Source organism: Cimex lectularius, unplaced genomic scaffold (genome assembly GCF_000648675.2).
Source record: "Cimex lectularius strain Harlan isolate CLEC.00 unplaced genomic scaffold, Clec_2.1 scaffold37, whole genome shotgun sequence".
Classification (NCBI taxonomy): Eukaryota; Metazoa; Arthropoda; class Insecta; order Hemiptera; family Cimicidae; genus Cimex; species Cimex lectularius.
This window is the reverse complement of record NW_019392682.1, coordinates 1,945,461-2,425,658: the sequence shown is the minus strand read 5'-3', so window position 1 is coordinate 2,425,658 and position 480,198 is coordinate 1,945,461. Positions and strand designations below refer to the sequence as shown.

At 34.1% G+C, this 480,198-nt stretch overlaps 7 protein-coding genes and 2 non-coding genes across 11 annotated transcripts; 5 read left to right on the top strand and 4 right to left on the bottom strand.

Annotated features, from left to right (window-relative positions):
• Positions 1-18,369: 18,369 nt before the first annotated feature.
• Positions 18,370-357,604, top strand: LOC106665554 (potassium voltage-gated channel protein Shaw). Of its 2 annotated transcripts, XM_024225679.1 has the most exons (9): positions 18,370-18,598; positions 68,618-68,668; positions 202,855-202,936; positions 232,358-232,573; positions 232,635-232,752; positions 281,309-281,503; positions 302,802-302,852; positions 322,920-323,880; positions 356,609-357,604. In XM_024225679.1, the coding sequence occupies exons 4-9, from the start codon at positions 232,365-232,367 to the stop codon at positions 356,698-356,700; spliced, it is 1,626 nt and encodes a 541-aa protein (XP_024081447.1). In that variant the 5' UTR covers positions 18,370-18,598; positions 68,618-68,668; positions 202,855-202,936; positions 232,358-232,364; the 3' UTR covers positions 356,701-357,604. The 2 variants fall into 2 exon arrangements, with proteins under 2 accessions (XP_024081447.1, XP_014247530.1); XM_014392044.2 differs by lacking the exon at positions 302,802-302,852 and having other exon boundaries at positions 18,371-18,598.
• Trnah-aug lies at positions 224,984-225,056 on the bottom strand. Its single transcript has one exon. It is a non-coding gene; the product is annotated as a tRNA-His (tRNA).
• On the top strand, positions 234,232-234,304 carry Trnad-guc. Its single transcript has one exon. It is a non-coding gene; the product is annotated as a tRNA-Asp (tRNA).
• LOC112126489 lies at positions 324,757-326,526 on the bottom strand. Its single transcript, XM_024225680.1, has 2 exons — positions 325,232-326,526; positions 324,757-325,174 (listed from the first exon to the last, which is right to left on the bottom strand). The coding sequence occupies exons 1-2, from the start codon at positions 325,515-325,517 to the stop codon at positions 324,945-324,947; spliced, it is 516 nt and encodes a 171-aa protein (XP_024081448.1). The 5' UTR covers positions 325,518-326,526; the 3' UTR covers positions 324,757-324,944.
• A 4,695-nt stretch (positions 357,605-362,299) lies between the features above and the next one.
• Positions 362,300-375,158, bottom strand: LOC106665445. Its single transcript, XM_024225678.1, has 11 exons — positions 375,025-375,158; positions 370,341-370,403; positions 370,182-370,268; positions 363,658-363,818; positions 363,487-363,592; positions 363,270-363,425; positions 363,099-363,182; positions 362,962-363,033; positions 362,800-362,906; positions 362,657-362,741; positions 362,300-362,585 (listed from the first exon to the last, which is right to left on the bottom strand). Exons 1-11 carry the CDS (start codon positions 375,122-375,124, stop codon positions 362,473-362,475), a joined length of 1,134 nt encoding a protein of 377 aa, XP_024081446.1. The 5' UTR covers positions 375,125-375,158; the 3' UTR covers positions 362,300-362,472.
• Positions 375,159-377,541: 2,383 nt separating this feature from the next.
• LOC106665579 (malate dehydrogenase, mitochondrial-like) lies at positions 377,542-379,169 on the top strand. 2 transcript variants are annotated; one of them, XM_024225677.1, is made up of 6 exons: positions 377,542-377,647; positions 377,713-377,998; positions 378,104-378,289; positions 378,347-378,547; positions 378,606-378,732; positions 378,797-379,169. In XM_024225677.1, exons 1-6 carry the CDS (start codon positions 377,628-377,630, stop codon positions 379,087-379,089), a joined length of 1,113 nt encoding a protein of 370 aa, XP_024081445.1. In that variant the 5' UTR covers positions 377,542-377,627; the 3' UTR covers positions 379,090-379,169. The 2 variants fall into 2 exon arrangements, with proteins under 2 accessions (XP_024081445.1, XP_014247563.1); XM_014392077.2 differs by having other exon boundaries at positions 377,542-377,638; positions 378,797-379,128.
• A 1,917-nt stretch (positions 379,170-381,086) lies between these two features.
• LOC106665519 (cylicin-1) lies at positions 381,087-462,887 on the bottom strand. Its single transcript, XM_014391981.2, has 7 exons — positions 462,861-462,887; positions 451,427-451,592; positions 391,819-391,881; positions 388,434-388,749; positions 384,802-384,926; positions 384,546-384,694; positions 381,087-383,410 (listed from the first exon to the last, which is right to left on the bottom strand). The coding sequence occupies exons 2-7, from the start codon at positions 451,589-451,591 to the stop codon at positions 383,014-383,016; spliced, it is 1,215 nt and encodes a 404-aa protein (XP_014247467.1). The 5' UTR covers position 451,592; positions 462,861-462,887; the 3' UTR covers positions 381,087-383,013.
• LOC106665521 (lipase member H) lies at positions 397,607-407,251 on the top strand. The gene is made up of 7 exons (XM_014391984.2): positions 397,607-397,728; positions 397,908-398,004; positions 400,365-400,504; positions 402,515-402,763; positions 402,882-403,100; positions 406,829-406,991; positions 407,072-407,251. Exons 1-7 carry the CDS (start codon positions 397,665-397,667, stop codon positions 407,160-407,162), a joined length of 1,023 nt encoding a protein of 340 aa, XP_014247470.1. The 5' UTR covers positions 397,607-397,664; the 3' UTR covers positions 407,163-407,251.
• Positions 420,045-438,703, top strand: LOC106665520 (malate dehydrogenase, mitochondrial-like). Its single transcript, XM_014391982.2, has 6 exons — positions 420,045-420,218; positions 422,691-422,991; positions 430,616-430,801; positions 430,867-431,070; positions 436,711-436,840; positions 438,339-438,703. Exons 1-6 carry the CDS (start codon positions 420,208-420,210, stop codon positions 438,650-438,652), a joined length of 1,146 nt encoding a protein of 381 aa, XP_014247468.1. The 5' UTR covers positions 420,045-420,207; the 3' UTR covers positions 438,653-438,703.
• Positions 462,888-480,198: the final 17,311 nt, after the last annotated feature.

Here is a 480,198-nt window from a genome sequence, read left to right as displayed (position 1 = left end):
AAGATCGAAACGTTGGCACGATAAAGAAAATGTTTTTCTGAAACCTACATCACACCAGACCGCATCTCACGATTTCTAAATAAATATCTGGTCATATTTTCCTAAGAATCCTTAGTTGATCAATCACTGGGGTTGACAAAAAATTATGTAGTTATGAACAAAGCTCATTAAGTACTCGGACAGCCACTACCAAATCTATTGGGATCAAGTGTAGTCTATGCCATAACCAATTAGCTGCATTAAGACCATTTAAACTAACAAATAAAAAAACCTGCTGTTGCCAACAGGAAGTCAGTACAAAGCCAGACCGTAATAGCTATGAATAAAAAGTACGTTAAAGTTACATCATTGAGAAATATTCACTCGCCCTTCTTATTTCCAAACATTGCACCATGTGATTACTATTTGTTTTGATCCGTTAGAAATCCTTTATAAAAGAAGCTTTTAACTAATTTGTTGAAGTCGTGAGGAGCGGTCAATAATGAGGCAGATTAGAAAAACACATTTTTTATTTTTTGGCCGACGTTTCGACCTTTATTCGGGTCATATTCAGGGCCTAGGTAAATTACCAAACATATGTTGATCTGAAAAAATACAATTTAAGTTTTAAATTTTGAACCAAATATATAGTATTATTATTATTAATGTTATTATTTTATTATGTTTATAAAACTAAATTTATTACTAATATATGTACATATATAAGCTTAAAGCCCTATTTGTTACTTTAAAATAAATAAACAAATAAAAATAAATAAACTTTATTTTCGGACATGCTATTTTAGTAATAATTAGTTAATTTATTTAAAAAAATACACGTTTTTAAACACAGTATCCTCCCTCACAGATTCATAAAAAACAAAAGAGAAGTGGATGAACTCTAAAGGTGCTTGACACAGTAAGTTTATGTTAAAACAACTCTCTCAAACAACCAAGACTGGCAAACTAACTACAACAGTTAGAGAGATCTAAACTTAGAAGAGTAATAGGACTACGTACTGGTCACTGGCGTCTGAGAAAACATCTGCACAACACGGGTATATACACGATGACCCCATTTGTAGGTTATGCAATGAGGGGGAAGAAACAGCCACCAAACACCCCTAATCATATCATCAGAGCGGGAAGTAAACACTCAATGGAGACATAACCTTGGATACAATGAAATCCCAGGGAAAGGAATTGTTGCGACGACAGCCAATGACCTAATACTGCTTAGAAGGATCGAGTCGATTGCACTGAACTAAGGCACTAGTAAGGCACAATTAGCAAGGAGGTTACAGTCCTTGATGAACAAGAACCCACACTTCTAGAATCCATCATCATCATCGGCCCATCAAAACTCTAACTTGTACAGACACTTAAAACAATTAAAGTCAGTAATTGACCGGCATTGGCTATTAGCAAGGATATTGGTTTCCACCGTATCACTCGCCCGCAAGCGACTTTGAAAACGCGCTAGAAATTGTTGAAGCTCGGCTGGGATGTGCTACTCCACCTGTACTCGTCTAACATTACCCATCAAGATTTTTTCTTCCGGGCTCTTCCAAACTCTATTAATTGTAAAGCTTTACTTAGCTTAAGGACTACAGAAGAACATCTAGCCCAAAAACTGAAAATTACAAGGACTATGGCATCAGTGAAACAAATGGTTCTTACATTGTTGATTAAACTTGCTAACAAGAACCTGAAATTTTTCTATGCACACCATTTGATATTGTTTCTTAATAATATTTGTGTGTTTTTTTCTGTTATTTTGTGGCTTTTTTCATTCTCTGTTATTGTTTTTGCTATTATGTGGAATTATTTCAGTCTTTGGTTCAAGCTTAGCGATGGACTGATGACTGTCTATGGATGATCTTATTGCTGCAATTCTGTGTGTTTTGTGTTGTTGTTTGATTGTGCATTTATAATAGTAAATTCATTAGATTTCGTGGTCCGATTGACCAAATAACTTCTTTCAATTAATTAATCTTTATGTAAGGTATTGGTTGAGATAAAAAAAGTCAGTGTCACGAGCAGGATTCGAACCCACGACCTTCGGCCAAATACGACGCTACTCTACCACTGAGCTATCGTGACTTCGACTAACTCGGACACTAACTTCCCATCTCTACCCAACCTTTCAAATTTTTCCTCATTTTTTTAGCATCCGAGTGTATCGAAATCACGACAGCTCAAGTGCTAGAGCAGCGGCATATTTAGCCGAAGGTCCTGGGTTCGAATCCCGCTCGTGACACTGACTTTTTTATCTCAACTAATACCTTACATAAATTCACTAATTTCGTGGTCCGCTTGACAAGCTGAAGGAGGGAAAATTCAAAAGGTGGGGTTGAGATGGGAAGTTAGTATCCGAGTGGATCGAGGTCATGATAGCTCAAGTGGTAGAGCAGCGGCGTATCAAGCCGAAGGTCGTGGGTTCGAATCCCGCTCGTGCCATTGACTTTTTTATCTCATCTAAAAACCTCAATCAATTATAATACCTAATTAATTAATTGAAAGAATTTATACTATTGTTGATAACCACGAGCCTAGCGACAACCGTGTACGAGACATCCAGTTCCTCACTGAATATGACGCAAAACATAAAAACCCGCCAGTGTAAACGGCTATCAAGTGATCCAGTTCCTGTTCAACAAGTGCTTTAACCACTTAATTATAAAATCTTAATAAAACCATATATGCAATTATTTTCCTGTCCTGGAAGTGAAAAACACAAGAAATGTCAAGATTATATTTACAATTTTTGCGTAGTCGAGTAATTGAATAAGTCAGAGCGATTGAAATTTCATCTATGGTTCCAGACTTTCTTGATAGCTTTACTTCTATTCTAAAAATATAGCGTTCGTTATTATTTTTGTTTCTTAATCATGATTGTTATTTTTTTTGTCTTTTAGTGCGAAAAAGCAGTCAGATTTGAATCATCAAGAGGATTTTTACCGTTTTAGATTTTTTTAATAAGCCATTTGCCGTAAAAAGGTAGATAGGGCGGCCGTGTCAAGCGAGAGTAACCGGACAGAGAAACTGCATTAGTAGCAGAACGGCAACTTCCTTTCCTTGTTGAATAAAAAATTCTGAACGGGAGCGACTTGAATTCCACCGAGGTACACACATTTCAAGATTTATTATTTACCGTCTCCTTTGGTTTTTTTTCCACGTGAAATTGCGGAATCCCGAATAAGACGTCGGTGTTGACAATGCTCTTTTAATTAACACAGATATCAGACGGTTGGAAAAATCGTGTTATAAGGTAGTTTGCTTTTTCGCATTGAAGATGTTTTTTACAAAATTGTTTTTTTTTTTTTTAATTTATTGCTAGATCTGAAAATTATGCAGAGGTATGGGCCAAAGAAACCGTTCATTACTGATTATATTTTCAATAATGGTATGTATTCTACAAACAGGATTTCATTTTTTCAAAAGCCAAGTATGCAGATGGAAAGGATTTGTAAGTAACCATGTGTACTGGGTTATTTGATTTTATAAGTTGGGGTGAATACACAATACAGGGTGAGTCAGTTTTGGACGGAAAAATAATTAGTTGCGTTCAAATTTGACTCAGTTGTGCTTTCCATGAGCATTCCATAAGAACAGATGTGAGTGATATTTCAATGAGCACACCGAAAAATGCATATAATTTGTATTAATCGCATAAATTTGAGTGATCATTCTTTTAAATGCTTTGCAGGAAAAAAAGATGGACAACATTCTCGTGATTTATTTAATTCTAATAAAAATCAGTTTTTACAAGAAACTAAATTAAATTTTCAAAACATTGATACATAAAAATAAGACATTAAAAATGATGTAAAATTATTATCTGGAGATCGTGAGGTGTGGTCTGGTGTGACGTAGGTTTTAGAAAAACATTTCCTTTATCATGCCAACGTTTCGATCTTTATTGAGATCATCTTCAGGGCGTGGGATTTATAAATATTGTTTAAATAAAAAAAATGAATTTATACAATACTAGAAAATTTTAGATTCAATCAAAGTATAACAATAACAATACAATACATTTACTGAATTTAAATTTTTTTAGCATTGTATAAATTCATTCCTTTTTTTAATCTAAAATTTTCTAGCATTGTATAAATTCATTCTTTTTTAAATTTAAATTTTCTAGGATTGTATAAAATCATTCTTTCTTAATCTAAAATTTTCTAGCATTGTATAAATTCATTTTTTTATCTAAAACTTTCTAGCATTGTATAAATTCATTCTTTTTTTAAATCTAAAATTTTCTAGCATTGTATAAATTCATTCTTTTTTTAATCTAAAATTTTCGTTTTCTAAAGTGAGAGAATATTGATTTTGGCATGGGTTTGACATCTATTTAGTCCCAGATGTCATTATAAGTAAGACTTGCGCGGGAGCAAAACAGAAGTTTCTAATCGTATTAGTATTTAACCGGTCGCCCCGGGGCCCCTCATCGTCGACGGTGGAGTAATTCGAGAGGACTAATACTTCACCTTAATTACACTAATGTTCTAATTTAATTACATATTGTAACAACGGAACAAAAACTGACCTTGCGCAAAACACATCGAGTTTTGATTGTTATCTATGTTAATTCTTGACACTGATTTAATACCAAATTTCTATAAGTTGTCAAGTTTTTCTCGAAATGCTAGATACAAATAAATAAATTTATTGTAACACTAAGATTATTTTGAAACGACGAAATAAAAACATGCTCTAAACTACACTGGAAGTAAAAAAAGTTGACACACTTAAGATTTTTAATTATCTCTTAGACAACTCTCCATTGATTATCTTACAACAATAATTGGTCCGTTTTAAAGTATTAAAGGTAAATAAAACAGAGATAAAATTTTCCATTTGTGTTTAAAATTGGATTATGTAAATAAATCTTTTGATAGTCAATTTCTGCTTTGTTGGTTTTTCTGTGAAGGTTCTTTCTAACTCATTTAATGGATAAAGGTTTTAAGTTGAGATAAAAAAGTCAATGTCACGAGCGGGATTCGAACCCACGACCTTCGGCTTGATTCGCCGCTACTCTACCACTTGACCTCGATCCTCTCTGACCCTAACTATCCATCTCAACTCAACCCCACCTTTTGAATTTTCCCTCCTTTTTGCCATTTTTCAAATGTCGTGTGATCTATTTGATTCTTGGCTACATTTGAAATGGCCACGGAGAGCTTTAGTGAAGTATACTTCATTTTAATTCATTAAATTCACTATTTTTCGTGGTCCGCTTGACCAATTAATATCATTCAATTGATTAAGGTTGTAAGTTGAAATAAAAAATCAGTGTCACGAGCGGAATTCGAACCCACGACCTTCGGCTTGATACGCCGCTACTCTACCACTTGAGCTATCGTGACCGCTCGTGACACTGACTTTTTTATCTCAACTTAAAACCTTAATCAACTGAATGATATTAATTGGTAAAGCGGACCACGAAAAATAGTGAATTTAATTGAGTTCTTTCTAACGTTCTGGTAGTTCGATTGTTTTAAGCTGTAACATTTTTAAGTTTCAAATTTGTTTGAGAGATGGTTTTACGTGATGTAAATTTGGCTTGAATCGTCGGAAGACAGAAGAAGTTAAGCGTATATGGCCAGAATGGTTAACATTCCCAGAACAACTGTCCGAAGTGTCTTCCATCGCTACCGAGATACTGGAGGTTACTCAAGAAGGAATGGATCAGGTCGCCATCGTGTCTCAGAGAGATGTTCGTTTTTTTGTTTCGGTTGTACTCTGTATCAAGTATTGAGATCAAGCAACGTCTTCAAAAAGTTAGAAACGTTAATGTCAATTTATGCACTGAAAGACGAAGACTTTTAGACTGGATTACATGCGAGAAGGCCCACAACTTCCGACACGGCAGAACAGCTCGATTAAGTTTCGCAAGAAATCACATCAATTGGACTAAAATCTTGTTTTCAGATGAGTGAAGGTTTTGTTTGAGGCCTTCTGGCAGCCGAGAGAGGATATGGAGAAGAACCAAAGAGCGATTTATCCTCGGAACATTTTCACAGCTATGGAGGTGGTGTTATGGTTTGGGCAGGCGTTTTTATTGAAGGTCGCACAACCTTGATCTTCACCGGGTGTTCCCTAACCCCGCGATACATAGATGTGTTATCAGAAGAAGCTGTTCCTTATATGCCACTAATTGGCGACGGTTTTATTTTTATGCATGACAATTCAAAGTCCCACACAACTAGGATCATTGGTGACTATTTGCAACTGGCTTTAATTTAATAATGTTTGGAGTAGCCAGCATGTAGTCCCGACTTAAAACCTATCAAACACTTTCAGATGAGTTGTCAAAGACGATAAAAAGTTGCCCAATGATGCCAGAGAATTTCCAGGAATTAGTAATGGCGATGTTGGCGGAGCATGAAAATATTCCACAGCAGTACATTCAGAAAACTATCTCACTAGTAATTTATCTATTTCGACTCGAACGTCGTCTTTCACGTTGTGATAATGTTAACACGTACGACTTTTCAATTTGAAACGGTTTTGACGGTTGTCAATGATTGAATGGGTTACTGGGAATGTCACCACATTTAGGGAGTTAAACGCCACGGTAAGGCGCGATCCGAGAAGACTTGGTGTTTGTTCAAATCCGGGCGAGATCCTCTGGATTTGCCAGAGGTTTAAGCCAAAGAGGAATGTTGCAAACTCACGCCGTTTTAGTTTGGGCTTGTTCTTTATGTCAGGGCTATTGACTGAATTTAAGCTTAGACTTAATGGTATTAAGTCTTGAAAGCAAAATAAACCGATTTGATCAACCGGAATTCAAAATTAAGACGTCCTGCGTATTCCCGCTTATAACCCAGAAACGTGCAATCTGATGACGGTTATTTTTGGTAAATTTCACCCCGGTGCTTTGTGATTTAAATGTTAAAAAAGAAACGACATGGCAACGTCCAAAACAGAGTTCTAATAACATTCGGGTCGACACAACCAACAAATACAAAATTTTATTTTGAAATTTATTTAGAGAATTTTTCGTTAGCAAGGCAAACAATTATGAAGTATAGAAGGAAGCAGTCTTGCCACTACATGATTATAATACTGACGAGACCGCAATCTAACGTTTTCCAATCAATGACAATTTTAAAAGTACGATACTAAGGCATCGACACATAAAACGAGAATAAGCGGACCAGATTAATTGAAAACTTTTTATTTTGTTAAATTGTCTTATGCTCTTTAGAGGATTTTTCGTTCCAAGACAAAAATGATCAGATATGGAACACATTGGGTTAAACATAGGGCACGTTTAAGCCCTCTGCTATTTGCTGAATATCTAAACGATACAGGAAATTATATTGATGGGGTGGTATTCAGATTATATAACAGATTGGTATATAACATATAACATACAACATACAACATATAACATATAACATATAACATATAACATGCAACATACAACATACAACATATAACATATAACATATAACATATAACATACAACATACAACATATAACATATAACATACAACATATAACATATAACATATAACATCAAAGAAACAAGATCCTGGAATATGCATAAACTATAAGATACGGTAGAAGCCAGCGCTTTGCTTTCCTCTGCTTACAACCTTTACGAATTTACAACCTGACTGGTCCTTTCCCATCACTGACACACTTCTTCAAAGGACGGTACTTTTCATGTACAGGAAAAGATGTAAGAAAGAAACGACAAACGATCCTAGCCACCCAAAACATAGAGTAATAACGAAATTTATCTAGTCGACACAAAAAGCGGGAATAGACGGACCAGGTTTAAAGAATAAGGTCCAGTCAATAACACACGTGTTGAAAGTTTTGATGAAAATTCTTTAAAATAATAAAAGAAGATTTATCAATTGTAATGCAATCTCTGTGTTTTTTCTATGACACATTTTTTGAAAGGACGGCATTTTTGTTGCAAATGGTAAAAAAAAAAATAATCGAAGGGATTTATCTGATCGAAACATTAATCAAGACTAGGTGAACCAGGATTTTCTGTCTTAGTAAAATGCGAGATTTTTTTCATATTGTAGTGTGATTAATAGATCTTAGATTCGACCCATCGAGGATAGGCAGACCAAATTACAGAAAATCAGTTGTTTAACCAAATGGAAAGGTTTTACACAATTACACAGAACCCAAATGTCATTTTTTTTGTTCAAAGTACAAATATTCGCCGACTATTTTCAAACTTGTCTAACGTTTCAATCCACTCTTTTATTCCATTCTCCACCCTCGAAAGATCTCTTATATATTAATAAAAGTTGTTCGTCCAGTTTATATAATTTATACGAGGGGGAGGAAAGAAGGCAAGAATTCATGAGGACCGACCTCAGAGGAGGTAGAGGATGAAACAATAATCTAACAGTTTCCAACAACACCTCAACACTCGCTACAACATATTATTACACAACTTGAATCAAATTTTGAGAAGAATCTTAGTTAAACCCACGTATCTTTAAAAATGGAGTACGTATAAACTAAAGTGAATAGACAGTAAACGATTTGTTGTAACAAACTTCTAATTTAGACATTACAAGTTTATTCAGGTTATCATTTCAATCAACTTCAGTGAATTAGATACTGTTATAAAGCCGTCGGTTTATTTGCGTTAGCTCTCTTTACACACTGAATTCCACCAAGTTAATTTACTTTGATAAAGTCTGATAAGTAACGAGGATTGTTCACGTCGAAAATTAAGCTTTTCTCTCTAATTATAGAAATTCAAGCCACAGATGTATTTTTGAATGTGTACATATCAGATTATAAATAAACTTATTAAAATTTATACAATATTATTTAATTCGCGGTTAATTGTCATATATATATATTTTTTTTTTTTCAACGTGGCAGTAGTAAATGTTGTTTATTAAAGAAAAATATCAAAACAATAAATTAGAAATAGTATGATAAGACTAACATGCAAAGTATGTGCGTGCACGAGAGTGTGATCTACGCTATCTATTTCACGGGGCAGAGTCATCAGTTTTGCAAGGACTACCAATCACGATGGTTTAGCATAATCGCCGCCCCGTGAAAGTAAGTGACGTGTTTGTTTTTTCAAAAGTTTTATAACATTACTTTTAATCGATAGAGAGGGAGAAACAGTGGATAGATGGATAGATAGAAAGATAAATCGATTAGTAAATGGATAGATACGTACATGAAGATAAGTCGATGAATAAACTGCGATAGCGACAATTGAATTGAGAATTGAACATTTTATCTATGAAAGCTCTCAAAATTAGTTCTCATAAACATTTCTTACATTTAACGAGCATTCGTGCATAAATAAAATTTACATAATTCAAAATACAAAACACGTGTAATACAAATATACTTTTTTACTGTCTACATATATTTTTAAATATTGTTGATGTTGTGCAGAATAAGATTGAACATAATGTAAGGAGAGAAAAGCTTTTAGAAGCTTCTTATAAATATGTATAGGTTTACGTGATTTTATAACATCGGGTGATTTTCAATTAATTATTTTTTTAATCGAATCCACGACCGTCGGCTGAATACGCCGCTGCACTAACCACTTGAGTTATTATTATATCGTGGGTTCGAATCTCGCTCGTGACACCAACTTTTTCATATCAACCAAGACCATAAATAAAAAAGCAATTTAAATGCAGTTTGAGAACGTGTAAAAGTAGTTTTTTAAGTTTAAAATGAGAAACAATATGAAATATTTGCAATGGTTTTTGTATTGTGATTATGTCATGGAAAATAGTGAAAATTTTGTATTTTAACAAATCATCAGTTTTTAAAATGGACAAATTATAGTATTCATAAATTCTAGTATGATAGTGTAGATTACAGATATGGGGAATACACATAATTATAGTAACATGTAACTTATGCAGATTTTTCCTAGAAATTACTATACGGAAAGTTATATTTGGAAGCAATAAAGCATTAAAATGCTTTAGATTCATATAGAAGAAGAGGAGTAGGAAGAGGAGAAGAAAGGGGTGGAGAGGAGAGGAGTGAAGAAGAGAGGGGAGAGGGAGAGGGATAGGGGGTGATAGGGAGTGATAGAGAGAGAGAGAGAGAGAGAGAGAGAGAGAGAGAGAGAGAGCGTGAGCGAGAGAGAGACAGAGAGAAAGAGAGAGAGAGAGAGAGCGAGAGAGAGAGAGAGCGCGAAAGAGAGAGCGAATAGGTAGAGAGAGAGGGGGAAACGGGAGAGGGAGAGAGAGAGGGGGAGATAAGGAGTGAGAGAGAGTGGAGAGAGAAGGGGAGATAGGGAGTGAGAGAGAGAGATAGACCGAGAGAGAAGGGGATAGCGAGAGAGGAAGAGAGAGATATATAGAGAGATAGAGAGATAGATCGATAGATATATAGATAGATAGATAGATAGATAGATAGATAGATAGATAGAGAGATAGATAGATAGATAGATAGATAGATAGATAGAGAGAGAGAGAGGGGGGGGAAACGAGAGAGGGAGAGAGAGTGGAGAGAGAGGGTGAGATAGGGAGTGAGAGAGAGAGTGGAGAGAGAGGGTGAGATAGGGAGTGAGAGAGAGAGAGAGAGAGAATAGGTAGAGAGAGAGAGAAAGGTTCACAAAAGGGCAAAAAAGTTTGAAGGACGCAGAAAATAGGAATAGACTGAATGTATGAGACAAGAAGTGAGAGAGAGATAGGGAGAGAGAAGGGGGTGAGCGAGAGAGGGAGAGAGAGATAGATAAAGAGAGTGAGAGACAGATAGAGAGATAGATAGATNAGAGAGAGAGAGAGAGAGAGAGAGATAGATAGAGTGGGGAGATAGGGAGTGAGAGAGAGGGAGGAGAGAGTGGAGAGAGAGGAGGAGATAGGGAGTGAGAGAGAGATAGGGAGAGAGAAGGGGGTGAGCGAGAGAGGGAGAGAGAGATAGATAAAGAGAGTGAGAGACAGATAGAGAGATAGATAGATAGATAGATAGATAGATAGAGAGAGAGAGAGAGAGAGAGAGAGAGAGAGAGAGAGAGAGAGCGAATAGGTAGAGAGTGAGAGGGGGGAAGCGAGAGAGGGTGATTGAGAGGGGGGAGATAGGGAGTGAGAGAGAGGGGGAGATGGGGAGTGAGAGAGATAGGGGGAGTGAGAAGGGGGAGAGCCAGAGAGGGAGATAGAGAGGGGGAGAGAGAGTGTGAGAGAGAGAGATCGTTTTATTTATCACGCGAAGTTAGGACTCTGGGACTTTTCTTACATTTAACGTGGGAAGGTTTAATCGTATTTTTTTTACTGGGGCCATTTTGGAAAAAAATTGAGACACGCAAACCTTCACCCTTTGTCCAGTCCAGTTTCCCTTAAGTCACGAGCCAACTCCTCAGGACAGCGAGACACGAATAGGAGGCCGCTGTTTCAAATGGCAACACATTAATCAATGTGCATGCTTTAAATTGCTTTTGCCTTTAAAGTTGCTTTTAATTTGATTTTATCTGATGAAACGTATTGTTAGATGTGATGAAAATTGTCTCAATGTAAATATGAAAAGAACCGAAGAAAAAAAGAACATACAGATCATCTTCTGGCAAGGCAAGATAAAGAAGGATAAGTAAAGAAAAAGCCTGCTAAGAAAAAAAAGAATATATTTTTAAAAATAAATTATAGATTGTTTTCAAATGTGCAAACAATAAAGCTATTCACTGACCACATTTTCCGTAGAAAAGATAGACTCTGGTGTAAGCAGGAAGCCTGACAAACGGACAGTTTCATTAGTAATTCCCATGGGATTGAGAGCCTAGAATTACAAAATTTATAAGTAAAAAAAGTTAATGAATTCGTGCACAAATTGGTTTACAACTTTTTGAATAAATTGTAAAAACTTAAAAGTCATAATATTAGCTCATCTTGGAATCCTAATTACGCGACCATCACTTGCAAGTAGTTTTACATCTGCCATTTATATAATTAACACTGGAGTCTCTCAAGGCACTATACTGGCGCCAGTCTGTTTACTCTATACACTGTTGCACAACTATCCGTTCTCTCTCAACATGACGTCACGGAACCATAAGAATCAGAACACCATAGCTCACCTTACAAAGAAAAATTCTTCCTTGAATCTACCTCAATCATATTCAAGACAAACCACACTCTTTAGAATTGTTTCATGGCAGATGGTTAAACTGGAACCCTCACACAAGTAAAATCTGTAGACTGTTGACTGATGACCCAACGTCTATTTTGTCAGTCCTTCTAAACCAACGTTACTTAGGCTTTTACTACTTGCACCATTTTTATGTGCTAGATCTTGAGGTTCCCGGATACTCGGTCATCCTAAAATGGACTGAGGATCTTTAACGTTCACACCTAGTCTATTCGGCCTTATCGGACGTTTTGATTCTCAAGATGAGAGCTGACGCACCTCCGCATACGAAAGAAGTATGCTACTGCCGCAGCATTGGTGTAGAGGCAGCTCAGCCCCGAAGGGCCAAGACAACCTCGCTCCCCGCTTGTCCATTCCCAGTGGCCGGGCCTGCATTGAGCATCAGACCGTATCCCTCGCGCAGGTTTTATGGTAACTAAGCTGAAATACATCAGCCGGGTCCCCTAGATAGAGGAGGCGACTCTATCTCCCAGAGTATTGAGGTTTCTCAAGCGTCGAAACTTCTGGATCTTCTCCGGCCGCGGTTTCGTTTAAAGTGGAATTTCTAACCACCCCGGAGAGGAGTACCGCCTACAGTAAAGCCTCCTATCGAGCTCAGCCTTCACCTGCCATGCGCATTCGAGGGACGCCATAGGCTTCAGGTAGTCTGATCCTTCGCTGTCCCACAAGGCAACAACGACGGCCATAAGCACAGCCGTGCAAAGCATACTCGAGTAGGAGCGACCGACGAGCAACCGCCACTACTCACGCATTCGAGGGACTTTCCAGCACAATCATCGCGTCCTCAACGCCTATGTGCTGCCATCCGATCCACCGTATCCCGTGAGGCCGGGTGTATAACGGTGGTCATACGCAAGTTTCGTGCGAAGGTCACAGTTAAAAAACAGCCTCTTCTCTAAGTTCCCGCCAGGGGAGTCACCACAAGCCACCACGAATCCATTCCCAATGTAACATGGGCTAAATTTTGGAACATTTTGTTACCCCGTGGTACAGATGGTCATGCACCCTCCCCCGTGTATTCAGACAGGATCTGGTATACTGACCCTCGTGTGCCTATGATAAGGCACCCGCCGTCCATGCCGACCCGAGTACAGCTTGTGTTTTAGAGAGGTTGCCACGCCCTCTGGGCTGCACCATTATTTTGCGCCCGGACACCCCCCTTGTAACCAAGGGTTGGGAGGAGGGGGTCATAGGATAGAATGAAGGAACCTGGATTGAGAAAGGGCCGTGGATGAGGGCTCAAGGTGAGCCGTTTCGGGGCATTGAGCCTCAAACCACACTATACCACCCGTTGTTGCCGTAGTTCCACATGATAGGGCTATAGCTCCTAGGGTGGATGTATGTGCTAGATCTTTATGACACTGCAAAGATAACTTCTATGACTTCTTCTTCTCAAAAATCTAGATAAGTGCTTTCTCTTCTCACCTCGAGTCAACCCGCTGAGCTGTTCAACACGAAGTAGTTTGAACCTCTTGTTTGGACACCCAACAGCACGTATAGAAATCGATAGATTTTAGAATCAACATACTCCAACATATTCTTCTTTATGACAGAAAAAACAAAATATTTGGTACTAGTTTAAAGAAAACACGTTTTGTATTAATTACGTGTTGAAAATTTAACAGAGTTTTTTCATTCCCCATTAAAGGATGGCTTCAGGGTCAATGGCGAAGCGATAGTGATAAACTCTAAGCGATCTCCTCTTCCCCCTTAAAAACCTCCGCACGGTCCATTAAACATACAACGATGAAATTGACCACTATTCCAGAAAGTGTAAACATTCCCATAACTATTTACAACCAGAGAATATCACGACGTCTTTTTCACAGTCGACCATCCCCTTCAATCTCTAAGTTTGCCGAAATAATTGCTTTTTTTAATAGGAAACGTAAACTGTTACTGATGCAGTGGACGCTTAAAATGTAAATGTATAACGCGCAATGACAAAGGGTTGTTTTAAGCCGAAGTTATGTTGGGAATGTCATATAAATGATTACATTTGGGAGAAGAGTTCGTCAATTTCCTCTACAGTGAGGCTGGGGTTAGTAGCGAGGTGTTTCGATTTATATATAGAGGTTCTTTTCTACCTTTTACTCTATAAATTGCTTTAAAGTTAATAAGAAGAATGATGATTGATGAACTGATTCAGAACTAGTTCTTGACGTAACCATTTTTTAAATTATTTTCTTGTGATCGAAGGAGTTTGGTTAAGGAGTCTATTTCAAACCTATTATAATAAATAAAATGTTATACAATAAGAAATTTATAAGTATAATCTTTCATTTAAAATTGAATTTATTTTATTTGTTGCTATCGATACAAAATATACATTGAGCAAATAATTAAGGTTTTAAGTTGAGATAAAAAAGTCAGTGTCACGAGCGGGATTCAAACCCACGATCTTCGGCTAGATACGCTGCTCTACCACTTGATCGGTAGAGCAGCGGCGTATCTAGCCGAGGGTCGTGGTTTCGAATCCCGCTCGTGACACTGACTTTTTATCTCAACTAATACCTTAATTAATTGAAGGTGATATTTAAGATTAGAAGTTATTTTTTATGGTGTATTGTTAGTTATTTGTTTATTGATCAGATTTAAAAATTGTTGTATTTAAATGTTTATTTAATTTATATAACAGTTTTCTTTCTCATAGTATTTAGCAAAGATTCTTCTTTTTAACTTGCGTTTATAGTTTTGTGAAAAAAACCTTGTTTAATTAAATTACAAAAATTGAAAATTGTTGTCTTAATATATTTTTAATTAAATTAAGTGACAAGTCAAGTCACTTTACATTTGTAAATTTTAATCTTTTCTGCATTATATTAATTAGTTACTTTGTATATGATTATAGCTAATAAGTTTTTTAATATATTAATTGACAACTAGAGATAGAGTCTCACTTAATTTACTAAGTCATCTTTGGCAGGTACTTTTGATTAAAGTTCAAAAGGATTTCTTCGAGAATACTTGCCCTAGAGAAAAATGTAGTTAATAAAGAAAAAAAATCGACGAATTCCTTTACACATCAATCCCGGATATCCTTGTCAGAAGCGGCATTGGAAAAATTATTCCGGGACTCTACCTTATTCATCCACTTATTGCCCAGACCTATCACTGGCAGATGTTCACCAATTGGGCCAACTCGCAGAAAAACTCAAACGAAATAGTCGACCGATGGAAATTCTTCAAATTTTGCAATGCGGCTTTATTTCGGAGGATTGAAAAACGAAGTAACCCTTCCTCCGAACGGAGATGGGATGGAAAATTTATTTTGAGTTGGTGCTGAAACAGCACTGGATGAAGAGTTTGAACTATCTTTCAATTATTATTCTTTGTATGGAGGTTCTGGTTGAATTGAAAAGAAAAAAAATAGCATCACGAGCGGGATTCGAACCCACGACGTTCGGCTCAGTACGCAGCTGCTCTAACCACTTGAGCTATCGTGACTTCAATCCACTAGGACACCAACTCCCCATCCCACCCTACAACATTTCGAATTTTCAGTCCTTTTTGTCATTTGGTGGCGTCCGAGTGGATCGAAGTCACGATAGCTCAAGTGATTACAGCAGCGGCGTACTAAGCCGAAAGTCGTGGGTTCGAATTCCGCTCGTGACGCTAACTTTTTTATTTTAATCAAGACTTTACATATAAAAAATAATTAATTGAAAGATGTAATTTGGTTAATCAGACCATTAAATATAATGAGTTTAAGCTATGATTATTAGAGATCGTGATATGCGGTCTGGTGTGATGTAAGTTTAGAAAAACATTTTCGTTATCGTGCCAACGTTTCGATCTTTACTGAGATCATCTTCAGGGCCTGGGATTTATAAACATTGTTTAAATTATACAAATACATGTAAGATGTGAAAAAATGCATTTATACAAGGATGTGCACAATATATAAATTTTTAGGTTTGCACTCACTGAAAGTGTGTTTTCTGTGTAGATGTGTAATTATTGTGTGTCGTGTTGAGAGTGTTAGAGAGATATTAATATTTTTTGTTTATATATGTTTGATTGAAGGAAGTCGGGATAGAAATTCATTTGTCTACGAAGCCGGCTTCTGGTTAGCTTTTCCGGATTATTATAGACGGGGATTATTACGGAAAGGAGAAATAAATTGTTGAAGAATTAAGCTATGTAAAATTGTTTGGTGTATGGAGTGTAATGATTGTTTTATATGTTTTTTGTGTTATATGTATGCTGTTGAAATCGAATGTGATTTATGATATTAGCATAGCTGCGAATGAGTTTACATGTGTCCGTTCAGTAATTGTTGCTGCGTTTATCTCTGTTGATGTAAACCATTTATAAATAGTCACGTTTATGTTTTTGTTCTGTTTTATATTTTTGGATTGTCGAAATCAAAATTGTGTTGGTGTTCAAAATGCTCTAAGATTTTTTTATTTTTAATTAATTATTTTTTTAAAAATATTTTTAATTTTTTTTACGAGAGTTCCCAACAGGCCATATCAACCCTCAGGGTGCCGGTGTTTTTGAATAAAAGCCCATTTCTAAGTTTGTCGGAATTCAGGGCCGCTGGATTCGAACCCGGGACCTTTACCTTACAGTGATGAGCGCCGTGTCAACGCCTAAACCGCGGCCACCGACGCCCCCTTTTAGGTTTTTTCCAATCATAGATATGTCGTTTACCTTCTTATCCAGCTATCGGGATGTAATTCCGACGTAAGTTGCAAAGACAATTTAAACAATTTGATTTTGTAAGTTACATTAGACTTATTTGTTACTGGTGTGGGATCTTTAAGTTTGGAAAAAAGTGTGATAGTTTTGTAGTTTTTGAAGGATTTTTTAAAGTTATCAGAAGAGAGAAATTTGTTTAATTTGTCTGATAGGCCGTGAACGAATGACATGGATATGTAAGTTGGTTTGTCTTGTGTTCGATCGAATTGTTGTAGTGTTTTTAGTAATAATTGATGGTGTTAGTTGTAGTGGTACTATGTTTTTATTTTTTTAATTACATTTAGTTGATATTTTATTAAGTAAATATGTTCATATATGATGAATTTGTAATTTGAGTCTCTTGTAGGAGAAGTTGCCCAGTGACAACACTCCTTCACACTTTAAATCTTTTCAATCTTCACTCAATGAGGAGGTCTCGGGGCCACTTTCGCTTCAAGCTTCATGGAGGATTTTCAGGTAGGGTTGGAAGTGATAAATGTGTAATATATTGTGTGTTCAGTGATCGATGAAATTTTTTATAGCGGGTTTTGATGAGTTCATGTACAAACGGGATGTGTAGTTCCTTAAGAATACTGTAAAAAGGAGCATTTATAATTTGACGGAGAATTTTAAATTGGAATTGGAGATGTTGCGAAGTGGAAACCTTGGTTGAGCACCACACTTCACAACCGTACCCCCAGAGAGGTCTAATAATTGTCTTGTAGATTAAAAGTTTGTTTTCAATGTCTAATTTTGATCGTGAGTCAAGTAGTGTTTTTAATAATATATAAAGTCGGTTTGTTTGTCTTTTCAGTCTTCTGTTGGGAGTCCAAGTCAGTCGTTTATCCATGAAAAGATAACGCACAATGGGATTCTATTTATACTCACTGCAGGACAGATATTTTTACGTAAGGTAAAATTTATACGCTTTTTCATAAGTTTATTTTTATTCTCCACTTTGTGAACCATACCGTTAATTCATTCAAGTATTGCTGTAAGTGTTGAGTGGTCTGAATTACATGTAAGGATAGCGTATCATCAGAGAATGTTGAAGTGTTAACATGTGTAGGAATATCTTCAATGTATATTGAAAACAGAAATGGCCCAAGTATGCTTCCCTGAGGAACACCCGCTTTAATGCGTCTATAAGGTGAGAATTCAGTTCCCTGACGGACTCGGCAAAATCGGTCCGTCAGATCTCAGTATGAGATAGTACGTTAACTAGAATTTTCAATTAATGGCAATAATCGTCTGAGAAGTAAGTACTATGTTTAATAACATTTATTTAAAAGGGGTAATTTTTGAAATTTTAATCGTTGAAATTTTTGTTTGTTGTTTTTTATAACACGAGTTTTCTTTTAGAGTTTAATATTTGATCGTTAAATGTCAATTAATGGGCCGATTCGGTTAAAATTGTCCAAAGTTCGTCCGGACACGTTCAACTTTGGACGTCGGCCTCCAGAGCTTGACCCGACTTATTTTATTCACTATATACTTCAAGTTTCAATAGAACTACTGGTTGTAAAAAAAAGAGGATAAATTTCCTCCTCGGTAATCCGATATTATAATTGGGGTGGTGTAACGGGGAGGGGTTGGGTGTCGGGCTTGCGCCCTTCAAGTTTATCCGGTCGCCAGTGTGCCGTGAGTCTTTGGCCGCGAGTGGATCCACGCCCGGAAACTCCAGGACACAGGACAAATCAGCAAACAGGTGGACCAAGAAAAAGCCAAAGGAGCTCAGCAGAGAGCATGGTGCCGAGATTAACACCGCGAGTGCTTGTGCCTAAATTCTCCTGGATCCGCTAGTATGAAAAAGAGAAAGGTCAGTCAAAATTACTTCCACGCCTTTTTTTTATTAGTTTACTTCTAAATTCGATTAAAATTTTACATACACGACATAAAAAAACCCTATATAAAGATTATTTTAAAATATTTAAATCATTTGTGCCAGTCAATCCTAGGGTTCACAGCTTTATACAACGGTTTGAAAACTTCATTAAAAAAATTGTTTAAACCTCTTCAGATTGACGCGAAACCTGAATACATTGTTAGTCCATAGTTAATAATTTATTAACCAAATAAGAAAAATCATAATTTGCAAAAAGATTAAATCGGATTTCAAAGTTGAAGTGGACCGTCGTAAAAATACGCCCTCTCAGACTTGATATATGCATTCTGTGCGAACGTTTTGATTATTGACTTTTCGAACCGGTTCTGGACATTTACGTGCCAAAAGAAACAACCGATCTAGGTCAACTGAGCCACGGTTAAAGGCTCTTTAACGAGAATGCATTTTGATTTTGCAGGTCGTCCAAAGCGTATCTGACTTTTATTTATAAATCTCTAGTATATGGTATTAGAAAAAGCCTCTTTGCTATTTCCTTCTCTCTCTGTCTCTCTGTTGAGTCGGGCGTATCTGGCTTTTTTTTCTAAATCGATAAACCCCTCTGAACGTTTTAAATTGTTAACTTGCACTGATTCGCGTTATTAATTATTATTACAGTTTTGAAACGGTGCCCCTTATTCATCGGACCGGCGTAAAGTCTGCTATCCAAGTCCAAGCTGCTTTCTCACTTTGGCATTCACATACGGTAAATTTTTTCACAATTTCATTACCACTTGGCCCCTCACGGATAATCACTTTAACAACGAAGTTAAATTTTACACCAACTTTCTAATATTTTTTAAGTTTTTTTTATTATTTACAACGGAATATTAATAAAAATTGATTTTGGACCATAAATTAAACGATTCAGGTTTTTTTGAATTACGCCCATCACGTGATCGCGAAGGAAAGAAAGTGCTATCATTATTGCTTCTATTTTAGTTTGAAATAAGTTTTAGTTCTTAAAAATTATAAATTATTTTAAAGCTACTTTATAATTTGTCGGTATTTTTTCACCTTGCTGATCACCCGTTATCCTGATCTGCTTATTTTCACTGTTTGTTTAGGTCCAATATATTGTTTTCTAACATATTTTTTGTATGTAACATAAATATTCTCATGCTAACCTAAGCAGGGGTAGAAAATGATAGAACAAACTGTGAAATGTCTGATAACAATATTTGAAAAAAAAAATAAATAAACCAAAGTGAAAAATTATGCTCAAAACATAGACAAAAAGTTTAATGAAAGTTATAGTGTACAAAATAACACGCCTTTTGTTTTATTACAATTAAATAAATTTGAATTGGGCATTTAATTAAATAACCTTTTACAATAATCAATTGAGTTTTTCTTTCTTGAACAATTCGAGAAAAGCAAAAGTCTTCACGTTGAATTTTTAAATCTTTAGATAAAGCCTATGTCTGTGAAAGCCTCAAAGATTAAAGGATTTGAGTGTGCGAGGTATAAATACCAAAATCAATCTCAAAATCAGCCGGGCTTTTATGGTTTACATTGATATACACCAGCTGTAAAAGGCGGCGGGTTTGGGGATCTCTTTTCGAAACGTTTGTAGCTGTAATGACGTAGAAATGAAGTAGGTATAAAAAAATTCTCGACGGATTACATCTGCCGGAATAAGTGCAACTTTGTGACGACTTTGTTTGGTCTTCGCTGATTACACTTTCAACCGAGTGAGGAGGAAAAGAATCAAAAATAATTCCAACTTAGAACATTCAGTAAAAGCCTTTATTTTTTATTATTATAAAAAAGTAAGTTTTAAGTAAGTTAATTGGGTTTTATTTGATGAAAGTTTGATGGGAGCTTTGGCCCTTATAAAATTAAAGAACCTTTAAGGTTCTTTGAACATTTAATTAATAAACTTATTGTAATTAGTTATTTTATTTCTTTTCAAGAAACTTTGATGGTATTCTGATCTGGTAATATGGACTTCTAAGTGAAAACTATTTGGGTTATTAGTGTTATTACAGATAATCTGAGACGATTAGATAATCCGGCCCGGAGGACCATAAACTTAGATTTTTTTTCTAAATTTGCAACTGAGAACAAATAATAAATGAAATTAATACCAATAAATTCGAGGGTTATCAGCTAGCTCATTTAAGCTCCTAAGTGTTTCCCACCGCGGTGCCTACGCCCCACAGCGGGGAAATTTGAGTTTTAAGGGGGGGGGGGCAATTTTGAAAATAACTAGTTTAGATTTTTAGTAACTGTTATAGTTGACAAATCATGTAATATAGTAGCTTAATTATTATTTTGCTATTCCGGACTAATATAAAGATTTATCAGCAGAAGGAAAATAAATGAGATTTGATCTTTTTGATGATTTTTGAAAAATGATTGATATTTGATGATGAATAAATAAACGATGAAATACATTCCAAAAATCATTTTACTGTCTAAGATTACAATTTACACGAAGAAAACTGCTTTACTTAATATTTTGTTAAATTTGAAAATTTAAACCAAAAAATATGTGAGTTTTTTCTCTTCTGGAGAAAATAACGTTTTATCAGACCTACGAATTTCATTTAAATTTATTATTTTTTATTTTAGATTATTAATTAATATCCGGCAAATATTTTTCAACTCTGGATCTAATGCGAAAGTAACTTTTGCGACGAAGTATTATTTGGATCTACCAGATGCCTTTTTTAAAGGTTTTGAATTTCCTGTGTCGTGTTCCAACGACCACAAACGAACGCTATTTAAAAAAAATTGATTCTTTCTGATGCGATCTTATATCGATCACCGTCTCTTTTTTTCGGTGATTAAACTTATTTTAAAAATTGAAGAGCATCACAAGTTGAGTTCCAGATCAAATAATTTATTAACTATTATTTATAGATCGTGGGGTGCTGTCTGGTGTGATGTAGGTTTAGAAATACGTTTTATTTATTGTACCAACGTTTCGATCTTTATTGAGATCATCTTCAGCATCTGGGATTTATAAACATGTTTTCTAAACCTACATAACACCAGAACGCATCTCACTATCCCCTAATTAACGGTCACTAAACACTACCCGTAATTTATTAACTTTCATATTCGTTCCAACGTTAAAAAAATAGCTTACTGTTTTATCAATTTTATAGTGATTTTGACAATAATTTTTAAATTTATTCAGTGAGCGTTTTAATTTTATAGAGGGGTGGGGTAGGAATGATTTGAAAAGTCAAACTGGGACTTGGCAGAGAAAAGGTCGGGAAATACTGTCCTAACTTATTCTTAAATAATTTTTTTTTATGTACCATTCACTTAAGTAGGGTGATGAAGTTCTCAATATTCTAACAATTATTCTCTTATTTTATAAATATTATATAATTAATCTAATTGGGACTCGATTAGGCATACAGTATTCTATCACCGACCCTAAACTAAAGATTCACTCTAATAAATACATTCAACATCAATATACAACGAAAGTATACTCAAAACAAAATATCTATTAAATATAAACAATAAAGCAACTCTCTTTTATAAAAAAAAATTCGAAGAAAAGATCTAATATTTGCTGCTGCAAGAACAATTCTCACATAATAGAACATATCGAATAAATTTCAAAAAAGTTTGTGTACTAAAATAATATCAAATACTAGCAAATACTAATTGGTGAATTATGTTTTTTTGAAATAGTACTTTCCATAAAATGTGGCCAGGAGAATCTCTAGTTAAATCTCTATACTGGACTAGGAACGTTATTTTTAGACGATAGGTTTCTTCAGTGTTCTAATCAGAAAATTTGAAGAAAAAATGAAAGTTGTAAAGGTACGCTTTACTCCGCTCTTTCTTTTTTAAAATAATAATTTTATTTATGTAAATATTCTTGTTTTGATTATGAGAAGTGGAGGCCACAAATAAGGCTCAAGAATCTTGCAGTCATAGCAAACTTTGAAGCGGAAATTTCAGGATGCTCCGAGGACGTCGACGAAGCCCAAACAAACCAAATAAGTATCACGCAAAACATTAATTAAATGCAAATTGAAAAAAAAAATCAATTTTTACAATTAACTGATTATCAAAATAGGTTAATGCAAAAAAAAGAAAGAAATGTGTTGAAGGGAACTTTCAGGTTTATGCAGTACCGAGTCTGTTCCCTTTGTTAAGTAATGTCTGTGTATTTTTAAGTCATGCGTTTTTCTTTGTTGGGCCATTTACCAGTTAATCGGAGTTATTTTTCCGCTTGTTTATTCGATCAGTCGATATATCGATTTTCCTTTGGCAGAAGAGCACGCACGTTGCAATCCAATAGAACAAAATATAACTCCAAGCATGTTATGAGTGGGGGTCGCTCACTGCCACATGAGACCGCGTTTCTTTCAGGTTTACTGTCGGTGACTGTCCAAAAAAAAAAAATTATTTACGAGACGTGTTTTGACTGAATCGAAGGTCGAAAGGACTTGACGGGAAATATCGTATTTACGACACGGTGAAAACGTTTACCTCGATTAATATTTCGACTGGCGTTTTTGGAAAATATATCAGAAATAGTACACCGTCTCGACCCCAAGTCTGGAAATTATTCGAAAAGAGGCCCATATCATATTCTTATTGATCTCGGAGAAGGTGGGTTGAGGAATTTCTATTTGGGCACTTTAGCGAGCTAGTAATTATGAAGAAAGTCATATAGGAAAGATCAAACGCTTAATCAATCTCTCATTTAAAGTCAGTTTAAATTACAAATTAAAAGTATTAACTCATCAGTAAACTTCAACAATCAATTTTTAATAATATATTTGTATTTTTATGAAACAATTAGGCTAAGATAAAACAATTATCATTAACTCTTTAAAAGTTATTTTATAAACAAATATTTACAAGCATTACGACTTTTAATGCAAAACGAACTCTGTACTCTCAAAGGGTTTTACACATTGTGCCTAAAGATCGTCACGGCCTGATCAGTAAACCTGCAGGACTTTCAATACTTTTTTAAGTCACCCGGGCTCCAGATTTTCACCGTAGTGATTATCCGAAATGAATTAAATTTATTATTTACAATTTAAAATATGGTTTCACAGATTTCAGTGAATTGCTTGAAAAGAACAATATTTAAAAAAAAGTAAGTTCAAAACTTTTCGACATAAAAAAAAGGAATAATTGTATCAGCCAATAAGTGCAGGCTTAGTTTTCTTTCAATTGATCATTGCATTTAATAATGCACGGAAAATCAAAGCAGCGTATCAGAGTCAATTTTGCAAAGTAAACGAACAGATCGTCGCTAATAATTTATACTACCTGAGTCGAGTTCGCTCGGACTTCCATTTTCTTGGTTGTTCAGGAATAAATTATGACACCGGCCAACCTGGTACTGGTTTCGATTCGGTCAAAAAGCTATAGATTCTAGATTTTGCACTAAAACTATTGGAAATTTGTTGCGCCTTTCGAATGGAACGACCAGATTGGGGTGACACGGATTTGGGCTAAACTTTTTTCGGTTATTCTAAACTATAAAACATGGGACACGTATTCGCCACTTCTTTTAAATAGGTCCTGGTTTCGCCAAAATAAATTTCTGAAATTTTCCGTTTTTTTGATATTTTTATTACGCCGTTGTAAGTGCTCAAATCAACTATGTAAATACATCGTTTTATAGCATTTTTTATGTACATTGCAATAAAAATATAGTAAAAGCTTAAAAGCTATCAAAGTTAATACCTAGCAAAAAATTCTAAAAACTAAATATATTTAAAGAAAACTAGGTCATGATTTTTGTTGTGAAATTAATATGAAGTTCCATCTTTAAAGACTCCTAAGTATAAATTTTTGTTGGAATTTAAATTTATCGATTTTATTTAAGCCTAAAATTTGTCCGTTATTTAAGAAACCGTTACCGGAATTTCTGATTGAAACGGCTATAATTAAAAAATGGCTGAAAGGATTTTAACGTCAAACATACCATTTGAAGAAGAAAAACGTAGCTTTTTAACGACATATGTACCATTAAAATATATAAAAGATTTCTTTAAGTAAATATATAAAATAGAAAATTATTTGTCAGAAATTAACCTCGTTTTTTAAATTGAAATAATATTCGGATTTTAATGTTTGAGTTATAAAATGCACTTGACAATTAATTTAAAATTGATTATCAACCATGAAGATAGGTTTCTTAGGTTTTGAGAAAAATCATGTTAAAGACGTCGAAATTATCAGTCAAAATATTAATATACACCGTTTTCCGTGAAAGTCAGTTTTTCAGGGTTTTATAGCTCTACAATTACTAAAATGAGGGCAAATTCTAGTTTTCTTCTTTGTTAAGAAATTGAAGTTCTACTTTGCTTACAAAATATTTGTTAAAATATGCCAAAATCCAGATTTTTTTAAACTTTTTTCAAATCATACCAAATCGAGTTGGCTAGTTGAGTTTTGATCCAACTGTCCAAGATAACGGATCTATCATAACACATCCTTGTACATTTTTGTATCAAAAAAATCAAATGCGAAAAAAAATGTTTTTTGCAAAAACTTGATAACGGTTGTTTTCTAAATTAAAAAAGTTTGCACTTTGTATTCAGAAAAAATAGACTTTGATGGGTATCTTGCCACTTAAAATAGTTAAGTTTCTACCCATATGTATTTTTTCGTAAAACTAGGCAAAAATTAAAAATTTTATCTCGAGATTTTTCACCAATAATAAAATTAATTAATTAATTAAAAAATAGGGGGGGACAGAAGTTAAAGTCATCCTGTAGTACTCTTTGTAAGGTCTGGAAAATAAAAAGTGTACAAAAGAGATTGAATATGATGGAAAGAAGGATAATAAAGAAAGAAAAACTTAATTACAAAAAATCATTTGTATAATTTAAAAATTTGTATATTTTTGTAGTGTTATTTTTGAATGTTGGGATTAGTTAAATTTTGTAATAAATTGTACTTTTTCTGTAATTTTGTTGGCTTTATTAAATATTAATGACAAGGCTTTAAATAAGAAAGTGGAGGGTAGAATGAAGAATTGAAGCAGAGATCTGAGTAAACAGACCTGTTGGTTTTAATACGCTTGCCTTGTTTCATTGTTCACAGAGATAAGCGCTTAGAAATGTCTTATGTTAATGTTGGTACTTCGTTTTTACATTATGCCTTTCCAGCAAGTGTAAATAGTGTAAATGAACAAAACGCCGGCCTGAATTTCTGACTAACGACGAGCCTTAAGCCGTGTTCAAAAGAGACGGGAAAAGAGGCCGAGAATAGGGTTAGGCGAGTAAGGACATGAACCCCGGGATTGGCTCCGATCCTCTTCCCAATTTGCATTTCTCCCCATGATTCAACGGGGTTGTACAAATCTCGGGGAGATTGGCCGAGGCTTAGCCCCTAGGACAAATGATTGCTCAAAACAAGAGAATTCTTTAAGGGAAAAGCCTTTGGAAGGGTCCGGTATAAAGTGAAGACCCCCTTCAGAAGGTTGACACATCTACCTTGGAATGCCAACCTTGTTGACAATGCCATACCGCCACCAGGGCTCGAATAAACGCTTTTGTTTTTAAAAATAAAAGTATACTCAGGAATTTTTCTTATTCGAAACGATAATCATGCAATAACTTTCGATTCAAAATATTGATTTTAAATTTGTGCTATTTTGAAATATACAATAAACAATTTACACTTCGATTAAAAAAAAATCATTTGTTTTGGAAAACCCTCTTTTTTTATTTGATATGATGATAAAAGTGAATTTATGAACCTTAAAATAAATAAGTTCAAATAATATTAAAACGTTAGCATATACCTCATCATTTTTGTATCTTATTGTTCAAAACGTTCTCAAATTTTGAATAGTAACTTAAACCAGTTGAAATACCAAGAAAAAGAAATAGCATTTTTTTCTTTTTATTTAGAGAAAAGGCTGTAGTTAATAAAAGGAATTTTTATTGATCGAAACGATCATCATGCAATAACTTTCGATTCAAAAGATTGATTTTAAATTTGTTCTATTTTGAAATATACAATAACCAATTTACACTTCGATTAAAAAAAATCAATTGTTTTGGAAAACCCTGTTTTTTAAAATTTGATATGATGATAAAAGTGAATTTATCAACCTTAAAATAAATAAGATCAAATAATATTAAAACGTTAGCATATAACTTACCAGTTTTGTATCTTATCTGTCCAAAACGTTCTCAAATTTTGAATAGTAACTTAAACCAATTGAAATACCAAGAAGAAGAAATATTAGTTTTTTCTTTTTCATTTAGGGAAAAGGCTGCCATCTTATTTTCACCTTTTTATAGTTGGGTGATAAGATAGGATGGATGCAAGGAAATAAATGAGAAAATATCGTTGGAGGTGGATATAAACTCAGGTTACGGCCGATTCTTGTACAACACGACGACTATAAACATGTTTTGTGTTTCATTAATTCCAAGTCACGGTTAGAAGATAAACTGCTGGGAGAAGTGCAGAATAGCTGTGTTTTATAGGCGGGCAGGGTTTTTTTTCTTTCTAAAACAAACAAACAAAACAAATATTAAAGTTATAATTGTTTATAATGTTAATCTGAGGCCAAGGGACCCGAGGAACTTTGTTAATTTAACTTACATTGCACTTTATAGTAAAGTGGGACAAACCTAAAATTTTAAAAACTCATTCCTTTTAACAATAAAAATAAGATTGTTTAATTATAAACAATATGGGGTTTTTATGATCCAATTGATATAACTCTCACAATTCGTTATGATTGTTCTGTTAAACCCGATCATCAAAATTTTCCAAAGCTTTTGTACAATTCTACGAATGTGTTGGTTACATAACATGACGGTGGTTGAAAAACAAAAGAATACAAAACAAATGATATAAAACGGATTTCAAACCTATGTCAGTGGGAAAGGGGAATTAGAGAACAAGAACGGTGTTCAGTAATGATCAAACTGCTGAAGCATGCTAAATTAATCTTCAGAAAATGCAGCAAAACTTAAGGAAAAATGACACTACTTCATTAAGTTTTACGATTAATTATTAAATGAATACATTTTTTTATACGACTCTTAACAACATAAAACAATCCCTGGATCATGGTACGATTTTGACGAAAAAGCAAATTCATTTGTTACTACGACGCTTTTGGCCTATTTTAAAATCATCATCAGGGTAAACCAACCTTAAATATGTCTAAAAATTGATTATTATTTTTGAAATAAACAGATCAGGGATGAAGCCCATGTAGGTGAAAAAACCATTTCTTTTTCTGCTGTCGAGCTTTTGACTGTATTTAACGCCTGGCTCAGGAAATTGAAAAACTATTTAAAAAACTTAACAATCAATTCGGACCGGACCAATCCGGCTCCTTTAATTTGGACCATGTCCGAATTGATTGTTAAGTTTTTAAATAGTTTTTCAATGTCCTGGAGGAAGGCGTTAAATACATCCGAAAGTTCGCCAGCAGAAAAAGAAGTGATTTTTTTCACCTACTTACTTCATCCTTGATCTCTTCATTTCAATATTTACCATGAAGGCCGATACTACACTCAACGATATTATTGTTTTTCACAGATGATTTCAAATTTATTTGAAGACCGACTCAACTCCAACATTGTCAAGAAATGTGTCCGAGAGGATCGAAGTCACGATAGTTCAAGTGGTAGAGTAGCGTCGAAGGTCGTGGGTTCGAATCCTGCTCGTGACACTGAATTTTTTGTCTCAACCAAGACGTTATATAAAAAGAATAATTAATTGAAAGAAGTAACCACTAAAACGTAAAATAAATTGTCAAGAAATTTGACGTAACAACCGAATTTTTTTTTCATCAAGACCAAATCGATATCCAGAGTATTCATGAGTAGAAAAGTGGTCGAACTTTTAAAACTTAAAACATGAAACAGTAGTAATGACTTGAGATTATAAAAAAGATTAATGTTTTAATGTGTAAAGTAATTACAATTAGTAAAAAAACGGTACTAAGAACCCAGTGAGCCTGCACTACCAAAGAACGTAGAAATTAATGATGAAGCACTTCAGACAACGAAAAATTGATGGGAATTGTGTCACGAAGCTACATGAATTGACGGTATACAAATCGATATGGGACATCTGGACGCAAGAAACTATGCCGGAGGATTAGAAAATTATCGCGTTATTGCATCTATATGGAAGGTCAGTAAAGTTAATCCGAGGTTGGCAAAGAGGGCTGAGAAAGCGATTGGGGATTTATATGTCTTCAGGCCGAAGATTCACACTGAGAATCTTGTTGGAAAAAGGAACGAGCATAATATGAGCATGCACCTGTTTATAGATTTTAGACATCTAAGATTCTGAAAATAAGGTCGAAGGTGAAAAGTTTCTGTTAAAGCTTCCTGAAAATGATCTGGTATAGGAGATCGCAGGGGGCTAGAAAATAAAGGGAATATTAACAAGTTAAGGTCATTTCAAAGACTAGGCTGTTTGATGATGACGGGAGCAATTTCCACTACACCCACCCTAGCACTTGAGATTATAACCAACACTACACCTCTACACATAGAGGTTAAGGTTAGAGCACTAACCAGCTGCTATAGATGAATTAGTGAAGGCAGTTGGAACCATAGGTCACTCGAAAATTCTACAATTATTGAGTAAAGTCAACAGCCAACTACTAAGCGTTAGCGATAAAAAGGTTAAAACCCTTTCAGGGAAAAAGTACTTTCAGGTAGTTACTCCATGTGAGTAACTATATTGCGGATGATGACCATCGTAGCCTAGACTGTTTTACCGATGGCTCACTCATTAAAGGCAAGAGAAGTGGTGCTGGAATACATATACCTAAATTAGGGATCAGCATCTCCTCCCCTCTTGGTTATAACACCTCCGTTTTTCAGGCGGAAATATCGGCCATTAATGTTTGCTGCAGAACACTTAAAGATAACAAGATCAAGGGAAAAGACATTAGAATTTTTTCCGACAGTCAGGCCAGTCTTAAGTCATTACAAAAAGAGCTATCAACATCTAGGCTGGTGGAGGAAACTGTTGAACTTATTAATGGGATTACTACCACGTACGAGAATAGGGTAACCCTCATTTGGATACCAGCTCATAAGGGACACTATGGCAATAAAGAGGCGGGTAGCCTGGCCAAAGAAGGCTCAAATACTGCGTTAGTCGGGCCACAACCGGTATTACCCCACTCTATAAGCACAGCGAAAGAGAGTATTAATTCCTGGGGCATGAAACAGTTCCTTATAGAATGGAATCTGTCCCCCGGACATAGGCAATCGAAAGAGTTTGTGAAGGAAATCGAACCAAAAGAATCGAAATGGCTATTCTCTAAGTCAAGGAGGGGAATTAGAAGGCTGATAGGTATCCTGACGGGACATTGCCCCTTGAGAAGACATCTCTTCATAATAGGTATTCTACCAACCACTTTTGCCGCTTCTGCGAAATAAAAGAGAAACGGCACGGCATTACCTCGCAGAGTGTGATAGGTATGCCAGGCATAGATTTGAAACTTTTGAAGGCATATCACTCCCCAAGATAAAATGGTCCAAAATCTTGGGGTTTGTGAACAAGTCCAAGAGGTTTATGCAGGACACGTGAGCCGACCAAGTCCCGGATCTTTTAGGGATGGGGTACGAGTCTACCCAGGCATTTAACGCCTCGGGTCTTGGTCGCCCACTCCCCCATATACATATATAGGAGATTGCAGGTAGGGTTTGGTAACGTCTTATCTGAGAAGTTTCATGTCGCAGATCGGTTGAGACAAGGGCATACATTGTCACCCATTCTATTTAATTTGGCCATTGAAATAAAAGCCCTGGCCCAGGGGATGAACTCTGGTAGAATAATTAGAAACACTTTACCCGCCCTAGAACAATCTGAAACGTGTCTTGTGTATCAGTCTGAATAAAACAAAGTTTATGAAAAGGACGAAAGGAAGTAGGAAAAGGAGTAAAGATAAACGCATATCGGACACTGCAAAGTTTTAAGTACCTGGGTCCACAGGAGGACAACCATATAAATGCCGAGATTACAAGCAGGAATACTGGCGAGTGGTCCCCTTGCTTTAAGTAAGTTTTGAAATTTAAAGATCAAATTTTATGCCTACAAATAATTAGTTGACCAGTTGTTACGTATGGAAGCAAGAACACGGTAATATCAAAGAGGAGCAAAAAGCTATCTCAAGAAATGAGAGGGAGAGATAAAAAAACATAGATAAATCGAGGAGAGAAGTGAGAAAGAAAGATTGATAGGTAGAGTGTTTTGTCTTTCTTTCTTTTCAGACTATAACTTTCTTTTTTTTTCTCTCTCTATCTTTTTCTCACTGTCTGCCTCTCGCTCTCTCTCATTCTTTCTCTTTCTTGCTCAGACTCAACTATCCAACTCGTCTGTTCCACCATACTTGACCTATTGTATTGCCCTATGTGTTTTTAGATATTCCAAGCCTTTCACTAATCCTAAGATACTATCATACCTAAGGTAACTTCTAAATATCTGGCAAACTTCAGAATCCTATCTATAATATCCTAGCAGGTGTATCACAAGGCAACGTCCTTGGTCCTCTGCTTTACTCCCTTTATAAACACTTTCCCTTACAATCTAACCCTATTACTCTATACTTTATGAACTTTAAAAGTGCTTTCCCTGCTTTATTAAAAATTTACTTTTAAAAAGACAACAAATTCGGTTCCAAATTCAAAATTATTTGTACATCAATATCGATTGTTAATTGAAAACTTTTTGTTATTTTGAACTTTTAAGATTGATAATTTGTTCAGTCAGTAGTGTTTTTATCAAGAAATGAGAGGTAAAATAAAGCTATATAGATAAATAGATAGATAAAGAGGGGAGAGAGAAAGATTGATAGATAAATAGATAGAGAGTGTTTTTTCTTTCTGTCTTTTCAGCCTAAAACTTTCTCTCTCTCTCTCTCTCTCTCTCTTTCTCTTTCGTATTTTATTTTATTATATCGCCTTTCCCAGTAAAGCCATAGGAGTATTAATGTATCAAGTAATGAAGATTATTGACTTAAAAAAGTAGAAACTTCAAATCAGTTCGTACTTCCACGGTTCAATAATTATGCTAAACCATCATGACATGTAGGCTTTGGAAAACTGATTAACTGTTAGCCGTGAAGATTGCGAGGACCACTTTTGTTAGAATCCTTTTCTTTCTCCCTCCTCATTTCTCAATATTTCATTCTTTTTTTTACGATTACGACGCACAAGTTTACAAACTTTTATAAGGGTCACTAGTGACAAAATAAGACTACCCGAGGTGTACAGAACAAGAGGATTTTTTAAAAAATTTATTGCCATCAGCTAAAGGCAAGAGCAATTTGAAACAAGAAAAGATCTGGAACGATCAAATTACAAGTATTTCTACCAGTTCCTATCTTTTATCTATTCTCAGTTTCTTTTAGCTGCCAGGGTTTGTTTACGTAACCAATTTTCTAAAGGTTAAAGGTTAAAAGGAGTCGGCATTATTCCGACCGCGGCTAGTATTGGTCTATTTTTCATAAAAAATATTGTAACAATGTAAAAGAAAGAAAAGGAAGACCAGAAAAAATACATAGATGGACGTAATATGTAATTATTGATTACAAAAAAATCCTTAAGCTGAAAAAATATTTCGAACGTCTCTGTATGAGGCGTTCTAAGTTCCTTTGAAATGTTTGCATTTAATATTTACATAAAAAAGCCCGACTTTCAAAGCCAGAATTTCCCCTATTAAGAGATGGTGGGGTAGAGCTTGTTTTTGCCTCGGGCAATGGAGTAAAAAGGGAGGAGTGTTTGTGCATAAGTCCTTTTTTTCAACCCCTTCTTTTAACCCCTTTCACTTGAAGAAAACACAAGGTTGTCTAAACTGCAAAACTACTATGGGATCAGTTTACTTCGTAATAACCCAAAATAAGTAGCAAAAAAATGTGTTAATAAATACCGTTGTATTTTGGATTTACCGAAGATTGAAAATGCTAGTTTTTAAAATGTTTTGTTTAATTTATTATTTAGTTTTAACCATTCTAAGTGGCATATAATCAAAAATTACCCCCAGCTTTCGTAGGATTTTGCAGACTGTGATTTTATATGAACCACTCCTAAGTATAGAACGGTCAATTCCATCTCGGCCGACTAAATGCAGCTATTAGAGAAAAGCGGCCGGCGTTAGTGAATAGAAATGGAGTCGTTTTCCTCTATGAAAACCGCAAGACCACTCTTTATTTTTGCGACGCAGTGAAATCTGTTCTACTAGTCCAGACAGTCATCATATTTCGACGAAATGGCGTCTTTATTTTTCCTTTATATCCCATCGATGCAAAATGAATTAAAATATATATCAGCCCATCGACATACATATATATAAAAAGACTTATTTTTTACGTTTTTTAGCTTTATTTTATAGATTGTCACCATGAAATTTACTAATATAGGGTGACTGGCAATAAGTGTCGAAAATTTCAGGAGGTGTTTCTACTCAAAAAACTTCCTACAAACCCCTGTCCAAATCGCAATGGTAAAGAAGTAATTTCAGGTTTTGGGTTTTTGCTAAAGAAGCTTCTTGAATGGAGAATTTTTAAGGGAATTTGCAAACCTCCATGAGTTTGTATTGTTAACAGTTACCAATCCAACATTTTCAGAAAATTCCAAATTTCACCATTTTTGTTTTTAAATTCACTAGTTTCGAGGTTCGCTTGACCAATTAATATCTTACAATTAATTAAGGTTTTCAGATGAGATAAAAAAGTCAATGGCACGAGCGGGATTCGAACCCACGATCTTCGGCTAGGTACGCCGCTACTCTACCACTTGAGCTATCGTGACTTCGATCCACTCGGACACTAACTTCCCATCTCAACCGCACCTTTTGAATTTTCCCTCCTTTTTGCCATTTTTCAAATGTCGTGAAATCTATTTGATTCTCGGCGACAAATGAAATGGTCACGGAGAGCTTTAGTGAAGGTATACTTCATTTTAAACTTATTAATTCACTAGTTTCGTGGTCCGCTTGACCAATTAATATCTTACAATTAATTAAGGTTTTCAGTTCAGATAAAAAAGTAGCTCAAGTGGTAGAGCAGCGGCGTATCAAGCCGAAGATTGTGGGTTCGAATCCCGCTCGTACCATTGACTTTTTTTATCTCAACTGAAAATCTTAATTAATTTTTGTTTTTTATGATTTTTTCGTGCAGAATTTTTTCAGCAATTCTGCAATGTAAATGGGCTTTCTTGCAGAAAATTTAAAGTTCTTTCAGGTGGCACAAACCAGATTTTTCTACAGTCAAAACGTCTAAAGTTTACAAGTAATTTTGTGGACCTAAGTCGAAAAATAATAAAAACCCAAGACCTGAAATTACTTCTTTACCGTTGAGATTTCGACAGGGGTTTATAGGATTTTTTTTATTGCATATGGCAGAGAAACACCTCCTGAAATTTTCGACATTTCTCTCCAGTCACCTTACATTATATTATATAATAATACGAAAACTTGATTTTTTTACATCACTCCTTGTTCACCTAAAAGTTGCATTTCAGTACTGAGAAAATTTTTCTCCGACTCCTGTGTACCCACGGAAGTTCAAAAGGTCCGGAAAGTCCTCGTCAGCGTCTGGGATGCCCGGGGAGGACCATCTTTCATTCCTCTTCCTCGCCGGTGCGGGGGTAATCTGAAGTAGGAATTTCTCGCCGACAACCCTTGCATAGTACTGGAGCGCCACCGGACCTACGTGTCTAAGCGAGGTGTATTATTGCCACGAAGCTCGGAATTCCTCCTCTCCCTGTTTTTGGCGCCATACTCTCTTCGATCCTGCCTGTTTCCTGACTGCCTGACATGTCGAATTAGTACATCTAACTCCGCTTCGTGTACTTCGCACTTGGGTGACCACGATGAAATATCCGATTGTTCTCTCAACAATCAAAGCCCACAAAGACCTAGCTCAAAACCTCCTTACAGTTTGTGGTGTTTACTGACCGTTAGTTAATAATTATTTGGATATCGCGAGATGCGGTCTGGTGTGAGTGCCATTCTCAACACAACCCACAATAATGACATATCTACACGGAAAACAAACACTTTGAGCTCAGAAGATGATCTCAATAAAGATCGAAACGTTGGCACGATAAAGAAAATGTTTTTCTAAAACCTGCGTCATACTAGATAGCATCTCACGATCTCAAAATAACCTCTTTACAGTTTTCATTCCTCACCCAGACATCCTGGACCTTTACGTCTGGAAAAATCGTTAATAAGATTGATTTGACTCGTTCCCTTTTTCTCTTGTAAGAAAAGCTCAGATAAGTTAGAAATCTTTATCTTCATGACTATTCACTTCCTTTTACACTCAACTTATTTCTCCATCTTTAGAAAATGTTCTTCTACAATGATGATCAGTTTTTTGCCCATTATTGGCTCATATTATCCAGCTCAATGAACCTTTAATACCATCCTTATTACCACATTGATTTTCAGAGCTATGACTCAACTATCCAACTCCTCTGTTCCACCATACTTGACCTATTGTATTGCCCTGTGTTTTCTTAGATATTCCAAGCCTTTGACTAATCTTCTAAGATGTTATCATACGGATGGTAACTTCTAAATATCTGGCAAACTTCAGTATCCTATCTATACTATTTTAGCAGGTGTATCACAAGGCAGCATCCTTGATCCCCTGCTTTACTCCCTTTATAAACTCTTTCCCTTACAATCTAACCCTATTACTCTATATTTTTTGAACTTTAAAAATGCTTTCCAGGTTTTATTAAAAATTTACTTTTAGAAAGAGAACAAATTCAGTTCAAAATTGTTTGTATATCAATATCGATTGTTAATCGAAATCTTTTTGTAATCTTGAACTTTTAAAATTGATACTTTGCTCAGTCAGTAGAATTTTTCTTTAGTTTCTCTTTCCTGAAGCACATTAAAATTGCTTTTAAGACTTATAAAGAATTTAAGTTAAAACAAAATACAAGCATATAATTTTTTTCTTTTTCTCTGAATAAAAAGGATGAACTTGATGAATTATAATTATATTAATTATAATGAGTTATTTAAAGACGGAGAAGTGAAACGAATGAGCAGCTGGGAAAGTTATAGAATCGTTAATGGTTTACAAAGTTGATGGTTTGAAATAAGGGAGGAAGGAGAACGAGTATGGAATCGAAGTGGGCAACTTTCTTATTACCTCGTAGCCACTTCATTTCCTTATCGTCCCCTTCCAATCCCACTTCCTACCTCCGCCTTTTTCTTTCTCCTCAACGTAGATGACGACGTTTTTTCTCTAAATATTAGATTAACGTTGAAATTACTAAAGGGCTAAAATTCGGAAAGGGGCTTCCGTTTTTCCCCTTTATAACAAACCCCACAGGATTGCTTATGTAGAAGAGGACTTCAACTGGATGAATGTTCAAAACATTGTTTTTAGAAGAGAAATAATTTTTTTAGACAACTATAATTTTATTAACGCAAGAGCTGCATCCGGAAGATACATGTCAAGAGAAATGCTGGCAATCATGACAGTGTCAGGCCATAGTCAATTAAGTCGCCGTGGCGGGTTCTCGGGATGGGTATGGTGTGGTGATAAGGATACAAGGAAGCGGGGTTTGTGCTCCCCAGGCACTGCAGCCTTCTGGATTATTGTACCTTCCTAGTTCCTTAGTTCAGTGCAATAGACTCAATCCTTCTCCTTAGAAGTATCAGATCATTGACTGTCGCTGCTGCAATTTGATTCCCTAAATGTTTTCCGTACGTTAGGTTAAATCTCCAGCTGTTGCTTCGCATTCGAAGATGATATGGGAGGCTGTTTCATCCTATCATTACATAATCTGCCGATGGGATCATCGTTGTGTAGATGTTTTCTCAGATGGCAGGGACCGGTTACCTACCACTCCTCTGAGTTTATCCCTCTCCAATTGCAGCAGTGATTTTGCCAGTCTTAGCGAGGGTTGTTTCATCATAAGTTTACTAAGTCTAGCACCGCTAGAGTTTATCCTCTTCTCCTTTTGTTTTCTTTAGATCCATTCTGCGATGGATGATTCTATATTTGTTTTTGTTATCCCAAGGTTTGTGGCCTATGTATGGTCTTGCGGATCCTCCTCTGGCCAGTTTGTCTGTTTTCTCCTACTCAAAATTCCCCCCTGCCCTGGCGCAGGATGTTGTGTTTTCCCAGGTTTTGGAGATTTTGGATACATTCACTGACTAATTTTGATGTGATTCTTTTACATGCTAATGCTTGGCTATCAGATCTTATGAGGATTTTTTGCTAGTATAACCTCTTTTAAGATTTTCCTTAGCACAAGCATTGATGGCATGTATTTCAGCTTGAAAGACCAAAGTGTACTTCCCTAATGAGTTCGGTTGCTCATGTTTTGGGCTTGTACAGAAAATGCCCGATCCAGTTCTTTCATTTGTTTTGGGCTTGTACAGAAAATGCCCGATCCAGTTCCTTCATTTGTTTTGGGCTTGTACAGAAAATGCCCGATCCGGTTCCTTCATTTGTTTTGGAGCTGCTCTCCTGAGTTCTTCCTCTCCTTTATAGTCCGTTGAGACTTATTAGGATGTTGTGACTAATGTTTCCGGGTTCATATTTCTAAGAATGGGTGTCTGATTTCGTTAATTATAGTTGTATGCCTAAATTGTTTAGTTTCTATCCAATTTAGTTGTTTTAGGAGCCTAAATGAGCTCTTCCTTGCTTCTCCTTGTATAAATATTTCCAATAGAGATAGGTTTAGCAGAGATTCTAGTGTACTTGTAGGGTTTGTTCTCATTGCCCCTGTGATACAGGTTTGCTAGTCTTTGTGTGCTGCCTAATGTTTGAGTAGCTGGTTTTTGTTGAGCTTTGGTCCACCAGATTAATGATCCATAGGTTATTTTGGGTCTTATTACTGCCGTGTTTGGCCAATAGGCAATTTCCGGTTTTAATCCCCCAAGATTTGTCTCGGGATGGGAATGTAAACTGAAAGCTCGAGCAGTAAGGTTGAGATGGATTGAGAGGTTAGTGTAAAACTTTCGGAACCAGGAACGAATCAGTTCGTTGACAGAAGAATATGAATGAATAAACATTTATTAAAAAAAATTATACATTGAGTTACATAACATTCATTAAGCAGGGGAAGTGGCGGGGCACTTTTACGTCCTATTTCAAAACTTTTTCCTAGTCCTAGTTTGTTATTATTTTTAATTAATCAAACAAGAAAATAGTAGGAAAAATCTTCTTAAAAACCCACTAGGTATCAAATAGGATAATAATTAAAAAATGAATTAACAAAAATGTGTTAACAAAAATATAAATAAATGAGAATAACAAGAACAATGCTACACGGGTAATTGAATTATCACAAATTGTCTTGTAGTATCACAGCTCTAGAGAAAACAATAAATATATCACAGATCCTAATTGTGTATTGTGTCTAATCCTTCTATGTTTCCATGGAAAGTTTACATCATACACTCCTATATCCCTACAAGTAGTGTTCTTGCTGGAGGAGAGACCCATAAAGAAATTCCTGGACAGACGTTTTAATTCGGAATTAATATACTCCACTCCCGCTTGGGTGTGCAGGCAGATCGGCAGAGTAGATGATATACAGAATGGGACCAAGAATGCTCCCTTGTGGGACGCCGGCTTGTATTTTTCTAACTTTGAGAACTCGTTGCCGCATCTCATACTGAAGTAGCGGTCTGTTAGGTAGGATTTCATAATAAGACAGTAAGGAGTGGGTAAGAAACATTTAAGTTTATAAAGCATGCCTGAGTGCCAGACCCTATGGCCTCTGCTAAATCCAGAATCCAAGCATCCTCATTTTCTAGATCACAATAATAAAGAAAAAAGAAATACACTATTTTTTGTCGTTTAGGGTCATTTTAAGCGGACAACAAGCTGTAAAAGGTTTATTAAATATATAAAACGACTAATTAATTTGATGAATAAATAATATCGTAATCTACACAGCTAATTGTTACTGTCGAGTGGAAACGCTGGATTAATTTAATTAGTATTTTGTTGCTCTTGATAATCCGGGGGCTTAACTAAACTGCAACGTTCAATTCTGAAGATGACAAATACTGATTTTCTCATCACCCATCGACTAATTAATATTCACAAACGGATTTTGTTGAAATTTACAAGTCGGAAAATAATTTCAGGTTGAACACTCCCGTGGGATTATAACGCTTATCGCTCAGGGGATTGTGGGATGTGGGTCTTGTTTCGGAATTTAATATAGTTGTGATGTTCCCCACTTAGCAGAGGGAAGAATTTCTCAGATCGTTCTGGCTCTTACCTTTCGACAAAGACTGTGGTGATTCAATTGTCGCTACAAATCAAACCGGGGAGTCGACACTTTAAACATTTTCGAATATCGGCTTTTATACCTCGGTGTTTGAAGGACAAACGGATGAAAATCTGAGTAAATATTTACAAAACTTCAGAACAAAGTTAATTTTAAAGAGTTATTTTTAAACATGAAATCCAAGCTGTATTTTTGTTATTGACTACTTTAACTATTATTTTAGTTTCATTTTTACTTTTAGAGATTCTATCTATTTTAAATATGAAAAATCATACACTATATATACCACAAATTAACTTTTTTTCGATAAAATAAAATACTGCCCTTTATTTGTCTTATTGTTTTATCAATAAATATTTTTCTACGCTATATTTTAACACTTAAACCTTAATCCAAAACAAGGATAATGAATTTTTCTATGATTTTTTTTACAGAATTTAACGTGTTTATTCAGTTTCATTTGAATTCTGAAGCAATAAACTGTTTAATTTTCATCTTTGTTTTCTTAATTTCAATTTTTAAACTTAAAAATGCCGCTTAGTGCTGAGGATGTTGCGCGTGGTTTGATGATGGATGTTCCATGAGGTATGGGGTATTGTCATTGGAGATCGCTATGAAACACTGCGAGACGCCGTAAGACGTTTTCGAGAAACTGGGTCCTACCATGGAAGGCACCGGTTCTGTACGCCCTAGGGTAACAGAACCAGAGGATGACCATTTTTTTGGCTTTAAATTTGCATTCTAAAGAAGCGTTCTACTCGATCCCAAGAAGTTAATTGATCTACAAGTTAGCTGAGTAGGAATTTGAAATAAATTATAAATACACTGAAAGGCAAAAAATTCCATCCGATTGATTTTCTTCATTTTCTCTATAAAAGAAATTTTTGCCATTAATTTGTCACATTGTTTTTATTAGTAAATATTTGTTTGCTAATGTATTGCTGTTTTAAATTCGGAATATCAATTAGAGATAAACGCTTAATCCAAAACAAGGATAAAGGATTTTTCAACGTTTAATTTTTACAGATTTTAAAATGTTTATTCAGTCTGATTTGCATTCTGAAGTAATAAACGGTTTAGTTTTCATCTTTCTTTTCTGAATTTTAATTTTTAAACTTAAAAATGCCCCTTAGTTCTGAGGATGTTGCGCGTGGTGTGGCACTCATTGATGATGGACGTTCCAGGTGTGCGGCCATTGCCATCGGAGTTCCCGAAACACTGCGAGACGCCGTTGGTCCTACTATAGAAGGCCCAGGATGCCCTAGGGTAACAGAACCACAGGATATTTTTTGACTTTGAGAATTTTGCGAAACCGGCACCTTGCTGTTGTTCAAGCGATTCATTAGCTCCAGAAAGTTCGAGGTATCCACATTTCTAAACGCACTGCTTGAAGAAGATTAAGTCAGTACAGACTGATCGCTTTTCACCCCGTAAGAAGAGCAGAACTGACCAGAACACAGAGTTGCACGGCTCGCATTTATTCGAGAACAGAGCCACTGTTTGGACGATCGGTCTACTGTACTTTTTACAGATGAGTGAATATTTGCTCTAAGATTTTCAGATGGGAGTGAAAGAGTGTGGAGAAAGCGAAATGAAAGGTACGAAGCATGTAATTTTTCCCAGCGTCAGTTTTTTCAACGTAGCTCAGTGATGATGTAGGCGGGCTCATTGGAGAGTCGCACAAAGTTGGTTGATGTTCGTGGAGGGTCTTTGACGAAGAAATATTAAAAAGCTAGAGGAGTATTGCGATCAATGGAGCCTTACGGTGAACCTTGACAAGTCAAAGATTGTGGTTTTCGTGCGGGTGGAAGGTTAGGGAAAAATGAGAGATGGGTGTTGCGGAATAAGAGAATTAAAGTGGTGAGCGAGTATTGTTATCCGGGAGTAACGCTTACCCCAAAACTGTCGATGGTCAAACATGTAAAGAAAAAAATTGGCAAAAATTTCATCACTTGAAGTTATTAAGAGTAACATATCCTGGTTCAGATCCTGGAATTCTCTTGGAGAGGTATAATGTGGCTCGGTTCTCTTTGGATAATTTTGCAGCGTGGTCTGAAATGTTTTCCAATCTTCTTCATATTATGGGGGCTCGTCATCGAGAGAGTTGTATTTCTCGTGCCGTGGACTCAAATAGATTCCAACTCTACAAGGAGTTGAATCATTCCCTAACTCCTTGCAATGTTTTTTCTGCTCCAGCAAATGATGCTCCGCTCTCTTTTTTTTGCTGGTGGTTTAAAATTAGAGGGGAGTTGTTCCTGAATTTCAGGGGGTACTCCTGCCACTGCAGTGTGCTCTCTATGCAACTCAGGTGATCATGACGATGCATTTCATTTTCTCGCATGCTCGGTCCTTAACGAATTGAGGTATCTGTATGTGGGTAAGGGTTTTCTGACGAGGGAAGAGCTCATAGCCCTTCTGAACGGCTCCGATTGCCGGGGTCTTGTTGATTTTGCTAGGAAAGCCTGGTTTTACAGATATGAATACATTGGAATGTAGGGAATTAATATTCTGTTCGTCTTATTTTGTTTCTTTTTTGTTTGTCTTTTGTTTTTTTATTTTGTTCTGTTTGTCTTAATACATGTATCTTCTAGTTTGTGGGCTTCTAAATGCGAATTCTGTTTGCCTGTGGGGGACCCTTTGTAAGTTAGAATCCTCTTGTTCTTTGAAGTGTCATTTTTATTATTTTCAAAGTTTATCGCAATTCAACCTTGTAATTTAAAAATCCTGTAAATAATTGTAACCTCTGAAGTTGATATTTTAAATTCTCCTTTTCTTATAATTATATAATTATGCATATTCGTGGGATAGGAATGCACTCCGAACTCTGGCTGACGGTTTTAATACCATGCCATAATAATACCGTGTTTTTTATTTTTAACTCTAAATTTTTTCATTTTGTAAATAAAGTATATCTATCTATCTATCTTTGACGGCCACTCGCTGTGTGGATGAAATGTTGCAACGTCATGCGTTGCCCATCCTTGAATCAGCGACAATCCTATTCTACTGCACGATAGTGCCCATCCACATGTCGCTAGCATAGTACAAACGTACCTGCAACAACAAATCAGGGTCTTAGCTTGGCTGGCCCGTTTTCCAGACTTGAACCCCATCGAACATTTATGGGATAACCTCAAAAGACGAATAAGAGCACGTCCGTCACTTCCTGATAAACTTCATGATCTTGAAAGCACTCTTCGTGAAGAATGGGCTAAACTCCAGCGAAGAGACATTTCCAGACTGGTAGAAAGTATGTCGTCTTCGAGATGTAATTAAGGCCAGAGGAGGAAATAAGCGATATTGAAATGTTAATTAAAAATCTAAAACAACATTGATTTTACTTTTTTTTTCACTTTTTTAGACAAAGACTCAATTATTAAACGTCAAAAAACTTTAAACTTTGATTAATATATAAAAATATTTACAAATCAAGTTATATTACAAGAGGATGGAATTTTTGCCTGTCAGTGTAGATTGATTGTACGAGTACATGGTTAAAATTTTCGATACGTTTAGCAGATATGGTCTCGATTCGGTTGAATCTTAGTTCCCCCTGGGCTTTGTACGATGCTGGGGGATCAATGTCGCATAACTAATCATCAGCCGGATAAGGCCGCGGCATTAATCCGAGTTTTGTCCTCGGTTGGGAATTAATTACAGACGGTCATATTGACTGTCGGTCTCAAATGGTGTAATCACACCAATAAATTCGCAAACTGGAAATATTCCAGAGCCATGTTCAAAGAGTCCATGATTGAAATTACAGCTACGTGTGTAACTGGGCCGTTTTCATTCTACCTCGGCAAATCAAAACTTCAAGAAGAGCTCAAAAATAATGACCGGCTAATCAATCACGTTTTAGATGACTCCTGTTATGCCTTCCCATCGCATTTTTTATTTAAAACAATGAATAAGTACGTAGATCTCTAACAAATATACACGCGCGCGCGCTCACCCACACAAACATAAACACCCACGCGCACAAAAACTTATGTATATTTTGTTTCTGTTAAATAAGGCTTGCCATTTGAACTACGTCAATATGTTAAACCATTGATCCATTTTTATACATATAAATATGTGAGGAATGTTAACAAATCGGTACAATATTTATTTATTGAAAGAACATAAACGTACGATTAAGGCGTTCTTTCACATACTTCTTTATCACAGAAAAATACAGACAATTTTTGTTAAAAACTGATTAATTTTTTTAGAAAGATTTTGTTTTGGTTTATTTTGAAATTAAAAATACTTATTCTTTTTATGTAAGGTTTTTGGTTGAAAGGAAAAATTAGTGTCTCGAACGGAATTCGAACCCACGACCGCTCGAAACGCCGCTTCTCTAACCACTTGAGCTATCGTGACTTCGATCCACTCGGACAAAAGGAGGGAAAATTCTAAAGGTGTGGTTGAGATGGGAAGTTGGTGTCCGAGTGGATCGAAATCACGATAGCTCAAGTGGTTAGAGGAGCGGCGTACTGAGCCGAAGGTCGTGGGTTCGAATCCGCTCGTGACGCTAACATTGTCATTTCAACCAAGACTTTGCATACAGAGAATAATTAATTCAAAAAAGTAATTTGGCCAATCAGACCACTGAATATAATGAGTTTGAAATTTTAAAGAAAATTTTATATTTAAAAAAAAATTGAATTGACACAATGCTAGAAAATTTTATGTTAAAACAATGAATTTATACAATGCTAGAAATTTAGATTTAAAAAATGAATTTATACAACGCTAGAAATTTTAGATAAAAAATGAATTTATACAATGCTAGAAAATTGTATATTAAAAAAATTGAAGAAATTTTAAATAAAAAATGAATTTATACAATGCTAGAAAATTGTATATTAAAAAAATGNTAAAATTTTTTGTTAATTAAAAATTTTGTAGCATTGTATAAATTCATTTTTTTAATCTAAAATTTCTAGCATTGTATAAATTCATTTTTTCACATCCTAATTGTATTGGTAATTATTTTTGTTAATTTAAAATTTTTTAGCATTGTATAAATTCAAGTTTTCATATCCTACATGTATTTATATTTTTTTTTTGTTAATTTAAAATTTTGTAGCACTGTATAAATTCATTTTTTTTTAATCTAAAATTTCTAGCATTGTATAAATTCATTTTTTTTAATCTAAAATTTCTAGGATTGTATAAATTCCTTTGCTCTTGTGTTAAACAATATTAAAAAATCGATATAATTAATATGGTCAATTATGACCACTAATAAAATATGGATTAATTTATTTTAAAGTTTGTACATATCAACAGTTTTATTTCTAGTATAAAAAAATAAGTGAATACTGTTTTATAAACAAAAACCCTTTAAAATTCAACATCCAGTACATAATACAAAGAAAAGTTTTTAGCAATTACTAGAATGGTTTAGATTTGTTTCGGATACAACTTAAATTCAACTTTGGAGTGCATAGATACTTACAATAAACGACGGATTAAACTTCTTTTATTTTCGAATATTTCTTCAATGTTCAATAAATTGCACTCTCAAGACGACACGCAAGAATGACACGATTGCACAGAAGACAAACACTTTGAGCCATGAAGATGATCTCAATAAAGATCGAAACGTGGCATGATAAAGAAAATGTTTTTAATTTTGTAGTATTGAAACCTACATCACATCAGACCGCATCTCACGATTTCTGAATAATGTTCAATAAATTTGATATTTAAAAAATATTGATTTTGGCAATTGTTATTCTACCGTTATTTTTCCTTAGTCAGCATTCAATTATATCGAAGTTTCTTTTCTGTAATGCAAATCATTGGAGGTAATAAATATTTTAACGATAAAAAGAAGTTTGGCTATCAATATCGGAGAAGGTTTTCGGTTCGTCGTTTAAAGGAAGTATTGATAAGTATTGATTCCTTCATGCGGAAGCTTATTTTAAGCAAATAACAATTAACGATTGCGGTTGGTTGTAATATGAATAAAATTACGCTTAGAGGCAAAGGAGGAAAATTAGATCAAGAATAAACGTGTCACTTTGTTAATACCACATAGTTGTCGATTTTAATACCAAAACCGATATTTATAGCTTTCAAACTTAATCACAAAATCAAATACATTTGTTTAAAACATTTACGCACCGAGGGAAATGTCGAATGAATGAAATATTAGCAAGAACAGTTCAATCAACTTCTAAACTTAGCGGTAAAATAATTCAAGGGAACGTTTGTCCGGCCTAGTGTATGAAAGGACAGTAATTATCGCTTACAATTTTTTTAAGGGAATTATTTATTACCAATTCTATTTTTATGTATAGCATTAAAGTAAAACCACATGATGAAATTGAAAGGTCGGTTAAAACAAAAAATCTCTTGTCAACAGGTATTTTTGGAGTGATGTAAAATATTTAGTAAACGAAATATGTTTAGCGGTCATAATTGACCGTAGTAATTATTACAATTAATTATACTTTTGATCTAAGGAGATGGTTGAGATGAAAAGTTTAGACGACCACAATTTACATACAAATTATAAATCAATTGTACATGTAACTATGTAACTTCAGTTTTGCAGGATAGCTTCTATCAATGTGAATGTATTTATTAGCGTAAAATGTGTGGCGTTTAATGACCGATAGTTAATGATTATTTTGAGATCGTGAGATGCTCTCTGATGTGACATGGGTTTTAGAAAAACATTTTCTTATCGTGCCAACGTTTCGATCTTTATTGAGATCCTCTTCAGGGCCTGGGATTTATAAACATTGTTTACATTTTACAAATACTTGTAGGATGTGAAAAAGAATTTCTTCTCCTTTCTTTCTTTTTTTGCCTTTTTTTCTTTCTTTTTTCTTTTTCACAGCCTACATGTAGGATGTGAAAAAGAAAAAAGATGTCTTCTCCTTTCTTTCTTTTTTTTTTGCCTTTTTTCTTTCTTTCTTTTTTTCTTTTTCACATCCTACATGTATTTGTAAACTCTGATGATTTTACAAATACATGTAGGATGTGAAAAAGAAAAAAGATTTCTTCTGCTTTCTTTCTTTCTTTTTTTGCCTTTTTTTCTTTCTTTTTTTCTTTTTGTACTACATGTATTTGTAAAATCTGAACAATATGTACAAATCCCAGGCCCTGAAGATGATCTCAATAATGATCGAAACGTTGGCACGATAAAGAAAATATTTTTCTAAAACCCACGTCACACCAGACCGCATCTCACGATCTCCAAATAAGTATTTATTAGCGTGAATGATAACGGGTCCTCAGTGGATTATTAAGTATCCTCAGCCCCGCTAAACGTAGATTAGGCCATAACATGTATTTCTGTGATAACAAATCATGTGAAAATGATTTAACCCCAGAAATTTTATTTAAAAAAAATAAAATCGCCAGGGCATCATACTGGAGAGCCAAATTTTAGCAATAAAATATATGAGTTGGAGATAACGACAGGTGCCGACAATACCTTGGCGGCTAGCCTTAATTGTTATTATTTAGTCATTAAATTAATCCATATTAAGTGTCGATAGTAGCTAATAGTTATAGCAACGAAGCATCAACAATTAGAAAAAAATATAAGTAATTGGTATTTTAAAATAAACTAAAAAGAAAGAAGTAGAATAAACTAAAACTAAAATAAAAAGAATAATTAATTGTATTATTTAATAATAATCAAATATAAAGAGGAAACCAGCAAGGAGTAACTCAAGGAAAATAAGCTTAAACAATCCACCCTTGTCTACTTTACACCCCCAGTTTTTAGTTTGGCTTGGTCCGCCGGTATAGGGTCTCCCTAAAGTACGAGGGTGTGGTGGATGCGGGAAAGAAAAAGTAATTAATAATAATTATTAATATTTTTTTAGGTGTTTTTCAGGACCTTATCACCATTTCAAAATATCTTTTTATTATATCGATATCGATTTTCGGGGGTACCAGCCTCCCCTCTTCAATCTACATAATAAAAATTTACAAAGTTACATATTACCAACAATTTTTTCCATATAATTAGAATTGAAACAATACGTCATAACTCACATAATAAGGATAATGGGGGGGGGACGTCGGTGGCCGCAACGGTTTAGGCGTTGACACGGCGCTCGTCACTGTAAGGTAAAGGTCCCGCGTTCGAATCCAGCGGCCCTGCATTCGAACCCGGCATACTTACAAATGGGCTTTTTTCAAAAACACCGGCACCCCGAGGGTTCATATAACCTCTGCTGTTGCGTACCCTCGAAAAAAAGGGTGAGAGGAAAAAAAAAGGATAACGGGGTATAATGGTATAACACACAGAACCCTTCGTTTTTATGCGGTTCTAAAATCGAAACCAGGTAGGTGTCTATTTAAGCATTTTAACAATTAATATATGTTTCATTTAAAATTTATTAAAACAAGAGCACAACCAAAAAGAAAGAAGATAAGAATAAATAATTATTAATATTTTTGTACAAAACAAACACATTCACATATAAAGCGTGGATAATGGAGAATAATCTAATCCTAAATACGTCCTAATAGTATATCCTATAGTTCACGAAAATGGCAGTTACAGCATCATAATCAAATCGTAATGTATAATAAAAACATCAAGCTTTAATGTAATTTCAGTTTAAATATAACTGTACAAAAATATAACTTAAACAATGTCTCTTTTAGTTTGCATCCTGTAAAGTCTGTCTGATCCACAGTCTTTAATGGTTTTATCCCTAAGATCCACACAAATTCGATTGTTCGGAGGAAACTTTTTTTAAAGTTCTACAAAGGATAATAGTAAAGAAGAATTAGAATAAGCAAGCCTCGTGGCTATTCCTTGATTAAAAATGATCAATACACAAATCCTGCCAAAGCAGAAAACAAATTTCATGAAAAAAAGTGTGTTTGAAACGTACTGGACCCATTGCGAGCAGTATGTTTGTAAAATATTACACCATAATATAAATTTCTCTAATAAACAAATGCTTATGCCTGCATCGTAATAATTTTGATTAATAAATAAAGATTTATTATTTTAAATTAATTTTTTAATTGTTAATTTAATAAAGGTTTTTTTACGTAACTTAGGAAAAAATGTGTTCCTGGCTTTGTATTGATATTTAACAAAGTTAGATAACTTTTCTTCGTTTTTTTCCCTCTGTGTCCTCTTTGTTGTCGCATTATTTTCGATTGAATAGGTTCAAATGGACCACCATTCATTCCAGAAAACATTCGCCCTCTAAATAATTATTTCAATAAAATATTTCGAATTTTTCGCCACGCTTCCGTACCTAACCATATTGGGTTTCATCACAGATATGCTGTTCTTTAAAAAACGAAATTTTATTTTTATAAACCAGTTCCTGAAATACAAATAATTGTATTTTTTGCGAACGTATCCTTAAAGATTTTAGATTTTATTGAAACTTTTTTGACTATACTTGGTTGCAAAATATTATACACGTCTGGAACTTATACTGAAGAAACTCATATGGAGGATTGTATTAAATTATATTAGATATCTATGTAAAAAGTTAAATGAACATGACTTTGATTTTTTACAGGGAGCTTAAAATAAATTTGAAATGCTTTTTTTAAAGGTTTTTTGCCTACTTGCATATGTGTCTTTTCGTTTTTGTTACTTTGTTACACTATCTGATCTCATTTAATACAGTACAGTTTAAATATTTTTGATTTGATAATAATAACGTATAAATAAATGCCAAAAAAGATTGAAAATGTTTTCGGTGCCAATTGGCAAAATCGTTCAGAAACGTATATTTTTCGATCTAGTATCACCAAAACAATTTTCGTTGTAATTGGAGATCCCACGTCCGTAGACTCTTTGTTTGTATAATTAATTAATTAATTTATTGTTAACTCTTTACTCTATGGCTAGTAGACATGGTTCCGTTTCTTAGATAGGCTAAACCTGCAAGACTCCGAAGTATCGCGAACTGTTGCTGTTTTGCGCCGTTAAGCAGACAATATTAAAAAAATACGAGTGAAACTTGCATTCTTGACTAAATTTTTTCCAATTTAAAAAAATAAATAAGAATCAAATAATTAAATGTACTGCTTTAAAGGCAGGTGTGATGGAAGTAAAAACGATTATATAGGTTAATAGCGATAATTTCAACAAACTCATTAAATTATTTAATAATGAGTGTAAGGCGGCCAGATCGAGCATAAGGTTTTCTAAATTATTAGACCAGAAAATATCCCGTCCTAATCTTCAGATAACAGTTGTTTGATGCGCCTTTCAGTATGCTGCGGCCGGGTGGTTATCAATGGACCTACGCCGAGTTTGAAGAGGTCGTTTACTCGCCTGAAGAATCGTTTTCATCTTTAATTGCCTCTCTCATCCAAACCGGATATGACATCAGACGCAAGGTCCGTGAGTTTGCCTTAACTGAGAGAATCCTGTAGTAAAGACCAGGGATTTTTGACAAAAGTTCGCCAACCGCGAAGTAAGAGAAAAGTTTTTTTTCTAAGTAGTGGAACTAGCCTCATTGACTCCGTTTGCCACATGTTCTAATAAACTTCATTTCGGCCCAGATATCTTCTTTTATATTAGAAAATAAAACACAAAGGAAATTCACTTTTACAAAAATATGGTTCATTTGATTTTAACCATTAATTTCACAAAATGATTTACGGTATTGTTATGAATAACTAATATATTTTTTTATTACTGAATCCAAACCGCAAAGGTGACGTTTCATGTTTGTTACTACTACAGTATTTGACAAGGGACTCCTTTCACGAAACGTACATCTGCGGTAAATCAATCTATCTATATGCAAACCCATTCCGCTAGAAGGTAGTTTTATTTCTTTTATATAAACTTTCCAATATGTACCGAACCTGCTTTGGGCAGGAAAAAACCTGTCATATGGGAAATTCAACCCGTTCAAATAAAAGAGGTATTACAAAGTTAGAGAAATTTAAGTTTTTTATAGCATGGAGAGAGAAAAAAAAGGTTGGACAACTGCCGTTTCGAAATTTATTGAATTTTTACTATTTTATTTTGTGATACAATACAACATTTTTTATCATCTAAGATTTATTTATTCCTAGTTACAGAGAAACTATAGAGATGTGTGATCATTCGATTTTAATGTAAATTTTTGTAGATAATAGGTCAAAAAATATTAGAAGCTTTATCGAACTTTCTTGCGTTAGCTTTAGGGACCGAGAAAAGCTATTGTACGTGGTAATTAGTTTTAAGAATTTTTTATTTAATTTTATATAGCTTTTTAAAACATGTTTTTTTTGTTTTGTTGTTTATTTACTTTAAGGTTATTATATTTTATATTATTATATATAATTTAATTTGTTTTTGATTTTATCAAACATTAAAATTAATATGCAAGATTGTATTGAAAAATAGTTGATATTTGAAAAGTTACAAAAACACAATAATGCTTCCTTCTTGTAAGTTAAGTTTTAAAATTTTTGAAAGAACTCATTTAAGTTCTGTTTTGAGCACCATTTAATGTTCATAAATACAGATGTTTTTTCCAGGTGAATTTATGTGAAAATTAATAAATCCAAAACTTGACTCTGACTTTTTTATCTCAACTAACAAAAACCTTAATTAATTGTAATATACTAATTGGTCAAGCGGACCACGAAATTAGTGAATTTAATGGAAATAAATAAAAAAAATTAAGATTATGGCAACCGTCGGAAAGCTGGACTGTTCTTTTTTCAGCCTACGTGAATAACGTATAGGTCGAGAGAATATAAGGATGAAATCGATAAAAATACATAAAATTTGGTGGAATATTTTATATTTTCGATTCTATCTGTTTTAGGGAAAGTTGTGCCTTGGAGTTTTTAGACTTTTATACGACTGTAAACATTGTTGTGGATCGGTTTCAAAGTTATAAAAAATTAATTAAGGTTTTTAGTTCAGATAAAAAAGTCAGTGTCGCGAGCCCCCGAATTTGAAAAAATGGCAAAAAAGAGGGAAAATTCAAAAGGTGGGGTTGAGATGGGAAGTTAGTGTGCGAATGGATCGAAGCCAATAGCTCAAGTGGTAGAGTAGCGGCGTTTCAAACCGAAGGTCGTGGGTTCGAATCCCGCTCGTGCCATTGATTTTTTTATCTCAACTAAAAGCCTTAATTAATTATAGTAGTCATAGTGTTAACAAGATATCACATAGATAACTAAAAACGTTTTAAATCTTAAATCTCTTTTATTCCGGAGAATAATAATACAATAATTCTTTAATCAAAGTTGCAGTCGTGTTGGTAAATAAGTAAACACTTAAACTATTTAGCTTTTGAACTCAAATTAAAAAAACGTTTAATAAAATCATTCAAAATTTTCTTAAATTTTTTATTTTTATTTTCCGCCTTACCAATCCGTCAGCCACGGTTTTTTACGACGCTAACTTTTTTATCTCAACCAAAACCTTAATTAATTGAAGATATTCATTGGTCAAGGGGACCACGAAAACTAGTGAAGTTCTAAAAAATATCCACAGGCATTTGAAAGGCCTGCAATTTGAAATAATTTTTTTCAAAAATTTTTGACGGGTTTGTTTGAGAATTCGAAAAACGAACATCCACTTTTATTGTAGCTACAAAAATATATTAACCCATTTTGATAAATTGATTGGTCATTGAAATGCATAATTTGCAAATGTGCAAGTTTTGCAAAGTTGATATTCATTTTGTTATCTCCACCCCCCCTAAAATAAACACACCTAAATGATAATTTTTCAAAAAATAAAAAATAAAAAATTTGAAATTTTAAATTAAAATTTTGCGACATTTTGGCGACATACGATGAAAGTAGATAGAATTGGCTTCTAAACCGTTGTAGCATATGCCACAATATTGTGGGCACAGGAAAAAAACCAGAGGAGTTATAAATTGTCCAAATGGAGTTTAGAACTTAGCTGTAGTTTTTTTCTGGGATCTTAGGGCCGGCTAGAACGATCGTACACTTGTCTACTTTTCGACTCACAGAAAAAAACTCATTAAAATATAAAAATCGGTGATCTCATGACCGAAGTGTATCCCTTGTATGTTATACAGGGTGTTTGGCTACTCGTATTAGAAACTTTACTCGTTGATTCTACATTCAAAATGGAAGCAAAAAGTCCTAATTAACTATGGTCCGAAATTCAGCAGTTTCGGAGTTATTCCACTTTTTCAATTTCAATTTTTTTAGATTTCACGACTGTGCTTCAAATAAACATTGATAATGCCAAAACTGAAATGTTTTGGACCAATCCACCAATGACCATTGAAAACTACCTACATTTCCTATAAGATGTGATCAATACTAAATTTGTAAACCTTCGTGAAATAAGCGTTTTAGTAGCGAGAACTGTAAAAATTTTTTTTTTTTCAAAGTTGAAAAACTTTCTACGTTTATTCTAAACTACTATTTCCAAACCTAAAGACCAACAAATTTAAAAAACGTCCTCCATTTAATGTAGTTTTTAGTGGTGCTATTGCTTTTTTAAGCCAAATTAAAAAAAAGATTAATAAATTTATTCAAAATTTCCTTAAATTTTTTTTTTAATTTTCTACCTTATCAATCCGTCAGCCACGGTTTTTTCCTTTCTTCCATCAATTTCTTCATGTTTGAAAAAATTAATTAAAAAAGCAATTACACCATTCAAAAGGATATAAAATGGAGTATGTTTGCTCAAATTTGCTGGTATCTAGATTTGGAAAAAATAGTTTAAAATCACCATAGTAAGTTTTTCAACTTTGAAAAAAAATTTTTTTTTCAATGTTCTACTAAAACACTATGATGAGAAAATTTTTCAACTTTGAAATTTTTTTTTTCAAAGTTCTACTAAAACGCTTACTATGATGATTCTAAACTACTTTTTTCAAATCTAGATACCAGCAAATTTTAGCAAACGTACTCCATTTTATATCCTTTTTAGTGGTGTAATTACTTTTTCCAAAGGTGAAGAAATTAACGGAGAAAAGGAAAAACCGTGGCTGACAGATGATTGCGGAGGGTGGAGAGCATTTCGAATCAAAGTTAAAAAACGTTTAATAAATTCATTTGAATTTGTTTTATTTTTATTATTATTAATCTTTCCACCTTACCAATCCCTAAACCACGGTTTTCCTTTAGTTTTGGAGTTATCATTGTTTATTTGAAGCAAGATCGTTAAATCTTAAAAAAGTTAGAAAAAATGGAATAACTCCGATTCGGACCCTAGTTAATTAGGACTTTTTGGTTACATTTTGAATGTAGAATCTACTGGCAAAGTTTGTAACACGAATAGCCAAACACCCTGTACATATATATCTAGTCCGGTCCAAAAATAACGGAAAAACGTTGTAAATAAGAAAATTGAACAAGCCGTCCACGAGATATAAGAGGAAAAGCGGAGGAAAACTCGGACAATTTATTTGACTTGTTTCCCATCTGGTACAGTCCAAAACTAACCAAAACACGTTGGAAGTAAGAAAATCCATCGAGCCGTCTACGAGATATAAGAGGAAAAGCGGAGTGAAACTCGGGAAATTTTTTTCACTTGTTTCCCATCTGGTACGGTCCAAAACTAACAAAACAACGTTGGAATTAAGAAAATCCATCAAGCTGTCGGAGATATAAGAGGAAAATCGGAGGATAATGAGGAAAATTTTGTTGCTAGTGCTGGATGCCTAGGGGTAGTTAAACGGAGAAAACTGTACAACAGAAAATATCTCTGAAATCGTCAGTATATATCGGACTGAATACTGCACAGCAAACCTGAATATTGCACACTGTGTGCGGTATTCAGGAGAAAACGAGCTGAATACTGCACATCGTGTGCGCTATTCAGGTGTTTAAAATATTTTTGTGCAGTATTCAGGCGTTTGACATACCTGTATATGGACAGGGTGTCCCAGTTCCTTCTGATGAAACTCAGGGAATCGATTCTACTCTTCGTCTGGAGCAAAAAATGCCAGGGAGAAAATTTTCGGAAAGTTCTCTTTTTTGAAGATATTCGTCAATTTAGGTTTTCTCAACCACATAAAAACGCTTGCAACTTCCAAAATGTTGAGACTACAACAAATCCAATTACACCATTTGAAAGAACGCTAAATTTGCTGTAAGATATTTCTATTTGCAATAATCTGAATGACATAAAATGTTAGCCAATATCAGTTGGAACATGTCAAAATTACAAAATGCGAGCTATGAATATTCGTGACAAAATGACAAAAGCTTTCGTGGTATATTTATAATTCGAAACGTAAATAATAAAATTTTGTTTCATATACATATATCATTGTTCATCAGAGCTAACTTGTTTACATTGTCTCTTGAGGATTCAGTGTTTTATGTAAATGTAAACATGGCAGGAAGTATTTAGAGGGAAAAGTGATTTTTTTTATAGAACTAAATTGGATTTCTATTAGGAACGAAGGGTCGTGGAAGGAGTGTAATTGTAGTAAAGGAAGAGGCTTATTAAAGCAAAAGGCATTAGGAAAACTTCGAGTAAATTCAGAGTGTTCTGAATCTAGCGGAGAACGGAGTTCTTCCCCTTGAAATGCTTAAAGTAGTTTTCCTTGAATTAGATTGAAACTTTTCTTCTCAATGCATGGCGGATAACAAAGATACAAAACCTTGTTAGGCCTTTGCCTACAAAAGGGTGAGAAAACCAGACGGGATGAAGGTTTTTGTTGCTTAACGTTCAAGTAAAATGGCGAATAAATCTAAGCTTTAAAGGAAGTTATGGCTTCTTTGAATACTTTCGTTACTATCCGACTATATGGCATATCTAATAAAATTGATGCGATATATGCACATTGAATATACTAAGTTTCATTCGTTCAATTTACAATTGCACTTTTTTATTGCTGATTTTAACAATTTTTTTAACAAATGTTTTTTTCACGTTTCAAAGCACAGGCAGGAAAGGAAGCCTAGAATAGACTTCCATTTGAATTTAAAAAAATTGAAAAAGTAGAAATTTGTCATGACAAAACATTATCGATGAAGACAAAATGATAGCAGGGCAGAAGTTTGATTTCCCAAAATCTTGTTATCTTTGCATAAATATAAATATGTCTGGTGTAATTTTCTCGTTCTCCGGGATTTATTTAAAGAAGCATTTTCTGACAAGGCGAACTGCGTTTGTTGTGGTTTAATTTACAATTACACTTTTTAATTGCTCATTTTCACAATTTCACGTTTCAAAGTACAGGCATGTTAATTAAGCGGCGTGTCGTTTGCACACTTAGGTCAAAGTTCATCAAATGTAGTGTGCAAAGGTTAACAATTGCAATTATTTTTGATAAACATGCCAGTAGATTGAAACGTGTCACAAGCTCATAGGGTGGTTGACACAAAGGCGACGCGTACTGAAGAAAATAAACTGAGAGAACTTCGTAATAATATTTGAACAAAGACTGAATTCGAATAAGTCAGTCAAAAATGATTGCAGGAAAACAAAATAATTGATACATAACAAGAGCAGGTCATAGCAGCAAAAAAAGCCCATGGCATCTACTCAGTCTAGTTTGTGCTTGAGCTATTATGCAATTTTATGATCCTCCGGGCCAGAAGAAAGTCAAATTTTCAACATGGCTTTTATAGTTCCACCTATTTCTAATATTTGACAGATTTATTGCATGATTTGTGTCTATAAATGTCTTATAAAATATTTGCTCTTGATGGTAACATCATGTTCTATTCAAGTCATTTTTATTAAAAGAAACCGTTTCTCGGATCAAAAAATGAACTGTGATGAATATTAAAAAAATGAAACCACCTTTTTTTCCGAATTACACTATTTCCATGAGATTCCGAGATTCAGAAGTGCTTTTAACAATTTTTCGAACCAATTAATTAAGGTTTTTAGTTGAGATAAAAAGTCAGTGTCACGGGCGGGATTCGAACCCACGATCTTCGGTGGGGTTGAGATGGGAAATTAGTGTCCGAGTGGATCGAAGTTAAGATTGCTCAAATGGTAGAGTAGCGTCGTATCAAGCCGAAGGTCGTGTAATTAAAATTTAACATTTCTATGGAACTGCTTGTTATTTGAACGAACAATTTGCTAAAAAAAAGAAACATAAAACAATTTTGTGAGAAGAAAGTGAATGGGAATGAGACTCCCACTCACCTCGAATAGTTACTCCCTTCAAAATGTAACAAGAACCGAGAAAATCGGCGGTATATCCTTGTTCTTATCTCAGATTTCATCACATCTTACGACTTGTATTAAAGCTTCAAAACAGAAAATTAGAGAAAGAGAAAAAAAGGTCTCTCGTACTAATGACTTCCCTGAGGGGTGCCTTCGTGCAGGCTACATAAAATTTCAATTTTCAACAGACATTATAACGCCTTTTAGGATTATCTGACATTTTCCTACGCCAAAATGGAAACAATAGCGAATTTAACAAAAAATCTAAACTATTTAAACGTGTTAAAGTGAAATGTAATGTAATTACAGAACAGCCCACTTCGATTTCTAACCTGTTCTTGACGTGAATACATCCCAGAACCCACCAAGTTTCCTACAAAGGTGTGTATCATTAAGGAAGTGAATTAGGGAGGCAGGTGGGAAACAACGGATTCTGAAAGAGGTAATAGATTTGATTAATAACCCAAGCATCAGCCGTCCGACTCATTACCTTACTGTCATTAATAACGCCGGTTCTTTTACCTTTATCAATAAACCTTAACACCCGAGGCTTGGCGGTTGGTAAAGATTACTTCACAGCCATTTAATTTGTGATTTAATCTTTAATACTATATATAAAATGAACGTTGTCTTATTTAATTAAAAGTGTCAACAAGATAAATCTTTTTATATAAGGTTTTGGTTGAAATGAAAAATTAGTGTCACGAGCGGGATTCGAACGCACGACCTTCGGCTCAATAAGCCGCTGATCTAACCACTCAAGCTATCGTGACTTCATTGTCTTGACTTCAGAAGTCACAATAAGTGGTTAGAGCGATGGCGTATTGAGCCGAAGGTCGTGCGTTCGAATCCCGCTCGTGACACTAACTTTTTCATTTCAACCAAAACCTTACATAAAAGGATTAATTAATTGAAAGACGTAATTTGGTCAATCATACCACATATAATGGATTAAGTAAGGTTTTGGAGTTTATTTATTAGATACTTTTACATACATTTTGTAAAAAGTGAATACAAGGGGAAATGTCATTGTACATCCTTGTCGCAGAGGGCTTAAGTATATTTACAATATTTGCTGATTTGGCCTAGAGAAATAAGAACAGTGGTGAAAATTATTATAAAAACCACTTGCAGAAAAAATACATTAATAAATAGGGAAGTTACAAATAATTACATATAATATAAATTATAAATCATTGACTACATATGTACAATAGATAAGTTTGATAAACAACACATTTACTTTAAGAATAGCTAATTTCATAAATAAATTAATAAATAAACAAGTTAATAAATAATTACTAATGATTATAAATTAAATTAGTAATTTTTTTAAATTAAGTATGGTGTTTTGTAACCGTTAACCGATGATCATTTGAAGATCGTGATGTGCTGTGTGGTGTGACATTTTTTCACATCCCACAGGTATTTGTATAATGTAAACAATGTTTATAAATCCCAGGCCCTGAAGATGATCTCAATAAAGATCGAAACGTTGGCAAGATAAAGAAAATGTTTTTTCTAAAACCCACGTCACACCAGACCGCACCTCACGAGTTCCAAATAATAATGGATTAAAATAACATCTGTCTGTTTAGAATAGAGCATAGAAAATTGGTAGTTACATTCAAGCTGGATACTTACCTCAATAAAATCACCCAATTACATATTTAAATTTAATTTTAAAATTAAATAATAATTCGTTTTAAAGGATAGTGACTGTTTTTTCAACGAACATTGGATGAACACAGCACACATTTTAGTTTAACCCTACTTCTACTCGAAAGATTTTAATTAACATAATCATTCCTCTTCTAGGAAAATCTGTACTTTCTGTGTAAGCTTCAAACTCTGAAATTTTACTTTGCTTCATAAGTTTATGTGGTTGTTTTAAGAGAGTCCAAAAAGCTGCCATTTTGTCAAAATATTTGAACTATTACAATTAATCATTTTTTGTTTCATTTTTCTTAGTATAGTTCAAACTTCTAGCAAAAGATTTTTTTTACATATTATTTCTTCGAACCTAGAAGTTTCTTTTTAATGGTTGCTCTCAACAATTGTTTTCCTTTCATAGCTCTACCAAACAAAAGAAAGATTGGTTTCAGTATGACGAAGGTTTTTTATAAATAAATTACAATTAATTAAGGTTTTTAGTTGAGATAAAAAAGTCAATGGCACGAGCGGGATTCGAACCCACGATTTTCGGTTTGATACGCCGCTGCTCTACCACTTGAGCTATCGCGACCTCGATCCACTCGGACACCAACCTCCCATCTCAACCACACCTTTTGAATTTTTGAAAAAAGGCAAAAAGGAGGGAAAATTCAAAAGGTGTGGTTGAGATGGGAAGTTGGTGTCCGAGTGGATCGAGGTCACGATAGCTCAAGTGGTAGAGCAGCGGCGTATCTAGCCGAAGATCGTGAAGGGGAATTTTAATATATTAATTGGTCAAGCGGACCACGAAATTAGTGAATTTAATGAAGTTAAATTTTAATATTACCAGTTAATGGGAAATGTTTGAATAAAATACTTTTAAATTTACAAAGGTTGAAAAGCTAAAAGAACCATTGTTAATGCAAAGCTGCTCATGATTTATTGATTTTCGTTGGATTTTATAAGAAAATTAAAATACTTGACGTACTTCGAGAAGCCAAACTACACAGGATTTAAAAGGAAAAAATTGATTTATCGTTCTTTTTTAGGTTGCTAAAGAAAGCGGTGGTATTATTATTTAAAAAGTTCTCTTGAAAATCTATATATCGATTGGTAACCTAAGCAATTGTTAACGTGTCAGTTTGAAACGTTATAAAAATCACTAATTTCGTGGTCCGCTTGACCAATTAATATATTACAATTAATTAAGGTTTTTAGTTGAGATAATAAAAAGGTCAATGGCACGAGCGGGATTCGAACCCACGATCTTCGGCTAGATACGCCGCTGCTCTACCACTTGAGCTATCGTGACCTCGATCCACTTGGACACCAACTTCCCATCTCAACCGCACCTTTTGAATTTTCCCTCCTTTTTGCCATTTTTCAATTATAAACACACAATTATTAGTTATAAAAATCGTTCGCTGCAATTAAAAAACCCCAAAACAAAACAAGAACTTGGTTAAAATATTTTGCACAGCAATTAACAATTTAAAAGTAGTAATAATAAAGTGGGGAGTTTATGGGCTGACAACAGCTGAGGTCATCGCCGGCCCTCTGCGTGTTTTCCTTCTTTTTCTCTTCTTTCGCTCGTGTTTTGCTTTAAACCGCAGTCATTTGAGCGCCTCGATCTGATTTTTGCTTCCTGCTTTTAAATGTGTACCATGTTCATATGTTATACTCTCGTTTGTACGTCAGGTTGTCAAATACAGAATAGAAACAAAACATACAATACATCATCATGAACATAGATATCGGGTCACATTCACTCCCCCAGAGTACTCGATATTCCTCGGGGCGGGGTTGACCCCAGCCCACTCTCGCTAATAACTAACTTTTACTCTCCAGACGTCACATACGCACCCGTGAGTACTCGTTATTCCCCGAGGCGGGGTTAAATAACCTTTTTTTCGGCCGGATGACGACTGGGTCATTGGGGTCACCTAACGTTTGTAGATCCTTCTCGCATTTCTTTAGTCTTCGACACATTTCTATTGACGTCACAATGCGTTTCATCTATTGATCGAATTAAAAAAGTTCTTGGCGATGTTCTAAATATTCCCTCCTTCATGAAATGAATTTATTAAAAGTTTTTTAATTTTGATTCGAAATGCTCTCCACCCTCCCCAATTGTATTTTCGACGCGCTGTCGTCGCATTAAACCCGCAAAACCCGTACATAAGACGTATATCAGGGTATTCTTAATTAGAAAAAGTAGTCATAGTTCACTAATTTAAGGCAAAAAGGAGGGAAAATTCAAAAGGTGTGGTTGAGATGGGAAGTTGGTGCCCGAGTGGATCGAGGTCACGATAGCTCAAGTGGTAGAAAAGCGGCGTATCAAGCCGAAAATCGTGGGTTCGAATCCCGCTCGTGTCATTGACTTTTTTATCTCAACTAAAAACCTTAATTAATTATAGTAGTCATAGCGTTAACAAGATATCACATAGATAACTAAAAACATTTTAAGTCTTAAATCTCTTTTATTCCGGAGAATAATAATACAATAATTCTTTAATAAAAGTTGCAGTCGTGTTGGTAAATAAGTAAACACTTAAACTATTTAGATTTTGAGCTCAAATTAAGAAAACGTTTAATAAATTCATTCAAAATTTCTTGGTTTTTTTTGTTTTAATTTTCCATCTTATCAATCCGTCAGCCACGGTTTTTTCCTCCATCAATTTCTTCATCTTTGAAAAAAATAATTAAAAAAGAAATTACACCACTGGAAAGGATATTAAATGAAGTATGTTTTCTGAAATTTTCTGGTCCCTAGGTTTGAAAATAGTTAGTTTAGAATCATCATAGTAAGTTTTTGAACTTTGAAATTTTTTTTTTAAGTTCTCGCTACTAAAACGCTTATTTGTCGAACGTTTACAATTTTAGTATAGGTCACATTTTAGTAGAAATCTAATGTAGTTTTCAATGGTATCAACGGATTTATCCAAAACCTTTTGGCTTTTGAGTTATTATTGTTTATTTGAAGCAAAGTCGTGAAATTTTAAAAATTCAGAAAAATTTGAATAACTCCGAAACTGTTGAGATTCGGACTATAGTTAATTAGTACTTTTCGGTTCCATTTTGAATGTAGAATCTACGGGCAAAGTTTTTAACACGAGTAGCCAAACACCCTGTATCCTGTATAGAGCCAAAAAGTAGCACTCTTCAATTAGGTGAACAAACTAGAAGATTTCGGAGTAAATAGTATCTTTCTCCTTAGAAATGTGATGAGAATACAAAAATACTTTTTTATGTGATCTTACACGTTTGAAACCACATGTGTTGCAATTCAGTTATTAATAATAAATATTTTTTTTACGAGGTTCGCAACAGCAGAGGTCATATAAACCCTCAAGGTGCCGGTGTTTTTGAAAAAAAGCCCATTTGTAAGTATGTCTGGTTCGAATGCAGAGCCGCTGGATTCGAACCAGGGACCTTTACCTTACAGTGATGAGCGCCTTGTCAAAGACCAAACCAGGCCACCGACGCCCCCAAATATAATTATTAAAAATTAAGTACAAATATGGGAAGGGATAAAAGAAGTTGAAGGTTTTCCAAGAAGTTCAATTAAGTCTTTTTAAATTTAATTAAATGTTACTCTATTTACAAGAGACTTGAGCTTTTAGGCCGCCGCAGAATGTGAGGGCGGGAACATCAATTCTAAGGTTGTTGAAGTGTTCACTTTGTATTAGCAGCAACATCATGTTTTCTTGTCAACTTAAAGCCATGGATGGATTAGAAAGGACATCAATATATCAAACACTGATTTCAAAAAAGTTTCGTATATCAGCTCGTTCATTATTCAACCAATTTGCCCGGTTATTAATGTAACTGTATTAACTTTTTAATGAAAAAAAGTTATTTGCTTTCAATTTTTGTTATTCATAAAGCTTATAATCTTTACACCGAGCGTTATAATTTTAAATCAAACGTTTCAACTTGAAAAAAGTAGAGAAAATATCCAATCCCTTTTCGTTAGTTTGAACCGGGGGAAAAAAACAATTTTCTCCGGAGAGAGAATATTAAGAAGAATTCAGCGAATGAAAAGGGGGCAGATGTGGGCGCCTTAGTAACACTTTTATAAGAAGAATAATTAGTTAGTTTTTTCGATTTTACTCCCTTTTATTATTATTCTTTTCTGATATTGTTTCAATAATGCAAGGCGAAAGAAAAAAAATAGTCTATCTTGTGTGTTGAACTTTAACTATAGTTCACTAGTTTTCGAGGTCCGCTTGAACAATTATTATCTTTCAATTAATTAATGTTTTTAGTTGAGATAAAAAAGTCAATGTCACGAGCGGGATTCGAACCCACGACCTACGGCTAGATACGCCGCTACTAATCGAAGTCACGTTAGCTCAAGTGGTAGAGTAGCGGCATATCTAGCCGAAGGTCGTGGGTTCGAATCCCGCTCGTGACATTGACTTTTTTATCTCAACTAAAAACCTTAATTAATTGTAAGATATTTATAGGTCAAACGGATCACGAAACTAGTGAATTTAACAGGTTTAAAATGAAGATACCTTCACTAAAGCTCTCCGTGGCTATTTCATTTGTCGCCGAGAATCAAATAGATGTCACGACATTTGAAAAAATGGCAAAAAGGTGGGAAAATTCAAAAGGTGGGGTTGAGATGGGAAGTTGTTGTCCGAGTGGATCGAAGTCACTATAGATCAAGTGGTAGAGTAGCGGCGTATCAAGCCGAAGGTCGTGTGTTCGAATCCCGCTCGTGACATTGACTTTTTATCTCAACTAAAAACATTAATTAATTTAAATATAGTCACAACTTTTACAAAAGTCATTGTTAGATTTTTATGAAAATAAATTTACCCCTGGATATTAAAAATGTTGAAACGAGTCTGACCATCCAAACTAGCAAAAATAGACGGGCTACAAAGATCAGAGGCGAAAACCATTTGCAATAAGTCACATTCTTCACATGAATAATATAACAGTTCATCAAATGGAGAATCAAGTGACGTATCTTCTAAACCATTGTTTAATCACAATCAATCAAAATCTGTGAGCTGGTTGCACTTGAAACACTGCTAAAAATACTTCCATTGGAAATATTTATACAAAGAAAAGCATCAGGGAACTACACCTTGGTCTTTAAAGTTGAAACACATGCCTTAAACAATTGTGTTTTGGAATAAAAAAAATCTTCATTAGTTCGGATAGTCAAGCAGGTATAATAGCATTAGCATGTAAAAAAAAAATCACGTCAAAATTATTCAGTGAATGCATCCAAAAACTACAAAACATGAGAGTCCCAGGAGGAGGTGAACCTCTTTTAGTTTGAGAATTGCCTTAGCGAACCGGCAAAACCATCTTCGACATACAGGAAGACACCGAGAAAGATTTTTTGTAATTTGATGTAGATCAAAGTGAATTAATTTAGAAAACTCGTTTAATGCACAAGTAATGTAAGAAATTAACAAATTTTGTTTTACTGAGTTTAGCATTGAAAAAATTGAAGTTTTTTTAATCAAGTTTCGTAGGTCGAATAAGGATTTTAGAAAAATCCTTTCCTCCATCGTGATTTCCTCCAAGGAAAATGGATGAAAGAGGTGGCTACAAGACCTACAGCACCTCGACCTGAATGGATCTATTGTGCTCCCCTGTTATTTATAACTCACTGGCCTGCTCAGGCTTATTAATCAGCCTTGACAGCTTTGCCTCCTTAGTATACGATCTTGCTTGCGGCTTTTCTTGTCCTCGTTGTAAGAACCTGCACCTACATAGACCTTCACAGAAATAAAGCGTGTGTTCTGCGGTCCCCTACTCTTCCTGGCAGTATATGCACAATGTATCTTCTGTCACTCCATCCGGTGTGTTCGCCAGCAGCCAAGTTCAAAATGGCGCCGACGAACACCACCGGGAGAGAGGAATTGAAATTATTAAGAAGATTGTTTCGGCACCAACAGGAATGGAAGATTCCCGATTTTAAGAGGGATGTTAGTTTAGGAATGGTTAAATGAAGGAATAAATAATGAACGAAAGGGTAGTTGAAGACTCACTGTTTAATGAAGTTTCTATGGCTTACAAAGTGGCAGATGATCGTATTGGAGATTGAAGGCGATGACGGTCTGAAGGCGATGAAGACCGGGAAGCGGTGAAGGTCTCCTGAATGCGATATCGTGCGTTGTTTGGCGATGATTAGGCCGGTATACCGACCCGGGTCCTGCAGCGTCGCTGGATGACGCAATCCAGTAGCGGTGAGGATGAGACGATGCAATCCAGGTAGTAGCCAGTGAGATGATGGAGTCTTCGCGGGATAATGAAAGGATGTTTCGTTCGCGGGATTATAATGATGGTAGATGGAAGAAGGAGATGATATATTAAGGGAAAATGGCGATGATAGGTTTGTTGACCATGCGGTCATGAGATGAGACGCAAGCGGAGGTGAAGAGCTTATGGCGATTTGCGGAGGAATCCGTGAGGATTCGCGTGGCAAGGAAAACTTTAAGAAGCGGCCATCTTACACGGAGGTGAATTACTATGTTGCAACACTTTAGCGGGATAGGGCGATAGGACGTGTGCTCGCTCCGAGAGCTGGCGGAGAAGAGGAGCCCGAGAGGGCTGGAAGGGATGAGTTTTTTAAGGAAAAAGGAGGGAAATGTATTACGATTGGGGGATTTCTAGAAGATAGGGGTTGTAGATAGAGGGGTACAATCTACGTCGCAAATCGGGCGCTTCGGTGACGTAGACGCGCCCGAACACGGTACATGTGCTTTCTTAAGTGGCAGTGCCCTGTCAGGAGTCCAACCAGAATCCTGGTTCGGTTGCGGTTGCCTTCCAGTAATTCTTTTATAAGTTTTGCGGATGGTCCTTCTATGAATCTCATCGTGGCCTCATACCTGCGGTATTGTTCCACCAGGTTTTAGACACATTAAGGATCCATTTTAAAATGTATCCTCTTTTTTGGCAGGCTGCTAGGCCGCAGTAGAGTTCTCAGCCTAGAGAGTCCATATTGGCTCCATTTTTGGCCCGCATGTCAACCTTTTCGTTGCCTCTATGCCCCGAATATCCATGGACCCATGCCACGATCACGTCATTCAGGGCCTCCATACAGTTCCATACACTCTTTGCCTTCGTCGGGCCCTGTGCTCCTTGACAGATAAAATGGTTATGGTAATGTATTCCTAGCCTTTTTATTTCTCTGGAGAATTGTTCAATCGCTATGATTTCAGTCTGGAAAACAGTAGTATATTTCCCTAGGTTTACCGTCAGTTTGGTCGTTGGGATCACCCCGAAGACTCCAGTCCGATACCCTTGTCGGTTTTGGAGCCGTCAGAACGTGAACTATATAGAGCTATTGTGACACCTCTTTAAATTGTAGCAATATCTTGAAAAGTTAACTTTTTCCCATGAGACCATGAACTTTTTTCGCTGCTTCTTGGTGCACTCCCTTTGGTATAAAAATTTCCTTACGAAGTACCGTAACTGGGCTAATGCTTCACATTCACAAAGGACATGTGCCGATGTCTATGGTTCCTCCGGCCAGAGTCGGCATGTTTCTATCTCGATTTTTCTCGCCTTGTTTAGGGGATAATTAAGAAAGTATTGTCCTGGAAAAAAAGCTTGTTTTTTAAATCCTGCCTGCTAAGAGAGAAGAGTTCTTTCATTTTCTTTTCTGGTTCCTTTTTAATTTGATATTTTATTCATATTATACGTTCTTTTCGTCTAGACTAGGCTAAATAAACAGTTTATAACATAAGAAATTGTTAAAAAATGTACAAAGTCATGAAATTAGAAAATGAGGAAAAGCCAAATCTGGGCGCATTGCCCCATTTTTCCATTTTTCCAAATTATCACTAGAGATTTATAAATCTCTTTGCCTCATACCCCGTCCTTTTGTCCAGTGCTGGGTTTTTCCTCAGTTCAATTTTTCCAGTTCCAACTTAAGCAATTATTTCGGTGCAACTAGTTGTGATTCTTCGTCTGCTAGTAGTGATTCTGCTCCCATGGGTTGCCTCTTTTGGCTAGTTGGTCAGCCTGTTCATTTCCTCTTATACCTTCATGTCCAGGAATCCAATTTATTGTAATATTGTTGTGTTTTCCTAGAGCCATTAGGCAATTAGGCAATCCCAGACAATTAAATTTAGTTTCTGTCAGCTGCCTGACTGTCTGAGATCTAATCTGTGCATGTTCCGTATTTTTTTTTATAAACTTTTGTATGCAGGGTTGTATTTTATTGCAAGGACTTCAGTTTGGAAAATTGTTGAGATTAGTCCACGGGGCTTTGCTAGGGTATAGTTCGTCCCTTTTACCTCTATACCTACTCTTGCTTCATCTTCAACCATTAAATCAAGATAATATTCTTTTTTTAATACTTTCTCATCAAATTAGCTATAGTATTTAAAACAATACTATTTCCGAAAAATTACTAGGAATATCGCAATATTTTTAGTAGAATTTGTAAAATCTACATGCAGGATGGAATTCACAAATTGAGTGTTTTTAAAATCGTTGGCTCGTCGTCGTTAAGTGTTTTTAAATTTACAAATACCGGATGGTTCAGTCATTCCCCCCCCCCCCACGAAACTCTTACAAATGGACTGTGCTTTCGGCAAGATAAATAAATCGCCGACGTATTAATAGCACACCACCGGCCGGGAGCGGGCCGTTACATTTTTCAGGAATGACTTTCAAAGATTTTCCTCTGAATTCTTTAAAACGGGCTAATCTCTATGCAAATGGCGTCACAAGCCCTATAACGCCTGCCTTTGATGTTAATGAGTTGGCGTTTTTTTTAAGCAATCGCGAGGAATGATTTATAAAGAAAATAAAACATCTTCAACAGGCTTTTTATTTTACAAGCTGCTATGTAGTACAGTTTTTTTAAAACTTGGATTACCTTTAAATCAAAAAATTAATTTTGGTAAAGATCCAACTACGTTAGCCATAATCGATGTAGATTGAGCGTGAAACTATCCCATGGCTTTACATATTTATTTTTGGATTTCAGGAAATAGAAATTTTACATAAACAAGTCCTTAGCAATTGAAATATTGATCGGCTTCCAACTGGAAAGCTATGATACGAATACAGTGTGCAACAATGGTCAGGGATAAAATAAAATACACTTCACTTGATACAAGAAGAGGTCATGAGAGGGTCAATAAATTGAATTTGACTCGTTTCCCCCTGAATTACTTACCCCATATTGAAAAAGAATTCTTTTCGTTTTTCTTTAAGGGTTTCTTGTTTCAAGAACAAATCCGATAAATTTGACTTGTTTGTTTTCTCTCTCTTTCCTCATGTACCCGAGTGACTTTTTTATTATTCTATAAATGATAACTTCAAGTGTGTTTTGGCGTCTTTTCTGACTAGTTATTTTTCATTCAATGGTCATGTTGATCTATTGAAGAAACTCTAGTACTTTATTTTTTTATTTTGATATTATATTATGCATAATTTTTTTTTCGAGGGTTCGCAACAGCAGATGTCATATAAACCCTCAGGGTGCCGGTGTTTTTGAAAAAAAAGCCCATTGGTATGTCGGGTTCGAATGCAAGGCCACTGGATTCGAACCCGGGACCTTTACCTTACAGTGATGAGCGCCGTGTCAAAGACTAAAGCCAGGAACACACTTACCCGATGCTACGCCATGCGACGCTACCCGACGCCTTGCCACGTTTTGGTGTGGTGTGCACATCTATCCGACGCAAGCACACGTCGCGTACAGTCCACAGCGTTTATCACAATAATCACTATCACAATCGCAACGCATCTTTTGTTCTTAATGCACNCCTTTTGCTTCATGTAAATATCATACCTCACAAAATTATAAGAATTATCAATTAAATCCGTGTTGGTTCTTCAACGTTTAGTCGTAAATACGGTTTGAAATATTTTACCCTTTATGAGTGTATTTATTAGCGCGAATGGTGGGATGACCTCGAGGTTACCAGCCAACTCCCCAACCAATAATCCACAACAAAGGAATCTAACACGTCAGATAATAAATAAAAAAGTTTTTTAGCTACTCAGTAAAGTGTTGAAATCAGGGGAATCAACGTTCTAAAGAAAGTTAGTTTTTATATTTTAAAATAAATTTTCTCTTTTACCTTTTGGTTCATCTTACCTCACAAAATTATAAGAATTATCAATTAAATCCGTGTTGGTTCTTCGACGTTTAGTCGTAAATATGGTTTGAAATATTTTACCCTTTATGACTGTATTTATTAGAGCGAATGGTGGAATGACCTCGAGGTTTCGAACCTGCCGGCCTCTCAGCTGTTGGTAGACTGAATAATTGAACAATATCCCATCATAACCAAGTTTTATCTTACCATACCATTTGTAAATTTTATAGTATTTTGAGTACCATGAGTCCAACTAAAGTTAAATTAAGTTATTCTTTCTTTTAGGGTGAATGTGGAAATATAATTATTTAGGACCATATAATCATGCACCTTCACATCGTCGGTAGGCCAATTTTAAAATTTCTATGCACATATTTAAATCCAATTTTGGCTAATTAAAACCTATTTATGATAAAAGCTTTAATCTTGCTTTATTGAATTTAAATTAGAATTTTTAGACTTTCATTCGTAAACTTTTATATACAAAGTATGAAATTGTGTATTCTCTTTATACACACTATTTTTAAAAACGGCTATTTATTATTTAATGTGTAAAGAAGTCTGGTTTTAAATAAGACAGAGACGTCTGGATTGATAGTTTTGGGTTTAGCAGAGATAAACTTATCCTGTTTTATCTGTTTATCAGTGTTATTCTAGCGAGTAGAGGCAACTTAACATTCGGGCCTTATAAACACTTTATTTAACGAGGAGCTTGTTGGTTAATGTCAAGTCGAGTCTTGTGAATGCAAAGGAGAGAGTGTAATTGCCATTTTGTAGATGCTTCCTCTCGTAAAGTTCAATTTTCCACCCAAATCAACACATCTGAACTGTACGAGGAATCCGCTTTAATTTTATTTCGCAGGTTAAATTTGATTTTTTCTATTATGTAAAAGATTGTATTTATAGATCTTTTTTATTGATAGACAAATGTCTTTTTCAGGGGAGAGTTCTCCAGGATTCAGAATTTGAGGATGAAGAAAAAAAATTTCAGGTAACGACTAGAAAATAATAATTTTTTAAAACTTTAACTATAGCCCACCAGTCTTCAGTTTATTTAAAAATGATAAACTGCTTTGGCACAGTACTAAGTTTATAAAAATAATTCTCCAGTCTGTATGCTAAATGGCGCCAAGTTGTTATGTGTTTTGTGTAAAATAACAGCTTCCAAATGTTTCAAGATAGAGTTGCCTTTCTTGTTTGTATTGACTAACACAACTAAGAATAATATTGAGTCTGAAGATGAAAAATAAAGTTATGCCTCTGGAGATATATCGGAGTTTAACTTAGGGTAAACGGAAAACGGGTTAGTTTATTTATTTACAAAGAAAGATATACGTTCGCTGGGACCCGGTTGGTTTAAAACCACGTGAAGGGCATTTTCCAGGCTTAAATTAGACAGCAGGTCTCACCTTGTTCTGAAAATCTAAAATTATTTTTTTTCGTAAAAAATTACAACGAATGGAATTCCGATTTGAGCTATTTTCCGAAAGCTAGTTAGTATACCAAATAGAAAGTGGGTCCTATCCGGTATACCTACAGTCTATATATGGCAAGACTATTTGAATTGTCCAGAAAAATATTTGCATAATTACAAGTTTTATTTTAGAGGGCATCGGTGGCCGCAACGGTTTACGCGTTGACACGGCGCTCATCACTGTAAGGTAAAGGTCCCGGGTTCGAATCCAGCGGCCCTGCATTCGAACCCGACATACTTACAAATGGGCTTTTTTTCAAAAACACCGGCACTCCGAGGGTTGATATAACCTCTGCTGTTGCGAACCCTCGTAAAAAAAAAAAAAAAAAAAAATACAAGTTTCATTTGACTGATATTATTTTTTTGATCTACCTTCCGCAGAGGTTCATAAANGGCCCTGCATTCGAACCCGACATACTTACAAATGGGCTTTTTTTTCAAAAACACCGGCACTCCGAGGGTTGATATAACCTCTGCTGTTGCGAACCCTCGTAACAAAAAAAAAAAAAAAAAATACAAGTTTCATTTGACTGATATTATTTTTTTGATCTACCTTCCGCAGAGGTTCATAAATCAAATTCAGGAATATAATGCAAAAAAGGTATTTTAACTAAAAATCCTGGTGGAGAAAAAGACCATAAAGTAGAATTAGGATGTCGGTCTGATTTTTAATTTTTTTAAAATAATTTTGTTTGACCAATACATTGTTCCTTAACATTCACAACAGGATAGTAAAAAGACGCTTTCCTATCAGAAAAGTTAATTAATATATTGATAACACTTATACTCAACTCTGTGAGTTTTAGGCTCTAAATTAACTTTGCGGTTTGTCAAATAATTCTACTTAGTACGAGGCGATTCCCTGACCTGGATCAGAGGAAAACATGAATCGTTTGCAAAGGATGCCAGTGGCAAAGGGGGTGTGAAAGGGGAATTACCTCCCCCCCCCCGGAGCGAAGTTATATGTTATATGTAATATGTCTTAGTTTAGCTTTAATTAAGCAAAGAGGCTTATATTTCAGGATTATATAAACCTTGATCTGTTACCTCTGATAAACCTTCTCAATATTACAACAGTTTCCTCTTAACTTGCCACGCTTTGGCTTTTTGTCTCGCGGTTCGATACTTCGATCACTCGATTTGATATCAGAAAATCTATATGTTGATGTAAAATTTTAGGCAGATTTTTTCAAAAATCTAGCGCTCTCTAACGGTCGCATTTTTCATCGCATATCAGGGCAGGGTGGTAAATAATCAAAGAAAGACGGTTGGGATTGCTTTTCAGCCAAGACTGGGCGAGAGAGGGCCAAGAGTTATAGGCGATTAAAAAAAAAAAAATCAAATTTTTTTGCCATTTTTGCGTTTTTTTCCGCTCAACAGCTCGGTTTGTTCATCTTCACTACTAGCTCCACCCCTCACTATTGGATTTTGGCATTTTTGGCACAGTTTTTTAAGTTGAATTCTTTCTGTAACTTTTAAGCCCGGTTTGGCTCAAATCCAAACAGTATTTTAAAAGTTATTAGAATTTGAAAAAATCCCGTTTTTAATCACGATTTTTCTCAAATACTGTACTTTCAAACCTAATTTCTTTCGTTTAAAAGCTCAAATTAATTTTTTTTTTTAAATAAAATGAAAACGTAGGCGTTTCTTATTTTTTTTATTACCAAATAAGCCAAGATTTCTTTTAAATTAACGGAGAAATCACGGTAAAAAGAAAAGTTTTTAAAATTGTGTACATTATTAAAAAAATTAATTAAGGTTTTAAGTTGAGATAAAAAAATCAGTGTCACGAGCGGGATTCGAACCCACGACCTTCGGCTTGATACGCCGCTACAATACCACTTGAGCTATCGTGACCTCACGACCTCACGAGGTCACGATAGCTCAAGTGGTAGAGTAGCGGCGTATCAAGCCGAAGGTCGTGGGTTCGAATCCCGCTCGTGACCCTGACTTTTTTTATCCCCCCTTAAAACCTTAATTAATTAAATGATATTAATTGGTCAAGCGGACCACGAAAAATAGTGAATTATTAAAAAATATGGTGTGGCCATCACACGTCTTTTTCCGTGAATCTCACATTTTTACCAAAAAGTAATAGTGAAGTTACACGGGAAAATAATTAATTAAATTGCTTAAATAAAATTTTTATAAAATGAGGTAGTTAACTAGGAAACCATTATTTTATTTTCATTATTTTCAGCGGTCTAGGGAATTTAACGCCAGCAGTTAATAATAAACAAAAACATTGGACTAACTTTTTTATCACATTGCAATATGTTTATGATGTTACGTTTTGTATAAAATAAATAATAATATATACACATTGTTTTCAAATTATTCTATAATTTTAAAAGTAGCAGATTTTTAGCACCGCTGGATCGATTCCGCAAAAGAATGAAGTCAACCTCTCACTTACTTAAGTTACTGCCTTGACTGTTTTTTTTCGTTCGATTATGTTTTGTGCTAAAAAATTACATTGCAGATTTGTTTTCATGATTAGACATGTTGTTCTAAAGCTTTTTGCATCTAATGTTCTTATTTGATCTCTCGATGTGATAACCTGTAAGTTAGCGATAATTTTTTTATATTCGTTAATGCTGGTGTCTAAAAACTTTTACATTGCAGACCATGACGGAAAAACATTTTGTAAACATATTCAAACAGTTAAATTAAGTGATTTCATTTGTGGTTTTTTCACTTTGAAGGGGGAGAAAGTATTGCGTTCGGATGAAAGACGATGTGTAGAGTTTGCACGTTTTTAGGTCTCGTGTGCAAAAAAAAAATCGAAATTTTTACACCCCCCTCGATGACCAACCTGGATTCGCCCTTCTCCCTTAGAGGATGCGAGGTTATAGGGTGTAGTTGAGATGTCTGAGGTGTAAATTGGTCCGAGCACATTGCCCTGTGGCGCTCCCGCGTGGATAGTAGTCAGAGTAGTCCAATCCTTGGCGAACTTCTTCCAACTAGGAGAGGAAAAGCCGCAAGCAAGATCCTACACTTGTAAGGCTGTAAGACTGATTTGACTAATAAACTGAAGGTGGTCAATGAGTTATAAAACAGAAGAGCACAATAGATTTACTCAGGTCGCGGTGCAGATGCCTTTTATCCCTATCCCCTAGACATATGCCTTTATTGTTGGACCTTGGCCAGGGGCTTTAATGACAGACCGACTCGTATTTCCATCCCAGAAGAATTATCATTACATTCATCTCCATTTAACAAATTTCACGTGATTTTTAATTGTGACTCCGTTGCCAAAATGGACTCGAGTATTCTCTACATCAAGAAAAACGGTGGTAATTATTTTTTTCCGGGACAATGAATCTGTTAATTTGTCACAGTGTCAACGCCCGCCCGAATAAATAACGGAGTTTTGAGTTAGGAAACTCGTCCTTTGGCTAATATAATTTAAAGTTGGGAGTTTCAGCTATATATTTATATATAATTAATATTATTACACAATGTACTTTTGATTAAAACATCTTTTGATTTCCATATCAAAATATATTTAACAAACCTAGGAACTTAGGAAAATTAGTAATTAAACAGGTCTTTTATCTTAAAACGGTAATTATTGTTCACCAGACCATAGGATTTGTTATAATGCTTAATAAAATGAAAGAATCGTTAAGAAAATCAGCTCATACTTATTACAACGTACAATTGAGCTATTTCAATCTGTTTTCATTGTTCGTTCGTTCGTTATTGCGTGAGAGATAAGATCGCTGGTCGCTTGGCTACGCTGGGTTATATGGGAAAGGATACAATTTATAACTAGGCCTGTGTTTGTTCTCGGTTCAATATCTCAGAAAATGATTTTGCCAAGCTCATACACGAAAAGGTTTAGAAAGCCAATTATTTTTTTCATAACGAAAAGATTATTACGGAAAATATTAAAAAGCGTGTTATTTTTTATTGGGAGTTGTAATTTAGGGATTTGGCTGAATAACAGTCTACGCTGGTTTTTATGTACAATCAGAAACTAGACAACTGAACTAGTATTTTTGCTAGTTTGGATGGTCAGCTCGTTTCAACATTTTTAATATCCAGGGTAAATTTATTTTCATGAAAATCTAACAATGACTTTTGTAAAAGATGTGTCTATATTTAAATTAATAAGGTTTTTAGTTGAGATAAAAAAGTTAATGTCACGAACTGGATTCGAACCCACGACCTTTAGTGAAGTATACTTCAGTTTAATTCATTAATTCTCTATTTTCGTGGTCCGCTCGACCAATTAATCCAAGACAATTTTTTCATCTCAACTAAAAACCTTAATTAATTGTCTTTAATTAATTAAATTCACTAATTTCGTAGTCCGCTTGACCAATTAATATATTACAATTAATTAAGGTTTTAGTTGAGATAAAAAAGTCAATGGCACGAGCGGGATTCGAACCCACCGTGAAGCGGAGCACGAAATTTGGCCACGGAGAGCTTTAGCGAAGTATACTTCAGTTTAATTCATTAAGTTCACTAATTTCGTGACCACTGACTTTTTTATCTCAATCAAAAATCTTAATTAATTGTGTGATATTAATTGGTCAAGCGGACCACGAATTTAGTGAATTTAATGAATTAAACTGAAGTATACTTCACTAAAGCTCTCCGTGGCCATTTCATTTATCGCCGAGAATCCAATCCGATTACACGAAATTTGAAAAATAGCAAAAAGGAGGGAAAATTCAAATGGGTTGTAATGGGGTTGAGATGGGAAGTTAGTGTCCAAGTGGATCGAAGTCACGATAGCTCAAGTGGTAGAGCAGCAGCGTATCTAGCTGAAGATCGTGGGTTCGAATCCCGCTCGTGCCATTGACTTTTTTATCTAAACTAAAAATCTTAATTAATTGTAATATATTAATTGGTCAAGCGGACCACGAAATTAGTGAATTTAATTCATATAAACATTTAAATTGATGATTTTACTATTAATACGAGATTTTTTTAAAATAACAAAATGATAATTAACAATTATTGGTCTCTTAAAACCATATGAACAATATATATATAAGAAACAAATGATTTGTTTGTATTTTTTTAGTGATTTAAAAAAATAATTATTTCATATTTTAAATTACCTTGAATTATTAGAATTTTTTAAAAATTCAATATTATATAGCTTTTGATTTTACTTGTAATTGTGGTATTTTGGATAAAAAACATTGTATAGTTTAAACAATTCTTTAATTAAAGAATCATATTTTATGTTTATATTTAATTTTTTATAATTTTATTTTTAATTGTAATTCATTTTCACGTAATTTGCTAATAGTCTAATTGTTTTGAGTTTAAAAAATTGTAAATATGCGGGAAAGCTTATATTTCATCCCATCTTCTAATTTTGTAGTTATTAAAGAAAATGAAAATAAGTTTAATTTCAAGTAAAAAAGGATATTTTCAAGTAAAAAAGGTTAATAATAATAAAAAAAATAATAAAAAGGTAAATCTGAAGTTAGAAAGGGTTAATTTGAAATTTTGACAGTTAATTTGAAGTTTAAAAGGAATAATTTTATGGAAAAATGTTATAAACTTGTTATTGGGTTAAATTCTTCAGCCGTACATATAAAGGGTAAATTTAATTTTTTAAATCACACACAGTCTCGATTAGGTGTTATTGTGAATTTATGACTTTTCAAAAGATGCTTTAAACCTTTGGAGTTCTTTCTTGAGGTCTTCGACGAAAAAATTGCTGCTTTTGGAATTTCAATCTGACCAAATGTGAAGGCTCAAGTTCGTTTCTTTAGGCCTGTCTAATCCTGTTTAAATACTAACGCCATCATCTTTCATAAAGCTGATGAACTCCTCTTATTCCTCCTTTTTAAAATGCAATTTATTCATTTCAAAACAACCCAGTTCAACTAAGGAGGAAGCTAATTAATGACAGAGGGTTCATGAAGCAACCTCTTTAAAAATTTTCTCACGATATCCGAGAAGTAATTTATTACAAGTGACTTTATTTTTTATTTTCCTTTAAAAAAATTGTAATTTGATATTATTTATGATTGTAACACTTATCGGTTTGTTTTTGGTGTGTTTGTATCATTGTATGGGCAAGAAAGCAGAACAATAATGGATATATTTTAGAAAAAAATATTTTTATCTCCATTCCAAAATTAATTTTTAAAATCCAAGAAAATTAATACTATTTTACACATGACTGAACTCTCAATCCTGCTTTTGGTTTTTGGTTTTGTTAAAGATCCCCCTAGATTTGCGGTCCATGTAGTTCCTGCTATATCATGTCAACGTTGCCCACTGTACACGGCCACAAATTGGTATTAGGCAGATTTCCGCGGTTGAAAACATAACCCTAATTAATTGTGCACGTGTTTGCAAAAGGTCTTTCAAAAGAGGATCATTAAGGGTCGCTTTAGTTCAGATTTAGCCGACTGAGGCAGACGTGGTAAAGGTACAATGCCTAGTTGAGTTTAAAGTCATGAATAGCATACGTTATTGGGTTTATGAGTTTTTCCAAGCTCACCGCTGAATGCACATTAGACTTACTGTTTCATATTCCTTTGTTACCCCCTTGCTACAAAGCTGTACAACGTATAACTCAATCTTATCGTAATAATATAATAATAGTAATCTTTAGCCATTTTACAACGCATAGAAATACATAAAATGCAATACATCGTTTATGCTGGAGCAACACTCAAAGCGGATGTAATTTTAAAGTTTTGTAAGCTGTTACAGAATAGATCTACCTCTAGTGAATTCATGAGTCTAAATGCTCTGATAATAGGTGCTGAGAATAAATAGTATTACAGAAAGGGATAGAAAATGGAATTTTATGTCTAGTTAATTTCAAAGGCACATTTAAATAAACTCGTTGCAGAAACTTTTCTATAATAAAATTTAACAATTTATATACAAATGTAACATCATAAATATCTCTTCTTATTTTAAGGGGAATAATTTCCATCACAACTCTTAGTTCAACATAATTTATATAATTCACTAATTTCGTGGTCCGCTTGACCAATTAATATATTACAATTAATTAAGGTTTTTAGTTGAGATAAAAAAGTCAATGGCACGAGAGGGATTCGAACCCACGATCTTCGGCTAAATACGCCGCTGCTCTACCACTTGAGCTATCGTGACCTCGATCCACTCGGACACTAACTTCCCATCTCAACCTCACCTTTTGAATTTTCCCTCCTTTTTGCCATTTTTCAATTTTTCAATCCCGCTCGTGCACTTAAATGTGCACTTCGACTTTGAGATACGATTAAATAAATTAAATATTTTTGCATTCGTCCAACATGGTAATTTCTATCTCCAGTTGGATCTCCACTAACCACTCAAGGTATCGTGACTTCTGAAGTCAAGACGATGAAGTCACGATAGCTAGAGTGATTAGAGTAGCGGCATATTTAGCCGAAGGTCGTGGGTTCGAATCCCGCTTGTGACACTGACCTTTTTATCAACCACAACGTTAATTAATCGAAAATAATTTATATAGTCTAAGTTTAAGTGTAATTTATAGGTTAATAATCTTAAAAACCTATTTTGAATTTTTTCAAGTTTATTAATGCATTTGAGATAACGTGGAGACCAAACTGGAGAGTCGAACTCAAGAATAGAGCGAATGATTGAAAAGTATAGATTTTTATACAATTTATATGTTTGAACTCCTTGGAGTTTCTTTTTAAGAATACTAGCAGTTTGGTCAGCAGGCTTTATTTACAATTGCAACTATATGATCAGTAAAAGGTAGAATTGTGTCAAAGATGACTCCTAAATCTTTTATTGATTTTTGCTCATTTAAATTTATATCATAAATATTATAACTAAATATAATTGGCTTAGGGCTAAAAAAGCGTATAATTTGGCATTTGTTAATGTTCAGGTAGAAGTTATTTTTATCACACCAATTAAATAGGTTGTTCAGTTCAAATTGAACACTATAACAGTCTCCTTTCACTTAATTACTCTATAGATCTTAAAATCATCTGCGAACAGGTTAAATTTACACATTGAAAAACAATTGACAATGCTGTCGATGAAAATGTTGAAGAGAACAGGTGAAAGATGCCACCCTGAGATACCCCAGAGGTTACATTGATGGCCCTTGACTGAATACCATTCAAAGATACCATCTGTATTCTGCCGGATAAATAGTCAGTGAACCAATGTAACAAATTGCCACCTATATTCAGCTAGTCTATGAAAAAGTAGACCATGGTCTACCTTATCAAAGGCCTTCGCGAAATCAGTGTAGATCGCATCTGGTTTTTATTTTGAGAGTCATCGAGTATATCCTGTTGAAACGATAAGGGATTTGTTAGAGCTGCACCATCCCTAACCATCCCTACTCGCAGAGCAAAAATTCTAGCTTTGTAATTGACAATAAATTACCGGCAGGCCTTGACAATCACCAGCTTCGGGTGTTGGAGTCCGGTGTCCTCGGTCTTATCGGTCCAGCCACCGAAGTTGGGCTCTGGGGACAACCAACAGCTAGGTCATTTCAGTCCCAAACGCAATCGGTTCCTAAATCCGTTCACACTTTCACTTGTCCTCAGGATAGTGGAGTGCTCGATATTCCTCCGTCACCTATTACACATCTATAAATAACTTTGCCGTACTCAATATTACGCTATAGACCCTTTCATATTACACATTCACGCTAATAAATACATTCACCCTCATTGCACAGGTACACAAAACTGTCATTATTGTATTCAATAAAACAACACTTTTTTTCTTCAATAATCGGAAGAGGGGACCAAGAAACTCGCTGCCGTGCTAAAGCACAATTCTCATAACGGGTTGCAATCATACGCGCTCACTATATGGAGCCAAAGAACCCTTCAATTCGAGTAACCTGTCTTTGCATACCGGACACAACCTCTGGCCGAAAACTAAGTGTCCTGTGTCAACCTCGCATGGGGTTTGCTTAATCGGGTGAGGATGTCGAGTCAGGTTCACAGAGGACCACCAAATCATATGCTATTTCCTTTTAAAATGTTTTTTTAAATTGTAGTTTTAGCAGTAGTAGTCAGAACGCGGTGGTTAAGTCCATTAGGATGAGCTCGTTTAGCCCAACAAAGCACTTTATTTTTGATAAAAACTTACTTTAATAAATGGTTTGTCTTAAACGTAAAAAAATTAACTAGACTTACTAAAATAGACGAAAAAGCTTTTTTTAAATGTAAACTTGCTAATGTTGCAAAAGTAACACCATTAGCTTGTTTTCTAAGTTTAGCAAACACAGTCCTTTTTCCTCATTAAATAATTTTTATTTAGGAAGAAAATATAAAATTCGTTAGACAGTGGAGGTAGAAAGATAGTTGAACTATTGCCGGTGGCAACAAGTGATATTTATTTGTCTCACTTGTCTGCCCTAATCACTGTTTCCCCGTTCGCCGGGGCGCGTTGATTTTTATTTTCTCCTCGTTGTTAGCGAGGAAGGAGAGAGAATAATTTATCCCTCATTCCGTATTCATACATGCAAAACTATACATCAGCCGCGGACTTTGAGTTTAAAGGAAGAAGAAGAAAAGTGTAATTTTTTCCTCACCCTCTTTCGAAACCGTGAGAAGAAAGGAAAATGGATTGGGAGAAATAAAGATTAACAAGGGTATAGTAGTAAGCTTAAGAAATGCATTAGTGAAATTTATTCCGACCTTAATATTTTTTAACCTTATACAATAATTGATTATTCTGAAAATAAATATGCAAAATAAATCATAGAAAGATGAACTTACTTTATTTACAAAACAATAAATAAAGTAATTAATAAATCAATAAAAATAAATGAGATTTTAAAATCGTATGAAGTTAGGTTGATTTAAAAGTATAAGTTTGGTGGTCCTCAGTGGCCAAGCAGCAAGCGCTTCCGACTATTCGCCATGTTAACGGTTCAGGGTTCGATTCCCAGAATAGACCTGGGAATTTTATTTGAGAATAATATTAAAAAATGTATTGTACTGGATTTCTAAATGGGTTTGCCACCCCGACTATGGCACTCAACGGGTAGTGGAATATAAACCCGTTATGACATGTATTACTTTATATTAAATATTTTTGGAGAAAATAGAATTTGTTCGAAATAAAGAAATGTAATAATAAAACATTTATGCTTGAAATTTCAAATTTTCTCTCTCTTTCTTTTTACCACACTCATCCACTCTCGGCTTCGCTTTCTCACTCACTCTCTCTTTTTTTGTCATGACGTTGAATATTAGAGTGATCAGTATTTGGCCAAATTCTACGACATTGAACAAAACCGCATTCTTTGATGCATTCATTTTTTAATTCTATCTCTGCCTCCCTCTCTCACTCCCTCTCTCTCTCCGTCGCTCTCTCTCTTTCTCTCATGACGTTGAATATTAGAGTGACCAGCAATTGGCCAAATTCTACGACACTAAATAAAACCGCATTTTTTCATGCATTCATTTTTTAATTCTATCTCTGCCTCCCTCTTTCTCTCTCGCTCAATCTCTCTCACTCTCTCTCCCTCTCTCTCTCGCTCTCCCCCCTCTCTCTCTCTTTCTCTCATGACGTTGAATATTAGAGTGATCAGTATTTGGCCAAATTCTACGACACTAAAGAAAACCGCATTCTTTCATGCATTCATTTTTTAATTCTATCTCTGCCTCCCTCTCTCAATCTCTCTCTCTCTCCCTCGGAATAAAAGTAATTTTTAGGAAGAAAAACTTTATAATTTCTAATTCCATTAATGGCTCCGAGTAAAGATCCACTGCCAGAATGCGAGTCCTGCCATGTCATGAGCAGACTAAAAAAAAAAAAAAAAAAAAAACAGGCAAAATAATTTATTTTAAAAGATTTGTCAATTAGAAAAACGAAACCTAAACATATGATTTTTATTGTTATTGTATTTTTTTTTCGAGGGTTCGCAACAATTCAGTTATTCATAAACGTCGTGATAGTCGTCTATTTTTTGTATAGCTAATTATTATTGTAACTTAATTTGGAAATTAATTGTGTAAACATTGTTGTATTAACTATATTATAAAATTAAATTAGAATGAGTTTTTTGAAAAAAAAAGGAAAGAAATCCTGGTCTGCAATATATAGAACTCACCCATCACCCCGATGGTCTCGCCCAATCCTTGACAATCATACTCATACCTTCAATCTCATATGATGTCTCAAGAGGAAATGACCCCTCGTCTTTTTTCTGACGAGTAGATACTGAAGTTTCATTAGTGAAGTGAAGTGGGAGAATAATATTGATATTTGTTTCCCTCAATGTAAATATGTAAACATAAATTCATCTGACAATTACATGTTCTAATTAGGTTGTGATAAAATGAATATAAAAAAACTTGAAAGGATTCGAATAAATCAAAACTCGGTATCTCCAAACCTGAAAAGCGTAGCGCATCATGGAACGAAATTAATTTTTTAAGAAATGTATTCAGTGGTTTGTATAAATAAAGAAAACTAATAATAAGCTTGAAAATTAATCAAAATGGTCTAGGTTTTGTTTTATATCGTGAAATTACAAAAAAAAGTAGAGAATCACGGAGTCATTGGAGAGGGAAAAGGTTTATTTGATATTATTATTTGACTTAGAACCCAAGGCAAACATATAAGAGGCTTTCTTTCCTCTTCCAAGCTTTTTTTAATTGTATATCCAAATAAAAAAAAAATTCCGGGCTTACCATTTATTTTTTCGTTCCTAGAAGAGATTTTTATTGCTTTTTTTCATGGATTAGCGGTAAATAGATTTCTTAATAACAATGAAATGAATAATCCTTCTCTAAGAATAATTACACCTTTTATGTTTACGGACATAGGGATGTTATACGGGCCCATAAAATGGGCTTTATGGGCTCAATAATTGTGTGGGTGTATCATCCGGAAACCTACGGTGTATATGGGTACTTAATAAAAGTAAACGTATCGAGTCAAGTGTTAGTGTTATTATAACTTTAAAAAACCTCTTTCAATAGCGATTTACCTACATGATTTTGTTAAAAAAGATTAAATAAGTTTCATAAGGAAAAATTCACATGTTTATAACTATCACTCTTAAATTTTTAATGTTCGTAAGCATTAGATAAAAAAGTTTACTAGAATCCTATGGCGTTTTATAATTCGAAGTTATTCTTTTTCAATTGTGATTTAACTTTTATTTAAAAATATTTTATTCGACATGTTTCACACAAAATATTACATGTAATATACATATATGCATATATACGTATATACATATATACGTAACTACATATATGTACATACATACGTATACGTACATACATATATACATGTATACGTAAATACATATATGTACATACATACGTATACGTACATATATCCATACATACGTATAGTACATACATACATACGTATACGTACATACATACATACATACGTATAAGTACATATCTACATACATACGTATACGTAAATACATACATACATACGTATACGTACATATCTNATATATGTGGAATTAATAGGTGCTCAAATTGATAAGGCAGTCGTGGAGTGAAACATTGTAATTAACACAACGACATAAAGATTACAATGGACGTGTTAATACAATACAATAAAATTCGGTCGAAGACGTCATTTCTGTACATGCGTCTTCCCACATATATACATAAACATTCAGCGATATCAGATTCATATTAACGCGAAAAGACAATTACTGATAACTGTTAAATAATAATGAATAACGTTAATAAATAGAAAACTAATTAAAAATTAAATAAGCAAATAACCTAACATTTAACTAAGTCACATTAAAAATTAATTGTTTTGATGAATGTGTCAAAATGTTCATAATATCCTTTCTTCATGAGCTCTTTCTCATCAGGTGGCCAGTTCTTGTCTTGCAGTGGACACTTTCTTATCCAAACACCACACAGTTGTTTTATTAGTGGGCACTCATATTTTATATGTTTTATGCTTTGTTCTACTGAGAAATTTGGCAAGCAGGAGCATGATGAGGATTCCTTTAGAAGAAAGCAGAAAAAATAGCTGTTGTTTGGGCCGTGTTCAGTTAAGAAGTGGTATAGTGGTGCGGATTGTTGGATATGAAGCTGGAATCTATCGGCAGCATTGGGAAAGAACTTTTTTTCCCGCCTTCCCATTATTCGTACTTGACCAAATATTTTCCATTCTTTTAGACTATCTTCAAAAAGCTTATTTATAATTGATGACTTTGGAAGTTTGGTGGCCAAATTTAAACTCTCGTCAGTAGATGCTAATTTTGCCAGTCAGCTTCCTAACGCAGCCTAGTAGTTCATTAACATTCTGTTTCACTAGAGTTGGATACTTTTCCTTATTTGCTCAGGTAAAAAACCATGATTATCATAATTCATAACTGATTCGAAAGACACTTGACTGTCATTTAAAATGATAAATTTGGCAATATTCCCTTCTGCTTTTTTATTCATAACCCTTTGCAAGCTCTTTAGAATGGCCAAAAGTTCAGCTTGATTATTAGAAAATGACTGATGCAGACTGTATTTTGCTTCATAAATTTTCGAACCATTCTGGAAACAGACAAAAGCACTACCTACACCTTTCTCTTCCTTCCATCAGCATGTATAGACATAAAATCACCATCGGGCATTTCGGTAGTATTTAGACACAGGATGTCAGTAGCATCTGCCGGGTGTTTCCAATCTTTATATTGCAGTGATTCCAGTTGTTGTGCCTTGAAGTTCATCATTACCATTATTCACTATTTTACGTAATTTTTTAAGTTGAGCTATCTTTATTCGTATAGGCATTATGTTTTGCAACAACACAAGCCGCTTCATATGAAATAGTATATCTTTTAATTATCTTTATAGCTATGATTCTTCGAACTCACTGCAGTTTTGCCATTATTTTCTTATTATTTATAACTGAATCCGCCCATACAGGCGAAGCATATGTAATCTTACCGTAAATTACTGCACCATTAATTTAAAGTTTTCGGAGTTTAGTCCACAGCTTACTTTTGCTGATTTTGAGAGAGCATTGACTCATTAACATCATCGTCAGTTTTCTCTTGTATATGAAAATCCCAAGTTAGTTTACTATTAAAAACAACTCCTAAATATTTCAGCTGTTTAACTATCTCAAGTTTCTACTATTTAAATAGATATTAATCTTACCTGGGCTTCTTTTTTTAGGTATTAGGAGAGCTTTTGATTTAGACTCATTAAACTTTATTTGATTTGATTTAGCCCATAAGTTTATCATGTTCGACGCCTTGTTGGCTGTCAGCTGAATATCACAAGGGTCCCTCGCATGCACTATCAATAAATTATCGCCTGCAAATGCAAACGCGTCACAGTTATCAGGCAACTCTTCCCTTAATAATGAGTTGTAGAGCACAATCCAGAAACCAGGTCTACATGCTGATCCCTGTGGGCAACCCTGACACTAATAATACTTTTCCCGTTAATTGTCACCATAACGAGAACGAACCATGTTTGGGAAATAACTTTTCGACAATTCGAACTGATTTTTGGACAATTTTGATTTAGTTCACTAGTTTCGTGTGTGCACTTGACCAATTAATATCTTTCAATTAATTAAGGTTTTTAGTTGAGGTAAAAACGTCAGTGTCACGAACGGGATTCGAACCCACGATCTTAATTTATATCTTATCTTTAGGGGGCAGCGGGTAGCCGAGTGGTTAGCGCGAGAGACTCTCGGCTCGTAGACCCCGCGGGCGTGGGTTCAATTCCCGCCGTCGCCCCTGGCCTTTTTTTTGCGATACCCTTCCCCCCAAAAAATATTGCTTAAATCTCAATGTGTTCTAAATAGTTAATATAATAGTTCTGCCCCACTGAAGATCAACTGATCTACTGGATTATATCTAGGCAAGGATAGAAAACGTAGACACGGGCACTCTCAACACGACAGACAAGAATAACTACACGTAAAACAAACACTTTGAGCCCTGAAGATGATTTCAATAAAGGTCGAAACGTAGCACGATAAAAAATTTTTTTTTCTAAAAACCTACGTCACACCAGACCGCATCTCACGATCTCCGAATAATCATTGACTAACGGTCACTAAACACCACCAATTTATTACTTTAAAATTCAATTATTATCGTAATAACAAATAAGCTTGAATTTGATATGTTTATTTTATTTTTAGAATTTTTTTAAAATATAAATACTCATATGTTTGCCAGTGAAACAAATTTTCTTCAAACGTTTAAACTTTTGTTCATTTTTTTAATAAGAAACAATTAATTAAGGTTTTTAGTTGAGATAAAAAAGTCAATGGCACGAACGGGATTCGAACCCACGATCTTCGGCTAGATACGCCGCTGCTCTACCACTTGAGCTATCGTGACCTCGATCCACTCGGACACCAACTTCCGGACCCCAAAAGGTGGGGTTGAGATGGGAAGTTAGTGTCCGAGTGGATCGAGGTCACGATAGCTCAAGTGGTAGAGCAGCGGCGTATCTAGCCGAAGGTGGTGGGTTCGAATCCCACTCGTGACACTGACTTTTTATCTCAACTAAAAACCTTAATTAATTTTGATTTAGCTTGAAAATTTAAACATAAACTGTTTAATATTGCTTAAAATCATTAATCCATATATGTTTAGCGGGCATAATTGACCATATGAAATATTTTAATTAATTATTGTTTTTGTACTTGTATTATTCTTTTTACCTAAGACCATGAGCTCATAACACTAACCAAGACCTTAAATAAAATGAGTAATTGAAAATGTTTATATCTTTGACTAAAACTGAAATTGAACTATGCCATTTATTCCATAATTTTCGTGGTCCGCTTGACCAATTAATATCTTTCAATTATGCCATTTATGTTGAATTAAGAGACCTTTAATAACAATAAAATTTGGAAATGACCTCATTCTTGTAATAATATTTGCGTTTACAAATTGCACATGGTCCAGCAGGTTGTTTCTATTAAAGCCCGTCAGCAATAACAATTGTGCTTAAACGAAAACAGTATCACCTGATATTGTTCAGCGGTTATAGCAGGATGGAGATTAGATACGATTTTGCCTTAGCGTGGTTTTTCGAAATTTCCTCAGCGAGGGAGGCTTGGATAGTGGTGAAGTGCAATTAGGTCTAATGAGTTTGTGGAGTTTCCTCTGAGGCGGGATCATTGCCCCAACTTCCGCGGAAATAGGATCCGTAAAAGGGTTTTTTAATCCTCGAAACCTTCGAACCCCCTGCGATTACTAAAAATTGGGCAAAATTGGCGTAATACATTTTTTTTAAACAACTTCATTGACGGTATGACTCTATTTTGACTAGTTTTATTTTTTTATTTCAGTAAAACGTATATATTTTGCTCGCTTTGCGGACTAATTAAATCATTATCTAACTACACTCTAAGTAAAAATTAAATCCTTTGATAATATTACAGATTTATTTATAAATTCAACGTTATGAGTCTGTCGTTTCACTGCTTCATCTCCAAACCACCTTCTCCTTGCTGGTGTATCACAGGGCAGTGTTATGGCGCCCGTACTGTACCAAGTGTACACACCAGACCTCCCATCCCATCCTCAAACTACCACCCTAACCTTTGCAGACGTTACAGCGATCCTGTCAAGCAATTCTGATCCAGTATTTTTCACTCGAAACCGTCAAGAACACCTCACACTACTGGAATCATGTGGTAAAAAAATGATTAAAATTCAACTCAGAAAAATCCATCCACATAAACTTCACCCTCCGCCAAAAGATCCTTTTTGCAGTCTACGTCAATCAAATACCCCTCCCAACTGCGGTATCTTGGACTATATATTGACAAACGTTTGATGTTGAATCATCACACACGACGGAAACGATAAGAAGTTATGAAAAGTTACAGAGCACTTTCACGACTTTTTGACAGACGTTCTAACCTACCACCCTTAAACAAAAGACTAATTTATAACACCCTAGTGAAGCCGAAATGGACTTATAGACTGGAAGTGTGAGGAAACAATATCCTACCCATCCAAAGAGCCCAATCCATAATCCTCAGAATAATCCTTAATACTCCCTTTTATGTGTCCAACGAAACTACCCATATAGAACTAAATATTCCTTTTATCCAAGATGTAATCCACTCCCNAGCTCACGGCTTTCTAGCTACACAACACTCACTGGCAGCACACGTTACTAAGCTACACAGTACCCACTGGCATATCTGCGTTCCCCAGCCACACAGCACTTCCTGTAAGCTCAACGTTCCCTGGCTACCCACCCAATACTTGGCAGCTCACCTAACCACTACCAGTCTTTGGCAGCTAACGGCTTCCCGGACCTTCACCACTTCTTGGCAGGACAGTTCCCTAGCCACTACCACCTCTTGCCAGCTCATCGGGCTCAACGATTCTTTTTTCTAACCTTTCACCAACCCCAAAAACTCCGTTATTCCTGACCTTCTTGATTTATACTATACAGTATCTAGCACTGTGAAGTTTTAAAACTTATTTAAAATAATTTCTTTGATTTATGATTAATAGAAATATTTATCCCCAATCTTTACAACCATTCTGAGTTAGCGGGTTAGATCCGATCCCTCGATTTTGTCGCTCTGAAATTTGTATTCGAAGAAACTCGATGACTATACAGTTTTTGAAAGGTTCTATTTCAATGTCCAAAATATAAAACATTAAATAGTTATGAATTTTATATGGAAATTTAACATAAATCTTTTAACACTTACCGTCAGTCAAATCCTCTGAGAAACATTTTCGTTTGTGAAAAGTACTGTTGAAAAGATTTTGTTTTTACTACTATATGAAAATCTACAAGAACTTTGAATTAGTACGAAATTATGGCAGTTAGGAAATAAAAGAGAAAGAATTGTTATATTAGCTGGTTTTCTCTCATGAGTTTACCTATAACTTTATGGATTAATAAAATAAATATATGTAAAGTATTTCAATACAAAATTATATAGAATCCATTAGATTTCGTGATCCGATTGACCAAATATAACGTTTCAATTTATGCAAGGTATTGGTTTAGATAAAAATTTCAGTGTCACGAGCGGGATTCGAACCCACGACCTTCGTCTTGATACGCCGCTACTCTACTACTTGAGCTATCGTGACTTCGATACATTCGGGCCCTAACTTCCCATCTCAACCCCACCTTTTGAATTTTCCCTCCTTTTTGCCATTTTTCATGGCTTCATTTTGTATCTCCACTAAAAACCTTAAAAAAATTACCATGTTGGATGATTGTAAAAATTAATTTATTTAATAGTATCTAAAAGTCGAAAGGCATATTTAAAATAGCCAAAAGAACAAATCTTAAAATAAAAAGACGAATTCGGCAAAGAAATGTAAGGAAATTAATAACATTAGATTTCGTGGTCCGATTGACCAAATAACTTTTTTCAATTATATGAAAGGTATTGGTTGAGAAAAAAATCCAGTGTCCCGAGCGGGATTCGAACCTACGACCTTTGGCTAAATACGCCGCTGCTCTACCTCTTGAACTATCGTGACTTCGACTCGAACAAATTCAACCCACCTTTTGAATTTTCACTCAAAATGGCGTATTTAGCCGAAGGTCGTGTGTTCGAATCCCGCTCGTGACACTGAATTTTTATCTAAACCAATACCTTATATAAAGATTAATAATATAGAATGTCGAATGCATTTTTTACAGAACAACAGCAATACAACAGTTAAATTAACACAACAGTGTTTTTAAAGAGGAATTGAATTAATTGAAAATTTCGTTTGAGAAAAGACGCCGGATTATTCAACAAGCCTATTTCTTTCCTTTTTTCCGCCCTTTAATGAACAAGGAAACGCAATTATACTTAAAGGGAAAACACAACATAAGAAATCAAAAATTAAATTAGTCAGTGTTCTCGTCACTCGGCCCTATGAAGATTTATGGGAGGGAAATAATTCGTTTTGCTCCGAGGGATCCAACTCCGTGGAGACTTCGCGAAATGAACAGGGTAAAAAAAGCTTTCGTACCCGCGGCTTATCAAACATGAAAATTGCCTGGCATAAATGGAAAATTGTTTTTTCCAAGATATTAGATTATGAGGAAAAGCAATAAATAAACTAAATCAACAATTAAATATTTGTGATGGCAAATTATTAGTGTTTTCTCAAAAGGACTAATCTAAAAACTAAGTTTTGCAGCATAAACTATAGTAATGTGTGGTGTTTAGTGACCTTAGTTACTTGATGATTATTGGGAGGTCGTGAGATGCGGTCTGGTGTGACGTAGGTGTTAGAAAAACTTTTCTTTTTCATGCCAACGTTTCGATCTTTATTGAGATCATCTTCAGGGCTTGGGATTTATAAACTTTGGTTAAATTTTACAGATACATGTAGGATGTGAAAAAAGATTATACAATACTAGAAAATAATTTATACAATATATAGAAAAATAATTTATACAATGCTAGAAAATAAAAAAATTAATTTATACAATGATAGAAAATGTTAGATAAAAAAAATGAATTTATACAACGCTAGAAAATTTTAGATTAAAAAAAGGATGACTTTATACAATGCTAGAAAATTTTAGACAACAAAAATGAATGAATTTATACAATGCTAGAAAATTTTAGATTAAAAAAAAGAATGAATTTATTCAATGCTAGAAAATTGTAGATAGCAAAAAGAATTTATACAATGCTAGAAAATTTTAAATAAAAAAAGTGAATTTATACAATGCTAGAAAATTTTAGATTAAAAAAAAGAATGCATTTATACAATGCTAGAAAATTTTACGTTAAAAAAATGGATTTATACAATGGTAGCAAATTTTAGATAAAAAAATGAATTTATACAATGCTAGAAAATTTTAGATTAAAAAAATGAATTTATACAATGCTAGAAAACTTTAGATTAAAAAATGAATTTATACAATGCTAGAAAATTTTAGATTAAAAAAAAGAATGAATTTATTCAATGCTAGAAAATTGTAGATAACAAAACGAATTTGTACAATGCTAGAAAATTTTAAATAAAAAAAAGTGAATTTATACAATGCTAGAAAATTTTAGATTAAAAAAAAAAGAATGCATTCATAAATGCTAGAAAATATGAAATTAAAAAAGTGAATTTATACAATCCTAGAAAATTTTAGATTAAAAAAGAATAAGTTTATACAATGCTAGACAATTTTAGATAACAAAAAGAATTTATACAATGCTAGAAAATTTTATATTTAAAAAAGAATTTGTACAATGCTAAAAAATTGTAGATTAAAAAAATGAATGAATTTATACAATGCTAGAAAATTTTAGAATAAAAAAATGAATTTATACAATGGTAGAAAATTTTAGATTTCAAAAAAGAATGAATTCATACAATGCTAGAAAATTTTAGGTTAAAAAAATGGATTTATACAATGGTAGCAATTTTAGATAAAAAATTGAATTTATACAATGCTAGAAAATTTTAGGTTTAAAAAAATGAATTTCAATTCAAAGTATTTGTACTCACTCAAAGTGTTTGTTTTTAGATGATATATATGTATATATATGTATATATATATATAAAACAGCAGGATATCGATAACATACATCTATCATCTAAAAAAGCGCCTTGAGTGAGTACAAATACCTTGATTGAATCTAAAATTTGTTAGCATTGTATAATTTCATTTTTTTTAATCTAAAATTTTCTAGCATTGTATAAATTGTTTTTTCACATCCTACATGTACTTGTAAAATTTAAACAATGTTTATAAATCCCAGGCCATGAAGATGATCTCAATAAAGTTCGAAACGTTGGCACGATAAAGAAAGTTTTTTCAAAACCTACGTCACACCAGACCGCATATCACGACCTCCCAACAATCATAAATTATAGTTTTAAACAGTGATATTAGAGTTCTTTAATTTAAAAAAGTTACAAAATGAACTTTGTGTTTTTTAAGTAGTACATTCCATTTGCAGTTTTTATTAAGTTTATTCTGTCAAAAGTCCCTTAGAAAAATAAGACAATTGCAAATGAGTTGTAAACTTTATTAGTTTGTTTTAATTTAACTCGAATGCTACTATATCACCCAAAATGCCTTTACCGATTGTTCTTCTTTTGAAAGGTAAATATAATTCCATCAGTTTCCCTGATCTTTTCATCTTATCCAAACTTTATCCATTTACCTTTTTTCTCCTCGAGTCCTGTAATCTGCGGGACACCTTCTTTTTTTTCTCTGTAAAAGACAAAAAGTACTTGAGAACTTTGTAGGACATCCGTCCACCCCTATCTATGGAAAATAGCCGGCTATCTCCGAATGCGTTTCACCGCCTATACAGGCTCCATGAATTTAATGCCCAACTTTCTCCTCCGGGAAACAAATCATGTTCGGACCTCATTATGATACTTTATGCCCGTTCGTCCCTTCCATGAATATTTCATTCCCATATTTTCACGGTTGTCGTTGCGTAAGAGTGCTATTCCTTTATTAATTTGACAACATTGAAAATATTCTAATAAATAAGATATTTAAAAAAGTTCAACTGAAGTTCAAAGCTTGGAAAAAGTGTTGTTTTTATTGAATATTTAAGATAGACCAAGACAAAATACCAATTAGTCTAAATTGGTTGGAGACAATCTCCCTCGAGTTCCTTAATTGAATTTCAATCTCGTTTATTAGGAGATGCACGGATTATCTCAATAGGATCTGAAGAGCATGTTGAGCGAAGGGCTTCAACATAACAGGAGATAACAGCTGATGTCTGATTGACATATCCATTAAAGAATTTCACAGCTAAAATTGTTGTTATTTCTGCTTATTTAATATAACCCCTGTTTACAATTAATCTTAACTTAACAGGAAGAAAATTTTAATGCGGGATTTCACTAAGAATTATTAATTAGCTTATTTAATGAAGACTGTCAAACTGACATATGAAACCACAGACAGCTGAAATCACGCTTCATAATAACCAGACTTTTCACTTCCATCTGAAATATTAAATCGTGAAATCATTAAGCAGTATTATTCAAATGTGATGCGGTATTTCTATTTGAACGTTAGAATTGTTTCGAAGCGAATGGGAGGAAGTGTGCGATATCATCGTTAAGTTACCCTCGGTTGCGACCATGTCCGCAAAGTTTGTCAAGATGTCTAATGTCTGGCATAGTTCCTCGTTACTGTTCCGCTTGGAGCTATTTCTCGGCAAACTGTTATTTAGCATTACCACGTTTAATTAAAATAACATAACTGACGTTTATATTTAATTTTAAAAAATGCATTGGGCTTTTTTTTATATAAAAAATAGAATATGACGGAAATTCTCCTTTATAAAAAAATTGTCTGTTGTTAAAAATGTTCAGTATTTGTGGAAAATAGTCTTTCTGCACTGAGAACCTTGGATTTGATGATCAGTATTATTGTCAAGGAGTAGATCTTAAAGCCCGGTTCGAAAACTTGGAAAAATTCGAATTTTGTTTTTATTCTACCCCTTGATCATAATACTGATCATGCATCAAATTAAACTTCAAGTGGTTGATAACTTCTCTTCATTCTAAGCATTCTAAGATTTGACTTATTTATTTTTTTAGATTTTAAAGAAGCGTTCGACTCGATCCCAAGAAGTCAATTGATCTACAAGTTATCTGAGTAGGAATTTCAAATAAATTGTAAATGCACTGACAGGCAAAAAATTCCATCCGATTGATTTTCTTCATTTCCTCGTATAAAATGCAATATATATTTAAAACAAAAATAAAAATTAAAAAATCCTATAAAATTGTGTTGGCAGGATCAGGACAGTTGTTTCAGGCTTTTTGAGATGAAATAAAAATAACCACAGGAATTAAATACAAATGAACACCTTTTTTTTCTATTTTTTGAAAAAATAAAAATGAACAAAACAGAATAAATTTCCTTTTTTTAAATTAAAATAAAATAATACAAAATAAGTATCTTTTCTATATTTAAAAATGAACAATACTGATTAAGGCATTTTTTTTAAAAAATTAAGAAAACAAAAAAACATTGTGCCGGCAATAATAAAGAAAATCAATTGACAAAAGTGAACAAATGAAAATAAAATGTTCTCTGGACAAGTGATTACCCTGCAGCTCGTTGAAAGTCCAAGGCAAATAGTTGTCGGACTCGTATGAAGCCAGTTGTGCAGTCCGACGTCCAGAAAGATCTCTTCCCGCCGTAAAAAAGGCCGCTGAATCCAGAAAACGTCCACTTGTCGTCCCCGGGGAAAAAAACGAGAGCGCAAACCACAAAAAAAAACAAAAAAAAAAAACACAAGCCACCTCTCTCGTCGCCACGCGTTCCTCGTCTGCCGGAGCCACCGCGCATCAAGCGAACTCTCGTGCACTAGCGCTCCAATTTGAAAGTGGTTATACTCGATAAAAGAAAATTTTGCCATTAATTTGTCCCATTGTTTTTATTATTCGGAAATCGTGAAATGCGGTCTGGTGTGATGTAGGTTTCAGAAAAACATTTTTTTTTATCGTGCCAATGTTTCGACCTTTATTGAGATCATCTTCAGGGCTTAAAGTGTTTGTTTTCTGCGTAATTTTGCCATTCCCTGAAGATGATCTGCATAAAGATCGAAACGTTGGCACGATAAAGAAAATGTTTTTCTGAAACCTTCTCAAAGTGTTTGTCTTCTGTGTAATTGTGCCATTCTTGCGTGTCGTGTTGAGAATGCCCACACGATACGCAAGAATGTTTATTTTGTCTCATTTGCATTCTGAAGCAATAAACTGTTTAGTTTTCATCTTTGTTTTCTGAATTTTAATTTTTAAACTTAAAAATGCCCTTTAGTGCTGAGGATGTTGCGCGTGGTGTGGCACTCACTGATGATGGACGTTCCAGGTGTGCGGCTATTGCTATCGGAATTCCCGAAACAATGCGAGACGCCGTTGGTCCTACTATAGATGGCCCGTTTCTGGACGCCCTAGGGTAACAGAACCACAGGATATTTTTTGCCTTTGAGAATTTTGCGAAATCTTGCTTTTGTCCATGCGATTCATGAGCTTCAGGAAGTTCAAGGCGTCCAAATTTCTGACTGCACAGCTCGGAGAAGATTGAATCAGTATGGACTGATGGCTTTTCGTCTCATAAGAGGACCAGGATTGACCAGAATACCCAGAGTTGCACGGCTCGCATTTGCTGGAGAACACAGCCATTGGTCTTTGGACGATTGGTCTACTGTACTTTTTACAGATGAGCGTAGATTTGCTCTACGATCTCCAGGTTAGAGTGAAAGAGTGTGGAGGAGGCGAAATGAAAGTTACGAAGTCTGTAATTTTTCCCAGAGCCGACCTTTTCAACTTAGCTCAGTGATGGTGTGGGCGGGAATTTCGATGGAAAGTTGCACAGAGTTGGTTGTTATTCGTGGAGGGTCTTTCACGGCCGCTCGCTATGTGGATGAAATTTTGGAACATCTTGCGTTCTCTACCATCGATGGAATCAGCGACAATCTTATTCTAATGCAAGATAATGACCGTCCACATGTCGGTCGCATAGTACAAACCTTCAACAGCATAACATCCGGGTCTTAGCCTGGCCAGCCCGTTTTCCAGACTTGACCCCCACGGAACATTTATGGGATAACTTCAAAAGACGAATAAGAGCACGTCCATTACTTCCTGACACACTCCACGATCTTTAAAGGACTCTTCGTGAAGAATGGGCTAACCTCCAGCAAAGAGACATTTCCCGACTGGTAGAAACTATGCCGAGGCGTCTTCGAGATGTAATTAAGGCAAGAGGAGGAAATACGCGATATTGAAATGTTAATTAAAAATCTGAAACAAAATTAAAATAAATTTGATCGTGAAATTAAATTAAAAATTCATTTTCCTTAGTAATTTAATTTGTTAAAACTTTTTTAGACAGACTCAATTATTTAGCGTTAAACTTTGATGAATTATGTTATTTTACAAGTGGATGAAATTTTTTACATGTCAGTGTATATTAAGGAATTTATATCACGGTACACAAGAGGTAGTTTGTAGTACTAAGGATGAAATTCTTTAATTCATTGAATGGTGTCAAACAAGGCGGCCTTCTGTGTCCGATACTGTTCTCTTCGTAATTATTTGCTAATAGAGGAATTTGGAGGAGGTGGGAGGTAGGAGATATAAAAGTCGCGAACAATTCTGTCACTTTGCAATTAATGAACAATTTTCTACTGTCAGCTTTGGGGTTTCGTGGTTAATTAGAAAAAGCCGAAAGTAATAGGACGGGGAGTTGAAATAAAAAATGAAAAAATGTTCTTTGAAGGCAAGGAAATAGAAGCAGTAATAATTTATAAATATTTAGGTGTACTCTTCACTCATATATTGAATTTTGACGCTCATTTTCGTGACAAAATAAACAAAGCCCTGGAACAGTTCTACTTGGCAGAATGTTTTAATAAATCAACAAATACTTGTTACTTTGTAATGAGGTCAAATTTGGAGTTTCCAAGGTGAAAAGTTATATAAATATGATGTGAAGAAGCTGTCCAAACTTCTTATATTATATATTATATTTTATTTCATACTATATTTTATATATTTATTATATATTATATTTTAAATTTAAAAATAGGAATGAATAGTACATATATACTTTACAAAAAACGTATTACATATTTTAGGATTGCAATTAAAATACATTTTAAAACTGCCTGATTGTAGACTCATAAAAATTAAACTAAACAAATGATAAATAAACATATTTTTAGGTTTAACTCATGGATAAAATTATGTAATTAGTACAATGTTAGCAATTATACGAACGAAAATTGAGAATGCAAAACGTAAATAGATTAATTATCAATATAAGGTCAGAAGAAAATCTTAATTCAGAAATAATATCTAGAAATGGGATTTTTTTATGGAATTTACTCCCAGTTGAATTATAATGTTAAATAATTACATACTGAAGTTGACCTTATAATGAAAGCAAGGAATGAACAACTGAATTTAAATATTTGACCTTTTAGGCCAGATTTTTGCCATCTTTGATCATTGTGCAACCTAAAAGAAATCGATGTAAAATATATGATTGCAGTCTACCCTGTTTTACAGCCATAAAATTAAAATATTTCAAAGAAAATAATTTCAGAGATTCTAAACTTGATAATTATCTAAATACAGACTTGGATTTACTATGTAATTATTTAAACGATGAATTATATTACAGAAATTTACTTGATGGAGAATTTAATTATAAGTTAAAGTTAATTTTATTCATTTTCATTTGTCTTTTCCCTCTGTTTTCTTTTATTTTAATTTAAAATGACAATTGTATTCCAACTGTGATGACGTTTTAGCATCCAAACAAGAAATGTTTTCGTAGAGATAGTTTGTTTATTTTATTAATATCTTTATTAATAAACTTTATTATTATTTAGTAGTAAGATTTTACGTACGGCCTTTCAAGACATAAACAAATAGTTGAAATGATAGTAGGTCGGTAATGAGAGTATTGATCCAAGTATCATGGCACTTCAGACACGCTAGAAAGCGGCCTGACCGTCAATAATCTGCGCCAGTTATCGCCGATCTTATCAATCCGCCAGTTTTGCGCTTAACAAATTTAATTAAAGACAAAACACTGCACATTAAACCGTGAAATTATTTGTAGAATCTTCATTATTTTCAAAAATTGCACAATACAATTCCGTCTATTAGGGAAATTTTGAATATCGCTTGAGTAACTTCAAAGTACGGAAAGACTCGAAATACGTCTGTGACAGTTCAACGTTTGTGAAATTACTCGGCTTTACGAATTTACAAACATTTATCTTTTGGCCATTTATTGTTGTGGATACTGAGGTATTTTCCCACCCTGTTCACGAGGAATTCTAGACATTGCAATTAACTAGAAACTCGAGTTTATTCAAATTAAGGTGTGGACTCCAGTTTATTCAACGAGAATAGACAACTGTAAAAAATTACCATGTTAGATGATTCTAAAAATTAATTAATTTAATAGTATCTAAAAGTCGAAATGCACATTTAAAATTGCCAAAAGTACACATATTTGCTGTAAAAATAAGAGAAATCCGGCAAAGAAAATGTAAGTAAATTAATACTATTAGATTTCGTGGTCCGATTGGCCAAATAATTTTTTTCAATTAATTAATCTTTATGAAAGATATTGGTCGAGATAAAAAAGCCAGTGTCACAAGCAGGTTTCGAACCCCGGTAAATACGCCGCTGCTCTACCCCTTGAGCTTCGATCCACTCGGACACCAACTTCTCATCTCCCTCACTTTTTTTTTTTTTTTAAATGTCGTGTAATCTATTTGATTCTCGGCGACAGATGGAATGGCCACGGAGAGCATTCGTGAAGATATACTTCATTTAACTTATTAAATTCATTAGATTTCGTGGACCAAGTGACCAAATAAGATGTTTCAATTAATTAATCTTTATGTAAGGTATTGGTTGATAAAAAAAGGAAAAAAGTAGGGAAAATTCGAAAGGTTGCGTTGAGATGGGAAGTTAGTGTTCGATTGGGTTCGAATCCCACTCGTGACACTAACTTTTTCATTTCGATCAATACATTACATAAAAAGATCAATTAATTGAAAGAATTTATTTAGTCAATCGGACCACAAAATATAATGGAAATAATAATAATAATAAAAACACTATAAAGGCAACACAAGTTATTAATGTTGTTTTTTCGTTTGAACTCAATTACTAATCTTCATAGTTATTATGGACAATGAACAAATAAATATGTTTTTTATCCTTAAGTTTATTTTATTACTATAAAACTAGCACATTTTTGTTGCTCTGAGTAATGATGTTTGTTAAAAAGTTCGCTACCGACGTCTGGTTACACATTTTTTTTTATAGAAGTCACGATAGCTTAAGTGGTTAGAACAGCGGCGTATTGAGCCGAAGGTCGTGGGTTCGAATCCCGCTCGCGACACTGACTTTTTTTATCTCAACCAAAACCTTAATTAATTGAAAGATATTCATTGGTCAAGGGGACCACGAAACGTGAATTTAAGCTAAAATGAAGTATATCTTCACTAATGCTCTCCGTGACCATTTCATTTGTCGCTGAGCATCAAATAGATTACACGACAATTGAAAAATGGCAAAAAGGAGGGAAAATTCAAAAGGTGAGGTTGAGTGGGAAGTTAGTGTTGGATTGGATCGAAGTCACGATAGCTCAAGTGGTAGAGCAGCGGCGTATCAAGCCGAAGGTCGTGGGTTCGAAACCCGCTTGTGACACTGGCTTTTTTATCTCAACCAATACATTTCATAAAGATTAATTAATTGAATAAATTAACACCATTGAAGTCAAGAAAATAAAAAGAGCTTATTGTCTTGGATGACCTGCAGCAAATTAAGTTTGGGTCATAATATCATCTTTAGAGGTCATATGGTGCAAAAACAACTTTTTGGGTGCCCAGCTTTCGGTGGTTTATTCTACCATCATTAGGGCCTGTTTATTACAAAACCAAATTAACACAATTACAAATTAACATAATATTAAGTTGTTATATTTACTTGACCTATATTCATGAAACGAAAAGAATAACAAGGTACATGTGAACAATTCTGAATATTTATAACCACACTACAAGAGCTTAATTAAAAAATTCAAAAGAATCAAAAATTCTAAACGTTTCGAACTAAACGAATAAAAAAACCTAACTACAGGCTTATTTTAAACTTCTCAAAAATATCTAAAAATTACCTGGTTAGGTTGTAAAATGCCGACCGATTGGTCGGCAAAGTTAAGCTGAAAAATATAAACAAATTCATGATTCAAGTATGGTATTTATTTTTTTAATAGTTCATGGAACAAGAGCAAACAGATGTTCATTGATAATGGCGTGAAGCCAAAAAATCAACAGACCGGTAAGAACAAGGATAATGGGGCGTACATACAAAATGCCCAAACCGTCAACAATAGACAAAAGCAATAACATAAATTCTATTATAAAAACGTTGAAAAATAAATAAACTTAATATTGTGGAACTGGGATATATTTTAAAATGTTAATACAGATATATCTGGGGATCGATATTAAGTGAAATAAAGCTTGTCAAAAGTTAAATTCCATTCTCAACTTTTGTCATCGGTGCTAAGCGTGTCTCGCATATTTTAATATATTTGTAAAATAATTATTTAGAAAATCGATCTATGAAAGCAGGCCGTGATATCCAGAATAGATAAAAAGAAACTTTAATTAAACATATCAGTTAGTCAATTAATGTCAAATTAAATATTCTACAGTAACGATAAACGAAATTATATTTTATTATTTTATTTAAATAATGAAAGTAGGACTAACAGATATAAAAATTAATAGGTGTTCAGTGTTAAATTCGATTTCAACTTTCATCGACAAAGCGTTTTGAATATTTGAACTTAATACTAAGTCGTGACAAAAATTTAATCATATATAAAAAATAAAAGCAGCTTGTTCCCTTGCCAAACCACATACCCTGGCTTATCGTTCCCGGTTTATCCTAGGTCCTACTACCACTCCTGTTTCTAGAACTGGGAAGTATTACATACTATGTAAAATAATTTTTTCGATTTTATGACATATAATAATATTTATTCCCCAATTTTTTGTTATAGTGTAATTCGAAGTTAGCAATGGTACGAAAATGACCAGTTCATTCCACTGAGAGAGAGGGCTTGACCCGATCCTTGAAAGGACGGTTTCGTCAATCTTTAATTTGTAGTCAAGGAAACTCGACTAACAATATTATTTGGGAAAGATTACAAGAAAAAAGATCCCTAGAAACGTGAAATAGTACTAAATAGTGTTAGTTAGGAAGAAGAAAGAAAAGAAAAAGCCAAGTTAACCCTGCCAGTTTTTTTTCTTGTAAGCTTACCTACAATTGTATGGATTAATAAGACAAATATCTGCAAAATATTTCAGTACAAAATTATGTAGAACCCATTAAATTTCATCGTCCAATTGACCAAATAACTTCTCTCAATTAAATTACTCCGCTCGTGACAATAACTTTTTCATTTCAACCAATGCCTTACGGAAAAAGATGAATTAATTGAAATTATTTGGAATGTCGAGTGTATTTTTATTATAGAACAAGCTTTAGAGGAATATTTAGAATCCATTATGTTTATTGGCCTAATTGACCAAATAGCTTCTTTCAATTAATAATTCTTTTTATGTAAGGTCTTGGTTGAGATGAAAAAGTCAGTGTCACGAGCGGGATTCGAACCCACGACCTTCGGCTCAATACGCCGCTGTTCTAACCACTTGAGCTATCGTGGCTTCTATCCACTCTGACACCAACTCCTCATCTAAAAAAAAAAAGAAAAAAAAGTGTAACCTGCCGTCGGTAACGAACTTTTTAACAAACATCATTACTCAGAGCAACGAAATTGTGGTCGTTTTATTGTAATAAAATAAACTTAAGGATAAAAAGCCAGACACTTGTATTTATTTGTTTATTGTCCATAATAACTATAAAGATTAATAATTGACTTAAAAGGTAACATTAATAAATTGTTGTTGCCTTTATAGAGTGTTTTTATAATTATTATTTCCATTATATTTCGTGGTCCGATTGACCAAATAAATTCTTTGAATTAATTGAATTAATCTTTTTATGTAAAGTATTGGTCGAAATGAAAAAAGTTAATGTCACGAGTGGGATTCGAACACACGAACTCTGGCTGTCACGAACTGGCTCAAAAGGAGGGAAAATTCGAAAGGTTGTGGGTTGAGATGGGGAGATGGTGTCTGAGTGGATCGAAGTCACGATATCTCAAGTGGTTAGAGCAGCGGCGTATTGAGCCGAGGGTTGTGGGTTCGAATCCCACTCATGTCACTAACTTCTCATCTCAACCCAGACCTTAGATAAAACTAGAATTAATTGAAATAATTAATACGGTCAAATATAACCATACATATATGGATTTAGAATATAATACGACAGATAAATATTAGAAAGAAAACATAAGATTTTCGAGTATTGTTTTTGTAGTTTTTGGCATTTCAGGAAATTAGTAGAGAAAAGGACCAAAATGGTCTCCATACTTGAACAGAGAATATGCTCGGTTATGATCCAATTACAGCTTCACCCAGGAGATCTCACGAAAAAAAGATCACACTATCCGATCCTATTATTATTTTTTAATTATTATAATAATGTAATTTAAATTATTATTATAATTATAAATTATTATGATCTGAAACATCTAAATCGTTTTATAAAACCTTTAGACACCATAGGACGGAAATGTTGCTTTATCAACTGATCAAGATATTCCAAATAATAATGATATAATTTGTTTGACCAAAATATTATCCACATTTCCACCGATGTTCTTGTGAACTTTTTTCGTTATCATAAAGACAAATGACCACTGTTTAAAGTTTTAGACTTAATGTTTTCCATAAATATTTTGATACAATTGGCCCAATTTTATTTAAAAAGTAAACCTTAAATATTTACAATCTACGTGATGGATTGTTTTTAGAAGCAGGGTTCAAATTGATTAATGAGCCCAATTTACACACTGTATCCATCTTTTTGGACTCTACGGTTTACTTTTCCAACTGGCAGGTCATCCGGGCGAAAGTAAACCGTCAACTTAGGTGCTTTGACTTTTTCGTAATTAAAGCTCGGACATCGAGCCGAAATGAATTTATCGCGGATGTGTGAGTCGGTTTAAATATTAAAACACTTTCAGAAGGCGTAGGTAAAGTTGAACTCCATAACTTCACAAATTCATGACGGGGTATAAGACTTTTACTTAACGTCCCAATTTGTTTCGATGTATACTATAAAACCAGGAAAGAAAAGCGAAAGAAAAAATTTGTAACTGTTCTATTATGAAAATTGTTTAACTTTTGGCATATATGAAGTTTAAAGTTTAAGGCAAAATTTTAAATCAAATGTCAATCAAATAAATAACTAAATTCACTAATTTCGTGGTCCGCTTGACCAATTAATATATTACAATTAATTAAGGTTTTTAGTTGAGATAAAAAAGTCAATAGCACGAGCGGGATTCGAACCCACGATCTTCTGCTCGATACGCCGCTGCTGTACCACTTGAGCTATCGTGACCTCGATCCACTCGGACACTAATTTCCCATCTCAACCCCACCTTTTGAATTTTCCCTCCTTTTTGCCATTTTTCAAATTTCTTAATTGGTCAAGCGGACCACGAAATTAGTGAATTTAATGATTTAAAATGAAGTGTACTTCACTAAAGCTCTCCGTGGCTATTTCATTTGTCGTCGAGAATCCAATCCGATTACACGACATTTGGAAAATGGCAAAAAGGAGGGAAAATTCAAAAGATGGGGTAGGCCATTGAATTTTTTATCTCAACTAAAAACCTTAATTAATTGTAACAAATAAATAACATTACTATAGATTATTTTTGACGAGTTAAAAAAAAAACTTTTAGAGTGCTTTTTATACGACGATGTAGTGTCGAGATGTAATCATTTGATCATTATTGATCCTTTCTAAGATGAGCTTTGGCTTGAAGCCAAATTCAGAAGTCCTTATGTCAGGATATATTTATCAAAAGGAAAACTGTTTTCGTATGATTTCCGTCTTCACTTTTCAAAAGTTTTTTGATAACTTTTTTACATAAATTAAATATTCAATGAAGTGTTTCATTGTTATACCTTCACTAACTTTATAAGACATAAAATTATAAAACTTTTTTCATTATAGAATTTAAAAAAGTGTACAGAATGTATCCACTAAACGAGACAGCCCACTGATACGAAATCCAATCTTGAAATCATCTTTCTCGTTTTTTTCCATTTCTTTTGAAAAGGGGAGAATTTAATTTGAAGAAGCCTTGGCTCCAGTAGATTGTCGGCTCGCAGAATTAGAATACAGCGTAATTTATAATGGGCATTCTCGTCAGGGATATTATTAATGTGTGATGCTAATCCGTGACAAACCCAGTGGCACGTCGATAATAGGGAGGACACGTAACTGGGCCACGGACTTAGCAAGAATCTCTAGACTTTTAATATGTTTGCTCCTTGTAGTTACCTTATGGATTGGGGCTTAAATGAATGAATTCTTTCCTGCAATTTGTTTTAAATATTGGGGTTATTCTTTTGATTAAAATTCCACACCAAGGATTACGGTGAACGAGACCGACTGACCGACTTAAATGAACTTTTTCGATAAAGATGCTTGTTCTTAGAAATGTGTGGTGATTAGTGACCGTTAGTCGATAATTATTCAGATATCGTGAGATGCGGTCTGGTGTGATGTAGGTTTCAGAAAAATATTTTCTTTATCGTGCCAACGTTGGGCGCTCTCAGCACGACACGCAAGAATGGCACACTTACGCAGAAAACAAACACTTTGAGCCCTGGAGAGGATCTCAATAAAGATCGAATCGTTGGCACGATAAAGAAAATGTTTTTCTGTAACCTACATCACACCAGACCGCATCTCACGATATCTGAATACTTATTTTTAGACCAAATATTTTTTTACTATTAGTGATAAGAGAAATATGTAAAACCTAAAACTATTTTAGATTTTGAGAACGCGCCCTTCGAAGGTTTCAGGTATTCTCACAACTTGGTGGATAGTTTAGTGATTTTTTTAATGGCAATTTCGGAATGTTATTATGTTATGTTAAAAAACGGGTCACATGCATTTATTTTTTATTTTTTTATGATGTCTAGGTATTAACAATTAATAATTAACATAAAACGAGATCATAACATTAATAAGATGTTTTTATGAAAGGTTTTCGTTGAAATGAAAATGTTAGTGCTTTGACTCGAGCTATCGTGCAGCAGTTATAATTGAAAGAAGTAATTTGGTCAATAGACCACTTAATATAATGGATTTAATAAGTAAAACGAAGTATAACTTCTCTAACAACTCACCGTACTTCATATGTCGCCGAGAATCGAATCTTGATTACACGACATTTGAAAAAATGGCAAAAAGGAGGGAAAATTCGAAAGGTTGTAGCTTGAGATGAGGAGTTGGTGTCCGAGTGGATCGAAGTCAGGATAGCTCAAGTGGTTAGAGGAGCGGCGTATTGAGCGGAAGGTCGTGGGTTCGAATCCCACTCATGCCACTAACTTTTTCATCTCAACCAAGACCTTATATAAAAAGATTAATTAATTGAAAGAAGTAATTTGGTCAATAGACCCCTAAATGTAATGGATTAATAACATTTTTACTTTTATAGATGAACAAGAAAGAAAATCAGTCTAATTTCTTCCTTTTGGAGTGAGTTAATTGGTTACATATCCCAAGTCTTTGGTGTGCCGTATTCTACCACTGAGGATGGTCTACAGCGGTTTAGGGCGTTGGCTAGAGACGATCGTTTTATTGCTCTTATCGTAATGTAATAACGAGCTGGAAATAGTCATCAGTGGGCTTGGTGATAATAGTCTAGTCTCTAGAGACATCTCGCCTCCGTTTTCTACTCCTGGAGAGGCATCGAGTATAGAGACGATTATAGGCAAATCAGAATCTTAATTGGACAGTTGATAAATAGGGGGGGGGGGTCTGTTCTCTTCAGAAATTTGGCTTGTGACAATCAGATGATCTCTGAAGAAGACGTGGAGAACGCTTTGTTTCATGTGATATGCCTGGGCCACAGCTTTTGCAACATCCATGCATGCTGTACTAGGCTACATTAAGTTATTCTGGAAGGTGTGATCCCATTCACTTCATTTATTTGGGACAACTTCGTATTAATTCAAGATCGCACATGGCCCAGTACTTGGAGGATGTAGGGATTATCTAAATTAATTGGCTATCACGTTCTCCTGACATGAATCCCATAGAAAATTTATGGCACATGAAAAAGTGGCGGGTTATCGCCACCTCTAACATTCATGGAACAGTTTAAAACCGTTCTTGTTGAAGAATGGGATTCTATTTCACAAGAAGAAATTCGTTAGTTATTTACTTGATGACTAGAAGACCTAAGAACCTCGATGAGGCCAGAGGAGGTAATACGGCTTATTAAACAAACAACTTAATAAATTAATAAAATTTTAATCTATCACTAATTACAAGAGCATCCAAAACATTTTCCAGTGTTTTGGTGATTTTTTTCAGAACATTATCATTTCATATTTTTTATTAAAATTCATGAAGTTCTGATCACGTTTAATTTGGTTTAATTTAAAATAAGTATGTTGAAATTAAAATGACGATAAAATATATATACATATCGTTCGAAATAATAATAATAGGAGTGTCAAAATACACAATAGTTTAATTCACTGATCACTAACTAATAAAATTCTATTCTTCTCAGTGTTTTTTTACCGGTTCTTTCTAGATTGACAAGCCGTCTAGATCTCACGGCACATTCTAGCCATCATAGATTTTATTTTACGCAAATTATAAATTGACTCTAGTTAAACTAATTTCCCTAGCTGATTAGATTTTAAAATTATAAAAGCACACAATAATGATTTATTATATTTTAAATCACTGATCACTAAAAAATTAAATTATTTTCAGAACAGTGCCTTCTAGATCGAGCTACATTCTTGCCATCATTGATTTTACTTAACACAATTTACTCTATTATAAGTTGACTCTAGTTAAACTAATTTCCCTCGCTGTTTAGATTTTAAAAATATAAAACTACATAATAATAAATTATTATATTTTAATTCACCGGTCATTAACTAACAAATTACATACTTCTCAGTGTTTTTTTACGTGTCACCTAGATCGTAAAGCACTTAGACACACTCTAGCCATTATAGATTTTTACTTTACACAATTTACCCCATTGCAAGTGGAGTCTAATTAAACTAATTTCTCGTGCTGATTAGATTTAAAAAATATACAATAATAATTTATTGTATATTAATTCACTGGTGACTAACTAACAAATTACATTGTTGTCAGTGTTATTTTATCAATGCCACCTAGATCGCACAGCACATTCTTGCCACTAATTAATAAAATTCTATTCTTCTCAGTGTTTTTTACCGGTGCTTTCTTGATTGATAAGCTGTCTAAATCTCACAGCACATTCTAACCATTATAAATTTTAGTTTACGCAATTATAAATTGACTCTAGTTAAACTAATTTCCCTCGCTGATTAGATTTTAAAAATATGAAAATACATAATAATAAATTATTATATTTTAATTGACTGGTCATTAACTAACAAATTACATACTTCTCAGTGTTTTTTTTACCAGTGTCACCTAGATCGCACAGCACATTCTAGCCATTATAGATTTTTACTTTACACAATTTACTCAATTGCAAATGAAGTGTAATTAAACTAATTTCTCGTGCTGATTAGATTTAAAAAATATACAGTAATAATTTATTGTTTATTAATTCACTGGTCCCTAACTAACAAATTACATTGTTCTCAGTGTTTTTTTTTACCAATGCCACCTAGATCGCACAGCACATTCTAGCCATCATAGTTTTTACTTTGCTCCATTATAAGTTGACCCAGGTTAAACAAGTTTGCCATGCCGATAAGATTTTAAAAATATAAAAATACATTTGGGAAATTTCAACCCTTCTAGGAACCGGCCTAATTAAAGTTTTTAAGACAAGAGTCCAAAGTTGGCTGAAGGGGCATTTCGGGGCAACTCCTTCCAACTTTAACATCTGTAAACTAATTTAACATTAAAAATATCCTCTCATAGTAATATCAAAATTGTTCTACGATAACCTGCTGTTTGTAGTTTTCTTAAGAAAACGTGCAAAGTTTAAGCAAAATGTAATTTTTAAGGTGTCTCTTTTGAGAAAGTTGTAATTGTAGGTTTGTCTAGAACGTGAGATCAAGAGATTTCATATTTGAATAAAATATGAGCTATTAAATTGATTGTATGTTTTTCATAGTTCGACACGAAGAATAATAATATGAAAATTACAATACAGCGTAACGTAATAACACGTTAGAATTTTTTTTAAACCAAACGTTTCCAACTTTTTTGACTGTTTCCGTTCGTGTGATAGTAATATCAAATTTGCAAATACGTTCATGACTAGATATAATAACGCTTAGAGGAGCGGCTCGATACAAAAGCCTATTTTATCCTTTTACCCAGGCGGATTCACGTGCTCTCACTCCATGACGGCCAGTATTTTATCACATTTGTTTCTATTGTTTAGAAACATCGGATATCTGTTTAATTGACTGTTTCATTTCACACAAATGAAGAGAGCAACCACGATACGACAGAAAATCGCTTATCACGCCACGTCTTTGAGTGGTTTCGCTGAATTTATCCTCCCGGGCATAATCGTCTGAAGAGGAAAGATTCCCATAGTATTACCACCATTATTGAAAATAAAAAAGATATCACCTTTTAAATGACAGTTACAATGATGAAAACACAATTTTAGAAATTATTTATAATAAAGATTCATTGTTATAATTGTCGTTTGTTCCCCTCAAAGTTACATAGTTCACCACTATTATGTTATTAAAATGCAACTGTTATTGTCTGCGGGTGCTGGAAATAATGAGAAAGTCCCATTGGCACTATTTAAACGTCATGGTGACGCAACAGGAATAAATTGATTATCGGCGTTTTCTCAGACATAGAATTGGTAACACAAATTCATTCTAATGTTGGATTTGCATTAAAATAGATTTCTCACAAGGAAGTTTGGAAGGTGTGTGTGTGGTGATTAGTGACCGTTAATCGATATTTATTTAGAAATCGTGAGATGCGGTCTGGTGTGATGTAGGTTTCAGAAAAACATTTTTTTTATCGTGCCAACGTTTCGATCTTTATTGAGATCATCTTCAGGGCCTGGGATTTACAAACATTGTTTACATATAACAATTACATTTTGTGTGTGGAAAAGTGAATTTATACAATGCAAAATATATTTTTTTATATATTCAATCAAAGTATTTCTACTCACTCAAAGTAAGTACTCTTACTTAAAGTAACACACTTAAAGTAAGTTACTCTTCTGTGTAATTGTACCATTCTTGCGTGCCAGTGAGATTTTGCTGTTTACATACGTTGGATTTTGAAGGGGTGGGGAAGGATGTCGGTGTAGAAAAGAAATTTTTGTATAAGGCGTCGGCTTCTTTGAGGTGAAAAAAAAGAAGTTTGGAAGTTTGAAAAACCCGCTGGAATAGTTCAGCTCCCGTTTTTTGTTTAGTAACGGAAGAGAAGTACAAAGTGTTTCCACAGCACTTTCACTCCATCCACCTTGCCTCCTTGTAGTTCAAGGTCACAATTTCAGGCCTTTATGCGAAAGCAAGTGCATCGCACGTACAATAAGTGAATTTCCTTAATTCTTAAACCGTCGGACTGTGCAAATGAGGTAAAACAGTAATTTTTGGTCCTCCGGGCAGGACTTACAAAATTATAGCACTACTTCTCTATTTGGTTTATTAAATTTTACGAAATGTATTCATAATATTTCTAACTGGTTCTTATTCACTGATATGGATCAAATGTTAGTCTCGGTTGGTCTTCTGGGCTGGATATTTCTGGGTCGACAACAATACTCTGACTTGATTATTCGGTGATCGAGAGATGCGGTCTGGTGTGACGTAAGTTTTAGAAAAACATTTTCTTTATCGTGCGAACGTTTCGATCTTTATTGAGATCATCTTCAGGGTCTGGGATTTATAAACATTGTTTCAATTATACAAATACATGTAGGATGTGACAATTTATAAAATGCTAGAAATTTTAGACTCAAAGTATTTGTACTGACTCAAAGTATATGTTTTCTGTGTAGATGTGTCATTGGGTGTGTCGTGTTGAGAGTTCCGGTTAGATATTGATGTTTTATGTTTATATACTTTGGACTTCGAAGGAGTGGGGAAGGAAGTCGGGACAGAAAACATTTTTATATGACGAGTCGGCTTCTTTGAGATAAAAAGAACCGATAATGAGAAAAAATCGGTAATGATCCTTTCAGATTATATAGGCAGGGATAATTAGGGAAAAGAAGGTAAATTGTTGAAAAATTAGTACAAATGTTTGATGTGAGGAATGTAATGATTCTGTTATATGTTTTGTGTGATTTGATGATGATATATGTACGTTATTGATATTGATATTATTTATATCACTAATAAATTGTTAACATTACGATTCTCCTGTAAGTGCTTTGATAAAACATTTTTTAATTTAATTTATTTAAGCGTGGCGGGTTCTTGTGATGGGAATTTGCTGAGAGGATTCCAACACTAGGGTTAGTATGGATCGAGACATTTAGAATGGTGAACGGATCAGTTTGTTGACAAAAGGAAGGATTAGATAGTTGTGAATAGTGAAGTTAGTGAAGTGGCAAATAACGATTTATCCGAGGGCTTTTGGTTGGAAAGATTGGATGCACCGGATTTTAATTGGCTTGGAAGAACCCAATAGTTTAAGTCCGTATGTAGTAAAGTGTTAACGATCAAGACGGATTTCGATACTAGAAGTCTTCGTACTTGTCCAAGTATTCTGTCAACTTGTTTTCTCTTAAGTTATGTGTGAAGATTTCAAATCAGGCTGATGTATATGCTAAGTACTTGAAAGAAAGTCGGTATATGTTTGCTGTTTTTTTTAAGAGAACGAACACCGCATTTTTCTTCATTCATACTTGTCATTTTTAGCACCAGTCTTCCATCTTTTGGTACACAGATGGATCTAGAACACAAGAAGGTACAGGGCAGGAGTATTCGGTCCTGGAACCAAATGGACCCATGGAAAAATACACCAGTATCTTCCAAGCTGAGATTCACGCAATCGGGAGATATACTCAATTCAATTTGACTAAAGGGTACAAAACAAGAACATAGCTATTATGTCAGATAGCCAAGCAGCCATCAAAACTTAAGATCAAATATTATTTCAAAGATGGTGTTGAACTGCAAAACCAAATTAAACATATTGGGTACGCACAACAAAGTCAGCCTGGTGGGTCCCAGGACACATGGGAGTGGAAGGCAACGAGAAAGCGGACACCGTTGCAAGGAAAGGAACTGCTGCACCGCTGATAGGACCCGAACCCTTCTGTGGCATAGGAAGTTACACTATCAATTAGTATCTCAGACAAAAGGACAAAAGAAAATGAAGGAACAATGGAATTCACCCATTGGACACAGGCAATCCAAGAATCTAACTGCGAATCCTGATAGGATTCTTAACAGGACACTGCAAGCTAAATGGACACCTAAAGAAGATTGTAATAATCCAAGAGGGCACATGCAGATTCTGCAAAGAGGCAGAGGAGACACCAACACACCTATTAACAAACTGCGGTGCTACACTTGTCCGCAGGAAGAAGTGTTTTGGGATGTACACTGTGACAATAGAAGCGATTCAACCATTGATCTCAATCAAATATCTTACACTTCGATAGAGAACGGGGATACAATAGCTCGTAAAGGGCGCAGTACTTTACACCCGACCATTACATTACATATATACCAAGTACAGTATCTCTTTGCTGTTTTTTTTTTAATGTGAACGAACACCGACTACTTCTTCATTCAACCTTGTCCTCCATTTTTTGCACCAGCAACCTGTTATTTGATATTGAACGTAGCTTGGATATGATTCGCGTTAGAGGACAAAACAATTGGTGTTAGGGTATTGGCCGCGTAGGTGGTGGTGATGATTATATTAGGGTGTATAGGTAGATCAGCAGTATAAATGATAAAAAGGATGGGACCAGGAACGCTCCCTTGTCGGACTCCGGCTTGAATCTGACTCCTGCCGCACCTTACTGTTGTCGGTTAGATAGGATTTCACGATAAGGAATGGGGTTAAATTTATAAAGCATGCCTGGGTGCCAGTCCCTATTAAATCTAAGGAACGCACCAAAGCAATATTCTTTATTCTCTATCGACAAAACTGTAACCTTATTGGACCGTGAATTGATGAAAACGAAAGACTGATTTTATGTTTATCTAGGTATCTTTGCAATATCTGCTTATATTATATGGGCATTAAGCGCTTAAATGTCTTTCAAGGCTTTTGGACATTGAATGATGAAGGATGATTGGTCTAAAAGAAGATGGCAGAATTGTGAGCATTAAATACGTGGTTCGTAGGATGTCATTGTTCATAGTGGCTAAGAAAACAATGGCCTTTTGTGGTATGGTTTGAATTATGATGGAGGTAATTTTGATCATGTCAGAGGGATTTTCTACTTATGGATTTGTGAATTGTGGTACTTTATTGCAGATCGAAGGAAAGGTTGAGCCAGAGATGAAGAGGAAGTGTACTAGGGTTATTTCTGATATTTTGTGTTTTATTTATGTCTGATGAAGATTAAAGGTGGATTCTAATTGCAAATTGGCATGATTTATCTTTGTTGCTCTACCAGGATCGATTAGATCCATATTGATAAAGCTATGTTTATTTTCCAAATGAGAACTTTTTAACTGGAACAGTAGAACTATTTACCCACAACTAACTAAACCATATTAAAATGTGTTTTTAGAAATAATTCCCTCTATGAAAAAATTCCGGGAATGAATGGAATAGTCCTAAAAATCAGTCCAATTATTTTCCCTTCTGATTTCCATTATGAAAAAGCCTAAACGGTATTTATTCCCACCACCGCTGTAATTTATTATCGTTTAATTTTCCATGGCATATTTCATTGAATTTTTATGTGCGGCGTTATTTGTATCGGAGTTAGTTGAGATGAGAATAACACCATTAGATTGGAGACGGGTCCTCCAGTGGCATGTCTCCTGGGACAAACAAGTAATATATTGGATGTCATTTTCATTTTCTCTCCATCTATATTGATTGTGTACGTCGTTTTTAATTTTCATGCAAATATGTTATTACGACGACGACTGGCTTTGGAATGAGGCTTCTGGCTCGATGAAAACAACACTTAAAAAAAAGCTTTTTTAAGACAGTAAAATTTTTCAGCACATTTTGTTTAAATGTGTAGTAAAGGAAATTCTTATTATTTTGGACCTCAGTATCTAGATGAACAAAATTCACTTGTGACCAATCAAGGAAATTCTTACAACCACCAATCGTACAACGAGCATATCGCATAGTAGACATTAGTTCTACACCCCTTGAACTAAAACAATATTGCCCGTTTAAGCGTACAGTACGTATTTGTTTGTCAGTGAGAGTTTAGATTGTCGAATAATCGGTTTCGCATAATAAATCGTATGTTGCAGATACGATTTATTATGCGAAACCGATTATTCGACAATCTAAACTCTCACTGACAAACAAATTAAATAATTACATTGCCCTCCTGGCCCCCATATGGACATACCGACTTAAACATTACGTGACTGTAAAGTGTTCCAACCCCAATCGAAACCAATCCCTTCAATCTCAAATCCTCAGAACAATATTCAATCCCCATTTCTGTATTGATCACACCATCCATACCGAAATGCTCCTCTTGTGACTCAACTGACCCAATCTCCCTACAAGTGGTTCCATTCCGAATTATCCCACCATATGAACCCTTTCGTCAAAAATCTGTCATACATCACGCTAACTAATAACAGAAGAGAGAAACCTTTACGATTTGACCCCTCCTATGATGAAGTCCAATGATCCAATAATGGCTTCCATCCACTGGGTGCTTGCAGTTCATATTTCCATGCTATTGTTTATATTTGTACACTCCAACTTTTGAATTTTCCCTCCTTTTTGCCATTTTCCCTTTTTTATCTCAACTTAAAACCTTAATTAATTGAATGATATTAATTGGTCAAGCTGACCACGAAAAATAGTGAATCTAATGAATTAAAATGAAGTTTACCTTCACTAAAGCTCTCCATGGCCATTTCACTTGTCGCCGAGAATCAAATAGATTACACGACATTTGAAAACTGTCAAAAAGGAGGGAAAATTCAAAAGGTGGGGTTGAGATAGGAAGTTGGTGCCCGTGGGGATCGAAGTCACGGTAGCTAAAGTGGTAGAGTAGCGGCGTATCAAGCCGAAGGTCATGGGTTCGAATCCCGCTCGTGACACTGACTTTTTTATCTCAACTTAAAACTTTAATTAATTGATTAATATTAAGATACCGATTATTCATGAGTAAAAAATTGGTCGATACATCTAACATCTTAAAACAGAAACTTCGTAAACACAGTCCTTGGCAATAAGTAAAGTGATCAGGGATGAAGCCAGTAGGTGAGAAAAAGAACAACTTGTTTTTTTGCTGTCATGTTTTAATAATAATAATCAGTCCGTTTCCTTTACAAAATGTTTAATTGTTAATTCCAAACTGACGACATTAATTTCAAAGTTTGTTAATATCTCAATGTAAAATTGTTTCTTTTTTAATGAACTTTTGTTTATTATCCATTTATTTATTCAAACAAGGAAAAGATCCATTCCCTCGGGGAAGAACCAAATAGTAAAGTAATAAGGATTCGATTCTCGGCGATAAATGAAATGGCCACGGAGAGCTTTAGTGAAGATATACTTCGTTAATTAATCTTTATGTAAGGTATTGGTTGAAATGAAAAAGCTAGTGTCACTAGCGGGATTCGAACCCACGATCTTCGGCTAAATACGCCGCTCTAACCACTTGAGCTATCGTGACTTAGATCCACTCGTACACCAACTTCCCACTTCAACCTACCTTTCGAATTTTCCATCCTTTTTGCCATTTTTCAATCCAGGTTCGAATGCCGCTCGTGACGCTAGCTTTTTTATCACAACCAATACCTTACATAAAGATTAATTAATTGAAAGTTTTTTTGATGTATTGTCACCATTCCTATAAGGTACATTTATATTGCAGTTAAACATTATAATTCTATCAAATAATAATTTTTTGACTAATGGTACAGGATAATCGTTATTGACTAGAATATTGATCACAGTCTTTTTACAAGCAGGGGGGACTGAGGAGAGCTCGGTTTGATCACTGTCAATTAAATTATAAGCTACATTAATTTATAACGCAAACGAATTTTGGACATGCCCGAACTGATTGTAAAGTTTTTTAAAATAGTTTAGGAAAATTCGAAAGGTGAGGTTGAGATGGGAAGTTGGTGTCCGAGTTGATCGAAGTCACGATAGCTCAAGAGCAGCGGCGTATTGAGCCGAAGGTCGTGGGTTCGAATCCCACTCGTGACACTGACTTTTTCATTTCAATCAATACCTTATATAAAGATTAATGAAATTAAATAAATAGTAAAGGGCATTTGTTAACTTTATTAAATGTCAAGCTACAATTTTTTCACAAAATGAAATCCAATGAGATTCAGAGCTTTAGAAGAGCTCGAAATAATTTTTTAGAGGTTGCGGTTCAAGTGTTTTTGTGTATTTCGCCTTGGTGAACTTTAAGCTCGCACCTCTTGGAAAACTATCTTTTATTTGTCTGTGTTAAACGACTTTGACCTTCAATTTTCCACTGCAATAGCATCAGGGTGAAACGTTATCATGGCGTGAATTGGGCCGGGAAAAAATCCTAATTTGATCAGAAAAACGTTCTTTCACCTTTCTTTTTATTTTTTTTCACCTCTTCATCAGGGGGGGAACTGAGGAGAACTCGATTTGAACACTCTGTCAATTAAATTATAAGCTACATTAATTTTTAACTTAAGCGAATTTTGGACATGTCCGAACTGATTGTAATGTTTTTTAAAATAGTTTTACAAGTGAGTTGTTGATTTGTCATTATAATTTTATATATGTAATCTTTAACGAAACACTGATTGGAATTAAATAGAGTCTTGAGGTTAAAAAATACAATCTCATCAACTTCAGAGAAGTCTTCAAATGACACCAACATCACCATCATCATTACATACATTCAAATTTTACAAATAAATTACAAAAAATGTAAAAAAAAATTGTATGTAAAATTCAATAAGGTTCAAAAATGTAAGAATATAGTATCTAATTTTGTCAAAAAAAAGAAAAACAACATATTATTTGAACTTTGTCAAATCAATATGTACATAAAAAATTATGTTAGGGCACTTGCCATGTAAACCTACACCCTCAAAACTGTAACATGTCACAACAACCATCTACCGTCTACCTTACACTTGCCTAAATTTTATTATTAAACACTCCGCAACCCTCCTCCCAAAAAAAAAAAAAAAAAAAAACACTCAACTTGGCACTGTAAGTGTTTTTTCTAAGGTTGAAGAGCTATTGTAAGGTTGCAAAATTAATGCATAAATTTTGCTTGTTTGGTATACAAACAACCCTGGTGGGGACCTCCTTCCCCGAGGAGTGGTAAGAAAAGCGGGAAGAAAAGGATTGTGTGGCTGGAGACGCTGGAGTCAACAACGGTGAGCCAATTCCTTATTTTGTTAATTCCTGGATCCTTGTTCCTTTTGGGACTGTGCCCGCTCCTCGGTCAATTAAGTGTATTTGCAAATAGTATTTTTATTGAATTGATTTATCTAAGTTGAAATTGTGTTGTTTTTCCGTAAAGAGGAAGTGGTAGAGCAGCTGCGTATCTAGCCGAAGGTCGTGGGTTCGAATCCCGCTCGTGCCATTGACTTTTTTATCTCAACTAAAAACCTAAATTAATTGTAATATATTAATTGGTCAAGCAAATAGTGAATATAATAACTAAATTTGTTTTTTAATTCAGAGATACCGATTAAAGTGAGTAAAAAATTGGTCGATACATCTAACATCTTAAAACATAAACTTCGTAAACACAGTCCTTGGCAATAAGTAAAGTGATCAGGGATGAAGCCAGTAGGTGAGAAAAAGAACAACTTGTTTTTTTGCTGTCATGTTTTAATAATAATAATCAGTCTGTTTCCTTTACAAAATGTTTAATTGTTAATTCCAAACTGAAGACATTAATTTCAAAGTTTGTTAATATCTCAAAGTAAAATTGTTTCTTTTTTAATAGTCTTTTGTTTATTATTCATTTATTTATTCAAACAAGGAAAAGATCCATTCCCTCGGGGAAGAACCAAATAGTAAGGTAATAAGGATTGGATTCTCGGCGACAAATGAAATGGCCACGGAGAGCTTTAGTGAAGATATACTTCGTTAATTAATCTTTATGTAAGGTATTGGTTGAAATGAAAAAGCGAGTGTCACGAGCGGGATTCGAACCCACGATCTTCGGCTAAATACGCCGCTCTAACCACTTGAGCTATCGTGACTTAGATCCACTCGGACACCAACTTCCTACTTCAACCTACCTTTCGAATTTTTCGTGGGGTTGAGATGGGAAGTTAGTGTCCTAGTGGATCGAGGTCACGATAGCTCAAGTGGTAGAGTAGCGGCGTATCTAGCCGATGATTGTGGGTTCGAATCCCGCTCGTGCCATTGACTTTCTTATCTTAACTAAGAACCTTAATTAATTGTATTACATTTGTACTTTACGAGTGTTGTTTTATATTTCTTTTCCCCATTCTTGTTTCCTTTTGGATAATCTCAGAATTATTTGGTCGAGACCGACGGGTCATTCAGAAGTCTAACAACATAATTGGTCGTATAATCAATATAAGCGTCAAATACGGCCGAAAACATGACAGTAGAAAAGCAAGTTGGTTTTTGTTTCACCTACATGGATGATCACTATACTTCAATATTTACCATGAAGTCCGATACTATACACAACGATATTTAACAGAGGGGTCCTTGGCCATGTTGTTTGTTGTGCTAAGCTAAAAGGTTCTATTAAAATAAAGAGTTTTAATTTAAACCTCTTAAAAAGACAAGACACTAAAGTGTCTTTGAGATCCAAATGCGGTTATAAATCCACCTGTTGTGACTAACGTGACTATAATTTCCTTTGGGGAGGTTGTTTTTGTAGAGATTCCTTTCGAGAAAATTTATTATCCTTTACACCATCAACTTTTTCACATTCTAAACACTTTTAAATTTTTTAAATTATCACACCAGATCACTTTTACCTGCTGGAATATTCGACTCCGCGCTTATTTTCAATTTGTCGCATTCGTGTGAAAAAAGGGCACAGAAGTGAGATTGCACTCCCTGATTCTGCCCTTTCTCAAATATGGCCGAGTCAACGGAGTGCTTTCAGTTTAATTGGGTCTGTAAACGTTGGAAAGGACAAACCGCTGGATCTTATTTTCCCGGCGTTGCCAGCTAAAGGTTAAACCTTATTTCAGTAAAACTCTAAGCAAAAATTTCAAGTAGGTAATCTATTCGGACATAAATAGTAAATACATTATATTTCGTGGTCCAATTGACCAAATAATTTCTTTTTAATTAATTAATCTTTATGTAAGGTATTGATTGAAATGAAAAAGCTAGTGTCACGAGCGGGATTCGAACCTGGATTGAAAAATGGCAAAAAAGAGGGAAAATTCGAAAGGTAGGTTGAAGTGGGAAGTTGGTGTTCGAGTGGATCACGATAACTCAAGTGGTAGAGCAACTTTTTCATTTCAACCAATACCTTACATAAAGATTAATTAGCGCTTTAGTAATCTTCAAAGGATTGCCACTATAATGTAATTTTTTAATTGATTCTTTTCTAATGTGTTTGCCTATCATACCAGTCTAATAATAAAATGATGAGGTTGTGGGCTATTTTGGAATTTACAAGTCATGTTTTTACACTTTTTATAGCTAAGAAAAATATATAGATTTTAGCAAAATGGATTGGAAAATGCTGACCATCGCTTTTAGCAACTTAGCAGCCTTGAAAATTTCCTGTAATAAGTAAAATTTATAGTTTGATCCCTAAAGAGAACATACTGCCTCTTTTGAAAAACTTCCTATCAAAATTACATTACATTAAGTAGAAACGAAGTTAAACAAAAAAAAACCCAGTTCGTCCGAAAAAAGGTCACTGCCGCCACAAAGCTTTAGTTTTGATTAGAAAACCCAAATGCCGCGTCAATTTCGAAAAGCCTGTTAAGTTAATCCAACATACTTTTATTAAAATATAATTTACTTTTTAACTATTCAGAAATCGTGAGATGCGGTCTGGTGTGATGTAGGTTTCAGAAAAACATTTTCTTTATCGTGCCAACGTATCGATCTTTATTGAGATCATCTTCACGGCTCAAAGTGTTTGTCTTCTGTGTAATTGTGCCATTCTTGCGTGTCGTGTTGAGAGTGCCACCTCACACCTAACCTACATCACACCAGACCGTATCTCACGATTTCTGAATAATTATCGATTAACGGTCACTAATCACCCCACATTACTTTTTAACGTTTGAAAAATTAATTACACGTTTGGCTTTAATCCTGAGCAATAATAAATTGAATGGGGCGTATTAACTTTTTTACACTTTTTTAAATATCTAAAGGGTGTTGTTTTCATATATTTCCTTTAAAAAATCTCGTCATTGTACATTTTGCCAAGAAATCTAATAATTCTGAAAATAAGATAAATAAATGCTTTTTCTTGATTGTTATTTAAGGTAAATGAAAAGATAATATTTATATATAATACATTTAAAAGCTACATCAATACACTTTAACATACTTCTATACAGGTAGGCGTTAAACAAAGTTTAAGTCAAATAAACGTTGACAATTTTACCGAAATTAACCTTCCTGTATAAGAAAGATATCAGACTAATGCTCGCTTCAATGATAACATGAGGAATTTCAAAGGATTTCCTCCCACCATCCGTAATAAGGGAAACGTAGCAGCTTACACACCGTTTTAATGGAATTTATTTTTGATTATTTTTTAAATTCTAGAATAAGAGAATTTGATCGTTTGATAAAGTTTGAATGAATTGTTGAATTCTCCTCCTCGAAAAGCTGGAGGAAATAGGAGTTTAGTCCGTCGCTTTTGTGGATGACCTTGTCACCGTCATAGAGGCCGATACGAAGAAAGAGCTAGAAGAAAAATCAAAAGCAATGGTGACGGCAATCAGAACATGGTACCAAGAGGCCAAATTAAAAATTGCTTCTGACAAATACCAATCGCTAATGCTAAAAGGCAAATTAAGTACAAGCCTCGTGATTAAGATCGAAGGGAAAATATTGAAGCTAAGCGAAAAGGTAAAGTACCTAGGATAGGTTTGGGAGAAAGGCTAAATCTTACAAACCATGCCATCGAGATCAGAGAAATAACGAGATGCGTCTTCTCGAAACTAAGCTCGATCGCGAAATCAAAATGGGGGCTGAGTCCAAGGGCGCTCTCTATCACTTACCAAAGCGTAAATGTGCCCATTGCCACGTACGGAGGAGCACTTGGGGAACAAAATTGCAAAGCAGGAGTAGAAGCATTCTCAAGCAGAGTCAAAGAATAGCGCTCCTGAGAACAAACAACGCTTATAGGACAGCCCCTGCTCACGTCCTCCAAGTCCTTGCTTCCGCTGCACCAATAGACATTGTCATCCACCAGCAGCTAAAAGATGGAAAGGAGCCAACAATGGTAAATTTGGATGCGTCAGCGGGAGAGGCTAAGAACTGCACCTAGAAAGCAGATCCGGCAGATCCTTACAGTTTGGATAGACAACTCGTGGCAGGAAAGATGGGACAGAAGCACCAAGGAAAGGTTAACCCACGAGTTTCTACCCAGTATTGAGGACCAAGCAAGAGCAAAGTAGTTTCAAACAGATTTCTGGATCACACAAATAATGACAGGTCACGGAAATTTCAACGCTTACCTGCATCGATTCCATAGAGCTAACAGTCCACTGTGTCCCGACTTCGGAGTTGATGACAGTGTCCAACACAAACTATTCAACTGCCCCCTCCTTGAGAGTGCGAGGGAACCTCTAAAGCTCCTCTTCCGCCACACTTGGCCACCGACCCCTCAACGAACTGGTTAAAGAAAAGAGGACGTTTGAGGTCCTCAAGCCTGTTAGCCGTCCTGTAGTCAATAAAGTACCTGACTAGTTTTTTCTTTCTTTCTTTTTTCTTGTTTTTCTTCTTATGATAACTAAGTTACTTGTTAGATCTTAGCGTTTCCCTGAACTTTTAATTCCGGGCTGGTTACTCCTAGTACCCATAATTGTTAGTTATTTATTAAAATATTGTATATATATCTTTATTAGAAAGTGTATTCAAAAGGATTAATCAGCAAGGGGGACCTATTAGATTAGGTAAATTAATATTAAGAAAAATATTTCCCTGCTTCCTTGAGTCTTCCCTTTCAGGGCAAGGTCGAAGGAAGCCGTTAAGCACAATAAGATCTCCTAAACTTGCACCCCATTTTAATTAGTTTAGTGGCCGTGGTCCGCCGGTATGGGGTCTCCCTTAGGTACAGCGGGGAGGTGGATGGGAGAAAAAAAAAGTTTGAATGATTAATCTAATATGTTTTTTTAATCGGTCTGGCCAAAGGTTTCTGTTAAACATATAATAACACCTTAACACACAAATACGTAAATACTTAACACGCAATATATTTTTTCTCTCGGTCACAACACCGAAATTCTTGCTATTACACCTTATATATAATTTATATTGGACCCGGACAAAGTGTTGCGGGTCAATCTAACTAAATTTTTTTGTTGACTTAGAAAATTTTTATTAAGCCGGGAACACACTTACCATATGCTACGCCATGCGACGCTACCCGCCGCCTTGCCACGTTCTGGTGGGGTGTGCACATCTATCCGACGCAAGCACACGTCGCGTACAGTCCACAACGTTTATCACAATAATCACTATCACAATCTTTTGTTCTTAATGCACTATTTTGAGCAAAACCTTGTAATAAATTGTTAGTTAAATTTTNACACGACACGCAAGAATGGCACAATTACACAAAAGACAAACACTTTGAGCCCTGAAGATGATCTCAATAAAGATCGAAACGTTGGCACGATAGAGAAAATGTTTTTCTGAAACGTATCACACCAGACCGCATCTCACGATTTTTGAATAATTAAATTCTTAAATATTAGAAAAATGTGTTCGAAAGTTTTCTTGGTGTAGGTTTTTTCAGAGGAAAAGTTTCAAAAAAGATCGTGTTAAACATGGGGTAATAATAGAGAAACATAGGGGGGCGTCGGTGGCCGCAACGGTTTAGGCGTTGACACGGCGTTCATTACTGTAAGGTAAAGGTCCCGGGTTCGGAAAAAAAACAAAAAAACATGTGTACCGAATTTCATCAAAAATGGCTCAGTAGTTACTGAAAAAATGCCCCTTTTTGGCTACCCCTTCCACCCCCTCTAATCTTTTTCTTGGTCCCCTTAAGAGGCGAGTTGGTCATGTGGACCATAGGAACACATAAGTACGCAGACCTTTCAGTTCAGTTTTTATTACCAGTATGGATAAACTGATTAAGCTTAATCCTGACGTTCGGTAATAAATGAAAACTTTGCCCTCATGCTGTATTATGTGTTGCTCAATGGAGACGGGAGTGGGGGAAAAATGTACCTGTTGCACATTAATAAAGAAATAAATGATAAAGGCCGATGAAAATAAAGAAAAAAACACATAAAACTACCTAGCAGCAGAAGAGAGGAAAACCAAAACTTTTTGAAGCAGGATGATGCGCCTGAGAGAGTCCTGTTTGTCAGCAAAAGGAATTCTCTAGCCTTTGGGATAGTAAGTTTAGTGACGTCGTTCTAAGTGTTGTCAGTATTTCGGATAGATTTTGATTGGAAGGATGCGATAGGCTGGATATCGGACGAATTTGATTAGTGCAAATCGGACGATCCGACGGTCTGTGCTATTAGTCTGCGGTCATCCCTTAGAATGATTAAAACCTCGTGATATTGTCTCTGTTTAATTAAATCGAGCAAGGGTGGGTTTTAATAAATCATTTCGTGTGACAATTTAGTTTAAACAGGAGCCGATCCGACACGAACGATTTGTTATTCAGACGAATAATTTAAATTAATGAACTTTGAGATTATAAATTGGATGGTAATGCATTGTTTTCACAGATATGCTCTTCGGATAACTATCCATAACTCAGAGGAGGAAGGATCGTATAATTAATACCCTCAAGAAGCGAGAGAGGCAAATAATTTTAACCAACTGAATCACTGCAAATCTTCCAATTGTATTTTATTGTTTTATACTCAAATTTAAAACAGTCTGTTGACCTGTAAAGCTTTCATCGATTGAGGAGTTAAACTCACAAGGAATTTAAATTTCCTTGTAATTTCAAGAGAAAAATAACAAACAGTTTCAACTGATTTCAACTTAATTTCCTTTAGTTTAGCTCATAATGAAAACATCTCTTGTTTATTCATGATACAATTTTTTATCGTGTACTTAAAGTATTTGTACAAAGAAATGACATTTCGTTTAAAATAAACGTCAGAAAAAAATCTTATCATAAAAACCGATCTGTCTATATACAAAAAAAACCTCATCCTTCAAANTCTCTGTAAGGAGCCACGGCTTGAAAAGCTTAGGTCGTGCATAAGCTGGATTAATGGGAAGAAACCGATTAGATTTCCTATTTAAAATAATTTAAAGTCCAGAAATGTTTAAATATTCAGTATCTTTTAGTTAAGATTCTCAATTATTACAGTCACAAAACCAGACAATTTATCCACTCTTTAGGGCTCTGGACTGGGAAAAAGTGATTTTTTTCTTTTTAAAGACCCTTTGGTTGGAAGCTTTGCAGATGTGGCCTGTTTACTTTGTGGGGGAGAATTTCCCATTTGTGTTAATCGTAGAAAGTCACGTAAACCCTTTATCGTTAGACAAGAAAAGAGTAGTTACAACCTCAATTAACAATGCAATTAAATAAAGCCTTTTTAATGACGGAAAATCGAGATTAACTGGTTCAATGTTGAAAATTACTCCATTAATCGATTTTCTATTAGGGCAATTTGTTCTTCACTAAATTGTTTATTAAGCTCATAATTGGCTAATTTTATAATTCAACGGTAGTGGCAAAATATAGTTGCTTTTTTGGATTAGAATGAAACTTACGGAAATTAAAAATAATATATTTTTAATTTCTACGCGCGTTCTTAGATGATATTCAACTACTTAAGAAGCGATCTCTTTTCAAAGGTTTGCGATCCACATCGCTCTTAACTTTTAAAATTGACATTCGAAACAGGTCAACTGATGAGCTGTATCTTCTTAAATCCTTCATCCACGAGTCGACGACCAATCGGTATTTTTCCTTCAATTAACTGTTTTAAAACCGGCCTGTCACGGTCGCTCTGGATCTCCTATAGCCGCAAAATCCTCTAAAACCTTTTTTTTATTTACTTAACTTTCTTCCCGGCCCTTTAACTACTAAGGCAATCGCCGTCTCCTCAAATGTATATTTCACATTATTTTTTTATGAATTTTTGTCATAGGAATAAAAGAGTCGGCCACAAGACCTGCTGCAACTCGACCTGTATAGATCTATTGTGCTCCCCTGTTATTTATAACTCACTGGCCGGCTTCAGGTTATTAACCAGCCACCACAGCTTTTCCATCGGGTCCTTGGTGTAGGATCTTGCTTGTGGTTTTATTTGTCCTAGTTACAAGAACCTGCACCTACAAAGAACTTCACAGAAACATAGAATGTGTTCTGCTGTCTCCTCCTCTCCTGGAAGTATTTGTACAGTGTTTCTTCTGTCACTCCTATCCGGTGCATGTGCCTCTTAAGTGGCAGCACCCTGCCAGGAGTCCAACAGAATCCTGGTTCGACTGCGGTTATCTTTCAGTAATTCTTTTGTAAGTTTTGCGGATGGTCCTTCTTTGAATCTCTTCGCGTACCTCATACCTGTGGTATGGTTCCACCAGGTTTTGGACTCATTAACGATCCATTTTAACATGTATCCTCTCTTGTGGCACGATGCTTGGGCGCAGTAGAGTTCTGTATCTCAACTCCTATTTTGGCCAACATGTCAACCTTTTCGTTGCCTCTATGCCCCGAATGTCCAGGGAACCATGTTAGGGTCAGGTCATTAGTTGTCCGTCAGGGCCTCCATGCAGTTCCAAACGCTCTTTGCCTGCACCTCGTTAGAGGCTAAGGTCCTGAGTGCTGTCTGGCTGTCAGAGAAAATGGCTATCTTCCGGGAATGCATTCCTAGCCTTTTTATTTCTCTTTCACATTGTTCAATCGCTATGATTTCAGACTGGAAAACAGTAGCATACTTACCTAGGTTTACCGTCAGTTTGGTCTTGGGGTTCATTCCGAAGACCCCAGCTCCCGTACCCTTGTCGGTTTTGAAGACGTCCGTACCAGAAGGAGTTTGCATTTAGCGGTGCTCCTTTGGCCCATTCTTCCCGTTCTAGTATCAGTACTTTGTACTTCTTTGTAAAGTTGTGTACTTTGGAGTAATGGCATCAATTGGCATACCTAGAATTGCATCTGCCTGTATCTCCTCCCTCAGTTTTGATTGTTTATTTTCATGGCCTATCCTAGCAGATGGTTGTCTGTGAGCCTGTGGGCTGCTGCTCTGCTTTCTCCTTGGATTAAAATGTGAAGTTGGTTTAACAAAATTTCCAAGGCCGCAGTTGGCATTGTGCTCAGTTGGCACCAGTTACACTGAGACAAGCTTGTCTTTACTTTTAGTCATAGATACTTCCTCCAAGAATCGTAACAGAGGACACAAGTTAAGCACAATTTTAATATCGGGTGACAAGCGGTCTCTACATGGAGCCGAGGAGTTTCACCGTTCAAATAAATGAGGCACATCGAACCAACTTTTTCTACATACGCGGCCTTTGATCCAAAAGTACCCGTGTTGAAGTCGAATGACCTATCCTTAATCGAAAGATCCTCTTCTACGAGTCAAATCCTTCGATGGTCATCTATCAACAATGTTCTCGTTATGCGATCTTATCTGCTGAACCGGCCCACCGACGCAGCCATGTACTTATAAACGTTTTTTAGCATCAGGGGTAGGATCGTGATGGTTAAGTCCGGAGGTTGGGACGTCCATATAGCAATATTCTACTCCAGTTTTCTTTAAGACATTAATAATTAAATAACAACGTCAGTCAGGCACTAATTGAGTACAATTAACCGACGTGCATCATATGATGAGATTATGGTATAAATGTTATTACTGAGAATGGATTTATTCATTATTCGAAAAATGAGTTAAATTTTATCTTTCAAATGAGCCAAATATATATTATAATACAAGTGGTACTAATGGGTGTACTAATTATCTTTAGAACTTGAATTCCTTTTTAAGCTGGTGGAAGTGGATTTAAAGCAGTGCAACGGCTGGTTAGAAAATGACGTCGTTAAAGCAGTAAATATGAGGAAATTTTTCAAGTATATTCGTGAACTTTATAAATACAAGGTTTTAGACTAAATATTTTAAAATTTAAATTTGGTATAAGATTCCTACTTCAAACAAATATTCTCGTAATGGTAAGGTAGCTGTTCAGTTCTGTACTTTTAATAATAGTACAGCAGAAATGTTGTTTTTAAGCGTTATTATTTAATTATATATGCTACAGTTTACAAAACGACTGAAAACAAAGGAAAGGTGTTCCTTTGCGGGAAGTTGGTTGTCAAAGGGCTGTCGGGGCTTTGCTAAAAGTTAGTTATTTACTATTAAAAAAATTATTACATTAACTCAACTGCTTCGTCTAGCCGTTTGATTTACAATATTCTCCGTAAGATTGTTTCAACTGAGATATTTTGCTATACACATTTTTTTAGGACAGAAAAAATGGGGTAATGTCCGCTTGCAAACTTTGTGTAACTGTTGACCTAAAGGTGCAAACGTGTATCGATTTCCGCTGAATTATTCAAACCCGTTGAGGATTCTTTGGTTTCAATTTTTTAAAAACAGGCGCCGGCGATTGGCATTTATTGAACCACTAATGATCGATAATAACATGGCAAATATATTCTAAAATTACGCGGCTTCATCTCCCTATCAGGTGTTAAGGACTTTTTAAAAATTTTCTATATCAATAAATACATCATTAGATAGAAAAAAAATCAGGTAAATATTCCATAAAATGAACATTTACACGATTTATTTTATCAAAGCCACCTTGATAGAGAAAGATTATCTTTCAGCTTACAAATTACGAACCATACTAAATAAAAAGTAACAAAAATATCTAATTAAAATATACATTCTTTTTGACATGGTTTTCATCAGTCAACCTAGGAAAAACAAAACACATTATTAGAGTTATTACTTTCATATTTTCAAGGCTGTGTGAAATTATAAATAACAAGGGCGCGATGTTCCTTAAGAAAACAAATCTCTGTGCTATAATTTCTGACAAATTAAAAAAACAAAAACATAATTATTCAGCCTGCAATAGGACGGAATTAAATGAATTATGTATATCGTCAAATTTAGGCTTCACGTTAAAACAGGAAGAAATTAATAATCCACTGATGGGTATATATAATATGTGCAAATAATAGGTTCCAATAATATTAATAAATTTATTATTTTTGAAAATGCCTTAAAAATTAACCTTTTTAGTAGACTCCTGCGAATGTTCACGTACGGTTTATGACTTTTTCAACTCGAAATTTAATTATTAAACGATTTATCCGATATTTCTATTAGTTTCAGGCTAATATTAAGGTGTGTATAACTTTTAATGATGATTATTTTTTAAATTATGATCATATATGATGATGGTAGATGTTCCGGATGTTTTACCAAGAAAACCCTATGGCAATTTTGAAAATCGCTTTATGCGTAATTGTGCCATTCTTATGTGTCGTGTTGAGAGTGCACACTTTGAGCCCTGAAGATGATCTCAATAAAGACCGAAACGTTGGCACGATAAAGAAAATGTTTTTCTAAAACCTACGTCACACTAGACCGAATAATCATCGACTAACGGTCACTAATCACCACACATTTGAAAATTGAGTTGATTTTCTGTTTTAAAATGAACAACTGTCCAACGAATCATATTAACAGTGTAGCATAATTTCAAAATTTACTAAATAATGAAAAGTGAAAAAAAAAAACAGGCCGGAGAAATTTAAAATGATTTGTTTATTTGTTTAAAAGTTTATTTAAACGATTATGTAAATCGAGTATTTTAATTGATTCATAATTTTTATGTAAAGTGTGGAGATGGGAGTTAGTATAACTAGCGGGACTTGAACCCACGACCTCCGGGTCCAACCACTTGAGCTATCGTGACTTCGATCCCCCGGGACACCAACTCATCTCACCTACAACTTTTTTCAATTTACCTGGTTTTGCCATAGATTCAGAAATGACTGTTTGAAAAACATTTTTTAACCTTAAAAAAAAAAAAGGCTGTATTTACAGCCCTAATCATTTATATATTTCTACTCAAATTGATTCGAAAATTTACTGCAATTATTTTTGACCGAGTTTGACCAACACCAATGCAGGAAAAAGTGATGTTTTTCTTAAGAAAATCAAATAAATATTTTACATAATTATTCAGATATCGCGAGATGCGGTCTGGTGTGATGTAGGTTTTAGAAAAACAGTTTCTTTATCGTGCCAACGCTTCGATCTTTATTGAGATCATCATCAGGGCCTGGGATTTACAAATATTGTTTAAATTTAATTAATACATGTAGGATGTGGAAAAGAGTGAATTTATACAATGCAAAAAATATATTTTTTATATTCAATCAAAGCATTTCTACTCACTCAAAGTGTTTGTTTTCTGCGTAATACATTGATTGAATATACAAAATATATTTTTTTGCATTGTATAAATTCATTTTTTTCCACATCCTACATGTATTTGTTAAATATAAACAATGTTTGTAAATCCCAGACCCTGAAGATGATCTCAACAAAGATCGAAACATTGGCACGATAAAGAAAACGTTTTTCTAAAACCTACATCACACCAGACCGCATCTCACGATTTAAGAATAATCATCGACTAACGGTCACTAATCACCACACACTTTACATAATTTATAATTTAATTTTCGGGTGTTACAACTATATTTTATTTTATCATTAATTACTTTATCGTTGGGACCATTTATCTTCGAATGTGCGCGATAAATAAAAAAAAAGGAATTTTTTTCCGTCTTAGCTACTATATATTTTTTAATGGTTCGAATCCTCATGATCTTATAAAAAGAAAAAGTAACATCCACTATGAATGAAGAAACCATTTTTTACTATCTCTATCATCATGGATCAGTAGAGTAAAAGTTATATCGTATGATGTCTATAATTGAAATTATTGGTGTATATAGCGGTTATAAATTTAAAATTAGGATTAAGTGCATAGTTCAATTATGATTGGTATTGTACACTTTGTTGGGATAAGTTGTGACGGTATCGTCTGAGTAATTGATGGCCAATTTGAATAAATTAAGAGCCTAAGATGGCGTCCTATACCTCTAACCCCGATAGGTCTAACTGTGTTATGAATGTGGGCTGTACATAACGCTCATAATTCATTCAGGCCTTGGCACTGTCTCTGGGCTTAGGGTATAGACGACTTAAACCATTTAGTCACTTGATAACTGAAGCTTTCATTCTCTTGGGTAAAACCGGGCCAAAATGAGTTAGTATGTGTAAATTTACAACGGGAGGATTTGTTATTTTCATGATTTTGCATATGCAAAATTTTTATCGAATTGATTTATGTTCAATGGATAACAATTTTTGTAATATGTGTGTGGTGATTAGTGACCGTTAATCGATAATTATTCAGAAATCGTGAGATGCGGTCTGGTGTGATGTAGGTTTCAGAAAAACATTTTCTTTATCGTGCGACGTTTCGAGCTTTATTGAGATCATCTTCAGGCCTGGGATTTACAAACATTGTTTACATTTAAAAAATACATGTAGGATGTGGAAAAAAGTGAGTTTATACAATGCAAAATAAAATTATATTTTTTATATTCGATCAAAGTATTTCTAGTTACGCAGCAAACAAATACTTTGAGTGAGTAGAAATACTTTGATCGAATATAAAAAATATATTTTTTTGCATTGTATAAATTCACTTTTTTCCACATCCTATATGTATTTGCTAAATTTAAAGTATTTTTATGAAGAACATGAACAAGAACAAACAACAATATTTATTTATATGTGCAAAAATTAACATATTCTTTCCATTTTTTATATGTCTTTTTTTTACTGCAAATACTTTACTAAATCACTTTGTTTCTGAATGGTCAATAGTAGCAGAATTCGATATTGGTTTTTGATTGCCGTCTAGACGGAAATTTATTGCAATCCTTTTTTTTTTACGAGGGTTCGCAACAACAGAGTTATATCCCCTCGGGGTGCCGGTGTATTTGAAAAAAAAGCCCATTTGTATGTCGAGTTCGAAAGCAGAACCGCTGGATTCGAACCCGGGACCTTTACCTTACGGTGATGAGCGCCGTGTCAACGCCTAAACCGTTGCGGCCACCGACCCACCCCCCCACAATATTGCAATCCTTTACACCCCTGATTGGAAAGTTTTAGCCTTCTATGCTTGCCAAGTTTAAAATGATATTGTAAAAGTGTGTTACAGAATTTACTGGTTTAAATTTTTTTTTGATATTTGTGCTTCGGAGTATTTCTTAAGCCTGAACTATGATACACATTGGCTACCCGGATCTCCCTCAACTTTTTAAACGTTTTAATATACTTCTCAAAAATAAAAGATTTACAACACCATAGTTAACCCGGTATGGACTTACGAACTGGAATGTAGTGTTCAGACAAACATTCGATCCACCGCATTCAAACTGCCCAGTCCTTAATACAACGAAAAATATTATATGTTCCATTTTATGTATGGAACCTAACTACACATACGGACTTACATAAATCCGTTATCGTTACCGAAAATTTCATAAAACCTCCCAACTACCATAAATCAGCACATCAGAAACCTCACATCCCGATGAATCCCAATGGCCGTGAGATCTCTTAGGAAATGATAGTGATGATAGTGGAAATGTTAATGACACAAGTATCAATTAAACAGACAATATTTTAGTAACATTAGAGTAATACCAATGGGTATTTTCTCCACTCTTGTTTTTACTTTTGTATATATTACCTTGCTCATTGTTACTTGTTACCTACTTGAAGGTAGTTGTAATGTACTAAAAAAAAATTAATTAGCTTATTATTATTAGAAACACATTCTTCTTCCTTCATGTTGCAAAACCAACAAATATTTGAAATCACACTCAATGAATATTTATTTAGCTACATAAGCTTACATATGATTTTGAATATCCACATTATTTGGACTAATCCTTAATTACAATATATGTATTATTTTGGATTTGGATTTATGCCCAAATCCGCATGGGCCTATTTGCTTCTTAGTCCACCGGCAGTTCCAGCTTTTGCGATTTACAGTAAATAAGTCGGCAGAGTTGAGAATCATCTGCCCCTGGTTTTGGCAGTCTGGGGTGACCTCGGTCATCCGTCCAGCCACCGCGCTTCAGGTGGTATCAACAGCTAGGTCAATTCAGCACCCAATGCATGCAATTTCAAACCCATTCATAAATACATTCAATTTACATACCATTCTTTCAATTGGTGTGATGTACAGCTAGCCTAATTAAGTTTCGATGGGTACTTTATATTCAGTCATCGATGCTCTCACATCACATATTCACTCTAATAAATAGATTCACTCTCAACATAAACTAGGTATGTGGTATAGGTCTGATGTGACGTAGGTTTAGAAAGACATTTTCTTTATCGTGTCAACGTTTCAATCTTTGTTGAGACCATCTTCAGAACCCGGAGTTTATAAAAATTGTTTAAATTATACAAATACATATAGGATGTGAAAAAATGAATTTATACAATGCTAGAAATTTTAACAATGTTTATAAATCCTAGGCTCTGAAGATGATCTCATTAAAGATCGAAACGTTGGCACGATATAGAATGTTTTCCTAAAATTTACCTTACACCAGACCGCATCTCACCAAATAATCATATCCTTTTAATGTTTATTTAACAGAGTATTTATCGTAAATAAAATTACAAAAACGCTTTGGAGCTTGATGGATTAGCAAGGACATCGTTAAACAATAACGTCAGAGTTAAGTAAGACTAAGCTAACCAAGTATGATCAAACAGCATAAATTCAAGAAAAATTGAATCTTTTTTTAATGTTGTCTCATGAAAAATTAGCAACGATTTGCAGTTTTGAGGTCGATGGTACATTTCAAAAGGACCGACAAGCCGTTATGTGACCAGGATTCTATAGTTCATTTAAAAAATACATCTCGAGGTTTTTAAGATTCGACCGATTTACGAATTTTCGATCATACAAAAAATTTTAGCACCATCGCTGATATGTCCTGTTCACACTATCAATGAGTACCTTTCCCGAAAGTAAGTGTCCTTGTGTCAACCTCGAAGTATGTATTTTAGTTAATATTTGGTTATTTTTAAATTACAGATTAAATATTATATACTTTATAGTAAATTTTAGATATTAAATTTATGTAAAGGACATAAGCTGAAAATTATCACTAGGAAATGGTCAGTTTTAGAACTTTTTGAAAAATAATTATATTGAATATACAACAATAAAACGGTAATGGCGAGGGGAAAAGAGTTGTTGAGGCGGTGTTCATTATAAAATAACGGCGCGGCTCTCACCCGTTTTAGGCGAGGGTGGAGTTTAAAATTTCACAGAGGCGAAGGAGTAAATTCCGGTGAAATGAAAACGGGTTTGCGTATGTATATTGGGTTTCTAATTGTCTTTGGCAAATATGAATATGAAAATTAGTGCGTTTCTAGGAGGTACGGAATGAAACGGAGGGGCTTTAAAAGGCGAGTGTTTTCTGGTTTTTCTTTGTGCCCTGATGAAAAGTCCCGATTCGATTCCGAGCCGGTCTTTCAAGAGGAATAACTCTTCAAAACGACAATGACACTTAAAGTTGATTATACAAGATGAAACGAAGTCTAGTGTTTTTATATTTCAGATACACTTTTACCTGTAGAATAAAAAATCCTTTGATATTTTTTTACTCATAAAGGTAAAAATAAAACATGCTAAGTAATTGTAAATATCTTATTAAGGAGATTTTGCATATCGTTAGGAAGAGCGGTAACGCTAAATTGATTGAAATGCGAAAATTTAACGGAAGGCTATCTGAAAGACTATGTCCTTAGCTTGTGGGGCGTCGGTGGCCGCAACGGTTTAGGCGTTGAACGGCGCTCATCTCTGTAAGGTAAAGGTCCCGGGTTCGAATCCAGCGACCCCGACATACTTACAATGGGCTTTAGGGGCTTTTTTTCAAAAACACCGGCACCCTGAGGGTTGATATGACCTCTTCTGTTGCGAAACCTCGTTAAAAAAAAGAAAAGAGAAAAAAAGACTGAGAAGCTAAAAAAAATTGTGGCCTTCCTCGTTTTTTAGTAAATAATTGCAATCATTATAATTTTTTTACTGGATATTAAAAAAAAAGATTTAGCTGAATAGATAAACTTGAATAAAAATGTAAACTGGGTAAAAGTATTTTACCAAAAAAAGCCCCTAACTTTTTTTCAAAAACACCGGCAGCCTGAGGGTTGATATGATCTCTTCTGTTGTGAAACCTCGTTAAAAAAAAGAAAAGAGAAAAAAAGACTGAGAAGCTAAAAAAATTGTGGCCTTCCTCGTTTTTTAGTAAATAATTGCAATCATTATAATTTTTTTACTGGATATTAAAAAAAAAGATTTAGCTGAATAGATAAACTTGAATAAAAATTTTAACTGGGTGAAAGTATTTTACCAAAAAAAGCCCCTAACTTTTTTCAAAAACACCGGCACCCTGAGGGTTGGTATGACCTATTCTGTTGCGAACCCTAGTTAAAAAAAAAAGAAAAAAAAAGTGCTTAGAAATGATGAATGATGGAGTGAGTGCGATGTTCAATCCTTTTTTAAAAAAGGATAAAAAATGGATGCTTGTTAACCAGATAATGGCAAAGTGAACAAAGCAGTTTTTTCTGGAAGATATTGTCCACTTTAACAAAATAATATTATGTACGTAGAAATATAATAAAGTAGTTTAGAATACAAAAACTCTTCATTTTTACGTGTACGTATTCCTCGATGATGATCAAGTTTTTACGACTTCCATAGAAATGACTGCTCAAAGCATAACACAACCACCTTCATAGCTTATCTCGTGTCAAGATATTGTGGGGATAGATCACTTTCTTAGTCTTCTCCAAACCCTCTCTCAGCTGCCAAAAGACCTCAAACAAAACCCTGATCCATCCGAAAACAACAGCGGCAACGTCTTTGAAAGAGGTTAAATGTAGGTGTTCGGCTACTCGTATTACGAACTTTGTCCATAAATTTTACCTTCAAAATAGAACCAAAAAGCCTTAATTAACTATGGTCGAATCTCAGCAGTTTCGGAGTTATTCCACTTTTTCGGATTTTTTAAGATTTCATGACCGTGCTTCAAATTAACATTGATAACTCCAAAACTAAATGGTTTTGGACAAATCTGTTGATACTATTGAAAATTACGTTAAATTCCCATTCAGATGCGATCAATACTAAACTTCTAAATCTTCGTGAAATAAGCGTTTTAGTAGCGAGTACTTCAAAAAAAATTTTTTCAAGTTGAAAAATTTCCAATGATAATTCTAAAGGACATTAAATGGAGGATGTTTTTTGAATTTGTTGGACTTTAGTTTTGGAATTAGTAGTTTAGAATCATCGTAGAAAGTTTTTCAACTTTGAAAAAAAAATTCTTCTCGCTACTAAAACGCTTATTTCATGAAGGTTTACAATTTTAGTATTAATCACATCTGAATGGAAATTGAACGTAATTTTCAATGGTATCAACGGATTTGTCCAAAACCTTTTAGTTTTGGAGTTATCATTGTTTATTTGAAGCAAGGTCATGAAATCTTAAAAAATCAGAAAAAGTGAAATAACTCCGAAAGTGTTGAGATTCGGACCAAAGTTAATTAGAACATTTTGGTTCCTTTTTGAATGTAGAATCGAATGGCAAAGTTTATAACGCCCTGTATGACAGTGATTTTGAGATATCGGAAAATATGCAAAATCTATCTCTTATCTAAGTTAACGGCGCTTTAAAAGTTGTTATTAGTACCTGATAATTAACCTTTTTTTACATTCTTATATTACAGTCGTGTTTAATCAGGTTGATTTTTTCCCACAAATTAGCTTATCTTATTTTAGGGCTAAGTACTTTTTCCAAGTGGTCTTGGCCCGTATGAACAAATTACTAGGGGCTCGACAACTTTCGTAATTATAACTTTCTCTCACTCCAACTTTCTCTCATGAAGTAACGGTTCAGGGGGATGTGTCGGATAATATATAGGTGGTGATCCGCACTGTCCGTATTAATATTCCCTTCTAATTTTGACGTTTCAATCATTCAAAGTTCCCGTGCCAAGTGACGACACGGTTTAGAAATAACCCCAGGCCCTGAAGATGACCCGAATAAAGGTCGAAACGTCGTCAAAAAGATGAAAAAGTGGTTTTCTAACTACCACATTCTTGACCGCTCCTCATGAATCCTACATAATTTCAAATATAACAATGGGGTGACAGAGTTTATCCTCTGCCTGACGTTTCTTCCATTCCATCGCTTTCGAAAACTTGTGGATGTTCTTTGACTCCAGGGAAAGTTTTTCATTGAGAATAATTGAGTCTGGCAAAATGGAGGAATTTTTGACTCTTCGACATCTCGGGGGACCAAGGTTTGTCTGGATTTCTCTTATTGCGTTTTCGAAGAAACATTTACACAGAATATGTCGGTGGCTATAAAGACTTCGAAACGTAACCATTAATCTTTTTATGTAAGGACTTGGTTGACATAAAAAAGTTAGTATCACGAGCGTGATTCCAACCCACGACCTTTGGCTGAGGTGGGTTCGAATCCCGCTCGTGACACTAACTTTTCCACTTCAACCAAGACCTTACATAAAAAGAATAATTAATTGAAAGAAGTTATTTTGCCAATCTGACCACTAAACATAATGGATTTAGTAACCAATAATATTTCTAATCCCGTTAATAAAATTTTCTACGATTTTTTCTTTCAAACTTTTGAATATTGTCGAGCTTTTTCCTTTTGTCTATTTTTTTTCGTCTACATTTATATATTGCTTTGTTATCAATATATTTTTTGACTTTTTCCCTGACCTAGCGATCATAGACCAAAATAAACGGCACCAGTCAAATTAAAGATATCATCCCGCAGAAAACATTTGAAAATCTCCCAATTTATCATCAAGTAGTTATGTAATTATTAATGTGTAGTATTAACAATATTAATAATAATAAATACTGATCAGTATTTAGTGGACGTTAATTAATTAGCAGAGAGTTGTTAGTAAAGATGGTGAGAAGTGGTCTGGAGTGATTTAGGTTTAGAAAAAAAAATTCTTTGTCGTCCCACGTTTCGAGCTTTATTGAGACCATCTTCAGGGCCTGGGATTTATAAACATTGTTTAAATTGTACAAATACGTATAAAATATGACTATGAATTTAAACAACGATGTAAATAATATAGAAATTTTAGGCTTGTACTAGCTCAAAGTGTGATTTTCTGTGAGGATGTGTCACTGTTGAGTGACGTGAGCGGATATCAATGTTTTATGTTTATACAGGGCGTCCCAGTTCTTTATTTTACAAAGCGAGTTCTAATTGATTTATTTCTACCCCCCTTCAAATTTACCTTAGCTCATGTTTTCGAACATTCAATTGTTATTTTTCAACTCTACTAGAACGTTATTTAAAAACCTGGATAGATCAACGTAAAGCATATTCGATGAAAAAATTTTTGTGAAATTCGACAAGTCGAAGGAATTTTTTTGTAACCTCAGTAGAACGTGCAATCATGACTAAAATTTTATAATTTTGATATGTTCCAACTGATATTGGCTAACATTTTATATCATGCAGATTATTGCAAATAAAAGTATCTTACAGCAAATTTAGCGTTCTTTCAAATGGTGTAATTGGATTTGTTTTAGTCTCAACATTTTGGACGTTGTATGCGTTTTTATGTGGTAAGGTAGTGAAAAGTTGAAAAAACCTAAATTGACGAATATCTTCAAAATAGAGAACTTTCCGAAAATTTTCTCCTGGGCATTTTTGTTCCAAACGAAGAGTAGAATCGATTCCCTGAGTTTCGTCAGAAGGAACTGGGACACCTTGTATATGTTTGATTTTGAAGAAGTGGGGAAGGAAGTAGAGATAAATTTATTTTCCTATATCTTTTAATTATTTTATATTCATTTATAAAATCAATCGTATAAATTGCCCCGTAACTTAAATCGGAAATAAATGATTATTACCCGTATTTTGGGTGATAAGTGATAAAAACGAATTTCTAATTTCTGTATGTGTATAAATTGTAAGATGACTTATTATTTATTATTATTGTTAATCTTTATGTAAAGCCTTGGTTGAAATGAAAAAGTTGGTGTCATGAGCGGGATTCGCACCCACGACCTTCGGCTCAACACGCCGCTGCTTTAACCACTTCATCTCAATTTGTCGAATATTCCCTCCTTTTTTGCCATTTTTTCAGATGTCGTGTAATCAGGACTTTCAATTAATTATTCTTTTTATGTAAGGTCTTGGTTGAGATGAAAACGTTGTCACGAACGGGATTCGAACCCACGACCTTCGGCTTGGAGTTGGAGTTGGTGTCCGAGTGGATCGAAGTCACGATACCTCAAGTGGTTAGAGCAGCGGCGTACTGAGCCGAAGGTCGTGGATTCGAATTCGCTCGTGACGCTAACTTTTTCATTTCAACCAAGACTTTGCATACAAAAAATAATTAATTCAAAAAAGTAATTTGGCCAATCAGACCATTGAATATAATGAGTTTGAAATTTTATAGAAAATTTTATATTAAAAAAATTGAATTTACACAATGCTAGAAGATTTTATATTAAAAACAATAATTTATACAATGCTAGAAATTTTAGATTTAAAAAATGAATTTATACAATGATAGAAATTTTAGATAAAAAATGAATTTATACAATGCCAGAAAATTTTATATTAAAAAAAATTCTAGCATTGTATAAATTCATTTTTTCACATCCTACGTGTATTTGTAATTTTTTTGTTATTTTAAAATTTTGTAGCATTGTATAAATTCATTTTTTTAATGTAAAATTTCTAGTATTGTATAAATTCATTTTTTTAAATCTAAAATTTCTAGGATTGTATAAATACATTTTTTAATCTAAAATTTCTAGCATCGTATAAATTCATTTTTTCACATCCTACAAGTATTTGTAAAATTTAAACTATGTGTTTAAATCGATATAATTAATATGGTCAATTATGACCACTAAGAAAATATGGATTAATTTATTTTAAAATTTGTACATATCAACAGTTTTACTTCTAGTATAAAAAAATAAGTAAATAAATATTAAAAAAAGTAAAAAGAATTGGTGTCACGAACGGGATTCGAACCAACGAACGTTCAAAACGCCGCTACTGTAACCACTTGAGCTATCGTGACTTCAATCCACTAGGACATCAACTACCTTTGGAATTTGGTGGAGTTGGTGTCCGTGTGGATCGAAATCACGATAGCTCAAGTGGTTAGAGGAGCGGCGTACTGAGCCGAAGGTCGTGGGTTCGAATCCCGCTCGTGACGCTAATTTTTTCATTTCAACCAAGACCTTGCTTAAAACGAATAATTAATTGAAAGAACTAATTTTTTCAGACTACTGAACATAATGGATTATTGTAAATAGTCCATAGAGTATGAAAGTATTGTTTTTAAGTCCGATCAATTTTTGTCGACCTGGTTGAATATTTCTTAAAATGTTAGGAAAAAATCTCCTTAAATAATTTTATAAGGAAAAAAATGAACATTTACAAAGAATATCATTGTTAAAACATATTAACGGTTCAACGAAGCCATGTAAATTTTAATTTAAAAAAGGGCCAGGATTATACGGGATAAAAGAAGAGACTGCGACGATACTGCTGGCAACTTAAAAGAAACCTGAGATTTGGTAGATTGCTTTGAGCGGCGGCTACCTCTTGTCGAGTGGAAAACTAATTCCTCTCTTTAGAACCGCACATTCCTGTTCGAAAGGGTAGAAAAAGAGAGGAGAGTCGGTTTCCAAGGAAAAGTAAACGGAGAAAAATTTTTTCATAACGAGTTAACGAGCACACAATTCGATTCAATTGTGCTTCTCTTTCAATTGATTACAACACTCTCATTTCCGCCATTGGAAACGGATTTTCCCGTGTTTTCCGTGAGTAACCATCTCAGAAAATCAATCACCAATTATTGTACTGATTGCTGTTACATTTGTCCCTGAACTGCTCTAATCTGATTATTTTTTATGATATATTTTTTTGTCCAGTGTTAAAATCAATGGAGAGCAAACGATCAATAAGATAATAGAATTATACTATAAACTTACTTATAGTTATAAACTTTTCTTAACGACCCAATCGCAAATAACTGGTGTGGAACGAATATATTTAAAAAAATTAAATAAATAAAAACCAAACAAAAATCAAATAGATTTCACGACATTTGAAAAATGGCAAAAAGGATGGAAAATTCAAAAGGTGCGGTTGAGATGGGAAGTTAGTGTCCGAGTGGATCGAAGTCACGATAGCTCAAGTGGTAGAGAAGCGGCGTATCTAGCCGAAGATCGTGGGTTCGAATCCCGCTCGTGCCATTGACTTTTTTATCTCCACTAAAAACCTTAATTAATTAACATTTATGCTGAATTGTTTTCTTTGTGTAGGCCCTAAGTGGTTCCTTTTGGTCCCTAATGAGATCAACAATGAAGTAAACCGCAAAACAGTTTCCTAAAAGGTCAAGTTTGGCTCTCTGAGTATATGGTTAAAAACAGTAACAAAAAACAGTACCTATTATTTAAAAGAAAATATTATTTTTTAATTTTTTTTATATATTCTTTCAAGTTGTAACTATTTTTTTCCACGTTTAGTAATGTTATGCACCCCATTATTTTAAAATTGTATTGCTGACAGCATATAAAATCGATCTATCTCAAGGGTCCCTCGCATCAAATTTAATTATACAAATGTAATAGTTTTCTTTTGTACTAGGAAATTTGTAAGAATCTCTTTTTTTCTGTACTATGTCTTAGAGTAATAAAATTGTTGAAAAAATGAAAAGTAATTTGTTGATTCATCATTAGTATCTCCATATTTGATAGATGAAAATATGTGGTATTAAACATTATACACAGTTAAATCGTTATTTCGTGGCCTGATTGGCCAAATAACTTCCTTCAATTAATTATCTTTTTATGTAAGGTATTGGTTGAAATGAAAAAGTTGGTGTCACGAGCGGAAAGAAAAATGGCAAGAAGGAAGGAAAATTCGAAGGTAGGTTGAGATGGGAGTAGGTGTCCGAGTGGATCGCGATGGCTCAAGTGGTCAGAGGGCTTATTGAGCCGAAGGTCGTGGGTTCGAATCCCGCTCGTGACACTAACTTTTTTATTTCAACCATTTCACAGTGTCTATTGACTTGTGTAACATAACATAACATATAACAATTACATTTTGGATGTCGAAAAGTGAATTTATACAATGCAAAATATATTTTTTTTATGTATTCAATCAAAGTATTTCTACTCACTCAAAGTGTTTGTCTTCTATGTAATTGTGCAATTCTTGCCATTATATGTAAACAATGTTTGTAAATCCCAGGCCCTGAAGATGATCTCAATAAAGATCGAAACGTTGGCACGATAAAGGAAATGTTTTTCTGTAACCTACATCACACCAGACCGCATGTCACGATTTCTAAATAAATTTCAGAAGATTTATTTTATTAATTCATTTATGTTTAGTGGTTTAATTGACCAAATTACTTATATCAATCAATAAATAAATATCGATTAACGGTCACTAATCACCACACACTTCTGTAATTTGCATAATGTGTTTTAAAATTAATATTTCAAAGTATAATGTCAGCCCGATTGTTTTTTGAGAGTTGGGTATGGAAATAATATGCCAGCACACTAATCTCATGACATTCAGACACTTCTCGACCTACTATCATCAAAAACAGTTTTATTAATATATTTCAATTAATTAATCTTTTTGTAAGTTATTGGTTGAGACAAAAAAAGTCTGTGTCACGAGCGGGATTCGAACCCACTATACCTTCGGCTTAATACGCCGCTGCTCTAACCATTTGACCTATCGTGTCTTCGATCCACTCGGACACCAACTTCCCACCTCAACCCAACCTCTCGAATTTTTCCTGCTTTTTGCTATTTTTCAACACATGACACTAACTTTTTCATCTCAACCAATGCCTTACATAAAGATTAATTAATTGGAATAATAATTAATTGAAATAAGTAATTTGGCCAATTAAACCGCTAAACATAAATGAATTAATAAAATAAATTTTCTGTAATTTGGTATAATGTGTTTTAAAACTAATATTTCAAAGTATAATGTCAGCCCAATTTTTTTTTTTGAGAGTAGGGTCTGAAAATAATATTCCAGCGCAATAACCTCATGAACATTCAGACACTTCTCACTTAGTATCTCCTAAAGTAGTTTTATTAATATATGAAATTTCACGTCCATAACTTCCACTGGTCAGTTATTGACAATAAAATGAATAGAAAGCCATTAGATAGCTCATAAAACTGCGGAGAGTTTGACGCTTTCAAAGCACGTCTGAACACACAATCAGAAAATGCAGAATTAACTCAGCGGCGTAAATGAAGGTCGGTAGTTCGGCAAGCAGTCTATTCGTGAGATTTGATCATCAAATGTAAAAGTTGTTCGTTGCGAGAGTCTTCCGGGAAAAACTCCCTTGCAGATCCTATCTCAGTAGAGATCCCCATCTGCAGTAATATCCCCTCCGTCTTTTATCCCAGTTCGTATGAGACACGGTTAAAGGGAGAAACGTGACCGGTTCATTCTCGATAATGAAAGGAACCGGGTTTAAGAATTTGTCCCAGTTCTAATACGAGCGTTTCTGTTTATTTTATAATCTTGATGGGCTCTGACCCTTCCAAACCGTTACGGCTAACCCGGCAGTAAAAGTTATTCGGGCACTTTTCCCATAACGCTGAAATTAAAGGCTGTATGATAACATTTCCCTAAATAACGTTTAATTTAATAATGACGCCAATAAAAAAAAAGTTCTCAATGCTTGTAAATAGTTACATTTATTTGTTTTATTTTTGTTGTGCCGCTGTAGTTTGCTGTCTAGGTACAGTTCTAAGTTTTTACTTGAATAGAAGTCTGTGTGTGACGTCTGGAGAGTACAAGTAAGTTATTAGCGAGAGTTGAGAGGTTCAACCCCGTCACGAGGAGTATCGAGTACTCTGGGGTGAGTGTATGACGTCTGGAAAGTAAACGTAATTTATTAGCGTGAAAGGAAAGGGTTGCTTATAGCCCCGCCTCGAGGAATATCGAGTACTCTGGGTTGAGTGTATGACGTCTGGAGAGTAAACGTAATTTATTAGCGTGAAAGGAAAGGGTTGCTTATAACCCCGCTTGACGGCTAGGTGCGCACGCTGAACAACCTCAATGTTAATAAGACATGTGACCCCAATGGGAAACAAATTTTAACTGTTTTTAGAGTATTTGTTAGAGAATTTCGCCCTGTAATTACTTTATAGTAATTATTACACTTGTAAGTGCATATGTTAGGTCTGTTCGATTCTGGTGACATATCATTGCTGATTTGGTATGTCAGATCATCTTCAGTCATAGGATAGTGGTAAAAAGGAACGATTGGAAAAATCCCTCAACACGCAGAACAACCAACAAAGAAAGCGAAATGTCTTTTGAATATAACACCTAAATAATCGATACTAGCTAACTTTTAAATCTACTAACGATCTACATCAACTAGTAATTGATAGTTTAGCACGGTTAGAGAGGCCAGGCTGATCGGAACTACCAACTTTAGCAACATCAAACGGCAGGCTATAACAAGAAATTTATATTTTTAGATTTATTTTTCTTAAATGGCCTTATGGTTTGCCACATTAGCCGAGTGCAGTTGATTGATGATTCATGAAAAGCGTTTTTTTTTGGAGGGGAAAGGGATTGGATAGAAAACTCTGAGGACGATGGTGGGAATCGAACCCATGATCTCTTCGAGGTGTGAGTCTGATACGCTATTGAGCTACTCTGTCCTCGATTTTTACGAATTCTATGATAACTGAATGATAAACTAAACGCAATGTTTAATTTTTCCGGACCTTTCCTTTTTTTATTAATTTAAATGACCTAATGCTATATTAATTTATGAGGGATCCTTTATTTTTCATTACAAAACCCTGTTGCTGATTTTAAATTGGCTTTTTTGTCATTATTGAAGCAGCCCATCGCTTGGTCGACGAATCTTGAAAACAAAGGGCTTAAATGAGCTTAGAAAAATGCTTAAGGAGGAAAACCGACAAGAAAGGCCCAGATTATGGTAGGGGCTGCCAGTGGCAGGGAGTGATGTATGACCATCTGTTTTTATTTCTCTTCCTGTTTCCAATCAGAGCAAATGTACTTCACGTTCTGGCCTGTGGACATCGGCCATTAAGTAATCAATTTTTTTTTCTTTACTTGCCGATGCTTGCTCTTTAGTTGATGGTTTTCTTTATTTGATTGGCATTTAATTTATTTAACCACTATTTTCAGTTTTTGTATGGCCTGTAATGATTGATGTGGCTAATTAAAAATTAAAATTAAAATTATTTTCTGAACAAATCGTATCGGTTTCGTACGATAATTTCACAGTATAGAAAATCCGTCATAAATAGTAAAAGGAGAGTCGGTGGCCGCAACGGTTTAGGCGTTGACACGGCGCTCATCACTGTAAGGTAAAGGTCCCGGGTTCGAATCCAGCGGCCCTGCATTCGAACCCGATATACTTACAAACGGGCTTTTTTTCAAAAATATCGGCACCCTGAGGGTTTCTATGACCTCTGCTGTTGCGAACCCTCGTAAAAAAAGTAATAAAAAAAACTAAGCCATCCTGAATTCGAGGTTTTTTTATGAAATACACAGGGAAAACCATTCCCCAGGAATGTACCCTCAGGAAATCTCACCTGGATCTTATATACAATGAAACAATCTATAAAATCATTGACTTAATCGAAAATTGACCGATCTGGGTCTCGATGGATGAGACGGCGGATTTTTTAAATTTAAATTTTTTTAAATGCGTTTTTCTTTTTTAATATTAGCCATGTGATGCTCCTCCTGCCACCGTTTCTCTTTTCAGTACAATTATGTGCTTTAATTTGAGGTTTCCTTATTTTTTCTCATAGTAATTTTCGCATATTTTCAGTTTCAAATTGCAGTTTTTATTGCTGCATTCGAACCCGACATATTTAAAAATGTTTTTTTTTTTTTTTTTTCAAAAACACCAGCACCCTGAGGGTTTATATGACCTTTGCTGAGAAAAAAAATTTGCTTTCCGTAAGCTTTAATGTAAGAAGTTTAAAATTAAATATGTAATAAACCAAATAGCCAATAGAACCAAAATTTATTGAAAAAAAATTGTATATGTGTATCCACTAGCAGGTTTGTCACTGTATATTCATTGAAAATTTTGGGTTGTAATATTGACTACTGCTTTAATAAAAAGCCGTCTGTTGTAATATGGTGAAGAGTAATAAATTATAAAAGTCAATTATCCTATTATCTTGGAAGTGATTATTACCTGCAGGATGATATAAATTGATTTATAGTTGTGAATATGCATTCAAGACGCCTATTTATTCATAGTATTTGAAGCATAAATCTTCCGCATTAATAACCATTCACGGTTTGACGGGTAAATATTCCATTAACAAGGAAAGAATGCATATCAATTTTGAAGTCGTTTCAATTAAGACTGTGACAAACGATTTCCACTTTGGCGACTCTTCTAAAGTTTTAAGCCCGGTCTAGGATATTGAATGACGTCTTTAAGGGGACAGTGAAGAAACCAAAGTTTGCCCTTAAATTGGGAGGAACTGCCTTCACCGAGGGCAAAGTATTTCTTGATTACTGAGAGAGGATAAGTGGTTTAGCCAGGGCGGAGTGGACTCTAATGATGTTGCCCCCTGTCGACTAGATTTCGCCCCTACTCGACACAACGTTGAACTTACTAATAAAACTAGAAACGTTCTAACGTGGGGAAGTGGAAGAGGCGAAAAGTTATTTAAAAGTTACAAGCCGAGCAGGTAAATTTAATCCACTCCGCGCCAATGTAAAATGCAAATCAGACGTCGACAGGTAATGATCCAGATGTTTTTAATCAAGTAAATCCAGCGAGTATACTAGAATCCAGATTCGATAATCAGCAACCAATTTTCTAATTAAAAAAGCCAAAACGTTTTGAAAATCGAGTAGATAATTTAAAAAATAATTTTGGAACATGAAAGTATAAAAGAAAAAGGATAGGCTGACCAACTAGAAAGGGGCAGTCTACTCATCCATATTCCTCGATGGATTTTTTAACTGTTTATTACTGACAATCACTTTTGTTGTCCTACATAGTTCTTGAAATTTCAAAGCCTCATTTAGGGCGAAGAGACATCTCCCAGCGGAATTTGAACATATGCTCGTTGTGCACTTTTTCCCTACTTCTTTGAGTACTTGCAGTTTTATTCACACTGTCACTCAACCGTGAACTCTGCTGCCGATTCAAACTAACGCCGCGCTGTTATGTTCATCATACACTACATACTAAGTCTACCTGTTACAGATTGATCCACCGAGGTTTGTCTGGATCTCTCTTATTGCGTTTTCGAAGAAGAATTTACGTAGAATATGTCGGTGGCTATAAAGAACTCGAAACGTAAACATTAATTTTTTTATGTAAGGTCTTGGTTGAAATGAAAAGTATCACGTGTGTGATTCGAGCCCACGACCGTTGGCTGAGTGGGTTCGAATCCCGCTCGTGACACTAACTTTTTCATTTCAACCAAGACCTTACATAAAAAGATTAATTAATTGAAAGAAGTAATTTGGTCAATCTGACCACTAAATATAATGGATTTAGTAACCATTAATATTTCTAATCCAGTTTATAAAATTTTCTACCATTTTTTCTTTCAAACTTTTGAATATTGTCGAGCTTTTTCCTTTTGTCTTCCAATTTTCTTTCGTCTACATCTATATATTGCTTTGTTATGAATTTTTTTACTTTTTCCCTCACCTAGCGATCATAGACCAAAATAAACGGCAACGGTCAAATTAAAGATATCATCCCGCAGAAAACATTTGAAAATCTCCCAATTTATAATCTAGTTGTTAAATAAATATTAATGTGTAGTGTTTAGTGACTGTTAATTAATTACCATGTAGAGATTGTGAGAAGTGGTCTGGTGTGATGTAGGTTTAGAAAAAAAATTTTCTTTATCGTGCCAACGTTTCGAGCTTTATTGAGACCATCTTCAGGCCTAGGATTTATAAACATTGTTTAAATTGTACAAATACATATAAGTTATGACTATGAATTTAAACAATGATGTAAATAATATAGAAATTTTAGGTTTGTACTCACTCAAAATGTGTTTTCTGTGAAGATGTGTCACTGTTGTGTGTCGTGAGCAGATATTAATGTTTTTTCTTATAAAAGTTTGATTTTGAAGATTTGGGAAGGAAGTAGAGATAGAAATTTATTTTTCTATGTATTGTATACATTATTCAGAAATCTGCGGTCTGGTGTGATGTAGGTTTCAGAAAAACATTTTATTTATCGTGCCCACGTTCGATCTTTATTCGGAACATCTTCAGAGCTCAAAATGTTTTTTTCTGAGTAAGAGTGCCATTTTTGCGTGTCGTGTTGAGAGTGCCCATTGCATACAATTATTTTATATTCATTTACAAAATTAATTGAATAAATTTTCCGGCAATCGGAATTTCGTGATTGTAAGAAACATTAAACAAAAATCCTAAAGCACTGGCGTTTTGACCACCAACACAATTTCGATTTCAACAATTCAAAAATATTAAACGCAGAACGAAACAAACTAAACACAACTTTTTAGAAATGGTTTACATCAACAAAGATAAACATAAGATCAGTCGCAGCTATGCTAATATCAAAAATTCAGATCAACAACACACAAAACATATAATACAACATACTAAACAATCATTACAATCCACAGATCAAACAATTCTCCATATTCTAAATCTTAAACAATTTATCTCTCTAAAAAAATATATTTTTTTGCATTGTATAAATTCCCTTTTTTCCACATCCTATTTGTTAAATTTAAACAATGTTTGTAAATCCCAGGCCCTGAAGATGATCTCAATAAAGCTCGAAACGTGGCACGTTAAAGAAAATGTTTTTCTGAAACCCACATCACACCAGACCGCATCTCAAGATTTATGAATAATTGTGTAAAATGTACTCAATGTTTACTATGGTTCAAACCAAGCCCTATCTCTCGGAGCGTATTAGGCAGCATCAGTATGACTGTAATGATGTTGAGAGACCAGGATCTGCATTATCAAAACGTAAGCATAGTAAGTATTATAACTTCGATTTGGGCAAAGTTGGGATTATGACTACTGAGCATAACACAGGCCGGAGGGTAAAAGAAATGATACACATTCATCCACATAGTAAGTAATGTAATCTAAAAACGGACCTGAATAATCTAGAGGAAATTTATAGTGGGATTTTGGAACGAAACATACCCTCCCTCTTTAAATTTGAACAGTACGCATTAGTAAAAAATATAGGAATAAAGTAGAAATAAAAACAGGTTGGGATAGAACATTAGTATTTAATGATTATTTAGAGATCGTGAGATGCAGTCTGATGTGATGTAGTTTTAGAAAAATATTTTCTTAATATAGTCAAAATCCACAACAATTTATCTCTGCTTTACCTAATAATCCCGTCAATAATACTGAAAGGCTAAGTAGGCCCAAACGACAAACCATTACTCTTTCTTACCATTGTCAGCCCTTTTCACTTCAAAGAAGCAGACCCCTCATAGAAAAATGAATTTCTACCCATACTTCCTTCCTCACTCATTCAAAATCAAACATTTATAAACAAAAAAACATTCATATCTGCTCACGACACACAACAGTGACACATCTTCACAGAAAACCCACTTTGAGTAAGTACAAACCTAAAATTTCTATATTGTGTACATCATTGTTTAAATTCATAGTCATATCTTATATGTATTTGTATAAATTAACAATGTTTATAATCCTAGGCCTGATGATGGTATGAATAAAGCTCGAAACATTGATACGATAAAGAAATTTTTTTTCTGAAACCTACATCACACCAAACCGCATCTCACGATTTCTGAATAATGTATACAATAATACGATAAATAAATTTCTATCTCTACTTCCTTCCCAACTCCCTCACAATCAAACTTTTATAAACAAAAAACATTAATATCTGCACATCTTCACAGAAAACACACTTTGAGTGAGTACAAACCTAAAACTTCTATTTTGTGTACATCAAATTCACTGTTTTTCGTGGTCCGCTTGATCAAATAATATCAAGCCGAAGGTCGTGGTTCGAATCCCGCTCGTGACACTGATTTTTTTATCTCAACATAAAACCTTAATTAAATTATTGTGTACATCATTGTTTAAATTCATAGTCATATCTTATATGTATTTGTATCAATTAATAATGTTTATAAATCCTAGGCCTGAAGATGGTATCAATAAAGCTCGAAACGGTACGACAAAGAATTTTTTCTAAACTTAAATCACTCCAGACCACTTCTCACGATCTCTACATGATAATTAATTAACGGTCACTAAATACTACACATTAATATTTACTTAATAACTAGATTATAAATTGGAAGATATTTTGTTATCACTAGGTGAGGGAACAAGTAAAAAAAAATATATTGATAACAACGCAATATATCTAGAGAGAAAAGACAATTTTGTTGAGTACAAAAACATTTATTGAACTTAAAATTTCTATATTGTGTCTGTCATTGTATAATTTCATATTCATGCACAATTTAAACAATGTTTATAAAACTCGGACTTTGAAGATGATCTTTATAAAGATGGAAACATTGGCATGATAAAGAAAATGTTTTTCTAAACCTACATCTTGCCAGACCGCATCTCACGATCTGTAAGTAATCGAAAATATTAATAGTAATGTATATATGTAACTTTTTGATATATACATATATTATGCATTACATCAAAGTGTGTCTTTCTGTTCAAAACATTAAAAAAATCAATATATGCTGATTTTTAAAGACGAATCGTTGGAGCGAATTTATTCGTTTGGGGTTAAAATGTCCCACTCGACTACGCCTCGATAATCAATAGAAACAATTTTTGGAAAAGTAGGCTGGTTTTGAAGACTCGTTGATAAATTATCATCGTAAACCAACTGATTCAATCGATGTGCTAGTTCACCGGCAAACATGGGGTAGTTAGCGTGTTACTCGAACATTTCCTCCCCAGTCGATTCACCGGGTGCCATTGAGCCCGATTATTGTTTATTGATTGTAGCCACTTAACGCAGTACACGTTGTGTCCGTTTGAAGTGGTTTCATTAAGCCCGTGATAATTCTCCCGTAAGTGGAATATCATCATTAATCAGTGTGCTTAATAGTGTGGCCTTGCGGTAGAATTGCCAAGACCTGATTTAATAGATGTTTAAAGAATGCGTTGAAATGCATCATGTCCAATCCTTGCAAAGGAAAAAAACGTCATGATTTTTCTAGAGCAAGGTATGTTTAAAATATGATTGAATCTTCCCAATAAAGTTTTTCTAGCTCGATAGCTGTTCGAGACAAAAGATGGCATCTGGTTCTTGATATGCACATTCTGAAACAGCAGTTGGTAAATGTAGCTTCTCTAAACTTTTTTTGCTGAAATGCAAACAACACAAGGCCCTGAAGATGATCTCAATACAGATCGAAACGTTGGCACGATAAAGAAAATGTTTTTCTGAAACCTACATCACACCAGACCGCATCTCACGATTTAATTTGACCGTTGCCGTTTATTTTGGTCTATGACCGCTAGGTGGGGGAAAAGTAGAAAATGTATAGATATACACGAAAGAAAAATAGAAAACAAAAGGAAAAAGCTCGACAATATTCAAAAGTTTGAATGAAAAAATGGTAGAACATTTTATTAACGGGATTAGAAATATTATTGGTTACTAAATCCATTATGTTTAGTGGTCATATTGACCAAATTACTTCTTTCAATTAAGTAATCCTTTTATGTAAGGTCTTGGTTGAAATGAAAAAGTTAGTGTGGCAAGCGGGATACGAACCCACGACCTACGGCTGAAGGCCCTGAAGATGGTATCAATAAAGCTCGAAATATTGATACGATAAAGAAACTTTTTTCTAAACCTAAATAGCTCTCAATCAGAGAACTTTTTTGCTGAAATGCAGACAACACAAGGCTCTGAAGATGATCTCAATAAAGATCGAAACGTTGGCACGATAAAGAAAATGTTTTTCTGAAACCTACATCACACCAGACTGCATCTCACTATTTCTAAATAAACTTCTCTAAATTTTTTTTCAGAAAGTAATATATAGACAACTTTAACTGTTTACATTTATCAATTATACACCGAAAGATAAAAAACGGAATTGTATTTATTTATTTACTTTTTTATAATAACTACGAACAAAGATTAATAGTTGACTTAAAATGTAAAAAACTTGTTGTTTTTGTTTAGTGTTACTAATTTTTTACACTCTTTGGATTAAAAATAAAGAAATTCAGTTCAATTTCTACCTTTCCATAGCTTACTTGTTCAGATAATTAATTGATTTTTTTTTAAAGTAAAACAATAATTATAGAATTAATTTTTTTGTAAGGTATTGGTCGAAATGAAAAAGTCAGTGTCACGTGCGGGATTCGAACCTACGACCTTCGGCTCAATACGCCGCTGCTCGAACACTTGATCTATCGTGACTTCAAATCCCGCTCATGATGGTTGCTTTTTCATTTCAACCAATACCTTACGCGTTATTAAAAGCAAAATCAAATAATAAAATCTTAATTAATTTTAATCGCTCACTAAATGATTTTCCGGTGTTTTGGTGAATTTTCCTTCAAACAGTCATAATTAAATATTTTTGATTAAAATTCATGAATTATTGATCTTGCTTGGTATATTTTAAATGAAAATAAGTGCTGTAATTAATATAACGATAAAAATGCATATAGTTTAAAATAAACAAAAAATATGAGTATTAAGTTATTGTCTTTTACTTTAGAACCAAATATTATAATTGATTTTTTTTTACTAAACTTGTATATTTTTTTAAAAAGAGTATTCATAATTCAACAATCATTAATGTTCCATTACTCACGTTTTAACTGTTTTACTTGACAGTGCATTTAATGTTGGATTGAGGTTTTAGTTATCGTAATTGGATCTTACGAAACGGCTTTAGCAAATACACCCTGGCACTATCTAACACATTCGTTTCTTCTCTTTGTGCAAATTCTATTTTCATATCTTGAGAAAGTGGGTTTTATCTTGTAAACGTTTTTTGCTATTAGTGTTTCAACATAAAAAAAAACAATATGAAATCATTATTTAAAAAAAAATGTTTTCTTGTATTCAGACGAATATTTAATATATAAGATATCAAATAAATGTGATGATGTGTGTTTGTTGACTTTTATAAAACTATTTTAAGCAGAATATTCTAGCTATGTTATACACATTAATTTAGATTTGGATTTATATGAGCACAATACTGTACATGTAGGTACGTAAATACATGCACAGATATGAGCCAGCTTTCCTCCAGCTTTTAAAATAATTTAAAAAAAAAATAACGGCAATACCTACCCGTGGGGATGGCAGTAGAGGTCAGACCTCGGTCTTGTCCGTCAGCAACCGAGGTTAGGCTGCGGGCGCTGTCAACAGCTTGTATTGAAAAGAGAAACGGTGGCAGGAGGAACATCACATGACTAATGTAAAAAAAGAAAAACGCATTTAAAAAAAGTTAAATTTAAAAAATCCGCCGTCTCCTCCATCGAGGCCCAGATCGGTCCGTTTTCGATGAAGTCTCTGATTTTATAGATTGTTTCATTGTATATAAGATCCAGGTGAGATTTCCCGAGGGTACATTCGTGGGAAATTTCTCTGTGTATTTCACAAAAAAACCCCTTGAATTCAGGATAGCTTAGTTTTTTTATTACTTTTTTTACGAGGGGATTCGAACCCGGGACCTTTACCTTTCAGGGTTGAGCACCGTGTCAACGCCTAAACCCTTGCGGCTACCGACGCCACCTTACTAACTATAGATTTATTTAATGGTAATCTTGCATATTTAAAAAAATAGTACAAACAAATTAAGTTAACTTAAAATGTAAAAAAAAAATTTAAAAAAACAAACAAAAAACCAGTTTTATAATGTCGTAATTAATTAATAATTAATAAATTAATTTGTTTCCTTTATATATTTTATGTCATATTATGTACAAATATTTTATGCGTATTTAATATTTTTAATTATGCATAGTAGTAAATTAAGCTATTGGCTTGTACATAAAAATAAATAAACAAATATCACGTAGTGGTCTTATCAGAGATAGTGGAACCCCACTGCACTTTTACAACGATTGTTTACACCCACCTCACATTATGCTAGAAGGTATATTTCGCGTTAAAATAAATCGCAACACCCACTGATTATTGTATTTTAACAAAACATTCAACAAAAATCAAAAAGGCTCAGTTTATGTTAACTAGAAAAATTATTATTCTTATTAATTATTTATTAGTTATCTAAACTAATTTTAATTGTCTGTAGAGCGCCACGAGCGAAAATTGGCGTCAAACTAGAAAACTTTTAGTAGTAGGGAACATGAGGTGTTGGTGTCTCGCGGATCGAAGTCACGTTAGCTCAAGTGGTAGAAGCGCCAGTGAACTGAGAGGTTGTGGGTTCGAGTCCCGCTCATTACACTAATTTTTAATCCAAACCTTCTCTATATTAAATTATTTTTAACTTTCAAATAAATCTTTACGTCATTGTGTTAAAACATTGCAAATACGTAAAAAAGACAGGAATTAGTAATCTGTTATTTAGTTTTTTTTACTGGTGTTTTTCAGCTTTACATCCTATTAATTCACAAGTTCTCAAATGGATTGTAATTAATTTAAAGGGCCTGACTAATGAAACGTTGTTGGAGGAAAGGCGGAGATAAGGGGCACGATTTGGTAAAAAACTAGTTAACAGAATGTTCTCCGGGGGCGAGGGAAAACAAGAGTTTTACCTACTTGTCAGTGGGAAATTAACGACAGCCAATCCAAGAGGTTTTTCCCCTAACTCCGCTTCTTTATAACACCAAGCAATATATCAACAGAACTGTAATGATGATCGACAAGTGACATCGTCTAAATACTCTTTTTTTCCTTGAGTAATATTGACGTTCAACACGAAGCCTGTTAGAAACCGTGTTATTCTACTTGTTTCTAATCAAAAGTTTAATAATTATTTTTTCTCTTTGAAATAGTTGAAAGCAGATAAAAGTTGAATTATGTGGGAGCAACAGTTTACCTTGACCTGTGAGCGGGCGTCTACTTAGATTAAACCCAGCCATCCGGTACTTGTTGCCGGTCGAAACTAACCCTTCGCCTAATTGAAAAATCCAGTCGGCCTTTAAATGCTAAAAAGACAAAACAAGTTCAATCAAAGGGATTAATTCTGGCAAATAAGTGGGAAAAACTGGGAGCGGAAGTGTGTAAAACATCTATTAAAATGCTTTAGTAAAACTTCCGTTGATCCCTGAAACAAAACATCGACTTGTGCATTCACTTTAACTTTAATCGTGTTAAAGTGGAAAAGTTTTGAGGAATAATTGTGCTGATTCCAAACTTGACACAATGCTAGTGTTTGGTTTACGTACCACGTTAGTCCCTTTTAATGGAACATTTCACAAAATAGTGGAAAATTTACGCTCTTGCAGTTTCCGGTTATTTTGGTTTACATATTTCACTGATTTGATCTTGATTTCGGCATTTCACATTTTTTATTTGATTTGTTTTAGTAAAAATTATTGACCGTGTTACTCAACCACTGAAAAAAGAGAAAAATACAAATATATGGAAAAACAGCTAGGGAAGACCGACCAAAATGACCAAAAACGAACAAAAACACATTCCACAGATGTCAAAAGGGCCAACAAACCAATTAGTTATGATAATTGTTCAAAAGTGTAATTTCTCTTCTTTTAGTTTATTTCAACAAGGTATACTTGCATGTTGGTGGCTGATAATTAAAAAAATTCGGTTTTATTTTTTCAGTTCAAGATGGTTACAACTCGCAACATGAAGTAAATTTATTCTAAAATCGGTGCGATAAGGATAATCTTCCATTTCAAAATCAATGTAAAATTATTATAATAACAGTTAATAGATGATTGATGATTATTACTCCTTTATATAAGTAGATAACAAAGCCATGTCGTGGACCGGCCTTCGTCTCATATTTACGTCACTCCACGTCAATCCCTCACTACCATACTCGACCACACATAGCCTCCACCACTCACCACCACTACCACTACCACACACGGCCTTAATCACATACCACCACCACTCACAGCCTTCATCACACACTACTTCCACCACACACCACCTCCACCAAACACAGCCAGATCCCGTCCTAAATCATCTCCACCATACACCACCTCAACCACACGCCACCACTACCACCGTCACACACAGCCTTCATCACACACTACTTCCACCACACACCACCTCCACTAAACACACCCATGTTCCGTCCCACATCATCTCCACCACACACAGCTTTCATCACACACCACCTCCACCAAACACCACCTTCACCACACCCCACACACCACCACCACACACCACCACCACACACCACCACTACTACCACACACACAGCCTTCATTACACACTTCTTCCACCACACACACCTCCACCACATACCACCACTGCTACCACTACCACCACCACACACAGTCTCCATCACATACAATCATCACTCACAGCCTTCATAGCACACTACTTCCACCACACACCACCTCCACCACACACCACCACTACCACCACCACACACAGCCTCCATCACATACCATCACCACTCACAGCCTTCATAACACACTACTTCCACCACACACCACCTCCACCAAACACACCCAGGTTCCGTCCCACATCATCTCCACCACACACAGCTTTCATCACACACCACCTCCACCAAACACCACCTTCACCACACCCCACCACCACACCCTACCACCACCACCACACTACCACTACCACCACCACACACAACCTCCATCACACACCACCACTACTCATAGCCTTCATCACACACTACTTCCACCACACATCATCTCTACCACACACAGCCAGGTTCCGCCTCACATCATCTCCACCACTCTCCACTTCCACCACATACTCCCTACTCAACATCCCCCTCCCTATCACTTCTTATTACAAAAAATACAAAAATATTTAAAAAAAATATATTAATAGGACGACGGAGAAGTTTAGAAATGTATTTCATGTAAAAAAAAATTGTATCAGACAGTCAAAAGTATTTTCCAGAATGCATGCAAGTTTGGTCTCCTTTTCGTGGTAAACAAATTTAATCAATATCTTTCAAAGAAAGTTTCTAAAATAATGGTGTATAGGGTTGGGTATGCTGGTCTAAGTACAAGAATATTGGAAAGTAATTCAGATATCGTGAGATGCAGTCGGGTGTGATGTAGGTTTCTGAATATTGGAAAGGTAGAATCTTGTCTCTTTGGTATCCCGTCGCATTTGGATAGATATTTTTCTGCGTTGGAAGATCTGCAATTGCTGTTCTGGACAAAAGTTGACTAGTGCTTTTTTACAGATACATTCTCGTGTTTGTTCCATTTAAGCCTATCCATCAACATATTGAAACATATTGTTCGACTTCCTGAATTTTTTCACCACAAATGTACATTTTAAGTTTTGGAGTTCTTTTTATTCTTGTTACATATTCTTGTTACTTTTGGTATAAGTATTACCAGAGGTGGACCAGAAATGGTGCCGCTTTTAGGAAATTTGTCGACGACCTCATTGTATTTAAAGCCGGTCTTTTTACTACTTCTGCTTCATTACCTCTTTTTTCCTTATTTCTTCATTTAGTCTTAAATGTTATACTAGTACATAATTTCGTACAAACAAATAAATATGTTAAGAACAATTAAGAACGCAATAATACTTTTAAAAAATATTTGTGCAAAATTTGAACCTGCATCTAGAGATGCAACAAACAAATGATATATATTATTTCAATTAATTTTTTTCTATGTAAGGTCTTAGTTGGGATTACAAATTTAGTGTCACGAGCTGAATTCGAACCCACGACCTTCAGCTAATACGCCGCCCACTTGAGCAATCGTGACCTTGATCTACTCGGGCACCAACTCTCATCTCAACCTACAACCTTTGAATTTTCCCTCCTTTTTGCCATTTTTCAAATGTGTATTCAGGATATCACAGAGAAATTTATAAGGGCCGCCCAAAGCCGTTAGTGAAGTTTTTCTTCTGCTTATTAAATATTAATCAATTTATGTTTAGTGGGTAAATTCACCAGATTTCTTCTTACAATTAGTGTTTGTTTTTATGTAAGCCGACAGTCGTTGGTTCCAATCCCCTCGTGACATTTAACTTTTTCATCTCAACCAAGATCTTGCATAAAAAGAAAAATTGATTGAAAGAAGTAATCTGGTTAATTAGACCACTAAACATAATGGGATATATATTATGTTGTTTCACAAAATTAACAGTGAAAAATAATCATATAATTCAAAATTCAAATTCATATAATTCAAAATTCAAATAACGTCCTTTGGCCACTTTCGTCTTTAGCGATGGGATTTTATAGGGAGCATATTTGTTGGACGTGTAGGTCAGTGTGTATATTTACAGAGTTATGAAATTTTGGGTAACGGGAAACAATGAGTTCTTTGACAAAAGGAATTAATAACACATAAAAGACGATAAAACGGTTTCGTCAATATCCAATTTGAGTAATCGTCAGACCAATAAAAGTATTCTTTGCTAAAGCGATTTCACAGGAATTACACATTTGACGTTTGTTTTAGTTGATTTAAACCTCCCAAAATGTGAAATTATTGAAACGGAAGGGTACAAACAAACTAAGTTTGTTTACGTTGTTAATTGATTATTAAATTACCAGAATTGCTGGGATTGAAATTACAAATTCAAAGTTCAACATAGAATCCTTCTACATTGAGAACATTATTCACAACTATTTAACTTAAATTTGACCAAATACGGAACGCAAAGTTAATACACTCTAGAATTAACACTTTAATGCCCCGGTTTTTTAAAAGTGAGTAATTTAATTACCGTTTAGTACTTTTTTATAATTAAATTTCAATTTTATTTCTTGTTTGGGTGCTTTCTTCTTACCAAGGAAAAGCATTTAACCTTTTCAAGTTAGTTTTAAGTTTAAACAATTAGTTATGAATTAATTAATTGAATTGAAAATAAATACAAACATAACGTCATTAGGGAATATTTAATTATACCAGTATGCAAACATAAATAGTTGACTTTAATTAAGCCATGCTCGGCTTTTGGGATATCAACAAGAAGTTAAGACAGAAGGATCAGCCTGTAATTTATGGACAGGTTTGTTAAAAATATATTTATCCCACCCATTAAATTTAGAATTTGAAAAAAAACGTATTTTTACCGCTGGTGATGAAGGCGAGAAGATAATGGACTTCTAATTTATATAAAGCGCGGCCAAGTGGGTTCGAGGGTAAAAACTGGCGCAATGCGTCAGGTGTGCCAACTCATAATGAAATACACACATTCTCCTACTTAAATAAATAAGAATCCCATTCCCTAAGCATATTCGGCCTGAAAAATTATTCGACTTTCTTCGAGTAAGTCCTGCGTTTTATGGGTGGAAAAAAAATTAAAATGAATAAAAAGACGTATCATTTAACAAACCTTTTAAATCTTACTTAACGACCAATTAAAATTTTTTTGTATTGTATACAATTTGTTTAAATTTATTATCATTTTGTTTTGGAAACTCTTGTTTTTATTTTGCAGACCCCACAAAGAAATCTCACAATAAAGTTAATTTGTACAAAATTTTTTTTCCTACACTGGGTGTCAACTGCCATCTTACATTTTTTATGGAACTTATTGAATCTATTACCATGGTTTTATATATATATATATATGGAATTTATAGGTGCTCAAAACGAGAATGCAATCGTGGAACGAAACACTGTAATCACATCAACGTCATAAAGATTACAATTAACGTCTTAATACAATACGAAAAAACAGGAAAACAGGAAACTCCGTCGTTCTCCTTTCTCTCTGCCCCAAAACCTTCTGACTGCCATCTCCCCTCCTCCATACGTCACTTCAGTCCGGGGGTTGACGTCATTGCTGTACATGCGTCTTCCCATATATATATTCCCACCGAAACATTAATAAATATTCAATCTAATAAATACATTCGTGGAATAAAATTCATAAAATCTAGGGGGGTCAATGGGGTATTTGATATTACGCTAGGGTTTACTCAACCTTTCACTCTCCTCCCAATTTTGCGTTAAAAAAATGGCCGAATTTGGTGAGTTAGTTGGGGTATTCAAAATTCCGCTCAAACCAACCTATTTACTCATACATTCACGCTAAGAAATACATTCGTTCTTGATGGTAAAAAACCACGTGTTGCAAGCTATGTGCGGTACCAATTATTTGCACTTTATTAATACGTGTTTTTCAGTTATTTTGACGTCACATAATGGCCGTGTTCATTAGGAGATGCCCTGGATGTTTGTCCAGTGTGGTCAATTCGTAATCGGGTCACTACCATACTTCGACTTTTGCCCATGTTCTCTACAGCTCAGTGATTTTGCCAATCTTTCCAACATAAATTTTGAAAGGAATTTTTGGCATTTGCCTGGATCACAGGAGTATTCCCATTGCCTTCTATGCCGATGTTGTCTGGAATCATTTCTAGCGTTTTCTCAAAAACTACTCAACTTGAAAAACAAGTTCTATTTTCAAATATTCCAGCTGTTTCTTCGCCTATTTTTCGACACATTTAACATTAGATAAAATATAAACATTCACACAATTCAAAAAAATATACAGACGATCACAAGCTGACTGGAACAATAAAAAACCAGACTTAATACTGCAAGACACAGATGACGCACACGCTCAGCCTTAAACGTCTTTATGAAAGAGACTTTACAGAATCTCACTTACTGAAGAGGACGAGGTGCCGAAATACGCCTGAGAGACAAATCCAGCAAAGATAAGCAGATCAAAATGATCGGTACCGACCAATTTGCAAGTTCATCACCCCGCAGACTGCATGGAGAAATTTATAAATTAAAAAACGGTTTAGTTTTTAATAATTGTGATAATTTTGTTTAACCTCACGTTGCTTTGGTCTTTCAGACGCATTTCAGTTTTTCGCCCGCTTCAGTGTTTCCTTTCTAGACTGCACAGCTGCAGTTCGTACTTTACACTCACTGAAGATCGTCTCACATACCAAAGCATAGGCCGAACAAAATGATCAGTAGCGTATAACTTAAAGAAATCTCTCTATAAATAACTATGGACTATAAAAAATATACGTTAACCAATTAGAATAACATTATTTTTTAACGAATAATACATTTTTTAAATAGTTCGGTCGTTTTCTATTTTGTTCTGCCTAACCATGTTGTTTTCTTCTGTCAGACGCGTTTTAGCTTATCGTCAGCTTCAGTGGGTTTTGTTTTTAGACTGCACATCCGCCGATCGCAGTTTTGACCTCTGAAGATGGCGAGATGACAAAAAAAGTTTAAACATAAATGTAACGATCAATTTGAGGTTGTTTACCTAGTAGACAACACGGAGAAATCACAAACAAAGTTAATTAACTTTAATTTTTTCAATAATTATTATTATAACATAATATATCTCAATTTGGAAAAACGTAAATTTACAGTGTTATGTACCATGATTTTACCCTTAAAATGTATCTCAAAATATAACATTCGTCTCCTTAACTTCATCTATCATCCTTTTCTTTTAATATTAAATTCACTATTTTTCGTGGTCCGCTTGACCAATTAATATCATACAATTAATTAAGGTTTTAAGTTGAGATAAAAAAGTCATTGTCACGAGCGGGATTCGAACCCACGACCTCCGGCTTGATACGCCGCTATCTACCACTTGAGCTATCGTAACATCAATCCCCTCGGGCACTAACTTCCCATCTCAACCGCGTATCAAGCCGAAGGTCGTGGGTTCGAATCCCGCTCGTGACACTGACTTTTTATCTCAAATTAAAACCTTAATTAATTGTTTAATATTAAATTTACAGTATTATTTTTAATTATGTTGAAACATATTAATAGGGTGTAATTAATTTATTTAAAAAAAAATTCTTATACAGCTTGTGTTTTTATCGAAAGAAAAATTATAAACTACAACCTATTCAAGAGAGTTCAAATGCAGTTTGGGCAGTTTCTGTTGAAGAGATTTGCCAAAGCGAGGAATATTTTATTGCTTGGGAAAAAAAAGAATAACGGGAGGTCGACGAAGACCAAATGAAAGCTTTAATAAAATATAAACCTCTGTATACCACTGGAGATATAGCGGAGATGTTTAGGTATAACGAAAAAAGTGCAGCAGAAAAAAATCTTTGCTATGTTTTAATCATTTATGCCATTTTCCAAATTCAATATATTTCAGAACTGTAGATTTGCAGTCTTCTATTTAATGATTCACTATGTAAACACTAGGGTGAATTGATCCATAGGACATTTTAACGAATTGGATAAATTACATGTACGGTATTTTAAGCAAATTTACCACTTGCCCAGATATACACCTAATATGTAAGGATTGATCTTGAACTTGAGCCCATTCCGGTGTAGTTGCTAAAAAGAATTTTAAATTTGTGGACAAAAGTATTGAGCGCGGAAAATGGTTCGTTTCGGAGAAGATCCTTTCATGATGTCTTCCGTAAAGCATCATCAGAATATAATTTAAAAGTAAATTATAGGGACTGGTTCTATCAATTGCAAAAGTTATTGATTGGTAGAGGTTGTAACAACGCGAAAAAGTATTTTGTCGAAGTGGCAAAATAATCTCTACACAATAGACATAGAAAAGCTGCTAAATTCAAAATTTAACCCTTTTATCGAAAAATCCCCTCCTTGTATAAATGTGAAAATTATTTACAACAAAATTTGTCTATAAATAAACAAAGACCACTTACACAACTAAGGCTGTCTAGTGCTAAGGAAATCAAATTGTTTGTAAATGGGCTCTAATATGTAATTGACACACAATCAATGCCCTCTGTGTGTAAATTGTTTGAAGAGGAGAACTTGCTACATATATTTTTAAATTGTCTAATTTAACAAACTCAAAGATCCTTTTATTTAAAAAAATGCATAGATACATGTGTAAATAATAACAATTTAGACTACTCGAGTACTTGCTAAAATTTGAAGCAAAAAACCAGGCAATTGATATGTTCAATTTTATTTATGAAGCTCTTAAATTGATATTTTATTGTTGCGTTATGTAATTATTGATTTTAAGTTAAGAGTCATGTATTTGATGTTGTATTTTGATTAGTTCTTACATGCTATTATTATTACTATTGTTATTATTGGAGTTGAGATTGGAAGTTAGTGTCCGAGTGAATCGAAGTCACTATAGCTCAGGTGGTAGAGTAGCGGCATATCAAGCCGAAGGTTGTGGGTTCGAATCCCGCTCGTGACATAGACTTTTTTATCTCAACTAAAAACCTTAATAAATTGAAAGATATTCATTGGTCAAGCGGACCACGAAAATGAAATAAGTTTTATTATAGAATAAAAGATTCTTTAAATTAAAAATAATAATTAATAAAAGAAATTGTAATCTTTTTGAAAATAAATTGTAATAAAAGATTTAAATTTNTATCTTTATTTTGCCATTTGTCTTCCCACTGTAATAGCTATTGCTGAAATAAAGTAATAATCTATCTATCTATCTATCACTAGGGTGAATTATTAAGTATTAATTAAGTAAGTTCATGCTAGGTGTTAAGTTTTGTTACTTACTCCATTATATTTGGCAGAATTGGGAGGAGAGTGAAAGGTTGAGTAGACCCTAGCGTAATATCAAATATCCCATTGACTCCCCAGATTTTATGAATTTTATCCCACGAATGTATTTATTAGATTGAATATTTATTAATGTTTCGGTGAGTAGCGTATACATACATTACTCCATGGACCAACCTACATAGAATAAATAAATTTATTTATAAATTTATAGTGATTGTGGACGAGGTACCAGTGTAAAACCTCAACGACTCTCCCACTTTTAATTGTACATTTATTATGAAAGTTTCTAAATAGTGTGAATGTATTTATTAGCGTGAATAATGGCAGGTCTTTAGCAGCGGGATCTCCAGTATCCTGAGACTCGCCAAACTTAAGTGTGCAAGTTTACATATTTCTTTAGTTTGCCATTTGGCTCCCCCCTATTGCTGAAATACAGTATTAATCTATCTATCTATCACTAGGGTGAATTATTAAGCATTAATTAAGTAAGTTTATGCTAGCTGTTCAGTTTTATTACTAACTCCATTATATTTTGTAGTCTGATATTGGTTGAAATGAAAAAGTTAGTGTCACGAGTGGGATTCGAACCCACGACTTTCGGCTAAATACGCCGCTGCTTCAACACTTCAACCTACCTTTCAAATTTTCCCTCCTTTTTGCCAATTTTATTACCTACTAGAGGAGCTTACGGACGTGAGACTAATAATTTTACCGAAACCTTTTTTTAGTAAGACTAGGCTCGGGTTAAAGCTTCGCTTTCACCTAATACCGCTATCTCAACTTCTTCAAGCGAAAGTCGTCAGATTTGACCATTTTTAAGGTGATTCCAAATTGACGATGGCCAGTACGAAGGCCTATTTCCGTCTCCAATTCCTGCCTGCTAAGAGAGAGAAAGATTTTTGTTTTCCTCCTTCAAATGCTGAGGAATTTCATTGATCGTTTTGCGCCTGGTGAATTCATTCAGTTTTTTGGGTGGTAAAAAAGGTTTGACGGCTGTTTTTGGTTTTGTTATTTCGTCATGTCACCCACATCAGAGTTACTTGATTTCATTTTCCCACAAGTTAGAAATATTTGATGTATTACTGAACATATTTAAAGCCGAATGTAGAGGAGTTTAAAGCATTCAGAGATACTTGGCTGTCGGAGATTATATCCAGGCAACTTTTAGTCTCTTTTTAAGTTTTTCTTGAGTATTGTGTTCAATCGCGTGGCTCAGCAAAACGCTCCAATTCCAAAATAATTCAATCACTGAAGCCAAAAATTCTCCATATGTTCACCAATGCTACTGATATCTCAAACCTTACTCTACACACCGACTTCCAAATTCCTTTTGTCAAAGCACTCATGCTTTCCCGTTACACAATATTCTATAACTCATAAGTATACACATAACCCACTTGTGCAATAAATACGCTCTCTACAAAACCACGCCGTCTAAAACGTCAGAGGCCACCTACATAATAACAACTAGGTTAGATCGTCATTGGTCGACTTAGCTTTTCCAGCATTCACGCCATTTTGATTTTTGATAGTTTGTAAGTGTATGTGCATGTACACAGTCACACACATCAATATTTGTACACGATTTTTTTACTAATTTTTAGATTTGTTAATCACATAATATATATCATTCGTTTGTTATTGTACATATATACTTCTATATGAAGTTATTCGCACAAATAAAAAAATTAAAATTCCACTGCATTGCGCTTAGGTTGAGAAAGCAATGTTTTATTCATTCTTTTCTGTCAAATACCTTACAAGATATTTCAAAGAAGCTTTTGAATTTACATTTTTTAAACTCGATTCTTCTTGGCTTGTTCATGCTTTGTATAATTATCATTGTAATTTTAATAATTTACACGGAGACCTCACGACCCCAGTCACAAACAACGATTGCTAATACGATAAAAGATAAATGAAGAATCGGCTGAAACGAAAGAAACATAACTAAATTACATAAATGTACAAAAGACGTTGCTCTTGGCCTGCGGAGAATTGGGTCTAGAAATGAAATGGTCATACTTACCAGGTTGGACATAGGACATACGAAAATCACGGACACCTTTTAATGGGGATGAGAGCACGTTGGTGCTCGTTGTGTGGAGAACTTATCACTGTAAAGCATAAAAAATGAATAACACATTGGAAAGAACTAAATCTGTAGTAAGCAATACAACATTCCAAGATTCAGGATCGCTGATGATCGCTGATGCACTATCTCAGGGCCACAAATATTTTTAATGGTATATTAATCTTTGTACCTATATGTGATATGCGTTATTTATTGGAACGAATTATTCATTAGCGTGAATGGAGGTGTTTATACCCAATTATTTCGAGGAATATCGGGTACTCTGACCTCGTACGAATTCTAACCAGATTATTATGTCTCTAAGTCGTCAAATGAAATGGCCACGGAGAGCTTTAGTGAAGGTATTTCAAACTTATTAAATTCACTAGTTTCGCGGTCCGCTTGACCAATTAATATCTAACAATTAATTAAGGTTTTCAGTTAAGATAAAAAGTCAATGGCACGAGCGGGATTCGAACCCACGATCTTCGGCTTGATACGCCGCTGCTCTACCACTTGAGCTCTCCACTGATCCACTCGGTCAATAACTTCCCATCTCCACCCCACATTTTGAATTTTCCCTATTTTTTGCCCCCCTTTGAATCCCGCTCGTGCCATTGACTTTTTTATCTCAACTAAAAACCTTAATTAATTGTAAGATATTAATTGGTCAAGAGGACCACGAAACTAGTGAATTAAAAATAAATGTAACGTAAACAAACAAATGGTGTTTCGACCTTATGCATTTGAACATTCGTCTGAAGTATATTTACCTGTTTAGAAATGTATTTCTAATTCCCTTTGCCTTTTATTTTACTGAGAATATCTAATTAGCCTGAATAATTAATAATCGTAATTTTGCTGGAAAAAAATCAAAATAAATTATTAGATTTAAAACGCTAGAAAAAATAAAATGTTAAGCTAAGAAATAGTAGACGGCGATGATGATGCAGTTTTTTAGGACCTAAGCAGAAAAAATATTTATATTTATTGCTTATATTACATAATTATTGTCATGTTAAAATTATAGCAAACAACTTGCTAATATGTTGCTTAATATAGCATTTATAAGTCAAATGAAACCATTTTTCATGCAAATGAAACTTTTTTCAATCAAATGACTTTTTTCAATGAAATGAAACCTTTTTTCAATGAAATGAAAACTTTTTTCAAGTAAATGAAACCATTTTTCAATCAAATGAAACTTTTTTCGATCAAATGAAACCTTTTTTCAAGCAAATGAAACCTAAAACCTTATGATAATAATTATGTAGAGGAATAAATAAATGACATTATAGTACTAACAATAATTTTTATGACGATTGAATATTAATATTACAATAATTGAATCCTAAGGCTTAGGTACAAGTACGTTTCTTGTGTATTCATCAAACTTTTCTATATATATTAGGTTTATTTATTATAGTATGAATCAAGCCAAATTGCTCTTATTCATTATTATTATTATTTCACAATAATCTTATAACAATTTCGGTTTTTATTAAGCCTCAAAACTAATAAACCGCAGTACAAAAGCTAGTGTACCATTCCCATCGGTACGCTATTAATCCAGGGGAATAATAGGATGATGAAAGGTGACGGAGGAAGAGGGTAGAGCTAAGAGGATTACTCTGAAGGGTCTTGAATTAATTTCATCCTAGGTAAGAGGATAAGAACGGACATAGCCCATGTGGAGTAAAGGAAATAGCATCCGTCATCGATTTTTTTTATATCTCTCACGGAACAAGATAAAGCCGGGGGATTGATTTGTCTCCACAATCATACATGATCCTGTTTGTTTCATAAAACTAAATGTATATATATACTTTTTTTTACTTTTTCACTCCATTGAATTGGTTTAACTACAGAATACAAATAGAAAATCTCTCTTAAGGTAAAATGCTGCAGGTTAATTTTCCTTGTTGCCAATTTTCTGCTAACAACTTCAATTTATTTAATGAAATCAATACAATTTGAATTGTTCAAACGTGCAAATATGATGTGTTTGTTTAAACACGCCCAGATAAGGTTGTTATTAGAAATTTCAGATTTGTCAAACAAGCGTTTATCACGGATTTTAAACTGAACAGTGACAGCACATTGTTATTTTAACCTAGATCCCTTGTTAGCTGCCAAAACAGGATGGGTTTTATGTTAGTCCAATTTGCATAAAATATACGTTTGACCCGTTATCTTACACGCGAGTCATAACCACGCAATAATGTCATCATTAATTCACCTTTAAAACTTTTAACTCAGAGCAATTCGACATATAATTTTTATAAATCGCCTTAATCGTTCGTTTATTATTATTGGGCGTATTTCACGTATGTTAAGGGTAACTTGGATTTAATGCATTTGCCAAAGTAGATCTATTATCAAAACGAATTGTTTTTCTTTGCATTTCAATCTTGATTATGAGAAATAAAAAATAACACATGCGTGTTTATTGGACAGCAGTATTTTTTACTGTTATGCAAACATCACGTAAGCAAAATGGCTATAACGATCGAAACATTTCAACTGACTTTAAAAAATATTTGGATCCAATTACATACTTGTATATTGCATTCACTAATTTCGTGGTCCGCTTGACCAATTAATACATTACAATTAATTAAGGTTTTTAGTTGAGATAAAAAAGTCAATGGCACGAGCGAGATTCGAACCCACGACCTTCGGCTTGATACGCCGCTGCTCTACCACTTGTGCTATCGTAACCTCGATCCACTCGGACACCAACTTCCCATCTCAACCGCACTTTTGAACATTTTTTTTTCTTCTGTTTTTAGTAACGATCCCTTACTATTCACCTAGTGTGACTGTAAAATATGAAAACATAGAAGAATACTGCATACAGTGGAACCTCCGACTAAAGTTGAACAAGTGAAATTTTTTTTAAAATTAGGTTCGCTAACTCGTAATGAAACGTGATGGTATACACGAGAAACGATGCAGCAACGTGGGACTTAATGGACTAAAGTGAAAAGTGTTATTTCTCGAATAAAATTGAGAATAATTTTTTTGAGGATAGGGAATTTTTAGTCAAACTTGACATGTATTAAAGTATTGATGTTTACACAATCGATTTTTCTATTTTGGTTGTCCAGTGAACAACCGATATTTCAGGAGATTATCCTTAATAAAATAGCTAAAATGAACTAAAAAGCTTCGAAGCCTGTTCTCAATTCTAATAAAAATATTGCACTTTCCAGTTTACTTCAAACTTTCACAGCCCGTTTCTATCACCCGTATCTCATAAGCTTATCTTTCAGGAAGTACGATTACACAAATAGAATGAAATTAGAAAAAGCTACGAAAATGATCAGTTTTTTTTTAAATTTGACCTTCTTGCATAAAACTGCAATCGTTCATTTTTAGAAGCTTCTTTTTGTTCTTAAGTTGAATTTTTTACCAAAGGGTATTTTTATTTATATTTTATTATCTTCCTTTATTTAACATAAGTTTTATAATCTTAATGACTAATTTTTTCTGACTCTTTCATAACAAAAATGCACATTTTTAGTAATTAAACTTTTATTTGATCTTAGTGATTACTGAAGTTTTCTCTAAGTGCCACATCTGTAAGTATATAAGCAATAAAATCTTATTTAAACTTTAGACACAAACTTTTGAAGCTCGGAAAAGTTTATTTTTAAAGTAAAATCAGATTTAAAGTAGGTTTAAAATTGTGTGAGATGCGGGGGACTTTAGAAAATAAAGTTGTAAAACATTGTAGCGACCTGAAAAATGAAATATCTCGAATACAATTGAGAATCAGACTTTCGACAATAGGGACATTTTAGTCTAACTTGTCTTGTCGGGTAACCTCCTGATGTATTGATGTTTGCATAACTGATTTGTGTATTCTGTGCGACTGGACGTCAATACTACAGATTATCCTAAAAATAAAATGGAACTAAAAAGTCTCTATTGTTCAGAGCCAAATTCCCAATTTTAAGAACTGTTTTTTCACTTTCTAGGTTCATACAAAAACGATCAATATTTTCATTCGTAATCTTCAAAATACAAACATTTAAAAAAAATAAATGTTCAAAATATCTACCTTCTTGCACAATGCAAGACAGAAATCGTTCGTTCTTCTTTTTTAAGTTAAATTTTGTACCAAAGAGTATTTTTTGTTTATATTTTACTACTTCCATTTTGTAATTGAAGTTTCATAATTTTAATGACTAATGTGTGGTGATTAGTGACCGTTAATCGATAATTATTCAGAAATCGTGAGATGCGGTATGGTGAGACGTAGGTTTCAGAAAAACCTTTTCTTTATCGTGCAAACGTTTCGATCTTTATTGAGATCATCTTCAGGGCCTGGGATTTACAAACATTGTTTACATTTAACAAATACATGTTATTATTATTTGTTAAATGTAAACAATGGTAGTAAATCTCAGGCCCTGAAGATGAATTCAATAAAGATCAAAACGTTGGCACGATAAAGAAAATGGTTTTCTGAAACCTACATTACACCAGACGCGTCTCACGATTTCTGAATAATTAATGACTAATTTTTCCAATTTTGATAACCAAAAAATTTTTTTTTATAATTTAATTTATTTATTTGTTACCTATACAGAATTGTATACTATACAAATATGTACACACGCATGAAATATCACACAGCACAACACTAGCACTAATGCCAGCACTGCACCGGTAGGACACATGCTTTGAGGAGCCAGCCATTGCTGGCACTCAGTTTATATGATTAGGGATCAAGGAGGTCCCGAGGCCATCGTCGGTTGAGGCGTCGTGGTGGGTTGTCAGGTTGGGAATGAGTGGATAGGGCTCGAGCCGTATGGTTAGGATGGTTTGAAAGGTTGGTATGGAAGGTTTGGAATCTGGACTGGATTAGTTCGTTGGCAAAAGGAATGTTGAGGTCTTTGTGGATAGTGAGGTTAGTGACATAATAGGGTGCTTTAACAATTTGTCTAAGGACTTTCGATTGGAAGGACTGGATGCGCTGGATATTGGAAGGCTTGGAAGTGCCCCACAATTCTACTCCATATGTCCATATTGGTCTTAGTAAAGTCTTGTATAGTGTTAGTTTTGTCTTAATTGTCAAAGTCGATTTCGGTCTTAAAAGTCTTCGTAGTAGTCCAAGTCTTGTATTAAGTTGCTGTTTTTTAAGTCTTGTGTGGGGATTCCACGTCAGTCTGCTGTCGAGATATAGTCCCAGGTATTTGACTTGAGTGGAAACTGGTATCTCTTTGTTGTTGATGTACAATGGAGGGCAAGACTGCTTTTTCAGCGTAAAAGTACACTGAGTGCATTTTTCTTCGTTCAGTCTTGTCCTCCATTTTTTACACCAGTCTTCGATAAGCTCAAGGTGTTCCTGGATGTTGGAGGTAGCTTGGACAGAATTCGAGTTGCAGGATAGGATTGCGGTGTCGTCCGCGTAGGTGGTGATAATAGTGTCAGGATGTGTTGGTAGGTCAGCAGTATAAATGATATATAGGACAGGACCAAGGATACTACCTTGCGGTATACCGGCCTGTGTCTGTTTGAGTTCTGAGAATAAAACCAAAAAATAAAATAATTAATAATTAACCTTTAATTTGACCTTAGTGATTACTGAACTTTTCGAAATTAATTAAATCTGTTTAACGCTCATTAGTAAAAGCAACTTTTCTGTACGTGCTTTATCTTTCAGTGTAAATATAAGGAATAAAATCTTACTTACACTTTAGATAAGAACTTTTGAAGTTTGTAGAAGTTTATTTTCTAAGTAAAATCAAATTTATTGTTGGTTTAAAATTATACGAAATACTAGGGCTTTATGTTATGAAGTTGTAAATTGTTGAAGGAACATGAAAAATGAAATATCTCGAATACAATTGCGAATCAGATTTTCAACAATTTTGTATAATCAGTTTTGATTTAATGGAATTTTATAGAGTAATATTTTTACAACCTATCTTAAAAAAAGAATTTATGTCTTTTTGATTGTCCAATTTTAATTGTTTGTCCTGAATGTTATCAAAAGCCCATGATATCTCAAAGAATATAATTTATGATTTTTCCACATTTAAAAAAATGTGTCATATTCAATTATGACATATATGTTTACAATAAAGAATGAAGACATACATAAAGCAAAATACTACCAAAATAGAAAACGACCAATCAGTGAAAAATTCGATATTTTTCTAACTAGCGTTTTTTTAAAAAATTTTTCCCTAGTTAGACAATTATTAATTTATTCTTTTGTTAATACCTTGCCTCTGTCAGCCTTTTCTTACTGTTTTTGCCCGTTCCAGACATGGCTCGTTATGTCTAAACCGTCTGACCAATTAATGGGACAGGACTGACAAAACACAGACACAACCTTGATCAAAGTACATGTTCATGACCTTTCAGATCTCACCGTAATGTCTCACTCCATGCAATTTATATAAATTTACCTCTTTAAAGTTTTAGAAACATCTGGGTATAATAAAATGACAATATATTTAGAAAAAAAGTTTAAAATGGCTCTAATAAAAAATACAATAATCAACTTATTACATAATCCATTAGGTTTCGTGGTCCTATTAAACAAATAAGTTCTTTTCAATTAATTAATCTTTAAGTAAGGTTTTGTTTGAAAAATGGCAAAAAGTAGGGAAAAAAAAAGTCAGTTGATATGAGAAATTGGTGTCCTATTGGATCGAAGTCACGATAGCTCAAGGGGTAGAGCAGACGCGTATTTAGCCGAAGGTCGTGGTTTCGAATCCCGCTCGTGACGCTGACTTTTTTATGCCAACCATAACTTACTTAATTATTACATAACGGTGGCCCGCTCAACACGACACACAATAATGACACATGTACACAGAAAACAAGTCGAGTCCTGAAGATGATCGGATTAAAGCTCGAAACGTTGCAGGATAAATAAAATGTTTTTCTAAACCTACGTCACATCAAACCGCATTTCAAGATTTTCAAACAATTCTCACATAATGGAAAAAAAATTAAGTACAGTCATTTTAGATTGGAAAATTTAAAAAATTAATTGGGACATATTTATTTAAGTAATTTATTATTCTTCAAGTAAAGCCTGCTTTCCATAAGTATAAATATTTGTGCCGATAACAGGATTCTTACGAAATAATTCTATATGAATGTAACATTAAATTTTTATATTTTCGAATTGTGTTTTAACAAATAAGTTCTTTTACAATATAAAATGATACACAACGTTTTCAATAAAAATTGGGTAACGTAAGTATTGATGATATTTAGTATAAATTGTAAACATTAAAAAATTAAGAAGAAAAAATGTTTTTACTGCCGGAAAAATCAATGAAAATTGTATTTCCAAAACTTAATTTTTGAACGAATCATGGCTTTGGTAAAATTTTCAAAGCAATATTAATATTATCATCAGGATTTTTGACTAAAGAAAATATTCTTTATTCGTTTGTTTGCGTTATAAATGGGTGAAAAGGGCAGGCAGGGGCATTCCTTGAATAGCCTCGGTTTGGGTTGAATTATACAAATCACAAGGTGCGACAGACACAATGCTATATAATATATTATTCCATTAAAACCCTTCTTGAGTTAGGTTACGTTCTGAATACTCCAAATAGCTTAAAGGGAGCCGACCTTTATCATGGTTAATTAGCGTGACCAGGGAATACTGGCTGGAATTACATTGTGAGCGGGATGCGGGCTCGGAGAAAAATCGCACAACCCTGATAAAATTGTTTAACACCAAGTTGGTTTTCACTCATCGTCGTATGGAAACTGAATTGAAACAATTCCAGCCCGGGGACAAAGTACAATCTATTTCACGGGCGGTATAACTAGATGCAGAGAGTCTAAGTTTCCAGGTGTGACTGGAATAAAAAGTTTTGACACCGGATATAAATAAGCCTTAAAGGTTTATCGCTCTTCTCTCTTTCAAGGTGTTATTTTGTCGGTGAATTATTTCTTTTCGTCATGAAAGTGTTTTGTTGCCGATAATGTATAAATGTTACAGCGAAAAACACAGGAATAATAAATCACTTGTAATCCCAGTCTTGTTAGCAAAAAAAGCCTTAAAGGTTTATGTTGAATAATCATTCTAAATCCCATGTTAAAAAGAAAATTAATTATTTTTAATCTAACATTATATGCTCAGATCGTATTAATTATGTTTAAAAAATAATCCGTTTTATAAGCCCGCTATTTATACTAATAAATTACAACCCATTCCTACTACCCGAGAATACTATAAGTCTTTTTAAAATATATTTGTTTTTATAAATGTTAACAAAAATTATTAATTTCACAAAAGCTGTATTAATGTGAGACAAACCAATATTATCTACATGGGAAAAAGCCTTTCGACGATTTTGCATTTTTTTTTTAAAACCACTGAATCAATTTGATTAAAATTTTATATTCATATTTGCCGAAGTGTGGCAAGCTGTTTTGATTAATATTACGTTCCTGAAGCATGTAGGTTTCATTTGATGAGGATATTAAATTCTTAAAATATCTGCATATATTTTTATATCGTGAATTATTTTTCTTTATGGTCAATTTTTCAATTTTTCTCGTATATTGGACATTCATTTTAAACTTTCGTAATGATAAATTTTACAACTCATCTTTACTGATTATTACCTAAAGATATTATAAAAATGGCTCGTAACATTCAGAGTAATGTGCAATTTTACGCGTGAACATGTGATTTTTCAGCAAAGGTAAAAAATTGAAAAAACTCCTAATTCGAGCAGTAAAGATGTTTTCAATTGTATCGTCTGCTCTCTTGGATAGTTTTATTATTACGGAAATTCAATAGAAGACTGTTGATTTCATTTTATTATCGCGTTTGCATTCAAAAGCTGAACGAACAATTTCTACTGAATCAACGTCGGTAATATAGCCCATCCCCGAGTCACCGTAATCGAACCGTATCAATTCTGTTCTAAAGCCATAAAATAATTTGACTTGAAGGGCTTCAATAAAGAAAAAAAATTTGAGCCAACAAAAAGCGCGAATCGAGCACCAATGGGAAAAGAAAGTTGGAGGAAATATACGAAAAACATGGCGCACTAATATAACGCTAGAGCGTTTGAAAAAATGAATAAATAATAAACAGGTATTTTTCCTAACATCTCTAGAACATATAAATATTATTCAGAAATCGTGAGATGCGGTCTGGTGTGATGTAGGTTTCAGAAAACATTTTCTTTATCGTGCCAACGTTTCGATCTTTATTGAGATCATCTTCAGGGCTCAAAGTGTTTGTCGTGTTGAGAGTGCCCATAATCACCACACATTTAAATATTGTTTAAAGAAAAATATTTTTATAAAAAAATAAGTATAAAACCAAACTGATAGGACTGTTTTTACTCACTCGTTCCGAGCTTTGAAATATAACTTTGACATTAAAAGAATTAATTTTAAGTACATGTTAAATATTTACTGGATTATTTTTATGACAACATCATTATTTCCAGATGGTTACATTTGGACAACGTTTAAGAGTGAGTAGTTAGGAACCGGCGCGGCGCAGAACCTACACTTCCGCAACACTTAGCAGTCGTGCGGGTTTAGCCTAGTTGGAAAACAATTACCACCTTGAACTTATCGTTAAAATCCTGAAAGCTGTTCAACCAATATTATATTTTCATTCTTTCTTAATATTTCAATAAGTAATCTGTTACCATAGAAAGGAAATTTCGCTCGTAGATTTAATATCCAATTTCGAGGTTCACGAAGTTCAAGGAAATACTATTTTCTTTTCTTCAAATACATTCTGGAGTTGTTTGTAACCACCTATTCTTTTCAGAGTTTAAGGGATTATAATAGCTCTTGAAAGATATTTTCTGTGTAATAAATGTGGCTTTTCCTGGTAGTATTTCTTAAAAAAGGAACAAAAGACATATTAAATTCCTTTTACAACAACTTTGCCTCTAAACTCATAGTTTGGGATTTCTACCTATACAAGTTTACGTTTTAACATATTATCCGATTAAGAAAACAAGGATTATCTTCAAGGATAATATAAATGAAATGTGTTAAATATACCATATGCACAATTGGCTAAATATACAATTTATATGTGGTGATTAGTGACCGTTAATCTATATTTATTTAGAAATCGTGAGATGCGGTCTGGTGTGATGTAGGTTTCAGAAAAACATTAAAGATAAAGAAAATATTTTTCTGAAACCTACATCACACCAGACCGCATCTCACGATTTCTAAATAAATACTGTTTATATCTCAACAAAAAAGTGTATTATTGATTACAATTAGTTAAGGTTTTTAGTTGGTCTAGTTAAATTGGTCATGCGGACCACGAAATTTGTGAATTTATTATTGATAATATTTTATAGAAATTTAATATCTAATTCATCAATTAGTGCAAATTGATCGAAAAAATGAGCGTTTATAAAATATTTTAGAAATGAATGTATACTGGTATTTAAAGAAGTCCAGTATAATAAAATAAGCAGGTTGAAAGAAAATTCATCCATTGAAAAATTTATAATTTAATTGAAAATGATGATTGATAACGTCAATCTTTATATTTGAATATACCTAATGGAAGTTCAACTTCAGGCCGAATAATTGATTTTGTGAAGGTTATCATTCCGGTTTGGTACCTAGATTTGATGCTTAACTTGTGTGTAATATATTATTTAAACTTCGTTAAAAGTTTTTACCTCGCAATTCATCCAATAATTTGTACAAATCGCCTTAATCGTACGAGTTAGAAAAAGTTGTTAATTTTTTAAGGTTTATCGTGTTTTCCCAATTGAATGTATAATACTCAATTTTTTTTTAATCGTGAATATTTAAAATAAAACATGCATGATTATGATAGAGAAGTTTTATTTTACTTTATACCAATACAAGCCGTCGTCCCACAAGGGAGCATTTTACGTTTCACCCTATGTACCATTTACACTATTGACTTTCCCATACATCCCGTTAATATCATACGCAAATGATACCACAATTTTGTCTTATTTTAGACTTAAACTTTTTAAAATTCGTATAAATAATTAAGTGAAGTTAAATACTACATTGACAAATCCCTACAGGACCTAATTATTATTCTACTTTGACATCTTACCCAGACGTCATATTTTTACAACAATATAAATTGCCATCCTTCGTATCACTTTATTTTAATTTTTGTGAAAATATTCCTTTTCCTTTTTTCTATTCCTCCCAACCATCTACAGACCCACCAGCGTATTTTTGACGCTTCTACTCTATTTCCTTATCCTGAAATCGTACGAAATTACCGCCACTTCAGCTAGAGTCTCACAAGGCAACATTTTGATATCACCCTTTATACTATTTTTTCTCCTGGATTCCTTATACATTTCAACATCACCATTCCGCCTGGATGATACCTTCATTTTGCCCAATTTGAATCCTATCGAAGAAACGTCTAACATCTAAGAACACTAACTAGTTTATCAAACACTAGTGCAACAAAAATTGGAAGATAAGACTTCATAGAAAAAAATGAACACTGTGTACATTTACATTTAAAAAAAAAACTTGCCAGCTGTACATTAACAACAAATAGCTCATTAAAAAATATGATGAAAGAAAGATGGCAGCGTCAGTGGGCGAGGTCGTCGGAGAGGCTTTTGCGTGCCAAGTGCACGACCGGTAGATGGACCTCAGAGAACCTGAGCAGGAGACGAGGTATCGTCCTCACCCGACTGAGGATTGGGCATGCGCGGTTGACACATTGGCACCTGCTTTTGGGCCAAAGCCCGCGCAGAGAAAAGTTGCTCGATGTGCCCCACATAATAGAGTCATGTCATGCCTTGGCTCCATACAGAGAGCATGTAGGGTTGCCGCCGCACTTAAGAAGAGTTCTCGAGCACGGTAGCGAGTTTTAGAGTCCCCTGTTCCGCTTTTTAGGGGAATTTTTTTTTATTGTATTTAATATGTCTTATATTTTGTGACTATATGTTTTGTCTGAGTGCATGTATTTATTAGCGTGAATGGCGAGGGGTGAGGGTGAAATGTAACGTCATCATCGCTCCTCGAACATGTCGATGGCGGAATATTTATAAAAGTACACCCCCCGAGAACTTGAGCCGGAAAAAAGAAATCGTCCTTACGCGATTAAGAATAGGCCATACGCGGTTGACACACGGGCACCTGCTCTTGGGCCAAAGCCCGTTCAAGTGACCCTTACGCAGAGAAAGGTTGCTCGACGTGTCCCACATACTGGAAACATGTCATGCCTTGGCTTCTTACAGGGAGCATGTAAGCATGTCATCCAATCTGAAAATGGTACTCGAGCACTGTAGCGGGTTTCTGGGTCCCCTGTTCCGCTTTCTAGCGGAATTTCTTTTTATATTCTTATGTGTTGTGTGTCTAAATGTTTTGTCTGAGTGCATGTATTTATTAGCGTGAATGAGGGTGAGGGTGAAATATAACGTTAACATTGCCCCTCGAACGTTGAGAGCGTATGAGTGTGTTCGGGGTCGATGGCGGATTATTTAAGAAAGACCATCGACGCCAATCTAGATTAGTTTAAGTACAGGTCGGTGGAGGAATATCAAGTACTCCACCGACCAAACGGAATGTCTGTACTGTATGAATGTATTTATTTGTATGAATGTAGTGTTTGAAATGACCTATATTTGGAAGCCCCAGTCAAAAAAAAAAAAAAAACTAACGATTTCCAATCCGATCAGATACTTAGGCTTATACCTAGACAACTGACTGATGTACAGTCCATTCAAGACTTATTAGGTAATATCTTACAACACCGAAGACTTTTAGGACCAGTGTTCCGAACGCCAAAAATTAATTAATTCTGTACAAGACATTACTGCGAACACTATGGGCATACTGGAACTACGTGGTTCTGCCAAGCCCACTAATATCCAGCCCAACCAATTCACCCAATTCAAAGTTATCAGACTTGTTATCAAAGGTTCTTGCTGTGCTACTTAGTCAACTATTCACAACTTTCTTACCGTTCTTTTAGCTGACGAACTGATGAGCTCGAAGTTTCAAAAGCCTTACAGTAAGCTTTCGATGAAGCAAACCCTACTGCCAAACACCTACACTTTCTCATCCTGAGTATCCACCAACCAACTATGAGAACGAGGTCGCTTTAATGATAATGGCCTGGAGATTTTTTTGTACACTAATCATCCCCTCTCAATCTTAACTATTGTGCACGGGCTTTAATCATAGAAAAATCTTTAATGTTTGATCACAGAAAAAAAATAGATGTTCATTGAAGTGAAGTCATTGCCATTTTAATGGCTCTGGTATAATTTTTATTTAATTACCGCAAATATATAACGAAGTTTATAGTTTTTATTATTCAGAAATCGTGAGATGCGGTCTGGTGTGATGTAGGTGTCAGAAAATCATTGTCTTTATCGTGCCAACGTTTCGATCTTTGTTGAGATCATCTTCAGTGCCTGGGATTGACAAACATTGTTTACATTTTAAAAATACATATAGGATCTGAAAAAAATGAATTCATGCAATGCTAGTTAAATTTAGATAAAAAAAATGAATTTATACAATGCTAGAAAATTTTAGATAAAAAAAATGAATTTATACAATGCTAGAAAATTTTAGATAAAAAAAATGAATTTATACAATGCTAGAAAATTTTAGATAAAAAAAATGAATTTATACAATGCTAGAAAATTTTATACGTAACGTATATATACATAAAACAGCAATATCTCACTGGCACTCTCAACACAACCTTACAATACAACCCAACATACAATATACACAAAAACATAGATGTTCATTGAAGTGAAGTCATTGCCATTTTAATGGCTCTGGTATAATTTTTATTTAACTAATTTAACTAACTTTTATTACCGCAAATATTGGGTTGTCCGGAAAATAATGCAGGATTTTGGTATTAAACAAAAAAAAAGAAACTAGTTACTTTAAAGCAATGTTCTTTAATCAAAATAATTTCCCATACTCTCAATACATTTCTCCCAACGTGTTGGTAACTTATTAATTCCGTCTGAGTAGAATTCAGAATTTTTAGAATTGATAAAGTCAATAAATGCATTTTCCAGTTCCGTTTGATTTTTGAATATTATGTGTTGTAAGTAGTGGTCCAGGTGTCTAAAAAAATGGTAGTCAGTAGGCGAGAGGTCCGGAGAGTAGGGTGGGTGAGGCAAAGTTTCATAGCCAAGCTCCAATAATTTTTGTGACGTTACACGTGACACATGTGGTCGAGCGTTGTCATGCAACAAAATGGGCCCTTTCCGATTGACCAAAGAGGGCTTCATTACTGCCAATTTCTGATGCATGGTATTAATTTGGTTACAGTATGATTCAGCATTGATGGTTTCGCCAGGATTTAAGAAGCTGTAGTGTATTAAACCAAATGAAGCCCACCATACCGTAACCATTACCTTTTTTTGATGAGTTGGGGGCTTTGGAAAATGTATTGGAGCTTCTCCTTTGTCGAGCCACTGTCCAGAATCCACTTTTCGTCACATGTAACAATTCTGGCCAGAAATGGGTCATTTTTGTTTCGACAAAGAAGTGATGCACAAACATCAAAGCGCTGATTTTTTTGGCGATCGTTTAATGAGTGTGGAACCCAATTTTCGAGTTTTTTCACTTTTCCAATCGCCTTGAGGTGGTCAGCGACGGTCGTTTTACTGACTTTGAGTTGCTCTGCAAGTTCTCGAACAGTTGTTTTGGGGTTTTCTTCCACCACTGATCGCAGAACATCATCATTAAGAGAGGAAGGCCTTCCACGACCTTCTTCATCTTCAAGGCTGAAATCTCCCTCCCGAAATTTTTTAAACCACCTTTGCACAGTGCACTCATTAACACAACCCTCGCCCCAGACTTGGTTAATGTTTCTAGCCGTTTGGGCTCCGCTTCGGCCGAGTTTAAACTCGTAAAAGAAAATCGTACGAAATTCTCGCTTTGACATTATAAGGATGACTGAATTATTTCCAAGTAGCGGAATGCTACAGAGGTAAACAAACAATATCATTTGGAAGAGGATTAATAAGTGTTGACATTCATACAAATGAGTAATCCTGTAAACGTAAACAGAATATTTTATATAGATTTTTTTTAATGAAAACTTAAAATCCTGCATTATTTTCCGGACAACCCAATATATAATGAAGTTTATAGTTTTTATTATTCGGAAATCGTGAGATGCGGTCTGGTGAGATGTAGGTGTCAGAAAATCATTGTCTTTATCGTGCCAACGTTTCGATCTTTATTGAGATCATCTTCAGTGCCTGGGAGTTACAAACATTGTTTAAATTTTACAAATACATGTAGGATGTGGAAAGAAGTGAATTTACACAAAATATATTTATGACTTTTATATTCATTCAAAGTATTTCTACTCACTTAAAGTGTTTGTTTTCAGTGTAAAATATTTTTGCTAAAATATTGTTTATATTTTTTATGTTTGAACAGTTAAAAAAAATTTGGGCTCAATTTGACCAAGTTGTTCATTTGATTCCTAGACGTGATGCCTAAGTTCCCGAGAAGAATATTTAGACGGTTTTTGTCGACCTAACCTTGTTTTAAAAATCTCTCTCTCTGAACATCTCAGTGAAAATCTGATTATGCCTGGAAAATTACACGACGAGACGTGTTGTACTTGCCAGGCGGTTGTTTCTTCAGTTTAAAGACGGTACACCGTAGTAAGATTAGTGTTGTAGACGGGGCCAGGGATTAAGTGGCACTACTTGTGATTACAAAGTGACGGCTCGTCGGTCAAAGCTTACAACCCTCTGTTGGAGCGCTCATCTCACTTCCAAGACACACTCTAATAACCGTAGACTTAGACTTTGTCATCAATGATGCAAATCCTTGCGGGACGCCAAAATGAACTTCCTTCTCCACTCATTATTTCTCGTAGACGTTTCAATTTGGATTTTCATAAAGAGTCTTCTCTTTAGCTTTCCCCTTTGGTTTTGGGTATTCTTTAAAAAATAATAAAAAGACTTTAGATCTTGTGACTGATCCTTTGATTAGTTTTTACTTTTTGTACAATACTTCTTTTTTGAACTTTAACTTGAAAATGCAAGTAGAATATGCTACATTTCGATATTTTAGCTTTCTGACTACTTAGGATAAACTGATAAACGATTAATTACAAAGCCAATCAATTTATCGTTTTTTAACCAAAATAATTGAAACATAAAATTAAATTTTTTTAATTTAATCATATCAAATGTACTGGTGGCAAATTAGAGAAACACAGAATAGTTCTATGAACGTAGCAACAGAAAGGGGTTGTAATGAATAGATTTGTCACTACCTTAATTATCAGATACTTCTCGAAGATAAAACAAGTGTGAAACATGTAAATAAACATACTAGCAGAGGTAATTTAATTTCATTTGAACGAGTTAGTTTTTAATATAAGGGATGTAAAAGGTTATAAGGCTCCGAGTAATGATATCGTAAGTTTTTTTCAGAGGGATAATACTTTTCTATATTAACACATATTTTTTAAAAACTTACACAGCTTTTCTGTATGTCTGTAAACATCGCGATTTCTTGTAACTGGGTATAAACTGTAAATAAATAAGAGAGAGAAATAAATGAATGGTCAATGATTGGAATTAGTAAGAGGGATCGCGGACGGTTGATTCTTGAACGGGCAGGAACAACAACCAAACAACCTGGTATTGTAGTTGAGAATCAGGAGAGCGAAGAACCGTATGAGCGATGAACTGTATGAACGATATGCTGTATGAGGTGAAGATCTGTAGAAACGATGAGTTGTATATGCAAAGAGCTGTATGAGCGATGAGCTGTATGAGTGATATGTTGTATGAGATGAAGACCTGTAGAAACGATAAGCTGTATAAGCGATGTGCTGTACGAGGTGAAGATGTGGAGAAACTATGAGTTGTATGGGCGAAGAGCTGTATGAGCGATGGAGCTGTATGAGCAAAGAGCTGTTGGAGCGATGAGCTGTATGAGTAATATGTTGTATGAGTTAAAGACCTGTAGAAACGATGAGCTGTATGAGCGATGTGCTTTATGAGGTGAAGATCTGTAGAAACGATGAGTTGTTTGGGCAAAGAGCTGTATGGGCGATGGAGCTGTATGAGCAAATAGCTCCAAGGGCCAAGAGTAGTATGGACGATGCGCTATATGAACAAAAGAACTGTAGGAAGGATGAGCTGTATGAGCAAAGCCCTGCATGGGCAAAGAACTGTGTGAACGATGCCCGCGTCATATGAGCGAAAGAACTGTATGAGCAAAGAGCTGTAAGGGCAAAGAGCTGTAAGAGCGATGTGCTGGACGAGGTGAAGATCTGTAGAAACGATGAGTTATATGGGCAAAGAGCTGTATGAGCGATGGCGCTGTGTGAGTAAAGAACTGTATGAGCAAACAGCTGCAAGGGCAAAGAGTTGTATGAACGATGCGCTATATGAACCAAAGAACTGTAGGAACGATGAGCTGTATGAGCGAAGCCCTGCATGGGCAAAGAACTGTATGAACGATGCCCGCGCTACATGAGCGAATAAACTGTAGAAACGATGAACTGTATGAGCAAAGAGCTGTAAGGGCAAAGTGCTGTATGAACGATGATCTATATGAGCGACAGAACTGTAGGAACGATGAGCTGTATGAGCAAAGAGCTGAATGAATGATGCGCTATATGGGCGAAAGAACTGTAGGAACGATCAGCTGTATGAGCGAAGCCCTGTATGAGCAACCAATTGTTTAGGCAAAGAGCTGTATGAGCGATGGAGGTGTATGAGCAAACAGCTGCAAGGGCAAAGAACTGTTTGAGCGAAGAGCTGTATGAGCAAAGTACAACTGCAAGGGCAAAGAGCTGTATGAACGATGCGCTATATGAGCGAAAGAACTGTAGGTACGATGAGCTGTTTGAGCGATGTGCTGTATGAGGTGAAGATCTGAAGAAACGGAGAGTTGTATGGGCAAAGAGCTGTATGACCTATGTGCTATATGAGCGAAAAACCTGTATGAGCGAAGAGCTGTATGAGCGATGCCCTTTATGAGCAAATAACTGAATGGGCATAGAGCTGTATGAGCAAAGAACGGCTGCAAGGCAAAGAGCTGTATGAACGATGCACTATATGAGCGAAAGACCTGTAGGAACGATGAGCTGTATGAGCAAAGAGTTGCATGATAAAAGAGCTGTTTGAGCAAAAGTCCTGTAGTCAAGATGACCTGTATGAGCGAAAAGTGTAGGAGCAAAGAGCTGTATGTGCAAAGTGCTTATGAGCTGAAGGAGCATTGCAGATGAACTTGTTTACTTGCAGCCCTGCCAGGCAGATACCGGACGGGAAAAACCGAGCAAACTGAGTAAATTTGACTTATAGTTAATATTTATGGCTTAAGCTACTTTTTTTACAACTTTTTATTTATTATATCGATAAGGGATGATAGAGTTGTGAATGTTCTCTTAATACAATAGAGGGATGGTGGTAAAGACATAAGTCAAAATTGACCGTCAATCGCGACCGTGATTGGTAAAGGGGTGGAAGTCTCCGCTCCTTTTTTTACAGAGGGTCATCGCTCACTCATTAAATCAAACTTTTTTAAGCTCAGCTAGGGAGCAATATATCAAATGTAATATAATGTATTACAATAGGAAACGTGAAATGAATTAATAATATGCTACTCATTGTTAAATTTACTGCACAAAAGCTTCCATAGAATCACAGCATAATGAATTCACTATTATTTTTTCAGACTGAAAACATAAAATCTGAATTGTAATTGCTCATTCGAAAAATCATTTATTAATCTGTTCTTGATGAATGGAAGAACATTTCGTGAAACATGGTCTGCAACTTCCTGCTGTTTAGCATTGATTCTATCCATCTATCGATTTTTCTGACTAATGAAGTAAATACAATTCAGTACAGAAATTATTATTCTTTTTTTTCATATAAAAACATCTTGGTGTGAAAGTGGTTTTGTAAAAAGGTTATGATGATTTTAGAAGATTTCACTTTGAAGTATAACGTCAAGTGTATAAAGTCAGTGAACTGCTTTGCACAAATGACTTAGGGGAAATTTTATGTCGGAGAAATGAAAGTATGCTGATGAGGATTGATGCTATGGAGTTAATTGAAAGGGAAGGAGAAAGTGACGGGCCAAGTGGGGCGGGATGTCTTGTACAAGTTTGGTCAAATAACAGGAGGCTGTGACCTAGTGTAGGAGCCGGGCCTGCGCGGAGCCCATTCTAACGATCCGACCCTCTCACACCTCTAATGACACACCACACACAATTAGCTATGTAAATATATAATTGTTTTAATAATGACCACCATTTCGACTAATTAATATACAAGGGCACGTGCGAAGATGCGGCTTCCTGCTGGCCTTTGTCACCCCACGTTCCACGTACCTGTATGATTATTATTACTGTTTGCATAATAATAGTTTCAAAAAGGAGAGACTCAAATGAATATCCGTGCTGGGTTTATTGTAAATAATTTTTCGGAGACACCGTTATTGTACGATAATTTAAAATCAGGACAGATTTCTGGTACACTTCTTCACAATTCACTACATATTGTAGCAGATCAAAAATAAACAAGATTTTAGTTTCTTGTTTTTTCTTTTTATCATTTTTAAGCATTTAGCCTAATATGCATACTATATTTAAATCTATTGGAAACCTCTTAATCTTAAAAGATCGAAACGTTGGCACGATAAAGAAAATGTTTTTCTGAAACCTACATCTCACCAAACCGCATCTCACGATTTCTGAATAGTTGTAGATTTAAAGCTTAAGAAAAATAGCGATGGTCAGCAAAGACGCAAAGAAAGATATGAGGTTCTTGATGAATAACATCACATAGAATCATAACGTGGAAAAAAGTGCAGCCAGAAGAATAAAGTAAAAGTTTTTATTTTGAAGAAGAAGCCAGTATAGTATATTATCTGGTGAGAAGGCTTCTAAAATGTGTACATTGATGGTAGTAAAACAGAATAGAATAGAATAAATTTTTATTTGTACATGTGCACAACAATATATACAATAATTTTAGAATGTAGGGAAAGTGACATTTCACTGTGGCTTCCTACTATTTACACTAATCATTTTTTTTATACAAATCGGTAAGAGAAATTCCAAAACAGTTTGTTACGAAAAACCACAAGTAGAGGGATGAAACCTATATATAAATTAAATAAATGCATATAAAAATCTTATGATTTTTCCTTCTTGAAGGTGGTCATCTCAAAAAACCACAACCAGTTTTTATCCACAACGTTTCGGGTTTATTTTAATCCTTCCTCAGGTGAGTTAACGCCTGTTCACAGAACAATTTTTTTTTTTACATTTTTATATCAACATGGTTATCATTGTTTCGTCACTACTTACAATGGTTAAAAAAGTGGTCGTCAGTCATTAATATTTTATAACAGTTTATTTAAAAAAAGAGCCAGTGTGGTACTTATTCAGACTAGAAACAAACCTTCTACAACTACCATAAAATCCCATTTATCCAAACGTTAATTTCCTAAAAATTTACCAAGATCCACAATCACATACTTAACATCACCCAAAACACTCGCTCATGCCATGTCCAACAAAACCCATAATCTTCAGGTGTCTTGAGTGAACTTTATTTAATGTGTAGAGAGTAGTGACCGTTAATCGATAATAATTCAGATATCGTGATATGCGGTCGGATGTGATGTAGGTTTCAGAAAAACATTTTCTTTATCGTGCCAACGTTTCGATCTTTTATTGAGATCATCTTCAGGGCTCAAAGTGTTTGTCTTCTGTGTAATTGTGCCATCCTTGCTTGTCGTGTTGAGAGTGCCCAAAATTTTTGGTTTTGCTATATGTTTGCTGGGATAGGTTGTGTTGATTTGAAGTGAGGTATTGTAAGTGATTTGTTATTGTGTTAATGCATTTTGAGCGTGTTATGTCTTTTTCTTCCTCTGTTTTGGTGGATTTTTGAATTGCATAGTCTACATCCGTAATTAATTTAGCTGTTAGAAAATCTGTTTTGTTGTAAGGAATGGAATGTTTGGGACCAAATGACAGGAAGTTCTGGATTTCTGGAGGAATGTTAGTTTTGGTTAGGTTTAGGAACCATTTGTTTGTGTTAGAAGGTGTTTGTTTGTTGATTAAGTTATTTAATTTTTTGATGTTTATTTTTAATTTGGTCAACGTGGGCGATTTATGCATCTTTTTGATGTGTGTAAAATTCTTTTAAAATGTCTGTAGGTATTATGTTGGCGGCACTGAGTTTTAATTGGTGTGATTTTTGTGTTAATGACTTGATGTTTTTGATGCTAGTGGTGATTTCTATGTTTAAAATGTTTCGTTTGAAATTTACTGTGGCTTTATGTATGTCGTTAATTCTGGTGTTTGGCTGTGTTAGTGTGGCATTTGTGAGGTTGAAATTGTTCTTGATGTGAGTAGGAAACACCTTGTGTTGTCTGCATTTCAGCAAAAAAGTTCTCTGATTGATGGCGGATGCGAGTTTCTTCTCATTATTGGCGATTTCCTTCAGAATACTTTTAGCTGCGTGTCCGTAAGTAGTTGAAACTTGTTCATAGAATCCCATGTTCTTCGTTCTTCTCGTGTAGAAATGTGTAGAGAGTAGTGACCGTTAATCGATAATAATTCAGATATCGTGATATGCGGTCGGGTGTGATGTAGGTTTCAGAAAAAATTTTCTTTATCGTGCCAACGTTTCGATCTTTTATTGAGATCATCTTCAGGGCTCAAAGTGTTTGTCTTCTGTGTAATTATGCCATCCTTGCGTGTCGTGTTGAGAGTGCCAACGTTATAAACGTTTTAATATTTTGAACCTGACTAGACTCTTATCACAACCTCTCATGTGATGTTCGACCTCTTATCAACATCTTATCACAAACCAACGAATCAACATTAAAAATACCACTCAACAGTTAAAATTGCATTTTTCTTATAAACCTATTTTTAAACAACAAATTTAATTTATTTTATTAACAATATTATAACAATTATTATCACAACTATCACAGATTTTAAGTTTCCTCCAGAGTTTAAAATTGACTAGATTATTTTTATATATTGTTTAACAAATTAAAATAGCAATTACTTATCATATCACAGTCTTGACGGTAATTAACAGACAGTTTACCTTTTTTTATGTAAAGGGCCTCGAGGAGGTTTCGTTTTTACTATTTCGTTCCTTTGTAACAATATTAATATCTTCAAATAAAAATATATGACCTTCAACAACTGCATGTTGTGTCAAGGCAGTTTCATTGTTTTTACTAGTTTGGACTGTGTATTTATGTTGATAAATTCTATTCTTTAGGTATTGTTTAGTTTCACCATAGTGTACTTTCTTGCAGTCTTTGTATTCAATTTCGTATACCAGGCCTGATTGTAGTCTTTTCTCAATTTTATCTTTTAGCGGCGAGTAGTATTTTTTGACCGCATTACTGTTTCGGAAGGCCAACTTAACTAGAGGGAACTTCCCTTTCAGACAACTTCTCAACTGTTTCGATAACCCTTGGATGTAATGGAAAGTGACATAGGAAATTCCAGAATCATTTTCATATTCAAGATTTTCCGAGTTTTCGTTTGGGTTTATCTTCCATAGATTGTTATTGTTTATAAATTTATTTACCATTTTCTCGGGTACCCATTCTTTTCTAAAATTTCCCGCACCAGTGTTTTGTCTTTCTTGGTAACACCTTTCGACGACAAATTGGAAACCCTTGTTAGTAAAAAGTGCAGATGAGAAGTGAATAAATAAATAAATAAATAAATAATTAAATACATAAATAGGTATATATATTCTTATTACTATACATTTGATAACTATGACAAATTTATAAGCCAGGTACATTGTGTTTGATCCTTTTATGTTTCCAATTTGCATTTGTTGGATATGCACCTATGGATCTGCAAATGGGATTTGAGGAGACCCTCATACGCCTGAAGAATTTGCAGACCGCATCTTAAATTTCCTCCTCTACCCATTTCATGTTAGTTAGCATGAAACCTACACGAGTAGGTCTGTCAATCTATAATATCTGGAAGAGGCAGTGGCTAGCCGCAGAAATTTATTTTGAATTACCTGTAATTTCTTGATATTTGCTTTACAGGTAAAATTCCATGCTGGGCATGCATATAGCAACATTTGTTTAATAAATATTTTATACATTAGTAGTTTATTGAGTTGGCTCATGCCAGGCTCCTTTCTGAGCAATGGGAAAAGTGTTCGTACAGCCGCTTTCCCGTTGCCTACAAGATTTCTTGGGTGAGCAACAAAATTCAATTTGGTATCAACAGTGATCCATAGATACCTCACAGTTCTTAACCACTCAAACGAATTCCCCTCGATTGAACCTCTTATGTTTCCAATTTGCTTAGTGAATAGCATACAATGGTTTTGGAAGAGTTAATTTTCAGCTTTCAACTAGTGCAGAACCGTCTTATTCCAGCTCCTTATTAATGATTTTTACGATCGCACTAATCCTCCAGGATGAACTGAAAAGCGCGATGTCGTCGGCGTACAAAGCGAGTTGGCGTAGGCAAAGCATTTAAAAAGATGCAAAAAAGTGTAGGACCCAGAATTGAACCCTGAGGCACACCTACATTGATGGCAAAACGGGAGGAGAGAGTAAAACAGAAGGAGGTAGGATGTGTATTAGAAAGAAGAAGAAAAATAACAATTAATTAAGGTTTTTAGTTGAGATAAAAAAGTCAATGGCACGAGCGGGATTCGAACCCAGGATCTTCGGTTTGATACGCCGCTGCTCTATCCTGAGCAGCTATCCTGACCTCGATCCACTCGGACACCAACTTTCCATCTCAACCGCACCTTTTGAATTTTCCCTCCTTTTTGCCATTTTTCAATGGCCGGGGGTTGCTCGTGCCATGGACTTTTTTATCTCAACTAAAAACCTTAATTAATTGGTCAAGCGGACCACGAAATTAGTGAATTTAAGAAAAATAACTTTACTCTGGGACTGGTGTCCTCTAAGAACAATATACATGAAATAAATAAAGGAAGTTTCATCTATGAAATTAAAAATGAAATGAAATAAAGTATGTAAGTAAGGCAAGTCATTAGAAAAAATAACAAGAATATTAAACAAAAATATCAGATAATAACCTAAGGTCTCTGTTTGGAGGGATCGGAGGTGATTGTGCAGGTGGGATTTGAAGGAGGAAAAGGAATCAGCGTGACGAATAGAAACGGGAAGGTAGTTCCAGAGTTTAGGGGCTCGGATCAGAAATTATCTTTCCAAGGTATATACGGATAAGGTCAATTGTAGATGAGCGGGTGTTATGAGTGTGAGGAGTTGAATTGGAGGGATTGGGTGATATAAGGGGGACGACGGGTGTAGATGAACTGGAAAAGAAAGCAACCTAGGAAATACTGTGTACGGAAGGGAGCCAGGAAAGTTGGGAATACAACCCCGACACCCGGGTGTCCTGTGCCGAACATGAATCGTACGCAACAATTCGTAATATGGAGATCACCGTATGCCACCCAGCTGTAATCGAAGAAGGGTTGATACAATGAGTTTGAAGGTGGAGAAAGGTAAGAGAAGCCAGGACCGACGAAATATGCTGAGGCTGGCAATACAATGGCTGGAAATTTGGAAAAGGTTTTGGCCAGATTACTCCTATGATGGATATTTAACATGAGAGGTGGGATGCTGGGGAGGGAATTGAGGAGTTGCCTGGACCCAATAATTTATGTCGGTGTATTTGAACCGATTGAGGACTAGGAAAGTTTTATGTGCCCATTCGTTGATTGAATTTAGGTCTTTTTGGATCTTGAGAATGGCCGAAGATCGGAAGGGTGGAAGGATATACGGGAGGCATCAGCGTATAGGTGGTAGTTACAGGACTGGATGGAGTCAGGCAGGTTAATATAAATGGAGAATAAGATAAGAAAGATGATAGAACCTTGAGGCACCCCAGATTTTAACGGGAGGAAGGAGTAGGTAAGGCCATTGGGAAGGGAGACAGCTTGGTGGCTGACCTTATCAATGGTAGGAGTGGAACGGATGGTGCTGTTGGAGAAGAAAGATTTGAGTTTAGAGAGGACGGAAGAGTGAGGAACAGAATCGAAAGCTTTGGAAAAATCAAGGAGGACAAGGATAGTAACTTTCCGTTGATCCATTGCTAAGTGCATATCACTGGTCATTTTTATAAGTGCCGATTGGGTGGAATAGCCTTGGCTCTAGCCAGATTGGAAAGGATTCAGAAGATGGGACTGTTCAAAGTGCATGGAGATTTGTGCTTGGACTAATCTTTCTAGGGGTTTGTACAAGTTTGAGAGGATGGAGATAGGACGGTAGTCCGAAGGGGAAGATGGATTGGGGGTTTTGTTGACTGGGTGGACAAGGGCTTTTTGCCAGGCTGTAGGGAAAACAGAGTTTCTGTGCAAAGAAGAAAACAGAGTTGTGGTGCACTGCCTAAATCTAAAATATCAAATGTAGACAGAAAAATATAAACTCGCTAACTGGTGAAGCAACAAACACGCCCAGCTGGTTGTATTATGTAAAATGGAACGTGAAAATCCTTTAATTGGATCAGAACCAAATCCAGATTAAATAAAACACCGTCAGTACTAATTAAATTAAATTAAATTAATTAAGGTTTTAAGTTGAGATAAAAAAGTCAATGTCGCGAGCGGGATTCGAACCCACGACCTTCGGCTTGATACGCCGCTACTCTACCACCTGAGCTATCGTGACTTCCATCCCCTCGGGCACTAACTTCCCATCTCAACCTCACCTTTTGAATTTTCCCTCCTTTTTGCCATTTTTCAAGTTAGTGCCCGAAGGGATCGAAGTCACGATAGCTCAAGTGGTAGAATAGCGGCGTATCAAGCCGAAGGTCGAGGGTTCGAATCACGCTCGTGACACTGACTTTTTTATCTCAACTTAAAATCTAAATTAATTAAATGATATTAATTGGTCAAGCGGACCACGAAAAATAGTGAATTTAATAAAATTAAATCTAGTAAGCTTGAATAAAATTTTCCTGTGGGAATTTTTATTTAGCAGTTTTAAAGTTTTTTTTATTATGTATTGTTAATATTAGTATAAAAAGTAAATTTAGATAAATAAGCAAGATGAATTCAATGAATTCAACATAAGCATGGAATTGAAGATCAAAAGTTCTTATCGACTTGACATACAAAAAGCTTATTTTTCCTTACTTCAGAGTAAAACTAACTTAAATTAAGCCCTCTGTTGTAAATGTCGGGATTCTTTTATACCGAGTCCTCCAAGGGATTAAAAGATTTAAGATTTACCCGCTGTCGAGATGCATATCGTTTGTTAACAATTGAATTAACCCATTACGAATTCAATCCTTCTGAACATAACTAATTTAAATAGCAATTATAAACAGTTTTCATTTAAAAACCGTTTATTATAACACCGATAATTATGAAACGCCAAAGTAATCGCGAGCAGCGATTTAAATAGGGGGAGGATAATTGAATAAATTAGGCTCGAAAGAGTAAAAGACACATTCATCTCAAAATTTGCATTGTAATGAATACTGATGCAAAAAGTTATATGACTTTGAAAAGGTTATGACAGTGAAAAAAAATCTTGAAAAAGGTTTTTTTTAAATCAAAAGCTACTCTGATTTGTTTAAAAATATCACATCTATAGGTTTAACTAATTATTCAGAAATCGTGAGATGCCGTCTGGTGTGATGTAGGCTTTAGAAAAACATTTTGTTTATCGTGCCAACGTTTCGATCTTTATTGAGATCATCTTCAGGGCTCAAAGTGTTTGTCTTCTGTGTAATTGTGCCATTCTTGCGTGTCGTTTTCTTCACGTGTGTTCAACCTTTTTCTTAGAGTAAGAATTTTTTGTAACATTACCAAAAAATTTTTAATGATCTTATTTCTGTCTAATTGATATAGCTAATCATAATCTAAAATAAATGGTTTTAAATCTAAGATGAGATTTATTTAAAACTGGTGTATTTTAACAAAATTTATTTAAATATTTTGTAAGTAAGTATGAATTGGTTGTAAACATGATGATAGAGATTATTTGACCAGTTTCAAGTAAAATTCGGCTAACTGTTCGGTTCGATTGGCACTTAATGAATGGGATGTAGTCGAGAGCAGCAGGAGCGGAGAATGCTTTGGTCCTTTTCCCAAACCTCGAGAATAAATTAGCCCGTGGTCGTCCCAACACCCCTAAGTTATTAAAGTGTCCAATAAATTTCTCTATTTTGTAACTAACTTTTAGAACCACACCGCGGGGAACTATTCGGAATTTACACTGTCCCTGTCCAACATAAAACTGGACGATTTTCATAAACACAGAACGGGCGATCAGAAATGTGGCACCATTGCCACAAATCGTTCAAAGGGTATAAATGATTGAATGAATTTATTGAAGTACTTTGAAGCGCAATCAAATAAATTATATTTAAATGAACACTGATGCGATACATTAAACATGTCAAATCAAGTAGAAAATTATATACATATAATTGATAACGTCGACCTCCTCGATGGAAGGTCAGTAATTTAACTGCCTCCGTTTTTGAGTTTGAACTTGTTGAGTACTGTCCAGAGAGAACTTCACAAAAACTTGAACGTGCCGCTAGTTGAAGTTGTCAAAGTTATCAAGAGGTCTTACATCAATAGTTGAAGTTACACGCCTCTACGAACACCAAAACAAGGGAAACTGATAAGAAACTCCGACTGAAAATGTAAAGTTTCTCTCACAAAAACAGTCTAACATGGATCACCGAATGTAATTAAACTTTTTTTAAAGATCCTAAATTTAAAAAAAACTAGAAACGTGTCCAAGCCTTCTTGTGGGTCATAGGAGACGAGAATTCCTGGTTTATGCTTGGATATTTTCATGGATATGGTTAATTTCTTTTCAAAGTTATTATATATCATTCGGATTTTTGTTTTTAAATTTAATTCTTTTTAACATAAAATAAATAATACTCTAAACCGTTAAGGAGATTACATATACGAAAAGTTATAAAAACAAAAATACCTTTCCGTAAAGTAGGTTAAAAAATTTGAAAAATATAGATTCCAATTAAGCAGGCTTTAAAGTTAATAAATAAATTAACTAGTTTTCGTGGTTCGCTTGACCAATTGTTACATTACAATTAAGTAAGGTTTTTAGTTGAGATAAAACTTAAAAAATTATTTAAAAAAATTAATAATTCACTTCACTCGTGGAAGTCACGATAGCTCAAGTGGTAGAGTAGCGGCGTATCAAGCCGAAGGCCGTGGGTTCGAATCCCGCTCGTGACATTGACTTTCTTATTTCAACTAAAAACCTTAATTAATTGAAAGTTAATAAATAGAAATTCTTATGACAAAAAATATACATTTTTTAGCTGGATAATCCGAGGCCTGTTTTTCTCCGGTGACCACATAAAAATGCATAACTACTCCACCGATCGAACGATTCTAATCTAAATTGATCCTTTTTAGACTGATCCAAGAACGTTTAGATTTGATGTTATAACTGATGAAAATAAGGATGAAAACAACCACAGCACCTTAACAATTTTATTTTTTATCTTTTGTTCAAATTTATTTGTTTTGGTATTATGTGTAGTTCAGCCAGTAGATGGGTGGAGTATTTTTCAAAATTATCTCTGTTTTTGTGACTTTGGATGTAAAATTGGTATGTAATGTATGTAATATATATATAACTTTTATTTACCATTAGAAAATTTATATATATTTTTTTCTAACAATTTGTGTTGAGGTTTTTTGGGATGCAAAAAGCAAAAAACGAATTTAATATCGATTTGTTGCTATTTCAACTTAATTGAGTCATATATGATGTCTTTATATGTACGATTCCATCGATGCTTGCTGCCAAATAGCTTTTGCCAAAATAAGCAACATCTAGCCCTAAAATTTACATTTTTCTTGGAAATCTATTTTTAGGGGGAAGTTAAACACAGAAATGTTAAATTTTTTAATAAGTTTACTGTTTCTGGCACCTCCAAAGTTCATGTTGTACCGGCACTGGGTCAAATACCGGGTCTATCTTCACTCGCGGATTTTTGAGTTATTCAAACGCGTTTTGTCATTGTGCCATCTTCAGTGAGGAACTAACCTCTAGAGTTTATCAACCTTTTTTCCTATTCTATGATAAAGGATTCTGTGTTTTGTAAGGATAGGTTCACGGCCTACATATAAAGCTGTCATCCACCAAAAAAAAAAAAAAAAAAAAAAAAAAAAAAAAAAAAAAAAAAAAAAAAAAAAAAAAAAACTGGTTCCGAAGCACAACTGGAAAGGAGGCAAAAGAGTACTCGGGAAAAATGACAAAGGCAAGAAAGATGGACAAACAGCAATAAAGTTCTGACATCCAAATTTTTCCCAGCGTTGAAAGGAGACAAAAAGCAAAATGGCTACACCCCGAATACTGGACCACCTAAAGGCTATCAGGACATGGAAACTTCGCAAGCTATCTTCATATAAGAAAAGAGAAAGCCCTTTATGCTACGTTTGCAGCACCGAAGAAGACGCCGAACATAAACTCTTCAGCTGTACCAAATTCAATGCAGAAAGAGAACGTTTGCGAAAGACCATCACCTCAGCAGAATGGCCGCCAAATCGCCATAAACTAGTCTATGATATCAATCATTTGCAGCACTAAGAGACTTTGCCTCAACTACGCTTAAATGAACAAGTCCCTATTTATTCTAATTACTAAGTCCTAAATATTGTTGTTATTATTAGAGTTTGATTACAGTTATTTATTTATTGCATAATTAAACATAGGTTTAGGTTTAGGGTTCCGGGCTGTTTTCTTCTTCTTAGTAAGAAAATTTTTAGATAATATAAATATATACAAAATGTGTAGAGATTAGTGACCGTTAATCGATAGTTATTCAGATATCGTGACCCCGACCGCATCTCACGATATCTGAATAACTATATACAAAATAAAATAAAAAGAGTAAATGTGCAAGGGGAAACCAGAAAGGGAAGACCTTTTGTTTTAGGTTTCAAAATGAAAATATTGTCCCTTGGAACCGACCAGCGGTCTCGCATGAAGGAAAGATCGTTGGGAGGTAATTTTATCTCATTATTTAAAATCCCTTAGATATACAAATTCGATTAAGCTAAAGCGTTTGTCCGCCGGTATGGGAACTTCCTCAGGTACGGCGGAGTGGTGGAAAGAGTAAAAAAAAGAAAAAGGCTTATATAGGTCTTCGGTATCCTCCTCTGGCCAGTGTGTCTGTCTTTTCCTTACTTAAAATTCCCTTGTTTCGTAAATTTTCTAAGGTATATGAGTTGCTGGGATGTACGTCCGCCAGAAAGACCGAGGTGTTCTTCCCCAATGAGTTCGAGTTTTGGGTTTGTGCAACACACGCTTTATCTGGTTCCTTCATTTCTTTTGGAGCAATCTGTTTAAAATAAAATTATACCTGATTTCCTCCTGAATTCTTCTTCTTTTTTGTAGTCTGTTAAGACTTTATGTGATGTTGTAAAAAGTGTTTCCTGGGTCTTGTAGTCTGATTTTGCTGGATTCGAAGCCGGACATTTATCTCGCCTTGATAAGCGCCTAAAGAGTTTCGTCAAACCGATGATCCCACGGCCGTAACCTTCCCTTTCAGTGGTACAGATTTGCAGCTTTAGTGGTCAAATAACGGTGAATAATTATTTGACCTATATTTGCTGGGAGTGGGCAGTGACCACCGTTATAGTTATAAGGTTTTTTTTAAACAAAAACAATAAATTTGATCCAATTGCATTTTAGGAGGATTACCATTAACAACCAAATGTTTGGTGTTTAGTGACCGTTACTCAACGATTATTTGGACATAGGGAAATGCGGTCTGGTGTGACGTAGGTTTTAGAAAAACATTTTCTTTATCGTGCCAACGTTTCGATCTTCATTGAGATCATCTTCAGAGCCTAGGATTTATAAACAAGGTTTAAATTTCACAAATGCATGCAGGATGTGAAAAAAATGAATTTATATAATGCTAGAAAATTTTTATTAAAAAAATAAATTTATACAATGCTAGAAAATTTTTATTAAAAAAATGAATTTATACAATGATAGAAAATGGTAGATAAAAAAAATTATGCAATGCTAGAAAATTGTAGATAAAAAAATAAATTTATGCAATACTAGAAAATTGTAGATAAAAAAAATTAATTTATGCAATGTTACAAAATTTTAAATAAAAAAATTAGTTTGTATAATGCTAGAAAATGTAGGTTAAAAAATGAATTTATGCAATGCTAGAAAATTATAGATTCAATCAGAGTTTTTGTACTCACTTTGATTGAATCAAACATTTTCTAGCATTGTATAAGCTCATTTTTGTAACCTAAATTTTATAGCATTGCATAAATTTGTCTGTTTTTTAATTTAAAATTTTCTCGCATTGTATAAATTTATTTTTTTAATCTAAAATTTTCTAGAATTGTATAAATTCATTTATTTAATCAAAATTTTTTAGCATTGAATAAATTCATTTTTTTCACATCCTACATGTATTTGTGAAATTTAAACGATAAAAAAATGTTTTTCTAAAATCTACGTCACACCAGACCGCATCTCACAGCCTCCAAATAATAACTAATAAACAAATGTTGAATTTGCTTAATTAACAATTTTCTCTAAGAGAAATTTGCATTATGTAAGTTTTAAGATTATTTTAAACATGGGACGTTTTTCTTGTTGCGTGTCAAACGGTCATCCTAATATTTTTATATTAAAACATCATGGATTAGGCAATTTGTAATGATGAAAACTCAGTTACTTTATCAAACTTTCGAGGATTTTATCCATTTGAAATTATAATATTTCTCAAGGTTAAGAAATATGAACATATACAAACAATGTTGAAAGTTATGGCTTCAAACATAATGAATTTAATGGTATAATGAATAAGATTTATAATTGTAAGACTTACAAAATGAAAATAATAAATTAAAAGGAAATTTTAATCGTCTTTACAAATCGTACAGATCTCTCTCTCTCTGTGTCAAAAAAAAAAAATCTGGTTTTCTGACACTTGGCATACTTGCCTTACATGACTGAGATTCAACGGACAATTTTGAAATGGATGTCATAACTCAGTAATTTACATACAGATATTTTACAATGTAAAAAATGGAATAGAACTCATACGACCTGTCTCTTTCTGAAAACCACGGTTTTTTCTTAAGCTTTGAGGTTATTTTCCAGCAGTTGCTGAATTGTTGATTTTGTCCCATAAGTGGGTACAAATTTGGTTTAAAAAGATTTTATTATGGGAAAATGGAATTTTTATGTCGTGGAACTAACCACATACAATTTGCATCGCTTCTACATTTTTGTTTTTGATTAATATCCGCATGGTATTTAAACCAGCATAAAACATCAGTTTTTCTCTATTTTTAACGCGAAGATTTTTGTGCACAAATTTGCTATGTATTGACACAGACAGACACATAATGCTTTTATGTATACCTTTAAAGGTTGAGATTTGTTTCTCGGCAAGTTTTGTAGAAAAGCATTCTGAAAGTTTTTGTGTATTAAACTATGTGCTTTGATAAATTTATGACGAGCAAAGGTGTTACAGTAAAATGATTTTAAAGGATGATTTTAAAAGTTTAACGTTTCTCATCTTATTGTCAAGTAGAAAGTGTTTCCAAAGAAAGGTTATTAAATTTTCTCATTAAAGTATATTAAACGATCTATATCTAATAATAACTCATTTCTCATTCATGTATTCTCTTTTAGAAGCCGTGAGTCAATGGACCGCCCAGAAAAGCTAATTATTTACCGAAAACGACTTTCCCCATAAAAATTCCCCTTTACTAAACGAGGGAAAGGACTATTTTGTCCTAATTTTTTCTTCCATTTTTCCTCTCGACCACCCAATTTTTTCCCCGTAGAATATTTACTAAATCAAAAGCCTTTTAATAGTCATCGAGTTTGATAAAGGCGGATTGAATCTATAATGGTCGGAGGATTTTATTGAACCTTTCCCAATCTCAAGGGGTCGGAAATCGTACAAAAACGACCCGGCCGGTATATATTAACACGGAGACTCGCGTGAAACCACAACTGGGTTACGCAAAATCGATAATCGTATATGGCTGGTAAGAGTACTCGGTCAAATAAAAGTCGACCCGGTTCAAAATTAAAAATAAAATACTTTGATATCAAATATCGATCGAAGAACAAGAAAAGTCGTTTCGGTAATAAAAATAGACCATATAAGACTCGGTCAGGAGATATTCAGACGGCAGAGCGAACTGTTTCCTTCTATCGGAAAATCCAACAAAATTTTTTAGTCTTTGAATATGTTAATTAAATATTTGCAGGACATTTTTCCAATAGATATTTATAATCTTTTTCTACTTTACAATGTATAATTTTCAATTAATTAAGGTTTTGGTTGAGATAAAAAAAGGATTAGAACCCACGACCTTCGGCTAGATACTCTGCTACTCTACCACTTGAGCTGTCGTGAATTCGATCCACTCGGACACTAACTTCACATCTCAACCCCACCTTTTGAATTTTCCCTTCTTTTTGCCATTTTTCAAATGTCGTATATTCTTCTTGATTCTCGGCGACAAATGAAATGGCCACGGAGAGAATTAGTGAAGTGTACTTCACTTTTAATCATTAAATTCACTAATTTCGTGGTCCGCTTGACCAATTAATATATTACAATTAATTAAGGTTTTCAGTTGAGATAAAAAAGTCAAAAGGTGTGGTTGAGATGGGAAGTTGGTGTCCGAGTGGATCTGAGTCACGATAGCTCAAGTGGTAGAGCAGCGGCGTATCAAGCCGAAGATCGTGGGTTCGAATCCCGCGCGTGACACTGACATTTTTATCTCTACCAAAACCTTAATTAATTGAAAATTATACATTGTAAAGTAGAAAAAGATTATAAATATCTATTGGAAAAATGTCCTGCAAATATTTAATTAACATATTCAAAGACTAAAATATATTTCTTTTTACTTATTAAATTCACTAGTTTTCGTTGTCCGCTTGACCAAATAAATTATTTTCAATTAATTAAGGTTTTGGTTGAGATAAAGAAGTCAGTGTCACAAGCGGGATTCGAACCCACGATCTTCTGCTTGATACGCCGCTACTCTACCACCTGAGCTATCGTGACTTCAATCCACTCGGACACTAATTTCCCATCTCAACCTCTCCTTTTGAATTTTCCCTCATTTTTGCCATTTTTCAAATTTCATATAATCTTCTTGATTCTCGGCGACAAATGAAATGGCCATGGGGAGATTTAGTGAAGTATATTTCTTTTTACTTATTAAATTCATTAGAGTTCATGGTCCGATTGACCGAATAACGTTTTTCAATTAATTAACCCCTTATTTGAAAAAATTCTCAGCCAATACCTCTTATAAAAAGATTAATTAATTGAAAAACATTATTCGGTCAATCCGACCACGAACTCTAATGAATTTTTCTTAAAGCTTAAACAGGACACGCTTACCCAATATTCCGCCATCAGTCCTCTCACGCTACACATTCACGCTAAGAAATACATTTGGTCTTAAGATATAGAGAAACACAAGACGAGATATCTACAGAGTAAAACAGCCCTGTTTATTTTACAAAACGGAACATGAGACCCAGATATGCTGTCAAGCAAAGCTCTCGAAACGGGTGGGATTCCTACACGCTCTCTATTTAGAGCCAAGGTAATTTTCAATTTGTACTGTACCTTCAATTAGGGTGCCGTATTTACGTGCCAGGTTTTGGAACGATAGGACAATTGACAGTTTAAGCAAAGCAAAGTTTGTAACAGTTTGAAATCAAATATGTGTTTTTATAAGAAATAACCATGTTAAATTCTAAGCTAGTTTCTTATATTGAATTTGTGTGCTTTCATTTCAGTAAAATATTAAAGCGTTCTTTGAAAAATTGATGTTTTAACGCGATAACCCGGGATTACCAAAGGCAGGCTATCACGAAAGACCCGTGAGATTATTTCACTCATAATCTGACAATGGCATGAGACAAAGGAAAGATTAGTTAGACAGTTAATGGCCTCGGAAAATCTTAGGTAGGATTGAGCAATGCCCAGCCTTACAATAGGAGAGGGTTTTGACAAACAATGAGGATTATTAATTTGATTGAATTACAGTTCACGAGAATTATAATTACAAAGATGGCAAAAACGAAAACATGTTTTATTTCTCAGAAGAAATAGAAGTTTTGTATATTTTAGATTTTTTTCCAGAAGAATTTTTTTCGCTTAGTAAAATATGTAAGGTTTTTGACCTTTTATGAGAGAAATGATTAAAATATGCAAAACAGTTTAAAGACTACAGTCGTTGAAAAAAAAGGGCAAGACTTACACGATATGTAAATTTGATGTATGCAACCTCGCAAAAACTATATTAGCTCTTGTTTAAGTTACCGTATTAATAACAGAATTAATTTTTGTCATTTATTCTTATTAAAGCCTCAGTAAAATTATGCACCACCTACCTGAATGATATTCAAATCAGAAGTTGCCTCAATCACGCGTACATTTCCAGTTTATGCATTATTCAGAAAATACTTTTTCGGACAGGCGAATGTTTTAAACGAGTAAATTCGACTTTATTACCCTGAGACGGCGATATGTGGGACAACAGTGTAACAGGAAGCGTTTGTCGTGTTTACCAGGCAGAGATGAAATCCTATCTGGTTAAACTGAATTGTGATAAACCTTTTCTCATTTGCTCGTCCTAAGATATCTTTTTTTCCCTATATAACATCGAATCTGTAAATATTTGCCTCACCGGATTTAGCTAAGGGCATCAATCATTTCGGTGTTCCCGTCTCGTTTTTCCCATCCATCAGTTCGAGAATACAAGCATAAAACTACATCCGTAATAAATCATATAATTTAAACGTACAAATACTGCTTAATGGTAATATTTAAAATAAAAATGTATATACAGTAAACTTTTATTTTCCTTTTTAATATTGTGTTTACTTAATAGTATTAAATTCATTAAAATTTGTTTGGAAGTAATGACCAATTTTTTCAATAAGTCAATGTGACGGGGGCAACGGTGACACGGCTCATCACTATAAGGTGAAGGTCCGGAGTTCGAATCCAGAGACCCTGCACTCGAACCCGACATACTTACAAATGGGCTTTTTTCCAAAAACACCAGCACCCTGAGAATTTATATGATCTCTGCTGTTACGAACAAAAAAAAAAAAAAAAAAAAAAAATTCAATCCAATATTTTATAGTAAGCATATAAGTAAGTCAGTATAATGTAAATAAAAAAAAAAAAAAAAAGATTTTTTCATGCATAAATACATATTTTATTGGGATGTGGTAATTCTTAACATTCTTTTCAAATATTTTAGAATGCAAAGAAATTATGTTGTTGGGTAAATCATTAAAAAATATAAACGCCCAATAATTAACACTGTCATTTGAGTTAATCAATCTCATAGGCAATTTTTTATAATTATAATAAACGTTTATTAAAATTAAAAATATTAAGGTAATGTGAGTATTTTTAGACATTTAAACGCATTTCTGCAATCGGCATCATTGCTAATCCACAAATGATTTTTATTGCCTTTCTTGGACTGGAGAAAATTAATTTTAATGAAGCTGAGTGACCCCGTTCTAATATTGCTAAACTAATATGCGGTTTAAGTTCCAATTTTGCATTAATTAACGTTTTACCTTATAAACGACTATACAAACATATATTTGATATGGCGATTTTTGATTTTTTATACATTTTTTAAAACTTTTTATACGTAATTTTTTGTTTTTTCAAGTTTAATTCCAGACAATTTTGGGGGGCGTCAGTGGCCGCTAGCGTTGTCACGGCGCTCGTCACTGTAAGTTAAAGGTTCCGGGTTCGAATCCAGCGGTCCTGCATTCGAACCCGGCATATTTACAAATGTTTCTTTTTTTTTTAAGAACACCGGCACCCTGAGGGTTTATATGACCTCTGCTGTTGCGAATCCTTATAAAAAAAATTCTAGGAACTTATATATTTTTATTTATTTTGTAGATATATTTCTTTCGCTTGATTTAATTTATTCTTATCTACATATACTATTTAAAAGTATTTTTATAAATTTATTTTATGCTTTTGATACAAATTACCGTTTCATGAAAGCCGACATACTTAATTGGCTTTCTTTTCAAAAACACCGACACTCTGAGTTGCGAACCCTCGTAAAAAATAAAAATATAGTTAGTAAGTTTCCTGTTTGTTAAATTCTATTAATGGAAAAGTGGAACCGATGTTTAATGGATCAGTGAAGGGCATTGAATAATGATAAATTACGAGTTTTGTATTTAAGGAGAGTTGCTCGATATGTTCCACCTAATCGAAGGGTGCAATTCCTTGGCTCTGTATAGTAAGCGAGTAGGAATATCACCCGATATGAGATTGGGCTTCAGCACAGCAACAAGTATCTGATCCCCTGCTGGATTTATGGAAATGGTTGTTTTATTGTATATAGTAATTATTAGAACTGTGAAATATATGCATTTGCATATTTTTCCTGGTTAACTAAAACTTCCAGTTTTAACGAACTGTATATGTTCTGAAGTATTTGTAATCAATTTAAGCTATATTTATTTTGCATATTTGTACATATAGTCATAAATGCATATTTTTGAATAAGTGGGTTGTAATTGCATATTTTTTTACATATCCGGCATATCGGTATTTGGCACGTCAAATTTTAATGTTTCTGAATAGGTTTTAAAAATATCCGATAAAGAGCTGTGGGCTTCCATTTTCCCCACAAAATGAACGAGTTTGGTCAGCTGCTGCTCCACCGCTTTCCGCGAACTTTCGGTCGCCTTTGCTTCTCTTGGAATAAATGGAGAAGGAATAGTGTTTGTACCACTGTAAATGTCCTCTTGAAATAGTTTAATTGGATTCATGGAAAAATTACGACCTCAGTTATCTTCTTTCCCTAACATCATACTTCTCAGCTTTATACAGTCTCAGATGCGTTTTCCATCGTGAAACATTATTTTCTGTTATAAACTGACTATGCCTAAAATGCCGAAAGTCACTGCAAAAACGGAAGATCTTGTTCAAAAGTATGTACCTGAGTTTTCAAGTGAGACTTTTAAGGGCGATGCAGACTTTTATACTGTGTTTTTTGTGATAAACCTGTATCATCACCTACACGTTTTTTAGTAATACAGCACATAATGACAGCAAAACACAAGGAAAACAGAGGTAAGAAGTCTAAGTTTCAACAAATCTTTGTAGCACAAGCTGCCATAAGTGTTGGGTCTGAAAAGCGCGCTTTCAATACCGATTTATGTCGTGCTTAATTAGAGCTGACATACACATCCATAAACTAAGCCACATTGGGCGTCGGTTGCCGCAACGGTTTAGGTGTTGACACGGCGCACATCACCGTGAGGTAAAGGTCCCGGGTTCGAATCCAGCGTCCCTGCATTCGAACCAGACATACTTACAAATGGGCTTTTTTAAAAGGCCGCGGTAGCCGAGTGGTTAGCGTGAGAGACTCTCGTTCGTAGACGATCGTGGGTTCAATTCCCGCCGTCGCCTCTGCCCTTTTTTTCACGATACCGTTCCCCCCAAAACGAATACGCATGTTTTTATAAATCATCAGAGAAATAAACAGAATATATCTTTACAAAAGGACAATGAAAATCAAACACATAAACAAACATAATACAGAATAAACGTGCAGCATGAAAAAAACCGTATGTAAAAAATAATTTATAGAAAAGAGCGTAACTATTAAAAATTTACAAAGACAAGTTAATAAATCTAAAAATAATGTTAAGAAATGAAAAATTATAGGCTATGTTTTATTTAATTTGGATTTATAATTGATGATGATAAACCGCCAGTCATTATTCAGAGTTTTTGTTTACAAACCCACCCAATAAAATTCTGATGCAAGTCCTTTTATTGCATGTATTTGTAATCAAGAAACTAATCCTCTTTGCTTTATTACAAACGGTAAATTAATGGAGGAAGGTAAAAACGTGATTTTTATGTCTATTGTCCTGAATGATATTTTTTTTTATCATGGTTTATGTTCAGAGACAAGTGTAATTAAAATAGCTTCTAATTTCCACTGAAGGAAAGAATTCATTGAGACCATTCATTATCTTTTTATACTTATCTCATTGGTGATAAATCAAATAAAAAAAGAGAAAAAAAACCCCAGCCGGTTATTCAATTACGAATGAAAGAGCAGCTGTAATTTCAGAGAAAAAAACCCTGCTTCTGCCACCGAATAAATTTGTCAACCTATTTATATCCATTAACCTTTTAAATTGTATTACCGAAGGTGAACAAAACTTTAACTTTTTGATTTGGCACAAAATTGATTCTGGACAAAAAGGGTGTTGGAAATTCTATTATCCCAAATGCCGATGAGAATGAATTTTTTAGGCTTTGCTTCAAGGTAAGATTTCCAGGCTTAATACAATTAAGCTCGCCTCCACTTCAAATAGTCTTTGTATTCATTTAAGGTTACTGGCAAACTTCCTAATGGCTTTCTGTCAGATGAATTTAATAACTTAATTATTACAATTGAAGACTGGCCAGAAATAACTGAATAAAAAACCTAAAAAAGGCCGAAAAAACGCGGCGCCTTTAAAAAAAAAGTTATAATTTAAAGACGTGAAAAACCTCCCTTTGTGGAAGTAGTTTTTGAATATTTTGAAGTTGAAAGTTAATTTAATTTAAAATCGTTGAAAAATCGGGCGGGCGGACAAACTTTTAAGAATTCCCATTAGAGTGAGAGAGATAGCTAAAACTGAGAGGAAGATAGATAGATAATAAATTAAAAGGGAGGCTCCCTTTTCATGCAGTCCTGATAAAGGCAAATCAGTCGCCGTTCAGAAGATGGCCGGAGGGGGAGTTTCTGTTGAAATAAAACAAAAGCCGAAGGGAAGATGGGCCTCGGCTTTATTAGAATAAAAACCGGCTGCGGTGATTGGGGAAAGAATGGTCGTTGACTGACACCCTATGTAATTGGAACAAGATGGATGAAGACGGAGGAGTAGACGGAATAACCAATATCTTCAGGCTTTACCACGTGAAATATCGTGAAGGGTCTGAACCCATTCAATATTTCTAATCGCAAAAACCTTTCAGACAAGTGATTGCATAAAAAAGTCTTAATTTACTATTATTAAATTCTGAACTGCTTAAGGCCTATACACCTTTCCTAGAAAAACCTCTTCGTACAGAAATAATTTGCAATAAAAAATTTGTAGATGTTGTTTTATTGTAAAAGTTATAAAAAGTATAATAATGATTAAACAAGGAGGCGTCGTCAGGAAGTACTTACAAACGGACTTTTAATAAAAACCACCTTGAGGGCTGCAACGGTTTAGGCGATGACACGGCGCTCATCACTTGGAAGGTAAAAGTCCCGGGTTCGAATCCAGCGGCCCTGCATTCGAGCCCGACATACTTACAAATGGGATTTTTTTCAAAAACACCGGCACCCCGAGGGTTGATATGACCCTACGTGTGCCAACCTTCGTTAAAAAATCGAATTAAATTTTAAAAAATTAAACCAATACTTTAAAAATTGCTATGTTGTGCTGACAGACGCGTTAACATCAGTCAATAATGTTACTTATTTATTCGAATTAAACACACCATTTATTTCTTGTGCAATATATTCAGTTGATAATGCATTTCAGGCCACGTACCTGGTCTCTCTTTAGAGCCATAATATTATATTATAAACAGTTCTTGTATATTAATTTTTTTTAATGTAAGGTTTTGGTTGAAATGAAAAAGCCAGTGTCACGAGCGGGATTCGAACCCACGACCTTCGGCTCAATACGCCGCTAATCTAACCACTTGAGCTATCCTGACTTCGATCCACTCGGACACCAACTTCCCATCTCAACCTACTCAATTTTGTTCAGTTCAACCAAAATCGTACATAAAAAGATTAATTAATTGAAAGATATAATTTGGTCAATGGACCACTAAATATAATGGATTCTTGTATATGTTATTCAATTTCTTGATTTAAACTATTTTTTACACCAAATTAAGTCAAAAATAAAATTTAAAACAATTTCATTAATTGCAGATTATGATGAGGACGGTAGGGGCGGAGGTGAGAGCTGGAGAAGAGTCATTGTGTCGACCTTAACACTCCAAGAAATAAGCAGGTAAGGCTTATTACACCGTACATCAAATAAGCTCATGGTTGTCAGGAAGTGCTTACAAGTAAGTCAGCTTAACTGACCCTTTGAATCTGGCACGAATGATGATAAATTCAAACTAAATTGGACTTAATCCTTTGAGGAAAACCGTATAAGGTTGTGCAAGAGTGTGGTTATAAAAAAAATCTTGGATAAAAAATTTTCAAATTTAATGTATGAATGATAGAACTCTCGATATTTTAACAAAGTCTTGCCAATTAAAAAAAAATAAATAAAAATCAGGATGATAGGTAACTATCAAACAATACATAAGTTTACCAGTCTTTGTTGCTAATGATAAAAGATATAACGGTAATAATGCTGCTTAAGCTATGCTGAGCTTTGGTCTACCAGATTATTGACCCATAGGAAAATTTGGGTCTTATTATTGCCGGATATGGCCAACGGGTCATTTTCGATTTTAATCTACAAAATTTGCCTAGACTTTTTCTTGTAATCATTACTGATATTTAACTTTTGTCATTTCTTATCAAAGCTTATCCTTATGTATGTACCCGCTATGCAAATAATATTATATGTACATACAATTACTTGCATATTGGTTATTTTGATTAGAATAAAAATGGTTTCTTTTTAAAAAAATAGTTCCTACTCAAAGTAAGTTGTTTTGAACGATCCGGATTTCGAGCCTCCATCTCATCATCAGGTTGAAGGAGCTGTACAATAACGTCACTCGACATGAATTGTAAGACTGAACCCCCGGACCCCCGGGCATCACGACTTTCAAATGAGAAGCTGGTTATAACAATATAACACTATACAATATAATAATTATAACACAATTAAATAAGAAATTAATTATAAATTAGTGATTCTTTTATTTANCCAACAGGTTTGTTGTCACCTCTCGGCTGGCCAGCGCTAAACTGAACTTCTCGTCCGATCATCCTTATCGGAAGGTGGGGGTTATCTCTGATTGCGCCTTAAATATTCCTACAACTAACAAAAAGAAAAAAGAAAAAGAAAAAATCTGGAACTTTATGTTTACGGTGTTTATGAAAGTTATTTTCAAAGAAAGGTTGTCTTCTCAACAAAGTAACATTGAATTTTGTAGGATACAATTAGAAAATAATATTTTTCCTGATATTGCAAAGTACGTTTACATTTATATCTTATTGCACGCATTATTTAATATTAGATTGTCAAACATTAGATTATTTATTTGTTGATATTGATTAACAAGATGGTAATTATAACGATTATAAGAAAGGTAAATTCATTATTTCTACAACAAAGGAGAATGTGAAGGAAGTGGAATATAGAGGACATGTTCTTTGGAAACAGAAAGATAGTGCATGCTGCTGGAATGTATAATTTTTTATTCATTGTTATGTTTATCATTATTTAACTGTGCCTTGCTATTTGGTTTTAATTGGGTGATGTGAGCGTGTATTAAAATGTTAGGATCACTTACTAATTGAATCAAGTAAGAAACTTTGTTAAAAATTTGGGTCACTTTATAAGGGCCAGAGAATTTTTCACATAATGAAGAATTAATTTTCTTCCCTTTGTTAGACAAGATGTACGTCTTGCGGTAAACAATATCCCCAACTTTGGGTGTTATCGGATTCTCACTATTTTTGTATTTTGATAATCGCGTTTTATGTGCTTGTAGAAGGTTTTTGTAAGTTTCTTTCAAAAGTTCATTCATCTGATGCTGATTAAGTTGAGAAACATTATCTTCAATATTCAATTGGAGTGTGAGTGGATGTTGTAGTTCACGGCCTAGAAAAATTAATGATGGGGTATGTTGGGTTGTTTCGCCTTTGGCCGAATTCAATGCGCTAACAAAAATGAATAGATTTTCCTCCCATTTCCTTTGGCAATCGCTGTGATAGGCTCTGATGGCTTTTTTAATCCCAGAAATATAACGTTCTGCCATGTTCGCTTGTGGGTAATGAGTAATATTTCCTATGTAAGTGATAGCTAGGTCAAACAGAAAGTTTTTGTATGCCTGGGCCCGGAAGCAGGATTGCCTGTCAGAAATTATGAAAGTTGGTAATCCATGTTGAGAGAAAATACCCTTCAAGATTTTTATAACTGTACCCGTGGTAGTATTCCTACAAGGTACTGCGAATAAGAATTTGCTGAACGCATCCACCGCTACAAAGATAAATTTGTTTCCGCTTGTGGAGGTAGGTAAAGGTCCCACAAAATCAATATACATTTTCTCCATGGTTCGTGTTGGGGGTGTGCTATGCAATATCTTGTCGTATGGGTTGTTGTTTGGTTTTATTCTCATGCAAACCTCACACTGAGCTACTCTGCCCTTAATATCGTTATTTATTTTTGGATAAGTGAATAAAGTCTTAATGCGCCCTAAAGTTTTTGCTAAACCTTGATGTGCTCCATAAGTATTTGTATGGTAATATTGAAACAGAGGCGCTTTCATGCAGTGTGGTACTAGGAGTCTTTTAAGACTGTGGTCGTCTTTCGGCACATAGTAAATCAAATCTTGTATAATTCTCACATTCGGGTCGTTATCATTGATTTTTTTTGATATGTATGGATCGTCTCTTTGTGCTCGTCCGAAGTTGTCAAAGAAAGAAGGCAAGTTGTGCAATGGGGACGTGAAGAAAGCTCCATATAGGCTCTTATTGTCATCATCACTCTCTTCTTTTTCTTCTCTGTCGTTAGGCGAATCTGCGAATCTTGATAAATAATCTGCAACGCTATTATTCTTTCCTTTAACATGCTTCACATCAAATGAAAAGGAATCCAGCTCTGTGACCCATTTCACTGCCGGATTATGTAGAATCCTACCCCTGTCTCCTTTCAAGAATTGGACCAAACCACTGCAATCTGTGTAAAGAGTGAAAGGTTTATAGGTGAGATATTGCCGAAAACGTCTCAAACTGAGTATTACCCCATATAGTTCTTTTTTATAAGTAGAATAATTCCGTTCTGAACCCGTTAGCATTTTTGAAAAAAAGGCTATAGGTCGTACGCTGTTTTCACTATCTGCCTGTGCAAGGAGACTACCAATGGCGCAACTTGAAGCATCGCTATAAAGCAAAAAAGCATTGTTGTAATTAGGGGCTGCCAATAAGGGGGGTGATACTAAAAATTTTTTCAATGTATCGAACGCGTTTTGACATTCACGATCCCAAATTAATTCTTTGCTGTGTGATTTTAGTTTATGAAGTGGTGCCGCAATTTCGGAAAAATTAGGTATGAATCTTGCGAAGAAAGAACAAAGACCAAGAAATGACAAGGTCTGTTTTAACGTTTTAGGGGTTTGAAGATTTTTTATGGCTTCTATTCTATCCGGGTCAATAGCTATTGAATTAAACGATATTTCATGCCCCAAATATTTGACCGATTCTTGCAAGAATTTCATTTTTTGTGGCTTTAGTGTGAGTCCATTCTTTCTAAGTATCAATAAAACCTGTCTTATGTGTTGCAAATGTTGTTCTCTGGTCTGGGAATTCTTTGATAAGGCTGTTTACAATTGCATTTTGTTGTGAAAACATTTCCTTATTCGGTTTAACAACTTGTGTTTTATTCCGAATGACCTTGACCTGAAGAGGAGTTGTTAAATCTGTTTCAGAGGTGGGGCTGTTTGGGCTTAAGGTGTCGTTGGAGATATAGTTTGCACAGGATAAATGGCTTTGTTGATATACGTGTGATACGATTTGATTAGAATTCTCTTCCAAATTGTTATAGTTTAAGGAATGCATTTTATAAGTTTTCAAAGGGTTATTTATGAATGAAATTTCGTTATTACCTGCATCTAAAATTAAGCCTGTGTGAGTCATGAAATTATACCCCAGAAGCATAGGGATTGGCATGTCTCCTACAATTTGGAATTTTATTGGCCAGGATAAATTTTTAAATTTAATTTTAATTATGCCTTGGTTTTGTATTGTAAGCGCAGTTCCTGCAATTGAAACAACCTTATTTTTGTCGTCAGCCAAGCTCAAGGTTTTAATTAATTTCCTGCCGAGAAGATTTGCGCATTTTTGGGAAATGGCATTAATTGAGCTGCCCGAATCTAATAGTGCCGGAAGCTCAACTCTTCCGACTTTGACTATAATAAAGGGCAATCTTATGGCTTGATGTGGGATTGCTACATCTTGAGGAACTGCGTTGGCTATTAGTTTTTTGAAATTTTGTCGGTGTGAAGTGGTTTATGTGTATTTTCCGGATGATTGGTGGTGATAATTTGTTGAAGTTTTACTATATTTTCATTCAGTGTCGCAAAAGCCTGCTTGTCAAATTGTACAAATTTTTTATTTTTAATGTTTTGATAATTTCGATTTCTTGTGTAGCTTTCCTTTCTATTGGGATTTCCAAAGTTGGGATTTCTTCGATTATACCTTTGGCTATGGTTGTAACTTTTCGACGTATTATTGTATTGCTGTCGCTCTTGAGGACGATGGTTATTACTCCGTTGATAATTATTGCGCTGATTGATATTTTCTGGTGTTTTTCTATTGGAGTCGTGTCTATAATTATTATGCCTGTTCGAAAAGGTGGTGAGTGGTTGATGACGGTTGTTGAAATTTGGTGTATAATGTGCGTGATATGTATAAGGTCGTGGCCAAATTTGGAAATTTCTATTAGTGAATTGTGGTTTGTTGGGCTGAAAATGTTGAGGCATGTGAAAATTTGGCACAGTGTTTACAGTATGCATGTTTTGCGCAATTGAGAGCGAATTTTCATTTAGTCTTATTTCGACTTCTTTCACCTTGTTGTGTAATTGGACGTATGTATTAATGTTATCAAGGTATCCTAATAACAATAAATATTTTGGATGAATAGATGTTTTTAAATTTTGAATATTTGCATGTTCATTGAATTCCCCAAATAGTTTTAACATAATTATTTGCCTGTCTATGTATTCACGCAAATTTTCATTTAATTTCTGTGGATAGAAAAGATAGTCCATCTTAGTTTTTAAATATTGTTTTTGAGACATTCCATTGTTTAGCAACGACTGTGCGAACATGTCAAAACTAATCTTCGGATGTGATAGCGCATTGTAAAAAAAATTAGCACAAGTAGGATTTATTTCTCTTTCCGCTAAAATTAATAAAATGGATTTGAATTTGTATTTGTTTGTTAAGTTGATTTGTGAGAGTCCAATTAAAAAGGTAATTATTGAAGAGGGATTGAAAAATTCAAAGAAAGGCAGCTGATTAATTTTTGTTTCTAATGTTCTTGTTATTGTATACGTTCTATGCCTGTGAGTATGCTTGAATGAGGATGAAGATGTGCTAGAAGAAATATCTGGATCTGTTTCCGAAGCTGATTGTTCCTGTTTGTCTAATTTAGAGCCCATTAGCATGCTAAAGTCAGGATTTTTGTTCAGAAATGCTGTATCCGTTTGATTTGAGGTTATAGCCCTTTTTGTCTTCGCATCTTTTTGGGTTTTAGGGGATACTAGTGTAGAATGTAAGGGAGTGGTCATATTTAATTCTCTGAATTTTTTTGTTATCGAATTCAAAGTTTCATCTGGTAGATCCATTTCNTTACCTTGACTTCTTCTTGTAATAATTACCGATATTTAACTTTTTTTATTATTTTTTATTTACATTTTTTATTTATTTTTAAATTTATTTATCTATTTATTTTTATATTATTTTTTATTTTTTTATTATTATTCACTTATTATATTTATTATTTATTTACATTAATTAATAAAAGATAAAACTTAAAATCATACCTTAACAATAGATTTGTAAATTAATGATAATATTAATAAAATTTAATTAATTTGATTATTTTGTACATCTAATATTATTTATGTACATGTTTAAAGTAGGAGCTAGATCAAAATCCACTATATTATTACTACATTTTTCTCCATGTTCAATTTTACATTTTTTAATTTCAAATTTCTCTCCCTTTGTTGAAACTATGTTACACGATTGTATTTAAATTTAAATTGAAATTGTGTTTTGTTTCTTTTATGTGGTCCTTAAATTACGAAAATTTGGTCGGTTTAGGCCAATATTCTTGAACTGTCGTTTTTATTTCTCTACCGCTTTGTCCTATATATTTAATGTCGCAATAATTACAATAAAGTTGGTAAACCCCGCTTTGTGCCAACTAGGTTTTGACTTAGGTTTGGAGAGGATGTTTTTAAGTGAATCCGTTCTTCTAAAAGCTATTTTAAAACCTTCTTGTTTAAGAATTTTACCTAATCTTTCTGATAATTTACCAATATCTGGCAAACGACGGAAACGTAATGATTCATTGATGATGGGGTGGTTGAGGTTGTTGCTTCTTTTATAGTTAACTTTTTTATTTTTTTATCTAGCAACTTACCAATAAATTTTAAATTACAATTCATGTGTATTTATTCATGAATTTTAATGAATTAATGTCGTGGGCCGAGGTTGTAGAGATCCTTCAACCTGATGATGAGCTGTAGGCTCGAAATCCAGATCGTTAAAAACAACTTATTGTAAGTAGGAACTATCTTTTTAAAAAGATTGAACATCACACTCACTCTACCATTTTTTTTCTATTAACCAACTTTTCTATTAAAAAATGTTATTTTCGTTAGTAAACATAAGTTTATAACAAAACAATAAAAAAAAATCAACGTATAAATTTCTTTCTTTTTATTCTATTGATATTTTCATGATTCTATAGGTTATTTATTATGCAATGATAAATAAAATTTACTACAAGATTTTTCTACATAGACGCATGTGTTTATGAAAAGCCTATGCAGCTTGGTAGATTTTCATGGATTGATAGTAAATGTCCTGTTGTATCGTGGAGGCAACCCTTTCAAAATCATTTCCAGATCAGCTATAAAACATCAACATTCCATCGATATTTTGTCATATAATCCGGGACATTTTTATGTGAGATTCACAGATTCTCTTGTTCTTTTAAAGATCACGTTGCAAGATGTTGACAAATTTAACTCAATCCACCAATCTTCTTGGACTAACAATAATTGAAATTGTTGATTTGACTTAATAATCAAATTTCTTCCCCATAACGTACTAATTTCCCAGGCAGTGGGCAATCTCACTGACGCTCAGTAAATCAATACAGAGCGTAATTATCTGCATATTTTGGACACCTTGATGATAGCGGGAAAACCGCCAGTAAATACTGTGACGTGAGGTTACATCAATTATAACGTATTCTAAGTTATAAAAATGTAAATTTCGTTCAAATAGTCACTACGCAATAACATAAATTGCAAACGTCATCAAGACTAAGTTCTCTGCAAAGATGTGTGTGGTGATTAGTGACCGTTAATCGATAATTATTCAGAAATCGTGAGATGCGGTCTGGCGTGATGTAGGTTTCAGAAAAACATTTTCTTTATCGTGCCAACGTTTCGATCTTTATTGAGATCATCTTCAGGGCCTGGGATTAAAAATACTTTGATTGAATATAAAAATATATTTTGCATTGTATAAATTCTCTTTTCCACATCCTAAATGTATGTTAAATGTATTGTTAAATGTAAACAATGTTTGTAAATCCCAGGCCCTGAAGATGATCTCAATAAAGATCGAAACGTTGGCACGATAAAGAAAATGTTTTTCTGAAACCTACATCACACCAGACCACATCTCACGATTTCTGAATAATTAATTCTCTGCAAAGAGAAGATCTCTTTTTGTTATTTCATTTTTAAAAATAGGTTGATTCTTTTAGTCAACCCTCATACATCCATTTTTATTCATGTCTCAAGAACTGTCTTCTTTTTGATTCTCAAATAAAGCCTTTCTCATCCGAACTAAATTTTAAAAAATGATCTATTCTTGCAACACTTGTGGATAAGTAAAAAAATCTATTACACTAATACAAGGTGGCCCCAATCGATTCAGCCACACTTTCATAACTTTTAGGAAATTGAACGCTGAGTAAAAAAGGTCCTACGAACCTGTGTCCGCAAACCGTTCAATTCCAAGCTATAGGCAATAAACCATGAAAAACCACGTTTTTTTTACCTTATTGGTGAAATTGTTAGTAAACCGTTAGCCTGACCGTAAAACAGCTCAAAACAACATCTGTAGAGAATTAATTTCTGCGTCGAATGAGATTAAAATCAGCCTGATCAGCTGAAAATTTCATTTTTGGCGATTTTTCGAAGTTAGGAGGTGAGGTGAGTACACAAAATTCACCATTTCTCACATTTTAATCGAAAATTCACAACTTGAAAACCCTATCAAAAAATTCTCCGTTATAAACCTTATTTGTTGGTGATCGAATTCTCTGTCACATAAGACCACCCCAGTCCGATTCATGAAAGATTCGAATTTTGGCTAATTTACTACTTTTCACCCAAATCGAATGTTACTGTTTTCTGATGGGTACCCCCTACTTAATGAAATAATGTTCGACAAATCTGAACGGCATACTTAACAATTTTAGAAAGTGTACGCATCTTTTAATGAACATTACATTTTATTTATTGTAAAAAACCATTACAATAGTTTGAGCGAAAAATAGTGACAATTTTCGGCATTGCCAGTGCGATAGTGAGCGCAGTTTGGAGTTTTATAACGGAGAATTTTTTGATAGGGTGTTCAAGTTGTGAATTTTCAATGTAAATGTCAGAAATGGTGAATTTTGTGTACCACTTCACCTCCTAACTTCGAAAAATCGCCAAAAATGATCGGCCGATCAGGCTTGTATTAATCTCATTCGACGCAGAAGTTAATCCTCTACAGATGTAGTTTCGAGCTGTTTTACGATTAGGCTATCGGTTTACTAACAATTTCATGAATAAGGTCAAAAAACGTGGTTTTTCATGGTTTTTTGCCTGTAGCTTGGAACTGAACGGTTTGCTGACACAGGTTCATAGGATCTTTGTTACTCAGGATTCAATTTCCTATAAGATCTGTAAGTGGGGGCTAAAATTTGAAAGCACAAAAATACTATATAAAGTTGTAAACCTTTCAATACTGTGTTATGCAGCACCTGCTTGGGCTACAAAATTAAATAAAACCCAAGTCAATAAATTATTAACTGCACTAAAATGGCTATGTAAAGGGTATCGAACTACGTCAACAGACGCACTTGAAGTTATAACAGGGCAGATACCAATTGACTTAGAACTCCTTAAAAGAATAGAGATTCACAAATTAAGGAAAACAACATGCAATAATTATAGTGAAAAAATTAAAGAATTAGAAAACGAAATGCTAACAAAATGGCAAGCAAGATGGGGTGCAAACATAAAAGGGTGAACTACTTATAAATTCTTGCCATGCATTAAATCACGAATCAAAAACTGGAATCTTATTCAACCAAATTATATTACTAGCCAGTTTTTAACAGGGCATGGAGAATTTAATAAATATTTATATAATTAAAAGTTAAAAAACACCAATTTTTGCCAATGTGGGGAAATAGAAAGTGCTGAACATATTGTGACTGCGAAATCTATAACCATAAAAGAATACTAGAAATGGAAATAAAAACAAAAATAGATGATGAAATTAAATTGATAGAACTGACAAAGAACAAACACAATTATGAAGAGTTTATAAAGTTTATAAAGTATGTCTATGAAAAAAAAACTAAACAATTGACAAAATCAAAATGAAAATCATCGATAATAAAAAATTCCCACAAGGGCTTTTAATTTTATGCATGCAAATAAAGAACTTCAATATACAAATTTAATTACTCTTATTGAATTATTTATTTGAACTGATTGTGTAAATTATGAATGTATATAGTTAAATTATTTATTTAAAATGGTAGTTTAAAATAAATGTATACGGTTCAATCATGTATTTAAACTGGTAGTATTAAGTAGTTAAGTTTGCTATTCATATGCTTTTATGATCACTATGTTAATTCCCTAGTCAATATAGTCATTTTATTAATAACTGTATATGTATATAATCGAATTATTTAAATGAAATGTCTTGTTTTTTATGTTATATTTGTGCATAGTTAAATTATATATTTGAGAAGTTATATTTAAAGTTATAAATGTATATAGTCCGTTAAGGTTATTTAAGCATGTTTTAGTAAATTAAGTTATTTATTTTGTTTTCATTATTCTCATGTTTATATGAGTATAAAATTGAATTAGTTATATGAAATATCTGGTCTAAGTTATAATGTATATATTTAAATAATTTATATGAAATGTTTGTTTAGATTTATAAAGATATATAGTCTAACGAGTTTATTTAAGCTAGTAAAATCTATTTAACAATCTTTTTATTTAATTGTTTAAAAATGTTCTAACCGCCAAAAATTCTCTTTAAGAATTGTTATAAAACCTCTCAGGGGAAAAAACATCCCTGTAAGACCAGATCGCCGCCCAACGGTCCATCCCGGAAACGTTATAATATAATTATAATTATAACGGCTAAAGATCTGTATCAGGGAACCTGTTGTGATTGAAAAAAAATTATTAATTTAGAAATTTGTTAAAACAAATAATGTGATAAATAAAAAATAAAATAAAAGTAAACGCTGTCAGAGGTTTACACCGAAAAACAGCAAAAACACAAATAACAAAATTTGGGAATCCGCGGTACTGAAATGTTGAGATTAGGAGGGAAAACCTTGCCAGCCGTTGAGGGTTTTAAATTGCTAGATATCCCACCGTGGGCATTACCTACTGCCACAATTATCCAAGATCTGGCCTTATTGAACAAAAGAGAAACACCTTCTCTGATGATCAAGGCAGAATTCTTGCGAATTTTAAATAACTATCCCAATTATAAAGTTTTTTATACCGATGGGTCTAAAAATGAAATTGGTGTAGGGTGTGGGATATTTGCTGATGAGTATAACTTCAGCTGGTCTCTATCGAATGAGGCTAGCGTATACACAGCTGAACTTCATGCAATCAGAAGATCATTGAGCATTATAAAGGAATCGCCAGGAATTTGTAATGCCATTATTTGCTCTGATTCGAAAAGTAGTCTCGAAGCAATCAAAAATAATTTCTCGGTTGACCCTTACATCTTAAAAATTCACAAATATCTCTATGAAATCAGAACACTCAACAAACATGTGATATTTGTTTGGGTTCCTAGTCATGTCGGCATTTCTGGAAATGAAAAAGCTGATCAACAGGCAAGAAACGCTGCAAACCATCCACAAAGAACAGATCAATTTCCTCTCCGTCCAGATGATATAGTCGTTTATGTTAAAAACATTATCAAACAAAAATGGGCGGCAAGATGGAATGTCTGTAGAGATAGTATGAAAGAAATTAAGCCAGTTGTACATAAATGGCCAACTGTGGAACTTGAGAGAAAAGAACTCGTGATTCTCTCTAGATTGCGAATAGGTCATATCAAGCTAATCCATAATAGGCTTTTAATAGGCAACAACCTTCCAACTTGCCCTCGATGTATGCAAAGTGGAGAACGCATCATTTTGACAGTAAAACATATTTTGGTCGACTGTCCCACTTTACAACCCTTTAGGCAAAGGCTCAACCTTTCGAGTGATTTACAGAAGTTACTGGGTCCCCAGTGTTTCTTTCGAAGAGCACTTTTCAGCTTTCTTAAATTTATTGAAATTTTTAATGAGATTTAGGCCTTTTCCCAAATTATTAAACCATTGATGCCTTCTAATGTTTGGATGAGAGTTGCAAGATTTCTTTTTTCAGAATTTTTTGAAGCTGCCGGAGCGGAAAAATGAAATGGAAGAAAATACAAATTGCGGGGTAATGAACTGCAATGCCTAAAATTGCAATTTAAATAAGAAAAATAGCTCCCTCAAAAAAAAAAGATAAAGAAAAAGAAGTGTTATTGTGTTTTGTTTCTTATTATTGTTATGTAGAATTAGTTTATGTATCATATTTGAATGGAAGAATAAAAGGATAAGGATGAGCCTAGCTAACCTAAGGTAGAAGGTTTGGATGTTCGGGCGTGAAATGACCTTAGCCGATAAAACGCCCTTAAAATTAATAATAATAACAAAAAAACAAACAAAAACAAGTCAATCAATTTCTTCTAAACATTTAGATTTATTTGAAAAGATTAGAGGATAGTGCTTGTTTGATTAGCGGTTATAATACACGATATTATGAAGGCACTAGTTGCCGTATAAAAACGAAAATCGTTCCGTTTTAATCTCATGCTACTTAAAACGTCTCATGCAACCGTTTCGTGATGGTCTTTTCGACAGGAGCCAGGCCACAAAGTCAAGTTGCTTTCGCACGGTTGTCCACTTGTTAAGACATCATAATAAATTTAAGGGTATACAAAACAAGTTTTCTGAAACGTTAACCTTTTGAAAGCTCAAGTGTCAACGGTGAAAAATAACTCGTGGCCGTTTTTTCATTAATCACTTTCATTAATCTGTTTTTCACGTCGGAGTAAAAAGCAATTATCACGTTTAAAACAGGAAGTTTATAAAACATAGCCGGATACCTACAGCTCTTAATAAATTATATAATAAATTATAGTTAAAAAGGAAACAATAATCCTGTGCATAAAGTGGTTAAATCATTTAAATCCGACACCGAGGGATGAAAATGGTAAAAAATGAATATTATTTCATGAGGTTTAAGCCGACGGATGCGTGAACAATAGAACGGCGCCAGTGACCAACACGACGGACAAGTAATGAGGGTTTAGCCTGTAACGCCTTTTTAATTGGTTTTTATTAATCTTTCACAGTCATTTTCTACGCTATTTTACCCTCTCCAACATAATTTAATTGTATTTACATAGGCAGAAAAAATCTAATTTTCCCAATAAATTTACGCCGAAACTCTAAACTATAAAATAGTTTTTTAACAAAGCGTGAAACTCGTTCACTCGAATTTTAAAATTTACATGCTTAATTTGATAACTTTATAATAAATGATTATTTGATGGTCGTGAGATACTTTCTGGTGTGATGTACGTTTTCGAAAATCATTTTCTTTATCGTGCCAACGTTTCGATCTTTATTGAGATCATCTTCAGGGCCTGGGATTTATAAACACTGTTTAAATTTTACAAACGCATGTAGAATGTGAAAAAAAAAGAATTTGTACAATGCTAGAAAATTTTAAATTAAAAAATGAATTTATACAATGCTAGAATATTTTATATTTAACAAAAGTAAATATATACAATGCTAAACAAATTTAGATTAAAAAAATAAAAGAAAAAAATTTTCTAGCATAGTACAAATTCATTTTTTTAATCTAAAATTTTCTAGCATTGTATAAATTCATTTTTTTAATCTAAAATTTTCTAGCATTGTATAAATTCATTTTTTTAATCTAAAATTTTCTAGCATTGCACAAATTTGTTTTTTTTTAATCTAAAATTTTCTAGCATTGTATATATTTACTTTTGTTAAATATAAAATTTTCTAGCATTGTATAAATTCACGTTTTAGTCTAAAATTTTCTAGCATTATATAAATTCATTTTTTTAATCTAAAATTTTCTAGCATTGTATAAATTTTTTAAATCTAAAATTGTCTAGCATTGTATAAATTCATTTTTTATTCTAAAATTTTCTAGCATTGTATATATTTACTTTGGTTAAATATAAAATATAGATAAAGAAAATGTTTTTCTAAAACCTACGTCACACCCGACCGCATTTCCCTATGTCCAAATAATCGTTGAGTAACGGTCACTAGACACCAAACATTTGTTTTGTTTGTTTTTTAATCTAAGATTTTCTAGCATTGTATAAATTCAGTTTTTTTAATCTAACATTTTTTAGCATTGTATAAAATCATTTTTTTATCTAAAATTTTCTAGCATTGCACAAATTTGTTTTTTTTTAATCTAAAATGTTCTAGCATTGTATAAATTTTTTTAATCTAAAATTTTCTCGCATCATATAAATTTACGTTATTTAATCTAAAATTTTGTAGAATTGTATAAATTCATTTTTTTAATCTAAAATTTTTTCGCATTGAATAATTTCATTTTTTTAATCTAAAATTTTTCTGCATTGTATAAATTCACTTTTTTAATCTAAAATTTACTAGTATTGTATAAATTCATTTTTTATCTAAATTTTTCTAGCATTGTATACATACTTTTTTTTAATCTAAAATTTTCTAGCATTGTATAATTTCATTAATTTTTTTTACATTATGTATTTGTAAAATTTAAACAATGTTTATAGATCTGTACGATTTGTAAAGACGGTTAAACATTCCTTTTAATTCATTATTTTTATTTTGTAAGTCTTGCAGTTTTAGATCTTATTTATTACACCATTAAATCCATTATTTTTGAAGCCGTAACTTTCAACATTCAACGCGGTAGCCGAGTGGTTAGCATGAGAGACTCTCACGCCGCGGTCGTGGGTTCGATTCCCACCGTCGCCTCTGGCCCTTTTTTCCCGATAACCCCCAATTTGAACAACATATATAAGAATTCGTCATGGCTAATATGCAAAGATCATAAGGCCAAAAAAAAAAAATGTTTATAAATCCCAGGCCCTGAAGATGATCTCAATAAAGATCGAAATAGTTTTGTCGTTAAGGTTCCCCAAACCAAAACCACAGCCTTGATGGTACATTTATAATGGCTGAAGTTTCTCCTTAATGAGTATGCTCTGTGTTTTCATTATAACAGAAAATAATATTTTTAACATTATTTTTTTAAAACGATGAATTCAACATTTTCCTATTTATTATAAATGTGTGGTGTTTAGTGACTGTTATTTAATGATTATTTGGAGGTCGTGAGATGCGGGCTGTTGTGACGTAGGTTTTAGAAAAACATTTCCTTTTTCGTGCCAACGTTTCGAACTTTATTGATATCATCTTCAGCCTTGGGATTTATAAACATTGTTTACATTTGACAGATACATGTAGGATGTGAAAAAATAAATTTATACAACGCTAGAAAATTTTAGATTCAATCAAAGTATTTGTACTTACTCAGTGTTTTTTTTCGCGTAGATGTGTATATCTGGTGTTGACAGTGCCAGTGAGATGTTGCTGTTTTATGTATATATACGTTACGTATAAAATTTCCTATCATTGTATAAATTCATTGTTTTAATCTAAAATTTTCTAGCATTGTATAAATTCATTGTTTTAATCTAAAATTTTCTAGCATTGTATAAATTCATTGTTTTAATCTACAATTTTCTACCATTGTATAAATTCATTTTTTAAATCTAAAATTTCCCATCATTGTATAAATTTACTTTTTTAATCTAAAATTTTCTACTATTGTATAAATTCATTTTTTTAATCTGAAGGTTTCGAGCGTTGTATAATTTTATTTTTTTAATCTAAAATTTTCTCACATTGAATAAATTCATTTTTTTAATCTAAAATTTGATACTATTGAGTAAATTCATTTTTTTAATCTAAAATTTTCTAGTATCGTATAAATTCATTTTTTTAATCTAAAATTTTCTGTGATTGTATAAATTCATTTTTTTATCTAAAATTTTCTGCCATTGTGTAAATTCATGTTTTCATCTAAAATTTTCTAGTATTGTATAAATTCATTTTTTTAATCTAAAATTTTCTACCATTGTATAAATTCATTTTTTTAATCTAAAATTTTCTAGGATTCTATAAATTGTTTTAAATCTAAAATGATCTAGCATTTTATAAATTCGTTTTTTCCACATCCTACATGTATTTGTAAAATTTAAACAATATTTATAAATCCCAGCCCTGAAGATGATCTCAATAAAGATCGAACGTTGGCACGATAAAGAAAATGGTTTTCTAAAACCTTCTAACCTAATTCTTCAATTATTTTATCTTTCTCTCGCAATAAGGCATTGACGAATTTCCCTTGGGGGGTTTACACAAGGGGTAGAGACGGTCGAGAAAAAGTCAATATCTTGCTGAAATTTTCAAACCAAATGTAAACGTCAGTGGCAGCGTACTTGTAGTTACGAGCAGTTCTGTACATGAAGAAGAGGACAAAAATTATCGGAAAAACAAAATTACAAATAATGATGTATCTGATTAGATTGTAATGATTTTATGTTTATTATATTTATACTGCTTTGTACTCATTTTAATCATGTTCTTCTTATATTCATTTCATTCACATGTGAAATCTGGTTTTGTCTTTCAGAATGAACAGTCTATCGTTGACAAATTGGTTAAATTTACAGTACAATTAACATCATTACTCATGACTTTCATCAATTTACCTTGCTAGATTTTTCTCCTAAACCGAAAAGGAAAATTGCAAGAAAATAAAAAGGTTCGGTAGAATAAGGGGTTGGTGACAAATTGGTTACATTGAATTGGAGCCTGTTGTTTTCACTGTTTGAAAAATCACCAAACACCGGTTCTCATCGACGTAAAAACGGAAAAGTGTTATCGAATTCCCTAGACTATTTGTAATCGGATAAAAGGATTGAAAGTCTTTGAGTAGGGTCAAGTAATTAGCCGTCAGCCCTCTTTGTCTTCCCTCACGACTCGGACCAGTAATTCAGCCTCAAACCGGCGGATATTCATTTACAATTGAAATTCCCACATGGCCCTGCCCTTCTCTTAAATTTGACCACCATTCCTTTAATAACGCCGAGTCGGGGAACGATTATGTCCGGGGGGCACTTAGGAGGTTTAATGCTTACAAAGGCCACGGTCAAAGCCTGTTTATTGTTTATATTAACATTATTAATGAAAACAATGAATTTGAATAATGGCGAGTAATATGCTTAACCCAATATTGGGAGATAGTTACAGTCATAGCTTTATGAAGAAAAGACAGTTAAAATATCGATTCATAAAATGAACAAGAAAGATCAAAATTTTGTTTAAATATATCAACTGAACCAACGTAAATTTGAGATAATTTATCAGTTAAAATGTACGTTCAAAATAACTTTTCTTTTATACTACAAACTAGATGACACGATACACTCTTATTTATTGTTTATATGGTATTTCATTGAGAAGTTTTTTTGAACATTTCGTCAAGCGAAAAAGAAAATGTGTGTCTCGAGTCATATTTATTGTCTTCCTGAATGGGATCGTCTAACATTTTTCCTGCAAGAGAATTAAACTAACTCGATTTTTCTCTCAAGAAATATATATAAAATGTCAGATGTTGGAGGAAAACAAAACAAAAAATATTGCTTTCAATTTAAAAGGAATAAATGACAACATTTGTACTGAATCCATAATACACTTTAATTTTTATAAAATAAACGAAAATACAATATATGAGCTTTTTATTTCAAAATTTTGATGTAGAAAACACGTGAATCGATTTGTCAGTCGTGTTGGAAACATTATTTGATAAAACGACCTTTAGCTTACGGGATTCGAAGTAAAGGATTTCCCTCCAGACCGACCAAATTAATAGGTTGATCTTCTTTGCCTGAAGTTCCCTCTCAGAAGTGGTTTATGTACGGTTCATTTGGCTTTCGCCTTGAATGATGGCAAACATTATTGCTATGTTAACGTCCACTTTTCATCTCTTATCATTAATCTTCTATTAATAGTCGTTAAAGCTTTAAAAGTCAAGAAGTCATATGATCAAAGTCATGTCTCTCCATTTGATCAAACACTATTTCCCTAATAGGTACATAGGTAGATAGAGATAGAGAGGTGAAAGTGAATAAAAAAAGAATGTTAGGCGAGCGTTAGGTGGGTTCAACAAGCATATCATTTGGGTATTTCACGGCGCACAAATCATTAGTTTTGCGAGAATTGCCCAGTCGAGGGGGCTTAGTATAACATCTGAGCCTTGAAAGGAAAAATAATTTTGACGATTTACTATATCGTTCGGCGAACTTTGTGATTTGTTCGCGGAAAAATATTGTATATTTTGATGAACAAAAGATAAAACAACGATAAAACAACACAGTCAGACACATAGATAGCGAGACGTACAGGTATACAGATAGATTCATACACAGATAGAAAGATAGAGATAGAGAGATAGATAAATATATACACAGATTGACGAATAGATATATTGAGAGATCTACGAGAGAGAGAGAGAGAGAGAGAGAGAGAGAGAGAGAGAGAGCGAGAGAGAGAGACAGACAGACAGAAAGAGAGAGAGAGAGAGAGAGAGTGTGAATGAGTGAGAGAGAACGAGAGTGAAAGAGTGAGTGATAGAGAGTAAATGAGTGTGTGAGAGAGAAATTGAATGAATGAGTGAGCGAGTGAGTGAGTGAGAGTGAATGAGTGAGAGAGAGAGAGAGAGGTGAATGGGTGAGTGAGAGAGAGTGAATGAGTGAGGGAGAGAAGATGAATAAGTGAGAGAGAGGACGAGAGAGAGGATGAGAGAGAGAGAGAATTAGTGAGTGATGAATAAGTCAGAAAGAGCGAGAGTGAATGGAGAGAGGGTGGATGAGTGAATGAGTGAGTGAGAGAGAGCAAATGAATGGATGAGAGAGCGAAAGAATTTATGAGTAAATGAGAGAGAGTGAATGAGTGAGTTAGAGAGAGAGGGTGAGAGAAAGTGAGAGAGCGAGGGAGTGAGTGTGAGAGAGAGAGAGAGAGAGAGTGAGTGAGGAAGAACGTGTAGCGAACGTGTGGCTGGTTCAGAAAGCATACTATTTGTGTATTTCACGGCGCATAGATCATTAGTTTTGCAAGGATTGTAAGTAGAGATGGTTTAGTATAACATCAGTGCCGTTTAAAATAAATCCTCAAGTCACCGAACTCGTGTGAGACTCTACAAGCTTCCTAGTGAGTGTTGGAGTAACCCTTGAGTAGTAGCAGGCATCACCTGCGAGGCTTCTGTTGGGGTTCCGGGCCCATGAGGAGCACTTGCGAAGAATGAGAGCCTATGACGGAGGGTAGCATTGACAGGTGCCCCCGCGCTCGGTTCGGCTATCTGGCTGCTCTGGGTCTCAAGAGAGGCAGCAAAAGGCGTAGCTCGCGTGATCTGAGTTCGACTGTTCGGCTATTCCCTTTTCTGACGGCGGGGGAGAATTGGGACACCTCCCCCTTGCCTCAATGTGCGATTCAGAGCTCGATTCGCTGAAGAAGAGTCTCTCAAGCCCAGGTGTAAGCGACACTCGGCCTTCGGGAAGTAGCAGAAAACCGAAAGGGAATCTGCGAAAGCCTGAGGAACCGGTCGCCCACCACGAGCGCACTATTTTTGAAGAGTGGATACTTGCGATTGAGATTTCCAATCCGACCTGCGAGAAAGCTACCGCAGACTCGGATTCTTCCCCCTGAGACGACTGGCTGGGATAGGGCCGACTTGTTCGGCTCTTGAACGGTCATCGCGTCTCACCCACCCTGGGAGTCGTGACTCACTATGTGTGGAATTACGGCGACGACGGGTGATATAGTGGGGTTTGAGGCTCGAGACCCCGAAAGGGCTCACCTCGGGTTCTCATCCACGGCCTGTTTTTCTCAATCCGGGTTCCTTCATTCTATCCCTTGGTTGCAAGGGGGGTATCCGGGCACAAAATAATGGTGCAGACCAGAGGGTGTGGCAACCTCTCTGAAGCACAAGCTGTACTCATAGGCGTGGGAGGGTGTATGGCCATCTGTACCACGGGGTAACTGAAAAGTTCCAAAATCAGCCCTAGTTACACTGGAAACGGTTTCGTGGTGGTACGTGGTGACGCCCCTGGCGGGAACTTAGAGGCTGTCTTCTATTTGTGACCTTCTTGAAGCTTGCGTATGGCCAGCGTTATTACCCCCGGCCTCACGCGAGACGTTGCGATCGAACGACAGCGTGTAAGCGTTGAGGACGCGATGATTACGCTGAATAGTCCCTCGAATGCGTGAGGAAGCTAACGGAAACGGGTAGTGAATCGGTTTCTCTGACTCGAGTATGCTTTGCATTGTTCTGCGTATGATCGGCGTGGTACCCTTAGGGAAGCGAAGGATCGGACCACCTAGGCTAGGCCTATGGCGTCTCTCGAATGCGCATGGCAGGTGTAGGCTGAGCTCGACAGGAGGTTTTACCGTATGCGGTCCTCATCTAGGGGGTGGTTAGCAATTCAACTAAAAGCAAAACCGCGGCCGGGGCGGATCCGGTAGTTTCTACGCTATGAGAAGCCCCAATACTCTGGGAGATAGAGTGGCCTTCTGTATCTAGGGAGTACGCGGGAGAACAGGCTGATGTGTTTCGGCCTGTTAGCCCTTTGCGTGCGGCATACGACCCGATGCACAATGCGGGCCCGACCAATCGGAGTGGACAAGCGGAGAGCGAGGTTGTCTTGGCCCGTAGGGGCTGGGGCGCCTCTACACCAATGCTGCGGCGGTACCACTATTCCATCGTATGCGGAGGTGCGTCAGCATGAGAATCAAAATGTCCGATAAGACCGAAAAGGCCAGGTGCGGACGCTAAAGATCCTCTTGTCTTGTTGACGATGAGTTCTCGGGAACGGAACATCTGTGCCGTGAAATAAATTAGTAATTTTGGACGATTTACCAGATTGCTTGGTATTTTACTGCAAACTTACATTCTAACCGTTATTTTTAACAATGAAATGAAGTTTCGAGAACCATTGAAAGCTTAACGGTTTGAGTTGTACGTTATAACTTTTGTGTTTGGCACGCGACCTTACTAGATATATGAAAAGGGGGTTAAAAGATAAAGTTCGAGAGATTTCATTAATCTAAATTTTCCTCCGCTTTCAGAAAACGAAAGTTTATTGTGATTTTCTGTTAAAAGCAACGACTCGGTACTAAACCTTGATGTGTTTACCAGTTTGGATGATGAGACAAGCAACAACGGTTCGCATGTTGATTCATTGAAACGGAAATCTTCCAAGCTGGAAGCCTTTCACTCTCCTCGTTCTACAACCCGCATAATGGCCCTTGTTCACCCGATCAAACCTTTGACTAAATCCTTCTCTCGCTAATTAATCTTCCGAAGTCGATTTCCAATTAGAACCTATTGATTCCGGCTCGTCATTTAATCTAGGTGTCGTTTCGCATTGAAATAAATGTTAAATAAAGTCTCTTCCCCCGGGGACCAAGGCGAAGGAGCTGAGAAGTAATATATTTTGTTTCAGGAGTTGGGATTGGGCCAATTGTGAAACGGTCAAGGGTGAGAAGTGTAAAAAGTAGCGATAAACTGGCAACATGATTGTTGTGACGTCACGAGATAGATGGGTGGAAGTCAGATAGCAAACCTTTCTCATCACAAAACGGTCACAGGCAAAATATTTTTAGTAGTCCTATTTAAGTAGTCCATTTATTAACGTTTTCATAATATTATTAACTGAAAAAGTTTATTTATTAGCATGTATGATATTCTATATCAAAACTTCAATTTAGAACAAAAAATAAACGTTTTCTTAGAATAATAATTTACAATATTCCGCATTCGTCAATTATGAAATAGATTAACACTTAACATAAGAAACTTCTGATGGAAAAATACATATTGTCAAAATTGATGCAGGATATTTGTGCGTTGTTAGTTTTTTTCCACTCTGCAATTTTTATTTTTATTTATGTACAATAATAAAAGAATGACATAACGTATTAATATCAAGAAAATTAAAACCATTTATCAATACAAAATGAGTGTATAAGTACCCTGGAGAAATATCTGGTTAATGGCTACTATCAAAATATTAAAACATTGTTTTTTGAAGGCCTATGAGGGTAAATTATTTTTTTAGGAATTAAATAGTTATATCAAATGAAAAATAATGTGGTAATTTATACATACACATATTACTGAAATTTTTGTACCTCTAAATTAACCCATTGAGATGAGAACCGTTAAAATGCCAAAATCCTTCTTTAATATAACTTTATTGTAACATCTGCGCTATTCGTAACTTTTTTCAAAGCACATTGTTTAATATATACAAACACACTTTTAGAAGACTTTCCAAGAAAATTTTATAACAAAAAAAGTTAAACTTTTATACGTGCATAAATAAAGAGATTATCTTGTAAATTCCATGATACGAAAATTTCAAAAACCTATAGTAAAATCTTTCTAAACTAAATTTGTGCCAGTTCATTGGACAAAATCTAAACCTCAACGACAGCTCGATAAACTTCGTACTCAAAGCTGAAAAAAACCGCGGTGTTCAGAACGAGATAGTTCGCAGGTCAATTCTACCATTTTCGACTTTAAACTATCCTTTGACAAAACTATACATTAGATGATTAACAATTAATTAAGGTTTTTAGTTGAGATGAAAAAGTCAATGGCACGAGCGGGATTCGAACCCACGATCTTCGGCTTCATACGCCGCTGCTTTACCACTTGAGCTATCGTGACCTAGATCCACTCGGACACCAACTTCCCATCTCAACCCCACCTTTTGAATTTTCCCTACTTTTTGCCATTTTTCAATTTTTTCATTTTCATTTTTTCGAATCCCGCCCTTGCCATTGACTTTTTTTATCTCAACTAAAGACCTTAATTAATTGTAATGTATTAATTGGTCAAGCGGACCACGAAATTAGTGAATTTAATGATTTAAAATGAAGTATACTGTGGTAGAGCGGCGGCGTATCTAGCCGAAGATCGTGGGTTCGAATCCCGCTCCTGCCATTGACTTTTTTATCTCAACTAAAACCTTAATTAATTGTAATGTATTAATTGGTCAAGCGGACCACGAAATTAGTGAATTTAATAGATGATTAAGTTAAGCACCCAGATGTAAATTGTCCATTGAATTCGTGCGATACAAGAATGCCCAGAGTTTGAAAATTTCAGGGAAAATTTTTTTGAAGATCTATACAATTTCTAAAGACGTTTAATTTTTTTTAAATCCGATATTTTTGCTTGTAGGTTTTTTTGCCATTTTTATTTGAATTTAATTACAAAAAATGCCAAAAATAAATAAATTACGTAACATATTTACATAAAATTAATGAAATACCTATTTGAGGGAACCATCAAAATTTTAGAAAAATTGTTTCTGGTGGAGATAGTTGAGGGGAATTTAAAAAAGGCTCTGAACAAGACAATAAACTGCCAGATTTGATTTTAATTGCAATTTTTTCCTTAATTTATTTTTTTAAATATAGGAATCATGTTAAGCAATTTGAAGCCAATGTATAGAAAAGAATTTACCATATGTGTACATTAAGGTATGGGTAATTAATGTTGGCAGGATTCCTTAATTTGTAATTAACGCGTGTAAATTTAATAATATAATTGGCCCGGCTATTGGAAAATTCACGAAATGTCCTCTAAATAAAAAAAAATTGTAATTGTAAATTAGTAAAGAAAAATAAATAAAATGTTTATATAATAATTAATATAAGAAAATAAAAATAAGTTTTATTGAAACTAATTATTCAGAAATCGTGAGATGCGGTCTGGTGTGATGTAGGTTTCAGATAAATATTTTCTTTATCGTGCCAACGTTTCGATCTTTATTGAGATCATCTTCAGTGCCTGGGATTTACAAAAATTGTTTACATTTAACAAATACATGTAGAATGTGGAAAAAAAGACATTCTATATATATATTTGTCAAATGTAAACAATGTTTGTAAATCCCAGGCTCTGAAGATGATCTCAATAAAGATCGAAACGTTGGCACGATAAAGAAAATGTTTTTGTGAAACCTACATCACACCAGACCGCATCTCACGATTTCTGAATAATTATCGATTAACGGTCACTAATCACCACACATTTATTGAAACTATTGTAAAAATACATTTTTGAAATTGCAGTATGCCATGTAAAATATTGCTCAAGAGTCTTTTAAGCAATTTAATATTCAAGATTTTCAACCGGAGCTTTTTTAATTAATAGTTTGAGGTTGTTTGACTACCTTCACTTAGATGTAACCGTCCAATAAGGTAATTTATAATTTTATTTCACCAAAATATTGTGCATATAACTATACAACTATCAACAGCAAAATCTCCGTGCTTCCTTTGAAAGGTTAACGGATTAAGTATGTGAGGTTAAAAATTAAAATGGACTAGCCCTTCAGGACGACGGGGGAAAATGAGAAAAAATGTTTCGCTCGATGAGTTATTGTTTAGAGACAGCGGGCTTTCACACCCATGTAATTAGTAGGACAAAGAATACAGCTCGACAAATGTCAACCTTTGAAACCATCTCCAATTAAGGTACACTTCTCCTTTTAAAAATATGTCATTAAACGTGTTAACCCTTCCGTTTAGAGACAAGTGCTGAAATAACACTTTTTTGAACCTATGTTGCACATATAGAAAACAATTATTTTGACTAATGAATGAATGAGCTTGCATAAATGGTACAAATTTCGATAAATGGATATTTTTTTGTAAAAGTTTCGCCAGGTTATAAGATATCTTGATTAAAAATATCTATTATTATTTTCCAAACTTTAATTTGTGAGATAATTACGTTTTGATCGATTTAGCTTATGACTTAGCTTATGGAATATTTTTGCATTTTGGAGGCAGGTCATACCCAAGCAGTTTTTAAATCAATTATTATTTACTCAAATAAGGAAGTTATCACAACTTTTTTCATTACATATATAAAAAACTTTGACTTGCCAGTCTAATTAAGAGACGATTGGCTACACAGATTCCACCATCGGGCCTATAACAGTACAGATTCACGCTAATACATTTTTCAATATTACATTAACACAGCCATCGCCTCATGCGTGAGAGTTTCTCGTTAGAGGTAGAGAGCTTGCGAATCTATCAATAGAGTTGGCTCAGTTTACTGAACGAACGATGAACCGCTCTGCAAAAAGAGCGGTAGCTCTTATAACTCCATCACGCCAAATCGACCTTCCAGCAATTGCTGCTCAATTTTCAATTTTGACTTACCACCACTCAGTTACTTGACAAGTGACTTCATCTCGTTTGCCACTCTACGCTCCGACCGTTTTTGCTCCTCTCTCTGTCCTCTTCACTCCTACTAAATCTTCTAGCTGTTAGCTCCTACAGCTGTTGGCTCCTAAGCACATAACTTCTACAGCTCTTCACTCCTACAGCTCTTCGATCCAGTAACTGTTAGTTGTTACAGCGTTGGCTGCTAAGCTCATACCTTCTACAGCTCTTCGATCCAGTAGCTGTTAGCTCTTACAGCTGTTGGCTCCTAAGCTCATAGCTTCTACAGCTCTTCGATCCAGTAGCTGTTAGCTCTTACAGCTCTTGGCTCCTAAGCTCATAGCTTCTACAGCTCTTCACTCCTACGGCTCTTGGATCCTGTAGCTGTTAGCTCTTACAGTTGTTGGCTCCTAAGCTCATAGCTTCTACAGCTCTTCACTCCTACGGCTCTTGGATCCTGTAGCTGTTAGCTCTTACAGCTGTTGGCTCCTAAGCTCATAGCTTCTACAGCTCTTCATTCCTACAGCTCTTCGATCCAGTAGCTGTTAGCTCTTACAGCTGTTGACTCCTAAGCTCATAGCTTCTAGAGCTCTTCACTCCTACAGCTCTTCGATCCAGTTGCTGTTAGCTCTTGCAGCTGTTGGCTCCTAAGCTCATAGCTTCTACAGATCTTCTCTCCTACAGCGCTTAGCTAGTACATCTCTTCCCTACTACTGCACATAGCTCCTATAGCTCTTCGCTCCTACTACTACGACCACTCTTCGCTCTCCTAGCACTCAATTCCAGGTCCAAGACATTCGGATTTCGTAGTCCGCATTTCTGAATTTTTGTCGTTCAAGCTGTGATCCCATTAGTACCATACACTAGTTCTTATTTATTTGTTTACGAGTTAGTTACAAGAAGTGACATAGTTTACAGAAATACAGATGTGCTCTTTTTAAGATTTTAAAAAATGTGTGTTTTTTTTTTTTTAACTTTTTTATTGGCAATAGTAATAAACAAGAAAGAGACATTTAACAACCCTATAATTCAAACAATCAACATTTACATTAGGCTGGCGCTGGCACACAAAAATTTGAAAAACACAAAATTAAACACGAGTGGTGAACTATGGAACTTGGGTGGTTGTGTACACCTCTTGAACATACTTCCAAATAAAAAAATAAATATAAAATTCATTTGAGCTATTCAAACAGTTCATCTGTTTTACTAGAACCGTTTACAACGAATCTTGGATGATAATATTTAAGTAATAGCGGCGTTACACGTCGTTAAGTCGACCATTATTGACTTTGGTATTTGTCCAAAACTGCTTCCGTCGGATTTTGTAAGGGTTGGACGCCCTTTAAACACTGTTTAAAGGCCAATACGATGAGCGATGGGTTTTTGATTATTCCCTATTAAAGAGGATGGATGTTTTTATCGCCGGGGTTTGGCGTGGGGAACCGTATGAGAAAAATTATTGTTTCCAATTACTCATCGAATTTAATTATTCATGCCGTTAATTGTAATTGCTTTTTTAATGAAGAGCCTAGTTTTGAAAGTTTTAATAGTGAATTATACATTATTTATGTAATAAAATGGCATTTTTTAGTTTTTTTAAATTAAATTTATTTATTAAAATTAATTTTACAATAATGTTATAGAATAAATAAATGTTTACATTCTTATAAACCCATTGGTACAATAAGATTTACATTTCACTATTCACTATTTATTTTTAACTATTCAAGTTCATATGGCTTTGTTCTTTTCAATCTTCTGACCATGTTTCGGTTATGTAAGAGTTTGGTCGCTTCCACATTCCCGTGCTGGCTGAGGCGAGCTTGGTGTTTGGTGGCAAATCTTTGTATTCCTTCATTTTCTTAAGATCCCTATGTATGTCCTTATTGCTTATGTACCAAGGTGCATTAACTATGTTACGTAAGATTTTATTTTGAAGTGTTTGTACGATTTTGATATTGCTGTGTTTGGTCCAACCCCATAGTTGAATACCATATGTCCACATAGGCTTTATGACTTGTTCATACAATAATATTTGTACAGCAAGATTGGAGCCACTTCCTATCAACCAGTATAGTTGTCTATACCTTAAACCTATTTCTGTCCTTTTTTTCTTCAAGTGTTCTTTCCATCTCAGCTTGGCATCTAAGGTTATTCCCGTATATTTAACAATATCGCTGTATGGTATAGTAGTTCCATCGATTGAGAGCGACGGAACATGGTCCACTTTTTTGTTTGTAAAGATTAAATGAACTGATTTATGCTGATTTAGCTTGATTTTCCATTTTTTGTCCATTTTATTATTACATGCATTTTGGAGTATTTTGGTTGAATGGGTGATATTCGGTCCGAGTGATGTCACCGCTGTGTCATCTGCAAACGTTGCAATTTTTACTCCATCTATTTTCGGAAAATCACAAGTGTATAACAAGTAAAGCAGTGGACGTAATATGCTACCTTGTGGCACTCCTGCATTTATTGTTTTTAATTTTGAATATTGATCTAAACAGTCTGTCAGGTAGGAACTGATAATATCGACATACTGCTTGGGTAAAAATGGTAGTGTTAAAAAATCTAAACGTACTTCTATCTGACCGTGGAATGTCAATATCATCGTCCAATTTTACGCTTAGAATGATTCCACAGCATATGTAAAGCCATACTTTAATAAATTTTGAAAGAAGGAAAGATACCAGTTTTCAAGTAATTCCTCTCATATTAAGCAATTATCTAACACATCTTTTTTTGAATATAAAATATATTTTGCATTGTATAAATTCACTTTTCTACATCCTAAATGTAATTGTTAAATGTAAACATTGTTTGTAAATCCCAGGCCCTGAAGATGATCTCAATAAAAGATCGAAACGTTGGCACNACAATTTTAGATTAAAAAAATGAATTTATTCAATTCTTAAAAATTTTAGATTAAAAAAATGTATACAATCCTAAAAAAATTTAGATTAAAAAAATGAATTTATACAATTCTAGATAATTTTAGATTAAAAAAATGAATTTATTCAATGCTTAAAAATTTTAGATTAAAAAAATTAATTTATACAATGCTCGAAAATTTTAGATTAAAAAAATGAATTTATATAATGCTAGACAATTTTAGATTTAAAAAAATTTATACAATGCTAGAAAATTTTAGATTAAAAAAATTAATTTATTCAACGCTTAAAAATTTTAGATTAAAAACGTGAATTTATACAATGCGAGAAAATTTTAGATAATAAAATTTATACAATGCTAGAAAATTTTAGACAAAAAAACAAATTTATACAATGCTAGAAAATTTTAGGTAAAAAAAGTCAATTTATACAATGCTAGAAAATTTTAGATATAAAAATTTATACAATGCGAAAAAATTTTAGATTAACGATCTTATAACTCGTTTTTGTAAATTCAAAACGAAAAATTTCCTTTTTTTAATCGTAATATGTTACAAAAAATATTTTTACAATAAAAAAATGAATGAAAAAATAACATTTAATTCTCTTACAGTCAAAATATAATTATAAATTAAAATTGAATTTTCCTTTCTATTGTAATAAAAACACAAAATAGATTCCATTCGTTTGAAAGGGTAGGTTTTATGTCTTACAGATAAATGTGTTCTCTTATTTTGGCAATGTTCACGGTACCGCGTACTGCGTAAGACTCGCCCCTTTTCTTTTTCTCTCTCGATCCTGTAAGTCCAGAACGGCAGTGTTGGTTGACTTTGTTGTTACGTAACAGATGCATAGATAGATAGGGATTGTTAGATATATATACAGATTGGCAGATAGATAAAGAGATCTAAGAGGGAGAGAGTGAGAGAGAGGGAGAGAGAGACAGTGAGTGAGAGGGAAGGAGCGAGAGAGAGAGATAGAACGTGTATCGAACGTGAGGCGGGTTCAGAAAGTATACTATTTGTGTATTTCACGGCGCACAGATCATTAGTTTTGCAAGAATTGCCAGTCGAGATGGTTTAGTATAACATTTGAGCCGTGAAAGGAATGAATAATTTTTGACGATTTACTACATTGTTTGGTATTATTATACTAAAAACGTACATTTTAACCGTTATTTTTAAGAATTAAAAGTAGTTTCGAGAACCATTAAAAGGTTGAGAGTTTGAGTACGACGTTATAACGTCATTTTAGTAGATATATGGAGAGAGAGGCACCAAGTGCATTAGTAACGACCTATCCAAAGACAGCTGTTCAATGATTTTAGATCAATCAACAACTTATTTTTTGTCATTCCCCATCGTCTTAGTCCATCTATCTTCAAATTCATCTTTCGGTCTGTCAGACCGCATTTCGCCTTCCATTTATCTTCTGTGATTAGTCTGTCTCGTATAGACAGCTTTGCTCATTTTTAAAATTGTAAACGCGTATGAGAAGCAAAAATCGACGAACATGACCGAGGATGATCGGAAATGACGAAACGTCAAGGTCATAACCCTAGAATTCGAGAGGAAATGTACGAATTTAATATAGTAAAAGCAAGTGGTGTATAGGTAAATAGAAAAAATAGGTAGTGAGTGAAAGCAAGAAAAAGAAAGAGAGATGAGATAACTAATAAAAAAATTCAAATCCTAAATTTTCGAACTATCATGAGATGAAATTAGAGTTGATTTATTTTACAAATAAAATAAATCTCAAGTCTCTTAACATAAATCTCAAGATTAATTACATTTAACTTGATCGATTTTATCAAATGCATGTTGTATTTGATCTTATATCAGAAAAATACCATAAAACCAAATAAGTTTAACGTGAATTCTTTTTTTAGGTGAAAGATGAACCTGATCAACTTGGACGCGGAGAACCGGGTGGTTCTCAACGTTGGTGGGATCCGGCATGAGACGTACAAAGCTACGCTCAAGAAGATCCCAGCGACGAGGCTCTCCAGGCTGACCGAAGCCCTTGCCAACTATGATCCGATCCTGAACGAGTACTTTTTCGACAGGCACCCCGGTGTCTTCGCTCAAGTTCTCAACTATTACAGGTAAAGCCAAAGAAATAATCTGTTTTTATACCGAAATCTTCATTCGATGTACCGTTTGTAGAACTGGGAAACTGCACTATCCGACGGACGTCTGCGGTCCTCTGTTCGAAGAGGAATTGGAGTTTTGGGGTTTGGATGCAAATCAAGTGGAACCGTGCTGTTGGATGACCTATACCCAGGTAGGGGTTTTGTTTATATCAGACTTAATCTCTAGTACAAACAAAATTATTATTTGGAGATCGTGAGGTGAGGTCTGGTGCGACATAGGTTTTAGAAAAACATTTTCTTTATCGTAACAACGTTTCGATCATGATTGGGATCATCTTCAGGGCTCAAATTGTTTGTTTTCTGCGTAATTGTGTCATTCTTGTGTGTCGTGTTGAGAGACAAGACAAGAATGACCCAATTACGCAGAAAACAAACACATTATTTAGATCGAAACGTTGGTACGATAAAGAAAATGTTTTTCTAAAACCTACGTCGCACCAGACCGCACCTCACGATCTGAAAATAATCATTGGCTAACGTTGACTAAACACCACACATTAGTACAAACAAATTTTTTTTCTATATTTTACTATTATCTAATAATTGGACAGAATTGATAAGGATACCAGAAAATCCGGAATGATCTTCACTAAGAACTGCATCCTTGGGGTTCATTTTAAGTTTTCTAGTAAATTTGATCAGTTCAATTCGATCTTATTTTTAGAAGGAAAAGGTTAGTACACATTCAATTTTTTTAGCTGGGTTTATAACCCTAAGTTATATCTTCATAGATATTTCTTCACATTGGAATATATGAGTGACAATTTTATACTCTTCATTGAATAACGTACTAATTATTAGGTCTATTTTGTACTAAAAATCAACATGGGGGTTCAGCTGAAAGGAACTGTTAACAATCTTCAAGAGCGTCTATATCCCTTTGGCAACGTATGGAGTAGCATCCTGGGGTACTGCAAGGTACAACCAAACCGGTACTAGAACAAACCAAGCAATTTGCTTTACTGAGGACATCGAAGGGGTACAGAACGGCTTCCAATCACGCTCTCCAAGTGTTAATGATAGCAACAACCATTGACTTGGTCATAAAAGTCCATATTGTAAAGAGAGAGCTAAAGAAGGGATTGCTACCCGGCTTAGAGAAGCATGAAGCGAATTGGCTAAGAAATGCACCCAACAGCCAGCGCGAAACGTTTCTCAACGAATGAGCAACCGACACCTGGCAAAGCAGATGGGAAAATAGTGTCAAGGGCAGGCTTAATTATTAGTTCTTTCCCGTCAGAAAGAAAAAAACAGAGTTCAGTGCAACCAGATTTTTGGTCTACACAATTGCTTACGGGGCATTGAAACTTTGCAGTTTATCTGCAAAAATTCAAGAGAGCTAATACCCCACGTACGACACATGCTATTCTTCTGCCCAAGCTTTGTACAACTTCGTCAAGACCTGCGAAACAGTTTTCACAATATATGGCCACGGAGAGCTTTAGTGAAGTGTACTTCATTTTAATTCATTTGTCATTCATTCATCATGTGGACATTTAATTTGTCGTGGAGAATCCAATCCGATTACACGACATTTGAAAAATGGCAAAAAAGAGGGAAAACTCATAAGGTGGGGTTGTGATGGGAAGTTGATGTTCGAGTGGATCGAGGTCACGATAGCTCAAGTGGTAGAGCAGCGGCGTGTCTAGCCGAAGATCGTGGGTTCGAATCCCGCTCGTGGCATTAACTTTTTTTCATCTCAACTAAAAACCTTAATTAGTTTTAGTAAGGTTCTTTAGTCAGAAGTTTGTCCACTGCTCTTTTTATTTTTTGTGGATCCATTCTGACACAGAGTTGTTTTTGTTTGATCCTTTGGTACCAAGTGTAAGTCCTGTACTTATGGTTAGAAGTGCGTACTAGTTCAGTAATAATACATAAAATACAGTGACAAAAAACTAAATGAGACAAATTAAGTTTTGATTAGTTTTTAAAGTTTATGTTACTTGATGAAGAAAGTTTGTAAACATTTCCAGCCTCGTGAATCGGCAATAATTCACATCGATATAGCCTTTTCGTTTGTTTTCTTTAGCGTGTAAAATACGCGAACATCAGGTTGAAGTTAAATTGTTCATTCATTCATTCACTGGGCCAGATTCGTCGAATGAATTTTCATTAATTCCCCAGGCCCCACACTTAGAAAAATGGAATATTTATTTAACAAAATGTAAATGCATATGTAAAATTTCAACATCACTAAAAAAAAAGGTCACGATAATACACATGTCAACAATTTGTTATCAAGGGTGATAATGCTGAAGGCAGTTTTAACAAATTGTCGCCACGCTTAATTTCAATTTTTATAATTCGAGCCAAAGACAAAATTAATAGTTTTTTTTTATAAAGCAACGAATATTGATAATGTTAACATAGAATGACAACCGGACTAATTGGCAGTAGCACCAATTTTTATGGGATAACAGAAATGGCCACAAGGCTTTACCTCCCCTGAATCGACTAAATTCCTATTGTACTCTTCTATTTTTATAAGTGGCTAGCTACGTGTATCTTATTTTTATGCATGACAATTCAAGTCCCTGCACAATTAGGACCGTTGGTGATTAGTTGGGACGGGCATCATTTCAATGTTTGGAGTCGCCAGCGTGTAATCCCTACTTAAACCCTACCCAACAGCTTTGGGACGAGGTATCAAAGAAGGTAAAAAGGCTGAGATGCCTGAGAATTTACAGGAATTAAGGATGACACTGTTGGTGGAGTATGAAAGCTTTCCTAAAATCCATGCCACGTTGACTGCAACGGTGGTAATAAACGCAATAGGAGGAAATACTCCACACTGAATTGAATTTTTTCTTCATTGTTTCTATGGCAACACTTGTAGTAAAATACTTTTACTCCGTTCAATATTTTTTAATCTTTTTATTTAGCTACATCTCCTATTTTATTTTCAAATATCCAATAAACAAAAAAACATAAAAATTATAACGCGGTAAGAGTGTGGTCATGGTGTGATGTCAGTTATTTTCAGCTGTCCGTTATTATTTGTGCGTTGTTAGTTTTTGTTGTATTGGATTGGACGTTTTCTTCTGAACGCTTGCGCTATTTTTAAGTTGTGCTTTACTCAAGTGAAAGCAATAAGTAAATAAATGGGGGGAGTCGGTGGCCACAACGGTTTAGGCGTTGACACGGCGCTCATCACTGTAAGGTTAAGGTCCTTACGTTGAGGTTGATATAACCTCTGCTGTTACGAACCCCGAGAAAAAAAAAAGAAAAAAAAAAAAACATTCCTAAACTTCCAGAGATCATGTTGTACCGGCCAGGGTCACATACTGGGTCTGTCTCCACTCGCGGATTTTTGAGTTAGTCAAACGCGTTTTGGCATTGTGCCATCTTCAGTAAGGAATTAACCTCTAGATAGTTCCTACTCACAGTAAGTTGTTTTGCAACGAACCGGATTTCAAGCCTTTTAGCTCATCATCAGGTTGAAGGACTTCTACAACCACGTCTCTCGACATGAATTGCCAAAGTGAACCCGCTGATACCTCCGCCAACTCGACGTTTCAATTATCAGCTGATTTTTCTAATGCCGCTCAATTTGAACGTGCGAAACGCGGAAATTATAACACAAATAAATATTTATACTAGTAAATACTTAATATTATTAAATTAATATATTATATATAAATTAAATATATATATTTATAATAAAATAAATATATATATACTTAATATTATAAATATTTATTTGTGTTATAATTTCCGCGTTTCGCACGTTCAAATTGGGCGCCATTAAAAAAATCAGCTGATAATTGGAACGTCGCGTTGGCCTGATGATGCGCTAAAAAGCTCGAAATCCGGATCGTTGCAAAACAACTTACTGTGAGTAGGAACTATCTTTTTAAAAAGGATTGAACACCACACTCACTCCATCATTTATCATTTCTATTAACCTCTAGGGTTTATCAACCTCCTTTCCTATTCTGTGATAAAGGATTCTGTTTGTCAAAAAAAAATCTCAGTATACAATGATACTTTTCTATACAGATATTTTTTTAAATCTTTAACATAATTGCTTATTAAGTAAAAAACTATTTAAAAAGTTCCTAAATTGTAAGATATAACTCTGAGAACACATTGGCAAAGCCAGGGCATAAATAAGGCAAAGAGAAAAAATAATCTTTATAAAAGTCAATTTTAATTATACTATCAGATAGAAATGAATGTTAAATTCTAAAAAGTAGTCATTTTGAGTGAAAATGTAAAAAATCGGTTATAAAGGTTATAAACTTACTGCAATTGACACTAAAAATTTCTTGGGTAAATATGCCAAATGAAACTCTCAATATCAAATTTAATTTTTTCAATACTTTTCCGACAATTATTTGGGGGTCGTGAAATGCGGTCTGGTGTGACGTAGGTTTAAGAAAAAATATTTTCTTTGTCGTGCCAACGTTTCGATCTTTATTGAGATCAACTTCAGGGCTCAAAGCGTTTGTTTTCCGTATAGTGTGTCATTCCTGGACACTCTCAACACGATACACAAGAATAACCATCTACACAGTAAACAAACACTTTGAGCCCTGAAGATGATCTCAATAAAGGTCGAAACGTTGGCACGATAAAGAAAATGTTTTCTAAAATCTACTTCACACCAGACCGCATCTCACGACCGCCAAATAATTATCAAGTAACGGTTCCTAAACTCCACATTTTTCTGACGCTTTTCAGCTTCTGACGCGAGGAAAAATCATTTTCTCCACTTCCTCCCGTTGTCCGGTTGTCCGATGTCCGATTTATTTTCTGAACTTGTTTTTCCAACAAAAAAATTGTTTTTTTGGCCTGCTTTTTGTGACGTATTATCGCTACAAAATTTTCATTAAAATCGTTCATTGCTCGTCGCTAGGCTACGTATTGTTTCCTAGTGAAAAACATGAAGGATGTTTATGTTGTTTATTTACATGAATTGGTGATAAAAACTAATGCATAAAATATTACAATAAAATACATAAAATATTGACGCATTTGATTTAAACAAAATGCTTTCAAGAAAATTAGGGCCTGGGTCCACTGGAACTTCTTAATATAATGTAACACCCCAAAAAAATTATTAAAACGATTTATCTCGTAAAATTTAAAGTTTTGTGCAATAATATCAAAATTGAAATTGTTTTTAATTGACAAATTGGGGAATGAGATAAGGATTAAAAATTATTTTTCCAGGCTTAAACGACTTTAAGAAAAAAACAAGAATGTATTTTCTTTTGAATATAAATAGTTATATCATTATTATGAAAATATGCAATAAAGTTATTTTTAAAAGTGTAAATAAAAATTTCCATCAATCTTTGTTTCTCTGACGGTTCGTGGATGGATGGAGCCGGAAAGCGTACTTCCAACAATACTGTCGCAATCCTCCGGCGAACTTTCGACGCCGGAATTAGTTTGAGAAAAAAAAAGTTGCAAGACGAAAACTTTCCAAGACGTGATGTTGCAAGGGAAGATCGTCGGCCGATAGCTCTCTCTCCGTTGAAATCCGACGAAAGTGGCGAATAACGGATTAGAAATATATCGGAAGACTCGGGGCCAGTTTCGAAGATCGATAACGGCCCAACGGACGCTGACCGTCTGAACAAATAAAGGTCAGCCGACATTAAGAAGGATTACCTGTTATCGGCTAAACTCAGAATGTTTAAAGAAAATTCTATAAAAACCTTCAGGTCGTTAAATTGCATTGACCAACGTAATCAATCGATTATAGTTATAACATTATTCCCTTACGAGGGCTGTGATTATTTGCAATAAAAACAGACAAATATGCACATATGTAAATATATTTGGTAAAAAATGCAATTTAAAACTGAAAATATGCAAAAACTACCATAAGAAAAAAAATGAAACCTCAAATTGAAGCACATAATTGTATTGAAAAGAGAAACAGTGGCAAGAAGAACATCCCATGGCCAATTTTAAAAAAGAAAAACGCATTTAAAAAAAGTTATATTTAAAAAATCTACCGTCTCCTTTATCAGAACCCCTGTTTCGATGAAGTCTCTGATTTTATGGTTGTTTCATCGTATCCACGTGAGATTTCCTGAGAGTGCTTTCCTGGGGAATGTGTTTCCCAGTGTATTTCTCCAAAAAACCCTTGAATTCAGGGTGGCTTAGTTTATGGTTGGGTATGTCAGCTCTAACTAAAGCACATAAATTCGTATCGAAACCGGACTTTCCAGACCCAGCACTTGTGACAGCTTGTGTCACAAAGGTTTGACTTCCTACCTTTGTTTTCCTTGTTTTTATGTGCTGCGTTTCCAAAAAAGGTGTAGCTGTTGATACAGGTTTATCACAACAAACACAGTATAAAACGTCTGCATTACCCTTAAAAGTCTCACTTGAAAACTCAGGTACATACTTTTGAACAAGAGCTTTGGTCTTTGCGGCGACTTTCGGCATTTTAGTAGTCGGTTCATAACAGACAAATAATGATTTACGATGGAAAACGCACCAGAGACTGTGTAAAGTTGAGAAGTACGATGGAAGGGAAAGAAGATAACTGAAGTCGTAATATTTCCATGAATCTAATTAAACTATTCCAAGAGAACATTTACAGTGGTACAAACACTATTCTTTCTCCATTTATTTCAAGAGAAACAAAGTCGACCGATAGTTCGCGGAAAGCGGTGGAGCACCACAACTGACCAAACACAAATTCGTTAATTATGTCGAAACGGAAGAATGGCAGCTCTTTTTAGGAGAATTTTTGTTTTTTACCTGCTCAGAAACATAAATACTTGTGCCAAATACCGATATGCCGGATATATAAAAAATATGCAATCACAACCCACTTATTCAAAAATATGCATTTATGGCAATATATGCAGATATATGCAAAATAAATATAGCTTAAATTGATTACAAATGCTTCAAAACATATACAGTTTGTTAAAACTTGATTTTTTAGTTAACCAGGAAAATATGTAAATCCTAATATTTCTCAGCCCGTCTCATTATATACACACCTATCGTAAATAAACATGATCACGATTTTTCTACAGATCTTTTATAAAAGAAATAGCTTAATTACACTCATAAAAATGCATGAGGAAACGAAACCTCAATGTAATGTAGAAACGGGGTTTCTGCGTAATGGAAACCACCGTCTGGGGAAAAAATCAATTCGCAGTAGCTTTTATCTGCTATCATAAATTAATTTTTTTAATATGACTTTTATAACTTCTATTTTTTCGTGTGATTCTTACACCAAAATATTAATTCTCTCTGTGTTCAGAAATAGAAATACAAAACAAGAAAACATCGATTTTAAGGAGAAAAATAATGATGATCATCATGGATACTATGAAGTGGAGATTTTGTGATAAAAAACATCGATGGTCACCATCGATTAAACACCGGAACCTCACCATCGACTCTCTAATCTACACATTGATGGTTTTTTGAGTACTCAAACTACACATTATTTTCATTTGCATATATTATTTTTACGTGCCAGTTTAGAAACATAAGCTCATTTTTCAAACTTCGCCATTTCTGAACATTTGTAAGGAACTCGATTAATAAAAATTATGTTTATTTTTTTAATAACATTTATTAAGAATTATTTTTGCTATTGGTTTCCATGAAACCTATTGGTTTTGTATTCAAAATACCTCCCTGTTTTTCTTCGATACTTTGGACAACATTCGTTATCCACCCAAGCCCAATTCCTGTCTGTTGCTCAAAAAAAGGTAAAGGTTTAACGTAACTAAAATCAACCATATCCTTAATTTATTAGAATTAATGTATTCAAATTTTACAATGAAACACTACCACATTTGTGTGATGTGCCACTGACGCAACAAATTGAACAAGTCCTGTCAGGTTCAGAAGAATATGGGTCATTCCATATGCGCAAAAGTGGAAATTAGGAAAAACTGAGCAAGTTTATAAAACTTCGACAACCCACCATCGATGCTCAAAAAACATCGACACAATAACATCGGTGGTGAAACATCGAACATCGTTCGACTACCATCGATGTTTTCTAAACATCAACTATAGATGCTCATCCCTATCCCAAAGCCCTATAGCGATCTGGTTCATGGTGCTTTCCCAGTTACTTAGTTCAGTACCATTGACTCGATCCTCCTTTTAAGAAATACTAGATTGACTATCGTTGCTATAATTCCTTTCATTGGTATTTCCTTTTTTCATCTTTAACGTCCGCACCTAGCCTATTCGGCCTTATCGGTCGTTTTGAATTTCAAGGTGAGAGCTGACTCACCTCCACATACGACAGGATGGTGTTACTGCCGCAGCATGGGTGTAGAGGCAGCTCAAACCCGAAGGGCCAAGACAACCTCGCTCCCCGCTTGTCCATGCCTAGTGGTCGGGTCTGCATTGAGCATCAGACCGCATGCCACGCGCAAAGGGCTATCTAAGCCGAAATACATCAGCTTGGTCTCCCGCGCACTCTCTATATAGAGAAGGCGACTCTATTTCCCAGAGTATTGGGGCTTCCTTAACGAAGAAACTACCGGATCCGCCTCGGCCGCGGTTTCGTTTAAAGTGGAATTTCTAACCACCCCCTAGAGGAGTACCGCCTACGGTAAAGCCTCATATCGAGCTCAGCCTACACCTACGTTCAAAGCATACTCGAGTAGGAGCAATCGATTCACTACTCACGCATTCAAGGGACTATCCAGCACAATCATCGCGTCCTCAACGCCTATATGCGGCCGTCCGATCCCGTGAGGCCGGGTATATAACGGTGGTCATACGCAAGCTTCTTGCGAAGGTCATAGGTAGAAGACAGCCTCTTCTCTAAGTTCCGCCAGGGGCGTCGTCACATACCACTACGAATCCATTCCCATTGTAACAAAGGCTGAATTTGGAACATTTCTGTTACCCCGTAGTACAGATGGTTATGCACCCTCCCCCATCTGTGCATACAGGATTTGGTACCATAACCCTCGTTCGCCTCTGATAAGGCACCCGCCGCCCAGCGCGAGTACAGCATGTGCTTTAGAGAGGTTGCCACGCCCTCTGATCTACACCGTTATTTTGCGCCCGGACACCCGCCTCCCTTGTAACCAAGGGTTGGGAGGGGGTCACAGGACAGAATGAAGGAACTTGGATTGAGAAAGGGACATGGATGAGGACACGAGGTGAGCCGTTTCGTGGTCTCGAGCCTCAACCACACTATACCACCCATCTCCCTGGGTGGGTGCATATTTGGTATCAATGATATCATCATGTTGTTGTGTTTCCCTTGGTGTTTGAAATTTTGAATACTCTCACTGACTAATTCTGATGTGATTTTTTCCCCCGCCAATGTTTAAATAGCTGCTGGCTGATCTTATGAGGATTTTTTGACAGTATTGCCTCTTTTAGGATTTTCTAAGTTACAAGAGTTAACGACGTGTATTTCAGTTTGAAAGACCGAGGTGTTCTTCGAAGTATTTAGTTCCCATCTAGTTTAATTATTGTTTCTGAAGCCTAAATGAGCTTTTCCTCGTTTTCCTTTTATAAATATTTCCAATGGCGGTAGGTCAAACCGGGTTTCTAGTACAATTGAAGGGGTTGTTTTCATTGCCCCTAAAAAAAAAAAAATTACTGAAGCTGTTTCAATTGGCATAACACGATTCATTCGTAACACAAATAATGGCGAGAATCAAAAGATTCACGGTACAGTGAACGCTTTGATTTCTACCGGTAGGCTTTGTACTAAGGCTCAATCGATGTAATTAATCAACAACCGAACGTCCTTTTACTAAAAACAAAAAACAAGATAAATCATATTTTCAAATTTTCAAACGGTTTTCTGTAACTGGCTGCAATTTTATCACGTTTTTTTATCGTTTTTTTATTTCGTATTGAATTTTACATCTCGACAAAATTCGTCCTGAACAAAATTTTGTTCAGGGCAATTTTATAGAGTAGTTACTAGGTTTGTACAGAGCTGTAATTATCGCCTTTGAAATTTTAATGGCAAGGGTGTTTCCTCTCTGCCTTTTAGCTTGGAAAGAATGTGGCGGGCCTTAACCCTTTATGAATACATGAAAGTAGGCCAGATTGTAAAATGATCTCCTTTCGGATTAAGTTGGAGCTGAAAAAAGCGCATATACTTTTTTTTATTATTAAAAATTAAATTTTAATTTATACTGCTTTGATATTTTATGAAATTTACACAGTTTTTGTACTTCAAATACCCTCCCAACCGAAAAAAAGTTCTAGTTGTTATAAATAATTTGTTTAAGCACATAAGAAACTCTATGCTTAAGAATTAAAATTTATCGATGGTTAGTAAATAATTGGTAAAAAATCCCAAAAAAAGAAAATTTATTAAGCGTGAGAAACTATTGACTGATTCTTATTAGTAATTTTAAAGATGTTTAAAATACTAATTAAAGACATGTTTATTTTTTTCCAGAGCATAAAATTATAAATTTAAATCAGTTTTTTATTTACAAACATCAAAACTACCGATTACAAGAGGATACATTGATTTAAATATTAAAAAAATATCTCACGGTTGTTTTTTGATATAACCTTTTGATATCTTAGAAAATGAATTTTTGATGCAAAACCAAATGATAGTGGATAATATATTGAACAGCGTGTACCGTATGGTTTCGCGTTAACGCCAACTCTCGTTTTATTTTATATCAAATCCAATCAGAACTTAAAGGGACCATTTAATGCAACTATTGATATGTTATGGTTGTGTTAATATTGAAAACATACAGGGTATTTTTAAGATCTAATAGCAATTTTTACGTAGCAAATAATATCTATTTAGATATTCTGTAAAATTAATTAACAGTTTTACTTTTGATTTATTGTACGTTATTGAGATCAAATAGAGCGATGGTTAATTTTTCTAATTGATCAGAAAGTGTTTCTCTTTCATTTTAAATGTTGCGATCTTGTTATCATCACTTGGTTTGTTTTGATGATGAAGTTTAAAGTATCGTTGAAAGTTTTAATTCGATTTATTTCTCCAGAGTTACTGTTCTGTTCTTCCGCATTAGGAAAATTTAAAGTGTAACCAGACGTCGGTAAGGAACTTTTAAATAAAAATCATTACTCAGAGCAACGAAAGTGTGCTGGTTTTATTGTAATAAAATAAACTTAAGGATAAAAAACCAGTCATTTGTATTTATTTGTTTATTGTCCATAATAACTATAAAGGTTACTAATTAATTGACTTAAAACGTACACACAGCATTAATAACTTCTTGTTGTCTTTATAGTGTTTTTATTGTTATTATTTCCATTATATTTCGTGGTCCGATTGACCAAAAAACTTCTTTGAATTAATTAATCTTTTTATGTAAGGTATTGGTCGAAATGAAAAAGTCAGTGTCTCGAGCGGGATTCGAACCCACGACCTTCGGCTCAATACGCCGCTGCTCGAACCGCTTGAGCTACCGTGACTTCGATCCACTCCGACACCAACTCCCCATCTCAACCTACCTTTCATATTTTCCCCCAATACTTTACATATAAAGATTAATTAATTGAAAAAAGATTTGGTCAATTGGAACACGAAATATAATGGATTCAATATGTAAAACGACGTATATCTTCACTAACAGCTCTCCACTTCACATGTCGCCGAGAATCGAATCCTGATTACACGACATTTGAAAAATGGCAAAAAAGGAGGGAAAATTCCAAAGTTAGGTTGAGATGGGGAGTTGGTGTTCGAGTGGATCGAGGTCACGATAGCTCAAGTGGTCCCCGAAGGTCATGGGTTCGAATCCCTCTCGTGACACTAACTTTTTCATTTCGACCTTACATAAAAAGACTAATCAATTGAAAGAAATTATTATTATTTATTTTTAAGGGCGTTTTACCGTCTAAGGTCATTTCACGCCTAAAAATTTAAACCTTCTGTCTTAGGTTATCTACGATATATCTTTTCTGACTGCTATAACGCTCTGGCTCCAAACATTCACTCATAAACTAATCTATCCTATTACCATCCAAAGCTTTAATTTATCCTTTTTTAAATACCTAATTTTGAAGGCCAAATGTACCCAAAAAACCCATTTTAAAATATAAAATTTTTTCCTGTTCTTTAATTAGAATATAGAATTTTGTTTCCATAATGTTTACATTTCCCATAAGCTTGTAAGGTCAATAATAATAATGTACTACCATCGCGACCAGGCCCTCTGACGCCAAGCTAGCAGTAAAGAACATGATAAAAGAAAGATGGCAGCGTCAGTGGGCCGGGTCGTCCGAGAGGCTTTTGCGCGTCAAGAGCACGATTCGTAGAAGGCCCCCCCGAGAACTTGAGCCGGACACAAGGAATCGTCCTTACGCGATTAAGAATAGGCCATACGCGGTTGACACACGGGCACCTACTCCTGGGCCAAAGCCCGCTCAAGTGCCCCTTACATAGAGAAAGTTTGCTCGACGTGTCCCACATACTGGAAACATGTCATGCCTTGGCTCCCTACAGGGAGCTTGTAGGCATGTCATCCAATCTGAAAATGATACTCGAGCAGCGGGTTTCTGGATCCCCTGTTCCGCTTTCTAGCGGAAATTGTTTTTTTTTTAATTGTATATAGTCTTACGTGTTGTGTGTCTATATGTTTTGTCTAAGTGCATGTATTTATTAGCGTGAATGGCGAGGGGTGAGGGTGAAATATAACGTTATCATCGCCCCTCGAACGTTGAGAGCGTATGAGTGTGTGTTCGGGGTCGATGGCGGAATATTTATAAAAGACCATCGACCCCAATCTAGATTAGTTTAAGTACAGGTCGGTGGAGGAATATCAAGTACTCCACCGACTAAAGGGAGTGAGTGTACTGTATGCATGTATTTATGTGTATGAATGTATTTATTTCTATGAATGTAGTGTTTGAAAGGGTAAATAGAATATAGACTTAGTTGGGGGCTAAAATGACCTAGATGTCGGAAGCCCCAAGCAAAATAATAATAATAATATACTAGTAACCCGTCGGATTGGTTTTGTTATTTTCTGCAGGTTAATGAAGGAATATTGAGTACTCCATCCACCAAATAGAATGAATGAATGTATATAGGTGAGAATGTATTTATTTGTGTGAATGCGTATTGAATGTGTGTTACAATATTTCGCAAGCGCTTCGGGCTGATATGTCCATGCAGTCGGATGACCATTTAAAAAACGAAAAGATAAAAAAATAATGGAGTCAGATCAATAATAATAATAATAATGTACTAGTACCCCGTCGACCCCAATTGGATTGGTTTTGTTATTTTGTGCACGTTAGAAGAAGAAAGAAGAAAAATAACTTTATTCTGGGACTGTAGTCCCCTAAGAAGGTTAATGAAGGAATATTGAGTACTCCATCCACCAAATGGAATGAATGTATATAGGTGCGAATGTATTTATTTGTGTGAATGACAAAAAGGAATCAGACTAGCAACAGTCTCAGCATGAGTATAGGCTCGTCGTTATTCTTTTATTCTTCCACTCAGATACTAAAAATACACTAATGCTACTTAGCAATAATATTAAAACAAAAACACAATAACACTTTTTTTCCTTAACCTCTTTTTTACAGTGTTACTAATCGTTTTAATGGTTGTTCATTAAAGAATTGTCTTGTCAAATCTTGATTAAAAATTTCATCTTTTAATTTCACAAGATGCTCGAGAAAAACCCTATTTATCTTGCTTGTTTCTTAAAATAAGGAAACCCTTGAGGCGACACTCTCTTGAGTTTCGATTAATGGCTCAAGTTCGCTATTGGTTGTCGTCCCACAAAGTTCTTTGTCTCTTGGAGAAAAGTCTCCTTCTCAAAGACTGTCAAACGACTCACGAAACCGCTGTCCGACGTACTAAATACAACAAAATATTTTTGAATTGATCATCACTGACTTAAAACTAATCTTTAAATTTGAGAAATGTTCTCCTGTGTGCTCAGAGTTTCCTTAACTAAATCTGTGAAAGAATCAGGAAATTGGTCGAATGAACTCTCTGGTAATAATTTTATAACTGAAGATATCTATCAGGCAGACATGTTTTTGACACTAGAACAAGTACATTAGTATTTACTCTTAACTTAAATTAAATAAAGAAATAATATTTTATTTAGTATTATAAAAATTAGTAAATTATGTACATGAATGTAAAGCATACTAATGAAATTCACTAGTTCTCGTGGTCCGCTTGACCAATTAATATGTTTCAATTAATTAAGGTTTTTATTTGAGATTAAAAAGTCAGAGTGAATTTGATCCACTCGGACACTAACTCGGTCGTGGGTTCGAATCCCGCTCGTGACACTGACTTTTTTGTCTCAACTAAAAACATTAATTAATTGAACGATATTAATGAACACTGATCAAAACGTATCTTCTTTGATGAAGTAGTTGTGAGTTGGAATTTGGATTTAAATATACAATCAAATGCCTCTACCTATAATTTCAATAGGTATACTTTCTCACAGAAAATTGGATTGGTAGAGCTTTCACGTACCTGTCGATGAGTGAGCTTTGGACGATCTGATTCGTAAAAGGGTCATCCTCACCCGATTAAAGATAGGCCATGCGACGTGGACACAAGGACATTTAGTTTTTGGCCAAAGCTCGCATATCTGCCCCCTTGTAGAGAAAGATTGCTCGATGTGTCTCACCTGATTGAAGGGTGCAATACCTTGGCTCAATATAGAGACAGACGGATTGATAACCATGTCTTATTGTACTTTTTTCTATTCATCTGTGCATATCTGGCTCCGATTTTAAGTGGAACCAGGATTGTTTTATTGTACACGGGACTGATAGTTTTATGTACCTAGTTTGTGTTGAGAGTGAATGTATTTATTAGCGGGAATGTGTAATGTGAAACGATTGATGGTGGGATTTATTTAGTAATATTTTATTTATCTCTTTTTTCTGTAATAAATTCTATCGAGTAGTTTTAAAGTTGATATTCGCGCTGAAGAGTAACCTGCTTCTCCGTATCGAAACTTTGCTCCTAAGTGCATGTTGAATATTCTTAAAAGAATGTCTCTATTCGCTCCCCAATTGTAATTAGCAAGAAATCTCATCAGGCCTAGTATTTTCCTTCCTGAATTAGACAATTGGGCTATTTGAGGTTTCCATCGAAGGGCTTTGTCGATAGAAACGCCCAAATATTTGACAACGTCGACTTCCTTTATTTCAACGCCAGGAAGGAAAAGCCGAGGTGTTTCATGATGTTTTCTTAGTCTACAAAAGTGTACAAATACCGTTTTGGACAAAGAGAATTTGAAACCCACATCATCTGCTTTTCGTGACAATGTGTCAATGGCGTTTTGTAAAGTCCTTCCTACGTTTTGGAGATTTTTCCCAGACAAGTAAAAGCAAAGATCATCGACATATAAAGGCCTGACTATACGATCATCTATATTATCAGCCAGACCGTTTACCGCAATGGCAAATAAAGTGACACTGAGAACCGAACCCTGAGGAATCCCGTTTCCTTGAATGAACGTACTAGATAAGGCGGTACCTAATCTCACCCGGAATCTCCTCATTTCGAGGAAGCTTTTTAAAAATTTAGCTATGTTCCCTCTTAAACCCCAATCATAGAGTTTCTTAAGAATACCAAATCTCCAGGTCGTATCGTATGATTTTTCCAGGTCGAAGAAGACAGCTAAAGCATGCTCTCTCTCCAAGGAAGTGTTCTGAATAGCACTTTCAAGGAGCGCTACATGATCTTCAGAGCAAAAGTGCTTTCTAAACCCAGCCTCGTATTTACTGTACAGACCTTTTTTCTCAATAAACCAATTTAACCTTTTGTTAATTATGGCTTCCAATGTCTTGCTGAGACATGATGTTAGAGAAATAGGTCTGTAATTTTCTGGGAGGCTAGGATCTTTACCCGGCTTGGCAATGGGTATCACGACCGACTCCCTCCAGTTTTCAGGATAATATCCTGCACCCCATATTTCGTTAAATAACTCCAAAAGCTTTACTTTCCCTTCTGGAGATAGATTTTTAATCATGGAGTATGTGATTTCATCACTTCCCGGAGAAGATTCTTTCACCGAACTCAGAACAAGATCCAGTTCAGGCAGAGTGAGGGGAGCGTTCCAAACCTCTTCTTCATCAGTTGCAAAATTTAAATCGTATCTTTCTTCCTCCTACTTTATCTGCCTGAAACGCTCCTAATACCAGCTGGAATTAGAAACAGATTCAAAATGACGAGCTATTCGCTCAGCAATTTGAAACGGTTCTGTTATGACCATGTCTTCTGCACGGAGTATTGACATAATTGGTGGTTTTCTTTTGCCCGAAATCTTTTTCTATTGTTTTTATTTTTAATAACGAAAATTTTGTAGTACATATTTTGTACTTATTTTATTTTGGTCTTTTTGTACATTTTGTAACCATCGGCTTTTTATTAATGGTTCCTTTTTCTATTTTTGGCTTTACATTATCTCCTGTGTGTTTAGTCTCATTAATATGTTTTGAAACACTCTGAAATCGATCCATGTACAATAATAAAAAATTATGTTTTATGAAATTGTGTTTTTGGTTGGCTGGTCTTATTATTATATTTAAAAAAACACTATTGAAGAAAAAGTAACAATAAAAGTATTATATATATTTGTATAAGATAAAAATATGTCTGAAAAAGAATACTATAAGAGTGAACTTAACATCCCACAAATATGTAATATTCCAAACTTTCTTTCAACATCTGCCACCAATTGTTTCAGGAAAGTTTATACTTTTCACGCTTTGCACCAGCTTCAATATATACTGAATTTATTCCACCAACTTCTATATTTGGCTAGGTGTGTGACTATTTATCGCTGCAACAAATTTTATCTGTTTCTTTGTTATTTTTACAGCTTCATACAAGGTTATGTTTATTGACCTTTAAACCAATTTGTAATGTTAGTTCCTTGTTTGGTATTGCCAAAATAATCAGAGCAAAAATGAATAGGGATATTTGTAATTTATTAATATTCTGTCAATTTTAATTCAATTAACCGATATATTCTTTTCAGTTGGGTAAAACAAAATAGAATATGCAAACCAAAAACAAAAAATTTGTTAATCCTCATTTTTAATAGCGGATTTACTTTACAACAGTAGATGAAGATTACTCATTTTGTAGACAAACGATTTTCTCCATTTTAATCCAGTTGCATTGTCTTTAACCAAAGAAAGACAGGAACTTGAACAAAAAGTTTGCAATATTATTGTGAGAATGAGTCATCGAGGTCATCGGCAAGTGGATATCGCACAGCCAGTTGACATTTCTCAGAGCCTAGTCTCTCGGGCTTTACCCTGATTCTGAGATACTAGAAATGCCAATAAAAGGCCTCGTTGTGGATCTCAGCGTGTTACGGCAAGAAGGAGGAACAGAAATATTGTCATTGGTGCAAGACGGTAACCTTTAGGGATGGTTTTTTTGGTGGGAACCCAAACCTTTCCATAGTGCCCGCCAGATCCTGAATGTTTTGTCAAAGCCTTTACGATGCGTAATCATTCGTATTAAGTTGGCATCACATCGTATGCCCCTTTGAGACGACCTGCAGCATCCGTCCACTACCAGCAGCTCAGGAGAATATGGTGCATTTATGTTTCCACTGGGGTCGTCATGTCTTGAGGTTGAGGTTCTTTAGCGGACTCATCTGGCACAGAGGTTATCACACGTTTAGATTCTCTAGTTAGGAGCGACTCACCTCCGCGCACGGAAAATCTGCTTCTTTCGTGAGGTTTGTTGTAGAAGACCGCAAATCCACAGACTAATCGACAGACATGCTGACTTCTCCCGCTTGCCCCTTCCGAGGGGATGGGTTAATATTGAGCACTCAACCGTGTGCCGCGGGTAAAGGGATACCCAAAAGGGGTCGCAATGCATCGACCAAGTCTCCCGCGCCCTCCCTAGAAAGAGAAGACCACTCTATCTCCCAGGGTGTTGGAGCTCCGCTAGCGTCGAAACCTCCGAAACCGCTCCGGCCGCAGTTTAGATTTTTGTGGAATCCCTAACCACCCCCTAGAGGAGACCATGCCATCGGTAAAGACAGCCCACACGAGCACCATCGAAAACTCGTCCACCATTCCTCTCGCAAGCGATGAACTCCGTCAGCGTAGTCTTAGCCTCCTTGTAGAGTTTCGCTTTGGCAGTCCGATCGCTCCGACTCTTGCGAGGTCGAGAGGTTACTCGGAGATCAGGCAAGGGCCCTGGTCGACGGCCACCGATGAAACACAACCTCTTCTCTAGGTACCCGTTAGGGGTCTCGCCACTAAGTGTCTTCGAATCCTTACCTATGCAGCTGGGCTTGAACTTGGAACGAAACTTCGCTTCCCCGCCGTTCAGATGGTTATGCACCCTCCCCGTCCGTATATATAAATATATATATACAGGATCTGGTACCTAACCCGAGTGTGCCTTTGATGCAGCACCCGCCGTCCGAGGTCAGCTCTCAAGCAAGAATATGGTGCAGCGAGCGCCTAGAAGAGGATTTAATGAGAATGCTGTTATGTTTACTAATAAGTCGCGTTTCTGTCTGAAGCAGGCGGCAAAGAGTCTATCGAGAATAGGGGATACGTACAATGTACCAGTTCGTGCTCCCTTCAGTGCAATGTGGAGGAGGCGGTATAATGGTCTGGTAAAATAAAATAAAAATGCTAGGGAAAATAACTATTACAAAATTGGCAATTTCCTATTTCTTTTTTGATCAGTTTAATAACAATGTAATATTAAAATGTCATCTATTATTTCACATCTTTTCACAAGGTTGCTATTTTCGACAAAAGATATGGGATTGATTCCTATAAATATAATTCTTGTTTTGGGCAAAGCGAAGATTTTTTTAAACTCTCTTGTATTAAAATGATATAAAGTTTTTAGAGAGATAAGTTTTAAATTTAAAAAAAAATCAGTCCATAGCAATTTTATTTTTGGGTTCGATACTAAAATCATAATTACAAATGGAATTACGCGAGTAATATTTTTTCTTTTATGAGATTCAGTTTTTGTGATAAATGTCATGAATTGATTCAATTAAACATCGTATTTAATAATGCTGAATGCATTGAGACAATTTTTTAAATATATTAATCATGACAGTTGATTATAATTTACTATTTGCTTTTCAGGTTTTGTAGATGAGCCTTTGTAATTGAAAATTACAAATCCCTTTGTACTTCAATTAGCGAAATCCTCTATTTCAGACTTTCAATCCTAAAAATCTCATTAAAACTCTTAAATTAACGCAATTATCTTGTATAGCTTGTCTGTCTTCTTAGAAGGTGACGACTTATTCCTTTTGGTTAGCTTCATCCAGTAAAATAATTATTTCTATTAGTCGAGTAATATAATCTAATTCCTTTGTTTTCCATTACCGCTTTTATGCTTATAACTGTTTAATTTTCTACGGTTTTTATGGTTTAAAGTTAGTTTGGATAGTCTACGGGTACAAATTCTTTCCTGCTGGTTATACATTGGTATTTGAAAATATTAAGTTAAGTATTTAGAGGTCATAATTGACCATAATAATTATTACAATGAATTATTCTTTTTATCCAAGGTCTTGGTTAGATGAAGAAGTTAACTTTTTCATCTCAACCAAGACCTTAGATTAAAAAAAAATTAATTACGTTAACTTTTAATTAAGTAATATTTATTTATTTTCTAGATTAGAAACAAACTTAAATTATAATTTTCATTTAATTTTATTTTATTATGTAAGCGTCATTTGTGCGTTACTGGTATTAGGTGGGAATTACGTTTAGAACTACCGCAGAAGGGTACCATGGTACTTAACGTAAACATCAATTTCCTTATGTACCAAATAGCTCTTTGCCAAGTGTCGACCTATTGGTTAACGACCGAGGGAATTGGCTATCAAAGATAGAACTATTAATTGGTCTAATGGTACGCGTTCCACAGGAGTGGAGTGTCGTTTACATCAAGTGAAACCGATATATCAATCAACGGCTCCATCCATTAATCTTAAAACCAAGTGGATTACCCAAAAAGCGGTGTAGAAAATAAATCTTCACCAGATGGAAATAATTCTCTCTCTAAATATAACGGCTTAAATAAATTCCCTAATAAAGATCTCTTAAAAACGAAGATCTGACGTTGAAACTCGCCAGAAAAGTCTTTTTAGCTTTCTCATGAAATGTGATATCATTATCATTATACATTTTTTTCAAGCCTTTTAAGCGGATTATTAGAATTAACTAAGGGACATTAACTGTAGCGTGAACAGCCGTTAAGTGGTTTTCTCCGTTAAAATTTCAAGTGAAAAAACTCGATTTTGAGGTAGATTTTTCTCTTACCGTTCTGCTTTTTGTAGAATAGGCGAAAATTCTAGTTATTATCGAACTAATTATTATAGAATAAAAGATTTGCCACGATAATATTAACCGAATATAAATAATAGAAAAATAACTAGTCATCTACTTCTTTTCCTTTCGCTAAAAAATGGTTCAACTTTTTGAAGTACACCGCACCAAGGACATTTTAATTTAGAATTGTGAAAATATGAAAAATTAAGAAGATATGTGTTAAAAGAAAATATGTGGTGATTTGTGACCGTTAGTCGATGATTATTCAGAAATCGTGAGATGTCTTCTGGTGTGACGTAGGTTTTAGAAAAACATTTTTATTGTCGTAATCGTTTCGACCTTTATTGAAATCATCTTCAGGGCTCTCAGGCGTTTATCTTTGTTTTGTTCTGTGTGTAATATGTTTGGGATTTTTGTGGTGTTTAGTGACCGTTAGCCAATGATTATATGTAGATCGTGCGATGCGGTCTGGTATTACCTAGGTTTTAGAAAAACATTTTTTTTATCGTGCCAACGTTTCGATCTTGATTGAGATCATCTTCAGGGCCTGGCATATACAAAAATTGATTAAATTTAACAAATACATGTAAGATGTAGAAAATAATGAATTATACAATGGAAAAAATATTTTTTATATATTTAACCCTACGCGGAAAACAGTGAGTAGAAATACTTTGATTGAATATAAAAAATATTTTTTGCATTGTATAAATTCATATATTTTTTTTGTTTAAAATTTTCTAGCATTGTACAAATTCATTTTTTTATTCTCAAATTTTCTAGCATTGTATAAATACATTTTTTTATTTAAAATTTTCTAGCATTGTATAAATTCATTTTTCTTATATCAAATTTTCTACCATAGTATGAATTCATTTTTCCACACATCCTACATGTATTTGTTAAATTTAAACAATGTTTGTAAATCCCAGGCCCTGAAGATGATCTCAATAAAGATCGAAACGTTGGCACGATATAGAAATGTTTTTCTGAAACCTACATCACTCCAGATCGCATCTCAGGATTTCTGAATAATTAATTTATAATAATGATCCCATAGCACTACATACCCAACTCCATACGGGCACGATGAGTTTTCTAAGAAAGCTATGCTCGGAAAAATCCTCGAGAAGCTTTGGCTGAAAATATGCCTTCCTATGTTAACAGACATCCCATATTACCACTTTTGCTTACTTAGGGCACGTTGCACCAGCCACGGTTACAACTGTGTTCACTGGAACGACGTTAATTTCGTTAATTTGAACCAAGTTCAGAGAAAGGAACGTTGCACGATGTGCAAGGAGCCACCGTTCAACTGATCCTAGTTCAACCACTAGTCGGTAGAACTGATTGTAGTCTCTTTGTATGGTCATTAGTGATAGGTATTTGGAGATCGTGAGATGCGGTATGGTGTGACCTAGCTTTTAGAAAAGCATTTTCTTTATCGTGCCAACGTTTCGATCTTGATTGAGATCATCTTCAGGGCCTGGGATTTATAAACATTGTTTAAATTATACAAATACATGTAGGGTGTGAAAAAAAGTGAATTTATACAATGCTAGAAATTTTAGACTCAATCAAAGTATTTGTACTCACTCAAAGTATTGGTTTTCTCTATAGATGTGTCATTATTGTGTGTTGTGTTGAGAGTGCCAGTGTGATGGTTTTATGTTTATGTACGTTAGATTTGGAAGGGGTCGAGAAGGAACTACGGATAGAAAAAAATTTTTGTATGAAGAGTCGTTTTCTTTAAGGTGAAAGGAGCCGTCAATGGGAAAAAACGTGGTAATGGTTCGGCCTGATTATCCTTTCAGGTTTATATAGACGGGGATAATTAGGAAAGGAAAGCCAAATCATTGAAGTATTAGATTATGTAGAAATGTTTGATGTGTGGAATGTGATGATTGTTTTATATGTTATGTCATTAGTTTTGTGTGTTATGATGACATATGTATGTTATGGATATTGAATTTGATTAATGATATTAGGGTAGCTGCGACTGAGTTTACATGTGTCCGTATAATTGATGCTATGTTTATCTCTGCTGATGGAATCCATATCTAAAAATGTGTGGTGTTTAGTGACCGTTAATGATTATTTGGAGATCGTGAGATGCGGTCTGGTGTGACGTAGCTTTGAGAAAAAAACATTTTTTTTATCGTGCTACGTTTCGAACTTTATTGAGAACATCTTCAGTGCCTGGGATTTGAAAACATTGTTTAAATTTTACAAATAAATAGGACGTGAATAAAATGAATTTATACAATGCTTGAAATTCTAGATTCAATCAAAGTATTTATACTCACTCAAAGCTGTTTTTTCTGTGTGTTGTGCTAACCTATGTTACATCTTATCCTACAATAAAAACCTGTTCACTCACATCGCTCTCAGGCTCATCTCATCAACTCAAATCTTGGCTGAAAAAATGGTAAACAAATATAAACGTTAACAAAAGCCAACAGACAAGAGCCTTGACCCTCAGTCGAGGAATAATGCGGAATCATATTTCTCCCCCTATTGTTAACCACATCCTCTACCTTAGGCTGTATATCGCCAAAACATGGAAACCCACTAGACTAAAAAAAAGTTGGGTTAATCATGTCAATCCACTTTTTGGAAAATATAGTTCTACTCTCAGACTGTTCATACAGCTGTAAGAATTTCGAGTGTTAAATACTCATAATCAAGCTGAAAATGCAACAAGGTTTTGCCAGTCATTGTTACAGCCATTGGCAATATTGTGACTAAGTCAGCCTTGATTGAAATTTGAAATTTTCTATGAAAACCTAATTAGGTCAATCTAAGGACTTATTTAAGATTGTTCTGTCCTAATGACTAAAATAAAACGAAAGTTTTATAAACTCTTATCATGGAGACTTTTTTTTATAAATTAGAATACATGTTTTAAAATTTCATTCGATTTTAATCAATACGATTAATATTTTTCTGTATTATCGTAAAATAAAGTTAAATAAAATAAAGTTAAATAACTCCATATTATGTAGTGGTCCGAATGAGTAAATAACTTCTTTCAAACTCAGTAAAAAAAGAATGGCAAACCCGCTGGGCTCGAAGAAATAGAATTAACCCTGCCAAACTGTGGCAGGGTAAGAAAGAAATCAGTCCCTGGTCCACGGAGAACGGTTCGAAAAGGGAAAAGGCCATACTGACAAGACTACGCATAGGTCATACGAGAATAACACACGGGCACCTTCTGGCCGGAAAGCGACCGCGTAGGTGCCCGTTTTGTAAGGATTGAATAACGGTCGAGCACCTCTTCAAGTGCAGAAGGCTTGATGTATATAAACAATATTTTGGCATATCATCGGACCTGTGCGCAGTCTTGAGGCACGACAGCGGGCACAGATCGCTGTTCCGGTACCTCAGCGCTATAGGGATTTTTAAATGTATATAGTTTTATGTGTTTGTGTTGTGTCTGTGTTTGACTTTATGTTAATTTATTGGAATGAATGTAATTTATTAGCAAGAAAGGAAGGGGTGATTAAACCCCGCCGCGAGGAATGTCAAGTACTGTGGGGTGAGTGTATGACGTCTNATATCGAGTACTCTGGGGGAATGAATGTGACCAGACATCTATGTTTGTGATGATGTATATATATGTATTGTATGTTTTGGTTTTATTCTGCATTAATTACCTGAGGTACAAACGAGAGACTAGCATTCTAGAATATCAACGTACTATATATCTGAAATCAGAGAGGCAGTAACCAGATCGAGACGCTCAAATGGCTGCAGTTTAAAACAAAATATGCGCGAAAGAAAAGAAAAAGAAGGAAAACACGCAGAGGGCCGGCGATGACCTTAGCTGTTTGTCGGCCCATATACTTCCCACTTATAATATACTTCTTTCAATTAAATTAATCTTTTTATGTAAGATCTTGATTGAAATGAAAAAGTTAGTGTCCGAGTGATCGAAGCTATAGCTATATAGCTCAAGTGATTAGAGCAGCGGCTTATTGACCCGAAGGTCGTGGGTTCGAATCCCGCTCGTGACACTAACTTTTTCATTTCAACCAAGACCTTACATAAAAAGATTTATAAATAACATCAATTAGCTTTGAGCTTTTTCCGAATTAACTTTTGTACTCTGTAGGTTAAAAAGGTAAGTGATTGTTGTTAATAATGATATTTATGAAAAATTAAATGACAAAAAAAAATTCCAGCCCGATATCAAGATCGAGGGTTTTCTGGTATCGGTTCGACCTCTCTCTTCGTATTGTTTTTGTAAGCGGACAAGTTTGAAGTGGCGGGAAGGGCGGAGGTTAGCCCTGCCGGACGGACCAACTTTGATTCGTATTTCAAACTGTCAACCTATGAAAGCACTTTACTCGCCCGGTTTAAACTGCATTCAACTCGAAACGCAGGGGCTGTGAATTCGAACCGAGTCCAGAAACTTTACGAGTCGAACGTGAAATACTATTTGTTCATACTGCAATAGGCGAGATGACATTATGCTTCGCCTAAGCCCGTTGAAAGGGAAAAAGGCTTGTATTGATTTCACGTATAGTTAACGTGTCATTTGAAATTTTCTTTCAAACTTAAAGAACGATTTAACATCATAAAGGGTGTTCTGATTAATATTCAACTCGTTACTGAATAAAACACCGTAAACCTGTTACAATTATGACTTAATTTGTTCCTACCAGCTTTTAAATTATAGCATTTTGCATCAATCCCAAAATCATGTCGTTCATTAAGTTTGGAACTTGAAAAAGAAAAGTACAAATATCCCATTCACATATAAATAGTAGATTTGTAAAAATTATTTGAGTTTTTTATTATCTGGACGCTAGATTTCAAATTATTAACAGATTTTAATTACCTAATTATATCTATTGTACGCCGTATTGTACCAGCACCCCATTTCCCTAAAAATAAAGAAAACATAGTCCTACATTATTATTAGGTCCTTTGGCAACATTTGAAAGTTTTTTCCTTCATTTTCTCAACTTTTTAGTTAACAGTTTTTTTTCTTTTAGTTCAGTTGAGTTTATGGTACCAGAAGGAATTCTTTCATTGTTACCATTTTTTTCTCTACATTTTTCTTATTATTGCTGTTAGTTTTATTTATTATATACGTTTTTCCAACTTTCTACGTTTTTTTATTTATAAATCTTCTCGTAGCTCTTGAACTTTTCGTTTTTGGGAAAATCCAAACAAAACATTGAAAAGATCGTTACATTTTCTTTAAGAAGACACCTTTTTAAAACTTTCACTTAATTGTTGGTACAAAAAACACAAAATTTTACCAAAAATGACAAATTTAAAATTTCTGAAGCAAAATCTAATTTTACAACCTCATTGGAAAAATTCATAATCTTCTTTTTTTAATGAACTTTCTAATGGTATGCCTTTTTCTTTAATTACATCTAATCAAAATGCAGAGATTTTTTGCTAAATAGGAAAAAAGTGGTACGGTGTGAAAAAACGGGGGAAGGGTGTTAATGTAGTAATTCAACTTTTTTGGGTCAAATTTTAACTTAACAAAAAGCAAAAAAAAAAAAGAAACAAAACACATTAAGAAACACTATAAACTTAGCGAACAACCAAAGAAGAGAAATTGGACCAAAAATCAACACTAAACACAGAAAAAAAATAACGACAACACAAAAATTGTAAATATCAACTTTAATATACTTAAAAAAATTGAAAAAATTTGGTTATTCACTGTGTTTATTGTTTCTATTTTTTTTTATCACGATCAACTCCAACAATTCAAATTAGCTCATTAATGATGGATGAGTGAAACTATCATTTTTTGCGCTTTTTATTTCGCAACTTTAACTTAATAAAAAGCACAAAAACTGAAACAAAACACATTAAAAACACTATAAACTAAGCGAACAACCAAAGAAGAAAAATTGAACCAAATATCAACACTAAACCCTGACAAAAAAAAAAAAGAACAACGACACAAAATTTGTAAAAATCAACTTTAACATAATAAAAAAGCCAAAAAAAATGAATGAATTTGCTTGTTCACTGTGTTCATTGTCTCTAAAAAATTTTTATCACAATTAGCTCCAACGCTCCAAATTAGCTCATTCATGATAAATGAGTGAAATTTTTACTGAAGTGTACATGGCAATTTTATAATTTAACTATTTCGTTCGCTAAGTTTATAGTGGTTTTTTAATGTGTTTTGTTTAATTTTTTTGTGCTTTTTATTTCGCAACGTGAATGAATTTTGTTGTTCACTGTGTTCATTGTCCATATTTTTTATGACAATCACCTCCATTGATCCAAATTAGCCAATTAGGCTCATTCATGATAAATGAGTGAAATTTTTACTGAAGTTGTACATGGCAATTTTATAATTTAACTATTTCGTTTCTTATTTAACATTTTACTAACAAGAGCCTACTTGTCAATTTTGTTGTTTACATTAGTTGATCTTTTATTTTTGATAGTAGTTATGTTAATTAAAAGTTCATGATAACTATTCATATTCTGATGACATGTATTTGAACTAATATATNTGTGTTTGTATATATATATGTATATATATATATATATGTGTGTGTGTGTGTGTGTGTGTGTGTGTGTGTGTGTGTGTGTGTGTGTGTGTGTGTGTGTGTGTGTGTGTGGACAACTTCATTTTTCGTACTTTTTATTAAGGTAAAGTTGAGAAATAAAAAGCACAAAAAATGAAACAAAACACATTAAAAAAACACTATACACTTAGCGAACGAAATAGTTAAATTATAAAATTGCCATCTGTACAACTTCAATAAAAATTTCACTCATTTATCATGAATGAGCTAATTTGGATCGATGGAGAAATTTTGATTAAAAAATATGTAATAGACAATGAACCAAATTAATGGTTTAAATTAATTTAACATATTAATTTAAATTTGGTCAACCTAATGCATTCAATTTTTTTGATTATATTAAATTTGACTTTTACAACTTTTGTGTTTTGTTTTCTTTGTTTAGTGTACATATTTTGTTCAATTTTTCTTCTTTGGTTGTTCGCTAAGTTTATAATGTTTTTTAATGTGTTTTTTTCATGTATTTGGTTGATCACCGTGTTCATTGTCTCTAAATTTTTTGATCACAATCAACTCCTTTGATCCAAATTTTCTCATTCATGATAAATGAATTTTTACTGAAGTTGTACACATGACAATTTTATAATTTAACTATTTCATATTAGTATTTATTATTAATTCAGTAGATTCATAATCTGGAATCAGGCATGTAACAAGTAAATAAATAAGAAATAATAAGAAAGAATAAAAATGTTATAAAAAAATTAATAGTTTATTCTGTTTGCTATGGGTGTAATTGCCTGTTTTATAATTGACTTTATACAATATTCTTATTTCGTACGTAAAATTGGGATTGTAATTTAAAAATGAACCCCGTAAACCGCCTAACACTTACCGTCGTGTCAGAGTGAAGTAGCCCTGTCTTGTGTTCTGTTTATTAAAGGGGTTGCCTCATTATCGCCAAGTAAAACAAATGAATATTCAAATTGTTCACCTTGTTGATCCGAAGTTGTTCCCCTGTTCCATTTAAATTTTAAATCTCTTACCGCGGCTGGGTAAATTGTCAGACACTCTTCGAGAATGTCGTTTCAGATTACCATAAAAACCTTTTACCATCGATCGATTCGTAGGGCAATTTTTGGACTTTTTTTCCACTTCGACGGACCCAGCATGATCTAATGCAAGTAAAGCGTTGAATAAAAATGCTTCGGTTGCTCGTATTTGTGGATATACGCGGAAGGGCTTTGTGAAGCGGAAATAGAGCGCGTCAAAAATCCTCCGCCTTACCAGCGGCCTGAAAGGACCCGACTCGATTAAAAAGAAGGATAAATCTTTTGAAAATGATCTCCCAAATAAAGACTGTAATATCGCTTTGTATCGTGTTCACTTTTGTTTATACTACTTCCCAACCCTATGAGAGAAAAAAAAAACCTTAAAAACATGAAGCACAACCTAATGAAAATATACATAGGATTTTCCATTTTTTTTTTCGATCTTCTTCGAATAATAAAGAAGAAAAGCTTATATATTATGGTACAAAATGTATTGGATTTTAAAAATTACGTGGAGTCAGGACTACAAATGCGTCTGTCAAAAATGTTTAAAATGTTTCATGTGTCGACTATTATGCTTAAGAATAATTCGGTTCTGGGTATGGTCTGGAAGAAAAAACAAATTTAATTTTAACTACCAAGCTTTCAACCAATTTTAAGGTCATCCTCAGGGATCTTTAAGACGCCTAGAATTTGGAATAATTAAGTTTTTAATAGATGGTTTTAAATTTTTTTAAATTGAATATTGGGACTGATCCGGCATTTTAAAAAAATTGAAAGTATCTATTAAACACGGAATTATAGGTACGACAATTTGTACACTAAGTTTGTTTTGCCCTGATGATGACCTAAAAATAGGCCGAAATCTTAGCAAACAATAACTGTATTTGATCAGGCGTGAAATCAAAGTAATTCTACCCACTAGTGTATACACTCGTTTTCTCAAATGAAAAACCCAAAAACAAATTCATGTTCACTACATTTTGTGATGAAAGAATGGCAAAAACCCTTTTAAAATTGGATCAGAAAACGATTAGATATTGTAAAAATACCAGGGTAGATCAAATACAGAATAAAGTCATTGGCTTCAAATCAAAAATGGATTTTTTTAATATTTATTGTTTTGATATAAATGTTATGTTAATGTCATAAAAAAAATGTCATTTGCGTCAGTCCAAATTGTCGTTCAATTCAATAAATAGTTTAGTTCAATAATTTTTGCTTATATTTTTCAAAATTATCCTATTTTTATTTAATAAATCCATTAGATTTCGTGGTCCGATTGACCAAATAACATCTTTCAATTAATTAATCTTTACGTAAGGTATTGGTTGAGATAAAAAAGTCAGTGTCCCGAGCGGGATTCGAACCCACGACCTTCGGTTAAATACGCCGCTGCTCTACCACTTGAGCTATGGTGACTTCGATCCACTCATACACCAACTTCCCATCTCAACCCGATCATTCGAATTTTTACACGTTTTTTCCATTTTTTAATTAATTGAAAGATGTTATTTGGTCAATCGGACGAAATCTAATGGATTTAATAAGTTGCCATTTCATATGTCGCCGAGAATCAAAATGGCAGTTGAAAAATGGCAAAAAGGAGGGAAAATTTGATAAGTTGGGTTGAGATGGGAAGTTGGTATCCGAGTGGATCGAATTCACGATTTTTTTTTTGGTTTTTGATATTATATTACCCATGTTTCAAAAATATTTTTTTTTATATGATACCACCACTTAGCGAGGCAGGTGACAATGATGTGACAATGTGGTTATGAAACATTAAATTAGATGGTATATGTTTCTTCTCTCAGATGTATTTAAAGTTTCCAAGGAAAAAGGTCTAGCCACTCCAACCAAGGATTCGATGCCACTGACGAGATTATGTCTCATTTCCTCGTATTCTGGGCATTCCATAATTATATGGTTCATGTCCTCTGTACAATCACAGGAAGCACAATTGACAGATTCCCACAGGCAAATCTTATATTTATGAGCACCCTATAAGCCATGGCTGCTTCTGATCCGTGTAATTACGGTATAGAGGTTGCGAGTTGCCCTGCATACTTGACACCACGGGGAATCTGAAGTCACGATAGCTCAAGTAGTAGAGCAGCGGCGTATTTAGCTGAAGGTCGTGGGTTCGAATTCTCATGACACTGACTTTTTTATCTCGACCAATACCTTACATAAAAACTCTTATTTACGTTAAAAACCAAATAAAAAAACTTTGGAATTATGCGTTTTATTCCAATAATTTACTATTGTGTAAAAAAAACAGTTACTTAATAATCAACGACTGAAAATTTAATTAACAGTAGTACTCGTGAAAATTAGATTATACGTTCCTTCCTATGTTGTTGTTTCGAACAAAACTTGTCTATTTTATCCATTTCATTTTCTAAATACGGCCAATTGTGAAGCCTTGTTGGCCGGCCTGGTAATTGTCGAACTGTCCTCATACACCCTTTGCGACTTGTCCAATTTTCTGTGTGGCTACGCCGTTGTTACTTTAATGCCGGAGCAACATGTTAATTGCCGTCGTCTCATTGTTGGGAGTTCTTTTTTATTTTTATTCAAAAAGAAAAACTGACAAAAATAAAGGTTTGTTTTATACTAAAAAAGCAAGAGAGTCGTTCGTGCACGTGCTCGATCTTTGAACTTTATTAAAAAGTAGATTTCGAGAGTGTTGTTGGCTGGAGCGTGAAATGTCAGTACTGTACGACTTGCTACGCTGTTCCATATTCAACAGTAAAACAATGTTGCTTTGTCAGTTTTTCCCTGGCCCTTCTCCCCTCAGGCAATTGTTTTAAATGTTTTTTATTGGAATTATAATTTTTTAATATTTTAAAATTGCAGTTTACTTTTTTTTAGCCGAAGAAACATTCGCTCGATTCGAGAAAAAATATTCAATATATAAAACTGCGGTAATTAATTTACATTTGTTTTTTCTTTGTAAAGATAATAATGTTAATATTAATTAAAGCTTCAATTAATTAAGGTTTTAAGTTGAGATAAAAAAGTCAATGTCATGAGCGGGATTCGAACCCACGACCTTCGGCTTGATACGCGGCTACTCTACCATTTGAGCTATCTTGACTTCGATCCCCTCGGGCACTAACTTCCCATCTCAACCGCACCTTTTGAAATTTCCCTCCTTTTTGCCATTTTTTTAATCTCAACTTAAAAACTTAATTAATTGAATGATATTAATTGGTCAAGCGGACCACGAAAAATAGTGAATTTAATTAATTAAAGCTTGCAACATGGAAAAAGTAAATTGTACTGACTGGGTTGGTTGGTAGATAGATTGAAGGATTATTCACTTCCAAGAGGTGAAGAGAAGAAAGTCTGTAGACCTTCTAATAAATAACACAAAAGAAAAGTTAAAAAGGATCAACGTAGTTGGGGAGATGTTCGTACTGGCATGGGTTTTTACCCTGATACGAATAAGCAAAACCGGGCAGCTAAATAAGCGGACAGAAGACCCCGACCAAGACGCTTCTCAACCAGTACGCACAGCAGATTTAAAACTATTAATTTCAAATTCAATAAAAGAAAAAAGGGAAAACTGCTTGGACGTAAAAAAGAACCTTGCTGAACTTTTTCTTGTTAAGAAAGACGTCTACAGAGAACGGGCCGAAAAAGGGAAAAGGCCATACTGACAAGATTTCATGTAGGTCAGACAAGAATAACTCACTTTCAATAGAAATGATAAATGATGGAGTGAGTGTGATGTTCAATCCTTTTTAAAACGATAGTTCCTAATCACAGTAAGTTGTTTTGCAACGATCTGGATTTCGAGCCTTTTAGCTCATCATCAGGTTGAAGGACTTCCACAACCACGTCACTTTGGCAATTCATGTCGAGCGATTCCTTATAATAATGGAGGCCCAACAAGCTTCTAATAGCTAGAATATTTACGGCTATATTACTTAATATTTATAATGTTACTACCTTTTCCAAACTTTTTTTATTTTTTTTGTGTTTTTTTTTACGGCTGGCTAGCTGCCTGGGCTACTGCCGGAACCTCGTTTTTGCATTTCTTTTTCCATCTCGTGTTTAAAGAATTTTTTTTACAAATACAAGATAGCTCTCCTGTAAAAAGTCAGGTTTTCAGAATACTCGATATTCCGCTGAAAACCAGCCCTCATTTACGCTAATAAATACATTCATACATTATGTACAATTAAAATATATATTTGCACAATGAGTCTAAAATACTAACCTAGATTGGTGGGTTTATTGTGTACTTGATATTCCACCGCAGACTCACTCACGCATACACTACTATCACATTAATAAATACATTCACTCTTGCGGTAACCCTTCAATGCATATGTACGCTGGCGCCTCCGCCCATTCACTCTAAAAGAAACACCTAGCCTAATACTAACCTAAATCGGTGGGTCTTTGGAATACACGATATTCCTGCACTACCCACCCATTCCCACTCACTTTCGCGCTAATAAATACATTCATTCTACGCAAAACACTCAAAGAGAAAACTAACCTAGTTCGGTGGGTTGTGGGGTAGTCGATATTCCGTCCACTACCCACCCATATACACACACGCACACACACACACATCCGTGCCAATAAATACGCTCCCTACAGGAAGGGAAAAAAACCACTAGTGGAAAAAACATCAAAGCGACCATAAGCATCTATTTGCTTCAGATATTCATTAATAGTTTGCTGCCGTCATTGCTGTTGTAAAACGTTTTGTTATTTACGTTTTCTGTTACTTATTGCCAAGCATATTATATTTTAAAAAATAAAGTTTAATGAATAATGGAAGTCAAGATAGTTCAAGTGGTAAAGTAGCGGCGTATCTAGCAGAAGGTCATGAGCTCCAATCCCGCCCGTGACAATGACTTTTTTATCTCTACTAAAAACCTTAATTAATTGAATGTTCAATGAATGTTAGGTAAAATAAAATTAGTTTCATTATGGGAGAAACCTACTTTAGACACGAGGGGTATAATTAAAAAACTGACGTAAGTGATTCCAGACTTGTTTGCCCGCAGCGTTTATTCATTGATACGGCGCTCATCACTGTAAGGTAAAGGTCCCGGGTTCGAGCGGCCCTGGATATTTCTAACTGGCTCTACTATCAACATAATCAACGGGGCAGAGAAATGATGAATATTGAGGCAACATTATTCCGTATTAATTAATTTCCTTGAAAGAGTTTCCTCTAAAAATAATTTTTGTAAAGAGAGAAATTTTTGGACGTAGTAATCACTATAATATAATTAATATCCTCGTAAATTTAAACTTTAAAAGCGAATTTTAGAAAGCTGCGATTTTTGACATAACTAATTTTTCACGGCAACCGAGGATTTTATGAATGTGATTCCTTTTCGTAAAACGAGAACAATAGGTTTTAATGAATAACGACCTGTAGGACGTAAAGAGATAAGCAAAAGGAAAATTAATGTTTTCTCAATCTTCACGACATATTCAAATGGGCCGTTATTAAAAAAAAAATTGAAAAACTGGACGGAAAATGAAATAGGGTCTGAAATACGTCTTGTCTTGAGCGGGTTGATGTCTTGGCGACAAAAGGAAGACAGCTAGAAATTACCTTGCCTTAACCTTGCCATTTACTTTTGTCATGCCTTTAATTCTCCTTTCTCCGTTGCAATGAAACGGCCTCAATAAGTTTGTATTCAACCGGGAGTCCTGGAAAAGTAAGAAGTCGAGAATTGGAGACACTTAATTGCTTGAGTGGCAGGGGAAGCTATATTACAGTTTTAATTAATGCTTGCAATTAGCTCAATAAAGCTGGAATATTTCACATAAAACCCAGATAGTCCAAAGTTAAAAGTTACAATACACAATGCAATACAATTCACTATTTAAACATTGTTTCTATTTTGGAATTAATTAATTAGTGTACGTAAAAGATAAAATATAAACATTTTCTTTGTCGTGTCAACGTTTCAATCTTTATTGAGATCATCTTCATGGCCTGGGATTTATAAACATTGTTTAAATTATACTTTATACTATACTTTTCGAATTCAACCATCCCAAAAATGATTATTTGGATATCGTGAGGTGCGGTCTGGTTGGAAAATTTGAGAATAAAAAAATGAATTTATACAATGCTAAAAAATTTCAGATTAAAAAAATGAATTTATATAATGCTAAAAAAATTAAGAATTAAAAAAGTGAATTTATATAATGCTAAAAAATTGGAGAATTAAAAAATGAAACTACAATGCTAAAAAATTTCAGATTAAAAAAATGAATTTATATAATGCTAAAAAAATTAAGAATTAAAAAAGTGAATTTATATAATGCTAAAAAATTGGAGAATTAAAAAATGAAACTATACAATGCTAAAAAATTTTAGATTTAAAAAATGAATTTATGTAGTACTAAAAAATTTGAGAATTAAAAAAATGAATTTATATAATGCTAAAAAATTTAAGATAAAAAATCAATTTATACAATGCTACAAAATTTTAGATTAAAAAATATATTTTTTTTATTTAAAATTTTGTAGCATTGTAGAAATTCATTTTTTTAATCTACAATTTTTTAGCATTGTATAAATTCATTTTTTTAATTCTCATATTTTCTAGCATTGTGTAAATTCATTTTTTTATTTAAAATTTTCTATCACTGTATAAATTCATTTTTTTAATAAAAATTTTCTAGCATTGCATAAATTCATTTTTTTCAATGCGAGAAAATTTTAGATTAAAAAACAGACAAATTTATGCAATGCTATAAAATTTAGGTTACAAAAATGAATTTATACAATGCTAGAAAATGTTTGATTCAATCAAAGTGAGTACAAATACTCTTATTGAATCTATAATTTTCTAGCATTGCATAAATTCATTTTTTAAATCTAAAATTGTCTAGTATTATATAAATTCATTTTTTTAATCCAAAATTTTCGAGCATTGTATAAATTCATTTTTTTAATCTAAAATTTTCGAGCATTGTATAAATTCATTTTTTTAATTTAAAATTTTGTAGCATTGCATAATTTTTTTATCTACAATTTTCTAGCATTGTATAAATTCATTTTTTTCACATCCTGCAAGTATTTGTGAAATTTAAACCTTGTTTATAAATCCTAGGCTCTGAAGATGATCTCAATAAAGATCGAAACGTTGGCACGATAAAGAACACGTTTTTCTAAAACCTACGTAATACCAGACTGCATCGCACGATCTCCAAATAATCATTGGCTAACGGTCACTAAACACCACAAAAATCCCAAAAATATTACACACAGAATAAAACAAAGTTAAACTTAACTTTTTAGAAATGGTTTACATCAACAAAGATAAACACAGTATCAATTACAAATACAATAATGACACATCTACACAGAAAAACACTTTGACTGAGTACAAATACTTTGATTGAGCCTAAAATTTCGTGTTGAGAGTGCCAGTTAGATATTGATGTTTGATTGAATCTAAAATTTCTAGCATTTTATAAATTCACTTTTTTCACATCCTACATGTATTCGTATAATTTAAACAATGTTTATGAATTCCCGGCCTTGATGATGATCTCAATAAAGATAGAAACGTTGGTACTATAAAGAAAATATTTTTCTAAAATCTACGTCAAACCAGACCGCACCAAACAATTTCCAAATAATCATTAATTAAAAGTCTGTAAACACCACACATAAAATATAAAACTAATAAATAGTATATTTAAGATAGTAGTTTTTACAAACTCAGCGCGTGAAATTATAAAAATTGAAGAGAAAGACAATCCTGACGTATGTACGTATATGTGAATGAAGAAAATTAAGTTTCTGGGAATAATTTTTCAATAATATTTGAGCAACGAGAATTCTTAGCGTATCAAGCAAGTAGGCGAAAATTTAGATAATAAGATAGGATCAGAACTGCTTAAGTTGCAAATACTCATTTCATTTGATAATAAATGAATAATTGATAATTAAAAAAATTATTATCTTAACAAGGTTTATGATAGGTTACTGAACTCCCACATGGTCATCTTCTGGTGGGTGGCCAACAATAACAATACTCTAATGTAATGCTGTAACACTCCGTCACCGATTAGTGGATGTGGCAGTCTAAAAATCCATAGGAAATGATATGGCCTACTCTCAGAAAAAAACAACACTTATTGGTCGTTTGAATGAAGCCATTGGCGGAATAGTGTTTACCCCGAAAGCCACATATGTGTTTTCAATAATAACTGTATAAATTATTGTGAAAGATTGATGAATGTATTTATCAGCGAGAATGATGATGGATGTATTGTTATGAAAGGTGTTGTGCAAAAGGTTTTCGTGTGAATAATGAGCGATTATTTTCGGAATATATAGTAACATGGTAGACAGTCGTGTACAATAGCATCCGCCCATTTTGCATGAAACGCAAAAATTGATGTGCTAATATGTGAAGGGTCCAAGGAAAGAGTCGCAGATCTAAGAAAAAAATACACAGGACAATTACGCAGAAGCGGGAAAAGTTTTGTGTTGAAAAATAGTCAATTGTTCTATACATTATATTACATTATTAAAATATAGTTAATATGGTAAATATTCGCTAAAAAAGTATCAATGATGGTGATACTTTTTCAATTGAAAATGCTTGAAGAACTTACTTTTTAGCGTAAAGAACGGCGTAACGATTATACAGTTTTTCTAAGCCCACCTGTATGCCAGGTTTGAACAACCAAGGAAAATTACCTGCTGTGGCTGACGTTTTAATTATTACAAGTCAGGTTGAAAAGTCGGTTCGCTATTTTACAAGTGGGATATTTCTTTTGATTTTATTGCTGTAAATTATTCTCCAAGTGGATTTAAACAATGTAATGATTACAAAAGTACGGGTCTGAAAAGCATGTTTACAATATTTAACGATTTTTGATAAAAATAAAATATTTAAAAAATCCAATATTTAAATCTTTTTGCTACTTTTACTTTAATTATATCACTTATATTATAGGTCGTTGAACAATATACGGCAGCATAGAATTTTCTAACGGAACTTTTTCGACATCATGATATGAGTCCTTTTCAGTGTTAATTACTTTGCATATCATATAAAAATATTTTGATTTACTTTTTTTTTTTAGTTCTTCCCAACAATGTGTAACCCTTTATTCATTTATCTATCTCTCTAAGGTGTCAATTTTATCAATTGCCTAATTATTTTTTGGTGATGTTTGTACATTTTCTTATTAATATGTCTAAATTTTCAATTAATTAAGGTTTTTAGTTGAGATAAAAGTCAGTGTCACTAGAGGGATTCGAACCCACGACCTCGTGAGGTTACGATAGCTCAACTGGTAGAGTAGCGGTGTATCAAGCCGAAGGTCGTAGGTTCGAATCCCGCTCGTGCCATTGACTTTTTTATCTCAACTAAAAACCTTAATTAATTGAAAATAATTTATTTTGTCAAGCGGGCCACGAAAACTAATGAATTTAATATGTTTATAATATTATTACATTGGGCACACATTTTTTTTTACAAATTACTATCCATTGTTTTTCTTTTTAAATATTGTTAATATTTTTTCTGTTCTACCTTGTACAAAAATCATACCAGCATAAATTTGTGTTTGTTCATAATATCTTCATGGTTGTTATTTTTCTTTTGCTTTTGCTTGTTATTTTTGCTATAATAATTTAATTTTTTATGCAATTTTTTAATAGATTTTTGGGTATTTATTTGTAATAAAAGTTGTTAATAAATTGTTTATATTATTGTTATGAAATCGAATGTACCTAATTTTTAAAATTTTGTTAAGAAATTATTTACTACATGAATTTTTTGTTTTATTGGATGTAAGGAATACATAAAAATAAATTGTATATTCTATTGATTGTATTTGGTTTTTGTATCAATCTAATATGAAATTTTTGTTATTTATTGTAATTTGGGTATAATTTTTTTTTGAAACTTGAAAACTGGTATTAAATAAGATTTTTAGTTGAGATAAAAAAGTCAGTGTCACGAGCGGGATTCGAACCCACGATCTTCGGCTAGATACGCCGCTGGTCTATTTTCTCTCAGATATTAATTGGTCAAGCGGACCACGAAACTAGTGAATTTAACTGGTATTAAATTTTGTGCTTCGTTAAATTCTCATAAAACTTTTTTTGCATGATCCTTACAATGAACTATTGTACAATCAACATATATTTTGAAAGTTTGTGCTTGGAAGTGTGTTCTTTAAAATATCAATTAATTAATTAATTAAAACTAATTAACCATTAATAAAAATTGAAACTAATATTGGTAATATTAATTTCCACCTATTGAAATTAGTACAATTAATTTACATATATTATTATCAGTTACAAAATATGATTTTCTGCACGTAACTTTAATATTTCTAGAAAGTTTTTATTATTTATATTAGAGTTTCCTTTTATTATGAGAGATAGAAAAATAAAGTGACTGATGATCTTCTCTTGAATAATATTATGTAAAAGGTTATATAGGGTAAATATAATATATTTAGACATGAACAATAACTTTTTACTGTCGGACAAAGATATTGGAAAAGAGGCTTATCTGTTATTTTCTTCATAAGGGCTCTAGACGGAGGATTTAATGAAACTTTTCCTCGGGTTATGGTTCTTAATTCGACAAACCTTTCTAATGAGAAGGTGGAGAGCCTTAAAGAGCCCGTTCGACTTAGTTCCTTCCCCCTTGAATACCATGAGAGCACGATGCTTAAAAACCGAAATCACCATGCAGAAAATGTGACGGTAAAAATATTGAAGTATCGTGTGTGCTTGAAATTAAAGTTCCTTTTAAAAACTTGTTAATTGAATACGAAAGGATCGATATAACATATTATCTTTCTTTTTTTGACGTTTCATTTAAAAAAAGCTGTTTCTACATTTATATTTATTGATATTCCTAAGTAACAATTATCTTTAAAATAAAACATTCAAGAACAAAATGCGCTTCATTTTATTTATAATGAAGATTGCTAGTAAGGTTTATGGGATAAAATTGGTGTTTTTGTTCACTCAAAGAAAAAAAACCTGTATAATATTAAATTTATTTGATATTTATTCTCTTCCGGTGTTGTCTCTACAGTGATTGTTTGCGACAATTTTTAGGCAAATTTTGATGTTTTATCGTCATAAAACATAAAAATTACAGTATTGCAGGAGGGGTTTTCAGTTTTTTCTTTAGTTATCCAAAGAGAGGCCAAAGATTTTGCCAACTTTCTGTACCATTTTCTGAAGATCTAGCCTCATGTCTATTATTTGTTTAGCATGCTGCAAATTGTCAGCTGTTTTCAAAATATTGATTAAGTTTTGACAACAACTTAAATTTGTAACAAATTTTACACCTTTTTGTAAACAAAAAAAACTAATTCTTCGCTCATGGTTGATTTATAATCATTGTTTGCAATAATATTTTTGACCATTAGTGCCATAATGATTCTTTGCTACAATTGTTGGGTCAATATTGCCATAAAACATAAAAACTACAGATTTCAGCGGCTCTTTAGAGTTTTCTTTAGATGTTCAAAGAGAAGCCAAAGATTTGCCACCTTTCTGTACCATTTTCTGAAAATCTATTTAATCTATTGCCTCATATCTATTTTTTAATACATTTTTAGCATACTACAAATTCTCAGCTGTTGTTTTTTAAATATTGATTGGTTAACTTTTGGCAACAACTTAAATTTGTAACAAATTTTAAACATATTTTCAAACAAAAAAATTAACTCTTTGCTCCTTTTTCTTTTATAATCATTGTTGGGTATAACTTCTTTGGCCAATATTGTCACAACGATTGTTTGCTTCAATTGTTCGGTCAATATTGTGATAAAACATAAAGATTACAGTATTTCAGCAGCTTTTAAAAGTTTTTTAATTGATTTGCCATATTTCTCATTTTCTCAAAATCTACATCTATTGCAACATGTATATTATTTTATTTTTTTTTAGCTATGCAACAATTTAAATTTGTAATAAATTTTAGTATCTTTAACAAATAATTCTTCGCTCCTGGTTGTGTTATAATTATTGTTTGCTACAATCTTTTGACCAAGCAGCTTTTTAAAATTTTATTTAGTTGTCCAAAGAAAGGCCAAAGATTTGCCCCCTTTCTGTACCACTTTCTCAAAAATCCATTTAATCTATTGTCATATGTACATTATTATTATTTTTTTTTGCATAGTACAAATTCTCAGCTTTTTTAAAATATTGAATGGTTAAATTTTGGCAACAACTTAATTTTGTATAAAATTTTATACCTTTAAAAAAAATAATTCTTCGCTACCGGTTGTTTTATAATCATTTTTTGCTACAATCTTTTGACCAAGCAGCTTTTTAAAATTTTATTTAGTTGTCCAAAGAAAGGCCAAAGATTTGCCGCCTTTCTGTACCACTTTCTCAAAATCCATTTAATCTATTGTCATATGTACATTATTATTATTGTTATTATTATTATTTGCTTAGTACAAATTCTCAGCTTTTTAAAAAATATTGAATGGTTAAATTTTGGCAACAACTTAATTTTGTAACAAATTGTACACCTTTAAAAAAAATAATTCTTCGCTACCGGATGTTTTATATTCAATGTTTGCTACAATCTTTTGACCAAGCAGATTTTTAAAATTTTATTTAGTTGTCCGAAGAAAGGCCAAAGATTTGCCGCCTTTCTGTACCACTTTCTCAAATTCCATTTAATCTATTGTCATATGTATATTATTATTTTTTTGCATACTATAAATTCTCAGCTTTTTTAAAAATATTGAATGGTTAAATTTTGGCAACAACATAAATCTGTAACAAATTTTAATAACTTAAAAAAATTAATTCTTCGCTACCGGTTGTTTTATAATCATTGTATGCTACAATTTTTTATCAACCAGCTTTTTAAAGTTTTATTTATTTGTCCAAAGAAGGGCCAATGATTTGCCACCTTTCTATACCACTCTCAAAATCCATTTAATCTATTGTCATGTGTACATCATTATTTTTTTAGCGTACTACAAGTTCTCAGTTTTTAAAATATTGAATGGTTAAATTTTGGCAACAAGTTAAATTTGTAACAAATTTTACACCTTTAAAAAAAGTAATTCTTCGCTACCGGTTGTTTTATAATCATTGTTTGCTACAATGTTTTGACCATTTTTTTAAAAATTATTGTTAGGAGGGTTCGCAACAGCAGAGGTCATGTAAACCCTCAGGGTGCCGGTGTTTTTGAAAAAAAGCCCATTTTAAGTATGTCGTGTTGGAATGCAGGGCTGCTGGATTCGAACCCGGGACCTTTACCTTACAGTGATGAGAGTGTCAACGCCTAAACCGTTGCGGCCACCGACGCCCCATTTTTGACCGTTATTGCCCTAAAAATTAGAAGTTTCAGAATTTCAGCAGCTAATTTTCTATAGCTATTGAAAGATGCCAAAACGTTCCCACCTTTCTGTACCATTTTGTCAAAATCGATTTGATGTTTTGCCACATGTCCAATGGAAACTATAATCTAGCATACAACTAACTAAGTCGCACAAAATACACATTATTCATACATTGAATTCATTCTGATTAATCTGTGGAGTACTCAATATTCCTTCATCAAACAAAAGAAATGATCAATTGGAAATGAAAGCGAATATAATAAATCCTTATAGACAATAAATTTTATAGATTTTTTTCTCTAGCTAAAGACATTTTGTTCATGATATCGTTTTTATTATCCACCTATAAAAGAGTTCATATGCTCATATTGCGATTTACACAGCGAGACACTATAAATTTTACATTTGAACTCTTCTCAAATAACGGTTTTATTTATTTGAACACAATTCACTATCAAATTACCATTATGCGGATTTTGTTTAGTCAGTCATAACGATAGGATAAAGGCAACCGCCATTTGCCACGGGTCAGAATTGATGTCAGGATATTCCCGTCTTTTCTAGAGGGATTTCAAATTTTTTTCCAGACGCAACGCAAACTCCCGTTTCTAACGACTTATCTCTCCCTTTTACATTCAAATACAGGATGCGACATTGCCTTAATGTCTTTCAAGATCTCACTTGTAGTATCGCGTGACTACGATCAGACAGGAACAAGCAAAAAACACAGCTCACTCGATATCTATCAAACAGAAGTAGCTACAACGATTTATGACCCACGGTAGTTAATTATATCTATAGTAAGTTTTAATTTCTGTATCCCCTTTTTATCTTTGACCTTTTTTGTGTAAAACCCCCAGAAGAAAAATTTTGTTTTTTGCGAATTCCATATGACTCAAAATGTTTTGATCCAACTCTCCATGACAGCGGGGTATGAATCAAAACTTAATTATTTCAAACGATAAGGTAATCATCAACCGTTTTTTTAAATTGTTTCAGGCGCCGAATTCAACAATAAACTGCTTTTAATTTGTAGCAATCATTCTCAAGTTATTCGCAAAAATGTATTTTTTTGAACAATTTTTTAGTATAAAGAAAATTCAGTCAATGATGATGATGGATACTACGAAGTGAGGGTTTTGTTTTACCGAGCCTTGCAGTCTTATGGCTTATTGTACTTTCCTAGTTCCTTAGTCCAATCAACTCCATCCTTCTTTTAAGAAGTACTAGGTCATTGTCTGTCGTTACTTTCCCAGGGTTTTCTTTGAATCCCAGGTCTTTATGTAGGGACATGAGTGGCTGACTTTTCCTAACTGCATAACTGACAAACGAGGTCATCACAACATACACATGCCATAAGTTATTTTCTCAGATACCAGTGACCGATAAAAGTTCCCTCCAAGCTTCTTAATCTAATCACAAATTTATTTATTTATAAATTCAATTGATAGTAAATTACAAGCTCATCGTGCCCAAAGAAAAATAATATTGATTAACAAGACGGTCTGGGTGTAGCTCAATTAAAGGACGAGTCAGCCTGGTGCAAATTTCGGTCCATTTTTCCCAACAGAAGAACATTGTCAAATTTTTCTTGTAATGTTGATATTTTTTCGATTTCACGGTGAATCAAACAACATCAAAACTAAAGTGTAATGTGATGATTTTTACGATAAGTATTAAATATGAATTACATTATTTTCATCTTTTTTTTTAATTATTTATAAACCTCACAGGCCAATGAAACAATTTTTATTTGCGTTATATTGGTCAAAACATTAATCTCTTTGCAGTTTGTCGAGATTGCGAAATTTGCGCCAGAATTGCACTTTAATGAGCTAGACCAGAGTCTGACAAGGAAAGGCCTATTCCGACTATTGTCCTCTGATAGCGGGAGTACCTCAGGGCAGAGTAATTGGACCGATACTTTACATCCACTATCTCCACCAACCTTGCATCCTTTGCCGACGACACAGCTTTTCTATCCTCTAATCTCGATCCTACAATTGCTTTGGAGTAGCTCTAGGGACAACCCCTGCCAGTAGCCGAATGTAGCACTGGCATATAATGAAAGCAAAAGCCCTCAGGTATCATTCAGCCTTCGAAGCAAATCCCCTTGTAGAATATTCCTCAATAATACTACCATCGCAAAAACAGACTGCGTCTGAAACTTTGGGTTCCATCTAGAACCAAGACTACAACCTAACCAAGCTAAGCAAAGAGTATACACCACAAAGTAACTAGACAAAAAATAAAAGTTAACTTGTCTCGGGATGATTTTTCCAAAAAACCCTCACCCTTTATACTGGAGTAAGAATAGATTAGTAATAATTTGTACAAGAAAAAAAGACTAAAGTCAGTTTTTTAGGCGAAAGTAGGGTTGAGAGTTGGCAGTATGAACAAAAAAAAAAAATTATAAGAATAATATAATGAGTTTCTATATAAGATGTATTTCAACATTAACGCGGGTTTTTTAGACTAAAGGTTTTTGACAAAAGTCAGTTTTTCAGGCGAAAGTAGGGTTGAAAGGTGGCAGTATGAACAAAAAATTATAAAAATAATATAATGAGTTTCTATATAAGATTTATTTCAACAGTAACGCGGGTTTTCCCTGAAAAACAAAATATTGTAAAAAAAAATTATTAAAGTTTTATTGAATTTACTGATTGTCAATCAGTTTGGAGTTGTAAACTTATTTTAGGTCCGATTGTTTACAATTGAACGACGATATCGCTTGTTGGTTTTTATATTCTTTAAGCTAAGAAATGATCACGTAGTAGTACAAAATAAAAGAAAATATTATATAAAAAACTACCTCATCGTGTCGTACAATCGTGTCGACAAGTGGCCAGCGATGCCAAATCGGAAATTCTGAAAAATCCTCAGATATCTACTGGGCCGTGAGGGGCCAACGAAACACCTGACGTGAATCGTATAAATGTCAGACCCGCTTTCGAAAAACCTCTTTGAATTTGTGAAGAGAGACTCGGAGATTTTTTAAGACCCTCGCCACTTCTGCCGAGGAATCCTTACGTCCAGTTGTAAAGAGGCTCTCAGATAAAAAAGGGTTTCCTTTCAAGCAAACCGATCGTTTTACTATTAGTAAGATATTATTCGGTCGAGACTAAATTTTATATCCTACATTTTCTTACATCATAAAAAAGAACCTAAATTTTTAATATTGCTTCAAGTAACAACTTAAAATTTCGGAATGACCTGTGAATTGTAAAAACCGTTATTTTTATTGGATTATTCCAAGGACAAGTTCTATCTATCTTATCCCCCTTAAGCCAGATGCCCAAGAGACACAAACGCAGCTGAAGAAGCGATGGTGACGCTATTTTTCACCGTCAACCCACCACTGCTCACACTAATAAATACACGCACTCAAATGAATCACATAAAACAGATCTATATTCATACAATAAAAACAACCACGTCCTCCAAAAAGCAGAACAGGAAACTGTGTATTTTATCCAAGGACTATTCTTAAATTTAGGGCATGCCTACACGCTCTCTATACGGTGATAAGCCATAACAAGCTTCTATCATGTGTGTCACATCGTGCAACCTTTCTCTTCTTAAGGGGAAAAAAGCCAGAATTAATGGTAAAAAATCAATATTTTGTTTTTAATCTTTTAAAAAACTGCAACTCTTCCTTGAAATTTTAAAAGCAGACACGATTCTGATAGCCTGAAGTATATTTATTTTATTTTTAAGCATTTTTGGTAAGGAGTTATTGCTCCAGATTCCCTCAGGGTAAGCTTTCCCTTACGAATTATAAGTGCCTTCGTTTTTATTTTTATTGTAATAGCAGACACAAAAAAAGACTAAATTCTCATTCAAAAACCGTGAACAAAACGTTGACCACCATAAACATCTAGTAAACGCTCCTAGAAGTGAGAAAGATATACATCTCTTTCTTCCAAGCTATCGAAAAGCAATACGGGTTTATTTTGAGAAAATTTATCATTCCGAAAAACGACGTTTTTAAGCACAAAAAGGATTATATCTCAAATACTACTATAGGTATGAGAGACAATTTTTTTATATATGTATCGAAACATTACTGCATTGATAGACGAGGTCTTTTTCAGAAATGGTTCGAAGGTGGCGAGAAAAAATCTCAAGAAAAAATTTACACTCCGAATGAAATCTCTTTCCACAATATCCTACTACAATGTTCCCCAAATCCGACTGAGTTCGTTTACTTTGGTTCCACGTAGAACCTTATCATGTTATGTCATCTACCTCACCACTGAAACGACAAGACCTAAACCGACTCTACGGTCTAATTTACAAATACATATGGCAGCAATCCAAGCAATCGACGAGAAACAAACTTATAATCTACAAAACACTACTACAACCATACGAAATAGAACGGTGAAACCTTCCAGTATCCAACGTCTCCAATACTTTCGTCCAAAACCCTAAGATCAATTACGAATGCTTCGCATTATGTCTCCAACAATAACTTCCACAACTATGTTAAAATCCCATTTATCCAAACGTTAATTTCCTAAAAATTTACCAAGATCCACAATCACATACTTTCCCATCACCCAAAAGACCCATGCCATGTCCAACAGAATCCATAATCCTCAGGTGTCTCAAGAGGAAATGGTCCTGCGACCTCCTTTCGAAGAAGTAGGGAGTGAACTTTATTTAATGGAGTGAGGTGAGAGCATAATATTGCTTTTTTACTTATAATCTACAAAACGTACTACAACGTATCTAGAAACAAACTACAACCGTACATACGGAATAGAACGGTGAAGCCTTCCAGTATCCAACGTCTCCAATACTTTCAGTCCAAAATCTTCAGGTCAATTACGAATGGTCCGCATTACGTCTCCAAAAATACCTTCTACAACTACCATAAAATCCCATTTATCCAAACTTTAATTTCCTAAAAATTTACCAAGATCCACAATCACATACTTAACATCAACGAAAACACTCGTTCATGCCATGTCCAATAGAACCCATAATCTTCAGGTGTCTTAAGAGGAAATGGTCCTCCTCCTTTCTGAGAATCAGGGAGTGAACTTTATTTAATGTGTGGTGATTAGTGACCGTTAATCGATAATTATTCAGAAATCTTGAGATACGGTCTGGTGTGATGTAGGTTTCAGAAAAACATTTTCTTTATCGTGCCAACGTTTCGATCTTTATTGAGCCCTAAAGATGATCTCAAAAGAAAATGTTTTTCTGAAACCTACATCACATCAGACCGCATCTCACGATTTCTGAATATTTATTTAATGAAGTGAGGTGAGAGAATAATATTGCTTTTTACTAAATATGTCAATAGTTGTAAATATATCTATGTGTCATCAAATTACATTACGTCAAAAATTTCAGGTTGATTATAACAAGTTGTTAAAAGATGTAACTTCAATTTTTCATGACTTTCTTTTTGCTTTATTTTTTGTCTTGTCTCAGGCTGGACTGTGGTTAAACCAATTTAATATTTTTTGGGGTGGGAGAGGGTCAAGGATTCAGACCTTATCTCTACTACGATGCACATAGATCTATTGTAGCAGTAATATCGTGGAAGTGGGCTTTTGTTCACAAAAGTTTGGTGTGAAAATTAGGTAATTACATTATTACAGTTATGTTTACGTGTCTGCTCTGCGCAGTCTTTCTTAGGTGGTAGTTAAGAGGGTCAATTGCCCATAATTTTTTCAAATATTGCCTGCTGAGAGAGTCATTCCTTTGACTTCCTTGTCGAGAGATTTACGAATCTCTTAGCTTGTCTCATACTCGCGCCAGAGCAGTTTAGGGCTAAGAGCATACGTATTAAATCCAGTTATTAGATAACATGCCCAAGACTATCATAATTTCGGTTTTATCGAATTCTTGATATTTTCCTGGTGTTCGCTGTCATCTCTCAATATCAGGTAAAATTTATATCTGTCAATTAATTCAGGTTTTAAGTTGAGATAAAAAAGTCAGTGTCACGTTGTTGAGATGGGAAGTTAGTGCCCGAAGGGATCGAAGTCACGATAGCTCAAGTGGTAGAGTAGCGGGTATCAAGCCGAAGGTCGACGGTTCGAATCCCGCTCGTGACACTGACTTTTTTATCTCAACTTAAAACCTTAATTAATTTAATGTTATTAATTGGTCAAGCGGACCACGAAAAAATAGTGAATTTATATCTGTGGCGAAAGATATTGCTTGAAATATCAGTTCAATTACTTCATAATTTTCTTATGTTTCTATGACTATGAAAGGAATTTCGTTTTTTGTTAAGTTGTTCTACTAGATTAAAGGTTATTTTTGTTGAAATAATTTTGCCATGATCAGAGCGGAAGAAAATCTGATCCAAGAAGGCTAATCGATTAAACACATTCAATCAAAAGTTCAACAATTTTAAATGCTCCACCAACTGTAAAATTGACAATTTCATTTTTTATCTGTATTCAAAAGGCTTGTGAAAATTTGCAGGAATATTATTTAAAAATTTGACATAATTGCCGACAAGTTTATTTCTAATCTTATTACAAATAACCAAATTTCTTTTCCTGGTGATTCACGCGTTGTTTTCAACCTGATGCGTTTTGAACTTCTCGATCTGTCAGACTGTACCTTTTTATGAAAAATAAGTTGAAGTCCTGAAATACTATATTGATATTCCTCGGGGTGGGGTTAAGCAATCATTTGCCTCCACGCTTCTAAATAACAATAATATTAAAAAAATAATAATATAAAAACAACATACTATATACCTTTAAGGCTTTTTATAACCGCGATGGTTACAAAAGTATAGAAAGTTGCAACATAAAGAGGGACGAGTAGTAGTTGTTTTTCATGTCGTTGTTTAAATCCCACACTTTATAGTCGTTTACTATCAAAATTTGTCTTTCTGTAACAATCTGTACTTCCATTTCATTTTGTCGAGAAAAAAACTTAATTGATCCTGCTTTAAAAAGCAGACCCGTTGTAACGTTTCCAGAGTGAAAAAAAACTTTCCTTTTTGACCGTGGGATGGTGAAAATAACATTGTTTTCCGAATAAATATTGTCCACACCCATTTCCCAGCCGGTCTCCTAATAGCTCTGAAGTTTGTTTTAAGAATGAATGGGGTTTTTCACTCATAAAGGAAAACTAAAACGGGAAATTTCCCGGCTCAACTCGAACTGCGATAACCGACCAGCTCAAAAAACAATTTGTCAAAGGCTCCCTGGAAAAGGCATTTAGCTTTTTCCTACCTTTGTCTTTCATTGGGTTATAATTTATTATTCAGGTTTTGCATCAGTTTCAAAAGTTCGTCGAAAGACCTAAAATGATCAATCAAATTGAGTTGTTTGGCAGATAGCAATGATGTACCTATATGATGTATACCTAACTATCATATAAATATATAAAGTTAGTAAAATTAGTTAGTAAATCATGAAAAAAATTAAAAGCACAAAAGTAATAAAAGCTGCATATTTGGGAAAATAATAGGTCTCGATATAAGCCTTGATTTTTTGGTTCAATGTTACACTGTTGTAATTGTACTTTTACGTTTTCAGCATCGAGACACGCAGGAGACCCTGGCAGTCCTGGACAGGTTGGATCTGGATTCGGAAAAGCCGAGTGACGAAGAGATGGCAAGGAAGTTCGGCTTCGAGGAAGACTACTTCAATGGCACTGTGTCCTGGTGGCAGCGACTCAAACCTCAGCTCTGGTCCCTCTTCGACGAGCCTTACTCGTCCAATACAGCGAAGGTACCTATAATTAATTACAATTAGTGAAATGTACGGCAGAGAGCAAGCGTTTTTTATTTTATTTTATATTGCTACAATTTTTTTTTTTTTTTTTTTTTTTTTTTTGGCGTATAGGCCAGCAATTAGGTCTTGGATAGTTAAGATTCATGTTCATTAAACCGCGTCTAAGCGATGTTTTACAAACCATTAACTTGTCAACACAATCATAAAGGCATGTTAGCCTTGTTTAATTAGCTAAGTACAAAATGGGGTAAAAATTTTGCATGACAAAAGATAATTACAAGATTTTTCTAAGTAAAATTCCGTGATGGATGGTCGGAAATGTCACCAAATTACTATTTTTTCCTGATTAAATAAAAATTAACGTCTTTCCGCCCTCTGCCAGTTGTTCTATCCTGTAGTGTGAGGATATACTTCCCAAATTTACCAGCACCTCAGGTCCAATCGAGTGTTCCGTAGACTATGCAGGTCCGGAGCTTCCGGTGGGTGTTGCTCGACAGCGGGGTCTCCAAAATCCGATCAATATGACCGCAGGAGGATCTCAAGGCAGTAAGGGAGAGGGTGAGGAGCAACCTCGGCAGATTTTTCATTGGTCCTTGAGCGTCTTCTTGGTTTGCTAAGGGATGCATCCTCTCGCACCCACTACTACACCGGTCGCCAAAAAATATCTCTTCCGGTTCAGCTCCGTGAGGGCTTCCCTCAAGACCCCGTACTTTCGCGCCTTGAGGTCCGCTACCGCTTCCAACGCGGCCGCGATCTCATACGCGACGGCGAGGTCTAACCCTATCCTCCTCGGTCGCGAGGACGTCTCGTCCCATCGTCCCATCAGGTGTCCGATGGAGAGCTTCGAAGCAACCTGGTAGCCTGTTTCACGGAGACCGGGCACGAGGACCTGGAGGAACTCATCGTGCCTTCTCACTATCTTTGAGTGATTCTCAGGACACGAGGAAATGACATGGGAGTTCGTCTCCGTACCGGCCCCACACTTTCTACATTGGTATGTGGTGATTAGTGACCGTTTTTCGATGATTATTCAGAAATCGTGAGATGCCGTCTGGTGTGATGTAGGTTTCAGAAAAACATTTTCTTTATCGTGCCAACGTTTCGATCTTTATTGAGATCAACTTCAAGGCCTGGGATTTACAAAGGTTTAAATTTATCAAAAACATGTAGGATGCGCAAATATTTATTTGCACTGTATAAATTCACTTTTTTCCACATTCTACATGTTTTTGATAAATTTAAACAATGTATGTAAATCCCAGGCATGAAGATGATCTCAATAAAGATCGAAACGTTGGCACGATAAAGAAAATGTTTTTCTGAAACCTACATCACACCAAACCGCATCTCACGATTTGCGCATAATACTGACGTTATTTTTACGTTTTTTTTTTAAATAAATAATTTTAATTAGATCGAAAAGTAGGTGGTTCTTAAGACTGATTGTAAACGGCTTTTTTTTTTTAAATTGTAGGATGTTTGAAGTGATGAGGTTAAAACCGTGGATGGAGTGAACTCAGTCTGTGCTAATCGTTGGACAGAGAAGTTAATTTTAGTTCGTTCATTATAACGCTTTTACCATAAAATGCGTTTTTAAGCTGCAATAAATTACGTTCAACGTGGACTTTGGGTGTAAATTCCTAGTCTCTCGTGATTAATAATATATAACTCAAATTGATTCATACAACCAAATTTCCATTAAACTCACCGTAAACCCAAACCCAGAGATGAGCTTATTTCCCATTGAAATAACTTTTCTAGGTATTTAATATTAAATATCTATTGGTTGCTTGAATAGATTTTAATATAAAAGGTTATGGTTTCCTCTACATATGAAACAACGATGCTATTCATTTACATTGCTCCATCAGTTTTTACTAACCATTCTGACGCCCGATACATTCTGACTCATCTGCCATTGTGGAAATGTCAAGGGTAGTAAATAGTAATAGTTTAAAAAAGTTAGTCATTGTAGAGAAAATAGAATTTCGAGAACTCCTAGGAGGCCTCTGGCCTCTCCCTGATAGATCTGGGGGAGTCACCCACCTTGGTGCCCGAGCGACTCCGAGGTTGGGCTCTAGACGGGCACCATCGTCTTCTTTGGTCATTTCGGCGCACTTATGTTCTCTCAGACTAGTCATTCTCACTCACACAATAAATACATATATACTCCAATATACAAATCCAATCACACATGCATATCCTCTGTCTAGGGTACTAGGGAGGGTACTCGATATTCCGCCCCGACCCGGCTTAGCGGAGCACCGGTGGAGCCTTGAAATAATACGCTGCACCGCCGCCCAGCATACTCCTATTCTAACATAAACTAAATCTAAACTTTAACCTATGAAATAAATACCCCACTATTTTTTCAGTTAAATTGTTACTTTTTTGTACCAATTTAATACTTTTTCCAACTAAATTAGTACTTTTCCCAAGCGATTTAATACTTTTCCCAACCAACTTAGTACCCTTCCCAAGCAAATTAATACTTTTCCGAGCAAATTAATACTTTTCCCAAGCAAATTAATACTTTTCCCAAGCAAATTAATACTTTTCCCAAGCAAATTAATACTTTTCCCGAGCAATTTAATACTTTTAAAATGTGGTGGGGTAAAGGGGGATATTGAACACAATCATATTGTCAAGAAACGAAATTTATTATTGAAAATAAGAAAATTAACAAAATGAACCATTTATTTCAAAATCGATGCAGGGGACATCCAGCAACCGCTGGATTTCAGTATCACATCGATGCCAAAATTGGAGCAATCTGTAGAATTGATGGTGTTGACACTGCAACTAATTACTTCTGCAATGTCGTGTTCTGCAGCTGTCCCACCGAAAACCTCCTGGCTGATGCCTTTATTTTAGAAAAAGCTTCAGCTGGGTTTAACATTGGGGAATATGGAGGCAAGATGGTGTGAGAAAACGATTCTACAACATTGCGTACATCTTGCGTTCTGTGCGGCTGCATTATCCATCAGAATAGAGTTGTTCAGCTCCATTGCATTAAGTCTCTCGCAAAGATCATGTAGGAAATCGCAAAATAAATTACTGTTACAGTTCGCACTACTAATTACAGAATAATTTACTACCTGCTGATTATTTATAGCAAGAACGAGAGTCGCGTTGCGTCCACGAACTGTTGGTACAGTGACAACAGCTCTCGTGTTAACCCTTGAACGTGTACGTGTCCGCCGCAAATGTAGATTAAATCCCGATTCATCTATAAAAATTAATTTTGCGCGATTTTGGGGGACCCATATTTCAAAATCCATTGCAAACTGCCTTCGTTGTTGTACCGTTGACTCATGCGAATCAAGAATTCATGCGATCTATTTCAATGGACGCATGCTTCAAAGTTATTTTTAATGACGTTAGCCCTCGGGTGTATTGAAGAAATAGACAAATTTATGTTGCGTAACGCAAGCTGTTCTGTAATATCTTGTAATGATAAGCCCGCGTTTCCTTCAATGATTTTCTCAACAGCGGCTAGAACGTCAGGGGTCAACTTGGGCAGCCGGGGTCCACCTCTTTTTTTAATTACTAACGGTAGCCAGTTCGAGTTTTTAAATTTGATTTTTGAGCTGCATCTTTGACTGAATGACCCTCTTCAACTAATTTTATAAAAAGTTCTTTTTGATGCCTTGATGTAACTGCGTACGTACCCCTGCTCGGTCTTGAACGTTGGACACCGGACGAAGATGAACCGCCTGCAGCACTAGGTGATGATTCATCATTATGACCACTTATATCACTCCAGTCACTTCCGTCACTCATTCTATACATATAAAACTCACGAAATGCATACAATAAGACGTGACAAACAACTGAATATTTTAGGGGTAAAGAAATCAAGAACAGGGGAAGGATAATTTCCTAGAAATCCGTCTGGGAATGATAAGGAAGGATGGCGAACTCAATCAAATAAGTGAGACAAGCTCAAACGAAACCAGCTAATGTGTTTCATACGGCAACACGTCATGATTGACGCTATGCTCCACATTTTTTTCGAATACCTTTTAAATAAGTATTAACTTGCTTGAAAAAGGTAGTAATTTGGTTGGGAAAAATATGAAATTGCTTGAGAAAAGTATTAAATTGGTAGAAAAAAGTACCAATTTGACTGAAGAAAGCTATACAACTCATTATCCCAATTAAAACCTAAAACGTTTTTCCTAAAACCCGCTGCCATGTTTGAGCACTCTCGTATAATCCGGCGGTATTCAATTTCGGTCCCTATACACCCCTCCAACACGTGCGACACCTTGAGTCTGACATCTTGGCATGAGACTGAGAAACATTTTTTATTTTGGTACGCTCTAAAATCAAGGTTTTTCAAATAATCTAATCAAAATAATAAATATAGGATAGCAGGTATATGTCTGAAACTCATTTATTTAGAAATCTCACGCTGCTTGAAGTGCTTATTGTACTAATGTTCGTATTTTCGTTTGGCAACCAAATATGCTGAAAAACTGTTATATGCTTGCAACAAATTTTATTTATTATTAAATAGTTGTGTTGCGAACTAATTTGTTTCTATGTAGGAAAGCTTGATTATATTTTTTTATTTTTTATATATTTTAAATGCTATGATTTGATGCATCAATTTTTCCACAGGGTGTATTTTGCTTTAGCCTTAAAAAAATAGATGTTAATCAATTAATGATTATATTTTTTTCTAATTGACGCAATGAGTTAAATTTATGGCTGATTTCTTTAAATTCTATTACAAAAAAGGAAAGAAGATTTTATGAATATTCACCTCGTTTTGTTATAAGCTCTTGTCTCTTGAAACAAGCGGCTCCTTAAGTTTCTCGATGTTAGATGTAAATTTATTCATTAAAAATCATTGCTCTCGAGTTTTTCCTCTTACCCGAGAGAGAGAGAACAAAAAAGAAGAAATCTCTGGGCCAAGTTTCTTAAGGTTGATTATTATAAGCCCGATAGAATACATTTTCCCCCGCTACGGCCATTTATTTGATTGAGACTTGAGTTCTTTCATTGATGGGCAAGCTCAAAAGAAATGAGAAAAAAATGAAAATATCCACCCTTTTAGTACGGTGTAGTGGAACAGGGATGAAACTGGGGAAAAGTGATTTACGTAAAAACTGATATTTCAGTTTGATTACCTACTATTTCGGGATTTGGATGTAGTCATCAGTAAAAAACAGTATCATAAAAGATGCGTGTAAATCAATCATAGGAAGCTGAAAACAAAAAAAATATTCCAACAATAAATTTAATTTTTTATATTTCTTTTGCATTAAATAACAATTTGTAAACATAATTTACAATACTAAAATTAATTGGTATATTTACTCTTTTTCAAAGTGTCAGAAGTAAACATTAAAACTAAAGGTTTTTAGGTGAGATGAAAAAGTCAATGGCATGAGCGGGATTCGAACCCACGATCTTCGGCTAGATACGCCGCTGCCCTATCACTTGAGCTTTCGTGACTTCGATCCACTCGGACACTAACTTCTCTTCTCTACCCCACATTTTGAATTTTCCCTCTTTTTTGCCCCCCCCCTTCGAATCCCGCTCGTGCCATTGACTTTTTTATCTCAACTAAAAACCTTAATTAATTGTAAGATATTAATTAGTCAAGCGGGCCACGAAACTAGTGAATTAAAAATAAATGTAACATAAAAAAACAAATGGTGTTTCGACCTTATGCACTTGAACATTCGTCTGAAATATATTTAACTGTTTAGAAATGTATTTCTAGTTACCTTTGCCTTTTCTTTGCTTTCCTCGGGCATTTATAAATAATGTGTTCTGTTGTTCCTATCTTCTCTATTCATGACAGAATGTTTAGTCACTTTCTGTTCGTTCTTCTTTTACCAAAGTCTTCATCTTTTATAATGTGTTGTTTTTAAGACTGGTATTTTTACTTTCTTTATGCCTGGCATATGTTGTACAGTTTAATGGCTGTTACTATGCCAAAAAAAGGATCTCACTCTATGTGTTGTTCGAAGTATAACTTTTTATCTAGGATGTCTGCTGCGTGGTACTCTCAAATTTCCTCATGACCTGGGACGCACTTTAGCGTTATTTGTCGAGCTCAGTGCTTTATAATATTTAGACAGTTCCAGTTTGTAGGCTTAGAAAGCTGGGGCAGAGCCTCCTGGCTATTTGTTAGTATTATTATTACGCCCTTGAGATGCTCATTATTTATTTTATGTGCATATGTTTCTTTAAAATGTGGGACTATTTAGCTTGAAAGATTGCAGTGGAGCCGAGGGCATGTAATGCTCATAGTTAAACACTTTTATGCTCATTGCCGTACTACTTTTCATCTTTGGGCCTTTTTATACGACTGAAGAGTACTAGGATTTTCTTCTTTTGTTTTTTTAATATTTATTTTATTTTGTTTATTGCTATCTGTATAAAATATACATTGATCAAAAAGTTTAGTTATAAACTATAAAATGACCTGTCAGACCAGGAGGCAGTGACGAGAGAAACCAATCCGTGCTGGAACTCTCTTTTATTTAACTGGATGGGGTAGAGGTCATCGTCGTTTTAAACGGCGCGGAGGATTGTAAGGGTGAGACATTGAGGAATGAGTTAGGGCTGGTTGGTTAGGGTGGAGGGATAGTTTAGGGTGGAAATTAAAGAAGCGTGTTCGGATAAGATCTTTCACGAAACGGATTTTAGGATCCTTAACGTTTGATTGGTGTCGTAGAAGGTAGAAGATACGCCGGAGAACTTTAGAGAGAAAATATTGAATTTGTTGGATGTTGGATGATTTGGCCTAGCCTCACAGATCGACTCTGTAGGTCCAAATAGATCTGATGAGTGTTTTGTAAGCAGTTAATTGTAGCAGTGTTGATTTTGGTCCAAGAAGTTGTCTGAGTAGTCCATAGCTTTTGTTAAGTTCTTGCCGTTTTAATCTTGTATGTGGGTTCCATTTATGTCTACTATCTAAGTAAAGCCCAAGGTAGCCTGACTTGGATCGATGGTGGTATTGTTTTGTTGTAAATGTGCACTGGTGGACAGGATTGACGTTTGAACGTAAACGTAACGTGTTGGCTTTTTTGTTTGTTTAACCTGATCCGCCACAGATTGCACTAGTTCGTAATGAGGTTCAGGTATTGGATTGCTTCTGTTGCTAGTATAGGAATGGACTGGGTTGACAAGGTTGCCGTGTCATCCGAGTAGGTTGTGAGTTGTATGTTTGGATGAGTGGGTATGTCAGCAGTGTAGATGGTGCAGAGGATTGGGCCTAGGATACATCCTTGTGGAACGCCAGCTTTCGCGTATAGGTGATCTTTTGTTTTAACTTTCCATTGTGTTTTATTTTTATTATTTGGACTTTCACCCTGAGGGTTGGACAATCCGCTGATCCTAGGTTCTATACCCACCCTGGGAGTCGTGGCCCACTATGAGTTGAACTACGGCGACGACGGGTGTTATAGTGTGGTTTGAGACTCGAGACCCCGAAACGGCTCACCTCGTGTTCTCATCCACAGCCCTTTTTCTCAAACCGAGTTCCTTCATTCTATCCTGTGAGCCCTCCCAACCCATGGTTGCAAGGGGAGTATCCGGGCACAAAATAAAGGTGCAGCCCAGAGGGCGTGGCAACCTCTCTGAAGCACAAGCTGTACTCGTGTCGGCCTAGGGTCGGCATGGGCGGCGGGTGCCTTAGCAGAGTCACACGAGGGCCAGTTCATTAGATCCTGTCTGCATAGACGGGGTAGGGTGTATGGTCGTCTGTATCACGGGGTAACTTAAATGTTTCAAAATCAGCCCAAAGTTACATTGGGAAAGGTTTCGTGGTGGCTTGTGGTGACGCCCCTGGCGGGAACTCAGACAGAGGCTGTCTTCTATTTGTGACCTTCGTGAAGCTTGCGTATGGCCAGCGTAATTACCCCCGGCCTCACGGGAGACGTTGCGACCGGACGACAGCATCTAAGCGTAGAGTACGCGATGATCATCCTATAGTCCCTCGAATGCAGAGTACGCGAACGGAAACGGGTAGTGAATCGTTGTCTCTGACTCGAGTATGCTTTGCATTGTTGTGCGTATGATCGGCGTGGAACCCTTGGGGAAGCGAAGGGTCGGACCACCTAAGCTGAGCTTATGGCGTCTCTCGACTGCGCATGGCAGGTGTAGGCTGAGCTCGGTAAGAGACTACAGTAGGCGGTGCTCATCTAGGGTGCCGGGGCGTTCCCGGAAGTTTCTACGCTAGGGAAGCCCCTATCCTCAGGGAAATAGAGTGACCTTCTCAATCTAGGGAGTACGCGGGAGAACAGGCTGATGTATTTCGGAGTGGCAAGCAACAACAACACGATTAAAGAACAAGCAGAGAGCGAGGTTGTCTCGGCCCTTAGAGGCTGGGGCGCCTCTACAACAATGCTGCGCCGGTAACTCGATTCCGTCGAATGCGGAGGTGCGTCAGCTCTCATCTTGAGAATCAAAACGTCCGATAAGGCCGAATAGGCCAGGTGCGGACGCTAAAGATCCTCTTGTCTAGTTAACGATGAGTTCTCGAGAACGAAATGATCCTAGGTTTTATACTACTCGTATCTACCTTAAGCCAGATGCCCAGGATATCGTCGCTTCCAACCTGCCACGACCTCCTCGTCCCTTGGTTGGTGAGACGGTGGAAAAGGAGGTTAAAATATCAAAATAAAAGGTACTTCTATATTGTTAAGAGAAAAAAATATAAATAAAGGGTGAGAAAAGTTTTATCCAAAGGATGCCTTTTTAGGTTATTTTAATTACCCTGCACTTAATTTGGGGGTCCCCTCCGCAGCAGGTCTGTCCTTCACAACGTCCTTAGCGCACCTGGCGCCAAAGGACCTACTTTTGTGATCTCCTGAGACGTGACACACCTAAGCATGGTTATTCTCCAAATGGGGCTTTCAACTAAGTCATTTCAGCCCAGCGTATGCAAAATATAATCTAGTCTAAAACTAACTTCTATTAATCACACAAATAAATACATTCACATCTACGTACATTGCACTCATTCTGATTAGCCGTAAGATTACCCGATATCCCTCTATGGAGCTATTACTATGTATTTCAAAGTAGGTTATAATTAAACACCATTTACTGTTTCAGTCAGATAGTTTAATTGTCAAAAATGTAGGTACACAGTATTTGATATTTTCATTCCACTGATTTTTTCAACATCACAAGTGCATGCAATTCTTTGGACTTTAGCATGTAACTTGTAATATTTAGCATGCCTTTCTTGTCCTGTATTTGACCGTCATGCTTAGCTTGCATAAGTGATCATGAGTTTGGCATTATTAAGGTATTGCCATAGTTCTTCTTAGGATTTCTTTGGCATGATCTATCATAGAGTCTTTGCTATATATTGTACCTTTAGTGCCCTGTCGTGGTGTCGTCTCTTGATCCAGGTTTATCATTGGTCAAGAAATCTTTTTAGGAGAGATTACACAACGCAAAAGTATATAGTTTATTACGGTGCTGTTCATTTTAAGATAAAAAAATTTAAGCAATAAAATTTATGCCTATGTTATGTGTTTAGACTAGGGGTGGGCATTATCTTTATTGAACGTGTGAAATAGTATCGGATATTGAAGAATGTTCAAAGAAGGGAGATATTGTATTCTTTGACCTTTTTTTACCATTTTTGATTTTTTCGTAAAACAGGGGAATTAAATTAAAAACAAGTTGAGTATGCTGAAATTTAAGAAAGTATGAAATGTTGAAAGGTAAGATTAAAAGTTTTAAACATGTTTTTTATTACGTTGAAGATGACTTCAAGTAGAACATAATATTTTTGTAGTATGTTTGCTTTTTAAAGAAATGCTCTTGTCAGAATTCAATTTCGTACGAGTAAACATATTTTTACAACCCCCGCCTGTCCTAATTTCCATAATGGGGTCGATACTCGTTGAATCTCCGTGTATTGAAAGGAAATCATTCAACTCCCCGACTGGCCTCATGATATTTTGATTTACAACTAAAAATTATCAAGGATATAATTTATGAGAGGGCTCAGAGTTGTAATTCTGAGTCTGGGACAGAGTGACAGGTTGATTTATTGTAGGCGACGGAGGGAGAAGAAGTGGTTCCGTTAAAATATAGCCCTATATCGACTACCCAATCTTTGTTTTGTCAATATCAACGCGTGCTTGATCCCGTATTTGCCCGGTTGTGTGTTTTACGCAGTGGGCGATTTAATTCGATTATTCTGTCTAACCGAATTCGGAGGCGTTTTTAATTGTATCACTTTAAGCGATTTTGAACAATTCCGGTCTTTATTGGGGATTTTAAACTATGCTGATTAGGATTCGGGTTGTGGTCTTCAAACATGCAAATATCAACGCCCAAGCTTTCGACAAGTTTTATTGCCTTCTTCAGAGGATGTTTAGTCTTTCATGGTAACTGTTAAGTATTTTCAGTACCTCATCAATTTTATCTATTGGACGGGCCGTTAAAAAATACTACTCACCGCTAAAAGATAAAATTGAGAAAGGACTACAATCAGGCCTGGTATACAAAGTTGAATGCAAAGACTGCAAGAAAGTATACTATGGGGAAACCAAGCAATACCTAAAGAATAGAATTTATCAACATAAATACACAGTCCAAACTAGTAAAAACAATGAAACTGCCTTGGCACAACATGCAGTTATTGAAGGCCATACATTTTTATTTGATGATGTTAATATTGTTACAAAGGAACGAAACAGTAAAAAACGAAAGTTTCTGGAGGCCCTTTACATAAAAAAAGATAAACTGTTTGTAAATTACCGTCAAGACATATCTTAAATGATTGCTATTTTAATTTGTTAAACAATATATAAAAATAATCTAGTCAATTTTAAACTCTGGAGGAAACTTAAAATCTGTGATAGTTCTGATAATAATTGTTAAAATATAGTTAATAAAATAAATAAAATTTGTTGTTTAAAAATAGATTTTTAAGAAAAATGCAATTTTAACTGTTGACTGGTTTTTTTTAATGTTGAGTCGTTGGTCTGTGATAAGATGTTGAAAAGAGGTCGAATATGAGAGGTTGTGATAAGAGTCTAGTCAGGTTAAAAATATTAAAACGTTTGTTCGTAGTCTGAATAAGTACCATACCGGCTCTTTTTTAAAATAAACTGTTATAAAATATTAATGACTGACGACCACTTTTTTAACCATTGTAAGTATGGTTAGGGATGGTTAGGGGGTTATTTTAACCATTGTAAGTAGCGAAGAAACAATGATAACCATGTTGATATAAAAATGTAAAAAATATTTGTTCTGTGTACAGACGTTAACTCACCTGAGGAAGGATTAGAATAAATCCGAAACGTGTGGATAAAAACTGGTTGTGATTTTTTTGAGATGACCTATTATACCACCTTCAAGAAGGAAAAATCATAAGACTTTGTTGAGGTCGAAATATAAGAAAACATCGTTACTCTAATCATGGGACATTACACTTTTTTCCTCCTGAGCACGAGCACTGCAGCTCTACAGCCTATTGTACTTTATCCCCCTCTCTATATTTTTGGGGGCCCGCTACCCAGGTGTGAATTTGAGCCCCCGTGTGCCGGTGTTCTTCCATCGAAGAAACTCATTTTTGAAGAGGGTTGGGACCAAATTCAGGGTCGCTGAGATCTGATCCCCCTCCTTCCATTGATGAGTGCCGTGTCAATTTCTCTCAATCGCCACCGGTCCCTTAGGTGCCAGAAAAAGTCCAGAAGCGACGGTGGGGATCGAACCCACGACCGCGGGATCTACTAGCCGAGAGTCTGACCCCTTAACCACCCGGCTACCGCGACCCCCAACTAAACTAATAGTTTGTAATCGTAATTTCAAACTAAATGAGTTCAACTAATTTAGTTGAGCAGATTTAGTTGAACTAAAAAGTACAAACTGTTAGTTTTAGGTTTCAACTAACAACTAAATTTTTTTTTAATGAACAACTTATAATAATAATAGTACATTCTTTAGAGGATTTTGTAGAATAAACAACTTTTTACGTCCTTGAAGAAACCAGGACGTAAAATCATTTGGCCCAACAACAACATTACGTTGGACGTCTTCTTCCCCTTCATATTTTGGTCATCACTGATTTTGAATGCAACATAATTACCTATTGTAATATAAGTGTATTGCATGCAGTAAGACGTATGCGTAGTGATGTTTTCAAGAAAACATTAGGCGCGAACATCACACTCTTTTCCTTAAAATTTTGTTCACAAACTCTAACTTCATTACGACTACCCTTTTCGGGATTTCATCAACCAATGTCAACCTAAAATCAGCTTGGAAAAATCAATGAGACAAACACAAATTAAACAAAAGACCGAAAGTTTGAACAAGACGGAAGACGCAATCATTGGTTTTGGAAAATGCCACACACACACGTACATACAACAAAAACTCAACTAAATTGGTCAACTAAATTAATTTCAAAACTTAATTGATGAACTAAATTAGTTTAAAAACTCAAGAAAAGTTTTAGTTGTTAGTTGAAAGCTAAAACTAAAACTAACAGTTTGTACTTTTTAGTTCAACTAAATCTGCTCAACTAAATTAGTTTTAGTTTCTTATTCAACTAAACTAATTTAGTTGAACTAAAAACTGTCAACTACTTTAGTTGAAAAAATTTAGTTGCAACTACTTGGCAACTATTAATTTTTTAGTTGAGAGTTTAGTTCAACTAATTTTTAGTTAATAATGCCCAAGTCTGCTTTCATATATGTGCATTTATAAAACAATAACAATTAATTTAAAATTAACAAACTTTTTAGGCACATATTTATCACAGACGTTTGACTAGAAAATGTGCTTATCAGGTTATCAGGTCAGAGGTTCCGAAACACTATCACCTACTGATAACAACTTTTTTTATACAATTTAAAAAAACTCAAGATCTTAATTTCTAGTATATTAATAATTTTATGTTATCACAGCCTGTTATAATAAACATTTTAAATATATTAAAATAAACGTAAGCTTAACAATGGCAAGTATTGAATGGTACATGTTAAAAAGAAACATTTCGCTATGCTATAACGATGTGATTTTTGCCAGGCGAGAATCAGGAGCTTAAAGCGATTTCAAAATAAACTTAAAATGTGACCTTAAAGAATAAACAAACAACAGTTCTATGCCAGTCTCAATATACAACAAATAATTAGGAGTTGATGATGGCAGGGGAAACAACTTAAGAACAAAAAACAAGAAACTGCATTTACAATAAGATTTAGGTGAAGCTCAGTATCGTCGAAAGCTCGGCAAACTTAAAGAATTGTCATTCTTTTGTGACCTCACCGAAGATCCTTTTTTCCAAGTTGTTCAACAGCAGGTCGATACATCATCGTCTTTAATTTTTCTAAAAAGTTTTGGGCACTGAATTCAATAGTAAAGTAAAAAATACCTTTTTTGAACAGTTTTTTTTAAAGGAAATCTATTCAATAATGCTCATGAATAGCAGGATGTTTATGTTCCACAAGCACTACTGCCTTTTGGCTTATTCTACTTTCCTAGTTCTTTAGTTCAGTCCAATCGACTCGATCCTTTGCTTAAGCAAAACTAGGCTGTCTGTCGTTGCTTTCTCAGGGTTTTCTTTGAGTCCCGTATTAGTCTCCATTGAACGGTTGTTTCACATTCAAATAGGATATCAATAGTTGTTTCTTCCTCCTCACTGCATAACGTAGAAATTGGGCAATAATTAATTCTAGTGGCCGATAACTAGTACTAGTACTAGTACTAAACTCCTCTGAGTTTAGCCCTAAGTGTAGCAGTGAGTTTGCCAATTTTAGCAAGGGCTGGTTTAGCATAAATGTAAAATACCACCTCTATGTTTTATTCTCTTGTTCTTTTAACTTTTTTTTACCCATTCTATGATGGATTTGTTTCTGTAATCCCACTAATAGGTTCAGGGCCGATATGTGATCATGCAGATCCTCCAAATTGAACTGTAAATAATTATGTACATTAAATAAATTTAAGAAAATCGCATAAAAACTTAGTAAACCATATCAGTGAATTGTGTATTAAATAAATTTAAGAAAATTTCATTAAAAATTAAATAAAAAACAATATCAGTGTTGATGTATTATGTTTTTTATGGGTTTATAAAAGTTTGATTTTATTTTTATCTTATATCTTATAAACTATTGTTTCGTTTAAAGCCTAGAAATGTTTTATTTTATCTTTATTTTATATTATATAATAATTTTTTACAATATTTTTTAATAAATTTTAAATAACAATTGAGTTTGTTTGTTATGTTGTGTTAAGTTTATTTGCGTATAATTACGTATGCCTTTTTTTCCAATAATTATAAATAAATTATTTATTTTATATTCTATTAGCTTGACATGAAATTCTGTACGGTTTTGTAGCACAGATTTATTTTTTGTTCGTTCTAAGAAAAAGACTAATTTCTTTCCATGCGCGCATACAATCACGCTAACTTTTCTTTTAAATATATAACGCTATTTTTTATTCATATAGATAAACAAAACGTTTAGATTATTTGAAGGTCGAGTAATTATTCTTCATCATCAACAACCCTGCCTGAAAAATGTTTCGCTTATAGCAAACTTCTTTTTATGCAGAAAGTAGAAATATAAGGAATAAGGGAGGGAAAACTATATTCAGGATTGTGTGGTGACTAGTGACCGTTAATCGATAATTATTCAGAAATCGTGAAATGCGGTCTGGTGTGATGTAGGTTTCAGAAAAACATTTTCTTTATCGTGCCAACGTTTCGATCTTTATTGAGACCATCTTCAGGGCCTTGTGTTGTCTGCATTTCAGCAAAAAATGTTTTTCTGAAACCTACATCACACCAGACCGCATCTCACGATTTCTGAATAATTATATTCAGGATATTTAACTGGAATATCAGTTCTGTTTTTTACGAGTAAAGCCTTAAATTGAGAGCTGCGCAACTCTAAAATTAAATACACTCATGTTCAAAAACACTGCGAGTTCTATTTACCTCTAGTCGCCTGTGAAAAAATACACTCAAACAAAAAGGTTTTTTACACCAAAAATAATTACGCACAGCAGTCATTCACAAATAGGCCGTATAAACATAAATTTATATTAATTTCTCTTCGGTATTGAGTTTGGTGATACATCAGCAAAAACATAATCACCAAAGAAAGAATCGGGCCTGCTGATTGGACAAGAAGTTGAGGCAATTACGAAAAGTGAATAGAAGTAATGAAAGCTGAATTTGCAGAAAGCTTGTCAATAATGTCCGTTTTCAAAAGATGAAAGAAGATGGAAAAATATTACAAGAAACGGTAATTAGGTTAACTGCCTACTTTGATAAAAAAAAAGTCGAAACATGTTAAATATAAGAAAAATAAACGTAGTTTTTTATAACCAGTCGTTAGTTTAATCTTGCGTTTTGCTCCCCCCCCCCAACAAAAAATAAATAAATAACAAACATTGAATTAGAAAGAATTTTTTTAAGAGGAATGTCATGATAATGAACCTTGAAGCACCAAATGTTAAGAAATTATAGTGACATTTTTTCTTGCAGAGGTACATTCTTAAGTACGAGCTTGAACTTACTTTTGATATCTTCGACGATCGGAAACAGGTTATCGAAGGAGAGACATTATGCTTTCGTTTATGTAGGCCACTGCTCATAGAGGACGCAATAGGCAAACAGTGATGTTTAATGACGAATCACTCGTACTCTAAAGGGGCGGTGTACGGGCGAGATGAACACTTTGCCGCAGTTTACCCGTTCGAAAACTATCAGAAAGTCAACCATGGCCAATTTAAAGTGGATATGCTTATGGTAGGAGATAGCGGGGGAAATCACTGATGATTTCATGGAACCAATGTAAAAAAGTATTGTTGAGTATCGAATCGTCCAAAAGATAGCGTTCTGGTCAACTGAATAAAACAATAGCCACTTTTGCCAGCTTTCGGAGATATATTTTCTCCTTCCTCAGGATTTGGTGACTCACCTATTAAAATTTAAGATTTATGGTTTTTCTTAACAATTGAGTCAATATAAAATATTCTTGAGAAAAACTAAAAAAGTTTTAACAACAAAAGTTTTAAAAAACCGAACGCTCGGTGGGGGGGAAAGAGTAAATAATAATGTATAACTATTTAGCTTGTTTAGTAATGTCTCTTTAATTAAGTTAGAACAAAAAATATAAAATTAGTTTTTCGATTTTTGTTGATTTCTTGATTTCCCTTATTTTGTAATCAAGAAAAACTAATGAATAACGATTTTTATTCTATTTTTACATTTTTTTACATAACTCAACCTTAAACGACTAGGTCAAATCTTTCTTAAACAATTATCGAGAAGAAAACGTACATTTTTTGATCGATTGCGTAAAAATAATGTTCATTTTTAACCAAAACCTATGTACGTTATTAATATAAGTTAAAAACAAAGGATTGTGAACTGAAAAGTTGTGATACCTTTCAGTGGAAAAATTAATCACTTAAAATGGGGGTGGTTAGACGTTAACCTTTTTTAATAATATTTTAATAGGGACAGTCTGTATATGCTAATGAAAAAAATACGCAATTTGAATAAATAAAAGAAGTACAATTTTTCATGATCACAAGAAAAATGATATAAAATTACTTGATTGATATTCCCTTCGAAATATTTAAGAAAGATTTTTTAATTTAAAGAAAGAAAATTACTGTCAATTCATAATTTAAATTTGGTAAAACCTAAACTAGCCCTTTTATCCAAGTTATTTGATTTATATCTACTAAATAAAACAAAAAAAGTAATTAGAAATATTAAAAATACAACCCTGTATATCTAAATAAAAAACATTTTTTGATATAAACTAAAAAAATATCTAAGAACTGTACCTTGAGATACACCAGATGAAAGTATGGCTGGAACATTAATTTCATTTATTCTGTTATGTGCTCACGGAAACCTTAATTCTCAAATAAACCAAAAATAATACATAAAGATATATAAAATTTACAAATGACTAGTACACACTAATTCATCAATGGTCTCAATACAGTCCCAAATTAATAATTAAATTATTTAATTAATCTGTTCTTTTTTCCGAGGCTTTTTTCCCAGATTTTTGGACATGTTGAATCTCTATAAATGTCTGGGTAGTTAGCGAGCTACTTCCTATATAAAACCCGTGAAATTTGGCCAGTTCTGGGCATAAAAAAAAAAGTGAAAATCCCTGGTATACAAAATTGATCATCTTTCCCTGTGCGGATCCTTCCTTAACCAGGGCAAAAAAATAATTAAACAATTCCCCATCGGTTTAAACAACCAACTTAAACAGTGAAATTCAAACAGATTCTGTGCAGTCAAAAACATTGAATTCTATGTCTGACTCTAAAAGAATTCGGCACAGAAGTTTTTTTTAGAACAATTTCGTTTCTAAAATCATAATTACAGAAAATTGAAGAATGAATTTATTCCGTACTTCATTGTTTCTTTTTTCTACTTGACGAGAAGGTGGATTTTCTATTGAGGGCCGAGAAGTTTTATGCCGAATGGAAAAAAGCTCCAACGAGCTTTTTTGATAGAACGGCTAAATAAAGTTCATTACTTGGAATTTTTGGGAAAAAGTTTTTGAATTTTTTACAAAACACTTATTAGTCACAGTCTAGCCCGTGAACAAACAATTAATTACATATGAGCGTGTTAAATATTCAAGTTCTTTCCTGTACTTTACAAATCACCGTCGCGAGTGGGACAAATGACTGAAATTTCGGACGTAAACTTTTGACCTAGTGTAACTTTCACAAAGCACCCAAGAGATTTATATTTTGCACATATTTTCAGTGATAAATCTAGATAATCTAAGCGAATTAAATCGGTTTAATCTGTCGAAAATCCATTAAAAAAACTAATATTACGGTTAACAAAGGACCTTCTAAACTATGTTTTGATGCTTTGTTTAATTAAATCCTATTAATTCGGTAGAAAAAAAAGGTAGTCAGGTATATGTTCCATTTGATTGGCTATATAAAATCTTGAAAAAGCCAATATTAATTTTAATCCCACTCCAATAAAGTGAGAGTATTTTTTTTCCATTTAACAGTTTCGTTTCTAAAATCATAGTTACAGAAAATATGAATGAATTTATTCCATAAACTAAATTCACAATATATACATTTTAACCCTTAATATTCATTGTAAATCATATATGAGTTATCTCTAAAATTGATTCTTAAACATAAGAATTTATTTTAGAGTTATGAAAAATTAATGTTATATATAAATATTTATAGAAATATATATAGAATAATTATAATATTAATAGAAATACATAAAACAAATATAAAAAAATTAATGTGTATATACTTACATTTCTATCCTGTTCCGTTTTGACAGTAGGCACGGAATTCTAACTTTTATTCATTTAATTGAGTTGTGCTTATCAGAAAAGAATGTTGGAACATGTACAAATAAAACATAGGCGGATCAATTTAACGATAGCGATTACCTGAAATGCCCTAAACGTCTCAATGTGCGGTGGCCAGGGGAAAAGCGTTATTTTCTTAAATCGAACCCTCTGGTTTTTCGCACGTGTATTCGGTGCCATTTTTGCTGCAGCCCGGAGGTAAAAAAAAGAAGAGAAAAACGTCAATCCGAGTAAAACGATAATGTCTCGTTCGACGTAGCACGATAAGAATCTGCAACGCCCCCTGCCTCTAGTAAAGACCCTGGTTATCCTTTTTCCTCGAATATCTAAATCTACGAAGTAACTGGATAATAGACATTTTCATTATAAAACATCGATTAAATAAATCGTGATTAATTTATTTAAAAACAATAGAATTCAGAATCAATGAAATTATGCATTAATCTGTTTAATTTCCCTTCATAATTTTAAATACACTGAAAGGCAAAACATTCCGCCCATTTGTAATATAATATATTTTATATATTAATCAAAGTTTCAAATTCCAAAGTTTTAAATTTAATAATTGAGTCTTTGACAAAAAAAAGTATAAAAAATGTAAATTGCCAAGGAAAATAAAAAATTACAAAATTTACAAAACGGGCAGATAAAATTTGTTTTAATTCAGTATTAGATTTTTAATTAACATTTCAATATCGCGTATTTCCATTTCTTCCCTGAATTACATTCCTGGAAATGTCTCTTTGCTGGAGGTTGGCACATTCTTTACGAAGAGTCCTTTCAAGATCGTGATTGAGGTTATCCTATAAATGTTCCATGGGGGTCAAGTCTGAAAAGGGACTGGACAAGACCCTAATGTTATGCTGTTGAAGGTTTGTACTATGCGAGTGACATGTAGACGGTCATTATCGTGTATTAGAAACGGATTGTCGCCGATTTCATCGAGGATAGGCTGCGCATGATGTTCCAAAATTTCACATAGCCAGTGGCTGTCAAAGACCTTCTACGAACAAAAAGCAACTCTGTGCAACTATCCATCGAAATTCTCGCTTTACCATCACTGGGCTGCGTTGAAAAAGTTGGCTCTGGGAAAAATTACAGGCGTAGAGCAAATCTACACTCATCTGTAAAACAGTAGATCAATTGTACAAAGAAAAATGGATGTGTTCTCGAGCAAATGCGAGCCGTGCAACTCCGTGTGTTCTGGTCAGTACTGGTTCTCTAACGGGGCGAAACGTCCATACTGATTTAATTTTCTTCGAGCAGGGCATTCAGAAATTTGCACACCTCGAACTTCCTGGAGGTGATGAATCGCTTGAACAACAGTACGGTGCCGGTTTCGCAAATTTCTCAGTCAAAAAACGGTAGTCCTGTCGTTCTGTTACCCTAGGGCGTCCAGAACCGGGCCTTCTATGGTAGGACCCAGTTTCTCGAAAACGTTTCACAGCGTCTCTGAGGACTTTAGATTGAAAGGATTGGAGACGTTGGATGTTGGAAGGTTTAGCGGTTCCCCACAGTTCTATTCCGTACGTCCAAATCGGTTGTAGTAGTGTTTTGTAAATTGTAAGCTTGTTTTTTGTCGATAGTTTAGACTGTCGTCCTATAAGTCTGTGCAGTAGACCATACCGTCTGTTTAGGTTTTGTCGTGTCAGTCGTGTATGTTGATTCCACGTTAGTCGTGAGTCTAGGTGGAACCCAAGGTAGCGAACGCAGTCGGATTTGGGGATAGGAACGATGTTGTAGTATATCGTGAGAGGAGGTTTGCTTCGGAGTGTAAATGTGACATGGACGCTCTTGCTTTCGTTTATCATCATTTTCCATTGTCTACACCAATCTGCTATACATGAGATATGCTCCTGCAGATCTTCCGAAGCAACCGCAGGATCGGAATTGGAGGATAGTACAGCTGTATCATCGGCGAAGGATGCAAGTAGGGTGGTAGGTTTAGTGGGAATATCTGCAGTATAAAGGATGAAGAGGATTGGTCCGAACACACTGCCCTGCGGTACTCCCGCAGCCAGAGAGCAGTATTCTGAGTAATCTGATCCTTGTCGGACCCGAAAGAACCGCTCTGTTAGATAAGAGCGGAGGATTAGGTGAAGAGTATTTGGAAGGACACGCTTTAATTTGTACAGGACTCCCTTGTCCCACACGCGGTCAAACGCTTGTGCCGTATCAAGGAAAGCTCCCATACAATATTTTTTGCGCTCGAGGGAGGAGGATATACGGTCAACAACTCGAAACACCTACTGGACTGTGGAATGGTGGGGTTGGAAGCCAAACTGATGATCGGGGAGGAGGTTAGACTTTAATTGTGGCAATTTAATGAGAATTTTTTCAAATACCTTGGACTTGATGGGAAGTAAACTAATTGGTCTATAAGATGAGGATTTTTGAGCTGGTTTTCCAGGTTTCAGAAAGAGGATAATGTTAGAATATTTCCAAAGTAAGGGAAAATGGGTAGTGTTGACAGATTAATCGCAGAATTTTCTTTTATCAAGAAAATGAAAAAAATCAATTGGGTGGAATTTTTTGTATGTATTTATGTAATGTTAATAAATTAAACATTAAATAAATTTATTACTTTTACATTTCAATTAATTTCATTTTAATTAAAGAATTAAAAGGCACGATTGAGTGCGAAAGCCTTGCTTTTCAATGGATATTTAAAAATTATTGTTAGTGAGTAGGCTAAACCCGCAATACTTCCAAGTCGTGCCGAATTGTTGGCCTTGAGCGCCGTTTATTTGTCTCAATCCATTTATCAAAAACAACGATGTTTTTAAACATCTATACTTTTTTTGACTGTAAATATCATTTTTTTCATGTTTATTTTATTTTTGTGAATGGAAATGTATGGATAGTGAATCTGGTAATCTAGTAAATGAATCGTACTTTTAAATACATTTTGTTTTCAGCGTTGTTTTTATCACTTTTTTTCTGTGTGTTTATAGCTTGTCCGTTGTAGTAATGCATATGGTCCAACACAACTCCTGCTAGACAACGTAAATATAATGACATAAATAGATAAAATATTTTCCAGAAATGAATGTTTTCATTACGACTATGTTAATAAGAATTTCCCTACTTTATTTTTTCCCTTAAATTTTAATAGCGACAAAAAGAAAAAGTGACTTTTTTTAAAGTACAATAAGATTAAAATAAATCAAGGAAATAATTGTCTGAATAAACATGGAGAGAATATTAAAAATTGAGATTTTGTTTGGCTAGAGCAACCGGGTATCGTTTATGCTAATACCAAACACCCACGTTATACCGAATCTCCAAGAGGGAGTACTTTAGGAGAATTTACTTTAAGTCCTCCTTTTGATTTACAACAGCTAAGCTCTTACACCTCGATAAATCACGACATATATAACTGGGAAGCTTAAGACAGTGTAGAAATTACATTGCACTGTTCCTTACAAAATAATAACTTTGAGCGTTATCGATCCGGCCCCAATCCGTATAACACCTTTTTCATCCCCTATTATTTTTATTACGGATATACAAGCACTTATGGTATCGATGTCAAGTGGCTATCATTCATAGTAAAGAGGTTAGTGAGACTTATTTTGTTTTTATTACGGTGTTTGATTACGAATTTAACGCTCTTTTGTCTGCTCATAAAAATTGTATGGATTTGATTAGAAATAGTAGGTTTCGACTTGTTCGTTACTAACCCACTTTTCTTTATGGAATAATTTATAGGTACGACGGATCGATGTTCAATTTTTCCTTTTAAATATTGATTTTGTGTTGACAACAGAACTGATTTTTATTCATTGATATTTATTCAGTCTATCTCAAGAAAAAGAAAATACTGAAAAATGAAAAAATAAAGAAATAAAACTTTTCTTGTTAATTTAATTAATAAAGATCAGTTTTTCAACCAATGTTATCATTAGTCGATCTATTTTATCCGATAATTGGTTATTTATAATATCATTGTTAGATATCTCAGAATATAATTTATTCATACTGCATTGCTACTAGCTACAAAAATTCCTCGGAATCGCTGAGCTTTTTTTATTGAACATAGAAAAAATAGAGCCGTTTTTTTCAGGTATTTCGTCTTGGCAGGTGATGATTGGAGATGGGAAAAATGAGTTAGCGTCGGTAACTGGTTCTGGTTTATTAGGGGTGGTCGTCAGGGAAAAAAGTCCGTTTTATTGGAGGTCCGCCCACGTGCAAAACAAAGCAAATAATAGATATTGCTCGCTTCCCCGCTTTCGAGCGCTCACCTGCTCATAAGCTTTAATCGATTTTACTAGTCAATCATAAACTCCTCTCCGGATAATCTTTTTTAATCCGAGATTAATATCACGCGAGGGGGTTGTCGACAAAGGGCAGTTCAAAAAGCAGTAACAATCAAATTTTTTTTGATCTTTGATAAAATATTTACACGTTAGAGATTTATTGCACGAGGGTTGTTGAGTAAAGCTCTGTGAAGTTTTCAATTCTCCCCTTTGATTAATTATTAAGTTCATCTCACAACTTTAATTTCGACGTTCAATTCTTTAATATTTTCCTTGAGGAAAAAATGAAGTCACTAATGAAGTTTTGAACAATATAAAATTGTGTTTATATCACCTCGTCCAAATTAAGGGTTGAACGTCACCCCCGTGGCATAGAGCATACCATGTGCACCCTTCCCTTACCCTAAGCAGTCCGCTGCTTATTAAAATGTGTTATATTTATGTCAGATCGCAACGAATACATGTTGGTAATGATCTAGGAATCATTAAATAACCGTGTGTATAACGTGTGCCTTATTCTAAGACTTATGAAGAAGGACTCAAAAGTCTTTTTTAATAACTAGTCTCTGGTTTAAATGCGCATTAATAGTTTTTTTTAATCTTCTTTAAAATTGCTTGCCGTTTTTAAATATGAATAAAAATTATTATGAATTTATGGCTCTGTACGCTCATATGTGGCTGCTAGATCTTTACTACTTTACTTTATAAATGGTGCGATCGGGGATGTGGTCCAATGAGTACCATGGTATTGAGAGAATGTCAAGATTTCGGTTTTATTTAACCTTCCTCACGGTTTTTTTTTAATTTCGAAAATTAACAAATCAATTAGTTTCAGGATAATTATGTTGTTTTTTCCATGATTTACTTTCTAAAAATTTTTGTCCCAAAAACAATCCTCTTGCGATGTGATAGATTTTGGGCATTGTTTTTTTTTTTTTTTTTTTTTTTTTTTTTTTTTTTTTTTTTTTTTTTTTTTTTTTTTTTTTTTTTTTTTTTTNGGTGGCCGTGTGTCAACCGTGTATGGCCTATTCTTAATCGCGTTAGGACGATTTTGGGCATTGTTGTAGTAGGAACCGTAATATCAACGAGTATCTTAGGAAAGTAGGCATGGTGGCAATAGAGCAACGATGGAATTTACTCATTGAACAAAATTGATCCAAAAAATTTCTTGCCAAAATTTGGAAATAAGAAAAAATCCACACATTAACAGGATTACTACACTGAGGAGTGAATACACATTTGAGGAATGTAGGGGATCCCACGAAATAAACAAATCGGTTATCGATTCATTGGATGTTATCCGGCTTGTGCAGTTGAACGGTGAATCGCTGCAACTATCCCTGGTAGGCAGATATCCAAAACTTTCTCCCGCCGGCGTCTAAGAAACATTGGTCCTCCGGGCCGGATAACCAATTCCTTTGTTATAAAATACTAATGTGCGTATATAAATACTTAAATAATATTTGATTGCGAGTATCTACAATATTTCAAAAACAGTGGGCGATACGTGCCATTTAGAAAAATAATAGTATATGCTAAAAATAATATTTAAAATTTTTTTTCAAAAAACGCTACAAAACTACTACACATAAAACCAAAATATAGTATCAAAATGTTAAATCTCTTACGCAACTATCCGGCCCAGAGGACCAATGTTTCGTAGACGCCGGCGGGAGAAAGTATTGTATATCTACCCTCCAAGCCCGGGCGCTATCAGGGATAGTTGCCGGCTGTTGCGTAAAGGATGTAGTGAAAATAAAAATGTAATAATCCGTTTAATAATTACCTTCATTAATTGACAATTTAGGATACGAATAAGGAAACTGAATTCTGGCCAGAAACAACTTAAACAAAGTTAACGAGAAAGAAATGTATATATAGAGAGAGAGATAAGTTGATACACAATGTTAAAAAGACAAAGAATAAGGACGTTCGTACATCTTGTGTCGACTCAGGGCATAGTGAAGATCAGAAGATAAGTTCGTGCTTATCTTGATTGGAGTCTGGGAGCCACTCACCGGACGAAGCCAAAGGTGCGTTCGTGCGTACCCGTCGGAAACCAGGGAGCGACTGACCGTTTTTAGGATGTCTTGCTGAAAAAGACGTGTTTCTCCCTCCAGCGTCTTGATTTTTTACAAATTTTCTGTTTTTATAATTTTTTGAAATGATACATTTAAGATGTTAAATGATATTATTTTTAGTTAACTATTAATAAATGAAATTGTTTACATTGGCGTAAACTCATCAATATTTTGAAAAATTGTTTTAGAAGGGAATCCCACATGGACTTCTTTTCTGTCTTTCTCTAAATTCTTCTCTGTCGACAATCATCTCTCCGACAAACGTATCTATCTGGTTTCTGATATGTCAAAACGCTTGTAGGGGACACATTAAATGTGTAAACATGAGGCACTGTTGTGGCTTATTTGTGACAAAAGCATGAATATTGTCATCATCAACGGTTGTAAGATCTTCCAAATCAAAGCCGAAATTTGCTGCAAAGTTTTTGGATTGTTTGTGTCCAACGAGTGGATTCCAATGTTTCCTAATTTTCGTTTTGTCCTTTTGCCTAAAATACACCCGACCCCCCGATACCGAAAAATACCCCCCGATAAGGGCTCAAGACTTATCTGCGGTATAGCAGCCCCTTTCCTAGTAGGGGGTCGGCTCTCTATTCCCCGATCTCTGGGGACGCAGCGGAGGGTGATTTCATTTTGAATAGGTAAATTAAGTTTAGGTTTGCAATTCAGCACCATTTGAGCTAATGATGTTTGAACTAAGTGCTTCGATGACGGCTTGGCTATCTGAAATGCTAGCTATGTTCTTGTTTTTGTACGATTTGTTCAGATTAAACTGGTACATAGACCTAACTTTAAAGGTATACGGACACCAAAGCACCTTGCGAGGTCTTTCTCCGTCCTGCCGGCCTGGCGACGAGCGTTTACCAGTGTTCACTATTAAGAAGTTCGGATGGTTTTTCAAAGCGCATGGTTTGTATTTTAATAATATTAAAATGTTTTAGGACTTTTAGGAGCAATTTATTTCTGGCTTAAAATTATTAAATCTATTAAATTTCTTCAATTATCATACATTTTTTTAACGAACGGTTCTTAAATTATACAGCTAGAGTTTTAAAATTTTTAAAGGAGCGTTTTAGAGGTGGTTGTTAACTGGGGAAAGTGAGCTAGTATTACAAACCAAATAGTTTACGTTTGTTCGAAGTTCAGAATTTCAAAGTTTCACTGGAGTTGAAATATTTGAGGGCCTGTTTATTTTAGCGAGACCAGGCGCTTTGTGATAATACAGTATACGTCGAATTCATCGGATTGTTTAGATAAAATCAAAACTTTTCACTTTTTCAACTTCAACTTTTTTCGAATAAAATTGTATCTTCTGTTTTAGTAGGTTGCAATTGAAAATCTTCGTTCATCGTTACAATTCCCAAAGTAGATAGAAGTTGACGGGAAGCTTCCTTTCCTTGACTTGCTTGTGATTAAGTAAGAGAAACAATTGTTAACCAATTGGTGTACCAAACCGCCCAATTCTGATAAGGTGTTAAATTATTCATCTGTTCACTCATTCAAAACGAAAATTAATATTAATATTGTACAGACTGATAGATAGGGCACTAAAACTTTGTGGTATTTGTTTCTATAAGGAAGTTCAATCTATGTTAATAGATATCCAAATTCATTAATAAACAGATTAATGAACAACAGAACGAGTGAAACTACAAAATAATCCCCACGAGAGGGCGAAGGATTTTATCAACCTATAACATATATTGCAGAAACATCAAACAAATTCAAACGATTATTTGAAACAAAAATTATTACCAAAAAAGTAGTATTTAAATTTAAAACAAGGAAGGAAAAAACTTCTATACTAGTTCATTAATTTCGTGGTCCGCTTGACCAATTAATATATTACAATTAATTAAGGTTTTTGGTTGAGATAATAAAGTCAATGGCACGAGCGGGATTCGAACCCACGATCTTCGGCTTGATATGCCGCTGCTCTATCACATGAGCTATCGTGACCTCGATCCACTCGGACACACAGGAGGGAAAATTCAAAAGGTGGAATTGAGATGGGAAGTTAGTGTCCGAGTGGATCGACGTCACGATAGCTCAAGTGGTAGAGCAGCGGCGTATCAAGCCGAAGATCTTGGGGTTGAAACAGCACGTATTAGTAAAAGATACAGGAATAAAGAAGAAATAAGCTGTAAAAATATTCTCTCTCCCACTCTCTCTCTCTCTCTCTCTCTCTCTCTCTATATATATATATATATATATATATTGTGAACTATTGGTTCAAGAGAAATTTTCATGTATAGTTTTCATCTAAAACATTCGTATATGTATCTGTTAAATCTATTTTAGTATTTATTTTTTGTTAGTACAGTTAAGTTACATATTTATGTGTCACGTTTAGATTTGAATGTACCGCCATGCCCCTCCACACACATCTGACAGTGAAAGGAGTAGGGCCTAGAAAAGGGCTATTTTTTCAATCAAAAAACAATTCCCTTTCTGTCCTCCATGGGTTAAGAGCTGTTTATTTGTAATTAAGAAAATTTGGTGTACACACAATTGAAGTGAGTAAATTTTATATTTTGACGTCAAAAACTAAAAATAATAATTGTATTTTAATTTAAAAAAGGGTTGTAACAAAAAATATATTTTTATAAAGAAAACTAAAAGAGATAACATTTGATTTTAAAAGTTATGTTAAAATATGAACTGTATTTTGTAATTGGTGGTCAAAAATTAATAGTAATAACAATAATAATAATTTCCTTTACTTTTAATTTTCTTTATAAAACGAGAATTAAATTCGATTTTAAAATTAATGTTTGTAGATTCTGAAATAGGTTTTATTATAGAATAAAAGATTAGAAATATTTTGGTCTCGTATTTATTTTGGTTTGAATTGAATATTGGAATTTTATGTATCAAAAAAAGGTGCCTGATCATTAAATTAAATAATTGTAGTCAGATCCGATCATAAAAAAATCTCTGGGACCTTGTTTTCGGTTTTCCGGGCCCAAAACAGAAGAGACACGATTACATATGTATAAATATTAATCCATTTATTTTAGTGGTATAATTGAGTACATTAATTATTTCAATTCATTATTTATTTTTACGAGGGTTCGCAACAGCAGAGGTTATATCAACCCTCGGGGTGCCGGTGTTTTTGAAAAAAAGCCCATTTGTAAGTACGTCGGGTTCGAATGCAGGGCCGCTGGATTCGAACCCGGGACCTCGACCTTACAGTGATGAGCCGTGTCAACGCCTAAACTGTTGCGGCCACCGACTCCCCCCCATTTATTTACTTATTACTTTCACTTGAGTAGAAACACAACTTAAAAATAGCGCAAGCGTTCGGAAGAAAACATCCAACAAAAACTAACAACGCACAAATAATAACGGACAACTGAAATAACCGACATGATACCATGACCACACTCTTACCGCAAACGCCCCCAGCGACAAGCGACGTACCCAATGATACAAGCCCTACTCGGACAATATAACAGACAGTTCCTCACTGAAGAAGGCTCAAGGCCTAAATGCGCTTGAGTAAGTCAACAAATCCGCGAGTGAAGACGGACCCAATAAGTAAGCAGTGCTGGTTCAGGTTGAAATTTAAAACTGTTGTATACAAATAAATTTCCCATAAAACCCTTTTACCAGTGTTTAAAGACTTAGAAAAATTCTTATGCATACTCTAATATTCTCATTTACATTACTTTTTTGTTTTTTTGTGTTTTATTATTTTTTATCTGTTAATTCAGAGTGTTCGGCTACTCGTGTGACAAATTTTTCCAGGAGATTCTCCATTCAAAATGGAACCCAAAAACCCATGACGCCCCCTTCAATTCATTATTCTTTTTATGTAGGCGACCACGAGCTAACTTTTTCATCTCAACTCCGACCTTACATAAAAAGAATATTTAATTGATATATTTATATAGTTAAAACATTAGTGGGATTGGAGGTTTTTGTTATTTAACAAGTGTAAGGTTTTTTAAATTTTGGCTGTTTATTTGTAATTAAGAAAATTTGGTGTACNATATTTAATTGATATATTTATATAGTTAAAACATTAGTGGGATTGGAGGTTTTTGTTATTTAACAAGTGTAAGGTTTTTTAAATTTTGGCTGTTTATTTGTAAGTTTTCAAGAACCTATGATATTAGAATATAATATAATATTAGAATATAGAAATTAGAACGTAAAATTAATTAAGATTGGTCTCTGTAGAACCTAAAGAAGACGAAATATGTTGGTACAGTAGCACTATTTATTTTGGGACCATATACCGAATCCATTATGGAATTAAAATAAAAGTTAATTATTTAGAAATCGTGAGATGCGGTCTGGTGTGATATAGGTTTCAGAAAAACATTTTCTTTATCGTGCCAACGTTTCGATCTTTATTGAGATCATCTCCAGGGCCTGGGATTTACAAACATTGTTTACATTTAACAAATACATTTTGGATGTGGAAAAGTGAATTTATACAATGCAAAATATATTTTTTATATATTCATTCAAAGTGAGTAGAAATACTTTGATTGAATATATAAAAAATATATTTTGCATTGTATAAATTCACTTTTCCACATCCAAAATGTATTTGTTAAATGTAAACAATGTTTGTAAATCCCAGGCCCTGAAGATGATCTCAATAAAGATCGAAACGTTGGCACGATAAAGAAAATGTTTTTCTGGAACCTACAACACACCAGAACGCATCTCACGATTTCTAAATAATTATCGATTAACGGTCACTAATCACCACACATAATAAGTTAAATTTTTATTCGCGTCTAATTATTGTTTTCGTCTAAAATTTATAATAGTTTTAGTAGTATTTTCTTTCTTATAACAACGATGTACATTTTCTGAATTATTTATAGAGTGTTTCAACCACTGTAGGATCAGTTATATAAAAATTCATGCTCTTATATAAGAAATGTTTCCTAAAATATTTTTTTTAAACATGTGGTTACATCGTCTGGGCCGCCGAAAATATGGGATGGCTCGGATCGATCTCGTCGCTGTTTTCACACACCCTACCATAAAAATCTGGCCCAAACGGCTGCCGCTGCCGCCCTAAAAAAGATACCGCTTCCTATCCCTTCGATGTTTTATTTATCCTGCTCGGATCACATATTAGCCGGAGAGTCCAGATTTGGAAATCCTTTCTTATATAAGTGGAAAGTACTTTGAATGTTTACACACGCGGGCTACGTGTTTGCCCAGTCCACACCTTCCCTTTATGAGCGGGGATGTAGTTTCCAAGTTTGTTTTCCTACCACCTTCGTCCCTTTGGTAAACAAGAGAATACTTCATGACGATGCTGCATATTCTTTCGAACGGTGGCCCATATCGATAATGGGATTTATTAGCGCGAATCAGCCGGGCGATAATTTTAAATTTAGATAAACCGGGATATAATAGAATTGGCCCAGGCCACCTCAATGAGGGTAATGATGCGTAACAGCCTAAATTTACAACTTACCTCAACGGTATAACAAGTCCTTATTATCGATTCGGCGCCGGGCGATACTTGTAACAAATGAGGGTACTTTTTTATCGATTCCTTACAAAATACATTAGGCATTGGTAAAATAAAAATATAGTCTCATTCCTTATGTATTATTCTTCAAAAAATTAAATGGTCACTGGTTATCAATTTATCTATTATAGAAAATAAAATTATATTAAAATTCAAGGACGAATGAAATCTTCTGTTTCATTAAAGTTTGGTATGCATGTTAATCTTTGTTCAAAATAATCAGTTTTTAATAACATATATCAATCAGTTACTTAAAATATATAAATATTTGAATTGGACAGGTACAGGGTTGCATTTTTTCTTGTAATTTTAAAACCAAACATTACAATTTTGAAAAAGCGTAAAAACACATTTATTAACAAGTCAAATTAGTAGAAAACAAATCGTGGAAAAACAAAAAAACTATTTACCAGAAAACAGTGTAGTTCAAAAAAATAGCCGTAGGAAAAAATCAAGAAAGAGTATTGTGTTATGAAATAAAACAAATATAAATATAAATCAGTCATTTAAAATATAAAAATATTTGAATTGGACAGGTACAGGGTCGCAATTTTTTCTTGTTGTTTAAAAAAAAAATTGGCGTAAAAAATCAATTTATTAACAAGTCAAATTATTAGAAAATAAATCGTGGAAAGACAAACGAAAGAAAACTATTTACCAGAAAACAGTGTAATCCAAAAAATAGCTATAGGAAAAATCAAGAGAGGGTATTGTGTTCTGAAATAAATCAAATAATTATATAAAAATAGAAATAAAATTTAAAATATATAAATATTTGAATTGAACAGGTACATGGTCGCAATTTTATCTTGTTATATTTTGAAAAAAAAACGGTGTAAAAAAATCCAATTTATTAACAAGACAAATTACTAGGAAACAAATCATGGAAAGACAAAAAACTATTTAACAGACAACCAGAAAACCGAGTACTCCAAAAAAAAAGTCATTGGAAAAAATCAAGAGAAAGTATTGTGTTCTGAAATAAATCAAATATACCAAATATATAAATTAGTTATTTAAAATATATAAATATTTGAATGGGACAGTACAGGGTCGGCATTTTTTCTTGTTATCTTTAAAAAAAAATTGGTGTAAAAAAATCCAATTTATTTACAAGACAAATTACTAGAAAACAAATCATGGAAAGACAAAAACTATTTAACAGAAAACCACAAAACCGTGTAGTCCAAAAAAATAGTCATTGGAAAAAATCGAGAGAGAGAATTGTGTTCTGAAATAAATAAAATATATCAAATATATAAATTAGTTATTTAAAATAGATAAATATTTGAATGGGACAGTACAGGGTCGCAATTTTTCTTGTTGTTTAAAAAAACGGTGTAAAAAATTCTACTTATTAACAAGTCAAATTACTTGAAAACAAATCGTGGAAAACCAAAAAAAAACTATTTACCAGAAAACCGTGTAGTCCAAAAAAATAGTCATTGGAAAAATTCAAGAGAGAGTATTGTGTTCTGAAATAAATAAATAAATAAATAAATAAATAAAATCAGTTAGTTACTTAAAATATATAAATATTTGAATTGAACAGGGTTGCAATTTTTTTCTTGTTATGTTCAAACAAAACGTTATTACAATTTCGAAAATAACTACGTGTAAAAACCATTAAATTTATTATCAAGTCAAATTAATAGAAAACAAATCGTGGAAAAACAAAAAAACTATTTACCAGAAAACAGTATAGTTCAAAAAATAACCGTAGGAAAAAAATCATCAGGGAGTATTGTGTTCTGAAATAAATCAAATATACCNCTGTTTCATTAAAGTTTGGTATGCATGTTAATCTTTGTTCAAAATAATCAGTTTTTAATAACATATATCAATCAGTTACTTAAAATGTATAAATATTTGAATTGGACTGGTACAGACAGGGTCGCAATTTTTTCTTGTTTTGAAAAAAAAAACTTGGTGTAAAAAATTCAATTTGTTAGCAAGACAAATTACTAGAAACCAAATCGTGGAAAGACAAAAAAAAATATTTACTAGAAAACAATGTAGTCCAAAAAATAGCCGTAGGAAAACAATCAAGAGATAGTATTATAAATCCAAATTTAGATTTTTTTCGAAAAATAAATTCCGATCCTAGTAAAATCACTTTTATTTTTTTGAGTATCCAAGCACATAGAAATGTAATAAAAGTATAAAATTAACAATATTTATTGTTTAAAATAATAAATATTTATTTACAATTTACACTGCTCATGTAAATAAATGAATTTATTTTATGACAAATAACTCAGCGATTTAAATTCATCTCATGTACAACCCCATGTGTCTGAAAGACATAATTTTCGTTTATTTCTCCTATTGGTCTTTGGACTCTCACCCGGAAGGGTTATCACTATCCCGATGTGCTGACCCTAGGTTCTTTACCGCAGGGGAGTTCATTCAGTTATGAGGCTGGGTCGCTAATAATTTCCTTAAGCCAGATGCCCAGGGTTACGCTCCACTTTTACAAAACAGACAAACAAATAAATACATTCACATCAATGTACTCTCATTCTGATTAGTCAGTGCAGTCTTCGATATTCCTCCATCGGCCTACACACAATATTAATGATTTAACCTAAATTAGAGTCGATGGGGTAGTTTTATGAATATTCCTCCATGGAACCTAAACACACGTACAAAAAGCAGACCAGAGAAGTAGGAAATCCAGAAAGTTGCTACTGTGCCCGAGAACTTTTCTTAAATCCGGCGATATGCCTACACGCTCTCTGTAAGGAGCTAAGGCATACCATGCTTCTCATATGTGGGACACATCGAGAAACCTTTGTATCACGGTCACCTGCGCTGGCATTGCCCCAGAAGCAGATGGCCATGTATTTCTCCTATTAAAATTCATGTATACATTGAAACGTTATACATTGATTTAAATTTTTACACTAATGACGAAAAGTAATTTAGAGCATGTTAGAGGAAGAATGTTGAATAAGAGTAAACAGGGTGTTTGGCAACTCGTGTCAAAAACTTTGTCAGTAAATTCGACATTCAAAATGAAACCAAAAAGTCCTGATTAACTATGGTCCGAATCTCAACTGTTTCGGAGTTATTCCACTTTTTCTGATTGTTTAAGAAACCATTTTTTAAGAAAGATTTCACGAATTTGCTTCAAATAAACAATGATAACTCCAAAACTAAAAGGTTTTGAACAAGTCCGTTGAAACCATTGAAAACTACGTTCAATTTCTAATAAGATGTGATCAATATTAAACTTGTAAACGGGAAATAAGCCTTTTAGTAGGGGAACTTTGAAAAATGATTGTTTTTGGAAAAGTAAATTTATACAATCCAAAATATATCTTTTATATTCAATCATATTTGTTAAATGTAAACAATGTTTGTAAATCCCAGGCCCTGAAGATGATCTCAATAAAGATCGAAACTTTGGCACGATAATGAAAATGTTTTTCTGAAACCTATCACACCAGACCGTATCTCACGATTTCTGAATAATTACTTAAGGAAATGTTGAATGAATTTATTAAAGGTTTTTTAATTTTCATTCGAAATCCTCTCCACCATCCGCAAGGTATTTTCGACGCGCTGCGGTCGCATTAAACCCACAAACCCGTACATTAGATGTAGTTTAATAAATTCATTCAAAATTTTCTTAATTTTTCTTTTTTAATTTTCCATCTTACCTATCCGTCAGCTACGGTTTTTTCCTTTCCTCCATCAATTTCTTCATGTTGGAAAAAAATAATTAAAAAAGAAATTACACCACTAAAAAGGATATTAAAAGGAGTACGTTTTCTGAAATTTACTGGTCTATAGGTTTGGAAATAGTAATTTAGAATCACCATAGTATATTTTTTCAACTTTGAAAAAAAAACTTTTTTTGCTACTAAAACGCCTATTTCACGAACGTTTACAAGTTTAATATTGATCTCACCTTTTTGGAAATTTAACGTAGTTTTCAATGGTATCAACAGATTTGTCCAAAACCTTTTAGTTTTGGAGTTATCATTGTTTATTTGAAGCAAGGTCGTGAAATCTTAAAAAATTAGATAAAGTGGAATAACTCCGAAACTGCTGAAATTCGGTACTTGGTTCATTAAGACATTTTGGGTTCCATTTTGAATGGAGAATCTCCTGGAAAAATTTGTCACACGAGTAGCCGAACACTCTGAATTAACAGATAAAAAATAATAAAACACAAAAACGGAACAGTAATGTAAATGAGAATACTAGAGTCTGCATAAGAATTTTTCTAAGTCTTTAAACACTGGTAAAAGGGTTTTATGGGAAATTTATTTGTATACAACAGTTTTAAATTTCAACCTGAACCAGCACTGCTTACTTATTGGGTCCGTCTTCACTCGCGGATTTGTTGACTTACTCAAGCGCATTTAGGCCTTGAGCCTTCTTCAGTGAGGAACTGTCTGTTATATTGTCCGAGTAGGGCTTGTATCATTGGGTACGTCGCTTGTCGCTGGGGGCGTTTGTGGTAAGAGTGTGGTCATGGTATCATGTCGGTTATTTCAGTTGTCCGTTATTATTTGTGCGTTGTTAGTTTTTGTTGGATGTTTTCTTCCGAACGCTTGCGCTATTTTTAAGTTGTGTTTCTACTCAAGTGAAAGTAATAAGTAAATAAATGGGGGGGAGTCGGTGGCCGCAACAGTTTAGGCGTTGACACGGTGCTCATCACTGTAAGGTCGAGGTCCCGGGTTCGAACCCGACATACTTACAAACGGGCTTTTTTTCAAAAACACCGGCACCCCGAGGGTTGATATAACCTCTGCTGTTGCGAACCCTCTTAAAAAAATAAAATAAAATTTAAAAAGTAAATAAAAAATTAAGTAAAGTAAATCATATAAAAGTGTGCATTTTTCCTTTTATATTTTTAAGTTTTCCGCATTTAAACGTTATTTGTCTGTTTTGCTATCAATCCAGTACATGGAGTTTTTGTTCTTTTTGTGCTTTATGTATTAAATTTATGCTTGTTTCTATTCTGCCTGGTTCGTGATGGTGATGTATTAATTGTGTGGCGTAATTTGATTTCCCATCGTTTTAAATTTATCTCTAATTTTCCGTGATTTTGATTGAAATCAAGCTATTCGAGGGTTCGTAATCATATTTTTGCAATTATTGACTAATTGATATAAAATTATAAACATTAAATCAAAATACGGAGAAGGTGTTTCACATTTTGTGCTTGGTAGAATTGACAATTTTTAGTCTTTCAAGTTCTCTGGTTTCACCTCTATTAACCAAAATTATCAAGTTAAGACAAAACATATGAATAATATTGTATTATAGTAATAGGTTTAAAATATTCAGTTATTTAAAAATTAAATTTACAAACAAAAGCTTTGGTCTAAAAGAGTTGGTAAAATGATTATAGAAAAAAAAGAAGCTTGTGTTCTTAAATAAATCAAAGTCTTTCGAGATCGGATGTTTTTCTTTGTGAGTCGGTGGGGTTTTTTTGTTTTTGTTTTCAAGAACAAAGAAATTCCGATGCACTTGAAAACTCCCTGTAACTCTTTGTGTTCATGCAGACGAGTGGAAAATCGTTCAAGAGGACAAAAGGACGTAACGCCCCCATATTAACCCACCCGGCGGTGTCGATTTACTTATTTTATGCAATTCGTGTTAATTGAACATTAAATTAATTCAGTGAATTAATGAAGTAATCAAATGTAGTTTAAAATCTTGAATATCGATTCGGCGCCGGGAGACACTTAAACAAATGAGTGTACTTTTTTATCATTTGGAATAATAACGCATCTGTAATTTTGAATTATTTAAACGGTAAATTAATTGTGCTTTAGTTATTAATGTATTTTAAAAAACCAACTGTATGGAAATGTATAATTAGAACAAAAAATACACATTATTGCTTGATAGAAAATGTTTTTTTCCCCGAACACTTCTCTAATAAACTTAAAACCGGTGTTTGTTTACGTATTAACCTATCTTCTAATTAATTAAGTTTGTTTGTAAACACTTGGGAGATAAGCGGAAATGTTTGCAATATTACAGGAAAGGCTAATTTCACGTTTGTAGAAACTTGGTTATTCCGGTTGCCATGATATTTGGATTGGGAGGAATAAACCATAGAAACGCCCTTTCTAGTTATGATTATTCGGAAATCGTGAGATGCTGTCTGGTGTGACGTAGGTTTCAGAAAACATTTTCTTTATCGTGCCAACGTTTCGATCTTTATTGAGATCATCTTCAGGGAATGGCACAATTACGCAGAAAACAAACACTTTAAGCCCTGAAGATGATCTCAATAAAGATCGAAACGTTGGCACGATAAAGAAAATGTTTTTCTGAAACCTACGTCACACCACACCGCATCTCACGATTTCCGAATAAAAATAGACAGACCAATCACCAGACCTTTCTAGTTATGTTCAATTTAAACAATTTTTCTAAAAGTATTAATGAAATGATAAATATTTATATGCTAGACTAGAATGGCATTTAGTACTAGCTAGTTGCTTTATTGAAAAATTCGTTGCCAATTCCACTCAATTTAAAATTGACCAAAAATTCATAGTTAAAAAATAAATTATTTTTCATACAATAATAATAAGAATAAAAAATAAGCTGCGGTAATAACAATAATGTAGTAAATAAGAATATGATTGAACATATTTGTAACAGTCAATCTGTTATCTGCAATGCAGCCGCAACGCCGCAAGGTTACATTTTTGGTCCCACATTATTTATCATCTCTTATCAGGAGTAAATTAAAATGGCTCTTATATAGAGAAGCTAGATGAGATTTTTTTTATTAACATTTAAGGCAGAGTTTTTATTTAGTAAAGGGAATAATTTGTTAAATTGCTTCAATTGTTTTGCTAGAAAAAAAGTTGATGTGCTGTGTGTCTATGTGCACCATTAAATATTTTATGGACTTTTTCCATGATGTTAGAAAACTATCAAAATTTACGTTATATGACACTTCAAGTTTTTAATGAATAATATTACCTGAGTTTTGCCAATCCTGGGTTAATTTTCGATTTTTCTAAGTAGTTAAAAAATAATTTGTAGGGCTATTAATAAATGTTTGGTGGTGGTGTTGATTCTAAATGAGAACATGAAAAAGCATATGAAATCATGAATCTAACAATTTTAACATGCTGACAGTCATCATTATAAATGCTAAATAATGTTCATATACATAATATTCTTATTGACAAAGTACGAATGGATTCGTGTTTTCGTGACGATAGCTCAAATGGTTAGAACAGCGGCGTATTGAGCCGAAGGTTGAGGGTTCGAATCCCGCTATCCAACGCATCCAATTTTTCCCAACAAATGTCAACAGATAAATTGTCAAAGTTTAGTATTATGTCCCTTCTTATCCACAACTACTCAGCATTTTCCTTTTGTTAACGACCTGATCCATTCCTGGTTCCAAAACTTTCTGCTTCCAATCTCTCCAACCGTTCTAACTTTATTGCCCAACCTTCTCAGTATATGCACTATTTTTCGTGGTCCGCTTGGCCAATTAATATATTACAATTAATTAAGGTTTTTAGTTGAGATAAAAAAGTCATTATCTACAAAATTCCCAAGCTTATTTGCCCAATACAAATTAATTTTTAAAAAACTTTGCGATTGAAAATCATAAAAGTGATCGATCGTTATTTAAAAATAAGATTATAAATTTTTTCTACAAAACATAAAATTTATTAATGAACTTTTTTTAACAATAGAAAGTAATTGTCTAGCAATAAGATTAATGATAAAAACATAATAACATTAGTGCACATGGAACTTTTAGCGTTAAAATATCGGGTAGTGTGACTGCTAACCAGATTATCATTTATCATTTTTTTATTTTGTTTCTATGTTTATATATAATTGTGTTTATTTAATTTTTTTTTTATTATGTGTGGTGATTAGTGATCGTTAATCGATAATTATTCAGAAATCGTGAGATGCGGTCTGGTGTGATGTAGGTTTCAGAAAAACATTTCCTTTATCGTGCCAACGTTTCGATCTTTATTGAGATCATCTTCAGGGCCTGGGATTTATAAACATTGTTTACATTTAACAAATACATTTAGGATGTGGAAAAGTGAATTTATACAATGCAAAATATATTTTTTATATTCAATCATATTTGTTAAATGTAAACAATTTTTGTAAATTCCAGGCCCCGAAGATGATCTCAATAAAGATCGAAACGTTGGCACGATAAAGAAAATGTTTTTCTGAAACCTACATCACACCAGACCGCATTTCACGATTTCCGAATAATTATTTTTTTTATTATGTTGACCACAATTGACGGAGCCCTGAGGTACAGCGAGGTTAGCGATAGAATAAAGAAAGAGAGAGGTAGTTATCGTTACATATAAAACATTAAAATTTGGCGGAATAACGATAAAATAATTAGAAGGTTTAAAAAGCAATAAAGAAAAGAACAGAAAAACTAAAAAAGAAAGGACTGGCGATGACCAATGCCGTCTTTTGGCCTCAAAAATTTAAACAAAAATCGTTCTCCGTTATAATTTTCAATAATTTCATTTCATATTTTTCCTTTTCTTAAACAAAATTGTTACAATAGAGGTAAAATGCGAAAAGAATAAATTCGAACAGTATTTCGTCAGGCGCAGAAAACGAATTATTTCGGGAGTTGAGGGAGGACTAATTCATCAGCCGTGTTGGTTCCAGCCATGGTAACAACAAGCAAAGTGCTTTTGTCGGTGATGCCCTCGGCCAAAGTTAGAATCGATTGGAACAACTGGATTTCGCCCAGTTAGCGATGGGCCTCTTCCTTTTTGTGCGTGCGTGCGTGATCGACCATGCGTATGTATCACTGTTATAGTTGCTTGTTATTCAAAGTGAATTCCTGAACATGATGGGATTTGCTCAGTTTATATTCAGAATTGTTGACTGTATTTTTACAGGATAGAAAAAAATAATAGTTTTTACATACAAACAAATGGATTTTATATATAATAACAATATATTCATAGCTGGATTTTAAATAAAAAACACTTAAAATACACTAGAGCGAGTAGTGCTTTTAAAGAATAAAAATTTAACACCACAAAGCCAGTATAAAGTCATTTAATAACATTAATTTCCAGTTTAATTTACGAGTTTTACAAGAGGGTTGTACTTGAAAAACTCTACGCAATTAATACACTGTCTCTCGTTTCGCGCTGACCAATTTATAACTTTTTTTATTAAACTCGGTTTTTATTTTTATATTAGAGCCAGATCTTTCATTGAGTAAATATTACACTACATTAGTTAAATTCACTAGTTTTCGTGTTCCGCTTGACCAATCAATATCATTCAATTAATTAAGGTTTTTAGTTGAGATAAAAAAGTCAGTGTCACGAGCGGGATTCGAACCCACGACGTTCGGCTGGATACGCCGCTGCTCTACCACTTGAGCTATCGTGACAGCCAAGTGGTTAGCGTGAGAGACTCTCCTCTCGTTGACGGCGCGGTCGTGGGTTCAATTCCCGCCGTCGCCTCTGGCCTTTTTTTCACGATACCTTCCCTCAAAAAAAAAAAACGAATGCGCATAACATATTGCCATTGGCTAATATGCATAGAACATGAAGCCATAAAAAAAATTATAAGTGGTGCATTTGTAATATAAGCTATAATTTCAAATAAAAATTACCATGAATGTGGCAAAAATACTAAAACAATGTTGACATAAAATGTGTGGGGATATGTTGCTAAAAAACTCGAAAATATTAATGTATAAACATATAAAAATGAGAAAAAGAAGAAGAAATGTTTAATATATATTGATTTATATTAAGAAACTAATAGTAAAAAAGGGTTGTTGATAATAAATAAGACCAAAATAATATAGCGTTTGAATGACGATTTACTACTTTATTTTTTTATGATCCAATTCGGGAGAAATCTTTTTAAGGGGGACATAAAAATCACTAACTTAACACAAGTTGTAAGTTGACACCGAGCAAGAGTTTGAAGGCCATAAATAAAGTTTGCCACAAGTGGTCGGGTAGTTGGTTTTGGCTTTGAGTAGTCTCTCCCCATCACACCGAACTGCACCTATGGATTCCCTTCTATCCGAACCCTTTATCCCCTTTTAAAAGCGCAATTTCTTTGATCAAATACCCCTGTCGGCTTTACTTCCCGGTCACAATGGAACCCTAAAAAATGGTTCTTGGCGAATAAGTCAATGAGGAGGATATTCGGGAGAAATATGTGCCACTGAAGGACGAGAAGCTCCCTCGGGGCAAACGGAGGGTGGGATTACTTTTAGGTCAAGCCGGCAGTTACTACTTGCAATTTTATTTAAACAAAAAACGTTTTAATGAGACATTTCTATCATATTGGTCAAATTTGTAATGTTTGTAACTTTCGTAAAACTAATCTTAAGGAAAGATTTTTTTAACTAGAGACTTTATACAGAAAGCTGTTAGAAAATAATACAAATATTTTTGTACACTTTAAGACTAATTAATATTCAACATGATGACCGGGCATAAATATCATAATATGTATTTTCTTTTTAATTTTATATTACAAAACGTCCAAAGATGAGGCCAGTTAAAAACAAATCCTCCGTAGTGCTTTCTGCTCTTTCCGTACAGTAAAATTAACTAATTATTCTTTGAAAGTTCTTGGTTGAGGTAAAAAAGTCAGTGTCACGAGCGGGATTCGAACCCACGACCTTCAGCTAAATACGCCGCTACTCTACCACTTGAGCAATCGTGACGTCAATCCTCTCGGATACCAACTCTCCATCTCAACCTACAACCGTTCGAATTTTCCCTCTTTTTGCCATTTTCAAATTTTTCAAATGTCGTATAATCAACCAAGACCTTAGGAAGAATAATTAATTGATTGAAAGAAGTAACTTGGTAAATTGACTACGAAAACGAAAAATGGAGTAAAATTAACATTTTAAATGAAATAAATTGGTAAGAGGCAGAACTTGAGAAGTGAAATATCTCAAATACAATTGAGAATCAAATTTTGGAGAATAATTTGACATAAAAGATAACCTCCTCTGTCACAGGATAGTCTATATGTTTTGGTCAATTTTAGCAGAACTTTTTTGGAAAAACAAAGCAATATTTAAGAAGAGATATAATAAAAACAAGTAATTTCAAAAGCTATTTATCATAATTTATCACTCTTATAAAAAGTTAAGGAAGATACATTGTAGCATTTATTGTGCGTGTTTTTTTTTGTTTTTTTATCAAGTAAGAATTGACATGATTTGTTTGTTTTTTCCAGATAATCGGTGTGATTTCGGTGTTTTTCATCTGTGTGTCTATCCTCTCGTTCTGCCTCAAGACCCATCCGGACATGAGGGTTCCTGTTATAAAGAACATCACGGTGAATACAACTGAGAACAGCACCTGGGGATGGACTTTAGACAAGCACATAACAAACGCACACATCGCCTTCTTCTACATCGAGTGCCTCTGCAACGCCTGGTTCACCTTCGAATTCATCGTCCGGTTCGTCGCTTGCCCGAACAAGTGCGCGTTTATCAAGTCCTCAGTGAACATTATAGACTACGTAGCTACCCTTTCTTTTTATTTAGATCTTATTTTCGCGAAGTTCGCGACCCACCTTGCGAACGCGGACATTCTGGAGTTTTTCAGTATAATTAGGATTATGAGGCTATTCAAGCTGACGAGGCACTCGTCGGGCCTCAAGATCCTGATACAAACTTTCCGCGCATCTGCCAAAGAGCTCACTCTATTAGTGTTCTTCCTCGTTTTGGGGATAGTGATATTCGCTTCGCTCGTGTATTACGCAGAGAGGATACAAGCGAACCCTAACAACGATTTTAACAGTATCCCTCTGGGATTGTGGTGGGCTCTAGTCACTATGACTACCGTGGGCTATGGGGATATGGTTCCTAAAACGTACGTTGGTATGTTTGTAGGTGCCTTGTGTGCTTTAGCCGGTGTGCTCACCATAGCGCTACCCGTCCCCGTCATAGTATCCAACTTCGCCATGTACTATTCCCATACCCAGGCGAGGGCGAAACTGCCGAAGAAAAGAAGAAGAGTGTTGCCCGTAGAGCAGCCAAGGGCCCCAAGACTGACTGGCCCCTGTGGGGCCTCTGGGGCGGGGCCAGCACAGGCCACAGGTGGATGTCCATCTACCGCGATCTCCGCTCAGAACAGAAGGATGAACGCCATCAAAGCCAACCATCCCAAAGAGGGCGGTCCTCCGAAAATGGGTAAGTTAAACTAACAAATTTCTCAATATGCATGCCACCTTAATGCCCGTCGAATTACTTGACCCAAAAATCATCTTCAACAAATGTCTGTCTATAAATAAGACAAAAACACATAAGCTAAAAAAAACACTTGTTTAGAAACTTTGTAAATAGCTTGAACAATGGAAAAACACTTATTTCTATCATAAGTACTTAAAAACTTTTTATGTACAATAACGCTTTGCGCTTTCAAGTGCCTCACAATACTTACACGCTTCTTAAATTAACGCTTTTGCAATGATTTATGCAACGATTAATGCTAAAACGTCAAATCAACCTTGATCGACTTTTGTTTTTAAAATTTGCAGAATCATTTATCTATACACACTCAAATCACTTATCCTAAATGACATTTTTCTAAATTAATTTCAACCGTGCCAAGACTACGAAGGAGTTTTATTCTTACTTCTCTAAGGATCGTACAGATGGAAGATATTTTTTCATACCGGACATATATCATTTTCTGTTTGTTGATAGACGAACTCTAAAAAACTGGGTCTCCGTTCTCCACACGTTTCTTGCTGAAGCGTAGGGGCCGGTTAAATCTGAATGGGAGGGCTCGTGAAAATCGATAAGAACAGCATAGCACATATATTAAACAGCCGACGGCCAAAAAGTCGTCTATTCATGTTCTGGGTTGGTTTTATGAGTGTGCAGCTTCATGCAATATACAACAATTTAAAAAAAAAGAGCATAAAGAGATTTTTATTTTTTTCCAGCGGTTTCACTGTTAACGGTCAGTACACATATACATTTATATTAATACTCTGTCCTACTTCAAATTTAATTCAAAAACACTATTTATTAATTTTTTATTACAGTAATCCCTTAACATTCGCGGGGGTTTGGTTCCTAAAAATTACCGTGAATGTTAAATCCGCGAATGTTGAGTCTATTTTCCTATGTTATAAGGAGGGTTACGTTCCATGACTGAAAAAATTGTGATGTTTTAAATCAAAAGAATTTATTTGAAATACATTTGTACAAAAACATTTCCTTATCTATGTACATTAAAAATTAAATGTTTAACTTGTATTTTTAGACGTGGATGGAAGAAAATAGCTACTAATAGTTCGCTTTTTCGCACAAAAATTCAGTTCTTTCAGCATTTCCACATAAGGAATGGAAGCGGCCTCGACATCTCTTTTAAATTGTAAACTTCGGTTCAATGATGGGTCCAAATCCATTGTCTCTTGAACAAGTTGGTCCCTTATCGTTAGAATTTCACTGATCTGTTTTGCAGAAAAACTTGGGCCTGAGAGAAAATATTAAATGAATAGAAATGTTAAAAGTAAAAACTTGCCAGACTTACTCTTTTCACCACCCCGACTCTCATCTTCACTTTCAACTTCTTCACATTCCTTAGAGTCCTCTTCTTTTTGCAGCATCAGGTCTTCATCCGATAACTCTTTTTCATGAGAATTAAGCAATTCATCAATTTCGTCTGCTCTCATATCATCAAATCCTTCTCCTCCAATCTGGTGCGCTATGCGGACGATTTCTTTCTCCTCATCTTGAAGTGGTGGAAAAGCGTTATCTTTTTTAACCACTTGAGGCCATATCTTTCTCCAACAAGCGTTGATTGTACTTGGCTTCATTTCCTGCCAAGAAGCATGTATGTATTCAATGCAATTCGCAATGTTAAATTTCTTCCATGAGTTAGACACAGTTTCTTCGGCATTACACTCAATGGAATTTAAAATTCGCTTAAAACTGTGTTTGGTATAATATGCCTTGAAAGCTGCTATAACCCCTTGGTCCAGAGGTTATATCAACGAAGTCGTATTTGGGGGCAAAAAAATAACTTCCACATTTGGATGACTTCCTATTAAACTTGAAGGATGACCAGGAGCGTTGTCAATTAGAAGCAGAGCTAGATATTTTTTTATTTCGTTGATGAAAGAGAAATGAAACCATTCTTGGAATAAGGCACTAGTCACCCATGCTTTGGTGTTTGATCTCCAAAAAACTGGGAGCTCATCTTTACTTTTTCCCTTGAGGGCTCTTGGATTTTGGGATCTGTAGATCAATGTCGCCTTTAGCTTGCAATCACCAGATGCATTTGCACAAAGTAATAAGCTGATACGATCTTTGGCCGCCTTAAATCCTGGAGCTGTTGTTTCTGCTTTTGAAATGAACGATTCGGCATCTTCAAAGAATATTGTTGTCTGTCAGAATTTTTTTGTTTACTCAAGTGTTATTTTTCCGCGAATGCACAAGTCCGACCTTCCGTGAATGTTAAATCTTACCTCATTTTTTCATACGCGAATAGTGAAAACCGCAAATGACAAACCCGCGAATGTTAAGGGATTACTGTATTATATTTAGTGTTGAAAATTTAGCTTATTTTGAGGTACCTTACTCCATAGGCCATCTGTGACCTTTTGTATCATGGGAAAATCACCAGTATCTGGTAGACCATTTTATCTTCTTCCAGTCGATTGGCTTTACACAGATGGCAAGTGTTTTTCATCAAAATTTCCTCCTTAAATTCAATCCGGAATATATACTCTATCGAACTTCATGCAATGTCATATAAATTATTTGGAGGAGGTTGGGCAAAGGTTGGCCTGGACGGACTTTATTCCATTAGACGTTAAAACCTACTCTTTCTACCAATGATCCAATATTATACAATTTTGGTTTTTAAAAATGTATCATTTTATAGATTCTTTTCTTTTTTCTATAATTCTAGAAGAATGTTTATTATAAACCGATTTTTTTTTTGGGGGGTGGGGGATTCAGGTAAGGACATTAGTCTTTATTGCGACCTACATAGAACCCTATAATTAAGGCTATAACGTGGAATGTGCCCGTTTTCTCACTAAACTAGGTACTTTTCTCGATGCCTCTGCCCGCACTTCTTTTGTATCGATAATTGTCTTACCAAAGTGGCTGTACAGTATACGACCTGGTGCCTGCCGTTTACAAGGGATTTGTCCCGACGTTTCTGGTTCCTCTTGGCATGGCATTTTTCTATCTCTGCTTTGCCCAGCTTCTTTACACGGTGATTAAAAATTAGTGGTTTGTAAAGAAGTCAAAAATTTCCTTAAATTTTGCGTGTTGAGAAGATGAAGTTTCTTCACCTTCCTTTTTGGGAAATTTATGAATATGTTTATACCTGATGCTTTAGTTCAGTTCGTACGTTTTTATTTCTCAAGCAAATTCTTTCTGCTCTACGTCGTGCTTATTTTCTACTTTCGGCTCCATGGTTTGAACCGCCGACCCTTCATTGACTAGTGTTTAGTCTGTTTGTCTGTCTGTCCGATACCTTCATGTCTTCAAATCAAGATAAACCCGTTCGGTTCTCCCAGGGCCATTTTAAAATTTACGTATTCCCACATTTGTCTCGAGTAAAAATCATGCCAGTTTATTGCCTTAACAGCTGCTTGATTTTCCGAAAGTGTGTTGGTTCATGCGCTCTTCATTTTATCATTTACAAACTTCTGCGTGCAGAATTGGACTGCATGGTCTCAGCTTGGAGGGTGGTAGGCATAATTCCCAAGTGTTTTTATAAAACTAAACCTATTTTGTTAATATTTTCTTTGGTGATTGATCAGCCTTCTCAGTTTAATTTTTTTTCCAAAAGGTAGATTGGGGATGAGGCCAGGAAGACAGAAACAACATTTATTTTCTTGTCGAGCTTTCGGCAGAATATATCGCCTTCATCAGGACTCTGTATTAACAAATTAACATAAGTAAATTTTCAAATATACAATTTTTAAAATTTTCCTTAATTACCAACTCGAAAAGAAATCGTTATACTATATGAAGAGGTACATGTGTGGATAGCCGGTAGAACCCACCTTCGATAAACGAAGGTTATTACTTAATATTCCTAAACGCGACAGTATTGCCAACTGGCTCAATCTTCAATCTATAAAAAATTGTTTGAAAATTTACTTATGTTAATTTGTTAATACAGAGTCCTGATGAAGGCGATATTCTCTGCCGAAAGCTCGACAAGAAAATAAATGTTGTTTCTGTCTTCCTGCCTCATCGCCAATCTACCTTTTGGAAAGAAAAAATATATCTATTTTGTTAACTTTTCTGCCCCTACTTGTATTCTCTGTTTTAACTTAGATCTTGAATGGTTGATTTGCCTTTCCTCCAAATCTAACGACCACTTTGAAGTTTATTTTTTTCTAAGTCTGTTAGGTAGCGCATACCTCTTTTATTTTAATTTTCTCCAGAGTTGTGCGATGCTTTTGTTTTAGGCTCGGTTTTTCTGACCTTGTGAGTTTTTAGAATTAAACGCATACAATTTCTTGCGAGTAGTAACTTACAAAATATTCTTACTCAATATAACAGAAAAAAAATTAGGTTCGGAATATTTCAGAGTAAAAATAAAGTTCTTCTGAGGGCTTAACCATTGCGGACAAGGGATCAGAATAATTTTATGTAAATTTTTCGTACTATTTTCAAGTAAAAAGTCTTCAGATAAACCCAGAACAACTAACATTGGAAAGACTATTTTTAGTTTATTTTAAACTCTATTGTCTAGCCTGTATTCTTTAAAAGATGGAGAAATCAAACGGTTTGAATAAACCAAAGTTAACTTTGTTTAAAAAAATTTACTCTGAATTTAGTGCTTCACTATATACAGCTAGCCCTATATACAAAAAATGCCCAATGAAATAGACAATAATTCTGCAAATAAGTTTTACCTGAACAAAATTGAAGATGACCAAGGTTGATTAATTGACGTACAAGGCAGAATAAATTCAAATAAAATAAATAAAGGCGCTTGAGAAGACTTAAACAACCTATAATTATTTAAAAAAATAAATAAATAAACCATTCATACCAATTTTTAATGAATGATACATAAATAAAAAAACACTTGCTAAGACTGAATCAAAAAGTCAAACTAAAAACCCCTAAATATAATTTTTTATAAAAAATTGCTTTTATTTTCTATGTAGTTAATTGTTAAATGCTTCTTTTTATCCTTGTGTTACTATAATGATAGTGTCTGACAAAAGCATATTCAACATTTTTTCTATGTGTTATCTGTGTTTAGACTTTCTTCTAACACTAATTGTACATCTATGTTGACATGAGAGCTCTTTTGTGAAGAGAGAGATGGGGAAAGTGATTGTGTTGGTATGCTCGGTCAGCCTGTCATGTGTTCTGTTGTGTGTTTCTGTTTGCAGAGTCTGAAAGGCGAAATTCAAACATAAGGAGCAACGGAGCGATGGGCAGCGACGAGCCCAAATGAATGTGAGGCATATTTGTGTTTAGTGAATTTAGAATGCACAATTTTAAGAGGAAATTAAATTACATTAATGAAAAGACGTTAATATGTATATAAATAATAAATGAATCAATCATTTTAACAAAAAGAGAGGGGAGACACTTGTATCTATTTTATTTGACTAGTCAACAATTGTAAAATTTAATATTTACCAATAATGAACTAATTATTCAACATACAAGGTTTCAACGTCCTAGTTTATTCCTGGTTTTCTTAAAGAGTTTTTTTTAAATGAGGTAGGTTAATTTAGATACTATGATACCAATATAAGCCGGCGTCCCACAAGGAAGCATTCTTGGTCTAACTCTGGTATACATATACGTGTACAATATTTCTAACCCAATACCATTCACACGGAATATACTACAATTTTGCCTTATTTTGGATATAATCTATTTTAATTTTTTTTTAATAATTAAAAGATGTTAAGCACTTCACTTCCACTATGCTTTGAACTCTTCATCACAAAGTTATATTTGTTTTTACCACAACATACGGTGATATCAAGCGTAGGACTCTTTTTCCTCTGTTCTGGAAGTCATCACCTGGTATACTAATCACCTACAAACTCATCCAGCGGTGTCCAAAATCCTTGAATCTCTTGTGAAAGGATCCCATTGACACCCTCATACCTAAAGCTCTCCCAACCATCAACCGACCTATCAGCTATCATCTAGTGATGCCCAAAATCCTCGAAATACTCTACTATACCATCGTGATATTTTTATTCCTTAAGTTCATAAACCTCCCAACTACCTATAGACATATCAACTACCTCGGCTATTTTACAGTGATACCAAAATTTTAGAAAAACTCTCATGTGAAAGCTCACAAATCTCCCTATGACTGACCAATCAGCTATCATCTGGTGATATCCTAATTGCTGGAAAAATTTTTGTTAGTATACCGGCAATAGTCCATTTCTAAAGCTCATAAACCTCCCAACCAGACACAGACCAATCAGCGCCATCATTTACTATCAGGTGATGCCCCAAGTCTTCGAAAAACTCTCATTGAAAGTATACCGTCGTCATTTTTATTCCAAAAGCTCACAAATCTCCCTATGACTGACCAATCAGTTATCATCCTGTGATATCCTAATTGCTGGAAAAATTTTTGTTAGTATAGCGGCATTAGTCCATTTGTAAAGCTCATAAACCTCCCAACCACACACAGACCAATCAGCTCCATCACCAGGTGATGCCTCAAGTCTTCGAAAAACTCTCATGTGAAAGTATACCGTAGTCATTTTCATTCCAAAAGCTCACAAATCTCCCTATGACTGACCATTCAGCTATCATCTGGTGATATCCTAATTCCAGGAAAATGTTTTGATAGTATACCGGCATTAGTCCATTTCTAAAGCTCATAAACCTCCCGACCACATACAGACCAATCAGCTCCATCATTTACCACCAGGTGATGCCTCAAGTCTTCGAACAACTCTCATGTGAAAGTATACCGTCGTCATTCTCATTCCAAAAGCTCACAAATCTCCCTATGACTGACCAATCAGATATCACAATTCTAAAGCTCATCGCTCTCTAATAAATTGCTTTAGTGTATTTCTGAGTGTTTCCCAGGATTTTAATAAGTTCTGACTCCCTTACGTTCTATATAAACTTAAACGCTTTCCACCCACTGGATGGTGTCATATGTAGCTATAAATAGAATTCTACAATAAAGCCGGCGTCTAACAAGCAGCAACAAGGAGTCATATCATCATGAACACAACCTTCTCATATAATACTGTAATTTTAGTTTTCAATTCCAATCTTATCCATAAAAACCTTCAGCATCCAAGGAAACTTGGCGCTTATCAAAGAATGATAGAAAAAAACACAAGGACAAACGTAATTGAGAAAAACTGTACCTATGTTAAATTAAAATTTTAAAAAAAGAACAGACTTGCATTCTGCTGTACATAAAGAACAAGGAGCTTCAGATCTGCTACTATAGTAGATATTTAGAATTATACCTGGACTGATGAAACCCTGACACAAGATTTAAATTACAACTTATCAGAAGACTCGGACAACTAATTACTTTTAGAACGAAATCGTTTTCGACCGTCAAAATTCATATTAGCTTTATATAAGAAATTATTGCCACCACTTGAACATTCGGAAAGAATTCTGGTTCATCAAACATCCAGCGCATCCAGTCTTTTCGACTGATAGGCAGTTCAGAATGTCCATTTATCAGTTCGATTATTGCTTAAGGGGCCTCGGTAGCCGAGTGGTTAGCGTGAGAGACTCTCGGCTCGTAGACCCCGCGGACGTGGGTTCAATTCCCGCCGACGCCTCTAGCCTTTTTTTCAGGATACCCTCCCCCCCAAAAAAAAATTGTTTAAGTCACAATGTGTTCCAAACAGTTAATATAATAGTTCTGCCCCACTGAAGATCAACTGATCTACTGGATTATATCTAGGCAAGGAAATAAAACGTAGACACGGGCACTCTTAACACGACGGACTAGAATGACTACACGGAAAACAAACACTTTGAACCCTGAAGATGATTTCAATAAAGGTCGAAACGTAAAAACCTACGTCACACCAGACCGCATCTCACGATCTCCGAATAATCATTGACCAACTGTCACTAAACACCATCAATTTATTAGTTTAAAATTCAATTATTACCGTAATAACAAATAAGCTTGAATTTGATATGTTTATTTTATTTTTAGAAATTTTTTAAAATATAAATACTCTTATATTTGCAAGTGTAACAAATTTTGTTGAAACGTTTAAACTGTTGTTCATTTTTTAATAAGAAACTTAATAAAAATTAAGGTTTTTAGTTGAGATAAAAAAGTCAATGGCACAAGCGGGATTCGAACCCACGATCTTCGGCTAGATACGCCGCTACTCTACCACTTGAGCTATCGTGACTTCAAATGTCTTGTAATCGAAAAATTGCAAAAAGGAGGGAAAATTCAAAAGGTGGGGTTGAGATGGGAAGTTGGTGACCGAGAGGATCGAGGTCACGATAGCTCACGTGGTAGAGCAGCGGCGTATCTAGCCGAAGATCGTGAGTTCGAATCCCGCTCGTGCCATTGACTTTTTTATCTCAACTAAAAACCATAATTAATTGTAATATATTAATTGGTCAAGCGGACCACGAAATTAGTGAATTTAATAAGAAAGTTGAGAAAATAGATTGATATTTACGAACACTCGCCTTTTAATTTAAGCTCGACTTTATTGTTCAGAGTTCATTCACAGTTATAGCCCTAAGCCATTCCCCTCTTTCATAAGTGGTTCCACAAGTTCTGTAAACGTGTTGAGCTGGATTGAGACCGAACACGCGATCATGTCCACGATATTATGTTCCAGGAGAGAAGTCGTTATCAACCGGGCAGTAAGTGGCAACCGGAATTTTCCACACGCTAAATTCCCTACAAAGAGATAAGGGTGTTTGGACGGAATTTCTTGCAAATATCGTTTCTCATTGAAAGGGATTACAACCGACTCAGCGGTACTAGACGGATTTAACCCCATTTCACGGGGTCTGGTTGAACAGGCCAATATTCCAATGGCGTTCGATAAAATTAAACTTTTGAGAAAAATTAAGCGTAAAGTTAAAAATTCCAAATATTAACAAAATAAAGCTGAAACTGGTGGTTTTTATAGCAGTGTCAAAAATGGTGTCGAAAAATTTTCAAAAAAATTTCTTTCCTTAGCATTTATTTGTAAATAATATGGATTCATTTGGTGTATCATTTTTATACAGTATACATTTCTCAGTACAAAATAGACATAGATCAAATTTTAAATGACTTTGCCCAAAATAAATATATTGTGGATTATCACTTCTAGCTTTATTATTATTTATCGACATTACACATTATATCTAGTTTTTTTTCCATATGATCAATAGATTTTATAGCATGGAATAAAGTGATATTCGTTTTCTGCATCAAAAAGTCTTGAGTAACATCCAAGTGACTCCAAACAAAAAATGCAAAAATAGTGATACCCTCGGAACACTCCACTCAATCCAAGGATACTTTACAGGGATTTAGAACTGTATAAACTTCGTGTACTGGCAGAACTTTGTTTCTTTTCATAAATTAAAACAATAGATAAAAACTATATACGTTTTCCAGATGTTATTACGATTTTTCGAAAACCAAACATGATTGAAAAATATTTTTCTTTTCTACCGTTGTAGTATCGTGAACATTGGATAATTGCCCCCAACTAGTTCAACCTAAAATTTATTTTTATTAGCTATAAACATTTGAATTTAAATATATTGGAATGAGTGTGTTGTTCAATCTTTTTAAAAAGATAGTTCCTACTCATAATTTAAGAGTTCTATTATATAATTTTTTACAAATTCGTTAATAGAATTCTCTGTAAATTTTTGCTTTATGAGTTTTGGACATTCTTCAACAGGTATATTTGTGAATAAATTAGTGACATCAAATGACACTAAAACACAGTTGTTAGGTATAATGATGTTATTTAATTCTTTTATCAATTCTAAACAATTGTTGATAATGTAGTTTTGAAATTGGGGTGAGTTTTAATTACTTTATCAATTATAATTGCAAGTTTTTGTCATGAATTATAAAAGGACACTGGTCTTATAGGGTTGTTTTCTTTGTGAATTTTGTCTGTACCGTATAACATTGGGGGTTTCGGATTCATTGGTATTAGTTTTTTAACGGCGTATTGGTCATCTGAGAATAAAAAGTCGCTATTGTTGTTTGAACTCTAGTTTTTAATTTTAAGATGGGATTTTTTTTTCTTTACACTCGTTATTATTTAGAAATTCCTCAACTTTAGAAACGTAATTTTGATGATGATAATTATACTATTTCCTTTATCGGCTTTTAAAATAACTTACAATTAATTAAGGTTTTTAGTTGAGATAAAAAAGTCAATGGCACGAGCGGGATTCGAACCCACGATCTTCGGCTAGATACGCCGCTGCACTACCACTTGAGCTATCGTGACCTCGATCCACTCGGACACCAACGTCCCATCTCAACCCCACCTTTTTGCCATTTTTAAACTAAAACTCAACTAAAAACCTTAATTAATTGTAATATATTAATTGGTCAAGCGGACCATGAAATTAGTGATTTTAAAATAACGATGTTACTTTTCAATTTTTTTTATCAATAGACCTAATTGTACGTGAGATATTTAATTTTTTGACGTTTAGATTTATCAAGTTCTGTTTAATTACTTCAGCACATTTATATTTTATATTTGTATTTATCGTGGTCCGCTTTACCAATTAATATCTCTCAATTAATTAAGGTTTTTAGTTGAGATAAAAAGTCAGTGTCACGAGCGGGATTCGAACCCACGACCCTCGGCTAGATACGCCGCTGCTCTACCACTTGACCTATCGTGAGTTCGATCCACTCGGACACTAACTTCTCATCTCAACCCCATCTTTTGAATTTTCCCTCCTCTTTGCCATTTTTCAAATGTCATTTAATCTATTTGATTTTTTGATTTGAGTGGATCGAAGTCACGATAGCTCAAGTGGTAGAGCAGCGGCGTATCTAGCCGAAGGTCGTGGGTTCGAATCCCGCGAATGACACTGACTTTTTTAACTCAGCTAAAACCTTAATTAATTGAAAAAAATTTATTTTCGTTACAACAATCTACCGGTGAACCAAGGGTAGTATTTTTGCATTTAATTCTGTTTTTAAGACAAATTTTAAGCCTTTGTTTAATAAATTGTTTTCTTCTTTATTTAGTCCCATGTTTGTTATGTTTTTTTAACCCTTGGGTAAAATTGGTGGTTTTTGGTGTTTAAGATTATTTTATTTTTAGGTGTACCATACGTCATGTTTTTAATTTGTTATCTAATATACTTTGTTTTTTATCAATAATAAATTTAACTTTTCGTATTTAAGTACTTTAAAGGATGTTTAAAATAAATTCAAAATGAAAAATACTAATATTAAAAATAAAAAAGGTTTTTTAATCTACTTTACTGACGTGTCTTTTGTTTTTCGTAACTTAGTTTCATTTTCAATTTTTAATATAATCCTGCATATATTTTTTCAAATCCTTCATAAAAAAAATCGACTGATACATATTATGATGTATTATGATTTTTTCTCCTATTGACATACCTCTCACACCCCGGAGTTCTACCCTGTCACACTGTAGCAATTTTACCAATTTTGGAGAGGGTTCTTTAATCATGAATGTACTTCACCTTAGCATTTCTAGATTCCGTCCATTTTTCACTGGCTTGTACGAACACATTCTGGGATGTTGAAGTTTATGTTTGATCTTGTTATCCCAGTTGTAGGATCTGGGAATGGCTTGCAGAGCCTCTGGCCAGTATTCTGCTCAGTACCCAATTCGTGAAATGAGCCCCAAGTTGTCTGGTTGTTATGTTTTATTAATTTTGGAGGTTTTGGATTTATACACTGACTATAATGAATAGATATGATCTATCTCGTTCTGTGTTTTTAGAATCTTATGAGGATATTTTATGTTTCTTTTATGATGTTTATGGTAGAAGTATTTTAGCTTAAAAGACCTAGGTGTTCTCTACCTAAAGTGTTTTGCTCATATTTTGATCATACACAGAATATCCTATAGCTTTACAACTTTTGAGGGCCACTTATTGTCCATCTAATTTATAGGATGTTTCCGGGATCATATTACCCATTTCTACGTTTTATTTGTTTTTGTTCTATGCCAAAATCGACGTAGGAATAGCATTCAGCATGTTCAGCAACTAACAAAGTTGATTTTCTTTTCTCGTTTAATCATTATTGCGCTAATGCTCATTACAGTTGTCATTGTATACTAAATAGAAAATATGACGAAACTTGTAGTGAATAAAAAAAGGTGTTTCTCACACAATGTGATGAGTAATAAATTTAATAAAAATAGCTTGCAATAAATAACAGCAATAGATACATAATAACTTGAAAAATTTGACGATTTAATAAATATCAATAAATATTATCAATTTAATTTAATATTAGTTTAACGGGTTTAGGATAGTACAAGTTGGGAGGGTTTTTTCCTTTCCGGTAGACTTTCTTTTCTTGGATTTTGTTGTGGGCAGTTTCTTGCGTCAAGTGGTTGAGTGCGCCGTGATCGACCGGTGGTGTCGAAGGTGTCCTTGATGACCTTTTTAATGTTAAGGATGCCAAGCCTTTATGGATAGTTTGGTTTCGAACATAGGACGGAGGAGCATTTGTTATAAACAGGAAGATACGGTTCTGAATGGTATGCACAATTTTAATTTGAGAAACAGATGCCGATGACTAGGGCTCTGAAATATACGCATTTACATATTTTTCCTATTTAGCAAACTGTATATGATTTGAAGCATTTGGAATCAATTTATGTTATATTTATTTTGCATATTTTTGCATAAGTGGGTTGTAATTGCATATTTTGTTATATATCCGGCATATCGGTATTTGGCACGTCAAATTTTAATCTTTCTGAGCAGGCAAAAAAAAATTCCCAGAAAAAAAAATATGGGCTCCCATTCTTTCTTTTCCACATAATGAAGGAGGTTTTGTTTGGTCAGTTGCTGCTCCACTGCTTTCCGCGAACTTTCGGTCACCTTTGCTTCTTTTGGAATAAATGGAGAAAGGAATAGTGTTTGTACTACGGAAAATGTCCTCTTGGAATAGTTTAATTGGATTCATGGATATATTACGACCTCAGTTCTCTTCTTTCTCTTCCATCATACTTCTCACCATTACACAGTCTCTCATCCGTTTTCCATCGTGAAACATTATTTGTCTGTTGTGAACTGACTACTCCTAAAATGCCGAAAGTCACCGCAAAAACGGAAGATCTTGTTCAAAAGTATGTACCTGAGTTTTCAAGTGAGACTTTTAAGGGCGATGCAGACGTTTTATACTGTGTTTGTAATAAACCTATATCAACTGCTACACGTTTTTTGGCAACACAGCACATAACGTCAGCAAAACACAAGGAAAACAAAGGTAGGAAGTGTCAACAAACCTTTGTAACACAGCCACAAGTCTGGTTCTGGAAAGTTCGGTTTCGATACGGATTTATGTCGTGATTTAGTTAGAGCTGACATACCCATCCATAAACTAAGCCACCCTGAATTCATTTTTTTGAGAAATAAACAGGAAAAACCATTCCCCACGAAAGCCTCAGGAAATCTCTCCTGGATCTTATATACAATCTATAAAATCAGAGACTTCATCGAAAATGGACAGATCTGGGTCTCGTTGGATGAGACTACGGATTTTTTAAATTTAACTTTTTTTCAAATGCGTTTTTCTTTTTTAATATTAGCCATGTGATGTTCCTGTTTCCACTTTCTTCTCAATTATGTGCTTTAATTTGAGGTTTCCTTATTTTTTCTCATCATAGTTTTCGCATATTTTCAGTTTTAAATTGCATTTTTTACAAAATATATTTATATATGTCTGTTTTTATTGCGTATAAATCACAGCCCTACCGATGACCAAATGGCGCAATGTATTACCAGGGCTTTATGATTATTATGTAAATGAGTCGCTTCATGTGGACAGAGTTGGTTTTACTGGCGGGGGGATGTCTCAATTCTGAAGCTTTCAAAAATATGCCGTTTTTTGTTTTTTGAACCGTTGAAACGTAATAGTACAGAAATTACTGTAAAAATTTGTCGGTTTACTGCAGCTATCTTGTATATGCGATTAATTATATTTTAGGGCAATTTACCCTTAAAGACTTTATAGGGTGCTTAAAACGAATACGCATAGGTTTTGTCTTATTTACTCAAACTGTACTTTGGTTTTCGTAGCTTTTTACATCGCACACCCGTAATAAAAGTGACAGAACTCAACAAAAAAAAATTACAGGAGAGAGAGATGGAAGTTTGCTTTTTTTATTTACGTATTAAGTACACGCAATTGCAGTTGTTGTCAATAAAAACTGTCCTCACTCATCAGTATTGTCTTTCCTTTGTCCAAGTCTTAAGCGAAAACACAAACCTTAAAAATCCAGTTGTACTACCACTAAAAAACTACTCCCTTTTTTGTGACACTTTTCTTTCAATAATTTAAGTGTTTGTTCTAACGATAATGGTAGTCAATGAATGACTGATTGTAAGAGTATTAATTTCACTAAGTTTATTTTTGATCCAAAATAAAAAGCTTGCCTCCTGTTGGCAGGGGTAATTAGTTATTTAAAATGCAAAATTAATTATTGAAATAAAGGTTTTATTGATTGTTTAATTAAAACATTAAGAAAATCGTTGAAACTACAAAATTGTTAAAACAATATAATTAATTCACTACTTTTCGTGGTCCGTTTGACCAATTAATATCTTTCAATTAATTAAGGTTTTTAGTTGAGATAAAAAAAGTCAATGTCAGGAGCGGGATTCGAACCCACGATCTTCACCTAGATTCGCCGCTACTCTACCACCTGAGCTATCGTGACTTCGAATCCCGCTCGTGACATTGACTTTTTTTATCTCAAAAACCTTAATTAATTGAAAGATAATTAAGAATGTTACTATAATCAAAAATGAAACTAATATAATTCACGATCACTCAATCAAGGTATGGTCTTGAAGAAAAAAGCAAATTCAGTTCTTACTGGCAAGTTTTGGACCTATGTTAACGTCATCATCAGGGCCTTTTACGAAAAAAATATTTGTACAATTGTTTTTCACAGTGTGAAATTAATATACGCCCTGATGATGGCGTTAAAATAGGTCGAAAGCTTGAGAGTAACAACTGAATTTGCTTTTTGTCAAGACCATACTTTGATCCAGAGTGTTCGTGAGTGAAAAAATGATCGATACGTCTAATATTTTAAACAGAAATAATTCTAAAATTAGTACTACTTTGCTTTGCTGTTTGAAGGGAAAAACGTAGGAATGCTTTTTAATTCAATTAAGGACATGCAATCTTATTTTTTCGCATAAAATATAGTTGTGGTAATTCGGTATTTACAATATTTTGATTTTCTGTAACATTTTTGACTTGCGACTTTGAAGGTAAGCCTCCGAGCTTACCAGATTTGTTAGTGAAATCTGAAGAGCCAGAACTATCAGGTCAAACTTTTTTCTCATTACCCTTTATCAAAATATAATGAGCAGATCCAATATCCATTAAATTTTTCTCTAAAGTAGTTGCCGAATTTGGAAACTGACAGACTTCATTATCATTATTTCCTTGTTGGTTGTCAACAAATTTAGAATCAGTTAGTCGATGTGATGTGAAAGTCATTTTTATAGATGTCTAGTAATAACCAAAAAAATGTTTCATTAAAATCTATGATCCTTGCCCATCTCCTTGTAAGTAATAATTTCCAATTCCCAGTCTTTTTTTTTCAATTAATTACCCTCACCGTTGAATTTTCTTCTGTCACATAAAGTGTGGTACTTTTTAGATTCACAAGATGCTTCAGTTAGATCTCACATAACAGTGTTATGCTTAACGTCAATATTTTTGTAGTAAAATTAAAATCGCTTTCGAACCGGCGGTCTTCCAGGTTGCCGAGAGCAATTGAATGTCAATAGCGGCGAAAGGGATATTCGTGCTGAGGTTGCCATTTCCCTCGGCCCCTTAGAATTGAACAATTTTGCCTCCGTTTCATTACACTTTTCTTTCTACTTGCTCCAGAAATGAGGGTTCGGTTGCATAACGCATGGCTTAAGCTGGTAAAAGGGTGCTTGGAAGAAAAGGGAAGAGACGATCCTTTTATTATTCCGAGAAAAAAAATCATTGACCTTTTTCAACTTAGGAACAAAGTACAAAAGAAAAGAAGTATCATTACCAAAATAGAGTAAATTTATAACCAGATTAATGCAAATAATTAAAAGGCTATAAAAGAAAAAAAGATGATTTTACATTATTAGCTAGTAAAATGTTTAATTAAGATAGATTTGCACTAATAATTCAAAGAGGTATAAAGAATTCGGCACTTCATCAAATCGACACCATAAAATTCATTTAGACCGGTTTTTTAGTTGTTTTTTTATATCCCTGTCAACGGCTTGTCAAAAACGCGGTTGTCATATAGGATTACTGAGGATTATGACACGAACAAAAAGCGGATCGTTTTGTTCGCTTCTTACTTAATGATCTGACCGTGATAGGATCATACTTCAAACGATTTTTTTATATTTGGGCATCTGACCGTCAGTTGTCGTTTTTTCCCGTCTGAACCTTTCGATGACGACCTTCTTAATCATACGTTGACGTCTATCAACATTTTGATGATTGATGACACTAGTCACTTTGTTAATCAAGGGGTTATATTTTTAAAGACAATACAAGAAAAAAAAATTGTCTGACAAGTTTAGGTTTAATAGTATTAGCATATCTTAGCAGAAATTTTTTATGCGATTTGTACTTTATTTTGAACATACAAAAATTCAATCAAGTTATATTTTTTTTTTTAGAAAACATCCTTTAGAAGCTAATGAAAGGTATTTTCTAAAGTAATTAGACAGCAAATGTGGCCCATACAAGATGGATCACCAGTATACGTTAAGGTCAACCACAGGATTTTTATTGGAAATATAATTGGGAAAGATAAGATTTAACTTGGTCAAAGTATTTGTTTATTAAGAAATTAATTTTATTTTTTTATTTTTTTGATTCTCCGAGTTACCTTCAATCAGGGCAAAGAACAAATATAGTAGTTGAAATAGTTCAGATTGTATGTATGTTAGAAAGCACCTTTTTCATTTAATGTCGACGTTTCGACCTTTATTCTGGTCATCTTCTGAACCTGGGTATACAAGCATATATTGATTTAGAATATGTGTAAAATTATCTAAGAAAAATGTAAATTATTATGTTAACACTTTGGTTAAATTAAAGTTCATCTTTATGCCAACATAATCATCTATATTTTTCTTAAATAATTAAACAAATTCTCAAATAACGAAGTTTCGACCTTTATTCGAGACATCTTTAAGGCCTGGGTAAACAAACATATGTTATTTGAGCATTTGTGTAATTATTTAAGAAAAATATAGATGATTTTGATAAATTTTCTTGTATAGTTTTTACATAGATTCTCAATCGACATATGGTTGTATACCCAGGCGAAGATGATGACCCGAATAAAAGTCGAAACGTCTTGTTGAAAATGTTTTTTTCTTGAACCACTGCTCGCACCAATAGAATTTGGTTTTCAGCAGACTAGCTCTGTCGTGGATTCGTCCCATGTCGTACAAATTACTTAATAAATTCATATTTTATATATATTTGAGTTATTTATATTACATAATCGGTATGTAAATATAAAAATATATTTTCTTTCTCTTTATCTTCTAACTTCTAAATCTATTCCAAAAAGAACTGTGTACCAACCAACTATTAAAAGAAGTAAATAAAGAAGTGATTTTTAAAAAAATCCCATAATTTTGTTATATTTCAATTGTTTGAGTGCTGAACAAAATTTATTAGGACAAAGCTGATTATTGCTCGCTATTTCGACAACCTAAATTCATTTGATGAATTCTAGCTCAGAAGAACAAACGAAAAAAATATTGTAAAAAATGAGGTCTCTACAATTTTAACGGTGAGTGGTTTTTATTTATTTTTTTATTTTTATTTTGAGGAAATAACAATATTTTCATATATAACAGATTAACTAGAATCATTTGGTTAACTTGTTGGGTCTGTTGTTTAGATAATGTGATTTTTGCAAATTCAACTAATTACTTTTGCGACTCTTCGGCTTCTTTTCTTCAATAGTAATGCAAGAGTCGAAAAAAAATAAATATAACAGTATGGAATATAAACAATCAATAATGGAAAATGCCACAGAAAAGAAAAAAGAAGGCTATATTTACAGGAATAAAAATGATTGGTTATGCTAAACCCGCATGACCTGCGAGTGTTGCGTAAGTGTTGGTATTTTCTATATTCCTCTTCGAAAATAAACAAAAAAATTTTTACGGCACAAGAACATTTTAAAATATTTAATTATAATTTTTTTAGAGTAATAATTAACTTGGAAACTTTAACTTAATTTATTGACTTATACAAGACGGTAGCGTTTTTCCATAATTCAATCCTTGTGTTTTAAGGCAATATTAACACACTGAAAATGGATTAAATTAAGTTGTTTTTATTCGTCAGTTACCTCCGATATTTCGTTTTTCTTTACAAAATATTGCGTTTTCGTTGCAAAATGGATTGTTTTATTACAGCATAGAGAAAACCGCTGACGGCTAGGAAAATTTTTGAAAATGTATGGTGATGGCGCTTTAGGGGAAATCACCGATTTTAAGTGGTTTTATTGATTCAGAAGCGAAAATTTTGCTTTCTCAGACGCAAAGCTCTTGGTCGTCCATTGATGAGAAAATCCAGAGACATTTAAAAACGCATCTAAGAGCAGCTGGATATGATTGGTAAAGCAATATCCTTTTACGTCGATTAAGAAGAATTGGACTGTGAACCCCTTCTAAAACACCGTATAAACGACCAATAATATAATAATTGATAATTAGGGATAAAAACATCCTCCTTTAAAATAAAGCTCAGGTAGGAAAATTCTTGGGAAAACGCAGCGTCTCACCGTTCACAGCTCCAAAAACCGAATTATATCCCAAGAAGGTAATAATAATATGTTAGCAATCGATCAAAGACATCATCGGCTAATTCCAAGATAAGTTTTCCAGCTGGGCTCGGATTTGCTATCCCCACCTTATTTCCCTGACGTGGCCCGTTTAGATTTTCACTTCTTCAGTGTTCGGCAATACTCTATTATCGGAAGAACTTTACTCGTGGTTTAAACACCCGAGAATTTCCGAGAGGACAAAATTACAAAAGTGGAAGATGGCAAGAGCGTGGAAGAAAATTGAACTACAAAAACTTGTGTTTATTGAATTTACCATGAAAAAACCCGATTATATTACGACCCGATATTAAGTAAAAGTTCAAATTGAAAAGCAGAATACATTAGAAAAAGTTGTGATTCAAAAATATTTATGAGATTTTTTTATGAGAATTTATGTTTTCATACATTTTTCATGTTTCAGCCAATTTTTACAAAACATAATGAAACAATGACAATAATATTGACCTGCTTTTCAAAGGGGTCAGTATGATAATTTTATCCGCTTGACTAATTAATATCTTTCAATTAATTATGGTTTTTAGTTGAGATAAAAATGTCAGTGCGGGATTCGAACCCACGACCTTCGGCTTGATACGCCGCTACTCTACCACTTGGGCTACCGTGACTTCGATCCACTCGGGCACCAACTTCCCATCTCAACCCCCCCTTTTGAATTTTCCCTCCTTTTTGCCGTGAAGTCACGATAGCTTAAGTGGTTAGGTCGTGGGTTCGAATCGCGCTCGTGACATGAATTTTTTTATCTCAACTAAAACCTTTAATTAATTAAAAGATTTAATTTTATGCTCTTAAGTTCATTAGTTTTCGTGGTCCGCTTGACCAATCAATATGTCTCAATTAATTTTATGGCTGAACGTGGTTTTTTATTCCAATTCTAAAAATGCAATGACTTTGAAACACCGAAATCACGAATAAAGTGATATTGGAGTACTAAGTGGTCGATTTAATGCTTCAGGATTATCATAATAGCCTGGATCTGTTCAACAGGGTATCCGAAGGGCCTTTTTACACCGACAACAACAACGAAATCACCCGTTAACATTATTTTTGCCTGTCAAAGTACAAATTTTGTGAGCCGAGCTTAAATCAATAGTGTTTTACACAACGGCAAAGCCACAGAATTGCCCATTCGGCCTGAATCAATGAAAACACTTTTTTTCCGTTTGTGAGTTTAGTTTTTTCATGAATGCATCTGAATAAATGATTCTACCTTTGAGAATTGTCCTTAAAAGAATTCTTTCTGGGAAAAAAAACTTTTATTCTTTGACCAATCAACTGAGTAGTGAATAGAAATAATAATAACATATTGTATATATTAACTTTAAGCATAATATTCAATAATAAATATTAAATTTCATAAACGATAAGTAATATGTTATATGAAAGAAAATTTCTTTTGTATTAAAAAATCAGTGTTGAGGCCAATTTTAAAGAAAACGTGTGTTTCTTAGTGGCCTGCGTTGCGTTTGTATTTGTTTTTTACCCCCTGTTTACTATTTGTATTTAGTCGAAATCAAAATTATGTTGATTGAAAACACAAACACTAAACATGGAAAAAAACAAATACAAACGAAACTTTCTAGAATGGTTTACATTCACAGAGACACATACAGCATTAATTACGGAACTAATAACTGAACGGATACATACAAACTCAGCCATAGCTACCAATATCATAAAACAAATAAACTATTAAACCTTATTTTTATATCTTACAATTAATTAAGGTTTTCAGTTGAGATAAAAAAGTCAATGGCACGAGCGGGATTCGAACCCACGATCTTGTGGTTGAGAAGGGAAATTGGTGTCCGAGTGGATCGAGGTCACGATAGCTCAAGTGGTGAGCACCGGCGTATCAAGCCGAAGATCGTGGGTTCGAATCCAGCTCATGCCATTGACTTTTTTATCTCAATTGAAAACCTTAATTAATTGTAAGATGTTGATTGGTCAAGCGGACCACGAAACTAGTGAAATTATTTTTACATTTCCCTTTCCTTCGTTATCGTCCTTAATAATTAATTCCTTTTCAATATTGAATGCCGAATCACAAATCCAATCAAAAAATCCCAATTCGCGACTTTCTTTGAGTTAAATAAAACCGGCTATGACCAAAGAAAATTTCCTAGGTTTCCCGCGTCCCCCAACCTGTAAAAACAACAGAATTCACACAAAACCAATATGACACCATAAGAATAGCAGCACACTTTATGCGAGTATGAAATACTTGGTTCAAAATTAATATATGCATCAGTATTGCATTTTTTTCCAATCAACATACGTTTTGTAATTTAACCAGGCCCTGAAGATGTGTAAAGGTCGAAACATTGGCACAAAAATGAAAAAGGCGTTTTTCTAAATTGCCTCATTCTTGATCACTCCCCACGACCTTAACAAATTATTTAAGAACACACTTCGTCAAGCTTCTATGTATTTTAATACATCATAAGGTGAATAAATAAAATTATACATAAATTAATTTATAAACAAAAAATTTGATATAAAAAAGGCCGATGTCATGGATAGGGTCAAACCCACCGACTTCGGTTTAAAACTATGCAAAGAACTGGGTTCGAATCCCATTCCTGACATTAGCTTTTTTAAATCTAGAATGTTGGTTATTTTTTGACCTAAACACACCAATTTATTCTTACACAATATATTTCAGCATTTCGGGCCACGTTTCCCCAACCTTCTAGATTTAAAATATTTTTACTACCAAATTAAGTTAAAATTAATATAAAAAAATAAAATTTAATTTTTTTAATCTCAAATTTTATTTGTAAAAATTAACTTTTTAATTATGCAATGAACAGGGCTGAGCCGATAAAAATTAATCTTTAATATTAACCGTTATTAAATGACAAGCTTTTGTCTTATTTTGAGATCATCAGGGCAAAACAATTTTAAATATGATTACAAAATGAGATAATTAAGTTTTTAATAGATTGTTTCAAATTTCTTTGAAGATACACTCAGTTCCAATATTGCCAAGATGAGTTCATTTTCAAAGCAATTTCAAACAATCTATTAAAAACTTAATTATATCAGTTTGTAGATACCTTTAAGAAATATCAGCCCTGATGATGACCTTAAAATAAGTCGAAAGCTTAGCAGATAACGAATGTTTTTTCGTATAAACCATACAAAAATTCATATTGTTAATGATTATGATTTATGCAAATCATAATGGAAAAATTATCTTAAGCAAGAGTTGATATGTTGGTCAATTTTGTGAAATTATTACTTTTTTTTAATTAACTTTGCAACTCAATTCAATATTATGTTTGTTTGTAGTTGTTTTAAAGTTTTATTTAAAATACATTTCTATTTTAAATTTTGAAGTTTTAAAATCATTGAGCTAAGTTAGCTGTTGGTGTTAACAAAAAACGTTGTAGCACCACGTCTGACATAAGTGAAAAATGAACAGAAACTGTGTGCCGGAAAGTTCACATTGAATAGAACAAAAGAGGACTTTAATCAACTTTTGCCTTAAGTTTCGTTTCAACAATGTTGAAATTTAACTAGTATGGGAAAAGGTTCACTTTTTAATTAATTTTTCTTAGGCTTAAAGTCTCAGAGGAATTTTTGAAATATACAATTTATTTATAATAAAATATCTTAAAAAATAGTTACAATTGAATAAACCTTAAAAATGTTTAAATAAGAGCAAAGGGTCTCCCCCTCTTAGAAAAAAAATTAAATTAAAATTCTCCACTTAGACTGCATGCGACCACGTAGATTAATATTTGACAAATTAAAAGAAAGAGAATGTCGGAATGTGACCATGAAGGATTGATCTCAGGACGTTTTGAACCGATTAATTGATTATCCTGTCCGTAAGTATTTTGAGAATGCTCACGATCCATATCTGTCTGCATGATGCATGTTCGCATGTGTAGTTTCTTTTTAATGTTAACGTATTGAAGAAAAAAATATGTAGTTTTGTTTCTTTTAGCTATTTGGAAAGTTTAATTTCAGGTCGTAATTTTAAATAAAGACAAAAGCCCTGGTTAATATTTTATGTACAATATAAAAACTATCCTTTTCGTTTTCTTTTCCTCCAGGAGTGAAAGATATTTCAATTCCCTTTTAATGAACAAAGTTCTTTAAAGTCTTGTAAAACTTTGTTAAGCTTTAAAAATCTCACTATGATAAGGCGCTCAAATGTTTGAAACGGATCGAAAAAAGGTAAAGTGTACTTAGTAAAACAATCCAAGAAGAATTAATTTATTAAGAAATCTCAATCGTCCAAATAGCTTAACTAATTTTAAGGGATGAGCTAAATATATAGAAAGAAAAAGGAAATCAATATTAATCACCAATTAACCGTTTAATTCTAGTTAAATTAATTTCAATGATAAAGGTAAAATAAATATTTGTTTTATGTATAACATGTAAAAGGGAAAGTTTTTACAACTCCAAACCCTGGGAAAGAACATAAAATCTACGAAATATCGTTCCATTTGGTCACCATTCTTTCAAGTATAACTTACCCATTACTTATTACCTTATCCTGAAATCCTACCTAACAGACCTGCTTTAGAGTGAGGTGCGGTAACGAGTTCTCTGAGATCAGGCCAATACAAGCCGGTGTCCCACAAGGGAGTATCCTTGGTCCTATCCTTTATAGATATACTGCTGACCTACCTACTCACCCCAATACCATCATTACCACCTACGTCCGATACCGCAATTTTGTCCTCTAACTTGAATCCTCCAAGCAACCTCTAATATCCAAGAATACCTTGAGCTCATCAAGATTGGTGCAAAAAGTGGAGAGATTAAACAGAGAAAAGTGTATCCAATGTACGTTCACTTTGAAAAAGCAGTCTTGCCCTCCACTATACATCAACAATGAAGAGATACCGACTTCCACCCAAGTCAAATACCTAGGACCTTGACAGCAGACTGACGTGGAATCTCCACATAAGACATAAGAGACAACTCAACAGAAGACTTGGACAATTACGCAGGCTACTAGGATCAAAATCGGGTTGACCATCAGCACTTATCTCACCTTATACAAGACTTTACTGCGACCACTTTGGACGTACAGTGTGGAATTGTGGGGTTCCCAAACCATCCAATATCCAGCGTATCCAGTCCTTCCAATCAAAAGTCCTCAGACAATCGTCAAAGCTCTTTTTTACGTCTCTAACCTCACTATCGACAAAGACCTCAACGTTCCTTTTGTCCACGAACTGATCCATTCCCAAATCCAAAAATTTCATACCAACCTATCGATCCACCCTAACCCTACCGCTAGAGCCCTCTTCACATATTCCCATCCCGAGAATCCACCACGTCGCCTAAAACGACGATGGCCCCGAGACCTCCTTGCCCCTTAATCCATTAAAATGAGTGCCCCACTGGGTGGCTTCTCATGGCATGCGTCCTCCGAGTGCAGCGCTGTGTTAGTGCTGTGACCGAGCGGTGGACAATATAATTGTGATCACATTTGTATTAATAGAAATTATAAATGATGGGGTGAGTGTGGAGTTCAATCCTTTTTAAAACAAGATGGTTCCTACTCACATTAAGTTGTTTCGCAACAATCCGGATTTCGAGCCCTTTAGCTCATCGTCAGGTTTATAGCGTTACTATTTGGACCTTCCCCGAGGGAGTGGATCTTTCCTTGTTTAGACAAATGAATGAATAATAAACAAAGAATATTAAAAGGGAAACAATTCTTATATTGAGCAATTTACAAAAATTTGAAATTAAGGTCTAAGTTTGGAATTAAAATTTTTTTTTTATTAAAGGAAACTGACTGATTATTATAATCTTATTTTAAATTAAAAAAACAGAAGCAATTCTTACGAGACTAATTATTATTATGATTATCAATAAAATGAAATAAACAAGTTGCAATACCGACTTTGTGAAGTTTAAACAAACAAACAAAAATTACTCTTCGTTGTAAACTAAATGATTAAAAAAATCCTTTTTTTTTTTACGAAAAACAAATTAAAATTAAAAAAAAAACTTGCGTCACGATTCTCGCTTGTGTAAGGACTTAAGGCGGCCTTAATAATTGCAGTCCCGATTCTCGCTTGATGTAAGGACTTAGGGCGGCCTTTATAATTGCAGTCCCGATTCTCGCTTGTGTGAAGATGGTTGATCCTTGCTGCTTTTTTACCCAAAAAGAACCAATTGCCACGTCTCGTCTCTCGTTCAGCTCAAAACCAACAGGCCTCTTCTTGTTGAAGACTCCTTCCTCCTCCTTCTAGTCGCTTGTGGACGGGCTTTGGGCGGCCCTTATGAATTACACTGTCATAGGTTGAAGGGTTTCCACAAACACGTCTCTCGACATGAATTGCGAAGTGAACCCGCTGATACCCCCGCCAACGCGACGTTCCAATGAGGAGCTGAGTTTTTAATGGCGCTCAATTTGAACGTGCGAAAAGCGGTAATTATAGCAAAAATAACAATTGTAATAGTAAATACTGTAAGAAATTAATTGTAAATTACTGATTAAAGATAAAGAGTTTAAAAAAAAAAAAAATAAAAATAAAAAATGAAATAATTAGAATAATACCTTAATATTATTAAATTAAATCATCAGGTTCACTTCTGCAATTCATGTCGAGAGACGTGTTTGTGGAAACCCTTCAACTTGACGATGAGTCAAAGGGCTCAAAATCCGGATTGTTGCGAAACAACTTAATGTGAGTAGGAACCATCTTAAAAAAAAAAATTGTGTTATGTACAAGTATGTATAGGCTACAAATAAATAAATACATTTTTTTAAATATATAAACATTGCCAGACTTGTCTTTACTCTTGCCAATTTGTATTAGTATTTATTAGACGGGTGAAATAGGCGTAATAATAAAAATAAATATAAAATCCAATTTTTCTTAATAGTCGTGAAATCCATTTCTTTTAAACACCTTAAAAGTGAATAATGGAAGAGTTGATCTTCGTAATTGTTTCCATAACGTCGGAAAATCACTGGCCAATTTATTCAGAATTGATTCGAAGGGTCAATCCTTGCCCTGCCAACCTTTATCGCCCTGCAATTCAGGTTAACCTTTTTAAAAAGGAAAATATTATTTTAAAAAGGAAATTCTCCCTTTGGTAAACAGTTTTTGACCTGCTAACTAAATTCATAAAGGAAAACGGTGGGTATTGCTTACTTTTTGATTTATTGCTGAATATTAATAAAAAAATTCCACGATTTAAAAGTAAAATTTATTCAAACCCAATCGATCTTATCAAACAGCGTAGGAAAACGTATAAAAGTCTACAAAAATATTTTTATTATGATGTTAAATTTTTTTTTAAAGAATCTGTTAATTCTTCGTTTTATTTATATTGCTTAAAACCTAACCTGTCGTAAAATTAAATAAATTTGCTTGTTGATTATTATTTTGATCTGGAGATCTCTCATTCCTCCTGGGACTCACAATCAGACAGAAGCCTGATATACAGTTTTAACAATTTGGAGTAAGCAATATATGCTTGTTCCAGATGTTCTCCAGTCGATGTTTCCATGTTTTCTACTTTCTCGTGTAGGCGATACTGGTGTTTAGACTGCAAGAGTAGCGATCGTTTTTCTACAAATTGCATTCGTTAAATATTTTTTTGTATTAAACTACAACCTTTTTTTGAAATAACGAAACTGATCTCATGAGGTTTAGAGGTTGAGAAGTACTTCAAATAATTTTTTGAATGCTGGGGATCAAATTTTTTTAGTGAATCTTGACTTGATGAACTTGCAACTCCCCATCACTTAAGCTGTTTGAGGACTCTTGTATTTTATGTACAATCCGTGTTAAAACCTGCCTTCCCAATACAACGTCTATCGACTCCCTACTGCAAAACATGTAACGTTTGTATTAGCGTAAAAGAGCTGGAACGGATCATCGCTTATCCAGAAAAGTTGTGTTTTTCACCTTTCCGGGCCAGTCTTTAATTCAAATACTCTCTATCGTACCGTGAGACAGTAGATACTTCACGCTCGATGATTTTCTCTGTTTTACGTACAAACACTTAACCTTTGATATGTAGCTTAATTCTTCGTAACCTAATTGTCCTTAACCATACGTAACCTAATCATTCCCAACACTAATATTACCTAACCTTTCCGAACTCGTTCCTACTCCAAAACGTAACCAAACCCTACCTGGCCTAAGCGAATCCCTTACCCTAGCCCTACTTGAACTAAACTTACCCGTACCTAACCCATCTAGCCTAATCTAAGCTAGCCTGTCATGACGCTAACTAAGCCAATCCATCTTTAATTCTAACCTAACCAAAACCCTACTTAGCCTACCCTAGCCCTATCTAACCTAAACTAACTCGTCCCTATGCCTAATCTTATACATAAGCATGTATAAGATTAGTCAGTGAAAGCATCCAAAATCTCCAAAACCCGGGTAAACACAACTTGGGTGCCAGGGCACAGAGGAATTTTTGGTAACGAGAAAGTAAACAGTCTAGCCAATTGAGGATCCGCATGACAATATATAGGCCCCGAACCTACATTTAGGATAACAAAAACAAATATAGAATCCTCCATCGCGGGAACCAAACAAAACAAAAAAATTTATGATGAAACAACCCTCATCAAGACTGGCAAAACCACTGCATCCAACTGGAGAGGGCTAAACTCAGAGGAGTGATAGGACTACTAACTGGTCACTGGGATCTGAGCAAACATCTACACAACATGGGCATATACAACGATGATCCCAACTGCAGATTATGAAATGAGTAGGATGAAACAGCCTCCCACATCATCTTCGAATGCTAAGCAACAGCTCAATTCAACGTAACATACGAAAAAACTTAGGGAATGAAATTGTAGCAGCGACAGTAAATGACCTGCTACTTCTAGGAAGAAGGATTGAGTCTATTGCTCTGAACTAAGGAACTAGGAAGGTACAATAAGCCAGAAAGCTGCAGTTCCTGGGTAGCACAAACCCCGCTTCCTAGTATCCTTATCATCATACCATACCATACCAACCCTACCTTAAGCTAACTCGTCCCTATGCCTAATCTTATCTACCCAAGGGATAGGGATAAAAGAAGCTGCCACAATGCCTACTGCACCTCGACCTGAATTGATCTATTGTGCTCCCATGTTTTTTATAACTCACTGGCCAGCTTCAGGTTATTAACCAGCCACCACAGCTTTGCCAGCGTCTCCTTGGTGTAGGATCTTGCTTGTGGTTTTTCTTGTCCCTTGGTTTTTATTTACTGCAAGAACCTGCACCTACATAGACCTTCACAGAACATAGAATGTGTTCTGCGGCCTCCTCCTCTTCCTGGCAGTATCTGCACAGTGTTTCTTCTGTCTGTACTGCATGTGCTTTCTTAAGTAGCAGTACATGTCATAGGCGTCATTGTCCCCCCCCTATACAATTTTCACTGATGACTTTAGTCTACATTATTACCATCGATGCAGATGATACCTCAATGTCGTCTTCTTAACCTAATCCAAGCAATCTCCAACGTCATAGAACACCTTGAGCTTCTCACAAAGCGAAGGACAAGACTGAATGTAAAAATGTAACAATTACATTGAAGAAAAAAGCCCTCTACTTTACATCAACATCTACCCTAACCAAACTCATTCTTAACACTAACCTAACCCTTCCTTGAGCTAGATCCCTAACCCAACGAACGTGCACTCTCTGAAATCGATGACGCAAAATGGTAACGCCAAAAGTTATGTATCTAGTATGTTATGTATTAATTATACATTGATTTAGTTATCTTACAGAAAGTTTCTAGTTCTGTTTTTTTAATTAGAATTTTAGAAAACTGTCAGTGTTTGTGTGTTTGTTACAGATAACTCGTGTTTCTCATAGTTTGAAATGAGAATATTCCCTTCCGTTTGGTACAGTTGGACTGAAAAGCCCTTTTGAAATCTCCCTTCCATTTTAAACAGGAATCTTCCTGATGGACAAATCGAGAACAAAAGTATCAACAAGTTGTTATATTAAGAGACACTAGATACCGCGAGCGGCCCACGACTGTTGCTTATATTGATCGGACAACAGAGCCTCGGGGCGAACAATGCCGTCCCCCGGTGTCCATTTCAAGGAAGATTAACGGATTAGATGCTGTCAAGAGCTTTCTCCTTTAAAACACCCTGAGGATCAGACTTCGTCCGACGTTTCGGAAAGCTTACGACCTCGGTTAATTGCCAGATTCGGCAGACGGCGCGCCGGGCCGACCTACTTTAACGTTGCTTTGATTTCAACCTAGTTCTCGCCTCTAAACCCAAACGACTTTACAACAGCTCCAGTTTTCATTATTATACGTTAAATAAGTTAGATAATTATCAAATGGAATAATTTATTATACAAAAAGTGTGTCAAATTCTAAAATTAATCTATAAAGAAACAAGAATTTGAGAAAGAATGATTAAGGGGAATGATTATTCGAAAATCGTGAGATGCGGTCTGGTGTGATTTAGGTTTCAAAAAAACATTTCTTTATCGTGACAAAGTTTCGACCTTTATTGAGATCATCTTCAGGGCCTGGGATTTACAAGCATTGTTTAAATTTAACAAATACATGTAGGACGTGAAAAAAGTGAATTTATACAATGCAAAAAATATATTTTATTTTTTATTCAATCAAAGAAGATGATCTCAATAAAGATCGAAACGTTGGCACGATAAAGAAAATGTTTTTCTGAAACCTACATCACACCAGTCCGCATCTCATGATCTTCGAATAATCACCGACTAACGGTCACTAATCACCACACATTATGGGGAATATTCAAAAATTTAAAAATCAGAAAAACATAATAGAAAACGAATGCAATTTGATGCTTAATTGCTCTAATAAAACCATAAATCGACAAAAAAAGCTTTCAATTTTTATTTTTTTTTTATTTTTTAATGATTGATAATTTATCCAGCAAAAACTTGAATCGAGCTCAGACAACTGAAATATATTTTTTCCCATTTGTGAAGCAATATTTCATCTTGCTTCAGATATTTACCGTTTATACTATATTATTAAGATTAACAAGTTGTATTTGAAAATAAAATAAGTCTTCGTTCACTAAATTCAGTGTCTTTTATTCATGACTGTTATATTCAACAGTGTTGGGTTGTGGGATGTGCAGTCATACAGAAAACACAGCGTAGTGCTCAATTCTTTAATTTGCCAACGTTTCGAATGGTTTTCATTCTTTTTCAAAGCGACGCCTGGAATATGATGGAATATTTTACATTATTTTACATATATTACATTCGTTTTTACATCATTTTTATAGATTTTCATCGTTTATTATAAATTTCTTAATAGTAATTTTTAATACTATGTGAGCAATGCGAAAAAAATTTACAAGTTAATTAAGTTTTAAAATTTTGACTAGACAATGGACTAGATACTTTTTGTTCTTTAATATTGAAAGACATTTTTCTTACTGGAATAAAGGTAGAGCCGCTTTTCCGGTGGACAAATGGTTCTAATTTTTTTATGCCAGTACTACTCTAATTATGGGTTAAGGGCTTTAATTTGATGCCCGTTTTAGTTGGAAATCTTTTACTCCTTCCAGCATGAAAAAAACAAAAAAACTGAAGAACTACTAACTACGATTTTAATGCTAACACCAGGAAAAAAATGGACAAAAGGGGCTCTACCTTTATTCCAGTAAAAAAATGTCTTTCAACATTAAAGAACAAAAAATTTCTATTTCTTTGTCTAGTCAAAAATCTAAAACTTAATAAACTTGTAAATTCAATTTCATATTGCTCACATAGTATTAAAAATTAATATTAAGAAATTAAAATCTATAAAAATTTTAAAGTAAAAACAATATACCTAAAATAATGTAAAGAATCATATTCCAGGCATTGCCTTGAAAAAGAATGAAAACCATTCGAAACGTAGTTAAATTAAATTCACTGTGTCAATGCAAAATCAGAAATAATTTGTTTTCAGAATTCAAAATTTCTTTCTTTTTTTATCCATTTGAATAAAAAGTGTACCCTTGGCCCATACAGGGCAGGTTATGCAGGAAAGTACATGCTACTCGAGGAATACGAAATCTATCACTTTGTAATGCAGGCAAAGAAAGAATAAGGAATGGAGAAAGAAGCCCATCATCTGAAATGTGTCAAAAGAATATGATTTAAAAGTAAAAATGTATTCATTTAAGTTACATCAAAGATATTTTTTTAAAGGGTGTATTGCCTTGGTTTACAAAGTGGTAAAAGAAGAACAAACAAGAAGTTAAATTAAGTTTCATAAGTAACAAATATTATGCTTTAAATATATATTTTAGGCAAATAAAGGATATTTAGACACAAATTATTTTTTTGTCACTCTTCAAGCCTATTTTAATATCAGCGTATACAATAACTAAATGATAACCACAAGTGATTTCAAAATTATTCTATTCCTTTATTATATTTTCCTGGACCAACAATAGGCTCAGATCGCTGTTCAAATATCTCAGGGCCATATTTTAAACTGTAAATTTTTGAGTGTTTAAGTTTGTCTTATAATTTATTGAAAAGAATGTATTTATTAGTGAGAATGGAGGAGCCAGAATGCTATTATTTTATTCATTGAGGACTCGGACTTAAATCAATGAGATTTGGGTTGCATGTCTGTATTTATTGGTTTGAATGAAAGGAATGAATGTGGATCTTATTTTTATCTCTGAGTGTAATTTTGTAATGAAGTGTGGTGTGAGAATGTAATTTATTAGCGTGAATGGATGGACTTATTACCCAATTACCCTGAGAAATCTTGGATATTTTGGGCAGTATGAATAAAGTCTGGTATGTGAATGTTAGGACTTATTCCCAATTACTCCAAGGAATATCAAGTCGTCTAGACTCCTCTCTAACTTGTTTTTAAATGTATATATTTTTATGTAAGTAACATTTGTGTGTTTATTTTTATCCTTGACTAATGAGGCCCTAAGAGAAAGAGAGAGTCGGTAACCTTAACGCCAAAACCTAAGTGTTTTGAATTTAACTTGGCTACAGCATTAGAAAAATGAGCTGGATGAATAAAATGAGATTTAAAAAAATACCGCAAATAAAAATTCCCAGTCCTAAAACTAATCCCCGATTCATTCCTATTTGAAATATTGTGTAGTTTTCATGTTTTTTAGTGTTTTTCTCATTTGACATAACTCAAGAGATAATATTGAAAAGCGCTTTAAAATTTTCAATTTAATTACAACTAAATTTTTAATTTGCTAAGTTTAGCATGTATTGACACTTTTTTTCAATATCCCAATAACAATAAAAACTGTTCATTTCCCCATATCTACTATTTCATTCTATTGAAATGCAAACAGAAGACTTTTTCTATTTGAATTGATTACAAAATAGCATGAAATTTTGAACTTTTGAACTGTTTTCTTACGATATTGTTTAAGATTTAAAAAAAAATCAGCAGCATTTTTTTAACAATACAAAATTGGAATTAATTTTTTAAATGTATTTTTTTAAATATTTCTTTAGACATTACAACTCTATTTTTGCACCTTTCAGGTTAAATCTGTGCATATTAACTTTTGATTAAAAATTATTCTTTTTACTGTTTAATGTGGCATATTTACTAATATTTATCTTGTATTTCCACTGACCCTAACATTTCGTCTACTAAGGTAATACTTTCAAGGCAACAAAATTGGAGTGGTTTTAGTTTATTATAAATTTTTTCTTGAAAACTTTAATTACTTCTCATTTTTGTTATACTAATAAAATTGTACATTGTTTACAGTAACCGTGTTCAATAAAAACCTGTAAATAGTTGTATAAAAGCATCTTTGATTTTATAAGAATATATTTTTGTATGGATTTTAGATGTAATTAAACCATTTTAAAAAAATGTAAATCTAAATATACGCGTTTGTACTGTTTCAGTTGAAATGACAATGACACTGAACCCCAACGGAGTCGGAGTGAAAGCGGAGTCGTTGAAACCGGAAGCGGGATCATCTGGCGGACCAGCCTAGCCCAAGTTACACACCTCATTCGCAAACCAACAACCGAAGCTGTTTTGCACCAAACATAAGCTCAGGAACTTTACTGCGCAACATCTTCCCATTTCTAATACAGTCGAATATATTTTCACCCTGCGTCAGATATTTCCCATTTATATTTTGTACGATTGTTAAGTTGTAATTAAAAATAAAAATGAGTGATAGTGGTATTAATTAAATTCACGTAATTCAACATTAATTCTTCTAGCTGAGGACTTTATTTTTATTTATTTATTTTATTTTAATTTTTTTTTTAAAGGTCAAAAGGAAAGGGTAACATATCACAAAATGCAACATTCTCTACACTTGGACCATAAAATAAACTTATATTTAAGTTATTCTGCAATATTTATATTATAATAAGTTAAACTTATATGAATAGTTGAAAATGCATGATGTACAAGTTGACAAAATATTTTGGTAATTTTGCGAAAGCTAACATTAAAAAAGATCATTAAAGTTTTCCTCAATCTACAAAAAAACATATAATTTTTAAATTATTTTATTGAAACTGTGGCAAAATAGATAGAAAAATATGAAATGGTTCAGTATTTGCGTCACACTTCTGGTCTAATGTTTATTATTTACAATATGTTAAATGTATTTATATAAATGTTATTCTCCTTATTCAAATCTTGTAAAATCAGTTCACATTTTATATATTTTATGGAAGAAAACAAAATATTGTAAAGTACAATGATGAAGGATTAGAATGAATTCCTTTCTGTGAGCAGTCAAATAAATAAATGCAGATGTCACAATTAACTTTAATCAAATATATGTTTAACTATAGACAAAATAGGTGAATTAATAAAAACCAAGTTTTTATTGTTATTCATAATAAATTAAAACATTCTGTACAACAGAATATTTTTTTACAAAATTTAAAAAAAAATTCTACTTATAAATTAATAAAATAACCAGTCATGATTATTTAAAAATAAAGTCCTTAGTCGTAGAATTGAATAGCTTGAACGTATAAGGTGAAATAAAACATAATCATAATGTGGATGAGGAAAACTTAGGCGAATAGCTATGAAATAATAAATTAAACATAATTAAAATGTTTTATAGGCGGTAATATTTTTTTCAGGGGGAACAATAGCATTAGACATAAATACATAATTTTTTATCTGCCATTAATGTAATAGTTTATCAGTGATCAAATCAAATTCGTTAAATTTCTACTAAATGTTTACAATTTTTTTTTGTTCATTAAATTCTATGGAAATGTAAAAGGAGTGATGAATGATTTTAAGATGATTAAAACAAAACATAATAAAATTTATATTTAAAAAGGCATTGAAATGTCTAGTAATTTAGTTGTGATAGGGAAAAGACCAAAACCCTGTAATCCTAGAGTAGGCTGGTTTATGAGGGTAAGATCCAAATAGATTTAGACTACTTCTTCTTATGACCAGTGAAACTATGTTCTAAATACATAAAATATAATAAAATATAATACTTATTATTAGTTAAGCACATGTACATTGATGCACGTTAGAAGCGGTCTCCTTTCAAGAGCACTCTAATCCTCTCCCTCCTGTAGATGAATATTAGATCAGTGCACAGCTCTATACATTTGTTTTTATATAATGCAAAAATAAAAAAAATTATTAAAAAATACTTATACAAATTAAAAAATTCTATACTGTAAGTTATAATTAAATATAAATAAGATAATTAATATATTTAAATAATAAATAATAACTATAATGTTAACATCTCATGAGATTAAAGGACGTTATTAATGAGCATTATGAAATTGTTACAAATTTATTTTTAGGTAGTAAAAAAAATCACTTTTTAATTTATTTTTTACAACATTTTATAAAACATAAAGGGTTAGATTTTAAGGTAATAAATTATTTAGTTTAAGGTAATCATGCTTTGACTATACTTTCTTAAATATTGATGAATAATAAAGTTTTAAAAAAATATAAAAAAACAAAAAAACAATCTTAATGTCTTCTGTTGTGACAGAGTTTTTAAATGAAATTGGTTTTGTACATACATCTCTAACATGAAGAGGTCCAAATAATTCTCCCTCCCCTCAGGGAATTCTAAATTGTTAAAATTTATCCGCAGTTCTAATTAGTTTATTTAAGCCGAAATTTAGCCCACCTCGAAATAAACTTTAGTTACTACCTCCTTGCCTTCAAAATTATTAATAAATTTGTGGAATGACTTCGGTAATTCCAGTTGGCTTTAAAAAAATTATACCTGTACATTTTGTACAGTATTGCCTTAATGTTGATGTCTTTACATTATATGTATGTGTTGGAAAATTATTGAGTTTTAATATTGAGTTTGAAAATATACGAAAGATTGCTCCTTTTCCGAGGAGAGTTATATTTTACAATTTGTAATAGAAAGCATGTATAGTATAACAATAATGTCGAACAATAAAACTATATGAAATATAAGCAAGCTGTAACATATTTAAAATGCTAATTTTCTTTTAATTAAACTAGTCAAATAAACAAAGAAACCAGACACACAAAAGAAGAACAGTTTTTAATAAAATAGGCTTCAAATCTTTAAATATTTTATAATCCATAGGGTAATAGAAAATTCTCATTAAGGTACAATAAACATTTTTATATAGGTAGAGAAATGATATTAAAAAAAAGTTATAACAAAAACCATATTATTGAAATTGTTTAAAGAACATATCAATATGTTGTAGTTATCATTTAAATGAACAAACACAGTTAACATTTGAAAATAAACACACATATATTTTTATTCCTAATCTATATTTTTAGAAACGCTCTTTCCTATTAATACCTAGATTTAAAAAGGTGTTGATTAATAACTTCCTTTTGAATTTTGATGTGTAACTTTAGGGATAAATTCATATATAAATAATTATATATACCAAAAGCTGTCAACCTAAAACATTTACGATGTTAGTAGCTTTTTTAATGAGGTCATTTACAATATATCAGATTGTAAATTTATTTTCTTACATTCAACTTTTACATATTAAAAAAAAATATATCAGGTAGAGTTGAAAATTAACATTCGTTAAGGGAAAAAAATGTAATCGCATGATTACCAGCTTGAAATTAATAAGTGGACATTTGAATATGCGTTTTATTTAGTTTTATTGTGAGTAAATGTTGGTGAATGAAAATATTCTTACACATCAAAAAAAAAGTAATTCTTTGATACAGATTTATCATAACTGTCATCCATGATGTGATGTAATATTTCTAGTGTTTTATTAATCTTATTGGTGTGGACCCAAATTTATTACAATATGAGAATCCGAAGTGCTTTCTGTATTTCACAAATGTGGCAATATACATTTTTACTATAAGTAGAAAGGCCTCTGCTTTAATTTTTCATAAGTAGCACCATGGTGTCACCAATTTAATTAATTTTTTTCAGATTGTATAAGTCTCAATAAATCTCTTGTTGAACGAATGTTTGCCTTTGATGTTGGAAATGTTGAAAAGAAACTATTTTGTTGTAATAAGTTTTATTTTTGTGAAATTAAAGCGAAATATTTTATAAATCTAACATTTGGACTGTACGACAGTTGAACAATCTTTTATATAACAACTTAACACACGTTATTTTATATAGCAGTTTTCAACCTTTTCTTTGTGTCACTTTCATATTTATTATAAAAGAATGGTTTCAAGGAATGCAAATTATGAATGAAAAAAAAATATATAAATGTTCAAAACGCATTTTGATTTCTAGCTTCAGACAATTGTTAAAATAGTATTATATTTTTCAATGCCAAAACTAACAAGCAGGTACACGTTATTAACAAGTTGTTACTGTACAATAAATTAAAATACAATTCTTAATAAATCATTGTCTTTTCTTAATCCTTAACCTTTTTGATTAACATAAATTTTGATGTACACAAATGTTTTAAACAAATTCGCAGTAAGTATAAGGTTTGTATACAAAAATGTATCATGAAAACATAAATTTTTAAATATCTCATATCATTTTTTTGTTGTATTTCTAGATAAATATTTTATTAGTTAACAAAATTACATTATTATGAGGGATTAAAGAAAGTTTTAAGGCAATCATTGTTTAATATGATGTTGACATAGTTGGAAAATTTACAGAGGGCTCGGACAGAAAAGGAAGGATCAAGATCTTCAAGTGTTATTTTTGGAAGCAGGGTTGAATCTTTTCATTGATAGAAAGCATGTCGAGGTCATTGAGGATAGTTATTTAAATTTGTCTGTTGACTTTTGATGAGAAGAATTGTATGCGGTGGATATTGAATGGCTTATGGAACCCAATAGTTCCAGCACATATCCCCATATGGCCAAAGTGGTCATAGTAATGGCTTCAACAGAGTTTGTTGGATTTACAAGTTCGAAACAGATTTCGGTCCTAGAAGCCCAATTAATTGTCCAAGTCTTCTGTTATGTTCTTGTCATCCCATACTGAGTACTAAGTACCTAACTTGATATGTCAGTATATCAGTTGATGTATAGCTACTGTGCCGGTTGTAAGATGGCTTAACAGAACCTCACATTTCTGCTCGGTATGGCCAGGTGTTCAAAGTAAAGTTCTTTATAAAGTAGTAGTATTAAAAGACAATAACAGATTTTGGTCCTAATAGCCCAAGTAAAGTAGTTGTCCAAGCCTTCTGTTAAGTTCTTGTCATCCCGTACTAAATATCTAACTTGATACATCAGTATATCAGTTGATGTATAGCGGCAGAACTATTAACTTAAGACTTGTTAGGGCTAAATTGATGGATTACTAGATACTGCTAACACTGCAAATTTGATTGGAAGGTTTGGGTGTGCCGGTTGTAAGATGACTTAACAGAACCCCACATTTCCACTCTGTATGGTCAGGTGTTCAAAGTAAAGTTCTGTGTAAAGAAGTATTATTAAAAGTCAATAACAGATTTTGGTCCTAGAAGTTCATGTAGTTGTCCAGGTCTTCTGTTATATTCTTGTTATTCTGTTTTCTGTATAAGTGTAGTATAAATGATAAACAGGGTTGTATGGCCAGTACTCGTTGCCGCACCTCTCTCTGAATAAGCAGTCAGATAAATAGGATTCAAGGATAATGTTATAAAGTGTACGTGTGGAGTGGTTAAGTTAACCTCTAACCCTGGGCTACATCCCTAGTCAAACCTAAGCAAAGAGGTTAGGAGACCTCTAGAGCTGACAAAATGGTGTCAATAACTGAACTCTTGCTTGAATGATGGAGGTGGAAGCTGATTTGGCAAGAAGGAATGATGTTATGTAAATCTAGGATTTAAATTTTTTTTAATGAGTCTTTTGAGGATTTTGAACATCACAGAAAGAAGGTTGGTAGTTGCTGTGAGCTTTACGAATGGGAAAGAAATTCTGTATTCAGAGAAAAAGAAAAAGAGGTACAAAAGATGTAATTGTATATTGTGGTGAAATACTATGACCTTTTGAGGACAGTTTCAAATTTGTGTATGTAGTACTTAACTTAGAAATGAGAAAGAAGTATACCATGACATTATATTAACATGTTTATTTTAGTTCATGAAAATCTTACAGTAATCAATACAAATAATAAATATTTAAAAGACTAGGTTATTACTATCTAGAATTTTTTGCAATAATCCATAAATATATAAATTATGCATCTATTAATCTACTGGCTAGCAAACAAGTAGCACAAAGAACAGTATTTCAGCCATGTTCATTAAATTAACTCGATGTCTTTTTTTTATGTAAAATAAATAACGACCAACTTTTATGGATTTGGAAAGGTCACTCATGTACACGGTTGTTGTTCATATTTTAAACACATTCCTATGTTGTCTTCCGGGCTTTCTTCCCTGGATCCAGGACCAAACTTCACCCGAATGTTGAAAGGTTTGGTGCTCGCTAGTAAAACAAAAATAACATTAATTATGGCTATTTATAAATTGTACAATTTCAAAGAGAAATCACTGAACTCTCTATTCGGCAAGGTCCTTCGATTCCGCTGCAAAAGGTATTACCGCAACGCAGCAGATCACAGAGGCCAGGACTGCCCACAGGCTGAAATATTAATAATCATTGATGAGCTAAATTAGTCAACCATTAAAATTAAACTCACAGAGATAAAATCTTCAGTGTCACATGCCATGACTATTTTATCTTCACACAGATCCGGAGAGCTGTCCCGAATGGAATTTGAGATCGGACCAGAACCAGAACCTTCATCTAAAAAAAATCATACCTTTATTAAAACTGACAATAATAACGTTAAAACACTTACCGTCTTGGCTATAAGAGGGTCCAATTCTGAAAGAATTGTCATCACACGGTTCATAAACAATAGAGCACATCTCTGTCAAATAAGAACATTAAAAAAATACTTTTTGAGTTTGTTTTTTAAATTAATCCTCAACATACTTTCTTCTTGTCTGATACAAATATTGTAATCTTGATCTGCTAGATGCCTCCCATTAATGGCGTAATTCATTGTCTGGATTACTCCTGAAATATCCTACATTCACTTTAACATATTATTACAGTAGATTGACTCAATGACGATGTCAACTGAGTTACGATAGATCTGCCAACCTTTTTCGCCGAGGAAGTATTGATCACAACCTGCCGGTGCTCTGCTGTTAAATTCAATCTGTGTGATCTTTATCTCCCAGATCCGGTAGAGATCTGATTTAGAAAGGTTCATTGAAATTTTAACCGGATCTTTTATATTCTCAACATCAAAGTATACTATAATAGAAATAAAACAATTAAGTAAATTTAATTAAACAGATGATCCCAGTTATATTACAATGCTGTCCTGAATTTTGCCCGCAAATATTTATATCGTGTGAACTCCCACCAGTCACCCGAAACCTGTCTGAATCACACACTCCAGTTTTTCTGTTGGGCTGTCCCTGCGAAAATATTTAGATGTAATAAATTGGAAAAAAAAGTATTTTTATTTCTTTTGGATTTTTACCAAATTGAAATGGATGAAGTCAAGCCTGAATTGTGTCACTTCAGGAGCCAGTTTCTTGATTAATAAAGTGCATTCTTGCGAACCTTGAGTCAAGCCAGGAAAGCCAGGGTTTATAAAATAAACAATGTTGTTTTCAACCACTGCTCCGCACGTTGCAGTGACTAATAATAATAATAATAAAATACATTTTCATTTAGGTGAAATGGTACATGACATAAAATTAAAATAAATATATTTCTGACAGACAATTCATGGTTACTTGGACCTCTGAAAGAATTTTAGTGACTATAAATATATCATTGAGACCCATTTACTACTTTTTTAAATCTTTCTTTTCTTGTTTAGAACCGATGTTCATAAATTTACACACTGAATAAATTACTAAGTCTGTTCTGTATTTTAGAAGAAAAATCGAAGGATAGCCAGAGACGGTTCACAAAATTTCACTAATTTTATTTTTGCAAGGAATAAAGCTTGGCAGGACGTAAACTGCTTCTTGAGACAAATTGTGAATGCAGGGCAAAACTGGTGGCCCAAATAAGGTGTATATTATTTTCCAGTTCTTGCTCAAATTTGCAACAACTAGTGGTTTTGGGTTCGAATCCTGTTTTTTTTCGTTTTTTTTTTCTTATAAAATTTTCAAGAAATCCAGTTTGTTAAGTCAACACCGCTGTATAAAGCATGCAGAATGCCACTCGATATGAGAATTGAGCTTGAGCCTGTCAGCGACTCTTCGGGTCCCATATAATTCTCAGAGAAAACTGGTTTTAATCGTATATTGTCAATAACTTGTTTTTCGTTATCTTTTATATAAATTGAGAGAGTGAATGTATTTATTAGAGTAAATGTATAGAATGTGGTGCCAATGGTGGAATATTTAGTCTCGAAAAAAATCATGAGTTCTTGATGAGCAGAGGAATTAAGGTACTCCTGACATTATTTATGAACTGCCCACCTAGTTTTTGCATGAAAAAATGGCCAACTTTGGATATGATTATTTTCTCAGCCTTTTAAGTCTAGTGTGTCCTTTCATTAAGTTTATTCGCTTAGCGTCTGTGTTTCCACTGGACCGCCATAAGTCACAGACCTGCGCTAGGTTTTTAAGAAATTTTACTCTAAACCAGATGGTTTTTTAAAAATATTTTCTTTGCTTCTTTCATTCAAAAATTCGGGAATATGTTAATTCTTTCACTTAAACTCACTCAAAAACATCAAATGAAGCTGTGGAGCCAGGAAATGTCCTGGATCGACACCCTATAGCAATCAATAGGAAATTTGAATAAGCTTCCTCTTTTCCCGATATTTTTTCTTTTTCTTCTTAATGGGCAGTGTATTTAATGTATTAATAACTCGAAAGTACAATGAGCAAGATTTTTTTTAAATAAGTTTCAATTAATTAAGGTTTTTAGTTGAGATAAAAAAGTCAGTGTCACGAGCGGGATTCGAACCCGCGACCTTTGGCTCAATACGCTGCTGCTCTAACCACTTGAACTATCGTGTCTTCGACCCACTCGGGCACTAACTTCCCATCTCAACCCCACCTTTTGAATTTTCCCTCCTTTTTGCCATTTTTCAAAATTAATTATCTTAATTAATTGAAAGATATTAATTGGTCAAGTGGACCATGAAAACTAGTGCATTTAAAAATAATATACGATAAAAACTTAAAGTTTAAATTAAACCGGATATTCCGATCACTAAGTCCCATTATCTGAATACCCGAATAGATTTTAATATTTTTCGAGCTTCTCGGAAAATAAATAGGCCTCCTCAGGAACCGTTAGTTTAGGAGAATTTAAAAGCGGCCGGTGAAAGATTTTTGTCCCGCGCCGGTTGTCATCGCCAACACCAGGAAGTGTATTTAATTGCCTATTCAAGACTTCCATTCCTCTCGAATCAATGGAATATCCCTGGAGTTCAATTTCGAAACGGGTTTTGAACACCAACTAACCCAATTTTCTTGGCCTTTCCAAGTCCAGACCTCGGACTTTTGACTGTTTTCGAGGCCACATGTCTTCAGGTTGCAATTGAATTTTCTGTCAGAAAAGTCTTTTTGTTTTTATTTTATTTTATTCATACATGAGTAATGTCGTAAATGCCGATAAACACTCAACATACTATCAAACAAACAATATCATTACATAAATAACAATTTACAATTCATTTAGCATTAATGACTTAGGTGTAGTAACCAAATTTGGTAATAAAATTTAATTCAACCATTTGAAGGCAATTTTAATTGGAGATGATTGTCAAGATCCGATTTGATTGGCATAAGTGATATGAGTCCATGACTTTTGAAGGCAGATTATTCCAATTTTCCTAACGACGCGATTTGATAAAATGTTGATCCAATTAATTTCTTAATTCTTTAAATTTTAACTAGTAATTATAATTTTTTCTGTGTACCTAGCGTGTATTGAAAGTGAATATATTTATTAGCGAGAGTGTGCAGCGTGAGAGGGCCGATTGCCGAATATTCCAATTTTCTACAATGCGGTTTGATAGAATGTTGGTCCAATAAATTTCTTAATTTTTTAAATTTTAACTAGTAATTATAATTTTTTCTGTGTACCTAGCGTGTATTGAGAGTGAATGTATTCATTAGGGAGAATGTGTAGCGGGAGGGGGCCGATGGCTGAATAAATTTTCTACGATGCGGTTTGATAGAATGTTGGTCCAATAAATTTCTTAATCCTTTAAATTTTAACTAGTAATTATAGTTTTTTCTGTGTACCTAGCGTGTATTGAAAGTGAATGTATTTATTAGCGAGAGTGTGCAGCGTGAGAGGGCCGAATGCCGAATATTCCAATTTTCTACGATGCGGTTTGATAGAATGTTGATCCAATAAATTTCTTAATCCTATAAATTTTAACTAGTAATTATAGTTTTTTTCTGTGTACCTAGCGTGTATTGAAAGTGAATGTATTTATTAGCGAGAGTGTGCAGCGTGAGAGGGCCGATTGCCGAATATTCCAATTTTCTACAATGCGGTTTGATAGAATGTTGGGCCAATAAATTTCTTAATTCTTTAAATTTTAACTAGTAATTATAATTTTTTCTGTGTACCTAGCGTGTATTGAAAGTGAATGTATTCATTAGCGAGAGTGTGCAGCGTGAGAGGGCCGATGGCCGAATATTCCAATTTTCTACGATGCGGTTTGATAGAATGTCGGTCCAATAAATTTCTTAATTCTTTAAATTTTAACTAGTAATTATAATTTTTTCTGTGTACCTAGCGTGTATTGAGAGTGAATGTATTCATTAGGGAGAATGTGTAGCGGGAGGGGGCCGATGGCTGAATAAATTTTCTACGATGCGGTTTGATAGAATGTTGGTCCTATTAATTTCTTAATTCTTTAAATTTTAACTAGTAATTATAGTTTTTGTCTGTGTACCTAACTTGTTTTGAGAGTGAATGTATTCATTAGCGAGAATGTGTAGCGAAAGAGGGCCGATGACTATTTTCAAAAATTGGAATTTTCAAAGCTCTGAGAGTTAGTAGTTATCAAGAGTTACCAATCCAACATTTTAAAAAATTCAAATTTCAACATTTTTGCCTTTTCTTAATTTTTCATGTAGAGTTTTTTCGTCAATTCTGTGATGTAAATAGGTTTCTTTAAAGCAAATTTAACATTCTTTCAGGTGACACGAATCAGATTTTTCTACAGTCAGTAATTCTGACGTTTATAAACAATTTAGTGGACCTAATTCGAATAATTAAAAACCACCCAAAACCTGAAATTACGGATTTACCGTGAGATTTGGACAGGAGTTTATAGGAAGTTTTTTTTGTTGTAAATGGTGAGTAGAAACACGTGAAATATTCGACACTTATGGCCAGTGTATAGGATATGTTTTTATATCTTTATGTTCTTGTGATGAAAAGAGACATGGATCAGGGTAATAATTCGATGAAGTAGCCCTTTGGCCGTGTTTATTATTGTATGAAAGGGAGGTGTGATGTAAAGTTGTCCCCTTTTTACCCCATTGTCGGCCCCTTTCACCTCAAAGAAGCCGACCCCTCATAGAAAAATGTATTTTTATTACTTCTTCCTACTTCCTACTTCCTTCCTCACTCATTCAAAATCAAACATTTATAAACAAAAAACATTAATATCACTAACACTTTCAACATGGCACACAACAGTGTCATATCTAGACAGAAAATACATATTTTCAGTGAATACAAAATCATTTGTTGAACCGAAAATTTCTATATTTTGTCCATCATTGTATAAATTCATATTCAACCTTATACGGATAATTTAATCAATGTTTAAAAAACCCAGGCTTTGAAGATGATCTCAATAAAGATCGAAACATTGGCACGATAAAGAAATAATATTATTAAACCTGCATCACACAAGATCGCATCTCACGATCTCTAAATAATCGTAAATATTAATAGCAATGTTACTCGCGTAAATTTTATAATGTATTTTCAATTAATTGAGGTTTTTAGTTGAGATAAAAAAGTTAATGTCACGAGCGGGATTCGAACCCACAACCTTCGGCTTGATATGCCGCTGCTCTACCACTTGAGCTATCGTAACCTCGATCCACTCGGACACTAACTTCCCATCTCAACCACACCTTTCGAATTTTCCCTCCTTTTTGCCATTTTTCAGTTCCTTTTTATCTCAACTAAAAACCTTAATTGAAAGTTATTAATTGGTCAAGCGGACCACGAAAACTAGTGAATTTAATAAATTAGAATGAAGTATATCTTCACTAAAGCTCTCCGTGGCCATTTCGTTTGTCGCTGAGAATCAAATAGATTACATGACATTTGAAAAATGGCAAAAAAGGAGGGAAAATTCAAAAGGTGAGGTTGAGATGGGGAGGTGGTGTAAAATAGATTTTTTTAAAAATTTTGCACAAATTCTGATTAGTTTTAGTCACCCTGTTAAACCATAAAATATACATTTTCATTGAAATAAAAAAAAGACTGGTTAAATTAGAAATTAGGTGGGATTTGCCTAGATCAAATTTCCTTCTCGACAATGTCCAGTGTTTCACTTAAAAGGGCATAATTCTGGATTTTGTCAATTTTCAACGATACTACAACCGTTTGAAAGAATATATTCCATATAAATTTTTATTTATCTCAACTAAAAATCTTAATTAATTGAAAGATATTAATTGGTCAAGCGGACCACGAAAACTAGTGAATTGAATAAGTTAAAATGAAGTATATCTTCACTAAAGCTCTCCGTGGCCATTGCATTTGTCGCCGAGATCAAAAAAATTACACGACTTTTGAAACATGATAAAAAGGAGGGAAAATTCAAAAGGTGGGGTTGAGATGGGAAGTTAGTGTCCGAGTGGATCGAGGTCACAACAGCTCAAGTGATTAGAGCAGTATTGAGCCGAAGCTCGTGGGTTCGAATCCCGCTCGTGATGTTGGCTTTTTGATCTCAACTAAAAACCTTAATTAATTGAAAGTTATTAATTGGTCCAGCAGACCACGGAGAATTTATAATTATGTAATTTTTTGATACATTGCATATATTATACATTACATCAAAGGGTTGTCTACCTACTAAAAATCTAGCAAAAAAACATTGTACGCAGATTTGTAAAGACACGACACGCAACCGTGAGACATCTACACAGAAAACACTTTGACTGAGTATAAATAATTTGAGTAAACCTAAAATTTTACTTTATGTAAATCATTGTATAAATTCATTTTCACATCTCACATGTTGTATAATATCGTCAATTATTATTCAGAAATCGTGAGATGCGATCTGGTGTGATGTAGGTTTAAGAAAAACAGTTTCTTTATCGTGCCAACGTTTCGATCTTTATTGAGATCATCTTCAGGGCCTGGGATTTACAAACATTGTTTGAATTTAACAAAAACATGTAAGAACGACGAATATCGTCAATGTTTGCAAATTCCAGGCGCTGAAGATGATCTAAATAAAGATCGAAACGTCGGCACGATAAAGAAAATGTTTTTTCTAAAAACTGCCTCACACAAGACCGCATATCACGATCTCTAAATTATCATTATTTAACTGTCATTATTACACGTATTGTATTACCTTGTGAACTGTTTATTTTTAATATAAACTGACACGAATTACTGCAAAATATATTAACTCGTGAAAGTAGAAACTTGGGAATTTTGGATGACCTGAAATTCAAAATTTAATATTTGAACCTTTATCATGGTACAGTGATCAGAAGCGAAAAATGCAACCAGATTTCTTTTCAGTAAAATATAGCTAAAGGAAACCAATTGGAAACTGATCAGAGACCAAACCACAGGTTCTTCTATCTCATCGCAGACCACAACAAAAAAATCTCACATTATACTCGTAATTCAGGTATTTGGTATTATAAGTTACCGTATAAAACGAATAAATTTTATATGATGACGAGATATGAAATATGATGAATTATATCTGATTTTTCTATATTTGTTATCAGTTGCGTTTTATATATCAAAATCGGAATATCTGTGTCTTTTTTCGAACAATTTGTATTTAACAAAGTTTGGAACACTCACATACACAGCAAACGCCGAATCCCAAGGCGCACGGCCCGTGCGGGGTCCCGCTCGTTATCCTGCATTCGTAAGCGTTGAGGCAAATTCCTGAAAGTGAATTTCGAATTAACGACTCGTCGACCATTTAAAATGTGGTAGTCGAGACGATCGGATACAGACCTGTCCTCCTTCCGTTTTCAGCTTTACATTCCTCACTGACCGGGATCGGGAAGAAGTTCAAAACTTAAAAAAAAGATACAAGTTTTAATGTGGAAACTGGTAAAAACCGAGGTTGTCGACCATAACTCAAATTGAAACAATTTTACGATTATTTTGATTAATATATTGTTTACTATTATATAGTTATTTTTATTTCTGATCCATCATAATAACAAAAAAATAATAGATTATATCTTGAATTTTGTTTTACACTTAAATACCCCATTATAATTAACTCAGTCTTTTCAGACACTCGTCGTGCCCAAAATATCGATTTTTGATTTATTTTAGGTAGATCTACAGATTGCAACAGAAACCTGTTGTGTCTTTCTGAAAAATCTTCAACTGGTCCAGAACAACTGAGGAAAAAGTGGAAACCTTTAGTTGATTAAAAAAAAAATTGTATACCATTTTGGACATTCAAGCAAAGTTGAAGAGTATGTTACTGATTTTACAACATTATGATTTTTATTGCATTTTATTTCGAATTTAAAAAAATTCAGTAAATTTCTGGTGTTTGTTTTAGCAAAAACCCGTCGTGTCCAAATTTAATTTAATATTTAGCGTACTTCTGATCAGTTTAAAAAAATTCAAAAGCATACTCAATTGAAAGCAATAAACCAGAAAATGAAAAATCCTCAAAAAATATACAACTGTAAAAAAAATTGTATACCATTTTGGACCTTAAAGCAAAGTTGAAGAATATGTTACTGATTATACCCCGTCATGTCCAAATTTAATTCAATATTTAGGGTATTTCTGATCAATTAAAAAAATTCAAAAGGTTACCCAATTGAAAGCATTTGATAAACCAGAAAATATTTAAAAAAAAAAACTAAAAAAATATACAGCCGGAAAATGAAACGCTTTCATGTTTTTATTGGTTTATGGTTTATCATGGATTTAAACTAAAACAAATCTTCAATGAAAGAAAACTTTAGGCGCGAAAACTTTTCTTGAAAAAACCTCAATAAATGTACAACCTGAAAAAGAAATGCTTTCATGTTTCTTCGAAAATTATATTTCTTGGAAATGACAAATTTCAGAATTAATGATTCAATTTCAACTACAATTTAAAAAAATCTCAAATGAAAGAAAACTTTAGGTCCGAAAATTTTATCACAAATGATCGTAACTTGATCATTTAAGGCACGTGTCACTTTTCCCCTCAAAATTCGTTTTTATTATTGCAGTTTCAGCCCACTTGATTATCCTAGTCTTACTGTATTTCGGACAAACTTGAATATTCCCAATTTTTTTCTTATATTTTTTTTTCATTATGTAAATTCAAAAAAGGAGCGTTTTCTTGAAAAAACCTCAATAAATGTTCAGCCTGAAAAAGAAACGCTTTCATGTTTTTTCGAAAGTTATAATTCTTGGAAATGACAAGTTTCAGAAATTAACGATTCAATTTAAACTACATTTCATGTCCAAACTTAATTCAATATTTTGGGGCATTTCTTATCAATTAAAAAAAATTCAAAAGGTTACCCAATTGAAAGCATTTGATAAACCAGAAAATATAAAAAATCTCGAAAAATGTACAGCCTGAAAAAGAAACGGTTTCAAGTTTTTTCGAAAGTTATATTTCTTGGAAATGACAAGTTTCTGAATTAATGATTTAATTTAAACTACAATTTTAAAAAATCTCAAATGAAAGAAAACTTTAGGTTCGACAATTTTATTACAAATGATCATAACTTAATGATTTAAGGCAGTCGCCACTTTTTCCCGATCGAAAAAGACCCAAAATGTTTGCTCGACATAATTTCCTTGTAACCATAACACATAAGAAAATTACTGTAAACTGATGATATTTCATGGTAGTAATTTTGCCGTTCCCGATCATTCTGGTCTGCCAGCCCTCGTATTAACCCGCTTATTTCCCTGACCTTCGAAATATCGAAACGGGTCTGAGAAAAACAGCGAGTATGGAAAGACTAAAATGAACGGAAAGACGCCCAACATTCATTCATTCATTTCATATTCCCTCAGATCCCATGAATAAATACATTATACGGTTGTCACATCTCTGAAATATCCATTCAGAATAAATAAACCATTTCATCAATGAAAACGCTACTTTTGTATAATATTTATACGGGAAAAAACAACATATATAAAGGATATCTTTTTGAAACCACACCAGTTTCCTTATTTTTTGAACAGATACAAAAAAAATAATAAAAACAGAAAAATTACTTGAATATAAATATGCATTCGGCAGCAGGGTCTTTAATTTGAACAATTTATTTGATGAAAAGTCCACAAGACAAAATAAAATTAGCAAATTAATTTAAATAATCGTTAAGAACGTTTTTGTACTCACGTGTCGACCAGGTTGGTTGGTCACGGATTTGGTCCAAATTTTTTTTGTTATTCTATATTCCAAAATATCAGACACGTATTTTTGATTGCGTGACGTATATTCACTTTTTGTGAATAGTCTCCGCCAAACAATTTTGAAAGTTAAAAGCTTTCGTTTTTTAATATTTTTATTTCGCCGTTCAAGTTACTCAAATCAACTATGTGAACATTTTCCCATTGCAATAAAAATATAGTAAAAGATATTTAAGTTAATCAATAAACAAATAATGTCTAAAAATCAAATATTTTGTCAAGTAAACTAGGTCATAATTTTTTTTCTTAAAACTAATTAGAAATTTCGTAGACCCCTAAATATAAATTTTTGCTTGAGTTTGAGATTATCGATTTTTTGACCCTTTATCTGATTTTTTTTTTTTTTAAAGTAAAATTCAATTTTTCGTGTTTAAATATTTTTATTTCGCCGTTCTACTTGCTCAAATAACTGTACGAATATATAATTTTACAGCATTTTTTACTTTGCAATAAAAAATATAGTAAAAGTTATCAAACTTTATCAATAAACAAATAATTTCTAAAAACCAATTTTTTCTCGTGAAACGAAATACGAAATTTTTTTTTAGCACCTCTACACACCCATAAATATTTTTTTAAAATTGAAATTTAACAATTTTTTGACTCCCTAAATTTTTTCAGATTTTTGAGACGTCGTTTTCGGAATATCTGATTGAAACGGTTTCCTGGTTTTGCCAATTTTTTTTTCTTTTTTTTTTTAAAGATGAAATTTTCCTTGTTTTAATATTTTTATTTCGCCGTACTGCTTGCTCAAATAAATATAGGAATATAGGATATCATTTTACAGCATTTTTCTACGTAGTTTGCAATAAAAAAATGTAGTAAAAGTTTATCAATAAACAAATAATTTCTAAAAACCAAATATTTTTCAAGTCAACTAGATTATAAATTTTTTCTCGTGAAATTAATATGAAATTTCGTTTTAGCACCTCGAGAAACCCCTAAATATTTTTTTAAAATTTAAATTGAACAATTTTTTGACTCCTAAAATTTTTCCGATTTTTGAGCAGTCGTTATCGGAATATCTTGATTGAAACGGTTTCCTGGTTTCGCCATTTTTTTTTTTTTTTTTTTTTTTTTTTTTTTTTTTTTTTTTTTTTTTTTTTTTTTTTTTNTTTTTTTTTTGAAAGGTGAAATTTTCCGAGTTTTAATATTTTTATTTCGCCATTCTACTTGTTCAAATAATTATATGAATATATCATTTTGCAGCATTTTTCTACGTAGTTTGTAATCAAAGTTTTTCAATAACCAAATAATTTCTAAAAAGCAAATATTTTTTAAGTCAACTAGGACAAAAAATTTTTTCTCGTGATACTAATATCAAATTTTGTTTTTGGCACCTCTAACCACCCCTAAATATTTTTTAAAATTTAATTTGAACAATTTTTTGACCCCGAAATTTTTTCCGATTTTTGAGAAATCGTTATCTGAATATATATGATTGAAACGGCTATAATTCATAAACGGCTAAAAGGATTTTAACATCAAACAGACTATTTGAAAGAAGAGGAACATGGCTTTTTAATGACGTACGTACCATTAAAATATATAAAATATTTCTATATGAAAATACACAAATTAGCAAAATTAATTGTCAGAAATTAACCTAGGTTTTATTAGATAATTACTTTCATTCAAATAAGCAATTTCACTTATTCTTATTATGAAAAATGTTTGGGATTAAAGTGTTTTTTATTATTATGTTTACTTAGAGACCTCATGGGGAAAACAAAGAAAACGAAAGCTTGCGTTTAATAAATGTAATTTAGGAAATTTCCTTAATTTTTTGGCATATTCAAAAAAATACTTCATTCTTCTCAAAAAAATTTATTAAAAACAAATTAAATTAAAAATTTGGGGTTCCCATTTGAAATAACAAAAGTGACGTCTATAATGCTGTAACAAAAAGGTGATGAAGTTTTGGAATGCGCACAAAATGTTTGACGGTTACCATCAATAATTTTTTGTTTCTGTTCAAAAAATTGGGAGAGCTAGGCTAGGCCGATCAGAATAACGAAAGTGATTGAAGCTGCTAAATAAAGCATACAAAAACATCACATATCTGCTAGTAATTAACATAGAAGAGACAGGCTAAATTTTACTATTTTTAAACGTTTTGGTTAAAATATAGCAGCAAGAGTCAAAATGAAGTAGTAGAAATCAACGATCGAGCATAAAAAACACCTTTTTATTCGAAAATTATGTATGTTGGGTAAATATAGGCATTAAATTTTTAAAAATTTACCCCTTGCCGTCCTTGAGAGGAGCGCTGAAGGCGAAGGCCAAGGCTGCGCGGTGCCGAGGAAAAGAAGCGCTATGCCGACCTGGAGCCATCCGCGTTCCATGACGCCGCCTTACAATCTGAACCGCGGCTGACCCAGATACGCCAGGTCAACTCGCCCGTTATGTCCCTCAACTGGGAACAATTATGCCAAACCGATTCCTGGCGAAATTTACGGTCCATTTTACCTCCAGGCCCGTGTAGAAAAGCCATTTCTTACTGGAGTGGCTTCAAGACGTTACTTTCGTTCGATATCTTATTTTACAAAATCAATACTAGATAAAAACTACAGGGAAAGTTATAGGATTTGTTAATATTCAAATATATTTTTTGCATTGTATAAATTCACCTTTTTTCCACACCCTACATGTATTTGTTAAATTAAACAATGTTTGTAAATCCCAGGCCCTGAAGATGATCTCAATAAAGATCGAAACGTTGGCACGATAAAGAAAATGTTTTTTTGAAACCTTCATCACACCAGACCGCATCTCACGATTTCTGAATAATCATAAATTTTACCATTGATCTACGTGCATTTTATTGCCAAAATATCCAAACCAAAATAATAAAACAATTAGAATGCAACAGGATATTTAATTATTGTTAAGTAAACAAAAAATGAAGAAGAAGAAAAATAACTTTATTCTGGGACTGGTGTCCCCTAAGAATAATTTACATGAAATAAATAAAGGAAGTTTCTTCTATGAAGTTAAAAGTAAAAAAAAAAATCTTGGCACAATGTATACCAATAAGGCAGGACAGAAGAAAAAATTACGAGAATATTGAACAAAAATAACAAATGTTAACGTGAGGTCTCTGCTTGGAGGGATTGGAGGTGATTACACAGGTGGGATTCAAAGGAGGAAAAGGAGGCAGAGTGATGAATAGAAAGGGGAAGGGAGTTCCAGAGTTTAGGGGCTCGGATCAGAAATGATCTTTCGAAGGTATGGGTTGTATGTTGCGGAAGGATAAGGTCAAAGGAGATGAGCGGATGTTACGAGTGTGAGGAGTTGAATTGGAGGGATTGGGTGATGTAAGGGGGACGACGGGTGTAGATGAACTGGGAAAGGAAGCAACCTAGGAAATACTGTGCATGGAAGGAGGGGAATAGCCAGGAAAGTTGGGAATACAACCCCGACACCCGGGATCCCCGTAGGGTGTCGTACACAAATCTTACGCAACAAATCATAATACGCTTCAATCGCGCGTTCTCCGCCTCTGAGAGACCACCGTATGCCAAACAGCTATAATCGAAGAAGGGAAGTATAAGGGAAGATACAAGGAGTTTGCGGGTGGAGAAAGGTAAGAGAAGCCAGGACCGATGAAACAGGTTGAGGGAGGCAATGGAATGGCGGGAAATTTGGGAAATGTGAGAATGCCAGGAAAGGTTTTGGTCAAAGACTACTCCTAGGTTTTTAACCGAAGAGCTGAAGGGGATGGGATGGTTACTTAGCATGAGAGGTGGGATGCTGGGGAGGGAATTGAGGAGTTGCCTGGACCCGATAATTATGGCGGTGGATTTGGACAGATTGAGGACTAGGGAATTTTTATGGGCCCATTCGTTGATGGAGTCTTTTTGGATCTTGAGAGTGGCCGAGTGAAGATCAGAAACCTGGAAGGATATTTATATTTGGGAGTCATCGGCATGTAGGTGATAGTTACAGAACCGGATGGAGTCGGGCAGATCATTGATGTAAATGGAAAAAAGGATATGAGAGATGCTAGAGCCTTGGGGCACCCCAGATTTTAGAGGGAGGAAGGAGGAGGTAAGGCCATTGGGAAGGGAGACAGCTTGGTGGCGATTGGTAAGTAGGAGTGGAACCAACGGATGGTGCTGTCAGAGAAAGAAAAAGATTCGAGTTTAGAGAGGAGAGAAGAGTGAGGGACAGAATCGAAGGCTTTAGAAAAATCAAGAAGGACAAGTATAGTAACTTACTGTTGGTCCATTGCTAAGTGGAGGTCACTGGTAATTTTTATTAGTGCTGATTGGGTGGAATAACCTTGGCGGAAGCCAGATTGGAAGGGGTTGAGAAGATGGGACTGTTCACCAAGACTTGTGCTTGGACTAATCTTTCTACGGGCTTGGACAGGTTTGAGAGGATAGAAATGGGACGGTAGTCTGTAGGGGAGGATGGGTTTGGGGTTTTATTGGCAGGGTGGACAAGAGCTTTTTGCCAGGCTGTCGGAAAAACAGAGTAGTCGGAAAAATAGCTAAAACTATCGAATTCGGGACAAATAAACAAAAAGTTATAAATTATAAAATTGCATTTTAGCTAAATAGTAAGCTCTGAAGAGGGACCAGGGACGTGGCCCGAAATATGTTAACAATTAAAATATTTGGCATAAAAATAAGTGGTGTGTTCGTTAAAAAAAATAACCAACTTTCTAGATTTAGAAAATTATAGGTTTTCTGTATAAAATATTTAATTAGTAATGATATTTATATGTTATGTTTATTTACATGATATAATAATTTCACATGTGTTCACAAATTTACATATAATTTTACTAAAGTTAGGTTTCTTTATGACATTATTTCAAAATTTTTGTATTAACAGTAAAAAATGTTCTTAAGGTACCGAAGGTGTTTTATTAAAGAAATAGTGTCTTCAAAAAAATTTGAATAAACAAATCTTTGTGCTATTTCAGGCACTTGTTCAAAACTGTTGACAACATGCAAGTAAGGCGATACAGTCGTTCATACGAAAAGAAGACATTCGCCCCATTGGATAAAGTGAACGTGACTATAATGAACGCTAATTCACCTGTGGGCGAAGCGACTGCTCTTATAGTCAAAAACGATCCTTTGGTACGAGAACTGACGATACACTGCAAATCAGGGACAGCGGGGATTCAAAAAGATCTATCTTTAATCCCGACATCGACAAATGTACATGCATTTACAGGGTTCGGACAATTAAAACATGCACTTAGAGTACGTATAAATTAAATTTTTAGAGGAAGAAAAAAAATTTAAAAGTTAAAATAGCACAATTTACTTTAATAAACTGTTACTTTCTTTTAATGTTTATTTGGACAGAAAGCAGATATCGTACTTGTGATGGAGAAGCATTCACCAGATGGTATTAATTCGTCAAAGGAAATGTTTCTGAAAAATTTAGAATATACTAAATTTATGGCAGAAGCTTGTGTACAACATTGCCCCAATGCTATAATTATTGTTGATGTTTATCCGATAAATTCGACTGTGCCGTATTTTGCAGAAGTAAGCAATCAGACCATTTTGAGCAAAGATTTTTGGTTAATTAAAATTGTTTAACAGATCCTCTCAGAAAATGGAGTATTTTGCGCTAATAAACTTATGGGATCGGTCGCCCTTCATTCTTTGAGAGCGAGAACACTGCTTGGCAAAATGTTGGGAATAATCCCGAATAAAGTTCATGTCGATATCATTGGTGGCGGAACTCCAGAAACTGTGATTCCAGTTGTTTCGCCCAACAATCCTGGAGGACCTGCAATCGAGGTAAATATACATAAAAGTTCAGACATCTTGGTTGTATAATAATGTTGACACTTTTAAGGCTACAATTAATAAACTTCGTAAGAAAATCAAATACTTGAATGTAGAAGTCATTTCCATCACAAATTCTCAAGCAGTGCTGTCAAATGCATATTCATTGGCTGGATTCATTCATCAAATCGCAGAAGGTTATTTAAAAGCATTATTTAATAACACCGTTAAAAATAACTGGTTACATCTTAATTTTTCCAGGTCTGACAGGAAAACAGAATGTAAAAACAAATGCTTTTATTAGAACATCGGCTTTAATGGGAATGGATTTTTTTACCATGCCCATAGGCCTCGGTCTTGCTGGTATTGAAACTAACTACGGCATACCGAAACTTTCTGCCATTGAGTTACAAATGATGGACGAAGCCCTTCCGAAGCTGCAGTCAGATATTGCATTCGGGGTCAAACATGCAAGACCTCCACCAGAAGTCAAACAAAATGAAAGTGAACAGTCGACCCCAATCTGTGCAGCAATTCCCTGTGAATTTCCTTAGAATTCTGTAAAACTAATATTTTTATTTTGGATTGGCTGTAATTAAATTTTAATTTTAATAATTAACTTTGTTTTACTGGACAAATTCATTGACTGTGGTTTCTCTTTGATCAAATGTAACATAATCATGTTTAGTTGTGTGTAAATGGGAGGAAAAAATCTTTTTGAAAATCAGCTGGAAAATTTCACTGCTGTCTGATTTCTAAACATTGTTTCTTTTCAATAATGCAATGTTTTATACAGACCCTAATACAACATTCCAAAAAGTATTGATTTTATTTAATTTCTATACATGAAAGTTTAGATAAATACATTAATTACAAAAAATCGATAATCCAAAGTATTTAGCTTTGGATTAAAATCCAACTGCTAGAAGTCTTTGCTGAAGTTCTAGAAAAAAAATTGAGGCAAACTGGAATACATAATTTCTTAAAAAGATTAAATGGTTTTGTAAATTAGATTAAATTAAAGAAAGATACAGATACACAAACACCTAAGAAAATAAATTATACAATATTATAGTGTTTGGTATATGTATTATAATGTGACAATGAGAATGCAAAGAAGGAAAGAAAAACGAACAGCAGACATGCATTAAAATTTGTTGTTGAAATTTTGAACCAACTCATGTTCCAGGTAGGGTGTGCATATTCAATCAATTCAACTATACAGATACCATCCAGAGGATGTCAAATGAAAATTCATTAGAACAAAATGTAGTTAAAACTAAAAAGTTAAGCCATCATAAAACCCTAAAAATTTTAAAAATAATGAGATGGTCTCAAAAATTTCGGACAAAATGAAATTAAAAGAAAATTTTGACAGACCCTTCCAAATGAAACCAACAAATGATGGATTCAGACAAATAATAGCGAACTGTTTCAACCGATTTATTGATGCTGATCCAATCTGGCTGGAGCTTGTTATTACTCCGATGAGTCCTGAAAGGGAAGCTAGGACGGCCCTGAAATAAATAAATTAGTTGAAGCAGTTCGCTCTTATTGTGTCTGAATCTATCAGAAAAGAAAAGACAACTAAAAAAGGAAGAGGAGTAGTCATTTACAACAAGAGATGTCTAGAAGAATAAAAACCTTTGAAATCACTATAGGGGAATTATTTTGATATATAGATGGATCTAAAATTGAACATGAAGTTGAGCAGTAGTCAAAGGCTCAAATTTTGACTTAGTGAAAACATTAGGCCTAACATGATCAACTTTACAAGCTAATAAGCAATAGAATTCTGTTCAGAACAAATACTTAAAAAAGTTCAAAATGTTCGTTCCCAGACTGTCGAGTAGAATTGAAGGCTTTAGACTCCCCCTCATCTACTACTGAAAACTAGTCTAGGATTGCCTTCCAACTCTTGTGGATATCAGCCTGAAGTCAACAAACTGACGGAAGGATCTCTTACACTCTTTTAACCAGAATAAAGCGGAATTGAAATGGAGGGAGGAAGAAATGACCGCACACCAAATGAAACAAAGAAGTCCATATCTCAAACAGTAAAACAAAAATCTACGATGTCACTCAAACCTGTTTCAGCTTTGTGCATCTTCAGTGAGTAACTGTCCTACTGCCAAGCATTGTTCACCAACATCCACCATCAACATCAATAAAAGTATGTTAATTCTTATATGCAGTAAGTTTTTATTGCTAAAATGTTCTCAGAGTTTTTGAACTTGCCAGGACACAGTTGCTCCTCATAGCTTCCACCATATTACACTATGTAAAATAAAACATTTATTGCAAATAAAAAAAAATCTTTTCAGTCATATTCTACAAAAACTAGGGGAAAAAACATTGAATGGTTGAAAATATGTACATCAATATCTATAATCTCTCACTTTATTTTGCAATGAACACCATCCTTGGCATCTGTACAAAAAATATAGGTTAAATAATTGTTGCACTACTGCAAAGGAATTATTTTTACTACAAAGGTAGAAAAATAATTATTTATAGAAACTATTTACAATGAAATAGAAAAATCGTTAGAATTCAGATGTGAAACAAAATCAATATGAAAAAATAAAAAATGTATCTTTTTTGTTTTAATTTAAAATATTGGATAAAAAAGCTCTACAAAGAAACAATTTCCAAGCTTCATGATTTTTTTTTAAATTAATGTTTATTCACCTTTTGTTGTCATTGCAAAACAAAAAATATACTAGTTGGAAGACTGGTGGTATTCCTTGTTACAACTTATTACATAATCGTTTTTATTTTCTTTGGATGTTATCTAAATTTAACTTTTGCTGTTTTTTTATTATTAATTTTTAGCTCCCAATTTATGTTGTTGAATCTTGGAATTACTTAAATGTCTACATAATTTTTTTTAACTTGTTAATATTTTTTATTGTATAAGAAGATACATTTTCAAGGGGAATTTATGTTACCTACCTAAATATTTCAGGATCGTATAGTTTTTCTCTTAAGACTTAAGGTAAATTTGGAGTTCATACATCTGTTGACACAGAAATTTTTGAAAAAATTATTTTACGTCTTATTTTACACATAGCTTTTACCATTTACTAATGTTTATATGATTAACATGTTTGTAAGCACATTTCTGTAATTACTGATAAAGCTTTCACTGTCATAGAAAAACGTTAATAATAAAAATCTAATATTCCTTTAATGCCTCAAAAACTATTTATTATTTACATATTAAACTCTTACAAGCTGGCATTTTTACTGTTTATAAACACACAAAATCATAATGGTTATCTAATATTCTGTCTTTTATGAAATTATTATGATAATTTTCTATCTGTTCTATCACACTGGTATAAATTAATACTCAGGTCATTACTGATCGTATTTGCTGCCTATTCTCGCTGGGTTGGCATGACAGTTGTTCTTTGGCATCCAAAATCATCAAGATTAATACTGAAGACGGTGAAATACCTAAACACATCTGATAGACCTGACGAGAATAGGCCGACCGAAACGATCCATAACAACCATAATGCAGGCCCGTCTCCCTGCAGACTTGGAGCAATCTCACAATTTAATTACTCAGGAGTTCATTTCCTTTCAATCGTCAAAATAAATACTACAATTTCAATCACATCATGATTAGCGTTTAGTTAAAAAAAATTCCTTATTTTAGAAAGATTTAATTATAAATATTGAAAACTCCTTTGAAAACTCATTGTTTAATATTTTCTGGCAAACTTTTTTTAAACCATTTTTGCTTTATGTAGAACTATCACAATTCTACTTACTCTAATTACTTGAATTAATACTGCTATGTAGCTAATGCTCCGTAACTATTCATAATTGACTCCATTATAATCATAGCTTTATTTAAGTCAATTATTAACGCTAGAATTAAGCTTTTTTTCCTCCTCATCTGGTTCTTTTTTTGACGTTTCAATACAAATTGAATATAAATATGTAAAGATATGTAACTATATGTCGCTAGATTCTTTCTCGTTTCTTTTATTTTTCTACAAAAAATAGACTATGTAATCAAAAGTGTAACAGAGAAAACAAGGAACGATTTATATAGATATTATTATGCCCATACGATTGCTAACAAATACTAATGTAAATGTTTAAATATTACACTAAGAATAAAAATCTATATACATAATCCACTTAACATTACTTTATTAATGATTAAATTAAAAAAATAACAATATTAATCGAGGCAGTTTGACCGAGCAATTATTCGAGTATTACCAACATAATAACTAAGCATTCTTGGAAGACATTTTGCAAATGTTTATAAACTATATAAATAAATATATCTAAAAATGTATCCGGTGCTCAATTATTTACAAACTTTGTTAATAGAAATAAATGTTTTATTTAATACTAAAGTAAATATAATAATTATCACAACACTAAACCTGTATGGACATAATATTATCAACCACAGATAAAAAATTTAAGCTATTTATTAAGATGTCTTTGTTTTATTCTTTCTTGTCTTTTTTGTCATTTTTTGCTTCCTTTTTGGCATTTTTCTTTTCAGCTTTTGCTTCTTTCTTTTGTTCCTTCTTCTCGGCTTTGGCCAATTCTTTTTCTTTATTTTTATCTTTCTTCTCCGCCTTAGCCTTTTCCGCCTTTTCGGCTTTCTTGTCTTTGCTATCCTGATCTTTGCTGTTCCCTTCACCCGCACTCGGTTGTTTAGTGTCTGCCTTCTCGACTTCCGCTTTCTTTTTGTCGTCCTTGGCCATTTTGAACTTTCCCTGGCTCTCTTTCGCCTTTTTCTTCTCTATTTCAGACTTAGGGTTTGGTCGGAAAAATAATGCATTCTTGTTGTTAACAACAGGCGTTGTCTCCAACTGGGTAACAATTTTTTGAGCACATCTGAAACATTACACATTTAATGAAAATAATATAGTAGACATTATAACTATTAAATTATTATAGTTTTCAAATTATCACTCTATGTGAAAAAATCAATGATCTAATTAAATAATAAGACTGAGATCATACTAAATAGTCCATTAGAACTCAGTAATATTTAGTAATAATGCCACTTTTATTTCTGTAATATCAGAAACTAAATAACTTATTAACTAAATTTATTAAGAAACTGTGATGGCTGAGTTATTAAGGGCTGAAACAGGCCATGGAATTTTAAATGGCAAAAATTAGTAAAAGTATTATAAAATCTTTGATCTTGCAAAACACCGCATCTACAAACCCAAAGAAAAAATAACAAACATTTCAAGGTGTAGCAGTAGCAGCAGAAAAAAAATAACGACTATGTCTAGAGTAAGTAGAGACAACAGAATTTATGTGTCTGTTCTGCAATAGCTAGTAAAAAATACCATGGTACCTAGGAAAACCATTCTTAAACAATAAAGACACAACACTAAATTCTGTACTTCATTAAAAAACTAAAATCTTCCAGGAACACCATTAGCAGATATCAGACACAATATCTGAAAGTTTAAGAGCTAAAAGAGGAAATCCCTTTGATTCCAAGTGGAAGTGAATGGATTTATTAGGGTGAATGTCTATAACCTCCCAACGCATCTGTAAGTGAGGGTGGAGCTTACAAATGTTAAACATGTAAATTCTAAAAGGGAGTGCTCTGAGATTCTTCTTGGCAGTGGCTTCAATTGGCCAGCGTGAGTCTGGTGGGGTGGTGTCTCTGGACACTGGCTGTATGTATCACAGCAAGGGAAAAAAATAACGATTACATTTTGTACAGTTTGGTGTATCATTATTTTGTAAAGCGTTTGGCAGATGATTAAGCAATAAGAACAGCTTTTCATGTTGAACCAGTAAAGCGTCACTTGCTGGATCTGTCTCCACTCGCAGGTTTTTGAGTTATTCAAACGCATTTTCTCATTGCATCAGCTTTAGTGAGCAACTCAAGAGCTTTACATAATTTAACAAGGTTGAATTGGCAGTGAAACTAGCAATGAACATTATTTTTAGTAGAATCCCTTGGTATGTTTAAATAATTAAAATCATAAGAATTTATTTTTACCTTATTCTTGTAGAAGTTGATCTTTCCTTTCCCAATCTAAATTCCCGTTGGAATTCTTGGATCGGAGGAAGCCTTTTATCAGGATCCCTTGCAACTCCTGGTCGATGTACTGTGGATCGAACTGGTTCTTTGTACTCTTGTAGATGGTACTAAAAAAGAGAAATATTTGACAGTTTGAATTATTAATAAAATAAGCCTTCTGAAATCAAGGGTTTTTATAGTTTTAACTAATTGTTCTAATATCTTAAATAATTACTTTCATCGAATGCGTTTGAGACTTTCTCAGAGACCCTGTCGTCGGTTGGCGGGGGAAGTTTTTAAGCCCGTTACACTTGTCACTGCAACTGCTTCCAGTTGAGCTCCCAGAAGATGATGATACGGCTGTAAGAACATACAAATATTTACACGAGAACAATATTTGTCAAGAAGGAAACGTTATATTTGTTTCAATGACGCAGGACATTATCATATTTTATCTGAGTATAGAATCAGGCAACTTTTGACATGTTAGTTATATTTTGACATAAATGTCCTTCATTGTAATAATTAAATATTCTGATTATGTTTAAAACTTTAACAAAGTTTACAGAAGATAAACTGATAATAACTTTGTTGTCACTATGAAATTTATCAGAGAGCTCATTTCAACTTTATTTAAAAATACATATATTTAAAAAAAATCATTTTCTTTCTGTCTCAAACAATTATTCAAACCAGTAATAATAAAAAGTTAATAGTTAAATTTTTACAATGAGGCTTTTAAGACTTTTAAACATTTTTTTAATAGTAAATACTTGTATTCAATATAATTTTTATTTTTTGTTGTTTGCTGGAAAAATGGTAGTTATGGCTAAATAAAACAATTAAACAATGAAGAAAGTATTCATTTCAGTGTGTATGAATATATTACTCAATACTGGGGTGACTGAATACTGCACATAAAATTTGCACTGAATTTACGGTGAGAGGTAAAAAAGTGGCCACCTTCTTTTTTTTCTTTTTTTAATTAAATACACGCATTAACTATAATTTTTATTTGAATTGATGATGATGAGGTTTCTAGGAAGCAGGGGTGGTATTTCCCAGGCACTGTAGTCTTTAGGCTTATTTTATTTTTCCAGTTTCTTAGATAAGATCAATTGATTCGATGGTTCTTTTAAGAAGTAGTTGGTACTTGACTACCTTTGCTGCTAATCATTTTCTTAGATCTTCTCGGTACCACAGGTTGCTTCATATTCAAACAGTTTCTTCCAGTTCTTTGCACTACTACAATGAGTTCATCTTGAATATATTGGTATATAACCCAGTATATCACCTCAGTTTTACCCTGACTAATTGTAGCAGTGAGTTTGCCAGATTTGAGGGTTTTTTAACTGTTAGCTTACTGTGTCTGGTACCTATAGAGTTCACCATTTCTTCGTTTGATCTGGATGGACTCATTGTGAGAAGGAAGAGACAAGGTTTAATCTTGTTATCCAAATTATTGTCTAAGGGGCCTTGCAGATCCTCCCCTGCCAATTTGTCTTCTTGTTCATTACCCAAAATACTTTTGTACCCTCACACCAAAAACATAGTCAGATCATGTATTCCCAGGTTTTGGATATTTTGGATTCATTAGCCGACTATTTTGTATCTTACCTTTTAACGTACTAATGCTTTTAGATGCGCTTGGTCATCTGACTGTTTTTTTTTTTCAAAATTTTCTGCAGCCCAACCATTGATAGAATGAATATCAGCTTAAAACCGAGGTGTACTTAATGAGTTTAGTCGCCTAATGAATTTGATTGCTCATATTTTGACGGAGCACAGAATATACCTGTTCCAGTTTTATCACTGGTTTTGGGGCCACATGTGTACTATATAATTTTATTTGATTTGTCCTTCCACTTCTTTATAGTCTGTTATGAGTTTCCAGGATCATATAATCTGTCTATTTCTAGGAATGGTTGTCTGATTTTATTCCCTATTGTTTTTTTTTAACCTATCCACCTCCCCACTATACATTAAGGAGACCCCCTACCAGTACACGACAGCAATAAATTTCTATGCAAATTTAGGGGGTCTTAGCAGGGTCCTTTGGCCTTGCTCTCAAAGAGGAGGCCCAAGGAAGGTAGGGAAATATCTTCTTATTCATTATTTTGGTCCATTCTTCTGAATACTTTTTATAATAAAACTAAATAACTATTTTAGTAAATAACTAATAAATATTGGTACTAAATAGGACTATCACTTCAGAATTAAAAAGTTCATGGAAGCGCTTAAATTCAACAAGTAACTTAAATTTCCCTGTCCTGCCATTATTTGAGCAATACAAAAATCTGTTTGCAACCACAATGCTTTGGCTCATTGAGTAGAAACTCGTGGTTTGGCCTTCCCGTGGTGCTTCTCTTTCCATCTTTTGTGCCACAAATTGCCTATCCAAACTGTAATAAAGTCTCGGATCTGTTTCCTAGGAGCATCTTGTTGCCAATTACAAACTGAAACATCCAATCATTGCCTACTTTCAATATTTACCGGTTGGATTGCAATTCTACTTTGGAGGACAATGTCGATTGGAGGACAATGTCGATTGGTGGAACGGAAGTAAGAACTTGAAGTGCATGAGTTCGGGCTGTCCTGTAAGCTTTGGTCATTCTTAGGAATGCGATTCTTTGCTTGAGGATGCTTCTTTTCTTGCTTTGCAATTGTTGTTCCCCAGGCTGTTCCACCATATGTGGCAATGGACAGATATATGAGTTTGCTTTTGTAAGTGATGGAGAGCTTAATAACTTGGACTCAGCCCATCATCAATTGGGGTTTAACCTTTCTCCCAACACTATGCCTAAGTACCTTTTTGCTTAGCTTGATTTGATCTTAATCACGGAACTTGTACTTAATTTGTTTGTCTGTCCAAATATGGTTCCAAGAAAAATGGGTTTTATAGCGTTTCTAAGGCAGCTTGGGGTTGTTGTCATATCCGTGTAATGCACACTTCTAATTTTTGGGTAGCTTTTTGTCACATACCAAAATAAGACAGAAAACCTCACACCTATAATACTTCTTATTTTTATACATCAACCAGCCAAATAGTAAAAAGAAAAAAAGAAAAAGAATTACAATTTTTAATTGTGTCAGTGACAATTTCGTTAGTTCAATTCAGTTCGTGATTAAAAATTTTATAACGACGCAATAATTTTCTCTCATTGTGCTGTGTTACCGTTTATTTTTTTGAAAATTATAAAAAATGATTGATGGGATGAATTAATCATTGTGGGCTGGTGATTGATTACTACAATGGAACGACTTAATCAATGGCGGAGTGTTCAACCTTCAATAATCGATCAAAGATGTTTTTTCCAATTTTGAAAGCTCAAAGAATAACGGAGTCCGGAGGTCGTACGCAGGTCGTTTAATTGGTAGTTCGGAGGATGTGTTTTGTCTCTCATCTTTTCTCACTTTGGTCTGATCTGGTCAAATGAAGGCGAGTTTCATGTGTTCTTCAGAGAAATAAAAATAAATAATAAACGGGGGAAAAAGAGAAATAATTCAAACCATAAGACTTTCGTAACTTTAACGAACTGATCTTAATTACATGTTAGTAAGTCTAAAAAAAGATGGTTCCGCAGATGAACTCACATGAATTATAATGTCCCGTAGTTACATATGACAAACAGAGCCCTGAAAGGTCGAAGAGTCTGCAAATGATTATGCGACGCCATTTGTCCTATTAGCAAGTTGAAAATGTGCTATTATTGCAAATAACACCCTGCCTGGTTTGTAAAACAGCGGACTATTCGCACCAGCTTTTCAGTAAAGGGCCAAAGCGACGAAAATCGTTAAAACTTAATGGGCATTGGATTTTTTTAAATATATTGGAATGAATATAATATAGAAACCACCATGATTTACCTGAAATGGAAGACGATCCGGACGCCATTGAGTAAAGAGATTCTGAGTTAGGGACGGGGCCCATCGAATAATGGGACGCAGAGTTGACCATCCATGATTTGGTTTGCGGCACGCTCCACGATGATGTCGAATTCGGGAGGAGGACTCCGCTCTGCTTCAGACGAAGGATCTTGGCACGGCAGATGACACATCTGAGAGGTAACAGCCGCTGGGATACGGCCATTTGTATCGTCTTGACGAAGCACTTGCGGCAAACCACCCTGTGACCGCAGGGGGACGTTTGCATAGTTGCTTTTGCGTTTACACATATCACACACTATAAAAACAGAATGGTTTAAAAGTTATTTTCAATATTTTTAACTTAATGTAACAAATAGATAAAACTAATTGACGGAATGGTAGAAAATTGTGATAGTACTAGAACACTACAAGCAACTATTCACTTTCTTCGAAAGGGAGAAAATCTCGGTGCATTAGGAATCTTGGAGGATGGTCGGTACAGGTTCAAGATGACAGGTGTTGGGGGTCCTCATCCCAGAAAAGTCCCTATTTATTCTGGGAAAAATGACAAGGGCATCATGGCAAGAAAGATGGACAAATAGCAATAAAGGTCGGCTAACATCCAAATTCTTCCCAAGCGTTGAAAAAAGACAAATAGCAAAATGGCTACACCCCGACTACTGGACCACCCAAATGCTATCAAGACATGGAAACTTTGCAAGCTATCTTTATAAATATAAGAGAAAGCCCTTTATGCTCCGTTTGCAGCACTGAAGAAGACGCCGAACATAAACTCTTCAGCTGTATCAAATTCAAGGCAGAAAGAGAACGTTTGCGAAAGACCATCACCTCAGCAGAATGGCTGCCTAATCTCCAAAAGCTAGTCAGTGATATCAAATCTTTTGGAGCACTAAAAGACTTTGCCTCAAATACGCTTAAATGAACAAGTCCCTATTTATTCTATTTATTCTAATTATTAAGTCCTAAATATTGTTATTATTGTTAGAGTTTTATAACCGTTATTTATTTATTTATTGCATAATTAAACATAGGTTTAGGTTTAGGGTTCCGGGCTGTTTTCCTCTTCTTAGTAAGAAAATTTTAGATAATATAAATAGATAGAAAATAAATCCAAGGAAAAGTAAATGTGCAAGGGGAAACCAGCAAGGGAAGACTTTTGTTTTAGATTCTAAAATGAAAATATGGTCCCTTCAAAAACCGACCAGCGGTCTCGCCTGAAGGAAAGATAGTTGGGAGGTATTTTTATCCCATTTATTTGAAATCCTTTAGATATACAAATTCGATTAAGCTAAAGCGTTTGTCCGCCGGTATGGGGTCTTCCTCAGGTACGGCGGGATGGTGGAAAGGGTAAAAAAAAAGTAAAATTGGATTGGAGCTTTAGGAGTCTTGGAAAATGATCAAGAAGGGTTAGAAGACAAAAATGGCCTACAGAGTTGCGATCCTCATTCCTGCAGTAAGATTGGATTGGAGCTTTAGCAGTCTTGGAAGATGATGAGGAAACGTTCAGGTATGAAAGGTGTTGGGCTAGGGTGTGCGATCCTCATTCCTGCAGGGTTCAGGATATTACGGAAGCATCTATATAAACGAGCGGTTTAAGGACAAATAATTTCTGAAAATCATGTGAATAGTAAGATTGGATTAGAGCTTTAGGAATCTTGGAAAATTATCAAGAAAGGTTAGGAGATGAAATTGGCCTAGCGGGTTTCGCTCTTCAATCCTGCAGGTTCAGGATATTATGGAAGCATTTGTATTAACTGGTGGTATCAAGGACAAATGATTTACGAAGGACGTATGAATAGTAACATTGGATTGGAGCTTTAGGAGTCTTGGAAATTTATCAAGAATGGTTCAGGGATGAAACGTGTTCGACGAGAGTGTTAGGAATCCTCATTCCTGCAGGGTCCAGGGTATTAAGGAAGCATCAGCATATACGAGCGGTATTTACGGCAATTGATTTCTGAAGGTCTGTGGATAGTAAGATTGGATTGGAGCTTTAAGAGTCTTGGAAAATTATCAAGAAGAGTTCAGTGATGAAAGGTGTTGGACCAGGGTGCTGCGATCTTCAATCCTCCAGTGTTCAGAGTATTATGAAAACATCTATATAAACTAGTGATATCGAGCACAAGTAGATTTTAAAGGTCTGTATGGATACTGTGGATATTAAGGTTGTATACGAAGTTTGGAAGTTGGGTAATGATTCGCGGGAATTTGGACTGGAGTGAATTAATTTTTTGGAGGTTTGAACGCTTGGTCCCCTAAAAATTCGTATGTCCAAATTGGTTGCAGCAGTCAAAATGTCTTTTGACCTCTTTATACCGTTTATTCACTTTTTTTTAACTCGAGCGTAGCGGTTCCAAGTTTCATCGATGAAAAATCAAATAGCGAGAGGAAAAAATAGTACTAAAGTACAGAGGAGGGTGGAGGCCATTGTTGGGTCTTAAATTTACTGAATCTGTCCCTCTATTTTTTAACTATTCATCCAAACAGGAGATTTTTGAAAGCTAATAGTGTGCTTGGTGGAAAATGGTATAGCAACTGCATATCGGAATTATTAGGAGTCAATACTAGTCAATAGAATGGGAACAAAGGTGACGCCTTGCAGAACACCCGCTTCCGCATGAAAGACCGCCAAAAGGATGTTCCGATCTTAAAAGTATCTATTGGTCTGTTTGATTTGTGAAATGAGATAATAAGCGGATGGAAGGACTAGACCCTAACTAGTTTAAAATAGAAGAATACATTTTAATAAATTTTTTAATTACAAGTTCTGCTCCCTGAACCTACAAAATCAATGAAATGTTTAGGAAAAAAACTGTTTAAACTTAGCCAGGACCGTGAAAGGTTCTGATCTATGCATGAAATTAATAAGTTAAAATTGAAATAATTTATGTGTATTAAGAGTTATTTAACATTCAATATTTAATGCATCATATGTTGTTATTCAAATTCACTGGCAATGAGTTCAAATCTCGCCTTTTATGCCAGTTTCAGCCTCTATTTTTTTAAAATAAATTCATAATATGTTACAAATTTAACGCAATTATTTCAATCCGGTTGAACTTATGTAACGATATATTGGCATCAAAGTTCCATACTTGGATTGGCATTTCAAAGTGGGCATCATCGATGACATTTATCATGCTCGCATAATAGAAAGGACACTTCTTATGCCCTTTCAGATTTAGCGAGGGTAAAATCGATTTAACGAATAAGGAATCCTGAGCGCAATTCGTATCTAGAAACGAGATAATACCTCTCTCTAATCTCAACATTGGGCCGAATATCATAAAAATCCTCCCCCTGTCTTTTTCAATTCGAATCGATAATCTTTTCTTGAAACTTTTTGTAAGATTTAATCTAATACCTCGTCTTCCTGAGAAGTTGCTAATTCTGGTTCGTTTTCTTCTAATTTAGAGAGCAGCTTGTCCTGAAACAACAAAAACAATAATTGTATAATTAAATTATTAAAAAAAATCAACGTCTAATTATTGGCTTATCTTATAATCTAAGTTTGATAATAAAACACATCCTTCAGTTTGCAAATAAGTAATAGTGAATAGTATAAGCATTTGAACAGAATAAGAACTTAATAAGAATAAAAAAGTAGGTTTGAGAAGAAAGGAAAAAAGTTTCTCCACAAATAAATGCAAACAATCCAATATAAAATATACTTTTCAGAAATCATGAGATGCGGTCTGGTGTGGTGTAGGTTTCAGAAAAACATTTTCTTTATCGTGCCAACGTTTCGATCTTTATTGAGATCATCTTCAGGGCTCAAAGTGTTTGTNGAAACGTTGGCACGATAAAGAAAATGTTTTTCTGAAACCTACATCACACCAGACCGCATCACACGATTTCTGAATAATTATCGATTAACGGTCACTAATCACCACACACAAAATATACTATAATACAACGCCCTTTTTGAATTAGGAATTTTTTTTTAAATTTAGAGATTTTGAAAAAATTTCAGGAGATTATTCAGTAAAGGTTTGTTTTTTGGTGCTATTTATAAAGTATGGGTTTTTAATATTTTTGTGTAACACTTACTCTAATGTATTTATTTTAAATTAATCTAAAATCCCCTATTGTTACTAGTATATAGGCAATTTTAAAATATGGGAAAAAATATATTAAAAAATTTGCCCAATGGAAAATATTGATGGATTTCTTCAAATCTATAGAAGAAATTGTCTAGAACGCTCAGATTCACCTTGTAAAAGGTAACCAATATAAAAATTTATTTAATCCACGAAGAAATATCTAAACTGGATTTGAAAATTTATCACCTAATTCCTTGGTGTTGTGGCTATTGTTGGAGTTAGACTGGAACATCGTCCTCCATATTTTCCAAAACCACCGCTATTAATGCCTAGATTTTTTTTCTAGAAAACAATCACTCTATTTCATCAAAATACGAAATCAATTATCTTTTTTATTTAACTAGCCAGATTAGAAGAAAAAATTTGTACGTATTTTCTTGAGTTATTGCTGCGTAGCATCTCTAAAGCAATCATTTCGGTTTAAAGGGTGGTGCATTTAATGAATCATTAAATATTTATCAAATTAATGAAAAATAGATTTTCTTTTAATAGTTTTCACCTAATTCCTTGGTAGCGAGGGTTGTAGTTGGATTTCACCCAAAAATTCTGCTGAAAATTTCTCTTTCCAATCAATTAATTAATCTTCATGAAAGGTATTGGTTGAGATAAAAAAGTCAGTGTCACGAGCGGGATTCGAACCCACGACCTTCGGCTAAATACGCCGCTGCTCTACCACTTGAGCTATCGTGACTTCGATCCGCTCGGACACTAACTTCCAACCTCATCCTCACCTCTCGAATTTTCGCCTTTTGAAAACTGTAATGGTTAGGGACTCTTTCCAATATCAAATTTAAAAAAAAAATAGAAATTAGAAAATCAGCCGAAAATTATAAGTAGAGTAGTAAAACGCGAAGATTATTTTCTATCGAAATCCAAAATAAATTATACATTATTAAACCCGTTTAATTTGGGAGAATTTGTACACTTTTGCTTAAGATATTGCTGCGTGACATCTCTAAAATTCCAAGTTCAGTTAAAACCATGTTTTGTCAAGATTAAATATTTAACAAGTTATGAAGAAACAGAGTAATAAGTAAAATTATAGTAAACACACCCAATCGTCCATGACGCAGCAAAAATTAGTATACTTTTTACCAGGCGTCGCTCTATCTTTCGAGACCAAGTATCTGTTAACAGCTTGCAAATGGGATGAAAAAATTAGGCGTTATTTTGAACAACAAGTTCAATTTCTCTAGTCACTAAATGAAATCATAAAAAGGGCACTACGAGGTACCTTTGTCCCACAACTCTGGACTCAAATTCAATAATAAACTCCTCCTTTAAAAAGTCATGGTGAAACTCCTCCTGTACGCCCTGCTTGGAATTACACCCCCAGATCAAATTGGAAGTAGTTACAGTGTGCACAAAATCAATTTCTGAGGCTGGTAACCTCATTGAGCAGCACTAAAATTAGCCTCCTCCCTGAGAGTACAAACAATACATTGATGTACGACGAAGCTAAACGGCTCACTGAAAACCTTTTCAACAAACTGATTGAACACAGAAATCCTACATGCTAAGAAATTGGAAGATACTGTACGAATATCATTTGGAAGCCCAGGAGAATAAAACATATAATCAGGCTACTATATGGGTAAAGATGTGTATATGTGTGCTTGTATGCACACTGCAATCTTGTAAATTATGTGTACGAACTTGTATTTGTTTGTTTATTAATCTTTAAATTTATTAATGTATTTATATTATTTGTTTTTTATTTATTCATTCATTTATTTACTTATTTATTTAATTCGATTAAACTTAAATTGATTATCATATTTAATATGCCAAGTTAGTGTTAGATTTTATTAGTGTTATGTTGTTATTTTAATTGCGCATATCCTTTACTCCTGTGCCATGAAAGCTACTCAATTCAATATGTAGCTAATTTCATTTTGCTGATTTTTTTTTTTACCTTTATATTTAGACTAGGGATGAAATAGATCAATTGTAACGGGATGTAATAGTGCCCCGCCATTTCCCCTGAAATGTAAAGGAATATGTTCTATGTAAATTGATTACAAAGAAAGCTGTTTATTATTATAAAAATTACCATCCGATACTCATGGTCCCAAGAGACGACATGAACAGGATGTTTGAATTTAACCAAAACTTCCGAATAAACCCAGGTACCATAAAAGAATTGGGAAGAGAGGGAAACAACTCTTTCAAAAATGGCACCATCCTTTGGTACACAGATGGATCTAGAACACAAGAAGGTACAGGGGTAGGAGTATTTGGAGCTGGAACCAGATACTCAGAACCCATGGGAAAACATACTAGTATCTTCCAAGCTGAGATTCATGCAATCGAAAGATGTACCAACTCAACCTAAGTAAAGAGTACAAAAACAAGAATATAGCTATCATGTCAGATAGACAAGCAGCCATCAAAGCACTAAGCTCAAATATAATTAGTTCAAGGATGGTGCTGAACTTCAAAACCAAACTAAACATATTACGTCTCACCATCCCCTTCATACAATAATAAACACGGCCAAAGGTTTACTTCACAGAATGATTACCTTAAGCCATGAATCCTTCCACCACAAAAACAAAGATATACAAACAGATCCTCCATAACAATCTCTACCCTAAGCACATAATTAACAGAATAATCAACAATTACAACTCAACACTAACACCATCCACTATTACTAATAATACTACATTAAGTCTATCGAATACAAACAAACCAACATACATTTATACCAAATCCAAGGCCTATCACATAAATTAAACACATTTCTCTTGTCCGATAACTTCAAAATACCTTTCAAAAATTATAACGTGTTATCGTGAATCCCCTTCACACGATGCAAAAACTCGTTTCCTTGCGAGTGTAAAATAAAAATGAGAAAAAATATTTGTGCCACAAACTAAATTAAATTAAACGGAAAAGACAAAAATTGATACCTGATCCAAATAAATTATAACAAAACCTTAAAAAATAAATGTATTCAGATTTGAAAAAAATAACTCCTTGCCATTTACATAAAAAGAGCAGGTGTCTTCAAACAAAATTGAGAGAGTCCTTCCTCGTCCTTTCGTAGCTCAGCTCGCACTGCCCGATCCTGCTGTTGGGGATTAGCTTATCCTTTGAGATAAGCTTCTCATTTTTGAAAATATTGTTATAAATTATAAAACAATTCCAACACTTTTTTCCAAAATTAAAGATCCCACACCAATAACAAATAAATCTGATGTAATCTACAAGATCAACTGTTTAACGTACATCGGTCTTACATCCCAATATCTGGACAAGAGAGTAAAGCAACATATCTATGATTGCAAAAAACCTAAGCAAAATCCTACAGCACTCGCTACCCACGATCTTGAACACCAATAAAATTTCGACTTCAAAAATCCAAAAGTATTACACACAGAACAAAACAAACATAAACGTAATTTCGTAGAAATGGTTTATACCAACAGAGATAAACACAGCATTAATTACAGAACAGATACATGTAAACTCAGTCGCAGCTACGCCAATATCATTAATCAAATTCAATACAGATAACATACCTACATCATCACATTACATTTCACATATCAAATATTTTTCTCATAGTCTAATTTCCCAACAATTTAGCTTTCCTTTTCATATTTATCCCTTTCTATATAATCCTGAAAGGATAATCTGGCCGAACCATTACCAACATATTTTTTCCCTTCGTCGGCTCTTTTCACCTCAAAGAAGCCGACGCCTTATACAAAAATGTCTTTTCTATACGGACTTCCTTCCCCACCCCTTCAAAATTCAACGTATGTAAACACAAAATAGCAAAATCTCACTGGCACGCTCGACACGACACGCAACAATGGCACAATTACACAGAAGACAAACACTTTGAGTGAGTAGAAATACTTTGATTGAATATATAAAAAATATATTTTGCATTTTATAAATTCACTTTTCCACATCCAAAATGTAATTGTTATATGTAAACAATGTTTGATCTCAATAAAGATCGAAACGTTGGCACGATAAAGAAATGTTTTTCTGAAACCTGCATCACACCAAACCGCATCTCACGATTTCTAAATAAATAAAAAACTAAACATATAAGGTACACAGAATAAAGTCAGCCTCTGCTGGGTCCCAGGACACATGGGAGTAGAAGGCAACGAGAAAGAAGATAACCTTGCAAGAAAAGGCGCTGCTACACCTGAACCCTTCTGTAGCATAGAAACCCACACTATTAACAAGTATCTCAGACAGAAGGACAAAAAGAAAAGGAGCGAACTTTGGAATTCACTTATTGGACACAGACAATCCAAGAATCTTCTAATGAATTTTGGAAGGAAAGAAACTACAGAATGTGTCAAGGGAAGCAGGAACAAACTGCGAATCCTAATAGGATTCCTAACAGGACACTGCAAGAAAATTGGAATGGCACATGCAGATTCTGCAAAGAGGCATTAGAAGCACCAACATATTTACTAACAAACTACGGAGCTACACTAGCCCCCAGGAGGAAATGTTTTGGGATGTATAATGTGACCATAGAAGAGCTTCAATCATTGAAACCGGGCCTATTAATCAAGTTTCTTGATGAAATAGGACTCACCGATGTGCTTTAGGTAGAGCACGGGGGAAATAATAGCTCTTAAAGGGCGCAGTATACTATACCCCGAAACTATATCTACATCTATTGTAAAAATTAGTTGGACTTGAACCAAAGGTTTGGAACTTCACCAAATTTGCTCTTTTAGGTTCTGTGAGAAAATAAAATTAAAAATCCAACAACAATTTTGACAGAAAAGGAGGTCAAATTTTCATAAAATTTTGATTGATTGGAATAAAATTTGCCTTAAGTTGTACTTGGCGATTTTAAATCTGTTTTCCATCCGATTGAAAATAAACTTGAGCGTGAATATCGCCAAAATACGACATGCCAGCTGTTTTTTTCGACATTTTAACTAATTGTAACATTTTCCCTTGTCAGCAATAACGCATGTTACGAAATGGACCTTAGAAGTAAATTCCTGACAAACCTGCCGTTCTCAGCGGTTTTCCCTTTCCTTCCTGGATTTTCTGCCTTTTCTTTCATTGCTTTCGCGACCGGGCGAAAGAAGCGGGTGGTTGATTTTTTTTCCTCGCGATGTTGGTATACCCGATTTCTCTAATCCTACAACTTTTATGCACACCCATCACAATTACATATGGTGAGGAATGAAATTTTTTCACTGATTATTAAAATTAGGGGAAATTCTGCTCAGGGATATAGAGAGTTATCATAAAGAGTTTGAGGTTTTCTTATAAAGCCTTTTCCATAAAACAATATTTAATTTGTATTTTTATGAGTAATTTAAACTAAAACAATCAAATTAAAAAAATATTGCAGTCGGCACACCCTACACCGCACTCATATTGCCGAAAGGACATTGTAAATTATGCTGTCCGATGGAAGAAGACGACGTCACATTCCACATCTACGGAAGGTAAGTCCAGTCACCTAAAAATTGCCCAATAAGAGTTTTGTAGCCAAAGACAATTTATCATAAAAAAATATGTTGTCATTATAAGTTTATTGTCGCCTAATGTCCTACACCGGAGATAGTGTTTAAATTGTTAAAGTTATTTTATATTTTAGGGTTTCAACTATATACAGCCGAGTGACTTGTAACCATTGTTTAATAATGTTCTAAATGACAATAAGCCAGAGTTGTTAAAAAATGATTAAATTTCTAAGTAAGAAAGTTAAAATTATTTATGGATCTGTAATGATCATAAAAGTCCATCATCTCCTTCTTCTTCTCGCTTATCTTAGCTTCCAAATCTTTTATACAGTTCATTTTAGTGATGATAAATCGCGGGAATTAACTAAGGACAATCTGCAGGTTATGTTGAACATAAAGGTCTCTCCGCAAAAAGAAGAAAACATTGGTATAGACATAGATTATTTTCTAAAAAGTTAGCAGAGTACAGATTCAACATATGTACAACATGAAGAGCTGAGAGCCATAATGGACCTTCTTCGCCAACAGTTATTTCGAGAAAATAATCATAGGTTAATATTTTTGGTTAAAGAACGAAATTTTCCGAATAAAATGTGGGAAGGTCCATTCTGGCTCTCAGCACCTCATATATAAAATATATTTGGTTAGTTATGATGGCGGAGAATTAAACGTTTTCCTTTAATCTTATCCACCTGAATAATATTACCAATACATACATGTTTATTCTTCGAATCACGAATAAACTGCATCTCAGTCTGTATGAAAATATTCACTTGTTACTGCCAAGCATTAGACCTTTTGTAAGGTCATCACCAGGGCAAAACAACCTTAAATATGTCTACAAATTGAAATAATTATGTTTTAATAGATAGTTTCAAATTTCTTTGAAGACCGACCTATACACAACATTGCCTAGGACTGTGATTTTAAGGTCATCATCAGGACAAAACAATCTTCAAAAGGCCTACAAATCGACGTAATTATGTTAACAGATGGTGTCAAATTTCTTTGAAGACCTATCGAGCTTTTTCAAGGTTATAATCAGGGAAAAACATTCTTAAATATGTCTACAAATCGACATAATTATGCTAATAGATGGTTTCAAATTTCTTTGAAATCAACACTCTTGAAGACAGACCTATAACCAATTGCCAAGGATTGTGATTTTAAGACCATCATCATCAGGGCAAAACAATCTTAAATAATATCTACAAATCGATATAATTATGCTAATAGATGGTTTCAAATTTCTTTGAAGACCTATCGAGTTTTTTCAAGGATATTATCAAGAAAAACAATCTTCAATATGTCTACAAATCGACATAATTGTGCTAATAGATGGTTTCAAATTTCTTTGAAGACCTATCGAGTTTTTTCAAGGATTTTATCAGGAAAAACAATCTTCAATATGTCTACAAATCGACATAATTGTGCTAATAGATGGTTTCAAATTTCTTTGAAGACCTAACGAGTTTTTTCAAGGATATTATCAGGAAAAACAATCCTAAATATGTCTACAAATCGGCATAATTATGCTAATAGATGGTTTCAAATTTTTTTGAAGACCTATCGAGCTTTTTCAAGGTTATAATTCAGGGAAAACAATCTTAAATGTGTCTGCACATTGAAATTTCTTTGAAGACCAAGTTTAGTCCCAATATTTCCAAGGACTGTAACACTATTGCCTAAATAATGTATGTTATTTAAGCACTATTTTCAGTAAAATTTCTGTCAAATTGTAAAATTAGTCGAGAAGGAAAAAAGAACGGGAAGTGGAATTTTTATATTTCGCTGTGATGCAATGTAAAACATTGGCCGTCTGTGCCGGTATGGCCGGTGACCTATTAACACAGTCTTGAATGTTTTGTGTTAATAAGAAATATTATTGTTTATGTTAGGCAACGTTAAATGAATATTTCACTGTTTTTATAAAAAATCTTAACAGATCTCACAATAAGTTGAAATTGTTCAAGGATCTGTTTAAACAAGGACATTAGGTAGACGACTTAAGCTTATGTTAAGAATCATTAGTGTCGTAATTTGTGACATTTTATTGTCGTAAAGAAGGAAAAAATGGTAGGAAAGGGAAGACGAATTAGTGAACGTTCGTGTGAAATTAACGAGAGCCCACTCTCACAAATGAACAAAACTATTTAACTTCTGCTCATGGCTATGTCATTTTTCTACACCCGGAAAACTCCGTTCTTCACTCTTCTTCATCGCCTTGAAGGGGGTAAATTTTTTAAACCATAACCGACCGAGATACGATGCACTGGGTCGATCTCTGCCGTAATATTATCAAGTTGAAAGATTTCAAAGGATTTTTTTTTCTTTCCACCTAGGGATCGTCATCATTTCTACTACCAGCAGTATAATGAGAAGGACCAGAAGGAAATTCTTCATAACGGAAAGACAAATGTGATTTACATCCATGGATTTTCAGAACAAGCTAGCGGTCCAGGCGGCCAAGAGATGAAAGATGGTAATTATACCGATAAAAATACACACACACACACACACACACAAATGATTATTGTTTCCAATATTATTGTCAAAATGTCCATAAGTTTAGGGCGTGAACTGAGAAAGGGAAAGATGGTATAGTAATTATGCTAGTGTTCATGTTTTAGATAAACAGAGAAAGAGAGAGAAGGAGGGAGAGAGAGCGAGAAAAGAAACGCTTTTTATGTAAAAAATCTGACATATTTAAATTAAGGTATAGATAGAGAGATAGATAAAGAAAGAAAGAAAGAAAGAAAGAAAGAGAGAGAGAGAGAGAGAGAGAGAGAGAGAGAGAGAGAGAGAGAGAGAGAGAGGGGAGGGAGAGAGCGTGACAGTGAGACTGAAAGGGAGAATGTGAATGAGTGAGTGTGAGAATGAGAGTGAAAGAGAAAGAGAGAGAGAGAGAGAGTGAGAGAGCGTGATAGTGAGGAAGGGAGAACGACAGAGCGTGACAGTGAGAGTGACATTCTCATGTGAATAAGTGAGTGTGAGAATAAAAGTAAAAAAAGATAAAGCGTGAGTGAGTGATATAAGAGAATGAGAGTGAAAGGGTGAGATAGAAAAGTGAGTGAATAAGAGAGATAGTGGGAGTGAGAAAGAGAAAATTAAATAGAGAAAGAGAGCGTGATAGTGAGAGTGAAAGGGAGAATGTGAATAAGTGAGTGTGAGAATGAAAGTAAAAAAGAGAAAGAGTAAGTGAGTGATCAAAGAGAATGAGAGTGAGAGAGAGTGAGAAAGGGGTGTGGGCGAGGGAGACAGTGAGAATGAGAGAGAGAGAGTGAGAGAGAGAGAGAGCGTGATATTGAGGAAGGGAGAACGAGAGGGCGTGACAGTAAGAATGTCAATGATGTGTGAGAATGAGAGTATAAAAAAAGAGTGAGTGAATGATAAAAGAGAATGAGAGGGAAAGAGAGAGAGAGAGAGAGAGAGAGAGAGAAAGAGGGAGAGAGAGCGGGGAGAAAGTGGGTGGGTGAGACAGATAGTGAGAGTGAGAGAGAGAAAATAAAAGAGAGAGAAAGAACATGATAGTTAGGAAGGGAGAAAGAGAGAGCGTGAGAGTGAAAGAGAGAGAGAGAGAGAGTGATAGATAGAAAATAAAAGAGAGAGAGAAAATGAATGAATAACATCTCTCAAATTTAGATCGCCCCCTTATATAATTAACGATAGATAGATAGATAGATAGATAGATAGATAGATAGATAGATAGAGAGAGAGAGAGAGAGAGAGAGAGAGAGAGAGAGAGAGAGAGAGAGAGAGAGAGAGAATGAGAGAGTGGGTGGATGAGAGAGATAGTGAGAGTGGGTGGATAAGAGAGATAGTGAGAGTGAGAGAGAGAAAATAAAAGAGAGAGAGAGAGAGAGAGTGAGAGAGAGAGAGAGAGCGTGATAGTGAGGAAAGGAGAACGAGAAAGTGTGACAGTGGGAGAATGAGAATGAGTAATTGAGAGTAATTGAGAATGAGAGTAACAAAGAGATAGAAAGAGTGTAAGAAAGAGTGAGTGATCAAAGAGAGAGAAAATAAAAGAGAGAGAGAAAATGAAGGAATGACATTTCTCAAATTTAGATCGCCTCCTCATATAATTAACGATATAAAAAGAGAGAGAGAGTGAGAGAGCGAGCGAGTGAATGAGTGAGTTTAATATTATGAAACAATGATATCAGGCAAGAATGATAGCACAAAATTATAATGAAATACCATATTCTCGTGAAGTCAATCTCCTTAAACAAATAATTTCATTATGTACCAATACAGATTTCAATGATGATGCAGGGGATTTCTTGAAAGCTCTACGAAGTTTTTTCTTACTAATGGCTCTTAACCATGAATTTTAAGATAAAACATTGAGTGGTGATATTAATTGTATAGGAGATTGCTTAAAAACAATATATATGANATATATATGCGAAATAAAAATTCCTGTCTAATAAAATCATACCGAACATACACACATTTAGACATCATAATGACATCTTTGTTTTGTTATTTTCAGCATTCATGACGAGGACCACGGTAAACATAATTCTTGTCGATTGGCGAAAACTGGCAGCTCTGCCATGGTACGACCACGCGATAAAGAACACCCTTTATGTCGCCAAAGCGGTCGCCAAATTCATCGACGACCATGTGCACAGCGGCGTGCCGCTCCACAAATTCCACGTCATCGGTTTTAGCCTGGGTGCTGAAATCGCAGGCCTCGTCGGCAATCTTGTCAAATCTGGAAAATTGTCGAGAATAACTGGTACTTTTTCATTTTTTGGGGGGTTTTTGGTGAGAGATGTCTTCAACTGGCAGAAAAACAAAAACACTTCAAATCATCGATAACCATTCTAACGCTTTCGATTGCCTGTTAACCTCAGGTCTCGACCCGGCGAAGCCGCTTTACAGCCACAAAAGCCCAGATCAGCAGCTCTCACCTGACGACGCCCATTTCGTCGACGTCGTCCACACAGACGGGGGCATCCTCGGCTTCCTGATGCCCATGGGACACGCGGACTTCTACCCCAACGGAGGCACACCGGCGCAGCCGGGCTGCGCCGTCGAGGATTTCGCCAGAACCAAGAACTTGGAGGAATTCAGTAAGTTTATTTACTCTTCACAATTTATTAGTTTTTTCAACAATTTAATGAATTTCCGTTTTATTTATTATAATTTTTTTTTGTTAAAGGAAATTTTGTATACAACTCTAGTGCATTATCTTTTAGTACCCAGGTTATATCTCCCTGTTTACCAAGAAAATGTGGGTCATTTCGTGCTTTCATTGCTAGGATTGGTCCTCTTCTATTTTACATGTTAATGTTTCGAGATTTTCCAGGTGAATTTATGTCCATTGAAAAAATACTTTTACCATAAATAGGCTCAATGTGTGATCTCGCAGGTCAATTATGGGATTTCTTGGATGTTGCTATCAGTTTGACGTAGTCATAGAAAGTTTCTCTTGTTCGTAAATGTGATATAAAGTTTAAGTTGTTCTTACGTAGCTAAATCAAGGTTTTGTTTGACTGTCAAGTAAAAAAGTTTTACGATGGTCTGGCATAGTTTAATAAATGTTTGTGTTGGTCTGACAATGCCCAAAAAAATTTCTTTTGGTTTGATGTAGTCAAATAAAGATTTTATTGGTCTGATGAAGTCAAATAAAGTTTTATGTTGATCTGGCGTAATTAAATAAAGCTTTCTATTTATTTGACATAGTCAGATAAAATTTCCTTTGGTCTGGCGTAGTCTAATAAATATTTGTTATGTCTGATAATGCCAAAAAAAAAATTCCATTGGTCTGATGCAATCAAATAAAGTTCTACAGTTTTGTTATAGTAAAATAAATTTTTACCGTTCTTATAAATGAAATAGACTTTATGGATCTTTTGTAGTCAATACAAATTTTCTAATTTTTATGTACTGCAATAAGGTTTCTGATAGTCTGACTTAGCCCAATTTTTTATCTTTCAATTAATTAAGGTTTGTAGTTGAGATAAAAAAGTCAATGACACGAGCGGGATTCGAACCCACGACCTTCGGCTAGATACGCCGCTGCTCTACCACTTGAGCTATCGTGACCTCGATCCACTCGGACACTAACTTCCCATCTCAACCCCACCTTTTGGATTTTCCTTCTTTTTTGCCATTTTTCAAATGTCGTGTAATCTATTTGATTCTCGGCGACAAACGAAATGGCAACGGAGAGCTTTAGTGAAGATATACTTCATTTTACTTATTAAATTCACTATTTTTCGTGGGCCGCTTGACCAATTAATATCTTTCAATTAATTAAGAGATAAAATATATTAATTAAGAGAGTAGCGGCTTATCTAGCCGAAGGTCGTGGGTTCGAATCCCGCTCGTGATACTGACTTTTTTATCTCAACTGAAAACCTTCATTAATTGAAAGATATTAATTGGTCAAGCGGACCACGAAAACAAGTGAATCCAATTTTTTATTAATTTTTAACAAAATATTTTTTTGACGTATTCAAATAAAATCTTTATCATTTTGGCCAAAAAAATTGGTTATCATTCGTTCGCAGTTAAATTAATGTTAAATAAATTTTATATTGTTTTTGTAAGTTAAATAAAGTTTTTGGTTTGTCCAACGTAAAAAATAAAAGTTCTATAATTGTTACGTGCAAATTAGATTTCTATTGGTATGACTTAATCATTTTCAAGTTTTCATTAATGTTTACAATTGTTTATAATTTAACCGGTAGGTTATAAAGTAAAGGGTGAAATGGCGGGGTACCATTACATCCAGTAACAATTTCGGTAGTATTTTATACACCAAGACACACTTCAAAATACTTAAACCGGTTCGCATGCATATTATTGTGGAAAAATATAACGAAAAACAGAAACCAATATTAATTTAGAATTTTGACTTATCAGGTATTAATATACCAAATTCCAAATTAATAAATAAAATAAATTAATCATACAATAAAAGCTCAAGAACTAGGTATAAGTACGCTGAATACATTATATACATAAATATTAAATTCAGAAATAATAATAGCAACAACAATAAATAATTAACAATCTTTTAGAAAATAAGTTATATATGAATAAATAAATTATCATATCAGGATGTGTTTTATTCTCCTGTGCTTCCAGGGGTGATGGATATTATTATTGTCTGTTTCTTGACACGTAGGATTTTTATGTTCTGGCATCATTATAAAAAAAAAATTCAGTGCAGCGATTTCCTCTCTTATCCAGCTCATTATTGTTTGGTCATGAAGGATGGACGTGGAGAAGTAGTGATAAGCTTTAACTATTTATTTTGTGTTTTTTGGATTTTTGTTAATATCTAATGTGCAAGTGTAGTTCCAGGCAGGGCATGCATAAAGTATGTTTTAATACTTTGTAAATGAGTAGTTTATTTTTCATGTTCATGCCAGAGCTGCAGGACATAAGTGGGAATAGCCTCCTGGTGGCTATCCTTCCCTTATTAATCACCCCTTTTGACATGGTCAGATAAGTGAAATTTTTTGTCCAGGGCTATTCCCAGGTTCGGTTTTCTCAGACCACCCTATTTGACAATCGTTAACAATAATTTTATCAATTTCAAATATATTTTAGCGTTGGATTTCCTCTCTTATCCAGCTCATTATTGTTTGGTCATGAAGGATGGACGTGGAGAAGTAGTGATAATCTTCAAATATTTACTTTGTGTTACATGGATTTATGTTAATATCTAATGTGCAAGTGTAGTTCCAGGCAGGGCATGCATAGAGTAAAATATGTTTTACTACTTTGTAAATGAGTAGTTTATTTTTCATGTTGTTTTTCAGCCAGAGCTGCAGGACATAAGTGGGAATTGGCTCCTGGTGGCTATCCTGCCCTTATTAATCATCCCTTTTTACATGGTCAGATAAGGGAAATTTTTTGTCCAGGGCTATTCTCAGGTTGAATTTTCTCAGACCACCCTATTTGACAATAGTTAAAAATAATTTTATAAATTACAAATCTATATTAAATCCAATCTGTTTCAACTACCCAATTTTTACCTTAATTACTTTTACATCAACCATTTTCTCGTAGTCTGGATTTTTTTACAATTTTTTTAAATGTAAAATTAGTAGGAAATAACAAAATTTCTTGTCTTAATTATAGATTTTAATGCTAATAAAACTAGATGCAACAATTAAAAAGGCACACCCATTTTCATTGCTTTTTTGTAATATTATAATGCTAATTATGCTATTGTGATATAACCAGTGTTTTAGAATACATAGAATAATAAAAAATAAGGGTCGATAAAATAACCACACCAGTCGTAAAAAACTGTCTTTACAAAGTACATAAACACACATAAAACAAGCAGATAAACCTCACAACGGTTGAAAAATCGAGCTTTGCCATAAACATTTTACCAAGGTTTCATTTCAGTTAACGAATGGGCTTCCGTGAAGGCGGTGTGTTAGCCGGAGCGGGAAGTGGAGACCATAATTTAGCAGGAAAGCAAGATTTACAAGGGTTCCTTGATAAATAGTGTGTCCGCCGTGCATGTATGCTTAACATGGGCCACGTCGAAAGTGGGCCCTTTCCAAAGTCTTGACGTTTCTAGCAATGCAAATTCAATCGAGAGCCTTAGAAGTCTCTTATTCGAAAATGTCAAAAGTTAAAGCGATCTATTTGTTCATACGTGAGAGAAAAATAGCAAAAATTTGTTCATTTTTGGCTCAATTAATTATTCATATTAAATAAATAATAAAAAGATATTTTGTTTAGCTTATAACTTATGTAATCAAAGCGATAAATTTATAAATGCGTCGTGAGGAAAAATATCATCCCTTTTTTAAAATTTCTTCTTCAGTTGCTTGCAGTCACAGCAGAGCATGGAAATATTACGCAGAGACCGTGAGACATCCGTTTAATTTCCCCGCAGCACCTTGCCATTCCGAAAAGGATTTCAAGCATGGAAAATGCCCCATAGACGAATCGAAAGGCATCTACATGGGCTATTTGGTCTGTCCAAAGTAAGCGAAATTCCGTTTGACGATTGACACACAATCTTTTCTTCGGAAAGTGGGAAAAACTATTAAACAATTTTTTTCAGACTGAGAGGAACATTTTTTCTCAACACTACTCACTACCCACCGTACGGCGTTGGAGGAGAAGACTATTGGGATGGGCATCACCACCATTGAGGCCTTTCCCTGTCCATACTATTTTCCTAATTCTTCTATACCTAAGTATAGTACTTTTTGTATTTTTTTATATATAAATTAATTATTTTGAAAATTTGTGAGTTTTTTATTTAAATTGCCAAATCGTTTTTAAAATACATAATTTAAATATTGTTTATTACCTGAAATAAACGGCAACGAATTCTCGGAAATTAGATCGACACAAGCCGGCGTCCCACAAGGGAGCATTCTTAGTCCCATTCTTTGTATCATTTATACCTACCTATACACCCTACCACCACCTCACTACCTACACTGACCACAGGGCTATTTTGTTTTCTAACTCAAATCCTATCCAAGCTACCTCCAACATCCAAACCTTGAGCTTCGAACTTGTGCAAAAAGAGGAGAATAATACTTAATGAAGAAAACTATACTTAATGTAAGTTTTATTGAAAAAACAGTCTTGTCCTCCACTGTACATCAACTACAAAATACAGGATTATACCTACCCATCAGACTGACGTGGAACGCCAACATAAAGCGGACCATAGACGGTCAATATTATTGTACAATATAGAATGCACAATAATTTGACGGCTGCCCCTTAACGTTCAATAATATTGTACAAAATTTTGATTGTGCAATGAACTTGAATAGTTTGAAGGCGATATTGAAGTTTGTGCAATATTTTGTTACTACTTGTTGTACTTCACAAACTGACTGATATTGCGCAATAATGCCAACAGACGGTGCAATATATTCCAGGTTGTACAATATATTTTCAACTTTTCGTCAATCGTGCAATGTATTGCACAAACTTTCAATATCGTCTACACACGATCAATTAAATTGCACAACCCAAAATATTGTGCAATAATATTGATCGTCTAGGAGCCGCTTTAGGTTTAAGAGACAACGTAACATAAAACTTGGACATGTACGAAAACTTCTAGGACCGAAAGCCATCAATGCTAAACCAACCTAATACAAGACTTTACTGTGACCACTTTGGACATATGGCGTGGAACTGTGAGGTTATGCCAAGCCATCTAACATTCGGCTCAACTAACCCTTACAATCCAAAAGTCCTTAGATAAATTGTCAAAGCACTATCCACGACGACATTTGCCAACGAACTGGTCCGTTCCTAATTCCCAATCGTAACCTACTGCTCGAGCTCCCGAGAACCCGCCACCTCGTTTTACTTGCCCCTTAATACTTCACTCGCATTGGTTTCTTAAGGCATATGTCTTCCGGGTGCAGCCCTGGCATTAGTGTTAGTGCTGTGTCCGAATCAAAACAAGTTTTGTTATCACATTTGTAATTGTACAAACATGTCTAAAGTACAAATCAATTAATTAAAAAGAAAACTTTTGTAGTTAACAATCTGGAAGATGCGTGTTATATTTGCTAGAAAACAGCAGGTAAAAATCAGTGATCAACGTAAGTAGAAATAATTTATCAAGCGGTTTAAGAAAACACGAATCACTTTATAGTTATTTAAAGTTATACCCAATCTATCGTTAAACCCTATTTTTCCTTTTTCTTTTCTTTGATTGGTGAAATCTAGTTTGGTGAAGCACAGAAAAGAATGACCGATGTGGGGTTTCAGATTATACAGTCAACTAAAGTAAGATCCTCTGTTTTCTATATATATATATATTTTTTTTTTACATTTCCGCAACAACAAGAAATATGTATATGCATTTTTACGCGAGAATTTTCGTGTAATCGATTTCTCCTTAAAGAAAAGTGTGCAGGGGTTAGGTTAGATAAGGGTAAGAGAGGTTAGGTTAGGTTAGGTAAGAGGGTTATGTTGTGGTTAGGTTGAGTGCGGGTTTTTTAATATATAATTTATTTGTAGCCTGTATATATAAAAATAAATATTAAAAATATGTGCCTATGAGGTACTTTTTTTCGGTCCCAATACTGACACTATTCATGGAGTCAGCACTGTACCCAAAGGACTTGGGTTAAATTAATCCATCTCGAATTCAATACGATCAAATAAGAGACTAGGAGGTAGTTATATCGAGACGTAGTTATTTAATGGGATGTGGGTTCTTATCATCATCATCATCGTATCATGCTGCGATAGCCGAGTGGCCAGCATGATAGATTCTCGGCTCGTAGATCCCGCAGCCGTGGGTTCGATTCCAACCTTAGGTCATGGCCTTTTTTTTCAAGAAACCCTTCTCTCATACCGATACACACAACGTCTAACTACCCGTTGAGTGTGATCAAAGCACTTAAAAAATAAAAAAAAATAAAAGTGCCTGTGCTAGGATTCGAACCCAGAACCTCCAGCGTGCCAAATACGAGTCAGACGCCGTAAACACCCGAGCCCCTTATTTCCCCAAAAATAAAATAATTACAAAAAACAAGAATAACACATAAAGTTATTTATTAAAGTTATATCTAATATCTGTCTAATATTAATTATGTCGAAATTATCTGTAGTTTCCGAGCATCCTGTCTGCCAGTTGGTTTTCCAGACGCGTTTTGGTTTTCGCCTTTTGGTCGAAGTGTTATTTCCTCAATCTTGTCCATTTTATGTTTGTGATTATTAAAGATGGCGAATTGCCTAATCGCGTCTCATTAAAAAAAAAAAAAAAACACAATATGATCAATAATAGTCAATAAAAAGGTTCATCGCCCCACGTATTTAAACAAATAAATAAATTTAAAAAAATACACAATTCAACGTAATGATGATACGGTATTTTTTAATATTTACGGAAAATGTTTCCATTTACACAGTATGTATACATTACAAACTTCATAATAGAGGCAAATATTTACTTATAAATAAAATCAGACTATATACATGATTTCCTTCAGTGGTTTGGAATTGGAAATAATTCTTTTTTATAACAGTTTTGTGACTGGTGAAATATATCTAGTTGGTCGTTTGTACAGTTTAGTATTTTATAAGTCCTTTCCAGCGGAGCATTTTTCATATAATTAAGGTTTTTAGTTTAAATAAAAAAGTCAGTGTTACGAGCGGGATTCGAACCCACGATCTTCGGCTTGATACGCCGCTACTCTACCACTTGAGCTATCGTGACCTCGATCCATTCGGACACTATCTTCCCAACTCAACCCCACTTTTTGAACCGTTTGAAAAATGGCAAAAAGGAGGAAAAATTCAAAATGTGGGGTTGAGATGGGAAATTAGTGTCCGAGTGGATTGAGGTCACGATAGCTCAAGTGATAGAGCATCTCGCCGAAGATCGTGGGTTCGAATCCTGCTCGTGACACTGATTTGTTTAATCCTTTTTAAAAAGATAGTTTCTACTCACAGTAAGTTGTTTTTGAAACGATCCGGATTTCGAGCCTTTTAGCTCATCATCAGGTTGAAGGACTTCTACAACCACGTCTCTCGACATGAATTGCCAAAGTGAACCGCTGATACCTCCGCCAACGCGACGTTCCAATTAGCAGCTGATTTTTTTTAATGGCGCTCAATTTGAACTGCGAAACGCGGAAATTATAACACAAATAAATATTATACTAGTAAATACTTAATATTATTAAATTACTATAAACTACTACTATAAAAAAATAATATTAAGTATTTACTAGTATAATATTTATTTGTGTTATAATTTCCGCGTTTTTCACGTTCAAATTGAGCGTCATTAAACAAATCAGCTGCTAATTGGAACGTCGCGTTGGCGGCGGTATAAGCGGGTTCACTTTGGCTATTCATGTCGAGAGACGTGGTTGTAGAAGTCCTTCAACCCGATGATGAGTTAAAAGGCTCGAAATCCGGATCGTTGCAAAACAACTTACTGTAAGTAGGAACTATCTTTTTAAAAAGGATTGAACACCACACTCACTCCATCATTTATCATTTCTACTGATTTTTTTTATCTCAACTAAGAACCTTAATTAATTGAAAGATTGGCCAAGCGGACCACGAAAACTAGTGAATTTTTCATATCGTTGTTTTTATGGTGTGCTATATAAAACAACTCTGTTTGCCTATTTTTTTAGGCAGGTACGTGAAATTTTATCTCTTCTAGTAGGAGGGGCATTTCATTACATTGTTAATTATTTTAAACAATATTAGAGATTCAGTCATTGTTCTTCTAGATTCTAGTGAATTTATATCTAATTTGGATCTCAGTTGAAAGGTTTGGCCGTCTGGTTCAAAACGTGTTTGTAGTTCGAGTCCACAGAATCTAAAAAATTTGTTTTGCACTTTCTCTAATGAATACTGTAGTAGGGTGACCAAACAGGTGAGTTATACTCTAACTGGGACCTGACCAAAGCGAAGTTTTTAATTACATTAATTTTATTTATATTAGTTACATGATGCTTAACGAAACCTAGCATTTTTCGGCTTTTGTTTTTTATATTCTATATGTTCAAGGAACGTTAACTGAGAATCAAAAATTACCCCTAGGTCCTTTATGGAGACTAGCGAAGAAAGTCAATGTCATTTATCAACATATTAAATAATATAGGTGATAAATGTCCTCCTTGCTGAACACCAGATGTGACCACAATGGGATTGGATGGGATATCATGATAAAATATTGGATCCTATTATTTAGGATCAATCCAAATCAGTAAATGGCCATGAAAACCAATTGCATTCAACTTTTGGATAAAATACAATGTTTAATCATGTCAAAATCTTTTGAGAAGTCTGTATATACTACCATAATTATAATAATATTTTTATTATACTATTCAAAACCAGACATTTTGTCGATATGCCAAATTGAGCATAATTTCGTATTTATAAAAAGAAATTATAAGTTCCAGTGCCTACTTGATCTACGTAATGTAGAATAAGTGAGCAATCTTTTATCTAGGGTATTTTATTAATTTTGATAGTTTTACATAACTCAAAAGTAAGACATAGTTGATGAAATAAAACTAAAAATTACACGCGTATACCTTGACCCTTTCATCGACTTGTGGATGACATACCACATCTCGTAAAAACCGGTGCCAAAGAAATACTACTTCTTTATGAATATTTCATGGAATAAATATTGAATTCCTGACTCAAGAATATGGGTCAAGCAAACAAGGGGGCTCCGAGAGCTGGCAACTAAAGGAAAATGCCAACAAAAAAGCCCTAATAGTTGCGGGTAAGGGCGTTGTTTTGTCTTGGCACACCTCCACGCAGAGAAGCCGGTTGTTTATTCCCCCGGGACGGGATTCCGGACGTTATATTTGTTATTATGACTTATCCACCGAGTGAGAGACACGAGTGCGGGATGCGTTAAAACATAAATAAATCCGTTTCTTCCCTCTCACGACAAAAAGCCTCTCAGTTTACCTGGGGCATAATCCGTCTAAGGCAATATCCTGCATAATAGAAGACGAGAATTCTAAACATAGCCTGTTACCACTAGTTGGTAGCTTTTCTGAAAAAAAAAAAAAAATGGTCCATTGATTTTCCGTTTATAAACTGCTAAACATGTACCTTTTTCTATTTATACTAAATAATTAAACTGGTGGTTTATCTAAAGCCCTTAGTTTTAGACTGTCAAATTTGTACTTGCAAAACGTTTTGAAAAATTTCACTAATTTCGTGTTCCGCTTGACCAATTTATATATTACAATTAATTAAGGTTTTTAGTTGCGCTAGATACGCCGCTGCTCTACCATTTGTGCTATCGTGACTTCGATCCACTCAGACACTAACTTCCCATCTCAAATACAAAAGGTGGGGTTGAGATAGGAAGTTAATGTCCGAGTGGATCGAGGTCACGATAGCACAAATGGTAGAGCAGCGGCGTATCTAGCCAAAGATCATGGGTTCGAATCCCGCTCGTGCCATTGACTTTTTTATCTCAACAAAAAACCTTTTGAAAAAAATTTATAAATCTGTTGTGTTTTTGTAATTATAGAGGTTTTAATTTCGGAAAGATAGATTCAATTCCTTATAATTCCAAATATGTCTTGAATAAGTTTTGTTTGAAAACGGTCCTTTTATTGAAAAAAAAGTGGTCTAGAAAGTAACAATCTAGTAAAATAGACTATTAAATAAGTTTTTTATTTCTGATTTTCCCCTCCCCGAGGAATATCGAGTAATCTGTGATAGTGAATATGACTAGACTTTTATGTTTGGATCGGGTATTGTGTTTGTATAGACTTAAAGGAATGAATTTCATTTATTAGCGTGAAAGGAAGGGGTTGTTTATTGCTCCCGAGGAATATTTGGAATTTTGGAGTGACAGCGTGACGTCTGGAAAGTTGAAGTAATTTATTAGCGAGAATGGTGTGAGTTCATCCCCGCCCCGAGGAATATTGACGAGAGAGGGTATGACTAGACTTATGGATGGAGAAAAATTATTTTCTATTCTTATATGTATACTTATTTCCCTTCTTACTTTTATTCTTGTTCATCCTTATTTCTTCTACTTATCTATTTTTTGGGGTGTATGGAATTTCACTAATTCATTATATCAGTTTCTATTTAGTTATTTATTTTATTAACGGAAAATTTGAACTTTTGTTAACCATTAACAGAAATTTGTAATCAGAGAGGTTTATATTATTTTGCAGTGTATAAAATTATCTATTTACCTTATTTATATATTTTATTTAATTATGTTATTATTATTATTATCATCATCATTATTACTATGTTCTCACTACCTTCCGGCAGACGGAGGATCCATGCCGTATTGTTTATTTTTTGTTGAGTACTTTTCAGTTCACTTTATTATAATATTGCTTATTATTACTATTTTTATGTAAGGTATTGGTTGAAATGAAAAAGTTAGTGTCACGAGCGGGATCGAACTCACGACCTTCGGCTAAATACGCCGCTGCTCTACCACTTGAGCTATCATAACTTCATCTCAACCTAGAATAGTTCGAATTTTTCCTCCTTTTTTCCATTTTTTCAAATGTCATGTCATCAGGATTGGATTTTCACCGTCTTTTGAAGTGACCAAGGGGAGCTGTTAGTGAAGCGATACTAATTTTACTTGTTAAATATTAATCCATTTATGTTTTTGTGTTCAATTGACCAAGTTACTTCTTTCAATTAATTATTCTTTTTATGTAAGGACTTGGTTGAGATAAAAAAGTCAGTATCATTAGCGGGATTCGAATCCACGACCTTCGGCTAAATACGCCGCTACTCTACCACTTCAGCTATCGTGACTTTGATCTACTCGGTCATCAACTCCCCATCTCAACCTTCCTTTCGAATTTTCCCTCCTTTTTGCCATTTTTCAATGATTGTGTTCGAATCCTGCTCGTGACACTAACTTTTTCATTTCAACCAATAGCTTACATAAAAAGTTATTCAGATATCGTGAGATGCGGTCGGGTGTGATGTAGGTTTCAGAAAAACATTTTCTTTATCGTGCCAACGTTTCGATCTTTTATTGAGCCCTGAAGATGATCTCAATCTTCTTCTCAATCAACCGCATCTCACGATATCTGAATAACTTTTTATGTAAGCTATTGGTTGAAATGAAAAAGTTAGTGTCACGAGCGGGATCGAACTCACGACCTTCGGCTAAATACGCCGCTGCTCTACCACTTGAGCTATCATAACTCCATCTCAACCTAGAATGGTTCGAATTTTTCCTCCTTTTTTCGATTTTTTCTGTCTGAATAACTACCGATTAACGGTCACTAATCTCTACACATTACATAAAAAAAATTAATTAATTGAAAGAAATTATTTGATCATTCAGACCACGAAATATAACGTATTTATTATTGTTATTACATGGTCAATCCATGAGTCATCATCGAGAACCCCCAAAATACTGCAGGTTTTAAAATATGCGGGAAAGACCAGAAAAAGAAGTAAAAACACAATGATATCAATTGTTTGTAAGCCCCTAAACATTATTATTATTGCCCATTTTTGTCGAAAACTTAGCAAATTGCTTCGATTTTGTATAACCGCAGTTCTTGAAATAATAAAATTCCCAGCAGTTAAGCGAACGTTATCAACTTTTTGATCTATTTAAATGAAAAGGGTGATTAGAACATTTTCAATCCTCTCATGAGGTTACTGTAAGAGTACAAGTGTAAAATCTCGAAACACATCAGCAAATCGCCTGCGTGTAATTACGGACGAGGAGAAAGAAATCCCCCCCCCCCAAGAAAAGTACTACAACAGAGAATTAAGTGGAGTAGGTTAGGGTGGAATGGGGCAGGGTTGGAGGCTGGCGAAAGATCACTGCGGAACCCACCCACACTCCAAACGCCGCCCTTTTCCAGTGTCACTGCGGTAAAACTCTTTTGTCTCCGGTCGGAATTAATTGTTCCGCCGGGAATTGCTCGGTTCGCTTTCATTTTCTGTTTTAAAGAATATCGAGGGCCTGTCTACGCGTTTATACGAGAGCCCGACGTCAATGGTTTTACACGATAAACTTTACGGCTCTTGTTATCGGGGAAATTCGATTTTAACAACACCAAGTTCAAACTGCAACACATACAAGTAACATGTTGATGCTTTGTGCCAAAATTTCCCATAAAAATATAGTAAGAATAACATTCATTAAAGTTCATAAAACAGTTAAATTTATTTTTAAAAACGTCCTATTTTACTTTCAAGGATTAATTTCAAAGCAAAGGGTTGACAAATGATTTTTTTTAAATTTTCTAATTATCCTGAGTTTTGTTATTAATATTTTCAAAAATACATCGTGAGCACCAATATCCAAACTCGTTCTCGCACTTTCTTTCTCTCCCAAACTCTAGGGTTGTATGATTATCACTATTTCTTTCTTTGTTTTCATCACCCCTTCCCCCATTTCATCCATATCCTCCTACTTGTTTATCATTCTTTCTGTCTTACTACTTTTTGTGTGCTTTTCTGTCTCTGTCCATTTATCTTTCTGTAGATGTACATCATTCTCATTCTCTCTCTCTCTCTCTCTCCCTCTCTCTCTCTCTATCTATCTCTTTCTCTACCTCTCTCTCTATCTCATCCTTTCTATCTTTCCACTTTTTTCTGTATATCTTTCTTTGAGTCTGCCGGTCCACATACACATACTTGTCTCTCTCTCTTTCTCACTCTCATCCTCTCACTTTTTCTCTCTCTTTTGTTTATTTTTAACTGATCCTCTTTTTTTTGCATTATCTCTCTTTCTCGCTCTTCCCTCCCTCTCACTCACTCACTCTCTCTCACTCAGTTTCTCTCTCTCTCTCTCTCTCTCTTTCTTTCTTTTTTCTTTCCCTTCCTCACTTTTCTTCTGCATATCTTTGAGTTTGTCTGTCTGTCTTTCCGTGTTACATACTTGACTCTCTCTCTTTCTTACTCTCACCTTCTCTCTCTCTCTCTTTCTCTGACTCTCTCTTGTCTATTTTTAACTGATCCACTCTTTTTTCCATATATCTCTTTCTCATTCTTCCCTCCCTCTCATTCGCTTCCTCTCTCACTCAGTTTCTCTCTCTGCGTCCCCCCTCTCTCTCTTGTTTATTTTGAACTGATCCTCTTTTTTTCGCATTATCTCTATTTCTCACTCTTCCCACTCACTCACTCTCTCTCTTTCTCTCTCTCTCTCTCACTCAGTTTTCTCTTTCTTTCTCTCTATCTCTTTTTTTCTATTTTTCTTTCCCTTCCTCGCTCTTTCTCTCTCTCTCTCATCCTTTCAGCCTTCACACTTTCTTCTGCATATCTTTCTTTGAGTCTGTCGGTCTGTCTTTCCGCATATACATACTTGTCTTTCTCTCTTTTTTACTCTATCTATCTCTTGTCTATTTTTAACTCATCTACTCTTTTATCCATATCTCTCTTTCTCACTCTTCCCTCCCTCCCTCTCTCTCACTCACTCTCTCTGCCACTCAGTTTCTCTCTCTGCGCCCTTCCCTTCCTCTCCTGCTAGCTTAAAAGTGGTCTTCACTCAACACTCTTTCACCGAAATAATTTATTACGAAATTTTCCTTTTGTAAAAGATGGACTGGCAACCTTGATCAGAATAATTTACCCTACTGTTTAATTTGGAGCTTTAAATTAATTAATCAGCGTTGAGGGATTGATGCCGAACTTCCACTCGAACCAACTGACATTTATCCTTTTGAAATTGTCTCGACGTACGTTGTAAATCCATTAAAAACTATACATCGAAGCTCGTAGACAATTTGAAAATACATATCTTACATGTATTTATTGCTGATTAACTGATAAGTGTGCGATAATAACCATTAAGTGATCAATTCAAAAACTGCACAGTGCGTCAAAGAATGACTCACGTGTGAGCCAAACACGCACCCAAGGAAAATTTACCACGATATCGTCGAAAACTGAATCACTCTTTATATTTATTATCAAGTTAAAACTAAATCAATACCCTAAGAGTTGAACTAAAATTAATGTTTTGATTGGAACATTTATTCGTTCTTCTTTATTTCCGAAATTACCTCGTTAAATAACGAAAAATCAATAATAAGTATTTTCCAAAGATTTTAATTGTACAATCATATCCCAAAAGCAATGGCTTTGTTTAAATTGCTAGTCAGCAATCGCACGCCCACAAAAAAAGTGTCATAACTCAGCAAAAGAAAATTTTACAAACGAGACAAATGGAAGTTTACGTTTTTTTAAAATTTATGTATTAAATACAAGCAGTTACGGTTGTTGGCAATAAAAACTGTCATGATCCATCAATATTGCCTTTCCTTTCTCCAAGGCCTAGGCGAAAACACAAAATTTTAAAAATCCAACTGTACTACCCCTTAAAAACTACCCCAATTCAAAAGTGACACATGGTGCTGCCTACCAGAGTCCACCAGTTGTGTCATTTTTCCTGCAGCATCTCACACCAGAATACTTAATAAAAAACATTTTATAATTTTTCGACTTGTGTCACTTTTCTTGTGGGTGTGCGATATCTACACTGAGAAAAAAAATAGACACCATTAAATAGTTTTAATTATCTCTAGGCAATTCTCCATTGATTTTCTTATAACAATATTTGGTTTGTTTTAAAAGATTAGAAGTAAATAAAACACATAAAATATCCCAATTGAGTTTCCAATTGGGTTTTTGTAAATAAATCTTTGAATAGTAAATCCTTTTTTGTTGGTTTTTCTTTTCTTGCTTCTTTCTAACGTTCTGGCGGTTTTATTTTTTTAAGTTGTCCCATTTTCAAGTTTCAAATTTGTGTAACTGATGGTAATAATTGATACGGATTCGACTAGAATCATAGCATTGTTGGAACATGGAATAAGTCAAGGGTATGTGGCCCAGGGTGCTTAAAATCCATCAATTTTGTAAATGAAAATCAATAATATTAACGTTTTAAAATAAATCCTGGATATATCAATCCTTTTAATTGGAAAGTTTTTTTTTTTTTTTTTTTTTTTTTAATTTGTTTTTACGAGGGTTCGCAACAGCAGAGGTCCTATAAACCCTCAGGGTGCCGGTGTTTTTGAAAAAAAGCACATTTGTAAGTATGTCGGGTTCGAATGCAGGGCCGCTTGATTCGAACCCGGGACCTTTACCTTACAGTGATGAGCGCCGTGTCAAAGACTAAATCCTGCGGCCACAGAAACCCCTTTGTTTCTTATTCTTTTCGAAATTAAAATCTTGACAATTCCAAAAGGTAAACTAGTTGCATGGTTTAATGGTTTTACCATAGGTATATTAGGATAGAGATTTTTTATCCTTAGTGGATAAAAAATTGTTGATCCTTATAATACAGTTTGATATAAGTTTTAAAGGAAACACAAACCACAGCATAAATTTTGGACATATTCAGCTTTATTATGTTTATTCACGTAAAACCTAGTCAACGATTCCTTGAAAAACTATTCATTTTTGTTTTTACAATTGTACGATCGATAACAAACTAAATGGTCTTGTAAATTGATCAGCTTTAGTTATTTTTAAAAAAGAGGGCCAATATTAAATATTTCACAGTTATGGAATTTTCCAAATAATCCATTGAGTAAAGCCCTTACTCCACCTTTAAAAATTACATTTCCAATAGTTCATCGCCGTTAACAGGACGAACAGGGCTGTTGAGATAATTGAACTTGTTCCCGATGTTTACTCAAGTTTAATTGGCGGAGTGATGAGTTAGGAGAAGTGAGGGCAGAGATAAGGGTAGATTTGTCACAGGTCGGATACGAGACACCCCCACGACACAACTCCACCCATGATATCGACGACGACCAAGTTTTTCTTTGTGTACCATTATCCTCTGCTTTATTTTACGATAACCATCTGAATGTCATTTTGATTTGTTAAAACTAATGGCCTAGTAAAACCTGTTTTTAAACTTGACTAGGACATCAGAAACAATATTGAAAAGACTTTCATGATAAGCAAATGAAATTAACATTTATTGATTTCAAACATCAGATCAAAGTAATTATCTGATAAAAATCATGAATTATTTTGCTGCTATTATTTTGAATACTCTCAATACACATTAGTTGAACTTTTTTTTAACTAGTTCTTCACAGTATCTTTTTCCGCTTGGCAGACTTGAATTGAACGAAATCTGTTTGTTTCTGCCGACCTGGCTTTTCTTTCAACGTGATTGATGGAGTTTACCGATCAATATGTCAATTGTTGTGCCCGATCTCCTTTCCCGAACCCAAACAAGAATATATTTTTGGACACGGTTAGACTAAAATTAACCCTGGTTTAGAGACATAATCGTAATAGGGATAATGATGGTGAAAAAGGGGCGAAATAGGGGAGGGCTTTTCAACATAAAACTTGGATTAGTCCTAAGATCCATGACCTTGTACAAATCACTAAAGCTTAACTAGAACTAAAATTATCTCTTATCCTCTTTTCAAAAGAACGTAAAAAGAAAATATGCCGACAAAATCCGGATTTTTATTAAAAAGAATTTTTATGAATAATCGCCTTAAAAAGACCCTGGAACAAATCGTTACACTTCCTATTTTTTTTTGTGTAAATTATTTTAAAATTTCGGCGGTGCTTCATAAAGAAGGAAAGATCCCAGCTGATTTTCATGTGGCGATAATATTTTACGAAATTTTTTCACAAGACAACAATATCACACAAAATACACTATTTCACGTCTTTTACGTACTCTCACTCATAAAGCAGTATACATCATAAGAAGAAAAAAATCGAATCAACACAATGTTTTCAAGGTGAGTAAAATTCTCAAAGTGAAATTAAATTTTAACCATAAAAAAAACTCTGACAAGAGTTTTTTCTACCAAATAAAAGAAATTTGAACAGTATTTTAAACATTGTAAACAATATGAGCCAACAATGGTCCTTTCTTACCGAGAATCAACAGAAAAATCCAACAAAAAAATTTATTTTTGTCAGCATATAATGCATGTAATATGCATGTAACAGTGCATATTACAAAGATTGTATTTTTTAAAATTTACAAATAGGTAAATCAAATTGATAAATAAAAGCAGTGAAAAAAATACATAGACAAGTAATTAAAAAAATAATGTCTATACGGTTCTTATGCTTTCATTGCATAATATAACCACAAATATTAAATATACATAAATAAAAACATTTGGGATCTATGAACGGGTCAGGTTGTTTCAGTTCAAACTTAGCTGGTAGTTTAATTTTACCCTCTAAAGATAAAAAAAAACCAAGGCAATGTGCAAAGATTGGGGAATTGGCTTTACGGGGCAATGACTACAACGCCTAAAGCAGCTTTTTAACCACTGTTAAACTTCCCTCTATTGGAAAATTATAATAAATTATACAAGGAGAAGCAAGGAAAAGCTCATCATACTCTAAAAACAGTTTTATTCCGTAGGAATTAAACATTTCAGCCATGGACCGAAAATCACACACCCATTCTCAAAAATAGTGATATAGTCAAGGAAACATACTTTACATCTTATAAAGTTTTAACAAACTGCAAGGAGAAAAAAAACGAATAGGAAAATAAAATTCGATTTTATGGTTTACTGATTATTTGCAGGTCGTGAGATACGGTCTGGTGTGACGTAGGTTTCAGAAAAATATTTTCTCTATCGTACCAACGTTTCGATCTTTATTGAGATTATCTTCAGGGCCTGGGATTTATAAACATTGTTTAAATTTTACAAATACATGTAGGATGTGAAAACATGAATTTATACAATGCCAGAAATTTTAGATTAAACAAATAGAATGTATACAATGCTAGAAAATTTCTACAAAAAAATATAGTATGGTAGAAAATTTTAGATAAAAAACTGGATTTATACAATGATAGAAAATTTTCAATAAAAAAATAAATTTATGCAATGCTAGAAAATTTCTAAATTTAATTAAATTAATCCAATTTATTCTAAAATTTTCTAGCATTGTATAAATTCAATTTTTTAATCTAAAATTTTCTACATTGTATAAATTCATAATTTTAGCTAAAAATTTTCTAGCATTGCATAAATTCTGTTTTTTAAATCTAAAATTTTCTAGCATTGTATAAATTCATTTTTTTTAATCTAAAATTTTCTAGCATTGTATAAATCTTTTTTTTAATCTAAAATTTTCTAGCATTGTATAAATTCATTTTTTTTAATCTAAAATTGTCTAGTATTGTATAATTTTTTTAAAATCCAAAATTTTCTAGCCTTGTATAAATTCAATTTATTTATTTATTTTTAAATCTAAAATTTCTAGCATTGTATAAATTCATTCTTTTTTAAATCTAAAATTTTCTAGCATTGTATAAATTCATTCTTTTTTTAAATCTAAAATTTTCTACCATTGTATAAATTCACTTTTTTTCCACATCCTACATGCATTTGTCAAATTTAAACAATGTTAACAATTTTAGAATTAATACAATGCTAGAAAATTTTAGATAAAAAAATGAATTTATACAATGTTAGAACATTTTTGATTAAAAAAATGATTTAATACAATGCTAGAAAATTTTAGATTAAAAAATGAATTTATACAATGTTAGAACATTTTTGATTAGAAAAATGAATTTATACAATGCTAGAAAATTTTTGATTTAAAAAAATGAATTTATACAATGCTAGAAAATTTGAGATAAAAAAATGAATTTATACAATTCTAGAACATTTTTGCTTAAAAAAAATGAATTTATACAATGCTAGAACATTTTAGATTAAAAAATGATTTTATACATGCTAGAAAATTTGAGATAAAAAAATGAATTTATATAATGCTAGAATATTTTTGCTTAAAAAAATGAATTTATACATGCTAGAAGCTAGTTTCTTTGATAGATAAAATCTTTATCTTTTATGGAGGGTGCTTTTAGGTTTAGCATCCTCCTACTTGTAAAAGACACATTAGATATTTTCTTAGGGTTGATATTTAAACGTATTTTCTCATACAATCTTCTCACAATGTTTAGGGCGTTTTCGATCTGCCAAAGAAATGTTTTTATTGCAGACTTAATGGCATTAAAAATAATACCTTATTATGATTTAAAATTGTAATAAAAAAAGAACTTTACTCATCTTTTTATAGGTCGTTAAAAACGTACTTATCAGAATCCTCAAGTATAGTAGCTCAAAGCTTAAGAGTAACTAGCTAAAAGCTCTTTCGTTCTTATGATTCCGTTTTATTTTGAAAAATTCACCGTAGAACTTAGCTTTTGAAACGCACTTTTTCCTCCTCAGGCTACGATCCGTATCAAACACTTTAAAACACATAAGAAAATGTTCAAATTTGCCTGCGGTTGTGAAAAGGCCAGGAGGTGATCAGTGCACGAGCCCCCACTTCAGAGTGACAGTTTTGAACGGGGACACGAACACCGGACTTTACACATGCCTGGCATTGAAGCAGAACCCGGGGATCAGCGAGCTTAACATCCACGTATCGTCCAGGACGGCCAGCTTCGCCAATGATATAAAGTACATACCCGGAAGGGCAAACGTGAACATTTTTTACGGCGAAGCTCAGATCGAATCGTCTCTTAAGGTCAGATAAAATAATTATTTACTTAAGCTTATTGTCATATATAAAACATTACTAACATTAATATAATCCATGCTAATTTTTCAAACCAGAAAAGCTTTATAACGCATATATTTTCAATGCTCTAATCTCTTGTTCGAACACCTGCAGCTATCTTTTTTTTCCGAGCCAATTAGTATAATCACGTAGGCTTAGATTACAAAAGTGCCCCAGGGTAAGATTACCTTAAGAGGGAAAATATTTTTGGCCATTTACGCTCTAATCGATTTCGGCTATTTTCGAAGCCGCCTGGTCAAACGGAAACTATTAGATGTTGAAAAGGTTAAGTCAACGATTTTTCGGGTCAATCACGTTATTGTATTTTCAATGAATTCGAACAAGAAAATTCTTGAATGGAAATTCCCCTTTTTTCTACATGACAGGAGAAAACGATCGTGTTATTTTCTATTGCCAACTTAAAGTAATTAATTAAATTACAAATATTGTCAAAGGCCAATACTTCTAATGTATTTTTTATTATGCTCTTATGGGCACAAATAGAAAATAATCGTTATTTAAATAAATAATATTATTAAAGTAGGTTACTCCTGAAATATATTTCTAACATGATTTTTCTAAGTTTCAATTGTTTGTTAACCTTTCTCATGGATACAAATAGTACTAAAATACAGAAAAATCATATTCATTGTTTTTTATACCACAAAATGAAATTTTAACACCACCCTTACGAACCGCTGGTCTCATTCATAGGAAGGATATAAATCTTATAATTTTAAAAACTTGTTCAACAATCAGGTCCACTCAGACAAAAAAAAAACATATTCCTATTGCATATTTTAACCTTTATCAAAAATTATGCGTCTATTTTCAATGATCCTAAAATAAAATAAAATATGAATTATAATAAAATCCAAGGGAGTTATGAATTTTTAAAAGAAAATCGGATACAAAAAATTGCCCTAAGGTAATCAAACTTAAAAATTTATATTTCTCGTTTTCGATAAAAATTTGTATTGTAATTTCATAGGAGCTTTAAAAAATACTTAAAACGAATCCATTTTTTTCCAGAAACCTAAAATCTTTTTACTTATTTTACTCGAAACATTTGGTTTTTGTATCTTTTTATATGTTTAATCCAAAAGATTATAAAGAAACTACATATTATTGATTTTTTAAAAAAGCAATAAATTATATCTTTGAAATATACAGACCGTTGGTTCAGAATGAGTCTATGCTACGAGTTCTTGGAAAGCAGGACACGCTGGCGTCCCGCAAGGGAGCATTCTTGATCCAATCCTTTATATCATCTTATGTGTAGGATATATTGGAGAGTTTGTTTAAAGGTGCGCCTGCCTGAAAGAGGGCGCCACAAAAAGATGGATAGTTTTTCGCGGGTTCACCGAAACCTCTCGGGAGAGAAAAAACTATTTTCTTTCTTCTCTTTCGGGTCAACCACGTGAACTCGGGCAGTTACTTTCTTGTCTGTCCTAAATTTAAAATTCAATACTTTGTACCTCAGCATGCAGAAAAATTGTGTATAAAATCTTTGTTTTTTTATTGTTTCATATTTAAGTATATATTTTTTTCTGTTATTTTTCATATTTGAAGGATTTAATTAAATTTTGTTATTTTCTTTTCTTATATATACATTTTTTTGAGCAGATCCTCTTAGCTTCCATAAATACGGGTAGCGGAGCTTAAGAAAACTCAGAAAGCAACACCAACACAAACAACATACAAAACACCCAACATTTCACCTGTCAACAAAAAAGGCTCCACGGAGATGGAACCAAAAAATACACATTCCAAAAAAACCCACACGAACACCCAATCCTTCATCCTTCCATCAATCCTCAATCCTCCAAAATCAACCAAACCAACACATGTATCCCGATATTAGCATTCTTCACAATTCCAGGGATGAGAGCTCGTCAGAAAGCTCATCTCATATCATGAAATTACCTCAAAAAATACATAAATCATTTTTGAAAAATAGTACGTCTCCTACACTAGTAGAAAAAATAAAATCATTACCAATTTTCCAGCTATACCAGTCTGCAACAATTATAAAGTTTCTAACAGAACTAACACCAATCGCATTAAGAAATAGAAACAAGTTAAATTTTTTTAAGCTATTTTAGCAGACCAAGAAAGCGATTAAATGACTGCTCATTTCTTGTACAATGCCGTGGCTTTCAATAAAATAAATTTCGAGATATTTTCTGAGGCAGTGATCACGCATGGTCCAAAAAACAATATCTCCAAACAAAGGCACAGTCGATGGTCGCTCCGCAGGATGAGAACACTCCTCTCAGACAGTATATCGATTATCAAATAAAACTATTAAAATTATTCGGAAATCGTGAGATGCCGTCTGGTGTGATGTAGGTTTCAGAAAAACAATCACCACACATTATTAGGAGAAACGAATGAATATAAGAACGTTGCAGATTTAATTAAGGCAATTCACACAAAGTTTTTAATTTTAATGGGGAACACTGATAATATAAAATGTTATCAACATCTTTTTGATAAAGCAAACTTGCCTCTTAACACCCATAATCTATACTGCTGATCTACCTGTATAACAAACAAACCACCTACGAAGACAACAATTTTGTCCTCTAACTCGAATCGTATTGTTTTCTTCTCAAACTTTCTCCAACATCTAACAGCACTTTTATCGAGTGCCATTGCAAAAAGTTGAGGACAAGGCTGAAAGAAACGTGTAACCAGTGATTCACGTTATTCTTTCCCTCCACTGTCATCAACACCAAAGAAATACCGACTTGCATGAAGTCGAAATTTAGCTCTGTACATAGACAGCAGCCTGACATGGAAGACTTAACTACTTAACAGAAGACTTCAACAACTACGAAGATTCTAGTATTGAAATCCGTTTTAACCGTCAACACTAAAATAACCTTATGCAAGAGTTTACTTCGACCAGTTTGAACAGACGGCGTCCAGTGCATCAAATCCTTCCAATCAAAAATTCTCAGACAAATTGTCAAAGCTCCTTACCAAGACACTAACCTCATCATCCACAACGACCTGATTCCTTTTGCCCACGAACTGATCCCAATCGTAAATTTTTCACACTTCGATCCATCCTAACCATTCTGTTCGAGATGCCTGTATACACATTCCTATCCTGAAGATCCTGCCTTAATCGACGATGGCCTCGAGACCTCATTGCCCCTTAATCCCTCATAATGAGTGCCAAAATTGTCCATTTTTGGCCAGTTTATTCCCGCTTCGACACATTTTGTAATTTCTTTTCTTCCGAAATTTGTTAGGAGATTCTTGGATTGCCTGTGTCCAATGAGTGAATTCCATTGTTCCTTCATTTTCGTTTTGTCCTCCTGTCTGAGATACTCATTAATAGTTTAGGTTCCTATGCCACAGAAGGGTTCGAGTCCTATCAGCGGTGTAGCAGTTCTTTTCCTTGCAAGGGTGTCCGCTTTCTCGTTGCCTTCAACTCCCATGTATCCCGGGACCCTGCAGAGGCTGACTTTCTTCTGCGTACCTAATATATTCAATTTGGTTTTGCCGTTCAACACCACCTTTGAACTAATGATATTTGAGCTTAGTGCTTTGATGGCTGCTTGGCTATCTGACATGATAGAGTTCTTGTTTTTGTAACCTTTAGTCAACATAACCAATCTGTTCGAGCACGATATACACATTCCTATCCTGAGGATCCTGCCTTAGTACCTCGAAACCTCCTTGCCCATTAATCCCTCATACTGAGTGCCAATATTGGCCATTTTGGGTATGTTCATTGGAGGCTACCAGTATTAATGGTGTATAAACGAACTATGATCAAACTTGTAACATGTACTAATAGGCAACAACTAAAATTTAAAAAATAAATTACAAGAAGGTTCTTGAATCTAAACCTTTTTTTAAAACTCATTTCTCTGTAAAAGTTTTGTGTTGTTAGTGATATGATTACAAATCCTTTTCTCTAATGGTCTGGTGTAGAAGTGTAAACTTCATATAAGCCATTTATATTTTTGTGGTCAACTGACAAAGTTACTTCTTTGAATTAATTATTCTTTTTATGTAAGGTCTTGGTTGAGATAAAAAAAGTCAGTGTCATGAGCGGGATTCGAACCCACGACCATCGCCGCTGCTCTACCACTTGAGCTATCATAACTTCGATCTACTCGGACACCGACTCTCCATCTCAACCTAGAACCGTTCGAATTTTCCCTCTTTTTGCCATTTTTTCAAATGTCGTGTAATCAGGATTGGATTCTCAGCGTCTTATGAAGTGGCCAAGGGGAGCTGTTAGAGAAGTGATACTTCTTTTAATTGTTAAATATTAATCCATTTATTTTTTTGTGATCAATTGACCAAGTTACTTCTTTCTATTAATTACTCTTTTTATTTAAGGTGTTTGTTGAGATAAAAATTCGAATCCCGCTCGTTACACTGACTTTTTTGTCTGAACCAAGACCTTACATAAAAAGAATAATTAATTGAAACTTCATATACGCCTTTCTTCGATGAGGTCTGTTTTAATTAATTTTTTTTTTTTAAAGAGCATCTTGAAATAATAGACCTTATAGTAGTTTTTTTTCTACACAATCCAAAGAGGATGTATAAATGGGTTAAACGTGATAGAACCTTCAGGAAGAGTGTCGTCTTAGGGAAATTGACTTCAACGATTCAATTACCCCTGGTAAGGGATTTTGCGGCTAATAACATTCCAACCCCCGACTTCTCTATTGTGTATCGATTCTCCCTTTATTCGACAAGATACGCCAGAGTTACTTTTACTTGTAATAACCTGCGATCCTCTGTTGAAGAATTTCTGTTCTACAAGGATCGTGATGGAATGTTCAATCACTGGTTGTATATTCCGGTTGTAACGGTTGCCGTTGGAACACTGCATACATTTGTTTCTTGTTAATTGATCCCTGAGATACAACGAACTATATTAATCCATTCAATTGTCTTCTAAGATTCTAAATAAACTAGAAATATTTAAAAAAAAAATTAAAGGTGCACTATGTACTCATAAGAAAAGTTTATTTTATATTAGAACGTATTGACAATATTTCAGTTAGGCATTTTTAAGAGTTTATTATAATAAAATATGGCATTAAAAAGACAAAATCACATTCATTTTCAAATCGGCCGGGGTTTCGCATTATAACAGGGCTTTTAATTAATTTAGTTGAAGACGGTTTGAAGACAGACCGGGGGGCTTTTATATCGCGCAATTGAATTAAAACCCAAAACTCAATTGCGGCTAATTAAAATTGCTCTAATAACTAGAAATAATTAACTCACAAAATGGTCTCTCAGGGAGTTCAAGGTACATGATACCAGCACGAGTTAAAAACTCTCGGTGAATTGACCGTTTTCCAATCGGAAATGGCAAATAAAGAAAGTCAACAACGTATGTCACGATTTTCTGTTATGCTCCTCGGTAATAAGTACGTTTGTTATATTAAAAAAAAAACATTTAACAAATATGTACTGATTAGTAAACATTATAACAATGTAATCGCTTTCTGAGAGAATTTCAAAGACAACCCCATTTACATGTTAATTAACTTCATTAAATTCCTAAGATCTATTACCATACTTTACCTTTTAACAACAATGTATTTTTTGATCGATTGGCATTAATAAAGACAGCATTATGAAAAATTAAAAATATATAAAAAGAAAAAGTTTCATTATTTTGTAAAAAAAAAAAAACTGAATAATTATCCTCATTAGGTTTTTTAAAACGCAGAAATTGAATGAAAAGTATCTCGACTATTTTGTATTTCAAGTTTTATGAAATTGCCAGAATTTTTGTTTGGACGTTTTAAAACGTGAAAGATATTTGTGAATATTTTCTGTGAGCCTGTCGATAAAATATCCAGGCTGATTCCCCTTGAACAACAAAATCCTTATGGATTTTAAACAGTTTAATTATGTTTTGTATTATATATTCCAAGATTTAATTATTTATTATAGTCCCTAACGAAAGGATCAAATTAAACAAATGGAACATAGTAAATTGAACCGTCCACACTTTCTTTCTCTATTTATCCATCAATATTTATCTCTATAAGTATGTGGATATTCCTTTTTTGCTTTTGCACTCCCCTTTTATCTCTCTATCTCTTTAACTCACTCATCCTCATTCTATCACCAAACTCAACTTTCTCTCTCTCTCTCTCTCTCTCTCTCTCTCTCTCTCTCTCTCTCTCTCGCTCTATTTCTCTGTGCCTCCCCCTCACTCAAATGAACTGTTACTTATTTTCTTTCTTTCTTTTTCATTTACTCAACACTTCTCACTCACTCACACCCCTCTTTGGTACTCTCTGATTAACCATTACACAAAAATTCTCTCTCTCTCTCTCTTTTGCTCTCCTCCTCTTTCTCTCATTTTCCCTCTTTCCCTCTCTCTTTTGCTCATTGCCTTTTCTCTCATTCTCCCTCTATCTCTCTCTCTCTCTTTTGCTCTCTTCCTTTTCTCTCATTGTCCTTCACTGTCTCTCCCTTTTTCTCTGTCTCTCTTTTGCTCTCTTCCTTTTCTCTCATTCTCCCTCACTATCTCCCCTTCTCTATCTCTCTCTCTTTTGCTCTCTTCCTTTTCTCTCATTGTCCCTCACTGTCTCTCCCTTTTTCTCTGTCTCTCTCTTTTGCTCTCTTCCTTTTCTCTCTTTCTCCCTCCCTCTCTCTCTTTCTTTATTGCTCTCTTCCTCTTGTTCACATTTTCCCTTTATCTCTCATTCTCCCTCACACTCTCTCTACCTCTTTCATTCTCTCTCGTTTGCTCTCTTCCTTTTCTCTCATTGTCCCTCACTGTCTCTCCCTTTTTCTCTGTCTCTCTCTTTTGCGCTCTTCCTTTTCTCTCATTCTCCCTTACACTTTCACGCTCAATCTTTTTTGTTCTATTCCCATTTCGTTCATTCTGCCTCACTCCCTCTCTCCTTCTTTCTCTTGCTCCCTATCCATCTATCTATCCATCTATCGGTCTGTCTTTCCTACTCCACCGACCTCCTACTATATCTATTTATCATCCACCTATCTACTATCTATCAGTCTGTCTTTCCTACTCCCTTCCACTTCCCTCTCCATCATTTCATCTATCTATCAATCTATATATCTATTTATTTAACTATGTACCTTTCTCTATCTTGCTTTCTCTGTTCCGTTTGTATAATAAAGGACGTTCCTTCAAAAGGACCATTCCATTTAATGGCACATCATTAAGTTAAATAATTAATTACTTTCATGAAAACACATGCCTACACTTGAGCAGCTTCATCTTTATTCATCTCCAAAGAAAGTTTTGGAATGAAATTGACTAGAAGTGTCTTTAAGTCATGACAATAATTACATTATTTTTGTGTATCAAAATAGTAATAATAATCCTGCAATACACAAAGCTTACTTTTCAGTAAAGTTATTTTATATAACTTTTTAAAATATTATATAGAGTTTCATGGGTTTTGTCGTGATTCGAACCCTGAACTGCTTGCGCGGCAAATACTTGACGGACAACCAAACCATTTCACCATTGCGGTCATATTATAGATCATTATGTTATAACGATTTCCTTATAAATTATTTTATACAGTAATGGCCAGTATGATTTGTTTTTATACTGCAGGAGGCGAATTTAGCATTGGTAATTTCAAAGACTTGTACAAAAGATTCGGCGACAAATGAAGATGTTTTCTCCTCGGCCGAAGGTTTCCTGCGGGACGCCGCCAATGCTTGCAGTTTCGCTTGCCCGTTTGCAGTCATAGTCGTTGACGCGGCACCTTTAAATTATACCGTACCGTTTTTCTCAGGGGTAAACTGAAATTACTACTATACATGTATTTAATTGTTATTATGACGCGACGGTTTTAATTGCAGGTTTTCGCGCAACATGGTGCCATCAACACTTGCAGGGTGTTGGGAAACATGAACGTCCATTGTCTCCGAGCTCAGACGTATCTAGCCCGAAAACTCAACCTGGACCCGCATTCCTTGGCTGATCTAGTCGTCGTAGGTGGAGGCACTCCAGAGACAATAGTTCCGGTCATATCGTATATCGAGCCCGAAGGATTCCCCCTTCTCGTAAGTCGCAATTCCTTTGATTAAAATCACCAAATAATGTTTATACATTTTGAGTGTGTACGTATCTTGTGAATGACAAGAACAAGAATTTGAACAACATATTTCAAATGACTCATTTAAAACCGTAATTTTTTAGTTTTATGATTGAATTTTTACAACATTAATCAACTATATATTTTGCAAAAGGTTTAAACTATGTTTCATATTTATTTAAATTGACCTCAGGTTAATCCAGGTTGACTTATAAAGGCAAAATTGTGTTAGTGTGTGCCACATGACGAAAGAAGGTGAAGGTCGCTATTTCGCCTTGGCATTTAATTAAATTACCCTCTCTTTGAAATCTAAAATAGCAGCAAAAGCGCACTAATTTTGACAAAGGAGTCAAAAATAACTTTATTTTTTTAATAGCAAAAATATGGTAGTTAGGGAAAAAGTTTCATAGAACTTGTGTCCAATGGTCAAATATACTTAAAGTTTTTTTTTCAGCATAACAGCATTTACAGGGTGTACTTTTTAGATGACCCGGATACTCTTGGACAGATAACGTTATTTAAAAACCAAAAAGTACATATTTAATAGTATTTTTAGTCCTGTTACAAATTTTTACCCCGTTTTTTAAATATTTCTTGTCAGGGTACTTCAGAGGGTACTTTGAAATTTTGAAATGAGAACTTACACTTTTTTTTGTTAAATTGGTCAAAGAATAACGAATTTATGGCACAGAATGGGTACAACTTGGTAATGACATGGATAGTTGACTCGGGGGCTTTCCTATGCCAACTTTCGACAATTTCACCGATTGAGAATACCATTTGTGGTGAACTTGTATTAATCCGTCCAGAGGATGTTTGGGAGAACATTTTCTTCTACATCGAAAGGAACGTGAACCGTCTGTGCCTTCAGTGCCGCTCCTAAGCCATATCTGGCTCCTTGCAGCTTACTTGGCTTGCGCTGCTAATAGCTTTTTCGTTTATAGACGGAAGCTATGCTTATTATTTTTTCTCTGTTCTCTCATTTTCTCTTTTCCACAGACGGTCGCATCTCTACTCCACTTAACGAGCTCTTCGTCACAGTAAAACTGCGTCCGGGATGGGCCTCGCGGAGGCGGCTCGCTTGGGATTTAAATGGAGGAGGAATATGACTCGTATCGTCTTTGCTCTTCGTGTCTATTTAGGTTTCCAACCTTTTCTCTTCATTATTCGCTTCCAAAATTGTTGAGTCGTCTTTAGCCCAGCCGGCGAAAAAAGGAACGTGAACCGTCGATCTAAGCCCGAAGTCAAGACGAGAATGATACGGTTTAAAATTGAATGTTCTGAGGACATCTCTAATCCAATGAACCAACCCCAAATCCTTACAGTCTTTCAGTAAAAGTACTGTACATATCAACCGTTCTTGACGTGAAATGCGCACTCTTCCGCTCAATTTGACTGCCTGATAAAAAATTATTGAAGAATATTTAAAGTTCATGGAGGTATACAAAAGTTGGAATTTAGCTCTTATGCTTTTCATGTTGTCTAAATCCAAGACCAGTCGTTTAAACGATATCAAAACTATCATTGGCAAAACAAAGAAAAAATTAAGAACCAAAGTAAAAAAAAAAAATGAATTTCTTGGGACGATTAAATTAAACCGTTCTACCTTTTTAAAAAAAGTTACTTGACCTATTTCGAACAGGGTGTTCCTGTTGGTAGTTCTTGATGTTTCAAACATGCAGAGTACCTTTTTTTTTAATGTAACCGTCTATTGACTAAAAACTGCTAGCAGACTCCATCAACATAAGGTATTTGTTGAGATAAAAAAGTCAGTGCCACGAGCGGGATTCGAACCCACCTTTTCAATTTTCCCTACTTTTTGCCATTTTTCAACATTCACAAGGTGTGGTTGAGATGAGAAGTTGGTGTCCGAGTGGATCAAAGTCACGATAGTTCAAGTGGAAGAGCGGCGGCGTATTTAGCCGAAGGTCGTGGGTTCGAATCTTTTTTATCAAAACCTTACTTAGAGATTAATTAATTGAAAAGAACTTATTTGGTCAAACGTACCACGAAACCTAATCGATTCAAGATATTACTTTGAACATTCTGTGCCATAACTTTGTTACTCTTTGGCCTATTTAAAATCTCATTAAGCCATCGTTTTTAATATAAAAAATCCTTTAAATCAGTGAGTAAAAAAGGATAGGTTTTATTTAAAATTTCAAACTAGTACTGGATCTAAAATATCCAAACAACAAATATGTAAATAAAATGGATAATCATATAAAACTAGACTAAAAGATATTAATTTCGTATTTTTTTGGTTTTTCAATATTTGATGGTCAAGAAAAATTCAACCGGGCCATCTAAAAAGGACACCCAGTATACTATTTTCCCCCCTTTTGTTTGTTTATGTGAAAATAAGTAATTGAGTGATAATGATTTGTCGTTGTAAAGTTAAAATCGTAGATCATAACTAAATCCAAACTTTTTTACTTATTGATCTTCCAATTTTCGTTGACCTAATTTAAATGAGTGAGCCAAAGCATTATTATTCATTATTGAAACTGTAAATCCGTAATGTTTTATACGAATGCCTCATTGAACCATTTGATTTAATTTTCGCTTCCTTTCGAAAAACAGGTTAAATAAATGCTAATTCATTGAATGATGAAATACAAAGTTGTTTCTATCGACTGATTGGATTCTTGGAACAGAGGTGATCGATCCGGCGCTGAATAGAATATCATACATCACCGAAGAACCCTTGGAGTTGTCTGCGGCGACACACTTAAATTTGGATCAATAGCCAATAACCCAACAATGCTTGCTTCTCGACATCTTTTATTGTAAAAGTTTTAATCACAAATCAGATCGAGTCCACTTAAAAATAAAATAAAGTTGAAACACAAAATACACCGTTCGAAAAAATAATCACCGGATCTGACCGCATTCATCCTTTTAAGGCCCAGTAAAAACACATTTAATTTCTTCATAATAAAACCGTATGTACTATTATCAGCTCTTTGTAAAAAAAAAACTATTGAAATTTTTTTTAACATTTCTCCATTTCAAAAGGCTGCATGTTGCGCGGCACTTACAGTCATCGCTAAACACTTGTCTAGCCGGAGGTAATTCGCCAACTTGGAAATGTCCTCAATTTGGAAACATCGATTTCCGTTTGTCCAAGGCAAATTATTATCACGTAAGATTCGGTAAAGGTGATCGAGTCATGATAGGCGGGATAGAACGTTAATAAAAATAAGAATTAAAAAAAAAAGTTTGTACTTCACAATGAAAATGTGGGGTTCGACTTTTATAACGTAATATAGCCGTAGAGAGAGAGAGGGAAAGAGAGAGAAAGAGGAGAGGGGGAGAGAATGAGAGTGAGAGTGAGAGAGAGAGAGAGAGAGAGAGAGAGAGAGAGAGAGTGAGAGGAAGTTATAGAGAGAGGGAGGGAAACAGAGGGAGAGTGAGAGGAATTGATAGAGAGGAGGAGGGAAACAGAGGGAGAGAGAGAGAGAGAGAGAGAGAGAGAGAGAGAGAGAGAGAGGGAGAGGGAGAGAGTGTGAGAGAAATCTGGCGAAAAGAGTGGATCAGTTAAAAATAAAAAAGAGAGAGAGAAAGAGAGAGAGAGAGTGGGAGAGAAGGTGAGAGTGAGGAAGAGAGAGAGAGAGTGAGAGAGATGTACAGAAAGATAAACGGACTGAGTCCAGGAAAAGCACATAAAAAGTAATAAGACAGGAAGAATGAGAAACAAAGAGGATAGGGGAAAAAAGAAGAGAGGGCTAAACAAATAGTGAAAAACATACAAACCTAGAGTGTGAGAGAGAGAAAGAAAGAGAGAGAAAGATATTGAGAGAGAGGAAGGGTGTGAAAGAGAGGGTGATATACAGAAAGACAAGCGGACAAGACAAGAAAAGGCATTAAAAATAATAAAACAGAAAGGGTGAGAAAGAAGAAGGGCGTAGTGAAGAAAGGGAGAGAGTGTGATGTAAATAAAGGAAGAAATAGTGACAGACAAACAATCCTGAGAGAGAAAGATAGAAATCTACAGAAATATAAACGGACAGAGACAGAGAAAGACACATAAAAAAATAGAGGACAGAAAGGGAGAAAAGGAAGAAAAATAAAAAAAAAGTGAAATAGTGGACACGAGTAGTTGACACAAATTTTGACCTAGCGAAACGTCTAGGCCTCAAACCATCAATTTTGCAAGCTGAGATCCAATGATATAGAATATATAACATAAAACATAAACATAGTATATAAACATCAAGATAAGATGTCATTCATGCAAAAATAAATAATAAATACATTTCATTACAGAAAATCGATCAGAATAGAAAACACAAAATGATTTGTCACTTTAAATAATTAAATCCTCACGAGTTCATGGCCTACTGTCGTTTTCGTAGACAGTCAGTTATATTTAAAAGTAAAGAGCTGAATATTCCAGTAACAGGTTTATTTGTTTAGGTGTAAGTCAAGAACAATCGATTCATGTTGAATTTTGCGTTTTATATAATCAATCGATCGAGAATTGTTCTTCGAAGTCAGTTCGTTGACGTCTCTTTGAATTAGAATCTTAATTTAATGTTGTTATTTTATTAGGAACGGCACCTCCAGTTTTCCAAGTTTGTCCTCTCAAGGGAATAACCCGATTAAAGGCTTAATTAATCCTTCTATTTGTATCAATTTAGACCTCGGTGGATCGCTACCAGTTCGTTCTGCCGTCAATCACAGACGGCTCCGTCCCAATGGAGATGGCCATTTGAAATAGCAAAGTCGCGAGGGATGATGATTAACGGGATTCCACGAGGGAATGGAGAACTGCCCGTTAATAATCCAAGGTAATAACTGATACAAATCAATGGTAAACTTGGGACGTGTTCCATTGTACGACCGCTTATCTGCACATGTTCATGGCATGTTTACAACTCCTAGGACGTTATGGAATTGGAATTTCGCTCAACCATTTAGTCAAGAATCGACCAGCATCGACATTGGCCTGATCTTATTTAATATATACATCCGTTTCATTATTTTACCTAACAACTTTAAGAATTTTAAAACGAATGATTAACCATCAATCTCGGGAATAATTTTGTTTTCTAAGCTTAGGTGGCAAATTTCTATTGGATATGGGATGATCGACTTCGAATATTTTACTCTACTGCCGTTTCAAGATTACGCGCTATGGCTTCACCACTTCTTCAGTGAGAAACTGCCTCCTCAGAAATGTATCCATATCCAATTAGAATTTTCCATATATTTCCATTTTTTAATAGGATGGATCGGAATGGATAGGACCAATTGGCTTTTCGATATTCACAAAACACATAACATCCAATAACAATAATAATCGTACAAAGGCGTGAATGTATTTATTTGTGCGAATGTATAATAGAAGTTAGTTTTAAGATAGATTGTAGTTTTCATACATTGGGGCTGAAATGCCCTAGCTTTCGAAAGCCCCCGTTGGATCTTAACCTCATTGGTTGGAACTACTGGATGTCTGGCTTAAGGGAGATATTAGCCACCCAGCCTCAGAATCTCCCCTGAGGTTCAGTCCCTAGGATCAGCACATTGGGAAATGACAAACCTTTGGTCCTGAATTACCTGATACATTTTTTCAGCTCTAACCCGCTGTATATTTCTTTTCCAGACCGATCCAATGGAAATGATCCAAGAGATAAAACAACTGGAGAAAGTGGACAAACTGCACTTCAACATCCAAGACGGGGCTATTGTGCGGTCGCGAGGTCTGACGAAGCTGGCCTCGGCCATTTTGTCTGGTATTAACGAAATAATTCATAAACTAAACTTTTCTCTAAGCTACAAAAAAAACATTGATGAGTTAGAATGGATGTTTTGGTTTTGTTCGTTCATTTTTGCAGTTCCGGTGTTTAAATCGGGTTCCCTCTTCTATTCCATACCTCCTCTATCTATTTATAAGTAGTAATGACCCTGTTTTTCTTCCCATTTCAAAAAAAAAACTTTGTGATCGTCATTGATCAGTCCTGGATGCTCATATTTCCCAGATTAACCGCTTCAGCTTTCTCACCCGCCATCAGTGTCGTCGTGCCAACCATTTCCACGTTAGTAGGCGTTAAAATTTCCTTATTTATTCTACCCCACTTTGATTATGGTCGTGCAGTTTTCAGAAAATAAGCTTAAACATCATATGAATTGTTTTGTACGTTTTATCAACGGCTCCATAAGGAATGCAGAATTAATTCCACGTAAATGATCTGTATAACAAATTGGGTTATACAATCCTTATTGCAAGCAATTCTTCTTAGGATTCCTTTCTCTATCAGATGTCTTTCTATTCCCCTAACTACGTACATACAGAGAACTACTTCGTGGAGACTATCCTTCCTCATCTGGGATGAAAACTGAAATTCTCTCTTTCCCTCTATCTCTGTATNCTCTCTCTCTCTCTCTCTCTCTCTCTCTCTCCCTCGCTCACTCTCTCTCTCGCTCTATCTTCATCTCTATCTATCTACCTCTCTTGCTCAATCTTTCTATCTCATTCGCTAAGATTGTTTGTACATCACTATTTCGTTCTTTTTATCACCCCTTCCCTTTCTCTCCTTTCCACCGAGAGAGGAGAGAAAGACAGAATAGGAGTGAGAGAGAGAGAGAGAGAAGACCGAGCGAGAGAGAGAGAGAGAGAGAGAGAGAGAGAGAGAGAGAGAGAGAGAGAGAGAGAGAGAGAGGTTTATACGGACCGACCGAGACAAAGAAAGAGACAAAAAGACAAAATGGTTTAGGAAAAAGGTAAAAGGATAAATGTGTTAATGAGATAGTGTGTAAGAAAGAGGGCTAGAGAGATAGAGGGGGAGAAAGAGAGAGAAAGAAAATACGAGGGAGAAAAAAGCTGTAGTTGGATAATTGAACAATAACGGGACAGCAAGTGAACACCAAGATAAGGAACTTGGTAAATTTTTATAGCTGTTATTTATTAAAAAAAATAGCATATTTTGAAAAAGCTCAAGTAGCAATGAAGTTAAATACATGTCAATTAGTCTATCTGGGAATTTGTAATTTGTTGTATGTTTAATTTATTGAATGTTAAATGATTGTCAGGAGAGAAAACGATAAGTATAAGTTGTCTCAAAGGAGATTTAGGGTGATAACTGTGAAAAATTGAGTATTAAACGGATAGTTTTAGATAGATAGGTTATATAGATAGGTAGTATTTAACTTTTAAAGGACCGACCCGATCGAAGAATAAAACAAAACAAATCTTATCCATTTTTATACTTTATTTTCATTTCTTCATTTCAGGGATGTCGGGTAAGAAAGTCAAAGGGTGTGCGTTCGTGCGGACGTCCGACCCACTCGGCGTCAAGTATTTCTCCGTTCCTGTCGAGTTCGGAAGCTGCGGGGTGGAAAAAAACCTCGGCCTGCCGAAGCTCTCCCAAGCCGAGCTGGAATCTTTGGACGAAGCGATCATCATTTTATCCGAAGAAATTGCCCTGGGAGAAAAACACATCCCGCCCCCTTGGGACTTCCCCGTGGCCCACTTGCCTGCAAAAACGACTGATGTGCACATCAAAGTCGAATGCCAACCGCCTAACTCAAAGCAATTCTCATTTTGACCCGTATACGTTTTACTTTCGTTCCATTAACAGATCACTTTTCAAAAATCATGTGTTTATTTATTTTAACGTAACACTTTAAAACGTAACAAAAAGTTGAAACTACGGTAAAATCTATATATCTGAATTTAGTCCCTTTAACTATGACTCCTCACTGGTGCAGCCAGGATTCAAGTGTGTAGGTGATTTTTAAAATCTAGTGACCTTGTGTCATTGACAATAAAAGTAAAATTTAAAAGTTGGGAACATTTTACCATCGTCGGTATTGTTTAGCGCCGAGACATAACACGAACTGGAGCGTTTCAGCAAAATGGTGGTAGGCTGTTGTCTGGGTACTTGGACAGAGGTCTGCAGGTTAAGGAAAAGGTGGACAAAGCGGCTAAGGCCGTAACATTCCATCTCCGGACTTAACCGCCGCCTTCCCTTTGATGCTTAATATGCAATAAAACGTGATTAAAAGAAGGTGGCTCTCACGTATCAAGAGCACTGTCCTCGGTGGTTGGACGTCCACGGAAGGTGGACATCGGAGGTTCTGTCCTTAGAAGACGTCATTTCCACACTTTTTGGCCATGCACGCGTATGTGTCCGGCATATAGCGAAAGTTTCTCGATGTGTCCCACCTAATTGGCTCTGAATAGAGAGCGTGTAGGAATATTACCCGCTGTAAGAATCATCCTTGTGCACGTTAGCGGGTACCTGAATTTCCTGTTCCTTTTCGAGGGCACAGAGTTATTTTATTAAATAGAATTGCTTTTGTGTAACTTGAGAGTGAATGTACTTGTTGGCGTGAGTGTGTAGTGAAAGAGAATTGATGCTGGAATATTGAATACCCCATCGACCCTCTATTAGGTCTTTTTTTAATTAATTTTTTTACGAGGGTTCGCAACAGCAGATGTCATCTCAACCCTCAGGATGCAGGTGTTTTCGGAAAAAGAAAGCTCGTTTGTAAGTATGTCGGGCTCGAATGCAGGGCCGCTGGATTCGAACACAGGACCTTTACCTTGAGCGTGATGTCATGTGAACGCCTGAGAGGACCATATTCGACCAAAACACACAGAGTTCCACGGCTCTCATTTGCTTGAGAACACACCCATTGGTTTATGGACGATTGGTCTGCTGTACTTTTTACAGATGCGTGTAAATTTGCTCCACCATCTCAAGATGGGCGTGAAAGGGTGTGGAGAAGGCGAAATAAAAGGTACGAAGCTTCTAATTTTTCCCAGAGTCAACCTTTTCAACGAAGCTCAGTGGTACGGGCGTGAATTTCAATGGAGAATCGCCCAGAGTTGGTCGTTGTTCGTGGAAGGTCTTTGACGGCCACTCGGTATGTGGATGAAATTTTGTAACATCATGCGTTAACATGAGGGTCTTATCCTGGCCATCCCGTTCTCCAGACTTGAACTCCATCGAACATTTATGAGATAACCTCAAAAGACGAATAAGAGCACGTCCATCACTTCCTGATAAACTCCAACAAAGAGACATTTCCAGACTGGTACAAAGTATGCTAAGGCGTCTTCGAGATGTAATTGAGGCAAGAGGAGGAAATGTTAATTATAAATCTAATTAAAATAAATTTTATCTGTCCGTCTTTTTTATTTTTCATTTTCCTTCGCAATTTACTTTTTTTGAACTTTTTGAGAAAAATACTCAATTATTAAACGTTAAAAAACGTGAAAATTTTATTAATATATAAAAATATAAACAAATCAAGCTATATTTCATGTGGGTGGAATTTTTTGACTGACAGTGTATAATAATTTATTATAAAATTATAATTCTGTTGTGGCCTACTCGCATAAGAAGTTTTTTAAAAAGTTTTATTAAGTAAGTAATATACAGGGTGCCTTTTTTTAAATGCGCCAGAAGGTTTTACATATTTTTTGAAAACAAAAAAAGTGACCAATGGTAACCCGCCTTACATTTTTGCGCAGATTCTAAAACCGTCGCCATTTTTTTCGACGTGTTTACAAATGTTCAAAAAATAGGATGAGACCCTATATCTGGCTGAAAGTTAACTAAAGATTGAAAAACACCTCGATCGTTAAGAATTAAAAAAACAGAATTATGTGTGGTGATAATTATTTAGAAATCGTGAGATGCGATTTGGTGTGATGTAGGTTTCAGAAAAAATATCCAACTGGCACTCTCAACACGACACGCAAGAATGGCACAATTACACAGAAGACAAACACTTTGAGCTCTGAAGATGATCTCAATAAAGACCGAAACGTTGGGACGGTAAAGAAAATGTTTTTCTGAAACCTACATCACACCAGACCGCATCTCACGATTTCTAAATAATCAACAGAATTATGTTTAATCGGATATTGAAAATTATTGAAATAGTCTTTACTCAAAAGTTATTCTACAATAATTCTTTCCTCTCGATTATTGTCAAATATGTAAATCCAAGCCCATTCTTTTTTATAAATTTATTTAAAAATTTTTATATAGTTTGTGTACAAAGTTAAATTTTTTGCGTTATATAATTATTTAACGGATTTAAAAAATAAAGCAATTTTAACGATTTTGTTGTTTGGCTTTGAGTAAAGACAACAAAACCATTAGGTTAACTATCGAGACATCATAATCAATAAGGAACATCACGTAAGACACTGCTAATTTGGATTAATAGGCGTTAAGCGTAAACATAGTGTAATTGGGCCACGTACAAAGGAGTCACCATTAAGTTCTCTTCTGGCAAGGGTTATTGATCTCTAGGATTGTACACAACCTGGAAGATTTATAGTCACCGGCTCAGAAGACGCAGTCGGTCAGATTTATGCCCTTTCATTTATTTTTCCAATCGAGTAGAATTTTCTTATAAACAAGACGGTGAGTTTGGACCTGAAAGCCCACGACGTTTTTTCTCCAAAACTTATTTTCTCAGACAAAATAGACTCTTTTGCTATTTATATTCACCTAAAATTTAGTTGAAATTTGGTTAAAAACTCTGGTGGAGTTTACTTACCTCTCACATAAGCTCTTTTTCTCTCAAAAGGAGAGTAAGTTATGGAGGAGACCTATAAAAGGCGTAATGACGCGGCTATTCCGACTTGATAGCATTTTCATTGTTTCATCCTCCAGCCATGATTTCCCATAAGACAGGACGGACACAACATTGAATTACACCCACAGCACCCTTTCAATTATTCAACCGTTTCAACAGACCATTATTCAACTATTAAGCACTTAGAACTCGTGTGTTGGAGGAACTTTTTTTCTAGTTTCTTTTACCAAAACGATGACAAGAGCGTGGACAAGGTTCTTTTGTTTACTCTGTGCAAGGAGGCGTCTAAAGAGCATTTGAGAGATATAAGATAGATGAGTGGACAAAGTTATTGTTAACATTTAACGAGCCAAGAGACAACTATCAATTAGTTTGCTATGTTGTGACTTGTTCTGACACAGCCTAAAGCAAAACAAAAACAACAAGGAAAAAGTTAGGGTGAGATATGGAGAAAAGGGAGAGAGAATAACTCGTAGACCCACAGAGAGAAAATAGTACGAAACAAAAGGCGAGAAAGAAAGGGTAAGGAAGAAAAATTTAAAAAATACAATAAGCGAAAAGGCTGCAGTGCTTGGTAAATACCAGATCGTTTCCTTGTATACTCAACATCATCATTAAAGCCAAAGTGGAGAACAAAGCGAAGGGCAAAACATTTGAAATTGAGAATACAAGTGATCGATTTTAGGCACTTCTCAAAGTTTTATCATTGAAATGTTCAACATTTCACGGCGAAAATCAGTCTTAATCGATTACAATACTATTTTAAAAGTTAGTAGTATGGCCGCGGATTTTTCGTGGTAAATTGTCAGTTAGAAAAGTCCAGACTGATTTAACTAATTAAATTTTTCCAATTTTGAACAAATAGAATATTCTTTTATAGTAAAAGTTAATTGCATCAAGGGCCATTTTATTTTCCCTTTCGAACGGGACAAATTAGAACAGAGGGAGAAAATAATAGCTGGAACTGACATCCAATTGAATTCTGTTGGAATAGTCCGTTTATCTTCCTCGGTTTTTGGAGTTCTAAAATTTCTAACATTCAGTTATACACAAAATTTTAAACTTTCTCTGTTGCTTTAAATGTTCGAATTTTCCCCGTTTTTGCCATATTGAAAAATTATAATATCAATCTATTTAAATCTCAGTCAATAGTGCAAATCAACGGTGAAATGTTGAAACAAGGCGTTCAAACGATTGACGTCGATCTTTCCATCTTTTCGATTAAATTTTGCAAATTTTGACCAGTCATTTTCAAATCAAGGACCACCAGTCACGATGGTTTAGCATAAACGCCGCCCCGTGAAACTATGTGTTGTTTTTTAAAAATTACTTTCAATCGATAAACAGGGAGAGACAGTGGATACATAGATAGAAAGATAAATAGATTAGTAAATGTAAATGAAGATTAGTAGATGAATAAACTCCTGCTAGAGAAAATTAAATTGAGAATTGAAGTTTATTTATATCTAGCTTTCAAAACTAGACTCATGGACCTTTCTTGCATTTAACGAGCATTCGTACATAGAAATAAAGTTTACATAATCCAAAATACAAAACAGGTGTAATAAAAATATAACTTTTTTAATATCTACATATAAACTGACAAATTCCGCCCACTTGTATTATAACTTGATTTGTATATATTTTCATATATTAATCAAAATTTCACATTTTTTAACTTTTAATAATGGAGTGTTTGTCTAAAAAAGTTAAAAAAATGTAAATTGCTAACGAAACTGAAAAATTAAAAAAACTTAAAACAGACGGATAAAATTTGTTAGAATTTTGTTTTAGTTTTTTCATTCACATTTCAATATCGCTTATTTCCTCCTCTTGCCTTAATTACATCTGGAAGACGCCTGGGCATACTTTGTACCTTTTTCAATCTTTAGTTAAGTTTCAGCCAGATATAGGGTCTCTTCTTATTTTTTGAACATTTGGAAACACGTCGAAAAAAAGTGGCGACGGTTTTAGAATCTGCGCAAAAATGTAAGGGGGGTTACCATTCGTCACTTTTTTTGTATTCAAAAAATATGTAAAACCTTCTGGCGCATTTAAAAAAAGGCACCCTGTATATTACTTACTTAATAAAACTTTAAAAAAAAAAAAACTTCCTATGCGAGTAGGCCACAACAGAATTATAATTTTATAATAAATTATTAAACACTGTCAGTCAAAAAATTCCACCCACATGAAATATAACTTGATTTGTATATATTTTTATATATTAATAAAATTTTCACGTTTTTTAACGTTTAATAATTGAGTATTTTTCTCAAAAAGTTCAAAAAAAGTAAATTGCGAAGGAAAATGAAAAATAAAAAAGACGGACAGATAAAATTTATTTTAATTAGATTTTTAATTAACATTTCCTCCTCTTGCCTTAATTACATCTCGAAGACGCCTCGGCATACTTTGTACCAGTCTGGAAATGTCTCTTTGTTGGAGGTTAGCCCATTCTTCACGAAGAGTCCTTTTTAGATGGTGGAGTTTATCAGGAAGTGATGGACGTGCTCTTATTCGTCTTTTGAGGTTATCTCATAAACGTTCGATTCTGTTGTTAAGTTCAAGTCTGGAGAACGGGATGACCAGGATAAGAGCCTCATGTTAACGCATGATGTTACAAAATTTCATCCACATACCGAGTGGCCGTCAAAGACCTTCCACGAACAATGACCAACTCTGGGCGATTCTCCATTGAAATTCACGCCCGCATATCCCTGAGCTACGTTGAAAAGTTGACTCTGGGAAAAATTAGACGCTTCGCTTCATTTCCCTTCTCCACAGTCTTTCACGCCCATCTGGAAATCGTAGAGCAAATCTACATTCATCTGTAAAAAGTACAGGAGACCAATCGTCCAAAGACCAGTGGCTGTGTTCTCGAGCAAATGCGAGCCCTGGAACTCTGTGTCTTCTGGTCGATTCTGGTCCTCTTACGGGGCGAAAAGCCATCAATCCATAGTTAATTAATCTTCCTCGAGCAATGCGTTCAGAAATCTGGACACCTCGACCTTCCTGAAGCTGATGAATCACTTGAACAACAAGGTGATGGTTTCGAAAAATTCTCCAAGTGAAAATACGATCATCCTCTGGGTCTGTTACCCTAGAACGTCCAGAACCGGGTTTTCTATGGTAGGACCCAGTTTGCTCGAAAACGTGAACGGCGCGGCGTCTCCCAGTGTTTCGTAGGGAAGCCCGATGGCAATAGCCGCATAACTGATGGAACGTCCATCATCAATAAGTGCCACACCATGCACAACATCCTCAGCACTGAGTGACATTTTTAAATTGAAAAATTGAAATTAAGAAATCAAAGATGAAAACTAAACATTTTATTGCTTCAAAATTCAAATGAGACTGAATACACATTTTAAATTCTGTAAAATCATTGAAAATTTAAATTCATTGAAAACTCCTTTATCTTTGTATTGGATTAAGGATTACCTCTAATTTATATTCCCAATTTAAAACCTAGCAAAAACAAACGTATTTATAAAAACAATGAGACAAATTAAGGGCAGAATTTTCTTTTATCGAGAAAATTAAAAAAATCAGTTGGGTGGAATTCTTTGCCTATCAGTGTATTTTTAAATATTATTGATGTTGTATAGAGTATGATTCAACATAATCTAAGGAGAGAAAAACTTTTAATAGTTTCTTATAAATATGTTAGATTTACATGATTTTATAATATTAGGTAAATTTCAATTAATTATTCTTTTTATATAATGCCTTGGCTGAGATGAAAAATTATTGTCATTAGCGCGTTTCGAACCCACGACCTTTAGCTCAATATGCCAGTGATTGGAGCAATTATGAATTCGATCCCCTAGGACACAAACTCCCCATCTCAGCGTCGTATTGAGCCGAAAGTTCTGGGTTCGAAACCCGCTCGTGACAATAATTTTTCATCTCAACCAAAGACATATAAAAAGAATAATTAATTTGAATAAGTAATACGGACAATTATAACCACCGAACAAATTTGGATGAATTTAAATAATTTCTCATGTTTAAGTACGAAAGGAATATGTATATGTTTGTTTTTTATCATAACTCCAAATGTTCAAAGTGTTTTGGGTAGAGAACAAGAAGGGAAAAAAGACGGAAATTCGAAGGGAAAAGTTAAGAGGTTTAGCAGAGATCGCGTGCAGTTGTAAGCAGATAAAGTGGAGAAAAGGTCTGCTTATAATTGGCGAAGGAATTCCGGCTAATATTTATGGGGGGAGGGGTTGCTAGACAAGATCCATTCATGTCTGCTCTTTCAACATCTACTCAGAAACCTGTTGGCGGTTATTTACATTTTATCACGCCTTCATTGTCCGTCATTACGCTTCCGAAAGCGGCTCTAATAGGACGCGCCTCGGCCACCGGAACGCCGGATATGCAAGCTGGAATTCGCCGTTTTAATGTGATATGCCCGGGCGGAAACCCATGCCTGGATTTCAATCCTTTACCACCGAGAACAAAGACCGTTAAACATTGCAGAAATTCTGTCACGGATTGGCTAGAGTAGAGAGATATACGGTCACTAGGTCAACCTGCCGGAAAACAAACTCGTAACCACCATTTTGTCGCTAACTGTTGTTATCAAAACATTTTATATAAAAAATATCATTCTATCAAATCTTCTGCAGATGATCACAATTTTTTAACGACTACATTTCACCCAACATTGTTAAACAGAAAATATTCTGAAGATAAAAACCCACAGTTTCACTTCACTAAGTCCTTGTCCGCCTATATTCGCCTTATGTGCTTTTAAGAATTTTAACAACATTTAATGGTTGAATCTAAAATAGTCAAAGAAGGACAAATTTTTAACAATTTCCAACCACATAAATGATCCCTGAATATATAATACATCCTGACAATAAATAATTAATAATCTTGGCTTTGAACTGGCTTGTCATTTTTCTTGTCGATCTGTTCAATAATTCTTTTTTATTCGTTGTACATCACTATATTTTATATATTTCGTTGATACAAAATAAAAACGAATTATCTCGACAGATTATTACAGACAAACAGAACGAGAAATTTTTTTAAATTGTTATTATCAGTGTTATTTAGCAAAGGTATTCAATAATTTTTTGAAGCAGTGAGAAGCGGTCACGAATGAAGTATTTTAGATAAAAACCTTTTTCATTTTTTTACCGACATTTCGACCTTTATTCGGGTCATCTTCAGGGCCTGGTTGAATTGCAAACATACGTTAATTAGAAAAAATAATTATACAACACAGATCTAAATAATACAAATTTTGAACTAAGTATGCCATACTTAAATAAAATTTGATTACTGTGATGTCATGTTTGTTAACTTGTTAATGTTTTTTGTTATATATATGAAACCACAAAAATAGCATCACACTTTATTCTAGTATGAAATACCTGAACCACGAAGGTTGTTTGGTTTTTGTAAGAACCTAGGGAGTACAAGTGCGTTGGCACCCAGTATATGATAGTATTTTTACAACAGTAGGTTTTGAAATTGTTTTATTTATTTACTTATGAAACATTAATTAATAATAACTTTAGTTATTTGATATACAAATGTCTAATATTGTTATTATACCATTTGTGTTTTAGTGGTCAATCGACTAAGTTACATCTTTCCATTAATTATTCTTTTAATTATACTTAATACAAAAATATCCATATTGATAGATACTATTTGGTATACGAATTCGGTCTAGGTTATTTAACACAGTAGTTTATTTCGCATTTATTTCTCTTTTTGTTCATGTCTGCACTTCCTAAAAGTAAAACTAAACATTAAGTACTATCAAGTTGATGTTCCTTTAAAAGTGTTACTGACTGTTGACGCTTTGTGACATTAATGAGAAAATAAATACCGGTTTGTCTCCCTCACGGATCAATTACATGTCCCGTGCTGCTCATTTGTCCATCCGACGCGACACCCTGTAGTTTTTTAAATTATTTTTTTAATTTACGTTAACAATTAAAACAAGTTAGGTTATTCTTATAGAAAGGGCTCGCCTAAAGAAATAATAAAAATCGATCAGAGTAAATTTACTAAAGATTAGATGTCATAAAAAGCTGAGATCGGACACAAAGGACGAAAGTTAAAGCGCAAAAAATGGGGAAAATTCCTAAGACTCCAAAACGGTTGGAAAGTCAACTCCATCAAATTAACATTTTACATGAAACAGCTAACGAAGAAACCTTTAAAAATTCTAAGCAGTCTTACAAGAATTCTTTGTACGAAGGGGGCCCGCAAATGAGGGGCCCATAATCGATGAAAATTAAAATTACATCGTGGATTTTTCGAGGTGGGCAACTGTGGGGACATTAAAGACATGATAATAAGATTAAATCATTTAAAATGTTTAGTAAAAAAATCTTTTTTTTTACCTGTCTAAATGTAAATCAGTTCGAAAGAATCTATCACTACGTTCTTGTTTGCATAAAAAATGCACGTAAATTATTCAATAATAGTAACTTGTAATTTGAGTTTACATAATCATGTTACTGTTATACTGTTTACTGTTTATATACAATTTTTTCTGGACAATAAATTAATATATAGTAATTTTGGACAGAAATGCAATGGTATGCTGTTTATAGTTAGAGTACTATTATTGCACTTAACTATACATTTTTATTTATTTTAGCAAACATAAGATTTTGATGCCATGTGTACAAAAAATCAAATGAATTTTCATAAGAATTCAGTGTAAGACACCTCGGATTCACACAAAATAATCGAGAAGACGGTATGAAAGAGAGACAGAGAAAGGAAGATATATAGAAAAAGAGGAAAGGGGTGCAGGAATATGTACATGAGCAAGAGAGAAAAAATCTTGAATGAAAAGACAGATGTACATAGACGTGGAAAACACATAGAAAAAAGCAATAAAATAGAAAAGGCGAGAAAGAAAAAGGAAGATAACGAAAAGGGTATTAGCGAATGAAAGAGACTGTCGAAGGCAAATGGGAAAAAGAGAGAGAGAGAAAGAGAGAAAGCGTAAGAGAAAGTGATAGGCAGGTACATAAAGAAATACCAACGGACTGAGCCAATGAAAGAGACACAGAAACAAATAAAGAGAGAGAGAAGCTGAGAAAAGGAGAGAGAGGCAAGCTGAGAAAGGGAGACAGATCGAGAGAGAAAGGCAGGTATTTACGGAAAGTCAAAAGAAAACAGAACCAAAGAAAAACTTTAGAAAAAAGTAGCAAGACAGAAAAGGTGAGAGAGAAAAAACGATAGAGAAGTAGATAGGTCGATATATAGAAAGAAGCGTGAGATAGGTTGAGATTAAGAAAAAATGAGAATAAGAGAGTTGGGATAGTAGGGAGTAATAAAGTAGGGATAGTGCGAGAAAGAAAGAAAAGAAACAACAGAGTGAGAGACAGTGAGGGAGAGGGGAGAGAAAGATGGGAGAGAGAGAGAGTGAGAGATGGGGAGGAGGAAAGATAAAGAAAGAGAGGGAGTGAGAGAGAGAGAGCAAGATAGGGAAAAAATGAGAGACGGGAAAAGTGAGAGAGGGGAGGAGGAAAAAAAGAGATAGAAATTGAGAGAAAGAAAATGGGAGATGGTGAGGAGGAAAGAGAGAGAGGGGGAAAGAGAGAGAAAGAGAGGTGAGAGGGGGAGGAAAGAGAGAGGGAAAATGAGAGAGGGGGAGGAGGAAAGATATAGATATGAGAGAGAGAAAGTGAGAGAGGGGGAGGAGGAAATATAGAGATATGAGAGAGAGAAAGAGAGAGAGGGGAGGAGAGAGAGAGAGGGAGAGAGAGAGGAAAGAGAGAGATAGAGAGGGAAAAGTGAGAAAGGGAGAGGAAGAAAGTGTGAGTAGGTAGGAGGAAAGAGAGAGAGTGAGAGGGTGGGGGGAAAGAGAGTGGGCGAGAGAGAGGGAGAGAGAGTGAGAGAGAGTGAGAGAGAGAGAGAGTGAGAGAGAGAGCACAGAGTACGTTGATAGAGATGATCATCTAATATTTATACCAAGAAAGATAAATTGATAGAACAATGAAAATATAAATGAGAGTAGCCAAACCGATAATTTAAAAAAATTTTACAATAATAAATATGTAAGACAGATAGTGAAAATGTGTGCATGTGCAGATTGAAAAATATGTAACAATAAAGTAAATAAATATATAAAAACCTCTTGTTGGTCAATAGTATCGAAAAATATCAAACATCAGCAGGAAAACATGGGTAATTCGATATTCCTAATTGGGTGTCATGTCCTAGTACTAGAGTATTTATCGTGCAGTTGTACTGTGTTCTAACCCGGAATTATCCGAGGAATTATCTCTGTTTGTCTATACAAGCTGAAAATAAAGTAGGCAGACTAGTTGTCCCAGACGTTTCAATCGGTAGTTTGTTTAAGTCTTATTTACAAAAGAGCCTGAAGTTATTTTCCATACCTGGTAAAAATTAGGTGCACTAATTTCGTAAAGTTTTATCATATTAATCTTTGAAAATGATGGATTATAAATAAGGATTTTCGGAAGGAAAGCTTGGATCCGACAGGTCGGGAAAAGTTTACAAGCACCGGAAGAATAAAAGGAAAAAGGATAAATTTTTAAGCCGACGAGTTTTACTCATGGTCCACTTGAATACTGCAATATTCAAGCTCATTCAAGCTGATTTTGGTTTTTTTTTTAAATATTATTTTCTGGATGAAAAACTTTAGAAATGTCTTTTTTAGAAGAAATTTAAACTTTGTAATATCAATTAAAACAACACTTTTTTTAAGTACACTAAATCGTAACTTACTTATTTTAAGATTCCTGAAATGAAGAAATTTGCACAACAAGCGCGGTCAAAATTTGAGCCATAAAATAATTCCAATTCTCAAAAAATTATAGGTAAATTTAATTTACCAATTAGATGTGACCAGACTTGTATGTTGGTATCGAGTCTCATGGTTATATTAATTTATTCGAATGAATGTAATTATTAGCGGGAATGGAGTGGGTGCAACCTCGCCGCAAAAATATCAACTACGCGTGGGATATACCAGACTTCTATGTTGGTATCGAGTCTTGTGTTTATGCTAATTTATCCGAATGAATGTAATTATTAGCGGGAATGGAGTGGGTGCAGCCTCTCCGCAAGAATATCGACTGCTCCTGGTTGGATATGTTTGTATAGGGTAATATATATCGTATTGCATTCTAGTGTCCACCCTATATTTGACAATGTGAGGTACAAACGAGAGTCTACCTTTTTAAAATTTTACGACATGGCTTTCATACAAAAGCGGAGAGCCTGGATAGATAGAGACGGTCATATTGTTGCAGGTTGTAAGTTGAAAAATATGTGTGAAAGATCAGGACAGTAAGTGTTAACAAGTAAAGGGCCGACGATAACTTTAGGCGTTTTTCGGCCCCTAAACATCCAAAATTATAATTTACCAAGTACTTCAAAACACCAATTCAAGAGACCAAATTTACGTAGGTTGCTAGAAAAGTTCAAAGTCGAACAGAAAGGTTTAAAAATAGCTCTTATAAGCAAGTATTGCCCTAATTTTTATGTAATAATAAGCTAGATTAAAACAATAATGATACGCCATCAAATTTCCGGCTTACGTCAACGCACTATTAAAAAATAAATTCGACATGCAACCAAGGGCTATTTTAAAAGGCTAGATGATTATTAGATACAATCATCTTTTCGGTTCAACTGTTTTCAACCTTGTTGTAACATGCACGAACAGGCTAATATTAATTAATTAATTACGAGCTTTTATTTTCGTTAAACTAATTTCGAGTGAGGAAATCGATCACACTTACGATCTTGTGGTTAAGATGAGCCAGTTCCCTCTCGGTGACTTTTCGCCGGTTTTGCTCCTGCTGCTGCCTCTTGTATTGGCTGTACTTGTAGAACAAGTACATCCCCGGCAGTGCCAACACAACAAACGGCTTCATGAAAGCCGAGGAACCAAGGTTCCGCGGCATCCTGGAACATACAAAAAGAAAACCTTTAGTGAGCTATTGATAGAACTGATTCTTTGTAGAACCTCCTGCGCATTTTAGTGTTTTGTTGGTCCATTAATTTTTTTTTAATCAAGTCTTTGCAATTTTCAAATAATGATTTTATGAACTGGCATGGACAGTTTTGCATCTGTAGCGGATGTTATCAATGCTATTTTGTTGATTTTCTGACGTTTGGGTCTATTTTTTTAAATTTCTAATCATTTAAAAAATTAAAAAAATACAAAAAACGTACAGAGACAGGTCTGAAAATGGCGAGATCAAACACATTCGTTGGCTAAAAGGACCAAACTTTAAAAAAAATATTATCCAATATATCAAGTTCAGTTTATTCTATAAGGTTATAATTACTTCATCTTACATATTTATTTATTATCTTGACTTGGTCACTTGATTTTACAGGTTTCGCTTGGCCAAGATTTCTACTCAAATAAAACACCCTAGCCTGTAAGTAATGAAAGAGGTCCTGAATCTATTCTTGGGATTACAAAAACAAACACGACTCTCAATCACAGGATGGATGTAAAAAAAGTCTTCTCAGTTTTCTAAGTTCTTTAAACACAACAAAACTGGAAAATTCACTGCTACAGAGAGGGCTAAACTCACAGTGATCTGAAAAAACATTTACACAACATGGTCACAATCAACGATGACGCCCCATATATGTAGGTTATGGAATGAGCAGGATAAAACAGCCACCCATATCATCTTTTTTTTTATACCATCTTCGAATGCGAACTACTCAATGGAGACATAAATTAGGATACAAAGAAAATCCAAGGAATGCAACGACCGTCAGTGACCTAGCAGTTCTTAGAAGAAGGATTGAGTCGATTGCACTGAGCTAAGTAACTAGGAAAGTAGTAAAGTACAATAAACCAGAAGACTATAGTGCTTGTGGAACAACCGACCATGTCTAGTAGCAGAGTTGGGCAAAATCTAACTAATTCAATCATGATTAAGAATTTTGATTGAAGTTTAATCATGATTGGATTAGTCATGAGTAAATTAATTATTATATGATTTAATCATAATTAATTCAATCATGAGGTGTGACTAAATCATATAATGATTAATTTACTCATGACTAATTCAATCATGATTAAACTTCAATCAAAATTCTTAATCATGATTGAATTAGTTTGATTTTTCCCAACTCTGGCTACAATGACCAACTTAACAAAATCCAACCGACTCTGGATAAAAATTTTGAGATGAGAGTCGTGCTCAAGGCCAACCTTCAAAAAGTGTTATCATAAACGAAAACCAAAGGTACATAATTATTCTACATATCTATTTTATTCCAATCAAGACCCCTAGATGGTGTATTTTCCAAATAATGTAGAAATCTCTCCTTTTAAGTGGAATAAATTTTAATTCAAAGAAATATATTTTCCACTGATCGGTTATGTAAACATATTTACTTTTCAAAGCGTAGCTTGTTCTAGGATTTTTTAATTTTATTTTATTATTATTATCATTATCATTATTTGTGGCTTTTCATAACGACGGAGTTTTACTTATAATTGGAAGATTGATTTTTGTTAAATAAGGTGATGAAGGATTTTCGTTTTGATGAAATAAATTTCTATTAGAAATTTTTTTAAAAATGATGAAGTGTATTTTTCATTTTTTGAGCACCAATTTGAACATGATTTATCGAAATTTAGTCATGACTAACTATATTGTGACTAAATTAGTCATGTCTCGTATTTAATTACAAGTCATGACTAATTTAGCCATCAATCACATATGGCGACTAACGACTAAATTAGTCACTTACTACCAACCATGACTAACGGTCTGAGTGATCAATCATTAATCATTAGACATGACTAATTTTTGCCCAACACTGTCTAGTAGTCACAGTCTTCATAATTACCAAATCATAAAATAAAATATATAACTGACGAGAATATTAAATGAACAACAGAAAACATTTTTCCTTGGCTTGTTGGTAAGCAGTGATTAATAATGATAAGATTAATCTACAATGTCTTTCATGTAACATATTATATTGTACTACTATAATTATAAGAAAAACATGAGTTAACACCACAAACTAAAAAAATATGGCGATTTAAAAGTGTAGCGATCATTATGACAGGTAGTGTACATTATATATTCTTCCTATTGAAAGGATTATACTAACAGTCGTTCATAATTAATTTTAAAAATGCACGTTTAGGTATACATATAATAAATCTGGCATTCTTCCGGTTTGGTCGGAACAAGTTTTTTCTACGTTTAGAAAGTTTTTCCACGATGGAACACTGCCAAAGAAGAGTCGGTAGTCCCAAGTGGCAAGAACTTGACTTGAGGGTGATTTAGGTCCAACTGTGTTTTCTTTAAGTTTTTGTTTAGACATTTTATTTAAAAATTAATGATCATTATCGAATCCGAATATCGGTCATTTACAAAAATACCAAAGAAAAAAAATCAACAACATTTATAAATGACTAATCAAATTTATGCAGTGTGAAATTGACCCGATAATCGTTGATACGTTTGTTATCGTCCGTGATGATTTTAATCGAGCACATGATCACAATCATTCCTAACTAGGAAAACATGTATCATCGAAACACAAACTTAACTACAATCAAGCAAGTTGGAAGTTTGCACAGTGTAAGATCACGAGGATAGTGTCTAACAAACACAAAGTTTGCTTTTTGTTCAAGCCTTTCGTAAAAACGAACTTTAATTGATAACGTGACAAATTACAAATGATGAGAAGATTCACAGACACATACTTGAAAATAAAAATATAAGCATACATATTCTTTCCAGTCAACCTTGGGCAGTGGCGGTATCGTGATCGGAGTTCTACTGAAATGCGATTATTGCTAGTTGAAACTATATATTCTTTTCAGTCAGATATTTCTCTATGTTTTCTTTATTCTTTATTTTATTTGTGCCATAGTGAATCGTTTAAACAGTGATGAATCTGTCAGATACACACTAATCATTGCTAATTGTTTCAGGGTGCCTCCCAGGGTCTAAAGGTACAGGGAGACTGGGAGGTACTCTAGGCGACCAATTTCAGATCGCCCACAACGACTTCAATTCAGAGTAATTAAAAAGTTGATCTCTGGTATTAGGGAGATATCAATCTAATGGTCAGCTAGTAAGAATAAGACAGTGCCAAACCTTAATTCAAACAGGCAGTAATTCTCACTCCATAAAACAACCAATCCGAAGATCTCTTAAGATACGTGGATATGATCTTACAAGATCATACGCGCCTTTATGCATTCCATAAATTCTGAATCATAACTTATGCATGATGTGGTACTAAGATTAGAAAGGGTAAACTATAGAGAAATGTAAAACAACCAACGAACCCATAACAGTCCAAATGACCGAGAAAGAGTCGGAAAAGACAGAACTGTACAGTCTGAGGGCATTGGAAACATTTAGATGAGGCACTTATCATTTTCTAGGGTGGCATGTACCAAATTGGTACCAACCCAATGTTTGTTACCTTAAAATAGGTGGAGATCATCAATCTACAAGATCATATAGTGCTTGTATGCTTTCTATACCCCCTATGCCATTGCTTACGCATGATACTGGGACTAACATTTGCTAAGGAAACACCGATTGTACACAAAAGAAAAATGAAAAAACCTTACACCAACGAGAAGAGACCCTTAACAGTTCAGATGACCGTGAAAGAGTCTGAAAAGAAAACCTGGAGAACTGTACAATCATTGGACTTTGGAAACTGTGGCATTCGTATGAGATTCTATCGTGTAATATGACGGAACTCTTTTGAGACACAGTTACCGAATTATGTGCCATACCTAGAGGAGAGTATGCCATGAACCTACACGTATGATGAATCTACACGTACTTTTATGTTCCTTACTCTTTGGACCATTGCTTAAACATGATAATGAGTGTAAGTGTAAGATTTGAAATGGTACATCAATCGTAAACTATAGAAAAATAAGCCGAGATCCTTTGCAGTACAAATGACGCGAAAAATTTGAAAAAGATCTGTATAAACAGTGCTGCATGTTTAAAACAGTGATGTTTCAAAGGGAGGCATTTTTTGGTAAGCACTACTAAGCTGATAACTATAAAAAGGAAACCTTTGAATGACAAGATGCGTGGAGATAATTCTACTTTTGGTCTTTTATGCCTTTTTTACTATCTGAATCATTATGCTTGATAAGAGATTAACATTTGCAAGGGAACACCAACTGTAGACAATAGAAACAAAATCTATCACCCAATGAATGAGACGACCCTTAACCGTCCAAATGGCCGTGAAAAAGTCTAGAGAAAACTTTGAGAACAACCAGCGGATATTGAAAACTGTGACATTTGTATGAGCCAAGTGCTTATGGCGGATTTGTTTTGAGACGCACTTACAGAGTTATCATATCTATAGGAGAGGGTGCGATGGACGCCTTAAGTACGTAGAGATGAATCTACAAGTATATATAGTGTCTTTTATGTTTCATACTCTCTGGACCATTGCTTATACATGATAATGAGACTAATAAAAAATTCGGGAAAAAATCTGTATAAACAGTGCTCCACGTTTAAAACAGTGACATTTGAAGGGGAGACTACCATCTTCTGGGAAGGATTTCTTGGTAATCACTACCAAGCTGGTACCTGTAAAAACGAAACCTTTGAATGGCGAGATACTTGGAGATGATTCTACAAGAAAATATCGTTTGAAGGGAACACCAATTGTACACAATAGAAAAAAACGTATCAACCAATTAATGAGACGAAACCCTTAACAGTCCAGATGGCCATGAAGTGTCTGCAGAAAATCTGGAACTTTATAATCCTTGGATGATGGAATGGAATGGAAATGTTGAAGTTTATGTTCTAGGACGGCATCTATTGATAAGAACATACAAATTTCATGTTATTGCGGTAGATTGGAAGGAAGTGTAAATAGAAACAAATTATACTCGCTAACAGTTTTAGAATACTCCAACCATACTCCAACGAACTGGTCTGATTGTTAAAATTTTAACCTGAATATTAATTTTCGGACAGGTTTATCGTTTAGATGTAAAGTACTGGGGTCATGAACGGGGCGAAGATCGCGTGCCATCTTTGTTAGCCGATACCTTCCTTGTGTCACCTGTCCTCCCGCTTATTAACAGCTTTTAATATTTTCTCCCTTCCTTCCGGATCCGTTACGCTATCAAATCTTCAACGTTGTAAACTGTTTTTAGCCCGTCACGTTCCGCCCTGGATGTTTATTGGAAGCGGGCCCGTTCGATGAATACTGACGACGGTTTTACGGGAGGAAGTTACATAAAAAAATAAATAGGACGATTTTCTTTCCCTGTTCACAAAAGGAAATTTAGGTCACAAGCAGAGTTATTAAATAATAAAAACTTATCGACTTAAGAATCCACAAAATAATTAATTATATAAAAGAAGATTGATAATTCACGCGCCGTCGCGTGTGATCTTTTCCTGACAGACAGCATAAAACTTTAAAAAAAATTAAAAACTTCCCTGTCTTAAAGAACTTAAGACTTAGTTGTAATAATTACCTAGAACTAAACATAAACTCAAACTAATTCGATTACTGTAATACCAATTGAAATGAAGAAGAAAAGGAAGAACTATAATGCAAATACTGTCATGAAATAAATTGAGATGTGAATGAACTCTGAGACTGAAACCTCTTGAATACCTAATGAACGCAATGTATTTACAAAAAATATCCAAACGTTGAAACTATTTACAAAAATATATACATACAAAATAAAAGTACTGTACAAACATCAGTAGGCAATGAAAAAAAACACTAAAAAGTAATAATTAAACATGTTTTATGCCAATTTGTAAGGACGAGAGGATTCTAACAATCAAAAAGACGGGAGTTAGGCTGGGGATAAAAGAAGATGACAAAGGACGGAGGATATAGTGGAAAACAGAAAAGAACGGGAGCGAGTTTGACGAGACATTGGATCTGAAGTTCAGAGAGAGATAGTGATAGATTAGATAGATAGNGAACGAGAGAGAGAGAGAGAGAGAGAGAGAGAGAGAGAGAGGAGGGAGAGAGATGAGACATACGTAACGAAAGGCATGGGAAGACATTACCTCATTGAGGAAGTACCAAGGAAGGAAGAATATAACCACATCAAGTCGGTGGACAGATCATCCAAGCTAAGGATAAAATGTCCCAAACAATTCATTAGCTTATCTTAACGCCCTTCAATGAGTCCTTACGCCTACTAAATAGAACGTCGACGGAATTAATCGAGGGAAGAAAATCAGTGGCATAGATATGAAATTTCCAGGACAAGGGCAATCGTGAGGTTCTTGACAAAAGGGAATAAGTCGATTGTTAATTGTAAACTGAAGGATTGGAGAAGGGAACTGGATCCAAACACAATAGCCTGGGACTTTTCTACCTTCATGATAAGCCTATTTTCAACGGTCCAAGGCTAATTGAGTTTAAGCCCTCCTGAAGTCGGGTAAGTCAGTCGGGCAAGGAAAGTTACTAAACAATAGATTTTTCGATTATATTAATAATCAATCTTTTCATTAAATATACCTGTATTAATACTACCGCTCTACTGTTATCAGATTCAGTAAAATTTTGGCAGGATGGATAAAAAAATCTCTCTTGTACGGAGCAATTACAGGTAATTGTAATTCACAAATGGTTAAGAAAATTTGGTACATTTCTTCATTTTTGATACATTCGCAGAACAGAAGAAATATATTGTCTATATAATTAGTAACGATGTAGTTATCGACCAGCAGTTGATAATTCTAGATATGGATCACGGATGAGGTCCAATGAATTGGGGTTTGTTGAAACCTTGAATTACTCAAACACGTTTCGGCACTGCGCCTTCTTCAGGCAGTTGCTCACTGAATATGGAGCAATGCTACGGCATTGCTGCGCATTTACGTAAATCTTAGACCTACACACAAACACCCACCATTGGACCACATCCCTGATCCACTTTTTATATAAATTTGTCATTTGCTTAACTAAAGAAAAAGGGATTTAGCCATTACCGATCATTTTGTTCTACCTTGGTCGGTCAGGCGCGTTTCGACATTTCAAAGTTGATTTCACCAAAAATAATTAATTTTTAATCTAGTTTTCGATTAGTTTCGTCGCTGTTTAGCTATCACAAAATTTCTTTTGGTTTCCACCATCTCAATTGGCTGTTTTCCGTGTCAGAATTGCCTTTGTACACAACAAACACATTTCCGCATCTGAAAAGCCAAATCTACTGATAGAAGATGTGAAGATACTCAAACTCGTTAACAAATAAATTACAGATTCAACAACTCACAGGAAACACGGAGAAATATTTCTCCCAAAATATAATAATAATAATAATAAAGCTACCTTAAAGAGCGATTCTATTTTTTTTTAAATCAGTGGCCAAAAGACCAATAATTTTAAGACGCAATTTTCATCTTATTCGATTTACAGATTAACAATAAATGTACTTTAAAACTGTAAGCAATCTCGATAAATAAGAAAGAACAAGCTGAACTAACGAATTTTTACTTTGTCATTGAGTTACGATTTAATAATTTCAGTAAGATGAAATATTATTTACAATGAACAAGCCTCAAAATTTAAAATGAAAAAAATCCAATATATATTAAATTAATGAAGATTATTTTTCCAGGTAAAAATTACTATATACTAAGCTAGTTCAGCTAAAATTAATATTTTTAGATCGATACGAAAAGCAGCTTCTGATTTGGATAAATTTTAATAATAATAATCTTTTAATATATTATAAGGCAAAATTTTCAAAACATTTGTACTAAAAGTAAAAACTGGCATAAAAAAATCTTCCAAAAATCTTTAAACAAGTATCCAATAATAATATAATCTAGGTTTTATTTTGTTTTTAATTTTATTTTACTTCTTTGCATTTATCTAGGTATGTTATGTATTTTTTTCGACAAACTTATGAAGATAATATTCTCTTGGTTGTTATCAGAGATGTGGTCAAGGAAAATAATTGTAATGTTAAATCTTCGCCTAGCGTTCAGAACTTTATTTGTACATTCTTCAGGGCTTGATTTTTAGTCAGAAGTGTATAAACTTAAATTCTTTTATTTTCATGTTAACACCGAAAATCTTTTCACTTTTTTCTTCACCTTCTCAACTATAAAATAAGAAAACTTGTTGTTTTCATTTTTACTTATTACCGTCTGTGATATTATATAAAACTAGTCTAGTCATTTCATAGTTGAAAAGGTGTAGGAAAAAGTGAAAAGGTTTTCAGTATTAATATGAAAATAAAAGAACTTAGGTTTATACACTTCTGACTAAAAATCAAGCCCTGAAGAAGTCACAATAAAGTTCCGAAAGCTAGGCGAAAATTAAAAATTGAAAATATTTTCTTTGACCATCCCTGCTAAAAACCAAGAGAACGTTTTTCAATTATGAACATTCATGACTTTTTTATTGCTCAAATGAGCTTCGGTTTTACTTGTGATATTGTTATTTAACTACCATATTTCTTTCAATAATCAAATAAACACTCCAACGTAAAAATGTTGAAATTTAGAAATATATCACAGCCAAAGTTGTTTTGGTAATTTATTTTCGAACTTTAAATGTCTTAATATAATTATTACAGATATAAAACCTTATTTGTTAACAAATTTATAATTACCAAACGTAGTTTTAACAAAACAATAAAAAGGAAGCAAATAAAATTTATAGAACCAAAGAAAATACGTATTATTTGTTATAAATTCTTCGACCAAAAGGAAAAACCCTTTAATTATTATGTGAAAACACTAGAAAACATCAACAAAATAGATTTCACAATTAGTATACATCTTAGAAAACAACATTCAAATACTTGTTAATAATTTTTATTAGTCATAATTATTCGTCCAAAAGGGGAAACCCTTTGTGGAATAGTTGTGAAAATCGTACAACACATTCCATAAGTTTTATACATCAGCAAAGTAAACGTTAGTAAGTACGTAATGTACTTCTTAGGTAAGTATATTCCAATCTTAATAAAAACTTTTATTTGTCATAATTGTTCGGCCAAAAGGAGAAACCCCTTGTTTAACCTGTGATAGTCTTACAGGACATAGCATAAAGTTGTCCATTTTTACAAGGAAAAAATTTCTAGTCTATGTTCTAGTTTTATTAAATCCATGCTACATATGAGTAGGGAAGTCTTATTACTTTCACTAACGCTAATGTCTTTCGAAAGAAAACGTGAATAATAACCACATAAAAAAATTCCTTCCAACACACAATATTTAAAAAAATAGTTTTTTCTAATTTTCTCAAATTCTAAGATAATGTTCTTGCAATTTTCTTTAATTGATTGATGTTCGCACCACTTTATTGATAAAGTAAGTATTGGACTGCTTGTTTAATCTTTCCATATTATAATATTTTCGTCCCATTCCTTTCAAAGCTTTTTAGGGTTTGGTTGAGTTTAATCTATTTTTGCTTTAAAGCTTGAATCGTCTTCGTAAATTAACTTTAACTATCAAGATGGTTTTAATTTTTCAATTTTTACTTTATACACAAAAGCAATGATAACAGAACGTGAAATCCACACAACTTCGCATAGCCGGTATGTGACAATTGTAAACCGATTCCTCACACCGAAATATAAGTATTTTGAAAAGCGGGGCTTATCAGCCCAAAGGGGCCGATAAATATCTTGAGCACTGCAGCGTACCAGTAGTCGAGGGGATTTTAATGCCCCGAGAGACCATCAAATCAATAGGATCGAAAACACATACTGTCTGTTTCCGACTTAAGTGGTCCTAGCATGTTTTACTGTAATCCAATCAGAACAACCCGGAATCTCCTACGAAATAAAACTAGGAAGGATTAAAAGCTTGATTTTTATAAGGACTAGTAATAGTTTAAAATTTACTATATTAATAAAAGATTGGTGCCACTTGTTAATTTGTCTCGAAAGTCTTTATAGAAAAGAATATTTCTCAATGAACTTTTTGTTGTATGTTTTTGTTTTTTCATTAATTCGCTTTTAAATTTATGATATACGAGTAAAACATGTGTATGTTTTATTGTAATTTAGAAGGTTGTCACTAGGGAGACAAAGGTCGAAAATTATTTGAAAAGTAAAAAAACAGCCTTCAAGAATGTTATAGCAAAGTTTCAAAACCTAGGGATCTAACAAGATCATAAGAGGGGGTAAACAATCGTAAGAAACCCCGTCATAAAAACCTCAGCGGTAACCTGATATTATCACGTATCGTAAAATCTGTTGATCATCATCATCCAATGTTTAAGGAAGACTATTTCCTGATTGAATCTCCTGATTTGTGAGATTCTGCGAACTATGTTGTATTTTCTAAATGATACGTATAATAAATCAAACAAACTACGAATAAGCAATGTTAAAAAGAAAAAATAAACATTGCCGATTAAGAACTCATAAGTGATATATCTATAAGAAACGTATGTACAGTGATTAAAGCAGTTTATTTTTGTTGAAATTTTATAATTTTGCTATAAACTCCTGGAAGGATATTTTTTTAACAATATTGTCCATATTTTTAGCACTATTTAGCAACCCAACTTTGTACATTTAAAATGTGAAAAGGTGGCGTTAATCCTTGGTCTGAAATTTGATAAACAAAAAGTTTGTTTGATTGACGGTCCACCGAATCCATCTAAACCAAGAACATCACTGAATTGTTCTTTTTTAAAGGTTTTTAGAATGTCTAAATCTAATGATAAAGTGATTTTTGTGAGTTATTTTATTTATTACGAACAATTTATAGTTTTTTTTCCAAGTATTTTAAAGAGATTTCAAAACAAGGTTTTCTCTTTTTAGGTCATTCTAATGTTCAACGATACGTATAATGTTTTCACTTATCGTCATCGAAGATTACGGTGAAGTCGCTACTATCTACTATGTTGCGTGTTGACTGTACGTTACAGAATAACTAAGTTTGTAACCAATGAACTTCTACACTACATTCATGCTCGTTGCAACAATGCCCATCGTGGTACGCTAATCGTTTCGAACCCAACATGCACCAATGTAAGTGTTTAATGTAAATGAGGCAATCGGGAACACGGGTACCTTACAGCGGAGGTTCAAGGAGCCGTTGTGTCCCCAAGACCAAGGATTTTTACTTGCTGGTTTAAGCCGACCCGGAATGGTAAACCTCGTGTTCAGGTCGTCTACCGAAAGGAATGACTGGCACGGGGGTGCAGAGGATTGTGGTGTGGTTGGGAGTTGTAGGTTACCTGTTGTGTATTGACGGCCGGTGGGCCGCAGCGCTACTGAACCACCAAATGAGGAAGACCCTACACCAGCGCATGCTCCCACCTTAGCTCAATACCCCCCACGATCATCATCACTACCTATTTATTTAATATACACACTAGCATTTTTCAATACGGATGCGCGGATATTTTCAGTGTATCCTCGTCCAGCTGTCCATCCAGACTGACCACGCATTCGTTAAGGACGTTATCTTTTTTTCAACTTTTGTTGGGTCCACGTTTATAAAATACTTTGTTATGTACACTCGACATCACTGAAAATCATTATTTTTCCTCAAAACTTATGTCATCACAAAAAAATAATAAATAATTGACAAAGCTCTCTTTATGTGAAAACACTACTATATGATTAAAACTAAGAAAATCATTGAAAAATCAGACAATTTCTTTGCACGATACTTGAGCTTAAAAAGGAAGTCGATGACATGGAATTTTTAAATTTATTATTTCAATACTTCTTATAAATAATATTTTTTTATCCTTTATGATTAATAATAATATTTTTAGTTTTATTTCAGGTTTAAATACACATGGAGATTATCCAGCCATAATTTTTGACTGGATAATCTTCGCATAATATTGAAATCTGAGATTATTTAACGTAGCTACAAACAACATCATCAATAATTTTTAGTTTTCACAAGAACCGTGGCTTCTTTCCACATTCCGTTAATTTTGCTGATCTGATCGTGAAATTTTACAATCTTAGAAAGGCAGGCTACAAACGTGGAATCACCAATTTTAATGAAAACCTTTTTGGTGATACTAAGTACAAAAAAATTACATACGATGCTGAGCATTCAGGCCAATTGGCTATAGGAGACAAGTAAATATTAAATAATTTAGGTGATTTCTTAAAAATATAATTTTCTGCCTTTGAGATGCATTTCCAAGTTATTATAATCAATCGATTCAATTTTGATCGTTTTGTAACTAGTTTAAAAAGATTTCAGGATCGTTCTAAATTAGGTAAGGTATATACAGGGTGAATTGCTACTCGTGCTACAAACTTCTCCAGTAGATTCTTCACCCTAAAATGAACAAAAAAGTTCATATTGTCCATGGTCCGATTCTCAACCATTTCAGAGTAATTTCGCTTTTTATCGATTTTGAAAGATATCACGTCCTGGCGTCGGAAAATCGTGATATCTTTTAATCTAAACATTTCTCTTAAAATCTATAAGCACCGTTGAAATCCCCGTTAATTTTTAGAGAGAATCAAAATCATAATTCCATTGAAATTTTTTAATTTAATTTAATGCCCATTTAGTATGTAATGCTTAAGAAGTTTACAAACAGCTAGAAGGTCAAGGAAGAAAGACCCAAACGTTTTGCCACCTTCATCTTCTTATTGAAAAATTAACGGGGATTTCAACGGTGCTTATAGATTTTAAGAGAAATGTTTAGATTAAAAGATATCACGATTTTCCGACGCCAGGACGTGATATCTTTCAAAATCGATAAAAAGCGAAATTACTCTGAAATGGTTGAGAATCGGACCATGGTCAATATGAACTTTTTTGTTCATTTTAGGGTCAAGAATCTACTGGTGAAGTTTGTAGCACGAGTAGCAAGTCACTCTCAAACATTAGCAATCCTTGAACCACCATTTTTTCTCTTTTTGTCATCAACATCTTGGTCTCACAACCACTAAATAAGAAAATGACGAGTGCGTTGGAAGCGTTATTAAATCAGGTAGTTTTCCTCAAATTTGCTGCCTTCTGAGACTAAAATTAGAAACTCTGGATTACTTTATACACTTTCCGATTTACACAATTTTCCACTCTTTTTGTAGTTCTGGCTGAAATAAAACACAAAAAATTAGCCCAAACATTTTGCCACCGTCATCTTCTTATTGAAAAATTAACGGGAATTTCAACGGTGCTATTAGATTTTCAGAGAAATGTTTAGATTAAAAGATATCACGATTTTCCGACGCCAGGACGTGATATCTTTCAAAATCGATAAAAAGCGAAATTACTCTGAAATGGTTGAGAATCGGACCATGGACAATATGAACTTTTTTGTTCATTTTAGGGTGAAGAATCTACTGGAGAAGTTTGTAGCACGAGTAGCAATTCACCCTGTATAAAGATACAAAAGCGAAAGTTCGCTTTCAGTAAAGCAGCCCGAAAAGATTGTATTTTTGGGGAAAAAACAACCGGATTCGTTTTAAGAACACTTTAAAGCTTTTGGATACAATGTTTTATAATAACAACAAAAATATACATGTATACGTCGTAGACCGACAGTGCGGTAGAAAGATACAGACTGATATCTCTGAGATCGAACATTCGTCAGGATTGGCTTTTCTTCCGGATCCGTTATTGGGACGATAAAAGGGTCATCAGATTTTCCACATTTCAAAACAAAGTTTATTGACTGTTTAAATTCTACAAATGTATCTAAGCCGAAAGTAGACCCCCCCCCCTACAAAGCTCGCTCATCCATAAAAAACTAACAAAGGTCTCGTCTCTGTTTTTTAAACCAACACCTGCCCCAAATCGAATCCAACTTCAACTCATCACTGGCTACTGATATGTGACTAACTCCAGACTGAAACCGACTCGTGACCAACTGACAAGTGTCATTGCGTAAAGATTATTATCCTATCTGTACTAAACTATTAAAATGCCGACCAAGTCGGAACTTTTAGGGATGGGGTACGAGTCTACCCAGGCATTTAACCCCTCGGGTCTTGGTCGTCCACCTTGCCTAATATAAAATGAAAGTCTAAGACGAATAAATACGTTTGGTGTCTTCCTTAGACAATTGAAAATCTCTTCCAAAGGAAAGCCTGAGAAATGCAAAATGGTGAAGCCAGTTGGTAGTAGCTGCCACGGGGAAGAAAGCCTTGCAAGGTTAACAAAAGGTAAGTGCTTCCGAAAATCTAGTCACTGGTCAGTCAGCAGTAGAGTGGAGTTGATTGATACTGGTCAATAGGCCTCGTGTCAGTTTAGTGTAGTCACTGGTCAGTGCCCAGTGATGAGTGGATGCTGGATTTTGCGTCGCGATCGTTATTGGTTGCAAAAACGGAAAATTGACGAGACCTTTGTTAAATTTTATGTATGAGCGATTGATTTTCATTTCCCCCTTCCGCATTTCACACTCTCTCTCTCTCTCTCTCTCTCTCTCTCGCTTCCTCTCTGTGTCTCTTTTCTCTTCCTTTTTTACCCATCTTCCGAAATTTATTATTTAGAAATGAATAATGAATTATATTTATACATACAAATGATAACAGAATAACTAGATTTCTAGATGTGAATTTTGAAGGTTGACTTTTATTGCACTCAGTAGGATACGGTAAACCCTGGTTTTAAAATTGCATAGATATGCGAGGGCGTGAAATGGTCTTAGCCTTTAAAACGGCCTAATAACACAGTCAGTGAGGAAATAATTTGTAAATAATTGATGAACCAGCACGCATGGCTTTCGTGTTTAGTTTTACACTTTACGTCACCTCATTCCAAGCAGGTTTTTCCCTTGATTCGTCAGTTCCCAGTCCATCTAATCCGCAGTATAATCGGAAGGCCAAATTTATTAATGTTAGATGGAGTGTTGTGCAACGTCAGGGGGTGTAGGACCTTCTAAAAATAAGCTACGACGCGAGTTAAGGGCATTAGGACAATCCGTATTTAAGATCGATACTCCTGTACCTTCAATTTTTGCAATTTTGGAAAGTAAGTTGAATATCAGTGATTTTTTTTTTTGACGTAGAAGTTTTCTGAAATTATTGCAAGCATTCATGTGAAAATATGTAGCGAAACTGACACATATTTTTTTCGTGGGTCAGGAAGTAGAAGGACTAAGGAGAAAATTCTTGCATTACTCTAAGTAAATTGTTAAATTGGTCAAAAATGACAAAGTTATGGCAAAACCGGCGGCGTGATTTCGACGAGGAGCTGCATATTTTTCTGTATGTTCGCAAAATTCGAATTCCTCTCAATGTTGGAAGGGCTTTAGGTTTTCAAAACATAAAATTAGAGATGTACTCCGGACTTACAATTTTAGGTGTATCGTTCTCATCTTGTCCGTGGACTTTGGGACTCTGATTATGATGACAGGCGTCTAACGTTCGTTGCACAAATGACGATTTGGGAGGCTGAAGAAATTGTTCTTCCACCATCCTTCGTACTGATGAATCCAAGTTCAGCTCTAATAGCAGAGTAAACCGTTGGAATTTTCGAACTTGGTCAAAGGAAAATCGGATGATTTTGTACTCTTGTGGTCGTTCACAGTATCAATGTTTGGTTTGGACTTCTTGGAAATAAATTAATTGAGCCTGACGTCTACGAAAATAGTAACTTCAGCTCAGTTCCTCAATTTTTTTAGGGAGGTTTTACCAACACTATAGATGATGTTCCTCTGCAACGACAAAGGATGATTCTCCAGGTTGCTGGATATTCCGCAAATAATTGTCAAATAATTCCAGGATGGGTGGATAGGACCTCATGGATCTGTTGGCATCCTCTATCACCCGATTTAACTCCCCTTGACTATTTTCTCTGAGGCCATTTAAAAAACAGTGTCTACGCCAATCATAACCCAGTAACCTCAGTTGAACAACTGCGGTAAAGGAAAGAAAATGCTTATCGATCCATCAAGTTTAAAAAGAGAAAATCTTAGCATCTTTATGCAAGGCAGATAGTTTGAACATGAAATTGTGAGTTTTTTTTCAATGTTTTTGCCCTAACTGTTATTTTTTGGCCAATTTAAAATCTGATTGCACCATTGTTTTCAGTATAAAAATCCTTTAAAATGATGTGAGGTTGTATAGGGTATTTGAAATTTTGAAGTTGAACTGGGCCTGAGGTACGTTGTATAATTTTTCTCCAAAAAAGGTGAAAATTTGAGACTAGAATGAAAAATATTAAACTCATATTTTTTTGATAGCGACATTGGTCCAAGATTCATTCAGCCGGGCCATCTAAAAAGGACACCCTGTATAAGAAAAATTCATCAATATCTTTTGTTCTAAAGTCAAACCACATTTCTTCATCATTTGATCCAATGGCACTTCAATTATTCATCCGACGCGATTAGGTATATCGAATTGTGCCATGAAAATTAATTGGCACTGAAATACGAGATTACACACGATTTCCGATCGATATTCGCCTAATCAAATTATTTTCGCCTAAATGAGAGACCCGGTGGAATGCCCACGCATTATCTTCTGTAACAACACAAGCAGAAGTTATTCGATCCTCAATAAAGTTTAAACAATGTTACACACACGTACAATAAACACCTGAGACTTAAAAAGCCCCGTCGATATTTTTAATATTTTATAAACTAAACTGAACTGTCCTAAATGTATCAATTGTCCCACGTATGAGCGAATTAATCACAAACATTGTCTTGTGACACCTATGTTTTAAAAGACAAATTTTTGAAAATGTCAACCCAGTGTTAAGTATTCCTTCTCCTTTATATCTTGACTTTTAAACTCTTCATTAGTTTTTATTCAATTCTTAGAAGTTCAAGATCTTGTAAAATAATAGGACACACTATGCTTTTGGAGACTTATACTTCTTACTTATCACGAAAGGGTTGATGAATCTTTGAGCCAATACAACCTTATAATTTTAATTGATATTTTTGTAGGTTGAGGCTTGTCAATTCTGTCCGGTTTTTGACAGGTTTTAAGACCCAACGGCCAGGAAAGCTCGTACGTCATAGCCCACTCACAATTATATCGTTCATTGACTACCCCCGGAGGAAGTTATTGATCTCAACGTCACCACAATGACGGCAACGGAATGACGTCATAATCCTTTGGGAAACAATGCTTATTTCTGGATCGCGATGTCGATCAACGGAATGGTTTTCCTTCCTGCCGAGCTCCGCTTTCTTTAACTGCCGATCGGTATCGGCCGTTCGATGCCACCCTAGATCAACCGGATTCAATCCAATTCTATTCCACTATCCTGAACAATGGATTCCTTTTATAGACACATCTTTTGTAGTGGTCGTTTAAACGCTTGAAACCGTGCTCCAGAAACCAGAAAATGTCCTAGAGTGTATATAGAATAAAATATATCATTGATCTTAGACTAATTCTTGCAAAAAGTTAGTAAATAAAATTATTTTAATATTCAATAATAGTAGAATATATACAAATAAACATGTACAGAAAACAGCACAGTGAAGATGGCGAAGAGTAAACAAATGAATTAACAGCATACATGGTAAATGGTCGTATAAACTGACTAAATATTTCAACATGAAATAAAGACAAGATTGGCCAAATAACGCACAGACCAACCACTGAAAAGCCAAGGCGGACAAAACACGCAATCCAAACACCGAAGAATTTAAATTCGGATTGATCGGAACTAACGAGAGATCTGTATAAAAAATTGCGCCAGAACAGCGACTGTTTTCTTCTGAGGATTTTATTGTCTATTGACGTGAAACGTTTAGCCTCGACAGTTGGTCAAAGAAGCAGCGATGTGCGTACAAAGCCTTAAAAGAGGACATGGTAACAATTCTGATTCTGACGTGCCCTGACTGTGAAAAACCTTCAAACAATCTTATCCAGGACGATATTAGATCTTTCTCAGACGTTTAAAGAGGGCGAACAAGTTAGCGTCGCAGTTTGTTTGTTGAAAAAATATAATAATAGTAAATAATTATTGTCATACCCAAGAGCTTAACGTCTAGCTAGGTGGGTGTCGTGAGATCTAATTTCTTTACCGACTTTTTTGTATTATTCTCAATTAAAATTTCAAGCTCTATGCCAGAATTCGAAACCGCAGAATAAGAGTCGTGCGTTCTAACCTCTCCAATCAAGGTCTCCAACCGCTCCAATTATATGACCTAAAATGGTTTGAAGGAACATCATTCACATACGGGGAAGTTCAATGTAATTATTGATCCATTTATTTTTACTGGTACAAATTACTTATTTCGATTAATTATTTTTCTTATGCAAGGTCTTTGTGGTCTTCGAATCCCGCACGTGACACTCACTTTGTCATCTAAACCAAGACCTTACATAAAAAGAATAATTAATTGAAAGTAGTTACGTTACGTTCTTACGCGAACTTTTCAAGTAGGGAATCTGATACCTGGTTTAAGAAACGCCAAGTGGAATGCAATCCCAACAAATTTCAGCAGGGGCGAGTAGCTTTGTAAGTATTTGCATTCCCGGAAAAAGAAACTTCACCGGTGGGATGAGACCGCGAGGTATTCCGATATGACCTGACATTGCTTGATCATTACGTTCCTTTAAAAATCTTCGGAGGATGTAGCTGCGATTTTACTGGCTAGGAATGGCCTCGGATGTTGCCAGATATGCCAGGTACGGCCTGGAAACTGTCCTCGACTTCCATTCGATGGATTTGATCGATCTGTAGGCCAATTTTTCGTCCGCTATATCAAAGTTAAACGCCAAACCGGCGGAACCATTATTTTCTTAGTTCAGTTCAAATAACTCGATCCTTTTTTAAGACTGATGATTGACTATCATCTTACCCAAGGTTATGCTACCCTGAGTTGACTGCCATCACTGAGATTCTTCTTTCTAGGTTTTCATGGCTGGCACTCGAAGATTATGCGGTAGTATATTATATATGAAACTAGCATTGCCAATCTATTTTTGAATTCTTACCGCTTTGGTTAAATATTTATAGACGAAAATTTGGAATTTAGTTTTAATTTGTTCATGTCGTCTAAAAATAATCAGCCCAATCATGTAAACGTTATTGAAATAATCACTAATAAAGCAAAGAAAAAACATGATCAAAATTATTGAAAATATTTATGAATTTATTTGGTTGATCTTGATGGGATAATAATGTTGGGTCTGCATAACCAAATAACAAGTAGATCCATGAACATCATCCCAAGAAATTCATAAACCGACTAAAACCAAACAGCACATTAATATACAAAATAATAACAATAAAATAATTTTTTCACATTTTGTGCATTATTATTTTTTGACCAATTGAAAATCTAATTGTGCCATCATTTTCAGTTAAAAAAATTCTTTAAAATAGTGTGTAAAAAAGTATTCGTTCTTGTTAAAATTCTCTAAAGTTGTTCTGGCTCGGAAGTATCCCTGGCAACTAATATTTTAACAAAACAGTGTAAGTTTACAACTAGGCTAAAAAATATTAAATACGTATTTTTTGGTTTTTCGAGTTCGCTTTAAGAAAAATTCAGCAGGGCCATCTACAACGCCACCCTGTTAATATCAATCCGTTTTATGAAAATATTTATGCTTCAAATGATAAGAATGCATGATTATATATATATTAGATATATTAGATACCTAATTACTCAAAGAAAAGATATCTGCCACAGTCCTCCTCATTTTTGTGAACCTATTCTCAATTTGTTAATTCAGTTATAATTTTCATCTCTATTAAATATGTGTAACATGTATTTTAAACAAGAAATCCCTTATGTACAAGCAACCTACTTTATTTATTTATAAAATATACGCGACAATGTTTTATCATATATATTTTAAGGCTAGTTCAGCACATTCTCCAGAAGGTTGAATCGAACCCTCTATCGTTAGTTTGTTTATCCGATAATAGATGGAAGCACGTATCCAGATTGAAGGATTACTAACATAATAAATTATTAATAAATTAACTCTGCAACACTCCGTTCAATTATTTACAACCTGATGTTTAAAATAAGTTTTAATAATTTTACAATTTTTGACCCTATACATTTTTTCTTTTGGGTGGAATTAATAAAGGAATGATTTTCATTTTGCTCCAATACGCAATTATTACTGAAACGCGCCTGTGAAAAAATGTAAAATTGAGTTGTGCCTTATTTTCAAGTCCGGCAATGAACAAGTTAAGTTTGTGGGGCCAAGTATTTTCATAGCCAAAAGTCGGATACCGTTTGAACTTTTAAATATATAAGAAAAAATATGTAACTAAAAGAAAATACTAGCATTCAAAAAGAGAATTTATGACAGTAAATTAAACCATTTTCAAACTTGAAATAAAAAGAAATTGTTAAATTTTCAGATTTTGTTTTAAATTCATTATAACTGTTTATTCATATTGAAAAAAGGTTAAAAAATTTCTTTTAAAACCCTTCTGTTTCTTGTTGAACTAAAAATCAAATTTGTTTCTACAAAGGATGCCGGAGCACTGATTCGGAAATTGAAAGGCCGAGTTTCGATAAGATTTCTTCACAGGTGATTGAACAGTTGATAAATAGAGGCTTAAACAGCCAGCGACTTGGATATTATCAAGATACATGGAAATTAGCAGAATAATTCTGTTAAACAAGCCGGAAACAAATCAAAAGACTTTATTGAACGTAGGCCAGTTTTTAAGCCAAGAACAAGAAAGCAGTTTGAATCCTGAATATGCAGTTTTCAAGAATTTCCCTTAAATAAAAGTTTACCTTCTGATGGTTTGTGAGGTACTGAGGACTCTCTAAGGTAATAAAATTGTCAAAAGTTGAATTAACCTGAAAAGTGAAATGTCTCGAATACAATTGAGAATCGGACTTTAGACAAGAGGGATTTTTTCGATCAATTTGGCATGAAGGATCGTGAAGTATTGATCACGGAACACCCTGTACTTACTGTACTGTATACTTACTTTGAAGCTGTGTTCTAATAACACTTCTTACGTTCAGTTTTGTGCCAGAGTCTGTTTTGTTTATTTTCTATTTGTTCTAATTTTTTTAAATAAAAATTTCAACATCTGAATGACTTTTTTTAAACGATCTGTAACCGAAAAATCAAATTTTTAGCAATTAAACGTTAATTTTACACTAGTGTTAACTAACTTTTGAGAAATTAATCAAATGTGTATAAAGTTCAACAGGGGTAACTTTTCTGTAAACGCCATATCTGTCAGTATGTAAAGAGCCAATAATATCTTACCTGAACTGTAAAAAAACATATTGAAAAATGTAAAAAGATTGTTTTAAATAATTTTGTTCTTTATTTCCATAAAGTTACAATATGAAAAAATGACTTTTATAGGATTTTAATGCTCTATCCAATCGTGTGATAATATTTACAGTAGGATTATAATTTTATGAGATGGGCGGACTTTATAAGAAAAGGTTGTTGAAAGGTTGAAGTAACACGAAAAGTGAAATATTTCGAATAGAATTGGAAATTGGACTTTGATTGGTAGTACAGTACCATCTGAATTATTGACATCTGCTCCCAGGACATCCAAACATATATACAGGGTTCATTTTTCTCGAAGGTCCGGTCGAAACTACGTTCACTTCAGTAAGACAACAATGAGAATGGAAATTAAAAATAGGATTTGGACCTACCGAAGGTGTTCAATGAGATTGGGCATAGTTAAAGACATCCAGACAAATGGAAAGAGGCCATCTTAGTATCGATCAAGAAAGAAGGTAAACCCTTGAATTAAGATCGAATTCGATCAGCACCTGGGGAAGGTTCTTGAGTAAACATAAGGTTAGTATGGCTCCTGGAGGCCCACAGCTGTTTTTTCTTAAGAACTAAGTTCAGATCACATTCCTGAATGGAGAGCATGAATTCTAAAAGACAAGACGTAGAGGTATGGTGTCCTCCGAAGGTGTCACGAGTTTAGCCTGCGTGGGAAGACTAAGATACTTCAGGGTTAGGATGGGAAGCAATCTATCTGAAAAAAGAGAGCAGTAAAACGGAGGATCTCTCAAGGATAGGCACTGCCTATGAAGTTTTTTCGATCGCAGTAAATGGCATCGTCGAAGGGGTTGAATACCCAATGTGGGTAATGATCTATATCGATGACCTAGAAGTAGGCAGAAGAGTGCAGACCTCGATTGACAGAATGGTTGTAAATGCTGAGAAGAAGGCTTACACTTCTCGTTAAAAACGAGGGCAGTTCATTTTTGCAGACGGAGAAGTTTTAGCATAATACTTTTTAAATTCTATATATGCCAATCTCATAGATAACATATTTTAAAAAACAATGTTCTTCTCTTCCGGTCTCACACTACCCACCTTTCCACGTGATATAATTGAGGCGCCCCATTCTAATTTTCACTCATGCCATCAAATTAGTGGAACACTTTTGTTATTGCTAATTCTTGAGAATCGTTAGACCTAGATTTTTTCAAAGAGGCTTTTGCCCAGTCGGAATTCCATCTTCTCATTCTTTTTCGTCTTCCTCGGAATCAGGAAATGGGGTAAAAATGCCCGGTTGCCGAGGGAAAAGACAATGGATTCGGACGATTCGTTGATCACGTAGTTTTCTGGATCGTTTGGTCTGATCTACTCCTACCTAGATGGTGATCGTGATTACGGTCCGCCTGTTACCGTTTGTTTTACGTTTCGGACTGAAGAAACGCGGACGCGGAAAAATGTGGTTCTTACTAAAGCCTAATATTAACTTGCATTACGATGAGTAGAATACAAAATACTACAATATATATGATAGTATAAAATGTCCTCCAAGCTTTCCAGTTGTTTTACATAATTTTTCATTTTTTATTTTTTATTAATCAAGTAAGTTTGTAAGAATTTTCTAGTACTTCTTTTTAATTCATGTAAAATATTTTTGAACATCACAGGACAATTGACTTATTCCTTAAACACTATTTTTTTAGCCAACGTTTACAATTTTTGGCCAAGTTCAAGGAATACACAATCAATTTTTAAAAGTCCTACAGTTGGAGATTGCAATAAATATCCTTTTAATATATTTTTGAACATCACTACTAATAATTAAAAAATGCACAATAACAATTGGAAAGAATTAAAAGAATAATTACCGATTAACGGTCACTAATCACCACAGAAAATTAAAAGAATGTAACTTTATAAAAAAATTCACTAATTTCGTGGTCTGCTTGACCAATTATATTACGATTAATTAAGGTTTTTAGTTGAGATAAAAAAGTCAATGGCACGAGCGGGATTCGAACCGTATCTAGTAGGGTATCTAGCCGAAGATCGTGGGTTCGAATCCCGCTGTAATTTATTAAAAAAATTTCATGATATATTCTATACAAGGCATTCTGCAACTCGTGTTAAAAACTTTGCCAGTAGATTCTACATTCAAAAAGGAAACAAAAAGTCCTAATAAACTATGGCCCGAATCTCGACTGTTTAGGTGTTTTTTTTCACTTTTTCTGATTTTTTAAGATTTCACGATTTTGCTTCAAATAAACAATGCCTACTCCAAAACTAAAAGGTTTTGGACAAATCCGTTGATGCCCACTGAAAACTACGTTAAATTTCCAATAAGATGTAATCAGTAGTAAACTTGTAAACCTTCGTGCAATAAGCGTTTTAGTAGCGAGAACTTTGAAAAAAAAATTCTAGTTGAAAAACTTACTATGGTGATTCCAAACTACTATTTCCAAACCTAGAGACAGCAAATTTCAGAATTTCTCCATTTAGTATCCTTTTTTTAGAGGTACAATTGCTTTTTTAATTACTTTTTCAATGAAATTGATGAAGGAAAAGGAAAACTGAGGTTGAAGGATTGATAAATGGAAAGAATAATAAAAAATTAAACAAAAAACTTAAGGAAATTTTGAATGAATGCACTAAACACGTTTTGAATCTTAAAACTCGTTTATTCCGGAGAGTAATAATGTAATAATTCTTTAATCAAAGTTGCAGTCGCGTTGGTAAATAAGTAAACACTTGCACTATTTCGGTTCGAAACCAAATTTAAAAAAAAAGGTAAATAAATTCAGTCAAAATTGCCTTAAGATTTTTTTAAATTTTTTCAACTTTAAAAATGATTAAATTGAGTACGTTTTCTCAAATTTGTTGGACTCCAGGTTTGGAAATAGTCGTTTAGAATCAATATAGTAAGTTTTTCAACTTTGAAAAACTTAAATTTTTCCAAGTTCTCGCTACTAAAAGACTTATTTCACGAAGATTTACAAGTTTAGTATTCATCACATCTTATTGAAAATTTAACGTAGTTTTCAATGATATCAATAGATTTGTCCAAAATCTTTTAGTTTTGAAGTTATCATTGTTTATTTGAAGCAGGGTCGTGAAATATTAAAAAATCAGAAAAAGTGGAATAACTCCGAAACTGCTGAGATTCCGACCATAGTTAATTAGGACTTTTTGGTTCCTTTTTGAATGTAGAATCTACGGGTTAAGTTTGTTACATGAATAGACGGACACCCTGTATATTCATGATACATTCTATAATTAATATAGGAACATTCTATTTTCAATTCATTTTCCTCGGTATATTGAAAAGCAACGGTTTTTCTATGGAAGAGAACATTTTCTTTACTCATTGCTTAAACACTATTTATTTTAGACATTTAAACTTTTTGGCAACTTTCAAGGAATACACAATCAATTTTTAAAAGTCGTACAGTTGGAGGTTGTAATAAATTTCGTTTTAATACATTTTTGGACATCTCTACTTATAATTAAAAAAATGTACACCAACAATTTGGTTCCAATTTAAAGAATTAAATGCAAGTAGCTTTCTTAAAAATTTCATGATAAATTAATTAATACAGGAACAGTCCATTTTCAATTCCTTTTCCTCATTACACTGAAAACCAAAGGTTTTTCTATGAAAGAGAACTTTTTCTTTACTTATTTCTTTATCACTATTTATTTCAGACAACGTTTACACTTTTTGGCAACGTTCAAGGAGTACACAATCAAATTTGAAAGGCCTACAGTTGGAGGTTGCAATAAATATCACTTTTTTGTATAACAATGTTTTCAATTTGTAATATTTTAAACTGATTATTTTCTGTTTTTAAACATTTTAATTTTATCCAAGATTACCCCTATTTTGATAATTGAGAATGTGTTTGGATAGACCTGTACTTTCGTCTCTATTTACAATATTATATTTATGGTGATTTAGTCTGGTTAATAAAAAAATTGTTTCGCTAATTTTTGAACATGAATCTTGAATTTTACGTATTGCCAGGGGGCACATTTTGCATCAGGAACTGATTCTTTTTTATTAAGATTTTTTAAAATTATTATCCATTCTGTTACAATAGCTATTTCGTTATTATTTTTAATACATTCAGTTGTAATTATTTTTTGTGTATGTTCTGCCAAGCCATACACCATACCATTGTGGTGGTAAAGAGGAAACATTTTTATTATAATTTATCAAAATTGATTATGAATGAAAAATCATTATTATTTTGTTTCAGATAATTCTTTATCTCAATATTTTTTTCTTTTTTTGAAAAGACAAAAAGCTATCTGAGGGAGTGCATATTTTTGCCAACGTCCACCCTCCTCCAAAAATTGTGTCCCTGCAGTGACGCAAGTTTCCCAGAGGGGTGCGCGCCCACCAAGTCCCGCCATCACAAAAAGTTCAATCCACCCCATTCCCATCTGGCTAGAGAGGCATTTAGTAGCTCGTAGAAAGGCAAGCAGATTGTCTACATTCGGGATATTGTTCTCAAGAACCTCCAGTTGACCTGCCAACCGAATTGTCTTCTAGCCTGGTCATATTTAGCACACTTTTTAATTAGATATTTTATTTTGATCAATAACCCATAGGTTTCACAAAGAGGAGGCGATTCTGTATCATGAGTGAGCCTACAGTGCCCTATTCTCAGACGAGTCAAAACAGTTTCTTTCTGCTTAGCCCGACAAGAAGTTATTAAATAATTAAAATAAAAATCCAGTGTTTTTCGTATTTATTTCCTTGCGATTTTGGGCATTGCACCGTTAGTTTCTTGTTATTTATCTCAGCCCATACTTTCTGCCATTGTTGTTACGTCTTTTTTTCTAATTGGAGCAATTAGATCAAATTAACATGTACTGATGGACGAAATAATAATTAAATATCCTGTATATGCATTTTTTTATACCTATCTAGTTTAACTTTTTTTGTATTACAGATCTAAATAATTTAAACATTTTTTTTAAATACATGTTTATGTCTTTACCGGCAAAATCAGATAATCTGCATACATACTCTTTTAACGAACAGTACATTTATATCAATCTTTTGTATAGTGTTTTTAAAAAATTCATGCCTGAAAATTTAGGGCAGAAGAAAAAATAAAAAAGTGCTTGAAAACCCCCTAATAAATTATATGAAATGATATAATCATATAATAAATAATATAATATAATAAATAATAAACCAAAAAGTGTATCCCTGTTATTCTTTATTTAGCTTTAAGTTTTGACAGAATGTCATCGCAGTCACTTTTTTACTGACAACTTTCTCCAATGCTTCAACGAAATCCATCTTATCCTCAAAAACGATCAATAGCTTTATATCGGTCCAAAAATAATAACATTAGATAAATAAGGTGAGGCAGATAACATCAGCGTGCATAAGTGAAACTTTTACCTCGTCATCATTGAAATGTGATCCTTGCTACGAAGGATAACGACATCCTTCCTTTAATAACCGCATTCGCTTTACAGGCCTAAGTTGCCTGTATAAAATCGTAGTATTTCTACAAGAAACTTCGAAATTTTCTAAGTTAAATATTTGAAAACTGTAAGATCATTCATTATATGGATAAAGCCTAATTTTATTCCTAAACTTGGAAATAATCCCTGATAATAAGGAAACGTCAAAAGCGTTTTAATTTTCGTTTTGTTTTTTCAATTTTCTCGACAAACGAAATTGATAAGATAGTCACTGAATCCCCCATCCAAAAGAGCACCAATTGCCATTTTCTTCTCCCTTATTTGTTTTCGATTATGCCTAGGTGGCCTTAATACACACTTCAATGTGTTGACCTTTTTTTGTCTTGACGTGCTTTTTTTTTAAGTAAGAATTTCGTAGTTGTCTGGATTAGAGAGGTGCCCTTTAGTAGGGATGGCAACGATTTATCGATATATCATGCATATCGATATATTTCTACATACATCGAGTATATTTTTATCGATATATTTGTGTATAAATACTTGAAATATATCGATATATTTGTTGAAATGTATCGATATATTCGTTTTGTGTTTACGAAAAAATTAATTTACAAAAACTTGACCATAAATTTTTATTATTTATTATTGGATAAATAATTAAAAAATATCGCTGTCAGTGCGTCAAATTGGATTAGAGACTGCATATGTGGTATGACACATAGATATATGTATATAATTTTAATTGTGTCTACACCATGGTCCGTGGGTAAACCTAACTTATCATTTTAACTTCTGCTTTGGCATCTGCATCGGTACCTACGTTTCTGCGCACAATTTTCAAATACTTTTTTATGAAGACACCTTCCCCGGGAAAAAGTCGAAAAAGTTTTGTTTGGAAATGTTTTAATGCATTGGAAAAAGGAAAACAAGTGGCAACTTGTAAAACATGCTCGAAAGGCTTAAAAACTTTAATTTTTATAACCTTATTCTATTTTTTTTAACTACATAATAAGAATTATATAATTATTCAAGACTATGAGCATATTTTTGCCGTTACTAATATCGTGCTTTTCTCCAGTTGGGCTGGCTCATATGGATATTACAAAATAATCGTAATGTACCTCAAAGTAAATATATAGATATATTTTTCGCGATATATCGGTGAAGCCGATTTATTGACTTCGATATATCGGAAAACCTATATATCGATATATAAAGATGGCCATATCTACTCTTTAGTAAGGTGAATGCTGAAAGAGAGAATTGATAAAAATGACTTCGAGTAGCAGGGTAGTATGGAGCTAGAAAAATGCAGTCAGAAACGACACGTGACCCATGGACAGCAGATTATCCACTACCAACAGACCTGGATCTATCTGTGAAACATGCTGCTCGGGAATATGCAGATCTGAACTTGTACAATTCACCCTCAGATGAAGTCGGTGTCCTTGCCATAAAATATATAAAAAAATCTTCATATTTTATCGTTGTTTATTCAGTCTGAATATTAGTGAAATCGCNTCTTGTAAAAGCTTGAAAGATGTTACGTTGTCGCACTTGCTTACAGAAGTATTGATGATTCCCATGTACTTGGACCCGGCCATGACAGAATCTGTGGTTGTTCTGAGTCAGTCGAAAGTTGATAGGTATTTCTATCTGGGTTCTTCTTTTCATTGTTCAAATCAATTTTTTGGTTTCTGCAATCTACGCGGTAGATTTCCATTCTGCGTCCCAATTGTCCATCACTTTTTCAAGAAGTATCGTCATTTTGGGACTGGTTTCTTTCATGATTCTTTACCCAATCTAAATTTTCTTTTCCACTTTATTCATGGTTTGTTGGAAGCTGGAGCCCTCAGAGTGAATCCGGAGGCAACACTGGCTTTAGACGGTAGATACAGTTTTCCAATCTGAAATCATACCAATTGAACACTGGACGAGAAATAGAAAAACTAGGAACACATTCCAGGATTTTCTCTGATAGTCAGGCACCACCTAAGG

Excerpts from the sequence above, each read along its gene's own strand:
- LOC106665554 (XM_024225679.1), top strand. The coding sequence starts at position 232,365 with ATGAACCTGATCAACTTGGACGCGGAGAACCGGGTGGTTCTCAACGTT. Across the intron at positions 232,753-281,308 it reads GTTGGATGACCTATACCCAG|CATCGAGACACGCAGGAGAC; the intron begins GTAGGGGTTTTG and ends TTACGTTTTCAG. Across the intron at positions 281,504-302,801 it reads ACTCGTCCAATACAGCGAAG|CTTGTCCGTTGTAGTAATGC; the intron begins GTACCTATAATT and ends GTGTGTTTATAG.
- LOC112126489 (XM_024225680.1), bottom strand. The coding sequence starts at position 325,517 with ATGAAGCCAAGTACAATCAACGCTTGTTGGAGAAAGATATGGCCTCAA. Across the intron at positions 325,175-325,231 it reads GAGTCGGGGTGGTGAAAAGA|GCCCAAGTTTTTCTGCAAAA; the intron begins GTAAGTCTGGCA and ends ATTTTCTCTCAG.
- LOC106665445 (XM_024225678.1), bottom strand. The coding sequence starts at position 375,124 with ATGGAACGCGGATGGCTCCAGGTCGGCATAGCGCTTCTTTTCCTCGGC. Across the intron at positions 363,034-363,098 it reads TTGTATCAGACAAGAAGAAA|AGATGTGCTCTATTGTTTAT; the intron begins GTATGTTGAGGA and ends CTTATTTGACAG. Across the intron at positions 362,907-362,961 it reads ACCCTCTTATAGCCAAGACG|ATGAAGGTTCTGGTTCTGGT; the intron begins GTAAGTGTTTTA and ends GATTTTTTTTAG.
- LOC106665579 (XM_024225677.1), top strand. The coding sequence starts at position 377,628 with ATGTTCTTAAGGTACCGAAG. Across the intron at positions 377,648-377,712 it reads ATGTTCTTAAGGTACCGAAG|GCACTTGTTCAAAACTGTTG; the intron begins GTGTTTTATTAA and ends GTGCTATTTCAG. Across the intron at positions 378,290-378,346 it reads CTGTGCCGTATTTTGCAGAA|ATCCTCTCAGAAAATGGAGT; the intron begins GTAAGCAATCAG and ends ATTGTTTAACAG.
- LOC106665521 (XM_014391984.2), top strand. The coding sequence starts at position 397,665 with ATGTTGGTATACCCGATTTCTCTAATCCTACAACTTTTATGCACACCC. Across the intron at positions 397,729-397,907 it reads ACCCATCACAATTACATATG|TCGGCACACCCTACACCGCA; the intron begins GTGAGGAATGAA and ends AAAATATTGCAG. Across the intron at positions 400,505-402,514 it reads CGGCCAAGAGATGAAAGATG|CATTCATGACGAGGACCACG; the intron begins GTAATTATACCG and ends TGTTATTTTCAG.
- LOC106665520 (XM_014391982.2), top strand. Across the intron at positions 431,071-436,710 it reads CCGAAGGATTCCCCCTTCTC|ACCGATCCAATGGAAATGAT; the intron begins GTAAGTCGCAAT and ends TTTCTTTTCCAG. Across the intron at positions 436,841-438,338 it reads GGCCTCGGCCATTTTGTCTG|GGATGTCGGGTAAGAAAGTC; the intron begins GTATTAACGAAA and ends TCTTCATTTCAG.
- LOC106665519 (XM_014391981.2), bottom strand. The coding sequence starts at position 451,591 with ATGCCGCGGAACCTTGGTTCCTCGGCTTTCATGAAGCCGTTTGTTGTG. Across the intron at positions 384,927-388,433 it reads CGGATCGTCTTCCATTTCAG|CCGTATCATCATCTTCTGGG; the intron begins GTAAATCATGGT and ends ATGTTCTTACAG. Across the intron at positions 383,411-384,545 it reads TCAACTTCTACAAGAATAAG|ATGTGCTCAAAAAATTGTTA; the intron begins GTAAAAATAAAT and ends GTAATGTTTCAG.